Source organism: Ustilago hordei (genome assembly GCF_900519145.1).
Source record: "Ustilago hordei strain Uho2 genome assembly, contig: UHO2_contig_14, whole genome shotgun sequence".
NCBI lineage: Eukaryota > Fungi > Basidiomycota > Ustilaginomycetes > Ustilaginales > Ustilaginaceae > Ustilago > Ustilago hordei.
Genome location: NW_024545255.1, coordinates 4609 through 547124, shown reverse-complemented (window position 1 = coordinate 547124; position 542516 = coordinate 4609). Strand labels below are relative to the sequence as shown.

Here is a 542516-nt window from a genome sequence, read left to right as displayed (position 1 = left end):
GTTCCCTCACCCCAAATTGGCAAAAACACTCAAGTCATAAGGACATAAACCATTGGGTCCTGACTCAGGAGCTAGTTTTCACATGGTTAACAACTATAGTGCTCTCATCCATCCAAGGGCTTGCAGAAAGCACATATACACCACTGGAAGTGAAGTTTTGGAGGCAACTGCTGTAGGGGATGTCAGCATATCAACCAAGCATGGAGATGTCTTACTCCAGAGCATCCTGTATGTTAGAAATCTCAATGTTAACCTGTTATCAACCAATTCATTGATGGATGAAGGAGCACAGGTGATCCTGGACCACACAGGTGGACTAATACATTTTGCCAACAGAATGTTACTCAAAGTATCAAAGAGCAGTGAATGAGGACTGCTGGAATTCTCAGGAGACACATGGCAGGAGAGTGCAATGATCACATCAATGCAAGTCCTTGAGGGTGTTAACAAGAACACAGAAATAATTAAGGAGCAACCCAGGACTTCAATACAAGAACTCTGGCACAAACATCTAGGACATCCAGGTTGAGACAAGGCCAGAGCAATAGTTAGGAAGTTAGGAGACAAGCTTGCAATAGAAGTAGACCCAGATACAGCCATAACATGTGAGCAGTGTATATGGTCCAAGAGTACAGTAGCAAGAATGGGGAAAGGAAGCAGTGAAAGAGCTTGCACCCCATTAGATCTCATACACATAGATCTGATCATCAATGCATCACATGTGACAGAACACACATGCATGCTGGTGTTGGTCAATGATCATAGCAAATATGTTTATGCACAACCATTGCTATGAAAGGATCAGGTGTTCATGCAACTCAAAAGAGTGATTGCATTCCTTGAGACACAGATGGGGAGAACTCTAAAAGCAATTAGATCCGATCAAGGAACTGAGTGGTGAAGCCATGTAGCCATAGAATGGCTGCAAGATAAAGGAATAGAATGGCAAACAATGGTGGGGTACAATAGCAAACAGAATGGGCAGGTGGAGAGAATGAACAGGAGCCTAAGTGAAAAGATGTGGATGCTACTAATGCAAAGAAGGTTACCAAAGAGCTTCTGGCTGTATGCAATCCAGGCTGCAGCATTCAAGATAAACCTCACACCAAATGCTGACAGCAAGCTCCCATATGAGGCAATGTTCAAGAAATTGCTGGAGTGGCTCATATTACTCCTCTGCATTTTCAGATGTCTTGTGTGGGTCAATGTTCCAAAGGCCAAGCAAGACAATGCCAAACTAGATCAGTGAGCGATTGCTGCCATCTTCATTGGTTATAGTTTGGAGAGGAAAGGGTGGCTCTTCTACAGTCCAGAATACAAGCCAACTGTGTTCTGGAGCAATTCAGTCAAATTTTTAGAGACCAAATGCTGGATGGATCACACTCAGTGGTGTCTGGTAAACATACAACCCCTGCCAACATTAACAAACGAGGAAGACTCAGCAGACTTAGGATACACTGAGGAAAACCTGTTTGATGAGAAAGATCCAGATGCACTGTGCAAATATGATAACATGGAATAAGCACTGGGTCCAGATGAACACCCCAACACTGAAACATGGATAAACAATGGGGTGTATGGACTAATGGTCACAAACATCAAAAGAGAAACAAACCTAGACCCAACTGTCTGGGAAGCACTTGCCAGGGAAGACAGCAGCCTCTGGAAGGAAGCTATGCAAAAAGAGCTCAATGGACTGGAAGCCATGGGGATGTGGGAAGTTACAAATCTCCCACCTGGTGTACATACCATCAACACCCATTGGGTACTCAAAATCAAAATGGATTCAAACCTCATACCAACAAAATTCAAAGTGAGACTGGTGGTGCAGGGCTTCATTCAGAAAGAAGGTGTTGACTACACTGAGATCTTTGCACCAGTAGCACCAATCCAATCCATTAGAGGAGTACTATCATTCACAGCAGTACAGGGCTGGGAGGTTGACTCAATTGACATCAAGCAAGCTTATTTAAACTCAAACTTGCATCATGTTGTCTATCTAAAGCTGCCAATCAGGATGCAAATACCACCAGGAAAGGTCTTCAAACTTGTGATAGGGCTATATGGTCTCAAACAATTGGGATGGGAATGGAATGTTGAACTGGATTCACACCTTCAGAAAATCAGGTTCCACTGCATGCTGAGTGCACCCTGCCTATACATGAGAGGGACAGAAGATAAGCTCACAGTCATCACAGCTTATGTGGATGACATGATCATAGCATCACCAAGCCATGGGGAAGTTGATCGGACTAAGCATGAGATCATGCATAAATGGGGAACCAAAGACAATGGCCAGGTCAAGGAATTTCTTGGCATCAAGATCATTCAAAATCGAGATACAAGAAGCATGACATTAGATTTGACAGCATATGTGAAGGCAATGGTACACAAGTGGCTAAAGCAGATGACAGAGAAATCCTGGATTCCAATGCAAAGCCTGTCTGATGGAGCCAAAGGAGAAAAGTGCTCATCCCAATGAAGCAAGAACTATCAGGAGTTAGTGGGACAGCTTCTGTGGGTGGCAAACACAGTGCAACCAGACATCTCTTTTATGGTTGGTGTATTAGCACAACACATGTTAACACCAGTTGAAGGAGCATGGAACATGGCAATTCATGTTTTGAAGTACTTGAATCAAACAAGCAAATACTGCCTACATTTAGGAGGAAGGTCATATAAGAAGGATGAAGCAATTGTCACATACACTGATGCAAACTGGGCATTGGACCCCACCAACAGAAGGAGGAGCATGTTGGGAGCAATCATGTACCTGTACAGATGTCCAGTGAGTTGGTGATCACATGTGCAAAAGTGTGTGGCACTCTCAGCCATGGAGGCAGAGTTTGTTGCCACATCTGAAGCAACCCAAGAAGCACTTTTCTTCTCATATCTGTTGAGAGACTTGGGTGTTGACAACACCAAGCCAATCCTCTGCATGGACAGCCAAGGTTGCATCCAGGTGAGCAAGGATCCCATCAAACACTGGAAACTGAAACACATTGACATGTGATATCACTTTGTTAGGGATCATGTCCAAAGGAATGATATATGGATTGAGCATGTTGGGACCACCAACAATGTAGCAGACATTCTTACAAAACCATTATGAGAAGTGGAAACCTCTAGGATAGCTCAATCAATGGGATTGGTGATGCTGGCAAAGGGGGGAGTTGAAGAGTCACCAGAATAACCAATTTGCAGGAAGGCCAAGTGACTGACAGGCCAATTCACTGCATGCATAGCAAATTGTGTGGCAACCAATTAGGAGATGCTCACAAAAGGAAAACACCAAGGCACCACATGGTAAACACAACTCAGAGGAGAAGGATAGATGGTCACATAGACAGGACAAAGGTATATATACATGCAATCCTGTAGCAATAGTTCACAGAAATCCCAAGCATTTACACCTATGATACACCTGTACGAAAGGAGCTAAGCAGTAGCCCTGACGAAGTGGTGTGAAGCATATACTTCAACTCATCGTGCTCCGACTCTCACCGATCGTTGATCATCGTTCTCCTCACAATTTATCATTACCTTCAGCAGGACGAGGCTGCAGAAGAACACACATTCGATTGGCTAATTCAATTTATTAATCTTGGTCGTGGTCGAAATTTTATGATTTTTGCAATGTTCTGTCTATGTCGCTTTGGAAAGGTACTGAAAATTGATGACAAGATTGAGTGGGATCTGCCTCAAAGGAGATTTCGTAGATGGCCAACTTGGAATCAAATGCCCTTAAATTGCACGCAGAGGCGTCAATGAGCGAAATGCTGCTTTGTGCGGGGCCAAACGGCTGAGCTTGCACTGGCAGCCGTGAAGAACCTGATAAAAGGAGGACGGTTGTCGACTTTCAGCGATCAATATTAATCAAAGCACAGTACTGCTGCTATTGGGGCAGAAACACTATACTCGATTACCTTGGAAAAGGACATGGTGGCAGCCTGGAGCTCTCAGCTCGACCTATATACATAGTAGCGGCACATGCCAAAGGTGGGAGCATCCTTCTTAATGACGGATAAGTGGTACCCGATTTCTTATTGTATCGGCTTGATCGGCTCCACCTAATCCCCGATCAGATTGGCTTTGCTCGATTTCTTATCAGATCGGCTCTGCCCGATCTCTTACCATATTGGCTTATTTCACTTTCAATGTCTTGCTGGATCGTAACCTTCAGCACGTAGCCGACTGTGTCTATCTTCCAGATATATATATATACAGGGGAGAAGTGACTTTACCTCCCACGACTCGAGAATAGGGGTTTTCACTTGCGTTGAATATTCATTACTTACGTAAGCTCTGCCATTTTGAAAAATACTTCAGTTTTTGAAAACACTGCTTCAGCAGTACCGATGAGGCAGAGTTTTCAAAATTGGACCCGAGTTTTTACTCAAGTGATGCTGCACGTGATCTACTCGCGCGAATGCCTCCACTTTTCCTGTGCAGCTTTCTTCGCGTGAACTCAATAATGACTGTATCTACTTTGATTGTGCGACGAGAGTGTCAAAGAAGGTGGAGCTACAAGGTGGTTCGGATTCCGGAACTGCTTCGTTTTCCGGCCGACACTACCCTCCCTTGGTTGGTTTCGAAAATTCACCCTCTGAAAACCCAGCTTACATTTGGGGGCGCCAATTTCCTGAGCTTTTTTGAGTATTGGAATACTCTAGTTTTTGAGGGCAAAAAAAAACTGAAACCCTTAGTGTGAACGTCTAACAAAATGGAGTGTGGCTTCGAACCGGATCGGGCGATGCCCGATTTCTTACTATATCTGTCCTGCCCGATCTCCTACCATATCGGCTTATGTGAGATCCCTGGGCATCGACACTTTGGAGAGTAGACGACAGCCAAAGAGATGCTATGAGATACCATCCTACCTTTTGTGATGGCATCTTTGCTTTGTGAGCCGAGAGAAGAAGAAGCCGTGAAGAAGAAGACGAGAAAAGGGATCACTCAATCCGCTCGAGTAAGGTGTCGCTCACTCAACAGCACTTTCACAAGCCAGGAAAGAGCCAAAGTGAGAGAGGAAAGGGTCCTCCTCCTTTGGGATTGCCTATTTTTGGGATCTGCGGAGGAGGTTGGGCTGACACTGAACGATACAATCCAACTGCATCCACCTCATCATCCTTTCGAGAGGGAACTTCTCAAAGACTTAGCCTCAGCCACAATTTAGACAGATAGTGTGCTCAGCATTTGTTTCTCCCTCACACGACCATCTCATTTTCAAGAGCACGAACACCCTTTGCCACTAGCCACACCCTACAGGATCACCAACTCGAATAGAAACTCGAACCTGATCTCGATACCCGGCATCTACCACGGGCACGACCCTCTTTCGATCTTAACCCTTCTCGACTCGAGCCTCTCTGCTGCACACCTTAAGCCCGCTTGTCAGCGGTCAGCTTGCCCATCATGCCGTCTGTCTTCAAGAAACTGCGCAAGCCTTTCTCCAAATCATCTTCAGAGGGCAAGTCATCTAAGGTTCGAAGCTCGAGTACTGTCTCTCCTCTTGTTTCCCAACCCAGTAGCAGCTCCAGCGGTTTGACAGATCACAACCCATCCAGATTCGAGTCTACAACGCCCGACAGCTTGCAGGATGTCTCGAGTCGCGCACAGACGTTCCCATCTGCCATCTCCAACACTTCACCAACCGGCAATGATCTCCAGCCACAGCCAAGTATCGACAGCGCATCATCAGCAGGTCTCAGCGGGTCCAGTACCAAGAGACGCAGCGTCTTCCCTCTCGATATTGCCAAGCAGGCTGTAGATCAGATTGTCTCCAGATCCGTCATCACTGTCGAGTCTATCAAGCTAGGCGATCTCACTCCAGACGGTTTCCACATCAGTCTCCACATTCGCATCGGCAAGACTGGCCCAGCAAAAGCAAAGATCTCGTTCCCCGATGGCATTGATCTCTACCTCAAGCCTTCAGATACCCGAAGCATTGCCAACATCAAGCTCTCACCAATCAAGATAAGGAATGCCACTAGGACAACTGGTCTTACCATTGATGGCCGCCTCACCGCATCCGCTTTCAGCACGTCGGCTGGTCACAAAGGCCTCGATGCTCTCTTCCGTACCTTGCTGTCCACCAATGGCGACGTGATCCTCAAAGTCGGCTCTCACACCACCGAGGTCAAAGCCTACGGCATGTCTTTTAAGCGCATTTGGCTTGAAAAGAAGATTCTTCTCCACGGCCTGAATCACCTCGGTGGCGTACTCTCTTTTGGCCCTTCGACATCAGCATCAACCTCACAGTCTTTGCAGCGCAGCTCGATTCAAGGTTTCAAGCTCGTCGGAGGTGATCCAAAGTCAGGCATCTCTTTCCAAGCTCAAGTCGAGCTTGTCAACCCAGCGCAGATCACTGCGCAACTTGGTGACATCCGACTTCGTCTACAGACCGACATTGACGAGCTCAGAACCAAACAAGGCGATCAGAATGCATTCATCGGACAAGTCATCTTGCCCAACCTCACGTTTCAGCCTGGCTCCACGCATCTGGCTACGCGCGGCAATGTCCTAGTCGCGCCAGAAGGTGATTCAGCCCGTACTGCAGGTCTTACGCTCATTCGCTATCTGCTCGAGAATCGCTCCGTCTCGATCAATGTCATTGGCTCCAGCTCCGCTTCCAACGTGCCATGGGTGGCCGCTCTCTTTACTGGCGTTCAGATCTCAGCACTGCTCCCTGCTCTCGGCATCAATTCCAAGTTGCTCGATGGTGCGTCACTCATTCCGCCTGAAGAAGCCAGTCTTTCGCCTCAGCTCCAGCTCTACGCTCGTGCTACACTTCGCAATCAACTGGGCCCACCACTTCATATTCATGCACTGAACGTCGAAGCTTACCAAGAGTCTGAACAAGACGAGCGCGATGCTGGCGCCTCGCCTACCAATCCCGATCCGATCCGCCTCGGCGACATTCGCACGCCATCCGATTGGCCAATGCTGACGCTCTCCCCCGAGAATCCTATCCACGCAAGTCTACCATTCTCTTTATCGGCAGGAGGTTCGTCCTACGTGCGCATACTCAAGAATGAGGCCAAAAGGAAAGGTATTGAGCTCAACGAGAACCTCATCGCAGCGTTGCAGCTCATGCCAGTTGCCGAGGGGCAAGCCAGTCAAGACCCATCACAAGCTGTACCTGCCGTCTCGCGCTCGCAGAAGCTCTCTTCGCACCAGGCTCTTGACTTGCCCAATCTCATTGCTAGTGCACTGTCTTCCCTCAAAGTATCGGCACACATTGTTGCTAATGTTTCCATCGGCGACTATCGTATTCCCGGTGCGATCACCTTTGTGCAGCACCAATTACCCATCGCCATCACAGTCAAGACAGCCCGAAACATCCTTCCAACAATCGGCGCTCCTCTGGTAGATGCACTCATTGACCAGGCCAAGGTCTCCATTACCAAACTCAAGATTCTCGACATGGACGAAAAGGGTCTCAATGTAGAAGCCGACATTGGACTTGTCGACTTTGGTCCCCTAGACGTTGAGATTCACCTCGACCAGGGGCTCAGCATTACGTCCACATCTGTCCATGCCACCCAAGACAGCCCACCGGTCATCGGTCGGATCGTCTTTGGAGAGCCTCTACGCGGTATTACAGGCAGCGAAGGACTCATCAAAACGCGTCTCCGCATCTTGCCTGCTTCAGGCCCGAAGAGTGTTGCCAACTTTGCCACCTTTGTGTCAGAACTGATCCACCAAGAGGAGCTCAAGGTCGACATTTCGACCGACGCCTGCCGTGTCGTTGCAGGTGGAGCTGACTTCCCAGCGGTGCTGTTCAAGTCGGTCGTCTTGCCCGGTCTCGGCGGTCTCAAGGGTCTAGCTCTCGAAGGGCTCGACATCTTTGACGAGGTAGCTGCCCCAAGCGGTCCAGGACGCGGGAGAGCTCTTAGCTCTGCATCCGCTTCCAGCGGCGGCTCAGGTCATGTCGCACTAAAGGAGAAAGCTTTCAAGATCAGGACTCGCGTCCGCATCCCGCATAAAGGTCTTCTTGCTGTAGGTCTGTCCAAGATCGAAGCTGGCGTCGAGTTCGAAGGCGTTCAGATCGGCATCATCACTGCGGAGGACATCGTGTTTACTCTGACCCAGGCAGATGTCGAGTTCGAGGCCAAGGGCTATATCTTTATAGGCAGCGAATCGCTGAAAGAGGACCAGACGATTCCCGAGTATAGGCAGACTGCCCTGCAGATGTTTGGCAGGCTTGCGAGTGCGCTTCTAGCTGGTACTTCTGCCGAGCTGACCATCAGAGGGTACCGCGCCTTTGCCATGGGTGAGCTGCAGCACCTCACTCCAAGCCGTAGCCAAGTTTCGCCTCATCTGAGGAGCAAATCCTCCACAAACTCGGTCCAGCGGACGCCTTCCAGCACGATTCAGAGAAAGGAGTCAATGAAGCTCGCACGAAATGGATCAATGAGCACCTCGTCAAGCTCGACCTTTACGCAAAAGCAAGTGCCCTGGCTTGATCAGGCTTTCCAAAAGGTCACGATCAAGACGGTGCTTCAGCAAGACTTGCATCCGGTCATCAAAGGCATACAGGTCAAGAAGATTTTTGCTAACTTCCTCCGCGAGCAATCCATGCAGGCCGACATCGACGAGATCTCGTTCCAAGTCGAAGTGCCTCTAGCTGTCCGCTTCGAGATCTTGTCGGTTCAAGCTGACATCGAGGTGCATTTTGAAGGCTACGGTTGCGTCGGGACAGGTTGGCTCGATGGCGATGTGCAGTCTTGCATTCCGTGCGAGGAAGCCAGCGGCGATAGCAGCAAGATGGACGAAAGCGCAAAGACGTGCCGTCTGGTGCGACTCGCGCCTGGTTCCTTCCACCTCGCCACGAAGCCCACTGAGGGCCTTGGACAGCTCATTGCGCACATTGCTGACTGCGAGGAGACTGACAAGATCAGCATTCGTGGCAAAGCTCGCGCCCGCGTCGACATGGCGCTCGGTGAGATCTACGTCGATGTGGATCTCGGGAAGCATCCACATGTGCTGCAGATGGATGGCGTGCGTGGGTTGCGATCAAGCCCTGTTCAGTACAGAAATCTGCAAGTGGTGGAGGCATCCAGCGGCTACCTCAAGATTGTCTTCTCGCTCTACCTCAACAATCCATCCAAATCGTTCCAATTTGCATTACCGGACACGGATATGACGATGGCAGCATTCTACCGTGGCATGTACGTTGGGAGAGCTCATATACCGAAGGGATTCAAGTTGGGAACAGGGCCGGTAGCGGTGCATGACATTCACTTCCGATATTGTCCGCCACTCGAAGCAAAGCAAGCAGTGCGCGATATCCCTGCCAACTTTCTGTCCGGACGCACCACCACACTCGAGATCAGAGGTGACGACGAATCGAGCGAGATTCCGCTCCTAGTTCCTGCTCTCAAGAGCATCAAGCTGTCATTCGCTCTCAAGCCGATGATGGATCGCACACTGATCGATAGCATCTCAATCGCTCTAGGCGTGACTGCTCTTACAGCATCGTCCGTGGACGCCGAGTTCGTGGTCAACAATCCGCTTGGCGTTCCATTCGATCTGTGCGCCATGTCGTTCATGGCGTATTACAAAGGCCAGCCCTTTGGCAGCTGCACAGTCAAATTCGAAGCCGATCGACCGCTTCGTGTGCCCGCTGGCAGTGTCAAACTACCCGGACGGCAGAAAAGCGCTCCGGTCACCGTGACACTTGCTCAACCGCTCGAGGACATGGTAGGCGCCTTCCTCAAGAGCAAAGGTCAGCTCATGCTTGACTTGGAGGTGGCGGCGAAGGTTGAGATTCAAGGATTCCAAATTCCTGATTTCAATTATCGCCAGCCGCAGCTTCCGCTCAATATCAAGGGCCTCGAAGGTATTTCCAAATGGATGAAGTTCTTGCCCGGATGAAACATGCATCTCTGCTTTTTCTCAGCATCATTGTCCCAGATACCCTGCCGCAATTGTCGGTCTTGCTTCATCTTTTGCGCAACTCAGCAATGGCATGATGGAGCCCAGAGAAGAATGACTGTGATTGCTGGTTGCAATGAGTGAATGAGCGGCTTTTGACTGTTTGTGTGTGTGTGAGTGAGTGTGTTTGCTTTGAGCGTGAGATCACCTCTTCTTGCTTGGAGGTGGAGGCAGCAGTGGTCCGCCTCCGAATCCGCCGCCGAGCCCTGATGAGCTGGAAGAAGATGATGTTGACGTGATCTTTCGACCTCCACCTGGAAGCTTGATTGCGAAGGTTTCGCCTTCTTTCAAGCTGAAATCCTTCTTTGGGCCTGTCGGGAGATGTGGAGAAGGCCCGTCATGGATGAGGGAGCCCTCGTTGTCGTCTGCTGTTGGGTTGGCAGCTCGATTGGCGGCTGCTTTTTGTCGTCTGTCGAGGTGAGGTGAGAGGTATGGGGAAGGGGAAGTTAAGGTTAGATCTTGAATGTGAGTTGAGTTGAGTTGAGTTGAGCTGAGACTGGGGCAAGAGGTGCAAGACATTGGTGAAACTTACTTTGTCCAGTCTTGAAGTGCAACATTGAAGTCGAAGCTATCGCTTCTATCCTGAAACTGCTCGGTTCAAATGGCAAAAGTATACATCATTCAGCACAATGTTGTTCTTATTCTTTGCGACTGACATTCATGTACTTACGCCCATGCCTATGTACGCCTTCTTCTTCTTCCCATGCGGACCTTCTGATTCGACTCGTAAGACAAAGTATCGACTGGAGTCGAGCACTGGTTCGACCGAAGTGCCTGTTACGTCGTATGGACATTCAGCAAAGAGTTCACCAGTGTTGGCGTCTTCCAAGCGAATCGAGCAAGTGTTGCAGTTGGAAGTTTCCATGATTCGCAGACGACCTTTCCAGAGAAAGGCCTCCATGTCGCCCCATTCGGCGGCCTTGTAGCCCGCGGTTGAGGAGCGGGGGGGTACGCGATAGACGAAAGACTCGCGTGCTACAAAGAGCACCGTTTCGTAGGCTGACATGGTTGGAAGCCAGAGTGTTCGGTTCCGATGCCGTTGCTGCAAGAAATGCGCCGGGTAAAGGTCACCGATTGCTGCCTCAGTCGGATTCGTGACCGATCAAGACGATGTCGAGTCTCGTATGCGTGTGAAAGGAACGAGAAGGTGGTGACGATGGCAACGATCAAGGAGGAGAGGTGGGTTGATGCAGCTGTGTTACTTTCGACGTGCATTAAACCTACGTGGACGCCGATAGAAGAGAGAAATCGGGTACAACTACGTCCCACTTGTTGTCGCATATCGACATTAGATAGGATGTCCTCATACCTGGGCATGTGCCATACGTTTGTATATATACCAAGCAGAGAGCACTAGGCTCTCGCCGCATTCACACTAGTCAATTGAGTATATATGTTTCTGTCTTTCAGCAGCAGTAACATCGTACTTAGACTCTCCCCGATCGCCAGTATCGGGACCGAAACGACTCAAGTTTCCAACAGTGGAGCGTCCCGTGCATGCAGGATGAATTTGTGTTGAGGAATGCACAATCGAGGAGTGTTAAAGCGGATGGTGAATTGTTGTTATTGGAAGAAGACTAGTTACAAAGCAATGCTAGGTATATATGCTTCTACTGATGGTCTGTATGTGCATATGTGGAATGAGATGACATGTGTAATCATATGCAATCACAATAGGAGTCAGGAGTGTTGGTGGAGTGAAAGCACATGACCGCATACTTATACTCTAACATGTCCGCCAACTTCGCTTACCATCGCCACTCATCATCTCCCACCAACGCTCGACATCATCTGCCAACAACTTCTATCTCGTTTGACAACAGCATGCAGTTACATGTGTCATCTCATCCACACACACACACGCTGACTACTGGTGGAGACATATATATACTCATGATATTGTTTTGTTTCTAGTTCTCTCTCAATAGCAATGATTTGCCACCTGCTTTACTGCCCCTGACTGTGCATTTCCTCAACAGATTAAGAGTCTGAGTGCTCTACTGTAGGAATATCACCCCACCTCGCCATGCTGCCTGACCCGTATTCTCGCCTGCCTCTGCCACCCAAAGAAAGGGCTTGCCTTTGCCAAATCTGCCAATCCAGCATGTCTCCACATATTGGCAACTCTGATGCCAAAAGCAGTGACCTGTTCAATGAACAGCACAAGGAAAGGGTCCCCATTGCACCACATAGGCAAATGCTGGTTGGTGCAGAGACCCCCTCATGCTATGACTCCAACTCCAATGATGACAATGGTGATGAAACACACTACAACATCGACACCATCTCCAAGCTCAACCCCAAAGTACTCAAGAGTATGCTTATTGAGCTCACCAAACACAACAAAGTAAGGAACTCCAATGCATACAAGAAACCCTCGTGTCACTCGGACTTCCACCAAAGACTCCCATGCATCCACAACACCTTCAAGGAAGCACCCAAGTGTCACAGGGTATGCGCAGAAGACCCTGCGCAGGAGACCCTGAATAAAAATTGGGTGCGTCATGCGCACAGAATGTGGAATGGAATGGCAGTGTGGTTCTCCTTCGGCACGGCTCCTCCTCCTCCTGCTCCTCGTCCCATATGCTTCCTGTCCTGTCTTTGTTCCAGTCCCTCGTACTCCTTGCCTCCGAGCTAGTGTGAGGACAAGCGACCTCATCATGTCCTAGGGGGTTTCTCCCACTCCCTCTGAGTGCTGGGCCCCTTGTGTCCATCATTCCATCAAGATTCTCCCACTCTTCATTGCTGGCACAACAACCCTCTTACACTGATGTCCTCTTTGTATAGGGGTCTCTCCCACCTCATCTGAATGGTGAGCTCTTCCTTTGCTTGTTCCCTCATGAGATCAGTGGGAGCTGCACCCTCTAACTGGTTTCCTCAAGATCTGTTGTATGGTCATGCTTCTACTGATCCATCAAACTCTGTCATAAGCTCTTGATCCTACCAATCCTGACAAATTCTGTTGTAGAGCCTCAATCCTACTAATCTTGACAAACTCCATTGGAACTCTCCAATCACCTGATCCCATGATTCCTGCACATGGTTTCTTCTCATACAAATCCAGTTCTTCTGTGCATCCGGTCCCATGACACAGAAGTCCCGGCTGGGAAAGTATACAAGTTGATCAAGGATCTCTATGGGCTGAAGCAATCCAGAAGGGAATGACATAAGGAACTGGATGCATATCTGCAAAGGCTGGATTTCTTCCTGTTGCTCAATGTACCCTGCATGTACCTCAAAAGCACAGGTGAGCTGCAGGTGATCATCACCATATATGTGGATGACATGCTCATTGTCTCACCACAACAAGATCAGATCAATCAGCCAAAGAGAGCAATCATTGACAAGTGGAAGATCACCAACAATGGACCCACAAAAGAGTTCCTCAAGATCAAGATCACATGAGACTGGGAGAAGAGGGTAATTGACTTGGATCAATGTTCATACATTAAGGAGATTGTAAAGGAATGGATCCAGCTGCACAAGAAAACATTGACCTCCATGACCCATACCCCTTCAAAGCCACCTCCCAACTTGGAGACCAATGGGGAACTGAAAGCCAGATACCCAATACTTGTGGGCAAGCTTTTATGGATCTTGAACACTGTCAGGCTGGATATCTCATTTACTGTCAACACCCTTGCTTGTCACATGTCCAAGCCTACCAAAGAGGCAATGCAAGCTGCCCTCTGAATCATCAAGTACCTTAACCAGACACAGGACAAAGTCCTGAGGCTCAGCAGTGGAAATGAAGACAAACTGGCCATTGTTGCTTACACAGACTTGAACTGGGCTTCAGATCTGAATACAGACAGGTGGAGTATGTCTGGCTCAATCATAAAGGTCTTTGGTAGTGTGGTAACCTGGAATTCACATGACCAGGAGTGTGTCTTGGACTCAGCTGTCAAAGTGGAGTATGTTGCAGGATTGGCAGCCACATGTGAAGCTCTATTCCATTGGCATTTGCTGTGTGGCCTCAGCTTTGGGGACCATGTCCTGTTGATCATCACAGATAACACCAGATGCATCCAGGTCACAAAGGATCAAGTGCTTCGCTCAAGACTCAAGCATATTGACACAAAATATCATCTTAACTGCAACCATATCATGGAAGGAGACATCACCATGCAATATGTTAAAACAGAACACAATGATGTGGACTACCTCACCAAACCAGTGTCCCAACACCTGCTCAAGTGCACTTGACAATGACTTGACAGGTGGTGATGCTGAGTGAGGTTTGTGCATATGTTAGAGTATGATTATGCAGTCATGTGATTTCACTGTCCCCCTTGCAAACTGAGCAATCCAAGGGTCTGAGGCTTACCATGTCAACTCCCACCAACACTTGTCATCACCCACCAACAACCCCTATCTCATTCAACAATGGTACACAGTCATACATGTCACCTCATCTACTCACACACACACAGATCAACTGTAGAAGCATATATAATCCATGATACCACTTTGTACTTAGTTGCTCCAAATGCTAATGATTACAATCTGCCTTATCGCCCCTGACCGTGCATTCCTCAACAATGATGAGTGACAACGGTGAGTGAGGTTTGCGAATATGTTAGAGCGAAGGACAGAGGTCATGTGATTTCACTATTTGTTCTAAACCAACCACTACTGTACAGGTACATAGCAGTCTCTGAAGCAGATCAGCCAGCACATCAACCAACGCAATGGGCTTACCTCTGGTAGTCGCAACGGTTGAGGTTTCGCTGTTTTCGATGATCTTATTTTCTATTCTTTTATGGATACTCGGCTACACTGGTGTATATATACACTTCTGGCATGAACTCTGGGTATGCTGCTCTATATTGCTTGGCTGTGCACTTGCTGCAATGCACTCCTGGTTGTTTCCTTATGTGTGGCTCCTAAGCCATTACCATGACAACCATTGTGCATCTTATATGCAGGCAGTCCATTTGCAGTCCTCATTTCCTCATGCATTTCGGACAAACCAATTTCCACAACTGCCTCCCTCAGCAGCAAAGCAGTAGGCTGCTGAGCTGCTGTACTCCTTTCAATGGTTAGGCCTAACCCCTTTCATGCATGCTGTAGTACTTCTTTACTGACAGGTTTGGTAAAGACATCTGCTGAGTTTTCTGCAGTATTTATATACTTGATCTTGATCTTACCATCCTGTACGTTATTCCTAATGAAATGGTACTTGGTGTTGATATGCTTCAGTTTCCAATGTTGTGCAGGGTCTTTGCTCACCTGAATAGTACTGGTGTTGTCTGAGAAAATAGTAGGGGTACCAACATCAATTCCAATGGACCTGAAGAGGTGTTTGAAGAACAAGACCTCTCATGTGGCTTCTGTCACAGCTACAAATTTGGCTTCTACTGCTGATAGAGTGGTGCAGCACTGCAGTGCTGACTTCCATGCCACTAGGTTTCCATGTATGAATACTGCAGAACTGGATGAACTCCTTCTCTGCGCTGTGGCATCACTTGCCAATTCACATTGCTATGCGCCATCAGGAAATCTTGTCATTTGTTACTGCCATATTGCAAATGAATGTCTTGTGTATGGTCCAAGTATTGGAGAACTTTCTGTGCTGTGTTATAATGCTCCTTCGACAGTTGGGTCATGTACCATGCGAGGACTCCAACAGCCTGACTGATGTCAGGATGTGTTCCATTGGAGAGCCACAGAAGTTTACTGATGATTTGTGGATACTCCTTTTGTTCCATGGTGCTAGCTGTCATTTCTGGGATTGGGATATCTTGGAGTGGTACACTTGACTTTCTCTCCAGCATTTGTCCAAGTGTTCATTCAGCAGTTGTTTGACATAACTGGTCTGCTCCAGGCTCATAGTTCTTGCTTCTATATTCCTGGAGATCTTGATTCCTAGGAAATGTGATACATCACCGCCCTCCTCCATCTTCCATCTTCTGCCTATCTCCTCCTTGATATGCTTGGCTGTTTCAAGTTTCGGAGTTATGATTAATGTGTCATCAACATAGATGATCACTATTGCAAAATTGTCATCCTTCCCTCTGGTGTAAATGCATGGTGTGCAATCAAGCCTGTGGAAATGCGATCATCGGAGGAACTTGTCAAACTCTATATTCCATTCCCTTCCTGATTGTCTGAGGCCATACAAACCCTTGATGACTCGATAGGCCTTTCCTTCTGGCACTTTGGCACCTTCTGGGGGTTTCATATATATCATGTGCTTGAGTGTGGAATTTAGGTATGCCATTGTTATGTCGAGCTGCTGGACTTCCCAGTTGCATTCCACTGCCAAGGACAGTAAGGCTCTTATTGCACTGAGTGGTGCTACTGGCATGAATGTCTCTTCGAAGTCGATGCCTTCTCACTGAGTGAAGCCTCGTGTGACAAGCCTTGCCTTATGTCAGACTGGTATTCCATCAGCATCCAGCTTGAGTCTGAGAACAATTTTGGAGTCAACAAGATTTGCATTCGGTGGTGTATCTACAATCTCCCATGTTCCCATTGCTTCAAGTCCATCCAGTTCCTTGCATATGGCTTCTTGCCATTGTCTTGCATCATCGCTAGCAAGTGCTTCTTTCAGTGTTGGTGTGAGATTAAGTATTGCCATTTGTGCCTCTCCAAGAATCTCTTTGACTGTGATTTCCAATCTGTCATCATCTGTGGAGTCAATGGGTGGTGTGGTGCATTCATCTAGGAGTGGGTCCCATATGTTGATTACTTCCACTTCCAGCTCAGGCTCATTGTTGTCTGGTTCCTGTTTCTTATCTTTGGCTTCCAGGTTCTCAAGTCCAAATTGTAGGGGGCTCTGTGTTCTAGGCTGGTCATGCCAGCTCTTGGATTCATGGAACATGGCCAAGTTACTCCATTGTATAGATGGGCTGTGACCAGGAGTATAAAATCTCCAACCTTTGTGTTCATTGTCATATCCTATCATGATGCCTGGTATGGCTCTCACACCATGCTTTCCTGTGTGATCTTTCTTCAGGAGGTGGATCCATGTGAGGCAGCTGAAGACCTGCAGCAGCTTGGCTAAGCCATGTGCAGACTTTCAGTAGAACTCCTCATATGGTACCTTATTTGCATTTGCAGAGGGTGTCAGATTCAAAGTGTGTCCCACTGCCATGATTGCATATGGCCACAGCTCCTTTGGTGATGATCTCTGCACAAGCATCACATGCATTCTCTCTTGGAGGGATCTGATCATATGTTCCACTCTTCCATTTTGGACACTGACATATGGAGTGGTTTTCTGCCATATGAAGCCTGCCTGCCTTTTCCATTCTTCTGCTTCTGTGCTTGACCACTCTGATCTGTTATCACTGCATATGCATTTCAGTGTGTGGTCTGTCATTATCTCAGCCACCTTAATCCATGTTCTTAAAGCTGGAAATGCTTCAGCCTTACTCAGAAGTGGTTTCACATGTATGAAGGATGATGAGTCATCCACAACTACCAGGGCATGGTGGTAGTTGGGATGACCTTGTAGGCCAGTCATCAAATCAACATGGACCAGTTCTAGTGGCACTCGAGCTTGCTCTGTCTTGCTGCTTCCCATTCTTGCTCATGTTTGTTTGGCTTGACTGCAACAGTTGCAGTCCTTCACATTGTGTTCTAGCTGTGTTTCTTTGCCCAAGTAGTGTGCTTGGATCTGCTTGGTCTTGCTTCTGCTGGGGTGTCTGAATTGTTTGTGCCATAGTTCACTGATTGTATGGCCTTTGTGCTTTGCTGGTGATGTGTTGGTGTCAATGCCCTCAAGTGGGTCATTGAACTGCACTGCTAGGGAGTCACCATGAATCTCCCATCTTTTCTTGCATTGGTTGGTCTTACTCTTGACCATGCTTCCATCTTGCTGGAGGATAGTAGCTCCAGACTCTTCAAATATTACATGTGCACCATTTTCAGTCAGCACTGGGATGGACAATAGGTTCTTGCTAAGGTTGGGAATGTGAAGTACATCAGTGAGTGGTATCTTAATGTCTCCTACTTGCAAGTTGCTTCACCTATTGCCTGCACTCGTAACCATTCATGCCTGGCAGTATCTATGGATCCTTGCTTCAGCGTCGAAGCAATGAGCTTATCCTCATCATGTACCATGTGATGTGTAGCTCCAGAGTTGAGAATCCACATACTGTCTTGGTTACAGTTGCCAGTGTTGCTTATGAAAAAGGTGCACCTGAGTCCCTATCCCTGCTGAGTAGGAGTTTGCTCCTGACTGCTGGTGCAATTGATGGCAATGTGCCCAGGTTGCTTACACTTATAGCACTTGGCTGGTTCATTAGGGTTTGTGGGGTCATGCCTACCCCTATTGTAGCCCTCTTGGTTAAGAACCTGCCTATGCTTGCCAGCTTGGCCTGTTGAACTTCTGTTGCTTGCAACTCTGGCTGTGGCTCAGATACAACCTGAGAGCTCGGCTTCTTGGAACTTCTTAGCTAATGCATGATATGCATATTTGTAATTGCAGCCAGGTTGAGCAGCCTTGAGGGAGTCTACAGTTTGGGTGTATAACCAGTCATCCTTGACACAGTGGTAGAGGGTTGATTTCTTGAGCTTTTCATCCATATGACTACCAAGCCTGGTGGCATTGTTCCAAATCTTGTCAAGTTCCTTACCCAGGTCGATGATGTTGCAGTTGAGTAGCTTGATTTCATGGATGCAATCATGAATGGCAGAGAGTTTTACTTTGTCATTAATCATGAGGGCAGCTCTGAGCTTCTTGTATGGTGAGGAACCTAGCTGTTCCTCCTTGTCATGTTCTCATACTGCATAAGTGTCAATGTGGCTATTGGGTCCATGGTTGCATGAGGACAGAATAAGACCTAGTAGGTGGCTGTCTAGTTCTTCATCATAGTCATTGTGGCCAACTGGGATTTCTCCAGTGAGGATGTGCTTGGCATTTTTGATTGGGCAAATGCAATCCATGAACATGGGTTCCCAGATGGCCCAGTTGTTCTTGTTGAGCTTGACAATCTGTGAGATGATGCTAAGTATGGACTTGGGGATCTTTTCAGTTTGACTGGCATTGGGTTGGAAGTTCATCATGGCAAAAGCACATTCAAGGATTTGGTCTTCATGCCAATCAGAGTGAGTATCTCTGACTATCTGCATGGTACGTTCTAGCAGGGCTATGCTATCTACTCTTGGTGGCATCCCGGTGGTGAGGTGCTGGAAGCTGCTGAGCTTCAGACTCTTAATCAGTTGAGGTTTTGCTGTTTTCGATGATCTTATTTTCTATTCTTTTATGGATACTTGGCTACACTGGTGTATATATACACTTCTGGCATGAACTCTGGGTATGCTGCTCTATATTGCTTGGCTGTGCACTTGCTGCAATGCACTCCTGGTTGTTTCCTTATGTGTGGCTCCTAAGCTGTTACCATGACAACCATTGTGCATCTTATATGCAGGCAGTCCATTTGCGGTCCTCGTTTCCTCATGCATTTCGGACAAACCAATTTCCACAACTGCAGGCAAAGAGAAAAAGGCGTCGGGCATGAGAGTGATTGACTTGATTCAGTGTGAATGGCGGAGAGAAAATTAGGTATCTACAACTTGAAAAGGAAACCAGTGTGGTCATTGCGGCAAGAGTCTATTCCAACTTGAGATGGCAGACTCAGAGACGCGAGATCAGCATCTTGACACCGACAAGACCGGCAGCGACATCACCAGAGCTGCTCGTGACAAGCTGGAGGTGAATGTTGAGGGCAGCCTGCTTGTTTCTTGCCTCGATGGCGGCCACAATCTGCATGAGACCCTGTACGGACTTAGCATCAATGGTTCCACAGTTGAGGTGGTCAAGCAACAAGTTGATGCGGCGCTCTGTGTCGTCGACCATTCTCTTTTGCGCAGGTGGAGCGGTTGACTTTAAACGTGCGACTTCACGCTGGAGGGCGTGCTGAATGGGTCGCTGGTTTTCGGGGATGTGAGAACGATCACCGGGGGGATACTTCATCTGAGGTGCATTGCGAGAGCCTGGCGTGGCGCTGCGAGGGGGTGCACCGGCGCCTCCGCCCGGGGTCGCCGAACGCTGGGGAACACCCGGTGGACCGGCAAGACCCGGAACGCCCGGCTGAGCCTGGCCTGGAGGTCGAAGGGCACCGGCACCTGGAGCAGGTGGCGCGCCAGGCTGTTGCAGTCCGTTGCCATATGGAGCACCGGGGCCTGAGGGCTGTCGTGCATATGGACCCGAAGGAGGAGCACTCTGACCAGGTGGTCCGGGCTGGGGCTGACCGGGAGCTGGAGCTCCATATGAGTTCTGCTGCTGGCCCGGGCGTGGCTGACCCTGTGCGGGTCCCGTGGGAGGTGGACGAACACCGGGTGGTCCAGCACGCTGCGCAAGGCCAGGACCTTGAGGAGGACCCTGAGGAGGACCCTGAGGAGGAGGGCTGATCATGCCGCGAGAAGGCGTTGCTCCTCGAGGCGGTCCGGTGGGCGGCGCACCAGGAGCGCCGCCGTAGGGAGATGGCGCCTGAGCAGGAGCGTTGGGGAAGGGCGAGGTGATGGCGGAGGTCGACTTGTGCTGGGACATGGCGCTGGGAGTGCGCTTGGGAGCTGCAAGACCTTCAGGAACGTCGTTCCATCCAGACGCATCACGCTTCAGCGGCGGTGGTGGCGCAAGTGACTGCTGCTGCTGCTGTTGCTGGTACGATGAAGCGCCATAAGTGGGTGGAGCCGAGATCATAGGCTGAGTAGGCTGATATGCCGACTGGTAGCCTTGAGTACCATATCCTCCGTAGCTGTTGTTCTGCACGGGTTCCGGCTGGATAGCTGTAGGGACTGGAGCAGGTACAGCGGGCGCGTATCGTGATTGCGTGGCAGGCTGGGTAGCGGCAGGTGCTGGAGCAGTAGCAGCATATGGGTCTTGGTATGCAGAGACCGCAGGCACAGAGGGCACCGAGGGAACAGCGGGGACGGACGACGTGCTCGACTGTCCGTAAGGGTCGTAGGGCGCATATCCGTTCGAGGTCGAGGTCGAGGCCGGACCGTACGACAAAGTGGAAGCGGCGGCAGCAGCAGCTGGGGCAGCCGCTTGGGCTGCAGCGGGCTGGCCCTTAGGGCGGGCGCTTTCAGCCTTGAGCAGACGCTGCTTGAGCGCAGTACTGGCACCCTGTTCGACGGGACCCTGAGGTCGGTAGTCGGAAGGTGTCTGGTTGGCAAACCTGAGAGCAGGCGTGATGAGACCCTGATCGGCCAAGAGCTCGACGTACTCGTGAATGCGGTCGTAGAGCGGTGCGAGCTTGTAAGATCTGGCACCGGTCTCTGCGACGACCGAGTCCTGAGTTGGCTGCTGAAGGTCGACGTCGACGTATCCGACGGCGCTCTGGAAGACGGTGATCTTCTCCATGAAAGTCTGAAGAGCCTCGGCGCGTGCCGAGTAGAGGGTGCCCTCGTGCGATGCATCGGTTTGCTTGCTGTTGGACCTCAAAGCAAGCTCTTGCTCCTTCATCTCTTCGATCCACATGCCAGCGACCTTTTCGAGCTTGCCAGCAGCGAGGTAGCAGAGAACGGCGTTCTTGCGGTGCTCCTTGGCTTGAGCTGGATCCGAGTTGCGTGCGACTGTGTATTGAAACTCGAGACGCTGGCCGAGCTGTTCGGTCAAGTTGCTGAACTCGTCCTGCTTGGCGAAAGTGCAGAGGACGACAAAGATCTCTTGCCACTCGCCAAGGTCGGCATTCTGCACAACGTCGGTGAGGTCGTCCGAAACGATGCTCTGGAAGAGACGAAGGTAGGGAAGCTGAGCGGTGAGCTTCTCAAAGTAAGCTTTTTGGGTCTTGGCGAGGAGCTCCTGACCACCACGGACGGCGAGAAGGAAGGCATCGGCGAATCGGTCGCTGTTGATGCAGATCGAGACGGCACTGTCAAAGTCGCCGAGTACCAGGGCGCGAGTGATGAGCTTGTCGCCCTCAGGCTCCTCGGACGGGTAGATTTTGAAGGTCGAGGGGCGAATGTTTTCGCTGGCTACCGACGAGGGGCCGGGCGAGCCAGCAGTGGCAGCGACTGAGGACTGCAGGGGAGCTTGAGACTCGGAAAGGAGATGGTCAGGCAAAGCGGAACGGACAGCGGGGGTCTGGCCGGCTGAGATCTGGCTGAAGAAGTCGGAGCCATCATTGGCGTTTGCACCGGCTGCATCGTCGCTGAAAAGGCTGGGCTCGTTGGCGTCCTTAGCCTCGGTATCCGCAGGCTTGTCTGCTGCGGACTCGGTGGGCTCAACTGCGGTCGTCGCGTCAGGAGCAGCGACAGGCGCCTCCTTGCTGACGGCAGGTGCGGCGGGCTCAGGCTCATCGATGGCCTTTGTGACAGGAGTGGTTTCCTCTGGAACCGTGGTACCGTTCGACTTGAAGGCTGCGATGGACTGAGAGACCTTTTGGGCGACATCCTCTTTGGAGAAGCCGAGAAGTGCGACGAGCTCATCACGCGAGTCGGCGCGGAAGAGAGTCTGAAGCGCTTTCCAGTTGGCAATGTCATCGGGTCTAGTGGAGGGATCCTGGCTGCGCTCGGCACAGAATTGGGCGAGGCTCTGAGCGTCAAGCGCTTGCTGGAGTTTGGCGGCCCTCTCGACGATGGAAGGCTCGGAGACAAGATCGCGGAGGTGGACGGTAGGGCTGAAGGGCTTGGAGGAAGGGCCACCGCTGGAGACAAGCTGACCACCAAAACCAAAGACGGCCGAGACGGGGCGTCGAAGCCATTTGGGAGGCTGTTTAAGTGACAGACCCTTGGAGGCAGCTTCAGGAGCACTGACCTGGTTGAAGAAGTCGGAGCCATCAGAGACTTGGGGTGGGGCGGGGGGGGCGTGAGATTCAGGAGCGTTGGTGCTTTGAAGCGAGTGGACGCCAATGTTGCCGTCGAAGCTGGCAGTAGCAAGCATGCCAGGGTTGCGCGGGGACCATTGCACCTCGAAAGACCAGTTGGAGCTGGAGGGTAGTTCGCCAACAATCTCGCAAGTCTGAGGGTTCCAGCAGATGGAACGGTTGTCTTTGCCACAAGAGAGGAGGAGGTCGGCGTCTTGCTTGCACCAAGAAAGGGAGAGGAGGCCCTTGTCGTGACCGGTCATGATCTTTTCGGGAGCGCGCGAGTTTCGGAGATCCCAAAGCATGATGACAGGGCTAGAGTCGTCCTCGCTGGCTGTAACGAGTCGGGTTGGAGTGTCTGGGTGCCATGCAACGGCGCTCATACCGCGTCGGCCACCGGCAGCAAGGGCAGCAGCGGCGTTGAAGGCGAGGCTGCCACCTGCAGTGCCAGCACCACCGCCATACTGAAGAGCAACGACTTCACGCTTGCTTTTGAGATCCCAGACGACAGTGTATCCGCTGCTGGAAGAAGTGGCGAGAACGTGAGGAACTTGACAGTTCCATGCAAGAGAGGTGATCTCATCAAGCTTTTGAGAGCGAGCGCCGGGAGAGTAAGGCTTGGCAGGCGAGTTGATATCCCAGATGAAGATTTCGCCTGCAACGGCACCGCTGGAGAGCAAGTTGGGCTGGAGAGGGTTGAAGTCGAGACCTCGAACGGGACCGGTGTGTGTTGTATTTTTGATGAGCTGTGCTTCAGATTCGGATGCGCCATCCAAAACGATTTGAGCGTCCCAGATGCCTAGCTCTCCATTCTCGAGACCAGCAGCGAGGAGACCTTTTGGACGAGAGGAGTTAACATAGCCCCAAGCAAGACGGTTGAATCGTGCACTGGTGGAGATGCTAGCTAGTGGCTTTGCGTCGGACGAGGGATTGGCGGCGTTGGCCGAATGAGGAGGAGAAGCGGCATAGGAAGGCTGCCAGATTTCGAGGAGACTTTCGTTGCTGAAGGATTCGTCAAGGGCGCCTGCGATAGTACCAGTTGCAATGAGAGGAGAATGGGACTCGTAGGTGGCAGGCGACCATGCAAAGGTGGCTGTGCGGTTGATGTAAGCCTTCATAATGGCAAAAGGGCTAAAGAAAGCAAACGAGCGGGCTCAGCCCTGCAAGTTGCACTTGGCGAAGCAAGCAAGCTTTATGCAATGGGGACGGAAAAGAGATGTGTGTATACAGATGCCGGATTGAAGGACCAGGTCGACTCGAACGCAATGTTAGATCAGTACCGTTGCGATGCGATGCGATGCGATGCGATGCGATGCGATTCGATTCGATTCGATGCGATGCGATTCGATGCGATTCGATTTGCAGCTGAACTGATCGAAGCCGGAGCAAGAAACGGAATGGACGAAAGAGGTGAGAGGGCTAAGAATGGGTCCAGACGGGCAAAGAAAAGCGATGGTGGAAAGAGTCGGATTGAGGAAGAGGAGGGAGGGAGGAAAGGAGGGAGGTGAGGGAGATGAGGGAGATGAGGGAGATGACAGGTGGCCTTACTGGAAGTTGGAAATGCCAAAACGAGCAGAATGAGCTGGCTGATTTGCCCATTTGAAATGGCATTCGATCCTGAATACAATTTGACAAGCATCACTTGCAACTTGCGAATACAATTCGGTGCTCATTCGATTCAACCCACGTCAAATTGATTTACAATTCTCCCTTGACTTTTCCCCCTTGACTATAATGAACCTCGTTTCTATAATGAACCTCGTTTCTATAGTAAAAGTCGTTTCTATAGTAAAAGTCGTTTCTATAGTGAACCTTGAGAACAGCGTTAGACAGCCTTTATCAAGCCTCACTTACCATAGCTGAACTGTTGTACAAACGGAAAGGATGGCCAAAAGGCGAGATTGCTTCTCGTGCACGGACCATCTTTGGGTTCCATTTTTTTGATCCTCCGTGAGATGTTGGCTTGTGGAAATCTAACAGCCTTGCAATTTGCACTGGGTGATCGGGACCGCGCGCGCCTCCACGATAGCCAACTCAGCCATTTCACTCGACTTTGGCTGCTCCTTGAAGCTACACTTTTGGCCTTCACTCACAACCTCGATCCATTGGCCTTGCTATTCCCAAAACATCGTCCACTCAGACCTTCCGATTCGCCAAGGATCTTACAAGTCTCTCTCGAGCTATCCAACGCCTGCACGCTTCTCCTGCCATGTCGGCCACCAGCTCCAACTCACAGACCTCCAAGCTAGAGGCGCAGTCCTCAAAACCTCTCGACGAAAACAAGTCTGCACTTCCATCTCTCGGCGCTCTCGATGAGGATGACGAGTTTGAAGAGTTTGACGAACAAGGTGAGTAGCTTAGCTTTCCGTCTACCTTGTACTTTTCCTTATGTACACCCTAACTTCAGCTTTCTATCCGCAAACAGATTGGAACGATGCAGAGACAGATCTTTCACACTTGACAGCTGGTGCCAATACGCTAGGCTCCGCTGTTGGCCTCACCATGGGCGCTTCCTCTGCCAGCACAGGCGACCACCTCTGGCAGGATTCCTGGGATGACGACACCGTCGAAGATGACTTCAGCAAGGCTTTGAGGTAAGCTTTCATCTTGCTTGGCTCATTTCCACTGCCAGTTTGCCCATCCTCACCCTTTTCCGCTTTGGCCTTCTGTATATTATCCACTTGCTTTCGTGCCGCAGAGCCGAGCTAGACAAGCAAAGCAACGCACCTCAAGCCATGTCGACCTAGTTCATCTTATCATTATCCCAATCTCAACACCTTTTCGCTCATTCTCAGAAATCCTGTTGTGCTAGCAACCGCGCATCAGACCATCGCCGCAATGTCGTTTGATTCAGATAAACAAGACCGTCTGAGCTACCAGCTCTGCGTTCGACAATGCGGCGACACATTCCACCGCCTGCACCAGCTCCCAGTCTCGGTCTGCCTCGGGCGACTGTCCCTGCTGCAAACCTTGCACGTACTCTTGAAATATGTTTGATCCCTACATCAGCAGAGATGCATTGGCAGCGGCCCTTCATCGTCAGCATACCTGTCAAGCCTTGGCTTGGAGAACATAGAGTGTCTATACTTACTAGCAGAGGCTTGATTCCTGCATCTTGATTCTGCGCTTCGAGCACCACGCATTCTTGCAGTACATCCACATCCCCGTCGATCCGTGAGGCCTCAGCACCACCAAGCATTTCCTGCAGAGCCTCGAGGATCGTGTGGGCATTCAGCATTCCTGGTGGAGCTCTCGGCCGTGTGGGCACGCGCAGAGGGCGTTCTTCCTCCTCTTGGCTCTCCTCTCCAGCCTGGTCGCCATTGTCCCCGGCGTGCTGCTGTATATTCGACCAGCCGAACGACTGCTTCGCATCCAGCCTCGAGGAGACATGGTCAATCTTGCGCCAAGCATTATCGTTGCAGTCGAGGAGTTGGCTGGGCCGGTAGTCTGCCTTGTACTTCATCTTCTGACAAGTATGAATGTAGAAGCCCATGTAGTAGAAGCCGACATCGCTCGTACTTTCAAGTCGCCCAAGACGTTTGGTGAGGGCGACCTCTTGTAGAGCAGTCACTTTGCCCAGCTCCCAGTCATTGTACTCGGGATCGTACAACACATATACGCTACTAACGCAATGGGGTAGAATGTCGAGCACACCAACAGCAATGAGCTTGCCGTCCAATCGATATTCCTGATGATAGTTGCCGTAAGGTATCTCGTCCGGTAGATGTGCAGGGTCGAGTTGCTTTGTCCTCCAGAGAGCTTCTTCAGCCGAGCTTAGTGGCTTGCCCGTCGACGGCCAAGTCAAAGCAAGGCTTGAGTCGACAAGGAAGCGACAGAATCCTTTTTCGCTGCTGATATCATCTTCCAACTCGCCATGAACCTTGGCCTGATATTTGCGAAAAAGCTGGTACTTTTCTTCGCTGGTGCTAGCGAGAGCAAGTCCAACTTGAAGTTTGCGTGTGGTGGGGCCGGCTACACGCTCCGCCCAGCCTCCTGAAGAAGAAGAAGAAGAAGAAGAAGATGGTGATAAAGCAGACGAAGCCAAGATCTCGTCCAAGCGCTGCTCTACGTCCCAATCTCTACCTATGCTCCATCGACCCTTCCACTTTGCTGGCTTTTGCTTTGTTTGACGGACCCTGAAGAGAAGATTGGTGAGAGCACGTTTGTGAGCCTTGTTGGGCTTCAAGTCATGAACGGCAAGCCGAATAGGGACCTGTGGACAGCAACTCCTGAGGAGATCTGGCTTGTAGATGTAGTCACCCGATCGTCTCCAGCCTTGATTGATCAGGGTCTGATAGTGGTAGGGCGACAGACGATGAGCCCAGATAGCGTAGGATTTGCTTGACTTGGTAGAGCTTCGTTTGCCAGAGCCCGGAGCTGTGCAGTATCCGCACGTCGACTTGGTGTAGCCTATAGGGGATAAGATCGAGAGCTGGACGACGGTGCGCTTGTCTGGCATGGTCGAAACAGCATTACGCTACATGCTCGAGTCGTGTTGCACGGTCAAGATGCAAGAGGCTGCGGCTGTCATCGTGTTGTTGATCCATCCAAAAAGTGCAGGAATTTGAGTTGAAGCACGTGGTACCTCGGTGACCGAAGCATGTATATGCAGCTTTCGCCGAGCCCACATCCAATCACCAACCTCACTCTCTCAGACTTGATGCAGCACCCAGGCCGACCACCAAACCTCAAGATACCAGTCAACAGCAGCTGGTGTTTTCCTCCCCTTTAGTCTCTCATTCATGCTATTGCTCTATCAAACACTAGTACCATACATGTATGCAGAAGGCATCAACATATATATAAGCACACAATTCACTATGTACTTAGATATGATTCTCTATTGCAATTGACACTTGTGATCATTGACTTTGATGCACGCACGATTGATCTTGACGACACTCTTCAACTGATTAAAAGTCTGAAGCTCCACCAACTGAGCTCACCACCATGCCCTCACAACCCAACAATCTGCACCCTGCCAATGACCCCTCACATGAGGAACCCTCTGACAATCAGGCCGAAATGATTCTGGTACCTGCAGAACATCAAAGATTCACTGAATCTGATTCCAACTCCTCTGATGACTCTGACAGTGATGACAGCAAACTAAGTGAACCCCTGCTTGACCTCAATGACATTAACAAAATGAATATCAACACCCTTCGAAACATCATCACTCAGTCCACCCTATGCAAATGAGCCAAGACCTCCTCATACAAGCTACCTTCCAAATGCCAAGGTTTCCTCCATGAGGTAACTCAACTCAACAATGCACTAAAGGATACACCCAAACTAACCATGAAGAACTGGTATGCCTGGAACCCTCGTTTCCAGGACATACTGGCCTTGTGGTCCCCAGCACTCAAGCACCTTGATGGCACCACCAAACCAGGTGATAAGAAGTATGACAGAAGATTGGATGCAAAACTCCATATGATCATCCAAAGCAATGCAAAACTCATTGGTCAGGACAATGTGAACTATCTGTTCATATGACTGGCAAACACTGAATCATGGAGAACACATGAATTGTATGCCTGACTCAAGAAAGATCTCACAAAGATGGAGCACATCACCAAATCAACTCTTCTCTACAAGGCTGGAAGGATTCACATGTTCAATGCAGACATCTGTAAATTTGCCACTGACTTAAACAAGCATTGGGCCAAGGCCAAAGCCATGGGTTTTAACCTGATGAGGGTCCTCAAGATCAAAACTCTTATTGATCAGGCGAGATTTGTGACTGCCTACAACACATGCATCATGAACCTGCAAGACAACAGTCAAGGAATGGACTACAATGTGATTTGTGCAGCTCTTTTCAAATGACAAGATGATATGGCAATGAAACCAAGTCATAGGACCAACAGCAAGACCACACAAGCTTTCATTGTGAATGGACAAATCACAAATCAAGATGCATATAGCATTGGAAAACCAGGTCCTGACAGCTGTCAAAGATGCTATTACTGTCAGGGGGAGAATCACATCAGTCAGTTCTGCCCTAAGAACCTGAACAGTGAACACCAAGCTAACAATGCCACCAACTCAGCTGCCAGATCAAAGGACAATCAGACACCCACCTAGGAAACCTGGTGCACCATTGCATCAGCATATCGCACTTCCTTGGAACAACAACCCAACTCATGGGTTATAGACTCAGGGGTGACAGACCACATTACAAATGACAATATGACTCTCATTTCACCATCTCCATGCACAGGATTTGTGAAAACTGCTGGTGGAATGAGAATTGAAATCAAGGCTAGAGGCCAAGTCATTGTCAATGTTGATGGATACAAGGTATATCTCAACAATGTACTTTATGTTCCAAAAGCAAGTGTAAATCTAATGTCAGTGCAAGCTCTTACAAATGATGGTGTACATGTGATATTTAATCCAGAGAATGCACACCTCAGATGGCCCAATGGTCATGAAGTAAAAGGATATACCAACACTCATATGAGGCATTGGGAAATCCACCCAACAAAGCCAGAAGTCCTTATATCAATGATAGATGACGAAATGAACGATTTACCAGAATGACTTAATACCAAGGATCCACCAAAATCATGAAGTTTCACTAAGGATTTCATTCATGAACAATGTGGTCACCCTGGCTGAGACAAGAGCCACATGATAGAAAACAAGTACAACATCAAGATCAAACCATATGAATGTCAAGATTGCATGGTGAGCAAGTCAATGAAAGCATGAATGGGACAAGGTAGTGGCAAATGTGCCAAGGATCCACTGGGGCTCATACATGTCAACTTGGTGACACACTTTTCCACTAAGACAGAATTCACCTCCATCTTGGTGGCAGTGGATGATGCATCCAGTTTCACACATGTCAAACCTCTACATTCAAAGGCTGATGCACTACAAATACTGAAAGAATGGATCAACTATGCTGAAACCCAAACTGGATATAAACTCAAGGCTCTTTGGTCCAACAATGGATCAAAATGGATCAATGCAAATGCAATTGCATGGCAAAATGTTGCAGGTTTTTGATGGCAAAAGACATCAACATACAATAGTGAGCAAAATGGAAAGGCAGAACAGATGATAAGGACAATCAAGAATATGATGATGGCAATGATGCAGTCTCATAATCTACTCCAGACTTTCTGGCTGTTTGCAGTTGAAGCAGTGGTCTTTATGAAGAACTTGATACCAAATGTCCAAGGCCACATTCCATATCATGTATTCTATCATAGAGACCCCAAGAAACCATTCAATATGCTATGCACTTTCAGATGTCTTGCCTGGGTACATGTGCCTAAGATGAAGAGAAAGAAACTCGACAAACCAGCTATACCTGCCATTTTCATCAGATATGATGAGGAACATAAAGGATGGAAGTTTGTATCCCCAAAGCACAATCCAATGGTGTTTTGGTCTAATGCAGTGTCATGGGCCTGGATGCTCAAGAAGCAGGAGGGTCACTGGTTCATATGGAAGGAGCACAGGTATCGAAGACCTAGTCGATACCAGTAGAGAGCATGGTCATAGTGCAGTCTCCATGGAGACCATGGACTCCTATGGATTCACATGCAAAGGAGCACTGAGCCCATATGCGAGGAGGGCCAGGCACAGCCACGAGGAGGACCAAGCTCAAAGAGCAGGCACAGCCACGAGGAGGACCAAGCTCAAAGAGCAGGCACAGCCACGAAGAGGACCAAGCTCAGATGGTTACCACTCAGGGGCTCGAGAGACAAGAGTCATAGGACACTGGCAAGCAGGTCCTGAGGAAGAGGAGCAGTGTCGAATGAGTCGACACCACTCAAGAGACACAGGGGTACCAAGCAGGAGAGGCCCCTGAACAGTACTCGATGAAGAAGGTACTCTCTGGAGAGAGAGCAGGAGCAGCATCGCTGGCGATGCTGTGAAGAGGTATATAACCATGCTTTCTCATCATCAAAGGTCGAGTGGATCCTCATCCACTCTATACTCACCATACAACTAGTCAATACTTTAGAAACATAAGTACTCATTAGTTTCAGTCAGCATAGCAGCAATCCATCAAAGGTTGCTCCTCATCGTAGTGTGTGTGTTGTATCACCACTACCTGACGTCCGAAGGCGCCCATAGCAGGTTAGCGGTCCGGATCAAGATAGAACCGAAGGCAGTAGTCCACTGCGGTCCGGGGATCACTTCAAGCATCAAGTCAACACACTGGACACTCGTGTTGACGCCACCAACCTTATCACCAACACCATCAACCTCATTATCATCAACACTCACCAACCTTATCACCAACATCATCAACCTCATCATCATCAACACTCACACCAGACCTTGGTGGCATCATAACATTGATATTGATCGTGCCGAGCTACCCCTGAACGGAGTGTCCACAGAGGTCAGCCGAAACCTACAATAGTATATACAACGAACACCACCTGCTGTCACTGCACAACTTGATAGTCACCGATACCGAGACAATAGCTGTCGCACAGTTTGATAGTCACTGAGTATCTCGACAGACCGACCTGGGTTTCAGGCGCGAGACCCCTGACATTAGAGTGGATCGTTCAAGCAGCTCCTCACAATCACCATGATGGACCCAGACCTCAACAATAAGCTCGATAGACTACTCACTCTATTGGGAGCACAGCTAGAGCTTACCAGACAGGGTCATCGAGAGGAACGATTACAACGAGCTCAACTGAGCAGGGAGGAGACAATGGACCTCTCTCACTCAGAAGACCAAGCAGGAGGAGGAGATGAGTCTATGATAGGAGACCCACATACTCCTACTCTGGCTCCACGACCAAGATGATCAGTCTCATTCAACCTGGATGAGCAGGAGGACATCAACTATGAGAAGTATGCTTCACCTACTGGGCCAAGATACGTCAAGACTAAGGTGGACCCCTACAGCAGGACTAGGACGGACCCTTACCCCCTGGACCATGAGGAGGACACCAGCATCATGGCAGAGCTTAACCGGTCAAAGCCCATTGCCACCCCCTTCCCAAAGTTCAATCCCCGAGACATGGAGATCTTCATTCTAGAAGCCGAAGCATGGTTTAAGTTCAACCAGGTGTATGAGCAGACTAGGATGATCAACCACATGGGTGCTCAACTGGAAGGGACAGCAAGAGAGTGGTGGACCTCCAAGCTCCGTATTGATAGAGCTAGAGAAGGAAGGTTGTTCAATGATTGGCACTACTTCACAGAGCGACTGTCAGAACAGTTCAACCCACGCAATGCTAGGATGGAGGCATACAACAAGCTGTTGGCTCTCAGACTCACAAGTGATGCTCCTGGTGCCGCCACACGTCATGTAGAGCGGTTCAGAGACTTGGAGGGACAGGTCAACCTAGATGACAACGAGCTAGTAATTGATCTCTTCAGGGGAAGTCTCACTCGCAGCATACAGGAGAAGTTCGAGAGGAATCCACCTGGGAAGAGATGGGAGTGGTACCGAGAGGTTGAGGAGATCGATCGACAGAGGATGCTACTACAGCAGTCCTCGGCTAGACACTCACTCCCAAACGCCACATCACCTCCACTAAGAACTTGGTCTCGGCCAAATCAAAGTTCAATCCCCATCCGACAACCCACTCAACCTTATCCAGCTCGATCACCATCACAAGCAACTACACAAGCAACTATACAAAACCTAAACCGACCCCTTCCTCACCATCCCACCCAACCCTCGAAGCAAGGAAGCCCTGCTCCATTAGGTATCAACACCTGTCATGTATGCAAGGGTATCGGCCATTGGGCCAGAGACTGCCCCAGCAGGAGGGTAGACCCTCTTAGCTCTCGACCCATGGGACCAAAGGTTATGGTCACCACAGCAGACCCCTTCGAGGAGGCCACTGACTCAGGAGATGGCCACACAGGCAGCACTGAGATGGGTGACCCCAAGGCCATGGACCTCAGCTCATACCAGCAACCCATGGACCTCGACCATGAGGAGGAGGAGCATGATGATGATGACGATGAGGGAAACGTCAGTGGGGTGATGCACTGATGGCATGCATTGCTCTACAAACCTCCTCGCCATCACTCTGTATATATCAAGATTGTCAAGTATGTTTCTCTACCAGTGGAGGCAAAGCAGTACTGGAGCTCTCTGGAATGGTTCAAGACCATCCTGCTCGGATACTAGCTGATACCGGTGCTGGTTTGTCCATAGTCTCAGATTCTTTCATTAGTAAGTACCAAATACCCACAAAACCCATAAAAACAAGATCGATCCATGGTGTCACCGGGCACCAACTCTCCATCAATAGTTCTGCGAGCATGCAGGTATCTATTGGTACACACAATCTGGGTGTGGTCGAAGCTTCAGTAGCCGACACTGCTGACTATGACCTCATCCTGGGGTTCACTGAGCTACGGAGGCTCAAACCCACCATACAATGGGATACGGGCCAGCTGGAGTTCAAGACTCAGGAGCAGGACCGACCCCCAAGGAGACCCCCTGAGGCAGCAAGAGCAGGGGACCTAACCATGAGGAGACCAACCCTTCATGGTAACGAGTTTGTCTCAGCAGAGCGCATACTACGAGCAGCTCTGGAAGATGGACCCATAGGGTTCATGCTGTTGGAGGAGCCACCATCATCACTCCCGGCCTTTGGTTTTGTACCTACAGGCGCAGACAAAGGAGTCGAGATGGAGGTAGAGGTAGATAAGGTGGTGACAGCTGCAGACATACCAAAGCCATACCAACACCTGCAAGATGTGTTTGATGAGGTGGAAGCAGACAAGCTGCCCCATCATACCGAGCATGATCTCCACCTCGAGTTGATAGAAGGAGGGAAGCCACCTCAAGGGCCCCTATACCTTAAGGGACCCAAGGAGATGTCCGAGTTGAGGAGGTACTTGGATGAGAACCTCGAGAAGGGGTTCATAAGACCATCGAAGAGCCCGGCACGATCACCAGTGCTCTTCGTACCAAAGAAGGATGGAGGTCTCAGACTCTGTGTGGACTACAGAGGTCTCAACGAGATCACTGTCAAGAACAGGGCACCATTGCCCCTCATCGAGGAGCAGCTGTTCTTGCTCAGGAAGGCAAGGATCTATACCAAGCTAGACCTTAGAGCAGCATACAACCTCATCCGGATTGCTAAAGGAGATGAATGGAAGACAGCTTTTGGCACTCAGTTGGGACTCTATGAGTACCTAGTGATGCCCTTTGGCCTAGCCAACGCTCTGGCTCACTTCCAGTCATTCATCAATGACATCTTCCGAGACATCATTGGGATATATGTGGTGGTATACTTAGATGACTTCCTGATCTTCAGTGACACTGAGGAGGTACATGTGAAGCATGTCACCGAGGTCCTCACTCGCTTAAGGAGCAACAGGCTCTTTGCGAAGCTGTCGAAGTGTGAGTTCCACACCAAGACAGTCAAGTTCCTGGGGTACATCATCAAGCCAACAGGCATAGAGATGGACCCAGAAAAGGTGCACACTGTCAAGGAGTGGCCAATGCCAGAGTCAATCCATGACATCCAGAGGTTCCTGGGTTTTGCCAACTTCTATCGAAGGTTCATAGCCCACTTTGCTCGCATAGCCAAGCCCTTGACAGCATTGGTAAAGCCTATAGAACGGTTCAAGAAGTTCGAGCTACCAGAGGAGGCCCAACAGGCCTTCCACAATCTCATCCAGGCATTCACATCAGCAGGAGTGCTTCAGCACTTCGACTACCACCTTCCAACAAGGTTGGAGACTGATGCAAGTGACTTTGCTATAGCAGGAGTACTCAAGCAGGAGCATGAAGGACGATGGCATCCAGTGGCTTTCTACTCTAGGAAGATGTCTTCTGCCGAGAAGAACTATGAGATCCATGACAAGGAGCTCCTAGCTGTGGTCGCCTGCCTCACTCAGTGGCGACACATGCTAGCTGGACTACCAAGCCAACTGGTCATCCTCACTGACCATGAAGCCCTCAAGTATTTCAAGTCACAGAGACGCATCACAGGTCAACAGGCTCGATGGGCAATACTACTAGCAGACTTCGACTTCATATTGCAGTATCGACCAGGAGACAAAGGTGGTGAACCCGATGCTCTCACCAGAAGGACAGACATGCAACCAGCTGGTGAAGAGCAGGATCACAATGTGAGGCAACTACTGCCTCCTCGAGTGTTCAAGGAGACAGCAGACCATGACTCGCTCCTAGTGGCCCCCATGACCTCGATGGAGTCCATAGCACCAAAAGGTCTCAGAGACCTGGTCAAGATCTTCCAGCCCTTAGACCAAGAGCTACAGGAGATACATAGTGTCAGGGGTCTCGCGCCTGAAACCCAGGTCGGTCTGTCGAGATACTTGGTGACTATCAAACTGTGCGACAGCTATTGTCTCGGTATCGGTGACTATCAAGTTGTGCAGTGACAGCAGGTGGCGTTCGTTGTATATACTATCGTAGGTTTCGGCTGACCTCTGTGGACACTCCGTTCAGGGGTAGCTCGGCACGATCAATATCAATGTTATGATGACACCAAGGTCTGGTGTGAGTGTTGATGATGATGAGGTTGATGGTGTTGGTGATGAGATTGGTGATGTCGATGATAATGAGGTTGATGGTATTGGTGATAAGATTGGTGATGTCGATGATAATGAGGTTGATGGTGTTGGTGATAAGGTTGGTGGCATCAACACGAGTGTCCAGTGTGTTGACTTGATGCTTGAAGTGATCCCCGGACCGCAGTGGACTACTGCCTTCGGTTCTATCTTGATCCGGACTGCTAACCTGCTATGGGCGCCTTCGGACATCAGGTAGTGGTGATACAACACACACACTACGATGAGGAGCAACCTTGATAGATTGCTGCTATGCTGACTGAAACTAATGTATACTTATGCTGAAGTGATAACTAGTTATATGGTGAGTAGAGTGGATGGGGATCCACTCGACCTATGATGATGAGAAAGCATGGTTATATACCTCTTCACAGCATCGCCAGCGATGCTGCTCCTGCTCTCTCTCCAGAGAGTACCTTCTTCATCGAGTACTGTTCAGGGGTCAGGGGCCTCTCCTGCTTGGCACCCCTGTGCCTCTTGAGCTGTGTCGACTCCTTCGACACTGCTCCTCCTCCTCAGGACCTGCTTGCCGGTGTCCTATGACTCTTGTCTCTCGAGCCCCTGAGTGGTAACCATCTGAGCTTGGTCCTCTTCGTGGCTGTGCCTCTCCTTGAGCTTGGTCCTCCTCGTGGCTGTGCCTAGCCCTCCTCGCATATGGGCTCAGTGCTCCTTTGCATGTGAATCCATAGGAGTCCATGGTCTCCATGGAGACTGCACTACGACCATGCTCTCTACTGGTATCGACTAGGTCTTCGATACCTGTGCTCCTTCCATATGAACCAGTGACCCTCCTGCTTCTTGAGCATCCAGGCCCATGACAGTAGGTCATTAGCTAGGGGTAATCCCACCTCTGGGAAGTGCAACACAGATGTATATATAGCACACTGAGAGCACTAAGCTATCAACACTTCCCTCTAGTCAATCGAGTATATATGTTTCTGCCTTAAAGAAGTAGTGACATTGTACTTAGACTCTCCCCGATTGCCAGTATCAGGATCGAAACTTCTTCAAACTTCAACAACTACTTGCTTAGGGGGTATCAAAGTTTTTGCATTTTTAAAAATGCGGGTTTTTTGAAAAGCGCATTTTTGGAGCAAAGTTGAACCCCCCATTTAAGGAAAAGCGGGTTTCCAAAAATGCGATGAAATCATACAGCCGATAAAATACGTATCCTAAAAGTAAGCATATGAAGCATGAATCATACGGCCGATAAGAGATGTAACCTAACAATAAGCATATGAAACATGATGTGGCACCTATCTTCTCCACCTCGGGTATCAGATAGCCGGTGTGCCGATGCCGATGGCGATGATCAGGCCTGACGCATGCCGATACGCGGGACTGGCTTCGACAACTTGCTATGGATCCGAGTGTGTAAAGGTGGCGAAGGTGTGAGATCGAAGTAGTGCTCACATCCTTTCACTGTTGTGGAGTGAACTCGTTTTGCGTTTTTGAAAACGCACGAAAAAGCCGTGTTTTCAAAAACGCAGTTTTGTTTTTCGTTTGGCGCAGCTTATGTAAGCTTTTGCGTTTTTTATGAGTTGAGGGAGTTGAAGTAGATAAAGCTACACAAAGCCTAGAGACAGCGAGGGTAATGTTTACGGCCGAGTGAAAGGCCTGAACATCTTAGCACGGACCACATGTGTCACAACCTACTCAAGACAAATGCTTTGTTATGTTCTGCAGTCAATGTGGCTCTCCGCCGCTCTTCTTTTGTATATATACAGACTCCTCGCTCTCTCGCTCTCTGTCTCTTACCATTATCATCCATGCAGAAAAATCAGATTCCTCAACTGATTAAGAGTCTGAAGCTCAGCAGCTTCTAGCACCTCGCCACCAGGATGCCACCAAGAGTAGATAGCGTAGCACTACTCGAACGCACCATGCAGATGATCAGGGAAACTCACACCAACTGGGACGAAGACCAAGTCTTGGAGCGTGCCTTCTCGCTAATAAACCTCCAACCCAACACCAACCAAGCAGAGAAGATCCCCAAGTCAGTGCTCAGCATCATCTCGCAAATCGTCAAGCTCAACGAGAACAACTGGGCCATCTGGGAGCCGATGTTCATGGACTGCATCCGCCCAATCAAGAACGCCAAGCAGATCCTCACTGAGGAGATTCCCAGTGGCCATACCGACTATGATGAGGAACTAGACAGCCACTTGCTGGGTCTCATCTTGTCCTCCTGTGACCACGGACCCACCAGCCGTATCAACACCTACACCGTGCGGGAGCAAGGTGAGGAGGAGCAGCTCGGCTCTACACTCTACAAGAAGCTCAAAGCCGCTCTCACAATAAACGACGAAGTTAAGCTCTCCGCCATTCACGACTGGGTACATGAAGTCAAGCTAGCCCAGCGCAACATTGCCAACCTTGGTAAGGAGCTCGATCAAATCTGGAATGACGCAGCCAGGCTCGGTAGCCGCATGGACGAAAAGCTCAAGAAGTCTACCCTGTACCGCTGCGTCAAAGACGACTGGCTCTACACCCAGACAGTAGACTCCCTCAAAGCTGCTCAACCTGGTTGCAGCTATGAGTATGCCTATCATGCACTAGCTAAGAAGCACCAAGAAGCCGAGCTCTCAGGTCGTATCCGAGCCACGGCCAGAGCCACAAGCAATAGAAGTTCAACAGGCCAAGCTGGCAAGCATAGGCAGGTTCTTAACCAAGAGGGCTACAATAGGGGCAGGCGCGACCCCGCAAACCCTAATGAACCGGCCAAGTGCTATAGGTGTAGGCAACCTGGGCACATTGCCATCAACTGCACCAACAGTCAGGAGCAAACTCCTACTCAGCAGGGATAGGGACTCGGGTGCACCTTTTTCATAAGCAACACTGGCAACCGCAAACAAGACAGTACGTGGATTCTCGACTCTGGAGCTACACATCACATGGTACATGATGAGGGTAAGCTCATTGCTCCGACACCGAAGCAAGGATCCGTAGATACTGCTGGACATGAACGGTTGCGAGTACAGGCAATAGGCGACGCAACTTTGCGAGTAAGAGACGTTAAGATACCACTCACTGACGTACTTCACGTTCCCAACCTTAGCAAGAACCTATTGTCCATCCCAGTGCTGATTGAAAATGGTGCACGTGTGATATTTGAAGAGTCTGGAGCTACTATCCTCCAGCATGATGGGAGCATGGTCAAGAGCAAGACCAACTGGCACAAGAAGAGATGGGAGGTTTACGGTGACTCCCTAGCAGCACAGCTCAATGATCCCCTAGAGGGCATTGATGCTACCACAACACCAGCAAAACCAGCGAGCCACATGATGAGCAAGCTATGGCACGAACGATTCGGTCATCCTGGCAGGAACAAAACCAAGCAAATCCAGGCCCACTACTTAGGAAAAGAAACACAGCTTGGACATGACGCAAGGGATTGCAACTGTTGCAGCCAAGCAAAGCAAACACGCGCAAGAATGACAAGTAGCAAAACAGAGCGAGCCCAGGCACCCCTGGAGCTGGTACACATTGACTTGATGATGGACCTGAAAGGCCATCCCAACTACCACCATGCACTGGTAGTTGTAGATGACTCGTCATCCTATGTATATGTGAAACCACTCCTCAGCAAGGCCGAAGCATTCCCCGCCCTAAAGGCATGGATCAAGGCAGCAGAGATAGCAACGGACCACATGCTAAAGTGCATCTGCAGCGACAACGGAACAGAGTGGTCCAGCTTTGGAGCAGAAGAATGGAAACGAGAAGCAGGGTTCAAGTGGCAGAAAACCACACCTTATGTCAGTGCCCAGAATGGGAGAGCAGAGCGCATGATCAGATCCCTTCAAGAAAAGATGCGTGCAATGCTTGTCCAGAGATCGGTACCAAAGGAGCTGTGGCCCTACGCCATCATGGCTGCAGGGCACACACTGAACTTGACACCCTCTACCGAAGCAAATAGGATTCCATACGAGGACTTCCACCGCAAGTCTGCGCATGGCTTGGCCAAGCAGCTGCGTGTCTTTGGCTGCCTTGCTTGGGTCCACCTCCCCAAGAAGGATCATACAGGAAAGCACGGCGTAAGAGCAATCCCAGGAATCATGGTCGGCTACGATGACGAGCACAAGGGCTGGAAATTCTTTACCCCCGGCCACACCCCATCTATATGGTGGAGCAACTCAGCCACATTCCATGAAGCCAAAGGTTGGCATGATCGCCCCAGTGTGCAGAGCCCACTGCAGTTCGGCTTCGAGAGCCTCGAAGCAGAAGATACTAGACCCGAGACAGATAGCGACAAGCCCGAATTGGAGGTGGAAGTACTCGACATGGAGGACCCACTTCCCAAAATACACACTGCACTGCACGCCGACCCTATAGATGACAACAGGTCGGAGCTCGATGTTGAAGAGATAATTGGAGAAGCACACACAGCCACCCTGAACCTCACACCGACCTTAAAGGAAGCACTTGCCAGCGATGATGCACAACAATGGCAGGAAGCCATACGCAAGGAGCTGGACGGACTTGAGGCAATGGGAACATGGGAGATTGTGGATGTTCCACCAAACACTAGACTTGTCGACTCCAAAATAGTCCTTCGGCTCAAATTGGATGCCGATGGCATACCAGTCCGGCACAAAGCGAGACTCGTCGCACGGGGCTTCACACAGCGGGAGGGTATCGACTTCGAAGAAACCTTTGCGCCTGTGGCACCGCTCAGCGCAATAAGAGCCCTGTTATCTTTGGCAGTGGAGCGCAACTGGGAAGTCCATCAGCTTGACATCACAATGGCTTACCTCAACTCCACGCTCAACCATGTGATCTACATGAAACCACCAGAAGGTGCCAAAGTGCCGAAAGGGAAAGCCTACTGAGTCATCAAGGGACTGTATGGCCTTAAACAGTCGGGACGGGAATGGAACATGGAGTTTGATAAGTTCCTGCAACGCTCAAACTTCCACAGGCTCGACTGCGCACCATGCATCTACACTAGAGGAGAAGGAGATAACTTTGCAATAGTGGTCATCTATGTTGACGACATGCTAATTATAGCTCCAACCCTAGAAACAGTAAGGCGTATCAAGGAGGAAATAGGCCAAAGATGGCGGATGGAGGATGGTGGCAATGTCTCCCACTTCCTCGGGATCAAAATCACCAGGGATCGAGAAGCGAAAACCATGGACCTCGAGCAAACTAGTTATGTTAAGCAGCTTCTGGATGAACATTTGGACAAGCGCAGAAGGAAGTCTAGTGTACCACTCCAAGACATTCCAGTCCCAGAAATGGCAGCAAGCATAGCAGAACGAAAGGAGTACCCACAGATTGTCGGCAAACTCCTGTGGTTGTCTAATGGAACACGTCCAGACATCAGCCAAGCCGTCAGCGTCCTTGCACGCTATATGACACAACCATCAAGGGAGCACTACAACGCTGCACAGAAAGTACTCCAATATTTGGACTACACATGAGATATCCGCTTACAATATGGCAGCAACAAGCAACAAGACTTTCTGACGGTGCACAGCGATGCAAACTGGGCAAGCGACGCTACAGCACAATGCGAAAGCTCATCTGGTTCAGCAGTGTTTGTATGTGGCAACCTGGTAGCATGGAAATCAGCACTACAGTGCTGCACCACCTTATCGGCGGTGGAAGCAGAATTTGTAGCTGCGACAGAAGCCGCACGAGAGGTCCTGTTCTTCAAACACCTCTTCAAGGCCGTTGGAATTGATGTTGGTATCCCTACAATCTTTTCAGACAACACTGGTACCATCCAGGTTAGCAAGGACCCCGCGCAACACTGGAAGTTAAAGCACATTGACACCAAATACCACTTCATCAGAGACAATGTGCAAGATGGAAAGGTCAAGATCAAGTACATTAACACTGCAGATAACTTGGCAGACCTCTTTACCAAACCGGTGGGAAAGACTATACTACAGCGCGCGCGACAGGGACTGGGACTAAAAGCCCAGCATGATGCAGTGGCTCGGCAGTCTCCTGCCTTGCCACTGAGGGAGGCAGTTGAGGGAGTTGAAGTAGATAAAGCTACACAAAGCCTAGAGACAGCGAGGGTAATGTTTACGGCCGAGTGAAAGGCCTGAACATCTTAGCATGGACCACATGTGTCACAACCTACTCAAGACAAATGCTTTGTTATGTTCCGCAGTCAATGCGGCTCTCCGCCGCTCTTCTTTTGTATATATACAGACTCCTCGCTCTCTCGCTCTCTGTCTCTTACCGTTATCATCCACGCAGAAAAATCAGATTCCTCAACTTTATGAAAAACGCGCTCTGCAAAAAACCCGCGTTTTTAAAAACGCAAAAACTTTGATACCCCCTCTTGTTCGTGTGCGTATCGCCAAAATCGGAAGAGTCGATCGGATCGGGCAAAGTGTTGGTTGCGTGTGGTGCGTGTATGTGGAGGCTCAGTTTTGGTCGACAATATACCGCCACCATCACCACCACCATCACCGCCACCATCACCGCCACCATCACTGCCAGCATCACTGCCAGCACTGATTGCGCTCCTACCCTCCCTTCCAACAACTGCATCGCACAATTTGATTCCAATGCTTCCTCCTACGCTCAACCCCGGTTCTTCTCCTGCCTCTCCCGTCGTGTCCACTCCGCCACATGACGCGCCGTCTTTGCCGAGCCTGCCAGGCTTGCCCGCATCACCACAAAAGAAGCTCCTTTATGATACACTCAAGAAGCCATTCGATGATCAGGATTTCAGCGTCATATTTTGGCTTCAGGCGCTCAAAGCAGCAGCCCTGCCCAATACTGATCGCAAGACACGTGTAAAAAGTCTCGACTTCTTTCTCGATCACGCATACTTTGATCGGCTCATCAATGAGCTCAAATCCATAGCCGATCGGCTTCCGGAAAAGTTTGTCCATAGCTTCTTGCACGTTTCCGGCTCCGGAGCCGATCCCTCTGCAAGTCTCAGAGATCGGTTCGACGCCAAAACTCTCTTGACACGCATCGAGAAATGCGCCTTCTTTCAACCTACCTTCGACCCTGTCGACCGCCTTGCACATGTCTTGCAGTATGCTTTCATCCCAGGTCCCCTTCGTATGCCCAGCCCTCCGGCCCGTGCGCCTCTCTACGACTTTACCTCCACCTTCAACGGTCAAGCTCTCGAAAGACTTGTCGACTACATCAAGGTACACAACCAGCTCTTTCCCCCTTCCTCATCATCTCCGCCTCCCGTGCATGTCGCCCGTCTTGAGAACTCTCCCCCTTTAGCCGACCACACTCACCACCAACAGCATCAGTCCGTGCCCGAGCAGACTCGCAAGCATCATTGGTCCCTGCCCGAGCAAACTCGCAAGTACTATGCCAAGGTGCTCTCCATAATCCAGTCCTCAGGCTTTGGCAAAACCAGGCTCTGCGTCCAACTCAGCACCGTCAGTCCCGGTATGCTCGTTTGTCTCAGAGAAAGCTCTCTCCTCACACAAAACTATGCTGTCTCGGAGCCCCCGCAGGACAAGCCAGTCTATGACTACTTTCAACGCATCAAGCGACTCCTCCCTGGGTCATTAGAAACCAAGGATCAGCCCCATCCCACGCCCAAAGGCGACCAAGAACACATGAGGTTCAACCAAGCACACCTCTCCATCCTCGCTTGGCTTTCCGTCTACTGCCAGACTACAGCCTATTACCTGATCCAGCTCCAACATGCCTCTGGTTGCTTTGACCCGCCTGCTCACCACCAAGATCCTGCCGCGTGCTGGCGTGCCGTCGTCTTCTACTATGCCCGAACTACCGGCTTGAAAGAGGGCTCGCTCTTCGAGACTCCCTCTAACATCTGCCACCAGAGCCGCCTCCCACATGTCTGTTCCACAGACATACCTCCTAGCACCGACAATCCGCTCACTCACGTCCACCCCGCCAACCAAGCCGCCGATCCTCCGCCTAGCCTTTTGGCAACCCCGCGAGTTCGTGAAAAGATCCTTGATTACATCTGTGAAACGGCCACCACTCTCGCGTCAACCATGAAGGGACAGTACTCTTGCCAATTGTCTGATCATGAGTTGCTCACCCATGCCATTCGAGATCATCTCAAGCCTCGCCTCCAATTAGTGGAGCATCTCCTTCGCAACGCTGACCCTAACTCGTTCTTTTTCCTCGCATTGGACGAATGCAGTAGCATGGATACATTGCTGCCATACATACGTCGAGTGTGGTTCCATGCCATGCCAGAGACCACGTGGATCCTCCTCATCGACACTAACTCGGATCTGGCACCGCTCGCCGGCAAGGAAGCTCGTCAAGGCTCGCGACGCATGTCAGAATTCGACACGCATTGTCTCACCCAGGCGTTTTCGGCGATGCCTCTCGACCTCAACTTGACTAGTCAACATCTTCGCACGCTCTCCCCCTCGGGTACCTGCCAACTGACCATGCGAGATCTCGACGCATTCCTTCCTCGCTTCGGACGACCGCTGTGGATGGACTCACGCTATCACAGCGACGGGTTCATCATGCCCACGACCATCTTCAGGAAACTAGTCTTGCCGAGCGAGTGGACGTGGCCGGAGGTATTGCAAGACATCCAGCCCGATCCGCTCAACGAAACCAATCAGAATCTGATCGCGCTTGCCTCCCGACGCCTTCACCTCGACCTGTCGAGCAAAGCTGGCCCGCAGCATTGGTACCACTTTGTCTCTCGCCAGATTGCTCACCACCTGCGCTTCGTCGGTCGAATCTATTCCACCTCGGACTCGATCAAGTCGGGTACACCTAGTGAAGCACCTCTTAGCCTTGCCGTTGCTTGGAGCGTTCGATCCAAGCCCGAACTTGTAGCTGTCAAGTGGTCCATGATGGTGCAGGCTATTATCCATGCCAGTGCACCCGTTGGTCTCAACGTGGGCGCTCAAGGCGAGCTCGGCGTCGCTCTCCTATCCACCATGGCCATCGACCTGGCTATGAGCCAGAGGTACTCAAATCACCTGCGTTACTACATTTCCTCATGGCCTGTTCCCTCGGCCGAAGCCAAGTATGCCGCGCTCTACGGCCTGGTCAGTGTCCACGACTGGCTTTGCACTCTTACCGGCTCCAAGTATGTAGAGTGTGCACCAGCAGTCAGCGGGTCCAGCAGCGGCTACCCTGGAAGTGAGGATGGCGACCAAGTCATGGCGGATCAAGACCAAGCCGATCAAGGCTTGCCGTCGCAACTGGCTTCGTGGGCCCGACGCGCATGGCTCAACTTTACGCATTCCGCCGTTCTGCCCAATCAGATACCGCATAACCGTCGCATTGGGACAGATTTGCTTTTCGAGCTCTGGATCCGTCACGCCACAGCGCAAGGCGTTAGCAATCAAGTTGGATGGGATTTGCTCATACCCGTTTATGAGTCTCACAGCGACCAGCCTCCGAACGGCGCTGACAAGTTTGACGAGACCAAGTTGTCGTACATTGCTATCCAAGTAAAGAACTGCATCAACCGACCTACCCGAGAGGTCAAAGAGGCGGCAGTAGGGCCCCGTCTTGCTGTCAACCAAGAGAAGCAGTGCCTCGAGCTCTTCTTTGATCTCAAGGGCCCAGAATCTTGCCGCGGTCACGAGTACTCGCAGCGACGTCATCCAACCCGAGCATCCAACAAGCAGCGGGCGCCCAAGATGAAAGAGCAAGAGGAAGAAGATGCAAAGAGTCGTCTTCTGCTGCGACATCACGTGTTCATAAGTGGTCTCACACCTGAAGGCTTACCATTGCTGAAGCAGCTCCAGGGCCCCGCCGCTAAGCAGGTGAGCTTGCTATTTGGCGATGCAGATTCGCTTGACACGGTCGAGTTCGACGAGACGCATGCCAACTACGTCCGCCGCTTACCATCGGAAGAGCATCGCAGAACTTGGGATGAAGCACAGACGTGCGTGGAAAACAGACTGATGTTCTTTCGTCATCTTTGTTGACGTGATTGATTTTGACACTGATCGAGTCGGAGCTGGACCAGTCAATAGCTTCTGCACTGTTATCTCATTGCTGGTGAATGATGGACGAGAAAGAAGATTGAAAGCAAATAAGATTGTGATATATGCATGTCGCCACCAACGCTCAGCCATTCGCTGTCAACTCATCTTGAGAAAACACACATCAGCCAAAAGGAATGGTAGTTGGTTGACGTCTTCCAACGTCATCGCTACTCTGATTCAGGCCCAGGCAATCGAAACAAAACAAAATACTAAAACAAGACTGTGATGGTGCAGATGACAGCGACCAACCGATGGTGATGCAACAAGGCATGCAAGAAAAGAAAATGGCAGTTCAATAACTGACTGTCCAACTTGGCGTCCAAGTAAAGCTACTCGTGCAAGAGAGGGTTATCGAATTGGAAATTCGAATCATTTTCAAGAAATTGGAATTGCCAATTTGGATTTGGGTATTCCTTGCAATTTTCCATTTTTGACCTCAAATGCAGACACGTGTCTCTTTCCTCTCTCGTGGCTAACTACTCACAAAGGTAATGATCAAACATGACAATGGAAGGTGACGCAAGCCAATGGTGGAGGAATCAGGACAAACTGATCTGATCAGAGATTCAGGGGGACTGATCTGGGAAGAGATCAGGTACAACACAGTCCTGCCAGTTGTCATGGTAGGTCATTAGCTAGGGGTAATCCCACCTCTGGGAAGTGCAACACAGATGTATATATAGCACACTGAGAGCACTAAGCTATCAACACTCCCTCTAGTCAATCGAGTATATATGTTTCTGCCTTAAAGAAGTAGTGACATTGTACTTAGACTCTCCCCTATTGCCAGTATCAGGACTGAAACTTCTTCAAACTTCAACAGGTTATGAGCCCAAATAGCCCTACCACATCCTCGAACACACCTTCAATGATGTCTAACATAGACTACTCGATCTATGACAACTTCGTCGACTCCATGCAGGATCTCCTCCCACGCCTGCCAACAATAGTCCAGAACCATTTGTCATGGGCCTGGATGCGCAAGAGGTAGGAAGAACCATCATGTCATGGGCCTGGATGCTCAAGAAGCAGGAGGGTCACTGGTTCATATGGAAGGAGCACAGGTATCGAAGACCTAGTCGATACCAGTAGAGAGCATGGTCATAGTGCAGTCTCCATGGAGACCATGGACTCCTATGGATTCACATGCAAAGGAGCACTGAGCCCATATGCGAGGAGGGCCAGGCACAGCCACGAGGAGGACCAAGCTCAAAGAGCAGGCGCAGCCACGAGGAGGACCAAGCTCAGATGGTTACCACTCAGGGGCTCGAGAGACAAGAGACCATGGACTCCTATGGATTCACATGCAAAGGAGCACTGAGCCCATATGCGAGGAGGGCCAGGCACAGCCACGAAGAGGACCAAGCTCAGATGGTTACCACTCAGGGGCTCGAGAGACAAGAGTCATAGGACACTGGCAAGCAGGTCCTGAGGAAGAGGAGCAGTGTCGAGGGAGTCGACACAGGTCATGAGGAGGAGGAGCAGTGTCGAAGGAGTTGACACCACTCAAGAGGCACAGGGGTGCCAAGCAGGAGAGGCCCCTGAGCAGTACTCGATGAAGAAGGTACTCTCTGGAGAGAGAGCAGGAGCAGCATCGCTGGCGATGCTGAGAAGAGGTATATAACCATGCTTTCTCATCATCATAGGTCAAGTGGATCCTCATCCACTCTACACTCACCATAACTAGTTATCACTTCAGCATAAGTATATATTAGTTTCAGTCAGCATAGCAGCAATCCATCAAAGGTTGCTCCTCATCGTAGTGTGTGTGTTGTATCACCACTACCTGACGTCCGAAGGCGCCCATAGCAGGTTAGTGGTCCGGATCAAGATAGAACCGAAGGCAGTAGTCCACTGTGGTCCGGGGATCACTTCAAGCATCAAGTCAACACACTGGACACTCGTGTTGACGCCACCAACCTTATCACCAACACCATCAACCTCGTTATCATCAACACTCACCAACCTTATCACCAACGTCATCAACCTCATCATCATCAACACTCACACCAGACCTTGGTGTCATCATAACATTGATATTGATCGTGCCGAGCTACCCCTGAACAGAGTGTCCACAGAGGTCAGCCGAAACCTACGATAGTATATACAACGAACGCCACCTGCTGTCACTGCACAACTTGATAGTCACCGATACCGAGACAATAGCTGTCGCACAGTTTGATAGTCACCGAGTATCTCGACAGACCGACCTGGGTTCAGGCGCGAGACCCCTGACAGTACTCTCTGGAGGGAGAGAGCAGGAGCAGTGTCACTGGTGACACTGCGAAGAGATATATAGTCATACCTTCTTGTCACAAATGGTCGAGTGGATCCTCATCCACTCTACACACATCATAACAACTAGTATTACTTTAAGCATAAGTATCATTAGTTTATAGTCAGTATAGTAGTAATCAATAGATTGCTCCTCATCAAAGCATGTGTGTTGTATCACCGCTCCCTGATGTCCGAAGGCAGTTCTTAGCAAACCAGCAGTCCAGATAATGATAGAACCAAAGGCAGTCATCCACTGTGGTCCAGGGATCACCTCAAGCATTAGTCGACACACTGGACACTCATGTCAACATCATCAATCCATACTCACACCAGACCATTGGTGTCAACATCAAGTTCACTTAGAGTCATAATGTATTTTGATTGTGCCAAGCTACCTCTGGACAGAGTGTCCACAGTGGTCAGTCGAAATCTGTCATAATGTCAATACAACTACAGATTCCAATGAGAAAAGTGACAGAGATGGCTCTGTTGCATATTTCACTAGGAATCGAAATACCATTAGCACTGTCACATAACTTGACAGAATTGGTGATAGTATCAATACTACCACAGATCTCAGGTTTCAGGCGTGCGACCCCTGACATCCGGCTCCTATGACAAGGGGTCTGTAAGGGACTTCCAACACATGCTCAGACAGGCCGTCTGGAACATTGTAGAGAGGTTTCGGTTACTTACCTATGACCAACAACTCACTTGTAAGCGAGTATGTCGGAGAGCTTGAGACGGCAGTGGTTCGGAAGCAAGGACATTGTCAACGACCAACTCGGTTTCCGGACTGGGCAATCATATGAGAAATTATTCACGTGACGCGTCTCAATTACTAAGCATGAGCTCATCCAGCCGCGGCCCTCGGAACCGGCTGATACAGTGAGATCCGTGAGCAGCTTGCAGAGGCCGAGTGCGGCGTGGACGTTGCTACCGAAACCTCACTACAGTACCAACACCATCGTACTTTGGCAGCCAGCTCAATACGGCATCAATCTAAGGAGCTCAACATGGCGCCACAAGCATCCGTCTCCTACATATCGGCGGCGTTCAACCGCGCCAATCACATTGCTGATTGGGCCGATGCTCCTCATAGCATTGTCGCATATGCTGCCAACAAGTCGATTGCCATCTGGGACAAGCCAGGACACCCTTCCTCTCCTGGAGTGACTCAGCTTCTCGCGACAGGATTCTGCAAATCGATCACATCGCTCAAGCTTGCAGACTTGCCATCTCTATCATCATACCCATGCATCGTCGCTGGATCAGCCGAAGGATCGATAGCTATTTGGACACTTCGCGAGGACGGAAAATGGGCAAAAGTGCATATGATCAAAGGAGCGCATCAGGGATCTGTCTCGGCTCTTGGAGTTGTTCGCTCTCACGCGACACTATCGCTGGGATCTGTGGTCGTTTCGGGTGCTTCTGATGGTCTGCTCAAAGTGTGGTCGCTTTCGGCTCATCGATCACAGGCTCCTTCGGTGGTGCAAACTATCGATCTGAAAGGTCGTTTCCCTCTCGATCTCTCATTGCTTCCATTACCGAGCACACAAATCGATGCGCAGTCCTCACTTCATTTGCTGATGGCTTTGGCCACTACCACCAACAAGATCGATATTTATGCATCCGGCACCGCGTCGAAGGACAACGCCGAGTTTTGCGAATTCCAGCACAAGCTATCGCTCGAAGGTCACGAGGACTGGGTCAAGTCGCTTGACCTCTGCACCACATTCACCGACGCTGATTCGGACCACAACATCGATACCGTCATGCTCGCCAGTGGGTCCCAGGATGCCAGCGTGAGGCTGTGGAAGATTGCTCCAGCACAGCAGGATCAGGCGTCGTCAGCTCAGCAATCACCAACAAGTTCCAGCAAGGGCGACAACTTTGAAGAGATGGTTTCAAAGATCGAATCGGACAGAAGCACAAAGGCTGGTGAAATTTCTACTCGTGCCCATCCTTTCTCTGTCACAGGTCAAGGTGGATCAACTCAGACTTGGGTTGTTACCTTCGACGCTTTGCTTGTTGGACACGGCAACTGGGTCACCGGTGTTCAATGGCATCCAGCTGTGATATGCAAAAATGGTAAAGCACGGCAGCAACCAGCTGCACTTCTTTCTTCTTCCGCTGACAACAGTCTCATCTTGTGGACTCCCTATGGACCATCTTCTGACGCATCTTCCAACTCACCCTTCCCTGCCTTTGATGGTGCCCTTCTCTCCACTGGAGGCGCACGACGTGCCCGTGGTCCGACCTCTCATCATCTCGCCTCCTCTGTTTGGATGCCATCTCAACGTTTTGGTGAGGTTGGTGGGGCTAGTAACCTTGGGTTCTTTGGTGCACTCTGGATGCTGCCTGCATCTTCCATTTCGGCTGCAATTGATCCACAACAGCCCATATCCAGTGTTATTGCCCATGGCTGGGGTGGTTCTGCACACATCTGGACCCTTGCCGCGCAAAAAACAGCTTCATCATCATCTTCTCAGCCACAGTGGCGAGTAACAGATCCAGTCACAGGTCACTTTGCATCTGCCAGATCCGTCGCTTGGGAACCTTGCGGAGAATACCTACTCAGCTGTTCCGATGACCAGACCACACGACTGCACGCTCGACCCATGCAGAGGCAAGGCCAATCGCTCAACGTAGATTCAGCGACCTGGCACGAGGTCGCACGTCCACAGTCGCACGGCTACGACCTCCACTCGGTCTCTTGGCTCGATCGACTCAATTTCGTCTCCGCCGCCGATGAGAAGGTTCTACGTGTATTCTCGGCTCCTCGTGGGTTTGTTGGTACGGCAGGCAGGAATGGACTCCTTTGTGCGACTCTAGGATCCGAACAGGAGTCGAGGTCAGCCTCTCGTCCTGTTACTGGAAGAAATGCTCTGCTCCATCTCGAGATCGATGAGGCAGCAGGCTTGCTCGAGTCAGCAAAGAGGCACGGCGACTTGATTAAGCAGGCTGTGGAGAAATGCTGCCACCAGCAGAGTGATTCTGTCACGGCTATCGTTTCGTCTAGCCGTTTCGAGAAGCCTTTCAAGGGTCTCAGCTTCAAGAATATCGAGCTATACCTCAAATGGCTTTACGGACAGGCATGGGCTGTTGCCATCCAACGTGGCCTCATGCTCGCCAACATCACCGTGCTCTTGGTCCCAGATACTTCGCTCGACAACGTTGCTCGCCGCTTGAGCTCATCCGATGCGGAGGTTCTGCAAGATGCGACCATGAGTCAGGGCTCGGTGGCTACTTGGCAGCAACTTGGTATCAGGACCGCGTCGTTGGACTCCAACCTGACTTTGAAGGAGGACCACGAGGCTGTTGGTCAGGACGATGGGAAAGGTCTAATTACCTATCCTGTTGCGGCTCTTGGCGGCACGTTTGATCATCTTCACGTCGGACACAAGATTCTGCTCACCATGGCATCACTCATTGCCCAACGCAAGATTATTGTCGGTGTCACTGACGACGCCATGCTCACCAAAAAGTCCAACGCGAGTCTCCTCGAGCCCATCGACGAGCGTATCGCCACTGTCAATGCATTCATCAGTCTCGTCCGCTTGCCTTTCGCGCCTCTCAACCAGTGCGTGGTTAAGCTGGAAGACGTTGCCGGCCCTGCTGCGGCGGAAGCCGATCTGCAAGCGCTCGTGGTCACTGACGAGACACTCTCTGGTGCTGAATTCATCGATGGTAAGAGGAAAGAGAACGGATTGTCTTGCTTGGAGAATTGGGTCATTGGCGTCGTCGGCAGCGAGGGGCAGACCGAACTCAAGGGTGATGCTAAAGCTTTGGCAGAAAGCAAGATCGGTAGCACTGCTATAAGGAAGTGGCTTGCAGAACAGGGACCTCGCCGTGTGCAGGCTTTGGAGACGGTCAAGAGGCATCACGTTTCCTACCAGCTGCGTTTGACGAAAGGAAGCGAAGCAGGAGGGAGACGTAAGTCAGGCTATGACAATGTCCCATCGCGTCCTGTTGGAGCTAGTGTACCTCCTCTCGGTTTGTCGAACAGGGCTGTGTTCGAAGGGTCCACGATCGAAGAAGCGCCCTCGGCAAGTGGACAGCCTATCGGCACGGCCAAAGAGAGTCTTTCTGCTGTCTTGGGTCAGCCTCCTTCTGAGGAACAGCTCTCTGTCGAGACATTGTGGCCCGAGCTGGAAAAGCTGTACGGGCATGGATATGAGCTGCTTTGGGTCAGCGCCAATCCTCCTAACCCAGTGGATGGGGGTCGCACCACCACAGGCGGGCGATTTGTCGCTTCGTGCTGCAAAGCGACCAGTGAAGATCACGCTGTGGTGCGTATCCACGATCGCCATCAGAATTGGAAGGAGTGCGCTGTGCTCCAAGGTCATTCGCTCAGCATCACGCGCGTTCAGTGGAGCATGGACTCGCGCTTTGTGCTGACCTGCTCAAGAGATCGAAGTTGGAGAATGTACGAAAAGGTTGCTGCTTCAGGCGAGGATGGCCAAGTACGCTTTGTGCCTTTTACTGGAGAGCGTTCGCATGCCCGAATCATCTGGGACTGCGCTTGGTCTAGCGATGTATCAAGATGCTATGTTTTTGCGACAGCTTCGAGAGATAAGACGATCAAAATTTTCCAGCTTGAACTCGGGGGAAAGCAAGACGAGAAGCGGTTCAAGTTGTTGCAAACGGTCAAATTCAACCAAGCAGTGACGGCGATTGCTTTCGGAGTCGATCTGGTGCTTGCTATCGGCAAAGAAGATGGTGAGGTGGAGATCTTGCAGCGCAAGGCAAATGAAGATGGTGAAGCAACAGAAGAGTGGGTTACAACGCTCAAGGTGCAAGACATGGCATCAGAGCAAATCAACCAACTTGCTTTCCGACCGCCGGTGCTGGATGATGGCGATGATGCGATTCTTGCTTCTGCTTCTGAAGATGGGATTGTGCGCTTGACAAGAGTTTCTGGCCTGTAGAAGCATCGGGGCGCCTGTCTGCTGTTTGCAATGCAAACCGCTTCCAACTAACTGACTTTGACGGAAGCAGCGAATGATTTCAGAATGAATTCCTGTCTGTGCATGCTGCATCGTGTAAGAGCGACGTCGCCGGTCAAACGAGCACCAAACTCGAAGGTGCAGAACAGAGAGGCTGAAGCACGGGCAATGAAACAAGTTGAAAACGAGAGGATACGAGGCCAAGAATAAGATGCTAGTGTACAAGAAGGGCTGTGAGTGGTGACTGATTGAGGAAGCCAAGTCTAACGACCGTACCTGTCGAGCAAACCAAATGGATTTGATGGAGCGATTCACGGTCAGCATCGATACACAATAGCGAGGCAGACAAGGTATAAATAGAACATACTTTTGAAGTTCCCATTCTCTATTGTCGAGTGGGCATACTTGACGTGTCTTGAGCCACCGCGAGATGCAGTGGAAGTGGAAAGCGTGCTATTGTGGCAAGGATGTGGTTGACAAGTGGGACAGAAGAAAGCAAGTGGTGATAGGTGGCTGAGCACGAATCACTGCGATCCCGATGAGGCGGCGGCAGAAAGGAAACGTACGTTGCATTGACCCCAAGCGACGGTGCATTCTTCGGTGGTCGCTGAGCCCTGGTTGGCTTGACATTCGATGCCTGTCGTTATGAAAACAAGTAGCAAAAGCAAGCAAGACGCCGTCAGCGAGGTGTGAGCGCGAAGAAGGACAGACTTGGAGTGATTCAAGACTTACAAAGGTCCATGATATGATTTCGGCAAATGGCGCACTGCAGGCGTAATCGAAGGCAACAAGAGGTTTGCGAAAGGGGGGGACTGGTAAGTATGGCGTTGTGGTGCTCCTGACCATCACTCTGCCAAAAATGAGCATGTGGTTCCGTTTAAGGTGATTGAGGATTGGTTGTGCTAGCTGTATACCTACGTTGTCAACGACGATGTCCCAAGACCAAAGACACACGGCGTTCCACTGGTGTTTTATAAAATCAAAGCAAGGCAGTGAATGTCAGTGGCGAGTGGCAATGTTGGGAGAAGAGCGCGTGAACATACCTTCTTGACCTGGAATCGTGGCTGCTTTGTGGACGGAGAGTCGACCTCCATTGGCGCGTTCTCGGCCATGTTTGCGTATGTGTCCGAGCTACGGTGAACTGAGATGCTGGAAGCGCCAGAGAGAGCGTGCCTTGGTCGCTAACGGCGAGACTCGAGGACAGAGAAGTGAGCGTTGGAACAGCAAGCAGGTGGAGCAATTTGCCACCCAGTCAGTGCGCGCGCAGTATCGGATCGGGCTCCACCCGATTTTGTCATCTCAGCTTGACTCGCACGGCCGCGCAAATGAGGATCAGTCGGCCGATACAGAAAGAACGTTAGATTGCGGCAAATCAAACACGTGACATCATTTTCACGTCTTTGTAAGATTGTTGCACGTGACATGGCGTGCGCATCTGAGCTCGAGCCACATGTGTCGCAAGCCACTCAATCGACTTGGTTTGCTCCTCACTCCTTGCCATCTTGCCACCATCACCTTTCCATCATCTTACTGCGATCGAGTTCGATTCTACGATATTTGGCCCTTAGCACTCTGTTACCAACGCCTGCAACAGCTTTAAACAGCTATGGGCCCCCCGACCCCTTCGCTGTCGGTGGCAAATCCCTCGACCGAGGTGGTGCTCACCTCTCCATTCCTTTGGAAGCATCTGCAACGTCTTATCCAAGAAGAAGATCCTCACGCCAATGCTCCCAGTGCACAGGCCGGAAGCGATTATGCAGCAGCAAGTGGACCTGCTGAAGAGGTGGTGCAGCTCATCAAAGAAGTGCTCACAACAGCTTTGGTTCAGTATTATCCGTTACGAGACTCGCACACACGTGCCATCAAACGGTTCCTCGACGAAGTGATGGCTATGCTGGAGCCTGACACACACAGAGCTTCGCGCAAACATCTACGAACAAGCACGCCCCCGCCTCAGAGTTCGCCTCATTTCGACGACACTTCTGGATGATCACCCGGCTGTGTCAAAGCATATGAAACCTCACTGACTGCAGCGGTAACCAACAGAAAAGAGTGGGATAACCTTTGTGAATACGTCCACGAAGTCACCAAGCATCGCAGACAGATGCTGAAAAACGAAGAATCCAATGACGATATCATGCACTTAGCACTTCGAAATCGGATCGCAGAGTTTCTCGGCGACCTGAGCAAGTCATGCAGCAAGTTTCGATCGATCTATGCCCACCTCCACACCGCCTCGCTAGAGATCAAAGATTGCCAAGCTTCCATCACTGATACCGTTGACCATCTCATCCAATCAGATGTGCCTGCCATGAAAGGCAAAGCGGTCTCCTACATCATCTATCGCCTTCCAGTCACTAACTCCAGACACGACCAGTCTGAGCACAACCCAGAACTCGAAGATCATTTCGCTTCCCAACTCCGTTGAATCTATCATGGCGATGCTCCGCTTTGCTTCCTGAGATTTGTGCTCAAAGTCAACGAGCACTTCACGAAACGGGTCCATCCCGTTAGCTTCAATGCATACTTGAAAGGTACTTCGATTGTGCAGTCGAGCAGGACGGGCAAGACACGCATGGTCCTGGAGCTCGGCGGCCTCGCTCCCCTCCTTTACGTTTGCGTATGTCGGAAAAAGCTCTCCAAAACCGCAAGCGTCGCCAATGGCTACCCTCTGGCCGAGGAAAACCTATACGAGTTTTTTGACAACAGTACCAAAAATACTGAGGCTTCTTACAACCTGCAGGTGGCTGTCTTTCTTGGCGCATGGTTCGCAGAATTGGCATCAAGACTCGAAAAGTGCATCACTGCTGAGGACAAGTATGCTTCCCTCTCACAACTGAACGACTTCGGAGGCCCCGGTCATCGACAACGTCATCCTTTTTTCCGTGAGGTCATTGCCGGCGCTCGTTCCAAGCTTGATGATGCATTGATCCGAGCAGAGAATCACCCACTTGGTAGTCAAAACGTTTTTGCTGAGCACCTTGACCAAGCGGCATGCGATCTCAGTCAGCAACTCGAGCCCATTCAACAACATCTGTATCAACGACATTCGGCATTCTACAAAACGCACAACATCACAAAGATGCCAGTCTTCGTTGCTTTTGATGAATGCGTGGAGCTGATCGTCGAAAGGCCGGGCCCGTCTGATGAAGGGATTTCTAAAGGCAACCAACTCAACAGCCTTCGTCGTGTGTGGCACCATCTGCTTGAGCTCGAACGCGAGACGGACCATGTAAACTTCTGGCTTGTGCTTCTCAGTACCAACACGGGTGCTGCTAGGCTTATCGAGCAGAAGGAAGGTCAAGCCTCGCAGCGAGCAAGAGAAAAGAATCCACTACCCGTCTTTGTCGGTCTGGGGTTTGATGTGTTGTGCAGCGAAAAGCGCATGCTCGCCTCTCCCAAAGAGGTTTGTAAAGCTCATCAAGTATGCAGCTACGGCCGACCACTGTGGGACTCACTTCCTCGCAGGGATTGGTGGAATATAGCTGTGCTCAAGCTGCTCGGTGCCAAAAAGTTTGATGCCTCGGATGCAACGCAATGCTACAACGTCCTTGCCTCCCGTCTGGCATTGCAACTCATTCCCACCCATTCCGGAGAGCTGTACAGGCAAAGGAAGGTCATGGAGACCGCTTCCGTTGACAGGCATATGCACATCTTACAGAAGGTCGTTCAACACAGAGATCTCAACATCGACTCGCCTTCCGAGCCTGCATTGGCGGTTGCTGCTGCCATTGTCATGTCAGCAACACCAGAGGACCAACTGGAGGTGCCTCCTACAACAAGGTACGCCCAACTAATTGACACCTTCACCAAGCAATGCCTCCCTTCGCTGGATACGCAGTGTCTCAAAGGTTCGCAGGGTGAGTTCATCGCACGTTTTGTCATGATGGCTGCATGGGATGTGGCAAAGCTGCCAACCTTGTCTGTCAAAGGGGACAAACGCTACCCTGCCGAGGTCTTCTCGACACCTGTTGACCTGCAAGCCTACCTGAAGAAGCTTGCAACCCTGGATGAACCCGATGAGGTGCTGCTCGATCATAAGCTCAAGGAAGCATGCGATACTGTACGCGACAGGCTCGGCGCTCATCGAACTGCAGGCATCTCTCATGACGATCCTGTGAAAGCATGGGTGAATTTCACTCACTTTGACACGTTGCCAGAAGGTATTAGTGTCATTTCTCCTGACTACCTTTGGTACTGTTGGAAACACGGCATCGCTCTGCAAATGGCACATGGACAAGCTGGCGTAGATGGGATTATCCCCGTCTTTGTGGGTGGACTGTCGCAGCGCTTCAGAACCTCGACAAGCCCTGAACAAGCCGGTGTCGATCATACAGGTATGCAATCCGAAGCAGACCAAATCGATGGCATTGATGAAGGTGAAGCTGCCCAACAGATGACATACATTGCCTGGGAAGCGAAGTTTCGAGACAAGAGCTTAGGAAGCGACGATGCCTCCAAAGCCGGACTTGCTGGACCTCCCTTGCTGGGCGCTGCTTGCAATGCAGCTGCACAAACGCCCACAAAGGCTCTAACCTCTTGCAGCCTGCTCACCATTCTTGCCGACCTCGGCTGTGAGCGAAAGTTCAAGAAGTCCAACAGCATGCGTCCTTTCCTGAAAGAGATCTCGCCAGTACACGACAAATCAAAATTTCTGCGTTTGTGGATCTGAGGGCTGAAGGAGGAGAGCACGTACCCATGTTTGGATGATCTTAGGATTCGAGACAAGATCAGCGCCTTGTTCCAAAAGGTGACCCATTCAGCAGAGTACGAGGAAGACAACAGGATGCTCTTGCCTCTCTGGAATGCTGGAGTACATCCTGAAGAACAAGAGCATGTTAACGAAGGTCAACCAGCAGTTGTGGACTGGCCATCCCCATACGGACCAGCCACCGAGTATGATGCTGTGCAGCCCATGGAACTGGATCCTGTTCAGCCTATCACGAGGGCTTCTGTGGAAGGTCGCGATCACGGTTTCAATTGAGTGTTTCTCATCAGTTTGTTTCTGTCATGTGTCCCGGTCAATGTTGGCACATCCAATTGCAATCATGTTCCAGTGTATCGCTTCGTGAAGCATCCGCAATGGTGCTCGCTGTTTGCTGCTCGCTGCTCGCATAGAGAGCGATGGGCGCCGGCTGTGAAGCAAGATCAGTTGAAAGATCAGACTAGGGGTTTTCAAATTTTTTCGAGCCCTCGTAAACTCGAGTATTCCAATACTCAGACAAGCTCTGGAAATTGGCGCCCCCAAATGTTGAGAAAAGATGAGGAAGACTGATGTCGATGATTAAAGATTGGCGATAGTCAGAGCACAGTATCACTGCTATTTAGGGCAGAAACACATATACTCAATTGACTAATCGAACATGGTGATGCTGAAGGTAAACAATCCAATATGATGATGTAAGCTGGCATGGGACGATGCTAGAGGGATTGGGTGAAGTAGATCTGATCAGAGATCGGACAGAGCCGAACTCACCAGAGATCGGGTACAACACAGTCCCGCTCGTTGCCAGACTTTGTCATTAAGTAGGATACACCCACATCCGGCATATGCCACACAGATGTATATATATCAAGCTGAGAGCACTAGGCTCTCACAACATTCTTCAGTCAATTGAGTATATTTGTTTCTGTCTAAAACTAGCAGTGACATTGTACTTAGACTCTACCTGATTGCCAGTTATCAGGACCAAACTTCAACAGGTGAGAGCCTAGAACTATCAGCTCGATATATATACATCTGGGTGGCACATGCCAAGTGTGGGTGTATCCTACTTAATGACTAAGTCTGGCAACGAGCGGGACTGTGTTGTACCCGATCTCTGGTGAGATCAACTCTGCTCGCTCTCTGATCAGATTGATCATCTAACCGGATTGGCTCTGCCTAATATCCATTCAGATTGGCTCTGTGTCATCCTTTAGCGTCTCACTGGAGCGGTCCGGATATCAATCAACACCAAAGGCGGTTTCATAAGTCCACTGTGGTCCAGGTATCACTCAACTCAATCAACCATCGACACGCTGGACACTTGTGTCGAGACATACATATTCACACCAGGCCTTGGTGTCATCTAAAGGAAACTATTGGACATTGATCATGCCGAGCTACCTCTTGTCATGGGACCGGATGCGCAGGAAGCAAGAAGATTAGGGGTCATATGAAGAGGAGTGCAGAAATTGCGGGATCGAGGTAAGCGAGAGCTTAAGGCAGAGTTCACTGAGATTGGTAGTAGAAACAACTCTATGGCATAACTCATCAGGATCAGCAGGAATGAGGTTGATACTACTTAGTTCAGTGGGAATAGTAATACCACACTAAGTATGACAGATCTCATGAGAATTGGTTCAAGAGGTGCCTCTATTGCCAATATGGCAAGAAGAGGATGTTAAACAAGCAAGGAGGTCACCACTGGATGAAGTGGGACAGACCCCTGATGGAGATGAGACCCATAACAAAGGTCTCCATCATGGAGGAGAAGGATAGGACAGCTGGAAGGGTTTCACATGCACAGAGCAGGACCAAGCTCAGTCAAGAAGGGGACCAAGCTCAGTAGCACACATTTAGTTACCACACAGGGGGGTTCACAAGATAGGGGTCAGGAGAACCATCACCAGTTAGGAGGAAGGAGAGCTGTGTTGAGGATACTGGTGTCTAGGCCATGAGGAGGAGGAGCAGTGTCAGAGAGGTTGAGATGCAGCTCAGGAGGAGCAGGAGTGGTGTTGCAGGCGACACTGTATCAACACATAAATACTCTCACTTCTTCATAGCATACAAGTGGATCCCCATCCACTCTACACCATATATTACTAACTATAGCTTCACATAAGTATACTTAGTATTCAGTCAGCAAAAGTTGCAACCACAGTCAATTGCTTCCATTGTAGCACATGTGTTGTATCACCACTCACTGATGTCCCAAGGTGGTTCATAGTGACCAGTAGTCTGGATAGTGATCATAGAACCAAAGGCAGTTGTCCACTGCAGTCTGGGGATCACCTCAAGCATTCAGTTGACACACTGGACACTCATGTCAGCGCCACCAACAAGCACACTCATACCAGACCTTTGTCACCGGAATGAATAGATGTCTGTTCTCCAAGTCCAGAGCATTGGGGAGTGCAATGCTTATACTTCAGTGTTGTGTGAATCAGGTACACCAGCTAAGGGACTAGCTGGTGTAGTGGTTTTACTGCTCACTATGTTCGGTTTGGTTACCCAATTCCCGATCCCGTGACAACCTTGGTGTCAGTATGAAGTTCCTATAGTTATTGATCGTGCCGAGCCACCTCTGGATGGAGTGTCCACAGTGGTCAGTCGAAACCTGCAATAGCAATCAATCTATCACATATTCAAGCAAAAAAAGTCATAGAGGCCTTCTATGACAGATCTCAACCAGAATAATAATACATGGCATTTTACCACATATCTCGACAGGATCTGTAATAGATGCATTTCTACTACAGATATCAGGTTTCAGGCGCAAGACCTCTGACACAAACCAGTACTCTGTATGGACAGTCAGGGATGTGTACAGGTAAGCAAAGACCTGGCCAAACATTGGAAGCTCAAGCACATTGACACCCAATACTATTTTGTCAGGGACGACATGCAAGAAGGTGATTTAACAATCAAAAAATGTAGGCACAGCCAATAACTTTGCAGACATGCTAACGGAACCATTAAAAGGGGTGTCAGGGGTCATGCGCCTGAAACCTGGTGTCATGGGCCTGGATGCGCAAGAGAAGAAGGAAGAACCGAAGTTCATATGAAGGCAGCACAGGAATCGAGGGATCAGGCAGAATGTAGGATTTGTGGCAGAGCTCACCGAGATCAGCAGTATAATCAGCTCTATGACAGATCACAGCGAAATTGGCATGAGCATCATCAATATCATGAATCCTGCCAGAATCTGCAGCAAGCGAGATCATGTGGCAGATTCCACGGAGATCGGTAGTAAGGATGTCCATATGACAATTCACATGCAAGAAGGACCAAGCTCTGCTGGGCCAAGGACCAAGTTTTGCCAAGATGGGGACCAAGCTCAGTGACACATGGTTGGTTACCACTCAGGGGCCCACAGGACAGGAGTAAAGGAGAACCGTTGCTGGTCAAAGGAAGGAGAGCTGTGTAAAGGACACCGGTGAGAGGGACATGAAGAGGAGGAGCAGTGTGTCACAGGGACGGCTGGCCTGCGCAAGAGAGTGCGCCAAATGATCAGCAGCAGTTATGATAACGTCGCGTAACGGAGCAGTATATGAAGGGTGCGCAGAAGATCAACATATGAAGGGTGCACCAGATTGATCAGAGTCGACAACCATTGGGGATCAACGAGATTAATCAGGTTGGCAGTGCACATGATTTATGAGATCGATCGAACCCTGGGAATCCAGATCAATCTCATGGGATCAGTTGGGGTCAGCTGGACCAGTATGCTTCAACGAGTCGGCCAATCTGAACAAGTACTTGGAGCTATGCCGACGACGGAATCAGCATGCCTCAACTAATCGGCCGATCCAAACAGGTATTCAGAGCTGTGCCGATGTCAGAATCAGTCAGATCAGCATGCTTCAACTAGTCGGCTGATCTGAGCAAGTATTCGGAGCTGTGCTGATGACAGAGTCAGTCAGATCAGCATGCTTCAACTAGTTGGCCGATCCGAACAAGTATTCAGAGCTGTGCCAATGACAGAGTCAGTTGAATCAGCATGCTTCAACTAGTCGGCCGATCTGAACAAGTCGAGATGGAACTGAGCCAACATGACCACATGACCAGGGGGTATGGTCACGAGGTTCAAAAGGGGATTCACAAGATTAAGACGAAAGGGGGCCATGCCGAAAGGGGGGCATCACACATCAGACAGAAGGAGAGCATGAAGGCGAGAGGGCAGTGTTGCATAACCCTTACGCCAAGCAAAATGGTAGGAGCACAGTATCGAAGGGGATGATGCCAGCAGGGCAAGGCAGTGCCTAACAGGGGACAAAGGCCCCTCAAGAGGAGCAGGATAGGTGTCGAGGGAAAACACTGATCGAATGTATAAATACTCTCTTTCTACCATAGCATTCAAGTGGACTGGCATCCACTCTGAAACTCAACTTACTACTCTATACTTACTTGGTTACATATCAATGCAATAGCAGTGCTCTTGCAACAACTCTCAACGTGTGTGTTGTATCACCGTTAGTCGACAACTGTAGGCAGTGTTCTTCACACTAGCAGTCCAGTTCATTACTGTAGGTGGTGTTCTTCACACTAGCGGTCCAGTTCATTACTGTAGGTGGTGTTCTTCAACACCAGCGGTTCAGTTCCTTGCTGTAGGCAGTGTTGCTCGACACCAGCGGTCCAGTCAGTTATTGTAGGCAGTGTTTCACACCAGCAGTCCAGTAACTCATGTCCTCTGCAGGCGATTGGCATATCGCAGTCCAGACAATGTCCAGAGCATTATCAACAGTACTATGAACACTTGTACTGTAGGGGAGGGTGTATCACTCACTCACCAACAAACAACATCTGTGCTGCACAACCTCTGAATGGAGTGTTCAAGGCAGTCAGTCGAGACTTACTAGGTGACAACGCTTGGTTACATTTAGGCGAATCATATCGAGTAGTCCTTACTCAATCAACCTCAGCTAAGTCTCTGGCGCATGACCGCTTACATTAGAGTGGATCATTCAAGTTGTGCCCCATGACAACATGATGGAGCCTGACACCAAGGATAGGTTCGAGGAGCTGCAGAGGTTAATGGAAAGGTCCAAGGAAAGAATGGAGAAGCTCCTATCAATGAATTGGACAGTTACCAATCATTTCATGCAAAGGTTGGAGTCATTGGAAGCCCTCGTCAGGAGCAACAGTCAGTCTGAGGAGACTACCAATGAGGAGTCATTCAAACCCAACCCAGCACCCAGACCACACAGGACGGGATCTTTCCTAGGTCAAAACATGCAATCATATTCAAACTACAAGAAGTACGTGACCCCTACCAGGCTGAGGTACAGTCAGCCCTATGAAGGAATACCTAGGGACACCGAATATGATGTCAAGAACATGGGGGAGCCTTCCCCTGGTCAGTCTAAACCACTTTCCACCCCTTTCCCAAAGTTCAATCTGAGGGATGTGGAGATCTTCCTGATTGAAGCTGAAACATGGTTCGCATTCAATCGAGTCTATGACCACAAGAGCATGATCCATCACACAGGGTCCCAGTTGGAAGGTACTGCTCTGTTACGCGATGTTATCATAACTGCTGCTGATCATTTGGCACACTCTCTTGCGCAGGCCAGCCGTCCCTGTGACATTACCCCCCCTTCCAGAGCTGAGCTCCGTCGAGGTTATATAAGCCCTCCTTTGTCTTACTTTTCGTCCCCTCTTTCTTCTCCTCTTACCATATCATGCAACTGATATCTCTCTACTCAGTATGCCCCGTCTTCGTTGTTCTTGTCCTTTGAGGACTTCCCCTTCACCTCCTACTACAATGGTCGAGGTTTCTAATGATGACCCCACCCCTCAGATTCTGACTTCTTCTATCCAGACTCCCCTGTTGCCTAGTCTGACTTCTTCTATCCAGACTCCCCCATTGCCTACATCTTCCCTTCCTGATGACTTGGCCTTCCCGAGCCCGACTGCTTCCATGCTTTCCCTCTGCTCCTCCCTTGGGCATGTGTATGGACCCGATCCTTTGTTCCTTGACCTGGAATGCCCTATGACTTCTTCCTCTGACCATCGTGATGCTGTGGAAGTAGACTTGGCATGTACTCCAGCCCCTCCTTCCCTTGATCGTCATGTGCCTACCAACAGTGAGATAGCTGGTTGGTCTGAAGGATTGGTGGTGTCTAGGCTGGTGGTAAAAATCGCTACTGGGGACTATCCTCCAGAGTGGGAGGTAGGTAGAGGTTCTTCAACTGAATGGCGACTGCACTGCCTGGCCATGCTTCGAATGACCAAGGGTTGTATGCCCTGGCCTAGCTGGCAATGCACCCAGTGTGCTAGTCTTAGTCTACCATGAGTAATCTTTCATACACCATTCTCTTTCTTCCTGCCGATGCTAACCTCCTCTTTTTTTAGTTGTTTTCCTTCTGCATTCGTCAACCCCTTCATCCCTTACAGTCATGTTCCTCGCACCTGCACTCATTGCCACCTTGGCAACTTGTCGCATTGCAAACAGACAATTCCCATTTCTCCAGACATGGAGTACCTTGGTGACGGTCCCCCCAACAGGCAGCTTTGGGGCGCTCACCTGGCAGAGCATGCACATCTGACAGTGACCAATGGTTATGGTCTGGGATTTGTTCGTGCTGATGATCAAGTGACTGACCCAACACCTCTGATGAATGGATATTTGCCATCGGTGTTCTCTGGCACTTGCCTAACTGAGTGATGGCATTCCCAATCATTTGGATTCTCTTCTTGTACCTTGATTGTCATGATAAGTTGCACTCGGAGCGTCAACCTCATGAGTCTGTCACAGTACCTGGCAAGAATGCTGATTTCCTCTTCCAAGGATGCTGGGTCCATCCTCCTCTCATTCCTACTCATGAACACGACGTGTAACGATGTGTTTGTATCTACCCCCAATTCAATTTTCTTTTGCTCCTTTTTTCTCTAAAGCCTGTGTCTCTTTTTTTGTCGACTTGCGTGAGATGCTACGAAATTTGAACAGAGTTTTGCCTTCCGTTGATACGTTTTGCTCTTCTCCATTTTGTGTCACTTTTTGTGGAAGTTTTGTGTCGCTTTTTTGTTGAAGTTATAGTCGTCGTCCCCCTGCCGATTCCTCATACTCCTGGATGAGGGTTGGGCAATCGAGAAGGTCGCTCAACTCCCATGATGCTGCTTCTTCTGGGTACCCTCGCCAGAGTACCCTGTATTCGATCTTGTGATCACGAACTCATTTGTCCAGTAAGGCCTCGACCTCGAATTCGAGGTCCTCCTCTGGTAATGGTGGCTCTACTGGAATCTGTGCACAGTGTGGAAGTGTGCTCGTCCTGGCCAGCTCCAACATTGATATGTGAAAAACGTCATGGACTTGGAGGTTTACTGGTAGACTGATTTGATATGCCCTTCTACCAACCCTTTCTTTGATCGGGTATGGGCCTGCGAACCTTGTGTCCAAATTTGGGGTTGGTCATCTCGTCTTCCAGTTTCTTTGATTGATGTACACTAGGTTGCCCACTTTGAATTCAATATCTTTCCATTTGCAGTTGTATTGGTTGACTGCCCGACTCTGAGCTTGTCTGATATGATCTTGAAGATACTTAATTCATTCAGTATTGTCCATGAAGTATTTGGCAAGCTTTGGGTCATTTACCCCAAGTTTTCCAGGTATCTCTGGATGCAACTTGGGATTCCAACCATAGCAAGCAAAAAATGGGGATATGCCAATACTAGCATGCACAGTGTTGTTGTACATGAATGCTGCCATATGAATTAAGCTAGACCAATCATCCTGCTCATAGTTGCAGTACATCTGGAGGTACTGCTCTATGACCTGATTTACTTGTTCTGTCTGCCCATCAGTTTGGGGGTGATAAGACGTACTGGGCAAGTGTTTTGCACCTAGGCTGTCTATGAATGCTGTCTATGAATGCAGACCAAGACTTGGATATGAATTGTCATCCGTGATCTGAGACGATGTGGTCTGGGGCACCAAATAGTGGAAAGAGGTTTGTTTTGAGAAGTACAGCTGTCTGTTCTGCTGTTATGGTTTTTGTCATCAGGACCATGATTGTATACTTGGTCAGTCAGTCTACTATGACTAAGATGGAGTCATAGTCTCCTGACATCAGCAGTCCTTCAATGAAATCCAATGATATGGATCCCCATGGCCTTTCTGGTGTGGACAACGGTTGGAGGAGACCATAGGGTCAGTGTCGAGGTGTCTTGTATCGAGTGCATACAGGACAACTCGCCACATAGTCTGTGATCCAGGCTGTCATATTAGGCCACCAGTAGTGCCTTTGGGCAGACCGGATAGTGGCGTCCCATCCAACATGTCTGGCAGTTACACCATCATGACACTGAGACATCACCATGAATTGTAGATGTTCCACTGAGAGGGATTGGTCATCTACTTCTTGTGCATCTCATGTCCTGTGATCATTGGTTCTTCCCAGCATGGTTACCTTTGGAATGACCAGGCATCCGTCTTTGTGCCAGAGCCCGTTCTTGGTTTCAAAAGGTGTCTGGGCTTGCATCTCTTGAAGTTCCTGATCTAGGGGCTGGAACATTCGGACTAGGCCTAGTAATCCTTGAGAAGTGATAGCCTCCATTGTTGGCATGGCTGCTATCAGTACCAAAGCAACCCCTGCTGTTTCAGGGATGTCCTGTGGTTCGTTTTCATCTTGAACTTTCTCGAACACCCTGGATGGTAGTAACTGTCGCACATTGTGTTCCTGTTCCTCCCCAATGGGTTGCATGTCTCTCCTCTGAGTTAATGCATCTGGTTCTCCAGCCTTGTCGCCTGGACGATATTGCAGCACAAAATCAAAATCGGCCAACAATACTGCCCATCTAGCTTGCCTTCCAGTAATATGTCATTGAGACTTAAAATACTTGAGGGCTTTGTGATCTGTCAGAATGACAAGCTGATTGGGTAGTCCAGCTAACATATGGCGCCACTGGGTGAGGCAGGCTACCACTGCAAGGAGCTCTTTATCATGTATCTTGTAGTTCTTTTCAGCTGACACCATCTTGTGAGAATAGTAAGCTACTGGGTGCCAATGTCCTTTATGTTCTTGCTTTAATACCCCAGCGATGGTGAAGTCACTTGCATCCATTTCTAGCTGTGTCAGCAAGTGATAGTCGAAGTGTTTCAACACCCCAGCTGTCATGAACACTTGGACGAGCTTGTGAAAAGCCTGCTTGGCATCTTCTGGTAACTCAAACTTCTTGAATCATTCTGTGGGCTTTACTAATGATGTAAGCGGTTTTGCGATGTGTGCAAAATGAGCTATGAATCTCTGATAGAAGTTTGCGAAGCCTAGGAAATGCTGGATGTCATGGATCGACTCTGGCATTGGCCATTCTGTAACCATTCACACCTTCTCTGGATCCATTTCTATCCCTGTGGGTTTTATGATATACCCCAAGAATTCGATGGTGTCTGTGTGAAACTCACATTTCGACAGCTTGGTGAATAGTCGATGCTTCTTCAAGCGTGACAGGATCTCGATGACATGCATGATATGTTCCTCTTTCGTGTCACTAAAGATTAGGAAGTCATCCAGGTACACCACCATGAATATTCTGATGATATCACAGAAGATGTGGTTGATAAACAACTGGAAATGGGCAAGAGCATTAGCTAGGCCAAAAGGCATTACTAAATACTCATAAAGACCCAGCTGGGTTCCAAATGCCATCTTCCACTCATCTCCATCTGCAATATGAATAAGGTTATACATGGCTCTGAGATCCAGTTTTGAATATATCCTTGCCTTGTGTAGGAGGAACAACTGTTCATCGATGAGTGGCAATGGTGCTTGATTCTTGACTGTGATTTCATTCAAGCCCCTGTAATTGATGCAGAGTCACAATCCTCCATCTTTTTTAGGTATGAAGAGTACTGGTGATCTTGCAGGGCTCTTCGATGGCTGTATGAAACCTTTGGCTAGGTTTTTGTCAAGGTACTTGTGGAGTTCGGCCATTTCCTTTGGCCCCTTGAGATATAATGGTCCTTGAGGGGGCTTACTATTTTCAGCCAGTTCAAGCTGTAGATCGTTCTCTGTGTGTGGTGGTAGCTTATCTGCTTCCACCTCGTCAAACACCTCTTGTAGATGTCGGTACAGTTCCAGTATGTCCTTGACCATAACCAGTTTATCTGCTTCTACCTCCATTTCTACCCCTCGATCTGCTCCAGTAGGCACAAATCTGAATGCCGGAAGTGATGAGGGCAGAGTGTCTAGCAGCATGAACCCAATAGGGCCATCCTCCAAAGCTGCTTGGATCAATCTTTCTGCTGATACGAACTTGTGTCCATGAAGTTTTATAGACTTATAGTTCTTATCTGGGGGATCCTTTTTGTTTTTCTTCAGGGGCACCTGTCATGGGGCTCCCGACTCTTCTGGTTGGTCCTTCTGAGCTTGGGTCTTGAATTCGAGTTGGCCAGTATCCCACTGGATCATTGGTCTCAACCTTTTCAATTCCGAGAAACCCAGAATGAGGTCATACTCAGCAGTGTCAGCTACTGATGCCTCCACCGCCCCTAGTACATGTTTTCCAATAACTACCTGCACCGTAGCAGAGCTGTTAATGGCGAGTTGGGGCTGGTGACACCATGTATGGTTTGTGTTTTTGTTGGTTTTGTGTTTAAATGGTACTTGCTGACAAAAGATTCTGATACTATGGATAAGCCTGCACCTGTGTTGGCAAGTATTCGGGCTGGGTGATCTTGGATCGTACCTGTTAACTCGAGCACCGCCTTGCTTGCATTAGTGGAGAAACAAATGGAACAATCTTGATATGTACAAATGGATGGTGACCAAGGTTGTAGGGCGATGCATGCCATCAGGGCATCATCCCACTGATGTTTCCCTCCTCGTCCTCCTCATAATCACTCTCTGCCTCATCGGCAAGAGATAACTGAGTGAGCTCAAGGCTGGCTTGCTTGACTGAATATGCATCTTGCAGTTCTTCTTCAGTTGTGCTTTCCTCCTCAGGAGTTGATTCTCCCTCAGGGGCATCTTCTAAGGTCACCATGACTTTTGGACCATTAGGTCTGGTTGTCATTGGTATGGGAGGTTTTCTAGTAGGACAATCCCTTGCCCAATGTCCTGTGCCTCTGCACACGTGACAAGTGTTGCTGTCCTGAGGGTTAGCCTCCCTTGGCTTCTGGGCTTGTAACAGGTGAGGAGGCAGGGGACAATTACCAAATCGGTATGAAGTACCTGCAGTTACAGGTCCAGGTTGTCAGGCCTGTGGGATTGCTGTTGTTGTTGCTCATGCGACTGGGTTTGTGCAAGATGTAAGTATGCTGGGATATTTGGAGGCAGAATGTTGCATCACCATACGTTGATGATCAATGTCCTCTACCTCTCGATACCATTCCCAAATACTTGTAGGTGGGTTTTGCTCAAACTTCTCCTGAAGGCTGCAGGTGAGGGTACTTCTGAATAAGTCAATAACCAAGTCCCTGTCCTCCATATTGACTTGCCCTTCAAGGTCTCTGAACCGTTCAACATGTCAAGTAGGACTCCGTCATTGGCACAGCTCCGAATACTTGCTCAGATCGGCCGACTAGTTGAAGCGTGCTGATCTGACTGATTCTGACATCGGCACAGCTCTGAATACCTGTTCGGATCAGCCGATTAGTTGAGGCGTGCTGATTCTGTCGTCAGCATAGCTCCGAGTACTTGTTTGGATCGGCCGACTCGTTGAAGCATACTGGTCTGGCTGACTCCGACCGATCCCATGAGATCGATCTGGATTCCCGGGGTTCTCTTTCTACCATAGCATTCGAGTGGACTGGCATCCACTCTGAAACTCAACTTACTACTCTATACTTACTTGCAATAGCAGTGCTCTTGCAACAACTCTCAACGTGTGTGTTGTATCACTGTTAGCCGACAACTGTAGGCAGTGTTCTTCACACTAGCAGTCCAGTTCATTACTGTAGGCGGTGTTCTTCACACTAGTGGTCCAGTTCATTACTGTAGGTGGTGTTCTTCAACACCAGCAGTTCAGTTCCTTGCTGTAGGCAGTGTTGCTCGACACCAGCAGTCCAGTCAGTTATTGTAGGCAGTGTTTCACACCAGCAGTCCAGTAACTCACATCCTCTGCAGGCGATTGGCATATCGCAGTCCAGACGATGTCCAGAGCATTATCAACAGTACTACGAACACTTGTACTGTAGGGGAGGGTGTATCACTCACTCACCAACAAACAACGTCTGTGCTGTGCAACCTCTGAACGGAGTGTTCAAGGTGGTCAGTCGAGACTTACTAGGTGACGACGCTTGGTTACGTTTAGGTGAATCATATCGAGTAGTCCTTACTCAATCAACCTCAGCTAAGTCTCTGGCGCGCGACCGCTTACACAGTGTCGATGAAGTTGACACAGCTCAGGAAAGACAGGAGTGACAAGGCTCGATATGGAGGAGGAGCCTCCTTGGGGATCCCTGTACAGTACTCGATGAAGAGGGTACTCTCTGGAGAGAGAGAGCAGGAGCAGTGGCGCTGGCGACACTGCAAAGAGATATATAATCATATCTTCTCGTCACAAGTGGTTGAGTGGATCCCCATCCACTCTACACATAACATAACTAGTATTACTTCAGAAGCATAAGTATTCATTAGTTCAGTCAGCAGAGTAGTAATCAATAGATTGCTCCTCATTGTAGCACATGTGTTGTATCACCACTCACTGATGTCCAAAGGCAGTTCATAGTAAACCTGCAGTCCAGATAATGATAGAACCAAAGGCAGTTGTCCACTGCAGTCTGGGGAGCACCTCAAGTGTTAGTCAACACACTGGACACTCATGTCGATGCCACCAAGTATCACACTCACACCAGACCTTTGGTGTCATCATCAAGTTCACCAATGTCATATTGTTATTTATCATGCCAAGCTACCTCTGGACGGAGTGTCCACAGTGGTTAGTCAAAATCTGCAATAGCATTACTACAACTACAGATTCGAGCGAGAAAAGTGATAGAGAAGGCTCTATCACATATTTTACTAAGAATCAAAATACCACTAGCATTATCGCATAACTTGATAGAATCAGTAATAGTACTGATACTACTACTGATCTCAGGTATCAGGCATGCGACCGCTGACACCTGGGTCTGCTCGTCATTCGGCAACTATCAAGTTGTGCGACAGCTATTGACTTGTGTGATGACAGCTAGTGGTGTTCGATATGAATGATGTATGCTATTGCAGGTCTCGACTGACTGCTGTGGACACTCTGTCCAGAGGTAGCTCGGCACAATCAATATCAATATGAAGGTTATGGTGACACCAAGGTCTGGGGTGAGTGTTCTTGTTGGTGATGAGGTTGGTGGCATCGACATGAGTGTCCAGTGTGTCGACTAATGCTTGAGGTGATCCCCAGACTGCAGTGGACTACTGCCTTTGGTTCTATCTTAATCCAGACTGCTGGTTTGCTATGAACCACCTTTGGATGTCAGTGAGCAGTGATACAACACATGCACTACAAGGAGAGGCAACCTTGATAGATTGCAACTATGCTGACTGTAACTAATGAATACTTATATGCTGAAGTAGTACTAGTTATATGGTGTGTAGAGTGGATGAGGATCCACTTGACCACTGATGACTAGAAGGTATGGTTAAATACCCCTTCACAGCATTGCCAGCAACACTGCTCCTGCTCTCTCTCCAGAGAGTACCCTCTTCGTCGAGTACTGTACAGGGGGTCCCTCTAGCACCACTCCTGTCCTCCTTGAGCTATGTGTCAGCTCCTTTGACACTGCTCCTCCTCCTCAGGACCTGCTTGCTGGTCTCCTATACACTGCTCCTCCTCCTTCAACTGGCGACAGTTCCTCTGACCCTTATCTCTCGAGCCCCTGAGTAGTAACCATCTGCATGCTCCTTGAGCTTGGTCCTCCTTGTGGCAGTGCCTGGCCCTCCTTGCATATGTGCTTGGTCCTCCTTGCATATGGGCCTGGTCCTCCTTTGCATGTGAATCCATTGTATGGGCCTCCTTGCCCATGGTCTCCATGGAGACTGTACTATGACCATGCTATAGCCGACCCTTCTGTAGAATGGCCTGATCCCCTGATACCTGTGCTCCCTCCCTATGAACCAACGGCCTTCCTGCTTCCTGCGCATTCAGGCCCATGACAAGGGGTATATACATCCCAGTTAGCTCGATCCATAGGACTGGGAATGCCAACAAAAGGGGGAGTTGAAGATATACCAGAATTTCCAGGAGGATTATCCAAAATGCAAGCAGACCGAGGATCGGAAACCGAGGTGCAGACAGAGCGAGAGATGAAGGCTGAGTTGCAGGTAGACCAAGCAATGTTGTTGAAGTTGTTTGTCAAAAGTTAAAGATCACTCATATCAATTGCGATAATGAGCATGTCTAAGTACATGGCAATGCTAGAGTATATATATGTCTTGATGTCCTGTGTATCTGTGTGCTTACGCAAGAGCAATGAGGACAAGGCTCAGCATGGAGATTATGGAGAAACATGTTGGCTATCTACTGGTTGGTGCTCTAAAGCCTGACAGTCATCATGGTGACCAATGGCCAAGACTCTAAAGTCCAGCAGTTGGCCTGGGTGGTGTGTATATACCCAAGTAAGCGAAGTTGTTGTTTGTGTGAAATCAGAGCTAGAGTCGCATGCTCGGGGAAAACTGCATTCCTGGAGCAAAGGGTCACATGCTTTCACTAATGTGCATACGAAATGCATGCTGATTGGTCTAGCAGCAAATCAGGAGCTTTAGAGGAAAGACAACATGAAGGACAGACGATTGATATGATAGAGATCAATGTTGCTAGGAGTGACGACAAGGTATATATATAGACATGTAGCTACACACCCACAAAACAATAAGATAAGCATTGTTGTCATCATTCACCTGTGCAAAAGGAGCTAGAATGTGTTGGAAACTGAAGTCGTTTCAGTCCCGATACTGGTGATTGGGGAGAGTCTAAGTACAATGTCACTGCTGCTAAAAGACAGAAACATATATACTCAATTGACTGGATGAATGTGGCAAGAGCCTAGCACTCTCTGTGTGATATATATACATCTAGATGGTACACACCAGGTGTGGGTGTATCCTCCTTCATGACGATCCCTGACAACAAGCGGGACCATGTTGTATCCAATCTCTGATGTGATCAGTCCCGCCATATCTTTGACCGGATCGGCTTCGCCCGATCCCCCCTTTATCGCCTCATGTTTTCTCACATCATCATGTTGGATTGCTAATTTTCAGCAGAATGTAGCCCGGACGAAGCGGTGTAACTGCACTTGAAACTTCAACTCTCAGTCAGGGTCCAACTCAGCCAGCCTGTTGAGAATAGTGCCGAAAGAGGTGCTTGACATGATCATATCGACTGCGCCTTCACTTGCTTCCTTCATCTCGAAGCGAAGCGAAATCACACACACAAAGCATTGTGTCTGCTACGCCAAACGTTCCAAGACATGTGACCAGCCCACCAAGGTTACGCCTACCACTAGGCTCGAATACACGGCCGTTTTCCACGACGCAAGCAAACCCATGGCTTCTTCGTCCGCTTCGAGGCCGTCGAGGCCCAGCGAGAACCCTTCTCGTCATTCTATAAGCGCCACTTCTGGTTTCAGGCTCAAGGATGCTCATGCGCCTCTTCGATCCCATCCTCATGCTCCTGCTCGTGCCAAGCTTAGGCATGCTGTACCGCCATCGAAAACCATGGCAGAGTCCGACGACTCACCGCATGTCTGCCACAACTGTCATCAGATGCACACTCGCTTCTTTTGCGACCCATGTCTCACATCTCGGATAGAGGCTCACCATGACGAGATGCGTAGGCTATCCCAAGCTCGAGATAAAGCAAAGCTCTTTGTCACCACCCTACTCTTTGACAGCACTCAAGACGACGCTGTTGCCAACCTTGGTGCGGCATCAAGGCCAACATCGCCGCCGCGCATAGCTCGGCATGACACCCTACCAGATCCATTCGAAACCAACGCCGCCGAGCCGACCTCATCCCAAGTATCTCCTCAACAACACCTTTTGCCTCGTTCGCTCATTCAACTGCGAGCACAGAGAGCTACCATACTGTCGCGTGTGCAAGAGATCCATAAGTGCATTTCCGAGTCCCAACATACTCATCTACACGCCAAGGAACTCCTGAAAGAGAAACATGCACACCTCGCGCTGCGAAAGCAAAACCTCGCCAAAGCTTGGTCCAGCCTGGAAGGTTCTTCCGCCGCTGCTTCGATCTCGGCGGCTCAGCGCTCACGCAATGCAGCCAAATCACGCTGGCTTACACACCCAGCCGCAGATCACATCGATGCCCAACTTGTCTATACAGACGTCTACAGCCATTACGAACGTCAGTCTGACCAATCTGGCCCCAGCGACACTTGGACGCCAGATTCAACAGATCATCAGCTGGGTGCCACTCTCACTCGCGCCAGACTCGAGCTCGCCTCTCTTCAGGCGGAAGGCGCCGTCTTCTCTACTCAACTTGCCGCAACGCGAGCCGCGCTTGCACGACAAGCTTTCCGTCTCTTTTCCGTCACTTCTCCCGACATGATTGCATCTAAACACACTAGCTCCTCAAAGCCTCGCCAGGTCGACCTCTCTGCCAGCAGCTCAGTGGCACAGCGCATTAGCAAGCTATCTGAGCGGTATATACCCGGCGCATTCGGCCTTGGCCACATGAACGCCTCGCACCACCGTCATCCGAAATGCGACTCAGCAGCAGCACCGAGCCAACGAGGCAGCAGCACTTGCTCTGCAAGCCCTTCTCTATCGTCAAGCAATTGGTCCATCGTCTCCCTCCCACTACCGCTTCCAAGCGAAGCACGAAGATACCCGCGCGACACCGTCAATGGTGCCGTCACCTATGCAGCCAACTTGCTCCAGCTTCTAGCTGGATACCTCGGCGTCTCTTTGCCCTTTGCCATCGAGCAACACAAGGGCAGGCTTGCTATCCGTCCTGATCCGCTTTGGGACGGCGGCGGTGGTTCCAGTGCAAAGACGCTCTATCTTTCCTCGAGCGCATACACCCATCTCACTGCCTCACAGCCGAACCAAGCTCGACCGTCCAAGCTGAACAATCTTGCAGAGTCTACATTTGGTCTTGGCGCTTCTACTCTGTCGACGATCGAATCCTATATCCATCTGCCCTCGGGCACTGGCCTGCCGTGGGGGTTGACGTCCAACACCGCATCCTCTGCCAAGTCCGGCTGGAATGCGGATGTGCAGTCAGAGCAGTCATACAGAGACACGCAAGGTTCGCTTGCTTCTTCCGGATTCGCTACGAGTAGCTCGTCAAGCTCCAGATCGAAGCCGGACCAGGCTGCTAAATCGTTCGTCTCGGCGCTTGTTATGTTTTCTTACAACGTCGGGTATCTTGCTAGCAAGCAAGGAATCAAGCTTGATTTGGTGGCAGCCGCAGCCAATCCACTTTCGCTTTTGGACCAGATCATTGAGCAACCCGAGCTCGGTCGTTTGGCGCATGCCAATCACATTCGCGCTTCCAGTATTCAGGATCTCAGTCTGCCCTCTCTGGATTATGAGCAGCTCGCACAGATTCTCGAACCAAGCAACGCAGCTGCTGAGGGTTACAAGCCTGGTGTTTCGAGATCTGGCAGATCTCACTCGTCGAGAAATGCGGTTGCACTTGGACAGACTAACTCAAAGTCGGCAAAAGTGGCCAAGATTCTGGAACAAAGTTATGTAGATGTGGGTCAAGCAGCTGCATCGATGCTCGACATTAAGGATCCGTCTTTTGTTGCGCGCAAAGCAGATCGACACGCAACGTCGGGTCGGAACAGCTTGCCCAAGTCTGAGTCTGGTCAGGATGCGATGCCAAAGCAGAGCGGCGGAAATGAAGCGATCAGCAGCTTGCAAAAGCATCATACGGGTGGAGCAGATAGGCGCAGTCAACCCAATCCGACAGCACATGCTCCTCCTTCGCTCGACTTTTTGCGACAAAGAGGACGCGATGCAACGAAAGCAAAGACTACCACACCAAGCGAAGATGTGGGTGAATCAAAGAGAGAGGTACAGGAGGATCCACCGCGATCTGCGCAGACTACGCCGACTAGGGTGGGCCCGGGTGCTGTCATCTTTAATGGTGTTGAGGTAGGGGTGGGTAATCTCGATCCGACTGAACGCTCACAAAGCCGTGCGATCGACCGGAAATCACGCAAGCAGTTTGCAGAAGAAGGTTGGGATCTGGTTTGATCCCATACGATCATTTACCAAGTGTCTGTAGTATGTATCGCACTGCAAGCAGGTCGTAGCTGTTTCCTTCCAAGTGGTTGAGCAGGGTCCAGAGTCGGTTTTCCGCGATTCGAGGTTGCTGAATTTTTTTGGTTGAAGGAGGTGCGGCAAATGGCCTTGATCACAAGTATGGATTGCGATAATGATCATGAACTGAGTACAAGATGATACGAGTGTATATATAGGCCTTGCAGCGTTCTGTGTATACGTGTATGATACAGGGATGATGAGGCTGAAAACATGAGGGGGAAAGTATGTCAGCTGGTATGCCGATGCCTGTCCGCGACAGTCGATGTGTGGGGCAATATAAATATAGTACGGAATCGAGTGAGCGAAGCTGGCGTCAATGTGAGATCGTACTAGAGGTCACAATTCTTTACTGATTTGTTTTTGGCTGAGCGGGTATTGCTCGACCTCGATTTTGCACACTTATTTCTCGCAACTACATCCTTGGTCGATTGTTTCTACTACACTCTCACCAGCTTCTACCGGTCTTTGGTTCGACAATCGTTGTTCGCATTCAAGTTAAGGCTCGCTACCGCCTCGCATAGGTTCGCTATGGCTTCCAACACCGAACTCGGTCGATGGATCAGCGACAACAGTATGCGTTTTTTCGGAATGTCACAATCTTCCATTGTCGATTTCATCCAAGTTTCAGCATCCTCTGCAGCGACGCCCAGCGAACTTTTTCAGAGTCTCGTTTCGGTCGGTTTGCCATCTACCGATGAAGCGCGCGGTTGGGTTGGGGAGTTGTATGGACGTGTTCCTCGTGCTAGTCGGAGTTGGTCTCGGGTTGAGGCTGGTGGTAGGATGGAGGAGAAAGATGGTGGTGGGAAGCAAAGTAAGAAGAGGTATGAAATATTGCGAGACGATGAGGATGGAGTTGAACAGTTGCAGATTAGGCCGGAAAGGAGGAGGAGGAGGAAGGAGAAGAAAAGCGATGTGAGTGGGGTGGATGAAGGAGATAGGGATGGGGTTGATGCAGGCAGAGACGACCGTTGGACTTGGACATCTCGCTCTCCAGCAGCAGCAGCGTCGGATCATAGCGATGTTGAATCCGAACGAGAAGATGCACGAGAACGAGCTCGTCTAAAAGATCTAGCCGAACGAGACGAGTTTGCAAGGCGTATGCGAGACAAGGACAAAAGCAGCACCCGTAATGTTGTCGAGGACCGCACTTGTGCACGTCTCAATCCTGAAGCAGCAGCAGCTCGTCGACTCCTAGCCGAAGATGACGATGCACGTTCAGCAGCAATGCCGAGTCTTCGGGATCGATCAAGGCAAGAATACTTAGCGAAACGTGCCCAGCAACGAATGGAGCTTCTCAGGTTAGAGATCCAGGATGAAGAGCGATTCTTCCGCGGTCTCAAAATGACCAAACGGGAACAAAGAGATTTGCAGTATAAGAAGGAGGTCTTGCGCCTGGCTGAGGAAAGGGCAAGGATTGATGATGGAAATATGGGTTATGTTATGCCTGAAGATTATATTACGGAGAAGGGGAAGCTGGATAGTGCGAAGAAGGAGCAAGCTCTCTACCAACGATATAACGACGCACGGTCGGAACGACTTGCCCAGCAATCGCATGTTAATGATGGGGAGCGGTTTGAGAAGGAGCAGATTGATCGGGCGCGCTACGTGGTGGAAGCTGCCAACGAAGCGAAGAAGGAGTTGGTGGAGCAATACGACTACGTGTTTGACGAAAGTCAGACGATTCAGTTTGTAGTCGAATCGCAGATGGCAGGTACAACGAGCATGAGTGCCAAGGATAAGTTGTTGCAACAACAGATCGATCAGGCTGAAACCAAAGCAGCGAAAATGCAAGCGACTCGCGAATCCTTACCCGTCTACGCCCTGCGAAAGGAGCTTCTCGAAGCTATCGACGAACACCAGGTGCTCATCGTCGTCGGTGAGACCGGATCCGGAAAGACGACGCAGCTGCCTCAATTCCTGCACGAAGCAGGATACACGAAGAAGGGGCAAAAAGTGGCATGTACACAACCGCGTCGAGTAGCAGCGATGAGTGTCGCTGCACGTGTTGCGGAAGAGATGGGTGTACGGCTGGGACGCGAGTGCGGTTACAGCATCCGTTTCGAAGACTGTACTTCGGAGGATACGGTGATCAAATATATGACGGACGGTATGCTTTTGCGCGAGTTCCTGACCGAACCCGATCTGAACTCGTATTCGGCGCTGATCATTGACGAGGCACACGAACGTACTCTTAGTACGGATGTGCTTTTTGGACTGGTCAAGGATATTGCACGTTTCCGACCGGATCTTAAGCTTCTCATTTCGAGTGCGACACTGGATGCAGACAAGTTTAGCGAATTCTTTGACGATGCTCCCATTTTCAACGTTCCGGGACGAAGATATCCAGTTGATGTTCACTACACTCGTCAACCAGAGGCCAACTATTTGCACGCAGCCATAACGACGGTTTTTCAGATCCATACTACTCAGGGTCCCGGCGATATTCTGGTGTTTTTGACAGGTCAAGACGAAATCGATGCGGCGATGGAAAACGTGCAAGAAACTGGACGAGCTTTGGGGAATAAGATGGCAGAGTTGATTGTCTGTCCGATTTATGCCAACCTGCCGAGCGAGATGCAGGCCAGGATCTTCGAACGCACACCAGAAGGTGCAAGGAAGGTGGTGTTGGCGACCAACATTGCCGAGACGTCGATTACGATTGATGGGGTGGTGTTTGTGATTGATCCTGGATTTGTTAAGCAGAACTCGTACAATCCGCGGACTGGTATGTCTTCGTTGACGGTGGTGCCTTGTTCGAGAGCGTCGGCGAATCAACGGGCTGGACGTGCTGGACGGGTTGGGCCAGGGAAATGCTTTAGACTGTTTACCAAATGGGCTTTTAAGAACGAGATGGACGAAAACACAAGGCCCGAAATCCAAAGGACCAACTTGGCAAACGTAGTTCTGCTGCTCAAATCGTTGGGTATCAATGATTTGCTCAACTTTGATTTCTTGGATCCGCCTCCATCGGATACACTCATGCGATCTTTCGAGCTGCTGTACGCGCTGGGAGCGCTCAACGATAAGGGCGAGCTGACCAAGTTGGGACGCAGAATGGCAGAGTTTCCCGTGGATCCTCAGTTGTCGAAAGCGATTTTGGCATCCGAGAGGTACAGGTGTACGGAAGAAGTGCTTTCGATCGTATCCATGCTTTCCGAGTCTTCGGCGCTCTTCTTTCGACCGAAGGATAAGAAGATGCACGCGGACCGTGCCCGTGCAGCTTTTGTGCGCAGCGGAGGAGACCATTTCACCTTGCTCAACGTCTGGGAGGAATGGGTTCAGAGCAACTACGATCACCAGTTCTGTATGCAAAACTTCCTCCAACCCAAGGTGCTAGCGAGAGTTCGAGACGTTCGAGACCAGCTAGCTCAGCTTTGCGAACGTGTCGAGCTGATACCTGAGTCGAATGCGGATCACTCGGATATCTCTGGTATCCAACGCTCCATTCTGGCTGGATACTTTATGAACACAGCACGGATGCAGAAAGGCGGCGAAGCATACAGATCGATCAAACAGAACACCACAGTCTACATCCATCCTTCAAGTTGTCTCTACAAGCAAATGCCACAAGCACACTTTCTCTGCTATTTTGAACTCGTCGAGACGAGCAAGAACTTTATGCGACAGGTAATGCAGATCAAGCCCGAATGGTTGTTACAGGTCGCTAAACATTACTTCACCAAACAAGACGTACAGGATGATAGCAAGAATAAGGTGTACAAGGGCATCACTGCCAGTGCTGCTGATTTGGCTAGGGGCACACAAGGCAGGTAGAGTGGAGAGTGGATTGTAATCCACCGGTTGTCAATACACATGTCGTTAGTGAGATCAAGTTGGTGTGTGTCTGAATGTGTGACATTGCGTGAAAGGTGAGAATGAGGAGTTGTGAAAGTGGGTTGTTAGGTGAAGCAACGGATAGAGGCCTTTCGCCAAACGCTTCGCTCTTTTACCAGAGGCAGGCACTGGTTTAGGAAGGTAACATCAACATATGGACGCCTTGATGGTCGTTACAGGCGCTCTTTAAAGTTTGGGTGGCCTCCTTGTTGGAAGCGAGCTGGCCCTTTTCGCAGTGTAGCGTTACGCCTCCGCCCTGAGCGTGGATTCGGCCATTGTGGCAAGCCATCTTACCGGAAGCGACGAGCTTGGATGAAATCTGGTCCGCTTTCTGAACAGTAAAGCCTGAAGGGAGCGTGCATTTGGCCGTGCTGCCATTGTCGAGCATGAGGAGGACAAAGGAGGCTGAGCCCTCAGCGGGAGCGGGAGCGGGAGCGGGAGCTGGAGCTGGCATGGGGGCTGCTTGAACCAGGCCGATGATGGCGACGAGGAGGAGGGTGAAGGTGGTGCTGAGCGTGGTTGACTTCATTGTATGTGTGTGTGTGTGTGTTTGTGTTTGTGTAGTTGTATTTGGGAGCACTGAGATGGTTGGAGGTACGGGAGGAGAATGAAGAGGAGTTCCAAGGCGCCTCCATATATCTCTTGGCTCCTTGCGTGAAAGTGAGAAGGGTGAGCGATTTTTGCCCAAGGTTCTTGTTCGAAAAGGTGACAAGGTGCCTTGATCGGAAGAGCGGCAATCACCCACAGTTGCAGTGTTGCCATTGATCCGCTGGATATGAGCTAGCGTTTCCCTGTGGGACGAGGCGTGTGACAAGTGAAGAGGGTTCGAGGCTGTGAGCTAAGCAAGCTCCAGTTCGCACGGTGGGATTGTAGCGAGGTTATGTGTCGTCAAACTTACACCTCTCCTGTCACATGACGGCGGGGGAACTCCCACTTGTGATAGAGTGAGGCCAATAAAGGCGTATAAGCTTCATCGACGCACCTGACACTTTTCTCACGCCCACACCTCAATGTGTGTCAAGGGGGCTGTGCTGGTGGGTTGTGCTCTGGTTGCTGTCATCGAGCTGCGTAGCAAAGCCAAAGAGCGGATCAACTCGGTGTGCTCGCTTCGACAAGCATCTGCCCACGGAGCTCGAAGACCTGAGTGCTTGAGAGGTTTGCAAGATGATGATTCATGTGTCCTTCTTGTAGTTTACAGGTGTGCAATCGGCATTGATTCAGTTGTCCTTCAGCGCTTTCGCATCTGAACACGAGCGTCGCCCTTGGCTGCACGAGCATGTAGCTTTTGCTGTCGCTTGGAGACATTCTCGCCAGCTGGCTGTTGTGCGTCTCGATTGCCTTTGAGCATCCCTTGAAGCGAAGCCAAGGGGCTTCGACCACGGAAGAGGTAAGGAAGGAGGATCTTTTGGTAGATCACGTAGGCTGCGTATCCGGGGATCTGTTGCGCCAATCACAGGCGGAACAAGTGGGTCAGTTGACAGCCACAGCGGGAGCAAGGATGGAGAGGATGCCACTTACGCTCAAGTAAAGGTACCAAAACTTGCCCGAAACCAAGGAAGCAAGTTGGACGAACCATGTTACGTAGATAATGTCGAACATGTATCTGTTATCGGAAGTTCAACAAAGTCGGGGCAAGCTCAGTATTGAGCCTCTAGACCGGATCTCGAACTTGCTCAGTCAACGTACTGGGTGAGACCGCTCTGCTGGAGATCGTTTCCTTGGGCAGCCATGCTCTTCAAAGTCAACCAGAGACCAAGAGCAATAGCTTCGGATGCCACATAGCCAAACATAGCTGGCTTGCTCACACTCGAACGCAGCAGCCAGAATCGAAGCAGGAGGTAGATGGCATTGGTTGCGAGGAAGCCATTACGAAGCAAAGTCAGGAGGAATGTGTTGCCCGAGGCCGTCTTCTTTGCGCTTCCACGAGCCTGAACGAGGTAGTAAGGATGTGTGTGTAAGTGATGGTTAGCAATAGAGCTGTATACATGCTTCCGAACGGCAAAGACGATGCTGCTCACCATGATTGCGGACCTTGCGATACTTTATCAAAGCTCGATGCTGTGTGTGATGGTGGGAAGCGTAAGAGATGGCAAGCCGCGCAGTTGAAGAAATGGAATGCTGCCAAAAAAAAAAAAGAAAAAAGAAAAAAAGAAAAAAGAAAAAAAGAAAAAAGAAAAAAAGAAAAAAGAAAAAGAAAAGGAAAAAAGAAAAGGAAAAAAGAAAAGGAAAAAAGAAAAAAGAAAAAAAAGTCCGAGTGCTCGACTGAACTTGAATCTACATCAGTACACCTCCGCTGTTCGTCCACATCGCAGCGGGAAAACACGGCCTGCGTACAGGCAGGAAGCGAAGAAATAGTCCATTGCTGCCAAAACATGCGATACAAACAAAGATTGAGGCTCAAGACCGAGCTAATGATCAAGTCAAGTCGAACGCAGACTGTTTGGACGGCGCTGAGAGAAAGAGACACGAGTGTGCAGACAGTCGCAAAGACGAGTGGCCTGTTGGGAGTGAGAGCAATGTCGATAGCCATGTCTGCACAATCGCAAACAAAGGTGGTTGCTTGTCGCACTCTCGTCCTCGTACTGCTCCTTTTTGTCGGCTGCTTAGAGTAGCACACAGACTGCAACACCAAGAGCCAGGATACTCGCCGACACAGCGACGAAGGACGAACGAAGGATCTGTGCAGCACTGACAATGTGACTGTCGTCCGGACCGACGGCATTGGAGCCAGTGGCACCCGATGCTCCGCCTGGAACAGGAGCAACAGCGGTGCCTGCCAAATATCCTGTTGTTGGTACCGTTGCGATGGGGTATGTGGTAGGTGTGGTGCTAGTGCTTGTGCTTGTAGTCATGTTGCCTGATGCCGTCGAGTTGCCTAATGCTGTCGAGTTGCCTAATGCTGTCGAGTTGCCTAATGCCGTCGAGTTGCCTAATGCTGTAACGTTGCCGCCGACACTACCTGAGAGGGATGGTCGAGCCGAGCCTGAGGGCGATGGTTGTGCCGCCGCTGGAGTGGGAGGAAAGGAATAATGTTATACCCTGAGGTCAGTACCTCTGCCAAGTAGCCTCATGTTCCAGAGCTCGTATACTTACCACCACCACTTGGTGCGCGTGTATCCGTGCTCGCTGCTGCTTGTGTAGATGATACAGTGTTTTGTGCCGAGACTGCCGCGCAGAGAGCTAGCAGAGCGAGTGTCAAGATATGCTGGATCTGCATTATGAATCGGCTGTGTTGGGGGGGGGGGGGTGGACAGGAGGTGAGAGTCGCAAGGGAAGAATGATTTCGTGATGGTCGACCTAAAAGTGTCAGAGGTCAGAGTTCATTTCAGCCTGCAACGGTCGGGCCTCGTCAATAATCAGGCGCATGTGAGTAAGAGGGAGATCTAACAACGTCCATCTGGCCATCGTAAAATGGCAAAGTGCTGATTCGCCGATGAAAACAGCGAGAGGATGATAAGCCCGATAAAAAAACCGCGCTTGGAGGCTGTTGAAAAGTGACTCGGAAGTCGCTCATTGGAAGAAGCTGACACAAGGACCTTTGTTCACATCTCTCCCATCATTGCCACCACCTCGGCATCGCTCAACATCAGCTTCGCCATCACAATGCTGCGCTCCGCCCTCAGACCCCATGCAGGCTCGCTCCTACGTCGTGCACTGTCCACCTCGACCACCCTTGACGCTCAACGCGCAGCTCCTGGTGCCCTGAACAAGTACTCTCGCATCATCACTAGGCCCAAGGATCAGGGTGCTTCCCAGGCCATGCTTTATGCCACTGATGGTATAGAGGACGACGAGGATCTCGCCCGTGCTATGGTCGGTATCGGATCCATCTGGTACGAGGGTAACCCATGCAATGCCCATCTCCTCTCCATCTCGCAGCGTGTTAAGAAGTCCGTTCAGCAGGCTGGGCTCACTGGCTACCAGTTCGGTGCTGTCGGTGTTTCGGATGGTATTTCGATGGGTACTGATGCTATGTCCTACTCTCTTCCCTCGCGTGACTTGATTGCCGATTCGGTCGAGTCTGCTTGTGGTGGTCACTGGCTCGACGGTGCCGTCGTTATTCCTGGTTGTGACAAGAATATGCCTGGTGTATTGATGGCTCTCGGACGTCTCAATCGTCCCGGTATCATGCTCTATGGTGGTACGATTCGACCTGGTGCTTGTGCTAGCGTCCAAGGTACTCTCGACATTGTTTCTGCTTTCCAGTCCTACGGCCAGTATCTCGCCAATGGTGGTACGCCTGAGGCAGACAAGATTCGATACGACACTGTCCGCAACGCCTGCCCCGGTCCTGGTGCCTGCGGTGGTATGTACACTGCCAACACCATGGCATCGTGCGCCGAAGCCCTGGGTATGACTCTCCCAGGCAGCTCCTCCTTCCCTGCCGAATACCCTGAAAAGATGGCCGAAGCCGAAAACATGGGTGCCGCGATGCGCCTCATCCTCGAGAGGGACATCAAGCCCCGTGACATCATGACTCGTTCCGCTTTCGAGGACGCTATTGCCCTTACCATGGTCCTTGGTGGCTCCACCAACGCCGTTCTTCACCTTATCGCCATCGCTCATTCGGTCGGTATCGAGCTCAGCATCGATGAATTCCAGCGTATCGCCGACATGACACCCTTCCTTGCCGACCTCAAGCCTTCGGGCAAGTACGTGATGGAAGATGTTCATTCCAAGCTCGGCGGTATCCCCACCGTCATCCAATACTGTATCGAGAATAAACTCATCAAGGGTGAACATATCACTGTTACCGGTCGCACTCTTGCTGAGAACGTCGACCGATGGACTCAGGAGCGCGGCAAACTTCCTGTTGGTCAGCAAGTCCTTCGTCCCCTCAGCAAACCTCTCAAGAGCACTGGTCATATTCGCATTCTTAAGGGTAACCTCGCTCCCGGTGGAGCAGTCGCTAAAATCACTGGCAAGGAAGGTCTTCGATTCACTGGTAAAGCTCGTGTCTTTGACACAGAAGATGCTATGGTTGCTGCTGTCGAACAAGGCGAGATCAAGAAGGGTGAGAAGACGGTTATCGTTCTTAGATACAAGGGTCCTAAAGGTGGTCCTGGTATGCCAGAGATGCTCAAGCCTACCAGTTTGATTATGGGTGCTGGCTTGGGTAAGGATGTTGCTTGTTTGACTGATGGTCGTTTTTCGGGAGGAAGTCATGGTTTTGTCATCGGTCATGTTGTTCCAGAAGCACAGGTTGGTGGTCCAATTGGTTTGGTTCAGGATGGTGATATCATCGCTATAGATGCAGAGACAAATACTCTTGAGCTTGTCGGGGTTTCAGATGTTGACCTCGAAATGCGTCGTGCTGCATGGAAGCCTCTTGCTCTTAAACCAAAGTCTGGCCACTTGCTCAAATTCGTCCGCAATGTCGCCGATGCTTCTCACGGTTGCATCACCGACATGTAGCTCATCTGGAATAGTTCTGTGCTTCTCATCTTGGCCAAGAGCTCTGTTGTAACAGACATGTTTTTGTAATTCTACACCATTGGCTCGATTGATTTGCATTTGTTTCCTTTGTCCACTTGATGTTGGTCTGCAGTGTACAAAAAACCGATGAGATCGCGTTTGGTTCAGAAACGAAAGAAGCCGCTTCGACGTTCACTCGCCATCCTTCTCTTCATCATGTTGGCAGCGTCGGGACCCCAAACCTCAAAGGGGCTTCTACCTTTCTTCAAAACTTCTGCCTCATGCACCTTGGCCTGTGCCCTGGAGAACAAAGCAACATTCTGGAAGCTCAATGGCAAAGTCGAATCCCACCTCTCCAACTGAGCACCGGACAAGCTGTCAAATGGAGGAACGATGCTTCTACCACGGAAGACTTCTTCGAACAAGTAAGCAATATCATTGACGCTAAACGGAATGTAGTGTCGAGGTCCTGCGTTGCCTTGTTCCTCAACTGGCTTTGTTCCCGGCAAAGGATAACGCGATTGCGAAACTGACAAATCCTGGAAGAGTTTCTCATAAAGCTTACGACGACCTTTGAAAGCGAGTGGTTCCATCTTCTGACCACCGATCTCGTTAAGGATAAATGTAGCTATCGCCAGACCGAACATGGCGGGCAAAGGACCAAGGACAGGAAGGATACGAACGCGGAAATCTTCGAGGGCAGCAAGCTCGTCAACATTTCCCTTTTGCAACTCTTCTTGATCGAGTGGCAGGAGACGTGTATCCGATTTCTCGGTCGAGTAGACGCAAGGAATGAACAGCGTTGGTTCTGTAAATTCGACCTTTGCAGGCTCTGCTGGTGTAGAGGCAAGCGAGCGCTTGAACGAAGCAGAGCGAGAAAGAGCCGGACAAGAGTTGGACGGCAAAGGTGAGAGCTCTTCTACTTCAGAGACACGTCGTCCAAGTGTGTCGGTCATCTGCGAGCGAGGTGCAGAGTGTGCTGCAAGGTCGACTGCTGTAGCGTCTGAGGCAGCGGCACTGTTTTGAGATGCATGCCGGTCCAGCGGTACAGAGGTCAAGGCTGGCTCCTTGTTATCGTCGCCCGCATCTTGATCATCTTGGTCCAGTGGTCTGAGATTGGAATCCTGGCTGTCATCATCTGGCAACAGAGCAGCCATTTCGTCGGATGGCGTTGTCATCGGTGTCGCGTACGCACCGGAACCAAATGACGAGACGCTGCTCGCTCGTCTACCATGACGAGGAGCTTGAGCAAGTGCGCTCGAAACTGCACGCGAGCTGGTTGCACTGCTTGAGGTGGAGACGTTGAGAGAGGTGAGATCAGTGGCACAACCACTTTGAGATGCTAGCGGGGAAGGTGAGGACGTCATGTGACGGTTGTGACGAGGTTGCAGAGATCCAGACTGCAGACGATTGCCGTTATTGAGTGCGCTGGATGGAAGCTTGGGTGAGGAGGCAGCGCTACTGCTGCTACTACTGGCGGCTTTGCTGGCGCTGGCCTTGATAGGGGTGCGATCCAAATCGGCCTTGGCTGGTGCTAGGTCGAGTTGATCCTTCTTGCCCGCCTTGTTTCCTTTCTGCTGGTTGTTCGGAGGAGGAGGGCGGGTCTGCATCTGAGCCTTTTCGAGCTGGTCAGCTTGACGCTTAGCCTTCTCCTCCACCTCCTTTGGCGGGATGGGCGGCAGGCCAAGCGCTCTCAAACGGCGACGAACGCTACGTGCCAGCGGATCCTCTGAAGTGACGCTGATATCAGAGATCTGAATACGACTTGGGTCGCTCTTTGCACCAGCACCCATGGAGCTAATGACCTTGATCTTTCGTTCTGCGCAGAAGCGCAAAAGGTCGACCTTTGTATCGATGTTGTCGATAGCATCAACCACGTAGGTTGGGTTGCCGCCGAGAAGACGCTCTGCCTCGTCGGCGCGGAAGAGCTCGACCCAGGCTTCGAGCTTGGCCCAAGGAGCAATTTGAGCGAACATTTCGGCGCAGCAGACCACTTTTGGTCGACCTACGTCCTGGAGAGTAGCGCATGCATGGCGGTTGAGTGATGATAGCGAGACTTGGTCGAAGTCGATGAGTCGAAGCTTGGATACACCTGACCTCAGAAGCATGAGTGCTGCCCAAGATCCAACACCACCTGCGCCCACAACGATGACGAATGAGTTTCGAATAGCCTTCATCCCATCCTCGCCCAAGAAGCTGTAGTTGCGTGAGAGCTGTTCGCGAATGAGACTCTCATCCCATTGCTCCACCGATGGCTGACGTTTGCGTGAGAATGTGTCGTTGCGTGAGAATGTGTCGTTGCGTGAGAAAGTGTCATTGCGTGAGAAGGTGTCGTTGCGTGCTATTGTATCAGCCCGTGATGGCCCCAGAGGGGATTGTGGCAGTGAGAAGCTAGTTGAATTGCGGAGATGGGATGTAGGACGTAGAGAATTGCTCGGAATACCGGAAAGGTAGCGTGGTGTGCCGCCGTCGGTGGAAGAGGTTGCTTCATCATGGTGTAAATCGAAGCGCTGGAGTCGGTCAGCTCCTTGTGTGTTGGCCGTCTTGGCAACCGAATCTGAGAGGTCTTGACGTTTCTTCTTGCGTGTGATCCGTTGAGTAGCGAAGATTGCGGCAGCTGTTGCGATTGATGAACCAACGGCTACAGATCCTAGAATCAGGGCGTTCCTTCCGTTGGGTGTTGAAAGTGTCGAGAGCCATGACGAGGAGGAGCTCGAGTCCGACATGTCGCTCCTTGCGTGAGTCGCCTGAAAGGTGAAAGCAAAGGGCGCGGGTCGGTAGTCAAGATAGCTTGAGATGAACAAGGAGGAGGTCAGTCGGAGCCAAGCAAGGTCTTGGCGTTGAACAAAACTGTTGAGCGGCCTTTCGAGATTACAGAAATCTCAACATTTCCTCTTCTCCCGACTCGTCTCAGCCAGAAAAGGCAATGACAAAAGGTGGGGGAGAAACTCACAGCTCTGTACGACGTTATGGCTCGCACAAAAGTCCTGATACGGACAAAGCCTTTCTATACACCACAAGGCTTCAATACCATCTCAAAAAGCAGAAAAGAAAAAAAAGAAAAAAGGAAAAAGAAATGCCAACTACCCGGTTTGAACGAGTGACCTTTTGTTCCACATGGTTCTTGTGCAACACTATTGCAGTGTCCAGGTACAAGACAAACGCTCTACCACTGAGCTAAGCTGGCTCACTTGTCTGGAGAGTGTTCAGTAAACACACTAAGATGCGACTAACCCCGGCATGGAAAGAATTGGGCAGCCGTCTCGGTTTCACAAGGGCATTCTCGCACCTTTCGATCGAATAGACATGCTTGCTGCCTACGATTGGTTTGTTCATTTGTAATCTGTTCCGCTCTTGTATTTTTGCCTTGAGATGGTTGAGCAAACTATGCCAGCGGCCTTTGAACTCTGAGCAATAGTGGCGATTGAATGGGAGAGTGGTGAACAAAAAGCCTTGATGAGCTATTGAGGGTCAAGGGAAGCAGCTGTCTACCTGGCCTTGTTCACAGAGAGGGTTCAAGTGATGCTTGACATGCCAAATCTCAGCTCGTTGTCAGCCTCGCGTACAGGACAGCGACTTGGCAAAAGGAACAAGTAGCAGCTTGAACCAGGAAGCAGCATACCTCAGAGATCGACGATGGAGCGCTGTGAGAACAAGGAGAAAGTAGGCCTGATGCTGCCTTCAAGATGGATTCTCAAGCTCAAACCTGAAAAGCGGATGCACGCATTGTCAGGCTACGGTTGCACGAGCTAATTTCATTGATATCAGCAAGAGAAGCACAGCGTGCACCAAGGGAGAGGAAGCTGCTTTGAGAAAACTAAGGTCGCAAAACCAAGGGCCTTTGCAATACCCTTTGCGCACCTGTGCTGCTAAGGCGGGAGAGTATTCACAAGGATGTGAGGAAACAAGGGATATAGATGTCTGGTGTCTGCTATCAAACCAGGCTGGAAAGAAAATGGCAAGAAACAAGGCTTAGAGAAGGGTGCAACCTTTCCTCTTGGAGCCGCGGCTTCTTTGAACGAGTGCTGCACGGGTGGCGTGCTCAAACACTTCACGAACGCCCTCTCCCGTCTTGGCAGAGCATTCAAGGTATCGAACGGCACCAATCTTTTGAGCAACAGCCATACCCTCCTCAGCCGAGACTGGGCGCTGGCTGGTCTTGCGGAGCTCGTCAACAATCTTGGGGTCGTGTCGAAGATCCTTCTTGCAGCCAACAAGGATGGTGGGCAAGTTTTGGCAGAAGTGAAGAACTTCCGAAATCCATTTCTCCTGAACGTTGTCGAGCGAGTCGGGCGAGTCGACGGCGAAGCAGATGAGGATGACGTGCGAATCAGGATATGAGAGGGGACGGAGACGGTCGTAATCTTCCTGACCGGCGGTATCCCAGAGCGCGAGCTCTACACGACGGCCGTCGACCTCAACATCGGCAACGTAGTTCTCGAAAACGGTGGGGACGTAGACCTCAGGGAAGGTGCCCTGTTACGAGAGGAGCGAAGCAAGGCGGTGCGGAAGGGGAAGGGAGGGGAAGGGAGGGGAAGGGAGGGGAGGGGGAGGGGAAGGGAGGGGAGGGGGAGGGGAAGGGAGGGGAGGGGGAGGGGAAGGGAGGGGAGGGGGAGGGGATGGTGTCAGCGAGGCCAAGAATCAGCCGGAGGAGGATGTAGGGTGTAGTTTGAGGATGAAAGGGCAAGCGAAAGGCAAGACTGTCAGTGGAAAGGACGGATAGGAGGCAAAGCAGCGGACCGCAGATAGCCAGCCAGGTTGCATAGTATAACCCAAAGAGAATCATGCTCAGGCTCAAGCTCTAGCGCCGATGGGCATCTTGCACCAGCGCGTTCCAAGTTTGGCGTTTTCGAGGTCGAGTTGAGCTGAGGGTTGTGCTGATCTCTGTCGGACAGGGCGGCATGTTGGGGTGGGCGGTGCAAGGAATGGATGCACTTACTTTTGAGAAGACGATAAGAAGACAGGTCTTACCACAGGCACCGTCACCGACGATGACAAGCTTTCGACGAAGTTCAGACATGATGCTCTGTGTGTGTATGAGGTATGCGATCAAAAGTAAAGTCCGAGAAGTTGTAGGAAGTGGTTCAGGATGAAGGTATTGCAGCTGGAGCGGCTGCTTGTCAATGAAAGAGATGTATCAACGAGGAGGAGACGGCCAAGGAGCAGAGGTGAAGGAGCAGAGATGAAGGAGCAGAGATGAAGGAGCAGAGGTGAAGGTGCTGACGTTGTAATCGGTAGCAGCAATCGGATGGAGCAGATTGCGTAGATGCGCAGACGGGGCCAAGAGGTCGATCAAAGTATGCTGATAGCGAGGAGAGATGCGATGCGACGAGAGATGCGATGCGATAAAGGAAAAGCGGTTGATGAGATGATGAGATGGTGAGATGGTGAGATGGTGAGATGGTGAGATGGTGAGATGGCGAGATGGTGTGTTGGAGGCGGGTGTGATTGAGAGAGAGAGCGCAGTGTGAGAAAAGAAGGCTGACGGGCTCGCGCGGCCACTGGAAGACAGACAGCAATGGTGCAGCGTACAAGTACAATAGAAAGATGGAGAAAGATGGGCGTTTGAGGGTCCGAGACCGCGCTCTCCTCTTGTGTCTGTGAGAAAGAGAGATTGAACTGCAATCCACGACCGGCAATTCAAATATCACAGGGCTCGCATTTTCAAGTTGGTATCGATGAGAGACCGTTCAAGTCCAGTTGAATCGCGTTCAAATCGCGTTCAAGCGCGTGATTCAATTTCAAACTCGTGTGATTTGTCTGCACTTTCAACCAACAGGAAAATCCGATTTCATTTCCAACTTGGCCCCTTTTTTTCAGTTGTAAGGCTTTAAGCAATCAATCCAGCAATCAAATCAATCAATTCAGCAATCAATTCAGCAATCCATCAATTCACCTACCATCAATTCACCATCAATCCAGCAAAGCAATCTAATTCCACGCGCGCAACAAGAGGGCCCTCACGGACCAGAGCTGCAGAGAGCGACAGCCCGTGCGCGTTTCTCATAGCTTATCCCTTCCATACCAATATCTTACGAATTTTTGGCTCTTCTTCAACACGCCTTTTCTCGGTGACAATTATTATTATTTGATTTTCCCATTCAGGGCTGTGTCAGGCTGTCCAAAAGCCCCTCAAGGCCGATGCCCCGATCGCAGCATGTCGCCTGGGGAAATCGGGGCAGACCATCGAGAGAGCAAACACATCGAGAGAGCAAACACATCGAGAAAGCAAGCCTCTCTCTCTTGAAATACGGCGCCGAGGATGGAGTGAGCGACTCTGTACGATCACCTCCAATCGAGAGAAGCCATCGGATCGCTTGGTATCAATGCATGGACTCCGTTGTGCGGTCAAGTCGTTTGCCAGGGTGGCTCAGCACGGAGAAAGGCACTCGAAATCGTCGTAAACTCAGAGAGTTGAAGAAGCGCTTTTCCCAATTCTACTCTCTGTAGGGGGTTTCAGTTATCTCTGAGTTTTGAAAACACAATACTTTGAAAATATGTTTGGGCCCAATTTTTGACACCCCAAGAAACTGCACAGGCCTGTCACACGTGCATCTTGGAGTTTCACTTGACTCGCCCAGTAAAAACAATCTCTGATTCCCTACACCAGGTCAAGATCAAAGTGATCATATCAGACATTGTTGAACACTATACTGAACAATGCCAAAACCTTTGATTGAAAAGCTAAAGCAAATAGCTTACATCACACCTGTTCTGATCACTGTCTTCTGCAAGCCTCATGCCATTGGTTTTGTCTCTCCTGCCATTCGGCAAAGGCCAATGTTGTCATTCCCATCCTTTGAGATTCTGCTGTTGTGTCCTCAAAAGGGTGGCCATGAGAAGCAAAGAGTGCAGTGAGCATCTCCTCCCTAAGATCCAGTGCTTTCTCCTGCCTGAACTTCTGGACTCAGTTCTGAGACATGCCCTCCATGGCAGCAGCCTGTTCCTGTTCGTATTGCTGCTGGTTTTCCCTTCGTTGTATCCTTGCATCTTCAGTAGCCTGCTGATATGCTTCCATCCCTGATGTGGTCTCCAGCACCTCAGCTTCAGATAGAGTTTCTGATGCCTTAAGGTATTCTGCCACCTCATCTGGTCGATCATAACAGCTTGCAAATGTATGTGCAATGATACAAGCCTGGACCATATGTGCAGCTTTCTTGTGGTCCTCTTCTCGATACAGGTTGCCTCAAAATCCCATGAGACATTGGAAGCAGTTCTTGAGGTAGGCAATGCCATGTTCAGCCTTGACATGAATGCGGGAGAGTGAATAGTTGAAGTAGTGGAGATCTCTGCTCTTTGCAGCTGCAGTGTTGCTGTACAGTCCAACTGTGTAGTTGGAGTAGCCATAACCAGCATCAACCCAGACAAACTCGCCTTCATCAAGATGCAAACGAGGCTTTGCAACAATACCACTGCCTGAAGCCCAGACTCGTGCATCATGTGATGACCCAGGATGTCCAACCACCAACTTGACAATGCACAAGGAATGAGGGAGGAAGACAAGGGCAATGTTGAATGTATAATCACCCTTGTATGAGTAATGCTTGCAAGCATTGAGTGCTGGCTTCCAAGCAAGATTGATGTGTGTACCATCTACCACCAACCATCCTCTAGACCATTCCTCAACTCCACTCTTATCAGCAACCCATGCTTTTGCCTTAGCATGCTTGTCTTCAGTTGCAAAGGTTACTACCTCGCTGTTCAGCTTGTATAGGCCTGCAATAGTCCTATCTGTCCACACATGAACTGAGCCCCAACTGCAACTGCAGGCAAATGCAACATCATGAACTCCACCACCATTTCCTGACCATCCAAGCCGATATAGACCAACTGCCACTTGCTGCTGAACATGCCAAAAGCTTGATATTGATCTGAAGGCATTGGTTGTGCTGAGTCTGTAAGTGAGAGCTTGGAATGCATCTGGGGTCATGCGAACAGCCCCTCGAAAGAGCTTGCAGTTGATGACAGCATATCAATCAAGCATGTTGATGAGGGGATCCTTTCGTTGCAGCAGTTGAAGGCATTCAACTGTGTTTCGAGACTGGCTGATGATGTCATAAGTCCTGATGAGCACAAATGAGATAGCATGATTGAACATGTCATCATCAGAATCTTCAAGGTCATCATTAGGGTGCCAAGTGGCATCAACATCCATCAGATCAAGTTGCATCTTGGATTCCACCATCAATGAGTGCATGATGGTGGTCTCAATGTTGTCCAGGAGGTGCTGTTTGTTGGAAGTGCACACCATGGTTGAAGTAGAGGGCCAGAAATAGGAGAGGATGATGTGGTCTGAAAGAGAGTCCAAAGCTACAAACACAATGCAGCTGAGTTCTGTGCAGCTGGGTTCTGCACAGCTGATTTCTGCGCAACATGCATGCTTGGAACCGGGGCTACACCAATCAGCATCTTGTATGTGGAACAATTCATCACATTGAAGCAATCTACATTTGAGAGATTACATGGAAGACTGGGTATGGGGTATGCTAGTCATACATATTGAGAGCTAGCTTTACAGAGAGCAATGGTACAACAAGTTGGAAACACAGGAACAGAACTTGGAGAACTCAAAAGGAACACCATTCTTGCCAAATGGTCTACTCACAAGCTGAATCACTATTGTCCTGCTGATCCATGGCAAGAACCAGTGGGTCAAGATCAAGATTGCTTTGACTACTTCCAGCAATGTTGCCAAAGGGTAGATTAGGGTTCATCATCTGCACCATCTCCATGAGCCAACCATGCTCTTCAGTTTGCATGCACTCTTGTCTCTCACTTTCTTCCCTGGCAAATTGAATGTGCATTTCCTCCCTCTTTGTGCATTCCTCCTCAACCTTGATTCATGCCTGAAGCATGTCTTGGGTGCAGGCCTGCACAATTTCCAACAGCTCTTCTTGCTTGCTCTTGGAAGTGAAGGGTCAATACTTCTTGGGTGTTGTACCTGTGGCTGGAGAATGGTAAACAGAGTCACCATCACCATTGTCCACTTCATCAGCCTCAAAAGTGGTGCTGGATGAGTGCTGGTGGGTTGGAGTGTCTATAGGGGTAATGGTGAAGGGGGTGGGGCCAATCGAAGATGGGTTGGATGAGGAAGAGAAGGGCAAGCAGGATGAAGATGAAGCAGCAGCTGGGGTGGCTGCAACTGAAGAAGAAAAAGATGAGATAACTCTTGCTCCAATGGGATCATTTTGTGACTCCTCAAGAATGGATTCCATGCCAGGAATGTTGCATCACTGAGGGTAGTGAGCATCGCTGGCATCATCCATGTTCACATCAGCATCAACCAAGTTATTCTGAGAGGAGGCAGGGGTGGCATCATATGGGTGACCAGTGAGAAGAACAACTGGACCAGTCTGTGCACAGTTGGTCATCATCTCATGCCAGTGCTCAAACCAAGGGTGGCTTCGAGCAATCGATTTGCATGTGGCATAGTCCTGCAAGTTGATAAAGAAGCATAGACAGAGATATAAAGTATAAGAACGTTGGCACACTTAACATGAATCAACTAAGTTGTACTTACCAAGCTGTTGTGATCCATGTCTTGAAGAAGTACTCCAGCACTGGTCTGCTGTGAGATGGTCTTCTTGATGTTGTTGTATTGTTCAGTGAGCCAGCAAATCTTAGTCTTTACTTGACCAGCACCACCAACAGTAGACTCATCTGGGAACAGCTCCTGCCATATCTGCCTGCAGATAACATCTTTGTTTGTCTTCAGACCCTTTTCCTGTTCCACAGTCAAATGTCCTGGCAATAGAACACGTTGGTAATGATCATTATTGTAGATGATATCAACGAGGTTATTTATGTCACTAGGTGACCAATTGAAGTAGGCAATATGATCTGTTTTGTTGAACCTGCTGCCACAAGTACTGGCTTGATGTCTGCAAGTTGCAGAGATTCAAGTTGGCTGGGTAGAGGTTTGGCAAGGCAAAGAACTGGCAGATGTGGTGGCATTGGAACCAGAAGGAGTGGAGGAGGACAAAGGGGAAGTGGGAGAGGTTGCTGGCTGAGTCAACTCAGCCCCAGCCAAGGTGCTGGAAGTTGCAGAAGGGTGGTGCTGATGAGAGCAATCAAGGTTGGACTGAGCTGACATTATTGTGTTGTGCTGTGAAGCAGTTGAAGACTGCTCTGATGCTGGAGCCAATCCAGAGGCTCGCTGCAAAGCTGTGAATAGTGTAATGTTGTTGATATGGTTGTGAGGGGATGGCATGTCCATGTCCTGGCACTGACAGGGAGGAAATGCTACTGGAGATGGTGATAGAAGTGAAGCAAGGACAGATGTAACTCAAAGTGTGAGAAAGTGTAGACAGTGCAGAAAGTGGAGGTCAAGGGTTGTGCACAGAATTGTGTTAGAATCACGTGATATCAGCACATGACAAAAACTCCTGCTGAAAACTCAAATATTCAGAAACCCAGGCTCATGGCAAAAATAAGTAGGGGTTTTCAAAACTTCCGAGCTTTTCTTTCCTGGCAGAGCTTACTTAAGCAGTGAGCTTTCAAAATCCAAAAAAACCATGAAAACTCGGAGTTTTGAAAACTCAGAGAAAACTGAAACCCCCTTGTGTGTGTGATTTGGATGTGTGATTTGGGTGTGTGATTTGGGTGTGTGATTTGGGTGTGTGGTTTTTGTGTGACTTCTCTCTCCTTGTGTGCCCCTTGTTCAAACGGCGACTTGCACGTTGTCTGAACCCTTTCTGACCTTCATCCTACACCGCCAAACAGATGATATTCTTCCGCATCATCACCTCCTCTAGCATCACAACAGTCACACTCACCACCTCGGTACTTTCACGCAGCACCCAGTCGTAGCTGCTACCGCTCGTCTATGTATTGAGGCTGCCCAGCTCTTCAGGGCAAGATAGACGGCAGCCGCGAGGCATCTCGGTTTCAACGCTACTCGGAAAAGATATTGATTCGTACGGCATAGAATCTTGTGTCCCTCTCAGCGCAACACACACCGCGCCTATTCTCCTCCTCACCACCACCACTTGTCGCTCTACAGCATTCTACCCCTATAGCATTCTACCCCTATAGCATTCTACGATGCGGCTCACAAACGCCTCAGCACTCAACCCACCCTCTTCGCCTCAACTGCCTCCATCTCTAGCCCAGCCTGATGACGCTCGCAGACTAAACCCACGTCAAGCTCAGTCTTCCTCTTCCTCTCCATCATCTTCACCATCATCAGCATCCACTTCCTCTCGCTCCGGCAATGTATCATCTCCAGCATCTAGCACAGCCTCAGCATCGCAATCAGCGTCACAACAACCACATCACTCGTCGTCACCACCACCATCATCATCATCATCATCATCATCATCATCATCATCAATATCATCAATATCATCATCATCTTCCGCATACTACCCCTCGTCTACATCCACATCTTCCGACTCATCTTCATCATCTGGCGGCCGTGCGGCCGTCGGTGGCATGAGCTCTCCCGCTTCCGGCTCGCTCGACAGCACACGCATCGTTCTTTCTCGCGGCTTTGCCAATGGTCAGCTCACCTACACCGTCCCCATCACTGCCGCCAATCAGCGAATGAATGCACAGCTCGACACAGGTAGCGGTGATCTCTGGCTTGCCAATCAGGACTGCGACACAGACTCATGCAGAGGTCACCAGGGTCTCACTGTCACCAAGTTCAACGATCGTGCAGACTCGGTCGTCGACCAGGACACACCTTTCAGCATCGACTATCTGCTCGGTTCAGCTTCTGGCAGAGTCAAGACCACATCCATGCTCTTGGGCGACTCCATCACTTCACGCCTCATCATCAACTCGCAAGCCTTTGGTTCGTGCAATCAGGTTGCCAACGAGGATATGGATTCAGGCAACTTTACCGGCATCATTGGCTTCGGTCCTCCCGCCAACAGTCTCATCCAGGCCGATCTCAATGCGACAAGCAACACAGCATACCGCAACGTTGACCTCCGTCCACCAGAGACCGGTGCTGTCCTTGCCGGCTTGTGGTACAACGCTCGTCCTGGCCGCAGATTCGTCGCCCTCGGCCTCCAGCGTCTTGAGGAGGACGGAGGAAAAGGTGACAGCATCTTAACCATCGGAAACCACGATCCTTCTTACGCTGGCAGCTTTAACCCCAACATCAACTATACCACCGCCATCGCCGATGCAGACGGCGTCGTGCGTCATTGGCGAGTCGCCCTTACAGATCTCAGCGTCCAACTCCAACACGCTATCACTGAGCCCATCCCCATCGGCACCTCGAGCGTCATCTCTGGCTCGAACCCCATCGCAGTCTTTGATTCCGCTGCCAGCATCAATCTTGGACCGGTCAGCACCCTCAACGCCCTCTACGGCGCATGGGGCATTGGGCCTGCCACGGATGGCGGATACTATGTTCCCTGCGACCTCCAGCTCAACATCACTCTCGGCCTTGGTGGCATTCAGGTGCCCATCCACCCTCTCGACGCCAGTCTCCAGACAGGCTCGGGCAACGGTCCCTCGGGCGATCGTTCGATCTGCCTCGGATCTTTCCAGGCCCTCCGATCCCTCTCTGGCTCCTCGAATGGCGCCAACCTCAACTCGAGCTTCCTCCCCGCCGATTTTGTCCTTTCTCCAGCCTTCATGCGAAGTGCTTATACCGTCTTCTCGTGCGATAATGGTCTCGATATTGCCGTAGCCGCGGCGGCTAACATGACCCCTAGCAGCCCCTGTCAGGCTGCAGTAGGTCTGCGACCGCTTGTCAATATGACCACCGCCACCCAGCAGTTCACTGCCGTGCGCATCAAGAAGCAGACTCTCGGCCAGTCCGGTCTGCACGGAGGACCGGGCATCTCAGGATCTGGCAACTCTAAAGGCCTTTCGGAAGGCATCAAGGTCGTCATCGGCTGTGTCGTCGCAATCATTGTCATCGCTGGTCTCTTTGGTGTCGCGCTTTGGCGTTTGCGAAGGCGGCGTCGCCGTGTTGCTGTCGCACGAGCTGCTCTTCTTGCAGCACAGGGCGAGAAGCCTGCAGATCCAGGAGCGGGCCCAGGCAACGGCTACAGTGCAGTCGGCGCTGCTCACGCAAACAAGCAGAGCAACCCTTACAGTCTCGTCAAGATCGACGGCCTCAGCGTGCCCATGCAGGTCCTCGGCAAGGACGACGACAGCAGCAGCAACCTAGTCCTCTCGCCTGCTCAGCGTGCCAAGGCGCGTCAGCTTCACCATATTCACGGTCTCTTTGATGACGAGCTCCAGGATGACGAGGCTGGCCGTGGCGTCGACCCACAATGGGGCGAAGAGGCCCCCGCCAACAAGCACAACCTGCAAGCTGCAGGCCTTCTCAGCTGGGATGTCTCTTCTACCGGCTACGTCGATGCGCGCAAAGTCAAGAACGCATACCTTGCATCGCTCACCGAAGACGAACGCAAAGCTTTCCTCCAGGCCAAACGTCAGCAGCCCGACTTTGGCCGCAGCTCCATCCAAAACCAATTGCAGACCCTTGACGAGCGCAGCGTTCAGTACACTCAGACTCAACAGGACGCTCACTCCCAATCGGACCACAGCTCACAAAACCAGTACCCAAATAACCACAGCAGCAACCGCGCCTCGTCGCCAGCACCTTTGCTCCAGCACGAACAACTGCGTTGATGTGATGGTTCAAATTGCTCAACATTTCTACATTTTCTACATTTTCTACATTTTCTACATTTTCTACATTTCCACATTTCTATCAACTCTCTTTACAGCCTCAGTCGTTTTCTTTCGCCATGTAACGGTCATTTTTCATTTTTCATTTTTCATTTTTTTCTCTTTTTTTTTCATTAGTGCTTTCTCTTTCGGCTTCCTTGGAATTCTTGCCTCAACATCTTGTCTTTGCCTAGTATGTCGAGATATCTGCTTTTGCTATTATCAAACTTGTTTCAGTTCCTTTGCATCCTTCGCCCATGTTGTTCTCTCTCCATTGTCTTGTCTGAGTATTTGTGATTGCTGGTTTGCAGTGCGCTAATGTCTGAATATTGACATGTTTCGTTTGTGTGGTTCGATGGATCTATGGGATGTACAAGCGACTGAAAGCTTGAACTGGTGTTCTACACGTGGGACATAAGTGTGTAGTTTCATCTTCTCTCTGTCTAGCAAGATTGTTGGTTGTCGTATTGCGACGAGTTGGGGGATGTGAGGCAAGGTGTTCCCGGCATTGCATGCAGAGGCATAAGCAACGGCAGGGCCAGCAAATCACGTTGCGTTCTTCTGTACAGCACACAACGCACAGTCTTGGTCCTTGGTCCTCGCCACTACGAGATGGCAATCCTTGCAGACTGTTACCGCCTCTGCGTCGGTTGATGAGGGATTGAGCAAGGTCCAAGTCTGCTTGTACTGTAGCTGTCGGGGTGAAGGATGCACAAGTGGAAAAGCATTCATCCGGGCCTCCTGTGGAGAAACGGACGAGCGAGTTATAGCCTGACCGTGTCAGTGGAGCTTCATGTCTCGGTCGAGTAAGATGAGCTAGCAGCAAGCGATTGAATGCCTCCCTTTCAGAACCAAGTGTCAACTGTGTCAACATAGTATTGCTGTCCATGCTATCTTGTTCTGCAAATAAGTCTAACTCCTGCAGTAAACCAGAAAGCTCGTCGGTCTGGATTTGCAATTCTTGCTCCCATCCTGAATCCTGATCGTCATCTTCTTCCGAACCGACGCAAACCTCAAGCTCATCTTGTACCTCATTGTACTCATCCTCCTCCATGTCACTATCCGAGGTAGATCGTGCCACTTGCATACTCTGAACCCTATCATTGCCTTGTGTTCGACTTGCAAGATTGTCGAGACCTGGCCGAGCTTGGAGCGACCAAGTATCCTCTCGCGTAAAGCCTGCCTCCTCGAATGCCGACTCGGACGGATAGAATCGAGACAGGTCGAAGAGCGAGCGCGTAGTCGTTAGTTGTGCCTGCTCTGAGCGACCAGCGGTCAAAGTCGGTATTTGATGCTGCTGTCGATATCGTTGCTGCTGATCTCGATGCTCGCGGTGCCTCCGTGCTTCTGCGGCCTGACGTTCTCTTCTGCGCGCCTCACCATTGCGGCCGTGCCAGACGAGCCGTGCAAGTCCAAGTGTTCGATAGACCGAGCGAGGAACGCTCGGATCTGGCAAACCCGTGATACGCAAGATCTTGCGGAAAATCATCATGGCCAGATTGCGTAGCACCAGCAAGGTCACGACGAAGAACTGTATCAATGCGCGTACACGTGACAAACCTGCATGCCCCAAAGTTGAAGACGAGCGATTCTGTCCGGTCGGCTCGATGCGGACTTGCTTGACCTCTCGCGACAATCCACCTGAGCTTACACGGTGAAGGGATGATGTTGTTTCCGAGGTGAGATGTGAGGCAGAAGAGCGAACGAGGAGCGGATCCACGAGCTGGATGCGGCCACTTGGGCTCAACTCGATATAAGGGGCGTCCCATGCAACCAGCGGTTCGACCTCACGCTCTAGCCCCGTAAGACGAGTCGACTCCATGCATGCAGTTCCCAGCTTGAAAAGCGCAAGCGACCAGTCTTCATCTCTGCAAGGAAGGTTGGAACGCGAAAAGACAAGACGATCCCGTTCGATGCTGCCCTCGAGCAGCAGCATTGTGAGTGCATGCAGTGTTACTGTCAAGAGCACGATCATGACGAGTGCAATTTCCGGTGTTCTGCTGAGCGCTTCCAGGAAAGGATAGCGTCCCGAGTTGGCAGCCAGTGCATAGTGAAGCAGCGATCCGATGCCGAACAAGCTCGAAATCACCAGCCGGGAAGCATAGACAGGCCTGCGACATCGCGAAAGTGCAATCGTGAGGATCTGCAGCATCTGAAGGAGGACGCATAGGTAGACGTGTTCGTTGGCGGGTGCGTCGGGTGAGAAGGAGTGGAAGTGAAGAAGGAAGGCGAAGCCGACTAGGTTGAAAGCCGGTGGTTCATCCCTATCCGCGTCGAGATTACGGACCATGGAGTCGCTGACCACCGCTACGCATGTGGAAGTGAAGGCTGCCCAAAGTGCTGAGGCATCTCGAGCTCGGAGAAGCTCATCTCTGCTGCTGGCGCCGAAGCGGTCTTGTGCCCATCCTGACATTGGCGTATTGGCGAGCCAAGCGTTCCTCCATGATGCGGTGGTGCAGCTGCGCAGCAACAGGTTGATCAGGTTCGACTCTACAAGGAAGGCGTCTGCCACGACGATGGTCAAGATGAGCACGGAGCGAGCTAGCAAGATCAAGCTGGGAAGGCGGAGAGCGATGCGCTGGAGCTGGGAAAGGCAGCACATTGCACCTCGGCGAGGTCGGCAGATATGCTGGACACGGTTATTGACAATGGCCACAATTACGAGTGCGAAGGCGTAGCGACTGATCATAAAGCTCCAAGGACTGTCGTTGAGGCTATCCCATATGTCGAGTCGGTCTACTGTTTCGTCGGCGTTGAAGTTGCTTGCCGAAGAAGCAGAGTTGCTTGCGCTACGTTGATAGACAGCTCGTCGAGCGCTGCTAGCACGCCAACCCATCTCATTCGAAGAGGCAGCGTCGTCCGAGAAGAGATCATCGAGCGGTGGAAAGAGAAAGTCGTATGCGGCTCGCAGAGGAGCTCCGGTAGTCGACGTCAACCATTCCTTGGTGTGATGGTAGGCATCGGAGATCTGGCGAGGCATGATGACCGACGCTCAGCTGATTAGCCGCTTTGCTTTTGAGACCGAAGCAGTTTCGACCTCTCAGTGCTCTTATAAAGGTGACTGAGATATATGAGGTGGGCTGACAGAAGGAAGGCCTGAGTTGTATCCTTGTCAAGTATTGTTCTCGTATCGAAAGCATGAAACGCTTTCAAAGACCCGAGTCCCGAGCTGACCAACGTGGAGGTTTCGCCGCAAAGCGGAGACTGTGTACTTACGCGGTCTAACAATGTCCATCCAGCCATCACGGAAACGGTATAGCCGACTTGCCGGTTCCTTTATGCCTCTTTCTCTCTCTCTCTCTCTCTCTCTCTCTCTCTCTCTCTCTCTCTCTCTCTCTCCCACCTCAGTCCTTTTGCTCAGTAAGGGTCCGTGCGACACTTGTACACCGCAACTAACCCACGTATACACTCCAAAAGCAGTTCCGCATGCCAACGGAGGCCTTGTTGTTGACAGCCATCACTTCTGCTTCCCCGCCTAGCCTCTTGGTCAACGCTGCTGATTTGCAAGTGCGAAGCCTTTCAATATGTCCGCCCCTACCACCATGAAGGCCGTCGTCATCCAGGGCCCCGAGAAGGTCGCTGTTCTCGAGCGCCCCATCCCTAAGCCTGGGCAGGGCGAAGTGGTGGTCAAGGTCAACCTGGCCGCCCTTTGTGGTTCGGACTTGCACATCTACCGTGGTCACCAGCCTGTCCCCAAGTACGACTTTGTCCTCGGTCACGAATTTGTCGGTGAGATCCATGAGACGGGTGCTGGCATCAAGAACTGGAAGAAGGGCGACAAGGTTGTCTCTCCTTTCACCATCTCTTGCGGTGACTGCTTCTTCTGCAATCGCAGTCAGACTGGGCGATGTACGGAATCGCGTGTCTTTGGCTCTGTTCCTCTCGACGGTGCACAGGCAGAGTACGTGCTGGTTCCACTGGCAGACACGACGCTGTACGCGATCCCTGAAGATGTGCCCGAAGAGATCATGCTGCTTACCGCCGACATCTTCCCCACGGGCTACTTTGTCGCTAACAACGCCTATACCATGCTCAACGAAACTGAGCGAAAGGATGTGACAGCTGTTGTGATCGGATGCGGTCCTGTCGGTCTCTGTGCCATCACTGCTGCTTGTTCTTTCTTCAAGAGGGTCTACGCTATCGATTCTGTGCGCGAACGTCTTGCGGAGGCCAAAAAGCACGGCGCGATCGCTCTCCACCTCACGGACGATGATCCGGTCAAGAGGCTCAAGGAAGCCACCGAGGGTCGAGGTGCTGATGTTGCACTCGAGGTCGTCGGTGCTGAGCCTGCACTCCAGCTTGCCGTCCAGATCGTCCGCAGCTTCGGCGTTGTCTCGTCTTGCGGCATCCACACTCACGCCGTCAAACTGGAAGGTCTGGATCTTTACAACAAGAACCTGCGATTCCAGTTCGGTCGATGCCCAGTTCGCGCAGTCTTCGACCCGGCTGTCAAGCTTCTCTCCAAACACCACGACCTGTTCAAGAGCTTCATTCAGCACACGAGACCTATCGAGGATGCTCCCGAGTACTACAAGCTGTTCAACGAACGGAAAGTGCTCAAGACTGTCTTCAAGATGAACCAGGCTAACTAGGTAGATCTCATTGTCCACGCTTGTTGTTTGCCTGTCTTCGAGGACTACATGCTTTGTTGCTTCTTCCATGTGTGAGGATATGTGTGAGAGCGGTGCGAGAGGGACTGACTGAAGTCAAGTTGCAAACGTCTATGCTCAGCGTCTATGGAAGAAAGACTATGGAAGGCTGCGCTGACGGTGTTGAGCATTGCACCTTTTTACCGAAATGAGCTTGGGCGGCCGATCTGGACAATGGAAGGTGAAATTGCATCACGTGATCAGACATGAAGGCCTAGCAAGCCTGGTTCGTGCCTTGACGTGCCTTGATGTTATTTTTAATAGATTTGATCGTGTTAGGTCTAGGTCTATAAAATTTCGGGGTTTGTTTCGTGCGATTGAGTCCAGGCGGGATAGGTTTGGCGTTGGGAATGTCAAGCTGCCCTTAGACGTCATCTTGTCCATTTGTTGCAGCATGCAGTTCACAGTGGCAGTCCACAAGATGCTCAGCCGCTCAAGATTGGGCCCAGAGGGTTGATGAGGGCGTTCGTGTTGATGTTTGCGGTTGCATGGTCGGCCTTGCCCTTGTGCTTTGTGCTTTGTCTCTTGCAACGGAGCCCAAGATTGCGCATCCACTTGTCTGGCTTGCAAGTTTCTCTTTGCTGTTGGCAATTTGCGAGATTTGCAAGAGCAGCTTGTCCCTCTGCCTGAGCTCAACTGCAAGGAAGCGCTTGGTATGGAGGGAGAGTGCAGTCTCGGCTTGCAAAGAGAGGAGTTCTTGCTTGAGATTCGCGCCGAGAAGCATGCCTTCCAGGTGGTCCTGCTGTTCAGTGAAAAGTCACTTCTGCCTCGGCGTAATGACAGATCTGTCCGGACTGTTGTCCCTCTGTCTTGATCGTGAGGAGCTTGTGTCTGCTCACTTCTACCATCTATCTCGCAACTGCCCATCAGTCCTCTCGCACAGCCACAGCCCTTCTCACTTGGGCATCATTCTAGCACACCTCTCTCTGGCCTGATCGCACCTCTTATACAGATCATACCATCCCCTCTGCTAGAAACCCATCGACCAGAAATTCTTGCTACTCGTCTCCCAGTCCACCAAAGGGCCAATCCAACAGAGGGCCAATCCACCAGAGGGCCAACATGTTTGGTCTTATCCTTCAGCTGCTGGCGCTCAGCGCACTGCTCGCGACAAGCACAAGTGCATCGCCTGCATCGCTCTCCTCGCTCCCACTGCAACCACGACAAATGACGGCCAACATGGAGGGAAGCGATCTCTTGAAGCAATGTGTCGATCGCTATAACAGGTCCAGGATGAATCCTCTCCCGACACCTGGATACTTGAACCCGAACAATGCCACCAATGGAAGCATGCTCACTGTAAGTTCTAACAAGCGCCCACCTGTCGAATAGCGATCATCCAGCCTTCTACCACTTCATCTCGCTCAATTTCCAACTGATCTGCTTTCCGCTTGGACCTGCTTTCCGCTTGGACCTGCTTTCCGCTTGGACCTGCTTCCCGTTTGGACCTGCAGATCTGGCTTGACGGTATGCCAGGAGAGCCGATCAACGCCATCATCTCTGCCAACTCCTCTGCACAGGTGCTCTGCCCCGAAGGCTTTCTTCGCTATGCCACTTCCATCAACTTTGGCGTCTCGTGTCTAGGCAACACCAACGGCACTGACCAGTACGCCAACCTGGGCGATGGCTTCGGCATTCGCTCTCAAGGCAACTACGGCGGCGGCAACGGTGTCCTTCGATGGAACTACGGCGATCCCAGCTTCGGCACTTGTAAAGAGTCTATCGAGGGTGACAACCACTTCCGATGGTTCCTTCAGAACGGTACCGATGCCTTTACAGGAGCCATCTTCATCGCAGCATCCATGGAAGAGTCTGCTGCATTGGGACACAAGGTTCAACTCAACGGCTACAATCGAGGACGAGATTACTTGGTGGGCAACGCGACCATGAATGCAACCACAAGCTGGAGAGGCTACGTGTACAAGACGACGGTAGAGTACATTCCAGCAGGCCTCTTGCTCAACGCCACATCGGAAGGTGTCAACCACCCTGACGTTGCGCTGCCCGGCCAGCCAGTTCAGGATGGTCGCGTGGCACTCATGACGGTGACCGTGCTGCAGGAAGCACAGACAGCAGGATCCCCTTCGTCCGCCAATGCTGCTGCAAGACCGTGGAGTCTCGCTCTTGGAAGAGCACTTGCTGTCTCGGTGCCATTGGCAGTGTCACTTGTAGCATGATTTTCTTGTTTCATCTCTCGCTTGGTTTTGTTGCTTGCTTGCTTGCTTGCTTGGTTGCTTGCTTGCTTGCTTACATGTTCCGATAGACAGTCACTTTTCATAGAGCAATACAAGGGATATAGATGTCTGGTGTCTCCTATCAAACCAGGCTGGAAAGAAAAGGCAAGAAACAAGGCTTAGAGAAGGGTGCAAGCTTTGCTCTTGCAGTCACGGCTTTGCGGTCTTGGCAGAGCTTTCAACTGAGAAGGCGAGAGAAAGAATAGACGAGTGACTGATGCCTACGTATTGCCTCTGCCCAGCCCCTCTGCCCGCCCAAAGCCCCTCTCCGCATTCACTTACTCTCTCTGTCTCTCTCGGTGCTGTGGCCTGTGGCCTCTCATTGGCGGTTGCCGCTTTTCTCTAGTCCTTTGCCTGTGTTTCATTGTTGGCCTTGTTTCATTGTTTCTTTTTTGCCCTTGTTCGCTTGCTCAGCTTTGCCTGCCGTCTCGTCTCTTTCTAGACCCTTCCTTTTGCTTGCCTTGCTTGCTTGCCTTGCTTGCTTGCCTTGCTTGCTTGCCTCTGCCGGTCCACTGGCTGCTACTCCGTGGAATAGACAGCTTTGTTCTGTCAGACCGCCGCTGGCTCTCATCGACCCATTCGTCGCGCCTTGCGTGATCCTGTCGCTCGCTTTTCTCCCAAGGATATCCTCATCCTCCTCGACATCCTCTCCGCCAATATCGCTCCTACACGCCTTTTTTCAGTTGAAGTCATTCGTCAGCGTGTTGGAGTCATTCGTCAGTGGTTGGGGTTGAGGTGTCTTTGTTGATGATGGTAGTAGGAGAGAGAGAGAGCAAGAGAGCTAGGACTCTATATATACAAAAGAAGAGCGGCGGAGAGCCGTATTGACTGCGGAGCATAACAAAGCATTTGCCTTGAGTAGGTTGTGACACATGTGGTCCGTGCTAAGATGTTCAGGCCTTTTACTCAGCCGTAAGCACTACCTTCACTGTCTCTACGCTTTGTGTGGCTTTATCTACTTCAACTCCCCCCCTCAACAGCATATGTACCCTGTTCATTATGCTGTTGTTTCAAGGTGTGACCTCCGTTCTTCAACACTGTCGCATAGCTCGGCGACCCCGTTTCGTACACTGCTGCCAGTATTTGCAGGTGTAGCCCAGATCTTGCTTGCTGCATTGCCTGCCTCCCAATGGGCTTCGTGAGTACGTCTGCCAAGTTTCTTGTGGTGTCTACGTACTTGATCTGCACCCTTCCCTCTTGTACATTGTTACAGACGAAGTGATACTTGGTGTCGATGTGCTTAAGCTTCCAGTGCTGTGCTGGGTCCTTACTAACCTGTATGCAACCAGTGTTGTCTGAGTAGACCGTCGGTGTGCCTGTGGCAATGCCAATTGAGCGTAGCAGCTGCTTGAGGAAGAGCACCTCATGTGTTGCTTCTGTGGCTGCAATGAACTCTGCCTCGACAGCAGACAATGACACGCATTTTTGTGTCGCTGACTTCCAGGCTACTGGGTTCCTGTACACTAACGCCACTGACCCCGATGTGCTTCTTCTCTGTATGGTGGCATCGCTTGCCCAGTTTGCATCGCTGTGTGCAACCAGTGGCTCTTGCGACTCACTTGCCCTATAAACCAATCCAACCTGCCTTGTGCTTTCGAGGTAGCGTAAGACCCTTTGTGCTGCCTGATAATGCTCCTGTGATGGTTCACGCATGTGCCTAGCGAGAACACCCATGGTGAGACTAAGGTCGGGCCGGGTGCTGTTGGCAACCCAGAGCAGCTTGCCAACAATCACCGGATACTCCTTCTGTTGTGCTGCGCTTGCGACAAGGGTTCCCTCCGGTATGCTCTGCATTGGAACCATGGTCGGCTTCGTGCGTTTGTCCAGGTGCTTTGCCAGCACTTGGTCGATGTACCCTGACTGACCAATCGTCATGGTGCGCATCGCACAGTCTCGACTGATTTTGATGCCCAAGAAGTGAGAGACCTCACCACTATCTTCCATCTTCCATCTCTGACCAATCTGCTTCTTAACCTTTAGGACCATTTCCAGCCGTGGTGCTATGACTAATGTATCATCGACGTAGATGACCACAATGGCCATATCTTCACCCTGTCCCTTGGTGTAGATGCAGGGAGTGCACTCTACCTGGAAGAATCCCATGCATCGCAAAGACCTGTCGAACTCCTGATTCCATTCTTGCCCAGACTGCTTTAGGCCATATAGGCCCTTGACTACCTTGTACACCTTGCCAGGTGCTACTCCTGATCCTTCTGGTGGCTTCATGTAGATTGCTTCCTTTAACGTGGAGTTCAAGTAAGCCATAGTGATGTCCAGAGCATGTACCTCCCAGTTGTTCTGCACTGCTAGTGCTAAGATGGCTCTGATCGCTCCGAGGGGTGCTACTGGAGAGAAGGTTTCTTGGTAGTCGATCCCCTCTCTCTGTGTGAAGCCCCTTGCAACCAGTCGCGCTTTGTGCTTAACAGGTACACCATCAGCGTCAAGCTTCAGCTGAAGCACAACCTTAGAGTCCACAAGTGGTACTCCTGGTGGTTGGTGCACCACCTCCCAAGTCCCCATTGCCTCAAGTCCTTCTAGCTCCTTTCGTATTGCCTCCTTCCAGAGCTGGGTGTCCTCACCATTCATTGCTTCCCCAAGCGTTGGGTCCAGGTTCAGTATTGCTGTGTTGGCGGCACCCACTGTGCTGTCTACAGCTGGTAGGAGATCCTCCACTGCGGTCTCTGATCTGGTCTCCTCCTCTACTATGGCTGGCGTGACACCCTCCTCCTCGACCTCCACGGTCACCACGGGCCTGACTGCCTCTTGTTGGCGATCACTCCATCCTTTGTCCTCATGGAACGTTGCTGAGTTGCTCCATTGAATTGACACAGGCTGGTCCGGGTTGCAAAACTTCCATGCTTTGTGTTCGTCATCATACCCAATCATGATGGCTGGCTTTGCTCTAGCTCCGTGCTTGCCTTGCTGGTCCTTCTGTTGAACATGAACCCATGCCAAGCATCCGAAGACTCGCAGTTGCTGGGCCAGCTTGTGCGCGGTGGTTCCATAAAAGGCCTCGTGGGGAATGGTTTTGGTGGCTGATGGGGTAAGGTTCATCACATGTGCTGCTGCTGTGATTGCGTACGGCCACAACTCTCTGGGGCAAGCTCGACCAATCAGCATCGAGCGCATCTTTTCTTGGACCGATCTGATTGCTCTCTCCACCCGTCCATTTTGGACGCTGATCCCCGGGACGCTCTTTTGCCACTTAAAACCCTCTTGAGTTTGCCAGTCTTCGGCTGCTATGCTGCACCATTCTCCTCCATTGTCGCTGCGGAGTGTTTTGAGTTTCCTGTCCGTTGCCCATTCCATCCTGGCTATCCACCTTCTCAGTGCCGTGAGTGCAGCACTCTTTGTGCAGAGTGGTTCCACATAGATCAGAGAGGAGAAGTCGTCCACAGCAACTAGTGCATAGTGGTAGTTGGCATGTCCTTTGAAATCTGTCATCAGGTCTACATGTACCAGCTCTAATGGTGCCTCCATTCTTTCCGACTCTGATTGGCTCATCCGTGCTCGAGTCTGTTTTCCTTAACTGCATGCGTTGCAGTGCTTCGACTCATGTTCCATTTCCTTGTCGGTACCTAGGTAATGGGCCCGGATTTGTCTCGTTTTGTCTCGTCCTGGGTGTCCGAACCTCTCATGCCATAGGTAGCTGTCTCGATGCTTCGTGTCCTTATTGCCCTCTGGGGCATTATCTAGTTTTCCTGTGTTCTGGTTGTCCTCTGGGACGCCATCTCGTGTTTCCTCCAGTTCCAAAGCCAGTGCTTGTCCTCGCACTTTGAAGTGGCCCTGTCTTCTGTCCCTTTTGAATTGTACTTGGGTACCATCGTTCTGCTTTATGGTAGTTCCAAACTCATCAAAGATTACTCATGCACCATTCTCGATCAAGCCTTGTACGGACAATAAGTTAGCATTCAGTTTTGGTACATAAAGCACATCCAATAGTTGGATGGTGGCCTCACCGACCCGAAGGGAGGCATCTCCTATAGCCTTCACCTGAAGCTTTTCATCCCCTGCCGTACTGATTTGGCCGACCTTGTTCGTTGAGGTGAGCAGCATTCTCTCATCATTTACCATATGATGGGTTGCACCTGAATCGATGATCCAGGTGTCGCATGCTGATTGCTCGCCCCTGTCGACTGCTAGAAAGGTGCACCCAAGTTCCTAGTGGTTCACCTCTTGTGTCATACGAGCGACAGGTTCGCTTGTGCCTTGTGCGTTTGTGCAATTTCGAGCAATGTGATTTGGTCCTCCACAAGCATAGCACTTTGGAGGGGCCAAGGGATTGCGAGGATCGTGCCTCCCCCTGGGTCCTTGCTCCGCCTGGTTGGCACTCCCCTGTTCCGCGTTTGTGGCGACCCTTGCTGCTCCTCTAATATGACCAGTGATCTCACCATCCTGCTGTTTCTTGGCCAGTGCATGGTAGGCTTCGTCATACTTGCAGTCTGGTCTGGCCGTTTTCAGTGCATCGACGGTGTTGGCATAGAACCAATCTTGAGCCATGCAGCGATAGAGAGTTGATTTCTTGAGGTCCTCGTTGAAACGCTTTCCGAGGCGTGCTGCATCGTTCCAGATCGAATCAAGTTCCTTGCCTAGTCTGACAACGTCTCGATTGTGCAAGCGCACTGTGTGGATACGATCCTGCAGTCCTGCTCGCTTTACAGCGTCGTTTAGTGTTAGTGCCTTCTTGAGTTTGGCATAGAGTGTGCTACCAAGTTGAACTTCTTCATCCACCCCTCTGACGGTGTAGGTGTCGATGCGGCTATCCGGGCTGTTATCGCAGCAGGCGTGGATGAGGCCCACGAGTGCCTTGTCTAGGTCTTCATTGTATTCCTCGCTCCTGGGTACAACGGTACCATACAGGATTTCCTTCGCGTTGTGCACTCTCTGGAGGCAGTCGATAAAGGTGGGTTCCCAGGTGTGCCAATTGCTATCGCTGAGCTTCTTGATGTGAGCAATGGAGCTTGATACGTCCTTGGGGATCTTTTCGGTCTCCCCGCGTGGAGCTTGGTTGCTAATGTTGACCAGACCCATGGCCCGTACTATTGCTTCCTCTGCCGATAGTGCCGGGTTCGCCAGCTGGAGGATCCTGACTACCTGCATGAGCCATCCTTCCTCCTGTCCATTGCTTGTGGTCGTTTGATCATCATCGCCCCTTCCCGTCTGTCCAGCTCTTGTCGATGGCAGCATTGCGTTGAGTGTCAGACTCTTAATCAGTTGAAGTCATTCGTCAGCGTGTTGGAGTCATTCATCAGTGGTTGGGGTTGAGGTGTCTTTGTTGATGATGGTAGTAGGAGAGAGAGAGAGCGAGAGAGCTAGGACTCTATATATACAAAAGAAGAGCGGCGGAGAGCCGCATTGACTGCGGAGCATAACAAAGCATTTGCCTTGAGTAGGTTGTGACACATGTGGTCTGTGCTAAGATGTTCAGGCCTTTTACTCGGCCGTAAGCACTACCTTCACTGTCTCCACGCTTTGTGTGGCTTTATCTACTTCAACTTTTTCTTCTTTTCTTTTCTTTTTTCTTTTCTTTTTTCTTTTCTTTTCTTTTTTCTTTTCTTTTCTTTTCTTTTCTTTTCTTTTCTTTCTTTCCCTTACACCACCTTTCATCTCTACTTTGTACGACTCTACTCTGTACGACTCTACGCTGTCCACCGTCGCCACTCACCTACACTTCACCACCTATACAAGCCCGAAAGCTCGTCGGATCTACGCAAAGGAAAGCTTGTTCCATCTCTCGCCCTTGTTATCCCTCTCACTGCTCTGTTTCGAAACCAACAGCACCTCGGAAGTACACCCACATGTTCACAACCATAACGCCCAGCTAACTTCCATCCGCACCCTCACCGCCACTGCCACCAAGCAACCTTTCCTCCAATCTGTCTTCTTATCTTGCACAGCTCCATCATCTCTGGCGCTCGAAAACCGAAAACCTTCGCGACGTGCACTCGCTCGCCCGCTGGTCGAAGGCCAAGTCTCAAGCGCGAGAGCGAGACACTACCCTTGCTTAACTTGTCCACCATGTCGTCGCCACCAAACAGGGCGATGCCCCCTTCGGCGCCTCCCCTAGCAAGCTATTCATCCAGTGCCAATGCCTCGAACCAATCACCTTCCTTGACAAGGTCTCCGACCGTGAGTCAGCCCTTCATCTATCCTATGCGATCAGCAGTCAGTCTTAAACAACCCCAACGTGAAGGATCAACTTCTCAAGACCGTGCTGAGCCCACCACTCCCTCTGCCCTCGCCAGTCCATCACGGCCGCCATCCGCCGATGGTCCCAAAAGCTCTGCCTCAGATATCATTCACGAAGGCCGCAACCGTCCAGAAGACGTTGACAGGCACGCCGACCGCGCCATGGCCCAGATGAAGGTGCCAGGCAATCAAGAAATCGACCTCAGAGATCACCTTGAGCAGCTCACCAGCACTCGCTTCGAATATGTCAAGACTGCAGAGGGCCACATGATTCTCACAGGCCGCGGAGGCAAACTAGCCCGGTGCGAGGACGAGCCAATCCACACTCCAGGTGCCGTCCAATCCTTCGGGTGCATGATTGTCGTCCGCATCTCTCCCCAAGGTGAAATGCTGGTGCGTCAGGCATCCGAGAACTCTTCCGACATCATCGGTGTCTCTCCACCCTACTTGTTCAGTTTACCCACCTTCCTCGACCTCCTCGACGAAGACCAGGCAGATCTACTGTGGGACAACATCGACTCACTCGACCAGTCTAGTCAGGACCTCGCCGAGACAGGCCCTACCGTCTTCCAGCTCAGCGGCTACAACATGGCCAGGTACGACCAACGCGTAGCAAAAGGCGCACAACCGACATCCTGGAACGCTTGGTGTGGAGCCCACATTCCGGACCGGAGAAACGATGCTGAGGGTGAGCTCACCGTCATCCTCGAGTTCGAGCTCGTCGACGACCTTCAGAATCCCATCTCGACTTTCTCGCCTCCATCATCTCCAGCCGCCGATCCAGATTGCTCCAACGGGCGCATTCCTCAGCAGCAATCCGACTCAACAGCCTCAGGCGCCGAGTCGCCTTCGATCAGCATTGCTACACTTCATTCCAGCGGCAGCAGTTCCACCACACTCCGAGACATCGGTGCGCGTGCTGGTCTTGATGGCCTCGCCTCCACGCCCTCTCCAGAGGAGCTGCGGGAATCGACGCTCGCCATTCACAAGCCGCTCAAGGCTCTTTCCCGCATGCGTCGCAATGCCGAAACCAAGTCACGCATACGTAGTCGTCGTCCTGCCGTGCTTCCAAGCACAGGCGGTGGCGATGGCACAGGTGGCATGATTGACATGTTCGGCATTCTTAGTCAGGTCAACGACCAGCTCGCCGCCCAAAAGGATCTCAACGAGTTTCTCAAAGTCCTGGTCGGTATCGTTCGAGATGTGACTCTCTTCAGCCGTGTCATGATCTACCAGTTTGACGAAGCTTGGAACGGTCAAGTGGTCAGCGAGCTCGTTGACTGGAACGACTCACACGATCTCTACCGCGGTCTTCACTTTCCCGCCACCGACATCCCCGCTCAGGCACGCGCGCTTTACAAGATCAACAAGGTGCGACTCCTCTACGATCGCGACCAACCTACTGCGCGAATGGTCTGCAGAGATCAGGCAGATCTCGATTTCCCCCTTGACATGACGCATGCCTTCATTCGAGCCATGTCGCCCATCCACATCAAGTACCTTGCCAACATGGGCGTGCGATCCTCCATGTCCGTCTCCATCACTGCCTTCGGAGAGCTCTGGGGTCTCATCTCGCTGCACAACTATGGCGCCCACGGTAAACGAGTCTCGTTCCCCATTCGACAGCTCATGAGGCTTATTGGCGAGTCCGTCTCCAGCAACATTGAACGTCTTAGCTACACTCGCCGCCTCTCAGCTCGCAAGCTGATCAACACGCTTCCAACAGACCAAAACCCGAGCGGCTACATCATCTCCAATGCCGAAGATCTCCTCACACTTTTCGATGCCGATTACGGTGTGATTGCCATTGGCAACGAAGCCAAGATCCTCGGCCCGCTAAATGCGAGTCAAGAGGTGCTGGCTGTCACAGAGTATCTGCGCTTGAAAAAGTTCGAGCACCTCGTAACATCCCAGGACGTACGTCGCGACTTCCCCGACATGGTCTTGTCTACTGGGCTGCACGTTATCGCCGGTCTCTTACTGGTGCCTTTGTCTGGCAGCGGTGTCGACTTCATCGCCTTCCTTCGCAAAGCGCAACTGCGCCATGTCAACTGGGCTGGCAAGCCATTCAAGGAGGGCAAAGAAGGTCAAGCGGCGCTCGAGCCACGTAAGTCATTCAAGATTTGGTCAGAGACGGTCGAGGGGACATGTCGTGCCTGGAAGGATGAGGAGCTCGAGACAGCCTCCGTCCTCTGCTTAGTTTACGGCAAGTTCATCTCGGTTTGGCGTCAGCGCGAGCAAGCGCTCCACTACAACCAGCTCAATCGGCTCTTGCTCTCCAACGCAAGTCACGAAGTGCGAACCCCACTCAACCATATCATCAACTACCTCGAGCTGGCCCTCGACAGCAAATTGGACGACGACACACGCGAAAACCTCAGCAAGTCACATGTGGCTTCCAAGAGTCTGCTCTTTGTCATCAATGACTTGCTCGACCTCACCAAGCAAGAGATTGGCCAGGAGCTTTTCCTGCAGGAGCCTTTCGATCTTGCCGCCACCGTGCGAGAAGCGGTTGAGATGCATGAGTGGGAGGCTAAGCGTCGCAAGATCGACTTCACTGTCACCACTGAACCTCAAGTCTGTCTTGTGCTAGGTGACAAGAATCGCGTTCGCCAAGTCATTACCAACACGGTCACCAACTCGGTCAAGTACACGCGCGAAGGTCAGATCACTGTCTCGATGCGCAAGCGCAGCGAGGAAGAGCGCGACACTGATTTGCCGCCTAGTTGCGATATGGAAGTGGAGCTCATGGTCAAGGATACAGGCGAAGGCATTCCGCAAGAGAAGCTAGAAGTCATCTTCAGAGAGTTTGAGCAGGTCGAATCGGTCATTGCCCAGCCGGGTCGACAGGATCCCGCTGTAGAAGTGGAAGCCAGTGAAGCCAGCAGCATAATCCGAACCGATCAGTCGGACAGCGGTCTTGGCCTTGGTCTCGCCATCGTAGCTCGTGTCGTCAAGAATCTCGGAGGTCAGCTTCGTGTCGACTCTCTTGTGAGCGAAGGCACTACTTTCACCTACTACATCCCCTTCTGCTCAGCCGAAACCACCACGCCGACCGAGATGCCCCCAAGAGGAGGCAGTGGCGGCAGCGCTACAAAGCGCGGTAGCGACACGATTTCGATGCGACGATCCAGCTCGTACGATAGCGGCAGTGCAAGCTCGGCAGCAGGCAAGAGCGAAATTGAATCGCTGGTCGAGGCCATACAACAACCCGTGTTGCGCGATCAGAGCTACATCGAGGAAGCTACTCAACAGAGGCGCAACGCCGATAGCGTTTCGCCTGTTCTCTCAAATGGTCTCAAGAATGTGACCGTTGGCCACAGCCGGCCAGGAATGCCATCGAATCGCAGTCACTCGTTCGACAGTGGCTCGCATCCTGTCGAGGGCAGCGGTGTTCCCGTTCGTTCTGTCAAGATCGAGCCGCAGGCTCTCGATGTCAATGACCGCGCTAACCGACGACCGAGCACTTCCGCTTACACGGCAAGTGCCACTACATCAGCGAGGCCCGTTCGCAACAGCACGAGCGCGGCCGACTCATTCAAAGCAGAGGTCGAGCAGCGCGCGCGACAGAATGTGCCGCAGCTGGCCAATGACGCACTGCCACTCAACTCGCAACAGCAGAGTTCCGAAGTAACTCAAGGCGCCCAGCCCGCTTCAGCGTCGCCATCGATCTCGCCACGTACGCCAGCCAAGGATCATCTCAAGACACCGCCTTCTGCAGCGCACTCGCCAGAGGCTGAAGATCCGCACTCCCCATCTCACGCCAGGGAGCGTCGAACGTCTTCGTCGTCCAACGCTGCCAAACGCCGCATGGCGGTGATGCGCGGCCTGCACAAAACTCCCAATCACCGCGCCGAGATGATTGCACCGTTGCGTGTGCTTGTTGTGGAAGACGATCCGATCAACCGCATGATCCTCAAGAAGCGACTGGGTCTCGATGGCCACACGACGCTGTTCGCAGTCAATGGCGAAGAAGGTGTCCGACAGTTCGAGCAGGATGCTAAAGAGATCGATGTGATCTTGATGGACCTGCAGATGCCCATCTGCAACGGTCAGGAAGCTTGCATCCGCATTCGTGAGCTGGAGAAGAAGTGGGCAGAGTCTGGCGAGCACGCCGATCGTCCCGCTTCACATGTCCTCAACGGCCGCGTGCCCATCTTGGCCGTGTCTGCAACGCTAGTCCCGCAGATGCGCGAGGAGATGGTTGACATTGGTATGGACGGCTGGATCCTCAAGCCTATCGACTTTGCTCGTCTCGGTGCATTGCTCAAAGGCTTGCTCCATCCTGAAGACCGCGTCGCCAATCACTGGAAGCAAGGCTACGTGTGGGAAAAGGGTGGATGGCTTTCAGAGCCCGCGCAGCGTTCGGTGCCCATTTCCACAGCATCCATCTCGGCAGCCACTGTCAGCGCCAGTGCCGTCACACAGAATCACAACAACGACAACAACAACAACAACAACAACGACAACAACAACAACAACAACAACGACAACAACAACAACAACAACAACAACAACGAAAGCTCGAACCAGTCGGTACCTCCTAGCGAACCGCTCAGCCCTCCGAGCGCCTAGAATCGGTCCGCATATCTATCCTGCACGCCTAAATCGAGCAGCAGCAACGGTGACCAACATCTGAGTGCAAGACAGTCACACTGCTCCGGCATTCACTTTATCTATCTCTATCATAGCACGTTTTTGGGTTTTCACTTTATGGGTATTATACACGACTATACCCTATTGCACTGCCAAGGATGTGATTCTTGCCTGTTTTCTCTCTTTCTCTCTCTTCTCTCTCGCTCTCTCTTCACATGTACTTGTATTGGTTTATTTCTTGCACGCTCGAACTCTGGGGATGGGGAAGAAATGTTGCGGATAGAAACAAGATCTTTCGGAAGCATAGAATGTGCATAGACTGACATAAAAGTAAGCATTTCCACAAGCCAAGACTTGTAGATTACAAGACTTGTCTCAATCACTTAGTACAGTGAGGAGCCTGAGCGATGATGGTGGCTAGTTCGATTTCGGTTGTGATGGGGATTATGTAGGCTTGGAATAAGCGAAGGAGGTTATCAGTGGTGTGTTTGGGGTAAAGGGTTTCAGCATCTCCATAGAAGGTTTGGGTAGAGGCCTTGGTTTTGCTGCGGACACGACTGAGGATGTTGACGACTTGTTTGTGATTGGTGAGGGATTCGAGGATGTCTTTCTTCTGGATGGGTTGGTTGGTTAGCAACTGACAGTACGTTTTCTTCTGGCTATCGAATTTGGCCAGTGCGATCTCGCGACCCAACAAGATCCGAGCGGAAACTAGCCTCAGAAGCGATGCGTCGAGCAAGATAACTGACGCCTGGTCGAGCATGAGATCGGAACTCTGGTCAACCTGAATTTTGGCCTTGATAAAGTCGACAATGTTATCTTCATCCTGAGGACGACGACCGGTAGGGAAGATTCCCTTTCCAACCACAGGTTTGTCGAGCACTGCATCCTTGGGCAAAACGACTTTTGTAACGTAGTTAACAGCGGGTGGGTAGGAGTTGACCGATGCGAAAGCATGACCAGACTTTTCCTCTAGCCAGTGCTCGTTTTCAGAGTTAGGTTGAGCAAAGAAATCCTTCTTGAACTTGGAAGCATCTGCGAAGAATTCGGCAGTCTTTTCTTCTTCACCTTCGATAGAGCCGTCGAGAGCTACTCTGGCGAGGTAAGTTTGGATGATGGGTGTCTCGTAGCGTTGAATCTTCTGGCGGTAGAAGTCGATGCGGTCAATAGGATCAGTCGGCGGAACTTCGACGCGGTCACCGTTGAGGAGGCCAGAGTTCGTGGCAGGGATGGCCTGGACCGCCGAGACAGCGAGCGCAGCAGCAACCAAGGAAGAAAGGAGCTTCATGATTGTAGATCGGGTTGAAGTGGATAGAATGCGACTGGAAAGGCTTAGATGAGCTTGAGGGGGATCAGAGAGAGTAGAGCCATGAAGTTGCCCTCATAATTATACTTTTGCTGCGAGCAAGTTCCTTTTCAAGAAGACGCTTTGACCTTGGCAAGGTGAGCTCCTGTCACTGAGATCCGTTCAAGTCCCACCAAGAAGCGGTGGAGATGAGGCGATGGGGCTGGTGAAGCTGGTGAAGCTCAGGAGTTGCGGCAGCGACAATGATGCCCACAACATGGCTTCTGCGACCGCACAAGATCAATTAGACTTGGTTGCTCGAGATCTTTCTCGATGTTTGCTCCAGACGAGATAGCACAGCCTTGGTGGGGCGAGGTTAGGCACACACGACCCTACATGTACCTCATTTGGTGGAAGAATGACGCAAGGTTACCCGAGGCTTGATGCTATGTAACTAACATGGCATTCACTATAGGGGTTACGGCGTCGAGGTCCCACTACACTAACTTCCAGGCTTGTGATGCAGGTTATTCGGAGATGAACGACCCGTGCACCAGAAGCCTCGAGCAGATGTATGCTAACGATAACGGTCCAGCAGGAAGCTAAAGTGACAAAGTATCGGGCAAAATCGATCTGGAATGCTATCGGGGAAAGCAGTTCTGATCGTAGATCTGGCCGAGCCGATATAGCAGGAATCGGGGTCAACTGGGTCCCGCTCCTTGACACACTTCGACATTAGATGGTATGCTCCCACTGTATATAGACATTTAGCCGAGAGCTCAAGGCTACCGTTATGTTTTTTTCTTACGTCAATATAGTACAGTGTTTAGCCCAATAGCTTGAACACTGTGCTTAGATTGACATCGACCGATAATCGTCGATAAGAGCCAAATCTTTCAACAATGTACCGTCTCAAGCCTCCAATGATCACAGACGCACTATTTGACGTGGTCACCTGACGGCCGACAAACTTTTGCTCTCTTGAACAAGCTACAGATGTCGACACTTTGACGGAACGTAATCCGATACAGCTGTCGGTCGTCGCAGGCATATGACAGGCGACGCGAATCGCCCTTCTCGGCCAAAAGCAGGGTTTCCCGCCATCGCGTCATGCCAACCCGAATTCTTCCACTGTCCTGGGTTTCAACAATGCAGCGGCTGTCGAAAGGTTTTGAGCTTTTTTCGCCGATGTCACGTGATTCTTGACAGTTTGCTGCCCTAGCAGCGGTGGTAGGGGGCGCGGGAAGCTGGTCGGAGGAGCGTTCGAGAAAGGTTACGGGCAATCATGTTGATGGATCCAGGATTTGGTGAGAGAAGTGATCAGGTTGACGATCGGTGGAGTAATAAAACTGTCAGTGCGCTCGCTTGAAAGGCTCACAAAGGCGTGGAAGCGAGAAGAAATGCAACTTTTCTCAACTTTTCCAGCCGCCATTTGGCAATTCGCAGAAGTAAAACAAGCCTGCAGACCGCGATGCGAAAAGGAGACGTCCCTTCTTTCAAACAAAGTGTCCTCGAAACTTTTTCCCACACCAACACTGCCCTTTGTTGAGCAATTCAAGCGATCAATACCAATGCCTAATATGCGCTCATTCGGACGGTCCTGTATCGTACGAGTCTGAATGTCAGTCTAGCAACCTTGTTCGAAATCGAGTTCGAGAGTTCGTTGTTTCTGTGAATTGCAGCAGTTGGGGGAGTATGATGCGTGTTGACACCAGATCAATCCCCTTCCAGACACACTTTGATGCACAATCCTTCACAACATCATGCGATGATAGTCTTGTATGATGAGGGAACAAGACGTGAATTGAAACCATGATCAACACGAAATGAAGCGAGCAAAAGAAGAGAAAAAGAGAGGAGCATTCGAACAACGCCAAAACCAAGAACTGGGCTTAGACAAGACCACCATCAGCTTCCTTAGACATCCGCTTCGGCCCCTCGTTCTACTTTGTACCTTTACCCTTCACGTCAGGAGCAGCATCCACGTTCACACAGGCGAATTCACTTCTGTTCTTTCCACCAGCGTCGGAACAACGCTTGCAGAATGTTTGATACCACCAAGTTATATCTTTGGGGTCCAGATCCTCTTTTCCACCTTTCTCTTTGCACAAAACATTGGTAGGGTCTTGCCAAAAGCACTCGGCGTTCTTTTTGGCTTCGTCTATAAACTTTTGAACATGGGAATCACTACGATCGCCATCATAGTCAGAGATTCCGTCATAAGGAGTAGATGGGAGCCGGCAGATACCGAGGAAACCACTGTCAGCATGAGTGGTGGAGAGGATGGAAGAGATGGTGATGAACGATGGAGCCTTTAGGTCGTTGCCTAAGGTGCTGCTTTTATCAGTAGTGTGGTCGCCGCTCCTAGCTTCAACACCACCATTGGCGAGGAAGAGGGAAGTGGCTACGAAAGCATAAACAAGAGATTTGGGAAACATCGTAAAAAAGGATTTGACTCCAGGTCGAGTTTGTTAGAAGATGTGAAGAGTTGGTGAAAGAAGGAGAGAGGTAGAAGGAGTGAGGGGGGCGTTTATATGCTTTTTCGATAGGTGATATGAGTAGAGAAGAGAGGACTCTATTTCACGAAGGTCCCATGGAGATGGTTCTCGTCGCTACGGGATTAGGTCTTGCTCGGTGCGAAAAGGGTGGTGTCCATTGGGTTCGAATCGGTGTTTCATTCAGTGGGTCTGAGTCGGCGTTTCATTCGGTGGGAAGGGTGGTGATGGTGGTGGTGGGAAATATGGCGTGGGGGTTATAGCATCTAACATAAAGGAAACTATGGACGACCCATTGGCAAAGGTTCCTAATCCCACGATAGAGGCTCCAACAACAGGTTGTGTCACGACCCACGGCGACGGCGATGGATGGCGTTGATTCAGGTGTCCCTTCTTTCAAACAAAGGGTCCTATATCGTACGAGTCTGAATGTCAGTCTAGCAACCTTGTTCGAAATCGAATTCGAGAGATCGTTGTTTCTGTGAATTGCAGCAGTTGGGGGAGTATGATGCGTGTTGACACCAGATCAACCTCCTTCCAGACACACTTTGATGCACAATCCTTCACAACACCATGCGATGATAGTCTTGTATGATGAGGGAACAAAAGGAACATGAATTGAAATCACGATCAACACGAAATGAAGCGAGGAAAAGAAGAGAAAAATAGAGAGGAGCATTCGAACGACGCCAAAACCAAGAACTGGGCTTAGACAAGACCATCATCATCTGTCCTAGGCATCCGCTTCATCCCCCCGTTCGACTTTGTACCTTTACCCTTCACGTCAGGAGCAGCATCCACGTTCACACAGGCGAATTCACTTCTGTTCTTTCCACCAGCGTCGGAACAACGCTTGCAGAATGTTTGATACCACCAAGTTATATCTTTGGGGTCCAGATCCTCTTTTCCACCTTTCTCTTTGCACAAAACATTGGTAGGGTCTTGCCAAAAGCACTCGGCGTTCTTTTTGGCTTCGTCTATAAACTTTTGAACATGGGAATCACTACGATCGCCATCATAGTCAGAGATTCCGTCATAAGGAGTAGATGGGAGCCGGCAGATACCGAGGAAACCACTGTCAGCATGAGTGGTGGAGAGGATGGAAGAGATGGTGATGAACGATGGAGCCTTTAGGTCGTTGCCTAAGGTGCTGCTTTTATCAGTAGTGTGGTCGCCGCTCCTAGCTTCAACACCACCATTGGCGAGGAAGAGGGAAGTGGCTACGAAAGCATAAACAAGAGATTTGGGAAACATCGTAAAAAAGGATTTGACTCCAGGTCGAGCTTGTTAGAAGCTGTGAAGAGTTGGTGAAAGAAGGAGAGCGGTAGAAGGAGTGAGGGGGGCATTTATATGCTTTTTCGATAGGTGATATGAGTAGAGAAGAGAGGCTCGGCGCGAAAGGGGTGGCGTCCGGTGGGTTTGAGTCGGCGTTTCATTCGGTGGGAAGGGTGGTGATGGTGGTGGTGGGAAATATGGCATGGGGGTTATAGCATCTAACATAAAGGAAACTATGGACAACCCATTGGCAAAGGTTCTCAATCCCACGTTAGAGGCTCCAACAACAGGTTGTGTCACGACCCACGGCGATGGCGTTGATTTCATTCAGCGAGAAGAGAACTTTGGAGATTCGGTGGGGCTTGGTTTGTGGTTGTGCTGATATCAAATGAAGGTTCCTCCATCTCCCATTCATCTCAACCAGAACTTTGCAACAAACTCACACGGCTTTCACAACAACGTTTCAGCACACGACACTCGATAACGAAATAGAGCAAGGTTGCAGTACTACTGAGGAGCAGTGCTGATCATAGTTGAGCTAGTACCTAGCTTGCTGTTCTTAGCGATCGATTGCCTTGGGGGAGTGTTCAGTTTGTTGAGCTTGGTGTTTAAGGAGAGCTTTGACGGCATTGCGGCGGCCAAGTAAGTTTCCATCGGCCTTCTTGATCTTATCATTGCGGGTCTCGGCACTGAAGCTGACTTTCTACCTTCCTCTAATGAACTCTATAGCTACATTGGAATCGTAGTCCTAGAGCTCGCAATCTTTGCTCTGTACTTCATCCTCAACCCTCGCGCTCGTAGACAAAGGCAAGAGCAAGAAGCAAAATCTGGATCAACTGCACCAGTAACAGCAGCGCAGGACATCGAGCAGACCCCCGCCGAAGCTGCCGTTGTCATTGAAACGCCAGAATGGTCAAGACACACAGCTTGGGATGAGAAGCCACCCACTCTCCCAACAAATCAGCAACACTCGCAGAATCTACTACCACCCGCATAGCATCACCCTTTTAGACGGACAAAGATATAGTCTGGCTCTCACACTGTATTTCTACACATCCAATGAACCCATTGCTTCCGTACACGTAGACAAGATTGGCACAGCAGTTCGGTGAGGCAAATCAACCTTCGTAACCCTCCTTGATCAGCCATCGTTCAATATCCTTGATCACCTTTTCATGGTTCTTGCTCCGAGCATCCATCACCGTCACCTTACCCTGATGAGCCGCTGTCCCCGCACCACCATTCGCCACAATCAATGTATTTAGCTTAGGATGTTTTCCAAAGAGCATCAACGCAGAAGCATCATCCAAATCACTTATCACCACCAACCCTGAAATCGCCGGTTTACCACCAAACATACTGCCGCCACCGAAGAGCTTACTCCAGAATCCACCTCCACTCTTGCCAGCTTGTGCGGGCTCAATGTACTGACTAACAATCTGAGAGGTAGCTTCGGGAGAAGCATCCGCAGCATGATGAACGAACAACACCGGTTGACGTTGTAAGTTGCTCATTCTGATCTGAGTGTGGAGCTCATCTGCCAGCTTAGCAGCGGTGCGGTCTCTTCCTTCGTACGTGACCGTATCCGTCGCTTCAGAGGGTGGGAGAGCAAGGTTCATCTGAAGACAATTGTAGCCGGCTTCACGGAAGTATCCGATCCATTGGAACCATTTTTCAGTTTCGCCCGAGCCTCCGACGAGGTTAGACATCAGGCTCTTCGCGAGGCCTTTACTGGTGGTGTTGGAGGTGAGAAAAACAAGTGTGACTGTTTGACGACTTGGTGCGGCAGGCGATGCTGGTCGGAGAAGGGTGGATGAACCAGTGACTTGCTTGCCTCCGTCAGCTGGCTTGTTGGATTCGAGAGGCGAGTTGACGGAGAAGGTGCGAGCTTCAGTGGTGCCAAGATAATACCAGCCTGAGCCAGCTGCTACAAGGCCACCGCCGAGCGTCTTAAGTGGCCATGATGCACGTTTGGGTCCGGCGTTGGGATGGGGTTGGTTTGGCTGGGTGTGGATTAGGCGGGAGGTGACGCCGAGGCTGACTGCTAGCATCGCAGGTGTAGCATGGCTGCCACGCAGCAACGTTTGTCTGGCTAGAAGAGGCAGTGACATGGTCTCGACGCTGACGATGATGCGAAGGCAACATGTAAGGTGGTGGAAACTGAGAAGGATGCACAATGAGAGGCCATCCAAAAATAGAAGCTGTGAATGTGGAGGCGTAAAAAGGAACTGAAAACGTGGTCCTTGCGTTCCCGCTTTCAAGCTGTTTTTGGCCTTATATATGCTTTGTAACGATGAATTGACATAAAGCTTCTTTAGCTCAGTTGGTACGAGCGTCCGACTGAAGAATTCAGTTTCACCAGTCGCCACTGTTAACAGTGGATACAAGGTATCGGGAGGTCACCTGTTCGACCCAGGTAAGGAGCAGAATATTTATTTATTTTTGCATTTTTTGCATTTTTTTTTTCTTTCTGGCACTTGGTTTTCTTTATACCACTTGCCATTTCGACAGTAGTAGCATGACAGTTCAGTTCGGTAGGTCGGCTGCAAATTGCATTCGAGTCCATCACGTCCGAAGCCGATAGTGCTGAATACCTAAGTGACGAGAGTTGACACGACTTCCGCGCTCCTTCATTTTGTCCACTGCCGGAGGACGATGAAGCTAAAACTTGTTTGTGTGCATTGTTCTACCCACTCGTCCGTGCGCTCTTAACAATCAGTGGCGCAAGAGATGCAGCGGTGAGTGGATCGACATGCGCCGAAGCACCCAGAGCGTTTCGGTGAGAGCCTCAATTTTACCCATGCAAGAGCTCTTACCAATCCTCGCTTCCTTCTTACTGCAACTCTGATCAATATGTTGACCCGCAATACCACCACATCTCGCATAACCAGCGCCAGTACCAGTGTTACTGGCAGCCATCCCAATCAGGACAACAGAGAGTGGACGCAGACGATGTCGTCGGACGAAAGCGAGCCAGGAAGCTCGAACAACGACTCCGACTCGGACGTGTCTGTGGTGGAAACCCGGAGTCGCAAAAGGCGAAAGACTGGATCGAAACGAGGGTACTGTATGTCCAGTTGGCGAAAACGACTTTGGGCACGCCAAGCCAAAGCTTGCAATCCTTGCCGTCAAATCCAGCAACGTTGTCAAGAGCCCGATCCGGACAGCTGCCAGCAACGTTGTGGCTATTGTCACGAGGAGAACGAAACACATGTTTATCATCACAACGAGGGATTGGCTATTACAAGGGTTAGTCATTGGGCTATGTACATTGTGCAGGGACACACCGAAGCTGAGGCGGATGTGCTGGTTTATCGAGACCTGGCTTCTTTTGGCGACCCAGCTGCAGAGAACAGCAGAGAGACAGGCATTGCTGCCCCAACAGAAGCCACTCCACCAGGCCAGCCGTCAAGCCCTGCAACCTCCAGCGTCCCCTTCAATGGACCGACCAATCGTGTACAAAAGCCAGACAACGGCTGGATCTATAACGACGTTCGTACCAACTCCTAGCTAGGGTCCGAACTCTTTATTGCTTCGCTACTAGTATCATCTGTGCCTGCTTTCAAATAGCAACCTATGCTGCCCCCATGTTGCGCCTCTTCTGATTAGTACCTTATACAGAGCTAGCATTTCTAAACGACGCCATGTCGATGCACCGTCACGCTCTGGCGTGGGCACAACTTGACGCGGGATAAAGTGTGGAGCCAAAAAAGCGCGTCTGTCGACAAAAGATCAACAGGGCATCAAACGTGGCCCCTGCGTCTGCCATTTTGCGCAAAGTCATCGACCTCATCCATCCAACCTCTCTCAACCACTTGATCCATACTGTCCACAAAGACGTCCGAACGTGCTTTTGGACGGCATGGTGTTCATCGTCAAGATACCCAATCGCTCGCGTGGCAACACACCAGAAGCATCGAATACTCCCGCTAACGAGCAAGCACCAAACATGGACGCACAGACCCTCCCTCCTCACGCAGCAACTTCGGACAACGGCTTCTTGCAGGCCAGCAACACAATGGCACAATACAGCCAAGCATATACGACCAGTGATGCTTCGAGCGCAAGCGTCAATGTACCGCATCCGCCGGAGGCTCAGTCACAACTCGGTGCAGAACTCGACGTTCTCGTGGCACCCGCCGTGCTCAACCACAGATACGTGCGAGGTATGGACAAGAGTCTGATTGTCGAGCGACCGGAACGCATTCGAGCAGTACTACTGGGTATCGCAACTGCAATCGGCAAGACCACTGTCGACGAATCCACTCCGCCTCTACCCACTCATAGCTCCTTCCAGTCTTCGGGTCTTGAGGGTCCAGCATCATCAACAACAGCAGCGCCGACAATCAACACACCAGAACAAGACGACGATGATCTTGTAGCACGACTCAACTCGCTCTCGGTCAATAGCGCCTCTTCCCAACAGGATGCAGTCCAAGCCCCTCAGCAGAAGTTCCGCGTCCTTCATTCGACACGGTCTCTGCTGCTCGACCCGCCTCATCCCGCCGTGGCCTTCACTCACGCTCACTCGGATGAGCTCGCAGAGGTTCTAGAGAGCGCTTATGACCAAGCAAAGCAGCGTAGGCGCGATGCTCGTGCTGCAGTTCCTGATCCAAACGCTGGTCCATCATCGCGGCACAGCGTAATCGAGGTCAAGCCTGAACGCGAAGCGACACCGACACCATACTCTGTAGCCGACATCGCACCGCAACCGGCGGCAGAATCAGCTCCAACCAGGCAGCGCATATCTCATGCAGCCTACCTCGAATACCTTTGCGCACGTGCACCCAACCATCCACCTGTCTCTCACGCCAAGCCGCAGCACGTATCGCCTGCTCAGTCACTACCCGACGACAGCGAAGCCTACACTTCGAGCGATGGAGAGGGCAATGATACCATGCACTTGTCCGAGGTTCCAGAACACCTGCCCCAAGGCGACTTGTATCTGGCAGGACCATCGGAAGAGGCAGGTATGGACGGCGGATCATCTGAAGCCATCCGGCATGCGATGGGTGCTTGCTGTGAAGCTGTTGATCGAGTTTTCGCTGCTGCCTCTGCTCAGTCCGCAAGCGCAAGCACATCCTTGCGAGAGATCAAATACGAGAACAGCTCCTCCTCCGATAGCAACGACGCTCCCCTTCCAGCCAAACGTGCCTTTGTCCTTTCGCGACCACCCGGACACCACTGCTCCGGCTCGACCCCCCAAGGCTTCTGCTGGGTCAACAACGCCGTCGTCGCCTCGGCCCACGCTTATCTCATCCATGCTATCGACCGAGTCTGCATCTTCGATATCGACCTGCACCACGGCAATGGAACCCAAAATCTCGTCTGGCGTATCAACTCAGATGCGAACAAACACGATGAAGAACGCACTGAACGGATCGCTTCTCTCCGAGCTGCTGCCCTCGAACGTGCTCGCGCAGCAATAGGCCCGGGTAGCGGGAGAGCCCATGCGGCAAAGCTGGCGAAAGTTGCACTGACTGGAGAAGATGAGAGGAAGGTTAGGGAGCAAGCGGGTAAGAGGGGTTTGAGGGTGTTCTATGGGTCATTGCATGATATTGAGAGTTTCCCGTGTGAGGATGGAGATCCAGGCATGATCAAAGATGCAAGTACCTGTGTTGAGGGCGCTCATGGACAGTGGATTTGGAACAGTAAGTACCTATTATGATCCACGTGGTGGAGGATGCCAGAGATTAAGAAACATAATGGTAAAAGGTCCGAAGAAGGCTGCATCGTCAAGATGTTGACAGTCTTGTGGCGCAAAGCATACAAGCGTCGCCAAGCAGATGTCGATTGTCGGTGTTGTTTGGCAACACTATCGGCAATCTGCTCGGTGACATGAGGCATCCTACCGGTGAAAGGAGACACTTCATATGCGGACTGTTCAGAGCTGACTCGTTTCTCTTTCTCTTTCTCCCTCTCCGTTGGTTGCTTTGCCAGTCCACCTGGACAACTACCGCACAGACTCGGGATTCAGACATCTCTACGACACCAAGTATGCCATGTTATTCAACAAAGCATCCCGCTTTCTCACCTCGACCTCCGCTACTCCTACATCAACCCTCGTCCTCATCTCAGCGGGCTTTGACGCGTGTTCCTACGAATACCCGGGAATGCAACGTCACGGCAAGCACGTCCCGCCCTCGTTCTACCACACCTTTGCCCGCGACGCTGTTCACTTTGCTGAATCGCATGCCCAGGGCAAGCTAGTCTCGGTGCTGGAAGGAGGCTACAGCGACAGAGCGCTGTGTTCTGCTGCTCTTGCCCACGTCACAGGCTTAGCTGTTGGCGCCGAAGCATCAAAGAGTAGCGGGGACGAAGGAGAGTATTGGAAACTAGAGAACCTGGTCGCAGTCGAAAAGGTAGCCAAACGGATGGCAGCCTACGCTGCTGGCGTTGGAGGTGCCGGATCAGGAAGTGCAAATACCACTGCGAGCAAGAGAAGGCAGGCTGAGCTACCGCATTGGTTGGGAGTGACGAGTAAGGCTTTTGCTGCTTTTGAACAGGCTTGTGGTAAGAAGGATGTTCAGCCGATTGGTGCGAGTGGAGGGGCCGGAGGGGGTAGTGCTAGTGCGGTGGCTGGTCCGGCAGGTGCAAATGCAGGAAGGGTGTTGAGAGATCGAGGTGCACTGAAGTCTAAGCGTGTGTTCGAGCGTGGTTCGACGCCGCAGCAAGCAACGACAGGGAGAAGGGCAACTCCAACGAAGGGAAGGAGAGGTGATAGTCCGGGTAAGAAGGAGTCTCCGACCAAAGCTCGTGTCAGTGGTGGTAGTGCGGGTACTGTGCCGGTTACGCCAGTGAAGAAAGAGGAGGAAGAGGATATTTCCATGGATACTGATACGCCCACCCGTCCTCCGAAAGTTGAAACGCACGCTTCGCCCCTCAAGGTCGATCCACAGCCTCCCTCACAGTCGTCTCATTTGACGGCAAATGTCGCAACTGCTCCACTTGCATCTACTCCAGTACAGCAGCAGCCACAGCAGCAGCAACCCCCGCCCTCACTCGCCCCCAAACAAACCCCACCTTCCATCTCATCCTTCATCACCACCTCTTCCGCCCCCGAATCCCCCGCCCTAACCGCCACCCCCGTAACCCTAGTGGACGCCATGTCTTCCCCCTCACACCGCATCATCGACGCCAACACAGCCCACATTCATTCTCACACTCAAAATCCCGATCCGCTTGGATTGCACTACCTCCGAGCAAAAGACTTCCACTTTGCCAACGGTGAAGACGATGCAGAAGGTTCACCCGATCCTCTCCCCCTAGATCAAAACAGAATCGGAGGTGCGAGTGAGGCATATTTCCCTCTCCAAGAGCAGCAACCGCATCAAGCGCAGCAAGCGCAGCAAGCGCAGCAACAAGGATCGATCCCAGGTGGATTCGGAGCTGCACTTGCCGGGGTTAAGTTGGAACATGCTTCCTTGAGTAGAGAGGGTGGGAGAGGGTCTTTGCCTGGCATGATACAGCAATCTCTGTCGGAGGAGAAGAGGGAGGATGGGGGATCGCTTGATCCTTCATTGCCGCATTCACATATTTATACTCATTCACAGCAGTACTGATGCCATACGATGTCAGGCGCAATCAAAACATACACAGATTCAGAGATGCTCTCTTCAAAGCAAAGATGGCATTGCCATTGATGAAAGTGGACATCTTACTTGTGATTTTTTTTCAACCTTCTCTTTTTTTCAGCTTTTGGCATTTTAGTCTTGCGTTTTTCTCGATTGGCATCCTTTGTCTGCTTCTTTGCTTGCTTTTTGAGTGCTTTTGCTTCTTGTTTTGACAGTTTTGCGTCTTTTGGATGAAGTGATGCTCCTTCTCCTTCATCTCCGTCTTCCTCGTCATCGGAATCAGATTCAGAATCTTGAGAATCAGAAGCGTCCCCTTCGTTGCACTCGGCTTTGCCGACTTTGCTGGGTAGAAGAGCGTCGAGTGGTACCTTCGTCGCCGTGTTTGCTGATTTAGCCGAAGAAGATGTCCAAGTATTGGCGGCGGTAGTGGTAGAAGAGGCAACCTTGTTCTTTTGCAACTCGATCTCTCGTTCTGGATCATTCACTTCGTGAAGGGAGAAAGGGATGTAGGTGGCTTTGAACACCTCTTCGTCGTTCTTTGTTGTATCCACCTTGACTTCTTGACCGTTGGGAGTGACGTGGGAGGCGATGGTGGGCTCGGGCTCGACAGATGACTGCTGCATAAGCTGTTCAAGTGTCTGTATGAGCGATTCTTCCGTCTCTCCCGTTGTCGAGACGGTCCCAGTAGCCGCACCGCTAGGATTAGACAGATCTGTATACCAAGCATTTCCACCAATCACATTCTTTTGCTGAACCGGTGTTGCATTCCCTTCCGTCTTGCCTTGCCTTTCCTCCTTCCTTGGCGCTGGAGCCGACTTTTGCACCTGCAACTGAGCATCATGTTCAGCATTCGAATTTGGTCTATCATCTTGATGAAAATCCGCATCTTGTTTCTCCAATCCCGCTCTGCCACCTTTCCTCCCCTGCAGCCCCTTCGGTTCGGCAATAACGAACTGAAAGGTCCTCCTCAACCCCAGCGTCGCAACCCCTCGCTTCGCAAAGTACTCGTCGACATGACCGATATCGGCCCTTAGGAAATCGTATGCTCGTGGATGATCATGTTCCACCGACTGAGAAACGTCAATGATCCAAAGGTGACGTTGGTGATACAAGATGTTGTACTCGCTCAAGTCGGCATGGACTAGTCGACATTGATGATACATAATCCTGACACTGGCAAGAAGTTCGCAATAGAGTCGAGACCAAACTTGGGGGTTGGAACCAATCATTTCATCTGCGTCTTTGAGACGAGGACTGGCCCATCCTTCGGAGTCGCCGAGGAATTGCATTACTAGAACATGGTCTCGTAGCTCGACGGGGATAGGGGCTCGTAGGCCTGCTGAAACCATTCGTTTGAGATTACGTGCTTCCTTCTCGGCCCATAGACGAACCATTTTGCGTGGATTGTGTTTCGCATATCCGTGTCGGAAGCGGAACTCTCCACTAACGTACCGATCGCGATCTTTAAAGACGAGAATACTAGTTTTGTAGATCTTCAAGGCTAAACTTGCCTTGGCTGGTGGCTCACCATTTGGCGAAGAAGCAGCAGCACTCGGGTCAGCGGCGGTTGTAGCATGATAGACATTAGCTTCTTTACCAGTACTAACGCAACCATTAACACTCTCGAGTAAGCGGCGATTGATCATTTTATACAAAATAATCATTGTTCGTGGATCGAGCACTCCTTCTACGGTTGCTCGGTCGGCTTTGTCTTTGATACGAACGGCGTCACGTCCACCAAGAGCTTTACGAGGGACGGTGGAGTTGACGCCACCACCGATGGCAGAGGATGGGTCGTACATGTCAGATACACGAACGCGGGATGCAAATTTGGAGAGTGATTCCATTTGGGAGGCAGTGTGGGATGCGCTGGTTGATGGACCCGCTGTTGCTGCAGCAGCAGATCTCGTGGCTGCGGATTTGGAGGATAATGATGAGGAGGAGGAGGGTGGTGGTAGTCTGCGTCGACGGTTCATAGCGGGAAGTGGAGTGACACTTGTTGAACCTTTCCCTGCAGAAGCAGAGGCGTTGGAGGAAGATGATGTCGATGTGATAGCTGAAGCGAGCTGACGGGAGCGATTGAATTGTTTCGTGAAATCACCTCTTGCCAGCTCCCAATCCGCATCCTCAACGGCGCCGTAGCCGGTCATGTCGTCTTCGTAATCGTCCTCTTCTTCATCGTCTTGCACCTGGATGAGGTGGTCATCGGCTGCATCGTCTTCTGAATCTCCAGCATCGGAGGATGGTCGGAGAAGGTGAGAAATCTCTTGTCGACGCTCCTTTTGCGATTGTGCCGTGTCTCGATCCTGTGCAGCTTGAAGGTGTTGCTGCTGCTGCTGCTGTTGTTGTTGTTGGTAAGCCGCGCCCTGATCCGGGGCATCATCGAACTGTCCCGCCTCCATGGTTGCGATTGCTGAGCTATGATGTGAGATAAGAAGGAGATGCTAGTCGTGCAAGATTGAGAGGTGATGGTGAGAAGAAGTGTCAAACAAGTGCACTTTGCCCCTTGCACACTTTTTTTTTGTTTTTTTTTTTTTGGTTTTTTTCCTTTCTTTTTCTCCGAGAATTTTGGCTTGTGGAGGTCCGAGTTCCGAACTAAGCTTTATGTTTGTATTAGGGACTTAACAACACGAAACCTGTGCATCACTCGCACGAGCCAACAGGAAATTAGTTCTCCTCTGCAACACACCCCCACACGCAGCACTGCAACAAGGCATTTGGCATGTGCGTGTGCGTGTGCGTGTGCGTGTGTGCACAGCCCAAAGGCAACCGAGCCAGTGACAGGAACCATCACTCTGATCGCTAATCACTCTGATCCCTGATCACTCTGATCTCTACGCATTTTCCCACGCCCATCTATCCACACACATCGATCGAAAGCTGCCCGAAGGAAGGAAGAGCCCTTAAAAAACACACGAGATAGATCATTGGAAGCGATCCCAACGAGAAGCTCAGTCGAAGCGACGCAAGGATGAGCACGCCATCAGCGCTCACCGTCATCTACCCACCATCCTTCCAAAACTCCTTCTGGACCTCTCCTTCCTATCGCCCCGGAGCCCAGAGTCTCTACAGCAAACTCCAAGCAGGTCTCGACGAGAACCAATCCATCCTCGCCTTTGTTGCTCATCGTGCCCAACTCGAATACAGCCATGCGGAAGCACTCGCAACTCCCAACCCTACCCCTTCTTTCCCTGCTCCTCTCTTCAAGCAAGCTGCTGCCATTCTCTCTGAAGTGCTCCCCATCGATGGTGTTGGCAGCAATGGAGCGAGCGCTTCTCGTCGTTTTGCTGCCAATGCTTCGGCCACCTGGCGCGCCTTTCGTATGATTCAGGATGAAACCAACACCACTCATGCCAACGCTCATGGCAAGGTAGCTCGTCATCTCGAGAAATCCATCCTCGAACCTTTCGGTAAATGGGCAGCTGATCATAGGCGACGCGTGACTCAGAGCTGGCAACACGTCGACGCCACTCTCGCCCGTTTCGAACGTCAGAAGGGTGAGGTGGACAAGCTGGAGCTTAGCTACGAAAACAAGTGCAGAGCTGCTGATGAAGCTGAGGATGACGCTCGCTTTGCTCCCATCGATGAGGCGGACCTGCCCTCGCCGCAGCCGTCGCACGCTTCGCATGGAACACTTCCACCACCCAACGCAGGCCAGCCACAGAGAAGGAGCGTCTCAGCATCTGCAGATTCGCCATCGAACGACGACCAAACGGACCCAGACAAGATCAAGCGTCGTGAAACCATCCGCAAACAGTTTGGCTTCAGTCATCGCGCCACCTCTGCCACTCACGCTCCTCCACTTCCCCTCAGCAAAGAAAGTAACGAGTTCGCTGGTGTCAAGCTCCCACCTCTCCCCACCGAGACTGAAGGTGAAGCTCTAAGCCCCAGTCCCGACTGCAACATATCCCTTAGCAACGCCACAAGCCTCAAGCGATCCGCTACCATCTCCGCCCTCGTCAGCTCAGCAGTCGACAAAATGCCTGCCCCACTCAAAGCCGCCGTCGGAGGTGTCGTTTCCGGCGAACCCCGTCGCACCCGTCTCCGTCGCGAAGCAGACAATGCGGAAAAAGTCTACGAAGAAGCTGTCCGCAACCTCGACCGCACCCGCTGTCAAGTCGAAGAAGTGCTATTCGAACACTACGGCTTAACTCAACAATGGGAACTTGACCGTATCCGTGCTGTACAATCCATACTTGCCTCTTACAACCAAGCCGTTCAAGCAGAGATTCCCATTTTGCACCAATCGTCTACGCGGGCATTCAAGATTCATCAAGGCTTGGATGCCTCGTTGCAATTGAGGGCCTTGATTAGGCAGGCAAGAACAGGACCTTTCCATCCCACCGTTCAGAGGTTTCAGCCGTATCATCATGACGAGATCTCGTTGGGGAGGAAGGTGGGGCCGAAAGGCGTGGCACATGGTTGGTTGATTAAGAATGGTGGATTTGGATTGGATTTGTCCTTGGTGGACAGGTTCGAGTATTTGGAGCGATTGGAACGGCAGCAGACGGGAGTTGAGTCAACTGAAGCAGTCAAGGCGGAGGGGTTGGCTACTTTGCCTCCTGTGCTAGTGGCGTTGCTTGGTGCGCTGAACAGGGCTTATGCTGATGATCAACGATGGAATGCGCTCGCTAAGGCTCTTGCTGCACCAAAGGTGCTTGAGGAAGGACAAGAGGAAAGCATCTCAACCGGGGTAGACGCTGGTATTGTAGCTCAAGAAAAGCGCAAAACATGGATCCTAGAAGTCCCACTTGCCATCACACACCGTCTCCGAGACGCCCTAATCGCTCATCTCAACCCTTCCTCTGCCGATCTTATCTACGGTAACCCCACCAAAAGCAGCGAGAGCAGCGCAAACAACCCGATCCCCGAGAAGCTGTTGGATTCGTACGACCCACCCGTCCTCGCAGCTTGTGTCAAACTCTGGCTTCTCGAGCTCCAACATAGCCTTATTACAGAAGAGCTTTGGGATCAGATCGATTCGATCTACCAAGCTGCTGCAGGACAGGAACATGAAGCGCTCGCCGCTTGCACTCCCACCGCTCCCGCTCCCGCCCCCGGCCCCGCCACGGAAGAAGGTGAGGAGGGAGAGAAGGAACAGCGGAAAAAGGCGGAAATCGATGAAGCAACCAAAGAAAAAATCCGCATTGGAGTTTTGCAAGATCTTAGGGTGGTGCTTAACAAACTTGCACCTACGCACCTGGCCTGTCTTGAGGCTTTGTTCTCGCATCTTCGCCAGCTGCTCCTCTCCACCAGTGAGGCAGCAGAAGGGGATGCGGTCTATGCGAACAAACTCGGTCTTGCAATTGGAAGGGCACTCTTGAGGCCGAAGAGGGAGACTGGGTATACAGTCACTTCGCAGATTGGAACTTTGGTTGTGGTTGATTTGTTGCTGCATTTCGAGCAAGTCTTTCCGGAGGTAATGGAGAAGAAAAGGAATGAGACGATGGAGAGGATGAATGCTAGTCCAAACCAGAAATCCGGGTGGGCAGCGGGTGGAGGGGAAGGGGGAAGACCAATGCCGACAAGGAAGAGAACTAAACCAGTGGATCAGAGGATTTCAAGATCAAGTATCGGAAGTGACTTGCAACAGGGAGCGAAGAAGTTAATTGAGCAAATGGATCAAAGGGGGTCGCGCGTCTCTGTGGGATCTACTCCTGCTGTGCCGATTGTTCCGGCTGAGCATAGCGAAAAGCCACAGCCACGGGCGATTGATACCCAGACCAACCTCGATAGAGCAGCAGAGAAGAAGCAAGACGATCTTGCCGCGCCTACACCTCTCAACGAACGAGTGCTCTTCTCATCCACCCGACATGCACAAAGTGGAAGCGGGGTAGAAGCAGAAACAGATTCGATTTCTAGCGAAAAAGGTGAATCACAAACTCCCATCCCGGATCCCACCTCCGATAGCCAAGCCTCCCAAGCACAGGCAGAGGCAGAGAAAGAGCGAGAGGGAGAGGGAGAGGGAGAGGGAGAAGATAAGCCACTGTCCAACGTAGCTAGGCTTTCGAGGCAGTTCAACACCTCCCACCTTGGTTCCGGTGGTGCTAGTGCTGGTGAGAGTGGGCATTCGAAACGGACAAGTATGGGAGGAGCAGGTGGTGGGACTAGAGGACCCAGACCAGTAGGCGCTAGAACTGCTAGGATGAGTGGTCAATTCAGTTCTAGCTCCAACACTTCTTCGACTGCTGCCGTCGGGGAGGAAAATGATGAGACAATTAGCAAGTAAGTAAGTTGAACACCTCCACCTACCTACCTCTGCGTCGATGGCTAGAATAGAATGTGCTGACAATGCAATTTTCCCTTTCCTATCGGTGTACAGGCAGGATTGGAGACAAAGCTGGTCCCGAACTATTGAACCTAGTGATGCTTTGGTTGGTGATGATTGAGCTTCGAATATCGACTCTTTATCGTTTGATTGATGGGAAATGCATGTTTCGTTCTGGGTACTTTTTTTCTTTTCTTTTTTTTTTTTTTTTTTTTCTTTTTTTCTTTTTTCTTTTCTTTTTTTTTTTTTTCAATTCTATTCGCTTTCGATTTGATCCGTGTTCATGTTCGCTTTGGCTTGTAATAAATTAGGAACTGTGAAATAGGTCTTCGTCGAGAACAGCGCTCGAGAACAGCGCTCGAGTAAAGCTGAGACTCGATCGATCGGATGGTACGAACATCAACATCACACCGACACCGACTTTTCCAGGCTGGGCAAAGTGTGGAAAGAAGAGAGTTAAAAATTTCACATCAAAAAAAAAAAAAAAAAAAAAAAAAAAAACAACAACAACAACAACAACAAAAAGCCAAGGATACGGCCTAGATAACATGTGGACTAGTCCAACTGAAACTAGCAAATTCAGCCTGGTCCTGTGAACTCAAGACCGAGTGTACTGGAGTCAATGTTGGTTTTTCTGAGGTGAATTCTGTATCGAACCAGCTAGTATCGGAAGCATTCTTCAATGTTGGACAGAAGGGAGGAGGTACCCTTTTGTTAAACATATCATCCCAGTTAACATCTCTAAAGAAAGGATGTGTTTTGATCTCTTCTGCATCAGTTGGGCCTGATCCTAGTCGTTTGGTCGGATCGCGAGTCAATAACTTTTCCAATATAGACACCGAATCGGCAGGCATGTGAAGTGGGTAGAGAGGTTCATCTTCGAGAATAGCATCAAAGATCTCATCCTCATCATCACCTCTAAAGGGCGCTTGACCCAAGAGCATTTCGTAAATAAGAATGCCGAAAGCCCACCAATCGACCGCTCTACCATATCTCTGCTCGAGTAAAATCTCTGGTGCCATAAACTCCGGTGTACCACAAAAGGTACTGGTAGTATTACCAAACCACATCTCTTCCTTACACAAACCATAATCTGCAACCTTGATATGACCATCCAAGGTCAACATGATATTATCCAACTTCAAATCTCTGTATATAATCCCCTGTTTATGGAAATACTCCAACGCCAAAAGCACCTCTGCGGCATAAAACTTGGCTCTTCTCGGTGTAAATGGTTCCCTCTGAATATGCAACATCAAATCTCCGCCTGAAATATACTCCATAACGAAATAAACCCTGGTAGTAGTCTGAAAGCATGAGTGTAAACCGAGAAGGAAAGGATGCCGTTCGCGTGCAGCAGCAAGGAATACTCTTTTCTCGGATTTAGTCGATTCAACTTCATCATTCTCGATAATAAATTCCTTTTTAAGCACTTTGATGGCATAGAGGTGTCCCGAACGTTTTTCTTCCGCAAGCATAACTTTTCCGAAATTACCCTTACCGAGGACCGCGAGGAAGTTAAAGTCGTCCAAACCGATTTTGCGCCGGGAAGAGGGCAGCATCCGCGGTGCTTGTCCGGCGGGGGTGGTGATGAGGCCTGCTGACTTGGTGCCGGATTGTTGGTCGAGGGTGGTCGGTGGCAGTTGCTGCTGTTGGTGCATGGGTGGCATTTGCTGTTTGGGAACCGGTTGCATTGCGGGTGGCATCTGAGAGGCGAGTTGCTGCTGTGGAGGGTATGCGGAAGAAGGAGGCTGAGGTCGAGCGCCGTACTTGTTGTTGTTGTTGTTGTTGTTGTTCTGCTGGTGCATAGGCGAGGCGCCAGCATTGGCAGGTTGAGGCAGAGGTCGAGGTGGACGCGAAGGGTCGCTCAAACGAGGGTTCGAGGCAGAAAGAGACATTCCATCTCCAATCCTAGGAGGCTGTTGGCGGCCACCAAAGTTAGGACCCGGTCCAGGTCGTTGTTGTTGCTGCTGCTGTTCGAGCGCTTGCATTCTGTGGGAGGGTCCACCAGGTCCATATCCTGCTCCCGCACCCGCACTCGGCGCGATATCAGGCTGGATCGCCATCTGCTGTGTCTGCTTCTCCAATCCTGTAAAGCGTCCATCACCAGCTGCAACAGCCAAAGGAGGCAACTGGGGAGGAGGAATTCTACCAGGAGGAGCACCTGCCATCCCTGGACCACTTGTCATCCCTGGACCACCTGCCATCCCTGGACCACCACCACCGTTGGCACCAAATGCACCGCTGTCACTGATCGGCGTCGACTGCTGCTGCGTCTTAGCCGAGGACTTGACACGGTTGATCGTCTCGATATCGCTCAACAGCTGATTCGCCATCTCCATCGACATACCGCAAAAGTCTGGCACCAAGTGAGCGCAATCGGTATGACAAGTAATATCGCACTCGGAACACTTTCGGGCATTCTTGCGTCCAAGGGGCAAGATGTATCCACAATGACAGCACCAGTTGGCGCTGAGATTCGTGATCGGCTCGAAACGATGTGGGATACGGTGGTTGATCTTGACCTCGTCCCGATCGGCTTCGGCGTTGCTCTTCGAGATGCACTTGGTGACCACCTTTTGCGCACACTTCTTGTGGCATGTGTAACGGCAGTCCTCGCACTGACTACCTGCCGCGTTGAGCAGGAACTCGCCACAAAGCGCACAACGAAGCACCTGGTAGAACTGTCTCGAGACAAACTTGTGACCGTTGATCTCGGCGACGTCCTCTTTACGCTTTCGGAAAGCGCCCTGTCGTCCAAGCCGAGCATCGTAGGGGCGCTTGCGGACGTTTTGCTTGATAAAGTTGAGACGCAGATAGATGGCTCCCGCAGGCTCGATGGCGAACCAGGCTTCAACACCGTCACTGGGACCATTGGGGACGGGAACACCAGCAGGAGTGTTGTAGGTACTACCATCCATGCCAGGAGCCGAAGCAGGAGCGTATGGACCACCACCAGCTTGGGGTTGCACACTGTCGGCGGTGACCCAGCCGTCGCTAGGACCGTGACCGTGTTGAGAGGCGTCAGGCACTTGACCGAATTTCTTCTTACGCTGCTCTTCGACAATGTCGCTGATACGAATCCAGAGCATGCCGACAGGGACAGGGTGTGCGCTGCCGATCTTGTCGTAAACAGTCACCTCCAACTCGTTGGCATTGTCGACCGGAATCTCGAAATCTTCTTGCCATCGCTCGTTGCGACTGGGATGAGTGCGGGCACGGGGCGTGTCTTCGACCTTGATGACGACGGTCGACTCGCGCACAGATCGAGTGCCACGTGGGACAGGTGCATGGTCGATATCACGAGCGCTACGAATCGAAATCTGAAGGGTACCTGAGAGAGGCTTGCGGAGGTTCTGCTTGCGGTTCTCGACGGATTCAGGGTTGGCATTGTCCTCCTCTTCCTCCATGACGTGGAGCTGCTTGTACCGCTTGAGCGCTTGCTGAAGCAAGACAATCTTGCTCTGAGATTCGATGCGTTTGCTTTCGGCATCGTTGCGACTCTTGCGATCGCCTTCGGCTTGGTAGAGCTTGGCCATCTTGTCGATACCTTGCTTGTACTGCTTTTCGATCTGAAGCTTGAACTCGAGCTGATGAAGCATGCGCGAGATCTTGGCGGTGGTGTGTGGGGTATCGTCCTTGATCAAGTCAAGGTTGGTGTAGTTGCGACGAGCGCTGGTGCCCATGCGTTGCATAGCAGGCTGCCATGTTTCGGCGCCGTAAGGGCCTTGGTTGGCATACTGAGTGTAGGAGCCTTCAGGACCAGAGGGAGGGGAAGGATGAGGCTCTGGCGCCGGAGGCAGCGGTCGACCATCATATCGGCGTGGGTTGACAGCGGGCGATGGAGGATTGGAGCCGAGGTAAGAAGAACTGCTGTCACCTGGGTAGGGACGTCCTCCGCCGATGGAACTGCTACCGCTGGTCTTGGAGGAGGCAAAGCTCTGTCGGGCATCGGCTGGTGTGGTACTACCTGTTGGACTGTCGGTGCGGAAACCTGGACCACCGCTGGCACGACGCGATTTGAGGCTGTTGAGGGATTCTTGGAGATAGGAGATGTTCCGCTGGGCCTCACGAATCTGCGATTCTGCTTGACGGATGACGTCGGGATTGCTGGTAGCTGCTATGAGGGCCTGGTTGCCTTCCATGATGCGACGCTGGGTCTGGATTCGCTGGTACACCTCGGCGACCTTGGATTCGGTTGGGTCCTGAGCAAAGGAAAGAGATGGAGAAGAAAGTCAGCTGGATTGATCCGTACGATACGATTTGGCGCTACGGCGAGACGTGATGGTCGACTGGAAGCGCGCTCTAGGATACTTACTGCCATGATGATTGTGACAGATGGCAAAGGAGCTAGGACAACTCGGAAGCAGAAAGGATGGTTGGCGGTGGTCTCCTTGTGCGCGGTTGAGCCAGTTTGGTGAGGATGTAGAGCAAGGTGGTGGTTGCCGCTGTTCGTGAGAATGCAAATGGAGAGTCCTCTAGAAAGATGTCTGGCGAGATCGCTTCCGGAAGGCGCTGACTGGGAATATACGGGCGAGTGGCGGAGGGCGATTAAGAAGGTCTCAAGGATGGCAGATCCGGTTGAATGCACCCGATACTAGGTTAGCAGGCCAGATGAGCAGCTGGAGTCGCGAGCAGTTTCTGAGAGGGTCGTTAGGGAAGCGTGATGATCAGAGCAAAAGAACGCGGCGCATGTAGTGGGTTGAAGGTGTTGCAGTCGCAAGGAATCGACAAGCACTGAGCGGAGAAAGGTGTCGTGATGAAGAGATGAGCAAGAAGGTGAAAGAGAGAAGAGATGGTGTCGAGAACACGAGCTGACGACACCAAATTCCACACCCAACTCAACTGAAACGACTCAGCAAGGAGCAATAATTCAAGGCAGCAGACAGGCAGAGTCTCGCGAACACACGACCGACTGTCTCACCTGATCCAACACAGAGAAAGAGGCACAAAAGCACTCTCAGGAAATCCAACAATCCTGCTCGACACCACACACACACACACACACACGCGCGCTTTGCCGCGACGGTGCAACACAACAGTTGAAGATGCGTCAGCATCCCAACGGGATTCACGGGGTCCACAGAATCATACGGGGTCCACAGAATTTAAGCGATCTAATAATTAGGTAAAGGTGCATACAGGTGGCGACACATGTGGGATGCATAGGAGTTGTTACAATAATGCACAAGAGGCGACAACACAGGAGTAACACGAGGAGTGACACATCGCACATTTGCATAGGCTGAAGGAGATTACTAAGTATATATATGACCATGTATATAGCATCACATGAATATAACATAAGCATTCAAGAAGTAATATGACTGTGTACGAGAGCTTGCTAGTGGCTCTGATTGGTCACATTTTATCTGCAATCTTCAATTGATTAAGAGTCTGAAGCTCTACCGACTAAGCCAACCGGGACCATTGACAACATGGTACAAGAGGCCGAAGCTCAAGCTGTCACAAGCAAGGCCAAAGGAGGAAGAAAAGGAAAGGCAATGCAACCATGAGCCATTGACAATGAGGCCACCAATGAGTCAGACACCGAGGTGATTGACAATGATGCTGAGGAAGAAACTGACTCTGACTCAGATCACGACAACAACAGAAAGCCATACAATTTTTGTACTCTAGCAAAACTACTTGAGCCTGTCCCAAAACTCACATCGCACAACTATTATAGTTGGAATGCCCATATCAAGTCCTTTCTACGATGTATTCCTCATGCCATGAAGCATCTTGATGGAGCGTACGACAAGAAACATCCCAAATGGAACTGCACATTCGATGATGCTTTGACAAATGCATTATGCAGCACCATTGACACCACCGGAGAGCACAATATCAATTACTTGATTCTTGACATCATCAGGGAGCACCATACATTCCATCATGTATGGAAGAAGATTGAAAATGGACTCACCAATGAGGCCACTGCCATATCTCATTGTATTGCATTGATTGCTCAGCTAGGCGAACTAAGGATGCACAACTCAGATGTATGAAAGCTTATCCAGGAAATAAGGACCATCCAAACAGAGAGCAGCTTACTGGGAAAGCCATTCGCTGACAATACTCTGTTCTCTAATCTACAAAAGTGCACTATCCGACACCCAATGTACAAGGAGACCGTCACCACTGTCAGCCAGCTTAGTTTTAACGCCCTCGCCACTGCCCTATCTATTTGGCAGTCAGTGATCGAGAACAACCCCACCCCGAGAGTTGACCCCCGTCAAGCAAGCGCCAGAGTCGTCAGCAGCAATGACCAGGATGAGACACCTGGAAAGGAGGAGAAAGACAAAAAGGACACTGACAGCACCAGTGCCAAAGTTGCCACTAGACCTCAAAGGCTCAGATGTTGGATCTGCAAGAGGCCTGGACACAGGATCAGTCAATGTGATGCATCGGTGACCATACCAGAAAATTCCCCCTTTGCCAGGCCCAAATAGGAAGCCTGGTGCTCTTTTGCACCAAGTTGGCAGAGCCACCCAGATTCAAAAGGGAACCATCATTGGATCCTAGATTCGGGTGCCAGCTATCATATGGTAAACAACTATAGCATGCTCATTAGTCCGAGAACCTGCCAAAAGCACGTATTCACCACCAGAAGCGAGGTTCTGGAAGTGACCACTATAGGGGATGCTAGCATATCAACAAGTCATGGAGATGTTTTTCTCCAAAATGTATTGTATGTTCAGCATCTCAATGTTAACCTATTGTCAACAAATTCTCTGACAGATGAAGGAGCACAAGTGATGCTAGACTCAACTGGAGGGCAAATACACTTAGCAAACAGTATGCTACTCAAAATATCCAAGAATCGTGAGTGAGGACTGTTGGAGTTCCAAGGTGACACATGGAAGGAAAATGCAATGATCACATCAACATCATTATTTGAAGGTGTTGATGAAGATTTCGAGTGTATTGAGAACAAAGCCAAAATATCCAAACAACAACTATGGCATGAACATCTGGGACATCCAGGTCGAGATAAGATGAGGGCCATCATCAACCGCTTAGGAGAAAATGACACAGCAGACCTAAACCCAGGGACTGCTACAATGTGTGAGCCATGCATCCAATCCAAAAGCACAGCAGCCTGAATGGGGCAAGGTAGTGGAGAGAAATCTGTCTCTCCGCTTGATCTCATCCACATTGACTTGATAGTCAACTCATTGCACATGATGGAATACATGTGCACATTGGTACTGGTTGATAACTACAGCAAGTATGTATATGCGCAGCCTTTGCTATGAAAGAGTCACACATTTCCCAAGCTCAAAACAATTGTATTGTATCTTGAGACACAGACAGGAAAGAATCTGAAAGCAATACAATCTGACCAAGGTACAGAATGGAGAAGCAATGATGTGCTTCAGTGGGCATATGAAAAGGGCATTGAATGGCAAATGACGGTAGGGTACAATAGCAGACAGAATGGACATGTGGAGAGAATGAACAGAAGCTTGGGTGAGAAGATGCAAATGCTGCTCATGCAAAGGAGGTTACCAAAGAGCTTCTGGCCCTATGCAATCCGGACCGCAGCCTTCAAAATGAACCTCATTCCAAGCATTGACAGTGAGTTCCCATACCAAGTCATGTTTGGGAAGTCACTGGAGCGACTCATAAGACTCCTATGCATCTTTGGATGTTTAGCATGGGTAAACGTCCCCAAGGTCAAAAGAGATAATAAAAAGTTAGATCAATGAGCAGTAGCATCTATCTTCTTGGGGTATAGTCTGGAAAGAAAAGGATGGCTCTTCTACAGCCTGGACTACAGCCCAAACATTTTTTGGAGCAACTCAGCTAGATTCATGGAGACAAAATGCTGGTCTGACAAAACAGAGTGGAAACCAGTAAACATACACCCACCACCAGCACTAGCAGACAAAGGAGACATAGACAATCTTGGATACACAGATATGAACCTCTTTGACGAATGAGAGGAGGAGCCACTGAATGAGTACACAAATATGAAAGAAACAGATGGATTGAACAACAAAGAAGATCTGGGTGAAGATACAACAAAGGCAATAGAATGCAGGGCTGATACCGACACCAACATGTTTGACAACACATGGACCAATAGCAATCACTATGGACTCATGGCAATAAATGATCGAAAGAGAAGAAATCTAGACCCAACAGTTAGCAAAGCATTGTCAGGAGAGGACAGGAAACATTGGGAGGAAGCAATGCATAAAGAACTGGATGGTTTGAAAGCCATGGATACATGGGAAATCGTCGATCTCCCCAAAGGTATGCACGCCATCAACACACGTTGGGTTTTAAAAATCAAAACAGACACAAATCTCATCCTGACAAAGTTTAAAGCAAGACTGGTGGCGAGAGGTTTCACACAAAGAGAAGGTATAGACTACACTGAAGTGTTTGTGCCTGTCACACCCATTCAGTCAATCTGAGGAGTCTTAGCCATAGCAGCGGTTCATGACTGGGAAGTAGATAGCATTGATGTCAAGCAAGCATATCTAAACTCAACACTACATCATGATGTATTCTTAAAACCGCCACTTGGAATGAGAATCCCACCTGGAAAGGCCTTGAAGCTAGTAAAAGGACTGTATGGACTGAAACAATCAGGGCAAGAATGGAACATAGAGTTGGATTTGTACCTACGGAGCATAGACTTTCACTGCATGCTGAGTGCACCTTGTCTGTATTCAAGAGGAACTGGAAGTAACCTAACTATTATCACAGCCTATGTTGACAACATGCTCATAGCCTCGCCCAGTTGTAAGGAGGTGGATTGCACCAAAAGGGAGATAATGTCCAAGTGGGGAATGGAAGATAACGGCCCAGTGAAAGAGTTCCTCAGCATCAGCATCAAACGAGACAGGACAAGAAGGGAGATGTCAATTGATTTGGCTGCTTACACCAAGGCCATGGTGAGTAAGTGGTTACAGTTGACAGATCAGAAATCATGGGTACCAATGCCAGAAATACCTAATGCCATAGGGAACGATAAATGTGATTCCCTAGAGGCAAAACAATACCAAGAACTGGTGGGACAATTGTTATGGGTAGCAAATACCACATGACCCAACATATCGTTCACAGTGGGAATACTGGCAAGATATATGTTGACCCCAACCAACAGTGCATGGAAGGCTGCTATACACTTGATGAAGTATCTCAACCAAACCAGTGACTACTGACTGAACCTTGGGAGCAGATCAAGTGAACACTTGAAGCAACCAATTGTCATGTATAGTGATGCCAATTGGGCCTCAGACCCAATGAATGGATGGAGAAGCACATCGGGAGCAATGACGTATATATATGGGTGCCCAGTTAGCTGGAAGTCACATGTCCAAAAATGTGTGGCACTATCAGCAGTGGAAGCTGAGTTTGTTGCTGCCTCAGAAGCAGCAAGAGAGGCACTCTTTTTTTCATACCTCCTCAGGGACTTAGAAATCGACGCTGCTCATCCAGTCTTACATTCAGATAGTCAGGGATGTATACAGGTGAGTAAGGATCTGGCAAAGCACTGGAAATTGAAACACATAGACACCAGATATTATTTCATTAGGGATCATGTTCAGGATGGGGAGATAGAGATAGAATTTGTTGGAACAGCAGACAATGTTGCAGACATTTTAACAAAACCATTGAAGGGTTTAGCAACATCCCAGCTATCTCAGTTGTTAGGGTTGGTAATGCCATCAAAGGGGGGAGTTGAAGATGCATCAGCATCCCAATGGGATTCACAGGGTCCACAGAATCATATGGGGTCCACAGAATTTAAGCAATCTAATAATTAGGTAAAGGTGCATACAGGTGGTGACACATGTGGGATGCATAGGAGTTGTTACAATAATGCACAAGAGGCGACAACACAGGAGTAACACGAGGAGTGACACATTGCACATTTGCACAGGCTGAAGGAGATTACTAAGTATATATATGACCATGTATATAGCATCACATGAATATAACATAAGCATTCAAGAAGTAATATGACTGCATACGAGAGCTTGCTAGTGGCTCCGATCGGTCGCGTTTTATCTGCAATCTTCAATTACAACACAAAAACACACTTTTTCTAACAGCACAGCAGGCAGAGAGAAAAAAAAAAAAAAAAAAAAAAAAGCACAGTCCACGCAGCGACACAGAAAATGCTCTCCCCCTCTGGACTCAATCGCACGAAACAAATCCGAAATTGTATAGACCTAACACGAACAAACTAGTCCTTGCTAGGCCTCGTGATGGCTCGCGAGACAATTCACGGCGCCGGGGCAAGAGTGGTCTCAAGCTGCCAGTCCTTGGGCAAAACTGGCACAATGTTGCAAAGGTGAACAGGTACAAGTACATGTTGAGTGCTATTGGATGCTGAGCAGGGTAAATTGGGAGGCGGAGCACTCGAGAAGGACTTGTGCTCGTGGTGAAAGGTGCAGATGACAAGTCGGGATGCTGTTGAAGGACTCGCTGTCGTCGCAGCCTTGTTTTAAAGAATGACGAGTCGGGTTGATAGTGTGAGGTGTAGCCAAAGAATCGAATCAAAGATCACGACAACAACAACAACAACAACAACAACAACAACAACAACAAGGGAAGAGCGATCGAGGGTGCGTTCAGGCCTTGGGCTTGGAGGGCGTCCTTCGACTTAGGTTTCGAGTGCCCGAAGCAGGAGCCTCGCTCTGGAGAAGCGCCTGCTTTTCAGCTTCGGCCCTCTTGTTCTTCTTCTCGGCCTGCCTGTAGATGTTGGCGGTGAAGGGCTCTTCGTATCGCAGAGCAATCGAGTAGACAAGCACGACGAGCACGCTCAGCAGCAGTCCAGCGGGCTTGCCAAACCAGAGAGCGACGGCAACAAAGCTCATTGAGCTACCCCAGTACATCGGGTTGGCCATCACATTGAAGGGGAAGCCAGTCACGATGCTGTCCATCAAGATGCCAAAGTAGTCTCCCAGATAGGTGCCTGTGACGCCCAAAGCCCACATGGAGGAGAGGACAAAAGTGTTGCCGGCAGCAAAGAGGAGAGCGGCGAGGGGCTTGACCCATGCGCGTTGGAGCAGTGCATGCGTGGGCTGCTCCTTGAGCGCAAGGTTGTAGAGATGATCGCGCACAATACCGAGCGAGAAGATCGAGAGGGCCAAGAGGTAGCAACCGAGGTATCGTCGACCGCCAAGCACCTTGGTGATGGTCTTATTCTCGTACTCGTTTTGCGCCACAATGTTCCAGTAGAGTGGGTTGAAGCAGATGCTACCGACAGCGATCCAGAAAGAAGGCTGTCTCAGGTCGACGATGCCAGGGATCACGTACGGGCTCGACTCTGCGAAGAGCTGCACCATCTTGACGGTGTTCGCGTTGCGATTCCAAGGGGATGGTGGAGGCGTTCAAAGGATCAGCACAGCCATCCCACAAAAAGGGGATCTTCTATTGTGAAAGAGCGGCAATCGGGACAGATCGGGGCGGCGATCTCAAATGTGTGTGCTCTGGAGGCGAGGCATAACTTAGCAAGAGCCACAAGAAAAGGGGCAGAATGACAGAGGACGAAGCACGACCGAACTTAGCGCCAGTCGGAGAGAGTGACGCAAGGTCACACGGCACCCGGCACCCGACCGAGTCGGATGACTGTCACGACGCGGATGGGCAGTGGAGATCAAGCCGTGCGCCATCTTTTGTGCCTAAAAAATCACATCACATCAGACACACACACACACACCGCCTTCCTTCTCTGCTCTCGTCGCGCTCCTTTGCTCTGCTTCTGCGTCCGTGCAAAATTGAAACCGTCTAAGCTCTCATCACACTTTCTTATCCTGTCACACAGCTTCTTTTTTGCTGATGGGATTTTTGATGGAATTTTTTTTTTTTTCCCCCTTCGTCGTCCTCGTGCTCAAGCTCTCTACCACACAAGATCAACCATCACACAAGGTGCGGCATCGTTCCCCCTCCCCTTGAAACCATCAATACCGTCGCGCTCGTGACAAGTGACTTGTACGCACCTTCTCAGGCCGCCTAAGGATCCTCTTTGAATCGGAAGAAGCGAATACACGAGCTCTATCTTCGGCGCATCCGATCATCTTGCTCTACACACGGAAGCACACGCTGCAAAACTACACTCACGATTCAGGAAGACCATTCGCAAACTCGACGAGTCGCGCACTCCACCACCACCACCCACTCACTCACTTACTCACTCGCCCACCACCACTCACGGACTTGGACGGAATCACAACCTCTCAACGCTTTTCCCAAACCAACACCTGCAAAGGATCTCCACGTATCCCATAGAAGCGCATAATGTCAAGTGAAGCTGTAAGTAAATACAAACCTTTTGTGCGCCCGCTCTTGTCAACCCACCACACTGCTTCCACCACACTGCTTCCACCACACTGCTTCCACAACACTACTTCCACAACACTACTTCCACAACACTACTTCCACAACACTACTTCCATAACACTGCTTCCACGATGCTGCTTCCACGATGCTGCTTCCACGATGCTGCATCGCGTCATCGCTGGCCGGAAGGATAAGCAATTTAGGTTATAGTTGGCGGTGTTGGTGCTAGTCGGGAATGGCGCAAAAGGCGGGTCTAGGCCGCCTGACCGCTTTGTCCAGCTTGAGAGCCTTTTGTTTCCCACGCTCAGTCTTCGGACGAGCGGATCGACAACGTCATCGCAACTTTAAACCGAGAAAGAGACTTCATTGGATTGATTGTGCGGATGGCGCATCACTGGCTGCATGCCGCATCCTCAGGTCCGCTGCTGCAAACATCAAAGTGGCGTTCCCACATCATTCGGAACGCCCCGCACTCGCTTTGTCTCCTCTTCTCTGCCTCGCCGTCTCGTTTGTTCCCTTCAACCAACAACCGTTTCTTTCCTTTATAACCGCGCCTTTACTGATCGCCTTTTTCTTCTTTTCTTCCCTTTGCCACGCCTATCAACACACACACTGACCCTCTTTCGACGACTCGCGCTATCTTCCACTCACGCCCACGCTTTCAATATCACCCTCGCTCACACGCTCTCCTCCGTCAACCAACCATGTCGGTACCTGACATCGCCAAACCCTCAACCGACGCTGTCACCATGAACCCTGCTGCTGACGTTGCCCCAAACCTGCCGATCCTACCTATTCCCGAACCCCCTGCCCAACCTGCTCGTGCTCCCATCCTCACTCCTACATACTCCAACACCACCACCACCAATGCTGCCACCACCTCGAACAACAAACAGGCAGCAGACGGAGCCGCAGCTTCAGCCGGCGATCTTTCGCCATCCATTATCGATATGGACATTTTCACCCAACTTCTTGAAATGGATGATGAGGATGATCGAGAATTTTCCAAATCTATCGTTTGGAATTACTTTGATCAAGCTGAAACCACTTTTAAAGAGATGGATGCTGCTCTTTCGACCCACGATTTGACAGAGTTGTCCACGCTAGGCCACTTTTTGAAAGGTTCCAGTGCCGCAGTGGGTGTGATTAAGGTTAGGGACAGTTGTGAACATATGCAGCATTATGGCAAATGTCACGGCGAGGATGGCCTTAGTGATTTGAGTAAAGAGGGGGCGTTGAAGAAGTTGACTGTCACTTTGAGGGATGTTAAGGTACAGTACAGGGAGGCGGCAAAGGCGTTGAAGGCTTTCTATGACGAGGAGGAGCAGGAGCAGGAAGAGGCCGATGGGGAGGGTCAGGGTCAGGCGGAAAAGGAACAGCTTGCAGGGAAAGAAGACACACAGGCAGAGCAAAAGGTTGAAGAGCAAAAAGTTGAAGAGCAAAAGGTTGAAGAGCAAAAGGTTGAAGAGCAAAAGGAGACAGCACCAGCACCAGCAGCAACTAGCGCAAATCCTGCCACTCCGACAAGTGCAACTGTCTAACCTCATACAAACTAGCAACATTCATCTCGAGTCCTACCCACACAATCGCGCTCGCAAACCCAAACCATCCTCCATCCCACTTTCCCCACGCTCGGCGAGAACACCATCTTACTACAGTAACCGCATCACAGTAACCCTCGCTTAACCAAACCCCCCCCCCCCCGTTCCAGCGTTTGTAAACACATATGTCACTAACTTAGCATCGATATGCGGCAATAAGTTTCCACGTCTTTGTCTCTTGCTCGGAGTGCCGCTGTAGATGTGTGGATGTGTGGATGTGTTTTGCATAGTCTGCAAATTTCTACCCAAGAATGCAGGCTTTCCATGCTCGTCAAGATTAAACCCCATCCTATGGAGGTGATGTTTGTGGTATTGAAAGGAGCATTGAATGGTCGATTGCAGGTTGACTTTACAGGTGGTTTTCTTTCAATATTGGTTGCGCTTGTTCGTATGAGGCCTGTGCAAAGCTCGATCTGATTGGAATTTTAGGCGGGAGTGGAGGTGGTGGTGGAGCATCAAGGCTCATTGATCCATTGGTAGCGTTCAGCGTTCTTCTATCCACGTCTTGATTGAAATAGCTACGGTGGTATAGAGAGTTGTAATCTGATTTCCACTGGTCGCCTGTGTCTACCGAATAAGAGTGTTGATGAGTGAACGACGAGTTTGGAGGGAGAAGGATATTAGATGGAGTTCTGATTTGTGCGATTATTGGTTGTGTTGCACTGGAATGGTTGCCGCCTGCAATTGCGCTGGTGTAGGTGTTGCAAGCGGTGGTGGTAGTGTGAAGGGAGCAAGTTGTTTGAACTCGAGATTGTGATTGAGAACCAAGGTTTTGCTCCATAGCATCTCTAGCAGCGTAATAGGCCGCCAATTGAGCTTTTTCACTTGCACCGTTCGCTGCTGCTCCAACCCCCCCAGCTCGTGCCGGGCCAGAGGTTTTAGCAACAGCTCTAGCTTCAGCTCTAGCAGACTTCCTTGCGTAATGAGAAGCCAGTCTCTCTTTCTCCTCCGCACTCTGCTGTTCTGCTTCTGTCAAATAACTCTGTACTCCCATCCCACCAGGGAGTACAGCTGTAGGACCTACGAGCGCAGCACTAGTGCGGATGCGGGAAGCAACAGTATCGGCGGCTTGATGCCGTGTTGCACCGTGCACTGCAGATGCTACTTCCCATGTATACATTCCTTCATTGGTCGACACTGGTTGCGAAGAGGATGGTTGAGAGAGGTGTTGTGCAACGGCATCGCGTGCTTCATAGTATCGACGAAGTTGTTCTTTCTCGCTCCCCGCCCCTAGCCCAACAGTTGTGGAGGCAGCGGGAGCGGTGGATGAGCATGAACCTCCAGCGATGGGTTGCCCTTGATGCGGTTGCACAGTAGGAGCCAACGTCACTGTAGGTGCAGCTTTGGGCCAAGCACCAGGAATGTCGGTGACAGTACCATTGCTGAGGGATGCTGCTTGACGGTGACCCATCCCACCACTACTTTGCTCGCCAGGGGTGAAGGAGGAGGAGGGGACAGGTTCACCTCGTTGAAAAACTTCAGCTTCAGCTTTGGCTTTTTCGTACAATTGCCTTTTCTCCTCTTCAGCAGTCATGTAGGATGGATAGGGTGCACTGCGACCGGAAACCATTGTACTACTTGCTGCTTGCCCTCTACCGGCTCCACTACCGCTACCACCAGCAACAGCAGCAGCAGCAGCAGCCGGGGGAGTTGAATCCTGAGTGGACGGCGGGAAAGCAGCTCCCTGCTGATAGCCACTCTGATATCTCTCTGCTTCAGCCCTTGCTCTTTCGAACAATCTCATCTTTTCCGCTTCCGCAGAAAGATGCGCTACTGCATTCCAATTCCCACTCCCGCCCGCATCCCTACCCGTACCCGCCGAAGATTGCGCAGCGGAGGAATAAGAAGCGAGATTCATCATACTATACGGTCTCCCCGCATTCCCGTTCCCAACAGGCGATGCAGGAGTGGAAACACCTTGATGAAGCGCCCTTCTTTCATCCGCCCGTCTTTGGTTGCGTTCGGCTTGTTGACGTGCTCGTTCGTAAAGACGTTGCTTTTCTGCTTCGGCTGAAGTCATACCTAAATCAGGCGCAGGAGTGCGGGCAGGGGATGCTTGTGGTTGTTGATGCACTGGTTCCGGTCGAACGTACCTCGTTGTTGCTCCATTGCTGAGGTCGGGTGTCCCTGCTGTATTGCGGTACGGCACTTCAGCAGCTGGTGAGGTGCCAGTATATCGATGTTCAGCAGGTAGGACAGGTACGTTGGACACAGCACCGGAAGCCGAGTAGCGTTGCTGATTGTGGTGTGTGAAGCTGGCTGGTGAAGCAGTGCCGCTGTATTGCGAGTGTCGTCTTGGGTCCTGCTGCTGTTGCTGGGGATAAGAGGCGCGCTGACCTAACTGAGACTGTCCATGCCCATCTTCACTCCCTTCCGCAATCGGCGTCACAGCCCCGCTGTGGCCTTGGTAAGACGAAGGGGGCATCAACACCGGATCTACCGCAGTGCCCAACACCATTGCGCTTTGAGGACGATTGGTCGAGTGGAACAATGCCCTTGTCTCCTCTGGCGCCAACTCGCGCCCTTCGTAGATGCTGGGCGGACCAGCAAATGCCGGACGCGGTGCTTCACCACCACCGAATGGTTGGGCAGCTCCATACTGACCCCAAGAAAATACTTGACCGGGTACTCCTCGACCTGCCATACCGGGTCCGCTGATGGCTGTTGCCTGTGTCATGACCGTATCGCGTCTTCGAAGATCGCCGCCTGGATAGCCAGGATAGCTGCTCCTACCACCTGAATAGGTCGATCCGCCGAAGGACATGGATCGAGTGATTGTTGGCTGTCCTCCAGCTGAGCCCTCGGCTGGCTCAAAGCCTCGGTCGTTCTGATAAGCAAAGGTGGTTGCTGCATCTACTGGAGCAGAAAGGCCAGGCACCCAAGCAATACGATCCATCAACGCATCGCTCGCCGTCTTTGTGAAGTTTGAGACGGTGATAGGTAGGTGGTCGACAATAATCGGCTTCTTTGCAGTTTCCACCTGGACACGCAAAGTGTAGGAAACTTCGATATGCTTGGCGGTCTGAATGGTCATGAGGGTATGTGTGCGTGGAATCTGGCAAGAGAGGTCGAAGGTGTGTATGTCGCCTTTGTAGACTTTCTTGCCGAAGCTTTTGCTTTTCGAGGAGAGAGTTTCGGACTTTTGCGAGGCGGCTTTGTTGGAGCCGAACGTCTTCTTGGCACCGCCTTTGAAGGTGATTGTCTCTCGAATGGAGAAAGAAATGCTTTTGACTTTGATAGGCGACACGCGCTCCGACGAGACTATGACGCGAACATCGACAGAGTCGCCAGGACCATAACAGCTGCGATTGCGCATTACTTTGACTCGAATATCGTCCTGGATGGCTTCAAGGTCTTGTGGCTGCGAATAGACGGGCCAGGTGGAGTGTAGTTCGTGCTTGTCAAGCCATAATGGATGGGTGTTCTGGATGATCGAGCTGGTAGTCTCTTTCTTGAGCAGACCCTTCTTACTGCGGACACAGAGGGAAGTGACCAGCTCGTAGTTGATACCGGCATTCTTTTCGAGTTTGGCGCTCGGAGGGAGACCTTCTGGAATCGACACTTGGAAGGGGAAGTCTGCAGTTTGGAGCAGCTCCCATCCTTTCTCGGATTCTGACTTGTACGCTTCATCTTTGCGAGCAGACCAGACGTCGATGGGCCCTTTGCCGATGAGCTCTCCCCAACTCTCACCTCCTGGAAGGGTTTCGAGCTTGCGAAGTTCGATACGAAGCCAAGCTGCTTTGAGACCTTTGGTGCCCAGTCGTACTTCGACTGTGCCAGCTACGTGAGCAGGAGGACGTGGACCGGCTCCGACGATGCCGGGAAAGCCTTGAATGAATTCGCGATGCGGAGGTGGGCGTAAGGTGAGCTTGGGCTGCGACATGGTGGTCGACCTATTGAGGTCGTCGCAGCTGTTCGATACTTTTGCTCAGCAGGACAACGAGGAGAGAGGGATAGCAGTTGTTGTGTTGACGAGAGACGATGGTTACTCGTGCGACGACGACTCGCTCGAACGTTGCCGTTGAGATAGATGATGGAAGGATCGGAAAGAAGAGTCAGCGCGGCTTGGGACCTTTTGGGCTTGGATTGGTTGGATGGCACTGCCGCCAAATGTGGAGTCACAGCAAAGTGTGTGACAGGAAAGTGAGCGAGCGGTTCGCGGGCCGCTGTATAAGTCACAACTCTAGAAATATCTGTGTGAATTCTGTTGTGGGCGGTGGACACCTCTCTGGTCGAAGGATGTGTGCTTGCTGCCTCACAACACAACACAACACAGCCTCAATTCTAGTCGATCGCGCATGTCACGTTTAGCACAGCACAGCGTAGCACAAGGCAGCTCACAGCAACCACGGTTGATGTCTGCACACAGATACAGATATGAGTATGGGTATCATTAAGAGAAACGCAAAGCAGAGTGTAGGGATGTAGCATGGATGAGAGAGCGGCTAGGCGCGTTGATAGATAGTTGCTTCTATGAGAAAGTAGCAAGCAAATCGTGAGACAGCTCACTCCCATCCCTCGACATGGCGATACTCCAGACTCCTCTCGAGTCGACTATTATCAGCCATAAGCTGGGCAATGAGGAAATCAGCAAAGTCGACTTTGGTCCAATAGTTCATGTGCGCCGTCATGAGTTCGGCGTACTGGTTGATGGCGCTTAGCAAGCTGTACCCTTCCACTGGCATGGTAAAGTCAATTCGATGCATTGGGTTCAAAGCACGCAGTCGAGCCTTGGCTCTTGCCTTTCGCTTGGCGCTAATTCCTTTCTTCTTCTCTTCATCAGCTTCTCGTTCGCGCTCTTCCTTGCGCTTCTCTTCTTCTTTAGCCTTGGCCGCAATCCTGGCACGAACGCTTTCGGCCTCTTCTCGAGCCTCTCTGACATCTTCGGATTCAGAGACATCCATGCTCGATCGGGGCACACTTTCGTCAGTGGTCTGCTCACCATCAGCCTCTCCTCCCTCCGGCTTCGACTTGTTGTGTGCTGCTGCAGCTCGCGTGGCCGCTTCACCTGCTTTACGGCTCCAAGATCCGAAGAAGCCCTTGGATCGTTTGGCTGCCACTGCTTTGCGCTTGGCTACACCTGAATCAGAGTCATTCGCCTTGCCGGATCCAAAGGATTGCGAGCCTCCATCTTCGGCGATATCGTGATTGTCAGCCTCTGCATCAGCTCGAAGAACACTGCGGATGGCCTTGCTAAGCGGTACCGGCTTCAACAGCTTAGCATACTGCACGTCCACGCAAGGGCTTGCTCGTGTCGCCACGGGATCATACTGGTTCCAGATGTTGTAGAAGTTGGTCACCGCAAGACAGCCATACTTTCCTTGGCGATTCAGTGTCACACCCGGCTCATCTTGCACGAAGCGGCTGGAGCGCACCAAGCCACTCCTTGCAATGAGTTGCGCTCGATGCAGGACAAAGAAGAGCGCAACGGGAGCTCCGACTGCAAAGAAGCTGTGTGTATTGAACAACAGCTGGCGTTCCTGATCTTTAAGGATCTGTTCACGAGTGAGATCCTTGACGGGAGGCACGCGGTTGGGCTGCTGCGAGAGGATATCCGCTGAGATGACAGTACCCAAGCTGTGTGCAACGATATGCACGCGACCTTGTTTGGCCTCGAACTCCGGGTTGCGCTTGGTAAAGAGTCGATACTGTCGATTCGCTTGCAGCATCGCCGACCTGAGCACGTGCGCCTTGTGCTGCGAAAGGTACATGGGAATATCCATCAGCACGTCCTTAACCAAGGTGCGTACGATCGGGATACCGTCATCGCCAAAGATGTGATCTATCTCGAGCTCGACACCATTGTCGTACAGCATTGAGTCTGGATCTTCAGCATCCGAGTCGTCGTCGGCCCATCGTTCGTCGTCCTGTTGCATCTGATGGAAGCCAGTCTGCCAGTGGATCGGTAGAATCTGCATGCGACGGTTATCAGCAAGGCCATGGAGACCTTTGCCGCCAATCTCGCTCGGTACCTTAGCAGTGTCGATTCGAGTCTGCAGCAGAGCACGGAAGGTGTTGATGGCGAGCGTAAAGTCGAAGCTCTTCCACTCGCCCGCCAATCGTTGGCCAATGCCGTGGACGGCTAGCAAGAGCTCGGGCGGTCGTTCGCTCTCGGAACGCGCCTCAGATTGCTCCTCTTCATCATCGAATGCCTCTGGGTCGTCCCGCTCTGCCTCGGTGGCATCCTCAGCCTCGTTCACTTGGCCCACTTGCTTGCCCTCGGAATGGGTAGCAACGACCTTCTCCTTGGTCCCTGGACGCAAAACATTATCCTGGATCCTGCGCTGTGCTTCTTTGAACGACTCGCTAATGTCATCTTGCTGCGAGGGTGTCAGTGCACCCGATTCAGTGTGTGACTCGAGATCGCTTTCCTTGTCCGTGATGGTCGAGAAAGCATCGCTGCCGCCTAGAACGCCCAACCTGGAAGCGACGGAGCGAAGAAGCTCGTTAGCAGGTGCTGATGTAGACGTCATACCGCTTGCAGCCATCACTGAGGGGTTGGGTAGTGTGGCTTTGGCGCTCATTCTGGAAGGTGTCCCCCCGACGTGAGTCCTGTCGACATTCAGCCAAGGTTGCGAGGTGCTGGTGCTGAGAGTGCGAAGATCTTTGCTGGATGCCCTTGGGTCCTCTTCTGGAGCACGCTCGTCCGAGATTCTGTCGTCTGTCGTCTCGGCATCGTCGACGACAAGAGGTGCAGAATCTTTGTCCTCATCGTTCAAAGCCTCTGCTAAACGGCTCTCGAGTCCTTGCGTGCCTCCACCCGGCACTTTGGGTAGAGGAACTTGCTTCTCGGAAGAGAAAGATGCACGCTTGGGCTTACGAGGCGAACCAGACTTTGCTTTGAGGTTGCCTTGCTTGGCTTGATTGAGCTGTACTAGAGTCTGATAGCCACGGATGAGGAGCTGTCCGCCGCTGTGCTCGCCACTCCAGGCAGTAAAGAATTGCTTTGACAAACGATTGGAGAAGCCTTGGTTGTAAAGACGAGCTAGACGTGGACCTTGGAAGATGACATAGCTGTTCTTGAGCGTCTTGAGTTTGCATTTGAGTTTGGCTTCAGCCTCTGCACCAAGGGATACGGAGGACTTGAGCTCGTCGGTGTAAGAAGAGAGCCAAGGACGAAGGGTCTGGAAATGCGACTCGAGCTCTGCAGCAAGAGCAGTAGAGCAGGGTGTCAGCTTGTTGGACTCAAAAAACCAGCTTGCTCGTGTTATGCGGAGTTGAGGTCCCTTCCAGAAGACGGGGCTCATGGCAAACTCGCTGATGTCGGCATCGTAGAGCCTATCGGTGCCAACAGCCACCTTATGAGGCACACTTTCCGCGTCGGGATCGGTAGGCTGCCACTTGTCTCCCGAGTCCGAAACTTGACCTGCTTGAAGCTTGCCGTCTATATCAGGTAGTGTGGGTAGCTCGACGTTGCCGCCTTTCTGCTCAGTCCACTTGTTCCACGCCGCCTCCAAATTGCGACTGTCTTTGACTGGAAAGGACTCCCATCCCTTGCTAGAGTCCATGGTACGAAGCCATCTTGAGTGAAGAACGGGACGCTGATCATCAATCTGCTCCTCCTCATCTGCATCGACATTGTCCTCTCCCTCGACTTGATTAATGTTGTGAACAGATTGGCTGACCGACTGACTCGCCTCGCCCTCTTGTGTGGTGGAAGACTGTGTTGAGTGCTTGTTGTCGGTCGAGGATTTGCGTCTATTGTTGGATGCAGTATGCCTTACGAGCGGCTGTGATGCTTGACGGATGAACTCTGCTCGTCGCTGTTTGGATGACTGATCGGCTGGGGCGATGTTGTTGCCCTGCTCATCGTCGCTCGTGCTGTTTGCGAGGTCCTCTTTCCTGCCCATTTTGGCGGTCGGAATTCCGAAGCCTAGTCTATCGATCTATGCAGCGAGACCGAGACGGAAGCGAAAGTATACGCAACCTTGGACGTGGCTGAAAGCAGGGCTGAGAGGCGGTGAGCTGATGAGGAAAGCAATGAATATGGGATAGGAGTGGCGAGAACGAGAGGCTGCCCCAACCAAGGTCAGGCTTCAGACAAGTTGAGGAATTTTGTTTATCTTCACAGTTATGTTGTTAATTTTATCTACTAGCTTCTATGTACATTATCATATATATACTTGGTAATCTCTTCCACATATGCTAGCCTGTGTTGAGCCATTCATTGTGTCACTCCTGCATTGTCACTTCCTGCATGTTAGTGTGACAACACTTATGCATCCCACATGAGTTGCCACCTATATGTGTCTTTGCCTCATTGATGACTCACTTATCTTCCATGGGCTCCATAATGCTCCATGGACCCTGTGAATCCCATTGGAGTGCTGATGCATCTCCCTCAACGGTCTCCCTCAGCAGCAAGGCAGTAGGCTGCTGAGCTGCTGTACCTTGTTGTGGTGTCAGTCCTAACCCTTGTCAGGTGCATCGCAGTGCCTCCTTGCCCACTGGTTTGGTAAAGATGTCCACTAAGTTATCTTCAGTGCTTATGTACTTGATTTTGACCTTTCCATCTTGTATGTTGTCTCTTATGAAATGGTATTTGGTGTCGATGTGCTTCAACTTCCAATGTTGTGCAGGGTCTTTGCTTACCTGGATGGTGCCTGTGTTATCTGAGAAAATTATGGGGGTACCAATGTCAACCCCAATAGCCCTGAAGAGGTGTCCAAAGAAGAGAATTTCTCGTGCAGCTTCAGTTGCTGCCATGAATTCTGCTTCTACTGCTGATAGGGCAGTGCAGTGCTGTAGTGCCGACTTCCATGCTACCAGGTTTCCATGTATGAAGACTGCTGACCCTGACGAGCTCTTGCATTGTGCTGTGGCGTCACTTGCCCAATTTGCATTGCTATGCACCACCAGAAAATCTTGTTGCTTGTCACTACCATATTGCAAGTGAATGTCCTGAGTGCTGTCCAAGTATTGGAGCACTCTCTGTGCTGTGTTGTAATGTTCCTTCAATGGTTGCATCATGTAACGTGTGAGGACACCCACAGCTTGGCTGATATCCAGGCATGTTCCATTTGACAGCCATAGGAGTTTGCCAACAATTTGTGGATATTCCTTTTGCTCAGCTATGCTTGCTGTCATCTCTGGTACTGGGATATCCTGGAGCAGTGTGCTGGATTTTCTTCTACATTTATCTAGATGCTTGTTTAGTAGCTGTTTGACATAGCTGGTTTGCATGAGATCCATAGTCTTTGCCTTGCGATCCCTGGAGATCTTGATCCTGAGAAAATGGGATACATTACCACTGTCCTCCATCTTCCACTTCTTGCCTATCTCCTTTTTAACATGTTCGACCATTGTCAGTTTTGGAGATATAATCAATGTGTCATCAACATAGATGATCACTATTGCAAAGTTGTCCCCCTTTCCTCTGGTGTAAATACATGGCATGCAATCAAGTCTATGGAAGTTTGAGCACCGCAGGAACTTGTCAAACTCCATGTTCCACTCCCTTCCTGATTGCTTGAGTCTGTATAGTCCTTTTACTACCCAATAAGCCTTTCCTTTTGGTACCTTTGCCCCTTCCAGCAGTTTCATAAAGATAATGTGCTTGAGTGTGGAGTTGAGGTAGGCCATTGTAATGTCAAGTTGATGGACCTCCCAGTCCCACTCCACTGCCAGTGACAACAGGGCTCTTATCGCACTAAGTGGTGCCACCAGTGCAAAGGTTTCTTCAAAGTCTATGCCCTCTCGTTGTGTGAATCCTCATGCGATGAGTCTTGCTTTATGTCAGACAGGTATCCCATCAGCATCCAGTTTGAGGTGGAGGATGATTTTAGAGTTGATGAGTTTGGTGTTTGGCAGTATGACCATGATTTCCCAAGTCCCCATGGCTTCAAGCCCATCTAACTCCTTCCATATGGCTTCTTGCCATTGCTGTGCCTCATCACTGTCAAGTGCTTCCCTCAATGTTGGTGTAAGGTTCATGGTGGTCATGCCGGCCTCCCCAATAATGTCTTCAATGGCAATTTCTGATTGGTTGTCTTCGATGGTGTTGATGGGTTGTGTAGTGGAGGCATGTGAGGACGGGTCTTGTATATTGATCTCCTCTGGTTCCAATACAGGCTCATGGTCGATGGTCTCTGATCTGGTACCCTCTGCCTCTAGACTTTCAAATCCAATTTGCAGTGGGCTCTTTTCTTTGGGTCGATCATGCCAGCCTTTATCTTCATGAAATGTAGCTGAGTTACTCCATTGAATAGATGGTGTGTGTTCTGGAGTGTGGAATTTCCATCCCTTATGCTTGTCATCATAACCGATCATGATTCCTGGTATTGCTCTTGTGCCATGCTTGCCTGCATGATCTTTCCTTGGGAGGTGGACCCACGCGAGACAGCCAAAGACATGCAATTGTTTTGCCAGGCCATGAGCCATCGTGCAATGAAAATCTTCATACAGAATTCTGTTGGCATTTGCTGATGGTGTCAAATTAAGTACATGTCTGGCAGCCATGATGGCATAGGGCCATAAACCTTTTGGCACTGATCTTTGGATGAGCATTGCTCGCATCTTTTCTTGTAGTGATCTGATGGTGTGCTCTGCTCTTCCATTTTGCATGCTGACATATGGGGTGGTTTTCTGCCATTTAAAACCCGCCTCTTTCTTCCATTCCTCTGCTGCCAAGCTTGACCATTCCATTCCATTGTCACTATGGATGCACTTTAGTGTGTGGTCTGTCATTACTTCTGCCCTTTTGATCCATGCTTTTAAGGTGGGGAATGCTTCTGCTTTGCTGAGGAGCGGTTTCACGAATACATACAATGAGGTGTCATCTACAACTACTAGCGCATGATGGTAGTTGGGGTGGCCTTGTAGGTCTGTCATTAGGTCAATGTGTATTAATTCTAATGGTGCTTGTGCTCATTCTGTCTTGCTACTTGCCATCCTTGCACATGTTTGCTTTGCCTGACTACAACTATTGCAGTCCTTTGAGTTGTGCTCAAGCTGTGTTTCTCTTCCTAAATAGTGTGCTTGGATTTGCTGGGTTTTATTTCTGCCTGGATGGCCAAATCATTCGTGCCATAGTTTGCTTATTGTGTGGCTTGCGGGCCTTGCTGGTGTTGTGTTATCATCAATGCCCTCAAGGGGGTCATTGAGCTGTGCTGCTAGGGAGTAGCTGTGAACTTCCCATCTTTTCTGGCATCGGTTGGTCTTGCTCTTAACCATGCTCCTGTCATGTTGGAGGATTGTAGCTCCAGATTCTTCAAATATCACTTGTGCACTGTCTTCAGTTAATGCTGGGACAGACAATAGATTCTTGCTAAGGTTAGGAATGTAAAGTACATCTGTGAGGGGTATTTTAATGTCTCTAACTTGCAAGGTTGCATCTCCTATTGCCTGTACTTGCAACCATTCATGTCTGGCAGTATCTATGAATCCTTTCTTTGGCATCGGAGCAATTAGCTTATCCTCATCACATACCATGTGATGTGTAGCACCAGAGTCGAGAATCCACATACTGTCTTGGTTGTGGTTGCTAGTGTTGCTTATGAAGAGGGTGCACCCAAATCCCTATCCTTGCTCCTGATTGCCGGTGCAATTGATTGCGATGTGACTGGGTTGCCTACACTTATAGCACTTGGCCAGTTCATTAGGGTTTGTGGGGTCACACCTACCCCTATTGTAGCCCTCTTGGTTGAGAACCTGCCTATGCTCACCAATTTGGCCTGTTGAACTTCTGTTGCTTGTGGCTCTGGCAGTGGCTTGGATGTGACCTGAAAGCTCAGCTTCTTGGTATTTCTTGGCTAGTGCATGATATGCATATTCATAATTGCAACTGGGTTGAGCTGCCTTGAGGGAGTCTACAGTTTGAGTGTATAGCCAGTTGTCTTTGACACAGTGGTAGAGGGTGGACTTCTTGAGCTTTTCATCCATGCGACTGCCCAGCCTTGCAGCATCATTCCAAATTCGGTCTAGTTCCTTTCCAAGGTTGACAATGTTTCGGTGGAATAACTTGATCTCATGTACTCAGTTGTGAATGGCAGAAAGTTTAACTTCATCATTAATCGTGAGTGCTATTTTGAGCTTCTTGTATAGTGTAGAGCTGAGTTGTTCCTCTTCACCTTGTTCTCAAACAGTGTATGTATGAATACTGCTTTCAGGACTGTGGTCACATGATGACAGAATAAGGCCTAACAGGTGACTGTTTAGTTCTTCATCATAATCTGTGTGGCTGCTAGGTATTTCCCCAGTAAGGATCTGCTTTGCATTCTTGATGGGTCATATGCAGTCCATAAACATTGGCTCCCAGATAGCCCAGTTGTTCTCATTGAGCTTGACTATCTGTGATACATTGCTGAGTACTGATTTAGGAATCTTTTTGACTTGGCTGACATTTGGTTGGAGGTTCATCATGGAGAAAGCACACTCCAAGATTTGGTCTTCGTTCCAGTCAGTGTGAACCTCTCTGATTACTTGCATGGTGCGTTCAAGTAGGGCTATGCTGTCTACTCTGGGTGGCATCTTGATGGCAAGGTGCCTTGAAGCTGCCGAGCTTCAGACTCTTAATCAGTTGAGGAATTTTGTTTATCTTCACAGTTATGTTGTTAATTTTATCTACTAGCTTCTATGTACATTATCATATATATACTTGGTAATCTCTTCCACATATGCTAGCCTGTGTTGAGCCATTCATTGTGTCACTCCTGTGTTGTCACTTCCTGCATGTTAGTGTGACAATGCTTATGCATCCCACATGAGTTGCCACCTATATGTGTCTTTGCCTCATTGATGACTTGCTTATCTTCCACGGGCTCCGTAACGCTCCGCGGACCCTGTGAATCCCATTGGAGTGCTGACACGTCTCCCTCAACTAGACACTCTAAACCAAGCTCTGAAAATGTGCCTCGGCACCCTGTCACTTTTTTTTTTTTTTTTTTTTTTTTTTTTTTTTTTGGTCTATTTCCCCTCCACTTTTACAGCAGCCGCTCATGCTCTGTCACGCGTCATATACATATATCAACGCTAAGTTATTTCCCTTTTATCGCCCTTGAGAAACGCGTGAAAATTGTTAGAAAAGGAGGCTGAGAAATTGAGGGGAAAAAAAGGGAGAAAAGGAATGTTAAATTGCCTAACTCGAGTGAGCGTTGGTCACGTGCCCCTTCGCTCACCATTGAAAAATGCGCATCTATCCATTCGCACGATAACATATATATATATTCAAGTCAGTAGTAGCAGCTGTTGCTTTCTGGCTCTTACTCACCATCACTTCAAGATGAGGACAGCGTAAAAGTGATCGCTCGATAGCTGCGATGGGTAATGATCGGAAAGGCGCCGACTATGCCGACCCTGTGAATTCGGTGGAAGCGATCCTGGAACAGCTTCAGCAAGGAGAGACACTTGTTCGAGATGTCGACGATGCTGCTGCTGCTGCCGCGGCAAGACGCCAACTCAGGTGTCTTGCAGCTTCAGTTGGCTCGAACACAAGCTCTGGTCCGTCGCTTCGGTCTATGATCTCAGCGCTCTCAGTATTGTCGCGGCTTTGCGATCAGAAATTCATCACTTTCAGCTATAGCGACATTCTGATCGCCTGGAGAGTGATCTACATCGACACGCAGCTTCTGAAAGCATGTTGCGCGCTCAGCATTCCCTCGGACGGTCATGTAGATCAGACGGCCACTCTGAGACGATGCATTCGCGACCTTGATTTGGCGCTTATTGTGGCCGGCGCCACCTCGCTCTCGAAACATCAGCCGTGCCATGCACTCATCCTCGCCCTCCAGAGCAGGCTCTTGGATCGGGGACCTCAAGATATTGAGCACAAAGTGCAGCCTTGCGCCTCATCGGACGACACTCGCGCCCGCAAGAGACTTAAGACGACACCAGCTGAGTCAATGAAACCCATTTTCATGACGGTATCGCAGGCAGACTCTCGTATCGTCGAGTATGACTTCTCTCAAGCCCCCACCTTGATGGATCTCTCAAGCATAGATTCGAGCGTTCGCTCCAAGCCTTTTATCGTTCGTGGTTATGCGCAGCGCACTGGTTGGTCGGCTGTGCAGTCAGATGGTGGGCAAGGCTCTTGGTGCTCGGTCAATCATCTTCTCAAGGCTGCAGGTCCCGCCAGAGTAGTGCCTGTCGAGGTCGGCGCCAACTACACAGGAGCAGATTGGGGACAAGATATGATGCTCTGGAGCGACTTTCTTCGACACTGTCGCTGGCATCAAGCTGTCATACCAAACGAGGACTCGCACTCGGAGAGTGAGAACGGCCTCGGATCGAGTCAAGTTGTCCTCTACATGGCCCAACACGACCTGGCGAGTCAATTTCCAGCACTACAGCAAGACTACCGCCTCCCGGACTACGTCTACACTTGTCCGTCCGCCGCGAAAGATTGGCCTGACTACAAGCCACCTGCCACGGAAGACGGAGTGATAACCAACCTCTGGGTCGGGCCCGCTGGAACGATCTCGCCTCCGCACCACGATGCCTACTACAATTGCTTTGTTCAAGCAGTAGGTTACAAAGAAGTTTGGGTCTTGTCGCCTCATTTGTGCCCTCGCAAAGATGTTCAATCGCCGTTGTCGTCGTGTGAGGACAAGTTTGCATTCGACAAGGCGACGACTAAGGCCTCCATCGCCGAGACTCTGATGACGAACACAGCAAGCATGGATGTCTTTGACAAGACCGTGTCGATCCGGTCGGACATCAAGGCAGCAGCGAGTAACGCTATCCTCGGGCCGGGCGATCTTCTCTACATGCCCCCAGGCTGGTGGCATTCTCTGCGAAGCTTGACTCGGAGCTTCTCGGTCTCCACATGGTTCTGACATCGTGTGCTGAAGAGAGAGAGAGAGAGAGAGAGAGAGAGCATCTGTAGCTGCGAGGTGACTTGGCAAAAACTCTTTAACCACGGATGACATCACATGACTTGTCGTCACGTGAGTGCTCACAATTTCCAATTGCCGAACACTGAAGAGACACAGGCGAGGCAAATGTATATGCAATGCAACTCATATCGAGGCACCGTTTTCATCGACAGCCCGCCTCGTTGACTTTAACTGTCGACGCCGACGCCAGCGCTTACATTAGTTACGACGCCAAATTTCCTTGTGGGTCAGATTGTCGATGGTCTGATTGGCACTCTGCCTTTCCAAAGGAATATCTGAACAGTGCAACCTGCTAGTTGTGTGAGCAGAGAGTGCTTATCACAGATGCAACTTGAATGCAGAGCAACTTGAATGCAGAGCAACTTGAATGCAGAGCAACCCGAATGCATGGGATCATAGCACCCTCAGCACCAAGCACAGCAATGTTCACACAGCACTGTTGACACAGCATTGTTGACACAGCATGGTTGTCGATGTCTCGAAGAGGGTTTTATTCGAGTCAGGGGATGTGGTGCTGCACGTGACTTGTTCCTCTATTGGCCATCAGTGCGGGCTGGATGACAAGCGGAGGGTAAAGAGAGGATCCTTTGGCTCTCATGGATGTGCGGCAAGAGAGAGGCAGAACCACTCTGCCAGATTCAAGGCTACAGAACAGATGGCTGACCAAAAAATAAAAAAAAAATAAAATAAAAAAAAAAAAAATAAAATAAAATGAAACCAAATTTCAACGCCAAAATTTGGGTTGAGAAGATTGAATTTGGCTAGAGCAGCAAGGCGAAGAGCAGCAACTTGCGAGGCATCAAACTGAACGCCAGACAGAGAGCCAAAAAGGCCAAGGAAGGAAAGAAAGAAAGAAAGAAAGAAAGGCAAAGACCAAGGCGCCAGCTTTACGCCGCCCTGCAGCTCTCTGACTTTTCTTGCATTTGTGATCCCAGCGTAGCCCAGCGTGCGTAGCCCAGCGTAGCGTTGATTTGCATCCGCACCTTCCAGCAGCAGCAGCAGCAGCAGCAGCAGCAGGAGGAGGAGGAGGAGGAGGAGCGGTAGCACTTTCATACACAACTCACACTCACGCACACACTCACGCACACACTCACGCACACACACACACACACACGCACACACAGAGAGAGAGGGCTCGCTTTTGCATTTCGCTCTCGCCTTGGCGTTGGCCTCCTCTTAATGTTGCTGTCTTACAACTGTCTGGATCCGATCAAGGCGTCGTCCTCGCTCACTGCCTGCCTGCACTTGCAATTGCGCCCGCTCCTCCTGCTTAAGCCCCAACCGGTGCTGGTCGCCGGCTTTCAGGAAAAGAAAGGCTGCTGATGCCTTCTTGCCCGCCCTGGTTTCGTTTGCGTCCCTGCTGTTGGCCATTGACACTTTAGCCACTCTCTCTGCCACCGCAACCATCATTAGCATTATCGTCATTAGCAATTATCGTCATTAGCATTATCGTCATTAGCATTATCGTCATCATCACCGCCACCGTTCGAGACCGGCATCGACCTGATCTATGGTCTCTCGCACCTAAACACAAGCGACACAGCTGTTCAAGAGCTCTGTGCCCGTTGGCATCCTCATCGACATCAACCTCGTCGACATCAACCTCGTCGACATCAACCTCGTCGACAGGTAGAATATAGCCACGATGGATGCATCGGCCGAGGATCGGATCCGACGTTCGCCTTCCATCGGATCTTCCGCTGCTGCTCCTGTGCCGTCGGGAACAGCAAGGGGAGGCAAACGGAAACTCTCGACGGCTGCTTTCGGATCGGCACCGAACATGGCACCTCAGCCGCCATCGTCACCGATCACATCGGAACACGCGTCCGAAGATGGTATACATCAAAACGCCTCGCAAGTAGCCTCCACTTTACGCACCACCATCGACAACTCGGATGCTTCTGCTCGACCTGTTGCTACCAACTCCAAAGCTACCAACTCCAAAGCAGACGCCTCTTGTTCCGGCAGCAGCTCATTGCAGAATGCCACTTCCCATACCCAGTTCCATGACTGGCAAGAACAGCGTCGATGCCATTCCATCCTTGTCGAGTATGACTACGTCCAGCCAATCGAAGACCGAAGAGATCCACGCAGCTCCAACGCCCACCTTCTCATGCCACTCTCCTCATCATCGCAGCAGCCTCAGTGTATCGTCACAAGCGACATCAATGAGGCCACTTCGCACAGCCACTTGCAACCGCCTCCAATAGCTATCCATCGCCGTGATGAGCAGCAGTCTGCAGCCTCAACCACCACCTTTGAGCACTCAACGAATGCTTCAGTCCACCGCTCTACTCCTCTCCAGAGCACCTCTGTTCCCCCAAGTCCAGAGCGAGCCATCTCTCCTTCGCCTTGCTTGTCCGACTTTGGATACCAGGTACCATCTACCCACCGCTCGCCATGTTTCGCCTCTTCCATCCCACCTCCAAACATTTCCACACCTCCGAAGCAGCTCATCAACCATGCCTCGGACTCTTTGTCACTCTCAAACGAGCCGCATGCTGCTCAGCACAGCAACACATCAGATGCTTCCACTAGTGCTCTGTCTGCATCCGCAAGCACTCCTCCTTGGCTGCCAACATCCTCCTTGTCAAACCAAGCCAGCATTACTTGTGCTCAGTCAGCCCAACCAACAACACCATCGCACAAAGTCTTCCAGCTTCAACCTGTCCCAACCGCGAAGCGAAGAAAACTTCAAGATGCATCCACCCTCACTACCACAGAGATGCGCTTTTCCAACATGGACGAGGCCAGGCGATCAAGGGATGCCGGCATTCCCTTCCACAAGACGCACAGTCAAAGTTGCACTACTGCCACCCAGACTCGGCAAGGTATCATGGCCAATGGTGCTGTGCAAGCCTTGTCCTCGAAAGCTGATACCCATCACGCAGCAATGCAAGTTCAAGCAGTCAAGGATGCTGCTCCCTTGCCTGCAGTTCCAGCGCTGAGCTCCAGCCATCGAACCAACCTCGTTGTCTCGCACAGAATCTCGAGAGTTGGCCCCTCGACCGGATCGAGTGCCAGCATTGACACCCGAAGCGCAGCAGCGGATGCATCTTTCTTCGCCTCCAAGGCTCCTCCTGCTGCTCTCAAGCCACTTGCATCCTCCTCTCGCAGGCCACGCTTCATCCGCGCTAAGAGTCTTCCCAATCTGCGCGCTAAAGCAACCTTGGACATCACCGCGCCATCGCACCATCGTCTCATCTTGCCCACTCACTGGCCTACTTGCCACTCACGACAGGGCCGCCAAGGTCACAACGCCTCTAGCAAAGGCTCGAATGCCAGACTCTCGAAAAGTTTCGCTTTCAACCTTGCTCGCTATCCAACAGCGTCTGGCAGCTCGCGCTCGCGATCTATCTTCACCCCGACTCTGCATCCTCCCATCACCAGGCACACTTTGCGCGAGCTCGACCTGTTCGAGATTCTCAAGAATCCTCAGCTCCGTCACGATGTTGTGTTTGATCCTAACGTCCAGTTCCGTCCCAACTTTGATGGTGAGCGAGGACGACGCAAGCGAGAGGCTGGTGACAGGTACTGGACTGCGGTTGTGCGCGAGATCGAGACCGGTTGCACTTGCACTGCTTTCTCTCATGGTCAGCTTTTGCCTTGTACCTGTAAGCCAAAGCATCCTTCTAGCACAGCCGCTGCCAAGCAAGACCTTCCTACACCGAGTGCTAATGGTGCAGCGCCTAGCTCGGCTTCATCGCGCATCCCATCACGCATCCCATCACGCATCCCATCACGTATCCCATCACGTATCCCATCACGTATCCCGCTACTTGTACAGGAACTTCGCACGATCTGTCTGTCTATCTTGCCCTCCAACTATCCTGCTGATGCAGCACTTGTCGAGTCTGAAGAGGCAATCACCGCGTCGGCTGACGAGCAGAAGGCAGATGGTGATGCAACCGAGTCCTCTTGGACGGACAAGAAGGCTTCCACTTGTTCTGCATCGACTGGATCGACAAGCTGGGCCACTAGGCACCACCAGCTCATCGCACAGACGCTGGACCCGCACCTGATCTCGCAAGAGCTGCAGCACGGCGTGCTCGACGTTGCCGCACTGATCACCTTTATGGGCTCGATTCTGAAGCTTCACTGCGCACCGATGCGTGACGAAGCCATCGAAAAGATGGTCGAGGTGGTCTGCGTTGATCGCAACATTGGCAAAGGTCTCCGTCTCTGTTTCGAGATCTTGGAGTTGATGAAACTCGACATTGCCAATCACCAGCTACGATCAGCTAGGCCTTTCCTTGTCGAGACCGCCGTGGACTTTGAGATCCGCTGGTTCAAGGAGCAGATCGAACAGGGCAAGATGTCTCTCGACAAGACGACTGCTTGGATCCAGCAAGCTCTCGCTACTTGTCCTTGCTCGAACAGCGGTGTCACCTCGCGCAGCGAAGCAGTGGTGAAAGCGTTCAACTCTGGCATGTTGCAGCTCATCTTGGACGTTCCCGGATCTCTCCCCGTCCTTTCGCCCGTGGCTACCCCTCTAGCTTCTCCGTCGTCTTGCTCGCTCAACAACACATTTGCCGCGCACTACCCGGAGACGTTCCAGTTGGACGCGTACAGAATGATGACGTTCCACAACGACGTTTCGGATCTCACCATAGTCTACATGCTAGTGCTGCTCTTTCGTCAACTCTGCAGTACTCGCTTGGACGATGCTGGCCCTCTTGCCGCTTCTGTGGGTAGTATCGCGCAGAAGCAGCTGAAAAGCATCAAAGGAGAGATCTGGTGTTTGGTCAATGACGCCAATCTCTGTCTTTCTAGTTCAGGTAGTTTGCCTTGCACTCCTACCGCTGCTGGAAGCAGTCGAGTGGATGGCAAGTTGTTCCTGGGCAGTGCGGGTGGATTTGCCAAACTGGACCACCCAAGATGGCGACGAGCGATGCAAAATGTGTTGCTGCAGGTCGCAGCTCGTGCTTCGGCAGCTCAACAAGTTGCCAGAAGTGGAGCAAGTGATCCTAGCAACGTCAAAGTGGCTGCACCTTCGGCTGCGACACAGAAACTGCTCAACTCGTGGATGGATACCAATTTGCGTAGCGGTTCAGCACTACACAAGATCTGTCAGAGACGATTAAGCGATGTTGTGCTTGGGATGCTTAATGAGAAGGTTCGCAATGCGTTGCAGCCTTGTTCTTGCTCCCCCTCGAGCGTTGCTTCGACTGAGGTGGCTGATAGATTGAAGAGAGTCCAACTTGAACACGACAGCATTGCTCCAGCGAAAAGGATCAAGAGCGACTCGAACCGCGCTTCTACTTGCACCACCAGCTCCGAGAGAGCAACACCAGCCGCGGCAAGTGCCAGCGGCACCACGACATGGGACACAAGCCTCACTCGAGCAGGATTGGAGCCCTTTGCAGCCGAAATCAGACTTCTCTCGGACAGGATTGCTAAAGTGGCAACTTTGCATCTCAGAGTCTTTCGAAATCTATATGAAGGGATCCAAGTCGCTCGATCCAAGGGCTCCACTTGAAGCGCCTAGACAGGCGCTATTTTATTTTATTTTATTTTATTTTATTTTCTCTTTGCAATGCATTCCTTCCATTCATCCTTGATCTCTCTGTATGGTTGTGTGCTATGTATGCGACGATGGCCTGTTGACGAAGATATGAGCCAAGGTGTCGTCAAAGCGATCAAGTCAGAATCGGTACAAACTGGCAGAGCAGCATTGCAATTTGCAATGCAACGAATACAAACATGCTCGATCGAAAGTGTATGGAGGGAGAGAGAGAGAGACAGAGAGAGAGAGAGAGAGAGAGAGAGAGAGGAAAGGGGACGTGTTTTGTTTGTGGGATTTACCAACAATTTCGCGCTCCTTTTTCTGCTGGCTCTGCCTGGTTGGCTGTGTGTGTGTGTGTGTGTGTGTGGGTGTGTGTGCGCGCTTGGCAGCGGTCTCTCTCTCTCACTCTCTCACTCAGACATGCCATCTCCTTGCTCACCACCTACAGAGACTCTTGTTGCGATCATCAAGACTTGTTTCAGCGCATCCACAGCATACCTTCCAAATCCCATCGAACGAATCGAGCGCTTTGAAGTCCATCGCAAGACCACGTCGCATCGCATCGAATCAGACACTCCTTACTCATTCGCACAGTCGATCGATCTTCAACTACCATTCACGCAACCCATGAGATCGGGAGAGGCTTGATTAAGCGGCATCCTCTATCAGCATAGCATCGTATCTCTCTCTACAACGTCTTCTTGGAGCAGTCCTAGCCCCGTCTCGAAAGGACTGCAACATCAGCACCATAGCATCAATTGCATCCCAACCCGCACTCTTTCACATCAGCACGAACTCTTCCAATCGACGTCGATCACAGTCTCTGCATCAACCTGACGCTCTTCTCTAATCCCAACCTTACCCTTGAGCCTTTTTCCGCCTCATCTCCTTCCGAGTTGCTAATCCGGATCGCTCCACCAATGTCTTGCTCGTCACCAATCACCAGCGTCCCCGACCCTTCGGAAACCTCTTCCTCTCCACTCGCATCAATCATAACACAAGTTCAGCCAAACCAAGCTTCTTCCCCCCGCAGCGCTATCCCCCGTGCGAGTGCACAAGCTCTACCTAAAAAGAAGAAGAAGAAGAAGAAGAAGAAGAAATCCACTTCCCCCACTACCTCCGCAGGTGCTGCTGTGGCGCAGGAGCAAGCTGTAGCAGAAGCAGCAAGACTCGGTTGCCAAGCAGCCCATACCCAAGCCCGTTCCCATTCTTCCTCCTCCCCTCTCACAACCGCAGGTGCAGCCGAGGAAGAAGCGGCTGGACAGCACTTGGATCCACCTTGTTCGACTATCGTTGCTAGTTCCAGTGCTGGGAATACACTTACTCCCACAACCGCACCTGTTGGAGCGGAGCGGGTGGGGAATGCGGAACAAGACAAAGCGGCGGCAGCGACAGAAAGTAGTCATGAAACCCTGGAGAAGGATGGATTGATTGATGTCCCAACGAGCAATCAAGGTGCTGCTCGTGCCACCGTCGGCATCGTGGCGGCAAAGCAGGCAAGTACGACGGCGTCGGCTACTGCGAGTACTACCCCGATCAAGACGGCTACCCCTAACCCTACTGCTACCACGGCGAGGAATAATGCCCGGGTGAGCAAGCAAGGAGGAAAGAAGCCAGGTTTGGCGGCGAAACTGATGGCTTTTTTGACATGTTCTAGTGCATCCAGTGCGCAAGTACAGAGGGAGATGTCTGAAAAGAAGCCTACACCCGCCGCCACTACCACTGCTTCAGCGAGGAATGCAGCAGCTCCTACTACTCCCGCCGCAACATCAACAGGAGCGGTTGTAGTACCCGCACCAACACCCAATCCGAAAAACACTGCAAATCCTAAGCCAGACTATCCCACAACTCCTGGAGGAGGAACAAAGTTACCGGAAGCAGAAACAGGAGATGTTATGTCCGGAGCGGTTGTACCTCCCGGCTCGTCCTTTGTTACTGCTCCCGGTGGTGGTGGTGGGGAAGATGAAATGCGAAAATCTCGTGCATCGTCACTCCACCATCCCGCTTCAAGTTGCCACTCGGGCGATGAAACGCGCTCCGAAACCGACAATGACGATGGGGAAGAGGAGATGGAGATGGAATCAGACTATCTTACCGATGATCAGACTGAAGAACAACGTCTTATCCTTTCCGGTGGAATTGGGATTCCTCTTGATCAATTCGGTAACGCCTGTCCTCTACTCCCCCCCATTTTCACCCCTGATTCCGGACGGAAATGCCTCGTTCTCGACCTGGATGAGACTCTGGTGCATTCCAGCTTCAAAATGATCCAGAACGCAGACTTTATCGTACCCGTAGAAATCGATGGAACTGTGCACAAGGTCTACGTGATCAAACGTCCCGGTGTCGACGAATTCATGCGTCAGATGGGTCTCATCTACGAAGTCGTCGTTTTTACCGCTTCCCTTTCCAAATATGCAGACCCCGTGCTGGATATGCTGGACATTCACCACAGCGTAAGACACAGGCTGTTTAGAGAAAGCTGTTACAACCACAAGGGAAACTACGTTAAGGATCTGTCTCAGTTGGGAAGAGATGTAGGGAAGAGTATCATCATCGATAATAGTCCGGCGAGTTATATTTTTCATCCTAACAATGCGGTTCCTGTTAGTAGTTGGTTTAACGATCCGCATGATACTGAGTTGACGGATCTCATGCCGTTTTTGGCCGATCTCGCAAACGTCGACGATGTTAGGGCTGTACTCGATGGCACTTTGTAGCCGGCCTCACAACAGTGCACGTAGCTTAGCATCGCTCGATGCAAGGTCGTACCACTATCCTGGTGTAGTTGGTGATCATCGTGGACGATATACCCTGGTTTGATTCTTGGACTTTTCCTCCCCTCCTTCCCCTTCCCCCCCCTTGTTTCTTTTCCATCTTATACGCTCTCTACATCTTAGCGCCGTTTTATTCTACCGCATCCGCTCTTCGTGTAGAGCTCGACATGCCTCTTGTTTTCGTTGGTTGGTTTAGGGGTTTTTTTTTTTCTTGCCTTAAGTTTGATTCTTCAAAGTGTTGACGCTTTTTTATAGCGAGCATAATGTATGACTCTTTGGTGGAAATTTCAATCCTGCTTTTTTCTTGTGTAAGTATGCAGTCTGCACAGATTTGATCGCCATGGCAAGTGTCTGTTTGGATGGTTGAAAAGAATTGCATTCGAGAAGTTCAAAAAAAGCGACTGGGGAGCAAAAAATAAATAAATAATAAATAATAAATAATAAATAATAAATAATAAATAATAAATAATAAATAATAAATAATAAATAATAAATAAAAAATAAAAAATGTTTTTCTTCCAAGAATACAAGAAAACTGGCAAGAGCAATGGTCCTAGAAAGCTATACTTCAACCCCCGAATCACACTCATCATCGCTCGCAGCATCAATCAACAACTTGCCCACCCCCCCCTTCCCAGAGACAGAAGTGGTAAGGGAAGGAAGATGGTTGATCTTGCTAGCCAAAGCAGTGCAAAGATCGGTAATAAGGTCGAGACTACTTTGCAGATGCTCTTGCTCTTGCTCTTGAAGCGCAGAGGAAGTGGTGTGGATACAAGTAGTAGCAGCAGCAACAAGTTTCCTAATGCGAAGTGTAGCGTTATGTAGATCTTTGACGGTGGTAGGTGGGTGGGCGAAAGTACGTAAGAAAGAAAGCCAGGAGATGAATAGTGTTGCTTTTGCGTCCAGATCCTCTTTCGTTACAGTCACCGCTACGCATTGAGAGGTGGTGTTAACAAAGGAATCAAGTGCGGAAACACAAGCCAAACCACGCGTCTTCTCAAGAGTAGAGAGATGTTCGCCGAGGATAGAGGTGACGTGACGAGCGAGTGCAAGCTTACCGAGAATAGCAGACCAAGTAGCGAGTGTTACTTGGGCCATTTGCCATGCTCGTGATGTGCGAGGCGCTGTTCTGGCGAGAGAAGTGATTTCTGTGTGCAAGACCTTTCGTTGAACGGCATCTCCAACTACGTCAAGATCGAGCCTCTGCTTGCATTGAAGGGTGGCAAAGCATCGCACTAGCGATGAAGTTTGTGACTCCGAGACAGAGGGACATGAGGCACGTACGAGACTTGCTAGCAGTTTCTCCCAAACACTGGTGAGACGAGAACAATAGTGAACGTCTGCGATAGCAAGTACCGCAGAAAAGTCGCAATCGCGAGGATCGACGGTGCTCGATGCAAGGGCGAGCAATTCAAGAGCAGTGTCAAGGTCGAGCGACAGCACAGAGGAGAGCCAGGAAGCGTCCTCGGTTTCGGTCAAGTCCTGGTCCTTCTCCGACGCCGAAGGTGCAATGTGGCCGGTGCTGTTGGCGTTGCTCGAGATGGAAAGGCGAAGCGATGTTCTTGCTTCAGTCCAAAGCTGATCAGAAAGATCTTGAACAGAGTCAACACCTTCACCCAGACGAGCCAACGACAGCGCCAGGGTTGCCTTGAGTCTAGGTGTCGCCAAGATAGGGTCCCTGATCGAGGTGATTGGCAGCTTGCCGCCGACATACTCGCTGTTTGCAAGACGCAGTGCCGTCGAAAGTCGAAGCATTGCTGAGGACTGTGCTTTGGCTTCGCAGAGCGTCTCGACTTCAAGCAAACGACCGAGAGCTGCAGCTTCTTCATTGTCCAGTCTCTGATATGCGACAAGCTTGTGGATGCGCGAGACTCGGCTGAGAGCAAGACGCGAGCATGCTACAATGACCGAGGGAGCTGCAAGAATGGCAGAGACAGGCGCATCGATGTGAGAGCGCAAGGCAGTGTCAAAGGTAGCCACATCCATGTCGCCCTTGGTCAGAGCCAGGCGCAGCTTTCGACTCTCACCGACCGATCCAGCCTCCAGTTCAGCGTCGGACTCGTCAACAGCCTCGAGCGAACGAGTGCAGCGAGACTTTGCGGCAAAGAGACGAGAGAAGAGTGGCCAGACGAGCAAGAGGAAGCAGAAAGCAAACGAAACAATACGCAGCACCTCAAATGCGAGTGCATGCGTAGGGACAGCATCAAAGGCATGCGACTCCTGAGCGATCGAGGTAGTGGGTGCCATGTAGGTGGCTGAACGTTTGAGCAGCTGACGGCTTGCATCGACCATAAGCTTACCAGCAGCCGGGCGACCAACGGCCACAGTACCGTCCGATGCAGTGGCATCGAGTGCGAACTCGGTAGCAGACCCAATCAAGCTGATACCCAACAAGGTAGCCAGCATGTATCGAGAAGAAGCAATAGAGGAAAGCGCACCACCCATGCCAGAACGACGGCCACGACGGGCCTTGGAACGAGTACAACTTGTAGCTGATGGTGGCGATGAAGAAGATGCACTGTTGTAAGAGCTCTCACCGGCGTCTGCTTCGTCCTCATCCTCTTGAGCATCGTCATCTTGATCATCGTCATCTTGATCATCGTCGTCTTGATCATCGTCGTCTTCACCTTGAGCATTGCCCGAGGCCTCTTCAGCCTCTTGCTCTTCCTTAGCTGCAGCTGCAGCAGCAAAAGCCTCTTGCTCAGCGACGACCTTGTCCATCTCAGCCTCCCAGAGCTCAAGCAGCTCCTCACCACCCTCAAGACTGCGGACCAACTCACGAAGACCAGCGACCTCGCTTGCCAATCGAAGCTCTCTGGACTTGAGATACTTGATGTAGTCGGTAGCTTTGCCAAGAATCGTGGCTTTGTTGAGCTTGGTTGCGGCAGGGACACCATCAACGAGATCCTCTTCCTGCTGGGCTTTGCGACTTCTGCGGCCGGAAGGTGTCTTGCGCGGTCGAATCTCGCCAAGGGCGGGCACAGCACGACGAAGAGCTGCGATCCTGTCATTGATGTTGTTACGGTACCTCCTCTCGATAGCATTGTGAGCCACCTTCTTCTGCTGTCGAGTGGCAGGATCAAGCTGTGGCTTGTCGGCTGTCGGTCCAGGGCCAGCAGCCTGCGAGGGGTCTTGAGATGCAGCAGCGGCAGCTTGGCTTTGCTGAAGTCGCTTAGCTTTGAGCCTTTCGATAGCGGCGAGTGCAGTAGCGTTACTGCCGACTTCCATGTGAGGAAGCTTGCTGCTGAGCTGGCTCAGAGGAGCTGCTGGTTTGAGCTCGGAAGGGACGAGCGTCGCTTTGGCCTTCTTGGTCTTTCGAGCAGGATCAGTAGCTTGCGCCTTTGGTGCAGTGGTTGGCGCAGCCTTCTTGGCGTTGAGGTTGGGAGCTGCTTTGCTGGAAGCAGCTTGGTTATCAGCAGCATCTCCACCAGCGCGTCTCTTTTTGCTAGTGCCGTTCACTTGACTGGAGCTCGATGGCACCGATGTTGAAGAAAGGTCGGCAGAGTCTGGCTGTGGTGCAAGCGATGGCTGTGGTGCAAGCGATGGCTGTGGTGCAAGCGATGGCTGTGATGCAAGTGATGGCTGTGGTGCAAGCGATGGCTGTGGTGCAAGCGATGGCTGTGATGCAAGTGATGGCTGTGGTGCAAGCGATGGCTGTGATGCAAGTGATGGCTGTGATGCAAGTGATAGCTGTGGTGCAAGCGATGGCTGAAGGCCGGTAGCGTTAGGCGCAAGGAAGTTGGGATTCCACTGTTGCTGAGCAGCGTTGGAGTGGTCGCCGACTTGGCTCGGTGCGGATGATGAGGCGCTGTTGGCAGGAAGGGAAGCTGGAGGAAGCTGTACGGTGTGCAGGCCAAAGGGCGAGGTGGAGGATGAGGATGAGGAATGAATGTTGAAGTTGTGTGCGAAGGGTGACATGGTGTCAGAGCCAGAGTAGGACTGAGGGTAGGATGCGTTGGATAGATCGAGACTTGCATCGGGACTGAAAGCGTTGCGGTGGTGAGAAGCTAGCGAAAAGGAGAGGTTGCGAGCAGAAGAGCACATGTCGGACTCGGCTGGAGTTGGGAAGTTGGCAGAGCCGTAGACGAGGTCATTGATGCTGTTGGGACTTGCACCGCTGTCGCTGGAGCCGGATACCAAAGAGCCAGCATAAGAAGCAGAGAAGGAGTCGGTGAAGTGGTCTGACGGCAAGGTGGCATTCATGAGGGTGCACATCATCGAGTCATAATCTTGGCTTGACCAAGGGCCCGAAGGTGGGTCCTGAAGAAGGCCAAGATGGTCCTGCTTGGGAGCAACGATGCTGGGCAACAGGTGCTGCTGTTGTAAGATGCGCATAGCTTCCTGTTGTGCTTGCTGCTGATGAAGGTGTTGCAGTTGGCTTTCTAGCGAATCTGACTGCTGACCTTGCTGCTGGTGCTGACCTTGCTGCTGGTGTTGACCTTGCTGCTGGTGCTGACCTTGCTGCTGGTGTTGACCTTGCTGCTGGTGCTGATGTTGAGGAGCAGCGACCGAGGGCAAGTTGTTGTTGACGCGTGACTGGAACATGGCGGGCGCGATAGTTTCAGACGAGCCGAAGGCGGTCGACAATGAGGGAGCTTTGGAAAGGCTTTTTCGTTGAGAGATGCGTCTGATAGGTTGTGGTTGTCGTGAGGAGCAAGAGAGAGTGAGTGGCAGAAGCCAAGAGATTGGCTGATTGATAGGCTCTAGGTTGGGAGTTGAGGCTGGAGTGCGACTATCGGATGGCTGAGTCGGCTGCAAGCTGTGACACGTCGTAAGAGCGCCGAGCTTGCGTGATTGTACAGAGGCGGCTGTGGTGAGTGTAGGGTATATAGGGGAGAGCGGAATGCTTAGGGATGCAAAGTGTCGAGTGACCACCTCAGCGGTTGGAGGATGTCAGTTTAGTAGCGAGTGCAGCACATCGTACGATTCTGTTCTGTCTCTTGGGTGGAGCCGAAGCAGCAGCGCTGTGTGTCAGTCAAGTCGGCTTGACACACATCAGCTCGAGATACATCAGACAACATCACACCACTTTCAGTCGTACAAAACCGTCGACCTTTTTGTACAACGATTGTTTCCTGAGCTTGTAGCATCTCTCGCATCCGATCCATTATGAAATTCCTCACTGCCTTCTTGTTCTAGGATGCCTGTTCACCTGAAGCTGTTAAGGGTGGCAGCTAGGCATCCGTGAGGACAGCTTTGTGTCAACAACCTTTCCAGTCTCATCACAGCGAGCTTCTTTAGCTCAGTTGGTACGAGCGTCCGACTGAAGAATTCAGTTTCACCAGTCGCCACTGTCAGCAGTGGACACAAGGTATCGGGAGGTCACCTGTTCGACCCAGGTAAGGAGCATTGCTTTCTCTTTTTTTCTTTTTTTTTTTTTTTTTTTCTTCTTTTCTTTTCTCTTTTTTTTTTTTTCCTTGCCATTCTTTCCCAGATCTAATATTACATAATCAGGGATAAGCACTTGAGAAGGTGAGAATTTTTTGACAAATGAGCTTCGAGGACCCTTTTTCTTTGTTCGAAACCTTCTTGCCGTTGCTCAGCAGTTCTCTTCACCATCACCTTCACAAGCCAGAGACCACTGCCTACATCACCTACAGACACTTATAGGCTGACACCACCGCGAATCCTTCACCGACTCTCTCGCCGACTTCAACCGCGAAGCAGTCCGCAGCTCACAATCTTCCAGGCATCTATCCTGCGAGCGCGGCCCTGGCGCTTTGCTCTTGCCGGCTGAGCATCGCATAGCAGATCGCGCCCCCCCTTACCCCAACCCATCATCTGCCACTTACCACCATGGCAGACGCACAACAGGCCAACAAAGCCCACCGCAAGGCCAAAACGGGTGGCAAAGCCGAAAAGACCAAAACCAAACACTCCAACGGTTTCAACCCCAAAGCTTTCATCTCTGCCAACATCAACGTTGCCCAAAAGCAAATCCTCCGCAATGCCGAAAAGGATCAGAAACGATACCACGTTCCTCTCGCAGATCGAACACCCGATGACGAACCCCCTCCCATCATCGTCGCTGTTGTCGGACCCGAAGGGGTTGGTAAGACTACCCTTATCCGTTCTCTTGTCCGTCGGTATACCAAGCATACGCTCGCCGAGATCAAAGGTCCGCTTACGGTTGTAACGGGAAAGAAACGAAGGGTGACGTTCCTAGAGTGCAACAACGATATTAACAGTATGATTGATATCGGTAAAGTGGCCGATTTGGTTTTGTTAATGATCGATGGATCGTTTGGCTTTGAGATGGAAACCATGGAGTTTTTAAACGTTTTACAGTCGCATGGCTTTCCCAAAGTGATTGGCCTTTTGACGCATTTGGATTTGATTAAGAAGGCAAAAACTCTCAAAGCCACCAAGAAGAGGTTGAAACAGAGGTTCTGGACTGAGATTTACGATGGTGCAAAGTTGTTCTACCTTTCAGGCATTATCAATGGCAGGTATCCGGATACCGAGATTCAGAACTTGTCCAGGTTTATCGGCGTGATCAAGTTCAGACCGTTGATCTTCCGTAATGCTCATCCCTATGTGCTGGCGGATAGGATGGAGGATTTGACGCCCAGGGAAGAGATTCGTGCCAACCCGAAAACAGATCGTACGATTACTGTATACGGCTATTTGCGTGGTACGCATCTTCGTCCTTCTCAAAGAGTCCACATCCCCGGTGCCGGAGATCTTTCCATCACTTCTGTGGAAAAACTCAACGATCCATGCCCGCTTCCAACGCAAGATAGCGAGAAACGTCGCAAACTCTCCGACAAAGCTAAACTCATCCACGCACCCATGAGTGACGTCGGTGGTGTCATGTTCGACAAGGATGCAGTCTACATCAACGTCCCAGGCAACTTTACACGCAATGGCGAAAACGGCAACCCAGCGGGAGAGGGAGAAAAGATGGTGATGGATCTGCAAGACGCTCATACGACGCTAGACAACCTTGCTGCTCAAAGCGAGTTGCGACTCTTCGATTCGGATTCGACTGGGTTGCCTGATGTCAAAACTGATCAGGCCGAGGATGCAGCTGCAGCTGATGCATTTCAGTATGACACGCCAAGGAAGGGAAAGCGTGTAAGGAGGGCTGCCTTTGACGATGTCTTGTTGGATGACGACATTGAGGATGGTGATGTAGAGGAGGAGGAGGATGGTAGGGATAGCGATCGTGGCTTTCATGATGAAGAGGATGAGGATAATGCTCGTCGCCGTGCGTTTACGCGTAAAGCCTCTGAAGCGGACGGAGATGGTGGACCGGGCTCGAAGGATATTCCTTTCGCAGATAGTGATTCGGATATGGGTCTCGATTCCGATGATAACCAAGACGACGATGAGGATGCTCAATTTGCCTCTGGCTCCGAAGACCAAGATGAGGTTGCACCATGGAAACGCGACCTAGCCGCAAGAGCAGAAGCCACAGTCCGAGCCAACAAAAACCGTCGTCCCATCGACCTGGCTCGTCTCATTTACAACTCTGACAAGACTCCGGAACAGATCGCTTCCGGTGACATCTACAGCGACACCAACGACGATGACGATATTCGGAAGATGGCTGAAGAAGACGACGGCGATTTCTTCTTCCGTCCTGCCGATGGCAAGGCTTCTTCCTCCAAGACCATCACCGAGGCAGAAGAGGAATATCAAGACGTCCCTGATCAAGCACGACCTCTCCCCAAAGCTTCCGACTTGAGTCACTGGGCCGAGGAACGAATCTTGGACTCGATTCGAAAATTCTTCATCACCGGCGACGAGCCCGACAATCTCGAAGAACGAAAGGACGGCAAGCGAGGTGAACCTTGCACTGATCTCAACGATGACCAAGATTCTACCTCGGATGCTGGTTCCAACGCCGCTCACGATGACAACGGGGATCATGACGCAAAAGCCTCAGCCCTCGCCGCCAAGAAAGAAGCGCTAAAACGTCGCTTCGACGAACAATACGACGACCCCGATGCGGATTCAAAACAAGATTGGTACGATGAACAAAAAGATGCTCTCGCCGCGCAAGCCGCTCTTAACAAAGCCGAATTCGAATCTGTCGATGAAGAAATCCGACATCAAGTCGTTGGTTATCAACCTGGAGCCTATGTTCGTATTGAACTTTCCAAAGTTGCCTACGAGCTTGTTGAAAACTTTGATCCCAACTATCCTCTTCTGGTGGGAGGGTTGTTGGCTAGTGAGGAGAGTTTTGGATTTATTCAAGTTCGAATTAAACGACATCGTTGGCATCAAAAGATTCTCAAAACCAATGATCCTCTCATCTTCTCATTGGGGTGGAGAAGGTTTCAATCGATTCCAATCTATTCCTTGGATGATGGAACTAGGAATAGGATGTTGAAGTATACACCGGAGCATATGCATTGTTTGGCGACGTTTTATGGACCTATCTCGGCGCCAAACACTGGGTTTTGTGCGTTCAACACTCTTTCGACCTCTACTCCTTCTTTCCGGGTTTCGGCGACGGGGGTGGTGTTGGATGTGGATTCGGGCTCGCAAAAGATTGTTAAGAAGCTCAAACTTACCGGAACCCCAAGCAAAATTTACAAGAATACGGCTTTCATCAAGGATATGTTCTCCTCCGCATTGGAGCTTGCAAAATTCCAAGGGGCCCATATTAAAACGGTTTCGGGCATTCGAGGTCAAGTTAAAAAGGCCTTGGCCAAACCGGAAGGACATTTTAGGGCGACGTTTGAAGATAAAATTTTGATGTCGGATATCGTGTTTTTAAGAGCGTGGTATACCATTCAACCTCGCAAGTTCTACAATCCTGTCACTTCCCTTCTTCTTTCCGGCGAAAGGAGAACTTGGCAAGGAATGCGACTCACAGGTGCAGTCAGAAAAGAACGACAACTTAAAGCTCCGAACCATATCAACTCATCTTATCGCGATGTGCAACGTACTACAGAAAGAAAGTTCAATCCGTTACGAGTTCCAAGGGCTTTACAAGCGGAATTGCCATTCAAGTCCAAACCCAAACAGATGCAGGCAGCAAAAGGTACTTGCTACTTGGCAAAACGTGCGGTGGTGTTGGAAGGAGACGAAAAGAAAGCATTGGCCCTGTTGCAACAGATGAAGACGGTCCAGAGGGAGAAAGAGGAGAAGAGGAAAAAGAAGAACAATGAAAACAAGAGCGAAAAGGCCAAACTCGCTGCAAAGGACGAAGAGATCAGAGCGCAAAAGAGAAAGGCAGAGATGAAGGAGATCTACAGGATTCAAGGCATGAAGGCTCAGAGCGCTGCGAAGAGGCAGAAGACCAAGTAAGGAAGCCCAATAGAATCGCATTGACAGGTTTGCCGTTGTGCGGAAGGATCGTCTCGCACAACATTGCTAATGTCTGTAAGCTTTGGCAGCCGCAGTTTGCAAGTTGATCTATTTCGTTGTTCTTGAAGCAATCTTGATTGTTCAGTGCGAAACTTTGTTCGCTTGGTGACAGGACCCTGATGCTTCCATGTGCTGTGTATGTTTCGTGGATTGAGACCTGAGCTTGAGGCGCAACCAGCTGTCACGGAAGAATTTGCCGGATTATGGAGAGAGATAGTGTTGGTGCAAGATATTGAGTTTCGTACGAGGAGCGTCCAGGTTTACCGCTTTCTACACCCACTGATGTGACGAAAATTGGCCGAGCTGCTGACCATTGTTCCAACTGCTAGTGGAGCTCAAGCGGATCGCGATTGCGAAGGCTTCATCGTGAGCGTGAGAAAAAACGTGCCTATCCACCTTGCTTCCGATCGCAAAGGTCGATTAAGTTGAGAAGGAGCAGCATCAAAAGCCATGTTATTGCCCATCCTCCACGGTGGGCGGCCTGAGATGAATCGCGTTGTCGTTGGTGAACGCAGTAGAGAGATGCCTTTCGGCAAGTGAGGTCACCGACCGAATTCTGATGAATCAACGATGCTCTTCAACTTTGCTCAGCAATTCTAGATTTGGCTTCTGATACACAGCGACTTACATAAGTCAGATCAAAGCCAGATCGCCGTTCATCTGGTGCTTGTCGTGCAAAGACGACAACGCAGTGTGGAGACGCAAGGTCGAAATCGGATTGCTACTGTGCCTCTGAAACCGAAGTTTCAGCTTTGCATGTGTCCTGGCTATTGGTTAGGTCGCATGGAAGGATGATCTTCTGGATGTCTTCCCGCCTGAGCTGAACTAGTATAGAGCTTCTAAACGAGATTGTTTGTTCCTTGTGCCGAAGTATCCGAGTTGCATGTGTTTAAGCGGACCCTCGTCGATCCAAATTTCTTCCTCCCATCATCGCTCGCTCCTTTGCTTCTCATCCATCCCTCACAGACTTCATTTCCGTTCAGCAGCGCCGTCTAGCGAAAGAAGGACGAGGCGCTTGCCATTCTCGCTGGTGCAGACAAAGGAACCATCTGTGGCTGGTTGTCTCCTCGACCCCTCGTGAAAAGTCGGGAAGGAGCAAGGCTTGCTTGAGCAAAATTCCGCTCGTAAACCGCTTGACATCATCACTTCCAATGTCGCAAGCTTCCCACATCTCATCTTGATCAAGATTCCGTTCTTGGGCCTCTCGACCTCCTTCCATCATCACCAGCAGCTTCCACGAGCCGCTCGCTCTTCTTCGTCAAACTTCTTTCATCCACCTACTTTGGCAATCCGGAACCGGCATCGGACAGGTTCACATCGTCAGTTCTTCCAGATCGGTCAGCACCTTCTCCACCAAACACATAAGACCACCGACCCCGTTCGAGCATTTCCGGCGCATCTCATCTCATAAGCCGACCTCGCCAAGCCATTGCCATACGCCTTTCTGGCCAAGCTCCGACTTGCCTTTCCTCTCGCATCCATCACGTCATCGGTCAAGAACAATCGCCCAGTCATCCGTCATCGCGTCCTTCGTTGCTGCGACCTAGCACCCTATACCTTTCTCTTCCTGACCTGCCGGCATCTCGCGAGTCGCTCGTGTCGGTGGCTTCGAAATCAGGTACACTCCACGGAGCTGCGTGGTCGCCCACACGGACTCATGTATTCAACACGAGGTAATCGCAAGGTCTTGCCCAACTACCTCTTGGACGACTATGTGCCCTCTTCCGACCCGAAGCCGCCCATCAACAATGGCATGAGAAGCTCTTCGCTTCACGTAGCTTCGGAAGCCTTGCAACGCCATCACCATCCTGGCGTCGGACCAAGCAACAGTTCGGCTGACGGAGGCGGTGGAGAAAGGGGCGATGCCTCCAGCATTGGACTCCTACCACCAAGAAAGAAGAAGCTGAGGCAAGCCTGTATCTACTGCCGAAGATCGCATCTCGTCTGTGAGGACAAGAGGCCATGTCATCGCTGTGTGAAGCGCGGTATCGCAGATCGATGTGTGGACCCTCCACAAGACGGCCAGCCCTTGCAAGATGGTGGCTGGTTTGCCGGTCAAGAGACAGGCTCGAATGCAGGCTCTATCAAGGACGCCTTTGTGTCTCCTCCGCCGCCTTCCGCAGGTCCAGGAACCGCGCGACCGGGCAGCGGCGCTTTATCATCGACGTTGATGGGCACGGATATGACGAGACTGGACAGTGGACAAAGACGTAAGAGGAAGGCAAAGACAGAAGTGCCGCACCAACACATCAACGATGTTGACCGACATGGTGATAACAGACCATCTGGCGCTTACGAATTCAGCAATCCAGCGAGCTTGTATACTTCAACGCCCACCCATGCACATGCGATCCCCACCTCGACGGCGACTAGCCAAGGATCGTTGCTGAGTAGCGCCATGCCTCATCACAGCGCCGCTCCTTTCTCCACAATGCCGATGCAAGCCGAGTTTTCGACGGCAGCAAGGGCTGCAAATTCGCAGCTCTTGCAGGGTCAGCCAATCTTTCAGCCGCCATCATCGGCAGAGTTGGACTCGCTCTTCTCGGCTTACTTTTTCGATGTCGCAGATGCCTTCAACCCTCGGCCAGCCAACATGTGCCACCAACAAGGAATGCATCCTCCTCAGTCCATTGGTCAACCAGGCCCTCTCTTCCAGCCACAACATGCAGAGCAACAGCGCAGTATTCCATCGACGCATCCTCAGCACCATCCTAGCAACCAGATCGCTGCAGGGAGTCTGATGCACGCATCGCATGGTCACCACATTGATCCTTCTGCTGGACCTTGCATGGATCAGCACAATCCTCGGCGATACAATGGAGCGCCAACGCACTCACAGCAGATGCGGCCGCATCCTGCGGGCACGGGTGATGCCTCGAATGTTGACCTCTCCTCGATTGGTGGCACCAACGCTGTTCATGCCAATGTCACAAACACTGGCGCAATTCAGCCAGCTCCTGTCAAGGATCGGAGGCGTGGCAATAGCAACCCTGGCCATCAAGATCGAGATACGTCAAAGGCAGTGGCACCCGTGACGGGACAGAATCCAGGTGATGTGTACGCGCCATATCCATACCGCAAAGGCTACGCCTCACTGATGCGATACATGACGGAGCAAAGCTGGTCCGAAGAGTCGATCAGGTCGGTTGAGGCGGCGTTGTCCAAGGTGAGGCGGCTCTGGTTCTCTTTGGAAGACAACATTCAGCCATCGAGCATGATCCAGTTGCAGGCAGAGTGGGCCGGAAACGTGCGCTACTTCTCCGAGTCGGTGGTGCCATTCACGCCTGTTCCTATGGTAGTGTGTCGCAAAGCCGGCGAGGTTTATGCCTCAAATCAGCTAGCTCAGGACCTGTGTGGAAGGCGGAGAGAGCAACTGAGCGGAGGTAAGATGTCGTGCTACGAGCTCATGACTGAAAGCTCGGCGTCCGAATTCTTCCGACTATACGAGACTGCAGTGGGTGGGATGCAAGCCGAGGATGGAAGCTACGTGCCAACGGTTGGAAAGACGGCGCCCCTCTACTGGAACGCCGAGATTGTGCGGCAAAAGGATGATGGCAGTAGGTCCACTGTGCCTACACGTGGCGTGTTTGAGATGAAGATCGCGCCGTGCGGCCTTCCCTCTCTGTTGGTCGTTTGCTTTGTTCCTCTCTCGTAGACCCCACGCAAGCAGTCGATGTTCAGCGGACAGGTGGGCCATTCGCTTATCGTTGCTTCCGGCCGTGTATTACTGTAGACTGAGTTGCATGTTCACGGTCTGAGGCATGTCACTCATTGTAATTGTATCTTTCGACAGAGATTGTCTTAAATTGCGACAAGCGCTTGAGTTGGGACTACGATTTGTGGGTTAGTAGGTCGGCGTGTTGAGATCGACTATGCAACTCATCCGGCGGATTGGATCCAGTGCATCAGATCATCGTCCGGTGGGAAGGGTATGATGCCGGGAGGCACTTGCACGGCTTCCCCCTTGACTGCAGTCTGCTGCTTGGCACCGCAGGCTTTGAGCGAGGACCACTCCATGCCAGACTCGACCACCTCCCAGGCGCTGCCGGGACTGGGGGGATGCTCTGATGAAGGTGAGAGAATGTGTTGTCGCGAAAGCTGAACAGCATTTGTGGTGGGAGATGCTTTGGATGGGTTGGCAGCATGGTCCAGCTGAGTCAATAGGTTGGCGATGGTGATCAGGCTGGGCGAGGACTGCGACAGAGGGATTGGTTGTAGGAGAGGTTGAAGCTGTGTTGCTTCGGATGCGTTGGAGATAAGCGAGCGGATGGACATGGCGATGCTTCCCAGAAGCGGCTCAACTTGGCGTTGACGATGTTGCCATGAACGATGGAAGAGCTGGGCGGAGGAGGAAGAGCTGAGCAGAGCCTCGACCAATAGACGAGATGTCAACTGCTCTACAAGATTGCCCATGATTGGTGAAAGAGGTCGCATTCGCAGCAAGGCGTCTATGTCTTTGGCATCAGCTTGGATGGGATGCGACCATTGCAATTCGACGCGGAAGCATCTGAAACACTGATCCATATCGGTCATGTTACCTGGCACTAGCGTCATCACTACAGCTGTCGGATCAAGCAAAGGTCGACGGATGGAGTGAGTGAAGGGTAAGTCAACAGACCGGAGCGATTTTCAAACTTACCATGTTGCAGCTGTACCTGCCAAGGCGATACTTGTGATGACGATGGTGTCGGAACAGGAACGAGAGAGAAGCACCATTGCGAACGCATGGCAGAGTAGTCGAGCCAACCATTGCGAAGCTAAAGATGAGATGGCCTGGATTAGTGTGCTTTGCTCTTCAGTGTTGACTTGTATCCAAGGTTGTCGTGATTGGCAAGTGCTCACCAAGATTGTCGCTTCCGCCATGGCAAGGGTAAGATTCGACATTTGGTGGCGATCGAGAGGAACGACGGCAAGTTGTCGAGATAGCATGTTTGCTGTGATGATCAAGTGATGGCCTGCCAAGTCTGAGTTGCGCAGATCGAGGCAGTCTGCATTCTGATCGAGTAAAGCAAGGTGCAAGTGATCCTGCGTAACATCTGCCACTCGAACTTGCACTCGAATGTTGCTCTCTCGTCCGACCTGAAAGCTCGAGCCGGTTGTCGAGACAGTGAAGCTGGAGTTGGATGGTGCGCTGCCCTCTTGACTCATACGGACGGGCCTGCAATGTGCAGCGGTGGTAGTGATGGATGCCATGAGGAATGCCCGATCCAGACTCGAGATCGACGACTTTGCTAACGACCAAAAAAAAAAAAAAAAAAAAAAAAAAAAAAAAAAAAAAAAAGCTGTCTGAGCTTGCCTCCAGTCGTAAGGGCAGTCGTAGTTAAGGGCAGGAAAGAGATCATCTGACCAAGCCACGGTGGCACTATCGGAAAGAAGCCGAAGCATTTCTCACGCCACATCGCTTCGCCCTCGGCTTATCCGAAAGGCTTGTTCAGCAAGCTCGGTGTGGCTTGATGTAGAGCGTCTCCTTCAGTTCGGAATGGCAGTCCAGACAAGCAGCGCAAGGAAACATCACACGACAAGATAGGGCAGTCGAAGGCCATCGAGCCTCTCGATAAGATGCTCGTTTTTAATGGCGACCTTCGTTTCACTGTGTTTTTTTTTTTTTCTTTTTCGCAACTGCCGATATTACATTGTGACTCGAAAAGAGAAGGGCAAGTGCTGTTATTATTCCGAAAGACGAAAAAAGCAAAAGCGAAATCATCCTTGTCGACTTTGCTGACTTTGCTGAGCAGCTATAGGAACAGATCAGGCCTCAAAGGTAACTGAAGCACCGAGCTTGTGGGCGTTGGCGGAAGCCTGAGAGTCGCTCAGCTTGACAGTGTCGAGGGCAAGACCGAACGAGGCCTTGACTCCCGGTCGCAGAGCCTGGGTGTAGCCGAGGCAGAGGATACCGGCGTTGTTGATCTTGGCCTTGACGAAAGCGGCGTTGTCAAGGTAGGTCTTGGTACCAACCTCGAGGTTGACGTTCGAGTTGGGGCTCTTGGAGTCGTAAGTGGCACGGGCACCTGCCTCGGTGTCAGCGTTGACACGGTGGTAGTAGCTGGCCGAGTAAGTCGACAGGTTGCCGAGACCGTGCAGGGTGACGGCGTAGTCAGGAGCGTGGAAGCCAGCACCGAGGTTGTATCGGCTCAACTTGCCCTCCTTGACGTCGTAGCTCGCCTCGGCACCAGCGAGGAAGCCATCGCGGCCGAGAACGGCATCAGCGGTGAAGGTGGGGCCCTTGAAGAGGTCAAGATGCTGACGCGTGTGCAGACCGGGCTGCTTGTAGGTGGATGCGAAAAGAGCGTTCTTGGTCTGCTTCTCGGGGACGAGGGTGGAGACCAGCTCGAGCTTGAGACCCTTTGCGATGTGGTTCTCCAGCTCGATGTGGTTGCGGAGGACGTTGGCAGTGGACCAGGCCTGGGTGAAGGTGACACCGTTCTTGCGGTCCTCCCACTTGGCCTCCAGGTCACCGTTGATCGCCTGAGACTTGGAGTCACGGATACCGAGAACACGGAAGGTGACACCGTTGGGCGTCTTGGTCTTGACCTCGAGCGAGTTGCCGTGGATGGGGTAGTCCTTGGAGAGGAGGTCACCGGCGGCCTTGCCAAGGTCCTTCCAGGAAGGGGGAACGGGCTGAGAGATGACGGGAGCCATTGTGCTGTTGAGTTTAGCCAAGAGCAATGTGCAGTGGCGATGCGATGCGATGCGATGGGAAGGTAGAGACGTATGTCAGTTTCTTGAGCTTGCAACACGTTCAACACTCTACATCAAAGTGTTGGAATATTGTTCAACTCTGGCTTTCCAATAGGGGTCGGAACGCCGAACTGACACGCAGCGGTCAACACTGAATGATGACAAGGTGAAACTTACAATAGTTAGGATCGATCGACGAAAGGGCGTGATACGAAAGGGTGTGATACGAAAGGAAGTAGGTGGTGCAGAGTTGGAAAGGGACACACTCAAGGTGGTGGAGGATCACGTCTCTCGCTCCTGGAAAACGATGCGACGAGGAAGCGTCTTTTTGGGCTGTTGTTGGGTCTTTCGGCCGCGAACGGATCAGGTTTCGAGAGGCTAGGCAAGGCGCGACCAGCAAAGGGCTTATCGTGCGAATGGATAGATGTGCATTTTTCAATGGTGAGCAAAGGGGCACGTGACCAACGCGCAGCTACTCCTCACCCGAGTCAGGCAATTTAACATTCCTTTTTTCCTCAATTTCTCAGCCTCCTTTTCCAACAGTTTTCACGCGTTGTGAAGGGCGATAGATAACTAACCGTTGAAGGGGGAAAAAAAGGCAAAAAGACAATTCTCAGGCGCGGCCCAACGTTTCAAGCCGCTGCTCGCGTTGTCGCCCTCTCTGCATTTCATCAGCATCTCAGCATCCTGTGAAACAAGGGTTTGTCTGTTTCTTTCATGTTCGCGCTACGTTAGCCTAGACTCGGCTCGCTCGCTACCACCAATCTTTTGACTGTCAAGCAACAAAGGTGGAAGAGGAAGAGGGTGGCAGCTTCACGTGCATCGGGTTGAGCCTAGAGGGAATGATGCTTTCACAACTGCTACTGTCTATGATTCGTCGAATGAGAGCTTGTACAACATCGTGGCTCGTCGGTCATCAAGCGAATGCCGCATCACAGCGTCATAGCATCAGTCATAGCAAACAAAACGTGGCATGGGCATAGCAAAGCTGAGCAGCCGTCGGACATCGTCGATGTTGTAGTGCAATGAAGGCCAATTATACTCGCGTGGCAACAAGCAAGCAAACGAGCTTTGGGACCACGTTCGTCATCTAGCATCACCAGGAAAGGGCAAGCAGAGGTCCGCGCGCCGTCAAAACCCAGCCTTTGATTGCTATTTCAACAATCTCAATACAAAAAAAAATGTCTTGAAATCGAATACAAGCAAGTTCTGCGGCCAATAGAAAGACGGAGTCCGTGCGCGGAATGGTTCATTTTTGCAGCGGCCATTCAGAGAAAGCCCAAGTGCAATCGAAGAGGACGCGCATTTCTCCTTCTCAGAAAAGGTGAGCTCCTGACAGATCCGGACAGACGTCAGCTCTTGCTGTGGAGAGCTGCCACACGGTGTTGCACTCTCCCACGCTTTCATCTCGGCCCTTGCATGCACCCTATCACTGCCAAATCTGTATCACAAGACGTCTCCGGTGTGGCTGCTCAAAAGCTATTGGTTGCAACATGCTTCTTGTCGCATCCAGCCGAGATGCCTCACTCTGCTAGTCTGTGTCGCCTCGCTCGCTCATCCATTAGTTAGATTACGACCCGTGGGTGAAGGGGATATTTGGAGGCGAAAGGGCCCTTTCTATCCGGAGGAAACGGTGCCCAGTCGCTCTCTTCCATAAAGTCACACGCCTCTTTTTTTTTTTTTTTTCTTTTTTTTCTTTTTTTTCTTTTTCTTTTTGGCTTGGCCCCTGCCCTTTTCCCTGAATTTCGACTGCCAAGCTGGCTTGCTTTTTGGCTCTCACGTCGGCGTCGCTCTAGCAAGCAAGCAACGGTGAACCCTGGACAGATTCTCATAAGTTGGCTCCGACGACCCTCGATCCCTCATCTTTGCCTTTTCCCGTTGACTCCAACTTCCCATCCTGTCGTCACTTCATCCATTGGTACCATCGACTGTTTTTATCGTCACTATAGGCCTTCCAAACTTGCATCGCAACGAGCCCATCTCGATCTCACCCGCATCGCAGCTTCCTTCTCTCTCCCACCTCCCCCCGGACTTTACTAACCCTCGGCGTTCGGTACAGCTTCCATCTCTCCTCCACGTACACCACAGCCTCCAATATGTTGCCCGCTCAGCGAAACAAGATCGACATCTCGTCCTTGAACGAAGAGGAGCAGAAGCTCTTCCGACTCTACGGCAAACTGCCTAAGAAGGACTTGTTGCAAAACAAGCTCAAGGAGCGCAAGTACTTCGACTCGGGTGACTATGCTCTCTCCAAAGCTGGCAAGGCCCCACAACAATCCGTCGGCACTGCCATCCCCAACCCCGAGATGATCCCGCACGCCTCAACCGTCACATCCCCTGGCCTCAACGCCGTCTCTCCTCCTGGCCAGCAAACTGCGCCGCAATCCATTCCCGTCAACGTGCCAGGCACTACCAGTCTCGCTTCGCGACCACAAGTCAGCGCTTTCCCAATCAGCGGCGCAGGCTCGAGTCCAGGCAAGGAGACCAGCTCGCTCGGACGAGAAGAGCACGTCGTCAACGCCGATGACGCTATGCAAGACTAAGCAGAGAAGCGTGCAGTCCCCATTCCGCCTGCTCGTCTGGCTGTCCCTTGCTTCTCCTCACGAGACAACATCAAACTCTACGCTCAACACCCTCCCTCCGCCCTAAAGAGTTGCTCGCAATCCACTCCACCCTCTGCCGCAAGACTTACGCTGGAAGATGAACGAAACACGTTCTGACACACTATCTTTGCATCAATATTCGTTCCACTCGGATTTGTCTACTGGCAGTCCGAGATCCCTTTTCCCCGATTCAGGAAAGACGCGCCTGCGCTCCCCTTGGAATTTGACAGACAGCCCGCACGTTCCTCTACAAAAGAGCGTCCGCAGCCGCAGCCGCAGCCGCAGCCGCCGCCGCCGCCGCCAGCGCTACACAATTACATGCTTGCGCCGTCTCTCTTGCTTCTCGAGAAGCAGCCTAACTTACATGCTTGTCAAGAACCACATTCGTCCCTCTTTCGCAAATAAGCGACTATAAGCGTCCCTGCAGGCAGCGCATCGCGTCGCCGAACCTCATTCTGACAGTTGTCGACGCTGATGCCTTGGCTCATCTAACTTCTCGCACCAGTATCCGCATTCGTCCCAAATGGGAGGCTCGTTCACCCAGTGTAGACTCGGAGAGCATTAGCAAGCGCAGCCTCAGCAGAGCGTTGATCCGTCTTGATTACATTGTCTCAGCTGGCCTCACAGGTCGGCGGGAAAGCCTTGGAATCGGAAGATGATCCAGCAATTCGGCCTATGCGCCGCAACGGAGTCAACGCAAACATCAGCAACGCCCATTTTAGCGTCTCGCACTGCTGTATAACAACACGCTATAGCATCCTAGCTCGTCTGGTCTTCTTTGGCTTTTTTTGTCTCCTTTGGCTTTTTTGTCTTCCTTGGCTCTTTGTTGTTTCAGTCTCTTGGGTTTCGTTCCGCAATGCAGAATTGTTCAAATCCGACGTCATGTTATGCTGCGAGTGAGAAAAGCGATTGTCTGGAGCATGACAAATGCGGGGGAGTGAGCAACTTAGCATCGCTCTCGGAGCATATGCATATCCGCGGCGTCCACATTCGGCGGAAAGAAAGCAAGGGACGAAGTCCTGTTAGCCTGCGTGGAGACGAGGCTATGACTTCGGTGGTAACCACTCAGAGCTCTCTGATGTAGTAACCTTGGTTCGGCTTCCTTTCTCTACTTTAACTTGGGGGCTTTGTTGTTCCCTTACGTGCTGTGGTTAAAACTGAGCTCTTCTACAGAGCATCGTGCTGCCAAATGTTTTCTGGGTGGTATTGTGTGCTGGAGTTGCTATGGAAGACACAACGAACGACAGGCAAGCATTGCGTTTTGGTTGATGGTGCTGATCACCAAGCAAAATTCACAGCTGAAAAGTAAAGAATAAATAAATGCCGAGCGTCACCTCGCCAAAATAAAATAAAAAATAAAATAAAAAATAAAATAAAAATAAAAATTAAAATTGAAGAAGCTGCGCTGGCTGGACCTTGAAATTTCTCTGCGGGCCATTATTTTACCCCACACTCGAGCTCAGTGCTCGGCATTTGCTGTGGGAAGCTGCTTGCTTCATCGATCGAGCATTGTACATCAAACTGACCATCTCCATTCCCATCGCCGCTCTCAGCAAGCCACAGCAACAGGCAGCAGGCAGAAGGCAGCAGGCAGAAGGCAGCAGGCAGAAGTGTGTATTGATCAGCCTTCCAAGCCGGACGTTTTTCTTTCTTTTCGTATTTCTTCTTTCGGCAGCGCAGACGTCTGTGTCGACAGAAGCGAGGGGGTTGTATCGACTTGCATCCAGCTGCGAAGAGGATATGCACTAACTGCGATGTGTAATGTGGAACACGTCCTTGGGACACCTTTCACACCCTTCACCTTGTGGATGAGATTCAGGTTACCACCACAGACCTTTCGCTCACGATGACCCTCCAGCAAAGAATGCCTCCTCCGTGCTCAGTCCTCCTCATCCTGCATCTCTTCTTCCCCCCCAACCCCACACACATTCCTTCTCTCACCTCCGTCGATATATATCCCAACCCCAGCTTGGGGCCTCACCACCTGGGTCATTCCATTCTATACCTTTTACCCTTCAACGACGGCTACGGCCACTACCATCCAATGATACAGTACAAACTTTTCTCCTCCTCGCTTTTCAGCGAGTCCCTTCTGGGCAAACTCGTTTCCACAGCACACCGTCATGCTCCGACCACAGTTCTCGGGTGGATCTTGTTCCTCATTGCCTCCTTCATCCTCCTTGTTTTCTCTCTGATCAGCTATGTAGCGTTAAAGATGCTATACAACACAACTCTATACCACTACTATCTTTCCCCTCTTCGCCATCTCCCTGGTCCCAAACCCAAGCTTTTCATTGGAAACATGGATGAGTTCACGCAAAAACCTGGCGCAGCAGCGGAACTCGATTGGTCACGCAGATACGGACAATCTGGAGTGTTCCGATCGACATTCCTCTTTGGAAGGGAAGCGGTCCATTTCATGCGACCCAAAGCTTTGCGCAAGATTTTAGTCGAAGATCCTTATTCCTACCCAAAGCCTCCGATCGCATGGAAACTTCTCGGTTTAATCGCAGGCTACGGCCTCTTGACGGTTGAAGGGGAAACGCATAAGAGAATGCGCAAGACGATGAATCCAGCATTCTCGCTAACCAACCTTATCGAACAATTCCCCGTCTATTACGATAAACTCTATCCCCTCATCAAAAGAATGAAAACTCAAGTCCACCAAGCTTCGCAAGACTATGCGATAATAGACTGCGATGCAGCAGTGAACAAAGCTCTACTCGACATCATCTGTTTAACCGCGTTCGGGTATGATGCCAACTGCGTCAATGATCCAGACAACGAGCTTGCAAGTGCCTATCATTTGGTTACCAGTATGCAAAACGGACAGAATCAAGCGAGGATCAATATGGCTTTGAACTTGCCGTTGGGTGATACCGTGTTGGATTGGGCTAGTGATAAGTTTGACTTTGCTGGACCTCTCAAGAGGTCAAAGCCAGGTTCGGTGGGAGAGACGTTTTTTGCACTCTTGAATGGTGTGCATAGGATTAAGAAGGTTAGTAAGCAGATTTTGCATAAGCAGTTGCAATCGGGGCAGAGAGCGGCCAAGGTTGGAGGCTTTAAAGCGATCATTGACATTATCGAGGAGAGTCATTTGAGCGAGAATGATGGCAGGCCGAAAAATTTAAAGCAGGCTGAGAGGCATATGATCAATCAGGTGCTTACTTTCTTAGGCGCTGGACATGAAACTACTGCTTCAGGTGTTTCTTGGACTCTATGGAACTTAGCCTCTCATCCTCAAGTACAGGACAAGTTGAGAAAAGAATGCACGGAATTGATGGATCAAGACGAACGACCACCCTACTCAGCCCTCAAGGCTTTAGCATACTTGGATGCAGTCATCAACGAATCCATGCGAATCACACCACCAGTCCCAAGAACGGTACGAATCGCAAGCAAAGCTTCCACCATCGACGGCCTCTATATCCCTAAAGGAACTCTTCTCCCTATCTCGAATCGATCTATCAACATGGATACGCAAGTCTGGGGTCCAGACGCAGACGAGTTTAAACCGGAGAGATGGTTCAACCTACCGGACAAATACGATCGAACCTTCTCAATGATCACCTTTATCGCTGGTGCACATGCTTGTATTGGAAGAACAATGAGTTATTTAGAGATGAAGGCGGCCATCTTTTTGTTGGTTAGCAACTTTAGGTTCGAACCGGCCTCCAAGGATCAAGAACCGATTATGGATACATTGATTACGATGAAGCCTCAGGGCGGCTTGAAGTTGAAAGTCTACAGAGCTTGACAACTACAAGCTTTTTCTGGTTTGGGTTTGATGCTTCGTTTAGCTGTAAGTGTATTGACACTTGGGTCAATTGATACCTAAGCTTATGTTCAACCTGAAAAAGATCATGATGATCATGTGTCAAGTAAAAAACTGATTGGAAGCGAGACCAAAAGTTATGCCAAGGAGAGGGAAAAAAAGAAAGCCAAAAAAATGCTCCGTACTGGGCTCGAACCAGTGACCTTCCGTTGTAACAAACTCAGAGAATGATTCTGAGGCATCTCGTATTAGACGGATGCGATAATCCAACTACGCTAACGAAGCTGTGATGTCTGGTTATGCTCAGTATGCATATACACCACGCGCGTAAACTGTCCCATAATTTTACATGTCACCATACATCACTCTAATGCTCAATAGCCATAAGTTGTATTGCCACACTGTCTGATATCATCTGAAAGCCCTGCTTCTTCTCTCCAAGACTGTGTAATTGATATTGACATTGACTAAAAAAAATTGTGCTATGAAGAAGAGCCAAATTTTTTATTATTGTGGGACAGTTTATGGAGCATGCTCCCAAATAGCAACACTGCTCCATTCCTGACCTTATGGGCTGTTGACTACAATGAAGCTTGCAATGTAACTTGGTGGGAGCCTTCATATACATTGAAAGTAGTGATGTGGAAAGTTTCAGCTCAATCAGAAGACTGTGAGTGATCTGGCAGCACTTCCAGTCTGACACCATCATATCTATACCATCATGACAAAAACCACCCCTGAGAAGCACCAATCAGCACTCTTTCACATCCAAAATGGGGAATCTATCCATTCAGTTGCAGAACAACTTGGTATGAGCAAGTCTACAGTGAATCACATCAGCAAAAGCACCTCTGCTGATGCTCCAAAGTCAAAGGGGGGCTGGCTGAGAAAACTCCAGCCTCATCATGTTTGCTTCCTGGATCACTATTTCAAGCTCAATTCAACCTCCACAGTCAGGAAAGCATGTCATGCACTGCAGGAGATGTTTCAAATCAAAGCATGCCCAACCACAGTAAGAAAAGCACTTCATTACTGTCGTTACAAAGCATGAAGGTTACTGAAAAAACCAAAGCTACTCAAGAGACATTGCAAAGCCCATTTCAAATTTGCTAATGAGCACAAGGACATGACTGTTGCAGATTGGAAGAATGTGGTATGGTCCAATGAGATGAAGATCAACTTCTTTGGACTGGATGGTAAGCAGTTCTGTTGGATTAAGAATGCTGGCTTCAACAGCAAGCTTGTCAGGCCAACAGTCAAGTTTGGCAGTGGCTCCATCATGATCTGGGGCTGTATGACATGGGAAGGGGTGGGAGGCATGTGCTTGGTGCTGGGAACAATGAATTCAGACCAATACATTGATATCTTGAATGACAAGCTTGTGAAAACAATCTCAGATTTGTGGCTTCAGCATGCATATACCAACATCACTTTTCAGCAAGACAATGACCTGAAACACACATCAAAGAAGACAATAATGTGGTTGGAAAGTAATAGCATTAAGGTTATGCAATGGCCAGCACAGTCACTGGACTTAAACCTGCTTGAACACCTCTGGCACCATCTCAAAATGTGACTTTCACAGTATAGTATGATTGCAAAGTCCAGGGATGAACTGCTCAAGAGATGTGAAGCTGAATGGACAGTGATCACTCCAGAGACATGTAGGACACTAATAGAGAGCATGCCACACTGCATCAAGGTGGTTCTGAAGGCCAAAGGAGGGAATATGAAGTACTAAGGTGTTGTTGAGGAGTGCTCCATAAACTGTCCCACAATAAAAAAATAATTTGGCTCTTCTTCATAGCACAATTTTTTTTAGTCAATGTCAATATCAATTACACAGTCTTGGAGAGAAGAAGCAGGGCTTTCAGATGATATCAGACAGTGTGGCAATACAGTTGAAGTTTTCGTATGATTTGATGATAATAATGGGAGAGAGAGAGAGCGAGAAGTGAAAAAGGAGTCTATATATATACAAAAGAGGAGCGGCAGAGAGCTGCATCAACTGCAGAGCAAAACAGAGCATTTGTCTTGAGTAGGTTGTGACACATGCAGCCCATGCTCGGATGCTCAAACCTTTTACTCAGCCATAAGCACTACCTCCACAGTCTCTATGCTTTGTGTAGCTTCATCTACTTCAACTCCCCCCCTCAACAGCATATGTACCCTGTTCATTATGCTGTTGTTTCAAGGTATGTCCTCCATTCTTCAACACTGTCACATAGCTTGGGGACTCCATTTCATATGCCACTGCTGGTATTTGCAGGTGTAGCCCAGATCTTGCTTGCTGCATTGCCTGTCTCCCAATTGGCTTTGTGAGTACATCTGCCAGATTTCTTGTGGTGTCCACATACTTGATCTGCACCCTTCCCTCTTGGATGTTGTTATGGATGAAGTGGTACTTGGTGTCGATGTGCTTAAGCTTCCAATGCTGTGCTGGATCTTTACTAACCTGTATGCAACCAGTGTTGTCTGAGTAGACCATTGGGGTGCCTGTGGCAATGCCAATTGAGCATAGCAGCTGCTTGAGGAAGAGCACCTCACATGTTGCTTCTGTGGCTGCAATGAACTCTGCCTTGATGGCGGACAATGATACACATTTTTGTGTTGCTGACTTCCAGGCTACTGGGTTCCTGTACACTAATGCCACTGACCCCAATGTACTCCTTCTCTGTATGGTGGCATCACTCACCCAGTTTGCATCACTGTGCATGGTCAGTGGCTCTTGTGACATATTTCCCCTATAAACCAATCCAACTTCCTTTGTGCCTTCGAGATAGCATAAGACCCGTTGTGCTGCCTGATAATGCTCCTGTGATGTGTCAGGGGTCTCGCGCCTGAAACCCAGGTCGGTCTGTTGAGATACTCGGTGACTATCAAACTGTGCAACAGCTATTGTCTCGGTATCGGTCTCGACAAGCTAGTCACTCAGTGACTATCAAGTTGCATGATGACAGCAGGTGGTGTTCATTGTATATACTATCATAGGTTTCAGCTGACCTCTGTGGACACTCTGTTCAGGGGTAGCTCGGCATGATCAATATCAATGCTTCGATTATGATGACACCAAGGTCTGGTGTGAGTGTTGATGATGATGAGGTTGATGGTGTCAGTGATAAGGTCAGTGAGTGTTGATGGTAATGAGGTTGATGGTGTTGGTGATGAGGTTGGTGGTGTCAACATGAGTGTCCAGTGTGTTGACTTGATGCTTGAAGTGATCCCCAGACTGCAGTGGACTACTGCCTTTGGTTCTATCTATATCCAGACTGCTGGTTTGCTATGAACTGCCTTCAGACATCAGGTAGTGGTGATACAACACATGCACTACAATGAGGAGCAACCTTGATAGATTGCTACTATGTTGACTGAAACTAATATATACTTATGCTGAAGTGATTACTAGTTATGATGTGTGTAGAGTGGATGAGGATCCACTCGACCTTTGTGTCATGGGCCTGAAGGCTCAAGAAGCAGGAGGGTCACTGGTTCATATGGAAGGAGCACAAGTATCGAAGATCTAGTCGATACCATTAGAAAGCATGGTTGTAGTGCAGTCTCCATGGAGACCATGGACTCCTACAGACTCACATGCAAAGGAGGACTGAGCCATATGCAAGGAGGGCCAGGCACAGCCACGAAGAGGACCAAGCTCAAGGAGCATGCAGATGGTTACCACTCAGGGGCTCGAGAGACAAGAGTCAAAGGAACCGACACCAGGTCCTGAGGAGGAGGAGCAGTGTCGAAGGAGTCGACACCAAACAAGCAGCAGGATAGCAAGGAGGAGGAGCAGTGTCAAAGGAGTCGACACAGCTCAAGAGGCACAGGGGTGCCAAGTGTCAGGGGTCTCGCGCCTGAAACCCAGGTCGGTCTGTCGAGATACTCGGTGACTATCAAACTGTGCGACAGCTATTGTCTTGGTATCGGTGACTATCAAGTTGTGCAGTGACAGCAGGTGGCATTTGTTGTATATACTATCATAGGTTTCGGCTGACCTCTGTGGACACTCTGTTCAGGGGTAGCTCGGCACGATCAATATCAATGCTATGATGACACCAAGGTCTGGTGTGAGTGTTGATGATGATGAGGTTGATGGTGTTGGTGATAAGGTTGGTGGCATCAACACGAGTGTCCAGTGTGTTGACTTTGATGCTTGAAGTGATCCCCGGACCGCAGTGGACTACTGCCTTCGGTTCTATCTTGATCTGGACCGCTAACCTGCTATGGGCGCCTTCAGATGTCAGGTAGTGGTGATACAACACACACACTATGATGAGGAGCAACCTTGATAGATTGCTGCTATGCTGACTGAAACTAATATATACTTATGCTGAAGTGATAACTAGTTATGGTGAGTAGAGTGGATGAGGATCCACTCGACCTATGATGATGAGAAAGCATGGTTATATACCTCTTCTCAGCATTGCCAGCAATGCTGCTCCTGCTCTCTCTCCAGAGAGTACCTTCTTCATTGAGTACTGCTCAGGGGCCTCTCCTGCTTGGCACCCCTGTGCCTCTTGAGCTGTGTCGACTCCTTCGACACTGCTCCTCCTCCTCATGACCTGGTGTCGACTCCTTCGACACTGCTCCTTCTCCTTTGATCAGTGACAGTTCCTTTGGCTCTTGTCTCTCGAGCCCCTGAGTGGTAACCATCTGCATGCTCCTTGAGCTTGGTCCTCTTCGTGGCTGTGCCTGCTCCTTGAGCTTGGTCCTCCTCGTGGCTGTGCTTGGCCCTCCTTTGCATGTGAGTCCATAGGAGTCCATGGTCTCCATGGAGACTGCACTACGACCATGCTCTCTACTGATCTCGACTAGATCTTCGATACCTGTGCTCCTTCCATATGAACCCGTGACCCTCCTGCTTCTTGAGCATCCAGGCCCATGACACTACCCCCCTCTTAAGAGCCGAGCTCCATTGAGGCATGCTCTGGTCTGGTTCATGCTGACTCCTCCTCCTCCTCCTCCTCCTCCTCGACAACATCGCCAACATCATCCTTCCTCCTTCTCTCAACGTCATCCTCCTTCCTCTTCCTCTCTCTACTCCTCCTGTTCTCTCCTCCTTTCTCTACTTTGTCTACTCACTCGTCCCCCCTCCGACACCTCATACTCCTGGATGAGGTCGGGACAGTTGAGGTTCTCTACTGGTTCCCATGAAGCAGCTTTTTCTGAGTACCCTCTCCACAACACCTTGTACTCTGTAGTCCCATTGTGTGAATGCTTGTTGATGAGTGCTTCGACTTCGAAGTCGAGGTCCTCATCTGGAAGTGATGGTATGGTGGGCTGTTCAGCACGTTGAGGAAGAGAACTTGTTCTTGCTGGCTCGAGCATGGAGACATGGAACACATCATGCACCCTAAGGTTTGCTGGCAATGTGATTCGATAAGCTCAGCATCCTACCCGTTCCTGAACTGGGTAGGGTCCTGCAAACCGGGTGTCTAACTTGGGTGTGGGTCTCCTTGTCTTCCAGTTTCGACAGTTGATATAGACCATATCACCCACCTTAAACTCGATGTCCTTGTGCTTCCTGTTATACTGGTTTACTGATCTACGTTGTGCCTCTCTGATCTGCTCCTGGAGGTACTTGCAACACTCCTTTCCATCCATGAGGTACTCGAAGTGACCTGGATCATTGACTCCTAGTCGTTGAGGGATGTCAGGATGAGCTTTGGGGTTCCATCCATAGCATGCAAAGAATGGTGAGACACCAATGCTGTTGTGGACCGTGTTGTTGTATACAAAGGCTGCAGTGTCCAGCAGGTTGGCCCAGTCATTCTGCTCATAGTTGCAGTACATCCTGAGGTATTGCTCTATGACCTGATTGACCCTCTCTGTCTGACCATCGGTTTGAGGATGGTAAGCCATGCTAAGTGAGTGCTTCACACCCATTTGCTCTGCAAATGCCTTCCATGCTCCTGATATGAACTGCCTGCCTCGGTCCGAGACCATGTGATCTGGATATCCGAAGAGTCTAACCATGTGTCCATATAGCAACACTGCAGTCTGTTTGGCCATGACTGTCTTATGGGTTGGAGCTAATATGGCAAACTTGGTTAACCTGTCGACAATGACTAAGATAGAGTCATAGGTCTTGGAGTCATACTTCTTCGATGGTGGTAGTCCTTCGATGAAGTCGAGGGATATGGAGCCCCAGGGCCTGTCTGGTGTTGCTAGTGGCTGTAGCAAACCATATGGACGGTGACGAGGAGCTTTGTACCTAGCACATACAGGACAACTTGCTACATAGTCTGCAATCCAAGCTGTCATGTTTGGCCACCAGTAATGTCGTTGAGCTGCCTTGATGGTAGCATCTCTTCCTACATGTCCAGCAGTAATACCATCATGGCATTGGGTCATCACCATGAATCGCAGATGCTCTACAGAGAGAGACTGTCCATCTACCTCTTTGGCACTCCTTGAGTGTCGGTTGTTGGTCCTCCCTGGCATGATCACTTTGGGGATAACCAACCTTCCTCCACTGTACCATAGGTCATCCTTGACCTCGAAGGGCTTCTTCACATGTATCTCCTGTAGCTCTTGGTCCTTGTGGTGTCCACATACTTGATCTGCACCCTTCCCTCTTGGATGTTGTTATGGATGAAGTGGTACTTGGTGTCGATGTGCTTAAGCTTCCAATGCTGTGCTGGATCTTTACTAACCTGTATGCAACCAGTGTTGTCTGAGTAGACCATTGGGGTGCCTGTGGCAATGCCAATTGAGCATAGCAGCTGCTTGAGGAAGAGCACCTCACATGTTGCTTCTGTGGCTGCAATGAACTCTGCCTTGATGGCGGACAATGATACACATTTTTGTGTTGCTGACTTCCAGGCTACTGGGTTCCTGTACACTAATGCCACTGACCCCAATGTACTCCTTCTCTGTATGGTGGCATCACTCACCCAGTTTGCATCACTGTGCATGGTCAGTGGCTCTTGTGACATATTTCCCCTATAAACCAATCCAACTTCCTTTGTGCCTTCGAGATAGCATAAGACCCGTTGTGCTGCCTGATAATGCTCCTGTGATGTGTCAGGGGTCTCGTGCCTGAAACCCAGGTCGGTCTGTCGAGATACTCAGTGACTATCAAACTGTGCAACAGCTATTGTCTTGGTATCGGTGACTATCAAGTTGTGCAGTGACAACAGGTGGTGTTCGTTGTATATACTATCGTAGGTTTCGGCTGACCTCTGTGGACACTCCGTTCAGGGGTAGCTCGGCACGATCAATATCAATGTTATGATGACACCAAGGTCTGGTGTGAGTGTTGATGATGATGAGGTTGATGGTGTTGGTGATGAGATTGGTGATGTCGATGATAATGAGGTTGATGGTGTTGGTGATAAGGTTGGTGGCGTCAACATGAGTGTCCAGTGTGTTGACTTGATGCTTGAAGTGATCCCCAGACTGCAGTGGACTACTGCCTTCGGTTCTATCTTGATCCAGACTGCTAACCTGCTATGGGCGCCTTCGGACATCAGGTAGTGGTGATACAACACACACACTATGATGAGGAGCAACCTTTGATGGATTGCTGCTATGCTGACTGAAACTAATATATACTTATGCTGAAGTGATAACTAGTTATGGTGAGTAGAGTGGATGAGGATCCACTCGACCTATGATGATGAGAAAGCATGGTTATATACCTCTTCTCAGCATTGCCAGCGATGCTGCTCCTGCTCTCTCTCCAGAGAGTACCTTCTTCATCGAGTACTGCTCAGGGGCCTCTCCTGCTTGGCACCCCTGTGCCTCTTGAGCTGTGTCAACTCCTTCGACACTGCTCCTCCTCCTCATGACCTGTGACAGTTCCTTTGGCTCTTGTCTCTCGAGCCCCTGAGTGGTAACCATCTGCATGCTCCTTGAGCTTGGTCCTCTTCGTGGCTGTGCCTGCTCCTTGAGCTTGGTCCTCCTCGTGGCTGTGCTTGGCCCTCCTTTGCATGTGAGTCCATAGGAGTCCATGGTCTCCATGGAGACTGCACTACGACCATGCTCTCTACTGATCTCGACTAGATCTTCGATACCTGTGCTCCTTCCATATGAACCCGTGACCCTCCTGCTTCTTGAGCATCCAGGCCCCATGACACTCAGGACCTGGTGTCGACTCCTTCGACACTGCTCCTCCTCCTCAGGACCTGCTTGCCAGTTCCCTATACATTGCTCCTTCTCCTTTGACCGGTGATGGTTCCTTTGACTCTTGTCTCTCAAGCCCCTGAGTGGTAACCATCTGCATGCTCCTTGAGCTTGGTCCTCTTCATGGCTGTCCTGGCCCTCCTTGCATATGGGCTCAGTCCTCCTTTGCATGTGAGTCCATAGGAGTCCATGGTCTCCATGGAGACTGCACTACGACCATGCTCTCTAATGGTATCGACTAGGTCTTCGATACCTGTGCTCCTTCCATATGAACCAGTGACCCTCCTTCTTGAGCATTCAGACCCATGACAAAAGGCTTGTATTACTTATTGTATGATAGCAACATGACTTGGAGTATATATACATGCTCTGGGCACTTGTCTGTGCTTACCTTGTTGAGTCATTCCCATATTCCACATATCTACTTTCATGAGTGTTGTCATGTCAATGTATTAGTCCCCACTAGCTTCGCGTTCTGCTTGTCTTTCCTCATTGTTCTGTCTCTTCCCGATTTTCCTGATCCTGTGTACTCCCGTTCAATACATCACGCGTTGGCGATGCCGATGCATCTTCAACTATATATATACAAAAGAGGAGCGGCAGAGAGCCACATCAACTGCAGAGCAAAACAGAGCATTTGTCTTGAGTAGGTTGTGACACATGCGGCCCATGCTTGGACACTCAAACCTTTTACTCGGCCGTAAGCACTACCTCCGCAGTCTCTATGCTTTGTGTAGCTTCATCTACTTCAACTAATACAACTTATGGCTATTGAGCATTAGAGTGATGTATGGTGACATGTAAAATTATGGGACAGTTTATGCACATGCTGTATGTCTATTAGTACATGGTACACCACAGATTACTTTTCTTCCGTGTGATCGACACGCAGATCTTCCAGTCAACACCTCTGGCCCACACCCTCACCGGGATCGAAAGCAGTGCTGTACGACGCATCTCAGGAGCTCATGTTGAGCTTTTTGAGCGCTCAGATAAGCCATATGTGTGGCTATCACGAGGTGACACCGCTCAAGAACGACGAAGGAAGGCAACTGAGTGCGTCAAACCAAGCATGCTAAGCTTTGTCGGATGGGAATGAAAAAGCCAAAAAAAAAAGGAAAAAAAAAAAAAAAAAAAAAAAAAAGGTGGAAATCTCTTCTTCTTGTTAGAAACTTGAGTCGTTTCGGGTCCCGATACTGGTGATCGGGGATAGTCTTAGTACAATGTCACTACTCTTTTAAGGCAGAAACATATACTAAATTGACTAAGGAAATGTGGCGAGAGCCTAGTGCTCTCTGTGAGGTATATATACATGTGAGTGGCACTTGCCGGATGTGGGAGTACTACTACTTCATGATCTGTCATGACAACGAGCGGGACTGTGTTGCACCCGATCTCTACTGAGATCGACTCGACTTAATCTTCGATCGAATCGGTAGTTCAACTGGATCGGCCCTGCCTGATCTTTGATCAGATCGGCTCCGCGTCATCCTTTACCGTCTCATTGGATCGTTATTTTCAGCACTTCTCACCGCCAAAAGGATGCGAGAAGAAAGTTGCGCATTGCCCTTACCGCTTCTGCAGCAAACTCGTGGCTTTGTCGTCGCACAACTCAACCAATTCTTCTTTCTTGCATACCAACACTTCCGAACACACATTCTGAAGTATCACCACCCATCACCACCATCACCACCATCACCACCATCACCCATCATCACACACAAACATGTCCGCCGCTCAACAGAAACCCGCAGCCTCCACACCTGCCGCTGCTGCCACCAAGGAGGAGAGCTTCAACGACTCCATCCTTCCCAAGTACAAAGTTGCTGGAGAAATTTCCGCTAAAGCAATCAAAGCTGTCATCGCTGCTGCCACCGAAGGCAAAACCCTTCTCGAGCTTTGCGATATTGGTGACAAAGTTCTCGAAGAAGAGACTTCCGCCATTTACAAAGGCAAGGGTATCTCTAAGGGTATTGCATTCCCCACCACTCTTTCGCTTAACAATGTCGTTTGCAACTATGCTCCACTCCCCACCGATGACGAAAAGGTCACTTTGAAGAAGGGGGATGTTGTTAAAGTTCAATTGGGTGCTTATATTGATGGTTTGCCTGCGATTTGCGCAGAGACCTTTGTAGTTGGTGCTGATAAGACCAGCCCTGTTGAAGGAAGGGCTGCTGATGCGATTAAGGCTGCTCTTGTTGCTGCTGATGTTGCTATTCGAGTTATGAAGCCTGGTGTTCTTAACACCGAGGTTTCCAAGGAGATCGAAACCGCTATCAAGCAATTCGAATGCAAAGCTGTCGAGGGGATGCAAACCAATCAGTTTGCTAAAAACGAAATCGATGCTAAGAAGAAAATCGTTCTCAACGCCGAACCTGGCTCTCGTCCTGACACCGTCAAACTCGAAGAAGACGAAATCTACGGTGTCGATATCTCAGTCACAACTTCAGCTGAAGGTAAAACTCGCTCGGACGATAGCAAAACTACCATCTATCGCAAGACAAACAACACTTACCTCCTTAAACTCCAAACCTCGCGTAAGGTCTTGAGCGAGATCCAGAAGAAGGCCGCTTCCTTCCCTTTCAACATCAAGGGTTTGGAAGATAGCCGTCGTGCAAGGATCGGTGTTCAGGAGTGCGCCAAGCACGGTCTGTTGACTCCTTTCCATGTCTTGGAGGACTCGGATAAGAAGGCGGTCACTGCACAAGTCTTCTTTACTGTCGCAGTCAACGCTAAGGGTGCGATTAGGATTACGCCCGCTCCTACTTGGGCTACCGAGGAAAATTTGAAGCCGGCCAAGCAGGTCACGGACGAGAAGATTAAAGCTTTGCTCTCAACTGCTGTTCGTCAGACAAAAAAGAAGAACAAGCCTGCTGCCGCTCCCGCTGCTTCCGCTTGAAGCTCCTCTTCAGCACATCACAAGAACGTCGGCAATTCAATGTGAATACCTCGCCGATCATCCTTGTCTCTTAGCCAGTCCTTGGGCACACCTATTTGGGCGAGAGGAGGCAGCACAAACCAAAAAGCAAACGTGTTTCTCCCAGCATCACCCTCATTTCCGGCTGCAATGAAGAAGAAACCAGAACAAAACAGCACTCACAGCTTAATCCAGATCTGTGCACGCAGTCTTCTGCAATGAGAGGGATGGATTTCAGATTCTGACGGTCTGTAACCGTTTTTGTGACAAGAGAATGAGATGGATTTGACAAAATGGTGTCTGCACCTTGTTCAAAGCTGTGCAACTCAATGCAGCGCAATTAACTTAGAGCGCAAGATCATCCAAAGCATCCGGATCTTCAGGTTCCATCATTGTGCCCTCATTCTCCACCATCGCTGCATACGCCAACATCTGCTTCTGAGCATCCTCATCATTTTTTACCTCCTCTAACCCGAAGGGCATTGCGCCGAGATCCAGTGCAGCCTGCATGGGATCCGATAGCGCCCGCATTGTGGCGGGCTTATCCGCACCTGCACTCTGCTTCTTGCTCGGATTGAATTTGGCACATCGAGCCTCGCTGAGACCGTAGAGCTGCTTGAGGTGGTTCCGCAGCAACAAAGCGGTACCAGAGATGATGGACATGTGGGCCATGGTAACAGGGTCGACTTGGGTTTTGGAGCCTGCTGCTGCTGCTTCGTCGTCCTTCGTTCCGCTTGAAGGGTTGGCGGGTTGACTGGTACTGCTCGGCGCTGCATCTCCGTCCATCGCTGCATCTCCGTCCATCGCTGCGAAGGGTGGCGGCTGGCCGAAGATCTGCGTCGGGTCTACCGTACCAGAGAAGGACTGTGGTCCATCGCTTGCCAGCTGCAGCTGCCATTCGCCGGAAAGCCAAGGGTTGCGAGACATGCCAAAGGGGCTGGTCAGGTCGTTACCAGGCACAGCACCTACACCGGGAGGAGGAGGTGGCGTCTGGGTACCATCCATAGGCGGCAGCGGCGTGCTGACAGGGGCGCCAACCGGCGCTTCCTGCTTCGGCAAATGAGGCTGGATCATGTACAGCACTTGCATACCCGATACTGCCAAGATGGAGCGCAACTCGCCAATTACAATGAACAGCTCTTCCATCGTCTTGTAGTCCAGCGTCGCAAGGTTGTCTGCCATGAATCGAGTGAAGAGCACTTCTTGCATGTCGCACTCTGAAGCTGCAGTGTTGACATCGAGCGCCTTGACAATCTGTTTGAGGAAGTCGAGTCGTGTTGCACGTCGGTCTCGCAAGAGACTGTACCAAGCACCGAGCACCGCGGTCGGCATCGAGTCGACGCGGAAGCCACGCAATGTTTGCGCTGAAGTCTGCTGCAGCTGGAAGCGGAAAGCGGAACGTGCAGTGTCCAAGAATCGCGCATGAACAAGCGAGGCATGCTTGGATGCCAAGTGGCTGTGCAACTCCATGGCTCGACTGCGGATCTTGCGATCTTCGAGCATCTCGAGCGACACGAGGTAGGGTACACATTGAATGGGGTGCGACAGACCCTGCAGCACTGTGAAGCGTAAGATATCGATCGCAGTGCGCTGGAGCGAAGGATTCGATATCTCGAGCGTCGCTTTGAGCACATCTTCCGAGTATCGCTGCATCATCGCCGAGCCGACACCCGTGTCTGCGAAAGTCTCGGTATTGCCAACCAGGATCGTCATGTCGACGCTGCCTGCATCAGGCTTCTCTGGCTTTCTGCGCCCTGTGCCCACGTTGACCACAGCATTGTCCGGATTGCGGCGCGAAGAGTCAGCGCTGAGGAAGTCCAAGATGATTTTGAGCAACGTTGCACGGTCCTGCAACAAGCCCGAAGCAAAGATGTCATCCATCATCGCTGTCATGGATTGCTGAGTCATCAGAGTCGGATAGGCTCGGAAAATGAAGCCCAAGTTCTGCAGCGACACGGAGCGCACTGCCTCGCTACCGGTCTTGTGGATGTCAAGCAGAGCTTTCGACACCGCATCGATGAGCGGACCTTTGCTAAGCGCAGCAATGTCGGACGCTGTCTCGGGATGCTTCTTGCGAATGTCGTCAAAGTTGGCATGCTCGCACAAGGAAGCAGTGAGCGACATGAGCGTGCTCCATGCCTTGTTGTCTTCGACCTTCTGACCTTTGAGCGCCATCTGCCGCATAGCCTGAACACGTACGAAGCACGCCTTGAGTGTCTGAATCAGCAGCTTGAAGTTGTGAGTATGAGTCGTGATGACGGCACAGTAGCATGCGATGAGCTCTTGCAGCAGATGGAGACCTGCCTTGGGTGGCGGACGGTTGACGAGAGGTCGCAAGCTTTTCTCAAGGGACTCGGCGAAGGCGAGTGCGGTCTTTGGCATGTGCGGTAGACATGAGCGGAAGATCCTAAGTAGCAAGTCCATGATTTGCACCTCCTCGCTCGTTTGCGCTGCCTTGAGATATGGCAGTAGCAATTTCGCCTTCGAGATGGTCAGGATGGCAGGGTTAGTGGAGACGAGCAGCTGGACGATGCGGATGCGCTTGACTGTGTCGACATCCGATGCTCCGCTTGATTCGACCAGGCTGTCAATCATCGAGTCGCCGAGCTTCTGCAGCTTGGCGTGAAGTTCAGCGGCCTCGGCTTCACTCTTGTCCTTGAAGAGACGTCGGAACACCTCTTCCAGCGGTGAAGGGCGCTCCTTGATGACATCTGCGACGGCCATAATGATCTCAATCGTATCCGTGACCTTCTTGTCCGCTTCTGTCTCTTCAGTCGGCTCATCTTCCGTGGGCCGTGGACCGTCAGCCCGTCCATTCGTCTCGTCTGCTGGCTTTGAAGGCTCTTCTCTGTCGCCATCCTTCGCTTCAGTAGCATCTGCTGCTGAAGCTGGAGTCGGCGTCGATTGGACGGGAGTGCCTCTTCGTCGGGTGTACAAACGACGAGCGTCGACGTCCAGGTCAAGCCACATCTCGCCAATCGTGAGGATGGCCATGTCCTGGACAACCGTATCTTCGTCGTTGATGCAGCGAACAATACGAGCACACGCATCAATGCGAATGTGCTGGTCGTCAGTTGCTTCGTGCAAACTCTTGAGAAGGCGCACCATGCGCTTTCGTACCGACAGACCTGTGTCGAGGATTCGCAGAGCCAGTTGCTTGTAGTACTTGGGAATGTACTGCGGCTTTCTGAGAACGTAGCTGCCGAACAGAGCCACCGCGCTTTCTCTGACTGTGTTGCTGGAGTCGCGCAGACGGACCTCTATCGCGCTGCGCATGGCATCCTCGTCGAGCAGGTCGGGGTCGACTTGTGCGATGCGGTCAATGCCACGCAAGGCCTTGCTGCGGTTCGCAATGATGGGATTGTTGAGGCCTTCAACGAGCAGGTCCTTCAGTACATTGTACGAGATCATGGAGCTGCTGGCGACTAGTACACGTTCAGAGAGGTCCGTTGCCTTCTCGAGCATCTTCTCGTCCGAGTTGAAATCAGCGAGCGACGTGTCGCCAAGGGTCGGATCAAGCTCTGAGAGGGTCAACATTGCTGCGTCAAGCTCTTCACGGAAGTGCTGGAGCTTGGCGATCTGCACTGCGGTGTCGTCCATGGAGTTGCTGAGCGCCTGCTTGTCTTCCTCAGCCTTGGCCCATGCAGTGGCGAGGTCGCCTTCGGCTTGCACTAGCAGGAACTCGAGAGCGCCTTCCATTGACATGTCCTCGCTGCCAGCTTTGACAAGGAAGCGCGAGATAAACTTGTACGCTTTCACAAACTCCTGAATAGCATATCGATCTCCTTCGCGCAACGCTCTCAACATCGAAAGGTAGTCCCACATTGTCCACTTGGGTCGCTTTCTCGGGCTCTGCGGTCCTGCTCTCTGGAGTGCAGAGTTGTCCGGATCGCTGTCCCCGAGCTGCGGGCTCTTTTCGTCGTTCGGACTGCGAAGGGCTTTGATTGGAGCGGGTTGCAGCTGGAGCTGACTCTGGCGTAGCCTAGCAGCGACGAGACTGAGTTGCTCGAGCGCGACACCCTTGGCATCAGGATGGCTTTTTGGGTCTTCCAGATAAGTGCCAAAGACACGACAGAAGGAGCTCAGCATCAATGCTGCAGCAGGCCATTCCGGCAGGAAGAGTGCACTGAGGAGATCCTGGATAAGCGACTCGACAACGTAGGCATAGCTCATCTCTTGCGACGACTTGGCTACCTTGGTCTGGCCAATGCGTTGCATGAGATAACCTGCGATAGATCGAGCAGACTGATTGGCACCCTCAAGTCCTCGTCTCCAGATGGCGATCTCGGCCTCCCTAGCGTCGTTCGCGTCGGAGCCGGATGTAGCGTTAAAGGCCTCAATGACGACCTCCAACGCCTGCATTCGGTTCGAATCAGCTTCCGCCTCCTGCATTTCGATTCCGTTGTTCTCTTCCTCTCCATTTGCATCTTTGCCCTTGGAGAGGCGGTCCGCTGTCGACTTGGCATAGCTTGCAACGCCATGCGAGGCGGCTTGAATGAGCTGCAGCAGAAGCGCATTGATCGAGTGGATGCCTTTGCCGTTGCGCAGACTGTACTGGCGACGATTCTTCTTCATGTCGGTCAGCTTGGTCAAAGAAGTAAGAATCTCTTCGATCATCCACTGTCGCTGATCAGGCGCCTTGGCAAAGATACTGCGCAAAAGATTGAGCGCTGGCAGTCGCAAGGTCTTCATAGAGTTGGCGCCTCCGAGAGATGCAAGTGCATAACGACCACGAGCTGCAGCTTTGGCAGTCTCGCTGCTAGCGCCTCCGCTGGCTGCCTCTGGCTCGAGCACAAAGAAGGGACCGAGAGCAAGGTAGACAGCACTGATGACGATCGAGTCAGAGAGCGCGATGGATGGCATGCGGACCATGCGCTGGACGAAGAAGAGGGCCGAACAGAGATGGGCAAAGAGATCGGAAAGAGTGTTGCGGCATATGATGGCGGTGCTAGAAGTCGGCTCCTCTGCATTGGCAGCAGTTGCTTTCTTCTTGCGTGCTTTTTGTGGTGCCAGAACATCGATGAGAGCGACAAGAACAGGATGCGGGGCAGTAGCAGAGCTTCCCGAACATGCTTCGATGAACGGCAGGATGACCTTTTCGAGACAGGTTTTGACAGCCCCAAAGCAAACGCGGATGTGGTCTTCGGACAGGATCTGCTTGGGAAGCACATCGCCGGTCAAGAAGCCAAGGCTGCATTCTGCAGCCAAGATAGCATGGTCGACGACTGAGAAGGTGGCGTTGACCTTGTCGAGCTCTTGATCAGCAGAGCCGATGTCTCTGTCGCCGACTGGCGTCGCTCCATGTGCCGCATCTAGATCGCCACCATTGCGGTCAGGTGTCTGTACCGGCTCGGGTATCTTTGAAGGCGACTTGCCTTGTCGGTCGAGTTTGCGAGCCTTCTTTGGCTTTGTTGGGGAGGCCGGCTCAGATGCAGCTCCTCGGTTGACTTGAGACGGGAAAGGGTCGAGATCCTCTGCAATTCGTGCAGTGCGTTCGAGAATTGCAAGAAGGCGAGTGATGTCGGCATTCGGGATCGTGCTGAGTCCTGACTCGGTCGCTGACTCGGTCCTGGCCGTCAAGGCTGCGATCTCGGTTTGTGGACGTGAACACTTGACGATCAGTTTGAGAAGTTTCTGGAGAGCAGCTGTTCGCAACACTAAGATGGAGCGAGACTCGCCGCCAGTGGAGGAAGGCGACTCGATGACCTCGAAGAAGGGGTCGGCGGCGGCAGAGAGGCTCTGACCTGGAAGCATGTCTTGTAGAACATCACGATCCGGTAAAGAGTCGTCGGCTTCAAAGAGATCCTCGATCAGACCTTGTAGCTTGGCGATGGGCATTTTGCGATGTGAGCTCTTGACGGGACCGTTGCTCATCTTTGCTGAGCTCTTTGGACCTTCGGAGAGAGATTCGGCATCATTGGGTGGAACTGCATCCCAATGCTCGAGAATGTTGAGATCATCCCAATCGCTTCCTTCGGCATCCATGCCAGAGTCACTATCTTCGACGATCTCGTTGACCAAATCCGAGAACGACTTGCTCTTTCGCTTGCTCTTCTTCTTTCTCTTTGTCTCTTTCTGCTCGAGGTGCGAGTCATGCGCAGAGGATGTGTACGAGTGGCCGTTATAGAAAGGACTGTCAGCGTTGGGCAGAGGTAGAGAAATGTCTACAGTCACCTGAGGTGGCATTGGCTGATCGTTGTTCCCTAGCTTGGGCTTCTTAGGCTTGTTCGGTTTGGGTGGTCTCGATTCTTGAGGCAGGCCAGCATGAAAAGAGTTTGGAAGCGAAGAGTCGTCGATGCTTAGTCTAAAGGTAGGTGTGGAAGCGGGTTGCTCCACTTTCACCTTGTTGGTACGCTTCCTCTTTGGCTTGTCTGCAGGTGCTGCATCCTTGGGCTTGCTCGAAGGGGATGAGTTGCCAGCTTGAGCGCGTACCATCGCGATATCGTGTTGCTGCGGTGTCAAGTGCTGGTGATGATGCTGAGCGAAGCCGTTGGGATTGTAAGGCTGAGGCGGTGGGGATGGCGCACTGTGTTGTTGTTGTTGCCAGAGTGACAAGTGAGCGTGAGGAGAGAGAAGATTGAGAGGATCTGGGCTCTCTTGGACCGACAACGTTTGCGAAGCGAAAGGAGGAGGAGGAGGAGGCGAAGGGGTCTGAAGCTCTTCAGATCGACGAATGCCCATCGGAGCTATGGATTGAGTTGGAGCGGGAGGCGGCATTACCTGCGAGCAAGGTGCTCTGGCGAAGAGCTCGCTCGGCAATGCGTACTGAGGCAGAGCTCCGTCGGCAGCCTGGAAGCCTCGGTTAGATTGCAGGTTGGCTGCCGCAGGCAGAGGCGCGTTTGCTATAGCTGGACCTGCTTCAGCATTCATCTTAGGCTTCCACCTGCGCTTGACCGATTTGGGCTTACTCTTCTCTGTCGGGAGGGCCGATGTAGATATCGAAGAGGCGGTGGCTGGCTTGATCGGAGCCTGCAGCGGTGGTTGTGGCGGGAGAGAGCTGACTTTCGGACTCGCCGACAAGGCCATTTCCAGTGTGGAGGAAGCAGAAGAGGACGAGGCAAGCGAATGCATTGGTGGCTGAGCATGTTGGCGAGATGGGAGTGAGTGGTTCCGGGCAACTAAGAGACTAGGAGAGCCAGGCTCGGCCATGTGTGGCATGGGTTGTGATGGTGCCATAAACTCGTTCGAGGCTGGTGCCCTCGTAGACGTCCCTGCACGTGATGGTCGCCGACCCCAAGCTGCATCGAGACTGCTGCCAGAAGAGCAAAGGGGTGCAGTATAAGAGCCTGGTAGCATCGACTGCGGCACTCCGCCGCCGTGATTATAGGCTGGTGCGACAAATGCACCGGCGGAGTTGCGGTGTTGACTGACAGGCTCTACTTGATTGGCGTGTGAATTGTTAGAGAGATGTGGCGAGCTGTGATCGTGACGAGGTCCGCAGCGGAAGGGCAACAGTCGGGACCATGAGAGGCGATCGGTGAATGGCAACATTCCGAAACCATTCGGCGGGACAGTCACATGTGCGCGATGCAGGGTTGTGATCAAGTCAAAAAGAAAAACAAAAAAAAAAAAAAAAAAAAAAAGAAAAAAAGAAAAATATAAAAAAGAAAAAAAAAAGGAGGGGAAGAGCGTCAGAAGGGGATCTCTTTTATCACGAAATGAAGTCTGCGGAAGCGACGAGTGATTGCGCAGAAACAGCGCCCACTTCATGTTCTCGTTTCGTACAGAAGAAAACCTGCAAAAGAAGGCTGCACTTGGACTGAAGCTGTCTGCGTGATGATCAAACTTACCTGCCGATGGAAGGATTCCTCTGTGGATGCGGAAATGAGCCTGAATCAACCGGGCTCGGCTGCATGTTAGGATAAGGTTTGGTAGAGTTCCATGAAGCTAAAGTCGAACTTGATCCTACGTTTTGCGGATGCTGCTGAGGTTGTCCAGTCTGTGGAGCAGCTGGCCACTGTTGTTGAGATTGTCCGTGACCATTCGAGCTGGAAGCATTCCAGTGTCCCGACAGAGTCAGGTTTTCCGTTTGTGCACTTGCAAAAGAGCCGCGCTGACCGGTGAATGGATCGCCATGAGAACTGTCAATCTGAGTAGAGACCCGCCGCAATGGTGGATTTGGTGTGGGTCTTTCGAGACCGGCCATCAGATTGAATGTTCTTCCTGCAGGCTGTCCGCCGCTCTGGAACACATCTGATATGGGCGACTGCGAGATGGCCAATCGTTCTCGAGTGCCAGTAGACGGTGCATATGGCGATTCCATTGCATATTGACTTGCAGCGTCCGGGGCCCGCAATGGTTGCTGTGGAGTCGACTGGTTGGACGGCGATGCGAATGACTGGGGATATGCATACTGCTGGTGTGATGGCTGGTGTTGTTGCTGCTGCTGCTGCTGCTGCTGCTGTTGGCGAGAAGGACCGGCCGAAAGTGAAGGACGATGCTGAGGAGCGGCTGCGTACGTGTTTGAGTATTCCCAAGGAGCCTGTGTTCCGCTGCCGTTGTACTGCCGTTGTGCCAGCTGCTGCTGCATGTAAGGAGACTGCTGCGTTTGATGCAACTGCACCATACCATTGCCGCACCGTGAGCCGAGATTTTCTCGTCTAGGAGCATTCGCATATCCAGATGTCGTCGGGGACTGCTGTACTGTTTGAGCTTGACCGTAGTAGCTCCCAGAAGAGGAAGGATAGGATGGAGCTGCTAAAGACGACGATGCGTCGATGCTCGTGCCAGCTCCATATTGATATCGCTGCGATTGAGCTGTACTGTTCATCTGCTGATACTGAGGTTGATCGACCGTGCTTGGAGAAGCTTCGCCCGTGAAGGGATCTGATGTCTGCTGTGCATGTTGTTGATCTGAATAGGCCAGTTGCTGATTCGGCTGCTGTTGAGGCGGAGGAGCTTGTCCAGGGTATGCTGGATACGCCGCATACTGCTGCTGTTGCTGATCAGCATACCAGCCGTTTTGGCCGTTCATGGTTCGCGAGCGAATCCGCCGTCCGCAGGCGCAGGCAAGAGCCGAACAGCGCGAAGCAGTTTGTGATTCTATCAATCAGTTCGGACTGAAGCGAATTGCATGCAGACTTGCGAGTAGGCGATACAGTGACCTACGAAAGTGCGAGTGTGGTTAGGAAAGAGCGTCGACTGCCTGTGAGAGGCTGTTTGGCTGCATCTGCATTCTCGTCTATGATCTGAATGTGCAGTTCCTGTTCAGTGTCGTTTTTTGTTTTTTGTTTTGTTTTTGTTTTGATGTTGCAATATCTCTAAGGATGTCCGAGCGAGTGTGATGACAAGATTAGGCTCTAAGTTTGTCGGAGGAGCCGAGATGAGAGGCAAGCGGAGAAAATGAGGTCGAGACCAAAGCTTGTTGGCCTGCTTGATGATGATGATGAAAGTGACAGCTAGCTAGCTGCTGCTGCTTGTTTCACGAATGATGTTCATGTTCAGGCTTCTCTTTGCGCTCAAGTTGTCGGCAGCTGCTCATAATTGCATCACGTGATTGTCAAGAAGACGTGCGCGTCTGGCCTGTCAACGGTGAGTTATCGCTTTGCACGAAACATTGGCAACGCGTTCTTAATCTCCTCTCCAACCTCATTTCTTGGAGAGTGTCTCAAACTCGAATACAAACTCGATCGATCTTCTTGTTCTTTCAGAACTTGCTCTCGCCGGTAGTAATAGAATTCCCTGAACGGATATCACATCAAGAGTCTTCTAGTCGTGCGCCATCTATAGGGGCCTATCAGAGTGTCACCCCTCCCTTCAATGCCAGTCCAACGAAACAGTCGAGGCTAGCCCGAACCAGATTGTCAACTGCTCAAGATAACGATCCAATATGATGATGCAAGTTGACGCAAGCCGATCTGATCAGAGATCGGGTACAACTTAGTCCCCCTCATTGTCACGCTTCATCATTAAGTAGGATACTCTCACATTCAGCATGTGCCATCAAGATGTATATACTGTATATCAAGCTGAGAGATCTAGGCTCTCACCACGTTCCTTCAGTCAATCGAGTATAGTGTTTCTGCCCTAATAGCAGCAGTACAGTACTGTGTTCTGATTGACGTCGATCGCTGATTATCGACATCCGTCCTCTATCTACTTTTATCATCAACTACCACGCCTCCAACTCGGCCGCTCTTTTCGCCCCTGACGGCTCCCTTCAGCATGTCTTTCGCAAACACTTTCTCTTTGAAACCGACCAAAAGTGGGCTTCAGCAGGCAGTGCGTTCGAATCACTTCATATACCGAACCTCGGCAATGTCTGTGTTGCCATCTGTATGGATCTCAACCCATTTCAATTCCACACTCCCTTCGATTACTGCGAGCTTGCGTCCTTCTGCTTTCAACGCGACGTCGACAGGCTCGTCATGCCCATCGCTTGGCTTCTCCCCAAACGCCAAGAGCCAAGAGTAGACTCTTCGCCAAGTCTTTCCACAATCAATTACTGGGCGATGCGATGCTTGCCCTTCTTCAATCCTCAAACTGCATCAACGCAGCCTTCGAGCAGCGCGACTGCGGTGGGCGATGCAAATCCATTGAGCAGCACGATGAGGTATCTTGCTGCCACCAACCGCGTGGGCACCGCGGTAAAGCCGACGTTCGCAGGCTCGTCATGGGTGCTTCAGATGAAGGTGGGTCAACGACACCTATTGCTCGACAGCTTGGGAACCAAGAAGGAGGCTTGTCTGGTTGTTACTTTGCCTCCTTGAGCCGAACCCCCGCCTAGCGTCGGTTCTCACAGCCTCCAATAGAGTACATTTAATAGACATTCGAACTTCCTCTCACTCCTCTTTTCGAAGCTTTTCTTCACCACTCAAACCTTCTGTCTCTTCCCATCGAGGTCGCAAGGGAATTTGATCGCAATGAAGCTATCCGGCATGTTCCGAATCGGCTTTGTCGCAGCTATCGTCACTGCGCTCATCCTGCTTCCAAGCTGCATCGCTCCCCGCGACAAAGACAAGGCGAGTACCTCGACTTCACAGCCAAGTTCCCATTCCGAGTCTACAAAACTGCCCTGGCCCCCAACTCATGTCAACGAGTACATAGACTACCTCAATGTCAATAACATCGAGGGATTGAGTTTCAGCCCGTTGGACCAAGAAGCTCGTACTTTTGGCAATGTCCCCTTTTTCTACTTAGAGAGTCCCAAGTTAAGAACTCCCTTGTACTCCATTGACACTGCCACTGGGACGGTCGAACAGGCCCTCCGAGACCATGGATCTGTTGGGATTGTCGACGCCTCCAATAACTTGGCGAAGCTGATCCAATTCTCCGATGGCCGCCTCGCACAGGGCCTGTTTCCAGATGTTCAACCGGAGCCGATTCAGCTCTTCAAACTTGATCCTGCTCTGCATCATCTTCGGCAACTGGCCCGACATCCAGACAACAACATGCCTCCTCAGGCAGAAATCGAATACCTACCACATTTCGATAACAAGCCCATCCTCTCCCAAGGCTCTGAAAATCTCGGCCACATGTTACAAGCCGCCGGCACCGACCCGCGCAGCTTTTACTACTTCCAAGAAGGAATGGACCCCATATTGGTCGTCCCCGACGGAAACATGCTGATTGTCAACCCCATTGAAGATGAGAAGAGAAAACTTCGCGACATTCTGAAGGGGTATCAGACCGCCAAGAAGAATTACGGCCAAACAGTCGCTACTATAATCTGGGGCAAGCCTATCAGAGTCAGTGCTGATCCCCATGGCCTACGAAAGTCGTCTGTTCTACTGGAAGACTATCCGCGGTTTAAACATGACGCTCCGAAAAGGCATATGATGACAGCACTGCAGCGCAACGGACGCTTCCGCGTATACAAAGAGATTGATGGAAAGAAATATGGATACAAGGTAAAGATGAAGAATCCTGAAGCCGTGAATGGCGAAACCCTGCAAGTCGAAGTTAATCCACTCACCAGCACAGAAAATGTAATGGAGAAAGCACTGATTCGATTTGGCAAGATCAGATTGCCTTGATGACAGAGCTTCGTGTCAGTCATTGACGCTACGGGCTGTCCGTGATTTGCTAAGTCATCTGCCCTCTCTTTTCTTCCTTCTTCTGCTCTGACGTCTGGCTGTTGTCCCCTTGTCATAGAATCTCGAGCCGCGGTTCAGCTCATATTGCAATCAAAGTCGAAGCCGTTCAAACTGATGTAGCGACTTTGATCTTTCCCACACAATCGCATGCATAGAAAAAGGCTGTCAGATGAGTCACATTGAGTTCCGACGGTCCGATTAGGCGATCTCGGCGCAGGGCAGAGAAGCGCAAATAGCGTGCAAGATTTGGTCAAGGCTTTAGCGACTGTCCCTTCTGAGTGTGGCGCAGAGATGACGACTATCTTGCGAAGCTTGATGCTTGATCAAGTCTGCTCGAAAAGCATTTCGTCGGAACCGAATACCGTGTAGAACGCGGCTTCGACTTGAAGAGCTGTCTGCAAGTCTGTGTCATTCAATGATGCTGAAGTCGGTCGTTATTGCGGACCGTTTGACAACTTTATCTGCAGCCTACTCACATGAAAATGCGGTATGGGAATGGGAGAGCACGACCAAGATAAGGGGCAACACATCTGGTGGGATGGGATTTTGCTCCATTTCAAAGGCGTCGCGGTCAACTGCAGCATATATGATCTGAAGGACTGTCTGCGACTTGCTCGGCAAGGCTATGGTGGAGGTGAGAGGGAGCTATGTGCCCGGAGCAAGCCGGCCTACATTTGGTGCGGAACTGGTGGTTGAGTCGCACGATACGGAATGCTCGTTCCTCGAGTCGGATCTGTTGTTGCTCATCAACTTGGCGGAGCGGTCTTTGATGCTTGCGGCTGGCAGCGGTGCCAGCGAACACCCTAATGTGGCAGCTGGTAGGGGCGAGGCATCAGCAGCGGCAGACAGTGCAGCTGCGGGACCACAATCACCAACAATCAATGAGAAGTCAGGCCAGCAAGACAGCAGTGCTTCAGGATTGCTCGGTTACGTGTCGAATGTCTTCTCCTCTGACGGCGGAGCAGGGCCGGAGAAGACGGAGACGGGTAGCGACAGGCGCAATCACAACCTTTTGCTGACTGTGCGGACGCTACACGGCGTATGGACGCTGTGCTGGATGGAGCTGTGACCGACAGACGCAAAGTCACAGTCGCTCGACGCCATCAAATCCAAGGTGCAGCTTCGTTGCCGTCGTACCTTGGAGCGCATTTATTGCGCACATCCAGCAGAGACAGTCGAGTCGCTGCTTCATTGCTGGCAGTCTAGTGTCCGCGCCAGCCGCAAGACGTGCGACGAGCATGCGACACAAGCTGTGATCGAGATCCTTGACATCGTCACACCTTCTGCACAGATCCTTGTCACTTTCCTCTGTGACGTTCTCGGCGCACGCATTGGGCGCTCTGACTCGGAGCGAGCGAAGAAGACGGCGCATGCGCAGAACTCGAACAACGCAACGAGCATATCGGACGCGACCTTATTCTCCTTCTTTGATGCGGTCTTGGCTCGCATGGAACCAGGCGAAGCAACGCAAGTCTGTCCGGTGGTTATTGTATTCGTCAAGGACTTTGTCGCCAACAGTCTTGCCCGCAAGGTCCATGTCGACCCATGTTACGCATCTTCACAGGCCTTGCTGAGAAGATCTGCCTCACAGCTGCGATCAAGGATAGAAGAACGAAGCGAGATTTGCAGGACAACTTTGTCAAGTTGATCGACTCGTGCATCCTCATCTCCGGAAGATTATTCGACCAGTCGACATGGAATAGGAGGTCCGGGAGGGACAATGGAGAGGAGCTGGACAGGGAAGCTGCTGAGTTTGCGGCCGAGCTGCTATCATTGGAAGACGAGAAGCTCAGTGTCAATGCCGATGGGAACTCAGCAAACGGCGTGATCGACGCGATCAATCATTTTCTGGCTACTCGTGGGTTACCTGCATTGCGGAAGATTCAGATGGATACGGACCGCGTGCAAGCGATTGTGGCGAATGCGGCCTACTACGTAGTGGCGCCTGCCACTTGAATGAGGTCTCCTACGCTAGAGGTGGAGCCTAGCGTCTTGGTAGTGCTGTCGGAGTTGGTCCGTATGCCAGGTTCAGTCAAAGCATGGCGCAGCACGGTCGCTGATCTCTTCAACGATGCACGGTTCTTCAGCATCCGCCTGCATCAAGCAGAGCGGTTCAAGCCGATCATACTCGCTCTGATGAGTCAAGACAAAGAAAGACTGATGGATCTCCTGGCTCGTGTCTCGGCCTCTGCTGCGGCTGCCAACTTCTTTGCCAATCGCGAACTGGAAATGCTCTCGCGTGCACTTAACCTTCGCCGACTCTCTTTCACGCTCTTCTCTAGCGAGCAGGACGGCTTCTTAACGCAGCTACCGCTGATTCAAGAGAAGCTGGTGGATCTGCTGAGGTCGCAGGTGAACGAAGTGCTGCATGCGGAAGTCTATCTGTGTCTCAGGGTGGTGCTGGTCAGGTTCTCGGCGAGGAATTTGGCCAGTTTCTGGCCGGTGCTTATAACTGAGTTGATGCGACTGTACTGTAGGATACTGTTGCGGCCGAGCTGGATAGTATCGTGGGCAGTGCAGATGGAAGGGGGTTACTGCTGTCGACACTGAAGTTGTTGGATCTTTTGGTACTGCTGCAGCCGGAAGATTTCCAGATCAACGAGTGGTTGTTCATCACCGATACGATTGATGCAGTTTATCCGTCGGACGATTTCCAGCCGGAAACGCTACTAGATGGGCTCTCGGCCACGTTCCAAAAGGAGAGCTCCAAGCACTCGCACCAGCACCATCATCATCAGCACGGAAACGCTTCCGAGCCAGGGAAGATAGGCAAGCGCAGGCTGCAGCTTGGCAGAATGCGCACGATCGGATCAGTGGGAGAGCTAGGGCCGTTCCTGAACAGCGTCTCGCAGAACGCATTCGAGAGCAATTACGGAGACCAAGAGGTGGATCTGCATGATGTAGATGCTTGTCAGTTGAATTTAGATGCGCCGGTCCAGAGGCCACAGTCAGGCACTCTCACAATCGGGTGATCTAAGTAAAAAGGCTTGTATATTTAAGATGCGAGATGCTACAAAACACAGTGTATATATACCTTAACAGTAGCATGTTTATTCCTCGAGTCACACCTTGTACTGCCATTGGGTGGGTCGCCTTCATGATCATTGTCTTGTCAACACTTCATAACCAGTTGTCATACCCACATACCTGCTATGTGCTCTATTGTCAAGCCTCGAGCATAAGCTGCATGTGCTTTCTTGAGCTTCGTGTCCATCTCGTCTTTACTTGCATTTTGTGTTGCTCCAGCTTCCCAGTATTCAATGCTCTGATCTGACATGTGGTTCCCTGGAAATGCTGTAGTTTCTTCAACTTTGTCTGTTGGCAGATAACGTAGTTCAAAAAGCCCAGCTGCAGACTGACAGGGACCAGAAGGAGCATGAGATCCAGGAAGCTCTTAGTGCATTCCAGAAGGGTCAATTCAAAGACTTGAAGGCCACCACTGAGCATCACAATGTCCCTTACAACACTCTCTGGGATTACAGCAAAGGGTGCAAGAGCTGCACTGCTGCCTTTCAACATCTGCAGGTTATACTGTCATGGGCCTGAATGCTTGTCATGGGCCTGAATGCTGAAGAAGCAGGAGGGTCACTGGTTCACATGGAAGGAGCACAGGTATTGGAGATCTAGTTGATACCAGTAGAGAGCATGGTCATAGTGCAGTCTCCATGGAGACCATGGACTCCTATGGACTCACATGCAAAGGAGGACCAGGCCCATATGCAAGGAGGGCCAGGCACAGCCATGAAGAGGACCAAGCTCAAGGAGCATGCAGACAGTTACCACTCAGGGGCTCGAGAGACAAGAGTCAAAGGAACCATCACTGGTCAAAGGAGAAGGAGCAGTGTATAGGAAACCAGCAAGCAGGTCCTGAGGAGGAGGAGCAGTGTCAAAGGAGTCGACACCACTCAGGAGGCACAGGAGTGCCAAGCAAGCAGGATAGCAAGGAGGAGGAGCAGTGTCGAAGGAGTCAACACAGCTCAAGAGGCACAGGGGTGCCAAGCAAGCAGGATAGCTCAAGGAGGACAGGAGTGGTGCTAGAGAGGCCCCCTGTACAGTACTCAATGAAGAAGGTACTCTCTGGAGAGAGAGCAGGAGCAGCGTTGCTGGTGATGCTGTGAAGAGGTATATAACCATGCTTTCTCATCATCAAAGGTTGAGTGGATCCTCATCCACTCTACACACACCATAACTAGTTATCACTTCAGCATAAGTATATATTAGTTTCAGTCAGCATAGCAGCAATCTATCAAGGTTGCTCCTCACCATAGTGCATGTGTTGTATCACCACTACCTGATGTCCAAAGGCAGTTCATAGCAAACCAGTGGTCCAGATATAGTTAGAACCAAAGGCAGTAGTCCACTGCGGTCCAGGGATCACCTCAAGCATCAGTCAACACACTGGACACTCATGTTGATGCCACCAACCTTATCACCAACACCATCAACCTCATTACCATCAACACTCACTGACCTTATCACTGACACCATCAACCTCATCATCATCAACACTCACACCAGACCTTGGTGTCATCATAACCTATGTATCGATATTGATCATGCCGAGCTACCCCTGAACGGAGTGTCCACAGAGGTCAGCCAAAACCTACGACAGTATATACAATGAACGTCACCTGCTGTCATCACACAACTTGATAGTCGCTGAATGACTAGCTCATCGAGACTGATACCAAGACAATAGCTGTCGCACAGTTTGATAGTCACCGAGTATCTCGACAGACCGACCTGGGTTTCAGGCGCGAGACCCCTGACAAGACCCTTACCCCCTGGACCAAGAGGAGGATGTCAGGGGTCTCGCGCCTGAAACCCAGGTCGGTCTGTCGAGATACTCGGTGACTATTAAACTGTGTGACAGCTATTGTCTCGGTATCGGTGACTATCAAGTTGTGCAGTGACAGCAGGTGGCGTTCGTTGTATATACTATCGTAGGTTTCGGCTGACCTCTGTGGACACTCCGTTCAGGGGTAGCTCGGCACGATCAATATCAATGTTATGATGACACCAAGGTCTGGTGTGGGTGTTGATGATGATGAGGTTGATGGTGTTGGTGATGAGATTGGTGATGTCGATGATAATGAGGTTGATGGTGTTGATGATAAGATTGGTGATGTCAATGATAATGAGGTTGATGGTGTTGATGATAAGATTGGTGATGTCAATGATAATGAGGTTGATGGTGTTGGTGATAAGGTTGGTGGCGTCAACACGAGTGTCCAGTGTGTTGACTTGATGCTTTGAAGTGATCCCCGGACCGCAGTGGACTACTGCCTTCGGTTCTATCTATATCCGGACCGCTAACCTGCTATGGGCGCCTTCGGACGTCAGGTAGTGGTGATACAACACACACACTACGATGAGGAGCAACCTTGATAGATTGCTGCTATGCTGACTGTAACTAATGAGTACTTGTGTTTCTAAAGTATTGACTAGTTGTATGGTGAGTGTAGAGTGGATGGGGATCCACTCGACCTATGATGATGAGAAAGCATGGTTATATACCTCTTCACAGCATTGCCAGCGATGCTGCTCCTGCTCTCTCTCCAGAGAGTACCTTCTTCATCGAGTACTGCTCAGGGGCCTCTCCTGCTTGGCACCCCTGTGCCTCTTGAGTGGTGTCGACTCCTTCGACACTGCTCCTCCTCCTCATGACCTGTGTCGACTCCTTCGACACTGCTCCTCCTCCTCATGACCTGTGTCGACTTCCTGTCTCTCGAGCCCCTGAGTGGTAACCATCTGAGCTTGGTCCTCCTCGTGGCTGCGCCTGCTCTTTGAGCTTGGTCCTCCTCGTGGCTGTGCCTGGTCCTCCTCGCATATGGGCTCAGTGCTCCTTTGCATGTGAATCCATAGGAGTCCATGGTCTCCATGGAGACTGCACTACGACCATGCTCTCTACTGGTATCGACTAGGTCTTCGATACCTGTGCTCCGTCCATATGAACCAGTGACCCTCCTGCTTCTTGAGCATCCAGGCCCATGACACTACCCCCCTCTTAAGAGCCGAGCTCCGTCGAGGCATGCTCTGGTCTGGTTCATGCTGACTCCTCCTCTTCCTTGACAACATCGCCCCCGTCATCCTTCCTCCTTCTCTCAACGTCATCCTCCTCTCTCTACTCCTCCTGTTCTCTCCTCCTTTCTCTACTTTGTCTACTCACTCGTCCCCCCTCCGACACCTCATACTCCTGGATGAGGTCGGGACAGTTGAGGTTCTCTACTGGTTCCCATGAAGCAGCTTCTTCTGAGTACCCTCTCCACAACACCTTGTACTCTGTAGTCCCATTGTGTGAACGCTTGTCGATGAGTGCTTCGACTTCGAAGTCGAGGTCCTCATCTGGAAGTGGTGGCATGGTGGGCTGTTCAGCACGTTGAGGAAGAGAACTTGTTCTTGCTGGCTCGAGCATGGAGACATGGAACACATCATGCACCCTAAGGTTTGCTGGCAATGTGATTCGGTAAGCTCGGCGTCCTACCCGTTCCTGAACTGGGTAGGGTCCTGCAAACCGGGTATCCAACTTGGGTGTGGGTCTCCATGTCTTCCAGTTTCGGCGGTTGATATAGACCATATCACCCACCTTAAACTCAATGTCCTTGTGCTTCCTGTTATACTGGTCTACTGATCTACGTTGTGCCTCTCTGATCTGCTCCTGGAGGTACTTGCAACGCTCCTTTCCATCCATGAGGTACTTGAAGCGACCTGGATCATTGACTCCTAGTCGTTGAGGGATGTCAGGATGAGCTTTGGGGTTCCATCCATAGCATGCAAAGAATGGTGAGACACCAATGCTGTTGTGGACCGTGTTGTTGTATACAAAGGCCGCAGTGTCCAGCAGGTTGGCCCAGTCATTCTGCTCATAGTTGCAGTACATCCTGAGATATTGCTCTATGACCTGATTGACTCTCTCTGTCTGACCATCAGTTTGAGGATGGTAAGCCGTGCTAAGTGAGTGCTTCACACCCATTTGCTCTGCAAATGCCTTCCATGCTCCTGATATGAACTGCCTGCCTCGGTCCGAGACCATGTGATCTGGATATCCAAAGAGTCTAACCATGTGTCCATATAGCAATACTGCAGTCTGTTTGGCCGTGACTGTCTTATGGGTTGGAGCTAGTATGGCAAACTTGGTTAGCCTGTCGACAATGACTAAGATAGAGTCATAGGTCTTGGAGTCATACTTCTTCGATGTTGGTAGTCCTTCGATGAAGTCGAGGGATATGGAGCCCCAGGGCCTGTCTGGGGTTGCTAGTGGCTGTAGCAAACCATATGGACGATGACGAGGAGCTTTGTACCTAGCACATACAGGACAACTTGCTACATAGTCTGCAATCCAAGCTGTCATGTTTGGCCACCAGTAATGTCGTTGAGCTGCCTTGATGGTAGCATCTCTTCCTACATGTCCAGCAGTGATACCATCATGGCATTGGGTCATCACCATGAATCGCAGATGCTCTACAGAGAGAGACTGTCCATCTACCTCTTTGGCACTCCTTGAGTGTCGGTTGTTGGTCCTCCCTGGCATGATCACCTTGGGGATAACCAACCTTCCTCCACTGTACCATAGGTCATCCTTGAGTTCGAAAGGCTTCTTCCTATGTATCTCCTGTAGCTCTTGGTCTAAAGGCTGGAAGATCTTGACCAGGTCTTTGAGACCTTTTGATGCTATGGACTCCATCGAGATCATGGGGGCCACTAGGAGCGAGTCATGGTCTGCTGTCTCCTTGAACACTCGAGGAGGCAGTAGTTGCCTCACATTGTGATCCTGCTCTTCACCGGCTGGTTGCATGTCTGTCCTTCTGGTGAGAGCATCGGGTTCACCACCTTTGTCTCCTGGTCGATACTGCAATATGAAGTCGAAGTCTGCTAGTAGTATTGCCCATCGAGCTTGTCGACCTGTGATGCATCTCTGTGACTTGAAGTACTTGAGGGCTTCATGGTCAGTGAGGATGACCAGTTGGTTCGGTAGTCCAGCTAGCATGTGTCGCCACTGAGTGAGGCAGGCGACCACAGCTAGGAGCTCCTTATCATGGATCTCATAGTTCTTCTCGGCAGAAGACATCTTCCTAGAGTAGAAGGCCACTGGATGCCATCGTCCTTCATGCTCCTGCTTGAGTACTCCTGCTATAGCAAAGTCACTTGCATCAGTCTCCAACCTTGTTGGAAGGTGGTAGTCGAAGTGCTGAAGCACTCCTGCTGATGTGAAGGCCTGGATGAGCTTGTGGAAGGCCTGTTGGGCCTCCTCTGGTAGCTCGAACTTCTTGAACCGTTCTATAGGCTTTACCAGTGCTGTCAAGGGCTTGGCTATGCGAGCAAAGTGGGCTATGAACCTTCGATAGAAGTTGGCAAAACCCAGGAACCTCTGGATGTCATGGATTGACTCCGGCATTGGCCACTCCTTGACAGTGCGCACCTTTTCTGGGTCCATCTCTATGCCCGTTGGCTTGATGATGTACCCCAGGAACTCAACTGTCTTGGTGTGGAACTCACACTTAGACAGCTTAGCAAAGAGCCTGTTGTTCCTTAAGCGAGTGAGGACCTCAGTGACATGCTTCACATGTGCTTCTTCAGTGTCACTGAAGATCAGGAAGTCATCTAGGTATACTACCACATATATCCCAATGATGTCTCGGAAGATGTCATTGATGAATGACTGGAAGTGAGCCGGAGCATTGGCTAGGCCAAAGGGCATCACTAGGTACTCATAGAGTCCCAACTGAGTGCCAAAAGCTGTCTTCCATTCATCTCCTTTAGCAATCCGGATGAGGTTGTATGCTGCTCTAAGGTCTAGCTTGGTATAGATCCTTGCCTTCCTGAGTAAGAACAGCTGCTCCTCGATGAGGGGCAATGGTGCCCTGTTCTTGACAGTGATCTCGTTGAGACCTCTGTAGTCCACACAGAGTCTGAGACCTCCATCCTTCTTTGGTACGAAGAGCACTGGTGATCGTGCCGGGCTCTTCGATGGTCTTATGAACCCCTTCTCGAGGTTCTCATCCAAGTATCTCCTCAACTCGGACATCTCCTTGGGTCCCTTAAGGTATAGGGGCCCTTGAGGTGGCTTACCTCCTTCTATCAACTCGAGGTGGAGATCATGCTCGGTATGATGGGGCAGCTTGTCTGCTTCCACCTCATCAAACACATCTCGCAGGTGTTGGTATGGCTTTGGTATGTCTGCAGCCGTCACCACCTTATCTACCTCCACCTCCATCTCGACTCCTTTGTCTGCGCCTGTAGGTACAAAACCAAAGGCCGGGAGTGATGATGGTGGCTCCTCTAACAGCATGAACCCTATGGGTCCATCTTCCAGAGCTGCTCGTAGTATGCGCTCTGCTGAGACAAACTCGTTACCATGAAGGGTTGGTCTCCTCATGGTTAGGTCCCCTGCTCTTGCTGCTTCAGGGGGTCTCCTAGGGGGTCGGTCCTGCTCCTGAGTCTTGAACTCCAGCTGGCCCGTATCCCATTGTATGGTGGGTTTGAGCCTCTGTAGCTCAGTGAACCCCAGGATGAGGTCATAGTCCGCAGTGTCGGCCACTGAAGCTTCGACCACACCCAGATTGTGTGTACCAATAGATACCTGCATGCTCGCAGAACTATTGATGGAGAGTTGGTGCCCGGTGACACCATGGATCGATCTTGTTTTTATGGGTTTTGTGGGTATTTGGTACTTACTAATGAAAGAATCTGAGACTATGGACAAACCAGCACCGGTATCAGCTAGTATCTGAGCAGGATGGTCTTGAACCATTCCAGAGAGCTCCAGTACTGCTTTGCCTCCACTGGTAGAGAAACATACTTGACAATCTTGATATATACAGAGTGATGGCGAGGAGGTTTGTAGAGCAATGCATGCCATCAGTGCATCACCCCACTGACGTTTCCCTCATCGTCATCATCATCGTGCTCCTCCTCGTGATCGGGGTCCATGGGTTGCTGGTATGAGCTGAGGTCCATGGCCTCGGGGTCACCCGTCTCAGTACTGCCTGTGTGGCCATCTCCTGAGTCGGTGGCCTCCTCGAAGGGGTCTGCTGTGGTGACCATAACCTTTGGTCCCATGGGTCGAGAGCTAAGAGGGTTTACCCTCCTGCTGGGGCAGTCTCTGGCCCAATGGCCGATACCCTTGCATACATGACAGGTGTTGATACCTGATGGAGCAGGGCTTCCTTGCTTCGAGGGTTGGGTGGGATGATGAGGAAGGGGTCGGTTTAGGTTTTGTATAGTTGCTTGTGTAGTTGCTTGTGATGGTGATCGAGCTGGATAAGGTTGAGTGGGTTGTCGGATGGGGATCGAACTTTGATTTGGCCGAGACCCAGTTCTTAGTGGAGGTGACATGGCATTTGGGAGAGAGTGTCTAGTCGAGGACTGCTGTAGTAGCATCCTCTGTCGATCGATCTCCTCAACCTCTCGATACCACTCCCATCTCTTCCCAGGTGGATTCCTCTCAAACTTCTCCTGTATGCTGCAAGTGAGACTTCCTCTGAAGAGATCAATCACTAGCTCGTTGTCATCTAGGTTGACCTGTCCCTCCAAGTCTCTGAACCGCTCTACATGACGTGTGGCGGCACCAGGAGCATCACTTGTGAGTCTGAGAGCCAACAGCTTGTTGTATGCCTCCATCCTAGCATTGCGTGGGTTGAACTGCTCTGACAGTCGCTCTGTGAAGTAGTGCCAATCATTGAACAACCTTCCTTCTCTAGCTCTATCAATGCGGAGCTTGGAGGTCCACCACTCTCTTGCTGTCCCTTCCAGTTGAGCACCCATGTGATTGATCATCCTAGACTGCTCATACACCTGGTTGAACTTAAACCATGCTTCGGCTTCTAGAATGAAGATCTCCATGTCTCGGGGATTGAACTTTGGAAAGGGGGTGGCAATGGGCTTTGACCGGTTAAGCTCTGCCATGATGCTGGTATCCTCCTCGTGGTCCAGGGGGTAAGGATCCGTCCTAGTCCTGCTGTAGGGGTCCAGCTTAGTCTTGACATATCTTGGCCCAGTAGGTGAAGCATACTTCTCGTAGTTGATGTCCTCCTGCTCATCCAGGTTGAATGAGACTGATCGTCTTGGTCATGGAGCTGGGGTAGGAGTATGTGGGTCTCCTATCATAGACTCATCTCCTCCTCCTGCTTGGTCTTCTGAGTGAGAGAGGTCCATTGTCTCCTCCCTGCTCAGTTGAGCTCGTTGTAATCGTTCCTCTCGATGACCCTGTCTGGTAAGCTCTAGCTGTGCTTCCAATAGAGTGAGTAGTCTATCGAGCTTATTGTTGAGGTCTGGGTCCGTCATGGTGATCGTGAGGAGCTGCTTGAACGATCCACTCTAATGTCAGGGGTCTCGCGCCTGAAACCCAGGTCGGTCTGTCGAGATACTCGGTGACTATTAAACTGTGTGACAGCTATTGTCTCGGTATCGGTGACTATCAAGTTGTGCAGTGACAGCAGGTGGCGTTCGTTGTATATACTATCGTAGGTTTCGGCTGACCTCTGTGGACACTCCATTCAGGGGTAGCTCGGCACGATCAATATCAATGTTATGATGACACCAAGGTCTGGTGTGGGTGTTGATGATGATGAGGTTGATGGTGTTGGTGATGAGATTGGTGATGTCGATGATAATGAGGTTGATGGTGTTGATGATAAGATTGGTGATGTCAATGATAATGAGGTTGATGGTGTTGATGATAAGATTGGTGATGTCAATGATAATGAGGTTGATGGTGTTGGTGATAAGGTTGGTGGCGTCAACACGAGTGTCCAGTGTGTTGACTTGATGCTTTGAAGTGATCCCCGGACCGCAGTGGACTACTGCCTTCGGTTCTATCTATATCCGGACCGCTAACCTGCTATGGGCGCCTTCGGACGTCAGGTAGTGGTGATACAACACACACACTATGATGAGGAGCAACCTTGATAGATTGCTGCTATGCTGACTGTAACTAATGAGTACTTGTGTTTCTAAAGTATTGACTAGTTGTATGGTGAGTGTAGAGTGGATGGGGATCCACTCGACCTATGATGATGAGAAAGCATGGTTATATACCTCTTCACAGCATTGCCAGCGATGCTGCTCCTGCTCTCTCTCCAGAGAGTACCTTCTTCATCGAGTACTGCTCAGGGGCCTCTCCTGCTTGGCACCCCTGTGCCTCTTGAGTGGTGTCGACTCCTTCGACACTGCTCCTCCTCCTCATGACCTGTGTCGACTCCTTCGACACTGCTCCTCCTCCTCATGACCTGTGTCGACTTCCTGTCTCTCGAGCCCCTGAGTGGTAACCATCTGAGCTTGGTCCTCCTCGTGGCTGCGCCTGCTCTTTGAGCTTGGTCCTCCTCGTGGCTGTGCCTGGTCCTCCTCGCATATGGGCTCAGTGCTCCTTTGCATGTGAATCCATAGGAGTCCATGGTCTCCATGGAGACTGCACTACGACCATGCTCTCTACTGGTATCGACTAGGTCTTCGATACCTGTGCTCCGTCCATATGAACCAGTGACCCTCCTGCTTCTTGAGCATCCAGGCCCATGACACTTGCTTGGCACCCCTGTGCCTCTTGAGCTGTGTCGACTCCTTCGACACTGCTCCTCCTCCTTGCTATCCTGCTTTCTTGGCACTCCTGTGCCTCCTGAGCTGTGTCGACTCCTTCAACACTGCTCCTCCTCCTCAGGACCTGCTTGCCAGTTTCCTATACACTGCTCCTTCTCCTTTGACCAGTGATGGTTCCTTTGACTCTTGTCTCTCGAGCCCCTGAGTGGTAACCATCTGTATGCTTCCTTGAGCTCGGTCCTCCTTGTGGCAGTGCATGGACCTCCTTGCATATGGGCCCGGTCCTCCATGTCCATGGTCTCCATGGAGGCTGCACTCCGACCATGCCTACTACTGGTACCAGCTAGGCCTCTGGCATCTGCTTGACCACCCCTAGACCTGCTATGGTCGTCTTCTTCTGTGATCTGACCCCTGGTACCTGTGCTCCTTCCATATGAACCAACAGCCTTCATGCTACCTGTGCATTCAGGCCTATGACACCTTCCACATCAGATCCATGAGGGTCTGTTTGTTTTTCTTGAAGAAGTGTATGTCAGCTGCCGGGCCAAAGCCTGGGTAGAGTTTCTGCAATTGAAAGATGATACAGCATGCAGCATCAGCATGGGCAATTGTGGTGGTGAGCTTGATGGAGGGTGGTACCCCATAGCGAACCACACCTGGGTTGATCTGAGAGTTGTAGTTGCATCAGTTGATCTCAAAAGGGGGTAGTTTGGTAAAAGGAAGGATGGGTTTCGGTTCACTTGTAGTCTCTGAGCTGCTGCTTTGTTCTGGGAAATGAATCCTGTCAGCAAAGGGAAGCCATTCTTCTTTTTGGGTCAGGCCGAGGAAGTCCTCCTCGGGTGGGACTGGAACAGGCTCAGTGGTGGTGGGAGTGGATGGATTCATGAGGTAAAGACAGGTGAAGATCAAGTCATTGGTGATTGGCAGGGTGGATGATGGTGAGAAGAGTGGTGGTGGTGCAGAACAGAGGTGGATGGTGTTGGTAGAAGAGGGAGCACAGTTAGAAGTTTGCATCCATAGAGGGGCAGATTGGCCTTGATGGCAGTGTTAGCCATTTAAGCCAATGAGGACCATATGCTAGGTCAGGAAGAGGTTGAGATTTGGTGTAGGGGGTATCTCGTCAGTGAAGAGAAAGATGAGCTTTGGTGTAGGGGGTAACTTGTCAGTGAATAGAGAGATGAATGCTGTGAAAAGAAGAGGATAGCCATGGAGGGGTCCAGGAGTGAGGGATACTTGGGGGGGTCTGACAATCAATTTCCCCCCTTTTGTGTAGCCCCTGCCAAAAAGGGGGTCAATGTCGTCTTGTCCATGGATCTTGGTGTATGACCTTGGTATCCTATAGAGCTGTCCAAATGTTGATCTTGTCAGACAACAAGAGCAGCAGTCGAAAGATTGCTGTTGGAGACATCGATATGGTCCTAGCTGTCATACAGCTGTAGTTTCTTGAGGGGGGGTTGTCTCGAGTTACCTGATTGGGGGGTGTATGGAGCTGTATTGTTCATTGACGCTGGTAGTATGTCCACCTTCTTTGTCATTTGTATGTTATTGGACATGGGTGTCAGCTATAGATGAGTGGGATTGGTGGATGTATCAGGTTGGATGTTGATGTCATTGTTGCGATCCAAGTTGGTTGTTGATGTTGATGTTGTTGTCATCACCCTCATTCCATCTGGGTGAGATTAGTGTTGGTCATCCTTTGTAGTTTATCAGCTATGCTCTGAGGGTCTTTAGTGACTATAACAATCTTCTGGGTTGGATAGCAAGGGTCAGTGGTCATATCAAGTTGGTTGTTGATGTTGTTGTTGCCAACCAAGTTGTTTGTCAATGTCGTTGTTGTCATCCTCATCCAATCTGTACGAGATTAGTGCTGATCACCCTATGTAGGGTACCAGCTATACTCCGAGAGTCCCCCAGTGACTACCGCAGTCTTCTCGGCCGGGCAGCAACCACTATCCTTTCGTCGTCGTCGTCGTCGTCGTCAACAACGTCGAGAGTCCGGGAGTTGGGCTCGCCACCATCTACCATAGAAGGGACGGTAGCTCAGTGGCAGAGCGTCTCATTTGCAACAACATCCCTCTGGATGCCACACAAGTGTTGAGAAGGTCTAGGGTTCAATCCCCTACCGCTCCAACTTCTTGATCTCTTTTATTTTTTGCACTTTTTCACACGAGTTTTTTCGCAGACTTTTTCTGAGCTACAGCCCATTATGCTCTCGCTTTTTCCGAGCTCTCGAAAACTCGAGTATTCCAATACTTAAATAAGCTCAGGAAATTGGCACCCCCAAATGTAAGCTGAGTTTTCAGAGGGTAAATTTTAGTTGAGAATATTTGGTGCTAAGTTACTGCTGAGTCATTTATCGAGTGCTATTTACATAAGCATATATATGCACATGCTTGGTGGTCACCTTCAGCCTGTGCCAATTTATGACTAGTTTACTCCTCACATTGCTCCTGAGTTGTCATGGTAACACCTATGCATCCCACATGTGTAGCCACCAACATGTGGTTTTGTCCCATTGATAGTTACTTGCCCTCCATGGACCCTGTAGGTTCTGTTGGGTTCCAATGTGTCTCCAATCATTGTTACATCTCCCTCAACTGTCTCCCTCAGTGGGGAAGCAGGGAACTGCTGAGCCGCTGTACCTTGCTGTGGTGTCAGTCCCAACCCCTGTCATGCACATCATAATACTTCCTTACCCACTGGCTTGGTGAAGATGTTGGCCAAGTTGTCCTCAGTGCCAATATATTTGATTTTGACCATTCCATCTTGCATGTTATCTCTGATAAAGTGGTACTTGGTGTTGATATGCTTCAACTTCCAATGTTGTGCTGGATCCTTACTGACCTGAATGGTGCCTGTGTTGTCTGAAAAGATTGTGGGGGTGCCGACATCAATTCCAATAGCCTTGAAGAGATGCCTGAAGAAAAGTACCTCTCGTGTGGCTTCAGTTGCTGCCATGAACTCTGCTTCCACTGCTGATAAAGCAGTGCAGCATTGTAGCGCTGGCTTCCATGCAACCAGGTTCCCATGTACAAACACTGCTGAGCCTGATGAGCTCCTTCATTGTGTGGTGGCATCACTTGCCCAGTTCGTGTCACTATGCACCATTAGAAAATCTTGTTCCTTGTCACCACTGTATCATAGGTGGACATCCTGGGTACCATCTAAAAATTGTAGTACCTTCTGCACTGCATTGTAATGCTCTTTCAATGGTTGAGTCATGTAGCATGCGAGGACCCCCACAGCTTGGCTGATATCTGGGCATGTTCCATTTGAGAGCCATAGGAGCTTGCCAACAATCTGCAGGTATTCCTTTCATTTGGCTGTGCTTGCTGCTGTCTCTGGGGCTGGTATGTCTTGGAGCAGTATGCTGGATTTTCTCCTGCATTTGTCTAGGTGTTCATCCAGTAGTTGTTTAATGTAACTGGTCTGCCTGAGGTCCATTGTCCTTTCTTCATGATCCCTGGAGATCTTGATTCCAAGGAAGTGAGACATGTCACCACCCTCCTCCATCTTCCACTTCTTGCCTATTTCCTCCTTGATGCATTTGACTGTTTCTAGCTTTGGGGATATGATTAATGTATCATCAATGTAGATGATCACTATCACAAAGTTGTTCCCTTTTCCTCTGGAGTAGATACATGGTGCACAATCAAGTCTATGGAAGTTGGAACACTGGAGGAACTTGTCAAATTCCATATTCCACTCCCATCCTGACTGTTTGAGACCATATAGTCCCTTGATTACCCGATAAGCTTTTCCTTTTGGCACCTTAGCCCCTTCTGGCAGTTTCATGTAGATCTTGTGTTTAAGTGTGGAGTTGAGATAGGCCATTGTAATGTCTAGTTGATGAACCTCCCAGTCACATTCCACCACCAGTGATAATAGTGCTCTTATCACACTAAGCAGTGCCACTGTGTCAGGGGTCTCGCGCCTGAAACCCAGGCCAGTCTGTCGAGATACTCGGTGACTATCAAACTGTGTGACAGCTATTGTCTCGGTATCGGTGACTATCAAGTTGTGCAGTGACAGCAGGTGGCATTCGTTGTATATACTATCGTAGGTTTCGGCTGACCTCTGTGGACACTCCATTCAGGGGTAGCTCGGCACGATCAATATCAATGCTTCAGTTATGATGACACCAAGGTCTGGTGTGAGTGTTGATGATGATGAGGTTGATGACGTTGGTGATAAGGTTGGTGAGTGTTGATGATAATGAGGTTGATGGTGTTGGTGATAAGGTTGGTGGCGTCGACATGAGTGTCCAGTGTGTTGACTTTGATGCTTGAAGTGATCCCCAGACCACAGTGGACTACTGCCTTCAGTTCTATCTATATCCAGACCGCTAACCTGCTATGGGGTGCCTATGGACATCAGGTAGTGGTGATACAACACACACACTATGATGAGGAGCAACCTTGATAGATTGCTGCTATGCTGACTGTAACTAATGAGTACTTATGTTTCTAAAGTATTGACTAGTTGTATGGTGAGTAGAGTGGATGAGGATCCACTCGACCTATGATGATGAGAAAGCATGGTTATATACCTCTTCACAGTATTGCCAGCGATGCTGCTCCTGCTCTCTCTCCAGAGAGTACCTTCTTCATCGAGTACTGCTCAGGGGCCTCTCCTGCTTGGCACCCCTGTGCCTCTTGAGTGGTGTCGACTCCTTCGACACTGCTCCTCCTCCTCATGACCTGGTGTTGACTCCTTTGACACTGCTCCTCTTCCTCAGGACCTGCCTGCTAGTGTCCTATACACTGCTCCTTCTCCTTTGACCAGTGACAGTTCCTTTGACTCTTGTCTCTCAAGCCCCTGAGTGGTAACCATCTGAGCTTGGTCCTCTTCATGGCTGTGCCTGCTCCTTGAGCTTGGTCCTCCTCGTGGCTGTGCCTGGCCCTCCTCACATGTGGCTCATGTCCTCCTTTGCATGTGAATCTGTAGGAGTCCATGGTCTCCATGGAGACTGCACTACGACCATGCTCTCTACTGGTATCGACTAGATCTTCGATACCTGTGCTCCTTCCATATGAACCAGTGACCCTCCTGCTTCTTGAGCATCCAGGCCCATGACACATGCTTTTAGGGCAGGGAATGCTTCTGCTTTGCTTAGGAGTGGTTTCATGTACATGTAGGATGAGGCAACATCGATGACTACCAGTGCATGGTGATAATTTGGATGGCCTTGTAAGTCTGTCATTAAGTCAATGTGTATCAACTCTAGTGGCACCTGTGCTTGTTCTGTTTTGCTGCTTGCCATTCTTGTGTGTGTTTGTTTTGCTTGACTGCAACAGTTGCAGTCTCTTGCATTGTGCTCAAGCTGTGTATCCTTTCCCAAGTAATGAGCCTGGATTTGCTTAGTTTTGTTTCTGCTGGGGTGGCCGAATTGTTCATGCCATAGTTTGCTTATTGTGTGGCTTGCAGGCCTTGCTGGGGTTGTGCTAATATCAATGCCCTCGAGAGGGTCATTGAGCTGGGCTGCTAGAGAGTCGCCATGAATCTCCCATCTTTTCTTACACTGGTTGGTCTTGCTCTTGACCATGCTTCCATCATGTTGGAGGATTGTAGCTCCAGACTCTTCAAATATCACTTGTGCACCATCTTTGGTTAATGCTGGAACAGACAATAGATTCTTGCTAAGGTTGGGAATGTAAAGTACATCTGTGAGGGGTATTTTAATGTTTCTGACTTGCAAGGTTGCATCTCCTATTGCCTGGACCTGCAATCGTTCTTGCCCAGCAGTGTCTATGAGTCCTTGTTTTGCTGTCAGGGCAATGAGTTTGCTTTCATCACATACCATGTGATGCATAGCACCAGAGTCAAGGACCCATGTGCTGTTGGGTTTACAATTGGTTGCATTACTGATGAACAGAGTGCACCCGAGTTCCTACTTCTGCTGTGCTGGGGCTTGTTCCTGGCTGCTGGTGCAGTTGACTGCAATATGGCCTGGTTGCCTGCATTTGTAACACTTAGCCTGCTCGTTGGGGTTTGCGGGATCATGTCTGCCTCTGTTGTAGCCTTCTTGGTTTAGGATTTGGCCAGGTCCACTGGCTTGGTTGGTTGTGTTCTTGTTGCTGGCAAGTCTGGTTGCAGCTTGGATATGGCCAGAAAGTTTGGCTTCTTGATGTTTCTTGGTGAGTGCATGGTAGGCATATTCATAGCTGCAGCCTGGCTGTGCAGCTTTAAGGGAGTCTACTGTCTGAGTATAGAGCCAGTCATCTTTGACACAATGGTACAAGGTGGACTTCTTGAGCTTTTCATCCATGCAACTGCCCAGTCTTGCAGCATCATTCCAAATTCAATCTAGTTCCTTTCCAAGGTTGATGACATTTCGGTGGACTAGCTTGATCTCATGCACTCAGTCATGAATGGCAGAAAGTTTAACTTCATCATTGATCATGAGCACTGCTTTGAGCTTCTTGTACAGTGTAGAGCCAAGTTGTTCCTCTTCACCTTGTTCTCGAATGGTGTATGTATGAATACTGCTCTCAGGACTGTGGTCACATGACAACAGGATGAGGCCTAACAGGTGACTGTTTAGTTCTTCATCATAGTCCATATGGCTGCTAGATATTTCCCCAGTAAGGATCTGCTTTGCATTCTTGATGGGCCATATGCAGTCCATAAACATGGGCTCCCAGATGGCCCAGTTGTTCTCATTGAGCTTGATGATCTGTGATACAATGCTGAGTACTGACTTAGGAATCTTTTTGACTTGGCTGGCATTTGGTTGGAGGTTCATCATAGAGAAGGCATGCTCCAAGATTTGGTCTTCATTCCAGTTGGTGTGGACCTCTCTGATCACTTGCATGGTGCATTCAAGCAGGGCTATGCTGTCTACTCTGGGTGGCATCTTGATGGCAAAGTGCCTTGAAGCTGCCGAGCTTCAGACTCTTAATCAGTTGAGAATTTTTGGTGCTAAGTTACTGCTGAGTCATTTATCAAGTGCTATTTACATAAGCATATATATGCACATGCTTGGCAGTCGCCTTCAGCCTGTGCCAATCTATGACTAGTTTACTCCTCACATTGCTCCTGAGTTGTCATGGTAATGCCTATGCATCCCACATGCATAGCCACTGACATGTGGTTTCATCCCATTGATAGTTACTTGCCCTCTGTGGACCCTGTAGGTTCTGTTGGGTTCTGACACATCTCCAACCATTGTTACGTCTCCCTCAACTATTTTCGAAACCAACCAAGGGAGGGCAGTGTTCACCAGAAAATGAAGCAATTCTGGCATCCAAACCATTTTGTAGCTCCACCATCTTTGACACCCTTGTTGCACAAACAAAGTAAATACAGTCATTATTGACACCATTCATATTGCCATTGCTGTCACCCTATGTCTGTGAAGCCTGTTGAACATCCTTTGTATGCTGTGAGCCCTCCACCTGCTGCCTCTGCCTTTGTCTTCTTTGTCAAGATTCAGTTTGCCTGCTCTGCCAACCTTGGAGCTTGTTATATGCCACAGTTGTCATAGCTTTCCTCCTTGATTTGGCTGTGGTATACTCAAATGGCCTGCTGTCACGGGCCTAAGCTGCGCAGAGCGAGGGAAGGCCGAAATGATATGAAGGTAGCGCAGGAATCGTGGAATCGGGTAGATCGTAGGAGCTGCGACAGAGTTCACCGAGATCGGCAGTAGAATCTGCTCTATGGCAGATCGCAGCGAAATCGGCACAAGCATTGTCGATAACATGAATCCCACCAGAATCTGCAGCAAGCGAGATTGTGTGGCAGATTCTGCAGAGATCGGTAGTAAGGAGGTCCATATGATGATTCACATCCGAGAGGGACCAAGCTCAGTGACACACAGTCGGTTACCACTCAGGGGCCCACAGGACAGGAGTAAAAGAGAACCGTTGCTGGTCAAAGGAAGGAGAGCTGTGTAAAGGACACTGGCGAAAGGAACATGCAGAGGAGGAGCAGTGTCGATGAAGACAACACAGCTCAGGAAAGACAGGAGGGACAAGGCTTGATATGGAGGAGGGGCCTCCTTGGGGATCCCTGTACTGTACTCAACGAAGAGGGTACTCTCTGGAAAGAGAGAGCAGGAGCAGTGTTGCTGGCGACGCTGTGAAGAGATATATAGTCATACTTTCTTGTCACAAATGGTCAAGTGGACCCCCATCCACTCTACTCACCATACAACTAGTCAATACTTTAGAAACATAAGTACTCATTAGTTTTCAGTCAGCATAAGTTGCAATCAATAGATTGCTCCTCATCGAAGTGCATGTGTCATATCACCATTTCCTGACATCCAAAGGTGGTTCTAGCAAACCAGTGGTCTGGATATCAATAGAACCGAAGGCAGTCATCCACTGTGGTCCGGGGATCACTTCAAGCATTAGTCGACACACTGGACACTCGTGTTGGCATCATCAACCCATACTCACACCAGACCATTGGTGTCAACATCAAGTTCACTTAGAGTCATATCGTAGTTTGATCGTGCTGAGCTACCTCTGGACAGAGTGTCCACAGTGGTCAGTCGAAATCTGTCATAACATCAATACAACTACAGATTCCAATGAGAAAAGCAGCAGAGATGGTTCTGTCACATATTTCACTAGGAATTGTAATACCATTAGTGCTGTTGCATAACTTGACAGAATTGGTGATAGTACTGATACTACTACTGATCTCAGGTTTCAGGCGCGCGACCCCTGACACCTGCCATTAGCAATAAAAAGAGCACTGAACATCTCTTCCCTGAGATCCAGAGCCCAATCAGCATGGAACTTGTTCATCTGAGTCTGCAACATACCATGAGTAGCAACAGCAATCATATGCTTGTATTGTGTTTGATTGTCTCATTGCATAATCCTGGCTTCCTCAGTTGCTTGATGGTACAAAGGGAGACCAGATGTGATATCTGCAACATCTTCTTCAGAGAAAGACTGCAAGAGGTAATTGGCCACATTGTCTGGACAATCATATTGATGTCAGGGTGTCATGGGCCTGAATGCTCAAGAAGCAGGAGGGTCACTGGTTCATATGGAAAGAGCACAGGTATTGGAGATCTAGTCAATACCAGTGGAGAGCATGGTCGTAGTGCAGTCTCCATGGAGACCATGGACTCCTACAGACTCACATGCAAAGGAGGACAGGCACAGCCACGAAGAGGACCAAGCTCAAGGAGCATGCAGACAGTTACCACTCAGGGGCTCGAGAGACAAGGGTCAAAGGAACTGTCACCAGTCAAAGGAGAAGGAGCAGTGTATAGGAAACCAGCAAGCAGGTCCTGAGGAGGAGGAGCAGTGTTGAAGGAGTCGACACCACTCAAGAGGCACAGGGGTGCCAAGCAAGCAGGATAGCAAGGAGGAGGAGCAGTGTGTCATGGGCCTGGATGCTCAAGAAGCAGGAGGGTCACTGGTTCATATGGAAGGAGCACAGGTATCGAAGACCTAGTCGATACCAGTAGAGAGCATGGTCGTAGTGCAGTCTCCATGGAGACCATGGACTCCTATGGACTCACATGCAAAGGAGAACCGAGCCACATGCGAGGAGGGCCAGGCACAGCCATGAGGAGGACCAAGCTCAAGGAGCAGGCACAGCCACGAAGAGGACCAAGCTCAGATGGTTACCACTCAGGGGCTCGAGAGACAAGAGTCATAGGACACTGGCAAGCAGGTCCTGAGGAAGAGGAGCAGTGTCGAAGGAGTTGACACCACTCAAGAGGCACAGGGGTGCCAAGCAGGAGAGGCCCCTGAGCAGTACTCGATGAAGAAGGTACTCTCTGGAGAGAGAGCAGGAGCAGCATCGCTGGTGAAGCTGTGAAGAGGTATATAACCATGCTTTCTCATCATCATAGGCTGAGTGGATCCTCATCCACTCTACTCACCATATAACTAGTTATCACTTCAGCATAAGTATACATTAGTTTCAGTCAGCATAGCAGCAATCTATCAAGGTTGCTCCTCATCGTAGTGTGTGTGTTGTATCACCACTACCTGACATCCGAAGGCGCCCATAGCAGGTTAGCAGTCTGGATATAGATAGAACCGAAGGCAGTAGTCCACTGCGGTCCAGGGATCACTTCAAGCATCAAGTCAACACACTGGACACTCATGTTGATGCCACCAACCTTATCACCAACACCATCAACCTCATTATCATCGACACCACCAAGCTCATCACCAACACCATCAACCTCATCATCATCAACACTCGCACCAGACCTTGGTGTCATCACAACCTATGCCTTGCTATTGATCGTGCCGAGCTACCCCTGAACGGAGTGTCCACAGAGGTCAGCCGAAACCTACGATAGTATATACAACGAATGCCACCTGCTGTCACTGTGCAACTTGATAGTCACTGATACCGAGACAATAGCTGTCGCACAGTTTGATAGTCACCGAGTATCTCAACAGACCAACCTGGGTTTCAGGCGCAAGACCCCTGACATTAGAGTGGATCGTTCAAGCAGCTCCTCACGATCACCAAGACGGACCCAGACCTCAACAATAAGCTTGATAGACTACTCACTCTATTGGAAGCTCAGCTAGAGCTTACTAGGCAGGGTCATCGAGAGGAACGACTACAACAAGCTCAGCTGGGTAGGGAGGAGACGATGGACCTCTCTCACTCAGAAGACCAAGCAGGAGGAGGAGATGAGTCTATGATAGGAGACCCACATACTCCTACTCCAGCTCCACAACCAAGATGATCAGTCTCATTCAACCTGGATGAGCAGGAGGACGTCAACTATGAGAAGTATGCTTCACCCACGGGGCCAAGATATGTCAAGTCCAGGGTGGATCCATATAACAAGAGCAGGACAGATCACTATGCTCTTGATCAGGAGGAGGACTCTAGCATCATGGCAGAGCTTAACCGGTCAAAGCCCATCGCCACCCCCTTTCCAAAGTTCAATCCCCAAGACATGGAGATCTTCATTCTAGAAGCCAAAGCATGGTTTAAGTTCAACCAGGTGTATGAGCAGACTAGGATGATCAACCACATGGGTGCTCAACTAGAAGGGACAGCAAGAGAGTGGTGGACCTCCAAGCTCCATATTGATAGAGCTAGAGAAGGAAGGTTGTTCAATGATTGGCACTACTTCACAGAGCGACTGTCAGAGCAGTTCAACCCATGCAATGCTAGGATGGAGGCATACAACAAGCTGTTGGCTCTCAGACTCACAAGTGATGCTCCTGGTGCTGCCACACATCATGTAGAGCGGTTCAGAGACTTGGAAGGACAGGTCAACTTAGATGACAACGAGCTAGTGATTGATCTCTTCAGAGGAAGTCTCACTCGCAGCATACAGGAGAAGTTCGAGAGGAATCCACCTGGGAAGAGATGGGAGTGGTATCGAGAGTTTGAGGGGATCGATCAACAGAGGATGCTACTACAGCAGTCCTCGGCTAGACACTTACTCCCAAATGCCATGTCACCTCCACTAAGAACTGGGTCTCGGCCAAATCAAAGTTCAATCCCCATCTGTCAACCCACTCAACCTTATCCAGCTCGATCACCAGCACAAGCAACTACACAAGCAACTACACAAAACCTAAACCGACCCCTTCCTCATCAACCCACCCAAACCTCGAAGCAAGGAAGCCCTGCTCCATCAGGTATCAACACCTGTCATGTATGCAAGGGTATCGGCCATTGGGCCAGAGACTGCCCCAGCAAGAGGATAGACCCTCTTAGCTCTCGACCCATGGGACCAAAGGTCATGGTCACCACAGCAGACCCCTTCGAGGAGGCCACCGACTCAGGAGATGGCCACACAGGCAGCACTGAGACTGACCCCGAGGCCATGGACCTCAGCTCATACCAGCAACCCATGGACCTCGACCATGAGGAGGAGGAGCACGATGATGATGACAACGAGGGAAACGTCAGTGGGGTGATGCACTGATGGCATGCATTGCTCTACAAACCTCCTCACCATCACTCTGTATATATCAAGATTGTCAAGTATGTTTCTCTACCAGTGGAGGCAAAGCAGTACTGGAGCTCTCTGGAATGGTTCAAGACCATCCTGCTCAGATACTAGCTGATACCAGTGCTGGTTTGTCCATAGTCTCAGATTCTTTCATTAGTAAGTACCAAATACCCACAAAACCCATAAAAACAAGATCGATCCATGGTGTCACTGGACACCAACTCTCCATCAATAGTTCTGCAAGCATGCAGGTATCTATTGGTACACACAATCTGGGTGTGGTTGAAGCTTCAGTGGCCGACACTGCCAACTATGACCTCATCCTGGGGTTCACTGAGCTACGGAGACTCAAACCCACCATACAATGGGATACGGGCCAGCTGGAGTTCAAGACTCAGGAGCAGGACTGACCCCCAAGGAGACCCCCTGAAGCAGCAAGAGCAGGGGACCTAACCATGAGGAGACCAACCCTCCATGGTAACGAGTTTGTCTCGGCAGAGCACATACTACAAGCAGCTCTGGAAGATGGACCCATAGGGTTCATGCTGTTAGAGGAGCCACCATCATCACTCCTGGCCTTTGGTTTTGTACCTACAGGTGCAGACAAAGGAGTCTAGATGGAGGTGGAGGTAGACAAGGTGGTGATGGCTGCAGGCATACCAAAGCCATACCAACACCTGCGAGATGTGTTCGATGAGGTGGAAGCAGACAAGCTGCCCCATCATACCGAGCATGATCTCCACCTCGAGTTGATAGAAGGAGGTAAGCCACCTCAAGGACCCCTATACCTTAAGGGACCCAAGGAGATGTCCGAGTTGAGGAGGTACTTGGATGAGAACCTTGAGAAGGGGTTCATAAGACCATCGAAGAGCCTGGCACAATCACCAGTGCTCTTCGTACCAAAGAAGGATGGAGGTCTCAGACTCTGTGTGGACTACTGAGGTCTCAACAAGATCACTGTCAAGAACAGGGCACCATTGCCCCTCATCAAGGAGCAGCTGTTCTTACTCAGGAAGGCAAGGATCTATACCAAGCTAGACCTTAGGGCAGCATACAACCTCATCCAGATTGCTAAAGGAGATGAATGGAAGACAGCTTTTGGCACTCAGTTAGGACTCTATGAGTACCTAGTGATGCCCTTTGGCCTAGCCAATGCTCTGGCTCACTTCCAGTCATTCATCAATGACATCTTCCGAGACATCATTGGAGTATATGTGGTAGTATACCTAGATGACTTCCTGATCTTCAGTGACACTGAAGAAGCACATGTGAAGCATGTCACCGAGGTCCTCACTCGCTTAAGGAGCAACAGGCTCTTTGCTAAGCTGTCGAAGTGTGAGTTTCACACCAAGATAGTCGAGTTCTTGGGATACATCATCAAGCCAACAGGTATAGAGATGGACCCAGAAAAGGTGCGCACTGTCAAGGAGTGGCCAATGCCAGAGTCTATCCATGACATCCAGAGGTTCCTGGGTTTTGCCAACTTCTATCAAAGGTTCATAGCCCAGTTTGCTTGAATAGCCAAGCCCTTGACATCACTGGTAAAGCCTACAGAATGGTTCAAGAAGTTCGAGCTACCAGAGGAGGCCCAGCAGGCCTTCCACCAGCTCATCCAGGCATTCACATCAGCAGGAGTGCTTCAGCACTTCGACTACCACCTTCCAACCAGGTTGGAGACTGATGCAAGTGACTTTGCTATAGCAGGAGTACTCAAGCAGGAGCATGAGGGACGATGGCATCCAGTGGCCTTCTACTCTAGGAAGATGTCTTCTGCTGAGAAGAACTATGAGATCCATGACAAGGAGCTCCTAGCTGTGGTCGCCTGCCTCACTCAGTGGCGACACATGCTAGCTGGACTACCGAGCCAACTGGTCATCCTCACCGACCATGAAGCCCTCAAGTACTTCAAGTCACAGAGATGCATCACAGGTCGACAGGCTCGATGGGCAATACTACTAGCAGACTTCGACTTCATATTGCAGTATCGACCAGGAGACAAAGGTGGTGAACCCGATGCTCTCACCAGAAGGACAGACATGCAACCAGCTGGTGAAGAGCAGGATCACAATGTGAGGCAACTACTGCCTCCTCGAGTGTTCAAGGAGACAGCAGACCATGACTCGACCCTAGTGGCCCCTATGCTCTCGATGGAGTCCATAGCATCAAAAGGTCTCAAAGACCTGGTCAAGATCTTCCAGCCCTTAGACCAAGAGCTACAGGAGATACATGTGAAGAAGCCCTTCAAGGTCAAGGATGACCTATGGTACAGTGGAGGAAGGTTGGTTATCCCCAAAGTGATCATGCCAGGGAGGACCAACAACTGACACTCAAGGAGTGCCAAAGAGGTAGATGGACAGTCCCTCTCTGTAGAGCATCTGTGATTCATGGTGATGACCCAATGCCATGATGGTATCACTGCTGGACATGTAGGAAGAGATGCTACCATCAAGGCAGCTCAACGACATTACTGGTGGCCAAACATGACAGCTTGGATTGCAGACTATGTAGCAAGTTGTCCTGTATGTGCTAGGTACAAAGCTCCTCATCATTGTCCATATGGTTTGCTACAGCCACTAGCAACACCAGACAGGCCCTGGGGCTCCATATCCCTCGACTTCATCGAAGGACTACCACCATCGAAGAAGTATGACTCCAAGACCTATGAATCTATCTTAGTCATTGTCGACAGGTTGACCAAGTTTGCCATACTAGCTCCAACCCATAAGACAGTCACGGCCAAACAGACTGCAGTGTTGCTATATGGACACATGGTTAGACTCTTTGGATACCCAGATCACATGGTCTCGGACCGAGGCAGGCAGTTCATATCAGGAGCATGGAAGGCATTTGCAGAACAAATGGGTGTGAAGCACTCACTTAGCACAGCCTACCATCCTCAAACTGATGGTCAGACAGAGAGGGTCAATCAGGTCATCGAGCAGTACCTAAGGATGTACTGCAACTATGAGCAGGATGACTGGGCCGACCTGCTGGACACTGCAGCATTTGTATACAACAACATGGTCCACAACAGCATTGGTGTCTCACCATTCTTTGCATGCTATGGATGGAACCCCAAAGCTCATCCTGATATCCCTCAACGACTAGGAGTCAATGATCCAGGTCGCTTCAAGTACCTCATGGATGGAAAGGAGCGTTGCAAGTACCTCCAGGAGCGGATCAGAGAGGCACAATGTAGATCAGTAGACCAGTATAACAGGAAGCACAAGGACATTGAGTTTAAGGTGGGTGATATGGTCTATATCAACCGCCGAAACTGGAAGACACGGAGACCCACACCCAAGTTGGATACCCGGTTTGCAGGACCCTACCCAGTTCAGGAACAGGTAGGACGCTGAGCTTATCGAATCACATTGCCAGCAAACCTTAGGGTGCATGATGTGTTCCATGTCTCCATGCTTGAGCCAGCAAGAACAAGTTCTCTTCCTCAACGTGCTGAACAGCCCACCATACCATCACTTCCAGATGAGGACCTCGACTTCGAAGTCGAAGCACTCATCGACAAACGTTCACACAATGGGACTACAGAGTACAAAGTGTTGTGGAGAGGGTACTCAGAAGAAGCTGCTTCATGGGAACCAGTAGAGAACCTCAACTGCCCCGACCTCATCCAGGAGTATGAGGTGTCGGAGGGGGGACGAGCGAGTAGACAAAGTAGAGAAAGGAGGAGAGAACAGGAGGAGTAGAGAGAGGAAGAGGAAGGAGGATGACATTGAGAGAAGGAGGAAGGATGATGTTGGCGATGTTGTCGAGGAGGAGGAGGAGGAGGAGTCAGCATGAACCAGACCAGAGCATGCCTCAACGGAGCTCGGCTCTTAAGAGGGGGGTAGTGTCATGGGCCTGGATGCTCAAGAAGCAGGAGGGTCACGGGTTCATATGGAAGGAGCACAGGTATCGAAGATCTAGTCGATACCAGTAGAGAGCATGGTCGTAGTGCAGTCTCCATGGAGACCATGGACTCCTATGGACTCACATGCAAAGGAGGACCAAGCTCAAGGAGCAGGCACAGCCACGAAGAGGACCAAGCTCAGATGGTTACCACTCAGGGGCTCGAGATACAAGAGTCAAAAGAACTGTCACTGGTCAAAGGAGAAGGAGCAGTGTCGAAGGAGTCGACACCAGGTCATGAGGAGGAGGAGCAGTGTTGAAGGAGTCGACACCATTCAAGAGGCACAGGGGTGCCAAGCAGGAGAGGCCCCTGAGCAGTACTCGATGAAGAAGGTACTCTCTGGAGAGAGAGCAGGAGCAGCATCGCTGGCGATACTGTGAAGAGGTATATAACCATGCTTTCTCATCATCATAGGTCGAGTGGATCCTCATCCACTCTACTCACCATACAACTAGTCAATACTTTAGAAACACAAGTACTCATTAGTTACAGTCAGCATAGCAGCAATCTATCAAGGTTGCTCCTCATCATAGTGTGTGTGTTGTATCACCACTACCTGACGTCCATAGGCGCCCCATAGCAGGTTAGCGGTCCAGATATAGATAGAACCGAAGGCAGTAGTCCACTGCAGTCCGGGGATCACTTCAAGCGTCAAAGTCAACACACTGGACACTCGTGTTGACGCCACCAACCTTATCACCAACACCATCAACCTCATTATCATCAACACTCACCAACCTTATCACCAACATCATCAACCTCATCATCATCAACACTCACACCAGACCTTGGTGTCATCATAACCGAAGCATTGATATTGATCGTGCCAAGCTACCCCTGAATGGAGTGTCCACAGAGGTCAGCCGAAACCTACGATAGTATATACAACGAATGCCACCTGCTGTCACTGTGCAACTTGATAGTCACCGATACCGAGACAATAGCTGTCGCACAGTTTGATAGTCACCGAGTATCTCGACAGACTGACCTGGGTTTCAGGCACGAGACCCCTGACACTACACACATGTTTGAGATGTCATTGCAAAAGCTCCTTGCTATTGCAATGGTATGTAACTAAGTAAAGGTAACTAAAGTAAAGAGTAGAGTGGATGAGGATCCACTTGTTTGTTATGGTGAAGTAGTAGTATTTATGTGTTTGGAGGGTGTTGTCCACAGCACTGCTCCTGCTCCTCTTGGCAGGGTGTCCTTGTCCTCCTCCTACTCCTCATGTGCCATTCCCCTCAACATTGCCTGTCCTCCTCATGTTACCCATGTTGGTCCTTTCAGTCCATCCCCATTTTCTCTAATCCATGGCCATTCCTTTGGCCCCTATCTGACAGCTCTCCTTGACCTTGTGACCATCTGTATTGTTCCACTCCCATCCATGCAGTCTACCTCATGACTGGGTTATGTACTCAAGAGCATGCCCCCCCTGTGGTAACCTGCTGCTTGCTCTTGAGCTTGGTCCTTCTCTTGGCTGAGCTCGGACCTACTCCTCTCATGTGAAACCTTTCTCGCCATCCTGACCTCCCCCTTGACCAAAGGGATCTTCCCTACCAAATCTCCCATCATCTCCCTGTAATCCAGCAGTTTGTTCCATGTTGGTGGCCACTTCTTGTGGTGTGATTGGTGAAATCAACTGGATAGTCATATTCCAATTGATTTCAGCAGAATCAACCAGACAGATGTGATGTGGTCATTGTCAGGTGAAAACAACTGGAAACCCATGATCCAGTTGGTTTCCCAATTTTGTGTGCAAAAGGCTCCTCATATCTCATTTCGGATCTTCCTGCACAGCCTCTATGACACATGCATATACCGACATCACTTTTCAGCAAGATAATGACCTGAAACACACATCGAAGAAGACAACAACATGGTTGGAAAGCAATAGTATTAAGGTTATGCAATGGCTGGCACAGTCACCAGACTTAAACCTGATTGAACACCTCTGGCACCTTCTCAAAATGCAACTTTCATGGTATAGTACAATTGCAAAGTCCAGGGATGAACTGCTCAAGAGATGTGAAGCTGAATGGACAGCAATCCAGATGATATGAGACAGTGTGGCAATACAACTTATAGCTATTGAGCATTAGAGTGATGTATGGTGACATGTAAAATTGTGGGACAGTTTACATGTGAGCTGTATATAGTCATGTATCTACACATCCACAAAGTAATAAGACAAGCATTGTTGTCATCATTCACCTGTGTGAAAGGAGCTAGAACGTAGCCCGGACGAAGCGGTGTATTGCACTTCAAACTTCAACTCATCTGCACATCATTTTGGAGAGACTAAAAAGGGGAGATCATTTTACCTGGTCCAGAGGTGTGTTTTCAGAAACACGTGTTTTTTCAATTTTGGGTGAGCTTATGTAAGATTTTTGTGTGAAATAAAAACACGTCCAAATCGAGAAAAACGTGTTTGTAAAAACACTCAAAGTTTGATACACCCTTATGGATATTCCAGTGTATCTTCAACTGTTTGATACCCCCTAAAAGCGAAACAGAGCAACAGAACGCGGGTCCTCCGACTTCCGCACTTCTTCCTTTCGCAACAGCAGCGCACGGAACAGCCGGCCGGTTCTCCTCTTCTTGGAATGCGAGGTTGACAATCACGCGAGCGGAGAGCAACACTTTCCGCTCGGCTTAGCCTTTTGAGCTTCTTTCCATTCAACGACCACATTGCAGGCCTTTTCAACATATCATACATTATCGCTGCCGTCGTCTTGACTCTGATAAGTCGCTGCATCCCACAACTTGCCGCCGCTTCGTTTCCAATCTCGAATTAGGTTTCGGTAAGCCTCCATCTCGACACTTGGCTCGATCTTTGGTAGCTGGGTAGCTGCGACTCGATGAAGCACAACTACCCTTATGCTGGGCAAGGTGTTCAGCAGCAGCAGCAGGCATATGGACAGCCTCCACCGCCTGCTGGTCCAGCACCTCCATTGCCTTCGTCTGGACCACCACCACCACCACCAGCCTATGCCAATTACGGATATGGCTCGCTTGCTCCTGGACGCCATGCCCCAGCTCATATGAACAGTGCTGGTGCTGGCAGCCCTCAACAATCTCAATGGAATCAGCAGCAGCCTCACTATCTGCAGCAGTCTGGCCCTGGTGCTCCTACTACTGGTCACTATGCTCCTCTGCCTCCGACTCAATCCGGTCCCTATCGTGGTCCACATGCAGGACAAGCGGCAGCATACAGCCCTCATGTCCCGCAACAACAACAACAAGCCGCTCAGTATCCGTACCAAGCTCCAACTCTCAACATGCATTCTCCGTCTCCTGCGCCTCCCGCTTATGCTTATAGTCCCTCTGCTCCTCAGCATCAGAATCTCGCTCCGAACAATGGTAACGCTCAGAACTGGCCCGGAGCATATGCTTCAGGCAATCAGGTAGGTCCGCCAAGCAAGAAAGCGCGCTATCAGGCTCCTGCCGTGCCTTCACCTGTACCTCTATACCGTGCCCCTGGCGTTGCACCCATGGCAGCGCCAATGGGAGGCAACCTGGCCGGCCCTGCAGCGGGTCCGTATGGTCCAGCTGCCGCCAATCCACCATTGCAGCAGCCGTATGCTTGGCAAGGACCCAACACAGCTCCTCCTCCTCATAGGAGTCCGCAACCGGGTCAGCAAGGAAACTTTGGACGTGTTCCTTCGGGCAATACAGGCAGAGGTGGCATGTCTGCTCAACCGAGCAGAGGAGGGAAGAATGCACGAGCAAGTAGTGCTGGAAATGGCCTGGGTCGTGGCATGAATCGAAATGGAACCCAGACTCGAAATGCTGCTCTACCCGCCAACCCAAATGCTTCTATGAATGCTGCACGTACACAGAACGGTCCGGCCCCGGCTTGGGGTCCACATGCTAATGCCACGTCTCCAGGGCCCGCAGGTCGAGCTGGACCTGCTGGGTCGAGTTCCGGTCCTTCTGCACAGCTTGGTGCAGGGCGTCGTGCTTCCACTGCCAGCTCCGTCTATAGCGAAAAGAACAGTCGACGTCAAGGCGCGCCCGCTGTTCCTGGTGCTGGCTCTTTGAGCAAACCAGGCTTTAGCTCACAGAACATGATCCCAATCGATGCTCCGCGCGGTCCGAACGGTGCTCGGAACAAAGCTGTGAAGGGTGGCAATGATGCTCCTTCAACTTCAGAAAAAGGCAACAACGCGGCTGCTCAGATCGCCAGCGGATCCGAGGCTGGTTCTAAGAACGCCAACGGCTCGCGCTCTGGCACAGTTGACGCTATTGCTTCGGTCAAGGACAGCAATCTCGGCGCAAGCTCGAAACGAGCTCATATTGATTTCCGCATCCTCGGTCTGGAGATCAAGGAGCTCGACTGGTCGTGGTTTGCTCCAGAAGCTCTTGGAAAGAATGTTCCAGGCGGTGTGGAGGTTGACATTCAGCAGGATGCGGACCAAGTGAACGCCGAGGCGAACGATGCTCCGGCCGTTACAGCCTCACAGGCAGCCGACGATGATGACATCAAGCGAGACGTGACTATTCCGGCTGATGGCAATCAGGTAGCTAACGCAAATGAGGCTCAATCGACTCGCGGTGACGAAGCTAAAGATGAGGAGAACGACGAACAGAACGCAGATCCGAAGGACGAGGCTGAACCGAACTCCAATGAGATCAACGACCACCATGATGAGCATGCAGATTACGACGAACACCCGCTCGACGCTCAAGGCGAAGCGGAAGACGACGCAGGCGGCGAAGCGGATGCTCAGGCTGACGCTGACGCTGAAACTGGTATTGGCGATGATGCTGATGACGATGCTGAGGCTGACGCAAACGCCGATGGTGATGCAGAAGCTGATCCGGATACTGAAGATGATCTTCAGGCAAACGGCGACGGAGACGTCTCGATGTCTCAAGTCGAGTCAGACTCCCGGCACTCCGTTCCGCCCACTCCCGAGCCCAACGGTGAGCCGCCCAATGGAAAGCAGGCCGCACAAGCCAGCAATGGCTCCAAGACATTGGCCAATCTTCGCGAGTCCACCAAAGTTCGCTTTTGCTTTGCTGCAATGTCCAACGCTGGGCCCGAAGGGGCTCCCACAGGTCCAAAGGCCGAGCAGATCCCCGAAGCTGCTGCGGACACAAGCACTGAGGTCAAGGTGAAAACTGAAGATGGCGTCGAGGCGGAGGCGGACAACGTTTCTGCCGAGGGACAAGAGAAGGCAATGGATGCTCCTGCCGCTGAAGCAGAGCAAGAGAAGCCTGCGAAAGAGGATGCAGGAGCAAGGCAAGAGGTCAAAGTTGAGACTGTGGCAGATGTGAAGCAAGATGAGACTGCTGCAGGTGGACCAGATGCCGACACGGTTGAGGAGAAGTCCTCAGAAGAGCAGTCTGCACAGCTAACAGAGGATGAGGCTGCAGATGCTACTAGGGAAGGAGTGGGAGAGAAAGAGGAGGACAAGAAACAAGAGAGCAAAGCAAAACCTGGCAACGAAACGGAGCAGCAAGACGAAGAATCCGCGACAGCCTCATCTACAGGCAAGAAAGCCAAGCCTCCAGCTGACTTGGCGCCACAAGCAAAAGGTCCGCCTCAGCTTTCACTCAACCGCATCTTCCTATCATTCGCCGCCAACAGAAAGCGCCTCGCCATCGACGCAGAGGCGGTCAAATCGGTCAGGATCCACCGTTCCGAACACTGGATCGAAATCATCATCAACACAGCTCGTCAAAATGCTGCAGCAGGACGCAAAAAAGGGGAAGAGTACCTCGTGTGCAACAAAACTTTGGTAAGTCGATTCATAGCGACACCCTTCATTCTCACCTCTCACATTGCCCATGCTTACTAACTCGTCACACTTCCCCCTCCTACCTGCAGCTGGAGAAACGCGCAAAAGGACAAGAAAACTACACAGCAGTCACTCTTAACGGAATTGCTTCTTTCTGGACCTCCTCCTCCTCCTCTTCCGCCTCCTTCGCCGAGAGTAACGAAGCTGAGCATCTCGAACTTCCCCCATTCTTCCGACTCCCCCATCCATCCCCGCAACTTACAATCCTAGTGAAGTTGGACCCATCAGCACCACTCCCCGAACCAACCTGGCTGCGGAAGAACGACGTTGCCTCTCTTCTCGCAAATCTTCAACGCAGTTCTGGTCGATCCGAGACGGCAGTTTCCGTAGGAGCAGCACAACATGTTTGGGCGGGTAAGATCGAAGTTGTTGATCCCGACCCACCTCCGTCCATGGGGACTGTGCTTTATGAATGGGTGAAAGAATCGGTTGTTGGGAGTCAGAGGGAGAGGAAGAGATTTGTTGATCAACTGCTTTGCAAAGCTAAGGGTCATGGGGTGAAGGAGGCAAAGAAGGAGGAAGAAGGGGAGAAAGAGAGGGAGAGGGATGTTCGAGTGACAAGAAGTTTCATCGAAATTATTTTGAGGTTGATCAAGGGCGAAAGAGTTGCAATCCCCCCCTCCAACCTTAATGACATGGGGGGATCTAGTTCAGCCCCAACCGAATCTTCCAGCTTCAGCCGAGCAGCATCAAAGGCGATGCTGACAACAACAACGACTTATCCAGGATGGATCATGATCAGTCTGCTTAATCTTCTTCTGGACAATCCTGCGACCGATTCAGCAGAGGTAAGGAGGCAAGTGGATAGAATGTGTATGGATATTCCTAAGTCGAGCTTGTTTAAGGGTTTGGATTTGACGCTTAAGGATGGTGTGGGAGATGGTCGCGAATCGACAGCAGGTCAAGGTGGGGTTGGTGGTAGTGGAGGGAGTAAGGTAGGGGCGGGGAGAATTGGCGGAGGAGGAATGGGGGGTGGGGGAAAGGTTGCTGGTGTGAAACGTCAATATGGAGGAGGAGGAGGACAAGGTGGGGCTGGAAGACAAGTTGGTGGTGGTGGTGGCGGTAGGTTTGGGAAACGGAAACGTAACTAGAGCTCGTCCCTGTCGACGTTTGGAACATTGCTCTGCACCAACACTGCAGCTGTCTCAGATGCTGTACTCTATCAAAACATTGCAAGTTCAATCTAAACAGCGCTCGATCTCTGATTGTTGGCGATGAGGGCTAGATCGATATCGTCGCGTTGAACCATTTCAGAGTTCGAGGTCAAGGTGTGAGGGATACTCCTTTTGGAAGCGACATGGTCGACTCCTTTGCGAGAGACATCACAGATGGCTGTGACGAGGTATTGATGGGAAAGCAACTTGAGGGTAGTGTTCCAGACGGCCTGCCTGAGCACGTGTCGGAAGCCCCTACGGACCCTTTGATTCTCTCACACGAATCCTCACTACCTTTTGTTTGTTATCACCCTTTGATCACCATCGCCTCCCTTTGATTACTACCACTTCCCTTTGTATTTAGGAGCGCCCCTCGGGCGCTCAGCAGAACACAGTCAGAACATAGCCAGACATGTAAGGTATATATAGAGGGGATTTGCACCCCCCCCCCCCCCCCTTCACGTCTTAATTCAAGCTTCCCTCCTAACGTACTTGAAGGCCCTAGGAAACAGTAGGGAGATGGACTACTTGGCTCACTTCGCCTGCACCTACTACGCCGATTTTCAACCTGGAGTCCGACATTTCCGTTTCGAGGAGATTGTGGAATCAAACAGGATGTTGCTAAAGATCGCTTTTCGTGCTGTGAGTATGAAGCGGAAAGTCCTGGTAATGGTGATGAATCAGTCAGCACGCATTTGGCTACATGTGAATGAATTCTGATGCTCCGAAAGGCATTGGAAAACGGAGATGAGTATCACACATGGCTAGCATTGCTATGTATCGTGTCCCTCTGAACTTGACTCCTTCAGATGTCCTGTCTGGCTATATGCTCCTCGCTTCCAGAGAGATTGCGTCGGAAAGTGTTATGGATGGTAACGGACACAAAGCAAACCCAACAGACGTGATCAAGATGTTTGAACTTGGTCTAGACCAGCAACATCAAGCGTGAGCACAAGGTCGTTAGCGTGGAATTTCTGCGAGTGAGTGCAAGTACTGGACAGCCAAAGTTGTAAACTGTTAGATGGTGGCAGACTTGGGTGGTAGGACGCGGCTTTTGATTGCGTACGACAACGATGAGCAGTAAGTACAGATGGATAATATACGATGCTTGTTTTGGATCTCCTGCGCAGGGTCTTCTGCGCAGACCCTGTGACATCTACTTACTATTTCACTTACTCTTTACTTAGTTTCTGTATCATTGCAATAGCAGTGCTTTGCAAAGACCTTCCAAGCACGTGTGTTGTATCATTGTTGGACGTCAACTGTAGGCGGTGCTCAACACTGTGGTCCAGTCAACAACTGTAGGCGGTGCTTATCACTGCAGTCCAGTCATTCCTTGTAGGTGGTGTTCTACACTGTGGTCCAGTCTCTCTCTCCATCTGTAGGCAATACTCTATTGTGGTCCAGATATCTTCCACCTTCATCGAGCGACTGTCAGCATGACGAACACTCGTGCTGCCACAGGTGTCAATCTGTTATACTTAGGTATAGCCTTAGCAAGACAAACCCATTCTACGATCATGCTGCATAGCCTCTGGACGGAGTGTTCAAGGCGGTCAGTCGAAACCTATTTGAAGCAGACCTTCTGGTTCCTTTCACCAAAACAGTTCGGAAGGAGCTTACTCAGTTGATCTCACTGATATCAACCAGGACCACCAAACTCAGGTTTCAGGCGTGCGACCGCTTACAGGTCTGTATACGCGTCACCCAGCGGGAGCGCAACTATAGCGCGCGCTCGCCCAAACGTCTCCCTTTCTTCACTTCCATCATCTCCCTTCGCGCTGGCCCAGTTGAAGATGCGTCGGCATTCCAACGGGATTCACGGGGTCCAATCGAATGTCGATGAAGCGAGGTTGTGCATAAGCGATATGCATGTGGGATACATGAGCGTTGCCATAGCAACGACCCAGGAGTGATGCAGAAAGCGACGACTCAGGAGCAACACAGGAGGCGACTCATCTCAGTCTAGCGTGCTCAGAGATGGTGATAAGGTATATATACGCTTGTATGGTCACACTCCAGCATAGTAATCTCAAGCATTCAAGAAGTCATACGCCTGTGAACAGGAGCTTGCTAGTAGCTCAGGACAGCATATTGTACTTATAATCTTCAATTAGCCCCTTTTTTGTTAATTGAAGATAACAATTAATACACGGCGTTATCGGGGTCACGATCAGACTCCCTTTACAACAGCCGTATGTTCTATGTAATGCTTGGTTTTCATAGTGTGAACCTAAATGACAAACACATATATATACTCCATTCGCCACTCTAGTCCTATCCGAGACAGGACGTGTCACTTCATTCGTACTCCTGTGTTGCTATGATACTGAGTGCCACTGAGCTGTCGCCATGACAACAATCATGTACCTCATTGTGCTTCTCGCTTAAGTAAGCCTCCTGTGCCTCGGTGTCTCGGCCGTGACACGTGCATCTTGCTTGAGTTTCCGACGCATCTTCAACTTTGTTACATAGGTCTCACGCGACTCACGCGACTCACCCGAGTTAGGCAATCAACTTTTTTTTCTCATGATCTCTTCACGACCTCCATTTCTCCTTGTATATCGGCCAAGTGACCAGCGAGGACGTTGATAGTATACAGAGAAGAAACCAGAGCATGAGAACCACGATCAAAAAGTATATATACAAAACAAAACAAAAAAGAGTTCGTTAAAGAAACCGAAAATAACCCCCTCCTCCTCATCCTTACTCCGCCCCTCTTTAGGCGTAGAACTTTTTGTTGATCAAATAAACCAACATATTTATCCCAACCTCTACCTTCCCCTCTAGAACCTCCATTGTTGGTTGACCATTAAACTGTGCCTCCAGAAGATCTTCGATCCTTAAATCAGTACTATAGCCTGCACTGCCTCCGTTAAGAACTTCGATTCTGAATACTCCTGGTTGGTCTGATGAGATTGTCAGGTTCACCTCGCCTCCTGTAGCCGGTTCGCCATTTCTTCCTACGGTTGCACTGTGCAACTTGTTCCCCGACCCTGATGTGGGTAGTGAAGGTTCGAGGTCAACTCTAGTCAAAACTCCCTTCTCGAGAAGTTTAGAGGAGCTGTATTTATAAGATCCAAACTTGGGCACTTTACCACCGTTTTGTTTGAGACTGCGCAAATGGAAATACTGTTGGCTAAACGGCAAAACAAATCTTTTCTTCCCCTTCCTACCTCCCTGCATAGTTTGCATACTCGCATCGATGTATGAATGGTAAGAATTGATCTGTTCCTCAAGATAACTCTTCTTTTCTGCCAATTGCTGAAGTGTAGCATGCATCGCTTGTTTCTCGTTCGCACGTTGAATACGCTTGCGGTGTTTGTTCCGGATATCGATAGCGATTGCGTTTAACATGTCTTGATATTTGTTCGAACGGGAAACTTTACCGAGCTTTTCGAGTGAGAGCATGTTCTCGAGCGTACGGGCTTTGAGTTCGGAGAATGTGAGTCGTCGGACGTCTTCAAGTCGACCAGTGGCGGAGGAGGTGGGGGTGGAGTAGAGGGGGATTCCAGGTGGACGAGATCCACGTTGACGTTGACGTTCAGCGGCGATTTCGAGTGAAACAATCTCTTCCCATTGTAATTCTTCTTTCTCTGTCACTGGGGCGACAAAGACATCCACTAGGCTTTTGCCGGATTGCACCTTTAGCAGGCTCAAGACTAGTCGCTTTGTTTCGACGAATAACGCCTTTGATTCCGCCTCTGGATCTTGCAGGGTTGCCATCCGAGAAACGAGCTCGAAAGTGATTTCGCTATCCCTAGCCGAATTGAGTTCCTGCGTATTCGAAACTGGTGGTGCGCCGAGTTCGCCCAGAATCACCCGCAGCGGATCCTCTTGATGCGGTGCAAGATGTTCGACCTGTTGAGCCAGGAGGAGATGCATTGAGTAGATCTCGTTGGGAGAGATATAGATCACTGGCTTCTGCTGAACGGTGTGATCGAGGAATTCATCCGCACTGAACTGAAGTTCGGCATCCGGGCAGTCCATGATAGTGCGTAGCCACTTGAAGAATCTCTCCGACGCATGCGAAACATACTCGTTCAGCGGTTGCAGATAAGGATTATCATCCGAAAATAATTTGCCCACTGCAATCTGAGTTAACATCTTCGACACCTCGGCCAAATTTTTCCTCTGAACTGGGCCCACCAGCGTCTCTACCACATCAAACCCTTCCGGCGCAACAATAGCAGGGTTTAGATAGCGATAGTACACCAAATGACCCACTACTTTGATCAATGCTTCTTCTGGTTCAGAGGGGAACTTGGACTGCAAGGCTCGGAAGAGTTCTCGTGCGATGTAGCGCACACCATAGGGCATCTTTCGGGTGGAGCCGAGGATTGCGGTGAGGAAAGCCTCGGTGGTTGCACGAAGAGATTGGAGGTGACGGATGAAGATGGTACGTGCCATCGGATCGGCAAGGGCGTCGTTGAAGGGAACTTCCAGGGGTCGACGTGAAGGTTGGCCTGTTTCCATTTCTTCTTGGTTGATGGTGGAGCGATAGATTGCGCATGGGTCCGTTTCGAGATCGAGACCTTCTTGGTTCATGATATCGGAAACGAGGGGTGAGAGAAGGTCTTTGAGATACTTGCGTTCTTTTACATCGCGGTTGTATTGCGCGACCAGCTTGATGAATTGTGCGTTGCCTCGGATGAATTCTTGAACGGTGGAGACGAAGGTTAACTCTTCCTGGACGCAGCGTTGGAAGAGTTTGAGGAGCAAGAACTCTTCTCTGGCTTTCTGGGCATAACCGAAGAGAGTGAGGACGATCTTCTCGACTTGACGCTTGTCGCGATCGGCCATATCGAGTTTACCAACCCGAGCAAAGAGACGGGCCAGATACTCCGGTCGAGTCTGAAGTGCGTAAAACAACTCCTGGTACAACTCAAACTTCCTCCTCGAAGCCCTATCCAGCGTATGATCAGCAAAAGGATCATTTGCAGCTACCAAGACCGAGTTACGCTTCTGCACCGCCGCCGCAGCCTCCCTCTGCCCCAACAACCCGCGCTCGTTCTTCGCCTTGATCAACTCTTCAATACCAATCTTGTTCTTTACCAGCAATGCGATCTTCGTATCAAGTTCACTTACGTCGTTCTCGAGCGTCTGCGATTCTCTAATCGCTCGGACGACAAGCTTTCGCAATCGCTCGACTTCAATCTCGTCCTCGAAATCCGCATCCGAGTCGTTCAGCAGATGACCGAAGTTCTTGATGGTAGCCACCGGAACGTTTTTACCCATGGTGAGACTGCGGTATTGTTCACCCTGCTGTCTACTACGGAAGAGACTCTGGATCTTGACGACCTTATCCATGTGTTCGTGATAGTGTCGAAGACGGGAAAAGAACTTGCGTCTGCTGAGCACACCACGGATGAGACATTGGAGATGAACAGCAACGGGCTCGCTTGAGAGGAGATGGTTCCTCCACCACTGATATTCGGTGCGAACGAGCGTGCCTCGGATTGCAGCCTGGATACCGACGACGTCTGGGGTGACGAAATCGAGTTGCTTCTTCTGTTCCTGATGCTTGCGACGGGCAAGAGCAGCACGTGCGAAGGATTGCAAGCCTCCAACAGCTGCTTTCACTTCGACTTTTTGCAGTGCAGATCGCATTCTAACGTGATCCTTGCGAGCTAATACACCTCGGATCTGAGCCTGAACTGCAGTGATAGCATCACTCGAACTACGCAGCCCCCTGATGGTGTTCAGCAACTTCTGCTTGGCAAGTACGGATCGACAGGCGGCCTGCAATTTGATGACATTCTCGGTCGAGTCGGCGAGACGGTAGATGAGTTTCTCGTAAGCAGTGCGTGCAAGACGACCACGGATCTGTGCTTGCAATCCAACAACACCGGACTCGTGCTTGTCGAGCGCCTTGATGTTTTGGAAGAATCGACGACGAAAGAGGGCACCGCGGGCACGAGCCTGGAAGTGTTGGATAGCACGAGCGTTGCCTGCATCGTGAACGCGCTTGACGTGCTCGATGTGGGTCTGACGAGCGAGCTTGGCACGGACGGCAGCCTGAAGTCCAACGAAAGTGCGTGTGCTGGTGTGAATGGCGGCTTGCTTGCGGTGGAAGTTGCGACGAGCAAGCACTCCACGAATTTGGGCCTGCATGAGTGGAGCCCATCTCGACACAATGCGATCCTCTTCAGCACGACGCTGACGTTCTTGCTCCTCGAGACGACGAACGCGTTCTGCCTCGGCCGCTGCAGCTCGTCTGGCCTCTTGCTCGCTTCGACGCTGAATCTCGGCCTGAAGACGATCAGCAAACCTCGTCCTCGCCACAAACGCCCTCGCAGCAGTCTGCAGCGCCATCACAGCATCAATGTTCTGCATAAGCTCGCGATCGATCCTTTCCTGTTCCGTCTCCGGTTCCGGCTCTGGCTCGATGTTCATCTCCTTCGCCAACGCCTTCCCAACAGCGCCGAACGACGGCATAGCAACACCGCTCGCATCCAACCCCTTCTGTGTCTTCTGCAACTGATCATCTGTAAACTCGAGCTTACCGATCAAGTTGCCCACCTTTAACGCTCTACCCTGACGAGCAAGTACGTGACTGAGCGCGTGAATGCAGTAAACGACCTTGGGGAAGTTCTTCTTCTCGTACAGATCGGTCAATTCAAACTGGAAGAAAATGGGCAGTCCAGCCCTGTTGATAAAGCTGAAGAAGTAGTTGATGTTGTCCGTGTGTCGATACTGGAGTTTAGGATGGACAAAGATCCTGGGTACGCAGTCGGGTTCGAATTTCTTTGCGAGTTTGGCGAGGAAGATACCATCTCGCATCTCGTTTTCCATCTCGACGACGTGACCGAGTTGCTCTCCGACGTGGAGCTCCATCCATTCCTTGGCTTCACCACAGTGGCAGAGATACTCGTAGGCTTGGAGAAGATGACGTTGAGTGTCCATCCATTTGCTCGAACTTGTGAAGGGAAGGTTGGAACTAGCTGCGGAGGGACGGCCTAGTGCCATAGTACCCGGGCCATCTGCGCGTGCCAGACGAATACGTCCGTGAAGACCAGCAACATCCTCGGCACCAGTAGTGATACCGGGAAGCACGATTTCGCCTTCTTGATCTTCGCTCTCCATTCGACCTGGACGAGCGGGTTTCTGCCAGCCTTCCTCGATGGTGGGTTCGAGGTTGAGACCGTTGAGGCTGTTAGCGAGAGGTGAAGCGGTAGCATCGATGCTCTGAGTGCGCTGACCACGTGATCGGCCGACCGTCATTCGTGTATGGCCGTGCTGATCGCCGTATGCACCGAGATCGTCAGTTTTCTTGGTAAAGTCTTTGATCATTTTGAGCGCACCAACACTGGAACGCTTGAGATCTTTGACACCGCCAAGATGAAGCTGAGATGGACCGCTCGACGATCCTACATTGGCACCGTTTGCTCCATTGCTCCAGAAGCTGCCCTGGGTAGGGGTGGAAGGAGATTGGATGCAGGAAGAGTCGTCCTTCTTGGGCGAAGAGAGAGGCGAATCGTAGCTGCGTTCCTTTGTGGGCGAGACAGGGCGGTCGTAAGGATGCTTGGTGGGGGAATAAGCGCGAGCTCGACCCACAGTCGACGAGTTGAACAGGTTGTCTCGCGGCGCTGGAGGCATCGAGATGGGTCTGCCATTCGCACCACGAGAAGCAGCTGGGAAAGTAGCTTTGCTGAAGGTGGCTGGCACTGGTGAGGTGGTTGCGCTGACCGAACCGTTGGATGCAGAACTGGAGAGACTACCGTTGGAGCCAAAGTGACCAGCAGAGGGTCCGTGGGGTGAAGCAGTGGGGCTGTGAGCAGAAGGTGAAGCAGCAACAGCAGCAGCAGCAGAACGCAGTTCAGCAGCTCGTTGAGGGTCGAGCGAGGCAGTGTGACGATGAGGAGCAGGGAAGCGTCGAGCTGAACTAGAATGGTGAAGACCGTTTGCTGCTGCTGCTGCCGAAGCGCGTGTTGGAGCGGAATCGAGTGTAGAAGAAGCAAGAGAGAAGGTGCTACTGCGAGAAGAGGATCGCTCGAGGTATTTGGACTGGTATGCGAACGGACTGCTGCGTGCGTTAGGACTAGCAGCCGGCAGCGTTGGTTTTGCCTGCTGATCCATTAATGTGGCCAGGCAGCAATACTACTGGAGGAACGCGAAGGTGAAAGTGCCACGGCAAGTGGTTTGTATGCTGGTGTTACTGCTCGAAAAGGGATGGTGCTCGGGGTGCAGTCCAATATGCAACGTCGGAAGTGGTGTACGCGTCCACTGTGTCTATGAAGGTGGCCAGTTGTTGTCCGGCTAGTGCTAGCGATACAAGCTTCTATAGTCTGTCGTAGAAGTTGAACGGCAATGATGGTGGTGGTGCGTAAAAAGGAGGTCGCCTTGATGCGTAAAGGCGGAGTCGTAAGCGGGCGTTAGTGATGACCAAGAGTGTGTTGAGGAAGAGAGTGGGAGCGTATTGACGGCGTCGTTGATGTTGTTGGGTGGTGATGGTGAGGGGGAGGCTAAGTTGAGTCTCGCGTGTCGATAGGGTGGAGGATAGTTAGCCAACTGCCACCTTCTCACGCCAACTCTTGCACACACAGCGCTCAGTTCTCACTTCTGGCTCTCTCTTAGACTTGTCTTAGGGGCCCTCAAGCCAAACTCGAAAGAGGCCTAACTCTGCACAAGGGCTGCGCGCGCACATTCAATTTCCACTTGCACTTGCCAGAACGAGGAGGAAGAGGGCGTACACAATAGTGCTTGCACCCTGCAGTAACTGGCAGCCCACAATCGACGATTTTCTGTTCTTTCAAGTTGGCGATGACTGAAAGCACACCACAATGCATCTTTCTAGCAGCATCCAAGTATCATTCAAGCGACGGTGAAGAGGGTTATGAGGGCTGGGGAACGAGGAGGCAACGCAAACTGCCAAAAGAAAAGCTCGTTGGAAAGGGGCCAAAGCAAGCGAAATTTGTAATGGTGTTGTTCTCGCTTCTGAATACAACTTTCTCTTGGATTGTATTCGTGGCGCGTCGATTAGGGGTCAACTCCCCTTTCGCTATTTCAAATCACTACTCACCAGGCCAACTTCTATCCAACTGCCTCGTCCACTCAACCACTTCACCGCCCTCGTGCCAGCGGGAGCGACCTGTGTTGGTCTCCAGAGTCGCGTGTTCTTTATCACGTGATTTCATCAATTTGCCCTTTCGAACCTCTTCAACGGCGCAATAGAGTTGGCCCTTGCCTTTTTTCACGTTCGACACCGCGCTCGCTGTCAACAGCCCAGACTGATACGCTACACCTCGAATGATATCGCCACATAGCACAAAGCACACTCTGAAACTTCATAAATCAAGAATCCCTTTTGTCATGGTGCTGAACTGGTAGTGTACTACATGATCGTACACTCCTCGCCCGCATTGCCGCTACCCCCAAAGCCAGGCAAACCGTCCAACTCAGTAGGCATATCCCCAACAATCTCCTTCGGAGGACTACCACAGTCTTGCATCTGGTTCATCAACTCCTGTATCCTTCCACCCTGTTCCTTGTTCTTTGCATCATACCCTGGTTGTTCAAAGATCCTTACAATCTCATCAATGTATTTACTCTGCAATTCGTATCTCTTCCTATCTTCCTCCGAGATTCCTTTGCTCTCCTCCCCAGCTAGATATGCAGGGTATTTGTCTCTCAGTTCTTTAAGTGGCTCATAGAGGATGTCGCGGGACATAAGCTCGTCCATCATCCCCTCCAACATCTTTGTCAACTCGGGATTATCCATTGCGCCTTCTAAGCCCGAGAGATCACCGGATCCACCGAGAGCGGCGACGAGTTTGGCCATTTCTTCGCCCTCCGGACCGGACAGCCCCGCGAAGGGGTTAGAGGAGGCAGAGGAGGAGGAGGTTGCGGTTGCGGTTGCGGTTGCGGTTGCATCGGATTCTTTGAGTTTAGCCAAGGTCGCGGAGATCGCATCGTTGAAGTTGCCCGGCTTGTTGCCTGCAGCAGTGGTAGCAGCTTCGCGGGAGGTGGAAGAAGAGGGACCAGCAGCAGCAGAGGATGCAATGTTGGAGCAAGTAGAGGCGGAGGGAGCAGAGGGTGCGCTGCCAAAGCCAGCCATCATAGCTTCGAATTGCTTCATCAGTTCTCCCTCGTTAAACTCTCCGTTTGAACCGGGTGCGCCAGCCATCAATCCTTCAGCATCAACATTCGCTTGTCCGCCCAGCTCTTTCATCAGTTGCTGCATTCCTTGTGCTAGCTCTTTGGCGAAATCTTCCGAGAGAACGTCGTCTAAAGCTGGGTCATCGGCAGCGCGTTCACCAGCAGATGCGTTCTCCTGGTTTGCGGTGGTTGTTTCCGAGCTCGACGCTGCTGGTGGCTTCGATTCTGTTGCAGCAGCGGAAGCAGCAGGCTTTGAGCTTGAAGGCTGATTGAATTCCTCCAATACATCTTCAGATTCAAGGCGAAGCAAAGGTGTCAGTTTCGGATCACTTTCCAAGAAGCAAACTTGTGTTTAGGCAAAGTGTTGCTTACCATCAAGGTCATCCAAATCATCCACGTCTTCCACGTGCGCTGAGGCTGGTGGGGACTTTGTTGCCGCCGTAGAGGCAGAAGGTGTACTGGTGTTGCTCGACATTGCTTGCGTTGAACCCTCGAGAGTGGTTGTTGGAAGGAAGGAAGGAAATCGGGATCGAAACAAGATAGTGATCATGGGTTGCGTTGAGCCGCGCCCTCTTTTGGAGATGTGGGCAACCGGTCACTTTCAACAGCCGGAACAAGAACGGGCACCAGCACAAGCCAACACAGTCCTGCGCTTCCAATCAGCTGCGCCTATTTTCAGTTTCCCTTTTTTTTTCTTTTTTTTTCTTTTTTTTTTTTCTTCTAACCCATTTCAATGATGTTAGATTTTTTCGCCTTTTTGTGTAAATGTTGGTGTACAGGATCAAACATCTTTGTTTTTTTGGGCTCCCAGGCCGGCGACTAAAATCAGCGACAACGACCGACGTCATCAACATCCCCCGCAGTTGAAGTTGAAAGGTAGAAACACCACTTTGTCAGGGCCACGATCAGGCTCCCTTCGCATAGGTGTATAGCAACTGCAATGCTTACTTGTATTCGAGTGGACCCAAGCTACGAACATGAGTATATATATCTTCACATCGTCTCTGAGAACATCGAGCAGCCCTGAGTCGTTGCCATGTCAACCTTGATGCATTTCATGTGTCTGGGCGAAGCTCGTGAATAAGCGGTGTTTGCTTGCACCACCTTGGCCCTGTCGGCATTCTGGATAAACCCTGGAAATTTTCCGACGTATCTTCAACTCCCGCTCTTGCCACCGACGAACAGCGGCTATGCATGTCTCTGCCTGCGGTAACAATCATCCTTCACCAACCGACGTGAAGCTGTTCCTGCCGTTCAGCTCAGATCTGGCATGGTTCGTTCGCCAGACCTGCCCCTTCTTGTTCCTCGGCCCATATCTATCTTGATCCCCTCCCACCTCTCCCACCTCTCTCAGTCATCACCACCATCTCTCTTCATCACACCACACACAAACCAACCCGACTGGCCCAACCATGTCTACTACACCGTACGAACTCAAATGGGGAATCCTAGCAACAGGAGGAATCGCTGATAAATTCGCTCGAGATCTCCTCATCGATCCTTCCACTCGAGACGTCTCGGATGTTAAACACAAAGTGGTTGCTGCTGCCTCCTCTACCTCTGCCAAACGCGCTGCTGATTTCATCTCTTCAATCGGTGCTGAAGGGGCTCAAGGATATGGTTCTTACCAAGAACTCGTCAAGGACCCCGAGGTTCAGATCATCTATGTTGCCACTCCGCATTCGCATCACTACGAAAACACGTTACTCGCCCTTAATGCGGGGAAGCATGTATGTTGTGAAAAGCCATTCACCATAAACGCTGCTCAGACTAAACATCTTATCAAGGTTGCTAGGGAGAAGAAGCTATTCTTGATGGAAGCGGTATGGATTAGATTCTTCCCGATCACGCTTGAAATTCAGCGTCTGATCCATCAAGAGCGTTGGCTTGGCCCTATTCGCCGAGTATTCTCCGACTTTGGGATGCAGTTTAAACCAGACCCAAAACACCGCCTATTCAACCCCGAGCTGGGCGGTGGTGCGCTGCTAGACCTTGGAATCTATGCTCTCACTTGGCAGATGCTCACTCTGTTTGCTGATCCAGACAACCACAAAACCGCACCCGAGGTGACGGGTTCGATCGTAAAGTCAAAGTTAACTGGAGTAGACGCATCCACTACGATGGTATTCAACTTCCCCACCATCAGCGCACAGGGAATCGCAACAACAAATATGACCATTCGATCAAGCGAAAAATACGTAGTCCTCATTCAAGGCGAGAAGGCCGATATGACTATTCCTTGGGCTCCTTACCGCCCAGAATCCTTCACAATCCACCAAAAAGACTCCGAAGGAGTATATACAGGTAAAAAGGAGGACAACAAGTTTGATATTCCAGGTCATGGAATGTTTTGGGAAGCCGACGCTTGCGCCCGTGCTATCCGTGACGCAAAGATGGAAGAGGAAAAGTGTAGTTGGGCGGAAAGCACCTTGACGATGGAGATTATGGACAAGGTTAGGTATGGTGGTGGTGTGCGGTACCCTGATCACATCGAAGCTGTTCATCCGGATGCCTAATCACATCTTGTAACTGTAACGCACACCTTGTGGAGAATGAAGAGTTGCAACAAGAACCTAATTACAGAATGCCAAGCGAGTGTTAGGCGTGGTTAAGCACGACCGAAAAACCTCCTAACTCTCTCCCCTAAGCTTGGACTAACACTTTGCCCCTTTACTGCACGATCGATGCTCCTGATTAACCTATCGTAATACTCTGGCTGAGATTTTGGTTTGAGCATGGACTCTGGCAATGGATACTCCATTGAGACTTTGTTCTCCTTCAACTCCTGCAGCAACCTAAGGCTCTTCCTTGCGTAATCGAGTTCTGCTTTGGTGAGTGTCTTTGTTCCTGGCAGCGGGTCAGGTAGGGGGTTGCCAGGGGGCTTCGCATGGACTTGTTCCGGATGTAACGAAGATTGGCTTTGAATAGAGAGGAGTGAAGTTTGGGCTGCGGCGATGATGCTGTTCCCAAAGTCAATCTCAGGACGCAAGGGATCCTTAGGCCAGGACTGAGCGAGGGAGATAAACTCTTTGTAGAGTGACTGGATCTCTTCGGATGTGGCGACGTCTTTGGTAGGTGCAGGACCACAAGTTCGAGAGGTGGTGGAGAATGCTCGTGCTTGTTGACCGATTGATTTAGAGGCGGAGAGGTGGGATGCGGAGGTAGAGGTGGAACGAGAGAGCTCGTCACAAACGACGAGCAGACAAGATTCGATAATGTCGACTGCTTTATCCACTTGTTCCCTGGTGACGGTCAAACTTGGGAGGATACGAATTGTATCGGATCCAGCGGTGAGGATGAGTAGTCCACGCTGACGTGCCAAAGCAACAACCTTGCCAGCATGAGCCGGATCCTTTGTGCTAACACCGACAATGAGCCCCTTTCCACGAGGACTGGGTTTACCTGCTTCTGGATCATTCAACAAGAGATCGGGGAACATAGCAACCAGGTTGTTGAGTCGGCTGAAAAGCGCCTGGGAAGACTCCATCATGCTCTCACCCAACTCGTTGCTTGCCAATCGACCCAAGACGTGGTGTGCGATACGGGAAGTCAAAGGACCACCACCGAACGTCGTACCATGATCACCAACCGCAATCAGGTTCGCAACCGAATCGCGCATCAGCACCGCACCAATCGGGAAGCCGTTCGCAAGCGGCTTAGCCATAGTCACCATATCCGGGTGAGCATTGGTGGGGTACTCGCTATGACACCAAAGCGTGCCTGCTCGGAAGAGCCCACATTGAATCTCGTCAAAGATCAACATTGCTCCAGCCTCGTCACACCTCTTTCGCAAAGCCTGAAGGAACTCGAGTGAGGCGGGGAAGATTCCACCCTCACCCTGCACCGGCTCGACAATAACACCGGCAGTAGTCTCGTCAATCAAACTCTCCACTCCAGCGACATCGTTGTAGGTGCCTACCTTGACATCTCCAATCAAGGGTGCGAACGGAGCCTGGTATTTAGGGTTAGGTGTCATGGCAAGCGCCCCCATAGTTCGACCGTGGAAAGCGTTCTTAAAGCTAACCAAACCCGTCTTCTTATCGCTACCCTTGGTAGGATGGGACTTTGCAGCCTTACGAGCGAACTTGAGCGCTGCTTCATTTGCCTCTGTCCCCGAGTTGGCAAGGAAGACCTTCAAGCCAGCACTATCAGGAGTAGAAGGTTTGGTTCCCTTCTCGAATCCCATCCCACCATGCTTGTGCGTCAGGGTGACCATTCGATCCGCCAACTCACCGGACCATTGGTTGTGGTACAAGTTGCTGGCGTGGACGAGCTTTGCACTTTGATCAGCGGCGATTTCGGCGATTTCTGGGTCTGCATGACCGAGCGAATTGACAGCGATACCGGAGGAGAAGTCGAGGTACTTGCGTTCGGTGTGGCCTGCGTTGGTGTTGGGATCAGCAGCTGCGTACAAATGGAGGCCGTTACCGCGGGTGAAGATGAGTTGGGGTCGGGAGTATGTGGCGAGGACAGAGCGAGAGAATCGGTCGAGTGTGTCGGCGATCTTGGAGCCACGTGATGCATCGCCGTCCGGATGAGAGAGGGAGATGTAGTCTGCGCATGGCTTCTTTGTGCTGCTGGAGGCGGTAGCAGGTTTGTTGGCGGCGTGTGTAGCGAGAAGACGGATGTGCGGACGTGCAAGAGAGAGAGATGCTTGCGATCGCCTCATTGAAGAGGTGAGAGCAACGCGGGTGGCTGCCATCGTAGACACGGAAGCTAGCGTATGCTTGCTAGCTAGAAGCGTGATGAGGGAGGTTGTTGAAGTGATCGCCTATCGAAATCCGGCAAGTGAATTTGGATGATGATGTTGGTCGATCCTTATCCGTGCATCTCAGTCTGTGTGTGAGTCGAGAAGGAAGATGTGAGTCGGGAAGGAAGATGTGAGTGAGCAGCTAAGAAATGCGCACACTTATCAGCCACAGCCAAGAAGAATGTGGAGAGTCGCACGAAAAAGAAAGAAACAAGAGACCGCAGAAGGGCAGAAGAAGAGTCACATCAGAGTCATCTTCCTTAGCTTTTCGAGCGGCGACCTTTTTTTTTTCTTTTTTTTTTTTTTTTTTTTTTTTTTTTTTTTTTTTAATCGTTTCGATTTGATTTTTGATTTTTGATTTTTCGTATTTTCGTATTTTCGTGAAATTCTTTTTCTTCCGATTTTCTCACCGAGCGTTCAGATTTGTGCGCTGTCTGACTCGCTCGCCCTCAACCCCCTCATGTCCTCGGCACTCGCCTGACGTTGCGTACAACGATCAAGTTGTTACCCTTCCGATCGACCAAGGGTTCAGAAAACAGAGTCGTTCCCTTATCGACCTTGACACGTAATTCGAGACTTCTAGAGACTTGCAATTTGGTCCTCTTATCGGTTGATTTGGAGTTATGGATGCGTCCTCGGAGACGGCCGATGAAGGACAATCGAGTGTCTTTGGAATAGGACGGGTGTCCATCTTTGACACTCTTTGGCGCTGTAAGTCCATCGCTCGTGACGTCTGTTCCGGTAAGCTGACATTGCCCTGTCGAGACACGGTAAAGTGAGGCGGTGGACAAAAGACTCAAGATCCCGTCAGAGACGAGGTATATCTAGACACTTTGAACCGGATAACAGAATCCTTTCTCCAAGTAGGGACATGACTGAGCCTGTTTCCATCCGTGCCTTCTATCTTCAGAGGGATGGCTAAGTCGAAGTTGTGACCGTCAAGAAGCAGTCGGCACATCCAAATCCGACAGTAGAAAGCGTGCCAGTCGTTCAATTCTGATCAGAGCAATTTGCTCGGCACACTTGTATACGCTCTCGGAAGTGTTCGATTGATTCAATGCAAGGGACTTGAGATTCAAAGTGAACAAGTGGGCGTGGCGGCAAGTCCGCATCAACGCGTACAGCAAAGAATCAACGAAACAGAGATGAAACCTTTCAAGAGTGGCCTGGAAACGGGATACAACGAAAGAAAACCCCAACATTACCGCTCTACCGAGCAGCACCGACGCCAACACTGCTACCTGCGCTCGACAAACGAGCGCCAAAACTCATCCCATTGCCACCAAAGCTTGCAGCACGCGGACTGGCGCATAGCTTCGACATGGCGTCTTTGCGCAGACGACTGTTCATGCGAGCTTGGAAGTTGACTTTCTGGAAGTCGTTGGGTTGACCTTTGGGCTGACGACGAGGTTGGATGGGCGGGAGTGTGAGACCGGCGTTGTTGATGGGAGTGTTGCTGTCCGAGGCACTGCCGTTGGTCTTGAAAGCGCGGTGGGTGGGAGCAGCTGAGAGATGAATGGCACGAGAGATGGCCTTGGGTGCTGGGATGGGTGGTGTCGAGCAAGTCGAAGTGGGCGCGCAGGCTACGGCTCCTCGACCAAGCGATCCGTAGAGACTGTTGGCGAGCTGCTTCGGTGCCTGCATCTGGTGAGGTGTGGGCGTGGTGGATTGAGCTTTGGCCAGAGGCGTGTTGACTTCGAGGTCTTCTTCGCTCGTCTCGGGCGTCTGGTCGCCTTCGACCTGATCATCAGACTGAGCGCGAGAGTCTTCGGAGGCGCTGTCGTCGATAACGATCGAAGGGGTCACAGTGCGGGAGCGCATCGACATGATACTGTCAGTGGTGCCGGACGAGGGGCGCATGCCTTTGCGAGATTGAACGCTCGAAGCAGGCGAGCCACCGCGCTGACCAGGAGGTGTAGGCAGTCTGTCCTCGCCAGGCACAGCTCCACCTCGCCAGCTTCGCTGATTCAAGGGAGTGCGGGCAGGCGAGGGTCCTTCGCTGCTAACCTTGCGCGTGTGTCGGTTGAGGATGTTTTGCAGGTGAAGCTGCTGCTGCTGTTGCTGCTGCATCGACTGCTGAGAAAGCTCGTTGTATGTAGCACCACCGTGCACATCATTCTCGAGACCCATGGTCTGGTAGAGCTGCTGGACCTGACGCTGACGCAGGCTAGCTTGGATGCTGGCTTGAGCAGCCTGCCTCTGCTCCTGTGCAGACGCAGCTGCAGTCTGGGCCTGGTTCATGAGGTCGGCATGGTGCGATGAGCCATTCTCAAAACCATCATTGCCACTTTGAAGTTGGGAGAGAAGGAACCGCTGTTGGGCGGCAAGCTGTTGTTGATTGTACTGCTGCTGTCCGTATTGCTGCTGCTTCTGAAGAGCTTGAAGTCGGAGCAGCTCAGCCTTCTGCTGCTGCACTGCGGCCTGCTGCCGAGCAAACTGTTGCTGCAACTGCATCTGCATATACTGCTGCTGCTGCTGCTGTTGGTGGTTGTTGCTGTTGCCATATTGCTCGGCGTACTGTTGCTGCTGCTGCTGCTGCTGTTGCTGGCCATATCCATTCTGGTAGTGGGAGTTCCCAAGCTGAGCACCCGACTGAAGACGCATGGCAGCAAGCTGATCTTCGAGACTAGCTTGCAAGGCGGAAATGTCACGCAGCGACTCGGCAGTGCGGTATGAGTGGTTGTTCTGTTGTGCCTGGTGTTGAGGATAGAACTGCTGCGAGGCACCCTGAGAAGGGAAGACGGAGCCGAGACCGAGTCCCTCGGTGCGAAGACCGGAGAGGAGGTCAGAGCGAGTCTGGTAGGCGTTGCCGCCGTAATACTGCTGGTTGGAGGTGTTCATCTTAATGGAGCTGGGAAACTGAGAAAGAGTGTCGAGATTGTGGGGGTGGTGCGGGTGGTGCGGGTGGTGGTATCAGATAGTACGGCTCCTGGCCTAAGAGTGAGTGTTGTTATACAAGCCTTGGAGAGAGATTGCTTGTGCTACACGAGTGCTTGCTGAAAGCAGATGGGGAATCTTGAATGTGCTTGTTGGTAGCAGGTATATGGTCCGTGCGTTTGTAGCGGACGAAGATTGATTGTAGAGCCGGGGGAGGAGATGATGCTTGAGAGTGAGTCTTTTGAGAAGACTGGCTGCGATCAACGCTGATTGAAGGGGGAGTCGAAGAGGCGGTAAGAGAAACCTTTACGAATGCGGTGGACTTGTGAGGAAGTCAGACCGGGAGGTGACGGTGCTGAAGTGTCGCCGCTTTGTGAGTGGGTGGGGACAAGGAGGAGGAGCAAGTGATGTGCTCGTCGAGGTTGAATACGTGTGTATATGCGGATCGCGGCTGCGAAAGCGTGTGTCGGACTGAGGTGGGGAAGAGTGTTGGTGGAAGTGCAAGGCGCGAATTCAACGAAATTGCTCAGTTTGAGCGATTCAGGATGATACGGTGGGGTTGATTAGAACAAAGCTAACAGAGTGGGTGGGATGAGATTACGTTGCAGCGACCAGTGTTGGTTGATAAGCACACGGAATAGGGCTGATGAGGTGGGTGGGGCTAATGAAGTCGACGACAGGGACGAAGGGTGGCAGTGCTAGCTGCGAGAGGTGGAGTTGGAGTATGACTGAGCAATTTAAGCTCTGAATTATGGCTAAAAGATACACTGAGCCGACGGAGGTTAGGAGTCTGGATATCAGTTGAAGATGGGAAGTGCGAGAGCCGAACGAGGTTGTGTCGAGGAGCTAATCGTAAAGATGAGACTGAATATGTTTTTCCTTTTTTTTTTTTTCTCTTCTTTTTATTTTTTTTCGATTCTGTGACGGTAAAACTTGACTGAGGCAAGTGTATTGCTAAAGGGAAGAAGATCAAGACGAGATATGATGATCTGAGCTGAAGGGACGCTTTGAGCTGTCGGAATGGAAGTTGAAAACCGAAAACCCAAGAAGAGGAAACGAGAGCTGGAGAGTGGGGGGCGGTATTGGAAGAATGGAGATGAGAATCGAAGGTCGAGACGAAGATATCGGGAACGGAAGCAAAAGAATCGAGATGGGGACGAGGGGAAAGAAGGGGGGGGGGATCGAGACAGGAAAAGTGATGGTGGCAAAAAGGATGGCGATGAAGCGTTTGACAGACGACGATGAAGAAAGAGGCTGAGCTGTGATGGCCGCCAAGGCAGAGCGGAAAAATTCAAGCTTGCAGAGCGCAGAGTGGCGACGGAAAAGCGCAGCCAAAGCCAAAAGCCAAAAGCCAAAGCCAAAAATTCGACTCAGCAGCAGCTCTGTCTCTTTTCGACATTCGGAATGGTCCCGACACTTGTGACTGGCTCTCTCTCATTTGTCACACTCTTGAGCGCCACAAAAATTGAACCAAATCAGAGATGGGAAGGGATGAATGCCAGTGAAGCAATGACAAACGAGGTCTGGGCTGCCATTCGTGCTGCGTCGCTGTATGCTATGCGATGGGGTGCGTGCGTGATTGAATGCATGCATGCAGGCCAATTGATGGTGTATGCTGCTGTTGTTGGGCAGCAAATGCTGGAACCGTTGGTTGGGATTGCATTACATAGGCAGCAGCAGCCCCAGCATAAGCAGCAGTATCAACAGACGTAACAATTCGAAAGAACACAGCGCACAGCACGAGTCTCGAAACAAATAAATGAGAACTAGCAAAAAAGAAAGAAAGAAAAAGAAAAAGGAAAAGGAAAAGAAAAAGAAAAAGAAAAAGAAAAAAACACCACCACCATTTTTACACCGAAACAAGCTTTGTTTGAAGGGTGAATCAGCTGTATCGGACCCCAACCGAAGCGTCAAACAGTCGAGTGCAATCGAGTCCCTCGTCCATTTCGCTTTCCCTTCCGTTTTCCTGCATGCAGCCGTGGGAAATTTTCTGTCCCAGCACCACAACAGCCAGCATCAACGCCAACACATCAGTCCACTTTCTCTCCTTCTTGCTCAACCACGCGCGCCAAGACTACTTCGGCGCTGCTTAAACTCAGACTCAACCTCGCAATCCGAACCATCCGAACCATCAATTCATACCATGGCAGGGACAATAGGAGAGCATAAAGGAGGTTAGGATTGCGGGATGAGCGTGAGTGTGCTCACAGGCTCGAGAGGCTGCCGGATGAGCGCAGGAGAGCGTGAAGACAAGGCAATACAGGGTGGGAAAACACTTGAAGAGACGGCGGGATTCTGCTAGGCGAGCAGCTGCGAGATTGGTGGTGATTGGAGAGAAGCATTCTGTAGCTGCGCGATGACTTGGCAGAATCTTTGACCACGGATCACATCACCTGACTTTTTTGTCACGTGATTACCATTCTCGACTAGAAAATATCTCACCTTGTGCGCGCGCGCGCGTGTCCCTCTCTCTTGCTCTGCCCTTCTGCTTTCTACTGTCGACCCTTTCCTCTCGACGCGAAAAGTCGTGGTCGTGTAAAGTGAGGATGAGCCGAATGAACCCTGCTTTTTCGCTTGGATTCTGTGATTCGCCAACGCACACGGAGACACTTGCATGAGCGCAGGCAGGATCCTTCACTCGTCCGTATCTGCTTGCTTGGTGACGCCTGAAAACAGTTTCTACAGGAAGCAAGCTTCGACGCTATTGGACAGCAGTTGCCATCAGAAGGCCAGCATATGATGCTGCTCTCAACAACCTGCTGTTCCGGCATGGCTGACAACGGACAGAAGCAAAGTCTGCTGAAAATAACGATCCAGTGGAGAGCCAAAGTGACGAAGAATCGGGCCAGATCGATCTAGAGTATAATCGGGAAAGGAGATCTGATCATGAATCAAACGGGGCCGATACGACGAGAGATCAGATACAACACAGTCCCAAACTCGTTGTCAGGCTAGGTCATGAAACAGCATACTCCCACAATAGGTATCAGCCTCATAAATGTATATACAGTACATGTGTAAACTGTCCCAAGATTTTACATGTCACCATACATCACTCTAATGCTCAATAGCTATAAGTTGTATTGCCACACTGTCTGATATCATCTGAAAGCACTGCTTCTTCTCTCCAAGACTGTGGAATTGATATTGACATTGACTAAAAAAATTGTGCTATGAAGAAGAGCTGAATTTTTTTTTTATTGTGGGACAGTTTATGGAGCATGCTCCCAAATAGTGACACCACTCCATTTCTGACCTTGTGGGCTTTTGACTACAATGAAACTTGTAATGTAACTTGGTGGGCACCTTCATACACATTGAAAGTAGTGATGTGGAAAGTTTCAGCTCAATCAGATGACTGTGAGCAATCTGGCAGCACTTCCAGTCTGACACCATCATATCTATACCATCATGACAAAAACCACCCCTGAGAAGCACTGATCAGCACTCTTTCACCTCCAAAATGGAGAATCTACCTGTTCAGTTGCCAAGAAACTCGGTCTGAGCAAGTCTATGGTGTCTCACATCAGCAAAAGTGCCTCTGCTGATGCTCCAAAGTCAAAGGGGGGCCAGCCAAGAAAACTCCAGCCTTGTCATGTTCACTTCCTGGACCACTATTTTGAGCTCAATTCAATGTCCATGGTCAGGAAAGCATGTCATGCACTGCAGGAGATGTTTCACATCAAAGCATGCCCAATGACAGTAAGAAAAGCACTTCATTACTGTTGTTACAAAGCATGAAGGTTAGTGAATAAACTGAAGCTACTCAAGAGGCATTACAAAGTGCATCTCAAATTTGTGAATGAGCACAAGGACATGACTGTTGAGGATTGGAAGAAGGTGGTATGGTCCAAAGAGACAAAGATCAACTTCTTTGGACCAGATGGGAAGCAGTTCTGTTGGATTAAGATTTGTGGCTTCAGCATGCATACACCAATGTCATGTTTCAGCAAGACAATAACCCAAAACACATGTTGAAGAAGACAAAAACATGGTTGGAAGGCAATAGCATTAAGGTTATGCAATGGCTGGGGCAGTCACCAGACTTGAACCCAATTGAACACCTCTGGCACCATCTCAAAATGCAACTTTCACAGTATAGTATGATTGCAAAGTCCAGGGATGAACTGCTCAAGAGATGTGAAGCTGAATGGACAGTGATCACTCCAGAGACATGTAGGATACTAATAGAGAGCATGCCAGACTGCATCAAGGCAGTTCTGAAGGCCAAAGGAGGGAATACAAAGTACTAAGGTGTTCTCAAGGAGCACTCCATAAACTGTCCCACAATAAAAAAAAAAAAAATTTGGCTCTTCTTCATAGCACAATTTTTTTTTAGTCAATGTCAATATCAATTCCACAGTCTTGGAGAGAAGAAGCAGCACTTTCAGATGATATCAGACAGTGTGGCAATACAACTTATAGCTATTGAGCATTAGAGTGATGTATGGTGACATGTAAAATCTTGGGACAGTTTATGCACATACTGTATATATCTCACAGAGAGCACTAGGCTCTTGCCACATTCCTTCAGTCAATTGAGTAAATGTTTCTGCCTTAAAGAAGTAGTGACAACGTACTTAGACTATCCCCGATCGCTAGTTATCGGGACCCAAACGTCTTCAAACTTCAACAAAGTCGACTTGCTTGCTGGCAACAAAACTTTTTCGCGTGACAAGCAATGTGCGATCGTCACAAATCAACATTTCCTCAAAATTCGGCAGGTGATGAAGAGAGACCGTCAAGACCGAAGGTGCTTTTGGTGGAAAGGGTCAAGCAGGTCATTCGGCTTTACAGGGGAGCACCGACCAACCTTTGCTTCACCCCACACACAGCAACTTGATGCAAAGACACATGACGGCTAACTTTACTACTGTACATACAGAAGCAAGCACGCAATGCGACCCCGCCTCGCCTTGTCATACTCTCCGCGCTGTGATCAACTCTGTTCATCTTGATTGCCACTTGCATTTTCGTCTTTGATCTGACAACTTGATCTTCGTTTACTAGGTCAACAGGCTCTGGTGTCGATCCTCTTTCATCGCTACTACTCCTAACGCGACACCTCTCAACAATATGGCTGCTTCCACAGCGATGTCCGCCGGCCGCATGCGCCTGGTGCAGCAGCTTTGCGTTCCAGCCCGCACAACTTTCACTCGAACGTCAAGCTCCTTCGTACGATCCTTCGCCTCCACCTCTCTCCTTGGCAAAGACGGCGACGAACCACAAGGTCATCTTCCCGGCCACCCTTCCTCCGTCTTCCTCACCTCTCTCAACGACAGCTTCTTCGACCGAGTCAAACCCAAAACTCTCTCCGGCAACGCCAACGCTCAAGGCGGCATCCCAACCTACCGTCTCATGGACGGTGTCGGCCGCCTCCTCCCTGGTGTCACCGATGAAATGGTCAACATCACCCAAGCCGAAGCCGTCAAGATGTACCGCACCATGCTCCTCCTTCCCCAAATCGACGTCATTCTGTACAATGCTCAACGACAAGGTCGTATCTCGTTCATGATGACTTCCTATGGCGAAGAGGGCGCTGTGATTGGTAGTGCAGCAGGGCTGGCGTTGCAAGATGAAGTGTTTGCCCAGTACAGAGAATCAGGGGTGTTGCTTTGGAGGGATTTCTCGATTGATCATTTCATGTCGCAGGTGTTTGGTGCTGAAGATGATTTGTGTGGTGGCAGACAAATGCCGATTCATTTTGGTAGTACTAAGCATCACTTCCATACCATCAGTAGTCCCTTGGCTACACAGATTCCTCAAGCCGCAGGGGCCGGATATGCGCTCAAGAGGACAAAGGGAAGAGAAGGGAATGTGGTCATTTGTTACTTTGGTGAAGGTGCAGCGAGTGAAGGTGATTTCCATGCTGGTATGAACCTCGCTAGCACTACTAAGAGCCCGGTTATGTGAGTATGCCCTTTTCACGAGGAAAAGTACAAGCCTTAATCTCGTTACTGACCCTCCTCCTTCTTGCTCCTCCTTGCTCCTCTTCTGTGTCGCAACCGGCAGCTTCTTCGTCCGAAACAACGGCTACGCCATCTCCACCCCCGCCTCGGAGCAGTTCCGAGGAGACGGCATTGCCTCTCGTGGTCCAGGCTACGGAATGCTCACCATCCGTGTGGACGGTAACGACGCTCTCGCCGTCCGATCCGCTGTTCAATCCGCAAAAGCCAAAGCCCTCTCTGAGCAACGACCCGTTCTGATCGAAGCGATGACCTACCGTGTCGGCCACCACTCGACCTCGGACGACTCTTCCGCCTACCGATCCAAGCAGGCCGTTGAGAGCTGGAAGCAGATGGATAACCCCTTGCACCGCATGCGCAACTTTTTGACCGATCGAGGATGGTGGAATGACAAGCTCGAAGAGGAGACCAAGGTGCAGCACCGTAAGTTAGTCATTGAGGCGATGGGTAGGGCTGAGAAGAAGAAGAGACCGCAACTGAGCAGTCTCTTTGAAGGAACTTACAGGGGCGAGATGCCTGGCAACTTGAAGGAACAGCGGAAGGAGCTGGCGCTGTTGATTGAAAAGTATGGTGCTCTGCCAGTATGGTCGAAGGAGCTGGCGAAACATGCTAATGCTGGGAAGGATATGGAGCAGTATCGTGAAGACAAGGCTTAGTAAGTTGTTGTCCATAGAGCAGTGTAGAAGAAGTGCAATTACATTCATTCAACAGTCATATGCCTTGCCTGTTCATGCTGTGTGTGAGAGCAAGTGTGTGCGAAAGGGTCAAGTGTTGGTCTCGACCAAGTTGCATTGCGCAGAAAAAATTAAAAAAGGAAGAAAGACGCCAGGAAAGAGGATGGAAAGCTTGTCTCTTTCTCACTGTCAAGCTTTCCATCCTCCATCACCATCAACCGTTCACCCCCACCCCCCCTCCTCTCACTATTCTATACGGCAAAAGCGAACGATGTCATACGTAGTACAAGCAAGCCTCTTCGCAGGCGGCCTAGTCGTCGGAGCAGGAACAGCCATCGCTCTCACCTCTTCCAACCGCCAGCAGCAATCTCCCATTGCCGCTACCCCTTCCGACGCATCCACCACCACCACCACCACCACCATAACCACACCCCCTCCTCCTTCCTCCAACCTCGCCTTCATCGACTCTGGCCTCACCTCATCCTCCGACGCACTCGGACCCTCAGGTTATCCCGGTCCCATCTCCGACTTCCTCCGTCACGTAGCCTACGTTTCCTCCTACGACCGTCGCCTGCGCCATCCATCATGGACCGCCGAACATCTCACCGCCGCCTCCCTCACCCGCCCACCCGGCACACCCAAAGGTGACCGTTCGAACTCAGCCTTCAAAGAAGACCCTCGCATTCCGGAAACCTTCCGTGCTAAAATGGCCGACTATTTCCGCTCAGGTTACGACCGCGGTCACATGGTCCCTGCTGCAGATGCAAAAATCTCCCAACTTGCAATGGACGAAACCTTCTACCTCTCCAACATCGCCCCCCAAGTCGGTGTGGGGATGAACAGAGACTACTGGGCTCATACGGAAGATTTCGTTCGTCGTCTCACCGGCAGGTTTGCCGATTTGTACGTTTTCACCATCCCGCTGTACTTGCCCAGACAGGGGTTGGATGGCAAAAACAGGGTGAGCTATGAGGTGATTGGGAACCCGCCTAATATTAGCGTTCCGACTCATTTTGCCAAGGTGATTCTAGGTGTGGGGCAAGCGAGCGACGGGAATGGTGCACCGGGGCCAAAGGTTGAGATGAAGGGACTGACCAAGGTAGGATTGGGTGCGAGTCCGGGGATGGTGCTGGGTGCTTTTGTTATGCCGAATAGTGTGATTCCGAATGAGGCTCCGTTGGAGAGCTTTGCGGTGCCAGTCGAGTCGGTGGAGAGAGCTGCTGGGTTGACGTTGTTCCCCGAGGCGATTAAGAATAGTGCTAAGAAGCTGTGCGATACGGTTAGGTGCGATTTGGTGATAAGGGACTTCAGTGACAAGAGTAAGACGCTGACTGCTGCTAAGCCCCAGGCGCTACCAGCTCCAGTGCCCCGGATGTAGATTCCACCAAAGCAATCAATACCAACAGTATGATGGGCTAGTTTCCTCGTGTTGACAAGAAGCTCGTCTAGTATATGCTAAGCCGAAAAGTGTGAGGAAAATGCGGACGCGAAATCCGACTGCAACACTCGACGCTATGACCACCGTTGAATCGTGTCTCGTCCCTCCTTGTTTTCTTCCACCACACCTCCATCTCCTCACGACCGCCACAATGAGCATCTCAACCATCGCCTCCCTCGGAATGGCAATAGGTGCTCCTCTCCTCTACGCCGATCAAGCATATTCCATTTATCGCAAACAAGATGCTCGAGGGTTCTCCCACGACGTATGCGCCGTTTTACTCATTGCCAACATTACACGATGCTTTTTTTGGCTTGGAGAACGGTTCGAGTTTGCACTCTTGCTTCAATCCCTCCTTATGATTGCTGCACAGCTGGGGCTCTTGAACCTTTGTATTCGATTTAGGCCAGTGGGTAGATGGAGTAAGAGTATAAGTAGTGATGGAGCTAGAGTTGTGTTTAACGCTGACGGTGATGAAGAAGGAGATAGAGCTGGTGGTAGTGCGAATGCCAGGGAGCCGGAGAGAGATCTAATGAGCCTCAACGTAGGCAGTGAACAGCATGGAGAGGAGGAGGAGGAAGGCTATGCGGATAAACAACCTCTTCTAGTCACACTTGGAGCTATGTTCCGCGGCAATAACTCCAACAGCTCTTACGGACAAGTCTCCTCCACAGACCCCCACTCCTCAGTCTTGCCCCAGCCGTCTACCACCCCTGCCACCAACACCGCATCAACTTCAAAGTTCCGCAGCGTCCTCTCCCATCTCAACCCCGCCAACGGCCGACCTCTCAACTTGTGGCAATGGTCAGATTACAACTCATACCTAATCTTCCTCTCTCTTTTCATCCTCCTTCTATCCCTTCTCTACCTTCCTTTCTCTTCCTCTTCCACCTTCATCTCTCTTCTTGGATACCTCGCTCTGGGTCTCGAGTCTACTTTACCTATTCCACAACTAATCTCGAACTACCGCAGGAAGAGTCTAGCCGGTTTCAGGGCGAGTGTTCTAGTGGGCTGGTTAGGAGGAGACAGCTTCAAATTGCTTTACTTCGTATTCAAAGGGAGCCCAGCACAGTTTACTAGTTGTGCAATCTTCCAGCTGAGTATTGATCTTGCGATTTTGGCGCAGAGTAGATTGTATAAGGAAAAAACCGAGAGAGAGGAGGAGGAGATGCGCAAGAACGCTGAAGCTAAGCAAGCCCGACGGGCTAATGGGAGGGCTGGAAGTGGGGAGGGTGACATTGAGAGAGATATAACGGACGAGCTGCCTCCTCGAACGACAACTAGCAGCAGTGGAAAGAAGCAGAATAAGGGCAAGGGCAGAGGGAAGAACAACAGTCCAACAGCAAGAGAGGATGACGGGCTGCTACAAGATTCGCACCACGTCATTAGCATTGAAGCTGATGAGAATGATGATGAAGGAGATATTTCGAACAGTCGTCGGAAGTAAACTTACACCTGTTACACTCTTCAAGGATACAATTCAATATATCATGTTACGGTGGAATGAGTGTTCTAGCCTGAGACAAGTTTCGAGATGCAACTCTTTCTCCGCTCACCTTGAATCTTTGCGTTGTACAGCCTTACCTGCCACCTCGAGTTCGAATTCGGGACGGCTATCTTCCCAACTCTCTGCATCTTGCACACCGAGCGCTTTTTCCATTCGTCGTAAAGCAAGCTTTAGAGTCTTGGGTTGAACACTAAATGTGAAACGGAACCAACCAGGTCGGTTGACGTGGTACAGTCCCCCTGGTGCTACGAACACTCCTGCGTCTAAGAGCTTTTCTACGAGCCTGTCTTCTCCTTTGCTATCCACCGCCTCTCCTCCTTCTGCATCCGGCACACCATCTGCAGCGCCTGCAACCTTTGCGAGTGCCGACAAGTCTATCAACATAAAGAACCCCGAGTTGCTTGGATAATACGGTATTTGGTAGTGCTGAAAGAACTTCGCTGCGTGATTATATGCCCTCCCTAATCGTCGCCTGTTCTCTTTCAAATACCAACCCAAAAACTTCTCATCCTTCAACCAAGTCGCCCATAAACTTGCAGCCGGGCTAGCACTTTGGCTCAACAAGCCCACACTGGCCATCGCCTTCTGCAGTGCCGGGTTATGTTGCGACACCAAAACTCCCAGCCTAAACCCGTTCACCGCAAAGTCCTTACTAGCTGACGTAACCACATGGACATATTTCGGGTCCAATCCACATTCCTTCTCTGTATCGATGGAAAGTATACTGTGAAACAGTTCCGGATTGACGTGGTCTTGAGTGGAGAAACGGGATCGAGCATAGATCTCGTCTGATACGAAATGAAGCTTGTATTTCGCAGCGAAACGGGCGAGTTCGATCACTGTGGTGCGTGGGTAGATGGTTCCCGTGGGATTATGGGGGTTGCATAGAAGCAAAGCTTTGATAGGGGTTCCAGAGGCAAGAGCGTTATCGTATGCGGTTTGGTAGGCTGAGATGGTGGAGGAAGAGAACATTGTATGTTCGAGCGACTTTCCGGGTGAAGGGTAGGGTAGGTCTACGGGAATGATTTTAGCTTTGGCTCTATTGCTTAGATCGTTATCAAAGGCGTTGTAGTAAGGGGTGGAGAGTAGGACTCCATCACCTTGGTCGCAGATATTCCAAAACAACTCGTCTAGGATACCTGTTGCTCCGGAAGCAATTGCTATGTGATCCGGTGTAACTTTCTTCAACGGCAAAGGAGAAGCATTGCCCTCCGGCCAGTCTGGTGTGTAGTGGTTGAAGAGGCAGGAAATCGATTCGAGTAGGCGAGTGGAGGAGGTGAATCGATCAGCATAGGTGAGGTCGGCGGGAGAAAGTTGAAGACGACCATGGGAGAGGAAATAGCTGAGAAGTTCATTGCGACAGAGAGAGTTGTCTGCGATTCCGGCATTGATGATTCCATGGGGGTTTGTGTCAGGGTCATATTGGTTAGAGAGCATGCGTTTGAGGCCGGCGGGAAGGTTGAATGATGAGGAGCCGGCTGCGCCTCGGTGGGAGAGGGTGGGGGTTGTGTCAGGTTGGGAAGAGAGGGTGGTCGAGGAGAGTGTGGTCGAGGAGAGTGTGGTGGAGAGGTCGGTTGCTGCTGCTGCTGCTGCAGCGCTGGGGGCTGCGGTGGAGTCGGACATGATGACTAGGATCCATCTATAGGTGGTGATGGAGTAGGAGTGGACGGTGGTGGTGGGGAAGCGAGAGGAAGAAGGAAGGACAAAAGATGTCAGTCTGGGGCGGTTCAAGCAAGGTCAGCAGCTGCGAGTTTGACTATCGGCCGTGTGCGTATTGCCGCTGATATCGCCGCAGAGAGGTGACCGTCATCTCCTCGCCGGTGGCCGTTCATCCATCTTGCCTCCTCCTTCATACCATCCATCGAAGGTGGACCTATTGCCAACGATGCCATCCAAACGCATCTACCATCAATACCTATCGACGCTGCCCAAGCGACCCACTCTCAACCCTCGAGTGCTCACCGCTGCGCCCACCTCTTCGTCACTACCCACACGAAGCATCTCGACAACCCTCGTGACCAGGCAAAAGGCACAACATGCTTCGCAACCGCCCGCGCCCAGGTCCACAGGTCAGCCTAAACCTTCCTCCTCCGACCCCCCCTCCTCATCCACTCAAGATGCTCGCACAGATCTCCTCTCCCGTCCCCGCCGTAGCATGCTCTACGTCCCCGGTTCGTCCGAAAAAATGATCAAAAAATCTCAATCCTCTTCCTCCGACACCATCATCTTCGATCTCGAAGATTCCGTAGCCGCCCATAAAAAAGGTTCTGCTCGGGAGACCGTTTTTCTAGCCCTCGAAGCTGCCGCTCGTCCTGGCCCTGAACTCGCCGTCCGAATCAATCCTCCTTCCTCGAACTGCGATCTGGCCGAAGACGATCTCGATATGATCCTTCCCAGCTCGCAACTCCAGACGATCGTTGTACCTAAAGTTGAGAGCGAAGATGATGTTCGATTGATAATTGAAAAAGCTAGAGCTCTTCGAGGGCAAGATAAGGCGCCTCTGGGGTTGGTACTCTCGGTGGAATCCGCAGGGAGCTTGCTGCGTATGCCAAAGATCATCGAACGGGTCCGAAACCAGCTCGGTCAAAACCCGTATTCAGGCAAGCCAGGAGCGAATGGGAAAAGTGGAATGGTAGAGATCGTTGCCCTGCTCTTTGCCTCCGAAGACTACTGTGCAAGCACCGGAATCCTCCGCACCCGAGATCGAAAATCTCTATTGTTCCCAAGAGCACATATGGCTACGATTGCAAAAGGCTACAACTTGGCAGCGATAGATATGGTTTGTATCGACTACAAGGATCAAGCGTACCTAATCGAGGAAGCGGAAGAAGCGAAAGAGTTGGGATATGATGGGAAGCAAGCAATTCATCCTGTACAAGTGGATCCGATTCAGAATACCTTCAATCCCACAGAAGAGGCGGTGGAGAGAGCAGCGAGAATTTTGAGTTTGTATGAAAAGGCGGAAAAGGGTGATAGAGGTGCATATGGGTTGGAAGAGGAGCGTGGAGGGATGACGATGATTGATAGGCCGATGTTACTGCAGGCGAATGCGGTCGTGGGGTTGGCCAAGAGGGCTGGGATGAAGGTGCCGAGTGGGCAAGATTTAGAGGCGAGGAAGGATCAGTAATGCACAGTCGGGGTTTGCCAATTCACCTTCTATACTATTGTGTATCAAGCCCTCTGTGCATGTCTCTGATGGGAGTGATTGATGATTGACAAGTTGTGGACCATGATCCTGTATGTGGGTGTGCTTTCAAACCGTCAACCATGCGTGAACCTCTAACTTTACCGGCATCCAACGGCAAAGACCGAGGCCGGAGCCCGAAATCGCCTTTCAGTTTTGCGGGGTAAATATTCCTGTCCCGCCTCGCACTCATACCTTGTCCTCCCACCATGACGACCACCATTCTTCCATCCACTACATCCACTACATCGACCACACAAGACGAAAACTTGCAGCAAGATGTCAGCTCGCAACAAAGTCTGGTTCTACTTTGACGTCGTCTCACCTTGGTCCTATGTTGGATTTCAAGTTCTGAGACGGTATCAGGAGCTATGGAACCTGGACATCGTACCTATCATCAAACCCCCTGTCCCTCTTTCCAACCTTGCTATGCATCGATAGACTTGCTGATACGATCTTATGTCATCTTTCCTCTCACCCTGTTGCGTGTATTGCAGATGTATAAACCAGTCAATCTGGGCTACATTATGAAGGTAAGCTCTCCTCTTCTCCCCCTATCCATCCCCCCCCCCCCCCCCCCGCTCACTTGTGCTAACGCTTCTCCGATCTTCGTTCGTGTAATGTGGCAGTTCTCGGGCAACAAACCCCCGATCACAGTCGCAAACAAAGGTATTTGGATGTGGGGCGAACGAGACCGTGCACGTAAATTCTTTGGTGTCATCCTAAACCCCACCAAAGAATTCCCTATCAACACTATGCATCTTCAAACCTTCCTCTCTGCTCTCTCCACCCACCCTTCCTCCACTCGTTGCATTTACGAAAGTGCTATCGAGACTTGTTTCGCTGCTATCTGGCACCACGACTATCCCTGTGCCACCCGCGAGGACTTGGAATCGATTTTCGCTAAAGCGGATTGGTTCGGGTTGGGCAAGGAAAAGGTAGCACAGGTGTTGAATAAAAGTATGAGTAAGGAAGCGAGAACAATTTTGCAAGAAGAAGCGAAAGAGCTGGTGGAGAAGAAAGGGCTGTTTGGCATGCCAAGTATGGAAATGGAGAGAGGGAGTGATGGGGAAAAGGTGGTCTGGTTTGGTAGTGATCGATTCGAACAGATTGCCGCTTGGTTGGAGGTGCCGTATAAGGGACCTTTTGCTGACGGAACTGTGGCAAAGCTCTAATCTCACTTGCCAAATGCAGTGCTAGATCTAAGAGTATAAATCAAGACAGTTTTCCATGTTCATGTGTGTAACTAGAAATACAGGTCTTACTTCTTCGCCTCTCCAACCAAGAGCCCAGCTTCAGTAGCCAAACGAGCAACAATCTCATACACGGCCTCGAACTGATCTATGGTCTGTACCATCCTTGCTCTGTACCTTCTTAAATGTTCCACGATTCTAAGCGGTAGATCCCATAGTTCCACTTCCGTGTCCCTTTGGTATACCGTTTTGCTTGCTTCCTCCCCCCATTCACCCTGGTCTGATGCCTGTTTTGCTACTCCTATCGCCGCCTGGGCTATATATGCTGCAGCCAGGGTCCCAGATCTACCCACTCCGGCTGAACAGTGGATCCAGGTGGGAGGCGGAGGATAAATCTTCGGCATCGCTACCATTTGGGTCTCCCTCATCAACTCTAATAGGGTTGTGGTCGGAAACACGCCGTGATCAGGCCATGATGTGAGATGGAATTGGGTCACCCCCCACCGGGTCCTGCCTAGGAAATTGGGAGGCGGTGAGGGGGAAAAGTCGATACTAATCACCCGTCGGATTAGGGTTGATTGTCCGCCTTCGAGGTCTATCTTTGTTTCGTCGGTCGAGGTGATGCGCCATCCGTTATCTAACACTATCTCTCCGCCTCCGTCTGAAGCTGTGCTGGACCAGTATTGATTGGCTTTAATGCGACCTTTCTCTGTGAGGGGAGTGAGATTGACTAGTACTCGTACGCGTTGTTGCACGAGATGGGTATAGAACGCTGTGTAGGTATCCGGTAGCGGGGCTTGGGAAGTGATGAAGCTGAGACTTGTAGGGTGAAATGGAGGAATGTAAGCAGCGTTAAGATAGGGTCCGCCGCCGGGGATAAGGGCATGGTCGTAGGCTAGAATGTCGCGGTAGCGGTTGACTTGGGGATTGGAGCTTGAGGCGGTGGTTGTGTAGCCTAGATCGGGTTCGTTGAGACGGAGATGGTCGGTGTAGTCGAGAACGGAGTAGAGGGACGAGAGGGCTTTTCGAGTTGGCCGGATGCCTAGTGACATCGTAGCTGCGGAGAAGGGGAGCACGGATGTATGCGGAAGGGAGGACGGTTGGTGGGATGACGGTTGGTGGGATGATGAAGAGGATAAGATATGAGCGAGAAGGACAGCAATGAAAATGTGGAGGAAATTCCCAGGCACAAACAACACACACAGCGAGAAAGAGCGATCCGCCTTCGGCAGAGAACACAGGCTCCAGAGCAGTCTCTCTCTTCAACCCGGCGCTTCTTCTGTTCTCGTCACCATCATCACTCGTTACCATCATCACTCGTCATCATACACGGCCATTTGATAGAACACACAAACCCTTCGATGTACGCACCTTAGCCCCGCCTATAATACGCTGCCTATCATACGCCGCCGATAATGAAGCGTGCAACACTTCTCCCTCTGGCGCTGTTGGTGCAGGCATCGCTGTCCCTCGCAGGCACCAATCGAGGTCATCGCCAGATCCCCTTCTCTTTTCCGTATGAACCTTCGTCTTCCGCAACAACACAGTCAACACCCATCGATGACAAAGTGTACGAATCCAGATTAGGCGCACGACTAGTCGAAGATGACGATCCTAGCCCGGTCCCTTCAGTCCGACTGTCCCATGCGGGCCTGTATATCAATCAAGCCCACGCACCATCTCTCATCCACCGTCCAGATCACTCTAACGACACCGATCCATTTCAGCCTCAGCCACTGATCGTACACTTCGATTCGACACTATACAGCCCTTCTACCGCCACCGCTTCCCTCGGGCCAGTACGGTTGAGGACGCGAGACCAAGTAATGCTGCATTGTGGGAAGGACACCGGTGGCATTGAGGCGTGCGAGCGGGATGATCTCAAACTGACCCCTCCCAGCGACCCCAAAAAGAAGACGAAATCCCACAAAGAAAAGGCAAGTGCGAAATGGATTCACGAATCGGCAGGATCACTCGACTGCGAAGCGAGCTCTCAGTCGCTCAGTCCGGACGGACGATTCTATCTCGACGAACGCTCTTGTCCTGGTTGGTCAAAGTACTGGTCTTCCATCGAGACCGCACGCAAGGAGTCCACCCAGGAAGTGCTACAGAGCTTCGTCGTCTCCGTACAACTCTCGCCTCTCGAAGGGAAGGAGGAAGAAGGGAAGCAGTTCTGGATCGGACACCTGCATCTGGACCAATCTCGTGCATCGTGGCCACTCGCAGGAAACGCAAGAGATCGTAGACCTGGTCAAAAAGATCGCACCTGGCATCCACAAGATGTGAATCGAATTGCAGGGTTGATGGAGAACCCAATGATCCCTAAGTCATCAAGATTCGTGAATGATAGGAACTACGGAGTGTTCGTCGATCAATCAGCTTGGACGTTGGGGGTGCAGATTAAGGTGCCGCAATCGATCACTAATCCGCGGGACGATGACGATGATGACGACCCAGAAGATATGCATCGGAAGGGAAAAGAGGGCAAGGTGGGGACAGAGATGATCTTGCCACCGGAACAAGTCTTTGCTCCGGTTAGTGGGCAGGTTGTTTGGGCGCGAGAATACAAGTTCCGCAGGCCACCGCTCTTCGGTCCTGCAGCAGGCGAGAATGATGAGGTGAACTTTTGTGTTATGATCCGCGATGAATGGTCGATTGTTTATCAGATCTTCGGGATTGATGCATCTACAGTAGGGCTGAAGGAAGGAGACACAGTGTTGAGGGGTGACGTTTTGGGGCATGCACTACGAGAAGGACTTTCGTTAGAACCGCCAAGCACAGAACCTCCTGCGGACCACCCAGCGTCTAAACCAGACAAAGGTGTCTCTTACTACCGCCACCGATACCGCAACTTGCAGGTCCGGGTTTCTCGACCGGACCCAACTTGGACCGAGTGGAAGGATGCAGACACTCGCGGCTGGCAATACTTCCACCCTCTCCACGTGTTCACTGAGGGTAACAAGGGATATCGATCCAGCATCCCACCATATGGCTCCCCGACAGTGGTATACTTTGCAAAGCCGAGTAGGGATCCGTTGAATACACCACCGAACGCGTATGCGACAAGCAATGATTTCTGGACTCCCACACTGCAAGGTCCCACCGAGATAATCGTGGGGTTCGAATCCTTCCAGCAAACGCCTGGAGATCCAGCCGACGGGATGGAAAATCTAGCGGTGTATGCGTTGGACGTTGCTTTCAAGAAAAAGATCGCGGGACAGAGAGAGCCGATCGGGGGTATGGAGTGCGATTTAGGAGGAGAGACAGATCCGAGCGGGGTGGGTGAACAAGGCAAAAAGTACTGGAGAAACGTTTTTGAGCATTCGAAACTTCCTAATAACTGGTCTGGCTCTTCTGACTCCTTTCATGCTACCAACGCTTCATCCCTAGCCGAGGATGAGGATGGAAGGGAGGCTGAGGTAGGAGGATATGGATGGAGAAGCAAGCTCTTCGCGCATTACATGCCTGCGTTTTCGCACGGGAGATTCTTCCCGGAGAAGATCACGAGTCAGTTTGACGAGAAGGAGAAGAGGCTATATTACTCTGCGACGAGGACGACGAGGGGAGAGCCGAAAGTGGGAGGTGCGTTCAATGTGCAGGGTATCATTGATCAGGAGGGGGAAGAGGAGGGAGGGAGAGGCAAGTATAGGTTGGTGGTTAGGGCGAGGGATTATTGGGGTAATGTTGGATGCGTTGCTTCTGATGTCTGGCTTGCATGATAGCAAAAGAGATACGGATACGATTAATCACTGCAATGGACTCTTGTTAGGAAACCTTGACGATGTACATGTTGTGGCAGAAGATGGTGTTTCGGAAGAGGAGGGAATTTGAGTCAGAGTGTTAGGCCCTAACCCTTCACAATTTCACGCTTCCGAGAAGTGACAGGCCAAGCGGCGCAGAGGCCAAGAATAGAAGGTTCATTCAATCTTTGCTCTTTGTACGACTTTTGTTCGACAGCATTCATCATCAACCCATCATCTTGCCAACTTCCCCTTGCAACTCGAGATCAACCACATTCATTTCCGCCTGGACATTAACACTGGCTGCGACTCTGCACGAGCAATTCTAGCAAGCACGCTCCTTCAAAAGGCATACAGCGAGTGGCATCCCCGGCGGGCTTTCATCTCCCATCTCCTATCTCCCACCGCACCCTGCATCCGCCATCAGTCCAAACACGAGCCGCTGTTCCTGGCGTCAATCCTTCAAGTAGGCTCGACCGTGCAGCCGAGAAGATCACCGCAGTAACTCACTTCAGCTTTAGCACTCTCGGCAGCTACGGGCGCTTGGACCCACGCTCGGACCCCTGTGATCAATCGTCTCACTTCCACAGATCGCATCAAGAGGTCCCATCGCTATTGCCTTATCTCTCCACTTGCCACCATTACTCCGACTTCATCGAAAGCGGATCTCAGAGCCTACTCGACGGCTTAAGCATTCACATCCATGCCAGCTACTTTCGCTTCCCTCAGCTCATAGCGCATTCCCTCTTCTCTCTCTCTGAGCCAGTCTGGCCATTGGCTGCCGCGCCCTTACGACGACGCTTGCACCTCTTCACATCTCTCTCATTCGGGCTCGGCAGCCTGACTCCAACCCAATATGCCATTCACGCACTCCTATTCCGCATCCAGCATCTCTGCTTCCGCCGCTGCTGCCATCAGTGCCCCCAGCAACAGCCCCCGTCGACACGGTCGCCCTCTCCCCAGCAGTAGCTCCTCCAACACTAGTATCGGCAGCAGTACCGCAACCCACAGCGTCGACACTTCCTCTTACCGTCACGCAGGTTCCTCCTCTCGTTCTGCCACCACTGCTGCCAATTCCCCTTCACCATCCGAAGAATCTTCCTCCCGCTCTCGCCTCTTCTCATCCGGTCGCAAATCACCCGACCCATTCCGTCGTTTCCGTCGTCTTTCCTCTTCTAACTCACTCAACCTCGCCACTGCTCCGGCGAACCTTGATGCAGGTCAATCATTCGATTTGCAGCAACGTAGCTCCAGCACTTCCATCCCTGCTTACCCACGTCTTGCTTCGTCTACGCCGACACTAGACACTCCTCGCTCAGCTCCACCACCGCTGCCTAGTCAAGCGTCGAAGCCGACGTTTCAGAGACCGAAGCGGACCAAGTCGACCAGTATCTCCATCCTCTCCAGCGGGCTTGGGTTAAGGAGTGGTCCTAGGGATACCTTGAATTCAGGTGGGGAAGGGGAGGGAAGCAGAAGGTATAGGAAAAGTGCATCTTTCTCGCGTTCGGATGTTGATTTTTCATCTTCGACCATCCATTCCTCCGCCTCTTGTAATAGAGCGGTGACTCCACAGCCTATGGTAAGGGCTAGTTCTCCTTCGCCTTCTTTTTCAGACACCAGATCGCCGCCGAGTACGGGTGCGCATCAGTCTAGACAGCATAAACAAGCGTGGTATCAAGCTCAACAAAAGACAATCGAGTTGGAGAACCCGCATAATAGAGGAGGAAAAGATTCAGAGGCGAAATTGTTCCCGCTCAATGTTAGCACTGCCTCTGAGGGGGATGCTAAGAGTCCAAGACCGGTAGTAGAAACTTTTTTGAGCGAAGAGGAGATGCTGGCTGCTGGCATACATGTCATTCGCCGTAGAGACGATTCTGCTGATACAAAGACAAGAGCGGAGGAGGAGAAGGGAGGAGCAACACCAAAAATACAACAGCAACAGGAAGAGGCGACGCCGAGGATACCAGCGAGTTTGTACGGAGCAGATCATCCTGATTTCTTAGAGTTTATCAATTCTCCGGTGGATAGTAAGCAGCCTAGCCTCTTACTGGAGCAGTTGCCGATTGCAGGGTCCTTATCGCATTCTCATGCAAAGAGGAGTAGTGGTAGCATCTCTAATTCTTCGTGTGGATCGACGGATTATCTACCGCACTCGGCGCAAATGCAGGACGATACTTCATCGCTGCATAACGGCAGTACAGGAAGTTTCAGTAGTGGTAGCAAGCATAGTTTTTCCTTCGCTAAGCTGAGACGTGCTGGTGCAGGTACAAAGCAGCAGTCGAGTAGACCGTCTACAGCTAATTCGAGTAATGAAGATGTTACTGGTGGCAATCGCACTTTCCTCTCTCCTAGGGCGACTCAGCAGCAACAGCAATACTCGCAGAATAGTGTAGGCTCAAACGGCGCCCCACCGGGCTACTTGACTCCGGGACCCGGCTCGTCAGCCTCGCCCTTCTTGAACAAGCATTCAGCGACCGTTGGACGTGCAAGTGGCAACGCGGGTAGTGCAAGAAACGGTCTCGCTCAAGTCTACAACGGAAGCGCCGCCATCGGTCCCGCATCCTCCGCAGCAACGGGTAGTGGTGGTATTCCACCGCCGAAACCTCCCGAACCCAAACCAAGCCTTCTCGCTGCATTCCCCCGCGCTGATGCCAACACCCGTCCTATCGATCGAGATTGGAGTCACATTAACCATCTCCTCCCTCCTGGCAGCGGCGATGGCGGTGGTGGACCGGGGAATGGGGTGTACAGAAACATCTCGCATTCGAGGTCACAAGAGGCAATTGTAGAGTCTAGGTTGGATGCGGAAGCACTGCGGGCGAGTGCGAGTACGCCTATGCCTCCTCCTCCGCCGAGAAGGGTTAATGTTTCTTTGACGCAGAATGGGTATGGTGGGAGAGGCTATGGGGGGAGTGCAGCTATGGGGAGGACTACGAGCGGTGGTGGTGGTGGTGTAGTGGGTGCATTGGGACATGTGGGACAGATTGGGGCTGCGATGGGGAGGAGAGGTTGGGATTTTATGAAGACTCTTCAGTCTACGAGTTCCAACACGAGCAGTGGTGGTGGGATGTCACCCCGTACACGGACGTATAGATCTGGAGCAGTGGTGGCGGAGAATGAGGCTACTCGAGAGTGGCTCCTTCTTCTCGAATCCCCCGATCCTCCTCGATCGCTGAATAGAGGTGGAGTATTCGGTGCGCCACTCCAAGACGCTGTTTTACGATCCCGCCTATCTTCACTCTCCAGCACCACCACCCCCACTACCAACAGAAGTCCTTCACACGAAGATCAAGATCATCTTGGAGTACCAGACCTCGGTAAGGCCTTCACCTCGAACCTCTTTGATTCACCGCGCAACACCCCTCGAGCTTCCGTCGCTGGTGGTTTCGAAGCCCTCTCCCTCATCGAGGCACGACATCTATACCTCCCCCGCCTAGTCGTCCGCTGTATCGAATCGCTTGAAAAGTGGGGACCTTCCGAAGAAGGGATTTACCGTATCAGCGGCAGAAGCAGTCATACGAGTAAGCTGCGACAATTCTTTTCTGATCCGAGAAACGATTTGTTGTTGGATCAGATCCATCCGGCCGATCTGGATATTAATTCGGTTTGTAGTTTGTTAAAGAGCTATCTAAGGGAGTTGCCGGAGACGTTGATTCCGGTTGATTTGACAGAGAAACTTGATGCAGCTGTGTCTAAGCTTCTTTCTGAACTCCCGGAGGAGGTAGGAGCAAGAGCAGGGAAAGGGGTGGAGGCAGGAGGGAAGAATGCAGACTCAAAAGCAGCCCAACTCTGCTCGGACAAAGTGAGAGATTACTTAGAGCCACTAGTGAAACAGTTGCCTGTTTACAATTGGTACTTGCTTCGAGAGCTGACTCACCATCTGGGGTTGCTGGCAGAAGAGGAGGTTGTAGCGAGAACGAAGATGCCGATTAGCAACTTGACGTTAGTCTTGGCTCCAACGGTTAGTATAAGTCTGCCGCTGTTACAAGTGTTGGTGAGGCATAGGGAAGGAGTTTTCAGTGGAGCTGCTCCCGGAACTGGGGTTGAGGAGGATGTTGTTGCTGCTGCTGCCAGTGCTCTTACCTCTACCCCAATCTCCACGGAAGGGAAAGAGAAAGTGGAAAAGAAGAAAAAGGTGGCACCACCCAAACCGGCCAAACCAGCACTACTTTCTTCACCCTCGAAACTACCCGTAATGGTACGAAAACGTACTTCCTCAATGGGTCTCGCAGCTTTGCTTTCTAGCCCGACCAAAACTTCTCCCCCTGCGAGGGTGGCGGTGCATAGATGGACACCATCGCTAGAGTTGGCGGCTGATATTGGAACTCCGTTCTCTTCCTCCACCCGACCCTTTCCCACTAGTGGGAGGGGGGAACTGTACGAGCGCCCATCGACATCGTTGGGACACTTTTCAGATCGACCTTCTCCCCCGACGAAACCAGTTGGATCGCGCCAAATGGATGCTCTAGCCCTAGACACTAGGAAGAGAGAAGGAGAGACTCCCATAGCGAGATATTACGCTCGGATTCGGGAAGAAGCTCAAACACCCCTTTCCCCTCCACCTCCTTCTACCGTAGAGGAGAGAGATGGAGCGAAGACTCCACTGGCAGGAGGTGGGAGAACAGGGGAGATGCATAAGTACTGGGCCGAGAAATCACTGCTAAACTCCCCCACTGGTGAAGGGAGAAGTGGTAGAAGAAGCGCATTGGATCGACCAAGACCTCCTACGAGTAGTGGTGCTAGTTTCTTCGCTGGTAGGAGTAGAAGGAGTGATAGTGTGAATGGTTTGGCGCAGTTTAAAACGCTTAGTGGCATTCCGACGCTGGTGAGGAGCAAAATTGATGAGCGCGAGGGGAAGGAGGTGGGGACGAAACCGTTGAAGATTGTTAAGAAGGTTCAGGGAAGTTCGAGTAGTGGAAGTGTGAGTAGTGTTGCTAGTGCTGGATCTAATGGTGTTCGGAGGAGGGGGGAGGAGGAGGAGCGGAAGCGGACTGGGGGAGCGGAAGCGGAGGAGGATGTCAGGGATCAGATTAGGAGGTATTTGGAAGATGGTCCTGGTCATGCTCGACGACGCTAGATCTCTCCCTTGGAATCGTACTGCTTGATTGTTCACCACACCATGGCACGCTTCGCGGACGCTCAATCAAGATAAAAATTTGCGTCTTTGCTACGCTTCCACACACCTGAATTGCGCCTGTGTAAATGACAACGATGATCTCGAGACAGTCCGAGTGTCGACTCATACTTGACACAGCATAGCCCTCAGACATGAGCACAGCGCCACATCGAAATGAGCAAGAGTCTAGATTGATTGCAACAACAGTTTGAGAAGAGCGGTGACCAATCCTAGAACTTCCTAACGACAGGAGTAATAACAGCACCAGGCTTCTTCATAACCCTAGGCATATTCAATCTCTGCGTCTCTATTCTCGTATTCCACTCCTTACCCAGCGGTTGGCTCATCGCAGCCTTATACTGAGCCACACTTGTATACGGATATGGCAGATCCTTTACCCTGAACTTGTCCTGTTTCTTATCTCTCCTTTCACTAATAATCACTCGATCCATTCCGGCATCTTTTCGCTTTTCTGCATCTATACCTTGGATCTTCTTGAGGAACTTCGGATTGGCTGGCTTGTTGTTATGCCTGATTCCTTTTCCTGTCCAACTTCCCCAGCCTGGTAGACGAGTGTCGACAATCTTGGATTCGTCCGCGGCAACGGTTGCTGTCTTTTCAGCTTCGAATTCCGCAACGACGTCGTCTCCGGCGAAGGCGGATGAGACTAGATCTCTTTGTTGGATGGCTGTGATTGCGTGTTTTGGGTTCGATTTCTTTTGCTTCTTCGTCAAGTTCTGGATCACGTGAGCGGGTTGGACGGAGTCTCCGTCAGAATCAACGTCGGAATCGGACTGGTGACCGAGGTTGGTGGAAAGGTCGACTGCGATGGATTCATCTTCTCGACGCTGAGCGAGAGCGGAGGATGATTTGGCGGCGTTTTTGGATGCGCGAAGGGCTGATTTGGCAACTGAGGCGGCGGAAGTGCTGGTAGCGGCGGAAAGAGTGGAGTCGTTCTTCTTGCGAGAGAGTTTCGAGGTTGAGTGTCCGTTCGAGTCGATCACTAGCCATGGGTTGGAGGCGTCGTCGTCCACGTCCGCAACAGTACTGGTGGAGAGAGCGGGTTTCTTCGATTTGGGCTTGGTTGAGGTAGGCTCACCACCAATCTCCACTCCTGCATTTGCTTTAGCGGGGGCAGGCTTCGGTGCAGACTCCTTCTTAGCGGGTGAAGCGGCAGCAGGAGTAGCAGTAGCGGTGCTGGTGGAAGAAGGATTGCCACCGTACAGCGCACGACCTTTGTTTCCCTGAACATAGGTCGAGCTGCCTCCCTCTGCATCTTTACGTGGGATCACCATCTCACCCTGATCCTCACTCTCGCTTCCACTCCCACCTTCAGCCTGGAATTGTTGCATCTCCATCACAAAATCATCCACCTCGCCTCGTACAGCAGCATACTGCCTCTCCCTTGCATCCTTCATGAACTTCATGTTGTATACACCTTTCTTTCCACCGACTTTCTCGAATTCTTCCTCGTCCTTTCTCCTCTTCGCCTCTTCCTTTGCCTCAAGCGCGGCGAGTTCGTCGAATGCATCTCCTATCACACCCTCTTCCCCATCTTCCCCATCTTCCCCCTCGGAGTAGTCGGAGGAATACTGATCGGAGTCCTCCCCAATCACCCTACCTTGAATCTTTGACCTCAATTCAGCGCCCTTTCGCAACTGCGCATCGAGTTCGTTCCTCGCTTCCTGGTTATGCTCTCCATGACGAGCAGAGAGAATGTTCTTGGCCCACTTGCTCGTGTTCTTATGCTTGAGCGTCGCACGTTCTCTAGCTCGATCACGCTCAGCTTTGAGTCGCTCTTTCATTTCTTCCTCCTCGTCCACTTCTCCAATAACACCTTCGTCGTCAGACCCGCCGCCAAGTTCTTTCATTTGAGCCTTCAACCTTTCCTTCTCCTTCCTGTGAATCTTGCGGTAGGCTTTAGACTTGATCTTGCTAACCCGCTTCGCCTTTTGCTCTGCACGGAACATCAACATCCTCATTCTCCTCAACTCGTCCCTACGAGCCCTAGCTTCTTCAGGATCAAGTTTGTTCATCGCCAAATCTTCCTGCTGAGCCAGCTGCTTCTCTGTCAGCCCGCCCTCGGTCAGCATGGCTGCGATGGAAGACTCCATGTCGCCATCAGGGTTGAATGTCGCTACGAGCCCAGAAGTAGATTGCTTTGTGACAGCAGGCTTTTGAAGAGGAAACGAGAGGTGTTCTGCATCGCGCAAACGGTTGATGGTGGGTTGCCAGCCTTGAACCTCATCGCGAGTGATAGAGTATGCTCCAGACCGATCGAGTCGGTCTTGTACAACGGAAGGGAGGGGTGCGGAGAGTGCTCCTCCACCCTTCTTGGATGCGGCGGAAGCAGAGGTGAAAGAGGAAGACTTAGGGTTGGAGAGGAGTTTGGTGCTCTTTCGCACATCAGCGAAATCAATGTTGGAAGAGAGGGGAGACATGAAATCTTCGAGACGGAGAGTGGAACCGGATTGAGCGGCGGCAAACTCGGTTTCGGGAATTGCTTCTGTGCGTTCGGAGAGAACGTAACGACGGGTGCGTTTGGCGGATGGTTCACCATCCGAGTTCTCCCGGTCATCATCGGAGCTGGTGGTGGGACGCTTTGAGCCGGCGGAAGCGTAAGACTGGATGTGCTGAGCAAGTTTGGTGCTGCTGTGATCGTTGTCGTCGTTGTCATCCGAGGCATCGGCTTCGGATTCGTCTTCAGAGTCGGAAGGAGCATCAAGCATTCGAGAAAGATCCATCATTCCTTCATCTTCGCCCTCATCCGCATCCTGATCTTCATCTTGCTCCTCGTCATCAGAATGGCCACCCTTGCGCTTATTGTTGCTCTTACTACCTCGGCCAAAAGTCCAACCATCGAACTTCTCCTCATCGCTCTCGCCAAATGCCTCATCCGAGTCGAGCTCTTCATCGCTTCCCTCGATACTAGCGTTCAGCTCGTCATCGGAATCGAATACTTTGGGACCAATGGGTCCGGCATCACTGTTGTCATCGCTATCCTCTTGATCTACGAGCTCCTCATCGTCATCGTTGCGCCGACGCTTCGGCTGCTTGCCTTTGGCTTTGGAAGGAAGGTCAGAGTAGTCGTCTGCCTTCATGCCTGCAAGAGCACGACGAGTACCTCGATCTTGCTTTGAGGAAGCGGAGGTGGATGCTTGAGCGTAGTCGTAGACGTCGTGGAGGCCGCGTGGGCCGTCATTGCTGGGGCGGGGTCGGCGGGGTGCTGGTTTGCCGCCTTTGTTGGAGTATGATGAGGATGAGAAGGGGGTTGAGGAGTCGTTGCTGCGCCCTCGACGGCCGCCACCAAGGGATGAGGCACCACCGTTGTTGTTGTTGTTGCCACGAGATCCACGAGGCATGGCAAAGGTCGAAGTAGGGTGGTGGATGTGGCGTCTGATTTCTGGATAGCTTTCCTCGATGTCTTCTTAACACGATGTTAGCGTTGGGCTTCGCTCCGCGGGTTCGGCCTAGGCTGCGGCTGAGATGTCCTTACGGATGCGGTTCGTCGTTCGGGGCAAGGGGGCAGCTTCCAGATCGTTTGTGGTGAAGAAGAAGGATGGAAGGACGGTGAGGAGAAGTGAATGCTGATCAGTTCACCTGAAATCCATTGGCTCCACAGGGAGAAAGAAATTTTGTCGGACAGAAGAGCGAGACTTGTATCCAAGCCAAAAAGTTGAGACTACAAAATTGTATTCCCAGGGTCTTCCCAAAAGGGCACTTTGTAATGATTTTTTTGGTGTGGAGTGGAAATGCTGAACTTTTTCTTTTTTTTTTTTTTTTTTTTTTTTTTTTTTTTTTTTTTCTTTTTTTTTTTTTTTTTTTTTCTTTTTTTTTTTTTTTTTTTTTTTTCTTTTTTTTTTTTTTTTTTTTTTTTTTCTTTTTTTTCTTTTTTTCTTTTTTTCTTTTTTTCTTTTTTTCTTTTTTTCTTTTTTTTCTTTTTTTCTTTTTTTCTTTTTTTTCTTTTTTTCTTTTTTTCTTTTTTTCTTTTTTTCTTTTTTTCTTTTCTTCCTGACCAAAGACCGAAGTTTAACTTTTTTAGACACTTGGCACCGCACTGTCAACTTTCAGAAGATCTTTCTTCTCATCATCACTCGTCGACACCATCATCAACCTCATCGACGCTATCCTCAAACCCTGCGATCTCCCCTCAGCAGCTTCCGCATCCTTCCTTCCTTCATACGGCACTAAACGTTCAGCTGCATCAGCTCAGCCTTCGATATCGTCCTGGCTCGACTCCCGCCTGCTTAACGCAGTGTCTCTATTCCGCATCACCTCGCAGGACCGACTGGCACAGCACAGCTACACCACACTTGAAAGTCCCCGTACCCCATCGCAATAGCTTCCGGCTCTAACGCTCAATGCGTCCCCTCACAGAAGAAGAGACAAAAACTCTCTTCGAAAAACTCGCCAACTACATCGGCAAAAACCTGGTCAGCCTCATCGACCGTCCCGACGACCCCCACGTCTTCCGTCTTCATCGCGATCGTGTCTACTATGCCTCTGAATCTTCCATGCGCCTAGCCATCTCCATTGCACGACCGAACCTAATGTCTTTGGGAACGTGTTTTGGCAAATTCAGCAAGACCGGCAAATTCCGACTCCACGTTACAGCCCTAGACTACTTGGCACAGCACGCAAAGTACAAGGTTTGGATTAAGCCAAATGGTGAACTGCCGTTTTTGTACGGCAATCACGTGGTGAAGGCTCATTTGGGTAGGATTACGGATGATACGCCGGAGCATGCCGGAGTGGTGGTGTTGAGTATGAGTAACACTCCGCTTGGGTTTGGTGTAACTGCAAGAAGTACAGTGGATACGAGGAAACAGGATCCGACTAGCATTATCGTTTTTCATCAGGCTGATGTTGGCGAGTATTTGAGGGACGAAGATACGCTTTTCTAAGAGATATTGGTCATAGAGCGATGGTGCTAAGCTTCGGTCGTGGTTGGCTTCGTCTTTCTTTGGATGCACGCATCGGCTCTGCACAAAGTCTTACACTGTCAAAATCTCTCTCTCTCTCACACTCACACTCACGCACTCAACGCCTGCTTCCAATCGATCCAACGCATGTTCATATTGTACTTCTAGCTTCTCTCTTCACTCACGTTCAACCAAAAGCAGCATTCTTTCATGGTTATTCCTAGTCGGCCCTCTATGCCCGCTCCTGTCCGCTCTCGCTATGGTTGGCTGGTCAGCGGCTATTGCAGTCCAAGCTCGTCTTGTTGTAGCTCAGCTATGAGAGCGTTGAAGCGTTCAAGCCATTCAAAGTACTCAGCTTCAAGGGTCCAGAAGAAGAAGAAGGCTCCAAGTCTGACGTGCTGAGGAGCAAGGCTTCGAACTTCATCAACTTCGCTTGCAAACACCGTCATCAGATTTCGCAATTGCCGTGCCTCGCGCGCTTACTACTTCACACCTATCCCAGCCTCCCTCCCTCTGTCACTTACACCTTTGTCCTCCCATCATCTCCCCATCACCATCGCCTACCCTTCTCCTAGATTCGATACCTGCAGAACTCTGTCCTTTTCGAAGATGGGTGTAATCATCCCCACCCTAGCTCCGGCATCAGATCAAAAATCACTCTTCCTCACATCCCTATCCCGCCTACTTGGGTGGATCTACACATTTGCTTGGTCTCTTTCATTCTACCCTCAGGTCATCCACAATTATACCCACTCCTCTACTGTTGGGCTCAGCACCGATTTTGTGCTGCTTAATGCAGCTGGGCATTCTTCATATCTCCTATACAACTCTCTATTGCTCTTCTATGAGCCTGTTCGACGGGCGTATCGCAAGACGCACGAGGGGAGGGACAACGTAGTTCAACTGAACGATTGGGTCTTTTCTCTCCATGCTACCCTCCTCGCACTTCTTACTCTCGGGCAGTATTTAAGGTATAAGAAACCAGAACAAGAGGTTTCTCGAACAGTCCGTCTTTCTCTCGCTTTTGCACTCACTATCGCAGTCTTCCTCGCCGGTGCCCGCAGACTGAAACTCGCGGGGTGGCTGGACATTGTCGCTGCAGCCTCAACACTCAAGTTGGCGATAACAATGACCAAATACCTGCCACAGATCAAACTCAATAGAGACAGAAAAAGTACAAAAGGTTTCAGCATAGAGAACATTCTCCTAGATCTCATAGGAGGAGTGTTGAGTCTGTTGCAATTGGTGGTTGATGCCGTTTGGATTCAGGGTAGTTGGAGTGGTGTTAGTGGAGATTGGGGGAAATTGGGATTGGGGCTGTTGAGTGTGGCGTTTGATGGAGTGCTCATTTGCCAACATTACCTGCTCTATGGGCCGGTAGATGTGGACCAAGAGGAGGAGAGCGAGGAGGAGGAAGTGCAAGGAGGGAGGGAAGAGAGGAGGAGTGGATATGGAAGTACCGCCTCTGGTTGTGCGTCCAGAAGAGGTGGAAGGCCGAGTGAGGGTGAGGATGAATCTTCGGCGTTGCTCAGATAGTGTCACATGCTGTATCGTTATGTGCTCTTTTCTAAGAGGAATAGATTTCCAGATGCATGATAAAGGATGTGCAGTGATGTGTGAGTGAGAGAGAGGATCTATTGCTCAGCCATACGTTTGAGACCGGAGCTGAAGGCGAGACGGAAAGGTCCCCCCGTACCCGAGGTCGATGCTTCCTGCGCTGGAGCAGGCGAAGCAGAAGCAGAAACAGTAACACTTGTCATTCCGCTACCACTTCCAACCGGTTTGAAACCAGAACCTGCGCTCGTCACCGCCCCCGCAGCATTGGTTGGGGGAGCAGGAGTAGCACTTCCTATCCTAGCCCATCCACCACCTGTCTTTACCGTCGTCGCCGTTCCACTCCCTTCCCCAGTCGCATCCCCATTCACTGTCGTGGTCCCACCAGTCGGTATAGGACTCAACAACATTTCCTCACCACCGCCCTGTTTCTTACTCTTCGCCGCCTTAGGCTGCGTCTTCTTAAGCTCGATCCCGTCTCCTTTCCTCTTCCCATCCAAAAGATCATTCTCCTGAGGCGCACTCCCTCTACTACCCACACTCAAAACCATGTGAGCCTTCCCTGTCCTCTCACTCCTACTCATAAATGCACCCATCATCCCCATAGGCGTGTCCCCCGCAGCCATCCTCTCTCTCTTCTTCTCGTCTTCAATCTTCTTCAATCTCTTCTCCATCTTCTTCGTTCCCGGCTTCTTTCCATGGAACACGTGCGAAAGATGTTTCCAAGCTTCTTTCTGATCCAGATCTCGCCCGAACTCATCGTGATACTTGATCTCGACATCGGGCTTGTAGTCTCGGAACCGATCTTGGGCGAGTCGGGCTTCTTCTAGCTCGCGGTTGCGATTGGCAGCTTCGCGCGAAGATTGGTCGATGGAAGAACCGGAGGCTTTGGATGCTAAACGGGCTTGTTCGCGAGACTGTTCTTCGAGACGACGGGCGGCGAGCCAGGCGTCGTATTGACGTTGTTGTTCTTCGCGAGATTTGAGTTCGGGGTTGGTTTGAGGTAGCATGCCTTGTTGTCGGAGGAAAGAGAGGGTGGAAGCCATGCCTCGACCGATGACTGGCTCGCTTTCGTCTGGTACAGGAAGGTCGTCCTTAGGCTCCGACTTGACGATGGTGTCGAGTGTCTCGCCTTCCTCTGGCTCGTCTCTGAGCGCACTGTTGGTCGAGGTGAGAGCTACGTGAGCATCGTCGTCTTCTTCCGTCTTGACTTGAGCTGTGTCTAGTTCGCGCATCGGCACACCGGCGACGGAATCCGCAGAGGCTTCCCGCTTGATCTGAGCTTCGTTGCCAAGCGAAGGTGAGGGAGACTCCCGCTTGACAGAACGAGCTCTCGTCCTTGTCTTGCTTTCCAACGGACGCTCTCGGATTGCGCGAACAAACTCGCTAGTCTCGTCAAAAGTCAAGCCGCCTTCCCCACCTTGCCCCTCTGCACTGCCATTCGCTGCTGTGCCACCTCCATTAGTCCCAAAAGGTATCGCAGTCCCGCTCGTCGCACCAGCAGCCGATCGCTCTGCTTCTTCAGCTGCACGTTGCGCTGCAAGATTCTTCGCAATCATCTCTGGCGTCATCTTGTTGAACGTCTTCTTCGCCTTCAAGCGTCTCGACTTGGCTAGCGAAGCTTGCAGCTCGTCGTCATCGACAAAGTTGTCGGTCTGCTGTCGACGGACCGGCTTTGTGGCGGTCTTCGTGTCCTCCATCTCGACGTCTGCGATGACATCAGCACTGGTCGTAGCAGTAGCAGAGGTGCTAGCTTCTGGCTGTGCATCCTGTGCATCATCATCATCGAAGCTGATCTTGGCTTTGGCTGCCTTCTTCCGCTTTTTTGTCTTTGGCTTCTTAAATCCTACATCTCCTTCTTGCAGGTAGTCGGAGAGCTCTTGGTTCTTGACATAGTCCAGCGAAAGAAGCTGCTTGTTGGCACGTCGAGCTTCCTCTTCAGCTTCTTCTCGGAGCTTTGCTCGACGATCGGCTGCAGAGACGCTAGCGCCCAGTCTGAAACCGGATTCTTCAGCGGAGGCAAGGCTGCCTTCGGGAAGGTCGGCATCGTACTTTGCCAGTACGCCGCGTTTGCGCCCTGTCGCCGCCTCTTCGTCATCCAATCCAGTGTACTCCTTTGCTCCTTTCTTGCGTTCGATATCCTTGGCATCTCGTTCGGCCTGGTCGAGCACTGCATCCATGAGCTCGTCGTCTGCATCATCGAGAACGCCTGCATCTCTGAGGGTAAGAATACGCTCCTCACCCTCCCCGAACTCGTCAGCATCATGGCCAACACGAAGACCAGCAAGATCTGACTCGCGGTACTGTGTTTGTTCTCGAGCCTCTTGTTCTTCAAGCTCCCTTGCTCTGCGAGCAGCATGTTCCTTGGCTCGCTTCTTGGATTCTTTGATCCATTGGAGCGTATCCTTGGACGACAAAGTGGACCCCGATGCAGAGGTAGAAGCTTGGTTGCTCACATCCGGATCCGCAAGCGTCGGACCTTTGAGCCGCCTCGCAGCATCACGTTTGGCCTGCGCTTTTGCTAAGCGTTCCTTGAGCTCTGCATCTTGGCGTTCCTTCCGTTCGCGGTCCTGCTTGTCCTGGAAGTTCTTTGCTGCAAGCGCATCACCTTCTAGCTTGAGTGGTGCAGCATCATCAGGAGCCGTCGCCTTCTTGGAAGAAGAGGAAGAAGGAGCATCGTCGGCGGCAAGAGGTTTGAGACCGAGAGAGATACGAAGCTTGTTGGTCTCTTCAAGGGAGAGCTCTTCCTTTTGGAACTCTGACATGGTTGAGGTTTGAGGTTGTGAGCTCGAGACTAGACTCTGAGGATGTATGGATGGTGCAACAAAGGTCAGAGAGATTTTTGTGCTCACCCTTTGTATTCCAGCAGCGTCGATGTTGTCGTTATGTCGAGTTTAAGGAGTTGACATGAATCGAATGTTCTTAGTCCTCCCTCTCCGGTGTGTCGATATTTACCCTTGGATCGTCGCTTGCTGTATTCACTTTTGTGTTCGAGCAGGACACCTTTGGACGAGTGCAATGAAGCGAGCCTTGAGAAGAAGGATTGCTATGGGTGTGAGTGGTTGTACAAGGTCAGGACGGAGAAAGAATGGATGACTGAGCTTTGGAAATGCGAGCCGAAATCTCGAAATCGAGATGCTTCTCATCCAGGGTCCAATCGGTGCGATCTCCTTGGCGCAACCCCGATCGATTCGCAAAAGCCAACTTTGGCTGCGCTGTCTAAAACTGAGCAACGCCCGCATTCCGCTCAAAAGGCGTCAAATGACGCACTGGTGCTTTCGCTGTTCTCAAGTCACAGTCACCTCAATCTTGAGCACGAGAGATGGTTCGTGCCCGTGGCTTGTGGAGGGATTCCGTGCAACAGAAAACACACACACAAACTCACACACAAACTCACACACAAACTCACAGCCTTTCCATACTCTCTCTGACCTTCTGCTGCCGTCCGTTCGCTTCCAGACCAACCCGACCCTTGATTGCCCAAAATCTGTCTCTGTGTCTCTGATATCATCACAACCCTGGCTTCCTATTCGCTTATCTATTCCTTCTCCCCTCTATTGACACTTCATACATCTTCTCTTATACCACACACCCTTCCACCCAACTTGCCCACAATTACCTAACAAACCACACCCCTCGACACCACACAAAGTACTCGCACACAATGTCGTCCTACGCCGATATCGCAGCCGAAAATGCTCCTCCCAAGTCGCAGCAACCCAAGCCAGACCAGGGCTACCTCGAAGATCAATCCGGTTCTGACGACGTCAATCGTTCCGCTCTCGACGTCAACTCGGGCAAGGTAAACGTAGTCCCCTCCGATTCCGACCTTGAACATCTCAAGACCCAATCGCAAGAAGTTTACGACGAAGCCGCCTCCAAAGCTCGTGCTCAGCGTAGCCAGCTCGAGTCCGACGCTAAGAAGGCTAGCGACTCTGCCAAGAAGACCACTAACAATGCTGCTCAGGCTGGTAAGGATGCTGCTGACGACGCAGCCAAGACTGGTCAGGATCTAGCTGATGATGCTAAGAAGGCTGGTAAGGATGCTGCCAGTGACGCTAAGAAAGCTGGTCAAGACTTTGCCAATGATGCCAGCAAGAAGGGTCGACAGGTTGCCGATGAGGCCGAGAAGAAGGGCAAGCAGTTTGCTGACCAGGCTGAGAAATTTGGAAAGGATGCAAAGACTGAAGCTGAAAAGTTCGGAAAGAATGCTCGTGCTGAGGCTGAAAAGGCCGGCCAAAAGGCAAGCGAGTATTTGGACAAGGGAAAGAAGGAGTTCTCCAAAGACGCAGAAGTGTTGAGGAAGAAAGGTGAAGAAGGAGCCAAAAAGTTGCGCAACAAGGCAGGTGAAGCGGAGAAGGAACTTGAAAGCTTCTGGGGCTCGTTCTCGCGTGATCCTAAGCAGTGGGGTCCTGCACTTGCCGCTGTTAATGTTGCATTGCTCGGTGGTTTGGGTATCTACGCTTACACCCACAAGGAGGAGGTCAGACGCACTGATCGTCGCTCGATTAGCGCTATCACCGTTGGTGTTTTGAGCTTGTTGGGTGTTCAGGGTTACTGGGCTAACGAGACCGCTAAGAAGCAGAACAGCAGCTTCCTCTAAGAAGCGCAAGGGAGATGACGTGCGAAGATCGCTTGATGGTTGATTCTCTTCCAGCTATGTAAAAAGTACACCTTTCCGCCACTTGTGCCGTTGTATCTTTGTTGAAGCTGGACGATTTTAAGGTCCTGTCTTTTGTTTGTTTTAGTTGAATACATACCAGATCACCACTCGAATGTTTGCTGTGCGAGTGAAAGCTGCTGCATCTGAGCTCAATACAGGTTAGTCATGGAGGATGTTTTGAGCTTAGACGTCCTTTCTCACGTCTGTCGAATCAGAACAAAAGCTCCAACAACTTGCTACCGAACTGTAACCGCCCTCCCCAGAAGCAGCACACACAGGACTCACACCAGATTCTTTTGAAGTCGCATAGCAATGTCAGATCAAGTGAGGTTCTGTATCGTGGTTGAAATGAGGGCAGACTGTACAAGATGATCGCTCGCCAAGAGTGGTTTGCAGAGCTGTCTTCCGAGCAGGGTGTGCTTAATCCTCCATTGGCGCCTCTCCGCCAGGTACCGCCGCGTTACCCTCACCGCCCTCCGTTGCACCTGTACCCTCACCCGCCGCCGCCGCCGCCGCGGCGGTCGCCCTAGCCCCCGGCAGACCCCTAGGCTGCAACTTATCCATATACGGTCTCAACTCTTCGCCTTCCACAATTCTAAACTTCTCCCCCTTCCTCGCCTCTGCACTGTTCACATCTGCATCCGCTCCTGGCCCCACAACAGCCACTGACACCTGTTCCAACTCCAAATCCTTATTCTGCGGCAGTGTATCCCTCAATGCATAAAGCCCGTGCGTTACCAGTTCTTCCAAACTAGCACTGCTGAACTCTTCAAACTTCCTCTCCAAGTACGTCTTCGCTGACTGGCTGCGCGCGCCAATACTCATAGCGTAATACTCGAAGCAGTTAGCAGTTGGGCTAAACTCGTACAGATGCGGACCAGTGTCGTCTACACCGATAATGAGGAAGCCTACACCGTAAGGGCGTTTGCCGTAGTCCATGGTGTTGTATTGGGCTCGGTCTGCGAGGGAGTCGACAACGCGGGAGATAGGGAGGGGGCGGTCGTAGACGAGACGAGAAGAGAGGGCTAGTTGACGCATGTAAGTGGAAAGGACACGGGCGTCGGAGGTGAGACCGGCGAAGCCGATACCGAGGTGATTGTCGATTCGAAGCATCTTCTTTTGGTAGGAGGCGAGTTCGGAGGGAGCTCGTTTGAGTGCGACTAGGATGGCATGGGTGGAGGAACGAAGACCGACAACTGCGGATCCTTGCTTTACGGCTTCAAGGGCATATTCGACCTGGTGGAGTCGACCTTGGGGTGAGAAGACGGTGTTGTCGCTGTCGTACGTGTTGCGGAACATCGTGGGCGATTTCCTTTAAGGAGGTGAAGGGGTTGAGGTGTTGGTTGGAGGAGCGCTGAGGCTGATTGTTGGAAGGCTGGTGTTCAGCCAGTGCGACTACGAGCAAGAGCAGCCGATATAATATCGTGGTGATGTTGTGGCTGCAAAGAGAAATAGTGAGCCTCGTAGGTGTCGAAAGATGACGACGTTGAGGTCGAGATGAGAAGAAGCAGCAAATGAGGATTGATGATGCCTCCTGGACAGGTGGAGCAAAGGCAGTCCGTGCTCAAAACTAACACAGCTGAAAGAAACGCGTCCCACTTGGCCAATTCGCAAGCGCAGCCCAGTCAAGGGCTTATAGGTGATCGACTACCAATTTCTATTCCACATTATTCTCCCAATTCTCCCTCTCACCTCTTCTGACTGGAAGCTGACTGGTGATGACAAATACTACCCCGACTTCCGAACATCTCTTCGTCTTGAATCATGTTGGACTCAGACCACCTCTCCACTTGCCACACATCTTCTCGTTCCATATACCTCAACATCAAGCCCGACCCTCTTTTCAGGACGATACTCGGTACCAGGATGGCTTTTGTCGCACCAGCAGTCCGCTGGCCAGACGCAGTAGCATCACACCTCCCTCAACCACTCAAAGACTCGGGCATTCCTCCTCAATACTTTGTCATCGTCCCTGCAACTCTTCTCGCCGTTCTACTCACCTACACTCTCACCAAGACTTCTTCTGCTGTTCAGAGTGCTCCTCACCTCGCATCCTCTCTCAACCACACGGAGTATATCACAAAACGATCGAAGGGGAGATCATCAACTGTAGTGCTGGTGGGATTGAGCGACACGGGTAAAACTTCTCTCTTCTCTTCATTGGTTTATCAGACTACGCCTGCGACACTTTCTTCGCAGAAGCCCTCACAAGGTCTGATCACTCCTTCTGCACTCGACAAGGATGGTGGGAGTCTGAAGCCGGTTACGATAGTCGACCTTCCCGGTCACCCTCGTTTGAGGCCACTGGCGGAGGAGCAGCTGCACCAAGCAGACGGACTAGTTATCTGCATTGACGCTGTGATGGCATCCAAAGCCTCCACCAACTCCACCAGCACTCGACTCGGAGAAGGGGAGAGTATCACCGACGTAGCCGACCTTCTCCACTCCACGCTCACTTGCCTTGCAAAGCAACGCGCTCGATCCACCTCTTCGCTCGCCCCACCCTCCGTGCTTGTCCTATTCACACGCGCCGACCTCTCCCCTCTCCTCGGAGGATCAGCAGCCGGCACTGACCCCACAAAAGACGAGAAACGTCGCGCACAACTCCTCTCACGCTGCCAAACCACTCTTGAATCCGAATTGGGCCAACGTAGGGCTAATATGGGTCTCAACCGTCGTCGTACAGGAAACGTAAAGATTGCTGGCTTGGGGAAAGTTGCAGATGCTGATCCAGGTTGCGCAGGTGCAAGTGCAAGGGGTGTCTTTGGCTGGATCAAGCGCGCATTGGGGCTGCAGAATGCGGGAGGGAGTGTCTCAGCGGAGACTGAAGGGGGCGATGAGGAGGAAGAGGAAGATGAGGTGGTGGATTATATTGATTGGGCTGCTTCTCAACGTGCATTAGAGGGTGAGAATGGAGGTGGGGGAGGATTCAGTCTGGAAAAGTTGGATGATCATGTAGTTTGGGGTGGAAAGATGGAGTTTGCGTTGGCCAGTGTGGGGAAGAGTAGGAGCTGGGATGGGAAAGACGGCGAAGAGAAGGTGGATCCCATTGGAGGTCTGGGTGCGTTCAAGGAATGGATTGTTGAGCTGCAAAGCTGAATACAAACGCAAACCAACTTCAGTTGTATCATTCAGTATCTTCGTATTGCCCAGTGTGCGAGGGAGAGCGAGGGGAGGGAATCAAAGATGCCAAGGAGTCCCCTCCGGAACATTCCATTTCTTCCAAGTACCCTCTATTCCCATATCGATCTTCAAATCCCTCTCCAATCCCTCACACCACGGCTCCTCCCCTTCTTTCGCTGGATTGCGGAACTTGACACTTTCGTACAGACCCAAGCTGAGGTGAATACCCGATGGACCCGGGGTGAAGGTTTGAAGTTCTAGCTTTCCCTCCTCCTTGCCTCTAGTTTCGGCTGCGATGAGGGAGAGGATGTTGGATTTGATAACGTCGATCTGTCCTGCTGCAGCGCGAACAGTTTTTGCTGCCCCGCTGTTGGCGATATCTCCCAGAGCAAAAACTCTTGCACCTAGTGCAGAGGGGGTAGATTTGATTTGAAGCGAAGAGTGAACGTCAATGAAACCATCGGCGGTGATGACTTCAGGTGCAAAAGACGATAGGAGGGAAGAACGGGGTGTTTGACCTGTACACATCAATACCAGATCCGCTTTGACTTTGCTACCATTTTGCAGTTCCACTTCGAACATCTCCCCCTCTTTGAACGCGGGGAAGCCCAAGGACGGGATAACAACACGGCTGCCGAGGTGTGTGTTAATGTTTCGCTCAGCGAATCGTTGCAAGACGAGCTTGTGTAGGTTCGGATGAAATTTGTACTATGCAACACCGTCACCGTTTTCGAGGGGGTGAGGGGATAGAGTTCAGCAATATCGCAAGCGACTTGAGCACCCACAGCACCACCGCCGACAATCACAATGTTTCGAGCTTGTTTCACTGCGTCCTGATACCGTCTCAGCGTCTCCACCGCTTGCTTCTTTGCGGTCACTCCCTCGTGTGATGTTGGAGGAAGCGACCAAGGTTCTCGGAGCTGATTACCCGTTGCGATGGCAAGGTAGTCAAATTCGAGCGTGTCACTTCCTTGGTTTGCTGCGCGATCCAGCTTGAGGTATCCTTTGGAAGAGGTTTCGGCTGAGGGGTGGATTGAGAGCGCTTTTGCGTGGATGATCGCGTTGCCAGCAGCTCCAGCTTCAAGTGCGTGGGAGTAAGGAATGAATGCTTTCTCCTCACCTCCACGATGAAGCACAGAGAAGCGTGGGAAGGTGAATAAATGGTGGAAATGCGAGTTGGCCTCCACCACCACGACCCGATGCGTTGGTGGAAGGACAGGTACGAGTGCTTGAGCGAGTCGCATGCCAACGTAGGATCCGCCCACGATGGCAATGGTTGAAGGCGTGGTTGCTGCGATGCTGCTCATCCTAGCTCGCTTGTAGAGTTGGGTGAGATAGATGAAGGTTAGAGGAAGAAGAAGAGCAACGAGGAAAAGGGCGCGGGTTATATGCATCACCTCCTCTCACCCGACGAACTGAGCAGAGCCTGCGCAGAACAAAGAGGAGAGCGTATTCAGGTTTGCGTATGATAGTACTTCCGCAGAGAAGGAACGAAAGAATGGATGAAAGAGCTGAGAGCGGCCGAAGTGGGGTTAAGAAGAAGCGTTCAACAACGGCGCCGAGGTGTGAGAGCAGTATGATCTCTAGAAGGGCCGAGGATATCCGGTTGCAAGTTTATCAGATAACTCAAAGATCCGAACTTCCGCAAAGATGAACCGCATGGTGCCAATGTGCCAGACCGACGATAGGGTTTCAATGTGTGTCATACGATGCCGCAACCTTTCCCCTACTCCGATCTTTTGCACAGGAGGGCTTGCAGTCGAGTCACGAGATCATGCGGTCTAATGCGCTTGAACGCATGGTTGCGAGTCCTCGGTCGATATGGCGATGTTGACGGACTGCCGCAGCTGCATCTTCTTGCGCAAAGTGTGGGAGGTGGGACAGAGCGAAGATCATTACAAAGTGATCTCCGTGGATCTGATAAGCTCAATGTCAGTCTGCCTTGAGAAGTTTGGCTGAATAGTGCTCAGAGGCAGTGACGAATGCAGCTAAAGGAGGGGCCGGAAGAATATTGATCCCTGCGTTTTGACACGTCGCGTGGTGCCTTCGTATGCTCAGAAGGCTGCTCCGTCGAAGCCTCCCCAGGTACGTCGATATCAGCTCGTTACCACATGTGCTTGTCCGTCACTCCTGCGCTGCAACGCCTACTCAGTGACACGCGGACAAAGCGAGTGTAAACAGAGCGGCAATGTGGTAAAAGAATGTGATAATTCATTGCTGAGAAAAAGAATGGGTAACAGTAGCAAATACATGCTAAATGGTATAAGTTATGATCAATAGATCGGGAAAGATAGCTCAGAACCTTGCATCTGGGCTAAAAACCCCGCCATTGCGCCTCTGCGAATCAGCCTCCCCAAGAAGACGTCTCAAGTCACGAGTTGGTCGTGGTGGTGATGAGGGTGGTGATGAGGGTGGTGAAGCAGGAGGTGAGCCTGCCAGGTCGGAGATCCAAGCACCTTCGCCCTCGCCCTCATGCTTCAACCCGAGGGAGTCGAGTTCACGACCGCGCCCACTTGCGGTGGTGGGAGTCTCTGGCAGTGGCGCATCAAAATATTGAGACCGAGCCCACTCTCTTGCGATCCTCGAAGCAGGTGTCTCGCTTCCGACACTATCGCTTAACCTTGATTGATGTTTGACTACTGGTGACGAAGGTGATTCTTCCGCCCGAGAAGGCTTTGTATCTCTTGAGCGTACTGCGGTGGTGTCGAGCGAAGCAGAAGCTTCTTGAGCGCCCTTAAGGATGCGTGGATCGAAAGGATACTCAGCCAGAGTCGAGTCGGTTGTCTTGAAGTGTCCTGACGGATCCTCCAACGCTTCGCGCTCCGATCCTTGGTTGGAGCGTCCGACCATCATCGGCACCGACGCAAGACCGAAAGATTCGGTGACATCCTGAGGGATCGACATCGTAGCTTCCCTTTCCCGACTAAGCCAAGCTCTGGCTTTCGGTGGAGGTCGAAGACTCTTGCCTTGTTTGCCACCAACTCTCGGCCCATCCTTTGTTTCCGGGGTGTTACCAGCAGTCGACAGCATCGAAGCTAGCTGATCATCTGGTCGAATCACAAATCCTCCGCCAGGGAGGGATTGTTCTGACATATTGAACTTCATCCCGGTGTTCATGGCGATATGAGGTTTTGACTGGATGACCGACAGCATGCTTGCTTCCAGATCGACGCTTTCGGGTACGGCAGGCAGTGTTCGAGACTTTCCCTGCATCACTGGGTTTCGAGCTGCTGCGTTCTGCTCTGCGCCTGTTGCAGCGGCAGAGTCGAGTGTGCGACGAGAAGCGTTACGGTGGAAGCGACGACGGAGACCACCTGCTCCGCCTCCTTCTGTATTGCTGTTTTGACATGTTTCGGGTTTAGGATTGTCAAAGTTGCGGAAGACAATGGAGCCGATAGTGAGAGCGCCGAAGACGGCAGAAGCCCATGCTGCTGTTGTGCCGGCTACTGCGATCGGGTAAGCGACTGCGGCAGGACCTTGTAGTGCGTGCTCGTACTCGACAGAAGCGAGGTAGATGGTAATGGCGCCGAAGCAGGTGGCTGCGGAGATGATGCCAAAGTAGAGAATGAGCAAGTTGACCAGACATCGGCGGAGGTATTTGTAGTGTGACATGGGTCCACCCGTAATGGAGATGCGTTTGCGCTTGGTTTTAGGCGAAAGCAAGTCGCCGCGCTGGCTGCTGGACCCCGTCTCCAGGCGCATCAGCTTCCTAAAGGCTGATGGTGGCCTAGGCGTGTTGGGAGTTATAGGCGTAAGAGGTGTCGAGCCCGTACCTGGACCATTGCTGGAGCCGACCTCTTCAGTCAAACTTGCGACATGACCGATGCGTGAGGTGATGCCAGGAGTCATGGCTCCATGCACTTGATGAGAAGCTGGAGGGTCGTGCCGCAATGCCGACTCGAGACCAAGGAAACCCTGACTACCCTTAAATGAGGCTGTTGTGCCGCTGGGGCCTGTACGATCGCTTCCATCGGATGCTCCTCTATTCTCATAGATGTCTTCAAGAGGCGCACCGAGGCGGGATGAAGGGTGGGCTCCGGATAAGTGCCCCGCTGCTTGACCTGCCTGCATACCAGCCTGTTCTCCGGTCAAGACACAAATTTGCATCCCCCTCTGCTCTTGCGCAAGCTGAATTTCAAGCTTGCGCTGGTAGCTGAGCAGGATAGCCCTTTGCTTACGCACTTGACGATGCAGAAGATAGACGAGCACACCACCAGCAGGCACGTAGAAGAAGAGGAAGAGGAGCGCCCAGAAACTCCAGAGAACATAGCCGATGTCGACGTAGTAGTACGACATGGTCCAGTCCTTGAAGATGGTATAGGCTCGTGATCTGAAATTGTCGAGAGCTACTTGGTTGACAAGACTGCCTGCTGCGGTTGCGTCGAGCAATCTTTCGAAGCTGTGATCCCATTCCTTATAGCTGTTGTACGCCTTGGCCATCTTGACGGATGAGAGACATGCTGGCGGGAGAAGCGAGATGATGAGTGCAACGGGCGTGCCGAGACAGCTAAGGTTGACGATCAGTGGCCATTGCAGATGACCTTTTGCGCTTGTTTTGTATCTGGAAGCAGTGGGCTTGTCGAGAGCACCAGGAGCGGTGTAGAAACTTCCCCATCCTGTCAGGAAGGCTCCGATGTAGAGCGGAATCCAGATGAGCGATCGGAAGGGCTGGAAAAGATACATCCATCCTTGTTTGTGGTTGTTGAAAAGCTCCCAAATGCAAAAGTTGAAGGCTACTGTCAAGATGCCATAGAGACCTTCGAGCAAAAGGAAGCAGTTGATAGCGTTGGGGATGATGTACGAGCCTTGCATTCGTCTTTCCAGGCGAAAGACATCGAGACGCCCATGGTAGAGGCGGTGAAACGCCACAGGGATACCGATAGCGATGAGCAACAAGACTACGCCTGCTGCGGCTATGCTGCTGACCATAAAGTAAGGGTGGAATTCGAGGAAGAAGAGTCGTCGAATGTAGGCACGCAGTTCAGCAATGGCCGACTGCTGTATACTGGAATGTGATGAAGAGAGACCCGACAGGATTGAGAGTGGAAAGTCGACTGGATTTGATGGACCTTTTATGAGGATATAAAGGCGATCTGCAATCCTGGAAGCCTCACCAGGTGCTGCAGCCACAGCTGCAGAGACTGGGAGGTGAGGCATTGCGAGTATGTGACTGCCGAGAATGAGTCGGAGCGATGATGAGAAAGTGTAGCGCGAAGCTTTGCCTCAGAGCTTGATTACGCAAACAGGGCCTCCGGCACCGTTGGTATGAGGGTAGCTGAATAGAGCTGCGAAGATCGTCGATCGGGTGGAGAAGGTGTTGGAGAATGAGACGATGCAGAGGTGTGAAGCAATGCGACGAGATGATGGTGGAATGTATCGGAGCTCTCTGCTCGAACCGAAACGACGGCGCTTCTGAGGACTCTAGGCGTGAAAGGTAGGGATGCAAGATGTAACTCGGTACCACAAGATAGCTCCGACAGGCGAGTGAGACAAGAGACTAGCTGGGCGTGCAAGCTGAACTGGAAGATAATGCGGAGGTGAACAAGAGGGGAAAAGAGCGGCAAGATGAAGAGACGAGAGGGACAAGAACGGGTCGGAGATGTCGAGATGTATCGCAATTGGTTGCGAGAAGGAGCAGTTGCTGATTTCGGGCGGTCCACTGGAAGCCGAATGCAGTAAGATTGACAGCGGTTCAGGCATAAAGATTAGAGAAGGCAAGACACAACCATGCCAAGGAAGCGTGGCACAGCGTCTAGAGGAGCGGCGGAAGGGAGGTGAAGATGTGACAGAGGTAGAGGGAAAGGGTGGAGCGAGACAGGAAGGTGGCGGAAGAGATGGAAGGTGGTATGGTGTGGGTAGAAGGGGAAGGCGAGGAAGGAATGTCAAGGTTGAGACTCGAGGCTTGCTAAATGCGGAATGGGAGCCATCAATAGCGTGTGGAGCAGGAGAACGGAAGATCGAAGCACAGAAGACGAGGCTGAGAGGCTTAATGAGCAGTCGTTGGAAGTTGTGAGACATGGAGTGCCGGTGAAGGATGCTCTCAAACTTATTGGTATGCTCTTGGCAGACAAAGCAACTCTCTGCTAACAAAAGCTTGGTTCGATGCATCAAGGGTCAAAGCATGTGCACACCCGCAAGCGGCCGCGGCGACAAGGCGGATGAAGGATACAAGAACGGCATCTTCGCCGAGATTCAGATCAGACACGCCAAACCTGTCTGCCCTGCGCTTAACCGCCAGAGGGGGGCAGGGCCCCATAATGATGCTATGCAATGCTACACCTGAGAAGATAGAGGAGTCCTACGGATCGCCTTGAAAAGGCTAATCCAACAGTTGTGCAAGGCTGTTGCTTGAGGTGGAACATACGAGGTGTTGATGAGATTCAAGTCTGCTGGAGGGATCAGCCTGCTGTCCTTATCCCCACTCGCCTCTGCTTCTGTTGCCCGTCTGTCTGTCTTACTCTGCAACAGTGTCATCGGTCACTCTTTCCAACCATGCTCGTACCGGAAGGGCTGCCAATTCGGGGCCCAACGCTTACCCTTTCTGGGACGTCGACTGGAACAACCTCTAGGTGTTGGGGGGTATGCGTTGCTTGCAAATGCCATCTATGTGTATAGACCTTCGAAGCTGGATAGGACTCAACCATGTTTCTGTCCATTCTGGCCCATGCACTGCCTTCTTGTGACCTTCTTGTGCTGTCTCAGGCGTTGTTCCCTGACTTATTTGCTTCAGAACAACCGAAGAGCTCAACATTCTCGTCAGCTCAGCACAGCATCAGATATCAAAATGACTCAGCCATTGACCGTCGTTGCAATGGGCTAAGTGGCTAGGGGTTATACCTTTGCAGCTGGGAGGGGGAACCGAGGAGCATCCGTTTGCAAGAGTGCCATGTCTCAGATTATGGTTGGTCGTTGTTACTGCACACCACGGTGCAGAGCAGCATCCTCTTGTGATGCGATTCGAGCCAAGCAACGAGCCGATACAGTGCTGTCAGAAAGAAACTTGCCTCTTCAGGAAAGGGCAGGATGGTGTCGGTGCTCTTCGCTCGGATCGCGTTTAGCGAGGCACGCACATTGAGGAAGACAGGCTTTTTGAGATAGACGTCGCCGGACATGGTCCTCTGCTCACCGGTCAATGTCCATTAGCATCGACCATCCTGAACAGCTCGTGAACGTTGCTGGGGCAGCAAAGTTCAGAAGGCTCGTCGCCGATCACCTTGCAAGATCAATGCTGAGTTGAGCACAGCGAGTAATGTCTCTGCGTTGTTCAACCTGCTGTCAGGATCACAGCCGATCTTTTTCGAACCAGGTGGGATTCAGGTGCCGTAAGCTTGGTGCTCAATGAGGGCCATGTCTCAGTTGTCTTTGCTTTGCCACTGTAACCGCCGATCTGACAGTAAAGTACTCGCTGGATCCGAGATGGTCGCCTTACAATCACTCGTTGCTCCCTGTCTTCCAGTGTCACTTCGGCAGAGGCGGCATTGGGAGCGTTTCTTTGTATGGTCACACCTCGGGCAGTCACAATCTCACAAGTCGTCGTCGGATGTGCGATATAGTACGAATGGTGACCGCTTGAGACGTCAATTCTGTCCCCGATCACATACACCGAGGTGCTGAGATTCTCGGTGCCTTTGCAAGGGGAAAGCTCAGCCTTCAAGATTGAACCACTGTCGTTGCCCAGCCACCTCCCTCTTGGTTTTCCACCATTTTCTACAAGACTGCCTCATCGGTCTGACCTGTTTGGTCGCTTATGGTCGTGGCCAAGCGCGCCGATAAAGCAGTCATCAACTGGCTCTCGGCAGAGCTTGGTTCGCTCTTCATCGCTAGTCGCTTCTATGATAGCATGTGCACTATGGGTAGCGCTCGGCTCTCCTCTCTTGGAGAATACGCCCGGGCGGCTCAAGCACACGCTCCTCCCTTGGCCGTACAGCACGGCTACATTTGCCGAACGATAGCAACATATGTACCAGCACGGCTCTTGCTGATGGTCAGGTCTTGGCCACAGCCAATCACAAATCGAGGTCGACTATGACAAGGAACCTTGTCCTTGCAACATGCTCGCTCTGTTCGCCTTCGTGTAGTTGCTGTTACATGGTCCCCGCTGACGCGCGCGACGACAGCCATCTTTTCCTGGAAGGACGCTTTAGCCATGGTTTGAGGGACCCGCATCTCATCCTCTCAGGGACCTCTCAGGACTGCTCAGCTGCAACACTTCTGTACAAATGCGGCTGCGGCCGGCACGGCTGGTTGCAGCTACGATAGAACTACTCTTCACCGTCACACAACAACTTACATCTACGCCACAGGAGCATCAACACGGAAGGGCCCTGGCGATCAGCCTTTCAGCCAGAAACTCAGCATGTACGCTGCTTTAAGGAAGCTAGGCACAATCAACACCAACGAGCGGATCCAACGCTTTGTATCCGATCAACGCCACCAGACCCTGCAACAGCTTGATCACGACTATAACTGTATCTGTCGCGATTGCGAAAGGCAGCAGCGTACGTACCTTTCTCCACTGCAAGCTCAAAGATTTCGTATGATTCTGGCCTCACACGCTTTGGCCTTCTCTTTGCATATTCTAGTGCTTGCACTGCGTCGATCTCGTCGATCTGTGCCCAAGACTCACAAGGACGCCTCGACGAAAGAGTTCATACCGCTTTTGAACTCAGAGGAGGGTTTGCACTCCGGACGTGCAGCATTGAGCAGCGAACAGCCCCGACAGACTACATTTCGACGCCGACCCACTAACGAGAACGCAAGACGAGGCGAGAGCAAGCTTGGAAGGGCTGCACATCTGAAGCCTGGTCGAATCACGCTTCCTCTACCTGAATCAATCTTTGCTACCAAGGCCAAGAGTGAAGCGGCAGATAAGAAAATGCAACCACTGCTCGTGCCCTCTGCAGCCTCCTCCTTGGCCGCCTCCCGCCCTGGGAAGAAACGCGAGAATGCAAGCAAGGTTGAAGTCGGATCGTGCCCAAACCCTTCCGAGCAACCGGAGGAGGCCGAAGATGGGAGCAGCTGGGACAGTGACGAGCATTCGCTTCACTCGAATCTGGTGCACCACGAGGCAAAGCAAATGAAGAAGACACAGGAGGCGATTCCTCCGTCGACGACAGCAAAAAGTCCGGTGAGATCGGAGAGCGGCCAGCGGGAAGAGAAGGACGAGGCTACATGTCCCTTGTTGGACGATTTCTTTCAACGCAACCCCGCTGCGGTAGCGAATGGCTGGTTAGCCATGCCTCATCATCGGGATGTGCCCGAATGGATGGTGGAACGAGATCGATCGAAAGCGATGCAAAGTGTAGCGCGTGATCTGATCCAAACCAATCAGCCGAGATTGTTGGGTCTTGTACCTCAGTTCAGATCCAGTAGAAGGTCTCGTCGCAAATGAATCCAAACACAAACCTGGACAATGCAGATGTTTTGCTTTCTAATGTGATCTTTCTATTATGTGTGCAGTGTTTGTGAATGGTGGTTGCCATTACACGAGCTTCGCCTCACTTTCTTCTACCTCGTCTGTGCTAGACCAACCAAAGAACCTATACAACCCATCCCAAACTTCCGCCTTACAACCCATTGCCAATAGCATCACTGCAGGTAAATGAATCAGGCTAACCCAAAAACACCATCTTGCAGACTTCACAGTTCCTTCTCTATAAAACTTCCATGCAGCATGAACCATCAGCCCGTTCAACGGTGTACTCAGTACCGCATAAGCCACGGGACTAACAATCCCGCTAAGCGGTATCATAACAGTGCATATGGGTAGGAGGGCTAGTGCATATCGTAAAGAGACTCGACGGTTTAGGGCTGGGTTGGTGACTGCCATCATTCGGTATCCTCCTCTAGCGTATTCTGCGCGAAGGGTGTGTGCGAGAGAGTTGAAATGGGGGAATTGCCACGCGAAGAGGAGGGCTGCGAGACTCCAGCCACCCAGGTCGTGGAAGTGGGAAAGGGTACCAGTGCAAGCAGCCCAACCCATTAGAGGAGGAAGTGCGCCAACGATTGCTCCGATCCATGTGTTTGCGATGCTTACCCTCTTCAACGGCGTATAGGTGAAGGAGTATAGCACTACGTTTGCTGCGCCCAACACTGCGGTGAGAGGGTTAACCATTGTAGCTAGCACTCCAACACCGGAGACAACGCAAGTGGAAGCAAATCCAAACGCATGCAGAGGTGTAACAACACGTGATGGTAGAGGTCGGTTCCGCGTACGAGACATCTGCGCATCATACGGTGCTTCGACTAGTTGGTTTAGGGTGTTGGCTGCTGCACTGCACAAAGCCATCCCTGCGGTAAGAGCGAGGAGTGTGGTGACAGGGGATGCTACAGCTACGGTGAGTGAGGCTGGACAGAGTGCGTACCCTGCCATTCCGGTGAGGACGACGAGGAAGGTTAGGCGAGATTTGGAGAGCTGTTTGTAGAGCTTTGGGATCGTAGCTGTTGAGATTGGTAGAACAGGGCGGTAGGAGGAGAAACTGGTGGAGGGATCACGAGAGCGTAGTCCGGAGACCGAACGAAGATCTACTACTGTCGGATCGTCGGATAGCGGTGCGAATGATGATGGATCCAGTGCTTCAACTGCGCTGCTGGGAGAGGCAGCGGTGATAGTTGCGGCGTTGTTGGTGGTGGTGCTGAACTCTCGCCTAGCCGACACTTGAGCATGCAAACCCCTGCTGCGAGTCAGTGGCTGCCGACCAATAACCTTCGTTCTCAACGTCCTATACGTACTCCAAATAGCATCGCCATCAACATAACACCCTTTCAACCACCTTTTCACCTCTCCCTTTTCACTCTGATCCCACTCAAAACCCTTCCTTGAATGCAAGACCCTCCTATTATCAAAGATAACACACTCCCCCTCTTCCATCTGCTTCTCATACCTAAACTCCTCCGCAAGCGTCAAATCTGAAAACTTTTTGAGCGCTCTATAAAACAACTCTCTCTTCTCTTTCGTCTCCAGCGCCTTTGTCGGATGCAGGGGCAGAGGAGACTGGAAAGGAGGGGAGTAATTCACCGCACTCAACCTCGGCATAGTTGTCCCTTCCAACGCCGGTCCAGCGTGTCCCTCGGTCTCATGTGCAAGTTCAAAAGTCGGATGCGTAAACCTATAATGTCTTCCATCATTAACATAATGAAATCCAACCGGAACTTTGGTGAGACCTTCCCATAGTTCGCGATCTTGCTCCCACATCCGTTCAGCGACTTTGAAACTGTCGACAAAGATACTTGCTCCTCCGCGAACTTTGTTCCTCAGCATATGCAAGAATTGGAAGCGGGGTGGGTTTTGGAAATAGAGTAAGTCCATGTGCAAGCCGAGATCGAGGTTGGTGTATGCGATGTTGCGAGCGTCGGCTTTGGATTGGACGTCCCAGAGGAGACCGTAGAAGGTGTTACGGAGTTCACCCATTGTTGAGGCTAGATCGCGAAGACGGGCTGATTCGGGGCCGGGCTCGGTGGAGGTAGTGTCGGTGGGGAGACGGGTGACGAATGCGAAGCCATCGCGGACGACGGCTTCGGTGAGCGAGTAGAGAGCTTGAGTGCGGTCGTTGGAAGTGGTTTCTGGTTTGATGGCGTCCCATGGAATACGAGCTGGTCGGGCCACAGCGCCCTTTAGCAGCACATGGGCGGGGAGCGGGGCGTCAGGTGTCCAAGGTTCCGTTTTGAAGTGGCTGAGATCTTTGGCAGCCCAGCACTCGGGGACGGCCATGATGTCCATATGTGTATCCGCGTACAACTCCGGGATGGCATGTCGGAGCAAGAACGAGGTGGGCAGATCCGAGACGTGCGGTGCATCTGCTGGCTTGACCGAGCCAAAAGTGGCAGTGAAAACGTTGACAACGGCGTGCTCCTTAGCGAAGGTCAATCGAAGTGCTGGCTCGTCTCCCGAGGTCACCAAGGATGGAGGGTGGTTGCGATCAAGCAGGTCAACGCCAAGTGGCACATCGCTGGTGTGGAAAAGTTTCTGGCGGTTGCTAGGATGAACCGATTGCGGTGCTTGGCAGGCATCACGAAGCCAGACGTGATCGAAGTGGAAGGGTTTGAGACCCAGTTGCTGCGACTCGATCGTGATTCCGTCCGAGAGCGGGCGAATCAGAATGTCCGATTCAGGAACGCGGAGCTCAGCGACGCTCTCCTTTCTGATACTTGCAGACAAGCTGGATGCCCGTGTAGCAAGCGATGGCGAAGCTGCGCCAATCTTTCGGCATCGCGTGCTGAACGGCTGCTTGGTAGCAGTGTACAGACCTGCTGTGGCCACTGCAGGTATATGACTCGAGAATTGACGATGCCACTGTCTGAAAGCCCGACGACTAGCTGCAGCCACACGTCCGTTCGGCCTGAGCAGCATAATTGGCAACACCGACAGAATGCGACCCTCTGTCGCCCATCCCAACGACGCCGGCGCAGCTGCATTAGCTGACGCTGGTGGATGACCGGCATTGATCGTCTCCTTGCTCGCTGCTGCCTTTGCCGCCTCATCGTCCCTGGTCAGGTAATCAGCGATAGCAAGATTGGCTGCAACGATAGCAGCGATACCAAACACGAGGAAGAGACTGCGTCTGGTTGCATCCCACTTGACATTCTGCTCAATCTCCGTCTTCAGATCGGAAAGACTGATGGTGAACCGGTTATTGAGATCCTGAATCTCTTGCTCCAGATTGTTCTGCTCTTCTTTCGACTCGGCTTTGCGGTTGTTCATATCGACCTGAATGTCGTGCTTGAGTCGTTCGACGTCTTCTTTCATCTTTTGCTCCAGAGCATCGACTTCACGTTGAAGAAGGGTTGTGATGCTTCGCAATCCAGCAGCGTCGTTGCGTCCACGCACTTGCACTTCGGTGCGAATCTCCGAAAGAGCTGCTTTGAAGAGATAGGTTTGATTCTCAACGTCACTTTTGTTGAGACAGGCATGTGCGAGTTGCCGACCGCGAGTGGTGATAAGATGGCGGACGCCTTCCATGATTGCTTCTGCCGGGTCGTGTCGCTGAGCGATTTGAAGACCTAGCTCCTGTGAACCGGACTCATTCTGAGCTTGCTTGCCCTTTCCTGGCTTGCTACTAGCTGCCAGTCGCTGTGCTTTGGCTGCATTCGAAATCCAGCCTCCAGACTCTAACCTCTTCACAAAACCATGAGTGTCGAAAGGCACCTGCAAGCTCTGCAGAGACTGGGAGGAGGCGGGTCGGTGCAAACGTTGATCGAACTCGATGTCCCTCTGCCCAGCGTTGGAAGTGCTTGCCGTTTGTGGTGTTGTTGCGCCATCAGCAGAAGCACCGGATGAGGTTGTCGAGTGCTGGGAGGACTCTGGCGGAGGTGATGTTGAACCTGACGCTGTGGAAGAGGACGAAGCGGATCCGTCAGAAGGAAAGATGGTCTGGTCGGACTGAGGGGTGGCAAAAGAAGGATAGAGGTTGGTTGCAGGATTGAGCGGAGGAGTTAGACCGGAGTAGACCCTCTTGTTCTGTTCTTGAGCATGGAAGAAGCGTTGCTTGAGAAGGTCTTCGCCACTGAGGGGGCCTGTACTGGCTTGTGTGGCATTTGGGGTCTGTTGCGCTTGCTGGTCTTGTTGCTGACCGTCGGATGAAGGTTCCGGCTGCTGCTGTTGCTGTTGTTGCTGTGATGGCGACTGACCAGAGCTCGCTGATGTGGAGGAGGAAAATGGAGAAGATGCTGCTTGCTTCTCTGCCTTGACCTCTGCGTCCACATTGAGCACATTTTCTGTCGGTGTGCTGCGCGAAGAGGTCTCGGCGTTGCTGGTGCTGCTGGATTGATTGCTCCTGTTATCAGTGACTCTGACAGAAGGAGCAGCCCTGGCGTCCGGTTCCGCAGCAGCTGCATATCGCGACGGCTTGCTCTTCGCATCTGAGCTAGCACTGAGTACTGAAGATGTAGAGAGGTTGAGACGTTGTGCGCTGCTGAAGGGCCTTGAACGGCGGGAATGGTGGAAAAGGTTCCTCGGTAGGGAATGTCGCTGCACCACGATTTGTTGACGGAGGAGATCAGGGGCGGCCTGCCGTGCAAGGCAAACTGAGGCCTTTGGTCCAACTGTGGTCCAGCTCATCATGTAGACGGAGCTATGCCGGTGCGTTCTGAGGCTACCAGCGAGAGCCAGATAGGTTACAGAAGTACTTGGCTACAATAAGCTTTGAATCGAGGTGTTGCGATCAAGTCGACATCGTGATGCTCGGGTTGTACTGCAAATGCCGTGAAGGCAGGTAGAGCGGCGGCTGTAGATGAGTCGCTGACACCGCTAGACGTCGTCGTGATCTAGACAGGGTGAAGAAGTAGGATGGGGTAGTGGTCATCAGATACCCTTACTTGAACGAACAACTTTGATCTTCCTTGTGATTTTGGTCCGATCCGAGCCCGGCCGCGGCAAGCCAAATGTTAATGATGAGAATCTGACAGAATGATATAAATATATAGATATATATATATTTGTCGGAGATGGCGCTGTTAGTCAGCATGACTCTCACAAACAACAACTCAATTTCGCCCTCGAAAAGGTGCATAGTAGTGTGCTTTGTGTTGGTCTCGACGCGCTTGCGCTGTGCGCCAAATCGAGTGCCTGCTATTCCAAAAGTCTTGCATTGAGCTTCGTTGATGCTTGCCAACTTGAGCTCAGGCTAAGTGTCTTTGAAGTTGAAGGGTGATGTTTATATGTGTGCAGAACAAAGGGGCTTGAGTCGCACAACTAGCCTGGAGCGTTGCTTTGTATGAGCGTGTGGCACGCATGCGCCGTTTAAAAATTCAGCTCGGCGCAACAGCCACGGCGAGAATGACAGCGCCACATAGCGCATCTGAGCAAGCCGCGTGTGTGTGTGTGTGTGTGGCGCATACTGTGGTACAGTAATGGATCTTCTTTGCGTGAAAGCTTAAGCGATTCCCTTCTCCTCATCATTCAACCCACACCGTAACCATCTCAGACCGATCACCCGCTGTCACTCGCGCACACACAACAATGTCGCACGCACAGGAACCAACTATCGCTGACGAGGAGCTCGCTACGACCAGTAAGGGGCACAATCATCGGTAGCTAGATGCACTTGTACAGTGACGCTGACATCTATACACGCTCTATCATCTTAAACATGCACCACCCTGGATCCTTACAGCCGCCGCCGGATATAAGGTCGGGGAGAAGAAGTCGCTGGCCGAATACTCGCAACTCGATGCTGAGGACGAGTCACTAGCAAGATGGAAAGCCAGTCTTGGTATTGGTGCTTCCACCGGTGCTGTCGATCCCAACGCTCCCAAGGTACGTCTACACGATTCGACTTCCGCTGAAAGCGATTCGCCACGCTGACGTGGTGCACATACGCTCTTTGTTACTACCTGCAGCTCTCATTGCATAACCTCTCGCTTGTATCGCCAACAGCACCTGGCGGAGTCGTCTCAATCAACCTTCAGCAGTCCAAAGAGCAGCTCGCACAGATCAAGCAGAACCCTATCAATGTCAAGGAAGGTGTCGAGTACAGCGTCAAGATCCGATTCAGCGTTGGCAGCGACATTCTTTCCGGTCTCAAATACGTTCAGGTCGTCAAGCGCGCCGGTATCAAGGGTAAGCAATCCAACGAACCGCCGATCGCCCGAGCAGAGAAAGTGCTTGCTGACTTTTCTTGTTGTGCTTGTGGATCCATGGCGGGACAGTCGACAAGATGGAGGAGATGATCGGATCTTACGGCCCTCGTGCTGAGCCATACGAGAAGACCTTCGCTTCTAGCGAAGCACCAAGCGGTATGATGGCTCGCGGAAACTACAGCGTTCGCAGCCGTGTCGTTGATGATGACAACAACGTCTTTGCTGACTGGGAGTGGGCCTTCAAGGTAAGTAATCTGATTGTGTACCCTTGTCCACGGTGCCAGCTGCTCTTCGCATGGCAGCACACATGGCTCACTTGGACAAAATCTCCTTTCCGCACCCTCTTGCGCCTACAGATCGCCAAGGACTGGTAGATCATTCCACAGATCGGATCCCGCGCTCGATCTCACCATCCCGTCTCATCCCTTCTCCAGCTTCCACCTCATCCATTCAATCGTAATCATCACAATGCAACTATGTCATTAATACCCTAGCTCCAAGCATGGTTGCGATCCGGCGTGTGAAATCATAGATTGCTCTCTGACTTGTCTAACCCAAAAAGTTGAATACAAAGAAATGAAGAATCACCGAGCCAAACAGAAAGTCTCCAAATGCTCTCTCCGGAGACACCTTTGGGAACGTCTTGCCGTTCTCAGGATTTGCCTGCATACGCAGTGATGCTGCAAGGACGAACTGGCCAACAGTTGACGCGAAGCTGCAGGTGCGGAAGCAGAAGGTACATTTCAAGAATCAGTGTGTAGTCCAGTCGTAGTTGTAAATCCGCTCAGGTGCTGTGTCGGATTGATGCTTACCCTGCGATGAAAGAGTTGAAAGGGAAATTGGTGATCAGGGCACAGTAGACGAACTGAATAATGCCTGAAAGCATCAAGAAGACCAGGAATGCATCGACCACTTTCAATCTCTTTGGTGAGTTCTCGACGTATGAGTTGTATAGTGTTGACAGTGGCGAGGACGGGGATGTGGATGTGGATGATGATGCAGAGGCGCGAGCTCTGGATGCTGCCGATGATGGCGCTTTGGATCCTTTGGGAGGCATGACTGTTGGTTCTGTGAGTATGCGATCTCAATCCGTGGGATGCAGGTTGTTCCGATGGAAAAAGACGGATGCTGAAGTGCGGAGCGTTTTGTGCCCGGCAGTGAGAGGGCCTAGGTAATGCTGTCAGCCGAAGCAAAAGGTGTTTGTCAGTCGAGCCCGTGGACAGAGATGATGATGCCAAGGTCGATGAAGTAGTTGAGAACAAGGTTGCCAACAGAGACATGGCCCAAACGTCGTTGCTGTGCCCTGCCGCCGTTCTTCCAGCGTGTCTCCCGAGCGATTTTCCGTTTTGTCTTGTTAGAGCCCATCATGTTTCGGCCGTGAGCTGGGAAGGTGCACTTTTCTTCTTGGAGAAATTCGAGAATTTTTTTGGAAAGCTTCTTGTGGTTAAGTGCTGCTGAGCTGCTACTTTTTTTTTTTTTTTTTTTTTTTTTTTTTTTTTTTTTTTTTTTTCCCTTTTTGGTCCGGTTTGTGCTCAGACGACGTTTGCCAAGCTCAGAGAGAGGCTCTGCTGTCACTTCTTTTTGCCTTCATTTGGAAGGTGAGAAAGAGAACAAAAAAAAAAAAAAAAAAAAAAAAAAAAAAAAAAAAAAAAAAAACGCTGCACATCATCGACGCACACAGCTTATTCTATAACAGCGATGCGATTCGTTGCGGAATCGATATTCTCATCTTGACGCTCTTATTCACCCTTTCCGCACCACTAACACCATATCCACAACCTTTACTCGAACTATAGCATCGTGCACAGACTTGAAGGTCGACGAGATAACTCACACACACCGACACGGAGCTTACCGCACTCCAAGACAGTCTAGTCCGAACGTCGTCTAAAACCGCATCACTTCCATTGATAGGCTCGAATTCCCACAAAGGACGATCTCTACCTCCCAACATGAACCCCAACGCTCCAAGCTTCGGTGGCTTCAACCCCAACGCATCGGGCTTCGTCCCCGGTGGTAAGGGGCAACAGCAGGGCCAGCAGCAGGGTGGTAACCCATACGGTCAGCAGGGTGGATACTACCAGCAGGGTTTCGGTGGTCAGCAGCAGCAGCAGCAGCAGCAGCAGGGATTCAACGGCGGCTACGCTAACCAGCAGTACCAGCAATATCAATCATACGGACAGCAGAGCGGTTATGCGCAGCAGGGCTTCAATCAGCAGGGTTTCAACCAGCAAGGCTTCTCCAACCAGTATTCTCAGCAGGGTTTCAGCGGTCTGCCACCTCGTCCAGCTGCATCAGGATCCAGCCAGCCTCCTGCACGGGCACCCGCTGCCGCTTCTTCCGCCGACGCTGCTCCTCGCAAGCCCGTCAGTATCTCCATTGGCGGCGGTGCCAAAGCTGCCGCCGATGCCGCCCCACGAAAGCCAGTAAGCATCTCGATCGGTGGTGGCGCTAAGCCTGCTGCATCTGCTGCACCTGCTGCCGCCGACAAGAGCGATGCTCCTCGCAAGTCTGTCAGCATCTCGATCGGTGGCGCTAGCGCTGCGAAGAAGCCTGAGGTCGAGAAGGCCGCCCCCGCCGGTGCATCTGCTGAGGCTCCAGCACAACCTGCCGCTGTTGCAGCTGTCAAGGCTTCTGAGCCCTCTTCCACCGCTGTTTCTGCACCCTCCTCCCGCGCTGAGTCGCCAGCCGCTGCCGCGGAGGCCAAGGTCGCTTCGCTCTCGGGCAAGGCTGTTGCTACTGAACGCGCCAGCACCAACGCCGACCAGATTCTCGCCGAAGCCTCCAAAGTCACTGACGAAGAGACACTTAAGGATCTCTTCGGTGACAAGAGCGAGGATCTCAAGTCGCACTTGAACATCGTTTTCATTGGACATGTCGATGCGGGCAAGTCCACGATGGGTGGTAACTTGCTCTACCTCACTGGCATGGTTGACAAGCGTACACTGGAAAAGTACGAGCGAGAAGCCAAGGAGGCTGGACGAGAGTCGTGGTACCTCTCGTGGGCGCTCGACTCGACAGCACAGGAGCGTGAGAAGGGTAAGACTGTCGAAGTTGGTCGTGCCTACTTCGAGACGGGCAAGCGTCGTTACACTATCCTCGACGCTCCAGGACACAAGTCGTTTGTTCCGAGCATGATCAGTGGTGCTGCTCAGGCTGATATCGCCGTGCTTGTCATCTCGGCACGAAAGGGAGAGTTTGAAACTGGTTTCGAGCGTGGAGGACAGACTCGAGAGCACGCGGTGCTTGTCAAGACTGCTGGTGTTCAGCGTCTGATCGTTGTGGTTAACAAGATGGACGAGTCGACAGTGCAGTGGCAGAAGGAGCGTTACGACGAGATCGAGGGCAAGCTTACACCATTCTTGCGATCGGCTGGTTTCAACCCCAAAACCGACATCACCTACATCCCCGTCTCGGCTTTCGCCGGTCAGAATCTCAAGGAACGTGTTCCCAAGAGCGTTTGCGACTGGTACGATGGACCCGCACTTCTCGAGTACCTCGACAACCTCAAGCTTGGTGATCGCAAGATCTCGGCACCGCTCAAGATGCCGATCTCGGAAAAGTACAACGATATGGGAACCATCGTGGTCGGTAAGCTGGAAGCGGGTAAGATCAAAAAGGGAGACACCTTGCTTCTCATGCCCAACAAGGTATCGGTGGAGGCTGTGGCCATCTTCAACGAGCAGGAAGAGGAAGTGCCAGCTGCTATCTCGGGTGACAACGTTCGTGTCAAGTTGAAGGGTGTCGACCACGAAGAGGTTAGTGTTGGTCACGTCCTTTCGGACCCACAGAACCCCGTTCACGTTGCCACGCACTTTGAGGCGCAGCTGGCTATCTTGGAACACCGCAACATTATCTGTGCTGGTTACAGCGCTGTTGTTCACTGCCACACTGTTTCGCAGGAGGCCAACTTGGCAGCCTTGTTGCACTACTACGACAAGAAGACGGGCAAGAAGAGTCGACGTGGACCTCAGTTCGCCAAGAAGGGTATGAAGATCATTGCGCTGGTCGAGTTGGCTGGACCGATCTGTGTCGAGAGGTTCAAGGATTATCCTCAGTTGGGTCGATTCACACTTCGTGATGAGGGACGTACAGTGGCTATCGGTAAAGTGACCAAGTTGATCACTTCAGCTGATAAGTTGCCAGATGTTGCTAAGCTCAGTGTGAGTGATGCTGCTTCTGCCGCTGCTGCCAACTAAGTCTAAGGTTCTGATAGATCGGTTCGAGCCCGATTGCAGCAATTTTTGTATGTAGACATCAAAAAAGAAAAGACGACGTGGGCCTGCAATGCACAATACCTTGCAGTTCAAACCACACTGTGTTTGATCGAGGTCCGCTCGCTTGGATGGTTTGGTGTTCAGGAGGAGGAACTCAAAATGTGAGCGATCCAGTGAGCAACGTTGACAAGCTCGGCTGCTGAGCAAAGAGAAACAGAGACAACAGGGAGCCGAAAATAGACCAAGTGTTTGCCCGGCAGTCGGCCATCTTGCAAGCAGTGTTGATCAGCGATCGAGAAGGGTAGCATTGACTGGGCCTCACTATCTGGCACGTTTTATCAGGAGAAGGCAAAGCACAGCTGGATCGAAACCATCCAAGGTGGTTGCCATTGTGGATAGCAAGCCGATATCATTGCTTCTTGCGACGATCGAGCGTAGGGTTTGGATAGAATCGAGATGGGATCTCAGAAGACCAAGTCGGAAACCGTGCGAGAGCCAAGCCAGGCAGCAAGGCAAGATCCGAACTGGCACAAGTCAAGAGCGAAGAACAATGGAGAGGACAGGAGGGCAAGAGGAATGCACAATTACTACTCACACGTTAAAATGCAATTCTCCTTCCAGATCGCAGAACAACGGCTTTAGTGCACTCCTCGACACGAGTCGGCTATTCCGATCTTGCATCATCATCATCATCACAGCTGCTGCCCCCTTTTTTCCCATGTCACATGTATTTCCCACGCCACGTCGAATCGTTTGGCTGTGCTGCTCAGCCAGAAACTTGGACGAAGCCCATACCAGCAATATGCACAGCACAGCACAGCACAGCACAGCACAGCACAGCAATGATACAGTAACAACCAATCAACCGAGCTTCTTTGAGGGCACATTTCTTTGAGAGCACATTTCTTTGAGGGCACATTTCCTTTCGGCCACTTTCTCGATCGGGAAATTCAAATGCCAATGTCAAGTTGGCTGTTCGTCAGCCAAATCGCTCACTCTTTTTTTTCTTTTTTTTTTTTTCTTTTTTTTCTTTTTTTTTCCCTACTCAGCAGCTTAATAGATAAACAACAATGCTGCCGCAAAGGAGAGAGATATGGCGCGGTCGAATCTTCTCTTCGCTATCAAGAAAGGAAGACAGTGACTACTGCTGGATAGAAGCGTCTTTGTGGTCTTCTGTCTCACTTGGCGAAGCGTTCTTTTGCCTGCCAACCGATCCCCCGCTCGCTTTCTTGATTCGTCTGCCTCTGCGGAAGCCATCATCATCATCATCGTTGATCCCAATCGGCTTCGCTCGCCTTCGCTGCTAGACTTCGATCGTCGTCCACTCTATCAATGCGCTCCCCTATGCCCTCCCATTGTCTCGTATCCAAAGCCCGCAGATCTGTGCTAAACTCGACACATGCTCTTGTCTTGGCTTAGCTTTCCTCCCGCTCAGTATTGTTGTATCCTCGTGGCTCCAAGAGACCTGCAAGCAATATATCATCTCCATCGAACTACCTTCCTTCCAACCCTCGCCCGCTTTTGACTTTTCACCATCACTGCCACCATCTTTTCCCACGCAACATAGTGCCAAGCTCGAACGCTCTCCAATACTCGTGGCCGCTTCCGTAGCAACGCTCTCCATCTCGCATCCATATCGCATCCATCTCGCATCCATCTCGCATCCATATCGCATCCATCTCCATCCTCGATCTCGTCGTCATCAGCTTTAATCCTCTGCCCAACATGGCTACAGTCACGACTCAGAACATGGCTTGGTCCAACATGCCTACCCTTGCCCCTGTCCAGCTGCACTACTCTTATGCCGCCCAGCCCTCTCATAACCACCAGCAACACTCCCACCCCAGCTCTCCACACCGCAGCCAACACCAGCCATACTACCATCCTGCCTCCTCCGCGTCCGCTGTGCCGTCTTATTGCATCGATGCTGCCCCAAGGATGTCCTTCGATGCCCTCCCTGCTTCTTCCGCCCGTGGTAGCTACGAGGCCTACGCATCTGGCCCCTACTATAGCACCGACGCTCACATGCGCACTCAAAGCCACAGCATGGAAGGACTCTACACATCTCAGCAGCTTCCTGTCAAGAAGCGCACCCGCTCCAAGATGTATCCCTCGGAAGAAGCTCGTCAGGCAGCCAAGATGGTTCAGGAGGCACGTCGACGCGAGCAGAATCGAAACGCTCAGCGAAGAATAAGGGATAGGAAGGAGCAACATATCTTCAAGGTAAGCCCCAAACCCACACCTGTCCAACGACCCCATCAATTCTCGATTCGAATACTGACTTCAGTGTATTCGTGCATTATGGTAGTTGCAAGGCGAAGTATCAGCACTCCGCAGACAAGGCGAGGAATTCCGGACAGAAGTTTCAGGACTCGAAGAAATGATCCGCCGCCTATTCGACCAGAAATCAGAACTGGTCCGCAAGCTTGGAGGCATGGGTGTCACCGTAGACCTAGAGATGGGTCGATTTCCACCTATACTCTCCGACCCTAACCGACTCTCACTCCGCAAACCCACGGAGTCGTTTGCTAGTAACAACGCGCTTGGACTCTCCTCCTTCTCTTCCTCTTCCTCGTGCGAACCTAGATAATCGGAGATGAAAGAAAGCAGCAATGGAGTTCTCTCTCCGCTCCAATCTTGCGCTTCGTCTTCAGCATCGTCCTCGGCTACTTCGCTTGCTATTCCTCGCTTGCTACTCCTCGCTCGCCTTCTTTCCTCAACCCCACAGGTGAAAGCAATCGATCGAGAGGGAGTGTGACTACGTATCATAGTCTGGCAATGCCTCCGCGCTCGCCTGCGGTGAGAGGATCTGATCCAGCAATTTATTCGACATGGGCCGATGTTTTGCCTTGGATCAAGGTCGATCCTCTGTAGTCAAATGCGATGGCTACCTCCAATTTCCCATCTCTTGCTTCGAGCGGTCAGTGGATGCACCAGCGAGCAGCCGAAGGCATATACCTCGTGACTCTTCCCTCCCCCAATTCCCCACCCAAACGTCTTAGTCCCACTTGTAATGGTCTCCATGTATTTTATCACCCCCCTGACAGCGAAGAAAACATACAGGGTTCAGACGTCTCCATTGGCGCAAGACGATCTCCCTCCACCACAAACCCAATCTTTCTTCTGCATGTGTCGTAAAATGGGTATGTGAGATTGCTGTGTGAGTTTAGAGGAACTTCTTCGCGGCAGCTCTAACTTTCGCATCGAAAGATGCATTCTCTATTGGTGAATTGGCATCTTGAAATGGATTCATCATCACCTGTTCCATCCGATTCGACCAAGGTAAGAGTGTTAGTGAGAGTTTTTTGAAGCAGCAACAGGGGGTTGAAGGGGAAGGGGGTTGAAGGGGAAGGGGGTTGAAGGGGAAGGGGGTTGAAGGGGAAGGGGGTTGAAGGGGAAGGGGGTTGAAGGGGAAGGGGGTTGAAGGGGAAGGGGGTTGAAGGGGAAGGGGGTTGAAGGGGAAGGGGGGCTTACTTTAAGATAACTCTCCCAAACATCGAGAAAAAAACTCTTGATTCCCTCTTCCAGTTTATGCTCGTGGAGGAGGACCATTTTGATATCTACCATCAACAACCAAGAGGTAAGGGCGGATGAGGTTAGTGTGATGGGGCGGGCCGGAAAGAGAGGGTGGGGATGGGACAGAGGGGTGAAAGGGGGGAACTCACTTCCAGGAACAACAAAACAACTTGTTGTATATTCTTGGATCCTGTCTATACTTTTCAGATACCTACCCCCGAGCGATCGAGCAGTAGCGAAATTCCAATATCGAAACTCCAAAGCTTCAGTAGCCGTGCGACGTATCCACGAAGTAAGAAGGAGTTGGACTTACAGATAAGGACTAGTAATCAACGCATCCTCAATAGTGTCTAGTGCGGAGTGCGCTATCATTTGCAATTCGTATCTCTTCTTTCTCGATCCCCCCGACCCTCCTACTCCGCCTGATGCTGCTCCACTCGCCCCTGCTGTACTTCCCGCACTATTGCTTGTGAGTGTAGTAGTGGGAATTCTCGCGAGGAGGCCACCAAACATACTCGATCCACCTCCTCCACTTTCCGCCGAAGAAGGAGTCGAGTTGGAGTTGGTGGGATAAGATGGAGATGTGCCGGAGGAGGAAAAAGAGGAGGCGAGTTTGGGAGTTATTTCGGTCTCATAGAGCGGGTTGTCTCTGGTTCCTATTAGAGTTAGGTAGTATGACATGCTTGCGTGTTATGCTTCCGAGCCAAGGGAAATATGCGGTCGTTCAAAGGCGGCAGAAAAGGTAATGGTGGAAGAAGAGACGATTGAGAGAAGAGTTGGAGGTGAAGTGGAAGGTGAGAATGTGTCCGTGCGCAATCTTTGACAGCTCTCCAAAATCACAAACAAAATTAGGGTCAGAAATTCGGGTCATAAAAAGGGGACATCCTTCTACTTTGCGAACAGCATCACTCGAGAACCTCATCACACGAAGCTGTACGCCTTCTTCTCGCACAAGACTCCAAACCGAAACAGCCCTTGGCTGAGACTTGACACACATCTCACCGATCCCATAGACACACTTGCACCGAACGAGAGAGAGACGAAAGATGATTGATTGCCAAAACTAACGAAAAGAAGAACCAACAAAACCAAAGCCCGAAATCGAAAACCGAAAACCGAAAACCGAAAAACCGAAAAACCGAAAACCGAAAAACCGAAAACCGAAAAACCGAAAACGAAAAATCGAAAAGCTGTTACTAAAATGTTTCTGTATACGCGAGCGAGTGAGACTGAAGATGAAAGAATCGAAGTAATGCTATGCTGAATCGTAACATCAAACATCCACATCCCTTGGTCGGGGGTTTAGTAATCATCATGTTTCAGCGTCACAGACGAAAAGCCACTGAAGGGGTTACTAACCACTACATCGCCTTCTTCATCCCCAACATTCTTCTGTCCTGCAACGGCCTTCATCTCGACTGTCTTTGCCGGCTTCTTATTATCCCCCTGATGGTCCAAATCCAAACTCCTTGACTCTCTTACATTCCTGAAGTTGACCGCATCAACACCGTTCGAAAAAGCAGGAACGATCGGTGGGGTGGAGTTTCTAAGGAGACCCCAAGAGATGTTGGAGAACCATTTGTGCTGTTTCACCTCTGACGCGCCGGATTGGCTTCCCATTCTCTTCAACTCATCCTTGATCAACAACTTGCGAATGAGAGACTTGCCAAAGGAAGAGATGGGGATGGAGTCGGGAAACGGTACTTCGTTGCGAAGAACGTTGGAGAAGGTCTCGTTTCGTGTTGAACCTTTGAACGGGGTGGTGGCAAAGATCATTTCATAGATCAAAATACCAAGTGTCCACCAATCGACAGCAGAAGTGTGACCGCAACCTTTGATGACTTCAGGTGCGATGTACTCTTCGGTACCGACGAAGGAGTTGGTTCGGAGATCGGCGATACAGCTTCTTGTGTCGACAAGAGGAACGCTGTTGGGTGTAGCTTGACGGATCATAGCAGGTGCACCACCTCGTTGGGTTGCTCGTGCGGAAAGATCGAAATCGGAAAGCATGACGTGTCCGCTCTGGTGCAAAAGAATGTTTTCGGGCTTGAGGTCACGGTAGATGAAACCCATCAGATGCAAGTACTCCAAGGCTGCAATCACCTCTGCAGCATAGAACTTGGCATCTTCCTCCGGCAGACATTTACCGGGACGTGTCTGAAGAGCACGGAAGAACTCGCCTCCCATACAGTACTCCATACAAAGATAAAGGTAGTCTTCCGACTGGAAGGAATGGTAAAGCGTCACAATGAACGGATGGTTGGAAGCAGCCAAGATCTCCTGTTCGGCCATGACGCGCTTGATCTTGTTACGCTTGATCATCTCCTTCTTGGACAAGACCTTCATGGCGAAAAGCTTATCGGTCTTCTTCTCGCGCACGAGATAGACTTTGCCTACATCGCCTTTACCGAGCATTTTGACCTTACTAAAGCTGTTAGGACCCACTTCGACTTCTTTGACCTTGATGCTGTTGCTCGAGTAGGTGCGTCGGAAGCTGCCTGGGCCTCGGTTGGGGCCGTTGCTGCCAGCCAGAGCAGCAAGGTTGGCAGAGCTGCTGGGAGGTGGAAGCTGCGACTTTTTGTCTTTGCCATTGGAGCTCTTGGATCGAGCGGAACCGGGGAAGGTGATACGACCGGACTTGGGCGTGGAAGAGCCCTTAGCACTGACGCTTCGGCCCTTCTCAAAGTCCTTGTAGCTGAAGGAAGTGGCGGTGCTGTCCATGCGAACGGGTGAGTTAGAGAAATAGGTCGAATTGGCCTGGTCCTTGGAAGGTGGGGCTGGTGCACCACCTTCCGAGGCAAACTGGCCGTGCTTGGCGCCGGAAGCATCAGGTGAAAGGTAGCCGTTCTTGGTGTTAGCTGGAGGATCGTTGTGCTTGGGGCCGCCAGCGTTCTGGCCATTCTTGTAGAATCTGTTGTTGTCGGGAGCGCTGGAAACACGTCTCATGAGACGGGAAGCAAAGCCCTGATGAGAGGAGTCATTATCGCTAATGTCAGCTGGAGGCTGGAGCTTGCCAGAAGCAGAAGCAGTCATAGCGTCGCCGATGGAGGCAGAAGGATTACGGTCTTCGGAAGAGTAGCTATCGTTGGAGAAGGAGCTTGGGTCTGTAACGACGGTGCTGCCGTTCATAGGCTGGAAGTTGGACGAGCCAGGAAGGTGGTGATGCTCAAAGTAGTCACCGTTTCTGTTGATGCTGGACTCGGTGGAATCGGTGTGCCAGCTACGGTCATGGGAGCCGTTGCCAGTGTGGTTGCCACCACTGGGCTTTCTGCCAATGGATCCAAACTTGAACATCTGCTTCCACTTCTTGTCCTTTCCTCCAGAGCTGCTGCCGCCGTTATTCTGGTGGGGATGCGAGGAGGAGTGATGGGGGCGGGAGCCATGGGCGGCGGGCGACTCGCCAATGCCAGAACTCTGGCCTGCGAGGCGGGAAAGGTGAGAAGGGGTGTTGGAACCGCTGGCAAAAATAGAGGTGGACAGAGTGGGAGGCGTGGCATAAGCGCTGCCGGATTCGTGAAGAGGTGTAGTCTGCATGGTGCTCATTCCTGAAGATGATGTGGCGACAACGGAGGGCATGCTGGACGCAGCGGTGGATAAAGCTGCGTTGCGACCAAGATGGATGAGTTGCTGATGTGTGCGAAAAGCGGCTTGTCGGCTGAGCAATGAAGTAGAGCTGCGAAGGTCAACTTAGGTTGTGATGCGTTCCTTGGACGAGCTGCACCGATCTACGAAGGCAGAAAGTATGCGAGAGAAACTCCTGGCAGGCGGAACAGTGGGTGTAGAAGAGAAGAGAGGATCGTTGTCGGCGAAAGCAATGTCCGCGAAGCAAGAGCAAAGGCTTGGAGTCCGTGGCGAAGGGTTGATGTAGACTGAATGCTACAAGTGCATCAGTGTTCAGCGAGCGAGCCTTGTCGTGTGTGGCGTTGCAAGTATCTGCGCTCTCTCTCTCTCTCTCTCTCTCTCTCTCTCTCTCTCTCGTTTGGTATAGAGAGGTAGCCACTGAGGAAAGGGTGACGATGATGTTGACAATGCTAGCAGTGGGGAAGGGAATTGCGAAGGACAGTCCGGATAGTTGGCGCTGTATCTAGCGAGGGGAGTTGCGGGATGGCGGGGAAGGTTCAAGTCAAGTCCGGTCAGGTCAAGTCAGATCAGGTCAGGTCAGGCCAGTCGAGTCCAGCTCATGGATTGGTTGCATCTCACGGCGACGGGCGGACTGATTTGACTGTCTGAGAGAGAAAAGAAAAAAAAAAAAAAAAAAAAAAAGAAAAAGAGAAAAAGAAAAAGAAAAAAAAAAAAGCGGCAGCAAATAGTCAGCCTCGGTTTCAAGCAGTCTCACTGTGCTTCTGCTGCTGCCGCCATTTTAGAGGACGCGGAGGATGCGGAGCCACAAATTCAAAAATCACAGAAAAAGGGCAAAAGAACAGCCAACGAGACGACCAGCAGCCAAAAGTGGGGGGGGGAAGGAAGCTCACGGTTCACCGATTTGCCATCAAACAAGCAGAGAGAGAGAGAGAGAGAGAGAGAGAGAGAGAGAGAGAGAGAGAGAGAGAGCTGATGCCTTTGCTGAAATTCGAAATTGCTCCAGACTCGTTACCCAGCTGATCGCGTTGCCTTGCAAGATCACTTCTCCTTGCTACCAGTCTCAACTGCACCGCATACCAACAGTTGGCAACTGCGACAACACAAGTAGAAATCCCAGGGCGCCTGAGAATTTTCGGGCCACCACTCAACAACGGACAACAGAACAAAGGTCCGCTTGCCAAGCCATCTACATCATGATCAACTTTTGGCGACCTAGGTGCTTCTTCAAGGCTGATCATGTCCCGCACGCGCACAAGTGCAAGGGCCATCTGCTCAGACTTGTTCTGCTCCACGTTTTCTCATGCACTTACTAGCCTTCTACTCTCTTGGCCGCTTCTTGCAAATCTCCAAACGCACAGCCGGACGCGCAAAATTAGATCGGGTGGTAGCTGAGCGAGGTCTAACACCACAGATCGTAGCCCCTCGCTATCCTTGCTCCTAAGGATTCCCACGCCGAAGGCTGTCAAGAACAGGCTACGACTTGGAGTCTGCTGCTTCTAGGCCATGCGGCAAAGAAGGTCGACTGAGCCGGTTGGTGCGAGCCGTCTCACTGAGTCAACGCGTCTTCATCTCAGATCCAAGTTGTCAACAGATCTCAGATGCGAACCGAACATTGGACGAGGTAGAATACAATTGGAAGCAAGCGGTTCGTTTCAGGTCAATCAGCTATCTTCGCAAGATGAGCGGAAGCAGCTCTCTTGCGGAGCGCAGTTACTCTCGAGGACTCAGAAAGCGCATGCTTCAAATGGAGCCTTAGCTGATCACCTTGAGCTAAGAGTTGGGTCGAGCTACAGTCGGGCAACGCAATGGCCTGCGAACCTGCATTGGGTATCTGTCCTAGAGACCATTTCTACGACCGTGTGCGCTGATTAGATCTAGCGCACTCGCTCAAACCAGCTCGATCGACCAAGAATGACAACGGAGAAGTCCATGATCTATTCAAGAAAACGTGTTAGAGGCAGCGTCGGATTGGTTTAGTCAGCAACGATATGATCGGAAAGAGGAACCTACTCGAAGACGAGCTCTACATACCCATTCTCCTGCTTCCAGGTAGATGCGCATCAGGTTACGAAGATCCTTGTTTGGCATCCGAATTACCGCTGGTGTGAGACCGGTGCTGCGCTTGATTCCAGACAGCGCCACGCTCACCAGCATGGCGTCCACAAGGAGATGAAAGATACGCCCGAACATGAAGTTGACTGCGTGTGCAGGTGTGGAGCGTTTGAGTGCTCGGTTGAAGGATTGCTCGAGCGAGTGTCGATGTGCGAGGATGCGGGACGATTTCGTTCGATAGAGCTCTTTTTGTCGGGACGGACTTGTTGTTTGATCAAACAAGGAGGTTGATTCGGCCGAATGCGATGCTTCAGATAATTATGAAAGGGTGCTAGTTGTGATGCGGATGCGACAGTCGAACACGATGCGATGGAGGTGACAATGAGGAGCCCAGTGGCAATGATGAGCGCTTGACAAGTGTCGATAAGCTTGGCCCAAACGCAGGGTTCAACTGCCTCAAAAAAAAGAGCTCCAATGTCCCCCGCGCGCTCATGCACACTCTAGCTGGGCTGAGCAAGCTCATCGGCTGTCTCTCACAAACCACAAAGGTTCAGAGATATCCTAGAAAATTCTGGCACTATTTGATACACACCCTACAGAGCTCTGGAGAACCAGGACTCACTTCCCCAACCTTGATAGTGGCTGCCGCTCCAATAAGCACTGTTGTTGAAGCCTGTATCTATCTCCTTGGAGTAACAAAGTTCTTGTCTCACCTTCCCCCCATTTGGTCTCTCCCCTGACAGTTTCCCAACCGATTCTGTCCTCTGACCCTTGACCCCCACTGACACTGTCCTTGCTTTGCTGGACCTTGCCAGTTCAAAGCTCATCGTCATGGCCAAGCTCTAGCCTGCGACATCATCCTCAACAAGACCTGTAGCTCTTGGTTTCACACAGACATGTGCTCCGATCTGGTACTGAAGCAGTATATCAGTCTCGGGATTGTAGAATCGAGCACTGCTGCGGAGCAGCGCATGTTTTTGTCAACAGAAGGGGAAATTGCAACCAAAATGTTAGATCATAAGATTGCAACATCAGGCAAAGTTGTCAGGGTTCCCCAGCTTCCACATCCCCTCAACTAGGAACTCCTGAGGTTGGTGGGGAGGGAGTGCTGAGGTTGACAGAAGTTCAGGGGAGATTCAAAAAGGTTCAAACAGGTCCACAGAGGTTCAAAGGAGTTCAAAGAGGTTGAAATGAGGTTGCATTGAGGTTGCATTGAGGTTGAGCTGAAGTTGAGGTGGCTTGCCCAACTTTGACTGCGCAATTTTCGCCAGAGACCCTAGCGCAAGCGGAGTGTCAGCCTTATTTAAGTGATAGGTGGCTGGAAGACTGCACTTTGAGTGCTGATTGGTCAGAAAAGCGAGGCAGTAGAGCAGTGTGAAAGTTGAAAATTCGCTTTTTTCCGCTTTTCAGGGGTTGTTGCTTTGAGATGGGACCCACTTTGAAGAGACAACCTCTTTCACACAAAAGTCAGCTCCTTCCAACCAAGCCCCTTCCTTCCTCCTCCTCTTTCAACTTCACTTGCCTCTTCCCCTTTTCATCTCTCCTGCCTCCTCTCCTTTCCTCTTTCCTTTACCCACATCTTGAGCATTGCCCTTGGCTTTGAGCTTGAGTCTCTCTTGCCAAGTTTCGTAGTCTCGAACCTCTTTCCCTTCCCACCTCCTTCTTGCGATTTTTTTCTTCTTTTTCTTTTTTGGTTGCGATCTCACATCTTTCATCGCTCAATACCAGCACTTAGCGCGTCCGCCCGCGTTGGTTTCATATCAACGCGTGGTAAAGCTCCATTCTTCTCCGCTTTCACTCGGCAACGTCGAAAGCTTCTTCTCAACAAAGCCTCCGTCAGGTACCGGAGCACCGCTTCGATCCGTACTTCGTCGTCTACCACGCCGACGATTACGATCACAACCACTTGGGTGCTGTCGGATCATCGAAGCTCATCCTAGCCAGAGGGTTCGCACAGAACATCGACATTAAGGTGTGCTCGCAATCTCGTTCAACCTTTCGCATAAGAGCTAGCAGCTTTGATACTCGGTCTCGAAGTCACCCCTGACACGAAAGCAACCATGCCCGTCAAACCAGAAAATGGTAAGTACATCTTTGCCTTCTCCTTTTTCGAGCTTGCCTCGTCCATACGTCACACAAGCGAATGATCTCTTACTGACAATCACACTCACACCTCTCTATATCTCATGCTATCACACTGTTCTTTCAAATATTCTTTCTATGATCACGTCCAACCTTGACCTTCTTCTCGCCATGGCTTCCGCTCCCGCACGTCCTGTTCCGTACATGACTACGCCCACTCGACCGCATGCTATATAACCACCACCGTTGATCCCTCCACTCCTTAACCCTTCCCCCTTCCCCCTTCCCCCTTCCCCCTTCCCCCTTCCGCCGTTTCGGAACCATCTTTGCTCCACACACGACCAACATAACACTCGAAACCTTCTCGGACGACAAAACCGCACGATCGCGAACACATCAAACGATCTATCATACGACGTGTACCAGCAGGCGACGAGCTGGACGAGCTCTTCGACTACCAGCCGAACTTGAGTTCAGAGTCCGACTTGAGCGAGGACGACACTACATACAAGAGTCCGGCCTCGGGCTCGAGATCCAAGATCAAGAAGGCGTCGACCCGGATTCTCGATCTGGGAACCATTCTCAAAGCTCCTCGAGCGACCCAGTACTCAACCCGCACGATCTACACCATGGTCAAAGACGACATTGTCGACCTCGAGCCCGAGTACCAGCGAGGTGTTGTCTGGACGGTGGATAAGCAATCCGCTGTGATCGAATCCATCATGCGCCACTACTACGTTCCACCCGTCCTGCTATCGGTTCAGAATCAAGTATCCACAGAAGATGAATTGACTTACGTCTGCATTGACGGCAAGCAGCGTATCTCGTCGATCTGTGCCTTCTTGGACAACAAGATTCCCGTCCGCGAGCCTTCCACAAGCCGCAGGTTCTGGTACAAGGAGGACCTGATTGCGGGCAAGACGCCCGCTCTCAATGCCGCTCAGCGTCGCAAGTTTGACAACGAGCAACTCACTGTCGTCGAGTTTGAAGGTCTCTCGGACGAGGTCGAGCGCGATATGTTCAGTCGTGTCCAGATGGGTGTCACACTATCCCCCGCAGAGAAGCTCGGAGCGCACTTAGGCCCTTGGCCTGACTTTATCCGACAGATGGTCAAGCGTTTCATCGACCCCACTCCATCGCTCGTGCACGACGACGAAGGCAAGAGCATGCTCATTGTCAATCGAGGCAGGGACTATCTGTTCACGGCACAAATGGCGTTGCTCATCATGAACCACAAAATCGAGAATTTCGTGCCCTCGGCTTCTGCGATCGACACGTTCCTCAAGCAACATGCCAAGGATGAACCAAGTCGTCCTCTGCGTCTAACTTTGCAACGTACCTTGGAGCGATACGTCGCACTTGCCAACCACCCAAGGTACGGCAAGTGTATCAAACCCGAGACCAAGCTCAATCGAACTGGTCGAGCCATGAGCAAGCCACTCTCTCCCGCCGAGTTTGTCTATATCGCTTTCTTGATCTTCAAGTTCCCCAACGCCTCGGTCTCGCAGCTGTACGAGCTAGTTCAAGGACTAAAAGCAGATGTTCGATCGCAGTTCAAGGATGTCTTGATGAACACCAACATTGCTAGTGTTATGCGTCGGTACATCGGCACAGCTACATTGACACCCGATGCGGAGGGCAGTTCGGGTCAAAACGGTACGTCTCAACACAAGCGCAATCGTGCGGCGCTCGCGGTTGGTAGCGATGAAAATGATGATCTTCCGCTATCCGCTCGTCGTAGAACGTCGAATGGCTTGGATGTTAATCCCGATGCGGGGCTGTTTAGGAGCGTTGGGGATAGTCCTAATCGTAACCCGTTGACAAACTTCTCGTCTGCTCCAGCTCGTCGTTGAAGGAGCATTATCACAGCACTGCACTGTTTTGGCTCAAAAAATTTCTCTGTTACCGCTCAGTCTCTAGATCATCGCTTCCTGTTCCACTCAATTTGTACTTTTATACCACGACCCGACCATTCGTTCATACGCAATACCACGATCCGGCAATCTCAATCATACGCAATTGCTTTCATCACATCTACCAATCAGCTCAATCATGGCAGATGGTGAGATTACGACTCTAAACCACAATGATGATCATCACGAAAACAAACAACAAGACGCACAAAAAATCGAAGAAAAAGGATCGAAAAGAATGTCCATTGGATGCCGCCGAGCAACGGAAAGCCGCTCGAGGACAAAGTTGATGTTACAGAACAAACAGATGGTGGGGTGAGGCCTACAATAGTCAGTACATGGCGAGGTCTTTGTATTAAGCTTAAGAAGATGCGAGGAAGATGCGATGGGTGAGGATTGGGCATGTAGGATGCCGGTAAAATTTTGATGGGGAAAAATGCAAGAAGGACGAAATCCAAGAGAGGGTGGGGCAAAGACTTAGTTCTCGCCATTACGGACGGCCAATCGACGACCATAATCCTGATCATCCCTAAGACTGACCGCAGACCCGGCCTCGTGGGCGGTCATGTCGATACGACCGTCGGTCTCGTTACTGCTGCTGCTGGGGTCGGCGAAGACGTTATCCTGACCTGCCTGATGCTGGCCTGCATGATCGGCGTAAACATCCGAGTCGAGGGGAGGCGAAGCACCAGGAGCCCAGTTAAGCTGAGGTGCACCGCTGTGCGTGTACCCGCTTCCAGCGCCGTAGGGGTCATCATGAGCGCTCTGGCCGTATTCGTTGTCGTGACCCGTCGAGCCCATTCCACCATAAGCACTGTCGTTGAGTCCAGTGGGAACACTCTCGTAGTAGTGCGAGCCATCAGTACCGTTAGCATTGGCATAGTAAGCAGCAGCGCCACCGGCAGCAGCTCCACCAGCAGCCATAGGGCCGTATGCTCCCATACCAGCATAGCCGGGTGCAGTACCGCCAGACATGTGGCTAGGTTCGTAGCCTTCGCTGGCAGCAGGACCGTAGTTCTGGTAGTATTGCTGCATCATCGAGTTGGACGCGCCATAAGCTCCTGCGCCTGCAGCAGCTCCACCGACAGTACCGGTACCGTAGCTAGGGTGCTCGATCATCTCGGGGTCATCATCGTCAAAGGGAGTACGTTTGGTAGCAGCAGCAGCCGAGGCGGCGGCAACAACATCAGCGTCCATCTTCTGTGCCTTTCGTCGCCTCCACAACATGTAGAAAAGGGCAGCAACGAGAGCGGCTACGACAAGCCCAACGACAGCAAAGGTACCACCAACGGCACCAGAGTTAGAGAAGAAACCGGATGAACCACCACCGTTGCCCGAGCTACCGGAGAGTTGGCCGTTGGCGGTGGTGACTGCATATGCGGTGGAGGTGGAAGTCTGACCATTGGGAAGGGTGATAGTTGTGAGCGAGGTCTGGGTGGTGATTACCGAAGGTGTACGGGAGGTTGAGGTGGAAACAGCGGCTTCACTACTTATTGGACGTTCGGGTTCGCGGGTTGAGAACGCAGAATCAGTAGTCGAAGGTGGTGGTATATAGCGAGAAGATGACGGCGAGGGATCATTAGGCGAAGAGGTAGAAGATGTCAGAACGGCTGAGCGAGATGTCGATCTGCGAGCGGCGAGCGAGACCGAGACGAGGTAGGTCGATGGAACCAACATTGGCAGCGTACAAAAGCACAACCATTAATAGATTAGAACAATATGGCCTCGCAACTTGGCGACGACTACTGGAGGAGGAGGGGTGCAAAGGGACCGGACTATCTATATGGCAATTTGTACGCCGCCAAGCACGTGGTTTCTGAATGCATGCGAACGCACGTTGTGTATCTCAAGGTGAAAGTGTGACGGGAACAACGGTCTGTGTACTTACGTTGAAGTTGGTGTTGAGATTGTGCTGGAAGTGGTGGGAGACTCGGAAGTACTCGTCGAAGTGGTGGTGGGAATGGAAGATGACGATGTTGTACTGGATGAGGTTGTGCTTGAGATCGTGGAAGTTGAGCTTGTTGAGCTTGTTGAGCTTGTCGAGCTTGTCGAGCTTGTCGAGCTCGTGCTGGTTGTGGTTGGTGTTGTCGACGACTGTGGACCCGAATGGTAAGAACGCAAGTGAGCATGGTGTTGAGTCAGCAACAGCTCGCTGGGAAGTTGGACCTTGCTACCCTCTCAACGAGGCTGAGTTTGCGCAGAAAGAAAGCTCATTGGACCATTTGCATCTGACCCTGCATTCGGTCAAAAGGCCGGCAGAGCAAAGGCCATGCTGATGCAAGGATGGAGCGTAGAGCTTACACTTGAGGTAGTGACGGGGGCAGAGGAGCTCGACGTTGTTGTCGGTGGCGCCTCTGTTGAAGTCGAACTTACGCTAGTCGACGTTGGGGTTGTCGAACTGTTATTACGTAGAGGAGAGGCAGAAGGAGGATGAGTTCAAATATTGGTGTCAATGTTCTGGTGTGAGAATGGCTATCGAGTCTGAGCGGGATCACACTTACGTTGACATAGTGGTGGGAGCATCTGTTGTCCGCGTCGAAGTACCGATTGTGATGGTTTCTGAGGACGCAGAAGTAGATGTGGGAGAGGTGATAGGAATGTCGGAGGTCGAGGATGGGATGGATATAGAGGTGGAAGACGAGTCAGACATGGTTGCCGTGTTTTGTGTGGAAGAAGGAACAAAGGAGGAGGAGGAGGAGGAGGAGGAGGAGTAGGAGGAGGATGAAGAGTCGAAAGTGGAAGAGGAGGGTGATTCTCGGGAGGAAGAAGGTGCCTGCCCCGAAGCCGTCGCTGTGGCGTCCGAAGACAGGCCTGAACCCGAAGCGTTGGTCGAGCTCACACTGACGATTAAAGCTGGACTCTTGCCAGCCAATGACTATGCTGGAAGGATTGCTTTAGCGATGCTGATGATGATGGCGACGAGGCAGTCCAGCTGACGCAGTAGAGGCTTGGTTGACAGCGGCGACTAGGGTCAAGGCAACCTCTTTCGACCGAGATGTGGTTGCGAACGAGCAAACAGCGTCAAAACAGAAGAGTGTGGAAGATGAAGGTGACAAGGCAAGTGATAATGTCGATGAGAAGGATAGGCAATGATGGAAGGGAGCGGAAGAGTGGATTGGAAAATGTGACAACCAGAAGCCGCGCAGTGGATGGCGTCGGAAATGGATAAATTGTGACACAGGAGAGGGGAACAGGGAAGCGAGCCGATGACGGTGGCGGTGGAGGAGGGAGCTAAGAAAAGAAAGGAAGAGCGCACAATGCTGGACAATCGAGGGAGGCAACGGCATATACTCACGGGTAGAGCCATCCGGAAGAAGGATGGAAGAGAGGATTGGAATCAAATCGCCAATGATGCCCGCTGCAAGTGTCAGTCACAACGCAGAAACAAAGTGAAACACCAGCGTCCATATATATATATATATATATATATTTGGCGCAAGTGCAAAAGAACCGGCCAATTGAACACGCCATCGAACCAGATCCGCAGATAAGGATTCGATTCCGTTTTCAGGTACAGAAACACCACCGAACGAAACAAAGGGGAGCCAATCCAAGCCATTTGCGTTAACGTTGAGTGAACGAAAACAGCGAAAGAAAGGCAGGGGCCAGGAGAGGTAGCGGAAAGTAAGGGGACGTGCAAGAAAGAGAGAAAGGCGAACAAGCGTCTTTGTCAATATCTGCTGTCCGTCTTGGATTCGAAGACGAACCCGAGATGATCTCCCACTAGAAGCAACAGCGAGAGGCTTCGAGCAAGAAATCATCTACGAGCCCTCTATATGGCCCGCCGTGGTGTCTTGCAGCTGATCTCTCCATTTAGACTCAACCGCAAAGACGGAAAGGACGGAAGAGTGAGGGAAACGAAGCAGCTTCCAACCAGCGAAGCACAACAGACAACATCATCCAGATTCCCAGCATCATTGCTACACTACCCATCGTCGACGGTGGTCGCGATGCATCAAGAACAGCTGGTCTCCAGAATTAATGCTGCGACTGCCAACTGTCACGAGTTCGATCGTGCCTGTATCAAGAGGGAAGCGCATGATGGTCTCGACAAGGGGTCACGCCGTGTTGACCAACATGGTCGAGCAGGTGATGGTAGCCGAACACTGAGTTCCACACCTGAGCTGCCGACGGTGTCCATCGGCCCATGAGAATGCGTATAGCAATCTTGACTCAAGGAGAGGCGAGAGCAAGATGTCGAATCGCCGGCAAGGCATGAAGCGAGAGAATGCCAAGACCACATAGTCCCCCCGCTATGGATTGCTTGCGCTTGGTGTAAAGCGCTCTCTTTGGAGAGAAAGGTGGTAACAACTTACCCATATTGTAAAGGCTGTTGTCCAGTTGGATCAAGGGTCGAAGGGTCGAAGGGTCGAAGGGTCGAATCAAGGCAAAGGCAAAGGCAAAGGCAGAAGAGCAGAGGGAGAGCAAGAGGCCTAGAAGGAGGAGAAGCGAAGGGTCGAGGCCAGCAACCTTGTTTGTGTGGATGATTAAGCGCAAGGATGTGATGCCGAGAAAAAAAAAAAAAAAAAAAAAGCTGTGCCTGATCGGATTAGAAGCCGATTGGCGCTTATGCAGCAACTCCAAAAGGGTGGGAAAGGGGAGAGATAGAAGATCAAGTATGATGTGAAGAAGAATGTGGTGTGCGCAACGCGGTGTGATGATGGAGGGTGGGAAAGGAACAGTAAGCTCTGCTTGTCACACCTTGTCGTCGTCGAGATGCCGCGCAAAACTCAAATCCTGCGCGGATCACGGCGGAAATCCCACATATAAATTTCACATTGCAACCACACAACAACACGCAAAAGCATATCTATGCTCAAAGGGCTTCAAGTTGATAAAAAAAATAAAATTGCGCTCACTCTTCGTCAGTGCTCCCTCCTGCTTCCGCCTTGCACCGCTCCAGTCTTCTTCTTGTTCTTCTCAAGAGGTGGCTGCTCTGCATCGGATAAGCCGCCTTCGATCCTTGGCGGGTCTATGCTTCTTCGCAAACGGCAGAGCTGCATCCTTCTGTCAGCACCACATCTCCTCATCAACGCCAACACGTTGCTAGAAAGCTCATCACACATTTTCCCTTTTATTTTTATTTTTATTTTTTCTCTCTCGATCGAAAGAATTCATGCAAGCCGTTGGTTGCAATCGAGCATCAGCCGGCATCCAGCCATTTTCCTTTTCTCTGCCCTCACGGCTTCTTCTCGTGGACCCTCAAGATCACAACGGCCTAAGCGGAGTATCGAATGTTTGGAAAGACTAGACTAGGCCATAGCATGACTGCTAGGTCCATCTTCACACATTTGATATCTGCTCGATATCCTCGACAGCTTGACATCCCGTCAAGAGTAGGAGCCTGGGCTTCTGGCGGCAACCGTTAAGATCGGATCGCCCGACAAAAGCCTTGGAGACGATGTCGGCAAGCGTCCGAATTTTACTCCAGCTCGCTAAGCCGATAATCTTCTCACGCTCTCTTGTCTGATGGTGCCATCAGCAGTCATCCACTGCCGCGATTGCCACCAGCCTTCTGATCAGGAAGAGCAAACAAAGTCGAACAACTCCAGCTTCTTCCTCTTTTGGCCTCGCTTGAACGGGCAAGGCCACGGAAGACCGTGGAGCCCCCGGTGCTCTTGCGAGGATTTCGAATCTTTCAGCTGCCTAAGAAAGCAGCGCCTTGGCACCGTTTCTCTTCTTTCCTCGCAACATCGCCGATTCGTAACGCGAGCTGCTCCCGATGCTTGCGATCCTTTCTCAAAGCTCGCTTGAACCCGATGTTACAAGACACTTAGTAGATAGCACTATGATACTCATTGTTATTGATCATCGATACGTGGCTCCAAGACGAGCACGAAGGTACTGACCTCCCGTGAGCTCCGACACATTAGCAACGCCCTTGGCTACACATCTCCTTTGAAATTCCTCTCTGTCCATCACCTGGGCCTGAACCTTCTCTCTTACCTTGTCCGAGATCTCTAGAGGAACCAGACGAGCGTCTTCATCCGGCTGACAGAAGTAGGCTACCGAAAACCTTGATCCGCTCTCCGACTCGTTACGCGGAAGAACAACCCGATGCTGAGTCGAGCGAAACAGTCCTCCGCTCCAAAACTCCATAGCATCGCCGACATTGACCACGATACATCCTTTCTGCGGCGGAATATCGACCCATTTGCCTGGTTCCATCTCTACTTGGAGTCCACCGACGTCTTTTTGAAAGAGCAGAGTGCACGAGCCATAGTCTGAATGAGAGCCTGCTCGGATGCTCAAGTTCGAGCCTGCTTCTCCATTGCTGTTTGAGACTGGCGCTGGAGGATAGTGTATCAGCCGTAGTCGATCATGTTGCCCATGATGTGAGTCTAGAAAGTATCGTGAGGGCAAGCCGATTGCTTCCGCAAAGCCTGACAGCACCGTGTCGCAGAGGCCTTTACACTTCTCGATGAAGCCTGCAATCTCTTCTTGACGCGCTGCTAATGTAGGCGGCAAGTTTTGCGCTGGTGGTCGATCTTGCTCCTCAACTTGCTTAGAACCACGCTCTGCTCGAGCGAGGCCAGCTAGGTAGAAAGATTCCTTCAGGTCGCCATCCGACATGCTGTTCGGGTCCAGACTCTCCTGCTTCATCGGTGTGTAGCCCGTATTGTTTATTCGGTCTTGACTTTGCAGTCGCTCTTCTAGCTGCTCCTTAAGGAAGAAATCAGAGCTGCGTTGGAAAAGCGCATCGATCTCTGCTTGAGTGATCCCATGATCCGAGAGATAGAAGAAGCCGGTCTTGGCCACTGCCTCCAGGATTTGCGAGCCGAGTGCGGTAGAGTTGCTGCTATCGTTGCGGAGCGAGACGATTGGAATCGGTGTCGAGTTGGACATCCTGAGGTTGGTGCTCCGTCACAAGACCGAGGAATCCTAGCCTGAACGCATGTTGAACAACGTCGTGATTGATGAAAGAGGAGAGGCATCGCACACAAAAGCGAGGTACAGTAAGACGCTCAACTTTGGCGCTTCGAGCCTTAATTCTTAATTCCGCTCAATTTCCCGGCAGAAAGGTCGGGCATCTCCAAGAAGAACGCGCAGCTGTTTGCTGCTCACCGAGTCACATGGCAACTCACCTTCGTCGACCCCGCATTATCCTTATCAATCCTTCACTTGATCATTTGCTCCCATCGACACCCGCTTCGACATGGAACGCTTTGTCGCGCAGTTTCTGTACACATGATCTCACGATGAGCGCAAACACCCACATCGTCGTGCTTGGAGCTGGAGGTAAGAGCAGCCGTGATCAAGGCAGCGACGATATCGACCTAGTCGACGCTGACATTTGTTCGTTTCTGTCACTTTCTTTGATCCAGTTCTTGGACTCACCAACGCTTTCGAGCTCCGCGAACGAGGCTACAAGGTCACCATCCTCGCACGAGACTTGCCACAGGACTCCTTCTCACAAACTTTTGCAAGTCCATGGGCCGTAAGTAGTCTACTCTCTGACAGCCAGTCTTGCCACCTACACGAGCATCTCAACTGACTCTACATGTCTCATTCATTCTCAACCCATGCAGGGCGCCAACTGGTGTTCCTTCGCCACTCTTCAAGACAAGCCCAGCCAACGTCGAGACGCAATCACCTTCCAGAAATGGCTTCAGCTTCACAAGCAACTCCCACCCGAAATCATGGCTATGGTCGACTTCACCGATATCACTCCCTACAAGCGAGAAGCACAAGACGTATGGTACAGCAAACTTGTCCCTGACTTTGCAGTCCTACCGAATCGTGACGGTCAAGGCTGGCACGCGATCAAGTACAAGTCCTTCACCATTAGTGTTCCTCTTTACACAAAGTTACTTGTCTCCGAGCTAACCTCTCCGAAACCTAGTTTGATGGACGCAACACGAGCTGGACCGTCAGTAGAGATCCGACGATGCTCGACCTTATCCTCTTTGTCGGCGGTACGGGCGTTGATTCCTAGCTGCGACCTTATTGTTAACGCTACTGGAGTTGGTGCTGGTGATCTAGCCGAAGTCAAAGATCCGAAAGTGTACCCCATCCGTGGTCAGACAGTGCTTGTCTCAGTGCCTTGCTTCCGAGCTCCATCTCAAGGTGCTAGGTGTGTGATGAAGCTCGGCAGTCCAGCACACTACGTTATTCCGCGTGCTCGATCAGGTCAAGTCATCCTCGGTGGCTCATTCGATATTCGTCAGTCCAGTACAACACCAGACAAAGTGCTAGCAGAGAAGATCCTGCAGGAGTGCGCAAAGTTGGTACCAGAAATCGTACCCGAGGGTAAGACGTGGAAGGAGATCGACGTTATTTCTCACAATGTTGGGTTGAGGCCGGCGAGAGAGAATGGAGTGAGGGTGGAGTTGGAGACATTAGCAAGTGGAGCAGCAAGCAGAGGCTTGACTGTAGTTCACTCATATGGCATTGGTCCGGCTGGATATCAAGCTTCGTTTGGCATTGCGAACGAGGTCGCAGACCTCGTGGACGGTCATGTCGCCACATCCGGAGGCAAGGCTCAGGCGAAATTGTAGGTGCTCACTCCGTGTTCATTCTCAATACTGTCGCTTTGTCACCTAATGTCAATGCAGTCGTACGCGGCCGCTGTGCTACTTGGGTGTGTCTCCGTGAACAAGCGGAGGTGTTCCGTGAACGAGCGGAGTGGCGTGTATGTTTATCGAGACAGTGAGATACCGAATGTGGTGTCTCTCTTTGTCGCATCAAGCCCAGCTCGGCGAACAGACGGAGCGTCGCATAACGGTCCCGCTCCAGCACGGAAGCTCTACAGGAATGATACTCGAGACCTGATTCAAAGCTTCGATGGCCTCTGCGTCGAATGTATCACCACGCATCGGCATTTGTCCTGATCAAGAGACTTCGAGCACAGACGACGGCACTGATCATGTGTGGGAGAGGTGAGGGCCGCCCAGCAGCCCTGCGACCTTGTTTGACTTTGAGACACGACAAATGATGAAACAAGACGAGACAAGAGAGCAAAAAGCGTCAACCCGTTCTGTGAGAAAGCGGAGGCTCATCCCTCGGTGAGCAGACAACGGAAGAGAGGAAGAAGTAGACGAAAGCAGTGGTGCCAAGCGGTACCGGACCGCGGTTACAGCAAAAAAAAAAAAAAAAAAAAAAAAAAAAAAAAAAAAAGAAAAGAAAAGAAAAGAAAAACCACCAAAAGCCTGAGAGACGAGATCAAGACACGGGGAAATATGATAAGGGGGCAATACTCGCGTTCCATCGACCATGAGCAGCTCTATATGATCGGCTCTGCTTAGTTAGCGTAAGCGTAGGTGCGGAAGAGCTGAGTAGGGTTGTTTCCATTGCTCAACCTCTGTGTTTCCGAGACTCCCTGCAAGTTCTGGATGACGGCGAATGGAGCGAAGCCCTTGACCCAATCTTGCGCGTTCATGAAGGTGGCGATGCCATTAGCAAAAGCAGTGCTCTCCTCCTTGCTACACTGGTTGTTTTTGCCTGAAAAGTCCTGGCAGGCGACTTCAGTAACCCAGATATCCTTGCCGAAAGTCTGATGCCAGTCCTGGAGGTACTGCTTGAAATCATCGCTCGAAGTGCCGTAGTAGTGAATCGCGATTGAGTCGAGCTTGTTGAACGTGTCGGGGCAAGCCTTTTTGAAGTTCTGATACCAAACCTTGCCATCGGGAGCGTTGGTAGTGGAAGGACCCATAAGGTACCAGCCCTTCTGCTTGAGAGGCAGGAGGTATTCTTCGATGAGCTTGCAACCGTCCTGAGGGCTCATGGCGGACTGGCCTTTCTGGTTGACCTCGTTCATAGCCATGGCGCACTTGTGCTGGTTGAACTTGGAAGTGAGATTGTCGTTGACGTTATTCTTGAAAGACTCGGCATTCTTCCAGCCCCAGAGCATGGGACAGTACATTAGCTTGTCAACCGGAGCATCGTCCCATCCGGGAACCGAGTCCCAAGAGTAGAACCAGGAGACAGAACCAAAATCAAAGTTGTTGATGGGCATGCCGTTGGAGTTTGCCCAGCAAAGACCCATTTTGTTCTTTGAGGAAAGACCGTTGGGGGAACTGCTGCTCGAAGATGACGACGAGGATGAGGATGAGGATGAGGATGATGACGAATCATCAGACTGAGAGCTAGACTCAGATGAGGAGTTGGACTTGGAGTGGGAGTTGGCCTTGGAGTGAGCGTTGGCCTTGGAGTGAGAGTTGGCCTTGGGGACCTTAAGATGGCTTTCGACCTTCTTGGGCTTGTGCTTGGAAGAGCAGCTTTTGTTGTGAGCCCGACGATGGTGGCTGTGTCGGCGAACAATGTCAGGCACGTTGGGCTGCTCCATGGTCGATGCGGAGACCATGGTGGTGCTGATGACGATTACGGCAAGCGCTAGGGTGGCGACGAAGGACTTCATCATGTGTTAGAGGTAGTTGGTAAAGGATACAAGGAAATAAGTCGTATCAGGTCGAGAAGAGACAGGTGAAAGCTTGGGTAGAGAGAATGTTATATCTTTTGCAATCGTTAGAGAAAGAGAGAGATGCTTAGACGTTGGATGAGGAGGGAACCCCTAAATTACAAGACCAGCTTGTTCTTCGAGTTGTCGATGTTTGTAGGATGGGGAAGGGGTATATGGAGAGAAGGTGAGAGTTGGGATGAGGGTATGAGGCAACAAGGGAGGAGAGGTAGAAGATGGCTCAAAGGAAAGGATATGTAGACAAGGCTTCGAGGGTTGAGTGCTTGCAACAACGGGAGACTTAGCAGAGCAATGATCCTTTCCGCTGATCCACAACTGGCATAATCAACAGATGATCTCAAGGTTTGTGTGTTTCACTTCTTGCTGAAGCGTGTCTGCGCCGCTGTGGATCTTGAGCTTATCGGTCACATTGGCGCAGCTTATGATGGCGAAACTGCATGACACTGCACAGACGACGCCGGCGAGCACAGTGGGAAAGAGTGCGCAGAAAGACGCCGTACTGTGGTGTTGTTTCCTGTCGGAACAGCTTAGGAGGGCGTATCGGCAAGGTTCGGTTGGCCTCGGCTCCCGTTGTCATCGCAGCTTGCGCAAATCTCTCGGCTGTAGAAGGATCTTATGGCCGTGTCTCTTTCCTTTGATTGACAGACAGCGAGCGCAGACGCACGTCTTTCAATGACAGGCAGGATTGCAAGAAACCAACTCGGACAACCGAGATGCGCAAATGGGACCCCAGTATTCACACTGAACCCAACACCAATTCGGCCCTCTTGAACGATTCCCTGAAAGGCTTCTTCTCTCGAGCCAGCCGCAGGGAGCTTTCTTGCTCACTCGGGGAGGAACAAGGCAAACAGGAGGTGGCTTTGTCGATCATGTTGATCTCCTGGCATGTTGACTGCGCTGTGACAATCCAAGCCGGCGGCATCCATGAGCGCGACACGAGCAAGGCATCTCTCGGCAAGAATGACAATCGCCAGGGCGCAGCACGGCACGCAAACGCAGAACTGTGATCATCACGTGATAAAGGTCACCTGATGTCATCCGTGGTCAGAGATTCTGCCAAGTCACCGCGCAGCTGCAGAATGCTTCTCTCTAATCACCGCCAGGCACAAGCGACTCGTGTGGTTGACTGCGATACTTCTGCTCCCATTCTACAGCTACTCCCGCCTTTCCCGACAGACAGGCAGATAGAGTAGTAGGCAAAAGAGAAAAATAAATGTCTTGTGGTGCGCCGGCCTGTGAAAACAATGGAGAGATTTCTGATTGACTTGGCCAGGCTCTCTCTCTCACCCTCGCTTGATGCTGCACCTCGCTTGACCGCTTCGAAGCGAACAATTCACAACTTGTAATTCCGAATTTGACGCTTTGGATTGTTAACCTTCCGGGTCACTTGTATTCGTGTATTCGTGTATTCGTGTATTCGTGTATTCGTGTATTCGTGTATTCGTGTATTCGTGTATTCCTGTAATCCTGTATTCCAGTATTCCTAAAGAAAAGGACCTAGACTTGGTCGAATCTTGCCGAGGGCCAAGTGCCAGGCTGCAAGTTGGTTCCTGTTGTCCACTTGGACTGCATGTCGCTCTCCCACGCTCGCGTGCTTGATGTGCGGCCTACGAAGCATGCCCTGCACTCGTTCCCCGCACTGTGGCCCATTCCTCCCTTGAGAAAGAGAGCTTGGAGAAAATAGACTCTGGGGCCTGTTGCTTCCCCGGCCAACTTCTGTGTGTGTGTGAGAGAGAGAGGGATGCCATTGGTCGAGTCGCCGCGCCGGAGATTCATCTTTTGAAGGCGGCTTGCAGGCGGATACCGTCCTCGCAATCTCTACCGAACGAGTAACGAGCCAAGCCCTGTTGTGGACCATCCATTGTTGAATGTCTTGTTCAGTTGCTTTTGCCTCCATGCACAGTGCAACAGCAGCAGGCACCAGCGCAGAAGCATTGCGGTTGCAACAGCAGCACAAGTAGTAGGCAGTTGCAAGCACAGCTAGCCGCTCGAACCCCACAACGATATATACGATAGGCTCTCTCTCCATTCATGCTCTCCGCACCTTATCATCCATCTTCTATCTTCTGTCCCATCATCGCTTGTCGTAGCATCACCTCCCGATAGCCCTTCAGGATCTCCTTCACCAGGGTGTACACTGATACCCCTCTATCTCAATAAAAGATGCAGGATCGAGAATTCACCATGGCCAAGTCGCTGCTCACAGTGCTCTCCGGTCGATCTCGCAGCACCAAGGCCGCCAAGGCACCTAGTAGCAGCAGCAGCAAGAAAGCATCGAACAGCTCCAAATCCACATTTACACATGCTTATCGTTCGAGCCGCCTCCATCGCTTCGATGACAAGTCCGGTCCACCGCCACCACGTGGATCGCTCACCAGCGAAAAGCTCTCGTACCTTGACTGGCGTCTGAAGCGTATCAATCACGTTCGCCAAGAGTCGGAAGGCTCGCCGCTTTGCTGGATCGATGGCCGCGACACCATCGGTCGCACCTCGTTCGATGTACGAGTTGAACAAGAGCTTGAAGAGCGCACCGCAGCCGTCACTGTCGCCCCTGCACCAAAAGTGCCACAGGCAGCACCTATGATGCCCAGCCGTATGGCACCCATCTATGAGGACGAGAAAGCAGCAGGCATCAAGGCACTCGAACACGCATTTGCTCGAGACAGCGTTTTGGCATCGATGCCGTATCTGGCCAAGCGAGACTCGAGCTCGGGTTCGGAAATGTCGGGTTCGTCAGATCAGCAAGCCTCGCATGCTTCTGGAGTGCTTCACGCAACCGCAGACAAGGATGTCGGCGGCGTCTACTTTAGCAAGCCTCGCAAGTCATTCTTGACACGTGCTGGCACTCGTTTCAACAAGAAGAAGACCGAGACAGTTGGCCAAGACGCTGCCGAGTCAAGACCAGCTTCTCGAGGCAGCCGTTCTCTCTCTCGCATGTGGAAGCGCCAGACATCTGTTGCTTAAAACCTCCATCTGTCGTCTTCACTCCTCAGCCGTGACACAACGGTCGGAGATTAGCATACAGTCTCTCATCACTTGATACCCCCCTTCTTCTTTCATGGAATGTTCTTGGTCACAGTTTTCTCTTCTCACGATCTCGCCGCGTAGTTTGCCGATTCTTGATGAATTCAGCAGCTGCTGCCATGCCTCGTTCTGATGCTCCTCACTTGGTGTTCTCGGGATCGACTGTGATGATCCTATCGACCTCGACGACTGGATCGTTAAGTATTTGTACTTTTTTCGTCCTGGGAGCAATACCAGAAGTCTCTTGTTAACATCCTTGATTGCGTCTGTGCTTCTATGAAAACTTTCTTAGAATGTTCGAGCCAAGTCAACAGCTGCTTGAAGGTCGTTGTCGTCGGCCAGAACCGGGATAATGACTCCAAGACAGGGAAGGAAGGGGCAATGTTGCAATTTCACACTATGTTAGGCTGCCTTTTTTCCACAGCACTCGAGTATTTGCCGAAATTTTCAACTTTTACAGTGCTTCACCCCACAGTAGTCTGCTTTTGAGCGCGAGGTAGATCGCAAATGATCACCAGCAGATGTGCTCATTCACATGGTGAGGAGGAAAAAAAAAAAAAAAAAAAAAAAAAAAGAGAGAGAGAGAGAGAGGGGAAGGGCAACAGTTGAAGATGCGTCGGCATCTCAAGTAAGATGCACATGTTACGGCCGAGACATTGAGACACGGGAGGCTCACGTAAGCGAGAAGTACAATGAGGTACATAATTGTTGTCATGGTGACAGCACAGTGGCACTTGGTATCATAGCAACACAGGAGTACAAATGAAGAGACACATCCTGCCTCGAATAGGACCAGAGCAGTGAATGGAGTATATATATGTGTTTGTCATTCAGTCTCACACCATGAAAACTAAGCATTACATAGAACATACGGCTGTGGTAAAGGGAGTCTGATCGTGACCCCGATAACGCTGTATATTAATTGTTATCTTCATTTGATTAAGAGTCTGAAGAAGCTATCACCGAGCTAACCGAAACTCGCCGACAACCATGGTAGAAGACACCAAAACGAGGACCAAAGGAAGCAGAAAAGGCAAGAACACCCAGGTTCGGGTTGACAATAATGCCACGAGCGAGAACGAGCCGGAGGCCATCAATGATGAAGCCGACGAAGACACCGATTCCGACTCCGACTTTGATGATGGCGACAAGCGATATAACTTTCGCACCCTAGCAAAGCTCCTCGAACCCGTGCCAAAGCTCACGTCACGAAACTATCATAGCTGGAGCGCTCACATGAAATCTTTCCTCTGATCCGTGCCTCATGCGATGAAACATCTCGAGGGAACGTACGACAAGAAACACCCGAAATGGAGCCGCTCCCTCGACGATGCTTTAATCAACGCCCTGCGTGGAACAATCGACACTACCGGAGAACACAATGTAAATTACCTCGTTCTAGATGTAATCAAGGAGTACCTTACTTTCAACCAAGTGTGGAGAAAGATCGAAAACGGTCTCACGAATGAAGCCACCAAGACGTCTCACAGACTTGCGCTTATCTCGCAACTCAACGATACAAAGATGTTTAACTCGGACACCAGAAAGCTAATTCAAGAGATCCGGTCCATACAAACCGAAAGCAGCCTCCTTGGCAAACCATTCGCCGATGATACATTGTTCTCGGCTCTGCAGAAATGCACGATCCGGCATCCGGTGTACAAGGAGACGGTTGCCACCGTCCATCAAATCGATTTCAACGCCCTTGCCACTGCACTAAGCATCCGGCAGACCGCTGTCGAGAGCGTCCCCGCACAAAGGATCGACCCTCGACAAGCCAGTGCTAGAACCGCCGGCAACGACGATCAAAACGAACGGGCCAGAGAGACCGAAGCCGAAGCCGACAACAGCCACGCGAGCTCGAGGAATGCAAGCAAATCACGCCGAATCCGATGCTGGGTCTGCAAGCGACCGGGACATGGTATCAGTCAATGCGACGCCTTGGTTACCATTCCCAAGGACTCCCCCCTCGCTGAACCTAAATAGGAAGTGTGGTGCTCCCTCACCCTCCCAATGAAATGGCAGGACCCCTCGAACACAAAAGAAACAGCTCATTGGATCTTGGACTCGGGGGCAAGTTACCATATGGTGAACGACTACAGCATGCTCATCCACCCGAGAACTTGCCGAAAGCGGATAATTACCGCCGGAAGCGAGGTCTTGGAAGCGGCAGCTATAGGAGATGCAAGCATATCAACAGATTACGGGGAAATCTCTCTGCAAAATGTATTGTATGTAAAGCACCTTAATGTTAACCTTCTGTCAACAAATTCATTAACGGATGAAGGAGCACGAGTGATATTGGACACAACCGGCAGCCAAATTTTTCTAACAAACGGCATGACACTTAAGATTGCAAAGAATCGCGAGCGAGGACTTCTGGAGTTCCGAGGCGACACATGGCAAGAAAGCGCGATGGCCACATCAGCACCATTGTTTGAAGGTGTTGATGAGGAGTTCGAGCATATTGAGAATGAGCCGAAAGTTTCAAAGCAACAACTATGGCATGAGCATCTTGGGCACCCAGGAAGAGATAAAGCTAAGGCGATCACAACCAAGTTAAAGGATAAGCATACCATGAAATTGGATCCAAACACCGCTCTGACATGTGAGCAGTGCATACGATCCAAGAGCACAAGTGCTCGGATGGGGAAAGGTAGCGGCGAAAGAGCCGTAGGGCCCCTGGATCTTATCCACGTCGATCTAATAATAGACTCGTCCCACGTGACGGAGTACACATGCACGTTGGTGCTGGTCGACGATCATAGCAAGTATGTGTATGCACAGCCATTGACACGAAAGAGTCATGCCTTTATGCAACTTAAAAGGATTGTTTCGTTCCTGGAGACACAGATGGATCGGAAGCTAAAAGCGATCCGATCCAATCAAGGAACGGAATGGAAAAGCAATGATGCATTAGAATGGTCGTTAGAAAAGGGCATAGAGTGGCAAACCACCGTAGGGTACAACAGCAAATAAAATGGACGGGTAGAAAGAATGAACAGGACCCTTGGAGAGAAGATGAGAACATTGCTAATGCAGAGGAGACTACCGAAGAAGTTCTGGCCATATGCGATCAGAGCTGCGGCGTTCAAAATAAACCTCACTCCGAGCGTTGATAATGAATTCCCTTATCAAGCAATGTTTGGCAAGTCGCCGGAACGAGCTTTAAAGCTCCTACGAGTGTTTGGTTGTCTGGCATGGGTAAACGTACCCAAAGTTAAACGGGACAACAAGAAACTGGACCAGCGAGCTGTCGCATCCATTTTCTTAGGGTACAGTCTAGAAAGGAAGGGCTGGCTCTTCTACAGCCCGGACTACAATCCAAACATCTTCTGGAGCAACTCAGCAAAATTCATGGAATCAAAGTGCTGGTCAGACAGAACAGAGTGGCGACTGGTTGACACAAAGGCACCCCCAATGATGATGACAGAGGAAAATTTCGAAGATCTAGGATACAATAAAGAAAATATATTCGACGAAACAGATGAAGAGCCACTACGAGAATACATGGATATGGAGACAGACTCGGAAGAAAGATTAAGCGAAGGAACAGCGGAGGTGATGGAACAAGGACCAATCGCCGAAACTCAAATTGACAGCGAATTCTATGGACTCGTAGCGACGCGACCGGAATGGAGAAAGAACCTGGACCCAACCATACATGAAGCAATGAGTGGAAAGGACAGAAAGCACTGGGAGGAGGCCATGCGAAAGGAGCTGGATGGATTGGAGGCGATGGGCACATGGGAGATAGTCGACCTCCCAAAGGGTGCAAATACTGTCGACACATGTTGGGTACTCAAGATCAAAACCGATGCAAACCTCGTGCTGACAAAGTTCAAAGCCTGGCTCGTGGCACGAGGTTTCACTCAACGCGAGGGCATCGACTATACAGAGGTCTTCGCACCAGTAGCACCCATCCAATCCATTCGAGGGGTGATCGCTGTTGCAGCAGTACGAGATTGGGAAATGGATTCTATTGACGTAAAGCAAGCGTACCTGAACTCCACTATACACCATGATGTATACCTCAAGCCCCCAGTAGGAATCGAAATACCACCCGGAAAAGTGTTGAAGGTAGTGAAAGGACTGTACGGTCTGAAACAATCGGGCCGAGAATGGAACATTGAGTTAGACTCACATCTCCGGACGATCGGATTCCATTGCATGCCGAGCGCACCATGCCTATACTCAAGAGGGACAGGCGACAAGATCACGATCATCACAGCATACGTGGACGACATGCTAATAACATCACCCAGTCGTGATGAAGTAGATCGCACAAAGCGAGAGATCATGGACAAATGGGAGATGCAAGACAATGGAAGGGTCAAAGAATTTCTGGGTATCAAGATCACACGTGATAGAAGACGGAGGAGGATATCTCTGGGTCTAACGGCATACATCAAGGAAATGGTGAACAAATGGTTAGGAGGAGCAAACGAGAAATCTTGGGTACCCATGCTGAGTGTAGCGAACGTCGCCGGAGGCGAGCGATGTGAACCTCAGCGAGCAAAGAAGTATCAAGAATTGGTCGGCCAACTATTATGGGTCTCCAACACAGCCCGACCAGATATTGCCTTTGCCGTCGGCGTATTGGCGCGATATATGTCGATCCCGATCGACAGTGCATGGAAGGCAGCCATCCACATGGTAAAGTACCTGAACCAAACGAACGAATATCAGTTGCACCTAGGAGGGGAGACAAACGAGCACTCGGATACACCGGTAACGACGTATACCGACGCAAACTGGGCATCCGACCCCACAAATGGACGAAGAAGCACCTCGGGGTCGATAACATATGTATATGGGTGTCCAGTGAGTTGGAAATCACACGTTCAGAAGTGTGTGGCATTGTCGGCAGTCGAAGCAGAGTTTGTCGCCGCTTCCGAAGCGGTGCGAGAAACCTTATTCTTCTCATATTTGCTCCGGGATTTGGAGACCACGGACGTTCGGCCCGTACTATACACAGATAGCCAGGGGTGCATACAGGTGAGTAAAGATCCAGCCAAACATTGGAAGTTAAAGCACATCGACACATGGTATCATTTCGTTCGCGATCACGTGCAAGAGGGTGATGTGGAAATCAAATATGTCGGAACGGCAAATAACGTTGCAGATGTCTTGACAAAACCCTTACAGGGTCTTAACACCTCACGATTGGCTAGGATGATAGGACTGGAGATCCCGCCGAAGGGGGGAGTTGAAGATGCGTCGGCATCTCAAGTAAGATGCACATGTTACGGCCGAGACATTGAGACACGGGAGGCTCACGTAAGCGAGAAGTACAATGAGGTACGTAATTGTTGTCATGGTGACAGCACAGTGGCACTCGGTATCATAGCAACACAGGAGTACAAATGAAGAGACACATCCTGCCTCGAATAGGACCAGAGCAGTGAATGGAGTATATATATGTGTTTGTCATTCAGTCTCACACCATGAAAACTAAGCATTACATAGAACATACAGCTGTGGTAAAGGGAGTCTGATCGTGACCCCGATAACGCCGTATATTAATTGTTATCTTCATTTGCAACAGGCGCGTCCCGTCGATCCATCTGCAAGCCAAGGAGCCATCAAACAATTAAAAAAAAGGTTGAAATTCACGAGGAATTCTCTTTCTCTGCCAAACGAGCTGGTTTCAGTTGCACGTCTTGTCAACGTCACTAGGCAGCTGCAGAATCGAATTGAGTCTTTCTTTTTCCCAAGGTGCTGCTGCGTGTTTTGCGTTGCAGTCACAAGTGTTCCGCATCTGAAATCTTCTCATCGTTGATAGGATCGCCAAGATTCCTTTGTCAATCGTGTCCCTCAAAGGCTCATGGTCCGAACAGAAGAGGTTTGCCTGGCATTTGGCGACCGACGGAAGAAAGGATGTTGAGGTAAAAGTCTCAAGGGTTGCCGTCGATCAAGAAAGGGTCCTTCGCTTATCCAATACAGTATGTTGATTTGCTTGTCTTTGCTGCCTTGACATCTTTATATCAACCACGAGCAGGACTCAAGTGTTGATAATTGCGACGGCTGCCGTAGATGTAAGGGCAGCAACAGCGAGGAAGGCCGGAATGAGAGCGGAGACTTGAGAGCGGTACATCCGATGCGCAGTCGTTCCTGTTTGTCGGCTTCTCCGTCTGCCCTTTTGATCAAGATGGATCGACCCAAGCTTCTCATCAACGCAGGCTATCTCTCGCTCTTCTGCCGCTTTCCACCAACTCCCTGTGTATCGGCTGAGCCGTCGAAGAACTTTCGGCGGTGATTCAATAGCAATGAAGAACGTCGAATAAGGTTGCTACTGTGCCGACTTGGCTGACAAAAGGCAGGATAGTAGCGGCTCTGCTCCTTTAATGGCTGCACTTAATCCTGCTCTTCAACACTGCCACATCCGTCCTGCTTGCTCAAAGTGCAGGTCTAGAAGCCATCTTGAGCTTGGACACTACCGAACCTGCATGTCTACTTGCGGGCCTTGAATTTATATTTCCCCTTTCGGCATACACCCGTTATGGCGGCGGCCAATTTCACACCGTTGCAGTTCCACAGTCTGTGTCGCCGCTCCCATCGATCCACACGATCCGCTGAAACCATCAAGTCCGCCTCTCGCTTTCCCTTTCAAACCAAAGTGGCTCGATCGATGACCTCTGCAATCCTGCCTTTCCTCACTGGTGCTTCCTTCTCGAGTGTCAGCCTTCATCCTTTCATCCTTCCTTCTTTTCATCCTTCCTTCCTTCCTTCCTTTCCTTCCTTCCTTCCTTCCGTCCAATCCAACCATCTCCATCCTCTCGTGATACGCCACCCCTCAGAGCGTCTCCATCCACCAGAGATACCCTCCAGTTCAAGGTCTATCCGGTTCAGCCTGACCGCTCTCTGCGACACCCCTCCCTGACCAGACCTTCCACCATCACATTACAGCTAGCTGCCAGCAGCTCCTTTACGGACACAGTGACGATACCCTCTCCCAGATACCCACTTCAATTTTTTGGCCATTTCAACCATCTCGGACACATCACAGTGTAAAGAGCGCTAGGTTATCATCTGTTGCAGCCGTCATACAGCTACCACAAGCAACCCAGCTCCCAGCATCCATCCATTCAGGATGCGTAGACCCTACGTAGAGCCAGGCCATCGCTCTGCCCGCCCAGGCATCAGGCATCGATCTCGATCCAATGGTCCTGACCGCAAAGGTCGTGACCCCAATACTCTTGCCTCCTCTGCCCGCGATGGCGACACTCGTCGCCCTGGACGACTTGCTAGCGAAGGCGAGACCGATCAGGACGACTTTTACAGCGACAACGATGACCAAGGCTTTGTCACTCAGACAGACGACAACGCCGTCACAGCAAATGAAGATATCGACGGCGAGCAAGACGACCTTGAAGACGATGACCTCCTTGACCATAACAAGGTCGAAGATGCTCGTTCTGCCCACTCTGGCCGTTCGGCTCCTCGAGCCGCCCCAGCACTCCGTCACGCCCGCATCAACGAGCAGGACGACGATGAAGATGCCGACTGCGATGATGAGGACCGTGGTATGCGTACACCTCGCAACCAGAGCAGAAGCAACCTCGCTGCTACTCCCCGCAGCAGCGGTCGCCCTCGGGCCCACTCCCGCTCTAGCAAGCTTGCTCCAGAGGAAGAGGATTGGGCCGTCAAGGATGAGGCCAAGCGTCGTAAAGGCGGCGTCTTTGGCAGACTGAAGCGTCTCGGACGCAAGCCAAAAGAATCCAACCAAGATTCCGGCAGAATTCGCGAGGGCGCCAACGCTGATGTCGTCCTTGGACGATCCTACGGCGCCGTACGAGAGCTACGCAGCCGTAAGAGCTCTCTTCAACAACCCCGACCCGAGTCGATCCCATCCTATCGCACACGTGATCGCGCTTCCTTCCGAAGAGGCGCTGCCAGTGCTGCTGTGTCTTCGGGTGTTGCCGCTAGCGCAACTCGTTCCTCCGGACGTGGAAGCACACTCGGCAACTCAGGCCGTGGCAGTGGCTTCGACGATGACTTTGACAGCGAGCTCGGCACCGCCCGCCAGAGCTCTCGTCTGCCTGCGCGCCAGCCTCCATCCGTCATTGCTAGCGACGATGGCTCTGACCTTGGTCAAGCGAAAGACGGAACTCTCCCCATCGCTGACGAGCCTCCTCGTATCCCTGTTCCCATCGCTCTTCGCGAGGCTGAGAACGCCCGCTCGCCTCAGCTTGTGCACCCTTACGCTGAGCCCGTGACCACAGAGCCGCATGGCCGCTCCAAGTCGCTTGCCCAGAGTGTCCAACCAAGCGTCCTCGATGCCAGCGATGCTGCTTCCGTTATCCCGCCCTCCTCCCCACTCATCCCACTCTCTGGCCCCCTCAGCCACAACGACGCTGTCGTGCCCAGCCAGCGTGCCTCCATGCAGTCTATGCGCGACAACGAGATTGACGAGGAGACCATGTCACGATCTCGCAAACCGAGCATGGGCCTTCGTGCCGCCGCCGGTGGTGCTCTTGGCGGCCTTGCTGCTATGATCGGCTTCGATGCCTTGCGTGAGAGAAAAAACGGTCTCCCTCCTAAGGATGAACCCATATCCACAGCGCTCGGCCTCACTACCGACAGCCAATCTACCGCTCGCGATCCAGCCGCATCGACCACTTCGCTCAACACTGCTGTTCAGGCAGCTCCAACTCAAGACGTGGCTGCTACCAAATCGGATGTCACGCTCCTGCCGCGAAAGAACCGAAGACAGAGCAGCAGAGTCTCTGTCTTGTTTGGCGCCGCCGACGCGGAAGCAGCCTCTCCCACGGCTGGTGTTACACGCGATGGCCCCTCTGAGTTGCCATACGTCGTCGATGACGATGCTGCTGAGCGCAAGTCTTCGCTTGCTCCAGCTCTTCCAGTGTCTGCAGCTCTTGGAGGCGGTCTTGGAGGTATTGCTGCTGCCAACCTCGCCACTGGCCTTACTTCTCATGATGTCGAGGAAGCACTGGCCGACGGCAAGAAGAAGAGGAAGAAGAGCAAAAAGAACAAGAGCAAAAGTCAAGCCTTGGATGACGAGAAGTCTGTACTCGTCGCATCCAATGTCGAGCCACAAGCTAGTCGCGCTAAGATGGTCGAAGTCGACTCGGCTCCCATGTCCAGGGCGGCAGTTGTGCCAGTCGCAAATGGCGACGCTGTTCAAGCTAGGGGCTTCGCCACCACAGGCTCGGCGACCGAAGCTTCGGAGCTCGCCGATGACGAAGCTGGTGGTCCTCCCTCGACCGTGGCACCGATTGGCGAGAAAAATGGATACAGCCAGCTTGGTATGGCTGCCTCCGCTGCACCCATTGCTGCTGCTACTGTTGCGGGCGGTCGCAAGTCTAGGGCTGCCAAACCAGCCAAGGGCAGCCGCGGCGTCGAGAAGCTTCTTGATGTTGATGAAGATGATGCCGGTCTCCGACGCAACATCCCTGCTCCTGACAAGGGTGGCTACCTCCTTACGCCCAGTATCGCTCCCAGTGTCGCTGACCCTCTTGATGCAGGCCGCAACCGTCTCACCAGCTCGAAGGGCAACTGGCTCACCAAAGACCTTTCGCCTCAGCAGACGCACTACTTCCTGCGTGAGCTCTCAATGCGTGAGCTCAAGTGGGAACTCGACCGTGCTTGGTTGATCAGCAGCTTCGAGAAGCCCCAGCGTCCTACTCGACGTGTCCGCAAAGACTTTTCTAATGTCGAGGACGATTCGCGAATCAACGACTTTGACGAATCGTCCGACGAAGAATTGCTCGCCATGGATGAGGACGAGGACGAAGAGGCAGTCTTCCGACGTGGACCGCAGCAGCTCGGTGCATTGTACAGCCAGGCTAGCATCCCTGATCTGCCGCTGTTGCGCTTTCTCTTCAAGAACGCTTTCTGCACCTTCCCTCTCTTCGTTGCTCCCGAGGACAAGATCGATCAGTATGTCGGCGGTCCTCCTGACAAGGCGACACTCGCCCGCACCTACTTCTTCATTGGTATCCTGCCACTGCTCCGTGCCGTACAAACGCGCTGGTTGAGCGAGTGGGTCGACCGTCACGGTGAAGGCGACGGCACTCCCTTCAGTGCTGTCTCGACTGTTGGCTCAGTTCGATCCTTGCTCACCAAATGGGCTTCTCGATACATCACCGCCATTCTTCGCGTCGGTCCCGGTGATCCCTACTTTGAGGACGACGAGGCGATTGGAAAGGAATCTTGGCCATGGCCAGCTTCCAACCTTCTGCCTCCTGAGGCCTACTATGCCTTCCGCAAGCCTCTCGACCGCCTCAAGTACGGAGGCTACGAAGTCGATCTCATTGGCATCCGAAGGCACAGCGCAACTGAGCGAGACTACATCATCCGTCTTCGCCGCCCCAACGCACCTGATCAGTATGTCGTGCGTAACGACAACGACTTCGAAGAGTTCCGCCGCAATCTCTCCAAGGATCTTAGCCCCTTCGCTTTTGTAAAGCCTCTTCCTCGAACACGTGGTCGCCCTGATGAGGGAGAGAGCGATGTTGAGGACGGAAGCCCTTATGGCTCGGTTCGTTCCGAAAACTTCAATGCAGCCGGTCTGGGCTCGGGAGCGCTGTACAAGTCGTCGCCATCGGTTACTCCGGTTCGCAGCGGCAGTATCGACAGCAGCCGTCGTCTACGTGGAGGTGGACGTGACGGTCGCAGACGTTACAGCTCTGCAGTTCGCGACGGTCGGCCCATTCTTAGCCGAGACGCGCCTTCTGAGCAAGACAGCGAAGCTTTCGAGGACACCGCCGATGAGCTTGCGGATGACGACGACCGATCAGAGGCTACCTTGCAGCCTCGACGCGGTGCCTCTCGTCGTGGCCCCGTCCAGGATGAGAAGAAGGGCCCATCACTGCTGTCTCGAGGCAAAGGCTCTTTGCGTCGCCTCACTGGCATGGACACGTCTCCCAAAAGCCGAAGCAATTCTCTGCGACGAAAGGAAGGAAGCAGTGGATTGCAGCGTCGACGTCCCCTTCCTGCTCCTTCCCCTCCCGCCGCCGCAGCAGGCAACCTCGAGCGTGGAGGGGGTTCTGTTCGACGACCCCCTCCTGCCGGAGCCATGGACTTTGACGCCCGTCGCAACAAGCTCCGCACCTGGCTGCGCGACACTCTCTCCATTCGTGAATCAAGCCACGCTGCCGAGACCCAGAACTTCCTCACCATCGGTGGCTTCCCCGAACGCGCTCTCCGCCGCACCGACTTGGATGACATCCAGGAGCGTCGTCGAGAAGACCGTCACCGTCGTCAAGAGCATGGACGAGATGCTGCTGAAGCAGGTGACGATGTCCATGACCTGCGTGAAGTGCGCGACGAGATCTGGCTCGACTGTGTCGACGGCGACGGTTTCCTCAAAATGTACGATGCTCTTCGTGAGACTTCCGACTACGCCCGTCTGCCGCTTGGATATCAGAAGATGGTATCGTGGGGCAACCTGCAGATGGCACGCTGGCTCTACGGAGTCTTTGTGGCCGGTGACGAGTCCCGCGCCAATTTGGCCAGGGTGCAGGATGTCTACGAGTCGATTCCATGGAAGAAGCTTGCCTTTGCGATGAAGTCGCCTGTTGCTCAAATGATGCGAGCTTGGAGGGATCAGTTCCTGCGACGTGGCTTCTTGCAAGCTATGCTGCATGTCATGCTGGAAGACGAGCCCGAGACAATCGAAGAGGATCTGGTCGAGCTTCGAAGAGCCATTGGCTCCGAGGTCATGTTCCAGAAGCTTCGTATCTTTGTTGAATCACCAGGCGATCTCAAGCGTCTCATCCGACAGCATGCTGAGAAGGCAGAGGTGCCTCTTGTCGCTGCTATCGTCCGTGGCTCGGAACAGCCTAAGCTGAACAAGGCCGAAGTGCAGCGTGTTATGGATGCAACGCAGGCTTACCAGGACTTCATGAAGACGGTCCCTTCGACCACCAAGAAGAACAACCACAAGGAACCAGGCTACCTTCTCATCACCAACTTGCAGCGAGCCCTCCGTCTGCTTTCGCTCCAACGCGACGGTACTCAGGTCCGAGGCATGCTTCAGGATCCCATCATCGCCGATGCACTCGCTACCGTCTTTGAGCCTCTAATGGAAGAAATCCGACGTCTACACAAGATCAAGGGTATCGGAGGATCGATCATGGAGCTTCAATCTTTCCTTGGGCGACTCATGGACCACCTCACTGGGCTGCGCGCACGTATCATGGACCCTTTGCACGCAGTGAACGGCATTGCAGAGATTTTGGATGATGCTGCTCCTCACTGGTATCGATTCTTGCGTGCTGCTGCGGACGCAACTCCGACGGTGTTCAGCTTCTTCGCTTGGTTCCGACACTTAGCGATGACTGTTGGTGCAGGGTCGGAAGACTTGGCACAAATTTGGACCAACCCTCCCGCTGCACCGGCCGGTGAGGATGAGACTGGTTCAGAGGGAGATCGTCAATCGGTCAAGCCTGACACCATGCCTGCTTACGACGGTGCTCTGGATCCTGCTACGATGCGCGACATCAACTCGCTGGCGGAACACGGTAGACGCAAGCGTAACAGACAGATGGAGATCGCCTGTCGATGGGCTGCGGGCGATACAGAGGAGCATCATCCAGTTCAAGTGCAGGGTGATGGCAAGGGTAGGACGAGGACGGATCCTTACTTGCCTCGTGAGCCTCGACCGGCTAGGAAGGCACCCGGTCTGGACAGGTTCAGGAAGTCGTTCCGCGAGGCTGTTTCCAGCGCTCTTACCCGTTGAAAGCCATGCACCACACCACATAGACATACTCTCTTTCCCCAACCATAACACATTCGTTACATCCTCACTTCCTTTCGACCGACTTTTTCACAAATCAACAACGGACTCTTGATCACGTATACCTTTCTTCTCTCTTTCGGAATCATGTACATACTCGTCTCGTCAGAACAATACCTTTTGAATATACATACGGATCACCTCGTCTTTGCTCTGGTTGTCTGGCCAACTGTGATGTCCGTCTTACGCTCGACGCCCTCTTAGCTTAAGCATGACGATCTGCCATGATTGAGGGCAAGCGCGGACATCAAAGGTAGGATTTTAGCCCATCAAAATTTGTTAGACCAGTACGATCAAACAAATCTTGTGTGCGGCATGCAATTTTAAAGCCTCCTTTCTCCATGCCATTTTCACACCGTTTCTCAGTTGAGCTGAAAACCCCTTGCCGTACGACCGGAGCAAAGTGACACGCCATCGCCCGATTCCCATCTCTCACCTCTTTAAGCTCGATGCTCACAATTACCTGCCGAACAGCCGTTACAGAATTGGCTAAGGTCAGCAGTGATCTAGTGACATAAGTGGCGTCCAACATTCCAGAGCTGGTTTTGACCAATTGCAAAAACAAGGTTTGTGATGAGTCGGTGAGACATAGACCGATACGCGGGCTATATTCGCGGGGTTGTGAGGAAGCGCGTTGTCGGGAAAGGAAATCGGCGCAATCGGGCTTGTCCAGTTCGGCAATCTCAACATCGTCGCTTTGTACTCTCGCATAGTCACTCTTGGCCATAACAATCTTCGGACATTGTCGACCGTCCGACATGCGCAATTACACCTTTAGCAGCGGCTCCTTCTCGAGGCCATTCGAGCATCCAGGTTGCAACAGTGTGTCAAGGTCGGAAGATGAAATTGAAGACGAAATGTCAAAAGGAAGCTAATGCCATGTTTGCATCGTCTGAGTTGCAAATTCTGTCTTGCACTTGCACACGAGATGGGAAATCAGATGGCGATTCCTTTTTTGGATACTCAGCCAAAAGTCAATCGGATGATACCTTTCACTCGCCTGAACCTATCTCACCGACTTGTCTTGGAGATGCATGTGTTGACCATATTAACTTGCATTGTCAGAGACCATCCGGCGCTGAGTGGTCGATGCTTTCCTTTATCTCATGGACTGTTGCAAATAGAGTCAAGACCGAGGAGAAGAGCTAGGCAACTCTGAGCGTTCTAGCTCAAGATTCGTCCTGAGCTTGAGCCTTCATCCGACTTTTAGCTCTGATCGTTAACACCAAGATTGCGAACGATGATAATCAGGCTGGAATGAATGGAGCCAACGTCATGGACGATGCAAAGCACGAGTGAGGCCAAGATGGAGCGAGCGTGGTGTTACAGATTGTTCGAAGCCGACGCAGCCTGCAAGAAGAATTACAGAGAGAACGAATGAGCAATCAGCAAGGCTGATTGCGACTCCCTGGATCACTCGTATACGACCGACGGAAGAACCTCGCTTGCTCCTTGTTCTGAGACCGAAGAGGTCCCGTCGCGGTTCTGGCGCTACTGCAGCTTCGCGCAGCAAACATACATGATCGCAGAGCCAAGCTAACGAGAAGTGTCTTTTGTCAAACCTATACATTTGCTTCCGGATTTGGCATCATGAAACGATTCTCGCACGCTGATTCTGATGGATCGAAGAGGCTTTGCAATTGAGATGATGAGTTGGTACGGGATGGAGAGACAACCAAATCGGACAACCGGATACCAAAGTTCAGCCTCCTTCTCGGACTTGTCCCCACGCGCGACCTCAACTCCGATCCAACTCACGTGTGGCAACACAGCGTATGCCGGCAGTCTCACAATCAGCATGACTCGCTTTCAATCTGTTCGACGTCGTCTCTAGACGGAAGAGAGAAAGGCGGGAATGATGTGATTGGGCTTCAAGATGCGTTAATTGGCAGGCGAACTCGATGTCCAAAGATTGAGGTTGCAATTCGGGTTACACAACAGCGCCTATCCGCTTCTAGAAGCGCGGTTTCTACGAGAGACTTTTTTTTATAAAAAAAAAAAAAAAAAAAAAAAAAAAACAAAAAAAAAACAAAAAAAAAACAAAAAAAAAACAAAAAAAAAAAAAGGCTCCAAGCTTGTGACCGAGTCGCGGGAAGAGGAAGAATAGGCTCAGGAACTGACGCTAGAATCCAGGCAAGGCTACGTGCTCCTAAGTGTGGAGTCGCGTTTGGTACAGACGCGAATTTCAATGATCGGAGCACAGGGCACGTGACCTGCGCGCGCTCGCGCAAGTCGCTGCGCAGCAAGTGAGCAAGCTTATCACTCACTTGTTCATCTCACCTCTCCTCCCTTCTCACCATCATCTCGCTCTCGCGCTGGCTCTGTGCAGCGCTTCTTCAAGCTCACCCGGGAACTCGCCAGCGACTCTCCCACGAGTTAGGCAATCTCACATTTCTCATGTTCCAGTCCCGCGTGTGGTGCGTGCACCTGGAAGCCAGACACTGATGACTGAAAAATGCAGCACCGGCTTCACACGCTCACACGCGCGAACCAATTTGATTGGGATATTGCCGATGTCGTCTAACATAGCTCGCCAAAGAGCCTAGCGTAGAAGCCACACAATCTTGCTGCTGCTGCCCTCGCCTGCCTATCTTCCTTCTGACCTTAGCTTACTTTCTGGCTTTGACGCTAAAAGAAAGCGTCTTGATTCGAGTAGACAAAGGAACGCCGCTTTCCAAAAGACCCCGACAATGCGATATTTTCTCAACCTTATGCTCGCTTCTGCGTTCAATGAGATTTTCGGCTTCGACCAGAAGAGAGTGTCGAAGATGTCCCGGCTAGAGCGTTCCGCCGTGCAACCCCTCTATAGAATCAGCTCTTGGGTGTGTTCCAAACCCTCGCTTATGCCTTGTTCCTTGCGCTAATGGCCTTGAATGCCGGCCACAAGAGTCTAGCTCAGGGAATGCTTTTGAGATGACGCTGGTGGACATGAGATAGCAAGCCGGCAATGCACACGTGACAAAAGTTCTGAGGCAGCCTCCTTCGCTCGGCATGCTTCGATGCCTTGACACCGCCTGCTTAAGCGCCCTCGAATTTGACTCCATGTCTCAATCCGAAAGCAACATGACCAATGCGCAAGACTCGGTGACCATTCCCAACTCGATGAGACAAGCGCTTCATTCAACGGCCGCAGATGCATACGGAGCATGTGGCGCTGTGCGAATCGCGTCCCCGGCCAAGCGCCAGAGACAAAGGGAGGGACAAGACAATGAATAGAGAAGCTGCATCGGGATCCCAGAGCCGTCAACATTGAGTAAAAGTAACAACGGCTGGCATTCCTAGCTTCGATAGCATTGCAAGACTAAAGAAAGGCGAACGGTCCGGCCATGAAAAGAACAACCAAAAAGAACTAGCGAAAGAGCCAAGGCAATTAGTGTCAAGCGGAGTCTAACTGACTGTGTGTGTGTGTGTGTGTGTGTGTAAGTGTGTGTAAGTGTGTGTAGGAGTGAGGGAGAAGCGGAGAGGAGGTATGGTACCGCTTGTTCAAACTCCTATCTCACTTGCTTCTGTCTTTGATACTATGTTGCTTCTGTATTGTGGGTAGACAAAAGAGTTTGGCCTCCGACCTTTTCTTATCGTATTGAAAGTCCGCCTGCTTTAGCCTTGTTTTCCTGCATGCTGTATGTGGATTGCAACTCCGATGCTATCTTTGATTGAGATTGAGGCAGCGGCAGAAGAGCGAGAAGCTTCAATCAATCGTGTATGCAACAGCTGGCAGCTACGGCAAACATCGATGCCTGTTCAAGGAGAGAAAAAGAGTGAGCGACCTCCTTGCCTGAGCCTGGACGGGATCAGCTCTCCTTTTCCTAGGCTTCCTTTGTCCCATCTCGTGCAATCCTTCGCTCCTTCGCTCCTTCGCTGCCTTCTCTCACACTTCGATGATTGGAGCATGATGTGCAGAATGAGATGCAGGTTGTGGGCGTCTGTCAAATCCCAGCTCCGCTCACCTCGTGTCACATCATGTGCTCCTTCTCTTTCGACTACCCCGAAATCGGCTTCCTTCCTTTGTCACGTTGGCTTCCCCCCCCCCCCCCCCCCCCCCTCGTAGCATAATTGACTGCGACATACGCAATAATGACATGCCGATCATCGGTTGTTGCTATGCTGTTGCTATGCTGTTGCTATGCTGTTGCTATGCTGTTGCTATGCTGTTGCTATGCTGTTGCTATGCTGTTGCTATGCTGTTGCTATGCTGTTGCTATGCTGTTGCTATGCTGTTGCTATGCTGTTGCTATGCTGTTGCTATGCTGTTGCTATGCTGTTGCTATGCTGTTGCTATGCTGTTGCTATGCTGTTGCTATGCTGTTGCTATGCTGTTGCTATGCTGTTGCTATGCTGTTGCTATGCTGTTGCTATGCTGTTGCTATGCTGTTGCTATGCTGTTGCTATGCTGTTGCTATGCTGTTGCTATGCTGTTGCTATGCTGTTGCTATGCTGTTGCTATGCTGTTGCTATGCTGTTGCTATGCTGTTGCTATGCTGTTGCTATGCTGTTGCTATGCTGTTGCTATGCTGTTGCTTCTCCGCTCACTCGCTTCGAGGCGGAGCTCCAAGTGACCAACCATGTCGATCTTGTCATTGATTGTGATTCTTTATGGAGTGCACGTTCTTTGCTCGTCACGACACGCTTCCATCCCTCTTTCTTGACTGTGAGCAAGCACGTGCGAAGCGTAGCTGCTAAGGCTCTTGAGTTGAGTGTCTGCTTCGCTTTGGCGACGCGGCTATTCCTATCTTCTCTTGGCTTTGGCTTTGGCTCATTCTCATTCCTAGACACTTCTCACGCTAATTTTCTGTCTCGCTCTCTCCCACGACCGGCACACTTTTACGCCTGAGCCACAGTGCGTTCAATTTGGCCGTGACGGTGGAATTTCTTGCGATATTAGCCGAGGTGCAAGCGTGCTTCAACACAGATGAAACGCCTTTACGGGTGAAAAGGCGTCAAATCCAACTCTCCGGCATTCTCCATCCGATTCCCCTCCATCTTAGGTGATCTTTATTTTTAATATATTTTCTTATATCTTTTTTTTTTCTTTTTTTTTTTTTTCTTTTTTTTTTTTACACAACCACGGCACGACGGCATGCTCAAAAATGTGAAACGCAGCAAATGCAACAGGTCACTTGCCACCTCGAGGCATCTTTCCAGTCTTTAGTCTCATCCGTCGGATGTGGCCCCCTGCCGTCGTCAAGTGCCGCCTCTACTCAGCTCCGCCCCCTCGTCGCCTGTCACTGACATCACTTCTTTTGTCAAGAATTCGAAGCCTCTGTCCCAGTCCGCTTTGTTTCTCCCATGTCCCTCCTTTTTCTTTTTCTTATTCCTAAATCTCCTCCACGATGTGCTCGTTGGCTGGCAGTTGGGCGCTCATGCCCCTTGCGTGCCTCTTCAACCGCTTTCGATGCGCCCGCGAGGAACGGTTGCTTGCTTAGCATGCTATCCGAACCATACACAGCACGCTCTGCCACTTTGCTCGTCTCTTCCCTCTGGTGGCCAAGTCCTGCAGGCTTTTAGCGAGCAAGCAAAGGAAAGCAACTCACAATCCAGGCGGATGGTCACTCCCTGGACTGCTAGGTTGGCGCCTTAATGGTTGTGCCCTCTGTGTTGGCTTCCCCTTACTTCGGCGATCCCGACCTGAGCCTTAGCCTGCCTGAGTGCTTGAGTGCCTGAGTGCCTGAGTGCCTGAGTGCCTGAGTGCCTTAATGCCGTTTTCCTTTTGGTCGTCCACACTGGCCGGCAAACGACCGCCACAATTGCGTTGCCCTTTGCTGAGCAAGCATCGAAAGCATCTTGACTATCCTGTACCATAAGCCTATTCTCTCCTCTTAGCCCGCTCGTGCTGCTCTTCTTCCTGCGCTAGACGCGCTCCTCCCGTCATCTGCCCTTCTACCCCTTGCGTCTTTTGATGTGCACTTGACCCGTCTTGTCTTTGTGTCTCGGGTGGTTGTTGCCTGCCGTTCCCATGCCCATGTCCATCAGCAAAGGCAAAGAGGAACTGCTGGATTGATGCAGCTCGCTTCTCTCGCTTCTTCAACAGGCTTCCATTTTCGAGGTTACCAGGGCAGCCGACTGTTCGCATTGCAGTTGTCTCCTCTTACGACCCTCCTAGTCTCGGCTCCAGATTCCTTTAAAGACCACAAGGTCCAAGTTCCATTTTCAGCCTTGCAATCTCCTTACTCATCCGTCGATCCAAGTCATTCCTCCCGCTCTACCTTTGTGTACGGATTGACTTCACTCTCCCTTCATCTCTACCTTTCTCACCACCATCATCCTCATCACCACCTTGACCTGATCGTTGTATCTGCCATTTTCTTTCACCATGCAGCTTAAAGCCTCTATTCTCCTGATGGGCGCCGTCGCCGCTGGCTTTGCCTTCGCCGCCCCTGCCGCCGTTGAGCGCTCAGAGCCCGCCGTCGCCGCCATCACCAACGTTGAGCGCGATAATGCTGCCCCCGCTGCCGACTACGGTTACGACCCTCGTCAGTGGGTCTACAAGCGTGACAACGGCGCACCTGCCGCTGACTACGGCTATGACCCCAGACAGTGGGTCTACAAGCGCGACAACGGCGCACCTGCTGCTGACTATGGATACGACCCTCGTCAGTGGGTCTACAAGCGCGACAATGGTGCCCCTGCTGCTGATTACGGCTATGACCCTCGCCAGTGGGCCTACAAGAAGCGTGCTGACGCTCCTGCTGCCGACTATGGTTACGACCCCCGTCAGTGGGCCTACAAGAAGCGCGAGTCCAAGCCCGTTGAGGAGACGAAGTGAGAACCTCCTTGCTTCTTTTTTTCCTCTCATGTAGTTAGTTCTTGTCCATCATCGCATGTCTTGCTCGCATTACTTACTCCATCATAGACACGCACACTCTCTCTTCTCCATAGTCTCTCATACTGTCACGGGCATTCTATACACAAGCATGTCTCTGTAGATGCACGTGTACACCTTCGCTTGTATCACGGGCTTGAAGCCCATGGCACCCCTCACACTTTTTTTTATCCCCTTTTTTTCCGCTCCGGTTCTTGTCTTGTATTTTGCACTTTGTCGGGTTGAACGCTTGAAAGAAAAGAGATTCGATCCCCCCCAGAAATCTCAATTCGCAGTCAATGTTGTAGCCTGCTTTGAGTGTTGAGCATGAACTGAGATCCGAGGGAAAGGAAGGCGGGGGTGGAGATTTCTTGCATGAAGGTGGGAGTGACGAAAAGGAGGACAGCGTTGGCGCAGCTGCTGATGGTGACAGGCGCCGAATGAATTATTAGAGTGTAGGGTTCATGGACGCCTCTCAAGCTGAAAGTCTGGGGCAAGGCGAACACTTTCACACAGCGATCACGAGTGGAGTTGTAAGTTGCTGTCATCGTTTCGTGACAGGGCGACGAGCTTAAGATTGACTTTTCTGACTTATTCCAAAAGCATTCTATACTGAAAGGTGGGGAGAACAAAGATGTGAAACTGGTCTGTGTAAAGTCGAACTAGAGTGAACGAGATGGTGTAGGCGCTGCTTTTCATGGTGTTCAGGAGGACGAGACGAGATACTGGCTCTGCTATTGCATTTTTCCAAGCAACAAGCAGCGCGGTGAGATGCTCGGAATTCGGACAATGCTGCGCGCGATCTTCTCTCGACACCAACACTTTCGCAGTTCAGGGTTCTTGCGTCTCTTAATCCAACCAACACCTTCTCAGAGCCCTTGCATCACAATTATTCCACATGTCAAGCGCAGCTGGCTGGCACATGATCTCATAGTAAGTCTTCTCTCCTTTAGCTGAAAGCAATCGCACAGCGAGAGAAAGCTTCAAGATGACGGCCGCCACAACCGTAGAAAAAACCACCACAATCACAGAGAAGAAGACCACCACCACCACAACCACAACTACACGGCGTTGCACCTCAACAACGCCCACAACCACATCACCACGACGGAAAATCCTCCGCCTACTCCTTCTCCCACTTTCCATCCTCCTCCTTGCGGTTTGCGCCCCATTAATATACCCTGACCTATTCCTTACACAATCACAAATAGCACAAGTAACACAATTTTTCGACTCCACACCCCTCTCCTCCTTTGTACAATTTTCCACTAGCACCCCTCTTTCCAGCACCCTCAACAGTACCTCCAATGCGGTTCGAGGTGGACATACGAACAACTGGGCGGTCCTAGTCTGCACCTCCAAATTTTGGTTCAACTATCGACACATAGCCAACACTCTCGGCATGTATCGCACAGTCAAGCGTCTTGGAATCCCTGACTCGAACATCATTTTGATGCTTGCAGACGATGCCGCTTGTAACCCACGCAACAAGTTTCCTGGCAATGTATGGGCTTCCACAGCCAACCGACTCGACCTGTACGGACACAACATAGAAGTTGACTATCGTGGATACCAAGTTTCGGTCGAAAACCTCATACGACTTCTCACAGGACGCCTCCCACCGACCACTCCAAAGAGCAAGAGGTTGAATAGCGATGCCCGATCCAACGTCTTCTTATATATGACTGGACACGGAGGGGACGAATTTCTCAAGTTCCAAGACTATGAAGAAATCTCTGCGGTGGATATCGCCGACGCGATCGAACAAATGTGGCAAAAAAAACGATACCACGAACTATTCTTCATGGTAGATACCTGCCAAGCTAACACCCTGTATACTAAGATCTATTCCCCGAACGTGCTTGCGACAGGTTCCAGCGGGAAAGGTCAGAACAGTTACAGTCACGGAGCCGACTACGATCTGGGTGTAGCTATGATTGATAGATTTACGAATTTTGTACTGGAGTGGATGGAAGGGAAGGATAAGACGACTGATGCAACGATGAAGGATTTGTTCGAGAGTTATGATTCTAGTGTGATAGAGTCAGATCCGGGGTTGAGGACGGATCTGTTTGGGAGAGAGGTGGGGGATGTCAAGGTGACAGATTTCTTTGGGGGAGTGAGTCAGGTTGATTTAACACCAGCAGTGGGGAGTGAAGAGGGGAGGAAGGGGGAGCCGTTTCTCATGTGATCGACTCTGGGTAGATTGACAGAAATAGAAATCATGGATTCAAAGCAGACACGAGTGGGGTATGTGGTGATGGTGAGCGATTTTGCATTGCAGTTTGAGTGCGGTTGCACATGAACCACCGTTATACATCAAGGAGCGATACAGCTTCAAAGTGTCTTGAAAAGTTCATGTTGCGTCGCATCGTCTGACGATCCCAGCTATCGTATGCGACGGGGCGTTTCAGAACGAGCACCGATCTACAGGAAGTGCCATCTGACGACACCGGAAGGATAGAAGGGATGCGTTTACGGTACAGACTTACCGTCCAAGACTTACACTTGCTTGTGACCAGCCGCTGTCGGGATGTCGCACTTCTCGAACCATTGTGGTGTTTGTGCTGGAAGGAGAGAGCTCAGATGAGGTATTCTGCGACTGCGACCGTGCGACACGGCGTCTTCAGTCACTTAGGCTGTCATTTGGAAATGAGCGGCGAGCGTGACTTGGTTCTTGTTCAGATAAATAGCGCAGGTCAACTTCTGGTGTTGCAAAAGTTGTATCTGGTCGCCCTCAAAAAATTGATCGGGAGTAAATACGGTACTGTAGCTGGGTCTCTGAACATGGAGCTTATGCGGCTGCAGTCCCGAGAGCGCACCAACAACGGTCAAGAGGGAATACAACGTCAGTAGGGCTTGATGTATTTGAGCGATCGGAGCAGCTGCTCCACATGCATCGATCATAGAAAGGCACAGAATTCTCACACCAATACCTGGTCTGTGCACGACACAACACCTTGTGTCTGGAGACCTGTCTAGTTTGCCGTGACGAATGGCCGAAAGGGTGATGATGGACGTTCCATCCGATCGCCTCTGCTCAGTGTGCATGTGTAGGTGGGGTGGTCGATGTAGTAAGGGATCGCCAAAGGATAACGAGAGAGACCAGCGAGTGAGCGAAGGGAAGGAGAGGATCGCTGCCAAACCATTGGTTTTCACGCAGGGAGATTGCTTCGTGGAGGAGGATCGCGAAGGGTCGGAGTGAGTCCGGAGTAGGTCAGTGGGTTTGAGTGCAGCCAGGAGGTTCGATCGACCAGTACGAAGAGGAGAGTTCACAGATTTCGAGGAATGACATTGCTTGGATCGGATGTGGAAAGCATCGTTATGCAGAGGAGTAGAGAGAAAGAAGTGGACCCAAGACCTTGGAGGAGAAGCAGGAGCTTGCGCAGTAGAACCATTGGACCAGTTGATGCCAAAGATTTGAGGAACCAGAGTCGGGATGATGAACAGAAGCTAGAGAATACATTGGAGTGCGGAAGAGGAAGGCGAGATAGCATGCGTGCTACTCGCTTTCGATAGAGCTCGAAACTTAGTCATCTCGGGGACGGGGAACATCGTCATCGTCACGAGGAGGGAGAGGGCTTCGGCTGTCCCGGTCGAATCGACCGTTGCGCTCGGGAACAGGCTCGCGGCTGTCCTCGCGATCACGGCTGTCATCACGTCGACGAGGAGGAGGGCTGTCATCGCGACGGCGGGGAGGGCTTCGGTCACGGTCATCACGGGGAGGGCGAGCAGGGTCGATGCGAAGCTTGAAACCACGAAGCTCGGTGCCCTCGATCTTGTCAAGGGCACGCTCGTAGTCGTCACGGTTGTCATACTCGATGACACCCTCGTCAGGACGAGCGGCATCAACATCGGCGAACGAGACGGAACCGTGCTCGCGACCAATATCCTTGAGGTCCTGCCAGCTGGTGTTGGGAGGAAGGTTGGAGACGATGCAGCGGAACTGGCCACGACGGAGGCGAGGCTCACGGCGAGGAGGAGGGGCGACAGAGGAGCCGTAGCGAGAAGGAGGTTCTCTTCCACCACCACCGCGGCGGTCGTAAGGGTCAGAGCCGTAGCCAGCAGGCTCAGGACGACGGCGCTCGCTCTGCTTGGCGTGCTGGACTACGATGCGCTCGCCCATGAAGTTCTTACCATCAAAATCCTTGACGGCATCCTCAGCATCACGATGATGCTCGAACTCGACAAAGCCAAATGTGCCCATGATGCGGACATCGTAGAGGCGCTGTGAGCGAACCATGTAATCACAGCAGAAGCAGAGGAGAGTCAGTAAAGGTCCGGCAAGAGTTGGTTGCAGCAAGGGTGAGACTTACGCCATAGTCGCGGAAGAGGTCCTCGATGTCGCCGCGACGGACGTCAGCGGGAAGCTTACCGACGTATACACGAGTGGACATGATGATGACGATGGTCCGAGGGCAAAAGTTGGTGGAGAGCGGGAAGGAAGCAAGGAAGCATTGCGGAAAGTGCGACAAGAAGAAAGGCAAAGCGGCCTTGCCAACCATCTTGGCGCACAGTTGCGGATGCGAAGAAGAATTGCGGGGATTAATCTGAATTTGTGGGAAGCTAACGATCTCACAATTTTTTAATAAAAAAAATTTAAATAAGAAATTATATAAAATAAAATAAAATAAAATAAAATCAAAATCAAACAAACAAACAAACAGGATCCAGGGTCTTGTTGTTGGCCCCTTGAATCGGGTTGAACCCGACGATGCAGATCCGGTTCGAAGCGGAGTTGTTTGTTGGAGGCTGCCGATCATGGCTGCTTCATTCCATCTCACATGGCTTTCAAGCAACAACGGCGGGTCAAGAAGCAAGGAAAGAAAGAGTAACATAGACTCACAAAGAGCGGCAATTACCAAGATGAGCAGCAACTTCTACAATGCGTCAGTCTTGCATAACATCGCGTCAAATTTCATCTCTTTCTCGAGATCGCAATCATTCTCAGACTTTTAGAGCTCGTCTGGCAAGCTGTGCCTTTTTGCCTTTTTCTTTTGCTGTTTTTGCCCGTGCGTGTTTGCATGGGTGAAGAGAGTTGTTGATGAGCAGCAGATCTGGTCCTGCATCTCCCCCGCTACGTCTGCGGTTCGGCTCAGCTCAGCTCTCTCACGCCATGTTGTTGATTTGATATGATTTCTTTTCCTTTTTCTTTTTTCTTTTTCTTTTTTCTTTTTCTTTTTTCTTTTTCTTTTTTCTTTTTCTTTTTTTTTTTCTTTTTCTTTTTTCTTTTTCTTTTTTTTTTTTTCGCGTTTGTGGGTGCGTCTCTCTCGCGTTAAGTTGCAGCGTCGGCAGTTCAGGTAAGCTCTCCACCTTGCCAACACAGCGCTCTATCAGCTGCCGCCGCGCCCCGCCCGCTTCCGTATCTCTCTCACACCTTTTTCCCGCTCATGTCGACGCAATTTCATCCCTTTCCCCATCCATCACCTAAAGCTCATTCAGCAACACCATCATCCACATTGCTCATTGCAACGCCCTCAACTAAGCCTTGACCCGGATCACCGCTCCCCTAGTCGACACCCACGGCAACGCGCCGCTCGCGAACCAAACTCCACTTTTACGACTCTCACGACCCTCTCCACGACTCGCTCCGACGTCACGCGTAGGATCACCGTGTTAGCCGCACTTCTCTCCATTTCTGCGCTGAATAGCCAAGCTGCCGTCCCGCACATTGCCATCATGAAGGGTCTTAAGGACTTTCGGCGGTCCCTCAACAAGGACCGTCACTCGGGAGGCAAACCCTTGGCCGCCAACGTCGCTCCTGGCACCTTCACCAACGTCAAGGACGCTGTCACAATTCAGCCACCTAGACTTGTCATCCGCGCCATCCGTGACTATCGCTCCTCCTCTCCACACGAGCTCAGCTTCCACAAGGGCGACTTCTTCCATGTCATCACCGACCCTGCTCCCAACGCAGAATGGTTTCAAGCTAGCAATCCTATGACCAACGCACGTGGTCTCGTCCCCGCCAACCACTTTGATGTCCTCTCCAAGAGCAATCGTGCCAACCCGGCCACCGCTGCAGGCCCTGGCGCTACCTCTCCACAAATCGGCAGCATGTCACCTCCTTCATCCATTCCCTCCACATCTGCAGCAGGTGCAGGCGCTTCCTCCAAAGCCTACGGTGGCCGTGCTGCCGGTGCTGCTATGGCCGCAAAGGGTGGAGGAGGTCTCTACGCCGTTGTCAAGTACGACTTCCTTGCAGAACGCGCAGACGAGCTTGAAGCCAAAGCAGGCGAATCTATCATTGTCATTGCCCAGTCCAACTTCGAGTGGTTCGTTGCCAAGCCTATTGGAAGGCTCGGTGGTCCAGGTCTGATTCCAGTCGCTTTCGTGGAAATTCGCGACCTCGTCACGGGCAGACCCATCGAAGATGTTCAGGAGCTCATCGAGAGCGGCGTTGTCCCCAAGGTGGAGGAGTGGAAAAAGATGACGGCAGAGTACAAGAAGAACACCATCCCGCTCGGACGCTTCGACTTCACACAATCATCCCCGCCGGGCCTCAACTCGCCCTATGCAAACATGGCAGCAGCGGCATCCGGGAGCAGCGGCAACAATGTCGGTACCCCACGCTCGGGAATGCACGCCAACAACCCCTCTATCTTCTCCGTTCCTGTACCAACACCACCACCAAAAGACGACCTCTACAACCACCTCGGCGGTCCATTGGGCGCTGCTGGCGCTGTGCAGCCATATGACGAGAATGCCATCAACCCTCTGACGCAGCTTCCGCCCGGCATGTCACCGGGCGAGCCCCTGCCGACAGGTCTCATCACTTCGGCAACCGTCGACTCCTTCCACTACGAGCAGGGCGATTACTGGTTCCGAATTCAAGCTACACACCTTGCTGGTCCCTCGGCCTCTGCGCCAACCAACGCACCAGTCGCGCCAGAAGGTGAGGAACGCGATCTTATCCTCTACCGCCTCTACGAAGACTTTTACGAGTTCCAGATCGCACTTCTTGATCACTTCCCGGCTGAAGCTGGTCGCGAGACCGACGCTAACGGTCACGCAAGCGAACGTATCCTTCCCCTCATGCCTGGCCCTCTCGATGTCGTAGACGATCTCATCACATCACAGCGTCGTGTCGACCTCGATCAGTACATCATTGAGCTTTGCTCGTTGCCCGAGTACATCATGCGTTCTGAGCTCGTCCGTCTCTTCTTCGAGCCACGACCAGGAGACCACTGCACCTCGCACCCAGCAAGAGGACCCGCCGACGAGCAGGAGAACAACTTGCAGTACAAAGATTACGGCTACCTTGCAGGTGGAGTCGATGGAGGCAGTCAGCGATCCAGTCAGCAGCGTCTTCAGCAACAGCAACAGCAATTGCGAAGTAACGGGATCAACAAGTATGCTGAGGATCAACCCGTGGTCCGAAGCAGTACATCGTCCAAAGTGGAGGATGAGCTCAGTGCCAAGATGCGTGGTGCCACGCTGGTTTCGGGATCAGGAGGAGCTTCTTCTGGCGCACGAGACTCTTCCCGCAGCAGTGCAGCATACGGCGCTGGAGCAGCAAGCACCGGTCGAACATCCCAAGCTTCCAGCGGACACCGTAAACAGAACTCATCAGGACCCTCCACGCAACCTCAACACGCCTCTTCTGGGTCTGCAGCTAATGTTCCTTACCATCGAATCAAAGTCGCGAGGCGGAACGATCTGGACAGTGTCATCGCGCTACGTATGCCACCAAGTCCAACTTTCGCACAGCTGTTGGAGAAAGTGAGGGAAAGGTTGGGTGGAGATATTAGTGTGTTTAGCTGTAATGATAAGTCGGAGTTGATCGAAGATGATGCTAGTTTGACGAGGTGGTTGGATGAAGCTACGGACAGGGGATGGAAGTTGATGTTGCATGCCTCCTAGTGCTCAGAAGGGCAGGAATAGTTTGCTTTGTCTTGTCAAGTACGCATTTGAAGATCATATGTCACCGCGATACCTTTTTGGCTCTCTTGTTGTAATCTCATTTCTTCTCATCTTCACAGCTGCTTTGACTTATTTATGAGGCTGTGAATGTGTTCCATCGTGTCATTGCAGGGTATGAGAACGACGGATGCTATGTTAACGTCAAGTGACTTTCTTTAGACTCGGTACACGATCTTCCCGCGAGAAATCGCTCTTACACCCTTGAACGGCCTATACCCGTGCGTATTCGTATTAGTCACATTAATCGAATCCACCTTCAAACCCGAATAACTTTCCGCCGGATTACTCCAGCTGACCGTGATTCCAGAGGAATGGCTTGGTTGCGCTCGCGTATCGCTTGTTGTCCAAGTGACCTTCATCAGGCTCGGCCTGGACTGGTGAGCGGGTGAAAGCTTAGGAATGGTCCAACGAACGATTTTTGTGTTTGGGTCGTACATGTAGTTCCCGTATACATCTCCTGCTGACGGAGTGATTCCGGAGTGTAGTGGAGTTGAGGCAATGGAGGATGTGGCAACGGTTCCACCACCGATAGTTACCTCGAAAGAGGCAACGCCAGGTCCGAGTCCAAAGGCGATTACTACGTCTTCTAGTGTTCCTGCAGGGTCGGGGCCGGATTTGGATCGAGAACCGAGCCCGCTAGTGGTAGTGTTGGTGAGAGAGGTAGAGGAGATTCCGGATGATGAGACTGTTGCTGATGCCTGGATTTGGATGAGGGCTGTTCCGGAGCCTTTTTCCACTTCGATACAGTGCGAAAGTTGAACTGGTAGTGCCTTTTCCCATCCATTAGTGGGACCTTTTCCGACCTTCTTCTCTTCTACTGTGCTGGGTGCGAGGAACGGCTCTCCGACTCGGAAAGCGACCAGCTCGAAGTTGCCATCTGGCGGAACGAACGACAGCCTTTTCTCTTTGCGCCAGACACGGTATCGAACGCATGGATGGAAGCTTTCATCTTGCACCAAGTTAGAGTGGTTGAAAGTAAGCGAGAGATCCGGTGTTCCCGACAAACGGGCATTGCACTGGACACTAGCCCATACATCCAGCGCCACCGGTTGACCAGTGCGCGAGATAGTCCCCTCTAACGACTCCACAAGATCAACGTAAAGCTCGTTGTTGGTGTACTTTGAGTTGGGTCTCCTCCACGGAATCGTCGAGATCAGAGGTGGTGGTGCGGCAGAGGCAAGTCCTGATGCGCCAACTGCTTTGACCAGTTTCCCAACCCAATTTGGCGGCAGGACTAGACTCTTGAGCATATTGACTTCGGTAGTGAGAATGTTGCCATCGGTATCAACGATTTCTTCGAAGAGCTGATAGACGATGTCGAAGTTATCGCGGAGGGTGTCTTCTGTGAGCAGTGCTGGGTCGGTGGATTGCGTGAGGTATTCTTGGAGGATAGCGATAAAGGAGCGTAGGAAAGTGAGGGGGACAAGAGGGTCGACTTCGCGCGAGACTGGGCAGAGGAACCGCAGTGGACCCGAAACGACATGGACGAGGGCAGCACCTTGTTCTGCCAGCGCTTCGGCTGCTTGTTGCACTACTTGATTTCCCCAAGTCTCCGCTGCTGCAGCCACTTGGCTTGTTGAGATGGCCAATGTTGCTGAGGACTGCGGTATTGTAGGCGGCTGGGAAGAAGTAGAGGCTCGACGACCATCCTCATCCCACACATTGACGTCCTCGATAGCAGCTGCAGGAGCGGTTGGACGGTTGCTTGCCGAGATGCGCGCACTCAGCTGACTTGCCAATGAAAGCTCTCCAAGGTTTGCTGTTACATCTGCAGCGTCTTCGTCTTCGTCATCCTCCTCATCCTCATCCTCGTCTTCATCTTCCTCGTTCTGCAGATCGAATGGATTGACGTCCAGAACACCAGGAACCCAGATGACGGGTTTGATATCTTTTGTAAAGTAGATACGGTTCGATGATGGACCTGCTACTGTTGAAGAGCCATCGGAGGAGGAAGTGGAAGAGATTTGAGCGTTGGCCGAATTGACACCAGCTAGGAGAGTTGCAAAGTAGTCCGAGTGGAGGAGCGGGTAGGAAGGGATACGGTTGGCAAAGTGCGAATGAACAACCGGCCGACCGTCGGCACTGAGGACAATGATGCCCTCCAATGGACCCGACATTGATATATCCTGGCTTGTCGCGAGTAGTGATGGTGAAACCAGAAGGAAAAGGATGTCCGTGCAGAGAGAGGAGAGAGCAACACCAACTTCAGGAGCAGCGTTCCGGGTCACGTGCAGCGGCTTGGGATTTGCAGGGTCTCGGAAGTCAGTGCGAAAATTTCGCGGCATTTCTCCACTTTCCCACATCATCTCAATCCTTCTGATTCAACATCTTCCTACTGACATTCTCTCCTTCGCAAACGTCGCTAAGGAGCACACACACGATGTCATACCAGGCAAGGCCAGCAGGTTCGGCATCCAGCGGTGGCGCTGGCATGGGTAGCATGGCAACAAGAAACCCTGTGATGGAGTACATCTGCGCCGACTGCGCCGCTTCCAACGAGATTCGACCAAGGGAGCCCATCCGTTGCAGAGAATGTGGTCATCGTGTTATGTACAAGAAGAGGACGAAGCGTATGGTATGTTCAAAGCTCTACTGGGAAGATGCCGACTCGGTCTCAACGAAGGGCGTTCTTTTGACTTGGTGTTTTACAAAGCATGATGAGTTGCTGACCGCTTTCTTTTCCTCATTCTCCGATGATCTACAGTTGCACTTCGAGGCTCGTTAAACGTATGGGCATAAAATCTGGTCAGCTTGACTGTCAGAGCACGTCTCAGAGGTTCATGAACTCCGACCCGTCGAATCTTGCATGGTCAGCTTGTCGATTGTTTCCACGGCCACACCAAAAGCACATTCTTCAATCCAGCGCGATGTCATTCTACCCCTGTCCCGTGGCTTGACTTGTATACACATTCATCCTCTCGATTCCACCCTGCACGCATGTTCGATCGACGCAAGACATGCTGTCGTCTTCTTACTGCCATCCTCAACACACACAATCCTTCTCTTCTCACCTGGTCTCTTCTCCTTGTAATGTTCACTTCTTGTACTCTTAGCATTCCTCTCAGTTTCTCAAGCCAGACTCTTCAAAAGCATCTCGAGGACGACGGCATGCCTTACAACAGTGTGCAAGATTGCGTTGTTTGACACAGAACACAGACACTTGTCGACGGTGTCGTATGCCGCAACGCGGACGCAACCCGAACACATCGCATGCCTCGGTGGAACTACCTTGAACACGCCGATGGACAGTCATTATGGATGTATGGGTCTAGACAGCTGCATGCTTCTGAGAGAACGTAGCAGCGACGGCTGGAAGGTGGCTATATAGCCAGAATAGAGAGCATAGCTGAAGCAAAAATTGTCGGGGCAAAAAAATAAAATCTAACAAAGCTTTCATTTTGGCCACGCGTGGCTTGTCGAGAGTGGAATGCGGTGTGTGTTGGTGTTACGTTGTGCGCAAGCTGTATGCGCGGTGTAATGGTGTAACTAGATGGATTGCAGGAAGGAAGGAGGAGATCTAAGGAGAAGCTAGTTTAAGTACTAGCTTCCGTACAAGCAAAGATTTGCACGATGATATCTTTTGTGCGGCTAGTATTCGCACGAGAGAGTAACCCAGGCGTGACAGTTGGTGTGGAGAATTGATGCGCGATGCTGTCACATTCAGCAACCCTTTCTTTCCACCTTGTGACAGGTGAGCTTTCCCTCATCGCGTTCAGCACCTTCTTCCATCTTCTCTTCCACCCAACTCGTTCCCCTGACCTCGACTTCTAGACACATAATAAGAAGAGCACAGTTCGTGACAATGGCAGCAGAAACGCTAGCCGTCCCAGACCCGGACGTTATGGTTGCTACCATCGTCGACTCCAACGACAGCAATGGTGGTGGTGGTGGTGGTGGTGCAGCAATGCGACGCACCTCATCAACCTCCTCTACCTACTCTCACATCTCCGATGCCTCATCATCCGGACTAGCTACCGAAAGCAGACCCACCTTATCGCGCGCATCGAGCATCGGATACTCGGATGATGGTTCCATGACCTCTTCTTTCCGCACCCATCACTCGTGCGCTTCTGCTTCCATGGAAGGAATTGACCTTCTCGGTGCACCCTCATCTTCCACCGGCGCACTACCTCTGAGCGGTAAGCGACCCTTCCTGCCTCCCATCCGGCTCTACTGATCGGCTCTTACTGACCCACTCTTGCTGTTGGTTGTTGTGTTCGCGTTTCCAGACCTATACGAAACTTACGTCTCCTCTCGCATAGACCTCGCAGGACGACAATGGTCCGCCTTCTCCGGCAACATGAGATCGCGCGCCCGTAGACGTCGCGAACAACTCGTCAAAAAAGCCAAGTCCAAACGCGAGCTCCAACAAATGGACGACGAACTCCGCAAAATGCGTCTCAAAGTCTCCAAACGTATCGAAAATCTCCAACAGAAATGGATGGATGCCAAAGTCGTACGACTCCGAGACAAGATCTCCTTCGTTGTTGGGGTGCTGAATCTGGTGGTCAGCTCGCTGGTATTTGCGCTGAGACCGGAGTATATCCCGATGGTGTATTCGGCATTGGCGTTGTACTTCTTGCCGTTGAGGGTTTGGTCGTACACGAGCAAGAAGTGGCATTACTTTTTGTTTGACTTTTGTTACTTTTTGAATGTAGCCAACTTGTTGTTCTTGTGGGTGTTTCCGGGGTCGGAGTTCTTGTTCACTGTGTAAGTTCCCCCTCCTAACCCCTTTGCTCATACGGAGAACCGAAAACTGACAACCAAAGAGGACGTTGCTTCGTGATGGGGCGATGTAGGTGCTACTGCGCTGCGCATGGTCCGTTAGCATTCAGCGTTGCTACCTGGAGGAATAGCTTGGTCTTCCACTCGCTCGAAAAAATGACTTCGCTGTTCATCCATCTGTACCCGCCATTCGTCTTTACAACCATCACCCACTTCATCCCTGAGGATGTTGCAGTGGAACGATATCCCGCGCTGAAGAATCTCAAGACGCTAAATGGTTACACTGCGTTTTGGTTCGTAAGTATCTCCTCCCCTCCTCTCCCTCTTCCCCCTTTTCGCCTCGTTTACTGACAACCCCAATCTCTGATCCATGGATATGGATGTGTAGAACGTAACCATATACCTGTTCTGGCAGCTGGTATACTACGAACTCATCGTGATCCGCAAAAAATCCAAAATCGAAACCGGCGAACGCATCAACTCCTACTCCACCATGAGCAAAGGCAAGGGCCCAGTCGCCAACTTGCTCGGAAAAGCACCCGAAAAGCGAAGAGAACCTGCATTTATGCTCCTCCAATTTGTCTACACCATCATAACAACCTTACCTGCGCCGCTGATTCTATATCCTAGTCGAACAGCTTCAGCGGTTTTCTTCGCGGGGATTTTCACCATTAGTGTTTGGAACGGCGCTTCGTACTATGTCGAAGTATTCGGACGGAGATTTGAGAAGGAATTGTTACAGCTAAAGCGGGAATTGGAAGCTATGCAGAGGACCGAGTCAGTGCTTAATAACAGTGGGTCTCCGCCGGCTGTTACGCCAGGGATTGGGGAGGAGGGGAAGCAGTTGGGCGAGGAAGAAGGGGAGGTGGAGGTAAAAGAAAGTGAAGCTGCGGCCGCGGCTAGTGGGATGCCTGAAGTCAGTGGTTTGGACGACGACAAGAAGGACAAATAAGACCTCCATTCGTGATGATGCACGAAATCACAATACAATCCCATGACTTCAGATCAACAGATGTGTGCGAGGAATGCAATTGACAAGGACAGAGTGAGAGAAGATACAAACACAGAAAAGCGATGATAATCAGGTTGTCCACAAGACGGCATTTCCATCAGCACCAGCACTAAACAACCAAGGCTGATTAGGATGCCATTTGACATCCAACACTCCTAATCCTCCCTTGACTTCATGGCCCCTCAGCACCTTCAGAGGCACCAGAACCAGGTTCTCGCCCAAATCAGCGCTCACCTTGGCGTAGAACAACTGCAATGTCCCGTCGTCACTTGCATCCGCAACCAAGTTCCATGCTGTGCTGAAATGGACTGCCCTTACTGCCTTTGCGTGGTACTTCAACACTTTGTAAGGTCTGTTGGAAAGATCCAAGTCGAACCAAGCTAGCTTTTTGTCATAAGATCCAACCATAAGATGGTCACCGGTTGGGTGAACGTCAAGAGACGAAATCCACCTGAAACCAGTCTGCAATGTCTTCACCAGCGATTGGGCCATAAGGTCGTAGATGCGAATATAACGCTGGGTAGCAACGAAGATCCAAGGTTTGCTAGGGTGGAAGACAAGTTTCTGCACCGAAGACCCCTTCGAAGCTTTTCGGAAGGGAGACTGGGAGCGGTGTTTGGAAAGTTGATGAATGAGCAACCCAGCTGATCCGGCGGTGGGGTCGGAGCAGATGGTTGCGAAGTAGTCTCCTTTAGAGTGCCAGACGACGGTTTTAAGGTTGGAGGCGTTGGTGGAGGTGATGTTGAGATGCATAGCTACACCTGTACGGCGTTCGGGTTCGGTAGGGCGGGTCCAGGAGACGGGAGAACGAGCGTCGGGTTTGGTTGGCATCGAGGTGGCGGCTGCCGCTGTAGCGTACAAGAAGGAAGCGGTGCTGGTTGCTGTTGCGCTACTACCGGCCGACGTTGTCGATGCTTTGGAGGAGACAAGCGAAGAACTGGTCTTGGAAAAGTTCTGCGTCTGAGGAGGAGCAATGATCGTCACTCTTCCATTCACCGTAGCCGCGAAGAGCGAGTAGTTCTTTGTTGGACACCAAGCGATCGAGTGCACCGGCGAACGATCCGCCTTGGGCAATCCCTCGCACACATCCCACGATGCTGTACATCTTCCAATCGCAACATCCCACAACCTTGCTCGACCATCATCGCCACCCGTAACCAACCAGTTACCCGTTGGGTCAACCGACAAGCATCGGACCCTCCCACCATCTGGGTGTGTGTAAACGACACTTGTAGTGGTGGGGAATGGTCGGAGTTCTTTGGGCGAGGGGAGTTTAGGGAGGAGGTTCTCTGGGTTGTGAATGTCGATCTTCTTCCTCATCATACGAGGAGCGAGGTAGAGATCGAGACAACGTTCGAAACGTTCCTGAACGAAGTTCTGGTATGCTCCGACATGACGCAAAGAATCGTGCTTGGATGGAAGGTAGTTCTGTTTACGATCTTCTGGGTCTGCTTCATTCCATTCCTTTTGCTCTCGTTCGTTGAAGAGGTATTCGGCGGGGGGATTGTACGATTCGGCATGACCAGGAAGGGGAAGCTTGGGTGCGGTCATGCTAGCCCATGGGCTACGAGTGTTTTCTTCATCTGCGTCAGCCCAGATATTGTAAAATTTGGGCTTTGTGTCTTTCTTCGCCGCGGCACCGGGAACAATACGACCTTGGCGAATGGCACGGACGATCTTCATGACCTTCTTGTGCTCCCATTTACTTGGAACGAAACGAGACTTGGGTTCGGGTCGACCACTGAGAGCAGTCTGCATGACCTTATCTTCACCTGTGAACCAATCGACATAGTCCTCGTATGGATCGTACGAGTCGTCTGGGATCTCTGAGTTTTGGAGCTTGCGAATGATGGCAAGTTCCTCGTCCGAAAGACGCACGTCTTTGCCTGTGGAGTTGTCGCGAGCAGAGAACCAAGCTTCACCATCGCCATCGACGGTGTCGAGAAACTTCTCAAGCTCGTCCTTGGTGGCGGGCTTCATGACCTTGCGCCCGTTAATGTCGTAGCCGATGTGAGGGAGGTCGTCGTACCATTCGAGAGGGACATTGCCAATGCGGTTCTTCGGGTCTTCTGTGCTGCTGTCGGAATCGTAAGCTGGATCGATCTCGGGGTAGACACGCTTCATCTCGCCAGTGATCTCACTGTGCTTGAAGACACCTTTGGCGGAGCCATCTGCATTGCGAACACGAGGGTCGAAGGCTTGTGCTGCTTGGCTGCGGGGAACACCGAGTTTGTTGGTGGCAGACAGAGAGCCAGAGTCCTCGTCGGGTTTAGAAGAGTAGCGAGACATCATGCGGGAGAGCTCTTCGTCGATGCTGGTTTGCGAAGCGTCGCTGCGAGCTGCGAAAGCGGAGGCACGCTCGTCTTCGTCTGCCGAATCGTAGAGGCCACCCTCGTCTGCGTCGTCTGCGAAATCAGAGTTGTCGATGTCGGAAGAGTTGTAGCCTTCCTCTGATTCCTCCTCTGCTTGACTGTCCTGAAGCTCTATCGACTCGTCATCTGCCTCATCCTCTTTCTCTGCTCCATCGTCATCGCCATTTTGGTTCTCATCGTCGTCATCATCATCACTGGCCTCGACGTCGATCTCGGGGAACTCGTCCTGCTCTTCGTCATCGTCAGAGGCATCGCTTGCCTCCTTCTCCTCCTCATCAGACTCCAAATGTAGCCCTCCTGCATATTCGGCAAGCTCGAGCGCCTTCGCCTGAGACTTGCCCTTGGCTGTGGTTGGCTTTGTTGTTGAAGGTGTGGTGCTGGTTGTGGTGGCCGTAGGGAGGTTGCGTTTCCTCTTTGCGTTGCCGCTACGTGCGGCCGAAGCCGATGTGGAAGCGGTGGAACGCGCCATGCCGTTGTAGCGCTGCCCTAGCTTTGTGCGGTAAGCTCGTCGTGGCGAAGCAACAGGAGCGATAAGAGGAGAGCTAGGCCGTTGTTGGTTGGTGAGAAGAAGCTTCGTTAGAGCACAAAGCTGTCTGACGGCTTGGATGGAGTAAGAGTTGGGTTTCAAGGGTTCAGATTTTCGAGAAGAAAGCAACTTTTTTGAAATTTTTGCAGAGCGCTTTCTTGAAGCAAAATTGTGTGGAGTGACAGCTTCGTCTTTTTCGGCCGGATGGAAGAAGCATCGCGTCGCGTGAGAGATCAAAAAAGCGCTGTTCGAGCCATCTCGCAGAAGCAAACCCTTGAAGAGCTTCCATCATCTCAACTAATTATCCTGCATCCACCACCAGTCATTCAGCTCAAGCAGCTCTCCAACACGCAGAACATTTCACGACTATCGACTGTCCTTACGGCAACCGAACAGCCCCCGATTCCAATCTGATCAGCACCCTGTCTTCTAGTCAAATTTGACCACCATGCCAGGCGTCTACGGAGGAGACGAGATCAATGCGCTCGTCATCGATGCCGGTCACTCTACCAGCCGTGTAGGTTGGGCAGGTGAGGACGCACCTCGTGTAGTTCTTCCATCCTACTACGGTCACACATCCATCACCGACGAGGACCTTGCCGAACTCGAATCGCAAGCTGCTTTCCTCCAATCCGCATCTTCATCCTCTACTCAACCACCCGCTGATGGTGATGAGACCATGGGCGATGGCGAAAACGGCACTGCATCTAACACATCCAATGGCACCCTTAATGCTCCTACAGAGGAAGGCTCTGACAACCGTCTCAAGCAAGCACGTGCAAAATCTGCTTCCAAGACACTCCGCTTCGCCGTCGACCACGAAAAGAAACGACGTCGCTACGTCGGCGACAACGACCTTAACCTGTTCCGACGCAACTTTGACATCTCTCCCATCTTTGACGACGATGGTATCCTCGCCGACAATGCAGCTTTTGCTCAACTCTGCTCTTTCGGTCTCGACTCGCTGTCTTGCGATGCAAGGGAGCATCCGCTGTTATTGACCGAACCAGCGTGGAATGCTCGCGAATCGCGCGAAAAGCTCACCGAATTGGCATTCGAAACTCTCGGAAGCCCTGCTTTCTACCTTGCCAACCGATCAGTCTTGAGCTCTTTTGCAGCGGGCAAGCCTTCGAGCTTGGTCATTGATGTAGGCAGCACAAGTGCTTCCACCATCCCCATCGTCGATGGCTTCATCCTACGCAAGGGTATTCAAAGGCACAACAACGGTGGAGACGCCATCAACCGCGCTCTCCTTTACAGCTTGCACCACTCAAGAGGAACAAACTTTGGAGGCGTAACACCGCAGTACTTGATCAAGAGTCGGAATGCCGTTGACCCAGGAGCAGCAGCGAATGCAGTTTTGAGGCAAGATAGGTTGGAATATGTCGCTTCCTCATACAAGAACTACCACGTTAACCGCGTAGTCAACGACTTTAAGGAAAGTGTAGCACAAGTATTGGAAGTGCCTTGGGACGAACAACAGGCACAGTTCAGGAGCGGAAGGATGTACGAGTTCCCCGATGGATACAATGACGCTTTTGGTATCGAGCGACTCAAGGCTCCCGAGGTTCTCTTCACACCTTCGCTTTGGAACGGTGTTTCATCAACAGAAAGCTTCGGTCCTGTCCTTCACCCCTCTTCAACCCCTTCCAACGATACTTCTACCAACGGCAACGATGGAGTCACTGTTCCAGTCGCAGGCGGAAAAGCATCCGTTGGGCTGGCAGACATGGTTCTTTCCTCGATCAATGCCGTCGATGTCGACTCCCGCCCCTCGCTGTTCGGCAACATCGTTCTCGTTGGCGGCTCTTCGCTTATCCCAGGCCTTACCGATCGCCTCAGCTACGAGTTGGGCGTCAAAGCTCCCAATCAAAAAGTCAAAATTCACTCGCCAGGAAACACCACCGAACGTCGACACTCTTCTTGGCTCGGTGGAAGCATCCTTGCTAGCTTGGGTACTTTCCATCAGCTTTGGATCTCCAAGCAGGAATACGAGGAGCACGGTGCTGCAATTGTTCACGCCAGGTGCAAGTGATCCCACGCCTCCGAAGGTAAATCTTGAGAGCGAACCCTGACCGAGACTCGGCAACCTGCCCCTTTTTCCTTGTCTTGTGCCACAACCGCTTGCCAATTTTTTTGTTTTTGTTTTGTTTTCTGCGACCTGCTTATCGATGCATAGAGGTTCGTCCGCAGATCTTCCTACAAGTTTTTCTGTGACAGTTCCATCAGCGACAACCAGAACCGACCGCGTCAGATACAATTCGAGCTCGATCTAATTGACCGACGGACGCCGATCCGCAGCCTTGCCTCGTGGAACATCGCCGTTCAACACACACAACGGCGACTTGTTTGCAATGTTCATTCGGTCTTGACTTGCTTCTCAAAGCTCACGCTGCAAACGCAAGTGATTGCCCGTCGGTCGTTACAGAGAGGTGAGAGATTTCTATTGTGCAGCCTTGCACAAATCTCTCCCTTTCACCCTCACGAACCTCATAAATCTCACGTGGTGAAGCCTTGACATGAATGCAGGAAAGCAATGATACTATTGCTACAAATGTTGAATACTTCAGAAGCTAGTGTAGGCCGTTCGCTTTGACTAAAAGGCAGGACGTCTCCCTCGCGGGAAAATGACATTGTCCACCTTGCCTACCTTGTCCACCTCCTCCACTTCCTCCACCTCCTCCACCTCGGCCAGAACATACGTCGTCCCATGGCCAGCCCAGATATTCACTGGATGGTGCCGAGCGCCACGACGAATGCATTTCTGCTTTGGCGCAAGTAGAAGCATAGGTTCATCATGTACCGGGCGCGATTCTTTGATACCCTGTGCCAGATTGCCATGCTCGTTCCATCCCCACCCCCATACCTGCTTCTCGCCCTTCTCCGCTTTTACTTCGGATGAGTCCCAGTGCCATTTACCCAAGATGAGTGAATGTTCGCTCCCTGACACCAACTTTTCCACCTTGGAGAAAGCTGTAGTTAAGTAAAAGTCGCCTCCGTTCGTGGCGGCAGGCACCAGCGCTTTCTCGCTCGAAGTCGATTGCCTCGAGGCATTGCCGATCTGACCCTGATCATTGCTACCGCAACTGAGGATCAGTGGGCGTGTGCGAGCGTCTCCTTTCTGCCTCGACACGAGAAAGTGCGTTGTGGTCCAGTTGCAAGTGACATCGGCGATATGGTCGGGTGTGACTCCATACTTGAGCAACGCGGCGGAAGCGTCGTCGTCGCCGGTGCCAGCGCATTGCCCATGCTTGTTCGATCCAATACAGCGTAAGATTGAGGTCTTGCCGTCGACGTCTCCTTGAACGAGCACCACAGTATGCTCTTTACCGGCGCGCACCTTGCATCGGATCGAGGCAGGATCTGGTGTCTTCCAATCCCAGATGAGCCGAGGTTTCAAAACCACCGCCGGAGCCGGTCCTGGTCTTTTGAATGTTGCCGAAGGTGGTGGAGCCACTTCTGGCACTTTGCCGATCTGACCATGGCGTGCAGAGCCCCACCCAGCGATTATCACTCGTCCTTCCGTGCCGGTTCTGACGAGAAGCCCCACCACGGCATGTCGAAGCCCCGCTGCAATGTCCAAGATCTCGACTTGTGCGTTGGCATCTAGCCCTGCTTCGGTCAAGACACCAGCGAAGGAGATCAGATGCTTACATGGATCACCGCCTTCTCTCGGTTCTGCACTGCTCGCTTCGGGCGGTGGGCATCCCAGCTCCCCAAAAGTGTTGTCTCGATGGAAGCCAAGCGAGACGAGTACATCATTCGCTGGCAGCTCTGACGGATCGTTTTCGTCCTTCTCCGTAAAAACAATGTAACTGCAATACCAACCACAGGCGACCTTTTTGTACGCGGCATGTTCCTCTTTAAATGGCAGTCTGGCGGGGTCAGGAACAAGCTTGTCGATAATACTAAATTCAGTTGGAACGATCTCAGACCAAGAAGGACAGTTGGGGCCGAGCTGGCCTTCTATTCCGGTTCCAGCAGCATAGATCAGCTTGCGGCACAGAGGGTGATTTCTATACCTGACCCTGGGATGTTTATTCTGGGCAGAATTGAGCTCGATCAGGGCAAGCGTATGTTTCGCGCCGCAGGCAATCTCGACAACCGTGTAGTACTCTGGCGGGAATTCTTGTCCCTCGAAGATACTAGCGACCTTTAATAAGTGCTCCAGGTCGAAGCCGTGATGACCTAGCTGGCGGGACGAGTTGTTGCCGGCGACTAGCAGTTCGAGCGGCATGATGGCGACAGTCTTGATATTTCTCCCTTGCGAGAGCTGAGCTCCTGGACCTTCCGATGCGTTGGAGAGTGATGGGAGTGATGTGAGAGTGGCTACTAAACTTTTCGCGTTTTTTAAAAACGCGGGTATTTCGAAGGGCGCGTTTTTCAAAAGATAGCAAAAGCTTACATAAGCTGCGCCAAGTGATAAAAACGCGGTCAAAAGGCGCGTTTGTGAAAACGCGGAAGGGAGTTTACTCCACAACATTGAAAATATGTGAGCTTTAGTTCGATCTCACACCTTGCCACCTTCGCTCACTCGGATCCGTAGCATGTTGTCGAGGCCTGTGCTGCGTATCAGCTTGCGTCAGGCTCGATCATCGCGCTAGACATCAGCTTACCGGCTAACCGATACCCGAGGAGGAGAAGATAGATGTCCCCCTCATGTTTCTTATGCTTACTGTTAGGTTACGTTTCTTATCGGCCGTATGAGTTTTTCGCGTTTTTGGAAACTTGCGTTTGCTTGGGGGAGGCGTTCAAATTTCCTCCAAAAACGCGCCCTTCGAAAAACCCGTGTTCTTAGAAATGGAAAAAAAAAAGCTTGATATCCCCTTTGGTTCGCTATGCAAATGAAGATGATTTTAACAGGTTGCCCGATCTGAATTCACGTTCATTGTAGTCTGGTGCATCCCCGCGCTGCTGCTCTTTAGTCGAATCTGTCTCTGTCTGTGTCGTAAGAAATGGTATTTTTTGTTTCACAATGACATGCTGTTCGGAAGTCCAACAAGGGAATCTATCCATCTAAGCTACAAGAGTGAGAAAGCGAGAATGTAAATTACCAGATGGTAAAACCACCGTCGGGGCGAATAACGCTACCAGTCAAGTACGAAGCCTTGTCCGAAAGCAGGAGAACGGCGGGGTCAGCCTGCTCGTGAGGCTCCGAGAAGCGGCCCATGGGGATACTGGAAGCCTGGAAGTCGCGGATCTTGGCGTCCATTCCACTGGTCTGCTCGGTGTTGCAGAAACCGGGCTCGAGAATGTTGACACGGATACCGTGCTGGGCCCACTCGGCAGCGAGACACTTGCCAAGGTTGGTGACAGCACCCTTGGACGAGTTGTAGAAAACCTGGGTCAAAGGCTTGTTAAGACCCTCCTGGTTGTAAATCTCGGAAGACATGGAAGAGGTGATGACGATGGAACCCTTCTTGAAGCCAGACTCGATCCAGAGCTGAGCGACAGCCTTGGCAGAGTTGAAAACACCGAGGACGTTGGTGTCGTAAACGTAACGGAAGTCATCGGAGGTGAGTTCGACAGCGGGCTTGACGACCGAAACACCGGCGTTGGCGAGGAGACCAGTAACCTGTCCGAGTTCGTCCTGAGCCTGCTTGAGCGTCTTCTTGACGAGCTCGGCGTCACCGACATCGCACTGATAAGCCCTGCACTGAACACCGAACTCCTTGGCAACCTCGGCGGCAGCCTCCTGAGCCTTGGGATGGGATCGGTAGAAGATGGCGACGTTGGCACCGGCGTTGGCAACAGCCTTGGACATGGCGAGACCTGCGAGCGATTCGTAAGAGGAAAGATGGAAGTCATTGTGGTCAATGTTCGATGCTCTGGCGGTGAGGATTGCGTTTATAGTGTTCTGCTGCTGCCCTCATGGTTGGCGCTCTTTCAGTCGTCTGATTACTCGACGTCCTTGGCTTTCTTCCGAAGCCTTCCTTCGAGCTTTGCGCAGAGTCACAGGCCCGCCAACCCAAAGGTTGCTCCAAACCAAGCTCGATTCGTGAGCTTATTGATCAGAAGGCCCTTCCTTCGATCCGGAGGCAACAGAAGTCAAAACAACACAGAGAGCGTCCAGGAGGAGGAGGAGGAGGAGGAGGAGCAGCAGCAGCAGAAGCAGAAGCATGTACAATGATGCTGCGAGTACTTACCAATACCACGATTACCGCCGGTAACGACGATGGTCTGTCCCTTGAGGTCGATGACAAAAGGCATTTTGTGTAGGTGTTAGAGGGTGTGGAGGAGTGATGATCTGGAGTAGCTGTTGATGGTGAAGAGAGAGAGCAAGCAGATGAGCGAAGATGCAAAGCAGAAGCAGGGATGCTTTTATTTGAGTTTGGGCGATGGTAGAATCTCAGACTCTTAGGGCGCAATACAGGGCTCAAGGGATCGAAAACAGAAGCTAGAACAACCGAGAGAAGAGAGGGCACAATGCGAGAGGCAAGGGGCGGGGGGAACAACGTTGAACTCAGCTGAGAATCGGAAGTTGCGAATCCACTGATTCAAGTTGGTCTGAGCGCTCACTATGGCAATGGTGAAAGCAGCTTTTGTGACAGTAGAAAGGCTAGAAAGCAAGGGAGACAAGAGCCGTCACACACTTGAGCTACCTTGCTCACAAAAAAGGCTGAGTGAGGCGGGCAACCTTGATCCGATCCTCATCTCTGCTTAACCTTCTCTCTCCAGCTCATCCAGCCTGCAAGAATGCACTCAAGTTTCGTGACACAGGCGAAGAGAAGCATCTAGCATGGTTCGAGCAGCACCAAAAGGACTTGCTGTATTGGCTTGGCCTCGATTCTTCGGCCAAGAGAATAGATGAGCTTGTCTGTGGGGGAGCATCAAGAAGACATGTTTAGAGGCGCGGGTGGAGGACATGCCTGTGATGGCAGACAGCGCATGTGCATAATGACGCACCGCGCAGCAAAGAAAACCCACGAGATTCGCAGCCACAGAAGATTTGCTCTCCGATCGACACCACACAGCATCTTCAGACTTGCCCTTCTCTTTGTCGCTGTTGATGACTGAGAGAAGGCGCGACGTCTAAATTGTGGCCCGTTCGCGAGACACCTCCCTGGCTACGATCGGGTAAACGCATCTTTTTCTCTTACTGGCCTGGAAGTCCCGTTGCCTTCCCTGCAAAGCACACACGCTCAGGCTCCATCGGCTTGGAGCTCCATCATCGGGATGCTGACATGGCCTATCGGCGATGGCACATATGGTCAGGCATTGCACAGAACTTTGATTTCGTCAGCATTACCCGCCTCTTGACGACCGTGACGCTGATGGTATACATGTCATCAAATCAATAAGCACATCGAAGCTTCTCAGTGCCTCAGATCATATCGACGTCCCGTCCCCTCGGCCTGTCCCTTGTCTCGGCAGCTCGATCGTCCGGGCAGCGTGGCAAGGTTCAGATCTGGTTATGTGCTTGGTTCGCCCCCGAGTGTGATGGCGTAAGCCATCTTCAGAAGAGTTGCCAAACAGTCGAATGCCAAGCCCTAGCGAGACAAAGTAAAATTGATAGCCGCTGTTTACGAGCAAAGGGCGGCAGACCAGTCGTCCGGCATTCTGGACATCCTAAGCGAGCGCTGTGCGCCTTCTTGCCGTTTCTTCGCAGTCAGACAGAGTCTTGTTTGATAATGCACGAGCTTGTTTGCTGCTGCATGGCAGTGTTGCGCCCTCCTGCAATTGGGTGTGACAATTTTAGATGATGGCCGCTCAGTGAGAACCCTTGCTGTTCTCAACTGTAGCCGACCTCCAACCCAAGAGCCTTGGCGTGCTCATCGCTCCCCTTCCCACTTGTCACCCGTCATAGCAAACGGGGAGTTGAGAAACCCCAAGCTCCGTTTCACTTTACAACGATCATTGCTCATCGCTTTCACCTTACCACCACGTCCCCCGCACCACACACCGCTCCTTAACTCGGAAGCTCACTATCCATCACCACACAAGATTGATTTGCGTCCGACTGGCTCCGAACTCCACTTAAAGATCTAATCTTGCAACGTCGAATGTATACTGGCTACCTTGTCTCATCTTTCCACCCTAGCCTCACTTTCGATATCGCCTATACCCAGCACTGACGGGCATCGAACGACACCCTCACACGATACATCAGCAACAACACACTTTCGACGCCTAATCATAGTTGAGTCGTCAAAGTCGGCTCATCATTGCATCTTCTACACATCTCGCCAACGTCATACCTTTGCAGCCATGGGATACCAAGCATCAGACACAAGCTCAACTGAAGAGCCCCTTGTTCTCGCACCTCAGAAGAAGCCCCTCTACCGTCGTGGAGGTTTCTGGTGTATTGTCATCTTCCTCTGCGTCCTAGCAGCTCTCATCCCACCACTTGTCGTCTTCCGCGACCGTCTTGGAACGAAACCATATTCTCCCTTCTCCGACCCACCCTTCTGGAACGGCACTGGGCCCAACGACAACCCGTTCGGCACATGCTTCACTATCCAAGCCACCGCCTTCCAACCCAACTGGAAAGAGCAACAAACAACAACATGGTGTGGAGCACAATTCAATCGCACCAGCCCCATCTTTGCTTTGCCACTTATCAACATGTCTCGTGCAGTAGGGTCTGACGAACCAGTGACACACGATGTCAACAGGACCCTTTGGGAGAGCATGACGAGGAATTGGTGTGGTGCAGAGGCAATGATCAGGGGACCAGATGGAAGAGAATACAGAGCAACCTATGGTGATGCCAATACCTGGACCACTGTTGATTTGAATATAGGTCTATTTGAGACGGTCAAAGGCGTGCCTATTGGGACCTACGCCAATCCGGATGAGGCTAGATGGATGGATAACGTCAGAGTCTGCTTTACTGGTAACAGGACTGATGTGTTCAATGGCTATCCTTACTCGTATCCTTAGTACGCCACTTTCGAATCGCTCTAGCATAGTATTTAGCATCATGCATCTCCCGCTTGTTTCATAGATATTGTGACGCTGTATTATAGATGGTCCTCCCGATGATGCAAAAACATGTTGATAGAGATAAATGCTGCGTGGTTGAGGCAAACAAGTGCTTTATTCGAGACCGTACCTCTGCAAGCGATGGAGAAGAACATGTCAAAAGATACGTGGTCAGTGTGTGCTGAGGAGACAATTGCATGGGTGCTATGCAGAATCTCAGACTTACCTTGATATGCAACACATCAGTAGGCAACATAGATGGAGGGTTCAGCACCTTCCACATTGGGTTGAGCAACTCTCCGCTCAACTGAGCCATCTCCAACTTGTAGCTTGAAACGCCATAGTGCGAGTCGATGCTGACCGCGGGAGGGTCGTACAAGTAGACCTGATTGTAACTGGCCACGGGTGCTGCTGTGTTGTTGCTGGTTGCTGAGGAGGTAGCGTCGCAGCCAATCCATTGAGTTTGAAAGCCATCGCCCCAGAAAGGATCCATGCGAAGAGTGCCGTTGATGGGGTTGAAGGAGTAGTTGCCGTGCTGCCAAAGGAGGGTGGCTGATACGCATTCGGGCAAGGTTGCTGTTGATGTCGATCAAGTGTAAGATGTTACGATTTGGTTGAGTATACATGCTAGATAGTCAGACCAGCGTTTGAGGGATGAAACTTACGATCATTGGACCACTGGAACATGGCTTCTTCCCAGAAACCATCTTTTGTGAAGCTGAAAGAGCGGCCCGCTGTTGGTGGGACTGTGAATTGCTGTGTGCGGGGATTCCAGAAGCCCTGTTGATTCAGAAGTCATTGGATATGTCAATAGGATATCTTGATCACATGAAAGGGATTGTGATGAGACTTACAGGACCAGTGCGGACGGCACCGCTACCAGTGGACCATGTTCCCTGGAGGTCGTTGATTAAGTCAGCGAATTGACCGGAGGACTGTGCTGCTGCCAAGCCAACAAGCGTGACGAAGAGTGCTATCGTGTACAACATGCTAGCTTCTGGTCGAGATGGGCGAGATGGTGATGGTGATGAAAATAGAGGCAAGGTGTTGACCTACGAGCCGGAGCGAACTTCTTCCGAGCAAGTGAGTGGAGCAACACTCACGCTGACAGAAAGGGCTCACAAAGTCGGGAACCGTATCGCAGAAGTGTTACACTCGCAATCAGACAGACATCCTTTGGGTGACTCCCTGTTGCTGTGCGCTGATTGAGACTGGCTTCTTCGGTGACTTAGGCCGCGGAAGAAGATGCGAGGGCTGATCGCTGCACTTATAGGGAGCGTGTGAGGCAGCTGTGCCTTCTCGAACCTCAGCCACATTGAACGCATGAATGCAAACTTGGCAGTTGGAGCACAGCACAGTGTGATGGCCAACGATATGCCTTGGCAGCTCTTCAGCCACTGAAATCTTTGGTCCCGCTAGCTTGCTTGCTTGCTTCAGCTGTGATTGTGTGCATACCACCGGTCATCCCACGCACATCTTCTCATCGAGGGCAGAGCAGTGTTTTTGGAATCCGCTCCGTGTTCTGTCCAAAGCAAAACTGATCTTAGTGTCGATTCCGAGCCCGAGCCCGAGCCCGAGCCCGAGCCCGAGACGGCAAAGGAAGGGACGAACCAAGTGGCTCGCCAAAGTTTTCCGTACCTGCAGTAAAGAAGGGTAGGACAAAACTTTACCGCTGGCAGAGCAGTAAAGCCGAGCATGTTGGGTATCGAGTGTTGTTTTGGATTTTGAAGCGCCGATCGTTTTTCTTTTGTCTTTCTTCGCTTACGTTCTTGGCATGCAGAAGCTCGCATGTCCAATACGGCAGCTGGCAAACACTTGTTAACGTCGACAAAACAGTGCACACGCCCGAATGCATGCTCAACCAATCATTCATTCACTGATACCCTTCGCTTCTGCTCGGCTACGGCAATCCGAAGTTCTGCACTTGTGCAAGCCCCTCAATACAGCTTTGTGGCTGCACAACAACGATAGCAAGAGAGGGAATCTGCCAAGAAGTCCGCAACCGGTGGTCTCAGCTCACCACACCGCGGCGCGGTACGGTCACCGAAGACATGCCCGGCTCGCCGTTTGCTTTCCCTGCGGCTGGGTTTTTATACACAGCGATGCAGATTCGCCAGCATGAAGCAATCGATCGTTTCAAGTCACTTGCCCCTTTCAGATATACACAGTCAATCAATCAATCAATCAATCACCAGCAGCACTGTGTTCTGTCGCTCAATTCTTGAGCTTTGGAGAGAGAGGCGTGGGTGCGACTTTTGTGATTGCGAGTGTAGCACCGATGAACCTTCTTGAAGTGTGACAGCACGACCTCCTTCCGATACCTCCAAGTCCGAGTCCAACACTTTCTGTCCCTCTTCCTTCCTTCTCTCCATCCATCATTACTGCCCACCCCGTCCTCCTCGAGAAGCTTGGTCTTGACGATGCCCAAGCCCACACGATCAACAGATAGCGCAGTCTACCAATCTCTCCCCACCCCTTCATCACAACCCCAACCACAATCCAGAGGTTCCAGCATCATGGATCCTCGCAGCGGCGACGCAGACCGATCAGCGTTGCTCAGCCCTGCCTCTGACACCGATTCCAACGTTGGAAGCTACTCTCGACCTTTCCGTCAGCCATCACCCAACGTCTCACACTCCAACATCGTTCAGCCTGGCAAAGGCACGAGCACCATGCATTCATACTCTACCGCTTCGCAATCCACCAACAGTAATGGTGGGCCAGCACCTCGCTTTATGGGTTCCGTTAGAGGAACCTCTGCATCCGATATCAGCGTTCATTCGTCCTCACAATTCAGTTCTGCAAGCAGTGGCGAGAAGGCTGCCTTTGCTCGACGTGCTGCCATGATCGGGCCTGCAGACTACGAACCAGAAGAAGATGACTGGCTTCACGAACCCGGATCCAAGCACAACAACCGCAGTCAGCAAGCAGCAAACTCAGCAGCATCCATGCGGGGTATCTTGAACGTCGGCACCTTGCTCCTCATCCTTGCTTGTCTCCTCATGCTTTTCTTGGGATACCCTGTCATCATCGAGATCCGCAAACAGCACGCCGATGGCACAGCCTCCACATCTCTCTCTACCACTAACACGTACACCACCTTCCCCATGGAGATGAAGCGTGGTCTTATCGACCAGCAAACCCCTGCCGCTGCCTACAACCGCGCTTCCCCCGTCGACGACTCCAAATGGCACCTTGTCTTCTCTGATGAATTCAACATCCCCGGTCGTACCTTCTGGCCTGGCGAGGACCCCTACTGGCAAGGTTTCAACGGCTGGTACTCCGGTACAAACGATTACGAATACTACACCCCTGAAGCCATCAATACCACCGACGACGGTTACCTCCAAATCAGCTTTGAAGAGCGTCTCACACACAACCTCAACTTCCGTTCCGGTATGCTTCAGAGCTGGAACAAGGCTTGCTTTACGGGAGGATACATGGAAATCCGAGCACAGCTTCCAGGTAGTTCTCATGTTGCTGGTTACTGGCCTGGTCTTTGGTTGATGGGTAACCTCGGTCGACCGGGTTACAACGGTGCAAACGAAGGTATCTGGCCTTACTCGTACGCTGGATGCGATACCGGCTCACTTCCTAACCAGACATGGGTCAATGGTACTGGTCCCGCTCACGCTACCTACGCAAACGGTGCGTTCAGTTATCAAGTCAACCATAAGCTGTCCTACCTTCCTGGTCTTCGTTTCCCAGCCTGCACTTGCCCCGGTGAGGACCACCCTGGCCCGAACAACAACGTCGCTCGTAGCAGTCCGGAGCTGGACATGCTCGAAGCAACTATTGGCGGTACAGGTGGTATGAGTTCGCAGTCTTTGCAGGTCGCACCTTTTGACATCGACTATTTCTACAACAACCGATCGGGAACCGACTACATCATTCACGATGCAGACACAACCGAGATCAACACTTACCACGGAAACGAGCTTCAAGAGTCCGTCTCGGCGCTTTCGCAGATTCCTAGCCGTGGCTACCAGAGATCACCCAATGCTGACTTTGTTAACTTTGCTGTCGAGTGGGAACCGGATATGACCGGAAATGGGTTGGGAATCAACGGTGAACCAGCGTACATCACATGGTACATAGACGATAAGCCCACCTGGACGTTACATGCCAGCGCTCTCACTGGCGTACCAGAGCTCGACATCTCGAGGCGATTGATTCCAAGAGAACCAATGTCGATCATCCTCAATGTGGGAATGGCTTATAACTTCCAGCCCCCTATGTGGAGCGATCTCGAGTTCCCCGGAACAATGAAGGTCGACTATGTTCGCATGTACCAGCGAGACGGACGACCCGACAGAGTCAGTTGCTCGCCTAAAGAATTCCCCACCCGCGAGTATATCGAGAGACATGCTGATGTCTACCAGAACAACAACATCTCCAGGTTTCCTAAGGATCGTATACCGAAGAATAGGATGACTCACCCAGGTTGCTAGATAGCCCAGCATACACCCGCCAGCATAGTCACATCTTACGCCGAGGCAGCCGATCGCATACATATGTGAATATCAAACAACATCGGGACAATTCTTCCTCCCAGCGACACTATGGAAACATGGTCGTTGTTGGTCTCTACATTGCATGGTGTGGCCTAAGACGACCATTGCAGTGACGAAGCATGATTCCGTGAGAGTACATGAGCGCTGATCATCCTCCGTTGGAAAGCGGAGAGCACCAAATCGACCGGCAACGGAAACGTTTTTGTCCCGAAGCCGGAGACAGTCAGGACGGGCGACGTCGATGACGTTAACAGCGGTTTTGAAGGACGGGAAGCAAAACCGGCCCGAAAGACGAACGACGAGCGTCTCTCCTTTGCGAGACGGAAAAATAGCGACGAAGCGACGAGGCTTGTTCGAAGCCTCCGGCTTTTGCATTGGACTGGGCAGGGTCCAAGCAGACAAACTTTTGGCCATCTCAAATGACGCGTGTTGACAAATCGCGATCGGGCTTCGAAGATGAATGTTCTCATGAAGGCTTTGACCCGAACTCGAAGACGACCATTGCTAAGGCGTCGAGCTAAGGTTCCAAGACGTCACCGGACTGAGGTCGGTATGAGAAGTCCAACGGCACAAATTGCGCTGTGAACTGGACGAAAGGAGAATGACAATCTCATTGCGTAGGAAATGTCTATGGTCCCACGACTAGACAACATGCAGAGGCGACACGAAGTGAGAATTCTTGCAAGACAGTGTACAAATTATGTATCTATACAAGCTTACGAAACGGCGGGCTTGGACCGGTGCCGTTGTAGATAATCCCCTGAACATTAGGGTTCTTTGTCGGCTCAGGATATCCAATCGCTTGCTTGATCAACTGTTCCTTATCCTTGGGCCTATTCGGGTATGCATCGATGAGACCTTCCCACCAGACCACATTCTTGAACTCTACTTGCATTTCCTCCCCTCCGTTTCCTCCCATAGAGCCATGTGGCACCTGGTAAACTAACCCAATTCTGTTCGAGTCTTCATACCAATAATAGGCCCTGGTAGTCAACACAAATACATCATTGATGTAAACTTCCACTGCGCTACCGTCGACAAAGACCCTCATTTTGAGTTCCTCCACTGTGCCGTTAGCAAACTGCCACAAGCGAAGTTTGCCAATCTCAGGGGTAGTAAGAACTGACTGAGGACCAAGAGCAGTGCGGCGTTGGACAATGACTGATTCGTTGGCCGGGCGGTAGACTGTAGCGATATCCTCATTGTCTGAGGTGGATGTGATGTTGGAACGACGCAGAATGGAGATACCAGCAGCAAAGTCGAACGAGGTGTTGCGGAGTGAGGATGAGCGGAAGGATAGGGTTGCTGAGAGTTCGTAGTGGTTGGAAGAAGGATGACGAGGGAGAGGAACGAAGAGTTCATCTACAAGAGTGTCATTGCTGCCTGAACGAATGCCCTTTCGCACCTCGACTTCCATACTAGAGGAGAAGTTGGCAGGGGAGAGCACAGTGGTAAATATGTGGGAGTATGAGTCGTTTGCCTTGCACCTGAACTCTGCTAATTCTCGAGCAGGGGTGATACCAAGCATGACCAGATCAACCGTGTCGTGCTTGCTAGCATTCGAAGCTTTGAACTGTTCCACTGGGATCGTTTGAATCTTCTTTCCGCAGGAAGAGGTGCTGTCGAGGATAGCCCAAGAAGCGTTCTGCAGCACCAATTCATTGTTGATCACCTCAGTGATCTCTTTGACATAGACCTCTCTCGGTAGGGTAAGGGAAGAGATCCACTGGGTGACGAACTTTGTCTGATCCTGACTTGCGAACGCTTCTTTGATCCAGCAATACACGATCCTTCTTTTGGTTTCCTCATCCCTCAGACCAGTACAGGCATAGGCTAGACCCCAGTCTAGGAGCCCTTCTAGTGCGGTGTCCATCTCTACACCTGTCTCCGACCCAGAAACGCCTGGAGCAAGGGTAGCGTTGGGCATAGGGGATGTATTGATACCTTCGCTTGCTCGCCAGTGTCCCAACCGGTACAGCATGAGAGTTTTGTTACTCTCCGCGCCGAAAGACATGAAAGCCAACCCATTGCCCTCCAGTCCAGCATCACCATTGTAGTCAAGATTGGTAACTTGGGAAGTTTCGTAATTGTTCCCATCGCTATAATCCGTGCTCGCCCAGCCGGAACCAGGAGTAGTGAAGGTGGTGTTGATAGCCGACTGCAGGAGGGGACCGCAGAATGTCCAGTTCAGCCAGTTTCCTGGTATGGTCTGACGGTAGAGCCATACTCTTGGACCCGCAGCGTTGAACTCCACCCCCGGCAGGCCAGGCTGGGCGGGGTGTAAACCTGAAGACATTGAGACGTAGTGCATTGGCTCTCCATCCTTAGGAGTGACATTGAGAATTCCATCGAATTGGGCGTTCTTGAAGATGAACGGGTCTCTGAACCCTGTAACCACTGATCCATTGTACGGAGGCCTTGGAATAACAGGAACGTTGGCACCACCATCAAGCTTCTTCCACGTAACACCACTGTCTTCGGAGTATGCTAGCGCTTGCGATTCGTATCCGTCTTTGTACGGAATCGTCCAGCTAATGGGTAATCCTTTGACTGCAGTCCAGATCAAGGTGGGTAAGCCTTTGTAGCCTTTCGCGACTACACCACCGTCAAAGTCTGCGATATAGTCTACTTCGTCACCTGGGCCCATCTGGACTGGGTTCTGCCAGCCAGAAAGGTCTTCATACCGAAGGAAATCTTTCGTGGTGGAGCCGGAGAAACTGTATGTGGAGAGTGAGGAGTTGCCTGTTCCTCGGAGGTAAGAGTAAAGAGCTGTGATGTGGGAAGTGCCGTCGGGGGCCTGCCAGAAGGCTGTAGGATCGCCCAGCTGGTTGGACGGGTGAATGAAGTGCGCTTTTGGTCGCCATTGGTAGAAGAGCGAACCGTTGGGGTAGAGGGAGATGTTCGTGATTGGGGGTTGGCTGAAGTCTGGGCTGCCTGGGAATATGGTGTTGGATTCGTCCGCAAAGAGGGCCTGGTGAGAGAAGGGTGATACAGAGACCATAAGGGCTAGGATTAGCACGCCCAAGGGCAATGCTGCGTTGGTGGATCGCATGGCTGCTAGGACGCTGCGACAATGTAGAATGGTTGACAATTACGACGATGAGGAGGGAAACAAAGTGACTATCTCACATATATATGGATCAGCGGACCTCACTCTTGCCAGAGAGTGCCTATGCTCTACCACGAGGCAAGGAGCGGACGGCAGTTTCGGAAAGCAAGTCCAGATCGGAGCGAGGTCGGAAGGGGACCTTCCCAATCCATAAATGGACAACCTCGTTCTAGGGCTAGGTTTGTGCTAAGCGATCCATGCCCAAGGCACAAGGAGACGCCGAGCAAACAAGAACAAGGAACATCGGCCCGCCGGCCGGCGAACCTTCATTCTAGACTTCAGAATGGAGGGTGTCACCATGCAGATCGCGACAACGAACGGATTTTTGAACTCTGTTGTGTCGATGCTTCCCTCCACGACATCCTTCATAGCCATTCTCGCAGCATTTGTATCGTCATGTGACACGGACACAGACTTAAGATCACAAGGTAATTAATGCTAAGCAGGTCAAGAGGTAGTCCAAGCCCGCTCCGTCCCTCGATGAGCAAAGAGGGGTAATACGGAGAAAAAGACGGGTCGAGAGGGTTCGCTTGTTCGGAGTTGCTTCGGTGGCTTATTATTGTCCAGGGGCTAAGCGAAGGCTAAAGTTTTGCGGGTTTGAGATTAGATCGTTCTCAGCAACACGAGATGGTTTGGGCTTTCGAGACATGCACGGTGTTCATTAATCCAGCAGCATGCAGAAAGGATGGAGCTTAAGATGGTCGTGAGCACAAATTGTTCAGTGTGGTGCAAGCCGACAATGTACTGAAGGTACACTGAGCGGACGATGACCTTGGATGCGTGCCTCACAGTTGAAAGCTCAGCCGGCGATAAAGTAGTTGAGAATGGGGCAGTGGCCAGCTCCGTTCGGTCAGCGGAGGTCTTGCTCAACATCCGGGCCTTTTGAAGCCAAGTAGTCCGCAATGACTCCGCGACTTCATGGCCGCACGTCAGGAAAGACGATTCGAGGGATGCAAACCCGAACGTCTCGATCCCGTTGCTCGACGGACATCGTTTCCTTTGCTCAAACACAGACCTCACGACAAACCAAGAAGAACAGATGTAATGAAAAACGATTCGAAACCCCGTGAGAAAGAGACCAATGACAAAAGCTACGAGGGTACGGGGAGAAGAGAGAGTGTCCATACGAGACCTCGACCACCGACTCGATGGCCAAGGCCCCGAAGATGGTGTATGCGTTTTCTGAATCGTCTAGGCTTTTCGCAACTTGGCCTCTGCCGCAGCTGACGTTGCCAGATGAAGGCTGTCGAGTCGATTGGACAGAGCCCTGTTCTCGAGGTCGTTGTCTCGACGGCCTCGTGCTGTGGTGTACGCTCCGCTGCCGGCGTTGAAATTGGCGACCTGACTGCCGCTTGTAGACCTGACCCCAGCAGCACCCAGTCGAGGGCTAGCAGCAGCGCTCGTACTGACCGACCTTGACATGCCTGCTCCTCCCAGTTGCTGCATGATGGACGGCTGCGATGAGAAAGCCTCGTATTCTTGTTGAGCGTGAGCCTGAGGGTGGAAAATCCCATGCTGCTGCTCGTCTCTCTCCGCGGCGTGGCGTACAACTCCCTGCAGATCCATGACCTCGCCCTTGTTCTCGTTGAGGATGTCGGCATAGGAGAAGAAGGAGAGACGGCGCTTATCAGCTGATGGAGATGGCGAGCCTGAAGCTAGTGCTTGAAAGAGCGATTCTCCAGTGTTGAAGACACCAAGACCGCTAGTGTTGGTAGGCAATCTGAGAGTACCGGGAGGTGCAGCTCTGTTCGTTCCTGTAGCAATAGCTCCCACGCCGGGATGTTGTTGAGGCTGTCGAATAGCAGAGCCAGCAGCACTGCGACTCCGGTCGACAAAAGGGCTGCTCGCGCCCGAGACTGAAGGTGGGGCAGGGGATCGCGGAACGTAAGGGCTTGCTGCTTGTTCAGCGTCGTGAGCAGCAAGCGCGTCTGCGATGGTATCGAGGCTGTGGTCCAGAGTGGCGACCTCCGTTCCAGAGATGATGGCGCCGTCGATGCTGACGCTCGATGTGGCGGGGCGTCCGGCATCAGCTGTAGCAAGGGATGGGAGAGCCATGGCGGAGAGATTGGGTGAGCTGGATCGATAAGGGTTGGGTAGAGGCAGCGATGGGAAGGCAGTGGCTGTCGGCATGGGAGAGTGAGCGCTCAACGATGCCCCTGATATGGGCGAGGTAGCTTGAGCCTGAGAGACGGCTGCTACGAGGGAGACAGGCGGCATGCCAGGAGCTGGGGAAGCAGAAGCCCGCGAACGGACAGGGCTCCCGCCGTCGGCAAGGTCTTGCATTCTGCCTGCCTGAGGTGAGCGTGAACGCATCGAGGCACCTGCACTGTCGACATCAGAGCCGGGATGACGTGGACCGCCGGTCGAGCGTCGTGAAGGGTTGGCGGCATCGTCGTTGCCACGCGATCCGAGCTTCTCAGCAATCTGAGCAGCCATGGAGCCAGGAGGTGCTTCGAGACCGCCGGAAGCAGACAGGGGAGGCGAAGGCGAAGAGGCAAGACCAGGCGAGGGTGAGCTGGCACCGCTGTGAACAGAGAGAGCAGCAGATGTGAGTGGCAAAGGCGGGGCTGGATTTTGAGGAGCGACCACTTCAATCTCGGCGTCGTCCTCAATGATGGCCTCGACTGCATCATCGAGTACATTTGGAATAGCAACATCCATCGCCTCCTGCTTGGTCATGATGTGGCTGGCATCGCGGTGCTCGATGTCACGTTCAAAGATGCTGGGGGTTTGAGGTGTATGGGGTGTATGGGGTGTATGAGGAGTGTTGGGAGCATGGAGTTCAGAGTGATGCTGGTGCCATGCGCTAGGTGGAGAAGTGCCAGCAAGAGCGAGGGGAGAGGCAGCACCATGCTGTCGAGTCCGAACAGGCGAACGGAAGCCGCTGCCGCTGGGAATAGCGTCAGAAGAGCCAGCGAACTGGTGCTGTTGGTTCTGTTGGTTCTGTTGGTGCTGTTGGTGCTGTTGGTGCTGTTGGTGCTGTTGGTGCTGTTGGTGCTGTTGGTGGAGGCTATGTACCAGATGTGATGGGTGGACTCCTTGAGACATGGGATTACCGCGCTCAGATGCCGGCGATGCGAGCAGCGAAGAGGGTGACACAGCTGAACGGAGGCTCGCGGCAGCAGCAGGCGTTCGTGGTGGTGAGGTCGGATGAGGCGAAACAGGCACAGAGCCAGATGCTAAGGATGCTGCAGCTGGTTCAGGAGCTGGTGGATGAGGGAAAAGGCTCGAGATGGCCGACGCATCCGCCGGATCATCGGGGAGTCCATTGGCAGCCGGCAAGGCACCTGCTGTAGCAGCAGCGGTGACTGCATCCATTGCAGCGCTCGGCGAGTGTGCGCTAACGACATGCCGAGATGCTGCGGATGGCGATGTAGCAGCTTGATTTGTGCCGAGAGCAGCCTGATCCACGACGATAGGCTCGAGTTGAGCCGATCTTGTCATGGTTGCTGAGATTTTTCTGACCGATGAGGGACTTGGTTGAATGCGGAATTGTGACTAGTTACTGAACACAGCGCGTCAATTCGAGATCTTGTCCCAATAGTATCTGTGTCATCGGCTTGCGTGTGTATGGATGAGTACTCCTGGGAGTTGCAGAAGAATGTTCAGTGGATGCCTGAATGATCGAGAGGAAGCCAGGGCAAGGTTATGTAGTACAGGGCTACGCAGAGAGAAGCGAGCGAGTTGAACAGAAAGTGGAGGCAATCGTGGTTGCGGTGTGGTTGTCGAGAAGGGAGCAAGGGGGAGCGAGGGGGAGCGAGGGGGAGCGAGGGGATTCAACGAGGGTAGGTGTGTATCGTGAGTGGAAGGGAGTGAAGGCGATCGTGGAGTCAATTCAAGACAAGTGAAGGAAAGGAAATGGTAAGCCAACTCCGAGTTTGGTCGTTGGTGAAAGCGTTCTGCGCTAAACCAGATTGGATGGGGGCACGGGAGCGCTTGAGACAAGCGAGTAACGCAGCTTAAATTTAATGCTGCGTTGCGCTGTCACTTGGCCTGTTCCAATTCTTGTGTGCAGTACACCGCTTCATCCACTAAATTGACCCACGATCCTTGAGCACACACTTCCAGCTGGGCTAGCTTCGGTATCGACGCTTCAAGAAAGACGAGATACGACCGCTGGCTTCTTGTCGGGCGAAGAGACGCCGTGTCGATTCGGTCAGCGTCGGCCGTCGTGTTCATTCACAAGGTTGAGGCGGTGCCTTTGGGAAATTAAGCTCCTGAGTTACACACACAGTCCTCACCATGTGCACTGGCATACGGCTGGCGGCGTCTACAACATCAGACAGAGCTGTGCCAGGGGGAAGGACGTTTTGTTCGACGTCGAGAGGCCCGGCGTTTGCTGCATTTTCTTGTGCCGTTCCTGAGAAGCGTGGTTGCTGACAGCTTGGTTTGCTGTGCTGTGTTCAGGGTCCTTTGTAATGTGTGTAACGTTGGCGTGCGAAGGTCGTGTGGCCATGGCCGAAGCCTCCCCTCACGGCACGCATTGGCCGGTTGTCGGTGGCCCATGTATCGAGCTCGTCTTTCTCCTCTCAGCTTCGCGAAGAGTGCTGCTAAGCTACTCGACTAGCAATGATAGCACTTGTTCCGCAGGGCAATATCTTCCAGTACCAACGTCTTCCAGTAGCAGCCGAGTGGTGCTTTAGCTCAGCTTTGCCGTTGCTTGGCGCTCGGACATTCGATGCAGCGCGGCCGATCCATGTTCTCTCTAAAATTTCCAACGACGGTCGGATTTTATGCTTCATAACTCGATGCCGTCTCTGGCCTTTCTCCGTACGCATGACCTCAACTTGCTTCCTATGACAGCCAAGTGCGGACCTCTTTCCCCGAAACACAGCCCATGGTTTGCAGGGGTCAGTTTATTCCGGACCATGTCTCTCTACAAAATTGCAATGCTCTGATCCCTTTTATAAAAGCATTGATAGTGTAGGGGTATCATGAGTCGTTGCCAGTCTCATACATCTGTGTTAAGGTGTGTTAAATCCACTCGATTCGACTCGACCGGGGTTCGAGTCCCCGTCAATGCAAATTCTTTTGATTCTTTTTTGTTTTTTTTAAATATTAAACCCTCAAAACTCTCTTGGACCCTGAATTGGCCGTTTTTGAACTTTCGCATCTTCCAATCTCATCTCCATGACAGCCATCGTCACTTCCTCCTCCTTGTTGGATCTGGGGGCGATCTGTACGGGATGTCTTCTAAAGGCGCACAACGGCCGAAAGGCAAATCAGTAGTCAAACCTGCTCCTCCAGCCAAAGCAGGTCCGACCTGGACAGCACCAAAAACCATCACCCACCCCGAACACCACCACACGCTCAACCACCTTAACCAGGTCGCAGCTTACTATGCAGTCTTGTCCTCCACCTTCGACTTTTCTTCATCCTCATATGCTTCAACTTCCGCACTGCACCTGCAAAGCGAGATCACAAGATCAGCAAAGACACTGTCACGAAAATCGGTGATCAGACTAGATACATCGGTGAAAAGACGTGCCTGTGGAAGATGCGAGGCGGTAATGATCGAAGGTCTTACGATGAGTATTAGGAATAAAGCCAGTGGACCACACGACCATGTGTCGAAGAAAAAATGTGGGGTCTGTGGGGCGGTGGTAAGACTACCTGCTCCTGACCTTGTGCCTGAAATTGGAGTTGGAAAGGGGCCAAGGGATGGGCAGAAGGAGCAGGAAGAGGGAACATCAGAGGCAGCAAAGGGGAAGCAGAAAGTGTCGCAGAGACAGAGACGAAGAACGGGGTCGATCAAGCGACATCTACTTGGTAAAATTAAGGCAAAAGATGATGGCGAAGAAGAGGGTTCTTCGTCAGTGCAGTCAGCACAGGAGCCATCGAAGCCGAAGCTATCGAGAAGGCAAAGACAACACGCAAGGTCAGACAAGTCATCGATACGGCTTTCATCACGCAGATTGGATAGGTTCATGGAACCTTCTCATAGTACCAAGGAGCGACGTCGGAACGGAGAACTGAAGCCTGCCGCAACCGAACCGCCGAAAGGCCCACCTGAGCTTGCGACCACTGCTGTCTCGTTGTCTGGCGCATCGATCGAGTCGCAGCCGACTCCGCACCGCAAAGGAAGAATTCGGCGACCTCAGCTTGAACACTTTAACGACCGCGTCCAGGGCTCGTGTTGGGACGAGGCCTTCATCAAGCTCTCCTCACATCTATTAGAACCGGTAGAAACTCTGGATGGCTCGGAGCGTGGCGCAGAGACATCGGCGATGGAGAACGAAGAGAGACAGGTTTCAACTCAAGCACTGGAATACTGGGAGAAGGCAGCGCGATCTAGAGGTGATCATTTGCTCGTCACTGGTGTTGGGAAGAACGGCTCCTTGGGCGCCGGCGTTCGGTAAGCTTAGTCGGCTTCAATTCAGCAGCCGATGTATCACACAGTCACGCCCATTCTAGCGACTTTGCAATCTCCATACCCCTTTCCCGCAAGGTAGTCCAAAGTGTGTCTGTGTGCATGAGCATGGAATTAGGCAAAGTAGTAGAAAAGTGGAAACAGAACAGATCCCGAAATCGAAAAGAGTGGAGCAGCGAAGTGAAGAACTATGTACGGGTGCGATGGGTACAAACGGAAAAGGGAGAGACAAAGCGGCGAATGGATGCAATCGTCTACATCACCAGACACTTGCTCGGTTGTGGCTCTGGCCCGCCCTCCTGTGTACCCTTATCCGTCTCGCCCAACATTGCCTCGAATGCCTTTGCGACGTTTGCGTTGTGTCTTGCGCTGACCTCGATCCACGCCGCCTTGAGCTGTTGTGCCAACTGCTTGCCCTCTGCCTCTGAGACCTGTCTTTGGACATGCAAATCGCTCTTCTGGCCAACAATGAGGCAAGGGACCGACTCGGTGCCTGTGTAATTAAGGATCTTGTCGTGTACGGTCTGGACCATGTCAAAGCTGTTACGGGATGCGATGCTGTAGACGAGCATGTAGCCGTGGATGCCAATGGCGTGTTTGGAGTTGAGGATCGAGTATTCGTCCTGACCAGCAGTGTCGATGATATCGCAGTCATATTCTTGACCCTTGTGAGTGATGGTCTTTTGGAAGATGTTCTCGATGGTGGGGTAGTAGGAGTCGACGAAGGCGTCTTCGACGTAGCGGACGATCAAGGATGATTTGCCGACGGATCGAGAGCCGAGAACGGCAATCTTTCTCTTCTTGCGGAGGGTGGAGCTTCCTGGGACCGACATTGTGAATGAGTGGGTAGGTATGTTATTTGAGCGGTAGTTTTGAGCGAGTGGGTAGGTATGCTATTTTTGAGCGGCAGTTTCGAGCGAGTGGGTAGGTATGCTATTTGAGAGGTAGGCTCGAAGCTCGAGAGCCAAGCTGTATAACGAGGCTAGTGCCGCGTCAGTGCGTTACGATGATACGATATGCGATCGTGTAGAGCCAATATCCGCTGAACTTGCAGATGTGGAGCGATACCGAGAAGTCATAAACGAGAGACGCGAACGAGAGGACGAGGCTAGACGAATTGGCTGCCTTTGAACGGACTGAACGAGATAGGATTAGTGTTGACGGAAAGGAAGGAGGGATGACGGTGATGGTCAAGGGATGACTGTAAAGCATCGTTTCGTCTCGTGTCCAAGACGGGAACGTGAACATGTGACTTGAGTAGCCTCGGGTAAGAGAAGCAAGCAGCCTTGGCCGGTCAAAAAAATTGGTAATTGTGCTCGAAATGAGCCGAATTCGCGCCGCGCCTTTTTTCTGCGTTCGTTGTGGGAGGATGCCCCTTTCCTGCCTGTGTTTCATTCACACCTTTTGGCAACTCCGGTCCGCACCAAAAGGAAAAAGAGAAAGAAAAGGTCGAAAAACACAAGAAAAAAGAGAGAGAGAGAGAGAGAGAGAGAGAGAGAGAGAGAGAGAGAGAGAGAGAGAGAGAGAGAGAGAGAGAGAGGATTTTCATGCCGTAAGGCTGTTCTGCAGTTCGGTGCATCCAAAGTCGAAGAGGGACAAGTGACAGACACACAGACAGACACAAAACAGTTGAGCCGAAGGAGTGGATATCGTGTAGCATGCTCCAAGAGTGCTACTATCGAGTTTCTCAGAGCATCTCGTTCCGCTGCGAGAGACATGGTGATGCTGTAGCACCCCACGGCCCGCCTGTTTTCGGGATTGCATTCTTGCAGGTGGCAGTCCGTGTCTGCCTTCATACGTTCCTCCCAGAGAAGTTCGCTGACAGAGTCGAGGTCAAGTCTTTTGTCGGAACTCGGAACGCCTTGAGCTGGACCCTGAGCTCTGTCGGGGTGCACGGACGTGACTCTGAGTTGCTCCATCACGCAGTTCAGACCTTGCGACACTCAATGCAGCTCATCACGATATAATCACCTGAGGACCTGTAGGAATGTACCAGAGCACACTACTGATCTGAAGGCTGCTCCGAATGCAGAGACGTCCGTCAGATCGGCACACAACCCACGCTTCGAGGCATTCCTTGCCTTTCCTTTCGTCACATCATCACTATGGCGCAGCGAACGGGCTCAGCTGAGAGCGCGACTGCCTCCTCAGCGCAACAGCGCCGAAAAGAGGCGAGCGGAAGCACCGACTCTGCTGAGAGCTTGAGAGCACGCAATGGCAGCCAGCAGCGAGCTAAGCGTCGACGTCGCCTTCTCCAGCAACAGTGCCTCCAGTCAGTCAGCCCCCTGACTAAGTCAACATCGCTCGAGTCTCTGGTGGCAGCATGGCTCTTCTTGCTCGATATAACCCAAGATCAAGTCTCCAACAAGGCCGAGCTTCTTTCAGAGAAACCTATCCGCGCAGATTCAGCCGAGTCTTCGGATGTCCCCAAAATCCTCAAGGAATCGCTTCCCTCTCCTATCCCTCTCAACAAGGACCGCTGGCAAGTGGCCAGCGACATTCTCGAGGTCGACGGCGTCAAAGATGATGCAAGCAGGAACTGCATATCCACCGGAGATGATGGATGGAAAGTGGTCAAGTCCAAGAAGAACAAGAGGAGGAAAGGTGCAGTTACAGAGTCGACTACCTCGCCACCTCATTCTTCCTCTCTTGGCGACTCAGTTACATCGGCCGTCACCTCTTCGACGCCGTCAATGTCACCCAATCCAGATGCGAACGCCACCCCGATCAAGCAAGGAGCTCTTGGACTGCAAGAAGATCCTCACCATACCAAGGTCACCGCTGTCACGGACCAAGAGCGGTATCCGGAATTGTCCCCCAGAGACATCGAGCAGGTAGCTAAGGATGTCGAACGCAGCTTCATCGGTCCTGCATTCAAGGGCCTCTTCACATCCCAAGCAGCCGTGAACAATAATGAACGGACCGCATCAATGTCGGGTCAAAAGCTTTTCCGCCGCAAGCAGCTCTCCCATCTCGTCCTTACGACGCTCAACAGACATCCAGCCTTGCACTACTTTCAAGGCTACCACGACATTCTTAGTGTTGTGCTGCTCACCTTAGCGCCTCAGCCTCCATCGCCGCTGCCCACAGAAACAGAGCAAGATCCCTCCATGCTCTTCGCGGACGCGACTCAGCAAGCACTCCTTGTGCTCGTTACTGAGCGAATCAGTCTCCACGTCATTAGAGACAGCCTGACGCGCGACCTCCTCCCCATCATGGGTCAGCTCAAGCTTCTCGGAAATCTAATCCGCCTCTGCGATCCGGCACTTGCAGAACTAGTGGACAGGGCGTCACCGCTACCCTTCTTTGCGCTGCCGTGGCTATTGACGCTGTTGACGCATGATGCGGGAGAAGTGGTGGTAATGCAGAAAGTGTTGGGCTTCGTGTTGGCGTTTGGACCAAGTGCTGCCATCTATCTGTGTGCAGCGGTACTTCTCCAGAGGAAAGAAGAGCTGATAACGATGGACCCGGACGAGTTGGAGGATCCGGCGATATTGCATACTATTTTGGGGCGGTTGCCGCATATCGTGGCTGACAGTGGGGAAGACGAGCAGACAGAAGCGAAAGGGGAGCCTGAGGTGAAAGATAAGCAGGAACGTGCACCCTCACGAGAATCAAGCAAAGAAGCAATATACGTCGACCCAGACGTTGAGCTTCCGAGCCTAGCATCTGATCGAGCGCTTGCCGCCTCAACAGCAGCAGGTGGTGCAAGTGACTCAGGAACCAGGCGCCAGAAGAAGGGGTTGCCGATCTCGACATTGCTCAAGAAGGCGGTCGACTTGATGGACAGATATCCGCTACAATCATCAGACATGGAAGCCGGCAAGATCATGGGTCCATCAAGTGTTCTATTCACCTGGTCGCGTGTCTTTGATCTGCCTGCCGACGACATGGACGCACCAGACCCAAGGGACATTGTCGACAGCGACAAGGGCCAGAACCCTGACGAAACTTCACCAAGCGACAGCATTGACTGGTCAGCACAAAACGATCTGGCAAGGAAAGCTCTCACCGGCCCCACAGACGCCATCGTTCGCGATCCTCACCCTCCACCTCCAACACCACCAACTTCAGACACGAACGAAAAGCACTCACACTCTCATCCTCACCACCATCACCTCGGTAAGAAACGAGGAGGCAAAGCAGAATGGGAGCAGCAAGCCAAGATGCTAGCGGTCGTCGGCATCTCAGGTTTACTTGTCGCAGCACTCATCCGCGCTTCACAAAATCCGAGCAACGCAGCCTCTTCGGCGGCAAATCTGGTGAGAGAGACAACAAGCGAAGAGACAAAACGGGTGTTGACGCTGATCGTGTCTTTGTTGAGTAACTGGGGGCGGGTTGTTGAAAGCGGCTGACTTGGATGCAATCTCAATTTGGTTCTGGCAGCACCCAGCTCCGCGTGCGTGTGCTTGAGTCAATCAGTGTTGGCTCTGTTCTTACAGCTCTCGTAACGCTACCAGCATCAACCGCGCTATGAAAGCTCATCGCTGTAACACATGCGGAGAAGCCTACACAACTCAAATGGCCATCTGTAGCGGCGCTATACACAGCCGACTCTCAACAAGGTCTTCACGGATCTGTTTCGAACGCTCCACGATTGCCTATGATATTTACTTTACAAAGCCAAATAGTCCTTAACCTCTGACTCGGTCAGCTTCCTGAACACTGGAATCGCATCACCATGGTCACCGTTCCCCAGCTTCTTCGTGTGGGTCTGGCTAATCACTCCAATCTCGATCGTCTTTTCTGTCATTTGACCTTCGAATCCTTCCTTCAATGTGAGCAGTGCTGTGTGAATAGCGTCTTCTTGGGAGATATCATCGTTGTATCGCTTCTCCAAAAAGGTTTTTGCGTTTTGCATGTTCTTTCCAATCGCACTTGCTTTCCACATGAAATAGCTTCCACTTGGGTCAACTTGGTAGAGACTTGCACCTCTAGCAGAATCAAAGCCGGCAACGAGAAGCGAAACGCCAAAAGGTCGAACACCACCACGTTGAGTAGCTTGTTGCATGAGTGTTGCGATTTCTTGAACGAGGACTCGGGTGGGCGGGTATTCGCCAAATGTCTTCCAGTATGTTTGGGCTGCTTTGCGGGCGGATGTGACGAGAATGCGGAAATCCGGACCCATACCAGAGTACACCATACCGATGTTAGGGCAAATGATCGAGATGCGTTCAAGTGCCGAGTCGTCGACGAGCGGAGATGGAGCTCGCTTTTCAGTGGCGATTACGATGGCATTGCATGCTTTGATGCCGAGAGAGGTGGCGCCTTGAGAGACGGCGGCGAGTGCGTGTTCGATCTGAACAAGCTTGCCGGAGGGGGAGAAAGTTGTCAATGAGAACCTTTTGTCGTTAAGAGGTGGATGGTCCAGCGTCGGCGTTCAAAGCAGGGTTAGGTTCCAGGGTTAGCTTCTACTTTCATGATGCGATGGTTCGGGTTGCCGTTAGAAGCCAAGCTAGCCTTAGGGGCAATCATTTCAATAGCTTGGGGTCAAGTTGGGATGCGACTTACGAATACGCTCTGTCTCCTGCACCAGCCGACATGATTGCAAATCTTTCGTGGTTGTGGTGAATGGACTTTGATGAGAGATGAGTTGGTGATTCGATGCTACGAGACTCCAACGAGAATTCGTGATGCTACTCCTGCTGCTTGTTGCTAAGGCTGAACGCAAGCTAGATGATGGATGAGGGGGTGAGGTTATGTCGTTTGGAGATTAGGAAGATTGGACGACGAAGGGAAGCAACACTTGAGAGGTAGCGTAAGTTGCTTAGTAGCTCTGTTTGAAAGGTGGTCAACGCGTCCAGCCGCTCATTTTTGAAAGCTTGAACCCTTACGCTGCGCTGCCTGTGCCTTCGATCACCAAATTTCCTCCACAACTGCGGTGTGCGGCAGATTTCTGTATTGTTGGTTTCGCAGTCTAACACTGCTAACGCTGTTCCACGCTTTGGCAAGCTTCGATACTGCTCTAACATCAAGCCGACACACAAACAAAGGACAGAAGTGGGGATCGTACCATTACATGCAAAGGGGCTGTGAAGTATGCTATACGTGGACAAGAATGCAACAGATGGGCTTGAGTATAGACTAGGTGCGTCGCATAATGACGTTCTTACTCGCAGACCTGTTGGGGTGTCGTCGCTTCTGGCGGCCAAACCTGGCCTCATCAGAGAGCCCTTCGACACCTTTGCCCTCCTGAGCGCCGGCGCCCTTGCTGAGACCATATCCGAATGTCTCGTCACCAGCACCCTTGCGAGCGCCACCACTCTTCCTCTTGCTGTCGTCATCATCGCGACGAGACGAGGACGAGGGGGTCCATGTGAAGCTCCTTGCACCAGCAGGGGCATCTCCGTCCCTATCCATAAAGTCGGATGCACGAGGGCGGCGTCCGCTTGCAGGACCACGCCCCTCTTTCGACTTGAGTCGGTCTTCGAAGCTGCGCTTCTTGTTACCTCTGTGTCCGCTGTCATCTTCATCATCGTCATCATCCACCAGGCGAGCACCGGAGGGGCGTCCTCCCGCGCCTCTTCGGCCATTACGAAGCTCGGCTGCCTGGTTGAGATTCTTGGGTCGCTTACCGGATGCATCTCGTGCACGCGGGTCATACTGACCCAAGTCACCTTCGTCTGATGAATCACCCGAATCACCGCCCTCATCATCTTCCGTGGCAGAGGAGCTCTCTTCGTCCTCCATGTCGGGATCGATTGATTCGCGGTCGCTCTCGTTCTCTTCGTCCTCGACAGCAGTAAGCTTCCTTGGCTCATCTCGTACCTGCTTGAGAGCGGTAGAGGGATTGAGCATGGCAAATTCTCGGCTCGATGTGTCGATCTGGAACTCGGGGTCCTGGAACAATGACGAGAAACGAGAGTCCGACAAAAGGTTGGCGGTGGCGCTTGGCTTATCTTCTTTGCTGACCGCAGCGTCAGTCTCGGCTGCTGGTGTCTCTGCGTCTCCTTCTGTAGCGGCGGTGGCGGCAGCAGCAGCAGCCTTGGCATCTCGCTTGGTTTGCTTCTTTGCTGCGATTTCTGCTGCTCGTGCAACCTTCTCGGCGAGCTCTTTGTTGACGCGCACGCCTGCATCGAGCTTGGGGTTCTTGACTGCGCGGATACGGCTCTCGGCTTGCTTCTCGAGCTTAGCCTTAATAGCTCGCTCCCTGGCGTCGGCGTATGCTGTTGGATTGTTGAGAAGACGTGCGCGCTCATACAAGGCGAGTGAGATGAAGTACCCGTGCATGTAAGGGCGGAGCAGCTGGGTACCAACAAGATGCGACATGCCGAGACGCTCCAATTCGGCGCGGTCGACGAACTTGAAGTCCTCGTAGACGCCCTTGCCGGCTCCTGTACCCGCTGAACCGACACCGTCCATCTCGTCGGTGAGCGTGTCGATGTACGAGCACCAGCGTGGTGCCGGTCCGAGCGCGGGAACGTACCATGCCGCCATTTGCGTGCCTTCGACTGCGGCCATAAGCAAACCTGTGCCTGGGTAGTGTGTAACGTCATTGATATCTGTGGCCGCAGATGGTGGAGTGACCGAAACGAGGTTGTCGCCTGAATCCTTGTCCCAGACCTTGATGACTTTTGCATCTGCACTGAGAACCTTGCCTTCGGCTTCAGATCTTGTGCGTGGTCCAACACTACCAGTGGTGGATGCGGCCTTGTCGCCGGGCCACATGACTTTCTTGATGGGTAGACCGAAACCTTGGTCCTTGGTCTGGTACGGTCGGTCCATGCGAAGATCGTAGAGAAGCACATGTCCCGTATTGGTACCGACAGCGAGGTTGAGACCGTCTTCAGCACCTGCAAGCGCGGAGACCGAGAGAGACGACAGGGCCTCTTTGGTAGCTGAGGCGTCATCGAAGTCGCCAATGACACCCGGAAGGTTGCGTCGGGCGATAAGCAGCGCTGCGTCTAGTACAGTCTCGGTAGCGACACTCAACACACCGGCTCTTTTGCGCATACGCGGGTCCCACATCTCGACGAGGCCTGTGCCTTCGGCGCCAAAGCAGAGAAGACCATGTGCTGGGTTAACGTCGATGGCGTTGCATCCTGTTGGCTCGCCGAGGTCACCACCTCCGAGAACAAAAGGCGCAAGGAAGCGACCCTGATCCAGGTTGAGACGGTAGACTTCACGACCTGCGGCAGCGACGATAGCGTCAGCTGAAGGGAAATGGTAGCCGAGTGCACGACCGAACTTGGGAATGCGGACGCGGGCATGTGCGCCACCTTGTGCTTGTAGTTGAACAGTGCGATCGGTTTGCAAGTGAAGCGACTTTGTCCAGTCGTCGGAAAGCATCTGTAAGCGTGTATAGGCAAAACAGAGAGTTGAAGCTAGAAGTCAATTCGCTGAATCCGAGTCTTTCTTTGTCTAGCAACGGCAGTTCCCAAAAAATCAGATTGCTTGTATCAACGTCGAGACGCCCTGGGAGAGCCCCGAACGCCTCTGCAGCTAATGTAGATAAGGTTGTATTTTATGGTATGATCATCATTTGGTTGGTGGGCCCGAGTTGCATCAAGTCGGCAAACGAAGGTTAATGATAATAACTTACCAAAAAGTCGACGTTCTCTGCATCTGTGTGGCGCTCGAACTTGAGACTAAGCTGTTCGCAGTCCCATACTCGAATCTGTGGCTTGTAGGTCCCTGTTGCTATGATGGACTGGCCATCTCTTGTTGCTGTGAGGCGATTGCTGGCTTCTGGAAACTCAAAGTCCTGGATGAGCTCGATACGCGAGAGGATCTCTTCATCTTTTAGGGCGGTCTTGCGTTTCTTTCGCTTGTTGGATGAACCCGACTTTCGCAATAGATCTGGAAGAGAGGACGAGTTGAAGGAGGTACCTGCTGCTCCCGAAGTGGCAGCACCACCACCCGAGACGGTGTAGACACGAGCTGGCTCTACTGCGGCGGGCATGTCGTGTAGCTCTATCCGAATTTGCTGATGTGTCCAGGGGTATAGGTGGATGAAGAGAGGAAGGAGCAAGAAACGCTACTAAGTCGGCAGTGTCAGCAGCTAGTGTGCCTTTAGAGCCTTGCAATCCTCGACGAGGACATGTAACGTTCTAAGGTCGTAGCTGGGCCTGTATGAAGGGAGGATGCGTCAACAGCAGGACGGGAATGTCGTGAGTGATAGGGAGAATGCAAGGACAAGAGGGTGGAGTGCTGTTCGTGCTGAGCAGCAAATCCAATCAAGCAGCTCCGGAAAAGAGAGGGTCTCGAGCTGGAAGAAGAAGAAAAGTTTAGAGGTGCAGCCCAAAAAAAAAAAAAAAAAAAAAAAAAAAAAAAAACACAAAATTCTAGCTGAGAAGTTCACTTCCGAGTTCCGCCATCTCGCACTTTCAAAGCTTTCTTCTGAGAATGGACACACGAGCATGTCCTCCTCCTGCTGTCCATACCTCATCTTTGCTTTCTCCTCTATCTCGACCACAACCTCTCCGCTTTTGCTGTAACAGCACTTCGTAGCGGACATCGTTGGCTCGATAGTGTGAAGACAGCTGCTCTGGGATTACATTCATAGGCATACGGACATCGCGAACAAGCAGAGCTTCAAGCAACATGTCAAAGAAAGGAGGGCAGGCAGCTGTAGCTGCTGCAGCGACATTCGTCAAGCTTCTCGTTCCCGCAGGCAAAGCATCAGCGCAGCCACCAGTGGGCCCTGCACTTGGTGCTAAGGGTGTTAAGGCGATGGACTTTGCCAAGGAGTTCAATGCAAAGACAGCACATCTCGAAGTTGGGCTTCCAACACCAGCAATCGTCAAGATCAACCCAGACCGCACATTCTCTTTTGAGATCAAGAGTAAGTGCAAACACTCTCGCTCACCAGCTCTAAAAAATTACCATGTGCGCGGGCAAGTATTGACTTGATCATTCTCCAACCATCACCTATGGAACCGCAACAGCACCACCAACATCATTACTGTTGAAGCGAGCAGCAGGAATCGAGACCGGGGCGGGCAAAGCTGGGTCTCAAGTAGCTGGAACTATCACGATGAAACACATCTACGAGATCGCCAAGATCAAGATGCAAGATGTTAAGGGTGTTGGAGAGGAGCAGGTAAGATTCACCTCCATTCTAAGCGTCAAGTTAGTGCCTCAAATTGGCCAATCATAGGCCTTAACACTGACCACCCTTTTGATCCTTTCACCCTGTTATTGACCTCTGCACGCCAAAACAGATGTGCAAGGTTATCGCTGGAAGCGCGCGCAGTATGGGACTCAGAATCCTTCGTTGACGAGGCCAAAAAGGTGATTGCAGTTCTTCCTGTGCATCGAGCATTTCTACCTCCTGTATTTATATTCCTCAACCTGACTCTCATGTTCCTCTCTTGTAGGCCCGCAAGCTCTGTCTGTGCCAACATCTCATGTGTCTGGCGTCGTGTTCTCGATGCCATCTACAAAGTTCTGGTTCGAGATCCGACTGAGTAGGTCAGATCCAAGACCACACTGAAACATGTAAAGCGAAAGTTCTTTCATTATCTTTCAATCAGCTAAGCTTCAAGATCGCTCCATGCTGGCAAGCTCTAGGGTTTCCAGCGATAAGAGTTGAGATTGGATCACAAACGAGCACTTACTTTCAAGAACGAACATAGCACACGCAATGAAAAGAGAAACGGATTTGCGATACCTGATGAATCGAAGAAGAGTGGATATAGTACACGAATGCTGACAGAAAAGGATATGCATGAAAGAAGCGACACGAGTCACGAAGTCTGTGAGCCAGGACAATCAAGTTGTCGAGTCGTAAGGAGCCCGAGGGCAGATGCGGTCACAAGATCCGTACACGATACAAAGGCATTTTCTGATTTTGATGGTTGGCTAGCCCGAAATCAAGCAGGGAGTTTGCGAAGCGGGTGCGAGGCGGGCGCGAAGCGGGTGCGAATGGAAAATGGAAGATGGCAATGATTGGTGCTACCTAGACAGTACCCGAGCCAACGTGAGCGGTGGCAGTGGTGTTTCCGGTAGCAACATCCTGAGTCACTTCGATGTGTCCCTGCTTCTTGTTGCCGGTGGCGTCACGCTTGGACTTGTAGTTCTTGATGGCCGACTTGATGGCGTCTTCTGCCAACATGGAGCAATGAAGCTTGACAGGTGGCAAGCAAAGCTCCTGTGCAATCTCAGTGTTCTTGATCTTGCCGGCCTCTTCGAGTGACATGCCCTTGACACGCTCGGTCATGTACGAAGAAGAAGCGATGGCAGAACCACAACCGAAAGTCTTGAAGCGAACATCCTCGATGATGCCGTCCTCGTTGACCTTGATCGAGAGCTTCATGACATCTCCACAAGCAGGAGCACCGACGAGACCGATACCGACATCCTTGTCAGTCTTGAGGAAGGAGCCGACGTTGCGTGGGTTCTCATAGTGGTCGATGACCTTTTCGTGGTAGCCTCGTCGCTGGACGGGTGTGCCAAAGACGTTGCTAGAAGCGGTGCGTGCAATTGCAACGGCTGCTGGTCGTGCAACAGTGGAGAAAGCGGCAGTGCGCGAGGACGAGGCAACAGCTTGCCTTGCGACGGGGGCGAGAGCGTTTCGAAGCATGATGGTTGTCGTCTGTGTGAATGTGTATCGGTATAAAAAAAAAAAAAGAAAGAAAAAAGAAGGATATGGTGGATGGGGATGGTTGTCAGGCACGAAGGTCGTAGCGATGATGCGATAAGACTAAGAACGACACTTGGCTTTGGAATCGGGTGGAAAGCCGATTATCGAATGGTGTGAAACTTGCTGAGCAATTCCTACCACCTTGGCCTCAGCAGCAGTCAGTCAAGAGAGCGGGATTTTTCCAATCCTTTCCTTTTCAACCCACGCTTGACCGCGCGCCACAACGGCATTTGACTTGATCTGATTAGGCGCGCAGTGGAATTTGAAGTCGTCTCCTGCCATACTAAATTCTTGCGCAGACTCAGTCCGTGAAAGCCCGCCAAGAACAGATTGAATGAAATGACAAGACACGCTTTCGCAAAGTGAGTGAGTCCCATTCAAAATAATTTGGCTTAAATGACTAATCTGTCACCTCCACCGTCAATTGTAAGACGCTAGATCGATCTCTCGTACGATATCGGGCATCGTGTTGATATCGGGAACAGGATCGGGAACGTGGACAGGTGAAAAGAGCTGTCTGATGGAGCGCGGGCCGGGTAAGAGCTTTTGATGCACCCGACCTGCAGCAAAAAAAAAAAAACAGGCCAAAACAGGAGTTGTGAAACTCAAGCTGCGCTGTTACCACGTCTCAAGACTGATTCGCCTTGGGTTTGATAGAAACAAGGGTGCGCAACGATTGTCTTCATCTGCAGCATCAAAACCTAAACCATGATACTTAAACCATGATACTTAAACCATGATACTGTACCCCTGTATGATCAAATCATTCGGTACAGCATGCGTCTTGGCAAGCAAGCGAATTTCATGGCAGTTTGGGGCGTAAGGGCAGTGAGGTCGGTGGTTTGGGAAAGCTTTCAAGCTCCGACATCACCTGCCGAAGTGACAAGACAATCGGCCCCAACTCTTGTTTTGCATCTTCTCGGTCACTTCTTCCTTGTTTCTTTCTTTTCCGTTCCGCTTGTTCACCCTCTGAACATCGCTTTTGCTACAGCAGCAAAGTCTCTTGCCAAGCTAGACCCCGAGAAGATGTTGTCGAGGATCGACGAGACTCCGGCTCACCTAAGATGCCAGTGTCGCTGTCTCCTCCTTGGCCCTTGCCCAAGATGCGGCACTTCTCGGTGTTCAAGCATGCCTTGTCTTTTCACTGCAACCCTTGGATGCCGTCTACTCTCTCTCCAGCCTCTCGCCGCGCCGCTTGAGAGCATGTGAACAGTAATCTATGCATACAGTCCACACTTTGAGTTAGAGAATCACTGCTCATGATGACCGTCCTCACACTTGCCGCAAATCACACGTTACCTCCATCTAGCATCCTTCTTCTTTTCTCTTTGATCCTTCCTTTACTCTGATCTATACCTTGAGCGCTCTTCCCATCCCCCCATACATGGTTCATCTTCCGGCACCCCGGCCGTAATGGCACCACGATTCCTCTCAGGCACACTCCAGGATTCGCTTCCCTATCTCATTCGCTCCGAGCCCCGCAGCTCCGATGATCATCACAAGAGCTGCTTCTCGATACGGACGATCAAAACAGTAGACCAGCTCACCTTTATACACCGCTCGTCCTAGACCGAGTGGCTTCGGAAGATCAATCTTGCCCCATCTAGCTTGAATCAGTACAAGGACCCTGCCTGGATCGACTCTGATATTCATCGACCAAGCATGTTTGCTATCTTCTCCAACACGCTGTGGCTGACCCTTTTGGCGCTGCAGCTCTTGACATGTGACCTTCAAGCCAGGTCCATTCCCGTCAGGTCCCCATCATTATCAGCATGGCAGCAACGAGATGCTTTTACAAACCAAGACCCGCAAAACAATGAGGGCGAAAATCATGGTAGACCTAATGTCCCAAATGGTGCCTCGCTCGTCTCCCTTCCCATTACCTCCTCAGCTTCGCTTGCAACCTACTGGACAGCGAACCCGAACAACGCGACTGCCACCAACGCCTACATAATGATGCACGGCAAACTACGCAATGGCGATGATTACTGGACCATCATGAACAAAGTCCTCCAAGAAGCTGCTACCAACAAGCATGCAGGCGCAGTAGCCACATCCATCGTCACCGCTCCTCAGTTTTACTCGGCACGCCTCAACTCGGGTCAATACACCTCAAAACAACTTGCTTTCGCCGACACGAATGTTTGGCAAGCGGGCGAGGCCGCGGTCCGTCCAGCTGGAACCAACGTAACAAGCCTTGATGCGCTTGATGCCTTGCTGACCGAGTTCAGCACCACGTCAAGATATCCCAAAATGAAGCAGATCACGTTTATCGGGCATGGTGGAGGAGGACAACTAATCTCGAGGTACGCAGTAGTTGGCGCTGGTTTGCCAAGCGGAAGCAAGATTCAGTTGCGCTACGTTGTTGGTGATCCATCTTCCAATCCATACTTCACCTTGGATCGCCCCCTGCAGGATGCCTCCGTTGCGAACAAGGCAAGCTGCCCGTTGTTCAACAGATGGAGGTATGGGTTTGATTGCTTCAACGGCACCACAGCTGCAGGTCCCTTGACACCACAGGAGTACTTTGCTCGACTCGCTTCGCGAGACGTTCGATGGGTTGTTGGATATCAAGACACCGACGGGGATGGTGACAACACTTGCATGGCTAAGCTCCAGGGGGGCGCAACACGTCGAGATCGCAATCTCAGCTGGTGGCGTTACATCAACACTCTCGCTGGCACCAATCAGGATCTCACTGGCTTCCCCGGTGCGCTCCCTGGGATGGTTTCGTGGAGCAACTTGACAAAAGGGTCGCTCAACCATCGACTCACGGTGGTGTACGACGCCGATCACAGCGCAGAAGAGGTCTACACGAGCATGGAGGGCACGTCGGCATTGTTCGACGACTCGGCCAACGTGCAATTGGGATGGAGGCCTCAAGGCTGGAGAAATGTTTCGAGCATCAATCATTCTACCAACGGATCCAGCACGGGATCTCCTCCTACATCTGCTGCATCCATTACTCTCATGCTTCCTGCGCAAGCAGCAACTCTTCTGGTCGCATGTTTGCTTGCGAGCGGCACATTGATGCTGCTCTGAACGCACAATCCTTCAGAATGAATTTGTGATGCCAGCTGGGCCATTTCATGAGGAGCCTCTCCTTCACTGCATACTCTTCCCTTTGTTCTGCTCGCATTAGACATATCAGTCTACCCTTTGTCATGTAATTTAACGATATACGCATAGTGACCATCTCACTCTGGGATGCGCACTCATTGTCAGAGTTGAGCGTCTGGACTTTAAGCTTCTTTGAACCATGATCTGAGTGGAATAATTTCTGATGAAGAAGCCAGCCACTGTCGGCCCTTCCGAATGGCTGCCTGCCAGATAAGGTTTAACTCCTGAGGTCGCAGGAGGTCCGAGCGCTCAGCTTCTCGCCCTATCGTCTCTCACTCCTTGTTCAAACGGAAGAGCCGTGATGCTGCTTATCTCTCTTCTCACTCTGCCTTCTTCTGGCCAGAGTCTTTAGCAGCGGGCGACTCAGCGACTCTTAGACGACGCTTTGAGATTGACGACAAAGAAAGCTTGGCCTATGACTTGATATCGCAGCTTACCAACACCACTATCGAGGGATATAGCAAAAGATCTTGACGCTCTACCCAGCACAGCATCTCATGTCTACCTTTCGACAGCATCGGTCACAAGAGCACCAAACCTTGTCCGCTTTGATGATGGTGTACCCGCCAAAAGACTTTGTCGACATGTTCCGCATGGCACTCCAGCACGAAGCCTTATAGTGAGTGCAGCGCGATGAACATGTCGAAACTCGACAGCAAGATTTTCGAAACAACAGAGGATCGGGCAGAGGGCGAGGGGGGCGGGGAGGACGAGGATGGCGAGCCGCTTGAACCATGGAGCGAGATCGACTCATAGTGGCTACACGAGATTCGCTAAGAGGACTATGATCTATGTGGGTTACGATCACCATCAATCACATACTCGCGGGCCTCAAACAACTATGGCAGCTCGACCATGACCGGTCGTTGGTTTTGAAGCGTAACTTTGTCGGATGACAGAAACGTCAAAGATACTCGTTGCAGAAGGGCAATCCTTCAAGCTCATCAATCTGCCATGGGAAGGTTGGGTTTACACAGCAAGTACATACTCCGGAGATGCAGCAAAGACTTGGTACTGTCTCTTTGCGCTCCCATTTGGTCACTAAGGAGGTGAAACCCTGAAGCTCTCTGTTTGTGAACACATGCTTATAACGCAATCCAATTGTCTCATCTCATCTCATCCCATCTCATCAATCAGTGTGATACCGGTCTTGTTGTTGGGAACCGTGCATGAAGTGATGCCGCCAATTTTGCAGGATCAATCTCCACGCTACCTGAATGTGGGGCTCCACACGTGCTTCAGGCAGTCAACCAGGTGAGAAGGTGTCAGGATCCGGGTAAGTAACATTCTCGAATAGCTGGCACGCTATCGGAAAAGTGCGGATCTGATCTCGAACAGTGCATTATCGGTCTGCGAGATGACCGGTGTTAGGCGTCTACAGATATCTCGGCAGAGTCGATCTCGATCTCGAACTCACCTCAGCCTTACCGTTACTCGTGGTCCAGCCATCCTGTCAGCAGTTGGCAGGGAGCGGGAGCGAGAGAAGCTCAACGCTCGGCTACCGGTTAGCGCGGCCGGCCCATAGAAGAAGCCGAGGGCTCAAGCGGGCAGTGTCGCACCGGCCAAACCCAACCATGCAAACCAAGCTCAGATGCAATTCATGGAAGCATGGGAATCGAACAGCGTAAAAACAGCCAAGGATTACGTCCAACGTAAGCGAGAGATGCAAGCACAAGGGAGCGTTGACTTGAAGGAAAGCTGAGCGACTGAGCAGCTTCGGTCGGAGATGTGCAAGGTGCGGAGAGCCAACAAATCAGGAGGAAAAAAAGAAAAAAAAAAAAAAAAAAAAAAAAAAAAAAAGAAAAAAAAGAAAAAAGAAAAGAATAGAGCACCTTGCTCCGCCCGACGCTAATCATATCGGACCTCGAAAGTTTCACCCTCATCCCCGCCATCCTGCCCCGCACGACCGCACTTACTGTGCCTGATTGAGATCATCGAACACAAATGCTAGGTCATGGATGCATCAGTATAAGCTGAGAAAGGGAGTGATCAGAGGTGGATTGCGAAGACTTGGCGATGGCGGGTGAAGAGTTATTCCGGGGCCAAGCTCGTACTTGAACACGTCTTGGCGAAACATGAGTTGATCATCGTGCTTGATCGCACTCTGACTGCCTGACGACTGCTATGAGTGATACAGAGTACCATATGGGAGGTCAAGAAGAGTCGAGATGAGCTGATTTGCGAGTCCGGCGCGGCAAGGCCAACCCGTCAAGTCCAAGGCGTGGGGCATTTGTGCAGGTCGACGTATTCAAAGGCATGTTTGCAAGTTTGGCAGCCTTGGCATAAAACTTGCGGGGTAGGTCTATAAGGTCTGGACATCAACACCGGACCAGTCGACCAATGAGAGTGTAGAGATCAATCAGCGCTGGCCTTCCGCTTAAGAGCCCTCGCTTTGTCGCCAACCCATATCCACCTGAGGCCTGCTCGATACTGTAGCCACGTACTCGATCCGAAATGCGTATAACGTGCACTGTACACGAGTTTGAGTTGAAGTTTGTGGTTTCATTCCTGGCAGCTTGTGCATTGTGATATTGAGTTGCAAGTGGCTTTGTTGGGAGCGACAAGCTGAGCAGAGAAGAGGAGGAAGAGGTCTACATGAACCCGAGAGTGGGCATGCCCTCGGATAAAGCAGTCCAGGGTCAGACAAGCGCTGTCCTCGGTGACTCGCCAAAGTGCTTACCCCGCACTGTACCACTTTACCTCCATCTTAACGACGACAAGACCAAGAGGGGCTACTCGCCTTGTCACTCAAGTGTATCACCTTTTCGTAGACCCGATCGAGCACTTGCAGTGCCACACTCCACCTCGAAGCAACGCTTCTGCCCAGAGCAAGATGCCCTTTTGCCTCCCTGCCCGACATGTGGGTTGCCAGAATCGTAACAGAGACAACGCAGCTTCACTTGGTCCAGACGGGCTGAGTCAAGACCGCCTCGCCGCTGTTCTCTTTCGAGACCGGACGGAACCTTTTCGCAAACATGTTGTGTCGATCAAGAATCGATTGACGACTTCAAACAGCGCTACACGACACTGCTCGAACATCGGAGCAGAGTCAGAAGCGGTGCTTAAACAGAGCTTCGAGCCCGATCGTTCTTTGGTGACAGGAAGAACCTTCTCATGAAGAGATGTTTGCCTGCCCTGAACGGGAGCTGCAAAGTTTTGCGGGGTATTTGGGAAATGTGTTCGACAATCGACCTACTTGAGCCCACTTGTTGGACTTCAAGGATGGGTGTATGTGCGCACGTCAGAGCCGAAACACAATTCCGAGGGACTGAGTGAGTTGCCGTTTTCGAATCTTGAGCTAGGGCTGTGTCTGTGTGATCGTTGAACGCGCAGTCTCGCTTCTGCTTTGTGGATTTGTGTAACAAGAGCAAGAGCTCTTGGCATTGTTCGAAAGGCGGCGACTGGGTTGGTGCCTGAACGAACGGAGTAACCACGATTTCCGTTCGGGCTCGGAAAATTGCCACGCGAGAGAATGAGTGGGGTAAACCGAGATAAGTGAATTGCGATGCCATGCAGCGCTTCAGCACTCTGCCTGAGGTTTCCCCACGTCTCTGCAACAAATTTCTTGGCAATGACAAGGTCAGCTTTCGAGCAAAGGTACAGCTACCAAAGTATCAAACTTCAAGGTTGCGCCACGACAGCGAACTTGTGGTATCCAACACTCATCTTGCGCCTGTCTGTTGTGGGTTCACATTCGAGGTCGAGACCCGCAGTTTCTTTGTTTGCCTCGACACTCCCGCTGGAGTTTGCCAGTGCATACGGTGTACGAGAGTTTGTGCGAGGGCTGTTCTCTTCCTTGCGATGTGATCCACCATTGTCTTGGTCGGCGCAGGGGAGCAACAACAAGGCTCTTCATCTCACATGACCTCGCTCATTGCTTTGCCTGTCCTGGCTATTGAGCCTTAACGAGGAAAGGGTACTGTATCCCTCTCGGTAGTGAACCAAGGTCTTGCCGGATCTGGACCAATCCACAAGAACAACACTCAGCTCGTTTGCAAGGTGAGAAGCACCGGCCCAACCAGATTCGATTTGCCGTCAAAGGACAAATTTTGCCAAGCTTCCCCGTCACATATGGCTCTCCACTCTTCCCCTCTTTGTGTGTGCCTGTGTTGGTCTTGAAGGTCAATCATTAAAGCTATCTCTGCTTTTCTAACATCAAGATTGATTGGCCTCTCAGTTCCTGCATTCGCCGTGCTGTTGCTGTTCAACTTGCGACGTCGCGACAGATCATGCACGTCGTTCCCGGCCACATTCGACTGCTGATTTGCCTCTAATCCGCTTGCGCCGGTACACTGGTGCCTGAAGATGTGGGGTTCGAAAGCAACAAGACTCGATACCTCAACCGTCGCGGCTCTGGACAGTGGTGGGTCGATCGTATGAGCACGCGTAAGCCTTGTCGGAGCAGCTACCAGGTCGTGCACCCCGCACAGAGCAGCCTGTTCAAGCTGATCAAGCATTGACTGTGTGTGAGCTCGTCCTGCTTCGTCGAGGTGCATCCCGCGGGCGGTTGTGTCACTGAACCTCAGGGAATGCTTGGCGTTGACCAGTTGTTACTGTTGGTGTCCTGATGGGTCGCTCGTCCCTGCATACGCCCTATTCTTGGCCTGGGACATATAAAGACGTCGTATCTTTCCGTTCCCTATCCTTCCATCAACTTCCCCCCATCCTCCCTCATTGGTCTGTTCACCAGAGAAGCCGACTTATTCAAGACCCTCCACCTTTGCTCAGTCTAGACCAAATCTTGTTCGATCACCGCGACCTCCTCCCCCTTCCTCTTCGTCACTTTTCTCCCCCAGAGACCAATAACGTCCAAGATGTCGGTCCCAACCCAAGAGCGTGACCACTCGGGCTCGCTTCACTCGGATGAGAAGGAGGCCATCGGCTACCCCATCCAGCCCAACACCCTCACCAAGGATACTCAAGTCTCCCACGATGCCGAGGCCAACCAGATTACGGAGGACATTAACTCTGGCTTCGATATCGCTGAGGTCAAGCGTGTCCGAAAAAAGATCGACCGACGCCTGCTCCCCATCCTGGGTGCGATCTACTCGATTGCTTTGATTGACCGAACCAACCTTTCGGCCGCTCGTATCGCTGGTGCAGGTGTTGATCTCAAGCTCACTGCTGGTACCAACTACAGTGTTCCCCTCCTCATGTTCTTCGTCCCCTACATCCTGTTCGAGATGCCCTCGAACTTGCTTCTGCGCAAGATCGGAGCTGCCAAGCAGCTTTCTTTCATCGCCTTCTGCTGGGGTATCGTCATGCTCGGTCAGGGTTTCGTCAAGTCATGGCAGACACTCACGGTCACCCGTGCGCTCATTGGTGCCTTCGAGGCCGGGTTCTTTCCCTCGGCCGTTTGGCTCATCTCGACTTGGTACGTGCGTAGGGAGTCGCAGGTGCGCATGTCTGCTTTCTACCTTATCTCAGTCGGCGTTTCTGGTTTCTCCAACATTATCGCTTATGCTATGTCGCTCATCAAAGTTTCTGACCGCACATTCCACGGATGGCGATGGATCTTCATCATCGAGGGTTTGCTTACCGTCGTCCTCGCTGTAATTGCTTACTGGGCCGTCCTCGACTTCCCCGACAAGGCTGTCGAGAAGGGTTTCCTCACCATCGCCGAGCGCGACATGATCCTCACCCGTATCCAACGTGACCGTGCCGATGCCAAGCCCGACGCCCTTACCTGGGCCAAGGCCGGCAAGTACGCGATGGACATCAAGGTGTGGCTCTACGGACTCATGTTCATGTGCACCACCATGCCTACCTACGCGTTTGCCTACTTCTTGCCCGTCATTCTCCGTGGATTGGGCTACTCCATCCGCGACTCTTTCTTGCTCGGTGCTGCTCCTTACGTCGTCGCCATGGTTGGTGCCTTTGCCACTGCCGTTGTTGCTGACCGATACTACATCCGAATGCCCCTCCTCATTGCTCAGTGCATCTTGACCATCGTTGGTCTCGGCATGCTATTCGCCGTCAAGGAGCGCAACGTCCAGCTCGCCGGCTGTTTCCTCGGTGTCTGGGGTTCCAACTCAAACATCCCCTTCGTCCTCAACTTCTCGCAGAACAACGTTGCCGGTCAGAGTAAGAAGTCGTTCACCTCGGTCATCGTCATCATGTTCGGTGGTATCGGTGGTATCTTTGCTTCGCTCGCCTACAACGAGGAGGATGCTCCCTTGTACCGCAAGGGTCTCTACGCCACCCTTGCTTGCCAGGCCTTCAACATCCTTTGCGGTATTGGCTTCACCGTCTACTTCTACGCTGCCAACAAGAAGATCCGTGCTGGCCGCAAGGTTGTTGATGACCGTCCCGGTTTCACCTACACCATCTAAAGTGAATCGTCGCTCGCCGTCGTCTGTCAATTCGTTCGTCCGTAATGCTCTTTTATACCAGGTTGTCTGTTCTTATGAACTTTTGCCGATCTGATGCTCGCCATTCTGCTTTTTTTTTCTTTTTTTTTTTTTTTTTTTTTTTTTGGGATGAAAGGCTGATTGTGCATACATGTAATTTTTCTCGCCATGGATATGGTTCTCTCTGGGGTTTTCTCTTTGCAATGTCATACGATGTTGTCAAAAAATCAAGTCTGACGATACACTTGATGTGGTATGGTGGTGTTGCCAAGACTGGGCCTGAGGCGTTCGTTGGTCGTCAGTTCAGATGAGCCAGGAAGGCTGAGTCAAGAGAGATCGGGCGTGCGATCGGCTTCCCGCATTGCCAGAATTCTCACCATTTAGTGTTGGAGATTGCGATCCAGTCCGCTCTCAAGGATGACGTAAGTCAGATCTGTGAGGGATCGAGAGCAGGTTTCGGTCGGCGATCAGACAAGATAGATCTGATCGGGTATCGGGCATGACAGATCTGTGAGGGATCAGGTGAGACTAATACTAATCGGGGATCGGGCTAAGCCGATACAAGATAGAGATCGGATACAACCATGTCCCACTCGTTGTTATATATTGTCATTAGGTAGGCTGCGCCCACAGTTGGGCATGTGCCACACGTTTGTATATAAATCAAGCAGGGAGCTCGAGGCTCCCGCCACATTCTTTTTGCATGTCAATTAGTATAGTGTTTTGCTCTTTAGCTCGAACACCGTACTTAGACTGATATCTCCCGATCTCTGTCGCCAAGTGTCACTCTTGTTTCAACGTTTAGGGGCTGTTTTGTCGATTTTCGAACGCCAAAACTTGCTGAAACAAGAATTTCAACCACCAAAACAAAACAAAAAAAACAAAAAAAAAAAAAAAAAGAAACAAAAAAAAAACGAAGCTGATCAACACGACTTGACTGCTCTACTGGCTCAGTCCTCCACTTTTGTCTCAAGCTTTGGTCTCAGGGAAAGGGGGATTTTCCAGCAGCGTTACCTGCGGCTGTGTGTCGTTGTGTCTGAAATTAGGCAGTAAATTTTTTTGGCAGCAGCAGTCAGGGTCTGTATTTGATTGCTGTTTGCTGCTGCAGCCCATGTGCCAAACATCGGGAATGCTTCATTGCTGGTTCTGCTGCTGCTCTACATCCCTTTTTGCATCCCTTTTTGCATCCTTCCTTCACAACCATACAATATCGTTTTGCTACGATCCGTTTCATATCCACGAACCAGCACATCCGACACTTTCAGCCTTGTTGTGCCCAGTCACGTATCACATCACCCGCCGCTAGGTAGCCAAACTCACGATATTCACGACAACAGCTTAGCAAAAATGATGAATGCCGACTCATAACATTAGCCATCCATAATTCATAGCGACTCGACCTGTCTGCTTATGGGAGGTAGAGCCAAAGCTTCAGCGTCAATGGCACCCGCCATAGCATCTACAGGCCAGTCACGGTCGCGACTTCCGCCGAAATGGATGCAGCAAGCGACTCTCAAATCAGCTGCTCCGGTAACAAGGCCGACAGATCGAGCTGCCTCTCTGCAGGAAAGTCCGATACGATGGTCTACTCACACTTTGACAGCCGGTCCAAATGACACAGTCCGCAGCCGCGCTGAATCCACAACCTCTACCTATGTTGATGCCTTTGCTCATCGACGCAAGAGCCGTATCAGCGACCTTACCTTCGTTGATCACCTCGAAGACCCTGGATCAACCCGTCTCACACCTTCGGAAAGCCTAACTTCCAGTATCAACGACCTCTCTCTTACTCTCAATAATGATGATGATGATCGCCCTTCTTCTGTGGACCTGCCACATCAAAAGCCACCTCAAGCGCTTCAACACGACCGTAACCAAGACCCAATCACTGATGGGCTTGATTCGGATCAGGACAACAGTGGCGATGACCAAGACATGAATGATGACATTGCAAGTAGGATTGACAGACTTATGGCAGCCACCATGGAAGCACTCGAAAACTCCAATCGCCTTGTGTTGGATACCCTCTCCTCCCGAGCCAAGCTGGCCCAACTTAACGCTATGGAAGCTGCTCTGGATTCTCATCTCGACGCAAGAGAAGCGCATCTGCATCGCCAGATTCAGGCCGTCACAGACATGACCGCATTTGTCTCCAAGACTACTGTAGAGCTTCAGAGATTGACGGCTCCAACAATTCGACTTCCTTCTGGTGGTGCTTCTACCAGTCAATTGACAACCCTCGCCGATCCAGCTGAGCTCGAGGTGCGTAGCGCTGCAGCTGCCGGCATTGTGCAAGCATTGGATCGAAATGCAACGATCGGCAAGACAGCCGTCAAACGTCTCGAACGCATGCTACAAACCCCTACTACGCCCACCTCTTCGCCTTCCTCCGCTGCCTCATCACAGCGCCGAAGAACCGACTCGACTAGACGCGTTTTCTCCATATCGAACTTTGCTTCAGTACAGGACAGTATTGCCGAGGAGGGTCAGGCTGAGCGGGACGACACGAATTCGACACCGAATGCCGATTCGAGCCAAGATCAGTCCGATCGAGCTGCAGCGCCAACAGCAACGCCAACAAGCGCTGCCAACATCTCGTCTGACAGCCACACATCCACACTACAGAAGAAGCGTTCAACCAGCTATGATAGCCGTGCTTCAGGAGGCATGAAGCCCATGACAAAGCTAGCGGGTCCTTCAGTAGCGTCAACATCCGGCTTTGCACCGAGTCAGTCAGTTTCCACGGCAGCGTCAATTGTTGCCGGTCCTGCTTCTCTTTCCACAGTTGACGATGATGTCTCGGCTTTGCCAGCAAAGACTGCTGTGTCAGACACCAAAGGATCGAGTAAGACCACCACCATACGACCTTCCCTCCTGGCTGCGCTTCGACAAGATACAGCTTCGACATCATCTCGTTCTTCGCTTTTATCCAACGCGACGCCGAGGCCAACGCAGATGCAAAGCATTTCCGGTCTTCCAAGCTACAGCGCAGGTATGGGCTTGAAAGCTACAGCCGATGTCGGAGCCACCCCGACGACCGCCGAGTTGACACTAGCAGCTCTGCTCGGCATGCCTTCTGCTGCTGCTTCCACATCGCCACGAACCGAGACGCCATCCGACTCGTCTTACTTTGACAGCGCCATGCAGGAGTCCTTCTCGTCTACTTCTCCTCCAACTCCAGGCAGCATTCATGTCATTCACGGTGTACTTGCCACACCTTGGAAGCCAACAGACAGCCCGGACATTCCATCTTCGCAGGAACGATTTGCCCGTCGTGGATCGATGCAGTACTCGAGTCTGGTCAGCCCTCGAGCCTCACTCTCGCTCTCTGATCGAGAACGAGCAAATCAGCTCTCATCTCAGTTGGCTGAGCTGCGTGCCGAACGTGTGACGTGGAATCCTAACTCTGTCGGAAGCGCCGAAGCAGGAGTAGCCGGTGCATCGACCTCAGCTTCAGGCGCTGGTGGTGGAGGAGCGCTGCGTGCGCTCCAAAAGCTCAATGAGATGTCGGCGGCCAAAATCGCTCGTCACAACGGCACAAGTGGCGAGGAGGAAGGCAGCGCATGGTATGGTGGCAGCAAGCGTGTCTCGCTCGGCTTGGGTCTGCCCAGCTTCTCTGCACTTCGACCTAGCGCTAGCCGATCCACCTCGACAGCGGCCGTCTCATCTGCCCCCTCGCCGGCACGACCTACACCTTCCACATCCAACGAAGCTGACCAGGACAGCGAAGCTGCGGATGCGTCTTCTTCTTCCTTGCTTGGAGGAGGCTGGCGATCGTGGGCATCATGGAACGCTGGCACACCGAACGGTGATAACTCCAGAAAGCAGAAGTAGCAGCTTAGATCTTGCTACCAAAATCTTCAATGCTTTTCCTACAAACTACCCACCTCTTTCTTTTTCCCGGATGCCTTCCCACATATCTATTTGTAAACAGCTTTTGTAGCGTATACCATGTTTGCGCCCCTTCTTGTATTTCTAGCCGCAATGAATAGCATATCATTCACCACAGATCATGCTTGCAGTGTGAGGCTAAGTTTCGCGGGTCTCGGAGATTGCCAGGCCTCAGTGGAAATTCAACTGAGAGTTGAGCATGACCGTGCGCTTGGCTGTAACAACTCCACTTTGAGAAATCAAGGGTCTGCTTCACTCTTCACAAGCATGCCTCTAGCTTGACCTGTACGACCATCCACGACATCCTCGACCCAACACCTCGGGCACCGTTCCAGCATGATCAGACTGCCATCGCGATAAGGCTGCAGACCGCCAGCGATACGAAACTTTGCTCGTGCGACTCTACACCCAACTTAAGACAGTCCGTTCATCGCCAATAGCCACCAGGCTCGGTTGCGGAGATGAGCTCGGCCACGGTTGAGGAATTCGTCGAGCTACTCAACGCGGAACAACATGTAGACCTTCAAAAGCTGCGAGACCTTGCTCGGCATGGAGTGCAGCCATCAGTGCGCGGCGAAGTCTGGCTCTATCTCCTCGGTGTGCTCAGTGACGATAAGGGTCAGGAGATGACTTCGGTGCGCAGCAAATACCTAGCCTACGAGGCGCTCGACAAACACAACCCCACACTCGAGAAACGTGTCCGCAGCGAATGTCAGCGATACTATCAGAAGCGTCTAGGCACGCGATCACCGCCAGGCCGAACATTGATGCGCAGCTCGAGAAGCGTGCTCTCGCGCAAACCAGGTGGATTCTCGGCTGCTGGGCTCGGATCTAGCTCGACTGGTGGACTTGCGCTAGGAAGAGACTATAGCTTGGATGCATCATCGTCTTCGCAGAAGAGCGTATTGATGAGGGGCTCGTCGATCGGCGAAGGGCCGCACTCGGTAGTGTCTGGGTCAAACGTGCCAGCATTGGCGACTTCGACGCTGATGGGTTCAGACAGAGGACCGAACAGAGTCAATGACGGTAGGATCCATGCTCTTGGCGGGATTATCGGTGAGAGCGGCGTCTCTGCAGCGATGGATGCCGACGATCCGGATGCAGCTGCCGCACTCGAGCTGAAGCGCTTCGGACGCAGTGTAGAGAACATCATCTGTGCGTTCATGAACAGGTGTGCTGCTGCCGAGAAAGAGAGAAGGCGCGCTGCTCTTGCAGGTGGTGAAGGTGCACTTGCAAATCAGTATCTGTGTTCGGCCACTCAACGTCACATCTCAGATCCGTCCAGTAGTGCATCGAATCCAAACCAGACTGGAGAAAGTCGACAAGCGGAGGGATCGAGAGGTGGGGCGCAACATCACCGAGATACCAAGGTTGAACAGTGGGAAGACGACCCCTTCAGGTCCAACAAGCTGGGAGAAGGCAGCAGCGGTACTGGCCTGTTCCAAGATAGTGATTGTGCAAGCTCGAGATTCGACGGCAATAGCCATCCTGATTCGTCACGCCAAGGACACAATCACACGCACAATAGCGGCACAACCTCACGGTCACGGTCACAGTCTCGAGCAGGGTCGATGAGCGGAACAAGCAACGGTATCAATCCAGGCGCTCTTGGACTCAACCCCAACTCTAGCCGTGGCACTGCAAGCGTGGAAGAAGCAGTGCGATCGCGTATGCCTCGCGAGTACGAATGGCAACCCCAAGTCAACGCTAGCAACGGCAGTGGTTCGGGCACAGCAGCTGAGTTCCATCCTGCACTGGTATACCTCTGTGCACCATTCGTGCAATGTGTCCGAGTCGAAGCGGGCATGTATTTTGCATTCGAGAAGCTGATGATGCTGATGGCGCGACATAGTGCACGCAATCCGCTGCCACGGCAAGTTGCGGCCTTTTTGACGCTTTTCAGGACAACGCTACCAGAACTGCATTCGTACTTTGAAGAGGAAGAAGTGGATATCATCGGATTCGCAACGAATTGGTTGCAGCATCTGCTGGCGGGGGAGCTGAGGATAGAGGATCTGATGCGATTATGGGATACCTACTTTGCACTGCCAGACTTTTTGGATCTGCATCTGTATGTGTGTATAGCGATCTTGACGAATTGCAAGGATTCGCTGGAGGAGCTGGACAGATCAGAGACGAGGAGCATGCTGGACAGTTTGCCACCTTTGGACATTGATCGGGTAAGTTCAGCAGCACGAGATTGTCTAGACCGGACTTCGTGCAAGCTTACTGACAACATTCCTCTCATCGTTGCTTGGAACAGATCATCAATGAGGCGATCAATATTCGGCTAAGTCATCAAAGGTCGCAGCGAACCGATGATCTCTAATCAATCTCAAACATTCGATAACAGCAGACGTCTCGGAGTGTGAGATTAGACGGATGTGTGAAGCTGAGGGCAACACCTGGCTATTCGGCACGAAGAAGCCAAGTTACGTGAATTCGAGGGTCCGGTCCATCAATTCATACCATAACAAAGACAATAGGAGAGCATAAAAGGGGGGGGGTTAAGATTGCGGGATGAGCGTGAGTGTGCTCACAGGCTCGAGAGGCTCCCGGACCGCCGTAAGGGCGGATGAGCGCAAGAGAGCGTGAAGCCGTTGCTGAAGCTGGGTTGGCGACGAGTCAAATGAGACCAGGGCCCCGAAGGCCGGTGCCTTCGCAGGGCAATATCAATTTGGCTTACAGAAGCGTTGATATTGCCAAGGGAACAGATGCAGAAGCTGCCCTGGAAAGAATCTCCACGGCAGCTACAGGGCTTGTGGAGTGTTTTGGCATCAACAACCACTCCGAAGAGAAGTCGAAGGAAGAGGCCTGCTTAGAGGCTCTTGAAGATTTTGCTGACGCAGTGATCAGTCAGTTACAATGGCATGCCAACTTTACCGTCCTTTTCGGTAAAGCTTCTTACCAATGCTCGTAGTAGTCCTTTCATCTATGTAGTTACGTGATTTCAAATATTAGCCTCCCGTCTGGACTCAATCGCACGAAACAAGAATCAGGAAAATACTAAGTGGATTGCAGACAAGGACCCATGAAGTCCTCGAAGCTTGACAAGGAGGCTCCCAGCCCACCACTAGCTGCAGTGTCACCTGCACAGCAGACAGCAGTCACAGCAGAGGGGCCAGAGGCTCCACCCAGCCTAGAGGACAGGGTCCCACCAAGAGGGGCCTGCAGGGACAAGGGGTCCCTGCTGGGTTGAGTAGAGGGCAGCAGCAACCATTGCACATCACTCAGCAGCTGAGCAGTCAATGTATCAGTGATAGCAGTCTGAGGTCCACTGACTGAGGAGCTTGATGGTGTCTGTGTCGACACCCTGCAATGCTGCCCAAGTGGCTGCTCCCTGACAAAAGGAGTGTCCCACATACTGAGATGTGTCCAGCCTGAGGTGAGAGAGTGCCAAGCAAAGGTGCTGGAGGAAGGTCACATGAGTGAGGAGTTTGTACCCATCATGCAGCCTGAAGAGGGGAGCATCGGGCCTATGGATGGTAGGACAGAGGAGGTGGAGCATGGCATATGGGCACTCCACCCTGCCAACTTTGGGGACCACAAGCAGGGTCCCAAGCCTGAAGGGGTCAGTCTTGGATGCTGGGAGGAGGAGTATGGCATAGTCCATTTGCCACATGACAGACCTGACCAGCAACTGAGTTGGTGATGGCTGGTTCCAGGCAACCTTGCCACATTGAAGGAAACAGGCAAAAGAGACAGCAAAGGCCACAGCAATGACCTGATGGTCCCAGCTGCTAAGGGGCATGGACTGGAGCTGCTTGAGGATGGCTTGGAGAAGGGGGAGGGTGATGGGGAGCTTGGATGCAGCTGGGTGAAGGCCATGTGTGCACTTGATGCCCCAGACTGCTCTTTCCAACTGGCCATGAGTGAAACCATCAAGGTTGAAACCAAGGTTGACATGCCAGGACTGCAGGGCATCAAGCTCATGCTTGATGCTGTGGAAAGGGCAGGACCATGCCATGTTGCAAGCCCACTTGGTGAGGAACAAGTCTGAGGCTGGAAAGGGGGGGGGGTTACTTGGACCAAAGTGGAGGTGGACAAAGGCCCAGTAGCAGGCAGGGACACCAGCACTTCACTTGCAGCTGGATTCAGCAAGTCCTTGCCAGATGAAGGAAGCTGCAAGTGCTGAGCAGCCAGTGGTGGTGGTGAAGGCTTGGGGTGCTTCATGAGGGTGAGGGAGAAGAGGAGCTGATGTGCCAGTGGGTAGCACTGCTGTAAAGCATGGAAACAGTGGCAAGAGAGAAGGTCAGCCAGGTGGTTGTCCCCCAAAGCCACATGAACCAGTCAGAGGGTGATATGCTGCAGGAAACAGAGGCCAAAGATCTTGTGGAGCAGTGTTTGAATGAGAGGGTCCCTTGAACAGCCAGTGCAAAGTCCTGACTCCACAATGGTGTTGTCAATGTGGAGGACCACAAGGTGTGGGCTGCTCCAAAGAGGGGAGAAGGCATGCAGTGCCTCCAGAATGGCGAGGGCTTCCAGGAAACAGATGTCCTTTGAGCAGTGGCAATGAGGTACCTCTTGGGAGAAGGCTGCAGTAGGGGTCTGCATGAGCCTGAGATGAGCCCCATAACCCTGTTTGGATGCATCAGTCCAGACATACTTAACTGTGAGTGGTGAGGGTTGTAGTAAGGAGTGACTGGGCCAAATGTGGAGGGTGGACCACCACCATCTGAGCTCCTATGCTGGCAGACAAGAGAGGTGACAAAGAGACAGGGGGTGGCAGTGAGCAGCCTTGGAGGTATTGTACAGTCTGCACAGGTACACTTTGCCATGGGGGACTATGAGGGATACAAACTGGAGAAGGCCGGCAATACACTACCAGTTGATGGGGCAGGCTGAGTGCTGGGCCAAGAGGTGGTTGATGGCATCCAGGATGTGGGAGTGGTGCTCAATGGTAATCCCAACACACTGTTGGACAGTGTTGACCTCAATGCCAAGGATCTCCAACTTGGTGCAGTCCCAGAAGGTTTTCTGGGGTTCCAGTTGGAGGCCAAGAGCTGAGCATGCTAAGGCAAGCACATGCAGGGGCTTGCCAGGGTGGTCAACTACCAGGACAGCTCCAAAGAAGTTGTCCAGATAATGGTCAACAGGATGTTGCATCATTGACTGCAGGATCCAGTGCAAGGCCTCTGCAAAGAGGTTGAAGATCCAGGGAGAGCTTCAGCCCCCAAAGGTGAGGCCCATCTCCATGTAGAACTGGCCATCAAAAGTAAAGCCAAGCAGGCAAGCATTGTCAAGAGTGGTGACCATGTGCCAGAACACATCAGTTAGGTTGCTCTTCCAGAGGCAACAGCCCTGATTGTCCTGCACAAACTCTAGGACTGTGGTGAGGGAGGCATAACAGATCATGGTGAAGTGAGTGGCAATGCCATCATTGACTGATGGCAGCTGGTGAGGGCAGGGAAGGTGGGGGTGAGAAAGATGGTGAATGGTCCAGAGTCTGGTGGAGCACAGTTTGGGAACAGTCCCAACTGGGGAACACACCAGGCAAAGCTGCTGAGGGTCCACCTCAAGGAGCCAGCCCTCCTTGACCCACAACACAACCTCAGAACAGATATGGGCATTGCCCTCATTGTCCATTGGGAGATTCTTGATGTTCCAGAAGCAGCTGTGGCTACAGAGGGGACCCAAGTAGCCAAGATGGACACTGTGGTCAATAGCTCCTAAAAGCTGATTGACAAAGGGGCAGTCCAGGTAGTTGAGGAGCACCTTGGCCCAGTAGCCTGAAGCAGCCTGCATGGTGCCATATCGAGAGGGGCAACCAACACTGGGGTGGAGGGGGGCTGCTAAGGTAGTGTTGGGCTGGGCGGGAGGCAGGAGGATCTGTAGCAATGACAGTGTAGCTGAGGCAAGGTCAGCTGACAGTACCTGCAGAGGACTGAGGAAGGGGAGGGTGTCACAGGGACGGCTGGCCTGCGCAAGAGAGTGCGCCAAATGATCAGCGGCAGTTATGATAATGTCGCGTAACGGAGCAGTATATGAAGGGTGCGCAGAAGATCAACATATGAAGGGTGCGCCAGATTGATCAGAGTCGACAACCATTGGGGATCAATGAGATTAATCGGGTTGGCAGTGCACATGATTTACGAGATTGATCGAACCCCAGGAATCCAGATCGATCTCATGGGAATGGTCGGAGTCAGCCAGACCATTATGCTTCAATGAATCGGCCGATCCAAACAAGTACTCAGAGCTATGCCGACGACGGAGGCAGTCGGATCAGCACGCCTCAACTAATCGGCCGATCTGAACAGGTATTTGGAGCTGTGCTGATGTCAGAATCAGTCAGATCAGCATGCTTCAACTAGTCGGCCGATCCGAGCAAGTATTCAGAGCTGTGCTGACAACGGAGTCAGTCAGATCAGCACGCCTCAACTAATCGGCCGATCCAAACAGGTATTTGGAGCTGTGCTGATGTCGGAGTCAGTCGAATCAGCACGCTTCAACTAGTCGGCTGATCTGAACAAGTCAAGACGGAACTGAGCCGATGTGACCACATAACCAGGGGGTATGGTCATGAGGTTCAAAAGGGGATTCACAAGATTAAGTTGAAAGGGGGCTGTGCCGGAAGGGGGCATCACACATCAGACAGAAGGAGAGCATGAAGGTGAGAGGGCAGTGTTGCATAACCCTTGTGCTGAGCAAAATGGTAGGAGCGCAGTATTGAAGGGGATGATGCCAGCAGGGCAAGGCAGTGCCTAACAGGGGACAAAGGCCCCTCAAGAGGAGCAGGATAGGTGTCGAGGGAAAACACCAATCGAACATATAAATACTCTCTTTCTACCATAGCATTCGAGTGGACCGGCATCCACTCTGAAAACTCTACTACTTACTCTATACTTACTAGGTTACGTATCTTCGCAATAGCAGTGCTCTTGCAATGACTCTCAATGTGTGTGTTGTAACACTGTTAGTCGACAACTGTAGGTGGTGTTCTTTACACTAGCAGTCCAGTTCATTACTGTAGGTGGTGTTCTTTACACTAGCGGTCCAGTTCATTACTGTAGGTGGTGTTCTTCACACTAGTGGTCCAGTTCCTTGCTGTAGGCAGTGTTGCTCAACACCAGCAGTCCAGTCGGTTATTGTAGGCGGTGTTTCACACCAGCAGTCCAGTAACTCACGTCCTCTGTAGGCAATTGGCATATCGTGGTCCAGACGACGTCCAAGAGCATATCAACAGTACTACAAACACTCGTACTGTAGGGGAGGGTGTATCACACACTCACCAACAAACAACATCCATGCCACGCAACCTCTGAACAGAGTGTTCAAGGCGGTCAGTTGAGACTTACTAGGCGACGATGCTTGGTTACGTTTAGGTGAATCATATCGAGTAGTCCTTACTCAATCAACCCCAGCTAGTCTCTGGCACGCGACCGCTTACATTAGAGTGGATCGTTCAAGTTGTGCCCCACGACAACATGACGGAGCTGTCAGGGGTCTCGCGCCTGAAACCCAGGTCGGTCTGTCGAGATACTCGGTGACTATCAAACTGTGCAACAGCTATTGTCTCGGTATCGGTGACTATCAAGTTGCGCAGTGACAGCAGGTGGCGTTCATTGTATATACTATCGTAGGTTTCGGCTGACCTCTGTGGACACTCCGTTCAGGGGTAGCTCGGCATGATCAATATCAATGTTATGATGACACCAAGGCCTGGTGTGAGTGTTGATGATGATGAGGTTGATGACATTGGTAATAAGGTTGGTGGGTGTTGATGATAATGAGGTTGATGGTGTTGGTGATAAGGTTGGTGGCGTCAACACAAGTGTCCAGTGTGTTGACTTGATGCTTGAAGTGATCCCTGGACCGCAGTGGACTACTGCCTTCGGTTCTATCTATATCCAGACCACTAACCTGCTATGGGCGCCTACAGATGTCAGGTAGTGGTGATACAACACACACACTATGATGAGGAGCAACCTTGATAGATTGCTGCTATGCTGACTGTAACTAATGAGTACTTGTGTTTCTAAAGTATTGACTAGTTGTATGGTGAGTAGAGTGGATGAGGATCCACTCGACCTATGATGATGAGAAAGCATGGTTATATACCTCTTCTCAGCATCGCCAGTGATGCTGCTCCTGCTCTCTCTCCAGAGAGTACCTTCTTCATTGAGTACTGCTCAGGGGCCTCTCCTGCTTGGCACCCCTGTGTCTCTTGAGTGGTGTCGACTCCTTCAACACTGCTCCTCCTCCTCATGACCTGGTGTCGACTCCTTCAACACTGCTCCTCTTCCTTTGACCAGTGACAGTTCCTTTGACTCTTGTCTCTCGAGCCCCTGAGTGGTAACCATCTGAGCTTGGTCCTCTTCATGGCTGTGCCTGCTCCTTGAGCTTGGTCCTCTTCGTGGCTGTGCCTGCTCCTTGAGCTTGGTCCTCCTCATGGCTGTGCCTGGCCCTCCTCACATATGGCTCGGTCCTCCTTTGCATGTGAGTCTGTAGGAGTCCATGGTCTCCATGGAGACTGCACTACGACCATGCTCTCTACTGGTGTTGACTAGATCTTCGATACCTGTGCTCCTTCCATATGAACCAGCGACCCTCCTGCTTCCTGAGCATTTAGGCCCATGACAACAACGAGCTAGTGATTGATCTCTTCAGAGGAAGTCTCACTCGCAGCATACAGGAGAAGTTCGAGAGGAATCCACCTGGGAAGAGATGGGAGTGGTACCGAGAGGTCAAGGAGATCGATCGACAGAGGATGCTACTACAGCAGTCCTCGGCTAGACACTTACCCCCAAATGCCACGTCACCTCCACTAAGAACTGGGTCTCGGCCAAATCAAAGTTCGATCCCCATCTGTCAACCCACTCAACCTTATCCAGCTCGATCACCAGCACAAGCAACTACACAAGCAACTACACAAAACCTAACCCGACCCCTTCCTCATCAACCCACCCAAACCTCGAAGCAAGGAAGCCCTGCTCCATCAGGTATCAACACCTGTCATGTATGCAAGGGTATCGGCCATTGGGCCAGAGACTGCCCCAGCAGGAGGGTAGACCCTCTTAGCTCTCGACCCATGGGACCAAAGGTTATGGTCACCACAGCAGACCCCTTCGAGGAGGCCACCGACTCAGGAGATGGCCACACAGGCAGCACTGAGATGGGTGACCCCGAGGCCATGGACCTCAGCTCATACCAGCAACCCATGGACCCTGATCACGAGGAGGAGCATGATGATGGTGACAACAAGGGAAATGTCAGTGGGGTGATGCACTGATGGCATGCATTGCTCTACAAACCTCCTTGCTGTCATGGGCCTGGATGCTCAAGAAGCAGGAGGGTCATGGGTTCATATGGAAGGAGCACAGGTATCGAAGATCTAGTCGACACCAGTAGAGAGCATGGTCGTAGTGCAGTCTCCATGGAGACCATGGACTCCTATGGACTCACATGCAAAGGAGGGCCAAGCACAGCCACGAGGAGGACCAAGCTCAAGGAGCAGGCACAGCCACGAGGAGGACCAAGCTCAAGGAGCAGGCACAGCCACGAAGAGGACCAAGCTCAAGGAGCATGCAGATGGTTACCACTCAGGGGCTCGAGAGACAAGAGCCAAAGGAACTGTCACTGATCAAAGGAGGAGGAGCAGTGTCGAAGGAGTCGACACCAGGTCATGAGGAGGAGGAGCAGTGTCGAAGGAGTCGACACAGCTCAAGAGGCACAGGGGTGCCAAGCAGGAGAGGCCCCTGAGCAGTACTCGATGAAGAAGGTACTCTCTGGAGAGAGAGCAGGAGCAGCATCGCTGGCGATGCTGAGAAGAGGTATATAACCATGCTTTCTCATCAATAGGTCGAGTGGATCCTCATCCACTCTACTCACCATACAACTAGTCAATACTTTAGAAACACAAGTACTCATTAGTTACAGTCAGCATAGCAGCAATCTATCAAGGTTGCTCCTCATCGTAGTGTGTGTGTTGTATCACCACTACCTGACGTCCGAAGGCGCCCATAGCAGGTTAGTGGTCCGGATATAGATAGAACCGAAGGCAGTAGTCCACTGCGGTCCGGGGATCACTTCAAAGCATCAAGTCAACACACTGGACACTCGTGTTGACGCCACCAACCTTATCACCAACACCATCAACCTCATTATCATTGACATCACCAATCTTATCATCAACACCATCAACCTCATTATCATCGACATCACCAATCTCATCACCAACACCATCAACCTCATCATCATCAACACCCACACCAGACCTTGGTGTCATCATAACATTGATATTGATCGTGCCGAGCTACCCCTGAACGGAGTGTCCACAGAGGTCAGCCGAAACCTACGATAGTATATACAACGAACGCCACCTGCTGTCACTGCACAACTTGATAGTCACCGATACCGAGACAATAGCTGTCACACAGTTTAATAGTCACCGAGTATCTCGACAGACCGACCTGGGTTTCAGGCGCGAGACCCCTGACACTTGCCATCACTCTGTATATATCAAGATTGTCAAGTATGTTTCTCTACCAGTGGAGGCAAAGCAGTACTGGAGCTCTCTGGAATGGTTTAAGACCATCCTGCTTGGATACTAGCTGATACCAGTGCTGGTTTGTCCATAGTCTCAGATTCTTTCATTAGTAAGTACCAAATACCCACAAAACCCATAAAAACAAGATCGATCCATGGTGTCACCGGGCACCAACTCTCCATCAATAGTTCTGCAAGCATGCAGGTATCTATTGGTACACACAATCTGGGTGTGGTCGAAGCTTCAGTGGCCGACACTGTGGACTATGACCTCATCCTGGGGTTCACTGAGCTACGGAGGCTCAAACCCACCATACAATGGGATACAGGCCAGCTGGAGTTCAAGACTCAGGAGCAGGACCAACCCCCAAGGAGACCCCCTGAAGCAGCAAGAGCAGGGGACCTAACCATGAGGAGACCAACCCTTCATGGTAACGAGTTTGTCTCAGCAGAGTGCATACTATGAGCAGCTCTAGAAGATGGACCCATAGGGTTCATGCTGTTGGAGGAGCCACCATCATCACTCCCGGCCTTTGGTTTTGTACCTACAGGTGCAGACAAAGGAGTCGAGATGGAGGTGGAGGTAGACAAGGTGGTGACGGCTGCAGACATACCAAAGCCATACCAACACCTGCAAGATGTGTTTGATGAGGTGGAAGCAGACAAGCTGCCCCATCATACTGAGCATGATCTCCACCTCGAGTTGATAGAAGGAGGTAAGCCACCTCAAGGGCCCCTATACCTTAAGGGACCCAAGGAGATGTCCGAGTTGAGGAGATACTTGGATGAGAACCTCGAGAAGGGGTTCATAAGACCATCGAAGAGCCCAGCATGATCACCAGTGCTCTTCGTACCAAAGAAGGATGGAGGTCTCAGACTCTGTGTGGACTACAGAGGTCTCAACGAGATCACTGTCAAGAACAGGGCACCATTGCCCCTCATCGAGGAGCAGCTGTTCTTACTCAGGAAGGCAAGGATCTATACCAAGCTAGACCTTAGAGCAGCATACAACCTCATCTGGATTGCTAAAGGAGATGAATGGAAGACAGCTTTTGGCACTCAGTTGGGACTCTATGAGTACCTAGTGATGCCCTTTGGCCTAGCCAATGCTCCAGCTCACTTCCAGTCATTCATCAATGACATCTTCTGAGACATCATTGGAGTATATGTAGTGGTATACCTAGATGACTTCCTGATCTTCAGTGACACTGAGGAGGTACATGTGAAGCATGTCACCGAGGTCCTCACTCGCTTAAGGAGCAACAGGCTCTTTGCTATGCTGTCGAAGTGTGAGTTCCACACCAAGACAGTCGAGTTCCTGGGGTACATCATCAAGCCAACAGGCATAGAGATGGACCCAGAAAAGGTGTGCACTGTCAAGGAGTGGCCAATGCCAGAGTCAATCCATGACATCCAAAGGTTCCTGGGTTTTGCCAACTTCTATCAAAGGTTCATAGCCCACTTTGCTCACATAGCCAAGCCATTGACATCACTGGTAAAGCCTATAGAATGGTTCAAGAAGTTCGAGCTACCAGAGGAGGCCCAACAGGCCTTCCACAAGCTCATCCAGGCCTTCACATCAGCAGGAGTGCTTCAGCACTTCGACTACCACCTTCCAACAAGGTTGGAAACTGATGCAAGTGACTTTGCTATAGCAGGAGTACTCAAGCAGGAGCATGAAGGACGATGGCATCCAGTGGCCTTCTACTCTAGGAAGATGTCTTCTGCCGAGAAGAACTATGAGATCCATGACAAGGAGCTCCTAGCTGTAGTCGCCTGCCTCACTCAGTGGCGACACATGCTAGCTGGACTACCGAGCCAACTGGTCATCCTCACTGACCATGAAGCCCTCAAGTACTTCAAGTCACAGAGATGCATCACAGGTTGACAGGCTCAATGGGCAATACTACTAGCAGACTTTGACTTCATATTGCAGTATCGACCAGGAGACAAAGGTGGTGAACCCGATGCTCTCACCAGAAGGACAGACATGCAACCAGCTGGTGAAGAGCAGGATCACAATGTGAGGCAACTACTGCCTCCTCGAGTGTTCAAGGAGACAGCAGACCATGACTCGACCCTAGTGGCCCCTATGCTCTCGATGGAGTCCATAGCATCAAAAGGTCTCAAAGACCTGGTCAAGATCTTCCAGCCCTTAGACCAAGAGCTACAGGAGATACATAGGAAGAAGCCCTTCGAACTCAAGGACGACCTATGGTACAGTGGAGGAAGGTTGGTTATCCCCAAAGTAACCATGCCAGGGAGGACCAACAACCGACACTCAAGGAGTGCCAAAGAGGTAGATGGACAGTCCCTCTCTGTAGAGCATCTGCAATTCATGGTGATGACCCAATGCCATGATGGTATCACTGCTGGACATGTGGGAAGAGATGCTACCATCAAGGCAGCTCAACGACATTACTGGTGGCCAAACATGACAGCTTGGATTGCAGACTATGTAGCAAGTTGTCCTGTATGTGCTAGGTACAAAGTGTCATGGGCCTGGATGCTCAAGAAGCAGGAGGGTCACGGGTTCATATGGAAGGAGCACAGGTATCGAAGATCTAGTCGAGATCAGTAGAGAGCATGGTCAGAGTGCAGTCTCCATGGAGACCATGGACTCCTATGGACTCACATGCAAAGGAGGGCCAAGCACAGCCACGAGGAGGACCAAGCTCAAGGAGCAAGCACAGCCACGAAGAGGACCAAGCTCAAGGAGCATGCAGATGGTTACCACTCAGGGGCTCGAGAGACAAGAGCCAAAGGAACTGTCGCTGATCAAAGGAGGAGGAGCAGTGTCGAAGGAGTCGACATCAGGTCATGAGGAGGAGGAGCAGTGTCAAAGGAGTTGACATCAGGTCATGAGGAGGAGGAGCAGTGTCGAAGTAGTCGACACAGCTCAAGAGGCACAGGGGTGCCAAGCAGGAGAGGCCCCTGAGCAGTACTCGATGAAGAAGGTACTCTCTGGAGAGAGAGAGCAGGAGCAGCATCGCTGGCGATGCTGAGTAGAGGTATATAACCATGCTTTCTCATCATCATAGGTCAAGTGGATCCTCATCCACTCTACTCACCATAACTAGTTATCACTTCAGCATAAGTATATATTAGTTTCAGTCAGCATAGCAGCAATCCATCAAAGGTTGCTCCTCATCGTAGTGTGTGTGTTGTATCACCACTACCTGACGTCCGAAGGCGCCCATAGCAGGTTAGCGGTCCGGATCAAGATAGAACCGAAGGCAGTAGTCCACTGCAGTCTGGGGATCACTTCAAGCATCAAGTCAACACACTGGACACTCATGTTGACGCCACCAACCTTATCACCAACACCATCAACCTCATTATCATTGACATCACCAATCTCATCACCAACACCATCAACCTCATCATCATCAACACTCACACCAGGCCTTGGTGTCATCATAACATTGATATTGATCGTGCCGAGCTACCCCTGAACGGAGTGTCCACAGAGGTCAGCTGAAACCTACGATAGTATATACAACGAACGCCACCTGCTGTCACTGCACAACTTGATAGTCACCGATACCGAGACAATAGCTGTCGCACAGTTTGATAGTCACCGAGTATCTCAACAGACCGACCTGGGTTTCAGGCGCGAGACCCCTGACACAAAGCTCCTCGTCATTGTCCATATGGTTTGCTACAGCCACTAGCAACACCAGACAGGCCCTGGGGCTCCATATCCCTCGACTTCATCAAAGGACTACCACCATCGAAGAAGTATGACTCCAAGACCTATGACTCTATCTTAGTCATTGTCGACAGGTTGACCAAGTTTGCCATACTAGCTCCAACCCATAAGACAGTCACAGCCAAACAGACTGCAGTGTTGCTATATGGACACATGGTTAGACTTTTCAGATACCCAGATCACATGGTCTTGGACCGAGGCAGGCAGTTCATATCAGGAGCATGGAAGGCATTTGCAGAGCAAATGGGTGTGAAGCACTCACTTAGCACAGCCTACCATCCTCAAACTGATGGTCAGACAGAGAGGGTCAATCAGGTCATCGAGCAGTACCTAAGGATGTACTGCAACTATGAGCAGGATGACTGGGCTGACCTGCTGGACACTGCAGCCTTTGTCTACAACAACACGGTCCACAACAGCATTGGTGTCTCACCATTCTTTGCATGCTATGGATGGAACCCCAAAGCTCATCCTGACATCCCTCAACAACTAGGAGTCAATGATCCAGGTCGCTTTGAGTACCTCATGAATGGAAAGGAGCGTTGCAAGTACCTCCAGGAGCAGATCAGAGAGGCACAACGTAGATCAGTAGACCAGTATAACAGGAAGCACAAGGACATCGAGTTTAAGGTGGGTGATATGGTCTATATCAACTGTCAAAACTGGAAGACAAGGAGACCCACACCCAAGTTAGATACCTGGTTTGCAGGACCCTACCCAGTTCAGGAACAGGTAGGACGCCAAGCTTATCAAATCACATTGCCAGCAAACCTTAGGGTGCATGATGTGTTCCATGTCTCCATGCTTGAGCCAGCAAGAACAAGTTCTCTTCCTCAATGTGCTGAACAGCCCACCATACCATCACTTCCAGATGAGGACCTCGACTTCGAAGTTGAAGCACTCATCGACAAGCATTCACACAATGGGACTACAGAGTACAAAGTGTTGTGGAGAGGGTACTCAGAAGAAGCTGCTTCATGGGAACCAGTAGAGAACCTCAACTGCCCCGACCTCTTCCAGGAGTATGAGGTGTGGGAGGGGGGACGAGCGAGTAGACAAAGTAGAGAAAGGAGGAGAGAACAGGAGGAGTAGAGAGAGGAGGAGGAAGAAGAATGACAATTGAGAGAAGGAGGAAGAGGGTTGTTGGCGATGTTGTCGAGGAGGAGGAGGAGGAGGAGTCAGCATGAACCAGACCAGAGCATGCCTCGACGGAGCTCGGCTCTTAAGAGGGGGGTAGTGTCATGGGCCTGGATGCTCAAGAAGCAGAAGGGTCACTGGTTCATATGGAAGGAGCACAGGTATCGAATATCTAGTCGATACCAGTAGAGAGCATGGTCGTAGTGCAGTCTCCATGGAGACCATGGACTTCTATGGACTCACATGCAAAGGAGGACCGAGCCATATGTGAGGAGGGCCAAGCACAACCATGAGGAGGACCAAGCTCAAGGAGCAGGCACAGCCACGAAGAGGACCAAGCTCAAGGAGCATGCAGATGGTTACCACTCAGGGGCTCAAGAGACAAGAGCCAAAGGAACTGTCACTGATCAAAGGAGAAGGAGCAGTGTCGAAGGAGTTGACACCAGGTCATGAGGAGGAGGAGCAGTGTCAAAGGAGTCGACACCATTCAGGAGGCACAGGGGTGCCAAACAAGCAGCAGGATAGCAAGGAGGAGGAGCAGTGTCGAAGGAGTCGACACAGCTCAAGAGGCACAGGGGTGCCAAGCAGGAGAAGCCCCTGAACAGTACTCGATGAAGAAGGTACTCTCTGGAGAGAGAGCAGGAGCAGCATCGCTGGCGATGCTGTGAAGAGGTATATAACCATGCTTTCTCATCATCATAGGTCGAGTGGATCCTCATCCACTCTACTCACCATACAACTAGTCAATACTTTAGAAACATAAGTACTCATTAGTTACAGTCAGCATAGCAGCAATCTATCAAGGTTGCTCCTCATTGTAGTGTGTGTGTTGTATCACCACTACCTGATGTCTGTAGGTGCCCCATAGCAGGTTAGTGGTCTGGATATAGATAGAACCGAAGGCAGTAGTCCACTGCGGTCCAGGGATCACTTCAAGTGTCAAAGTCAACACACTGGACACTTGTGTTGACACCACCAACCTTATCACCAACACCATCAACTTCATTCTCATCAACACCCACCAACCTTATCACCAATGTCATCAACCTCATCATCATCAACACTCACACCAGACCTTGGTGTCATCATAACCGAAGCATTGATATTGATCGTGCCAAGCTACCCCTGAATGGAGTGTCCACAGAGGTCAGCTGAAACCTACAATAGTATATACAATGAATGCCACCTGCTGTCACTGCACAACTTGATAGTCACCGATACTGAGACAATAGCTGTCACACAGTTTGATAGTCACTGAGTATCTCGACAGACCGACCTGGGTTTCAGGCGCGAGACCCCTGACAACTCCGTTCAGGGGTAGTGTCAGGGGTCTCGCGCCTGAAACCCAGGTCGGTCTGTCGAGATACTCAGTGACTATCAAACTGTGCGACAGCTATTGTCTCGGGATACTCGGTGACTATCAAGTTGTGCAGTGACAGCAGGTGGCGTTTGTTGTATATACTATCGTAGGTTTCGGCTGACCTCTGTGGACACTCCGTTCAGGGGTAGCTCGGCACGATCAATATCAATGTTATGATGACACCAAGGTCTGGTGTGAGTGTTGATGATGATGAGGTTGATGGTGTTGGTGATGAGATTGGTGATGTCGATGATAATGAGGTTGATGGTGTTGGTGATAAGGTTGGTGGCGTCAACACGAGTGTCCAGTGTGTTGACTTGATGCTTGAAGTGATCCCCGGACCGCAGTGGACTACTGCCTTCGGTTCTATCTATATCCGGACCGCTAACCTGCTATGGGCGCCTTCGGACGTCAGGTAGTGGTGATACAACACACGCACTACGATGAGGAGCAACCTTGATAGATTGCTGCTATGCTGACTGAAACTAATGTATACTTATGCTGAAGTGATAACTAGTTATGGTGAGTAGAGTGGATGGGGATCCACTCGACCTATGATGATGAGAAAGCATGGTTATATACCTCTTCACAGCATCGCCAGCGATGCTGCTCCTGCTCTCTCTCCAGAGAGTACCTTCTTCATCGAGTACTGCTCAGGGGCCTCTCCTGCTTGGCACCCCTGTTCCTCTTGAGTGGTGTCGACTCCTTCGACACTGCTCCTCCTCCTCATGACCTGTGTCGACTCCTTCGACACTGCTCCTCCTCCTCTTGACCTGTGTCGACTTCCTGTCTCTCGAGCCCCTGAGTGGTAACCATCTGCATGCTCCTTGAGCTTGGTCCTCTTCGTGGCTGTGCCTGCTCCTTGAGCTTGGTCCTCCTTGTGGCTGTGCCTGGTCCTCCTCGCATGTGGCTCGGTTCTCCTTTGCATGTGAATCCATAGGAGTCCATGGTCTCCATGGAGACTGCACTACGACCATGCTCTCTACTGGTATCGACTAGGTCTTCGATACCTGTGCTCCTTCCATATGAACCAGTGACCCTCCTGCTTCTTGAGCATCCAGGCCCATGACAGGAGTGTCCACAGTGGTCAGCCGAAACCTATGATAGTATATACATGAACGCCACCCATCGCGCAACTTGATAGTCGCCGAGCGATAAGCTCATTGAGACCGATACCGAGACAATAGCTGTTGCACAGTTCGATAGTCACCGAGTATCTCGACAGACCGACCTGGGTTTCTGGCGCGAGACCCCTGACAGTGGGCACAAGAGGACATCATCAGCAGTGATGATTGAGTGAGGACTGTAAGTGTGTGGGAGGAAAACCTTGACACAAAAAGTACACAAGTACTGCTCTGCCACAGCATGCTCCATGTGGGCACCACCTGAGAGGTGTCATGCATGGAATGTTTTGATAAGGTCTTGCTCCACCTCAGCTATATTCTTGTGCAACTCCAAGAGGGCTGGATTGTCATCAAAGCAATTCAATACCTCCTTGGCCCACCTGGAAAGGTGCTCCTTTGTAAGGGAGGTGTGGTCACCAAACTTTCCCACATGCGTTGCTGCTGTTGGCACTACCTGGCCAAATCCCTGAAGAGGATGCGAAGGTGTGTTTGGCATGGTAGAGAGAAGAGGATACTGTCATGGGCCTGGATGCTCAAGAAGCAGGGGGGTCACAGGTTCATATGGAAGGAGCACAGGTATCGAAGATCTAGTCGAGACCAGTAGAGAGCATGGTTGTAGTGCAGTCTCCATGGAGACCATGGACTCCTACAGACTCACATGCAAAGGAGGGCCAAGCACAGCCACGAGGAGGACCAAGCTCAAGGAGCAGGCACAGCCACGAAGAGGACCAAGCTCAAGGACCAAGCTCAGATGGTTACCACTCAGGGGCTCGAGAGACAAGAGTCAAAGGAACTGTCACTGGTCAAAGGAAGAGGAGCAGTGTTGAAGGAGTCGACACCAGGTCATGAGGAGGAGGAGCAGTGTTGAAGGAGTCGACACAGCTCAAGAGGCACAGGGGTGCCAAGCAGGAGAGGCCCCTGAGCAGTACTCAATGAAGAAGGTACTCTCTGGAGAGAGAGCAGGAGCAGCATCGCTGGCGATGCTGAGAAGAGGTATATAACCATGCTTTCTCATCATCATAGGTCGAGTGGATCCTCATCCACTCTACTCACCATACAACTAGTCAATACTTAGAAACATAAGTACTCATTAGTTACAGTCAGCATAGCAGCAATCTATCAAGGTTGCTCCTCATTGTAGTGTGTGTGTTGTATCACCACTACCTGATGTCCGAAGGCGCCCATAGCAGGTTAGCGGTCTGGATATAGATAGAACCGAAGGCAGTAGTCCACTGTGGTCTGGGGGTCACTTCAAGCATCAAGTCAACACACTGGACACTTGTGTTGATGCCACCAACCTTATCACCAACACCATCAACCTCCTTATCATCAACACTCACCAACCTTATCACCAACGACATCAACCTCATCATCATCAACACTCACACCAGACCTTGGTGTCATCATAACCGAAGCATTGATATTGATCATGCCGAGCTACCCCTGAACGGAGTGTCCACAGAGGTCAGCCAAAACCTATGATAGTATATACAATGAACGCCACCTGCTGCCACTGCACAACTTGATAGTCACCGATACCAAGACAATAGCTGTCGCACAGTTTGATAGTCACCGAGTATCTCGACAGACCGACCTGGGTTTCAGGCACGAGACCCCTGACAGATACAAGGTGAATACAAACAGATCACTGAGAGAATGCCAGGCTGAATGCTGATTGTAACGATGGAAAGGAAGGGCAAGTCTGGAATGTGAGAACGATCTGAGTTAGAGAACGATCTGGACCCCTTATATGTGCCATGAAAAGCCAGCAGCAAGCAAGTCCTGCCAGAGAGCATCATTCCCTTTCCCAAGGGCAACACTGGTGCCATACCAGGCTAGGCTTGAGAAGGTTGATGCTTTCATCCAAGCTGGCCAGCTAGCCAGCCTGGACCACTCATCATTGGCTGAGGTGTCGAAGGGAAGAAGAGGAGAAGAGAAGCCAAAGCTGAAGCTGAGCCCACCCATTGTAGCCAAAGTCACCAATGTGACGCTTGAGTTGCTGAGTCTAGTTGCCTTGGCTTGAGATGAGGCAACAAGATGACTCAGCTGCCAGATTGACAAGAACAAGGAGTAGCCTATGGAAAAGAACAAGAGGAGGAGGAGGAAGGAGGAAGGAGGAAGGAGGAAGGAGGAAGGAGGAAGGAGGAAGGAGGAAGGAGGAAGGAGGAAGGAGGAAGGAGGAAGGAGGAAGGAGGAAGGAGGAAGGAGGAAGGAGGAAGGAGGAAGGAGGAAGGAGGAAGGAGGAAGGAGGAAGGAGGAAGGAGGAAGGAGGAAGGAGGAAGGAGGAAGGAGGAAGGAGGAAGGAGGAAGGAGGAAGGAGGAAGGAGGAAGGAGGAAGGAGGAAGGATAGGCCAAACACAGACTGACTGCCTGCCTGGCATGTATGTGTGCATGCATGTGTGCCTATGTTGCTTGATGTGACTTTGGAAAGAAACACACCTTCTCAATGTGACTGTAGAAAAATATGAATTGAATGACAGCCAGAGAAGGACTTGACTCAACTCAGCTTGACCAAAGCTGACATAATCCCCCTTGTCAGCTCCTCGGCTTGGTCAAGAACGGTTTGTTTCCCTCCAACTCCGCAGAATACAGGGTGAGAAAAACACTTGAAGAGGCCGAGATTCTATCAAGCAAGCAGCTGCGAGAATGGTGGTGATTGGAGAGAAGCATTCTGCAGCTGCGCAGTGACTTGGCAGAATCTCTGACCACGGAACACGTCACGTGACAAAGTCACGTGATTACCATTCACGGATCTGCGCGGTGCGGGGTTCCCTTTTCTCATCGCCTTTGTTGGGTGTATGACATGAAAGACACTGTTGAGCGGCCAAGCCAAGCAAGACCCTTTGTTGCTATTGTAACAGGGGAATTGTATGATACAGCCAGCAAATATTCTCACACGCGGGCTCAACGGAAGTTTACATGGAGGTGCTTGGACCCCCTGCCACGAATATGGCGTTGAAGAGCACAGCCTTGAAAGTTGGCGTAGTGCGTATAGTGGCCGTGGCGTACCGATTTTCTGGCAACGAGTATACCGAAATCCGCAGTCAGGAACAGCAGCGATACTGTGCTCCGACTATCACCGATCGTTGATCACCGGGAGCCGTCTTCCTCACCTTTTAACAGTTTTCGCACAGCTGGTCTTCATGCTTGTCTGCTCTGCACCCAAATCTGACCCTCTCACAATTTTCACTTGCTAGGTGTATCATCGGGTAGCACACAGATGATCGGGAAAGCATGAGCATGGTACAGATGCATGCTGCGTACGTGATGGATGTTGGATGTGTGACGCTGTTGCAGTAGCTTGGATTTATGGCAGACAATGAAAAAGCATGCAAGTGAGATAGCTCGTAGGTTGTGTGCCTGAGAAAGCTACATTGGTCTGACGCGTGCGGTTGTATCAGCGTTTTTAGACAGCATAGACAGCAACGGGAAGTGAACGCGTGCGCACAAAGGCGGGAGAGTGAGGACAAAGGGCAGACAGAATTCTATCGAGAACAAGAGCAAGGAGGTGTCGAGTCTTGTCGGATCGGCGGCCGTCTTACCTAGGCTGTCAATGCAAGAAACACGCTCTGTCTCTCTGCGCGGCTGTTGTTGTAACTTGAGTCTGCCCAACTCCCTGCATAATTGCAGTCCTCTTCTCCATCTTTGTGCTGACAACGGAGAATCGGTGGAGCCGAACGCTTTGAACGCCTCTTGCGTTGAGAAGCCACCAACCACACAACTTTGAGTATCTTACTGAGAACAAGTTGTCGGGATATCCGTGAGAGTGACAAACAGCATCGGCAGTTCCGCTTTCAAGGTTTGAATGCGTAGAATAGATCTGAGATGGAATAGATCACTCCAACCCCGCCTGCTCTCGACTCCTCCCTCCTTTCTTCCTCACTTGCTATCAGCAACCACTTCTCAACCTGCTTCCCCTCTCACCTCATTGTTCTAGCGTCGAGCACCTCTTCCTACTACCATTTCATCCCTGCTCATCTTCGCTCCCACGACGGTTTCCCATCTTCGAAATTCTTTCCGCACCTCCCATCATTTGGATAAAGAGTTCGTTGCCAGTCAACCCAGTGACGAGGTCTTCATTCGCCACAATCCCACAGGCCTCGAACTCTCATATACGCACCATCGTAGGAGGCCGAGGAGGACGAAAGCATCACCCCTAGAGTGCCAACGGAATCCAACGGCCGTCCCCCACTTGAATCATCACGCATACAGAAGACCAACGAGCAAGATTCGCGACTTTGCATTCACGCGCCCACCAACCAAACCGGCATCATGAGCTACGACGCATATCCAATGCGGCCCGGCCAGGTTCGTGGACAGCGCCAGCAGCGATCCTACCAACTTTCTGTAAGTTCTTTCATTCACCTCGCAACCCACCTTCGAACGCTGATTCCCGCTGCACCGCTGTCTTGGGTCAAAGCGCGGCACAGCATCCGCCGATGCAGTGGGCCATGTTCAAGCTCTGGAGCTTGCAGAAGCACTGACACCTTATATATGACTGCTATCTCATCACCCTCGATCGATCATTCTGCGACGGCCTTACGACTTCACGGCATCCCTTGCACGTTCTCGTCATGTCCTCCTTACGACGTTGGTGGAACGGCTTCCAACCCATTCAGGATGACCCTTCGAGACAACCCAACATGCCCTACGCCAACCCTATGGGCGGCTACGGCAGCTCCACTAACATGCACCCGGAGAACCCCTTCTATGCAGGCGAGAACCCAAGCTTCCAGACCCTTGCTCCTGGCACCTCGGAAGGACACGCAACCTACTCATACGAGGAAGACAAGATTCCTCTCACAGATTCTGCAGACGAAAAGTATGGCTTTTCTGGTGCCAGCAACAGCACTTACAACTTGCCCCCTCCGAGTGGCTTCCCCACTGCAGCGCCGTACGGAGGTCCATCCTCGTACTCCTCCGACCTTGGTCCGGAAGACAGTGCCAGTCAGGTTGCTTGGGCCGAGCGTCAGCAAGCTCCTAAGCGAGGTCTCACCAAGAAAGTCAAGCTCACGCGAGGTCACTGGATCGTAGACCACCCCGTTCCTACCGCTGTCAAGAACTCTGCCGAACCCAAGTGGGCTCAAAGTAGCCGCACCCAAGAGTTCTCACACATGCGTTACACTGCGGCTACCTGCGATCCTGACGAGTTCACACTCGAGAATGGATGGAGCTTGCGAACATCCCAGCAGTACGGACGTGACACGGAGCTGCTCATTGCCATCACTTACTACAACGAAGACCGCATCCTGCTTGCACGAACTCTTCACGGTGTCATGCTCAACATCCGCGATATTTGCAAGAGCAAGACTTCCAAGTTCTGGAGACGATCCGCCGAAGAAGGCCGACCAGGTTGGCAGCGAATCGTCGTCAGTCTCATCTTTGACGGTATCGACCCATGTGACAAGGAGGTGCTCGACCTTCTCGCCACCGTCGGTGTCTACCAGGATGGTATCATGAAGCGGAAAGTCGATGGCAAGGACACTGTCGCCCATCTCTTCGAGTACACCACTCAGCTTTCAGTTGACCCCACTCCTGCTCTCATTCAGCCCCACGATGATGACGCCTCCAACCTTGTTCCTGTCCAGATGATCTTCTGTCTCAAGCAGAAGAACAGCAAAAAGATCAACAGTCATCGTTGGCTCTTCAACGCCCTTGGTCGACATCTCCAACCCGAACTCTGCGTCCTCATCGATGCTGGTACCAAGCCTGGTCACAAGTCGCTCTACTACCTATGGGAAGCCTTCTACAACAACGCCAACCTCGGCGGTGCTTGTGGTGAGATTCATGCCATGATCAAGAACGGTCGCAAGCTCATCAACCCCCTCGTCGCTGCCCAGAACTTTGAGTACAAGATGTCCAACATTCTCGACAAGCCTCTCGAGTCCACTTTTGGATACGTCAGTGTGCTTCCCGGTGCATTCAGTGCCTACCGATTCCGTGCAATTCAGGGCATACCGCTGCAACAGTACTTTCACGGTGACCACACTCTAGCCGACAGACTGAGCAAGAAGGGTTTGCATGGCATGGACATCTTCACGAAGAACATGTTCTTAGCCGAAGATCGTATTCTCTGCTTCGAGCTTGTCGCCAAGGCAGGAGACAGGTGGACGCTGACGTATGTCAAGCCATCGAAGGGTGAAACAGATGTGCCCGAAGGTGCTGCCGAGCTGATCTCACAGCGTCGACGATGGCTCAACGGTTCTTTCGCTGCTTCCATCTACTCGCTCGTTCACTTCTTCCGCATCTACAAGTCGAATCACGGCATCATTCGTCTCTTCTTCTTCCATCTTCAGGCTCTTTACAATGCTTTCGTGCTCATCTTCTCTTGGTTCGCTCTCGCCAACCTCTGGCTCACCTTCTCCATCATCATCGAGTTCTTGCCCGACGAACTCCTCAGGGGTTCTTCGCAAACCACGCTCATCATCTTCCACTGGTTTAACCAAGCCGCCAAATGGATCTATGTCTTTTTCCTCGGTCTGCAATTCGTTCTTGCGCTAGGTAACAGGCCGAAGGGTGAAAAGACAACTTACATTATCTCGTTTATCGTCTTTGGTATCCTCGGTCTGTACCTGATCTTCACTTCACTCTGGTTGACAATCAAGGCGTTGATTGCGACGGAGCTATCGGGCAACTTGTGGCACACGCTCTTCAATCAGACCACAGGTGTGCTGATCGCGGCACTAGCTGCGACGTTTGGTATCTATCTGATCGCCTCGATTCTGTACGCTGATCCTTGGCACATGATCACCTCGTTCCCCCAGTACATGCTGATTGCTCCTTCGTTCATCAACATTCTCAACGTCTATGCTTTTTGCAACTTGCACGATGTCAGTTGGGGAACAAAAGGATCGGACAAAGCTGATGCCCTGCCAACAGTCGACACCAAGAAGGACAAGAACACCGAGCCTGGTACTGTAGAGGAAATTGAACGACACCAGGACGATATCGATGAGACGTTCAAGTCGGTCGTTTCGCGAGCCGTGGCACCTTACAAGCCCCAGGAAACGATCGAAATGCCAACGATGGACGACAGCAACAAGACTTTCCGTACTCGTCTTGTTGCGTTCTGGCTGCTCACCAACGGTGCCTTGACTGTGGCAATCGAGAACGTCAACGGCGTGAACAATGGCTTGACCTCGAAGCAGATTGAGCAAGAGCAAAACAACAAGCAGTCGACGTACTTCAAGATCATCTTGTGGGCCACATTTGGACTGTCGGCTTTCCGTTTCGTGGGATGCGTGATCTACTGGCTCAAGCGTAACTCTACTCGATGCTTCCGTAAGACTTAAGCAACTGGTCATCAGGTATATATCACCACATTGATGCGATTTGCCGGCCTGTTCACGAATACAATGGACATTCAAATACTGTATAGGAGCTGCCATCCTTTGGGCAGTGCTGTGACTGTGGACTGAGCAGCGTGGATGCGAGAGATCTGAGATGGTGTGTGAGCCGAAATCGGGAACGTGGAATAACGCAAGGATGCAGCTCGAGCACGTCAAGTCTTTCGGAATGCGGAGCGGACTCAGGATTCCATGTGCACGTCCTTTCGCTGGGTATGACCTTGAACCTCAGCTTCTCCCATCTACATATCACTGCTCTACGACATCAACGCCTGTATCGAGCGCAGCTTGCACTGCGTAAACAGCTATCATCATTAATAACATCAGCCCACGCCTTGTTCTGGCCGCAACGAGGCGTGCCGCCACTACCACCCGTACCTTCACGTCTAGCTCGGTCGCTCGTGCTGATTCTGTTCGGTCGCTTCACCTCCCGCCGACCGCATCAATCCTAAGTCAGCATTCCAACAACTATCTCACACAGCTCGCACGTCCATCGCTGAAGCAGAGCAAGATCGCAAAGATGGCCTCGGCTCAAGCCTCGACTTCGGCAACTGCCTCTAGCTCCGCCTCCTCCTCAACCTCCGCACCTTCATTATCCTCTCCAATGGCACGCTCAACCCTCTCATCCATCCCACCACTCCTCTACGGCACAGCCTGGAAAGGCGACTACACATCCGACCTGGTCATTCTGGCGCTCACCCACGGTTTTCGCGGAATCGACACCGCCGGTCAACGCAAACACTATCGAGAAGATCATGTTGGTCAAGCACTCCTCACTGCAAGCACTGAGATGGATCTTCAACGAGACTCGCTTTGGCTCCAGACCAAATTCACACCTCGCTCCGGTCAGGACTGGTCACATCCGGAGTTAATTCCATTTGGTCATGATGAACCTGTAGAAGTGCAGGTGAGGAAGAGTTTCGCTGCGAGTCTAAGAAATTTACATCCTTGGTTGGAGTTTGAACCGCTGGAGAAAGTTGCGAAGAAGATCGAACAGAATTGGGAGAAAGAAGGAGAAGGTGGGGAGCTGGATGCAGGAGTGGAGTATGGCGATAAGAAAGGGGAGGCTTGGGTGGATAGCTACGTTCTTCACTCTCCCCTTACGACGCTGGAAAGGACACTGAAAGTGTGGGCAAGCATGGAAGTTTTCGTCCAACTCGGATTAGTGAGGGAAATAGGCATAAGCAACGTATACAATCCAGATATCTTCCAAGCTATCGCCCGCACAACTCGCATTCCACCAAGCGTCGTCCAGAATAGATGGCACTACACCACTGGCCACGATGTTGCCCTCTTATCCCTTCTCTCTCCCACCCTCTCACCAAATTCATACACAAAGGGGGAGAAAGGAGTGGTGTATCAGCCATTCTGGAGTCTTACAGGAAACCCGAACCTGTTGTCATCGGTGGAAGTCCAGAATCTGGCGATAGAAAAAGGATGGACTCCACAGCAAGTGGTATATGGTTTCTTGGCAAGTGGGATGAATATTCCAGGGTTGAGGGTGACGGTGCTTTCGGGTGCGACGAATGAACAGCACATGGAAGAGGCGGTGAGAGCGGTAGAGGCTGCGGCTAAGGAGGGAACATGGAAGGATGGAGAGTTGGATGTTATCAGGAAGGTTGTCTATGGAGAGTGATAGGCCGGCTGGTAGATGAGGATTTCGTGCTAGTAGCGAATCTATACTCTTTGCCTCAATTTTGATGTCTGTTTCAGTTGCCGGCTTGCTGCCAGAAGTGTGATGGCGAAGAATAACGTGTGGCTCAAGAGCAATGTTGAAGCGCGGCCTTGCTCAGCTCAGATCCTCGTGAATGAACACGTGAAAGTGACTTGACAGCATCAACGACGGCCAGAAATGAGGAAGGACGGTATAAAGATTGGGTATATTGTATGAGTGATGATTCTAAAGAAGGCGTCAGTGAGTGATCACTCATCCTCCTCCTCCTCCTCCTCTTCCTCCTCCTCAATGATCTGCACGGGTTTGTGGAAGGTTCCTGTGATTCTGCTTCCTGTTTGCTGTTGGCTCTGTTGCGTGGGTGAATCCGTCTTTCCTGATCCTGTTGTTGTAGCATTACCAGCAGTTGTCGACGCTGCGCTCTCAGCCACACTTCCAAGGCTAACCCCTGGCGGTTGAGACGTGGTCGGGGAATGCAGAGTAGCAGACAGTAGCTTCGGCATAAATTCGTTGCCCAAGCTTAATGACACTGGATGATGAGATGACCTGAACCCAGATCCCGGCCCTGATTGCTGATTCTGGAAGATGTTCCGCACTCCAGCGTAGCGTGCTGAGAAAGGTGCGGCACCACGGAAAGCACTCACAGCAGAATCTGTGCTAAGATTGCCAGTGCCTTGGCCGCTGCCGAGAGCTGCGAAATTGCGCGTGGCATAAGGAGATGAAGACGCTGCAGTGCAGTTACGTTCTGCGTTATTGGTCATGGAAGACAAAGAGCCCATCTGGCCCAGACCGCCAGAGTAGGAGGGCTCTTCGTCTTCGTCCGTCCAATCATCGTCATCGCGGTGCGCGAACACATCACGAAGCTTGGGCTTGTTGCTGTCTCCAAGACCTGCCGTGCCGCCGCCCTCGCTTTCGGCTGGCGGTGGATCCACGGGGCCGGCCCAACAAGGCGGTGGTCTGCCCCAAGAATGTCGCCATGTACCCGTACCTGTAGCTGGAAGTCCTGTCGAAGTGCTTGGTACAGCAGCAACTGAATTATCCGTATTTACAGCTCTCACATTGGCCTGCGGCTGCCCGCGAGTCAGACTGCCATGCAGATGTGAGTTAGCAGAAGGCGGGCGATACGGCGACCGCGACTTGTGAGCCACAAAGATGCTCTGGGCCACGACCTGATGGTGCTGCGGATGGATTGGCTCGAGAGTGTCGCTGGTCTTGCGAGAGTCCGAAAGATTGCGAAGCTCAAGGGAATGACGAGGAGTGCTGCGGGTGGATTTTCTTGCGCCGGATCCATTCAGATCACCATCTACTTCAGTATCAACACCAAATTCACTGAGCCCGACCATAGCACGACTGGGCGAAGAGGCACGCGATTTGATTGATGAGGGCCGGGAGTCGTGTCGGAATGAGTTGCGACGACTGGGACTGCCGGACGAAGAGGCATAGGCTCGATGTCGTCGTACTGTCGTGCCTCCATCATGGCTCGGCCTCGGGTGTCGGCGTCCACTTCCGGTGGAGTAAGCGCTACTGGCTTGACCGGGTCGATACACTGAGCTCGTGCTGCCAGTGGAGTCGGCTTTGCCATGAAGGCCAGAGCGAGGCGCAGCATTGGAGCGCGCAAGCGAATGCGAGCTCGAAGGTCGACTATGTCGCGAGGAAGCAGCTGCGCCCCCAATGTCGTTCACATAGTCGCCATACAGGGTGGCTGTTGGTGTGATGCTTCCTGCGCTCATCCTCCTCATGTTGCCCGGGCGACTCATGCTCTGCGAGAAGCTGTTGGGAGGCAGATCAAGGTGGCCATGATGCGAGCTACCGTTGGAAGATCGCCGGCTCATGCTGCCCAAATGAGGGCTCCGGGGCCCACCACGTCTTACAACAGACGCCTGCTGGTAGTGGGCCGATTTGCGGCGCATGCTGGGACTGCGCGAGGGCGTGCCATTTACGAGTGTCGGCACGCTACCTGATGTTCCTAGCGTGCTTGTTGGTGATCTTCCGGCGCTCGTGCCGTCATCAATCCCCAGACCACGATGGGATGCGCCCTTCTTTCCTGCCTTGGACTTGCGTGTCGGCTTTTCGTTTGCGCCGCCGAGCCATGTCCTCACCGTCGCCATGAACGAAGAACTGGCTTTGCCTCGTGCGCCGCTCTTCTCGCTTCCCCTCGGCACGTTCGACAAGGTACTGAACGAGTCTTGGGACGCCGATGGCACAGCAGCATCTTTCTTTTCAGATGCAGGGGTGACGGCAGTGAGTGTTGATGCCGATGCCGGTTGAAGCGAAAGTCCAGATCGTGAAGGCGAGCTTGAAGCAGAGTTAACGCTACGATCGAGCGTCTTGACTCGATCGAGGTCAGTCTCGATACTGTTCTTGCCCATGCTCTTACGGGGCTTGTCAACGACTTCTGCCGTGGCCTTCTTTGGCGTCGACGGGTTCGAACGCCGACCAACCATAGAGTCTTTGACGTTGGAGACAGTGTTCCGACGGCCAAAGAGAGTTGGGCTCTTTGCCCTCTCCATCGGCAGCGCCTCGCCTGCGACGATGACTTGATCAAGAGGCTGCGTGGAGGGTGGAGTGGCTTGCGCCTTGTCTTTGGTGCCCAGGACGCTCTGTGCGAGCTGCTTGACTGACAACGAGTTGCTGCGAGGACGATCTGCGTGCGAGTTGCGTCGGCCTTTCGAGGATTCTGACGTCGGACTGCCGCCTACCCAGCTGCTCGCCATTTGATGTAGCTTGGACGGACTCGAGGCTACGGTGGTGTGGCGATGCTGGGATTTGGGTCGCGGCGAACTCGTGGACTCGGGCGTGCTGGTCAAGCTTCGATCATTGCGTGGCGGTGGTGTTGAGAAGACCGACGCCGAGACCGGCAGTTCCGATATCGACGCGGATGACACAGGCAGTACGGCTGGTGCGGTTCCAATCACGGCTCCCGAAGCCCAGGCTTGTAGAGAGTGACCTGATGAGACGTCGAGGACCTCATGTGAGACGACAGTCTGCAGGCGGCGGTAGCCACTCTCTGAGAGGCCCGTGTTCTCAGATTTGGAAGCTGTCAAGGAAGCGCGAGACCTTTCCTTTAATCGAGATCGATCCTCGGAACGTCTTGCCGGGTCTTTGACAGGCACCGGGGGCGGAGGAACACCATCCAAGTGAGATACCTCACTACCTTGATCTGTCCTGCTGGACATCGTTGTCGCTGCTAAAGCTGGCTGCTCCATGATTGCTTGGACGCTTTCGGTGGCGGGCACGGTGCCGAGAGGCTGCTGTGCTTGGCAATCTTTGGCTTTGCGCAGAAGCATCCACCACATGGCGCCGCTCGTGTCGCAGGCATCCGTCATAACACTGTGGACCATTTGACCGACGTCAATGCCAAGGGTGCTGAGTTGATGGAGCAAGTCCTGCTCTACAGCTGTGCAGAAGGTGGCAGGTTGAAGATGGGCCAGCTGAGAGACGTAGTCGACTGGCTTGCGACCGAGCAATGGCGGGTGATGATCTGAAAGTCCTGAAGAGGAGAGGGAACGGCGCTTGGTCCTGGAGGGTGTTCGATGATGACCACGCGAGGAGCTTTGGGATCCTCTCTTGACAAGTGGGACCGATTGATACATTGGCATGTATAGATCGCCCGACTTGCCATCTGAGCTTGTTGGCAGCTCGTGATGAGTTGGTAAAGACATTGAAGTGGACTTGATCGAGGGTCTCGAGACAGCGCCGAGAGAGGCATCGCTGCCGTTGGAGCCTAAACGCCTGATGGTGGTTTGTGACTCGTTGCGATGTAGGCCAATGGTCTCCTTGTTGGGTTGGGAGGAGGATGCGGAGGCTCCTATCGAAGCTGCGGCCAGCGGGTTTTTGTTGAACGGGTCACAATTGGTGTTTGTAAGATCATCGAGTCCAGATACTTCGTCTGTACGGCTCAGAGTGTCGGCAGTAGTCGGATCAGTAAGGTCTGTGTTGGAAGAGCGTCTGTCACTTGACTCGCTACCGCTGCGAGCAGAGTAGTAACTGCCCTCTGAGACTCCAGATGCTGAAGCATGATGCTGATGTGTCGCAGCCAGGTGATCCGATCGAGCATTGGCGTGACCAATGGCGTCCTTATTCGTTGTGGCGATTGCATCGGCGGCGGCGGCGTCCACTGGCTCTCGTTCTGGAGCGCTTTCATTGAGCTGTGAGGTTGAAGCGAGCGGCCGACTGTCGAAATAGTCGAGGGCGTTTTCGTCCTCTTCGACTGTTGACATGGACGATTGGGCCATGGTCTTGGTGAACCAGGGATGGGCAAGAATAGTCTCGATGCTCGGACGCTTTGACGGCTCGTGCTGAAGAATCAAAGCAATGAGGCTCTGCGCCTCTTCGGAGAGACAGTCGGGGATCTCAAAGTCGCCACGGAGAATCTTGTCCTTCATGATAGACTCGTCATCGTCGTCGAATGGTAAAGCTCCGCAAAGCAGAGCATAGAGAATAACGCCAAGCGACCAGATATCGACTTCTTCTCCAGTGTACTTGTTGCCTGCCAACATCTCGGGCGAAGCATAGCCTGTGGTACCGCAAAAGGTCTCCATGAGACGTTTTCGCTCAAACTCGCGGGTAAAGCCAAAGTCGCCAAGCTTAACGTTGCAGCGCTCGTCAAGAAGAATGTTTTCGAGCTTGAGATCTCGATGAACGATCCCCTTGCTATGGACGTAGGCAACAGCAAGGCAGAGCTGACCAAAGATTCTTCGCGCCTCTGGCTCAGCTAGGACCTCGTTCTCGACTAGATAATCGTAGAGCTCACCGCCTGCACATAATTCGCTGACCATCCAGATGTACTGCTCAGTAGCGATGACTTCGTAAAGCTGCATGACGTTGGGGTGGTGGAGACGGCGATGATGGTGAATCTCGCGAGTGAGGCTGGCGGAATGGGCCTTGGGTATCTGTTTTATGGCTACGCGAGTGTTGGTGAGGCGATGAAGGCCGAGTCGCACTTTGCCGTAGGTGCCTTCGCCGATTGGACGCTGCAAGGTGTAGTTACCAACCATCTTGAGCTTGCTGGAAGCGAGCTCCTTTCCAAGCTCCTGATAGGCGGAGGCAAGGGCAGCTTTCTGGTTGATGGTGGAGCCGCCGCCCTGGCTACCAGATTGGTAGGCTCTGCGAGCGCCGGACTGACTCATGGCTAGCTCCGATCAGCACGCAGCAAGAATCGAGGGTCGAAAGGTATCAGTTGCATCCGTCTAGAGCGAAAGGTCGATCGGTGATGGTTTCGAGGATACGTCAAGGTGGAAAGAGCGGCGCATGATCCCGACGACAATTGGAGCAATGATCCCAAAGATCAGGTCTAAGAACGAAGGGAAGCTGCTGATCGTCCGTGCGCCTGTGGAGGTGTCGGTTTGCGATGACGAGAGCGGACCGTGTTGATCCGAGCGTGTTGATTTGACAGTTGGGTGCAAGTAGACTAGTTGAGATGATGTCGGTGTAGGCAGCGAGATGATCGTTGTCGATCTGATGGAGCAAAGCAATGCGGAACAGCAAGTGTCTCCGATGCTTTGAGGTCGCTGACACTTTTTCTTTTTTCTTTTTCTTTTTCCTTTTTTCTTTTTCCTTTTTTCTTTTTCCTTTTTCCTTTTTTTCCTTTTTCCTTTTTCCTTTTTCCTTTTTTTATTTTTTATTTTTTTTTATTTTTTATTTTTATTTATATACTGACGTGCTTGGCTTGTCCTGAGGGTCCAAGCTTGAACGCTCTGCTGCAGAACCTTTGCCGAAATTCAGGGATTCGTTGTCGTTCTGCTGAAAGTTTCGATAATTAAGAGAGCAAGACAGACACAGGCCAACCGCCCAGCTGATACGCGTCGTCGATTGTTCTGTAAATTGCATTTCGGTTGTGAACTGACAGTGTGTTAGATTTTATTTTGGAAAGGAGAGCTTTCTCGACCTTGTCTGTTCTCCGGCACTTTGCGCGACACGATCCGCTCTGCCGCCGTCGAGGCGCTTTGTCAAGCATGTCTGCTATCCCCGTCTGTCGCGATCGCAGCTGGGGATTGGCAGTCAAGTTGGCTATTTTTCGTCTGCTGCCCCTTGCCCGAGTGAATCGCAGAAAGATCGTGACCCGATTCGACGCATGCTCATCCAAGAGAATAGCCCTATGTCTGACGCTCTCATCAACGTACATCTCCCGAATAGTTCTGCCTGCAAAACGCATCTGATGTGACAATGATGAGCTGGGAGTGAACGGTTCGAAAGCTTCCCAAATGCCCATCTATATCTCAAAGTGTGAAGGCTATCAAGGTCAAAGCTGTCAATGTCAATGTGTCGTTCCAAGTGCTGTAGTCTCAGTATCAGACCAATTCGCATCGGAATGAAACAAGAGGTGGGGAGATGCCGGATCGATTTGTGTATTGTACTGTACAAGTAAGAATGATGCTGCTGCCGTTCAAGCAACTCGGTGTGTCATGTTGCAAGCATGCGAAAAAGTAAGATAACATGGGAATGCGAGTCGATCAGAGACCTCCTTGCAAGATTCTCTGCGCAACCCGCTCTTTGAGACTCGAATATGCGCTCATGATGGCTGTAGGAGAAGAAGAAGCACAAAGGATGAGCATGTCAGCGTCAATAGCAATGGTGGTAACTGTCGAAGGAACCGCTTGACCCTGGACAGGCACGCCAAGGAGATTCTAACTAGGTATTGGCATTTCCGCTTGAACTCACTCTGCTCGTTGATCTGGATCTCGTTGACATCCGGTCGTGGGCGGGACACACGCGATGCAATGGTAGTGCTGTCCGTCTCAAGAATGATGCCGTCGTCAACCGTCTCGTCCAGCGCCAAGGTAACCAAATCCAAGTTCTCCAGGATAGCACGCTTCTCCACCTGGTGACGCACCAACATGCTTGTAGCGTCGTAGAATGCGCCGAGTAGACCAGAGAGCATTAGCTCGTTCTCGGCCGCCGGGCCAACGACGTAGAAAATGACATCAAGCGATGCCTTGAAGAGGACGAGTTGCGAATCATAGAGAATGATATCGCCCGTTGCTCGCTTGGTCTTGTCAAAAATGGCCTTTTCGAATGCTCGCTGCTCCTTCAATGTTGACAACGGATTCTTGGCGGAGAGTTGTGGAGTTGTGGCTGCGACTGCGTTCTGCTGTGCCACTGTTGCTGTCGAAAGGAAGTTAGCAGCATGTGGTGGTTGATAATACTTGGCCATCACGCGGTTGCCATCGGTGTCGAGAATCAGCACCGCCGAGGTGGTGTACAGCGTCAGGTTTTTGAAAGTCATCCTCGAAGGCACAGCTGCGGGATCGGCGACTAAGTGGAGACGAGAGGAGAGTGACGAGGATTGGAAGATAGCCAACGTCCAAAAGGTGAGTACGAGTGTTGCTTTCCGCAGACCTTGCCGCTCTTGGTTGCAGTGGCTCTTGGTTGCAGTGGAGTGTGAGACAGGTGGAATCCATAGCTTGAACGTCAGTGTCCAGCTCACGTGTGCATTTTAATTTTCTCGTCCGAGTGAGAGAGTTTTGGACCCTGGATTGAGGTTCAAGATTGACGCGTTCATCAGAGTTGCGGAATGCTGAGACCATCAAGACCCTTTTCCCGCTCCTGACCAACTCAAACAACTGACTATACCTCTCCTCGACCTGTTCTCAACTCCCATAGACCCACAGAAGCCACCAGTTCCGCTCTTCAGCTGACATACAGGCGATCACCTCGGCATCTCCACCCAGTTCAATCGATTTAACTTCCCTCCTTACCCTATACACTTCGAAGATGCGTCTTTGCATAGCCGGCCTCATCGGCACCCTTGCAGCTTCAGTGGCACTCTTGTCCAGCTCAGCGCAAGCCGTACCCTTCTCACTGCTACCGAAACCGCACCCGCTTGTCATATGGCATGGCCTTGGCGACAGCGCTCATTCTGAGGGCATCGAGACCTTCATGTCACAGCTCAAGGAAGCTTTCCCTGGCCTTTATATTCACTCCGTGACGCAGGATGCCACCAGTGATTCGGAAGATCGCAGACAGGGCTTCTTCGGTCACATCAATGATCAGGTGCAGAATGCATGCGAGCAGCTAGCCGCTATCGACGAGCTGCGTGACGGCTTCGACGCCATTGGCTTCTCGCAAGGCGGACAATTCCTCCGCGCTTACGTTCAGCGTTGCAACACTCCCAAAGTCCGCAATCTTGTCACGTTCGGCAGCCAGCACATGGGTATTGCCGACCTTCCAGCGTGTGGCTCCGCCGATCTACTGTGCCGTGTTGCTGAAACCGCTCTGCGCGGAGGCATCTACACCGACTACGCTCAATCACACCTCGTCTTGGCACAATACTACCGCACCCCCAAGGACCCAAAGGCTTTTGCCTCGTACCTCGAAAAGAACGACTTCATCAAAGATATCAACAATGAGGGAGAAAAGACCAACGCAACCTATGCAAAGAATCTTGCCTCGCTAGAAAACTTTGTCATGATCATGTTCGACAAGGACACCACCGTCGAACCCAAGCAGTCATCCTGGTTTGCTTCTTATCCCGTTCGCAACGAGACCGAGACTGCTCAAAAGGGCGATCCGAACGAGCCCACGCCACTCCGACAGAGTTCTATCTACCTCGATGACCGCATCGGTCTCATGAAGCTCGACAAGCGCGGTTCGCTCATCATGGAGCTCTGCCACGGTATTCACATGCAGATCGATCCGGCGTGTCAGCTCAAGGTGTTTGGAAAGTACGTTGGCACTCCATCGACAGGTTTGGACAGCTCGGTTGCACGCTGGATGGACCACACATGGCGCTGGGCACTCTACAATATCACTGGCCTGCGAGTCGAAGACACAGCTGGCCTGATTCTTTCACAAACAGTGCTGTTCCTCGGTCTTTTCCTTGCAATCCGTTGTCTCTTGACCCTCGCAATGCGCGGTGTCGAGACTGTCTCGCGCAGGCGCAGCGGAGATGAAGATGACGTGCAATCTGGACCTGGTCCCATTCGCCTGTCATGAAGGGAGCCGCTTCCAGCGTTGCATTCTAAGCTTGAACTTTTGCTATTGATACCCGGACCCCCCCAAACGCATCCTTAGCCTGGCACTATAGCTGTATTATAGGATAAATATCAGCAAACATCCGTTCACTACACGTCTCATCCACAGCAGCTCCGTTTCCTGTCTCTCTGTGAGCAGAGAGCGAAGAGATCAGAGCTTCGGCGCAGTGACGATTTTTGTGACCCCAATTTCTCTGTGATTTCTGTTTCTGTCCGCACGCGCGCGCATGAAAAGCAGATGTCAGGACCCTAGATGGCACCCATTGCCACCGCACTTGCAACATTACCAGCATATCCGACCCAAAATCTTCCGTCACTCTAAACACAGTCAGGGCATCACCGGCATCGGACTTTGACGGCGTATTCGACTGATGCAAGATCACTTTGAAGTGCTTCCAAAGTTCCTGGTGCTTCGATCGACCTATCAGATGTCATTCCAGGGCTAGATTGACTCATGGAAACGTAGCAGGATGACGGCTGGACGTCGAAGCAAGACAAATCATTTGAGAGACAACAAGGAATCTGGCTCGCCCTCCATACTCGCAGGCTCATCCGCAACAGAGTGCAAGCCATGTGCTGTCAGGAGAAGGCACAGACTCGAACAGAGGACCTCTCCGTACTTCGAAGCCAGCAAAGGGATCAAACTCGGCGGTGTGACATCCGCTCACTGCACTGCCAAGCGCGGGAGGAAGTCAGCGTTAGTTCCTCCACGAGCCAAGTTGGAAAGGGATGCAGAAACTGAGCCTCGTACCGAATCAGTGCGAGTGCATGGTTTAGCATGACAAGTCAACTTCTATGGCTTGATACAGGAGATTGTGACACCCAATGTCTTTCTCTTGCTCGTGGCAACATGCCTGCTCAATCACGCGGTGACAACGACACCGACAATGTCTATGGACGCATCGAAAGAGCCAGAGCCAGGGTGGAAGTCGGTGATGCCGCTCGACAAGGAGCTTCGTGCAGATCTTATCTGGCGGTGGGCGAAGGAGGGTCAAGTGTGGGATCCCCTACGCGGCCTTGTTTCCGCTGCGTCGGGCTCCTGACAGAGACACCGGACCACACACCATCCGTACAGCGTATTGAGAGCTTCCATGACGATCTAGCATACTGACCAATGACACTTGCTTGACACCCAATTCTGAAGCTCGAAGTTGAGCATTTCATTTCGAGTGTCAGACCACCAATTCTCGGATGGACTGCGTGTAAGGCATTTTCGCAGAGATTCAGATCAGACACGCCAAACGTGTCTGCCCCGCGCTTAACCCCCAGAGGGGCCCCATGATAATGCTATGCAATGCTACATCTAAGAAGATAAAGGAGTCCCCACGGATAGCCTTGAAAAGCATATTGAAAGCGCCATTGTGGCCAGAACGTCTGCTGCACGTGACTTGGTGAGCCAGCGAGCCACCTTGCTGACACGAGACCCACCCGGAAATCTAACATGGCTTCTGTAGCGTTTTCTGTATCGCCCGACTGATCCTCATCTGTGCGGCCGTGTGAGTCAGGCTTGGGATGGCCAAAATTTGTGCCATTCTGCCATCAGATGGTAATCTAATTTACACCCTGTGTTCGAGCTGGCGGTTGCAGATTCACTCACGTCAGAGCACAGGAATTCGCCGTTGACGCATGCTAATTCTCGAAGAAGAAGCGTCGCTCTGCTCAGCATGTTGTCAGGAGTCATGTCCACATGAAGGAGAAAGAGTGTTGCTCTGCGTCAGATCTTGCTTTCGGGTGTTGGCTGTGCCTCGCGTAGCCGCAGGAAACAAGAAGCTTGATCACTTGGAGCTTCTCTCAACCACTCCACCACCTCCACCTAGCCACGGTGTTCTCCCTTCCTCTGGACGTATACAGTCATCCTACAGAGCTGCTTGTACACAAAGATGGCTCCTCAGTCCCGTATCTACTTGACGCGACACTCGCAGGCCGAGCACGTAAGTTGATCAGCGATGATACTCGAATCGGAAGCGTCTCGACTCTGACTTGATCTACTCATCCTTGCCTATTTGATCATGACAGAACGTCGCCGACGACTACTCGATCCCAGATGCTCCTTTGACTCCTCTCGGCAAGCAGCAATCTGCAAGGTTGCCCTCCTTGACTCAGGACTTGCAGTCGCGTGCTGAGGTCATCCTCTCATCCGGTCTCAAGCGCACCTTACAGAGCACCAAGATCGGCTATGCTCCTCTTATCGAGCGACTTGGTGGCTTAGGCAAGGTCGTATTGCTTCCTCAACTCCAGGAGTGCAATGACTTCCCTTGCGACACCGGCTCACCCAGAGAAGTGCTCGAGCGTGATCCCGAGCTTCAAGGTTTCGACCTCTCGCCATTGACGCCTGACTGGACCAGCAAGCAGGGCTTCTACGCCGCCGACGAAGAGACACTTAACAAGCGTGCTCAGTGGGTTCGTCAGTACCTCCGCAGTCGACCGGAACAGGACATTGTTGTCATGGCCCACGGCGACATTCTCCGTAGAATCACTCAGCAGCCCTACGTGCGTATGCCGAAAGCTCGACATGATCAATAGGACCTAACTAGAGCTGACTTGACCCTCTTCACGCTCCGATGCGTTCCCTTTCTGATCACAGCCCTGGAAGAACGCCGAAGTCCGACTCTTTCAATTTGACACCTCTTCTGTCGACTCAGAGGAGTGCCCTCTTGTTCACGTACAGGACGTCGCCACTGGCGGTGCTGTAGCTGAGCCTACCTCGGGCGACATTGCTGCCCATCATGGCGAGTCGTCGCCCGGAGCCGGCAAGAACGCCAACTCTGCTCTGTGAGCATCTTTGTCCCCATTCCCGAGCCACACTGCAGGTCACGCTGTATCTTCAGCTCGACAGCTGTCGAACTTCTTATCACTATAGGCGCTCACGGAGAGATGCTCCGGTGTCTCATGAGCCAATGTCATAGATTGCCCCAGCCAGAACCAGGACCAGCCCGAGCCCGCACACACAGCCCATCCCTGAGACGCAGATCAAACCACAGTTGAGAAGAGCGCTGACCTCATATCTTTTCCTGCGTTGCATTCAACATCTTGATACCCTGCTGTCGATAAACATGACGTTTGACCCTACAGCCCTGCCATTCCAATCTCCAACTCTGGCTCCTTCTCCAACTTTGCAGCATCTACAGCACCAGCAGCCGACACAATTGCGAAGGATGCAGAGCTCAAAAGAATCGAGGATCGTGTTCGTCACCGTCAGTCCATACTAATGGAGCAGACAAACGAGCTGCAAGAGCTCGAGAAGCGCTTGCAAGCAGCAGAAGCACGAAAGAAGGAGCTCGAGTCGCGCGGTGGCTTCGTGTGAACATATAGTCACAATCTACCGTCTTTATTCACTAGTTACAGAAGCATGGCCATCACACACATTTGATCGGCAATACTCTTCCCGATCGTCGGTTATCGGGACAAAACTTCTTCACATTGCAACAGTTATAAGATGGTGTTTGTAGTTCGGAACTCGGAGAGACACAAGATGTATGCCGCGTCGGCAATTTTTACGTGCTCTGGAGTGAGGATTTTTTTGAGCATGAGTGGAGGAGAAGACGCTTGCTTGTGCTTGCAGACCCTTGAATCCAAGGAAGAGATCCAAGCTTTCGAGGTGCTCAATGTTGTCTTTCCTTCACTGTAGTCCTTTGGCCAAGGCACACAAAAGCCACACCGACCGCAGGACCCTCAAGACCGTCGCTTTCCGAAAGGTCTTACAAGACAACATCTTTGCGCAGAACAAGCTTGCATCGAAGTTTCCAATTGGAAACGGAGGCAAGATGTGGTAAAAGCCCTCGCCGCAGGAAACCTTCCCCATCGAGTAAGGAAAGCCGAGGGCGCAGCAGGCATCTGCACGCAATGGACTGGCTAGATGCCTTCGATCCAGGTGCTCCGAAGAGCAACAACAAGAGTCAGCATCAGGTCTGGAATCGACTCAGCCATGAAGCGCATCAAAGCAATCAGATCTCTTCTGAGAGCTCGACCTCGAGCTCGGCCGCAGCTGGGCCATCTGCTCCAGGACCACCAACCCCATCTGGCCGCATCACTCGGACGTTCGACTTCTCAGCTTGTACAGGAACCAGCGCATTAACGCCTCGACCTCGACCACCGAGACCTGGACCATCGAGACCGGGACCATCGAGACGTAATAGGGCTGCTCCACCATCTGCAGCATTACGGTCCGAGGACGCTCAACCAAACGAGAACCAGACGAGGGCCAAGCCTTGGGAGATCTCGGCTCCTCCATCCATAGGTATGGCAAAGTCAAGGAAGAACAGTGCGAGACCACCGCATATACCCACTGGACCAGCTCAGACTCAGCCAAGCCGTCCGTTTCCCCTACCCCAACGGCCACCGCCTTACAATCGCGGCAACATCTCACATCCCCCCGTCAGCGTTTATTGCTCTACCGCTCTACGGCCGCCAGCAGGAGCACCAACGTATCCACTTCCCAAAGATCAGAGGGAAAAGCTCAAAGAGCAACAGAAGCAGAAGCAACAAGCGCGCCAAAGGGATCAGCAGCCTGCGAAGCAACCTCCTCCCAAGAAGCCTCGACTCGACAATGCGCCTTCATCGTTGCTGGCAGCAGACGCAACCCTAACGGAGCCATCTACTGTCAGGGATCAGCTCGAGCAGTCGCGCTTGATCACGATCGACGATGTCAATCCGAACATCCGTCTGTGGCCTCACAAGAGCAGAACGGAGGCTGAACGCCTGATCGCAAACGCCAAGCCCGGACCAACACCTGCAATCTCGGTCAATCGCCTACGGGAAAGCCTCAACAAAAAGAGCAACAAGGAGGTGCACGCTGCTCGCTCTCAAGCCGGAGAGTGGCTGAAACGACAAAAGAACTTCAGTGACTCCGTCTGTCTTGCCATCCGCAATTGTCGTAAACTGTTGTTGACACTGCTTCAAATCCGTGTCGAGCTCTATCACTGTGCTGCAAAGCTCCTACCCTGTCCGCCGCCAGGGCAAACGGCTGAAGAAGAACGTGCGTACGTTATCGATCTCGTCAACTACGCCCGCAATGTTTATCTCGAGCTTTTGGGACTCAAGACGTCTCACATCAACGCGGCCGCATTCAACGAGAAAGAGATGGCCTTGCGGCCGAACGATCCTATCATTGTTAATGCTTCGCATCAGATTCGCGATGTTGACGACATCGGGTGCTATGCTTTACAGGTCATCGAGCACTACGTCAAGACCTTCGGTCCGCGTATCTTCGACCTCTCTTGGAACGACATTGAACGATGGAAGAGACAGAACATGCCTTACAGCAATGTCGACGTCGCAAGTGGTAATCGTCCGGACAGCACTCAACAACTCGATGCTTCACGAGCCGTTGTGCCGCAGGTCGACGCGCCCTCAACCTTGCCGCTGCCTTCAGCAGAACACACGGAGGCAACTACCAGGGATACAATTCGATCTGAGGCCGTGCTCACTCCTCCGCCGTCTCCGCCTCGCCTATCACAGCCTGAGACCGCGGCGGAAAAGATTTCGATCGCAACAAAAGCATCAGTACGATCACCTTCCGTCTCTCCGAAGCTTGCTCAGCTCAGTGGCATTCTATCTATCTTCGAACGTACACCTGAACCTACCCGTGTGTCCAGTCGACAGCATTCCCACGAGGATATGCTGGAAGAGGCCCGACAGGCCGAGGAGCTGGCACGATACTTGGAGCAGCTTTCGGACGCTGAACCCATCCCGTCTGCCGCAGCCCGTCCCCTTACGGTACCAGCGCCAGTAGCGCAAGCCCTGACCGAGTCCAGAAGCACCGCTGAAGCTAACACATTCTCGATTAAGGCTGAAAAGTTGGAAGAAGTCGATGAGCTCTTAGACGAAGGTGTTTCTGACATTGCAGTGCCGGAGACCCTGCAGTGCCCTCCAACCATCGAAGAGGGCACAGACGATGATGACGAAGATGGTCGTCCACTCGCTGAAGCGCTAAGCTTGACATCACTAGCACGACATCCTAGCAGTGCCGACTCGGATCCAGAAGAAAACATACCTTTGCGAGATCTGCTTTATCGACAATCGTCAGCGACACCCTCTGTTCGATCTACTCGAGGCCGCAACGAAGACAACTCGACGTGGCCATCCATGTCATTCGAGCCCAAGGTGCTGGGTCTCAAACAGTTCAGAGCATTCTCAGGTGCCCCTGGCATGTCCATCAAGTACTTTGTCCCGGTCGCGAGCGCAGCCATGGATGCCCAGGCTTCGGTACGCAGCCGAGCTAACGTCTTCGACGCGGCGATTGGAGTCAGCGAACATGGTCGCATCGCCATGTATGCGGAAGAGCAGGCAACCAGCTCGGAGGAGCTGGACCCTGGCCTTCCACGGAAGCTGATGCAGTTTCAAGCACGCGATTCCGAGGGCAAAGGCAAGGGTGAGAAGAGCTTTTCTCCCATTGATCGGGTGGAAGATGTTTCACGCTTGACGTCCAAGGTCTGCGGTATTGCTTCATCGACCAAAAAATTCCTTGGGTTGGGAAATCACAACGCCTACCCAAGTCAGGTGAGCTTGGTGACGGTAGACGATGCTGGTCGAGCGTGCCGCACGTACCATCTCGATGAGCGACCTCATACTCAAGGCGCCGCTAGCATCTCTCACTTCCCACGTACTGACCCGGACAAAGCCTCTTCGATTGACTTTGCCACTGGTGGCATGGATGGCATCGTCAACCATTGGAGGTGGAAGGCGAGACCGACCAGAGCTGAAACTCAACGGCTCCACACGCTTCACGATGGTAAGCCAGTCGTCGCCTTGGAGCATCTCTCCTCTAGATCCAACATTCTGGCGTCTGCCTCTATTGGGACCGTCATAGGCTATGATCTCGGTGCTCTGACATTAGGTTTCTCATGGAATACGAGCGACCGCATTGTGCATCTTCAGCGCACGCCCGATCCAAAGCTGATGCTTGGGATACTCGCCCGCCGTGACTACGACCAATTCCGTATGTTTGATATCACCGGCCGCAATGGACCGATCTCAAGACCCGTCATCTCATTTGGCTGGCTCAACGATGCAGAAGGCAAGCTACCTCTGGGTCGAGGCACATTCCATCCGACTCGGCGAGCGATCTTTGCCCATGGAGCGGAAGACGGACATGTCAGGGTGTGGGATATGCGAAATGCACGCGACCCTCTCATCGACCAGAGACTCGGTGATGAGCCGATTGTTCAAGCTGTCTGGGCTAGCTCAACAAGTGGTGATGACGAGGACAACATGTATGTCGCTACCACAAAGGGAGTTCGAAGCATCTCTTTGCTCGCTCCGTAATGTCCTGACTACGCAATGAATTCATCTCTCTTGTCTCGTGCCTGTCTTTGCGAGCGAAGACCGAAATCTGTGTTTGTTGTTGAGCGATTGCTGTCGTCTAGAGACTGAGCTCCTTGAAAGATTCCGTTAACCCCCTCCAGGTTCAAGTCCGAACAAGACTTTGCTCCTTCATCCTGAGTTAAGCTCAGGGATCACAACCTGCATCGCAGGACCCGGATTGCCTCCCTCAGGACACTCTTCTTCCAGGTTTGTTTGCGACTGCTGATTAGAACGGATGCAATGACTTGGTTTCGATTCCTTTTAAAAGAATCCTATACTGTGAGATCCGTAGCTGTATGATTCGATGCGTCGACTGTGAGAAGGGGTGGTTCAGTGATGTTGCTGGAGAGCGGCTTTCTTCTCGGCTTCGGAGAACATGGGAGGCGGCAGGTTGCGCTCCCACTTTGTGCCGCCCTCGAACATTGCAGCTGTGAGATTTTGCAGGGCAGCAAAGCAGAGAAAAATCAAAATGTCAGTACGGACGGTTGCACGAGAAGCATTCGTCTGTTGCGCTTCAAAGAAGCCGCGCAGCCGGTTGGTTGGGAACTTACGTCGGTGAGGATCAGGGTGCTGAATACGCTTAAGCTCTCGTTCGGCCTTCTCAAACAGGTTTGCAAGCTCACGAGGGTTGCGAACGTTGCGATGGCGCTCGAACTCTACACGGATCTCGATAGCGCGGTCTCTCCAGACGTCTCGGCGAATGCACCAATCGAGCGAGTTATTGAGGTATCGTCGGTAGAGCGACTTGACGTACGACTTGTGGGCTTGCGAGAACGCAGGGGCCGTCGCAGTAGATGACGAGGATGAGGCTGCGTTTCTGAGGATTGGTGCTGCGAACATTGTTGGTGTGTATGTGTCGTGATGATGGAGAGGATAGCTGTGAGATTACGCAGCAGAAGGAGTTGAGATGCCAGTCAGTCACCCGCACGACCCGCAATTTGGATTCAGAGCTAGTCACGTGCTTAATCGGCGATGCGTGAAAAAATTCACCTTAGGTCGATCCGATCTGGCTGTCAAACATCGCGGCTTTTTAGACAGGGCGCTTAGGAATCATTCCGCCGCGGGTCGACGGCGATATTCCATCATGATACACAGGTGACAATGCCAATCTCAGGGGGTGATTCTTCAGAACAAAATGGAGGCCAAAAGACAACGGGAAGGACAGCGGGCTGAGTTTGTCCTATAAAGCTTGCAAACAAGGCCAATTCATGGGACACAGACGCAGAAGAGAAAGAGCCAAAATATCCACATTGCAAGGAACGTCCGTGAAGCAGATGTAAACAAGAAATGTTGCGACCTCGCTGTGAAAAGCTGGCGTTGAGCCCTGCGTAGAACCTGTCTCCGATAGAGTACTGGCAGTACTTGCCATTTGCTGTCGCATTGGGGCTCTCAAGATAGCCACCAAAGGCGTCGAGGAATGCCCACGCTTGACATATCTGGCAACTGGGAGGTTGGAAGCGAGCAAACTTGCTAGGCGAGCATCGAACGGGAAGATCATGCATCTCGTTCGTTACCATACCAGCGTCCAGGTGCGTCAAGGGATTACAGAAGTAAAACCACAGCCGCAATGAATCCTCGCAACAGGAACGCAAGAGATAATACCGGCCGCCTGGGCATCCGGATTAGCAACACTGGTGTTATTAACGCTCGCATTTTCAATACCAAGGTCACTCCCCCCTTCAAGATTCATCGCAAATGGACGTTTGGTCCCAGTACAGCTACTTTATGTTTAGGAAGGAATGGTATGTTGGAAATAAAGGAGACACTCGGCGACGATGATCGGGAGATATCAGTCAAAGTACGGTGTTCGAGCTAAAGAGCAAAACACTATACTATATTGACATACTAGAAGTGAATGTGGCGGGAGCCTCGAGCTCCCTGCCAGACTTACAGTATGCATGTAAACTGTCCCAAGATTTTACATGTCACCATACATCACTCTAATGCTCAATAGCTATAAGTTGTATTGCCACACTGTCTGATATCATCTGAAAGTGCTGCTTCTTCTCTCCAAGACTGTGGAATTGATATTGACATTGACTAAAAAAATTGTGCTATGAAGAAGAGCCAATTTTTTTTTTTATTGTGGGACAGTTTATGGAGCATGCTCCCAAATAGTGACACCACTTCATTCCTGACCTTGTGGGCTTTTGACTACAATGAAACTTGTAATGTAACTTGGTGGGCACCTTCATACACATCAAAAGTAGTGACATGGAAAGTTTCAGCTCAATCAGATGACTGTGAGCAATCTGGCAGCACTTCCAGTCTGACACCATCATATCTATACCATCATGACAAAAACCACTCTCGAGAAGCACCAATTGGCACTCTTTCACCTCCAAAATGGAGAATCTACCTGTTCAGTTGCTGAGAAACTTGGTCTGAGCAAGTCTATGGTGTCTTGCATCAGCAAAAGTGCCTCTGCTGATGCTCCAAAGTCAAAGGGGGGCCAGCTGAGAAAACTCCAGCCTCATCATGTTTGCTTCCTAGACCACTATTTTGAGCTCAATTCAATGTCCACAGTCAGAAAAGCATGTCATGCACTGCAGGAGACATTTCACATCAAAGCATGCCCAATGACAGTAAGAAAAGCACTTCATTACTGTCATTACAAAGCACAAAGGTTAGTGAATAAACTGAAGCTACTCAAGAGGCATTACAAAGCACATCTCAAATTTGCAAATGAGCACAAGGACATGACTGTTGAGGATTGGAAGAATGTGGTATGGTCCAATGAGATGAAGATCAACTTCTTTGGACTGGATGGGAAGCAGTTCTGTTGGATTAAGAATGCCAGCTTCAACAGCAAGCTTGTCAGGCTGATGGTCAAGTTCAGCAGTGGCTCCATCATGATCTGGGGCTGTATGATGTGGGAAGGGGTTGGAGGTATATGCTTGGTGCTGGGTTCAATGAATTCAGACCAATACATTGATATCCTGAATGACAAGCTTTTGAAAACAATCTCAGATTTGCAGCTTCAGCATGCATACACCAATGTCATGTTTCAGCAAGACAATGACCCAAAACACATGTCAAAGAAGACAAAAACGTGGTTGGAAGGCAATAGCATTAAGGTTATGCAATGGCCAGGGCAGTTGCTGGACTTGAACCCAATTGAACACCTCTGGCACCATCTCAAAATGTGACTTTCATGGTATAGTACAATTGCAAAGTCCAGGGATGAACTGCTCAAGAGATGCAAAGCTGAATGGACAGCGATCACTCCAGAGACATGTAGGATACTAATAGAGAGCATGCCAGACTGCATCAAGGCAGTTCTGAAGGCCAAAGGAGGGAATACAAAGTACTAAGGTGTTCTTGAGGAGTGCTCCATAAACTGTCCCACAATAAAAAAAATTTCAGCTCTTCTTCATAGCACAATTTTTTTAGTCAATGTCAATATCAATTCCACAGTCTTGGAGAGAAGAAGCAGCACTTTCAGATGATATCAGACAGTGTGGCAATACAACTTATAGCTATTGAGCATTAGAGTGATGTATGGTGACATGTAAAATCTTGGGACAGTTTATGTGCATACTGTATATACAAACATGTGGTGCATGCCTGACTGTGGGCATATCATACCTAATGACAGTGTGTAACAACGAGTGGGACATGGTTGTATCCGATCTCTGTCTTGCATCGGCTCAGCCCGATTCCCTTCGTACAAGCAACGAAGTATGATCAAAGATTTGCATGATAGTATCGAACTTTCCTGCGCGACGTGTATTCGCGCGAGAGGGTATCGATCAAGCCTTCTCGTGCGGCTGGTATTCGCACGAGAGAGTACCCAGGCGTGACAATGTTGATGCCAGAGTCGCGTGTCTCAGTTCTGATTCACCAAGTCTCACACACTGCAGCGTCAAGCGATGTCAAGTAACGAGCTGAGATTGCATCGTCCGTAATGAGTGAAGTATGAACAACGAAAGTCTATAGTGAATAAAGAGGCTGTGGTCTAACGGTTAGCGTACTTAATGTAGCGAGAAGCGATGATAGTGATGAAAGCGTTGAAGGCGACGAAAGCGATCATAACGCCAATGTTTCGACCCCGTTCTGAAAACTTTGTGTTCAGACCTGCGTAAAACTGGTCGCCGTTCGAGTATTGACAATACTGGCAATCGGATGTCGCATTCGGGTTCTCCAAGTAGCCGCCAAAGGCGGCCAGGAAGGTCTGTGCCCACGCTTGACAAGTCTCGCCACTGGGGGGCTGGAAGCGCGCGAACTCGTTGTCCGCGCAACGAACTGGAAGATCGTGCATCTCGTTTGTAACCAAGCCAGCGACGAGGTAAGTGAGAGGATTGATGTGATAGAGCCATGAGGAGAAAAAGGTCGGCATGTTGGGGTAGGGAATGGTAACACCACACAACAATGATTGAATCACGATCATGAAAGGGTTGAAAAGCGAAGCGATATAGATCGACGGGGAGATAGCAGCAATAGCCTGTCCGAGAGTCACAGCGAAGAGCTCTGTGATGAGTAGCATAGCGAAGAAGTAGCCTGCTCGATCAGAGCCCGTCTGGAAGCTTGCCGGGTAGTAGAAGAGGACAAAGTAGACAACGCTTGAAACAATGCCAAAGGGGATCTCCTGGATGAGCTGGGTGATGGCGAACACCGCTCCGCTGTACATCTTACTAGAATCCTCCCTGATAAAGACTGACCTCGCCATGATGAAGAAGGGCTCAATCTGCGCCAGGATGATGGTAGGAAGAACAGTGGCCATAAAGATACCAAAGACTCGGTACTGGAGAGAAGTAACGGTGTTGTCGAGGTTAAGGAAGCAGAGACCAGTAATAAGAGCAATAGCAGCGTGTTGGAAAAGACGGGTGAACTGATAATCGGGTTGTCGCCAGGTGCTAAGGAGAGCTCGCTGAAGGACCACCTTCACCTGATACAGGAAAGGTGTGGCGTATTCGGTCTTCTTGCTATTGCTTGCACCGTGCGAAGAGCTGCTAGTCTCTTGCTTGATCCTTTCAATCTCTGCCAGGTTTTCCTGGAAGAGACTAGATTCAAGATAGACTTGTGACCAAGGCTTGTTTCCTACCCTCTTCATGGAGCCAGCTCCAATAGCATCGAGCATGTACTCTGCCATGTTGACACTAGGAGGACATTGAGCTCCCCTCTCAGCGAAGTACTTGACGATATGCTCTGCATTTGGTCCAATTGGGCCAAAGTAACAGGTATTGCCACCACGTTCCAGGAGTAGGAGACGGTCAAACTGCTCGAACAGGAGAGCATTGGGCTGGTGGATGGTGCACAGAATCGCCTGGCCAGAAGCTGCCAGCTTTTTCAGGAACCTGACGACATTGTAAGCTGTTTGGCCATCCAGTCCTGAGGTAGGCTCGTCCAAGAACAACAGGAGGTCAGGTCGAGCAGCAAGCTCAACACCAATGGTGACCCTCTTCCTGTCTCCAATACCCAATCCGAACTGGGGCATACCGATCATGGCATCAGCAATGTCCTGCATCTCCAGCAGTTCGATGATATCCTCTACGTAAGCGTCCTTGTCAGCCTTAGGTACGTGGGCAGGTTGACGGAGATATGCACTGAAGCGGAGGGCCTCTCGAACAGTGGCGGTGCCTTCGTGAATATCCTGCTGTTCAGCATAACCACAGCCTCGTTGGAACTCTACCCCGATCTCCTTGCCATCAATTAAGCGATCACCGCTGATGACACCAATTGATTTGCGATCAGCCAAGACGTCAAGGAGTGTTGTCTTTCCTGCACCAGAGGCACCCATGAGCGCGGTCAGAGTGCCAGGGCGGCAGTAGCCATAAACGTCGTTGAGCAGCTGTCGCTTCCCTCCCTTGACGGGAACCGTGTAGCTGAGCTTTTCCCACGTGAACGGTTTGGATTCGACATCGAGTTGCTTGCTGGCGTCCTTTTCCTTCATCGAGGCGCGCTCCTTGAGGCGCTGATTGAGCTTCTGCTCTTCCTTGTTCAGCTTCTTGACGATGGTGAGCGCGCTCGAATAGTGACCGTGCTGGAAAAATTCGATGGCGGCCATCGTGACCCCGACCAAGCCAACAAAGAAAATGACGACGACTCCAAAGTATAGCCACAGGTCGCTCGAGTCGTATCCGAAGCTGGCCCTCAGGTAGTCATTGCCTGAGACGAACTGCTGGCCGGGCTGAGCTCCTGGTAGAACGCAAACCTGGTTCTCGCCAACGTTGTTAGGGTACTGACTCGATCCAGCCGGGTTTCGAGGCACGATATATTGTCCAACGCAAGCCAGGGACAGGTCCTTGAACTCGTTCATCATGACGCCGGAAAAAGCGAAGTAAAGGGGATTAATGTAGGAGATCCAGAACAACCACCTGTACATAGCGTTCCTGGGGATCACATAACCGGCGAAGACGATCAGGGCCGAAATGATGACAGCAGCAAGTCGCGCCGCGACGTCGTAAGACTTGCAGACCATTCCGAAGAGACGAAACAGAGCCGACATGGCTAGATAGCCGAAGTAGACCATAATAAAGAAGGTGAAGAATGCACCGGCTGATCTTTCGAGTCCTGCCATAAGGTAGAGGATGATACTGAAAAGCATGATCTTGCTGATGGATAGGGGGATATCAGCAAAGAGTTGGGCCAATGAGAGAGCGGATGGTCGATAGAAGGCGTAGTTCATCTGCTTGAAGAGGACAGGCCGACCGCCCATTTGGGTGGGCTGTTCGTTGAAAGCAGTGAGAGTGTTGAAGAGGAGGCCGATGAAGAGCACACCACCACGGGTGAAGGCACCAGCAGCGGTCTCTGGAAGGTTCAAGTAGATACCACCAACGATCAAAGCGATAGCAATGGTCGTAGCGAAGGATACGAAGATATCAAGGCGGTTTCCGAGGATGATCTGCATCTGACGAACAGTGAGGACCTGTACCTGACGGAAGAAGCTGACGGTGTAGATACTCTTGGGACGAACACCCTTGTGCTTGTCCTCGAGGACGGCCTCACGGAACTCCTTCTCAGCACTGTTGTCGGCTGCGATCTGAGCATCGTACTCCTCCTTCTCGCGAAGCATGTCTTGGTAGATAGGCGACCTGTGGTAGGCCTCCTCAAGGCGCTCGGAGGTGGAAGGTACGGTGGTCACGTCCTGACCGTCGGCGAAGCGGTCGAGGTTGGGGTCGGTACATCCAGAGCATAAGTCGGCAGAAGTCTGACGAGGATAGTCCTTGAAGCCTAGGTCGAGGAAGTACTGGCGAGCCTTGTCGCGGGGACCGTAGTACACGCAGCGACCTCCATCGATAACCATGACCTTGTCGAACTGCTCCCAGATACCCTCGCCGGGCTGGTAGAGAGCGACAAAGGTGGTCAAGCCAACGAGGTCGGTGAAGACTCGCATACACTTGGCGTAGTCAAGAGCAGTGGAAGCATCAAGACCTCGGGTGGAGTTGTCCCAGCTAAGCACAGCAGCTCGAGAAGCCATGCACTCGGCAATACTGACACGCTTGCGCTCACCACCAGAGACGCCACGAACGACGGCCGAACCGACGAGGGTGTCAGCGGTGTGAGGGATACCAAGCATCTTGAGGAAGGTGTCGAGTACCTGGTGGTTGAGCGACTTGACAGTCTGATTGGGGAGACGCTTGCCTGGACCCTTGAGGTTGAGAGCGAATTCGAGAGTCTGCTTGACAGTCAAGGTAGGGAAATGAACATCGTCCTCTTCGTTGTAGACAGCCTCCCCCTTGTACTTGCGTGCGAACTCCTGGCTGCTGATGCCGGAGTACTTGACGTCGCCGTTAACAGCGATGTATCCAGCACGTTGATTGGCGATGGTCTTGAGGAAGGTGGAGCAGCCTGAGCCTGGGCGACCGACGACGAGGACCATCTCACCAGGCTTGGCGACACCTGTCATGTTCTGGAGGAGCTTCCTGCCCCTGTTCTTGTTGAGCTTGGCCATGAGCATGAAGATAGGGCCGAGGAATGTGCCGATGATGGCATCAGGGAATGTACGGATGCTGAGTGACATGGAGTCGTTGCCAAGCACCTCGAGATTGGTCCAAGAGACGCCGATACGCTTGGACTTGATGCCAGCATGTGACTTCTCGGTCTGGGTGCAGCGGAGGTATTCGACGAGGTTGAAGTCATCGTCGTGGTCGCTACCCTTGGAAGTTGCCTCGTTCTCAATATCCTTGGGCTGAGCGCTGCGCTGTCGGGTAGCCTCGGACTGGCGAATAAGAGAGGTCTCGAGCATGGCGAACTCAGCCTTTGCTCGTTGAACGTCGACATGGTGCTCAACAGGTGTGGAATCATCGGACATGTCGATAGGGTGATCGTCGTGGACGCTGTTGGTTGCTGAAGCTGCTGCCGTGGGGCTGGCAGGAGTGGAGACTCCACTGAAGGCGGCTGGGTCGCTCATCATAAGCAAGAGCTGGCACCGCAACTACTGCGTGCAGGTGTGAAGAGAGGACTGGTTGCTTAGAGGAGTAGAGCAAGATGGGGCGATGAAATGCGATTCTGCGAGGAGGGAAGCTGGATCCTTATATAGGCCATTAGGATGAGGCAGATAACGATATCGCAAGAAGGACTATCAAGCACGCCAGCATTCATACTCAAACTGACTGGGATGAAACAAGACGACAGCATCATGCCAAGATTCGAAGAGCTTCTCATTACGGCACGGCCACGCCCTCCGGGCTACTATCCGGGCATCAATTCCGAGGTGTACTCCCAAACCCACGCGGAGACCGGTGATAGGAATGAAGGAAGCGGATGTGGGGATCAAGCACGCAGACACCATGGCGGGCTCGGTAGCACTGATGAGCAGATTGGGAGGAGGAGGTATACAACAGTAGGGGGTCAGGGTCAACTCTGCGTCGGAAAGTCACTTCCGAGCGAACTGTCAAAAAAAAAAAAAAAAAAAAAAAAAAAAAAAAAAAAAAAAACATTTCTGCTTTTCTTTTTGTAAAATAAAAAATAAAGATGTACTTTTTCGCCGGTCTCTGTGGCATCTCGGTCATTTTTTTAGATGCAGGGCTCGACGTCACTCCAGCAAATATTGACCATCCCAGTCGTAATGCTTCCTGGATGCACCGACTGTCAAGGCGCTGCATTCAGCCGGATCCAGACCTCTGAGCCTTGCAACGACCCAGAAAATCCTATATTACATCCCACAAGAGGTCCTGGATAGGCACTTGACAATGCTCTGTACCGACAATGCCTGACTTCCACACAGGGTCGAGATGGAGGAGACCCCACTTCGGAAGACGGCCTCCGGGCCTCGCTTGAGAGCCACGCAAGAGAAGGAAGGGCTCTACAGCGTGTAATTTGCAGGGGAACCTCCTCCGATGTGCCTCTCAAGGCCTCAGACTAGCTGGAGAATTTTGACCGCTGTTTCTAGCTCAATGGACGAGGAGAAAGGCAGAGCCGCTTCACTTCAGGCTGCCAGAAGCCTGAAATGGTGTAAAGTGGTCGCGGGTGAGCGACATTGCTCGTCGCGCCGTTTGCTGAGACGATGTTAGGTTTAGCCAGCGCGAAGAAACATACTGTAGACTGCAAATACGAGTCGTGCGAATGGAAGGTGCGCTCGTTTCAATGGTGGGCGAAGGCACGTGACCTGAGTCGTGTCACTTCATATTGCTCATCTCATCTCCTGTCGCTCTCGTTGCTTCTTGTCCATCATCTTCTCTCCTCTTGCGCAAGCCTCCTGGCTGCGCTTTGTCAAGTTCATTCTGACACAGACTTCAGGCGCCTGAGATAACTCACCGTTGAATATTTCCGGTCAATTGTGAAGCCTCGCAACTCGCTTCAATTTGCTTCCTTCAGCGACTCTGTCTTCCAGCGACGCGTGGAACTCACGACAAGAGGCAGGTTGGTTGTGCGTCATCCACGTCAGAGTACAAGTTGAGGAGCTACTTGCGATGACCGCGCTCGAAAAGAATCGTCGAAAGGCTGGCCAGGTCATCTTCCTCATTCTTCTCTTCTACACGAATGCTGCCTGACCGTGTTCAAAATGCAAGAAGCTCTAAAGAAATTGATGCCCAACATTGAGCTGCTGTTCAGCCTTACTCAACCGTCGGTGTGCTATAGACAGTAGAGCGTTGCATCGTGTCACCAACTACTGCACAATCTGACTTGCATCGTTCGCCCAATCTGCACCCAGTAAGATTGCCAAGAAAATGTTCATTCCAACAACCAAAGCCTGAAGAGATCGCTTCAAGCCTCATTTTGATTCGCATCTGTCATGAAGCACTCTATCCGGCAATGTCAGAAGCTTGCTCTTCTTCTTGCTGTTCCTGAGCTAAACGAGCTTCCAGATGCTCGAGCACGCGAGCCAGTCGATTATCCAGCCGAAATCCAATCCAGCCAAGCCCGTCGTGTGATGACGACGTTGCTGCATCGCGGGGTCCGAACTTGTCCACCACCTTCTGCCACACGGCCAAACTCCAGCCTGCGTGGTCGTGGCTGACTCTTCGAATTGCAGTGAGAATCCAGAAAAGTTGATTGGTCGAAGGCGTACGTCGAAGGCCATCTAGTCTTCGCTTTTCCGTGGAAGTCAGCCATCCCAAAGGTGTCGAGATGGTGCGAGCCGCAGCCTCGACGCTCCTGTCATTTGCACCAGAAGCTAGCACTTGACTGAGGTCTGGCTCGAAATTGAGGAAAGCGTCAAAGATCTGCTGGAACGTCTTGATATTCCACAACTGAAGCTGCTGGGCATGACGTCCGTCTTCATTGCTCTGCAGTGCACTTTGCTGTGATCCCCCCTCTCCCTCTTCTGGCCTTCTACTTGCAGCCTCCTCCCACGTGCTGCGCTCAGGATGCTCAAGGTCAAGTATGAGCGCTCTACTTGGCCTCCCGTGACGTGAGAAGCCGCGGAAAAAGCTGTCAAAGATGGCCAGTGTAGGTTGCATTGTTTTCTCGTCTGTTCCCTCATCGGCTGACTCGGCATCGGCTGTCCGGATGTTGCCTCCCTTGCGTCCCTTGGCAGACAGCCGGATTGGTGTGGAGACGAGATCCTTGAATACGCTTAGCGCATCGGCGAATCGTCCATCGCGTGCGAGGCTGTTGATCAGTAAGGTGTGCGTAATCTCGTCAGGGACGATATTGATAGGTAATCTAGAAATACCAAGAGTAGCCTCAATCGCAACGTTCCCACCAGAGGCGGCCAAGTTGCTCGAGCGGTCAGATGCTGGCCTCTCGTTGCTATCTGGCCAGGACAGAGGTCCGAGTTCAGCAGGAGAGTCCGAATGATGGTGAACCAGCGACTTGGCGTCCCGATCTCCATATGCGATGGTCGAGTCATGCGATGCGAGTTGAGCATGGACAAGGTTCTGTCGTAGTTGCCGATACACATCTAGAGCGGTATCTGTTGCTGTCTGTTCGGAAGCACGATCGTTTCCGAGCCTTTTCGCCGAAGCCGGTCCACGCACTAGCCAGTGACCCAGTGCATTGTTGACGCAATCGATGTTCAGTAGGCCTTTGTCATCAGCAGAACGAACAATACGATGCACAGCGTCCCATCGGTCGAGCAGGCAGTACATGGTGATCATGATGTTGAAGGTGATGTGATCGGGTTCGATGTGACTGATGCGCTGCATACGTTCGAGCACTGAATGGAAGAGTCGATCCGCACGCTCGTGAGCATCAAGATGAACTGGCGCTGCATCTGGATTGAGGTAGAAGCGACGCAGCTTCGACGCCAAGGAAGCGTCGACCTGAGCTGAATGCGATGCGAGGTGCTGTTCAGTGAGCTTCGACATTGCGTCGTCGTCCGCCTCCTCATCCGATCGCTCTTCTTTCGCAGCCGAGCGACGAGCAGGATCACTTCGATGCACGGTGCGCGTAATGATGTCCAGTATCGTGTTGTAGGTCGCGAGGTCCGGAAAGTCGACTTGTCGCTGCTTACCACGAAGCTTCGATGAATGGAGGTGGTTCAGGGTTTTTCCTGAAAGCCGGGGTCCGGCCGCATAGTCTGCATGATGACTTCGCCTTGATCCGCGCGGCATTCGAGCCTGCTCGTTGGCCTCATACGTAAGTAGCTGATCGAGGATTTGATCGACCTCGTCCAGACCAACACTGCGCAGGCTCCTTCCGATGAGTCCGATGGTAGTGTTGAACAGCTTTGGGGAGATAACAGCATCCCAAGCTTTAAGTTCTTCGGCCAGTGCGCGGCTTTGGCCGGCGCAGTCCACCTGGGAAGCTTGCTGTAGACGAAGCAGCAGGTGACGTTGCTGATCCCGTAAATCCGACATGAGCCGCAACACCCGATTGAGGCCTCTTTTGGTCTTGGTGGCATCGTTGCCGATAACGTTGAGGACTTGACGATACTCTTCTGGTGTCACATTATCGCCCAAGGTTGAGCCAGCCATGGACTTCGATGAGTGATCATCCCCATGGCGATGGTGTCGTGCTTCGAGATATGCAGACCAGACGGCATCAGCGGATCCTGTCTGCAGCGCAACATGCAGATGGCTCAGCTTCTTGGCACGGCTCTGGGATGGGTTTTGCGACTCATCCACAGAGCTGGTTGAAGGTGTGGGCGCAAGCAAAGCCACGATCGGATTTCTCGGATCCAGACGTAGTAATGCACGCTGCTGACGCTTCCGCTTTGGTCTTGCTTGACTTGGCTTGCTTTGAGCAGTAGACGGGACAAAGTGGTGAGGCCTACTTGAGCCAGCTTGGCTCGATGCTTGTGGTCGTGATGGTGCTCCAATACTGTAGGCGAAAGCCGAAGTAGAGTTCTCCTGTAGCGGAGGTTTGCTTGCATTGCGGGATGAATGGAGAAAGCGGCAAAGTCCGACCTGGATCCGGCTGACAGACTTGCTAACCAGCATGTTTGGCATCAACAAGCCTTCAAAGATCGATGCGGGTGCTATGTTGTCATGCTGCTGCTGATGATGTCGTCGGCTTTGAATACACTCGTTGCGGAAGTGTGAGAGGAGAGGAGAGGAGAGGAATAGTGTTGGAGCGAAGAGCAAGAAGAAGCAGAAAGCAAAAATATCAAGAAGAATATCTCGGTTAATTTCTCGACCCCAATTTCTGACAGCCGAATTGATGCATTTTCACACCTGAAGCCAAAGAACAACGCACGGACGCGACATCTAAATAGCGGAGAGCGGAGAAGTTGCCAAGTTGACACGCATCGCTGCCTTGCAATGCTCCACATCATCGTCACTTCACCCTTGTAAGCGTCATTGCTACTTCACTTCGATGCGCGGTGCTTCTGGTACCGGCTCTGGAAGGAGAGGGGGTGACTTCGATGATCAGGCCTGGGGTATCGAATCCGACGACGAGGACTTTGTCTCGCAGATCGCTCCAAGAACAAATGTGCCTCGAAGCCTCAAGTCTTCATCTCGCTCCTCGTCATACTCATCCACACAACAGCAGAACCAGCAGCAGTCCAGTGTAAGACCACAGCAACTCCGCAGCCAACCTTCTTCTTCTTCATCCGCATCCGCATCCGCATCGGCGTCCGCCTCCAACTCTGTCGCTGCGTCCATTCCGCGACGTGACTCACGTGATAGACGCGCAAGCTGGACAGTGGTCAACCGTCAAGTCAGCAGTAGCGCCGCCAAAGAGTCGCTAGATCATACACCTATTGCTGGCAGTCCACCCACCGACCTCGCCGATGCAGTCGCAGCTGGTCTCGACCTCGATCCGAGCACAAACATTACCGGGGGATGTGGCAGTGGCTTCCAACTTGTCGACGATGAGCCGACAGTGGTTACCGCAAACGTCAGCGGGAGCGAGACGGAAGACGTAGATCTTGACACAGGCAAAATGGTTCATCGAAAACGACCGCCAGGCGTGGCCCGTAAACCAAGCTCCGGTACAGCTGAAGCAGAGACACTGCGTCAATCACTTCGGAGCGATCTAGATCAGCTGGTGCGCGATCCTGCTCATGCACTCACGCGTCTTGCCGCTGAGTGGTCTTCCTCGTCTCCACGACCAAGCCCAACAACGGACGAAGCTTCTGATGTAGCGCAAACGCTGACCACAACGAGCAAGCTCGGTGTCGCTCCCACTCCGACCGCAAGAGAGTTCACATTTGATCCGATTGCTGCAGCAGGTGACGGTCTCATCATCACTGGTCCGAGCTTTGTCGATGCTACGGCTGGACACCGTGGACTCTCCACCTCGTCGTCCGCTGCCTCCCATCTCACTAGCGTGGATGTGAGCTTCAGCAATGATGCTCATTCGACAGCAGACGGGGATTCAGCAGATGGCGGCAGCAAAGGTCCTGATGCAACAGGCCAACTATCACGGAAACGCAGCGTGCGCTCCTCACGGCGAAGACAGCAGCTTCTCAACTGTCTATCTAAACAGAGCGTCGACATTGCGCAGCTCCGCACCCTCGCATGGGCCGGAGTTCCGGATGAGCTGCGACCCATGGTATGGCAGCTGCTTCTTGGCTACCTTCCCGCAGTTGCATCTGTGCGTGCTTCCACCTTATCTCGGAAACGTGCGGAATACGCTGCAGGAGTAGAGCTAGCATTCGCAAAGGGTATTGCTGCATTAGACCAAGCTATTTGGCACCAGATCCACATCGACGTGCCACGAACCAACCCAGGTATCCGTCTCTGGCAGCGCCAAGCAACACAACGATCACTCGAGAGGATCCTGTACGTCTGGGCTATTCGACACCCCGCTAGTGGCTACGTGCAGGGTATCAACGATCTGGCTACACCCTTCTTCGAGGTATTTCTTAGCTCTTACATCAGGTCGGATCCAGAGATGTTCGACATAGCCTTGCTGCCAGCCAACGTGCTGGAGGCGATCGAGGCCGACACATTCTGGTGTCTCTCAAAGCTGCTCGATGGTATTCAGGACAACTACATCTTTGCACAGCCCGGTATTCAGCGTCAAGTGAGACGCTTGGGCGAATTAGTTGCGCGTATCGATGCGCCATTGCATGCTCACTTGCAAGAGCAAGGTGTCGAGTACATGCAGTTTGCATTCCGCTGGATGAATTGTCTGCTGATGCGGGAGATGAGTGTACGCAACATCATTCGCATGTGGGATACGTATTTAGCAGAAGGACCAGATGCTTTCTCCGATTTTCATCTATACGTCTGCTCTGTGTTTCTACACAAGTGGACCGATAAGCTGCGGACCATGGACTTTCAGGGTATCATTATGTTCTTGCAGTCGCTACCTACACAAAGCTGGTCAGACAAAGACGCCGAGATGCTTTTGAGCGAGGCATTCATGTACAAGACCTTGTTCGGCAACACGGCGCATCTTAACAAGTGATATGTTTGCTTGCAATACTATGTCATCATCATCATCCCTACAACATCATGGTGTGTTCCAGGGGGATACGGCATTTTCGCAGAGATTCAGATCAGACACGCCAAACGTGTCTGCCCCGCGCTTAAGGCCCAGAGGGGGGCAGGACAGCATGCCCAGGGCCCCATGATAATGCTATGCAATGCTACATCTGACAAGATAGAGGAGTCCTACAGATAGCCTTGATAATGTTAATCCAACAGTTGTGCAAGGCTGTCCCTTGAGGTGGAACATACAAGGTGTTGATAAGATTCGAGTCTGCAGGAGAGAACAGCCTGCTGTAGAGGTTGTTCAAGTCGATGTCCCAGAAAGGGTAAATGCTGGGCAACCAATTGGTAGCCCTTCCGGTACAAGCATGGTTGGAAAGAGTGACCGATGATATTGTCGCAAAGTAAGGCAGAGGGCGACAGAAGCAGGGGAAAGTGAGGATAAGGAGGTGTTGGGGGGTATGTGCTGCTTGCAAATGCCATGTTTATATACCTCCAAAGCTGGCCAGAACTCAGCCAAGTTTCTGTCGATTCTGGCCCATGCGCTGCCTTCTTGTGCTGTCTCTGGCGTTGTTCTCTGACTTATTTGCTTTGGAACAGCCGAGGAGCTCAACATTCTTGCCAACTTAGCAGAGCATCAGATATGCTGATCAAAATGACTAAGCCATTGACCGTGGTTGCAAAGAGATAAGTGACTAGGGGCTATACCTTTGCAGCCGAGAGGGGAAAGCGAGGAGCATATAGCCAGACAGACCATCTGACAGAGTCAAATTCAGAGGGACATGATATATAGCGACGCTAGCCATGTGTGACACTCGTCTCCGTTTTCCGACGCTTCAATGATGAGAGAGATGGTCGCCGTTGGGATGATAATGCTAAGCCGAGTGAATCATGTCATGATTCTGCCTTCGCTGCCTTCTTAGCTCAGTGGGAGAGCGCGCCACTCGTATTCTCGACATGGTGAGGTCACTAGTTCAATCCTGGTAGGAGGCAAAATCTGGGTGTTATTTTTGTTTTTTGTTTTTTGTTTTTTTTCTCCTTCCCTCTCCTCCTCGAACGGGTCTATGGCGTCAACCTCGTTGTGCACGACGAAACGAGATGCGATGAACACGATTGGCTGTGTGTTGTTATTGTGTGGGGTGGATAGCATTGGTGGGAGTTGACGGGTGGCGACGTGGAGCGAGGTTTGCGATGACACGAAATGACTAAGCAGTCATGCGTTTTTACTTGAACCTCCGACGATTTGCTTCACCGGGTTGAGAAGGGGTTCCTTGCCTGAACCTCCACAAATTCACCCCGATTTTAGTTGAAGTTTCGTGTGATTTATGATGATGATAGTAAGAGAGAGAGAGAGCGAGGAAAGAGAGAAGGAGTCTTTATATACAAAAGAAGAGCGGCAGAGAGCCGCATTGACTGCGGAGCATAACAAAGCATTTGTCTTGAGTAGATTGTGACACATGTGGTCTGTGCTCAGATGCTCAAGCCTTTTACTCGGCTGTAAGCACTACCTTCACCATCTCTATGCTTTGTGTGGCTTTTACCTACTTCAACTCCCCCCCTCAACAGCATGTGTACCCTGTTCATTATGCTGTTGTTTCAAGGTATATCCTCCATTCTTTAACATCATCACATAGCTCGGGGACTCCATTTTGTATGCCGCTGCTGGTGTTTGCAGGTGCAGCCCAGATCTTGCTTGCTGCATTGCTTGTCTCCCAATTGGCTTGGTGAGTACATCTGCCAAATTCCTTGTGGTGTCCACATACTTGATTTGCACCCTTCCCTCTTGAATGTTGTTATGGACGAAGTGATACTTGGTGTCGATGTGCTTAAGCTTCCAGTGCTGTGCTGGGTCTTTACTAACCTGTATGCAACCAGTGTTGTCTGAGTAGACTGTTGGGGTGCCTGTGGCAATACCAATTGAGCGTAGCAGCTGCTTGAGGAAGAGCACCTCATGTGTTGCTTCCGTGGCTGCAATGAACTCCGCCTCGATGGCGGACAGTGATATGCATTTCTGTGTTGCTGACTTCCAGGCTACCGGGTTCCCATACACTAACGCCACTGACCCTGATGTACTCCTTCTCTGAATGGTGGTGTCGCTCGCCCAGTTTGCATCGCTATGCGCAATCAGCAGCTCTTGCAACATATTTCCCCTATAAACTAATCCAACATTCTTTGTGCCTTCGAGGTAGCGTAAGACCCATTGTGCTGCCTGATAATGTTCTTGAGATGGTTCACGCATGTGTCTAGCAAGGACACTTACAGTGAGGCTAAGGTTGGGCTGGGTGCTGTTGGCAACCCAGAGCAGCTTGCCAACGATCACTGGATACTCCTTCTGTTGTGCTGCACTTGCGACAAGGGTTCCCTCTGGTATACTCTGCATTGGAACCATAGTTGGCTTGGTGCATTTGTCCAGGTGCTTAGCTAGCACTTGGTCAATGTACCCTGACTGACCAATCATCATGGTGCGCATTGTACAGTTTCGACTGATTTTGATGCCGAGGAAGTGAGAGACCTCACCACTATCTTCCATCTTCCATCTCTGACCAATCTGCTTTTTAACCTTTAGGACTGTTTCCAGCCATGGTGCTATGACTAATGTATCATCGACGTAGATGACCACAATGGCCATATCTTCACCCTGTCCCTTGGTGTAGATGCAGGGAGCACACTCCACCTGGAAGAACCCCATACATCTCAAAGACCTGTTGAACTCCTGGTTCCATTCTCGCCCAGACTGCTTTAGGCCATACAGGCCCTTGACCACTTTGTATACCTGTCTGGGTGCTACTCCTGATCCCTCCAGTGGTTTCATATAGATCACTTCTTTTAGTCTAGAGTTTAGGTAAGCCATTGTGATATCCAGTGCATGCACCTCCCAGTCGTTCTGTACTGCTAGTGCTAGGATAGCTCTGATTGCTCCAAGGGGTGCTACTGGGGAGAAGGTTTCCTGGTAGTCGATTCCCTCTCTCTGTGTGAAGCCCCTAGCCACCAGTCGTGCCTTGTGCTTTATGAGCACACCATCAGCATCAAGCTTTAGTCATAGCATGACCTTAGAGTCCACAAGTGGTGCTCCTGGTGGGTGATTCACCACCTCCCAAGTCCCCATTGCCTTGAGTCCTTCCAGTTCTTTTCATATGGCCTCCTTCCAGAGTTGGGCATCCTCACCATTCATTGCTTCCCCAAGCGTTGGGTCCAGGTTCAGTACTGCTGTATTGGTGGCACCTACTGTGTCATCTATAGCTGGTAGGAGATCCTCCACTGCGGCTGGCATGACACCCTCCTCCTTGACCTCTGCGGTCATCATGGGCCAGACTACCTCCTGTTGGTGATCACTCCATCCTTTGTCCTCATGGAATGTTGCTGAGTTGCTCCATTGAATTGATGCAGGCTGGTCCGGGTTGCAAAACTTCCATGCTTTGTGCTCATCGTCATATCCAATCATGATGGCTGGCTTTGCTCTAGCCCCGTACTTGCCCTGCTGGTCCTTCCATTGAACATGGACCCATGCCAAGCATCCGAAGACTCGCAGCTGCTGGGCCAGCTTGTGCACAGTGGTTCCATAAAAGGCCTCATGGGGGATGGTCTTGGTGGCTGATGGGGTGAGATTCACCATGTGTGCAGCTGCTGTGATTGCATATGGCCACAGCTCTCTGGGACAAGCTCGACCAATCAGCATTGAGCACATCTTTTCTTGGACCGATCTGATCACTCTCTCTGCCTGTCCATTCTGGACACTGATCCCCGGGATGCTCTTTTGCCACTTGAAACCCTCTTGAGTTTGCCAGTCTCCAGCTCCTGAGCTACACCATTCTCCTCCATTGTTGCTGCGGAGCGTTTTGAGTTTCCTGTCTGTTGCTCATTCCATCCTGGTGATCCACCTTCTCAGTGATGGGAGTGCAGCACTCTTAGTGCAGAGTGGCTCAACGTAGATCAGGGAGGAGAAGTCATCCACAGCAACTAGTGCATAGTGGTAGTTGGCATGGCCCTTAAGATCTGTCATCAAATCTATGTGTACCAACTCTAGTGGCACCTCTGCTCTCTTCGACTCCGATTGGCTCATCCGCGCCTGGGTCTGTTTCCCTTGACTGCATGCATTGCAGTGCTTTGATTCATGATCCATTCTCTCATCAGTGCCAAGGTAGTGCACCTGGATTTGCCTTGTCTTATCTCGTCCTGGGTGTCTGAACCTTTCATGCCAGAGATAGCTATCTTTGTCTTCCTTCGAGTTGTTGTCTCGGTTTCCTGTGTTCTTATCATCCTCTGGGATGTCATTGTGTCTTCCTGTGTTCTGGTTGTCCTCTGGGACATCGTCGAGTGTCTCTTCCAACTCCAGGGCTAGTGCTTTTCCCTGCATTTCGAACCGCCCTTTTCTTCTGTTCCTCTTGTACTGTATTTGTGTGCCATCATTTTGCTTAATGATGGTCCCAAACTCATCGAAAGTTACCCATGCACTGTTCTCAATCAAACCTTGTACTGATAATAAATTAGAATTAAGTTTCGGCACATAGAGCACATCCAATAGTTGAATGGTTACATCGCCAACCTGAAGGGAGGCATCTCCTATGGCCTTCACTTGAAGCCTTTCATTTCCAGCTGTACAGATCTGACCGTCCTTGCTTGTCGAGGTGAGTAGCATTCTTTCATCATTCACCATGTGGTGTGTTGCACCCGAATCAACGATCCAGGTATCCAATGTTGGTTGCTTATCTCCACCAATCGCTAGGAGGGTGCACCTGAGTTCCTACCGACTCGCTTCCTGCGCTGGATTGGTGGTGGGTCCGCCCATACTCGGTGCAGCATTGTTGTTGGTGTTCGTGCAGTTGCGAGCAATGTGATTAGGCCCTCCACAAGCATAGCACTTAGGAGGGGCCGAGGGGTTGCAAGGGTCGCACCTGCCCCTGGGTCCTTGTTCCGCCTGGTCCATGCTTGTGGCAACCCTTGCTGCTCCTCTAATATGGCCAGTGACCTCACCATCCTGTTGCTTCTTTGCTAACACGTGGTAGGCTTCATCGTACTTACAATCTGGTTTGGCTGTCTTGAGGGCATCAACAGAGTTGGTGTAGAACCAATCTTGTGCTGTGCAGTGGTATAGGGTGGCTTTCTTGAGGTCCTCATCGAGTTGTTTCCCAAGTCGTGCAGCATCGTTCCAGATAGAATCCAGTTCCTTGCCCAGCCTGACAACATCATGATTGTACAGTTGTACAGTGTGGATGCGGTCCTGCAGGCCCACTCATTTTACTGCATCATTCAATGTTAGCACCTTTTTGAGCTTAGCATATAGTGTACTACCAAGTTGGACATGTTCATCTGCACCCCTAACAGTGTATGTATCAATGTGGCTCTCCGGACTGTGGTCGCAGGAGGCATGGATAAGACCTACAAGAGCCTTGTCCAAGTCCTCGTCATACCCCTTGCTTCCCAGTGCTATCTCACCATACAGGATTTCCTTTGCATTGCATACTCATTGCAAACAGTCAATGAAAGTAGGCTCCCAGGTGTGCCAGTTGCTGTCACTAAGTTTCTTAATATGGGCAATTGAGCTCGAAACATCCTTGGGGATCTTTTCCGTCTCTCCTCATGGGGTTTGATTGCTAATGGTGACAAGACCCATTGCCTGTACTATTGCCTCCTCCGCCATCAGTGCCAGGTTTGCTAACTGTAGAATTCTAACTACCTGCATGAGCCAACCCTCCTCTCGACCATTGCCTGCAGCTGTGGCCGCTTGATCATCATCTCTCTCATCCCTTCTGGTTTGCCCTGCTCTTGTCGCCAGCAGCATTATGCTGAGCATCGAACTCTTGATGTGTTGAATGTCGTGGGTTCGAGCCCCACGTTGGGAGCCAGTTGAAGTTTCGTGTGATTTATGATGATGATAGTAAGAGAGAGAGAGAGCGAGGAAAGAGAGAAGGAGTCTTTATATACAAAAGAAGAGTGGCAGAGAGCCACATTGACTGTGGAGCATAACAAAGCATTTGTCTTGAGTAGGTTGTGACACATGTGGTCTGTGCTCAGATGCTCAAGCCTTTTACTCGGCCGTAAGCACTACCTTCACCATCTCTACGCTTTGTGTGGCTTTTACCTACTTCAACTATTTTCGCCAGGTGGAAAATCGAACAAAGATGCTGTTGATCTTCTTTCCGCTCGGGAATGGGAAGCTTCTCAACTCACCACATTTGGTGTGGAAAGGTTCCAGAGTTGCGGGACACCGAGGTGGGGGGGACGCCGATACAGCAGTGGAGGAAACTACAAAAGAAAGCTTCTTTTTCTATCGGAGCCTGGTGCACGAACTTTCGGCAAGTAGGCGAGCAGAAGCTAGTCAGTAAACGTGGGTTGAGTTCGGGCACGTCAAAAGGTGCGGGCCTCTCGCTCACTTTCACAGCTGAAACTCGCACACTGAGCGAAGGTCGAGATTGCCGGGAGAAAGGTGTCATCCAGCGTCTTGGCCTCCATCTTCCCAACACGCTCGTTGCAAGGATCAGCTGCCGTCAGACTCTATCCTTCCACGTTGTCGAAGTGTGTACAGCTTAGAGAGGGCATCTGGCTGTGCGGCCTCGTTGCACTGTTCACGTATTGCAAGCTTCGACAATCATGACCGACGAGAACATGGCACCGTCTGCGCTCACAGATGGCCCGAACAGTCGAATCACCCATCCATCGACCACATCTTCAGGGTATCGTCCTGATCGAGTAAACATGAGCACGGCTATAGATTTGACTGCTTCGCAAGAGCGGATGTACACCGACTCGGAGCCTAACATTGCTGCTTCCGAAGCCAGCCCGAAGGTGACTCAAGCGGATGAGCACCCCGGAGGGTGGGACGCACCAAAACCACTCGAGAAGCAGGTGCAATCTTCTCCTCATCAAGACTGCCAACAGCAAAGTGATAGCATCGCGCTGCTGCCACGCCATTCTCACGATGCTCTGCGTAGTGGCCCATTGGAACAAGGTGGCTCGCGCAATCCCGACCAACTCAACCCACCCGAGTCACACGACATGCTCCTACTAAGCTCAAACGAGTCATCGCATGCTCCTGGTTACAGCGACCTTTTTTTCGACTTGCTGTTTGCCGCCTGCCTCAACACCTATAGCAACGCTGTGTCTCTGGAGCGTTTCAGCAACGTTGCCGCCTTCCTCGGCTATTTCACTGCTATCTGGTGGGCATGGTGGAGTCAAGCCTACTTTGACGTACGATATCGTCGAACGATGCGTCACCAGCCCTTCCTCTTCAATTCATGCCAGCGAGTCATCCGTGCAGCTGTGCTGGGTCTGTGGGTCGCTTTCTCGACCACACCTTCCGAGTTTTCGCGCAGCAGCTTCACCAATTTCACCTTGATCTATGGTTCCTCCCGCATGGCATTGGCGCTCGATCACGCGGTGGTCCTCCTGTTTGACGTCTTTCGCTGGCGTCGGGGCCAGTCCTTGTTGCACGCAGCTGGAGGTGATGATATCTATCACTCTGACGACGAATTATCACGGCTCCCTTCTCAACGCACTACCGCGAGGCGGGTGGCTCGCAATGATGATATGGCTGCCATCGTCCGAACTCATCTCATCTCGATCGCATCACTCGTGGCCTCAGGTCTGTTTTGGATCCTCAGCCGTCTGCTTCCGCGTTCGAACGGAGTCACAGCTCCTCTGCTAGTCATGTGGATCTTGGGCGTAGCGATCGAGGCCGCAGCGCAGATCCTCAACGAGCTTAGTGATGTCCTCTCTCCGCTTGGCAAGGGTGTACTTCCCGAACGTCTCGTGCTCTTTGGCCTTATCATTCTCGGAGAGGGGTTCACCGGTATCGCCGAGACCCTCAACCGGATCAGTCCAGGAGCAAAGCTGCGCAACGAGGCACTCGGCGGCGCTGCGATTGAGAGCGGTGGTTGGAGTGGTGACACTATCCTGCAAGCTGTGAGCTGTGTGCTCATTATCATCCTGCAATTTGGTGGCTACTTCCATCGTGCCACCGGTGAGATCAATTGTGCCTCAGTCACTATCGTACTCTGGGCGTACATCCACGTTTTGCTGCACATGTCTTCCGCATTGCTGGTGATTGGACTCAAGAAGATCCTCAGCTTCCAAAACACTCTGAATGCGATGTCAAAGTTCTTCAACAATCCCACTATCTACCTGCCGAACACGCCACCTTGGCAAGACTTGCCCCCAGAGCAGGCGTTTCAGCCGTATAATGACGGGGATGGTACCAGTCCTCTTTCCACCAGCGGGATGCTGTCCGGCATCTCCGCCATCATCTCGGTGATCCAGAGCAATGATGGAGCCAATATTCCCACACTTGATCAGGCGCAAAAGATGGTAGCATCCGTAGTTGGTCTTGCCGGAGGCTCGGCCCAAGCTCAGAGCCTCGTCGCTCAAGCCAACGCATCCGATGCAAGCAATGCCCTTTCGTCGCGATTCGCGCCAAGCCTAGTGCTACCATTCAAATCATTCTTTGAGTTCGCCGACAATGTTGTCAACCCAGATTCAATCAATAAGTATACAGTCAAATCGTTGTTCCAGTTCAAGTACATCTACGTTGCAAGCGCAGCGTACCTGTCGGTAGACATTGTCATCAAGACGATGCAAAGCTCGCGTGATCGCAAACTGCGGTCATTCCGATGGGCGATGGCATTGCGATTCTTGTTCGCTTGCGTACTGGTGCTGCTGCAAGTAGTGTTTACTGTATTTGACGGTGCTCCTTCCACCGCTGCTCTTGACGGTGCGCTGGCTATCTGCGCTTCAGTCTTGCTGGCCGAACTGATCTGCCAGCAGATTGTTGATGGCTTGCAAAGCCGCATCGACCGTCCTCGCGCGCCGAAACAAAGACATTCGAAGCTGAATTGGTCTCATTCGAGCATAGCCGCTCACAGACAAGCTCAGAGCAACGGATCAGCGTCAGTCTCGGACAAGGACGGCGAAGAAAGTATCGAGATGGTAACGCAACACAATCGAGCAGATGCTTCAAAGCAGCACTCCAGCCACTAATCTCACCAGTGTCCTCCTCTTTGCGTTATGGGAATACTATGCTTTTCATTAGATGTGCGTGAGAACATGGGTTTTTTTTTTTTTTAAACGGGCTTGTTGTGCCTACAGAAATCCTGCAAAGATAGCTAATTGCTTATCCACTGCATGCAAGACGCTTTGGTAAGAGGTGAGAACTGCTACGCCATTGAGCCGGCTAGTGATAGCGATTAGGCGGTCGCCTGAGTGGGCTGAGCAGCCTCGTCTTCGGTCTTTTCAGACTGGTCGTTCCGAACGGCAACCTGGAGAGTGACCTCACGGCCATCAATCTGCTTGCCCTGTGCGGAAGCAACGGCGCGCTGCTGCTCGGCGTTGTCCTCAAAATCGACGAAACCGAAGCCCTTGGAGCGGTCACTGCTGCGGCGCTTGACAACGTGAGCCGACTTGACCTTGAATCCGGAGAAGGCAGCCTTGAGCGAGTCGTCGGTAGTGGAAAAAGCGAGGTTGGCAACAAAGACAAGGGTCGGCGAGGGTTCGCCTTGGGGCTTAACCTTGGGCTGACGCTTGACACGAGGTGCGCGGGGCTCGGCCTCACCGGACTCGGTCTTGACTTGGGCGGTGGTGGATTCTCCTTTGGCAGCGGCAGCAGCAGCCTTCTTCTTCTGTCTACGCTTAGCCGACTTGCTGGGCTTGGTAGGATTTGCCTGCTCTGTGTCATCGCCATTGGTGGCAGCCTTTGCAGCCTCCTCCTCAGCAGCTCCCTCCTCACCCTCATCCGCACGGGCGCGGCGTGGCGCACGAGAAGACTCCTTAGCCTTGGACTTCTGACGGCTTCTGCGTGACTTTTGCTTCTCTGCGTCGGCAACAGCCTGGGGCTTTGCGGACTCTACGCTGATCTCGCGACCGCCGACATCGCGCTTGTTAAGGAGCTGAATGGCAGTCTGTGCTTCCGCCTCGGTGGAAAAGGTGACGAAACCGTAGCCGAGAGAACGAGTGCCGCGAGTGACGATTTGAGCGTGTGTGCTGCGCAAGTCGGAGTTGGTTGGAAAGGGATGCAATGCCGCGATGAGACGGAGTGATGAAAGAATGTCAGTAACGGATCTGAAGCTGAGCAATTAAGCCAGTAAGCCGCATAGACGTAGGTTCACTACTTACACATTACCAGCTTCGGAGAAGAGGGTCTTGAGCTCGTCTTCGGTGGTGGCAAAAGCAAGGTTCCCTGCAAAGACCTTCTTTTCGTCCTCCTGGGGTTTGGCGACCTGTGCATCGTTAGCGACGGGGTCGACGACGCTCTGGTTGAGATCAGCCATCGTGATGAACAAGTGTGTGGCAACGATCGACGGGTGTCAAAGGTGTACGAGCCTTGCAGATGGGCGGCAAGGATTTGGGCTGGTTGGAGGAAGAAGGTGTTGGCGTGAGATGCGAGTGTGTATGATGGAGGAGTGGGAGAAATGGTCGGGATTGGGATGGTGGAGAAATGGTCGGGATTGGGATGGTGGCACAGCCTGAAGATGGCGCCAGGGTTCAACACTTGACTCAAGCTGAGCTGTATTGTCTGCGCACGCCACTCAACTGTCTGTGCGCTCAGCGCGCGACCCTGGCTTCTAGACCTGTGCGCGGACCAATTTTGAGAAGAAAGCGAAACTCACGTCAAGGCTGTGTTGTGTGTGTGTGTGTCTCTCTCTCTCTCTCTCTCTCTGTTCCACGTCGCTTGAGCTTGGACACAGAGTCGAATAAACTATGTTTTCCCGCTGCTCAGAAGCCAACTTCCAACTTGCAACCGCTGTGGAACATTCCATAAGTCGATTTAGGCCTGTCAAAGATGTTGCACCAAAAAGCCTAACATTTCGATGAAAATTGGTCCACGGTCATGTGAACTTCTCACGCGTTGCAAGCTCGAATACGCGCCTGAAGGGTGTGTTGCTTGTTTTGCTTTGCCGAGTTCCGCTTTTTGGTAGGGGGGATTTGCGCTTTGTGCGAGTTGTTTGGCAACTGCGTGTCACTTGTCTCCATCACCTTGACCTTCACGTCATGATCATCAGCATCGACAGCTTCGTTTCAGTTCGGCAGCAGCATCGGCCCTAACATCCTTCACCCGGCACAGCATGACTTCCCGGCGCCAAACGACACACAAGCTGATAAGCAGCAACTAGTAATTGAATCATTATACACCTTGAGGTTTGTAACAACTCCTCAGCACCACGGTAACGTTGTTCAGAAAGCCAGCAATGGCGCCACCCCGCAACTTGCCGAGATCGCCGTTCGCTGGCATAGGCGCAGGACACAGCATCTTAGCGAATCTCGCCCGTGAACCCTCCTCTCCGGTTCGCCCTTTACATCAGTCCAACACTTGCTCGACCAGCACTCCAAGACGCCTCGATGGTCTTCCGCTGACCGATGCAGCATACAATGCATCGCTTGCCTTTTCCGAGCATGACTTCATCAGCTCGATAGTCAGCGACAGCCTTTCCCGCGCTTTCTACTTTGACGTAGTCTCGGATCAAGCAACCCCCTTCTCCTCTTCCTCAAACGCTCTTCCCACGTCTGTCATCGCTTCTGCCTTCACAGCGTGGCTTGGTGATCCAGTACAAGACTATGACTCAGACACGTTCGGTGATGTCCGCTCTTCCGATGACGCTCAGGCTGTGCCCAGTTCTTCAAGTGGCTCCAGCATCACAGCCGTCTCCTCTTCCTTGGCTGCCTCCTCGTCACCTTCCACAGCACACAAGCTACCCACAGCCAGTAAAGCGTCCGAGATTGACCCGGCCCGCCTTTTCGGTCGTGTTCAGGAGCTCATCGACACAGAGCGTAGCTATGTGAGACGCATCGATGTCCTTCATCAAAAGTACGCAATCCCCCTCCGTACACTCGCAAAGGATCGCGACACCGCCATCATCCCACTCTACGAGGCTCAGCGACTTTTTGGCAACATCGGAGAAATTGCCGGTGCGAACCGTGCCTTCCTCAATGACCTGGAACGCCTCGCTTCGCAAGGTCAAGACGTCCTTCGTGCCGGTCTTGGTGACGTGCTCTACAACCACATGTCCTGCTTCTCATGCTACACCGAGTACTTTGCCAACTTTGAAAAGGCTAAGCATATCGAACAGACGCTTGCAAAGCATCGTGCTTTCTGCGAATTTGCTGATCGCGCAAAGTATTCGGTCACTGGCATCGGCAACACGGGTCTTCGCGACCTTCTCATGGAGCCCATACAACGTATTCCGCGCTACAAGCTCCTCATCGATGCTATCCTGGCACATGTAGAGTCTCGCGACCCGCTTCGTACCCGTCTTGAGCAAGTCATCACCCTCATCAGTCGCATCGCGAGCTGCGAAGCAGATGAAAAGACCAGGAGAGCCGCCGTACTCTGGAGCTTCAGTCGCAACGTCGACTCCTTTCCAGCCGAACTCATCAGTGCCCATCGCAGATTCATCGACTGTATCGACGTCGATGACTTTCCTCTTGATGCATCCACAGCTTCCTCTGGCATCGCCGCTTCGTTCTCGGGTCTCAGACCTATTCACTGTACTCTCTTCCTCTTCGATGATCGCATTGCCATCGTCAAACGCGCCAACGCTTCTACCAGCGCTCGTAAAACGGTCGGTCTCGACGACATTAGTCGTCTGACTTCTCAGATGAAGACGTTTACCGAAAAGAGCTCGCACGGCGCCTTGCTTCCATCTAGCAAACGCTCAGAACTTTCCTTCCGCGGCTCTATTAGTATCATGGACGTTGACGCTCAGGATCTCGGAGGGACCGATCTGCAACTCACCCTTCTTCGCCAACCTAACCATGTTTCTGGTGACAGATGGACAGGCCGACCCTTGCGCCAATATGTGGCCGTAGACGCATCCTCGTCCACGACCTCCACGCATGCTTCTCGCGTTCAGATGGGCTCTGGTGCTCTCGATGCCGACCTCTCAGCCAAGCTCGAAAAGATGCGCTTCCTCGAGAGTGTGTGGAGGGCAAAGGCGCTCTTCATGTCCAAAAGGAGCCGGTGCGAAGTAAGGTACAAGATCTTGCCCGCCTCTCGCCGCAGAATCAACTCTGAAGATGCTTTGCTCGGCATGTCTCAGACAAACTCGAGCCTACAGGATGCTCGCAAGATCATTTACTTCCATCTGCACACACGACAGAGCTATGCTGGCGAGACTCACAAAACACCAGTAGCAGTGTCACTTAACCAGAATGGCGTTACGGATGTACCACCTCTTGGCCATAACGATTTGGCTCATCCTCATGCCATTCTTGACATCATTGCAGTAGACGAGATGGAGGAGGAATTCGCTGCTCAGGTGCGTACAAAGGATGTACATGGCGGAGAGTTGCTCGGCCAAGAGCACCAACTGTCATCTGCCGATCTCGGTGAGCATATTGTTCAGCTCTCGGATGAAGTCGATAAGCGTTTTGGCAGCTCGCTTCGCAACTACGCTCTCAGTCAACCCGGAACGCCTTCTGGGTCAGGTTTTCGACAGCGAGCCAAAGCGGCCGCAGGCTTCGAAAACTTTGGACGTTCGCTCCTCTTCGGAGCCAGTGGTGCCGCTTCCAGCATCTCGAGTGCCGGCATCTCCAATCTCGATGTCTTTGGCTCTCCTGCTCGTCGCAGCAACAGCAATGCCTCCAAAAGCACCTTCAGCAGCAACGCGGCATCCATCAGCAGTCGTGGCATGACCATGTCCACCGCAGGGACCAGCATCAGCAGTCGCAGCGGAGCGTTCGAGGCCATGTCTCGAGCCGCCGACTCGCCTAAGTCGTTCAGGCGCTTTAGCAGGCATAGATCTTCTTCTGTTGGGCCGCCCTCCAGTGCTGCAAGCCGCTGTGATGCTGACAGCGCCGATGAGAATGAGGACGGCGTCCTTCGCCGAGCTCGAGCTCTTACGCCCGATCCGGTCTCACTCCTCTCAACATCGGCTGGCGCATCCACTTCAACAACTCCACGCAAAGTTGGGACAAGCACGCTGGTTGGAGGCCGCGCCGCCGGAGGTCATGTCAGGGCAAGAACCGAGAGTGCAGCACCCACAACCCCGAGCTGGTCACCATCGAAAGCACAGCTGCCATATCAGCAACGCCAGAGGGCTGAATCTGTTGATCTTTGCAGGACGCCGAGCTCCGCTGGTCGGAGGCCCACGGGTCCCAGAGAACAAGCAAGTCCAAGCCCTGCGCCCATTTCGAATGCACGTATCGAAGCGCCATCACCTTCCTGGCTTGCCAACGGACCTACCACTCCACTCAACATTCGGCGGAAGCCTGTGCCGAGCTCTGGCCGAGACAGCGACAATGAGCAGAATGATGCCGTGGCCACGCCCGTTAGGCCCAGACCCGCCTCCAGCATCGGTGTCTATGGCACTGCGGGCTCAGCACCTACGCAGCGGCGTGTGTCGGGCACAAAACGACCGCTCTCGACAAGCGATGCCGAAGTGCCAAACACAGATGCGCTTCGCGAAGGGCCACTGAGTAAGCGGCCGTCCTTGGGTCGAGATGATGTCACCTTTGTCAGTCGTCCGACAGGAGCGCTACCTCGGCTTATACCTATGGCTCGCCTTTCAGCCGACGAGGCCAAAGAAAGACCTTCTATTTCAGAGAGCGAGACGTCAACGGAACGAGGTCACGGCGATGGTACCGCTAATGGCGTTGAGCTGGTCGAGGGAATAGCGTCGACGAAAGCGCCTGCGCCTGTAACGCAAGCCCGCACATCATCCACAACGTCCAAGTCGCAGGAGGCACGACGCAGGAATGAGGCCATGGAGCAAGGACTTCGTCTTGTTAAAGAAGAGATGAACCTCCTTCGATGCGATGTCGAGATCTTGCAGAGCAGCATGACCGCTATCGAAAATGAAGCCCAGACGCCACGGAAGCGACGTGGTGACGACTCCGTGCTGAAAGAGATGGACTTCAACAGGACTGCCTCCATCAGCGCTGAAGTAGACAACATACATTCAAGGCTCAAGAAGCTCGAGTTCCTCTTCACAGATGTGGATGCAAAGTGGATCTCGACGATTCGCATGCACAATCGAATCATGCATGATCTGACCAACGTCTCCTCCGCCCTAGCGGCGGCTCAGACATCCAAATCTTCGTCCGATCCTTCGCAAGCTGAAGTACATGCGTCCTTGTTGAAGGAGAAGGAAAAGCTGGAGATTCAAGTCTCAGCTCTAAAGCGCAAGTGCGAGCTTCTGACAACGCTCGAAGCGGATGGTCGGCTAGAGAACACCGAGATCCACAAAGCATTCAACGAAGAGCTTGATATGCTTTACGACCATACACAGACGCCAGAGAGCGAGGAACTGGTCATCCTCAGGAGGGAGCTCAAACGGACAAAGGCAGATCAGCATCAGCTGATGGTCGAGAACAAGCGACTCAAACGCGATCTATCAATCGAGCAAGCTGAAACGGAGACGTACAGAGCTGCCTTGACCAAGCACGGCCTTCTGTGATTGAATCGGAACTTACTCTTTCAGTCAGACAAACAAAATTGATGAGTTGGTTTGCAATACCTGTTTTGTGATTTAGTATAACGATGAGATGCTTCCTGATGTATGTGTATGAGATAAGTTATTCGTTACCAGCTCGACGAGCGGAACGGTCTCGACGTTGATCTCTGCCATCACGGCGACCTCCGCCGAATGAGTTGCGTGACGATGAGGGTTGCTGCTGCCTCCTGTCTGACCTTGGTCCCTCGGGAATGGCTGAGATAGGAGGACCGGCAGGTGCGTACTTTTGGTTGCGATCGATCTTGATTCGCTTTGCTGAATCTTCAGTCTCCCAGGCTGCTGCAGCCGTGGCTTCAGCGCCATTGGCACGACCACCTGGCGATGCGCCGCCCGGAGAAGCAGCTGAGGATCCGCCAAGACGATCGACCAGGGTGCGCTTCCTCTGTTGCTCTGCGCCTCCGCGGATACTAATTTCTTCGTTTCCCCCACCGGCGCCAACACCAGGAGTGGATCGAGCTGAAGTTGGCGTGGCAGCAGCAGAATCCCGTTCACGAAGATGTTGTTGTGCTTCACGATCACGGCGCGGACCGAGTGGTGTAGTGGAGCCACTTGTTCGACTAGTCTCGCCAACTTCGCGCACAGGCGTAGCATTGCGACTCACTTGTGCACTCCCACTGTTGCCTCGCTTCTTGTCGTCGCGATCGCAATCACGATCCCGTCCGTTGCCTAATTGTTCTCTTTCTCGATCTCGTGCACGTTCTCGGTCTCGGACTTCCTTCTCTCGTTCTCGTTCTCGTTCGCGTTCGCGGTTGCGCTCCTTCTCTCGTTCACGATCGCGATCTCGAGCTGACCGATCGCGGTCACGTCGGTCACGATCACGATCTCGCTCGCGTTCGCGTTCTCGCTCCGTAGTGCGCGTCTTGTCCCGGTCGCTTGGACGCTCGTTGCGATCGCGATCACGATCACGCTCTCGGTCTCGCACGTCCTTGTCTTTGCCACTGTTGGCGGGAAGTGAAGCAGAGGAAGAGCGTTCGGTCCTGTCACGCTCGGCACGATTGCGCGCAGCCTGTGCTGAGCTGGCAGGTCCGCTGGGCGGGATCATGGTATCTGACCCAGCTTGGCGAGGCGCCGTAGCTTTCGAATCAGCTGCGTCACGGGTGCTCTGCGCGGGAGTGCGTCGATCTCCATTTGTTCCGCGATTATGATCGCTGACTGATACAGAATCTCGACTCGGGCGAGTGGGAAGCCCGTTCTCACGTTGCGCATCACCTCGGGGTCCAGATGGCGGTGCGGCCTGGCTACGGTCTGATGTTGCACGCTCGTCCACTCTAGTGTTGTTTCGATCATCTGTGCGACGATTGTCGTTGCCTGACGTGCTACTGGCGGGTCCAGTTCGGCGATCCTTGGGCTCGGTCGGAGGACCCTTCTGCGATGGAAGGCCAGGACGAGAGGGAAGGTTGGCGTTGGGGGGCAATTTTGTAGCATTGCCTCCCCGCGAGCTCGACCCTGTCGGAGGGACTGAGGCACGGGGTCCGGAAGGTGCAGAGGTCGAAGTCTTGTCTGATGGTTTGTCTCCTTTGCTGCCATTCGTTGAAGGTGCCGCAGGACCGGTCTTCGAATCAGCTTCGCTCTTCGCGTCTCCAGTATTCGTGGCAATTGCAGGCTCCGGTCGTTTTTCTTTGTCTCTCACCTCCTGAGGTTCTTTCTTGCCACCCAAGACATCAGCGATTGTTTTCTCTGCTTCCCCTCCAGAAGCAGAATCTTTTGTGGCGGTCTGGCTCGCCGGCGGATTGGCGACCTTACGGGCCTGGTGCATCGGTATCCAAGATTTCTTGCGAGCTTTCAAAGTTGCGAGTAGGCCTTGGGCGAGGATCTTGAGATCTCCGCGCTGCTCGTTCGCAGCTAGTGATCCCACAACGGCGCTGATCTCGGCACCGTGCGTATCAATCAAAGGGTAGAACGGCGAGATGCGCGTCATCACAATGATCGTGTTACGAATGCGCATGTACTCCTTGGATGAGAGGCATGCCTTGAATGCACGCTGGAGACAGTCTTGCCACTTGCAAAAGATGAGTCGGAACTGATCCCATGTCAAGAGGTCGCCTTGCGGAATCTCCTCGCCACCATGGCGATCTTGCCATCGCATCTGGAATCCCGGCAGCTTCTGGCCGATTGCCTCCTTCGCGTACGTCTCGGCTTGACGATGCCATGGACTTAGATCTGCGAGGATGGTGTACATGAATCTCGAGTAGTTGCGCGCTTCATTCTCTGTTGATGAAAAGATCACTGCAGCGATGTGATCAACGAAGATCTTGTCGTATGCGGTCAAACTCGAAAAGTTGCGTGTACCAAGGTTGTGAGCAGTCCGGATGAATTTGCCGGCAAGGATGGCGTCGGTTGGTGAGAGAAGGGCTCGAGGGAACAAGCAGAATTGGATCAACTGCTGCACGATTGTACTTCGGTCGGCACTGTTGGCAAACCAGTGATCTTTCTCTACAACGAGTCGCTTGCGCGTGACCTCGTGCGACTTCATCTGATCTTTCATCTCTACATTGAGCTGAGCCACGTTATCCTGGAGCCGCTTGCGTTGATCCTCCGGCGCAGTTTCGCGGATGAGCGCATTGAGTCGTTTGATTTCTTGCTGATATCGCTCAATTGGCACGCTAATGTCGGCCAAGCTGAGTTGCCAGAAGGTCACGTAGAAAGGAACGCCGAGAGAAGAATGCGCGACTTCAGGCAGCATGTCCTTGGCGGCCTCGATCGCATCGAGCAAGCCACGGTGCCATGGCCCTGCGGCCTTCAACGAATCTGCCCCTTCGTGGACACCATTGACGGCACCAGCAACTTCGACGCTTGCTTCCTTGCTGTCAGCGTCATCTGTTGCCATGTTCTCCTCACTTTTGATTTCTGCAAGCTGTGCATCCTCCATATCGACGTCGTCGTCGCCACCATTCGGCTTTGCCCCATCTTCCGCACCGTCTTTCTTTGACTCGCTGCCCTCGGTTGAAGCCTTTGATTTGGCACGACCTGCTGTGAGCTCGGCACGAAGCCGCTCTGCTGCTTCTGCTGCTTCTACCTGCTTCATGCTGTGAACGAGCTTGGGCCTGGCAATGTAGAAGGCCATAGCAGGCTCGACGCCAAAGCGTAGGCAGAGATGTTGAAGTGAAGGCACCAAAGAGGCGTAGTCGGCCGTTTCGAGATGGTTGAAGAGGAACTCTACATACTGGAGAAGCACTTCTTGGCATGAATCGTAAAGGTTGCCGAGATACTTGAGGTGTGCCTCGCTCTCTGGCACAAGGTGGATGCAGGCCTGTCGTTGCTGAGCGACTAGGATGAGCAAGGGTACAGACAGCTTGCTTTCTACAAGCGCGTGAAGCAAACGCTGACCAGATCTACGGTAGGCGAGACGCTCTTTGCTTCCTGTGAGCGCGTTGGCTGCCATCATTGCTTCCATGTGCAAACTGCGGCCACCGGTGAGCGCAGCGATCTGAGCATCGGCAAGGTTGGCCAAAGGTTCAATGCCGGACATCTTTGTGATGAGCTCGGACATGATGACGAGATCCTTCGAGTTGTTGGCTTTGAGCTGGTTGACGAGGTACTGCAGGATGGGCGTGCAGTCCATCATGGCATAGCGACGAAAGAGGGTGCCGCAGAAGGCGGCCAGGCTTTTGAGCCACAGACTGATGTTGGTTCCATCCTGCTTGGTTCGCTCCTTTTCCGGATTGCTGAGTGCGTCTACGAGGTTGAACGAGAAGATGTCGTACTCGAATTGTGAGAGGTACTTGGCCGACTCGACCAAAGGCTGGATGAGATTGTCATACGCCTGCACCTGGTTGAGAGCTACTGTGAAGAAGATGGTCGGGTTGGAGTGCGATGCCTTTGCCAGATTGCGTCCGGATTGCTTGATGTTGTCTTTGCTAATCCTCTTTAGGATGCCCTTTGCTTCCTTTTCGGTTGCGGCTTGGGCGGCACGAAGCTCCGGTAGCTGGTAGAGATCGTTCTTCCATTGTCCGTACAAGGCGAAGCGCTTCTGGTACGGCAGGTTGCGGACCAACATCCAGATCTCGTCCACAATGCCCGAGTTGGACGGCGAAAGCGAGAGAGCTGGCAAGAGGTGAAAGCGTAAGATGTCAAACCAGGTCTGGCTTTCGACATCTTCGGCAGGCTCATCGAGGTCGTGGAAAGCGTCCTCAGCGGCCGGCTGGGAGGCAGCTGCGACGCTGGCTAAGCGAAAACCAACCTTTGTCAATCGGCAGACCTTCTGCAACAGTGCCGCGTCTCTCCAGAGACAGACGCCAAGGACTTTGAGAAGCGGAAGAAAGATGCGGAGGACGTCGTCAAGGCTTCGACATGTTGGAAGAGACTTGGACCAGTCTGAATAGAAGAAGATGTGCTGGCAGTTGATAGACGGGGCAGGCTCGGGCACTTTACGTGTGAGGACAAGGTTCTTGACGGCAGGCGGTAGAGCAGATTGTAGCTTTGCGTCCCAACGTGGTCGGGGCGAGGTGATGGTAGGACTGGCGCAGGGCGGGTTCATCCGCGAGAAGGAGATTTCTTCATACGCAGGTTGCACGATGAGGTTGAGCAATCTGATGTATGGATCGGCGATCTCGTTGAAGGCGGAGCAAAGCCATGGGTAGCGGGTGAGCACAACAAGAGAGTGGCGTAGATCACCGAGTGCAAGCATGAAGCGCAAAAGGCCTACAATCTGGAGTGGCAATTCTTTGGCGGGGGCTTCCTTGGCAGCTTTGTCCGTTTCTTTGCGTGCTGAAGAAGGGTCCGATTCGTCCGTCAGAGGTGCAGCCATTGAAAGGGCGTTGGCTCGAGCGCTGGAGACTTTGGCAGCCATGGCTTGACGGTGCTTGGTTTGTAGCTTGTTCATGCCATCGTCACCAGGAGAAAGGTGCGGGTAGAGGTCGACAAAGCGGACGAGTCCAACGTTGATGAGCAGCGCTGCAAGGATGTAGAGCTCGTCGGGTGTGGATTCTTTGGTCTCAGGGTGGCAGTAGTGAGCGAACTTGAAGCCGAGCAGCTGGGCGCAAATGCGGTCACCTGTGTCGAGCGATAAATCGAGATCAACACCGGCAAATTGATCTGCAGTGTTGGCATCCGATGAGGAGGATGGCCGTGTTAACGATGGCTCTGCGTTCGCCCAGGGCGATTGTGCTAACAAAGCAAGAAAGAATGGGTAGTGGCGCATGACTTGGGTAGCGAAGAGATCGAGAATGACGTCGAGAACTCGGTTGGCGTCGAGATCAAAGTAGCCGATGAGAGCCTGAACATTGTTCATGACGCGTGCCGCTCTGTGATTGCGAACTGTAGGGGGCTCTTGTTCGATGACGGCAACCGAATCATCTGCAAAGATGGAGGGCAATGAAGAAAGATGCTGATCCGAAGCAACGCCTGGACTCTGCTCGCGGCATCGAACAGGAACAATGGAAGGACCAAGGTTGGTGACGACTTCTGTGATGAGGGCAGTGTAGCCTTCGTTCTCTTCACGAAGCAGATTGAACTTTTGCTGTTTGAAAAGACGGGCTGTGCGAAGCTGAATCGAACGTTTGTTGAAGTAAACCTCATTTGGGATGAGGCCGATGAGAGCAAGGAGATTCTGGTCCAGACGTTCGCCTACTTGTTCCTCTGTAAGTATGGAAGCTGAAACGAGGTCATTGACGAGGTTCGCAAGTCGCTGGCGTGCGACAACTAGAGGTATCGAGACCTCGGTGCGCAGAGCTATTGAAGTTGAGTCGGCTGTCGATGTTTGAGTTGATACTAGGTCGTTGCGTGCATCAAGTTCGACGTCGATGCTCCATATCGAATCGAGAAGTGCATCGGATAAAGACTCGTTTGCCTCAGGATCCTGGACTTGTTCGCTGACATGCTTCAAGAGCAGTGATGCAAAGGCTTCTGGTGCCTGTGAGGAGAGGCAGTCGACACGGAGGATGACGAGGAGGAGGGCCAAGAGGTGTGAGTCTCGCTCATGAGCTTGCGAGGAGGAAACTGCAGTAAGAAGGGTGCTTTGACTGAAATCAGGGGAGAAAGGATTGAAGTGCGAGCGTTGTCGGGAGGTCAGCTGGATGTCAAATTGGAGGGCGGCACATGGTAGGATGAGGAGGGTAGCTTGCATCTGATGCTTCGTTGTTGAAAAGAGGAAGAGAAACTTACAGTTGCGACGCGCCCTTACCATCCCAGTTCGCAACGCAATCGAGAACGAAAGCGTCTTGGCTGTCGTCGAGCGAGAGCATCATTGTGCAAGTGCTGCCAGGCTGACGAAGCCAGAGAATCAGCGCGTGGACGAGTTGGCTGTTGACGAAGCTGTTGCTGACTTCCGCCGCCTACGGGCTCATTGCGTTCGAATGTATGGTCGTCGCCCGTCGTTTGAAGGCCTCATTCGAGTCGCGTCGAGGAGCTGTGACCACGGATTAGGTTGACGTTGGTTTAGCTCGAGACAAAAACGCCCAGTCAGGTGCAGCAGAAGACTCGACCCTTGCGTTCAGGACTGCCGGTGTGGAAGCGGCGGATCGTGGGTGAAGCCTGAGTGAAGGTGGGAGGACCTGCGATGATGTCGAAAGCTGCTGTTGGTTGGGATATGGACACTTTGATGAGAGAGATCTCTGAACCTTTTTTTTTTTTTTTTTTTTTTTTTTTTTGTCCTTCTTCCGAGATCGCGATGTGACCTGAGCTTTTCCTTTCAATGGTACTTGTAGACGACGTAACACAAATTCAAACAATATATATATATATATATATATCTCCTTTCAAGCTCCACTTCCGACTCACACAACATTAATAGAAGTGAAGAAGTTTTGGTCCCGATAACTGGCAATCAGGGAGAGTCCGAGCATGATGTCACTACTACTTTAGGGCAGAAACATGTATACTCAATTGACTAAAGAATGTGGTGAGAGCCTAGTGTCCTCAGCTTGATATACAGTATGTGCATAAACTGTCCCAAGATTTTACATGTCACCATACATCACTCTAATGCTCAATAGCTATAAGTTGTATTGCCACACTGTCTGATATTGTCTGAAAGCACTGCTTCTTCTCTCCAAGACTGTGGAATTGATATTGACATTGACTAAAAAAATTGTGCTATGAAGAAGAGCCAATTTTTTTTTATTGTGGGACAGTTTATGGAGCATGCTCCCAAATAGTGACACCACTCCATTCCTGACCTTGTGGGCTTTTGACTACAATGAAACTTGCAATGTAACTTGGTGGGCACCTTCATACACATCAAAAGTAGTGACATGGAAAGTTTCAGCTCAATCAGATGACTGTGAGCAATCTGGCAGCACTTCCAGTCTGACACCATCATATCTATACCATCATGACAAAAACCACTCCCAAGAAGCACTGATTGGCACACTTTTGCCTCCAAAATGGAGAATCTACCTGTTCAGTTGCTGAGAAACTTGGTCTGAGCAAGTCTACAGTGTCTTGCATCAGCAAAAGTGCCTCTGCCAATGCTCCAAAGTCAAAGGGGGGCTGGCCAAGAAAACCCCAGCCTCATCATGTTTGCTTCCTGGACCACTATTTTGAGCTCAATTCAATGTCCATGGTCAGGAAAGCATGTCATGCACTGCAGGAGATGTTTCACATCAAAGCATGCCCAATGACAGTAAGAAAAGCACTTCATTACTGTCATTACAAAGCATGAAGGTTAGTGAATAAACTGAAGCTACTCAAGAGGCATTACAAAGCATGTCTCAAACTTGCAAATGAGCACAAGGACATGACTGTTGAGGATTGGAAGAAGGTGGTATGGTCCAATGAGATGAAGATCAACTTCTTTGGACTGGATGGGAAGCAGTTCTGTTGGATTAAGAATGCCAGCTTCAACAGCAAGCTTGTCAGGCTGACAGTCAAGTTTGGCAGTGGCTCCATCATGATCTGGGGCTGTATGATGTGGGAAGGGGTTGGAGGTATATGCTTGGTGCTGGGATCAATGAATTCAGACCAATACATTGATATCCTGAATGACAAGCTTTTGAAAACAATCTCAGATTTGCAGCTTCAGCATGCATACACCAATGTCATGTTTCAGCAAGACAATGACCCAAAACACATGTCAAAGAAGACAAAAACATGGTTGGAAGGCAATAGCATTAAGGTTATGCAATGGCCAGGGCAGTTGCTGGACTTGAACCCAATTGAACACCTCTGGCACCATCTCAAAATGCGACTTTCATGGTATAGTACAATTGCAAAGTCCAGGGATGAACTGCTCAAGAGTGTCAGGGGTCTCGCGCCTGAAACCCAGGTTGGTCTGTCGAGATACTCGGTGACTATCAAACTGTGCGACAGCTATTGTCTCGGTATCGGTGACTATCAAGTTGCACAGTGACAGCAGGTGGCATTCATTGTATATACTATTGTAGGTTTCAGCTGACCTCTGTGGACACTCCGTTGTGAGTGTTGATGATGATGAGGTTGATGATGTTGGTGATAAGGTTGGTGAGTGTTGATGATAATGAGGTTGATGGTGTTGGTGATAAGGTTGGTGGCATCAACACAAGTGTCCAGTGTGTTGACTTGATGCTTGAAGTGATCCCTGGACCACAGTGGACTACTGCCTTCAGTTCTATCTTGATCCAGACTGCTAACCTGCTATGGGCGCCTTCAGACATCAGGTAGTGGTGATACAACACACACACTACGATGAGGAGCAACCTTGATAGATTGCTGCTATGCTGACTGAAACTAATATATACTTATGTGGAAGTGATAACTAGTTATGGTGAGTAGAGTGGATGAGGATCCACTCGACCTTTGATGATGAGAAAGCATGGTTATATACCTCTTCACAGCATTGCCAGCGATGCTGCTCCTGCTCTCTCTCCAGAGAGTACTTTCTTCATCGAGTACTGCTCAGGGGCCTCTCCTGCTTGGCACCCCTGTGCCTCTTGAGTGGTGTCGACTCCTTCGACACTGCTCCTCCTCCTCAGGACCTGTCGACCCTGCTCTTCTCGAGCCCCTGAGTGGTAACCATCTGCATGCTCCTTGAGCTTGGTCCTCTTTGTGGCTGTGCCTGCTCCTTGAGCTTGGTCCTCCTCATGGCTGTGCTTGGCCCTCCTTGCATATGGCTCGGTCCTCCTTTGCATGTGAGTCTGTAGAAGTCCATGGTCTCCATGGAGACTGCACTATGACCATGCTCTCTACTGGTATCGACTAGATCTTCGATACCTGTGCTCCTTCCATATGAACCAGTGACCCTCCTGCTTCTTGAGCATCCAGGCCCATGACAAAGAGATGCAAAGCTGAATGGACAGCGATCACTCCAGAGACATGTAGGATACTAATAGAGAGCATGCCAGACCACATCAAGGTGGTTCTGAAGGCCAAAGGAGGGAATACAAAGTACTAAGGTGTTCTCAAGGAGCACTCCATAAACTGTCCCACAATAAAAAAAAATTCAGCTCTTCTTCATAGCACAATTTTTTTAGTCAATGTCAATATCAATTCCACAGTCTTGGAGAGAAGAAGCAGTGCTTTCAGACAATATCAGACAGTGTGGCAATACAACTTATAGCTATTGAGCATTAGAGTGATGTATGGTGACATGTAAAATCTTGGGACAGTTTATGTGCATACTGTATATACAAACATGTGGTGCATGCCGAATGTGGGAGTATCCTCCTTCATGACTTAGCTTGACAACGAGCGGGGCTATGTTGCACCCGATCTCCAGACAGATCTGTTTCATCTGATCACCGATTGTGTTTATGTCAGCATGCATCATCATATCGGATCGCTTCCTTCGGCAAACACATGCAGCAACACATGCAGGATGCGGCTAAGTTGGCTGGGGGGACAAGCAGACACTGCTCAGATGCCTACTACACTACGCCCGCTCTCCACACAGATCCAAAAAAAGGTGCGCGCAAAAGTGCCCCATTGATACAGTCCCCGCTCAGGGTCCATTGCTTTCCCCTCCTCGGCCCCTTTCTCTATCTTTCTTTCCTTTCTTTCCTCTGATCCTTGTCGTCTAGAGATACAGGACAGAGGAAGTCGCACATCACCAACCCGCACCTCCTCATCTTCGAGCGTCACTTCGTCCACCAGCAACGATGACTTCGAGCAACGACACTGATCTCTTCGACACACTCTCCTTGATCGAGACTGACGATTCGTCCGATTTCGAATTGGTCGACTACGAACATGATGAGCGCACGCCCGCACCATCATCCATCGCCTCGGATGTGCCCAGCTCCGTATCCGATGCTGGCAGTGCACCTCCAAGTCCCGACCTTGAAGCCTCTCTCTTCCATTTCCCTGATCCCGTAACGGTCTTTGACGATCAGGACCCGAACGATGCTGGATCCAACTCGCTCTACACTCCCATCGCGCAGTCTCGACAGTTCCATGATCCCGCCATTCCGCAGCCGGACCCTGCGACGCCCATGGTTGAAAGCTCCGAGCAGAGCACCCACATCACCACCTTTCCGCAGAACTTCAACGACGTCGAGAAATCTGCTTCACCCTTCCTTTCCGAGGAAAGACAAGCTTCCCCTTCCAAGCTCCACAGGGGCATGAATGCGTTTGCACCAAAGTCCAAGACAGTCTGGCTTGTCGCCGTGCTTGTCACCGTGCTCGTCGGCTTCAAGTCGAGCTCCATGCTTGGCTACAACAACACACAGCGTGCATCCTCCCTGCAAGCCCAGCGAGCCGTTCATCTTGAATCATCTACCAAGTTTGCCGCTCCCGCAATTAGCTCTAATGTCGTCTCTCTCGGCGCTAGTGCTTCTGGAACTTTGGCTCGACCCAGCGCTTTCCTAGCGCTCGCATCAAAGCCTTCATCCTCCAGTCTCGCCCTTCTCAACGCAAAGAGCTCGGAGAATTCCGTCCGCCAAAAGCAGGAAACCAAGGCCTTCGACAAGGGCAGCAATCCAGAAAATAATCGCTCGGCCTCGCTCCAAGCAACTGCTTCCACACCCAAGGCTCTCAGTGTTGTCGCACAGTCCTCTGCCGGTCCCAGTACTGCCAGTGCCGCGAGACGCTTCGTCAAAGCATCCAATGCATTCGTCCGACCCAGCAAGAATAGCAGGTATGCTAGCCTTGCAAAGCAAAAGATCTTCCAGCTCAGTCCCGACATGCCCGTCCTGCCTCTCAAGCCCAACAACTCGTATCTTGACAACGCCACCACCACCACCTGGGCCTTTTGGCTAACCGAGCTTCAAAACTACGAGCAGCTTGTCCTGAGGCCTGCAATCTTGGCTGCCAAGCAACAAGCATACGAAGCTGCTCGTCTGGCTCGTCGCTACCACAAAGAGCAGGTCCTCCCCGCTTTTGCCACCGTGCGTGAACATGTTGTGCACACAGCTCAACGAACGGCCGAGTTCACCGCGCAGTACAACGAGGAGCAAGTCCGCCCTGCATTCGACTTCGTCTGCGAGCAGGCGACGCAGACGGCACAGCGAACCGCCGACTATCACGAGAAAGTCGTCGTTCCCGCATTAGCTCAACTTCGACAACAAGCCAGGGAAGCAGCAAAAACCACTTCCGATGGTATCAACAAAGCTGCAAAGAGGTTCTCCTCCGAAGCAGCGGGGACCGTTCAGCAGGTCAAAGAGGCAACGCAGATCAACCTCGAGTCGCTTGGTGTGGATGAGTACATCGGCTTCATGATGCACACCTTCAGGACCATGTCGGACAATCTGCGTACGCCGCCTAGCCCCGGCAAGACCAAGTGACAGGTGCCCAGAGCGACGTTGCCTCGGCTCTGCAAGGCCTCCAATCCCGACACATTCCTCCCAGACCACGAAAGAACTCAGCCTCACTTTGGCACCTGAAGATCCCTCGAGCATAGTCCTGATATCGACTCATGTATCTACCACCTTGTAATCAGCGTTCCGAATGATGAGACCCCAACTCGCCGTTTGCCATCCAGCCGGATTCGGCTTGATATTAATCAATACCTCTATTGCATGAAGCCCTTTGCACGGTGACAAGATAAATTCGATGAAGGAGTGGTGGCAACGAGGTGATGAATTCATGCAACTTCATTTGTGCTTGTTGTGTCTTACGCCTTGCTCTTGGCCCCAGCGGCTGGGACCAGTGTTGACCCATTCGACGCTGTCTTCTCGCCAGTCGAGTCCGTATCGTCGTCACTCTGCTGCGCGTTAGATGTCTTGGACGTCTTGAGGTGTTCCGGATGGTGAGCAAAGAGGTGTCGTTTCTTGTCGCCCTCGTGTAACTTGGCAGATTCTTCTTTGCGCTGCTGGATCTGAATTCGTGTCTCAGCTTCGCGTTCCAGAGATGTCTGTGGGATGGCGGTTGGACCGGCCTTGGACCCTTTGCGCTGCAGTTTCGGACTGCCTTCGCTACCCGCTTTTGGACTGGTGTGATTCGCCTCTGAGCTCGTCCTTCTGGGAGGCGTAGAAGGCGGCGCGCTGGTCGCAGCCTCGGTCGTCTCTGGCTGATTCGAGGATCCATCAGCGCCATCCTTGAGGCCCGTTTCGCTGTCTGGTGAGGTATCCTCTCCGGTTGCGTCGTCTTCATTGCTTTCTTTCGTTTCAGAATCGTTCTCCTCATTGGCATTCGAGACTTTCTCGATCGAGGCCTGATCGAGACGCATATGGCGTGCTCGCACAGATTCGACGACATCACCCTTGCCGCGAGGCAGTGCTGGAAGCTTCAATCTCTTACGTGCTACCATGACAGGCGCCGAGGACTTTTGTACAAGGTAGTGAGAAGTTGAACCCAGCAGAATACCCCTTAATGAGCCCAGACCTCGAGAGCCGACGACGACCATGGTTGGCTCATAAAAATCGATGAGATCTAGGAGCATGTGTCGAGCGTTCTTGGCGTGGATTGCCTGGCAGGAGATCTTGACTTCGAGCCTTGTTCGTTCCAACAGATGAGTAGCTTGCTTGGCAAGCACGGAGGCCATGGCCTGCCGGATGCGTTGATGCTCCATGCGCGCTGAAACCTCTTCGTGCTTGGGATCGAGGGCATCGAGCTTAGTGTCAGTCTCCATTACCGACACTACCAGCATTTCGTCTCCGTCTCTCAGTACAGTGCCGATCGTCCATTCGACGGCATACGAGGATTCCTCGGAACCATCGCTTGCCACGACATAACGTTTGGGACGCTTGCTGGCCTTGGCAGCGGCATCGGATTCACCGTGGCTTATGGTGATGGTGCATCGATTGCGCTCGAACTTAGGTCTCGATGTGGCCAGCGAGAGCATCTTGGAGCCACGACGTTGAACGAAGGCCGAGACTTGATCTTCGCTAAGGACGACGTTGGGTGCCATGATGTGCTCGTCATCCCTCTCGAGGTCTTCATCTTCGTAGGTCTCAAAGTGGTGATGACCATCTTCGGACTTCGAGCCTTGGGTCCAATGTTCGTGGGATGTCAGGCATTCTGCATTGTAGATTGTGTTGTCCAGAACGATGGAGTCCATCTCATCGGCATCATCCAGGCCTTCATCTTCTTCGTCGTCGTCCTTTGCATTGCCTGTGGTGGGAAGCTTGGCGTCTAGGTCGGAGGTGTCGGAGGCGTCGTCGGACTCGACATCAGCTTCCACACCGTGTGGATCTTCGTTTCCGTTTGTGGACGAGGCAAGACTTGCGGATGAGCTGACCTTTGGAAGGGATGCAGCGGGCGCGTGAGGAGACGCAGGATGACGACGATGAGAATGCGGTGTCGATGGATCAAGGTCGTCTTCGTCGTACGGGTTGAAGAATGCGCTGTTCCGTGGTGTGATGCCGGAAGCGGAGCTGATTACCGAATCGTTGTCGCTATCTCGGTCCCTCTCGCTTCTTGTTCCGCTTTCTGATCCAGTGTCTTCGTCAGGGTTGACCTTGAGGCGGTTGGCCGACGAGGGGCGCTTCCTGGAACGAAAGCGGAAAGGCGATATGCTGCGTCCTGATCTGCCAAAAGCGCTGAGTCGCTTCGACTTCTTTTGTGACCTTTCATCATCGTCTCTAGATGAAGAGCCCGATGCGCCGTGAGGATGACGGCGTGAGCCGTTTGCCGAGCTGTCGTCAATCTTGAGCTGGCCGACGGCGAAAGGGTTGCGAGTATTGTGATGAGGGGCACCAACTGCGATCATGGATGCGAATGCAGAAGAAAGCGTCTGCGTAGCCTTGTCCTTGTCCTTTTCGCCGGACGATAGCGAGATGGATGGTGTTCGAACCATGTTGGAAACGCCGCTTGATCTCCTACGCAAACGCAGGTTTAGGGAAGGAAGATGTGATGGTGGGGTTTGCGCAGATGAGGCGGTCCCTCGCTGTCGTCATTGAAGAGGATCGAAAAGGTAGATATTGTTCCGCAACCAACTTAGTATAGGGATCAATGTTGCAGGAGTGGGGAGTGCAGCTAGCTGATGACGGTGAGGTATGAACAACATATAAAATGCTTGGCATCAGTCAGTTGGACATCCTCGAGCGCAAGTGCCACTTTGCTGAAATCAGCGTGGGCGACAGGATCAGAATAGCAAGAAGGAGGGGAAAAACTCCAAGATGTTGCGATGGAGCCTGCTAACACCGACCATCCAATCGCCGCCGCTCGGACCTCAGCATGGTCACCTTGCTCATCTCTTTGATATTGTTCTGTTCTCGACACCATCAACAGTTACCGTAGGCAAGATGGCGTCTGCAGGCCCTTCACCCTCCGTAGCACCCGCATCACGGCCGTCTCAAAGTCAAAGAGCAGACAGTAGTTCGAGCTCAACAGCCGCTCGGCCACGGAACGACAAAAGGCGTGCCGCCAACCTTCTCCGCGACTACTATGGCCTTTCATCAGAGGCGAGCTCAGCACCGCCGACCCCATCAATAGCCAGCGGCAGCGACGGTGGCTTCTCCTCGGAACCCAAAATCGACCTTGGTTCGCTTTTGCGATCAAACAGCTTGAGCGTTCTTCTCAGCAAGGAGTCGGAGCTCATCGTTCAGATTCGTGAACTGGATGGAGAGCGTCAGAGCCTAGTCTACAATCATCATCACGAGCTCGTCGCTGCAAGCGACACAATACGTAACATGAAGATCAAGTCAGAATCCCTCGACCCCTGCCTGGAGTCGCTCAAATCTTCCTTCGAATCAATGTCGAACCTATCCTCTCACCTTGAAGTGCTACGCAGCTCTGCGCCGCACACGAACAGAGAGTCTGCAGCGGACGCTATTGATCCGCTGCGTGACTTTGAGCCGATTGTCACTCTACCTACGATGCTTTCTGACATGATCGAATGTCGCGTCGATACAGGAGCTGCTCTACGCGGCCCAGAATCAACGGGTCAGGACCTGGAAGCAAGAAAAGCTGGACTCGCCCAAGCTGAACATCTGTGGGGTACCATGGAGCCGGTTTTAGCGGCTTGGACTGATGCCGGTGTAGCTGGTGTGCGCGAGATTGCTGCAGAATGTCGAAGTCTTCTCAAGGAGGGACGTAAAGCTATCGGGTCTAGCGTTTCAGCTCGAGCATCGTGAAGCGCAATTGCAGCATTGCCGCACAAGCCCGCTTTCGACAATCGGTCACTCATCTCAAACGCAATAGCCCCAACATGATTCCTGCATCGAATATCCCAAATCATTTGTACACCATCCCAGTCGCAACTTGACAGCAACAATCACCCCAAGTGACAATATGAAACTTGCTCGGAACCACGGTTTAACGATCGAGCCTTGCTGCGCAATAAGCGACTCAATTGTGGCGCTGTCAGGCGCCTCGCGATCTGATGAATCCGATCTGCGTGGACCTGACTGCCATATCCGTGAAAAGTGTCCTACCCAAGTGCTGCGACCATTGCAGCGAGGCACACAACACAGTCCACCGCCTGGGATTATCCCGAACACCGTGAGGCCTTTCAGCGCCGCGAAATCTTGCATAGGAAAGGAATGGGCCTCGAAACCGCACTGCGAAAGGGTACCGAAAGGTAGGATCTAGAATATACAGTGTTCCATGGCGAGGCCGGATGATATACACAAGGCGGCAAAGAAGCGCACGTTTTGAGCGACTTTGAGTAGAAGTGAGCTAGAGAAGAATGGAGCTTAGTTGGGCTGGTTGACACCGAGCTTCTTTGCAAGAGCAGCAAGACGGTTGTGCTCGATGATGTCCCTGTGCGTAACAAAGAGCAGGCGGGAAAGGCAAAGATAAGGTGAGTAAGCCTTTCGGATCGGTGTGAAAGACTTGAGGTCGCATGACTGATCAACTCAACATACTCTTCTTCCCATGGGTAGCAAATCCAAACGTCTCCGATATCCTGAGTCGAATAGTATCGGACGCCCTGGCTGAGACCGTCGACAATCTTGTCCTCGCCCTTGGACAGATCCTTAGGGAGGATGGGCAGCGTACCGCGTTTTCCGCCGGCTTTCTCCTTGTTGTGGACGACAAAGATGGCAAAGCGGGTAGGTGCAAGGTTCTGGCGCTCTTCAGCCGAGAGGTTGGCGATGGCATTCTTGACATCCTTGAGGAGCTCAGAGTAAGCGTACTGGAGCGTGGTCCTGGAGTCATCGACCTCGTCGACAATAAGAACGTTTTTGCCAAGCAATCCACCAGCATCCTTGCCCTCCTCGATCGTGCCGGGGCCCTTGTGTCCGCTGACAGTCTTGGCGTCGAGCCACTGAGTTCGCACCACCTCGTTACCGATCTGACCCTCGGCAGTGCCGGAGACCTCCTCGTACAAGCTCAAGCCGATGGCCTGAATGGGAATGTTACGCATCTTGGAAGGGTCGAGCGCCGAAGGCTTCTTGAGGAAAGTGCGGAGAACACGAGCTGGGTAGAATCCACCACCACCGATGGCGACCATGAGATCCGGGTCGAAGACGCTCTTGATCCTGCGAGCAGCCTCGCCGATCTGGACGTGAATTTCCTCGTAAGTGGGTCGGAAGTGGTCATCTGGGAGTTGTTCGGCGGACATTGTGATGGTGAAATGGATCCGGGGTGGAACAAGATGATGAGGTATGGTGGAGTGCGGACAGGTTGGGGCGCAACAAGTGTTTTGAGTTGAAACAAAACATTCTTTAGCTCTTGTCCCATGCAACGGAAGCCCGGAAGGTTAGAACTCAAATTTTTTTTTTTAAAGATATGCAGCAGCACATCTCTGCATCACTGTCCGAGCGGCTCATGTCGCACAGACGAGCCTGCACAGAGATCTCCGCACGGACAAAGGCTATGCTGCAGTACCATCACCTCGTATCAGATTCGCACACCTTGCCAGCTATCGGCTTTCGATCTCTGCCGATTATCAAGGCCAGAAGACCAACCAGTTGGGAAGCGGCTCCAACCACAGCGACGCTCGGATACCATGCTTCCAATTCGGTGAACGAGGTCTGCAAGCCTAGCCCCGTTGACCACCCTCACCATTGCCGTCGAACAATCTGCCCTCACTATCTGCTACCTCTCAATTTGAGCAAGCAGTACGGAACGGCAATGACTAGCAGTGCTCAAGACTACCGACCAATTGCGCTTCACGATGGCACATGACCAAGATGCCGACTCCCTCTTCGACGACGAGTGCGATACCTTTCAGGAAGCCCGAGTCGTGCAAAACCCCCCATCAAACTACGCCATACCAGTAGCCTCACGATCGGCGCCTGACATTCCGGGATTGTACTTCTTCCCGGACCTGCTATCCCGAGAGCTACACGACCAGACGCTGCAACAGGTCGCAGCATGCAACTACTTCGCACTCGAAGACGAGGAGGAGGCCGCGACCTCCGAAGCCGATCATAGTTCTCAAGGCACCGCTTACCGTAGGTCGTCGCGCAATCAAGCAATGCTCTTTGCGCGCTCATTGCCTTCGTCCACAGAAAGAGCAGCTAGCCAACAGAATCAGCAACCTGATGTTTCCGCGACGAAGAAAGATCCTCCTGGCTGCTTTGGTCTACCCCTGTGGTCTGTCAACCTGATAGAACGTCTTCGCCAGCTGCTCACCTCCTTGCCTGATCAGAAGCTGCCACGGAAGATCAAGGATCTCCTTTTCCCTGCAGGACAATCTCTCTCTCGTCAGCTCATTCTCAACCTTTACGGCGGCACAGAGGGTCTAGCATCGCATGTGGATCTTGTCAACCGCTTTGCCGATGGCATCCTTCTATGCTCTTTCGGCCCACAAGGTACAGGTATTGTCATGGACTTCACTCACGACTCTTTCGCTACCCAACATCTCTTCCTGCCGTCTGGATCCGTCTTACTGCTCAGTGGAGAGGCGCGCTACAACTGGAAGCATGGTATCGCTGCTCGCTCGTTTGACCTTGTACGCTCTTCCCATTTTCCAGGCCGGGTTGACACTCTGAACAGGTCAATTCGCCTTAGCATTACGATCCGCTCGATGCTTCTTGGAGCCGACGTCGTTGGCGAGTGACAGCACATTCAAGTCGCGCCCATTGTAGCTGCATAACGTCAACAGCAGCAGCAGCTTCGCAGTTCATCTTATTCGAAACGCCATAAGATCACCCTCGCAGACAGCCACAGCCACCAGAACAACTACATTTGTTTGCACAACATGAAAAGCGTACTTCTCCACTGGGCCTTTTCCTCAATTGCTTCGCTTTATGAAAAAGAAACTTTCAAGTTCGGCTTCAGCTTGAAAGCGTCGCCAGTTTCTTAAGTTGGAGCCTCATGTTAGAAGCATGCAGGTACTATAGCGCAATCCACTGTTGAAGACGAAGCACATTTTATTATCATGTATTGCGAGTTCTAAGGTGGTCGTGACTGGCATCGATCAAACGACCAAGATGGCGTTTGCTAGGCGAAAACTGCGAGACAGATTGTGAACCACAGCACCTTCAGAGATTCAAGTTTTCAGGCATAGACTGCGAGAATGGCAAGTCCTTTCCGTCTTGATAGAAGTGGCCTCTTTTGAAATCGTTGAGTGCTGGCCAGATCACGCTCTCGCCTCCTTGCGAGGCCGAGCGAGGTCCCGAAAAGCCGTTGAGCTCGGTGGCACAGTAACCAGGGCAGACAACCGCAAGCTGGGGGCTCTCGCTTTGCAAGGCGTAGTTTCGCAGGTAGGCGTTGAGGAAGGCTTTGCTCAGTGCGTAGCCCGAGTTGACCAAATGGTCCACTGGCTTCCACGGCTCCTGCACTTGTTGCGAACCTTGCTCGTGTCGCAGCCAGTCGTCCATCCACGCCTGCATTTGATCCCAATTCGTCGTGCTGCTGTCGAGTACCTTCTTTTGCACATAAGGGTCCATGGCAGCGGTTGCCCACGTTCCAACCTCTGAAGACACAACGATGATTTTGCCGGTCTCCTTGGTCAAGATCTTGGCAAACGCATCGATCACCGCCTTTGCGCCGCGAACATTGACGTCAAACACTCCTTTAGAACCCTGTTCCCCTGGAACTTGCAGGATTCCACTGTTGTGTAGCAGCACATCGAGAGTACCGCAATCTTTCTGCACCGTGGCCACGGCCTCTTGGATCGACGACGAATCGAGGACCTCGAGCAGCAAGATGCGAACGTTGGAAAAGTCGGCAGCGGGAACCTCCTTCTTCATCTTCTCGACAGCGTCTTTGCCGTTCGATTGCGAGCGAGCTGTGAGGTAGATGATGCTGTTTGGCAGGTCTTGGGCAAGGCGCTTGACGGCTTCATAGCCGATGCCCTTGTTGGCACCGGTGACAACGATGGATTTGGGAGTTGCTGCGGGCATGTTGCTGAGATGTGGTCAGAAAGTATGAATAACGGGCAGGACGGCCTAGACTGACATTCTGAATGGGTTTATATCAACGGCGTCAGCTCGAGACATAAGCCTCGACACACAAGCAGTCCAGATATGTCGTCAAGGAGATCGCTAAATGAACCAACACCAGGCCGTGGTCAATGCGGACCGCACGCCTTGCGGCTTGCGGCTAACGCTCCAAGTGGTGGAGGCCAGAGACCATCACACGCCGCATTTGTATTTTATCTCCGATCAAGTCTCGCATCGCCGCGGACCTGCGTTCCTGGGCCGTCAGGAATTTCCCGACGCTGATCAATCAACGGTGAATTATCCTCCTTGACAACGCGTAGGAAAAGGACTGAGAAATTTAGGGAAAATTGTTAAATTGCCTAACTCGAGTGAGTCGCTTGCCAGCTCCCAGCCATGACTGTTGACATACTCCACAAGCTGGGGGAGAGCGAATGGCGGAAAAATCATTAGCATTAGTTGAGGAAATTGTTTTACCCGAGGTGCGTAGGAAGCGAGGATCAGGAATGAATGGCATGCATGCAAGATGCACATTGGTTGTCATGGCAATGACTCAGGAGCTAAGCATAAGAGGACAACCAGGAGGGCACAGTGGCAAACATACAATCAATGCGAGACAAAGCAGTATACCAGAAATCATGCTGGAGTATATATATCTATGTAGTTGAGTGTTCTTTTAAAGTAATATCATCAAGCATTTTTCTCAAAACTACAACTGATTAAGAGTCTGAAGCTCAGCAGCTTCCAGCACCCCATAGCCAGCATGCCACCCAGGGTAGACAGCATAGCCCTACTAGAGCACACCATGCAAATGGTCAGGGAAGCTCACACTGACTGGAATGAAGATCAGATCCTGGAATGTGCCTTCTCCATGATGAACCTCCTGTCATGGGCCTGGATGCTCAAGAAGCAGGAGGGTCACAGGTTCAACAGGTATTGAAGATCTAGTCGAGATCAGTAGAGAGCATGGTCATAGTGCAGTCTCCATGGAGACCATGGACTCCTATGGACTCACATGCAAAGGAGGGCCAAGCACAGCCATGAGGAGGACCAAGCTCAAGGAGCAGGCACAGCCATGAAGAGGACCAAGCTCAAGGAGCATGCAGATGGTTACCACTCAGGGGCTCGAGAGACAAGAGCCAAAGGAACTGTCACTGATCAAAGGAGAAGGAGCAGTGTCGAAGGAGTCGACACCAGGTCATGAGGAGGAGGAGCAGTGTCGAAGGAGTCAACACTGTCAGGGGTCTCGCACCTGAAACCCAGGTCGGTCTGTCGAGATACTCGGTGACTATCGAACTGTGCGACAGCTATTGTCTCGGTATCGGTGACTATCAAGTTGTGCAATGACAGCAGGTGGCATTCGTTGTATATACTATCGTAGGTTTTGGCTGACCTCTGTGGACACTCTGTTCAGGGGTAGCTCGGCATGATCAATATCAATGTTATGATGACACCAAGGTCTGGTGTGAGTGTTGATGATGATGAGGTTGATGGTGTTGATGATGAGATTGGTGATGTCGATGATGATGAGGTTGATGGTGTTGGTGATGAGATTGGTGATGTCGATGATAATGAGGTTGATGGTGTTGGTGATAAGGTTGGTGGCATCAACACGAGTGTCCAGTGTGTTGACTTGATGCTTGAAGTGATCCCTGGACCGCAGTGGACTACTGCCTTCGGTTCTATCTTGATTCGGACTGCTAACCTGCTATGGGCGCCTTTGGACGTCAGGTAGTGGTGATACAACACACACACTACGATGAGGAGCAACCTTGATAGATTGCTGCTATGCTGACTGAAACTAATGTATACTTATGCTGAAGTGATAACTAGTTATATGGTGAGTAGAGTGGATGAGGATCCACTCGACCTATGATGATGAGAAAGCATGGTTATATACCTCTTCACAGCATCGCCAGTGATGCTGCTCCTGCTCTCTCTCCAGAGAGTACCTTCTTCATCGAGTACTGCTCAGGGGCCTCTCCTGCTTGGCACCCCTGTGCCTCTTGAGTGGTGTCGACTCCTTCGACACTGCTCCTCCTCCTCATGACCTGGTGTTGACTCCTTCGACACTGCTCCTCCTCCTCATGACCTGGTGTCGACTCCTTCGACACTGCTCATCCTCCTCATGACCTGGTGTCGACTCCCTCAACACTGCTCCTCTTCCTCAGGACCTGCTTGCCAGTGTCCTATGACTCTTGTCTCTCGAGCCCCTGAGTGGTAACCATCTGCATGCTCCTTGAGCTTGGTCCTCTTCGTGGCTGTGCCTGCTCCTTGAGCTTGGTCCTCCTCGTGGCTGTGCTTGGCCCTCCTTTGCATGTGAGTCCATAGGAGTCCATGGTCTCCATGGAGACTGCACTACGACCATGCTCTTTATTGATCTCGACTAGATCTTCGATACCTGTGCTCCTTCCATATGAACCCGTGACCCTCCTGCTTCTTGAGCATCCAGGCCCATGACAAACACCAGGTCATGAGGAGGAGGAGCAGTGTCAAAGGAGTCGACACCAGGTCATGAGGAGGAGGAGCAGTGTCGAAGGAGTTGACACCACTCAAGAGGCACAGGGGTGCCAAGCAGGAGAGGCCCCTGAGCAGTACTCGATGAAGAAGGTACTCTCTGGAGAGAGAGCAGGAGCAGCATCGCTGGTGATGCTGTGAAGAGGTATATAACCATGCTTTCTCATCATCATAGGTCGAGTGGATCCTCATCCACTCTACTCACCAAATAACTAGTTATCACTTCAGCATAAGTATACATTAGTTTCAGTCAGCATAGCAGCAATCTATCAAGGTTGCTCCTCATCATAGTGTGTGTGTTGTATCACCACTACCTGACATCCGAAGGCGCCCATAGCAGGTTAGCGGTCCGGATATAGATAGAACCGAAGGCAGTAGTCCACTGCGGTCCAGGGATCACTTCAAGCATCAAGTCAACACACTGGACACTCGTGTTGATGCCACCAACCTTATCACCAACACCATCAACCTCATTATCATCGACATCACCAATCTCATCACCAACACCATCAACCTCATCATCATCGACATCACCAATCTCATCATCAACACCATCAACCTCATCATCATCAACACTCACACCAGACCTTGGTGTCATCATAACATTGATATTGATCGTGCCGAGCTACCCCTGAATGGAGTGTCCACAGAGGTCAGCCGAAACCTATGATAGTATATACAACAAACGCCACCTGCTGTCACTGCACAACTTGATAGTCACCGATACCAAGACAATAGCTGTCACACAGTTTGATAGTCACCGAGTATCTCAACAGACTGACCTGGGTTTCAGGCACGAGACCCCTGACAGGAGTGTCCACAGCGGTTAGTCGAAATCTGTCATAACAATAATACAACTACAGATTCCAATGAGAAAGGTGACAGAGAAGGCTCTGTCACATATTTCACTAGGAATCAAAATACCATTAGCGCTGTCGCATAACTCGACAGAATCAGTGATAGTACTGATACTACTACTGATCTCAGGTTTCAGGCACGTGACTGCTGACACCTAGCACCTTAGTTCATTGTCATACTTAGTGAGATCCTTCTGCAAAAGACTTGATTGACCATGACCATCTGTAACAGTGTAAAGCACATGCTAACATGATACTGATGAGCTTCAGTATTAATAACATATGTGTTAAATCGAACCAAATGTCACATTTGCTGCAGATGTGTTTTTCGAAACACGTGTTTTTTGGATCCTTAAAAGGGGTCGTCAAAATCGAGAAACACGTGTTTCTAAAAACACTCGAAAATTGATACCCCCTTCTCTATTTTCAAGAGCTGCAAAAAAATTCTCTTCAACTTCAACTACTCTCTCGTGCGAATACTAGCCGCACGAGAATGCTCGATCGAAATCTTCTCACGCGAAAACTAGCCGCACGAGAAAGTCTGATACCTATCTTTCAAATTTTTGCTTGTACGGTGCGCAAGTAAGATGAAAGCTCAGCTCGGATTCATCATCATCACCACCATCATCATCACTACCATCATCACTACCATCACCATCACCACCACCCATGACACGCTTTCTCTGGCCACAATCTTAGGTCTACTCAATATCGGCTAGCATTTAGTGTGCTTGGGCTTCACCGTTCCATCATGTCGTCTTCACCACCCTCGCATTCGCCAAGCTCCAGTAGCAGCAATGCACCATTGCCAGGCCTCAAAGAACAATGGTCTCAGCTCAACGAATTACTTCCGCCATCTTCTGATGACAACCAGATTGTCTCAACATCATCACCTCTTCTTCTCAAAGTCTCTGCAATGTTGCATGATCGACTCAGCCATTTCGAACGTAACAAATGGCCTCTGGATCGCATCTACGAGTTTCTCGATTCTTTTTTCAAATCCCACCCTAATTTGCATCATCGCAGCCCCCAGTCAAAGCAGGTTGCCGATCCTACCACGCCTGTCAAGCCCACTTCAGTGCTACCCCAACAAGCTCTCGAGAATACCCCTCGCACCTCCAAGGCAACAAGTCTTCTAGCTCAGCTCAGACGCATTGAAGATTGGGATTTTCTCATCAGCTTTCACAAAATGGCTTGCGATATGTATAGTAGGGATAAATCTTGGAGTCCTGGCCAGCTCAGTTTAATGGTTGATCGCCTCATCAAACACCAGTCTAAATTTTGCGCAGTCATACCAGAGCTCAAAAATGTATTCAACGATGTTACCACCCCCGTCGTTGACCAGCTTGCCACTGTCTACAACAACCTCACCTCGCGATTCCCCACTTTCAATAGCCCCGACCAGGCCCTTGCCGTGGTCATCGTTCACCTCGCACAATCGCATGTCAAGCACTCCCGAGATCCAGAGGTGATCGGTACCAGCATTCATCTTGAAAACGGGTTTTATCGACCCTACTGTGGTGACGCACCCAATTGCTTCCTCACCTTTGTCTCTCACCTCAACGCTGTCTATGACAAACTCGATGCAAACGAACCCCAGCCTTACTTTCGCGGCACCCCCATTGTTCAGTCAAGTGGTACAGGCAAGACACGCTGTCATGGGCCTGGATGCTCAAGAAGCAGGAGGGTCACTGGTTCATATGGAAGGAGCACAGGTATCGAAGACCTAGTCGACACCAGTAGAGAGCATGGTCGTAGTGCAGTCTCCATGGAGACCATGGACTCCTATGGACTCACATGCAAAGGAGGGCCAAGCACAGCCACGAGGAGGACCAAGCTCAAGGAGCAGGCACAGCCACGAGGAGGACCAAGCTCAAGGAGCAGGCACAGCCACGAAGAGGACCAAGCTCAAGGAGCATGCAGATGGTTACCACTCAGGGGCTCGAGAGACAAGAGCCAAAGGAACTGTCACTGATCAAAGGAGGAGGAGCAGTGTCGAAGGAGTCGACACCAGGTCATGAGGAGGAGGAGCAGTGTCGAAGGAGTCGACATCAGGTCATGAGGAGGAGGAGCAGTGTCGAAGGAGTCGACACCAGGTCATGAGGAGGAGGAGCTGTGTCGACCAAGAGGCACAGGGGTGCCAAGCAGGAGAGGCCCCTGAGCAGTACTCGATGAAGAAGGTACTCTATGGAGAGAGAGCAGGAGCAGCATCGCTGGCGATGCTGAGAAGAGGTATATAACCATGCTTTCTCATCATCATAGGTCGAGTGGATCCTCATCCACTCTACTCACCATAACTAGTTATCACTTCAGCATAAGTATACATTAGTTTCAGTCAGCATAGCAGCAATCTATCAAGGTTGCTCCTCATCGTAGTGTGTGTGTTGTATCACCACTACCTGACGTCCGAAGGCGCCCATAGCAGGTTAGTGGTCCGGATATAGATAGAACCGAAGGCAGTAGTCCACTGCGGTCCGGGGATCACTTCAAGCATCAAGTCAACACACTGGACACTCGTGTTGACGCCACCAACCTTAACACCAACACCATCAACCTCATTATCATCGACATCACCAATCTCATCACCAACACCATCAACCTCATCATCATCAACACTCACATCAGACCTTGGTGTCATCATAACATTGATATTGATCGTGCCGAGCTACCCCTGAACGGAGTGTCCACAGAGGTCAGCCGAAACCTACGATAGTATATACAACAAACGCCACCTGCTGTCACTGCACAACTTGATAGTCACCGAGTATCTCGAGACAATAGCTGTCGCACAGTTTGATAGTCACCAAGTATCTCGACAGACCGACCTGGGTTTCAGGCACGAGACCCCTGACATTAGAGTGGATCGTTCAAGCAGCTCCTCATGATCACCATGACGGACCCAGACCTCAACAATAAGCTCGATAGACTACTCACTCTATTGGAAGCTCAGCTAGAGCTTACTAGGCAGGGTCATCGAGAGGAACGATTACAACGAGCTCAACTGAGCAGGGAGGAGACAATGGACCTCTCTCACTCAGAAGACCAAGCAGGAGGAGGAGATGAGTCTATGATAGGAGACCCACATACTCCTACTCCAGCTCCACGACCAAGACGATCAGTCTCATTCAACCTGGATGAGCAGGAGGACATCAACTACGAGAAGTATGCTTCACCTACTGGGCCAAGATATGTCAAGACTAAGCTGGACCCCTACAGCAGGACTAGGACGGACCCTTACCCCCTGGACCACGAGGAGGATACCAGCATCATGGCAGAGCTTAACCGGTCAAAGCCCATTGCCACCCCCTTTCCAAAGTTCAATCCCCGAGACATGGAGATCTTCATTCTAGAAGCCGAAGCATGGTTTAAGTTCAACCAGGTGTATGAGCAGTCTAGGATGATCAATCACATGGGTGCTCAACTGGAAGGGACAGCAAGGGAGTGGTGGACCTCCAAGCTCCGTATTGATAGAGCTAGAGAAGGAAGGTTGTTCAATGATTGGCACTACTTCACAGAGCGACTGTCAGAGCAGTTCAACCCACGCAATGCTAGGATGGAGGCATACAACAAGCTGTTGGCTCTCAGACTCACAAGTGATACTCCTGGTGCCACCACACGTCATGTAGAGCGGTTCAGAGACTTGGAAGGACAGGTCAACCTAGATGACAACGAGCTAGTGATTGATCTCTTCAGAGGTAGTCTCACTCGCAGCATACAGGAGAAGTTCGAGAGGAATCCACCTGGGAAGAGATGAGAGTGGTATCGAGAGGTTGAGGAGATCGATCGACAGAGGATGCTACTACAGCAGTCCTCGGCTAGACACTCACTCCCAAATGCCACATCACCTCCACTAAGAACTGGGTCTCGGCCAAATCAAAGTTCGATCCCCATCCGACAACCCACTCAAACTTATCCAGCTCGATCACCATCACAAGCAACTACACAAGCAACTATACAAAACCTAAACCGACCCCTTCCTCATCATCCCACCCAACCCTCGAAGCAAGGAAGCCCTGCTCCATCAGGTATCAACACCTGTCATGTATGCAAAGGTATTGGCCATTGGGCCAGAGACTGCCCCAGCAGGAGGGTAGACCCTCTTAGCTCTCGACCCATGGGACCAAAGGTTATGGTCACCACAGCAGACCCCTTCGAGGAGGCCACCGACTCAGGAGATGGCCACACAGGCAGCACTGAGACGGGTGACCCCGAGGCCATGGACCTCAGCTCATACCAGCAACCCATGGACCCCGATCACGAGGAGGAGCACAATGATGATGACGACGAGGGAAACGTCAGTGGGGTGATGCACTGATGGCATGCATTGCTCTACAAACCTCCTCGCCATCACTCTGTATATATCAAGATTGTCAAGTATGTTTCTCTACCAGTGGAGGCAAAGCAGTACTGGAGCTCTCTGGAATGGTTCAAGACCATCCTGCTCGGATACTAGCTGATACCGGTGCTGGTTTGTCCATAGTCTCAGATTCTTTCATTAGTAAGTACCAAATACCCACAAAACCCATAAAAACAAGATCGATCCATGGTGTCACCGGGCACCAACTCTCCATCAATAGTTCTGCGAGCATGCAGGTATCTATTGGTACACACAATCTGGGTGTGGTCGAAGCTTCAGTGGCCGACACTGCGGACTATGACCTCATCCTGGGGTTCACTGAGCTACGGAGGCTCAAACCCACCATACAATGGGATACGGGCCAGCTGGAGTTCAAGACTCAGGAGCAGGACCGACCCCCTAGGAGACCCCCTGAAGCAGCAAGAGCAGGGGACCTAACCATGAGGAGACCAACCCTTCATGGTAATGAGTTTGTCTCAGCAGAGCGCATACTACGAGCAGCTCTGGAAGATGGACCCATAGGGTTCATGCTGTTAGAGGAGCCACCATCATCACTCCTGGCCTTTGGTTTTGTACCTACAGGCGCAGACAAAGGAGTCGAGATGGAGGTGGAGGTAGATAAGGTGGTGACGGCTGCAGACATACCAAAGCCATACCAACACCTGCGAGATGTGTTTGATGAGGTGGAAGCAGACAAGCTGCCCCATCATACCGAGCATGATCTCCACCTCGAGTTGATAGAAGGAGGGAAGCCACCTCAAGGGCCCCTATACCTTAAGGGACCCAAGGAGATGTCCGAGTTGAGGAGGTACTTGGATGAGAACCTCGAGAAGGGGTTCATAAGACCATCGAAGAGCCCGGCACGATCACCAGTGCTCTTCGTACCAAAGAAGGATGGAGGTCTCAGACTCTGTGTGGACTACAGAGGTCTCAACGAGATCACTGTCAAGAACAGGGCACCATTGCCCCTCATCGAGGAGCAGCTGTTCTTACTCAGGAAGGCAAGGATCTATACCAAGCTAGACCTTAGAGCAGCATACAACCTCATCCAGATTGCTAAAGGAGATGAATGGAAGACAGCTTTTGGCACTCAGTTGGGACTCTATGAGTACCTAGTGATGCCCTTTGGCCTAGCCAATGCTCCAGCTCACTTCCAGTCATTCATCAATGACATCTTCCGAGACATCATTGGAGTATATGTAGTGGTATACTTAGATGACTTCCTGATCTTCAGTGACACTGAAGAGGTACATGTGAAGCATGTCACCGAGGTCCTCACTCGCTTAAGGAGCAACAGGCTCTTTGCTAAGCTGTCAAAGTGTGAGTTCCACACCAAGACAGTTGAGTTCCTGGGGTACATCATCAAGCCAACGGGCATAGAGATGGACCCAGAAAAGGTGCGCACTGTCAAGGAGTGGCCAATGCCAGAGTCAATCCATGACATCCAGAGGTTCCTGGGTTTTGCCAACTTCTATCGAAGGTTCATAGCCCACTTTGCTCGCATAGCCAAGCCCTTGACAGCACTGGTAAAGCCTATAGAACGGTTCAAGAAGTTCGAGCTACCAGAGGAGGCCCAACAGGCCTTCCACAAGCTCATCCAGGCCTTCACATCAGCAGGAGTGCTTCAGCACTTCGACTACCACCTTCCAACAAGGTTGGAGACTGATGCAAGTGACTTTGCTATAGCAGGAGTACTCAAGCAGGAGCATGAAGGACGATGGCATCCAGTGGCCTTCTACTCTAGGAAGATGTCTTCTGCCGAGAAGAACTATGAGATCCATGATAAGGAGCTCCTAGCTGTGGTCGCCTGCCTCACTCAGTGGTGACACATGCTAGCTGGACTACCGAACCAACTGGTCATCCTCACTGACCATGAAGCCCTCAAGTACTTCAAGTCACAGAGACGCATCACAGGTCGACAAGCTCGATGGGCAATACTACTAGCAGACTTCGACTTCATATTGCAGTATCGACCAGGAGACAAAGGTGGTGAACCCGATGCTCTCACCAGAAGGACAGACATGCAACCAGCCGGTGAAGAGCAGGATCACAATGTGAGGCAACTACTGCCTCCTCGAGTGTTCAAGGAGACAGCAGACCATGACTCGCTCCTAGTGGCCCCCATGATCTCGATGGAGTCCATAGCATCAAAAGGTCTCAAAGACCTGGTCAAGATCTTCCAGCCTTTAGACCAAGAGCTACAGGAGATACATAGGAAGAAGCCCTTCAAGGTCAGGGATGACCTATGGTACAGTGGAGGAAGGTTGGTTATCCCCAAAGTGATCATGCCAGGGAGGACCAACAACCGACACTCAAGGAGTGCCAAAGAGGTAGATGGACAGTCTCTCTCTGTAGAGCATCTGCGATTCATGGTGATGACCCAATGCCATGATGGTATCACTGCTGGACACGTAGGAAGAGATGCTACCATCAAGGCAGCTCAACGACATTACTGGTGGCCAAACATGACAGCTTGGATTGCAGACTATGTAGCAAGTTGTCCTGTATGTGCTAGGTACAAAGCTCCTCGTCATCGTCCATATGGTTTGCTACAGCCACTAGCAACCCCAGACAGGCCCTGGGGCTCCATATCCCTCGACTTCATCGAAGGACTACCAACATCGAAGAAGTATGACTCCAAGACCTATGACTCTATCTTAGTCATTGTCGACAGGCTAACCAAGTTTGCCATACTAGCTCCAACCCATAAGACAGTCACGGCCAAACAGACTGCAGTATTGCTATATGGACACATGGTTAGACTCTTTGGATATCCAGATCACATGGTCTCGGACCGAGGCAGGCAGTTCATATCAGGAGCATGGAAGGCATTTGCAGAGCAAATGGGTGTGAAGCACTCACTTAGCACGGCCTACCATCCTCAAACTGATGGTCAGACAGAGAGAGTCAATCAGGTCATAGAGCAATATCTCAGGATGTACTGCAACTATGAGCAGAATGACTGGGCCAACCTGCTGGACACTGCGGCCTTTGTATACAACAACACGGTCCACAACAGCATTGGTGTCTCACCATTCTTTGCATGCTATGGATGGAACCCCAAAGCTCATCCTGACATCCCTCAACGACTAGGAGTCAATGATCCAGGTCGCTTCGAGTACCTCATGGATGGAAAGGAGCGTTGCAAGTACCTCCAGGAGCAGATCAGAGAGGCACAACGTAGATCAGTAGACCAGTATAACAGGAAGCACAAGGACATTGAGTTTAAGGTGGGTGATATGGTCTATATCAACCGCCGAAACTGGAAGACACGGAGACCCACACCCAAGTTGGATACCCGGTTTGCAGGACCCTACCCAGTTCAGGAACGGGTAGGACGCCGAGCTTACCGAATCACATTGCCAGCAAACCTTAGGGTGCATGATGTGTTCCATGTCTCCATGCTCGAGCCAGCAAGAACAAGTTCTCTTCCTCAACGTGCTGAACAGCCCACCATGCCACCACTTCCAGATGAGGACCTCGACTTCGAAGTCGAAGCACTCATCGACAAGCGTTCACACAATGGGACTACAGAGTACAAGGTGTTGTGGAGAGGGTACTCAGAAGAAGCTGCTTCATGGGAACCAGTAGAAAACCTCAACTGTCCCGACCTCATCCAGGAGTATGAGGTGTCGGAGGGGGGACAAGTGAGTAGACAAAGTAGGGAAAGGAGGAGAGAACAGGAGGAGTAGAGAGAGGAAGAGAGAACAGGA

At 51.5% G+C, this 542516-nt stretch overlaps 168 protein-coding genes and 7 non-coding genes across 175 annotated transcripts; 100 read left to right on the top strand and 75 right to left on the bottom strand.

Annotated features, from left to right (window-relative positions):
• Positions 1-952: 952 nt before the first annotated feature.
• UHO2_05650 (uncharacterized protein) lies at positions 953-1522 on the top strand (the record flags this gene model as incomplete). The annotated part of the gene is made up of 2 exons (XM_041554821.1): positions 953-1245; positions 1279-1522. The coding sequence occupies 2 exons, from the start codon at positions 953-955 to the stop codon at positions 1520-1522; spliced, it is 537 nt and encodes a 178-aa protein (XP_041410755.1).
• A 258-nt stretch (positions 1523-1780) lies between these two features.
• On the top strand, positions 1781-2482 carry UHO2_05649 (uncharacterized protein; the record flags this gene model as incomplete). Its single annotated transcript, XM_041554820.1, has 1 exon — positions 1781-2482. One exon carries the CDS (start codon positions 1781-1783, stop codon positions 2480-2482), a length of 702 nt encoding a protein of 233 aa, XP_041410754.1.
• A 2933-nt stretch (positions 2483-5415) lies between these two features.
• UHO2_05648 (uncharacterized protein) lies at positions 5416-9879 on the top strand (the record flags this gene model as incomplete). Its single annotated transcript, XM_041554819.1, has 1 exon — positions 5416-9879. The coding sequence occupies one exon, from the start codon at positions 5416-5418 to the stop codon at positions 9877-9879; it is 4464 nt and encodes a 1487-aa protein (XP_041410753.1).
• A 204-nt stretch (positions 9880-10083) lies between these two features.
• Positions 10084-10945, bottom strand: UHO2_05647 (uncharacterized protein; the record flags this gene model as incomplete). Its single annotated transcript, XM_041554818.1, has 3 exons — positions 10084-10348; positions 10472-10527; positions 10610-10945. 3 exons carry the CDS (start codon positions 10943-10945, stop codon positions 10084-10086), a joined length of 657 nt encoding a protein of 218 aa, XP_041410752.1.
• A 1098-nt stretch (positions 10946-12043) lies between these two features.
• Positions 12044-12577, top strand: UHO2_05646 (uncharacterized protein; the record flags this gene model as incomplete). Its single annotated transcript, XM_041554817.1, has 1 exon — positions 12044-12577. One exon carries the CDS (start codon positions 12044-12046, stop codon positions 12575-12577), a length of 534 nt encoding a protein of 177 aa, XP_041410751.1.
• An 863-nt stretch (positions 12578-13440) lies between these two features.
• Positions 13441-13632, top strand: UHO2_05645 (uncharacterized protein; the record flags this gene model as incomplete). The annotated part of the gene is made up of 1 exon (XM_041554816.1): positions 13441-13632. One exon carries the CDS (start codon positions 13441-13443, stop codon positions 13630-13632), a length of 192 nt encoding a protein of 63 aa, XP_041410750.1.
• A 2683-nt stretch (positions 13633-16315) lies between these two features.
• Positions 16316-17470, bottom strand: UHO2_05644 (uncharacterized protein; the record flags this gene model as incomplete). Its single annotated transcript, XM_041554815.1, has 2 exons — positions 16316-16930; positions 16988-17470. The coding sequence occupies 2 exons, from the start codon at positions 17468-17470 to the stop codon at positions 16316-16318; spliced, it is 1098 nt and encodes a 365-aa protein (XP_041410749.1).
• An 833-nt stretch (positions 17471-18303) lies between these two features.
• Positions 18304-19062, bottom strand: UHO2_05643 (uncharacterized protein; the record flags this gene model as incomplete). Its single annotated transcript, XM_041554814.1, has 2 exons — positions 18304-18648; positions 18676-19062. The coding sequence occupies 2 exons, from the start codon at positions 19060-19062 to the stop codon at positions 18304-18306; spliced, it is 732 nt and encodes a 243-aa protein (XP_041410748.1).
• Positions 19063-19525: 463 nt separating this feature from the next.
• Positions 19526-23818, bottom strand: UHO2_05642 (related to SEC31 - component of the COPII coat of ER-golgi vesicles; the record flags this gene model as incomplete). The annotated part of the gene is made up of 1 exon (XM_041554813.1): positions 19526-23818. The coding sequence occupies one exon, from the start codon at positions 23816-23818 to the stop codon at positions 19526-19528; it is 4293 nt and encodes a 1430-aa protein (XP_041410747.1).
• A 1091-nt stretch (positions 23819-24909) lies between these two features.
• On the top strand, positions 24910-25447 carry UHO2_05641 (putative Brh2-interacting protein Dss1; the record flags this gene model as incomplete). Its single annotated transcript, XM_041554812.1, has 3 exons — positions 24910-25048; positions 25126-25294; positions 25399-25447. 3 exons carry the CDS (start codon positions 24910-24912, stop codon positions 25445-25447), a joined length of 357 nt encoding a protein of 118 aa, XP_041410746.1.
• Positions 25448-25550: 103 nt separating this feature from the next.
• UHO2_05640 (uncharacterized protein) lies at positions 25551-27159 on the bottom strand (the record flags this gene model as incomplete). The annotated part of the gene is made up of 2 exons (XM_041554811.1): positions 25551-25700; positions 25792-27159. 2 exons carry the CDS (start codon positions 27157-27159, stop codon positions 25551-25553), a joined length of 1518 nt encoding a protein of 505 aa, XP_041410745.1.
• A 491-nt stretch (positions 27160-27650) lies between these two features.
• UHO2_05639 (uncharacterized protein) lies at positions 27651-27902 on the top strand (the record flags this gene model as incomplete). The annotated part of the gene is made up of 1 exon (XM_041554810.1): positions 27651-27902. One exon carries the CDS (start codon positions 27651-27653, stop codon positions 27900-27902), a length of 252 nt encoding a protein of 83 aa, XP_041410744.1.
• A 993-nt stretch (positions 27903-28895) lies between these two features.
• UHO2_05638 (uncharacterized protein) lies at positions 28896-29249 on the top strand (the record flags this gene model as incomplete). The annotated part of the gene is made up of 1 exon (XM_041554809.1): positions 28896-29249. The coding sequence occupies one exon, from the start codon at positions 28896-28898 to the stop codon at positions 29247-29249; it is 354 nt and encodes a 117-aa protein (XP_041410743.1).
• A 2017-nt stretch (positions 29250-31266) lies between these two features.
• On the top strand, positions 31267-32694 carry UHO2_05637 (uncharacterized protein; the record flags this gene model as incomplete). The annotated part of the gene is made up of 2 exons (XM_041554808.1): positions 31267-31345; positions 31496-32694. 2 exons carry the CDS (start codon positions 31267-31269, stop codon positions 32692-32694), a joined length of 1278 nt encoding a protein of 425 aa, XP_041410742.1.
• Positions 32695-32966: 272 nt separating this feature from the next.
• On the top strand, positions 32967-35063 carry UHO2_05636 (uncharacterized protein; the record flags this gene model as incomplete). The annotated part of the gene is made up of 1 exon (XM_041554807.1): positions 32967-35063. The coding sequence occupies one exon, from the start codon at positions 32967-32969 to the stop codon at positions 35061-35063; it is 2097 nt and encodes a 698-aa protein (XP_041410741.1).
• Positions 35064-37093: 2030 nt separating this feature from the next.
• Positions 37094-40081, top strand: UHO2_05635 (uncharacterized protein; the record flags this gene model as incomplete). The annotated part of the gene is made up of 2 exons (XM_041554806.1): positions 37094-37986; positions 38311-40081. The coding sequence occupies 2 exons, from the start codon at positions 37094-37096 to the stop codon at positions 40079-40081; spliced, it is 2664 nt and encodes an 887-aa protein (XP_041410740.1).
• Positions 40082-41779: 1698 nt separating this feature from the next.
• UHO2_05634 (uncharacterized protein) lies at positions 41780-45124 on the top strand (the record flags this gene model as incomplete). The annotated part of the gene is made up of 1 exon (XM_041554805.1): positions 41780-45124. The coding sequence occupies one exon, from the start codon at positions 41780-41782 to the stop codon at positions 45122-45124; it is 3345 nt and encodes a 1114-aa protein (XP_041410739.1).
• Positions 45125-48477: 3353 nt separating this feature from the next.
• UHO2_05633 (uncharacterized protein) lies at positions 48478-52392 on the top strand (the record flags this gene model as incomplete). Its single annotated transcript, XM_041554804.1, has 1 exon — positions 48478-52392. One exon carries the CDS (start codon positions 48478-48480, stop codon positions 52390-52392), a length of 3915 nt encoding a protein of 1304 aa, XP_041410738.1.
• A 281-nt stretch (positions 52393-52673) lies between these two features.
• On the bottom strand, positions 52674-53522 carry UHO2_05632 (putative RING-box protein 1; the record flags this gene model as incomplete). The annotated part of the gene is made up of 6 exons (XM_041554803.1): positions 52674-52686; positions 52778-52863; positions 52977-53047; positions 53143-53176; positions 53329-53373; positions 53454-53522. 6 exons carry the CDS (start codon positions 53520-53522, stop codon positions 52674-52676), a joined length of 318 nt encoding a protein of 105 aa, XP_041410737.1.
• A 494-nt stretch (positions 53523-54016) lies between these two features.
• UHO2_05631 (uncharacterized protein) lies at positions 54017-54400 on the top strand (the record flags this gene model as incomplete). The annotated part of the gene is made up of 1 exon (XM_041554802.1): positions 54017-54400. One exon carries the CDS (start codon positions 54017-54019, stop codon positions 54398-54400), a length of 384 nt encoding a protein of 127 aa, XP_041410736.1.
• A 585-nt stretch (positions 54401-54985) lies between these two features.
• UHO2_05630 (uncharacterized protein) lies at positions 54986-57394 on the top strand (the record flags this gene model as incomplete). Its single annotated transcript, XM_041554801.1, has 2 exons — positions 54986-56984; positions 57084-57394. The coding sequence occupies 2 exons, from the start codon at positions 54986-54988 to the stop codon at positions 57392-57394; spliced, it is 2310 nt and encodes a 769-aa protein (XP_041410735.1).
• A 15206-nt stretch (positions 57395-72600) lies between these two features.
• Positions 72601-75279, top strand: UHO2_05629 (uncharacterized protein; the record flags this gene model as incomplete). The annotated part of the gene is made up of 1 exon (XM_041554800.1): positions 72601-75279. The coding sequence occupies one exon, from the start codon at positions 72601-72603 to the stop codon at positions 75277-75279; it is 2679 nt and encodes an 892-aa protein (XP_041410734.1).
• A 597-nt stretch (positions 75280-75876) lies between these two features.
• On the top strand, positions 75877-79122 carry UHO2_05628 (putative PRP2 - RNA-dependent ATPase of DEAH box family; the record flags this gene model as incomplete). Its single annotated transcript, XM_041554799.1, has 1 exon — positions 75877-79122. The coding sequence occupies one exon, from the start codon at positions 75877-75879 to the stop codon at positions 79120-79122; it is 3246 nt and encodes a 1081-aa protein (XP_041410733.1).
• A 193-nt stretch (positions 79123-79315) lies between these two features.
• On the bottom strand, positions 79316-79711 carry UHO2_05627 (uncharacterized protein; the record flags this gene model as incomplete). Its single annotated transcript, XM_041554798.1, has 1 exon — positions 79316-79711. One exon carries the CDS (start codon positions 79709-79711, stop codon positions 79316-79318), a length of 396 nt encoding a protein of 131 aa, XP_041410732.1.
• Positions 79712-80410: 699 nt separating this feature from the next.
• On the bottom strand, positions 80411-81203 carry UHO2_05626 (uncharacterized protein; the record flags this gene model as incomplete). Its single annotated transcript, XM_041554797.1, has 4 exons — positions 80411-80620; positions 80701-80785; positions 80869-81110; positions 81201-81203. 4 exons carry the CDS (start codon positions 81201-81203, stop codon positions 80411-80413), a joined length of 540 nt encoding a protein of 179 aa, XP_041410731.1.
• Positions 81204-81785: 582 nt separating this feature from the next.
• On the bottom strand, positions 81786-82399 carry UHO2_05625 (uncharacterized protein; the record flags this gene model as incomplete). The annotated part of the gene is made up of 2 exons (XM_041554796.1): positions 81786-82189; positions 82276-82399. 2 exons carry the CDS (start codon positions 82397-82399, stop codon positions 81786-81788), a joined length of 528 nt encoding a protein of 175 aa, XP_041410730.1.
• A 386-nt stretch (positions 82400-82785) lies between these two features.
• Positions 82786-84597, top strand: UHO2_05624 (putative ILV3 - dihydroxy-acid dehydratase, mitochondrial precursor; the record flags this gene model as incomplete). The annotated part of the gene is made up of 1 exon (XM_041554795.1): positions 82786-84597. The coding sequence occupies one exon, from the start codon at positions 82786-82788 to the stop codon at positions 84595-84597; it is 1812 nt and encodes a 603-aa protein (XP_041410729.1).
• A 164-nt stretch (positions 84598-84761) lies between these two features.
• Positions 84762-87323, bottom strand: UHO2_05623 (uncharacterized protein; the record flags this gene model as incomplete). The annotated part of the gene is made up of 1 exon (XM_041554794.1): positions 84762-87323. One exon carries the CDS (start codon positions 87321-87323, stop codon positions 84762-84764), a length of 2562 nt encoding a protein of 853 aa, XP_041410728.1.
• A 351-nt stretch (positions 87324-87674) lies between these two features.
• On the bottom strand, positions 87675-87784 carry tRNA-Thr(TGT). The gene has a single exon. It is a non-coding gene; the product is annotated as a tRNA-Thr (tRNA).
• A 785-nt stretch (positions 87785-88569) lies between these two features.
• On the bottom strand, positions 88570-89617 carry UHO2_05622 (putative GTPase Rho1; the record flags this gene model as incomplete). The annotated part of the gene is made up of 2 exons (XM_041554793.1): positions 88570-89073; positions 89537-89617. 2 exons carry the CDS (start codon positions 89615-89617, stop codon positions 88570-88572), a joined length of 585 nt encoding a protein of 194 aa, XP_041410727.1.
• A 6023-nt stretch (positions 89618-95640) lies between these two features.
• UHO2_05621 (uncharacterized protein) lies at positions 95641-98196 on the top strand (the record flags this gene model as incomplete). Its single annotated transcript, XM_041554792.1, has 1 exon — positions 95641-98196. The coding sequence occupies one exon, from the start codon at positions 95641-95643 to the stop codon at positions 98194-98196; it is 2556 nt and encodes an 851-aa protein (XP_041410726.1).
• A 400-nt stretch (positions 98197-98596) lies between these two features.
• Positions 98597-101215, bottom strand: UHO2_05620 (uncharacterized protein; the record flags this gene model as incomplete). Its single annotated transcript, XM_041554791.1, has 2 exons — positions 98597-98636; positions 98817-101215. The coding sequence occupies 2 exons, from the start codon at positions 101213-101215 to the stop codon at positions 98597-98599; spliced, it is 2439 nt and encodes an 812-aa protein (XP_041410725.1).
• A 544-nt stretch (positions 101216-101759) lies between these two features.
• UHO2_05619 (uncharacterized protein) lies at positions 101760-102827 on the top strand (the record flags this gene model as incomplete). Its single annotated transcript, XM_041554790.1, has 1 exon — positions 101760-102827. One exon carries the CDS (start codon positions 101760-101762, stop codon positions 102825-102827), a length of 1068 nt encoding a protein of 355 aa, XP_041410724.1.
• A 1119-nt stretch (positions 102828-103946) lies between these two features.
• UHO2_05618 (uncharacterized protein) lies at positions 103947-105061 on the top strand (the record flags this gene model as incomplete). The annotated part of the gene is made up of 2 exons (XM_041554789.1): positions 103947-104183; positions 104339-105061. 2 exons carry the CDS (start codon positions 103947-103949, stop codon positions 105059-105061), a joined length of 960 nt encoding a protein of 319 aa, XP_041410723.1.
• Positions 105062-106078: 1017 nt separating this feature from the next.
• Positions 106079-110305, bottom strand: UHO2_05617 (uncharacterized protein; the record flags this gene model as incomplete). The annotated part of the gene is made up of 4 exons (XM_041554788.1): positions 106079-108609; positions 108697-108949; positions 109043-109254; positions 109306-110305. The coding sequence occupies 4 exons, from the start codon at positions 110303-110305 to the stop codon at positions 106079-106081; spliced, it is 3996 nt and encodes a 1331-aa protein (XP_041410722.1).
• An 831-nt stretch (positions 110306-111136) lies between these two features.
• UHO2_05616 (uncharacterized protein) lies at positions 111137-115882 on the top strand (the record flags this gene model as incomplete). The annotated part of the gene is made up of 1 exon (XM_041554787.1): positions 111137-115882. The coding sequence occupies one exon, from the start codon at positions 111137-111139 to the stop codon at positions 115880-115882; it is 4746 nt and encodes a 1581-aa protein (XP_041410721.1).
• A 400-nt stretch (positions 115883-116282) lies between these two features.
• Positions 116283-117191, bottom strand: UHO2_05615 (putative secreted chorismate mutase; the record flags this gene model as incomplete). Its single annotated transcript, XM_041554786.1, has 1 exon — positions 116283-117191. The coding sequence occupies one exon, from the start codon at positions 117189-117191 to the stop codon at positions 116283-116285; it is 909 nt and encodes a 302-aa protein (XP_041410720.1).
• Positions 117192-119131: 1940 nt separating this feature from the next.
• UHO2_05614 (uncharacterized protein) lies at positions 119132-119626 on the bottom strand (the record flags this gene model as incomplete). Its single annotated transcript, XM_041554785.1, has 1 exon — positions 119132-119626. The coding sequence occupies one exon, from the start codon at positions 119624-119626 to the stop codon at positions 119132-119134; it is 495 nt and encodes a 164-aa protein (XP_041410719.1).
• Positions 119627-120391: 765 nt separating this feature from the next.
• On the bottom strand, positions 120392-120937 carry UHO2_05613 (uncharacterized protein; the record flags this gene model as incomplete). Its single annotated transcript, XM_041554784.1, has 1 exon — positions 120392-120937. The coding sequence occupies one exon, from the start codon at positions 120935-120937 to the stop codon at positions 120392-120394; it is 546 nt and encodes a 181-aa protein (XP_041410718.1).
• A 256-nt stretch (positions 120938-121193) lies between these two features.
• Positions 121194-121955, top strand: UHO2_05612 (uncharacterized protein; the record flags this gene model as incomplete). Its single annotated transcript, XM_041554783.1, has 3 exons — positions 121194-121323; positions 121522-121600; positions 121688-121955. The coding sequence occupies 3 exons, from the start codon at positions 121194-121196 to the stop codon at positions 121953-121955; spliced, it is 477 nt and encodes a 158-aa protein (XP_041410717.1).
• Positions 121956-122076: 121 nt separating this feature from the next.
• UHO2_05611 (uncharacterized protein) lies at positions 122077-123069 on the bottom strand (the record flags this gene model as incomplete). Its single annotated transcript, XM_041554782.1, has 1 exon — positions 122077-123069. The coding sequence occupies one exon, from the start codon at positions 123067-123069 to the stop codon at positions 122077-122079; it is 993 nt and encodes a 330-aa protein (XP_041410716.1).
• A 197-nt stretch (positions 123070-123266) lies between these two features.
• On the top strand, positions 123267-123384 carry tRNA-Phe(GAA). The gene has a single exon. It is a non-coding gene; the product is annotated as a tRNA-Phe (tRNA).
• Positions 123385-123811: 427 nt separating this feature from the next.
• UHO2_05610 (uncharacterized protein) lies at positions 123812-124468 on the top strand (the record flags this gene model as incomplete). The annotated part of the gene is made up of 1 exon (XM_041554781.1): positions 123812-124468. The coding sequence occupies one exon, from the start codon at positions 123812-123814 to the stop codon at positions 124466-124468; it is 657 nt and encodes a 218-aa protein (XP_041410715.1).
• Positions 124469-124820: 352 nt separating this feature from the next.
• UHO2_05609 (uncharacterized protein) lies at positions 124821-128520 on the top strand (the record flags this gene model as incomplete). Its single annotated transcript, XM_041554780.1, has 2 exons — positions 124821-126609; positions 126899-128520. The coding sequence occupies 2 exons, from the start codon at positions 124821-124823 to the stop codon at positions 128518-128520; spliced, it is 3411 nt and encodes a 1136-aa protein (XP_041410714.1).
• A 95-nt stretch (positions 128521-128615) lies between these two features.
• On the bottom strand, positions 128616-130934 carry UHO2_05608 (uncharacterized protein; the record flags this gene model as incomplete). The annotated part of the gene is made up of 1 exon (XM_041554779.1): positions 128616-130934. One exon carries the CDS (start codon positions 130932-130934, stop codon positions 128616-128618), a length of 2319 nt encoding a protein of 772 aa, XP_041410713.1.
• A 569-nt stretch (positions 130935-131503) lies between these two features.
• UHO2_05607 (uncharacterized protein) lies at positions 131504-134921 on the top strand (the record flags this gene model as incomplete). The annotated part of the gene is made up of 2 exons (XM_041554778.1): positions 131504-134757; positions 134855-134921. 2 exons carry the CDS (start codon positions 131504-131506, stop codon positions 134919-134921), a joined length of 3321 nt encoding a protein of 1106 aa, XP_041410712.1.
• A 418-nt stretch (positions 134922-135339) lies between these two features.
• UHO2_05606 (putative protein kinase C) lies at positions 135340-139124 on the bottom strand (the record flags this gene model as incomplete). The annotated part of the gene is made up of 2 exons (XM_041554777.1): positions 135340-139005; positions 139119-139124. 2 exons carry the CDS (start codon positions 139122-139124, stop codon positions 135340-135342), a joined length of 3672 nt encoding a protein of 1223 aa, XP_041410711.1.
• A 6274-nt stretch (positions 139125-145398) lies between these two features.
• On the bottom strand, positions 145399-146115 carry UHO2_05605 (putative OPI3 - methylene-fatty-acyl-phospholipid synthase; the record flags this gene model as incomplete). The annotated part of the gene is made up of 1 exon (XM_041554776.1): positions 145399-146115. The coding sequence occupies one exon, from the start codon at positions 146113-146115 to the stop codon at positions 145399-145401; it is 717 nt and encodes a 238-aa protein (XP_041410710.1).
• A 1698-nt stretch (positions 146116-147813) lies between these two features.
• On the top strand, positions 147814-148650 carry UHO2_05604 (uncharacterized protein; the record flags this gene model as incomplete). The annotated part of the gene is made up of 1 exon (XM_041554775.1): positions 147814-148650. The coding sequence occupies one exon, from the start codon at positions 147814-147816 to the stop codon at positions 148648-148650; it is 837 nt and encodes a 278-aa protein (XP_041410709.1).
• Positions 148651-149059: 409 nt separating this feature from the next.
• UHO2_05603 (uncharacterized protein) lies at positions 149060-152593 on the bottom strand (the record flags this gene model as incomplete). The annotated part of the gene is made up of 1 exon (XM_041554774.1): positions 149060-152593. The coding sequence occupies one exon, from the start codon at positions 152591-152593 to the stop codon at positions 149060-149062; it is 3534 nt and encodes a 1177-aa protein (XP_041410708.1).
• Positions 152594-153215: 622 nt separating this feature from the next.
• On the bottom strand, positions 153216-156560 carry UHO2_05602 (uncharacterized protein; the record flags this gene model as incomplete). Its single annotated transcript, XM_041554773.1, has 1 exon — positions 153216-156560. The coding sequence occupies one exon, from the start codon at positions 156558-156560 to the stop codon at positions 153216-153218; it is 3345 nt and encodes a 1114-aa protein (XP_041410707.1).
• Positions 156561-157128: 568 nt separating this feature from the next.
• On the bottom strand, positions 157129-158292 carry UHO2_05601 (uncharacterized protein; the record flags this gene model as incomplete). The annotated part of the gene is made up of 1 exon (XM_041554772.1): positions 157129-158292. The coding sequence occupies one exon, from the start codon at positions 158290-158292 to the stop codon at positions 157129-157131; it is 1164 nt and encodes a 387-aa protein (XP_041410706.1).
• Positions 158293-161966: 3674 nt separating this feature from the next.
• On the top strand, positions 161967-163481 carry UHO2_05600 (uncharacterized protein; the record flags this gene model as incomplete). The annotated part of the gene is made up of 1 exon (XM_041554771.1): positions 161967-163481. One exon carries the CDS (start codon positions 161967-161969, stop codon positions 163479-163481), a length of 1515 nt encoding a protein of 504 aa, XP_041410705.1.
• A 1705-nt stretch (positions 163482-165186) lies between these two features.
• UHO2_05599 (uncharacterized protein) lies at positions 165187-169020 on the top strand (the record flags this gene model as incomplete). The annotated part of the gene is made up of 1 exon (XM_041554770.1): positions 165187-169020. One exon carries the CDS (start codon positions 165187-165189, stop codon positions 169018-169020), a length of 3834 nt encoding a protein of 1277 aa, XP_041410704.1.
• A 947-nt stretch (positions 169021-169967) lies between these two features.
• Positions 169968-171767, top strand: UHO2_05598 (uncharacterized protein; the record flags this gene model as incomplete). Its single annotated transcript, XM_041554769.1, has 1 exon — positions 169968-171767. One exon carries the CDS (start codon positions 169968-169970, stop codon positions 171765-171767), a length of 1800 nt encoding a protein of 599 aa, XP_041410703.1.
• Positions 171768-172385: 618 nt separating this feature from the next.
• Positions 172386-176369, bottom strand: UHO2_05597 (uncharacterized protein; the record flags this gene model as incomplete). The annotated part of the gene is made up of 1 exon (XM_041554768.1): positions 172386-176369. The coding sequence occupies one exon, from the start codon at positions 176367-176369 to the stop codon at positions 172386-172388; it is 3984 nt and encodes a 1327-aa protein (XP_041410702.1).
• A 686-nt stretch (positions 176370-177055) lies between these two features.
• tRNA-Phe(GAA) lies at positions 177056-177173 on the top strand. The gene has a single exon. It is a non-coding gene; the product is annotated as a tRNA-Phe (tRNA).
• A 447-nt stretch (positions 177174-177620) lies between these two features.
• UHO2_05596 (putative BMS1 - GTP-binding protein, required for distinct steps of 40S ribosome biogenesis) lies at positions 177621-181085 on the top strand (the record flags this gene model as incomplete). Its single annotated transcript, XM_041554767.1, has 1 exon — positions 177621-181085. The coding sequence occupies one exon, from the start codon at positions 177621-177623 to the stop codon at positions 181083-181085; it is 3465 nt and encodes a 1154-aa protein (XP_041410701.1).
• A 1717-nt stretch (positions 181086-182802) lies between these two features.
• On the top strand, positions 182803-184800 carry UHO2_05595 (related to RDS2 - Transcription factor involved in regulating gluconeogenesis and glyoxylate cycle genes; the record flags this gene model as incomplete). The annotated part of the gene is made up of 1 exon (XM_041554766.1): positions 182803-184800. One exon carries the CDS (start codon positions 182803-182805, stop codon positions 184798-184800), a length of 1998 nt encoding a protein of 665 aa, XP_041410700.1.
• A 224-nt stretch (positions 184801-185024) lies between these two features.
• UHO2_05594 (uncharacterized protein) lies at positions 185025-186338 on the bottom strand (the record flags this gene model as incomplete). Its single annotated transcript, XM_041554765.1, has 3 exons — positions 185025-185707; positions 185785-185902; positions 185988-186338. 3 exons carry the CDS (start codon positions 186336-186338, stop codon positions 185025-185027), a joined length of 1152 nt encoding a protein of 383 aa, XP_041410699.1.
• A 555-nt stretch (positions 186339-186893) lies between these two features.
• UHO2_05593 (putative mitochondrial porin) lies at positions 186894-187784 on the bottom strand (the record flags this gene model as incomplete). The annotated part of the gene is made up of 1 exon (XM_041554764.1): positions 186894-187784. The coding sequence occupies one exon, from the start codon at positions 187782-187784 to the stop codon at positions 186894-186896; it is 891 nt and encodes a 296-aa protein (XP_041410698.1).
• Positions 187785-189919: 2135 nt separating this feature from the next.
• Positions 189920-190366, top strand: UHO2_05592 (uncharacterized protein; the record flags this gene model as incomplete). The annotated part of the gene is made up of 1 exon (XM_041554763.1): positions 189920-190366. The coding sequence occupies one exon, from the start codon at positions 189920-189922 to the stop codon at positions 190364-190366; it is 447 nt and encodes a 148-aa protein (XP_041410697.1).
• A 2104-nt stretch (positions 190367-192470) lies between these two features.
• UHO2_05591 (uncharacterized protein) lies at positions 192471-194183 on the top strand (the record flags this gene model as incomplete). The annotated part of the gene is made up of 1 exon (XM_041554762.1): positions 192471-194183. One exon carries the CDS (start codon positions 192471-192473, stop codon positions 194181-194183), a length of 1713 nt encoding a protein of 570 aa, XP_041410696.1.
• Positions 194184-194376: 193 nt separating this feature from the next.
• tRNA-Ile(AAT) lies at positions 194377-194486 on the bottom strand. Its single transcript has one exon. It is a non-coding gene; the product is annotated as a tRNA-Ile (tRNA).
• Positions 194487-199238: 4752 nt separating this feature from the next.
• Positions 199239-201139, bottom strand: UHO2_05590 (uncharacterized protein; the record flags this gene model as incomplete). The annotated part of the gene is made up of 3 exons (XM_041554761.1): positions 199239-199520; positions 199599-200726; positions 200756-201139. 3 exons carry the CDS (start codon positions 201137-201139, stop codon positions 199239-199241), a joined length of 1794 nt encoding a protein of 597 aa, XP_041410695.1.
• A 2915-nt stretch (positions 201140-204054) lies between these two features.
• Positions 204055-205227, top strand: UHO2_05589 (uncharacterized protein; the record flags this gene model as incomplete). The annotated part of the gene is made up of 1 exon (XM_041554760.1): positions 204055-205227. The coding sequence occupies one exon, from the start codon at positions 204055-204057 to the stop codon at positions 205225-205227; it is 1173 nt and encodes a 390-aa protein (XP_041410694.1).
• Positions 205228-205590: 363 nt separating this feature from the next.
• On the bottom strand, positions 205591-212421 carry UHO2_05588 (uncharacterized protein; the record flags this gene model as incomplete). The annotated part of the gene is made up of 1 exon (XM_041554759.1): positions 205591-212421. One exon carries the CDS (start codon positions 212419-212421, stop codon positions 205591-205593), a length of 6831 nt encoding a protein of 2276 aa, XP_041410693.1.
• A 610-nt stretch (positions 212422-213031) lies between these two features.
• UHO2_05587 (uncharacterized protein) lies at positions 213032-214219 on the bottom strand (the record flags this gene model as incomplete). The annotated part of the gene is made up of 1 exon (XM_041554758.1): positions 213032-214219. The coding sequence occupies one exon, from the start codon at positions 214217-214219 to the stop codon at positions 213032-213034; it is 1188 nt and encodes a 395-aa protein (XP_041410692.1).
• A 1303-nt stretch (positions 214220-215522) lies between these two features.
• Positions 215523-215954, top strand: UHO2_05586 (uncharacterized protein; the record flags this gene model as incomplete). The annotated part of the gene is made up of 1 exon (XM_041554757.1): positions 215523-215954. The coding sequence occupies one exon, from the start codon at positions 215523-215525 to the stop codon at positions 215952-215954; it is 432 nt and encodes a 143-aa protein (XP_041410691.1).
• A 153-nt stretch (positions 215955-216107) lies between these two features.
• Positions 216108-217220, top strand: UHO2_05585 (uncharacterized protein; the record flags this gene model as incomplete). Its single annotated transcript, XM_041554756.1, has 1 exon — positions 216108-217220. The coding sequence occupies one exon, from the start codon at positions 216108-216110 to the stop codon at positions 217218-217220; it is 1113 nt and encodes a 370-aa protein (XP_041410690.1).
• A 14620-nt stretch (positions 217221-231840) lies between these two features.
• On the top strand, positions 231841-231941 carry tRNA-Ala(TGC). Its single transcript has one exon. It is a non-coding gene; the product is annotated as a tRNA-Ala (tRNA).
• Positions 231942-244100: 12159 nt separating this feature from the next.
• On the top strand, positions 244101-245423 carry UHO2_05584 (uncharacterized protein; the record flags this gene model as incomplete). Its single annotated transcript, XM_041554755.1, has 2 exons — positions 244101-245063; positions 245142-245423. The coding sequence occupies 2 exons, from the start codon at positions 244101-244103 to the stop codon at positions 245421-245423; spliced, it is 1245 nt and encodes a 414-aa protein (XP_041410689.1).
• Positions 245424-248484: 3061 nt separating this feature from the next.
• On the top strand, positions 248485-252521 carry UHO2_05583 (uncharacterized protein; the record flags this gene model as incomplete). Its single annotated transcript, XM_041554754.1, has 2 exons — positions 248485-251370; positions 251460-252521. The coding sequence occupies 2 exons, from the start codon at positions 248485-248487 to the stop codon at positions 252519-252521; spliced, it is 3948 nt and encodes a 1315-aa protein (XP_041410688.1).
• Positions 252522-253344: 823 nt separating this feature from the next.
• UHO2_05582 (uncharacterized protein) lies at positions 253345-254500 on the top strand (the record flags this gene model as incomplete). Its single annotated transcript, XM_041554753.1, has 6 exons — positions 253345-253529; positions 253629-253664; positions 253792-253819; positions 253853-253922; positions 253992-254069; positions 254235-254500. 6 exons carry the CDS (start codon positions 253345-253347, stop codon positions 254498-254500), a joined length of 663 nt encoding a protein of 220 aa, XP_041410687.1.
• Positions 254501-255305: 805 nt separating this feature from the next.
• On the bottom strand, positions 255306-260663 carry UHO2_05581 (uncharacterized protein; the record flags this gene model as incomplete). Its single annotated transcript, XM_041554752.1, has 1 exon — positions 255306-260663. The coding sequence occupies one exon, from the start codon at positions 260661-260663 to the stop codon at positions 255306-255308; it is 5358 nt and encodes a 1785-aa protein (XP_041410686.1).
• Positions 260664-261918: 1255 nt separating this feature from the next.
• On the bottom strand, positions 261919-263157 carry UHO2_05580 (uncharacterized protein; the record flags this gene model as incomplete). Its single annotated transcript, XM_041554751.1, has 2 exons — positions 261919-262970; positions 263055-263157. 2 exons carry the CDS (start codon positions 263155-263157, stop codon positions 261919-261921), a joined length of 1155 nt encoding a protein of 384 aa, XP_041410685.1.
• A 937-nt stretch (positions 263158-264094) lies between these two features.
• Positions 264095-265198, top strand: UHO2_05579 (uncharacterized protein; the record flags this gene model as incomplete). Its single annotated transcript, XM_041554750.1, has 1 exon — positions 264095-265198. The coding sequence occupies one exon, from the start codon at positions 264095-264097 to the stop codon at positions 265196-265198; it is 1104 nt and encodes a 367-aa protein (XP_041410684.1).
• Positions 265199-265290: 92 nt separating this feature from the next.
• Positions 265291-267384, bottom strand: UHO2_05578 (uncharacterized protein; the record flags this gene model as incomplete). The annotated part of the gene is made up of 1 exon (XM_041554749.1): positions 265291-267384. One exon carries the CDS (start codon positions 267382-267384, stop codon positions 265291-265293), a length of 2094 nt encoding a protein of 697 aa, XP_041410683.1.
• A 1257-nt stretch (positions 267385-268641) lies between these two features.
• UHO2_05577 (uncharacterized protein) lies at positions 268642-270273 on the bottom strand (the record flags this gene model as incomplete). The annotated part of the gene is made up of 1 exon (XM_041554748.1): positions 268642-270273. The coding sequence occupies one exon, from the start codon at positions 270271-270273 to the stop codon at positions 268642-268644; it is 1632 nt and encodes a 543-aa protein (XP_041410682.1).
• Positions 270274-271713: 1440 nt separating this feature from the next.
• On the top strand, positions 271714-272022 carry UHO2_05576 (uncharacterized protein; the record flags this gene model as incomplete). Its single annotated transcript, XM_041554747.1, has 1 exon — positions 271714-272022. One exon carries the CDS (start codon positions 271714-271716, stop codon positions 272020-272022), a length of 309 nt encoding a protein of 102 aa, XP_041410681.1.
• Positions 272023-275385: 3363 nt separating this feature from the next.
• On the top strand, positions 275386-276931 carry UHO2_05575 (putative 2-oxoisovalerate dehydrogenase alpha subunit, mitochondrial precursor; the record flags this gene model as incomplete). Its single annotated transcript, XM_041554746.1, has 2 exons — positions 275386-276218; positions 276322-276931. 2 exons carry the CDS (start codon positions 275386-275388, stop codon positions 276929-276931), a joined length of 1443 nt encoding a protein of 480 aa, XP_041410680.1.
• Positions 276932-277220: 289 nt separating this feature from the next.
• On the top strand, positions 277221-278327 carry UHO2_05574 (putative NUC1 - dna/rna non-specific nuclease, mitochondrial; the record flags this gene model as incomplete). The annotated part of the gene is made up of 1 exon (XM_041554745.1): positions 277221-278327. One exon carries the CDS (start codon positions 277221-277223, stop codon positions 278325-278327), a length of 1107 nt encoding a protein of 368 aa, XP_041410679.1.
• Positions 278328-278538: 211 nt separating this feature from the next.
• UHO2_05573 (uncharacterized protein) lies at positions 278539-279834 on the top strand (the record flags this gene model as incomplete). Its single annotated transcript, XM_041554744.1, has 1 exon — positions 278539-279834. The coding sequence occupies one exon, from the start codon at positions 278539-278541 to the stop codon at positions 279832-279834; it is 1296 nt and encodes a 431-aa protein (XP_041410678.1).
• Positions 279835-279939: 105 nt separating this feature from the next.
• On the bottom strand, positions 279940-281517 carry UHO2_05572 (uncharacterized protein; the record flags this gene model as incomplete). The annotated part of the gene is made up of 1 exon (XM_041554743.1): positions 279940-281517. One exon carries the CDS (start codon positions 281515-281517, stop codon positions 279940-279942), a length of 1578 nt encoding a protein of 525 aa, XP_041410677.1.
• Positions 281518-281779: 262 nt separating this feature from the next.
• On the top strand, positions 281780-283021 carry UHO2_05571 (uncharacterized protein; the record flags this gene model as incomplete). The annotated part of the gene is made up of 1 exon (XM_041554742.1): positions 281780-283021. The coding sequence occupies one exon, from the start codon at positions 281780-281782 to the stop codon at positions 283019-283021; it is 1242 nt and encodes a 413-aa protein (XP_041410676.1).
• Positions 283022-283357: 336 nt separating this feature from the next.
• UHO2_05570 (uncharacterized protein) lies at positions 283358-284253 on the top strand (the record flags this gene model as incomplete). The annotated part of the gene is made up of 3 exons (XM_041554741.1): positions 283358-283465; positions 283576-283611; positions 283708-284253. The coding sequence occupies 3 exons, from the start codon at positions 283358-283360 to the stop codon at positions 284251-284253; spliced, it is 690 nt and encodes a 229-aa protein (XP_041410675.1).
• Positions 284254-284339: 86 nt separating this feature from the next.
• On the bottom strand, positions 284340-285323 carry UHO2_05569 (uncharacterized protein; the record flags this gene model as incomplete). The annotated part of the gene is made up of 1 exon (XM_041554740.1): positions 284340-285323. One exon carries the CDS (start codon positions 285321-285323, stop codon positions 284340-284342), a length of 984 nt encoding a protein of 327 aa, XP_041410674.1.
• A 363-nt stretch (positions 285324-285686) lies between these two features.
• UHO2_05568 (uncharacterized protein) lies at positions 285687-287990 on the top strand (the record flags this gene model as incomplete). The annotated part of the gene is made up of 1 exon (XM_041554739.1): positions 285687-287990. One exon carries the CDS (start codon positions 285687-285689, stop codon positions 287988-287990), a length of 2304 nt encoding a protein of 767 aa, XP_041410673.1.
• Positions 287991-288867: 877 nt separating this feature from the next.
• On the top strand, positions 288868-293088 carry UHO2_05567 (uncharacterized protein; the record flags this gene model as incomplete). Its single annotated transcript, XM_041554738.1, has 1 exon — positions 288868-293088. The coding sequence occupies one exon, from the start codon at positions 288868-288870 to the stop codon at positions 293086-293088; it is 4221 nt and encodes a 1406-aa protein (XP_041410672.1).
• Positions 293089-293357: 269 nt separating this feature from the next.
• On the bottom strand, positions 293358-296489 carry UHO2_05566 (uncharacterized protein; the record flags this gene model as incomplete). The annotated part of the gene is made up of 1 exon (XM_041554737.1): positions 293358-296489. One exon carries the CDS (start codon positions 296487-296489, stop codon positions 293358-293360), a length of 3132 nt encoding a protein of 1043 aa, XP_041410671.1.
• A 999-nt stretch (positions 296490-297488) lies between these two features.
• UHO2_05565 (putative NIP7 - required for efficient 60S ribosome subunit biogenesis) lies at positions 297489-298031 on the top strand (the record flags this gene model as incomplete). The annotated part of the gene is made up of 1 exon (XM_041554736.1): positions 297489-298031. The coding sequence occupies one exon, from the start codon at positions 297489-297491 to the stop codon at positions 298029-298031; it is 543 nt and encodes a 180-aa protein (XP_041410670.1).
• A 627-nt stretch (positions 298032-298658) lies between these two features.
• UHO2_05564 (uncharacterized protein) lies at positions 298659-299585 on the top strand (the record flags this gene model as incomplete). The annotated part of the gene is made up of 1 exon (XM_041554735.1): positions 298659-299585. One exon carries the CDS (start codon positions 298659-298661, stop codon positions 299583-299585), a length of 927 nt encoding a protein of 308 aa, XP_041410669.1.
• Positions 299586-299683: 98 nt separating this feature from the next.
• On the bottom strand, positions 299684-302368 carry UHO2_05563 (uncharacterized protein; the record flags this gene model as incomplete). The annotated part of the gene is made up of 1 exon (XM_041554734.1): positions 299684-302368. The coding sequence occupies one exon, from the start codon at positions 302366-302368 to the stop codon at positions 299684-299686; it is 2685 nt and encodes an 894-aa protein (XP_041410668.1).
• Positions 302369-303267: 899 nt separating this feature from the next.
• Positions 303268-304206, top strand: UHO2_05562 (uncharacterized protein; the record flags this gene model as incomplete). Its single annotated transcript, XM_041554733.1, has 1 exon — positions 303268-304206. One exon carries the CDS (start codon positions 303268-303270, stop codon positions 304204-304206), a length of 939 nt encoding a protein of 312 aa, XP_041410667.1.
• Positions 304207-304686: 480 nt separating this feature from the next.
• On the bottom strand, positions 304687-305565 carry UHO2_05561 (putative PRE5 - 20S proteasome subunit (alpha6); the record flags this gene model as incomplete). Its single annotated transcript, XM_041554732.1, has 1 exon — positions 304687-305565. One exon carries the CDS (start codon positions 305563-305565, stop codon positions 304687-304689), a length of 879 nt encoding a protein of 292 aa, XP_041410666.1.
• Positions 305566-306132: 567 nt separating this feature from the next.
• Positions 306133-307365, top strand: UHO2_05560 (related to SRP102 ### signal recognition particle receptor beta subunit; the record flags this gene model as incomplete). The annotated part of the gene is made up of 1 exon (XM_041554731.1): positions 306133-307365. The coding sequence occupies one exon, from the start codon at positions 306133-306135 to the stop codon at positions 307363-307365; it is 1233 nt and encodes a 410-aa protein (XP_041410665.1).
• An 81-nt stretch (positions 307366-307446) lies between these two features.
• On the bottom strand, positions 307447-308696 carry UHO2_05559 (uncharacterized protein; the record flags this gene model as incomplete). Its single annotated transcript, XM_041554730.1, has 2 exons — positions 307447-308070; positions 308115-308696. 2 exons carry the CDS (start codon positions 308694-308696, stop codon positions 307447-307449), a joined length of 1206 nt encoding a protein of 401 aa, XP_041410664.1.
• A 988-nt stretch (positions 308697-309684) lies between these two features.
• UHO2_05558 (uncharacterized protein) lies at positions 309685-312546 on the bottom strand (the record flags this gene model as incomplete). Its single annotated transcript, XM_041554729.1, has 1 exon — positions 309685-312546. The coding sequence occupies one exon, from the start codon at positions 312544-312546 to the stop codon at positions 309685-309687; it is 2862 nt and encodes a 953-aa protein (XP_041410663.1).
• Positions 312547-312988: 442 nt separating this feature from the next.
• UHO2_05557 (uncharacterized protein) lies at positions 312989-313402 on the top strand (the record flags this gene model as incomplete). The annotated part of the gene is made up of 1 exon (XM_041554728.1): positions 312989-313402. The coding sequence occupies one exon, from the start codon at positions 312989-312991 to the stop codon at positions 313400-313402; it is 414 nt and encodes a 137-aa protein (XP_041410662.1).
• A 2343-nt stretch (positions 313403-315745) lies between these two features.
• Positions 315746-316780, top strand: UHO2_05556 (uncharacterized protein; the record flags this gene model as incomplete). Its single annotated transcript, XM_041554727.1, has 2 exons — positions 315746-315887; positions 315972-316780. 2 exons carry the CDS (start codon positions 315746-315748, stop codon positions 316778-316780), a joined length of 951 nt encoding a protein of 316 aa, XP_041410661.1.
• Positions 316781-316870: 90 nt separating this feature from the next.
• UHO2_05555 (uncharacterized protein) lies at positions 316871-321445 on the bottom strand (the record flags this gene model as incomplete). Its single annotated transcript, XM_041554726.1, has 1 exon — positions 316871-321445. One exon carries the CDS (start codon positions 321443-321445, stop codon positions 316871-316873), a length of 4575 nt encoding a protein of 1524 aa, XP_041410660.1.
• Positions 321446-322345: 900 nt separating this feature from the next.
• Positions 322346-323339, top strand: UHO2_05554 (putative rho GDP dissociation inhibitor; the record flags this gene model as incomplete). The annotated part of the gene is made up of 5 exons (XM_041554725.1): positions 322346-322397; positions 322500-322642; positions 322726-322945; positions 323035-323210; positions 323322-323339. The coding sequence occupies 5 exons, from the start codon at positions 322346-322348 to the stop codon at positions 323337-323339; spliced, it is 609 nt and encodes a 202-aa protein (XP_041410659.1).
• A 175-nt stretch (positions 323340-323514) lies between these two features.
• Positions 323515-324022, bottom strand: UHO2_05553 (uncharacterized protein; the record flags this gene model as incomplete). The annotated part of the gene is made up of 2 exons (XM_041554724.1): positions 323515-323680; positions 323778-324022. The coding sequence occupies 2 exons, from the start codon at positions 324020-324022 to the stop codon at positions 323515-323517; spliced, it is 411 nt and encodes a 136-aa protein (XP_041410658.1).
• An 895-nt stretch (positions 324023-324917) lies between these two features.
• Positions 324918-327164, top strand: UHO2_05552 (putative SUP35 - eukaryotic peptide chain release factor GTP-binding subunit; the record flags this gene model as incomplete). The annotated part of the gene is made up of 1 exon (XM_041554723.1): positions 324918-327164. One exon carries the CDS (start codon positions 324918-324920, stop codon positions 327162-327164), a length of 2247 nt encoding a protein of 748 aa, XP_041410657.1.
• Positions 327165-328907: 1743 nt separating this feature from the next.
• UHO2_05551 (uncharacterized protein) lies at positions 328908-329772 on the top strand (the record flags this gene model as incomplete). The annotated part of the gene is made up of 2 exons (XM_041554722.1): positions 328908-329405; positions 329491-329772. The coding sequence occupies 2 exons, from the start codon at positions 328908-328910 to the stop codon at positions 329770-329772; spliced, it is 780 nt and encodes a 259-aa protein (XP_041410656.1).
• Positions 329773-330348: 576 nt separating this feature from the next.
• On the bottom strand, positions 330349-331379 carry UHO2_05550 (uncharacterized protein; the record flags this gene model as incomplete). Its single annotated transcript, XM_041554721.1, has 4 exons — positions 330349-330441; positions 330657-330742; positions 330848-330909; positions 331012-331379. The coding sequence occupies 4 exons, from the start codon at positions 331377-331379 to the stop codon at positions 330349-330351; spliced, it is 609 nt and encodes a 202-aa protein (XP_041410655.1).
• Positions 331380-332000: 621 nt separating this feature from the next.
• UHO2_05549 (putative ser/thr protein kinase) lies at positions 332001-334274 on the bottom strand (the record flags this gene model as incomplete). The annotated part of the gene is made up of 1 exon (XM_041554720.1): positions 332001-334274. One exon carries the CDS (start codon positions 334272-334274, stop codon positions 332001-332003), a length of 2274 nt encoding a protein of 757 aa, XP_041410654.1.
• A 1880-nt stretch (positions 334275-336154) lies between these two features.
• On the bottom strand, positions 336155-336470 carry UHO2_05548 (uncharacterized protein; the record flags this gene model as incomplete). Its single annotated transcript, XM_041554719.1, has 2 exons — positions 336155-336214; positions 336312-336470. 2 exons carry the CDS (start codon positions 336468-336470, stop codon positions 336155-336157), a joined length of 219 nt encoding a protein of 72 aa, XP_041410653.1.
• Positions 336471-338392: 1922 nt separating this feature from the next.
• UHO2_05547 (uncharacterized protein) lies at positions 338393-340267 on the top strand (the record flags this gene model as incomplete). Its single annotated transcript, XM_041554718.1, has 2 exons — positions 338393-338414; positions 338841-340267. 2 exons carry the CDS (start codon positions 338393-338395, stop codon positions 340265-340267), a joined length of 1449 nt encoding a protein of 482 aa, XP_041410652.1.
• A 537-nt stretch (positions 340268-340804) lies between these two features.
• On the bottom strand, positions 340805-342004 carry UHO2_05546 (uncharacterized protein; the record flags this gene model as incomplete). The annotated part of the gene is made up of 1 exon (XM_041554717.1): positions 340805-342004. The coding sequence occupies one exon, from the start codon at positions 342002-342004 to the stop codon at positions 340805-340807; it is 1200 nt and encodes a 399-aa protein (XP_041410651.1).
• A 2099-nt stretch (positions 342005-344103) lies between these two features.
• On the top strand, positions 344104-344478 carry UHO2_05545 (uncharacterized protein; the record flags this gene model as incomplete). Its single annotated transcript, XM_041554716.1, has 1 exon — positions 344104-344478. One exon carries the CDS (start codon positions 344104-344106, stop codon positions 344476-344478), a length of 375 nt encoding a protein of 124 aa, XP_041410650.1.
• Positions 344479-346135: 1657 nt separating this feature from the next.
• UHO2_05544 (uncharacterized protein) lies at positions 346136-347173 on the bottom strand (the record flags this gene model as incomplete). The annotated part of the gene is made up of 1 exon (XM_041554715.1): positions 346136-347173. One exon carries the CDS (start codon positions 347171-347173, stop codon positions 346136-346138), a length of 1038 nt encoding a protein of 345 aa, XP_041410649.1.
• A 353-nt stretch (positions 347174-347526) lies between these two features.
• Positions 347527-348825, top strand: UHO2_05543 (uncharacterized protein; the record flags this gene model as incomplete). Its single annotated transcript, XM_041554714.1, has 3 exons — positions 347527-347566; positions 347653-347765; positions 347857-348825. 3 exons carry the CDS (start codon positions 347527-347529, stop codon positions 348823-348825), a joined length of 1122 nt encoding a protein of 373 aa, XP_041410648.1.
• A 743-nt stretch (positions 348826-349568) lies between these two features.
• UHO2_05542 (uncharacterized protein) lies at positions 349569-350684 on the bottom strand (the record flags this gene model as incomplete). Its single annotated transcript, XM_041554713.1, has 1 exon — positions 349569-350684. One exon carries the CDS (start codon positions 350682-350684, stop codon positions 349569-349571), a length of 1116 nt encoding a protein of 371 aa, XP_041410647.1.
• A 2223-nt stretch (positions 350685-352907) lies between these two features.
• Positions 352908-353708, top strand: UHO2_05541 (uncharacterized protein; the record flags this gene model as incomplete). The annotated part of the gene is made up of 1 exon (XM_041554712.1): positions 352908-353708. One exon carries the CDS (start codon positions 352908-352910, stop codon positions 353706-353708), a length of 801 nt encoding a protein of 266 aa, XP_041410646.1.
• A 1050-nt stretch (positions 353709-354758) lies between these two features.
• Positions 354759-355754, top strand: UHO2_05540 (uncharacterized protein; the record flags this gene model as incomplete). The annotated part of the gene is made up of 2 exons (XM_041554711.1): positions 354759-354959; positions 355053-355754. 2 exons carry the CDS (start codon positions 354759-354761, stop codon positions 355752-355754), a joined length of 903 nt encoding a protein of 300 aa, XP_041410645.1.
• Positions 355755-356789: 1035 nt separating this feature from the next.
• Positions 356790-359138, top strand: UHO2_05539 (uncharacterized protein; the record flags this gene model as incomplete). The annotated part of the gene is made up of 1 exon (XM_041554710.1): positions 356790-359138. One exon carries the CDS (start codon positions 356790-356792, stop codon positions 359136-359138), a length of 2349 nt encoding a protein of 782 aa, XP_041410644.1.
• A 1723-nt stretch (positions 359139-360861) lies between these two features.
• On the top strand, positions 360862-366474 carry UHO2_05538 (uncharacterized protein; the record flags this gene model as incomplete). Its single annotated transcript, XM_041554709.1, has 1 exon — positions 360862-366474. One exon carries the CDS (start codon positions 360862-360864, stop codon positions 366472-366474), a length of 5613 nt encoding a protein of 1870 aa, XP_041410643.1.
• Positions 366475-366778: 304 nt separating this feature from the next.
• UHO2_05537 (uncharacterized protein) lies at positions 366779-367291 on the bottom strand (the record flags this gene model as incomplete). Its single annotated transcript, XM_041554708.1, has 1 exon — positions 366779-367291. One exon carries the CDS (start codon positions 367289-367291, stop codon positions 366779-366781), a length of 513 nt encoding a protein of 170 aa, XP_041410642.1.
• A 5550-nt stretch (positions 367292-372841) lies between these two features.
• UHO2_05536 (uncharacterized protein) lies at positions 372842-373294 on the top strand (the record flags this gene model as incomplete). The annotated part of the gene is made up of 1 exon (XM_041554707.1): positions 372842-373294. One exon carries the CDS (start codon positions 372842-372844, stop codon positions 373292-373294), a length of 453 nt encoding a protein of 150 aa, XP_041410641.1.
• A 1024-nt stretch (positions 373295-374318) lies between these two features.
• On the top strand, positions 374319-375521 carry UHO2_05535 (putative GPI8 - GPI-anchor transamidase; the record flags this gene model as incomplete). The annotated part of the gene is made up of 1 exon (XM_041554706.1): positions 374319-375521. The coding sequence occupies one exon, from the start codon at positions 374319-374321 to the stop codon at positions 375519-375521; it is 1203 nt and encodes a 400-aa protein (XP_041410640.1).
• A 1338-nt stretch (positions 375522-376859) lies between these two features.
• On the bottom strand, positions 376860-377727 carry UHO2_05534 (uncharacterized protein; the record flags this gene model as incomplete). Its single annotated transcript, XM_041554705.1, has 2 exons — positions 376860-377558; positions 377647-377727. 2 exons carry the CDS (start codon positions 377725-377727, stop codon positions 376860-376862), a joined length of 780 nt encoding a protein of 259 aa, XP_041410639.1.
• A 1282-nt stretch (positions 377728-379009) lies between these two features.
• On the top strand, positions 379010-381193 carry UHO2_05533 (uncharacterized protein; the record flags this gene model as incomplete). The annotated part of the gene is made up of 1 exon (XM_041554704.1): positions 379010-381193. One exon carries the CDS (start codon positions 379010-379012, stop codon positions 381191-381193), a length of 2184 nt encoding a protein of 727 aa, XP_041410638.1.
• Positions 381194-381408: 215 nt separating this feature from the next.
• Positions 381409-383370, bottom strand: UHO2_05532 (uncharacterized protein; the record flags this gene model as incomplete). The annotated part of the gene is made up of 1 exon (XM_041554703.1): positions 381409-383370. One exon carries the CDS (start codon positions 383368-383370, stop codon positions 381409-381411), a length of 1962 nt encoding a protein of 653 aa, XP_041410637.1.
• A 263-nt stretch (positions 383371-383633) lies between these two features.
• UHO2_05531 (uncharacterized protein) lies at positions 383634-383978 on the top strand (the record flags this gene model as incomplete). The annotated part of the gene is made up of 2 exons (XM_041554702.1): positions 383634-383828; positions 383958-383978. 2 exons carry the CDS (start codon positions 383634-383636, stop codon positions 383976-383978), a joined length of 216 nt encoding a protein of 71 aa, XP_041410636.1.
• Positions 383979-385157: 1179 nt separating this feature from the next.
• Positions 385158-386930, top strand: UHO2_05530 (uncharacterized protein; the record flags this gene model as incomplete). Its single annotated transcript, XM_041554701.1, has 4 exons — positions 385158-385392; positions 385483-385963; positions 386053-386275; positions 386367-386930. 4 exons carry the CDS (start codon positions 385158-385160, stop codon positions 386928-386930), a joined length of 1503 nt encoding a protein of 500 aa, XP_041410635.1.
• Positions 386931-387059: 129 nt separating this feature from the next.
• UHO2_05529 (related to ERB1 - Protein required for maturation of the 25S and 5.8S ribosomal RNAs) lies at positions 387060-389831 on the bottom strand (the record flags this gene model as incomplete). Its single annotated transcript, XM_041554700.1, has 1 exon — positions 387060-389831. One exon carries the CDS (start codon positions 389829-389831, stop codon positions 387060-387062), a length of 2772 nt encoding a protein of 923 aa, XP_041410634.1.
• A 505-nt stretch (positions 389832-390336) lies between these two features.
• Positions 390337-391923, top strand: UHO2_05528 (uncharacterized protein; the record flags this gene model as incomplete). Its single annotated transcript, XM_041554699.1, has 1 exon — positions 390337-391923. One exon carries the CDS (start codon positions 390337-390339, stop codon positions 391921-391923), a length of 1587 nt encoding a protein of 528 aa, XP_041410633.1.
• Positions 391924-392484: 561 nt separating this feature from the next.
• Positions 392485-394125, bottom strand: UHO2_05527 (uncharacterized protein; the record flags this gene model as incomplete). The annotated part of the gene is made up of 1 exon (XM_041554698.1): positions 392485-394125. The coding sequence occupies one exon, from the start codon at positions 394123-394125 to the stop codon at positions 392485-392487; it is 1641 nt and encodes a 546-aa protein (XP_041410632.1).
• Positions 394126-394938: 813 nt separating this feature from the next.
• UHO2_05526 (putative NADP-dependent mannitol dehydrogenase) lies at positions 394939-396098 on the bottom strand (the record flags this gene model as incomplete). The annotated part of the gene is made up of 2 exons (XM_041554697.1): positions 394939-395660; positions 396035-396098. 2 exons carry the CDS (start codon positions 396096-396098, stop codon positions 394939-394941), a joined length of 786 nt encoding a protein of 261 aa, XP_041410631.1.
• A 1998-nt stretch (positions 396099-398096) lies between these two features.
• On the top strand, positions 398097-398771 carry UHO2_05525 (uncharacterized protein; the record flags this gene model as incomplete). The annotated part of the gene is made up of 1 exon (XM_041554696.1): positions 398097-398771. The coding sequence occupies one exon, from the start codon at positions 398097-398099 to the stop codon at positions 398769-398771; it is 675 nt and encodes a 224-aa protein (XP_041410630.1).
• A 156-nt stretch (positions 398772-398927) lies between these two features.
• UHO2_05524 (uncharacterized protein) lies at positions 398928-399802 on the bottom strand (the record flags this gene model as incomplete). The annotated part of the gene is made up of 4 exons (XM_041554695.1): positions 398928-398945; positions 399040-399389; positions 399479-399593; positions 399668-399802. 4 exons carry the CDS (start codon positions 399800-399802, stop codon positions 398928-398930), a joined length of 618 nt encoding a protein of 205 aa, XP_041410629.1.
• A 1431-nt stretch (positions 399803-401233) lies between these two features.
• UHO2_05523 (uncharacterized protein) lies at positions 401234-403264 on the top strand (the record flags this gene model as incomplete). The annotated part of the gene is made up of 1 exon (XM_041554694.1): positions 401234-403264. The coding sequence occupies one exon, from the start codon at positions 401234-401236 to the stop codon at positions 403262-403264; it is 2031 nt and encodes a 676-aa protein (XP_041410628.1).
• Positions 403265-404033: 769 nt separating this feature from the next.
• Positions 404034-406379, bottom strand: UHO2_05522 (uncharacterized protein; the record flags this gene model as incomplete). Its single annotated transcript, XM_041554693.1, has 1 exon — positions 404034-406379. One exon carries the CDS (start codon positions 406377-406379, stop codon positions 404034-404036), a length of 2346 nt encoding a protein of 781 aa, XP_041410627.1.
• A 1248-nt stretch (positions 406380-407627) lies between these two features.
• UHO2_05521 (uncharacterized protein) lies at positions 407628-409880 on the bottom strand (the record flags this gene model as incomplete). Its single annotated transcript, XM_041554692.1, has 1 exon — positions 407628-409880. One exon carries the CDS (start codon positions 409878-409880, stop codon positions 407628-407630), a length of 2253 nt encoding a protein of 750 aa, XP_041410626.1.
• A 1468-nt stretch (positions 409881-411348) lies between these two features.
• Positions 411349-411460, top strand: tRNA-Gly(GCC). Its single transcript has one exon. It is a non-coding gene; the product is annotated as a tRNA-Gly (tRNA).
• Positions 411461-411622: 162 nt separating this feature from the next.
• On the top strand, positions 411623-412795 carry UHO2_05520 (uncharacterized protein; the record flags this gene model as incomplete). The annotated part of the gene is made up of 1 exon (XM_041554691.1): positions 411623-412795. One exon carries the CDS (start codon positions 411623-411625, stop codon positions 412793-412795), a length of 1173 nt encoding a protein of 390 aa, XP_041410625.1.
• Positions 412796-413060: 265 nt separating this feature from the next.
• UHO2_05519 (putative ras-related GTP-binding protein) lies at positions 413061-413639 on the bottom strand (the record flags this gene model as incomplete). The annotated part of the gene is made up of 1 exon (XM_041554690.1): positions 413061-413639. The coding sequence occupies one exon, from the start codon at positions 413637-413639 to the stop codon at positions 413061-413063; it is 579 nt and encodes a 192-aa protein (XP_041410624.1).
• A 1272-nt stretch (positions 413640-414911) lies between these two features.
• On the top strand, positions 414912-417161 carry UHO2_05518 (uncharacterized protein; the record flags this gene model as incomplete). The annotated part of the gene is made up of 1 exon (XM_041554689.1): positions 414912-417161. One exon carries the CDS (start codon positions 414912-414914, stop codon positions 417159-417161), a length of 2250 nt encoding a protein of 749 aa, XP_041410623.1.
• Positions 417162-417421: 260 nt separating this feature from the next.
• Positions 417422-418349, bottom strand: UHO2_05517 (putative PRE8 - 20S proteasome subunit Y7 (alpha2); the record flags this gene model as incomplete). The annotated part of the gene is made up of 2 exons (XM_041554688.1): positions 417422-418148; positions 418318-418349. The coding sequence occupies 2 exons, from the start codon at positions 418347-418349 to the stop codon at positions 417422-417424; spliced, it is 759 nt and encodes a 252-aa protein (XP_041410622.1).
• Positions 418350-418890: 541 nt separating this feature from the next.
• On the bottom strand, positions 418891-421708 carry UHO2_05516 (uncharacterized protein; the record flags this gene model as incomplete). Its single annotated transcript, XM_041554687.1, has 2 exons — positions 418891-421095; positions 421349-421708. The coding sequence occupies 2 exons, from the start codon at positions 421706-421708 to the stop codon at positions 418891-418893; spliced, it is 2565 nt and encodes an 854-aa protein (XP_041410621.1).
• Positions 421709-422349: 641 nt separating this feature from the next.
• Positions 422350-423026, top strand: UHO2_05515 (putative MRPL19 - mitochondrial ribosomal protein, large subunit; the record flags this gene model as incomplete). Its single annotated transcript, XM_041554686.1, has 3 exons — positions 422350-422590; positions 422694-422848; positions 422970-423026. 3 exons carry the CDS (start codon positions 422350-422352, stop codon positions 423024-423026), a joined length of 453 nt encoding a protein of 150 aa, XP_041410620.1.
• Positions 423027-423706: 680 nt separating this feature from the next.
• Positions 423707-424330, bottom strand: UHO2_05514 (putative ISU1 - Iron-Sulfur cluster nifU-like protein; the record flags this gene model as incomplete). The annotated part of the gene is made up of 1 exon (XM_041554685.1): positions 423707-424330. One exon carries the CDS (start codon positions 424328-424330, stop codon positions 423707-423709), a length of 624 nt encoding a protein of 207 aa, XP_041410619.1.
• Positions 424331-426052: 1722 nt separating this feature from the next.
• On the top strand, positions 426053-427432 carry UHO2_05513 (uncharacterized protein; the record flags this gene model as incomplete). The annotated part of the gene is made up of 1 exon (XM_041554684.1): positions 426053-427432. One exon carries the CDS (start codon positions 426053-426055, stop codon positions 427430-427432), a length of 1380 nt encoding a protein of 459 aa, XP_041410618.1.
• A 4892-nt stretch (positions 427433-432324) lies between these two features.
• On the top strand, positions 432325-433842 carry UHO2_05512 (uncharacterized protein; the record flags this gene model as incomplete). Its single annotated transcript, XM_041554683.1, has 1 exon — positions 432325-433842. The coding sequence occupies one exon, from the start codon at positions 432325-432327 to the stop codon at positions 433840-433842; it is 1518 nt and encodes a 505-aa protein (XP_041410617.1).
• Positions 433843-435300: 1458 nt separating this feature from the next.
• On the top strand, positions 435301-437694 carry UHO2_05511 (uncharacterized protein; the record flags this gene model as incomplete). The annotated part of the gene is made up of 1 exon (XM_041554682.1): positions 435301-437694. One exon carries the CDS (start codon positions 435301-435303, stop codon positions 437692-437694), a length of 2394 nt encoding a protein of 797 aa, XP_041410616.1.
• A 518-nt stretch (positions 437695-438212) lies between these two features.
• UHO2_05510 (uncharacterized protein) lies at positions 438213-440080 on the top strand (the record flags this gene model as incomplete). Its single annotated transcript, XM_041554681.1, has 2 exons — positions 438213-439931; positions 440015-440080. The coding sequence occupies 2 exons, from the start codon at positions 438213-438215 to the stop codon at positions 440078-440080; spliced, it is 1785 nt and encodes a 594-aa protein (XP_041410615.1).
• A 924-nt stretch (positions 440081-441004) lies between these two features.
• Positions 441005-441718, bottom strand: UHO2_05509 (uncharacterized protein; the record flags this gene model as incomplete). The annotated part of the gene is made up of 1 exon (XM_041554680.1): positions 441005-441718. The coding sequence occupies one exon, from the start codon at positions 441716-441718 to the stop codon at positions 441005-441007; it is 714 nt and encodes a 237-aa protein (XP_041410614.1).
• A 10416-nt stretch (positions 441719-452134) lies between these two features.
• Positions 452135-453043, top strand: UHO2_05508 (uncharacterized protein; the record flags this gene model as incomplete). The annotated part of the gene is made up of 1 exon (XM_041554679.1): positions 452135-453043. The coding sequence occupies one exon, from the start codon at positions 452135-452137 to the stop codon at positions 453041-453043; it is 909 nt and encodes a 302-aa protein (XP_041410613.1).
• Positions 453044-459844: 6801 nt separating this feature from the next.
• On the top strand, positions 459845-462864 carry UHO2_05507 (putative chitin synthase 1; the record flags this gene model as incomplete). The annotated part of the gene is made up of 2 exons (XM_041554678.1): positions 459845-459919; positions 460192-462864. 2 exons carry the CDS (start codon positions 459845-459847, stop codon positions 462862-462864), a joined length of 2748 nt encoding a protein of 915 aa, XP_041410612.1.
• Positions 462865-463438: 574 nt separating this feature from the next.
• UHO2_05506 (uncharacterized protein) lies at positions 463439-464554 on the top strand (the record flags this gene model as incomplete). Its single annotated transcript, XM_041554677.1, has 1 exon — positions 463439-464554. One exon carries the CDS (start codon positions 463439-463441, stop codon positions 464552-464554), a length of 1116 nt encoding a protein of 371 aa, XP_041410611.1.
• Positions 464555-464841: 287 nt separating this feature from the next.
• UHO2_05505 (related to ser/thr protein kinases) lies at positions 464842-469719 on the bottom strand (the record flags this gene model as incomplete). The annotated part of the gene is made up of 1 exon (XM_041554676.1): positions 464842-469719. One exon carries the CDS (start codon positions 469717-469719, stop codon positions 464842-464844), a length of 4878 nt encoding a protein of 1625 aa, XP_041410610.1.
• A 1323-nt stretch (positions 469720-471042) lies between these two features.
• UHO2_05504 (putative RET3 - coatomer complex zeta chain) lies at positions 471043-471815 on the bottom strand (the record flags this gene model as incomplete). The annotated part of the gene is made up of 2 exons (XM_041554675.1): positions 471043-471110; positions 471251-471815. 2 exons carry the CDS (start codon positions 471813-471815, stop codon positions 471043-471045), a joined length of 633 nt encoding a protein of 210 aa, XP_041410609.1.
• Positions 471816-472303: 488 nt separating this feature from the next.
• UHO2_05503 (uncharacterized protein) lies at positions 472304-473524 on the top strand (the record flags this gene model as incomplete). Its single annotated transcript, XM_041554674.1, has 1 exon — positions 472304-473524. The coding sequence occupies one exon, from the start codon at positions 472304-472306 to the stop codon at positions 473522-473524; it is 1221 nt and encodes a 406-aa protein (XP_041410608.1).
• A 1918-nt stretch (positions 473525-475442) lies between these two features.
• UHO2_05502 (uncharacterized protein) lies at positions 475443-476866 on the top strand (the record flags this gene model as incomplete). Its single annotated transcript, XM_041554673.1, has 4 exons — positions 475443-475493; positions 475579-476052; positions 476147-476334; positions 476635-476866. 4 exons carry the CDS (start codon positions 475443-475445, stop codon positions 476864-476866), a joined length of 945 nt encoding a protein of 314 aa, XP_041410607.1.
• Positions 476867-477405: 539 nt separating this feature from the next.
• Positions 477406-480825, top strand: UHO2_05501 (uncharacterized protein; the record flags this gene model as incomplete). The annotated part of the gene is made up of 1 exon (XM_041554672.1): positions 477406-480825. One exon carries the CDS (start codon positions 477406-477408, stop codon positions 480823-480825), a length of 3420 nt encoding a protein of 1139 aa, XP_041410606.1.
• Positions 480826-481194: 369 nt separating this feature from the next.
• Positions 481195-481704, bottom strand: UHO2_05500 (uncharacterized protein; the record flags this gene model as incomplete). Its single annotated transcript, XM_041554671.1, has 2 exons — positions 481195-481292; positions 481416-481704. The coding sequence occupies 2 exons, from the start codon at positions 481702-481704 to the stop codon at positions 481195-481197; spliced, it is 387 nt and encodes a 128-aa protein (XP_041410605.1).
• A 1454-nt stretch (positions 481705-483158) lies between these two features.
• On the top strand, positions 483159-484013 carry UHO2_05499 (putative transposase; the record flags this gene model as incomplete). Its single annotated transcript, XM_041554670.1, has 1 exon — positions 483159-484013. The coding sequence occupies one exon, from the start codon at positions 483159-483161 to the stop codon at positions 484011-484013; it is 855 nt and encodes a 284-aa protein (XP_041410604.1).
• Positions 484014-484822: 809 nt separating this feature from the next.
• UHO2_05498 (putative SNQ2 - ABC transporter involved in multidrug resistance) lies at positions 484823-489217 on the bottom strand (the record flags this gene model as incomplete). Its single annotated transcript, XM_041554669.1, has 1 exon — positions 484823-489217. The coding sequence occupies one exon, from the start codon at positions 489215-489217 to the stop codon at positions 484823-484825; it is 4395 nt and encodes a 1464-aa protein (XP_041410603.1).
• A 1834-nt stretch (positions 489218-491051) lies between these two features.
• UHO2_05497 (uncharacterized protein) lies at positions 491052-493631 on the bottom strand (the record flags this gene model as incomplete). Its single annotated transcript, XM_041554668.1, has 1 exon — positions 491052-493631. The coding sequence occupies one exon, from the start codon at positions 493629-493631 to the stop codon at positions 491052-491054; it is 2580 nt and encodes an 859-aa protein (XP_041410602.1).
• Positions 493632-494007: 376 nt separating this feature from the next.
• On the top strand, positions 494008-496050 carry UHO2_05496 (uncharacterized protein; the record flags this gene model as incomplete). Its single annotated transcript, XM_041554667.1, has 1 exon — positions 494008-496050. The coding sequence occupies one exon, from the start codon at positions 494008-494010 to the stop codon at positions 496048-496050; it is 2043 nt and encodes a 680-aa protein (XP_041410601.1).
• A 936-nt stretch (positions 496051-496986) lies between these two features.
• tRNA-Thr(CGT) lies at positions 496987-497066 on the top strand. The gene has a single exon. It is a non-coding gene; the product is annotated as a tRNA-Thr (tRNA).
• Positions 497067-497619: 553 nt separating this feature from the next.
• On the bottom strand, positions 497620-498924 carry UHO2_05495 (uncharacterized protein; the record flags this gene model as incomplete). The annotated part of the gene is made up of 1 exon (XM_041554666.1): positions 497620-498924. One exon carries the CDS (start codon positions 498922-498924, stop codon positions 497620-497622), a length of 1305 nt encoding a protein of 434 aa, XP_041410600.1.
• A 3737-nt stretch (positions 498925-502661) lies between these two features.
• Positions 502662-505043, top strand: UHO2_05494 (uncharacterized protein; the record flags this gene model as incomplete). Its single annotated transcript, XM_041554665.1, has 1 exon — positions 502662-505043. One exon carries the CDS (start codon positions 502662-502664, stop codon positions 505041-505043), a length of 2382 nt encoding a protein of 793 aa, XP_041410599.1.
• A 206-nt stretch (positions 505044-505249) lies between these two features.
• On the bottom strand, positions 505250-506329 carry UHO2_05493 (uncharacterized protein; the record flags this gene model as incomplete). The annotated part of the gene is made up of 2 exons (XM_041554664.1): positions 505250-506042; positions 506175-506329. 2 exons carry the CDS (start codon positions 506327-506329, stop codon positions 505250-505252), a joined length of 948 nt encoding a protein of 315 aa, XP_041410598.1.
• A 918-nt stretch (positions 506330-507247) lies between these two features.
• On the top strand, positions 507248-511453 carry UHO2_05492 (uncharacterized protein; the record flags this gene model as incomplete). The annotated part of the gene is made up of 1 exon (XM_041554663.1): positions 507248-511453. One exon carries the CDS (start codon positions 507248-507250, stop codon positions 511451-511453), a length of 4206 nt encoding a protein of 1401 aa, XP_041410597.1.
• A 118-nt stretch (positions 511454-511571) lies between these two features.
• UHO2_05491 (uncharacterized protein) lies at positions 511572-517695 on the bottom strand (the record flags this gene model as incomplete). Its single annotated transcript, XM_041554662.1, has 2 exons — positions 511572-517470; positions 517613-517695. The coding sequence occupies 2 exons, from the start codon at positions 517693-517695 to the stop codon at positions 511572-511574; spliced, it is 5982 nt and encodes a 1993-aa protein (XP_041410596.1).
• Positions 517696-519022: 1327 nt separating this feature from the next.
• Positions 519023-520360, top strand: UHO2_05490 (uncharacterized protein; the record flags this gene model as incomplete). The annotated part of the gene is made up of 5 exons (XM_041554661.1): positions 519023-519112; positions 519141-519713; positions 519832-519907; positions 519999-520083; positions 520261-520360. 5 exons carry the CDS (start codon positions 519023-519025, stop codon positions 520358-520360), a joined length of 924 nt encoding a protein of 307 aa, XP_041410595.1.
• A 1160-nt stretch (positions 520361-521520) lies between these two features.
• On the top strand, positions 521521-523143 carry UHO2_05489 (uncharacterized protein; the record flags this gene model as incomplete). The annotated part of the gene is made up of 1 exon (XM_041554660.1): positions 521521-523143. The coding sequence occupies one exon, from the start codon at positions 521521-521523 to the stop codon at positions 523141-523143; it is 1623 nt and encodes a 540-aa protein (XP_041410594.1).
• A 329-nt stretch (positions 523144-523472) lies between these two features.
• UHO2_05488 (uncharacterized protein) lies at positions 523473-525596 on the bottom strand (the record flags this gene model as incomplete). Its single annotated transcript, XM_041554659.1, has 1 exon — positions 523473-525596. The coding sequence occupies one exon, from the start codon at positions 525594-525596 to the stop codon at positions 523473-523475; it is 2124 nt and encodes a 707-aa protein (XP_041410593.1).
• A 448-nt stretch (positions 525597-526044) lies between these two features.
• On the top strand, positions 526045-526875 carry UHO2_05487 (uncharacterized protein; the record flags this gene model as incomplete). The annotated part of the gene is made up of 1 exon (XM_041554658.1): positions 526045-526875. The coding sequence occupies one exon, from the start codon at positions 526045-526047 to the stop codon at positions 526873-526875; it is 831 nt and encodes a 276-aa protein (XP_041410592.1).
• A 561-nt stretch (positions 526876-527436) lies between these two features.
• Positions 527437-528305, bottom strand: UHO2_05486 (uncharacterized protein; the record flags this gene model as incomplete). The annotated part of the gene is made up of 2 exons (XM_041554657.1): positions 527437-527503; positions 527608-528305. 2 exons carry the CDS (start codon positions 528303-528305, stop codon positions 527437-527439), a joined length of 765 nt encoding a protein of 254 aa, XP_041410591.1.
• Positions 528306-528860: 555 nt separating this feature from the next.
• UHO2_05485 (uncharacterized protein) lies at positions 528861-529748 on the top strand (the record flags this gene model as incomplete). Its single annotated transcript, XM_041554656.1, has 1 exon — positions 528861-529748. The coding sequence occupies one exon, from the start codon at positions 528861-528863 to the stop codon at positions 529746-529748; it is 888 nt and encodes a 295-aa protein (XP_041410590.1).
• Positions 529749-530172: 424 nt separating this feature from the next.
• On the bottom strand, positions 530173-531036 carry UHO2_05484 (uncharacterized protein; the record flags this gene model as incomplete). The annotated part of the gene is made up of 1 exon (XM_041554655.1): positions 530173-531036. The coding sequence occupies one exon, from the start codon at positions 531034-531036 to the stop codon at positions 530173-530175; it is 864 nt and encodes a 287-aa protein (XP_041410589.1).
• Positions 531037-539243: 8207 nt separating this feature from the next.
• UHO2_05483 (uncharacterized protein) lies at positions 539244-540629 on the top strand (the record flags this gene model as incomplete). Its single annotated transcript, XM_041554654.1, has 1 exon — positions 539244-540629. The coding sequence occupies one exon, from the start codon at positions 539244-539246 to the stop codon at positions 540627-540629; it is 1386 nt and encodes a 461-aa protein (XP_041410588.1).
• Between the last annotated feature and the right edge of the window lie 1887 nt (positions 540630-542516).